Source organism: Meleagris gallopavo, chromosome 1 (genome assembly GCF_905368555.1).
Source record: "Meleagris gallopavo chromosome 1, MGAL_WU_HG_1.1, whole genome shotgun sequence".
NCBI classification, from domain to species: domain Eukaryota; kingdom Metazoa; phylum Chordata; class Aves; order Galliformes; family Phasianidae; genus Meleagris; species Meleagris gallopavo.
In genome coordinates, this window is record NC_139404.1 from 22619523 (window position 1) to 23100202 (window position 480680).

The 480680-nt window shown below is 39.2% G+C and overlaps 5 protein-coding genes and 2 long non-coding RNA genes across 14 annotated transcripts; 3 read left to right on the top strand and 4 right to left on the bottom strand.

Moving 5' to 3' along the window:
* Positions 1-170212: 170212 nt before the first annotated feature.
* FAM3C (FAM3 metabolism regulating signaling molecule C) lies at positions 170213-197861 on the top strand. The gene is made up of 10 exons (XM_010706385.3): positions 170213-170349; positions 183473-183537; positions 186120-186224; positions 187265-187294; positions 187482-187605; positions 192588-192646; positions 193993-194043; positions 194437-194521; positions 196315-196441; positions 197441-197861. Exons 2-10 carry the CDS (start codon positions 183525-183527, stop codon positions 197528-197530), a joined length of 684 nt encoding a protein of 227 aa, XP_010704687.1. The 5' UTR covers positions 170213-170349; positions 183473-183524; the 3' UTR covers positions 197531-197861.
* A 7824-nt stretch (positions 197862-205685) lies between these two features.
* On the bottom strand, positions 205686-215963 carry WNT16 (Wnt family member 16). The gene is made up of 4 exons (XM_085218711.1): positions 215681-215963; positions 215354-215595; positions 213432-213718; positions 205686-206603 (listed from the first exon to the last, which is right to left on the bottom strand). Exons 1-4 carry the CDS (start codon positions 215767-215769, stop codon positions 206139-206141), a joined length of 1083 nt encoding a protein of 360 aa, XP_085074837.1. The 5' UTR covers positions 215770-215963; the 3' UTR covers positions 205686-206138.
* Positions 215964-232468: 16505 nt separating this feature from the next.
* Positions 232469-375309, bottom strand: CPED1 (cadherin like and PC-esterase domain containing 1). Of its 5 annotated transcripts, none has more exons than XM_010706395.4 (24): positions 375128-375304; positions 374200-374667; positions 361928-362114; positions 342060-342166; positions 340211-340286; positions 328765-328921; positions 327095-327263; positions 315675-315817; positions 313871-313943; positions 311651-311818; positions 311445-311549; positions 310344-310513; positions 308187-308246; positions 303950-304017; positions 303591-303635; positions 301606-301792; positions 299975-300143; positions 258164-258281; positions 252026-252162; positions 243516-243736; positions 243154-243255; positions 242857-242944; positions 240909-241055; positions 232469-235205 (listed from the first exon to the last, which is right to left on the bottom strand). In XM_010706395.4, the coding sequence occupies exons 2-24, from the start codon at positions 374449-374451 to the stop codon at positions 234978-234980; spliced, it is 3177 nt and encodes a 1058-aa protein (XP_010704697.1). In that variant the 5' UTR covers positions 374452-374667; positions 375128-375304; the 3' UTR covers positions 232469-234977. The 5 variants fall into 5 exon arrangements, with proteins under 5 accessions (XP_010704697.1, XP_019467939.1, XP_085074870.1 ...); XM_019612394.3 differs by lacking the exon at positions 375128-375304 and adding an exon at positions 374907-375105; XM_085218744.1 differs by lacking the exon at positions 375128-375304 and adding an exon at positions 374763-374882.
* LOC146545226 (uncharacterized) lies at positions 258269-261245 on the top strand. Its single transcript, XR_014881829.1, has 2 exons — positions 258269-258357; positions 259828-261245. It is a non-coding gene; the product is annotated as an uncharacterized LOC146545226 (long non-coding RNA).
* Positions 375310-391246: 15937 nt separating the features above from the next.
* ING3 (inhibitor of growth family member 3) lies at positions 391247-410721 on the bottom strand. 3 transcript variants are annotated; one of them, XM_085218773.1, is made up of 12 exons: positions 410534-410721; positions 410303-410374; positions 406150-406250; positions 404721-404786; positions 401444-401540; positions 398169-398240; positions 397781-397900; positions 396484-396542; positions 395960-396150; positions 394658-394850; positions 393504-393542; positions 391247-392145 (listed from the first exon to the last, which is right to left on the bottom strand). In XM_085218773.1, the coding sequence occupies exons 1-12, from the start codon at positions 410559-410561 to the stop codon at positions 392029-392031; spliced, it is 1155 nt and encodes a 384-aa protein (XP_085074899.1). In that variant the 5' UTR covers positions 410562-410721; the 3' UTR covers positions 391247-392028. The 3 variants fall into 3 exon arrangements, with proteins under 3 accessions (XP_085074899.1, XP_085074893.1, XP_085074906.1); XM_085218767.1 differs by having other exon boundaries at positions 396484-396641; positions 410534-410719; XM_085218780.1 differs by having other exon boundaries at positions 396484-396641; positions 410310-410374; positions 410534-410718.
* Positions 410722-418296: 7575 nt separating this feature from the next.
* On the bottom strand, positions 418297-428612 carry LOC146545227 (uncharacterized). The gene is made up of 3 exons (XR_014881838.1): positions 428563-428612; positions 418660-418731; positions 418297-418425 (listed from the first exon to the last, which is right to left on the bottom strand). It is a non-coding gene; the product is annotated as an uncharacterized LOC146545227 (long non-coding RNA).
* Positions 428613-431338: 2726 nt separating this feature from the next.
* On the top strand, positions 431339-479051 carry TSPAN12 (tetraspanin 12). Of its 2 annotated transcripts, none has more exons than XM_085218820.1 (8): positions 431339-431497; positions 431877-432013; positions 444892-444974; positions 445515-445650; positions 463169-463243; positions 467553-467660; positions 470795-470938; positions 477435-479051. In XM_085218820.1, the coding sequence occupies exons 2-8, from the start codon at positions 431948-431950 to the stop codon at positions 477738-477740; spliced, it is 918 nt and encodes a 305-aa protein (XP_085074946.1). In that variant the 5' UTR covers positions 431339-431497; positions 431877-431947; the 3' UTR covers positions 477741-479051. The 2 variants fall into 2 exon arrangements, with proteins under 2 accessions (XP_085074946.1, XP_085074956.1); XM_085218830.1 differs by lacking the exon at positions 431339-431497 and adding an exon at positions 441200-441332 and having other exon boundaries at positions 431882-432013.
* Positions 479052-480680: the final 1629 nt, after the last annotated feature.

Genomic DNA, 480680 nt, shown 5'->3' on the forward strand with positions numbered 1-480680 from the left:
ATCGCAGCCCGCTGCTGGGCGGGAATAACCGCTGGGCCCGGCGGGGTGGGCGCTGCCGGCGAGGAGCTGGTGGAGATGCAGGCAGTGCCCGAGCTGGGCAGCGCCGCTCCGTGCTCCTGGGAACCCGGAGGGGGAGCGGGGGAAGGGGCTGGAGCGGCGGAATATCATTATCCGCTCTAGAAGTGGGTCAGGGCGCAGGCACTGGCATCGCTGCTCAGGGAGGACAAAACAAGAGCAAAAAATAAAAACAAAAATAAAGTAACAACGCTCAACAAAATCCCAAAGCACCCAAATGAGAAGTGTAAAATTAAGGAACGCTATACAAACACCATGTCACATGGCTGGGACACCTTGGAACAGCACTCGGGGCTTTGGGAGCATGAGGACACAGCCGATCCCCCACCTCACCCCAGGCAGTGTGAGTAGCACTGTGTTAGTGGTGATGTTCCCATCAGGGTTTTGGGAGCAGCTCTGCATAGATATGAGGTGACATTTAATGATGGGCAGCTTCAGCACAACAGCACCCAGTGCCTTACAGGTGGGCGTGCTGCTCTGCCCTCCTTCCCCAGGTATGGGAGCTGCAGCCTTTCCTTCCAGGAGAACTTTCAGTGCCCCTGCTCTAGCTGGGGAGGGTAGAGCTCTCTTGTCATGAAGCAAATTGGCAAATTCAGAGTGAAAGGCTGCAGGAGAGATTGACGAGGTGTTCAAGCTTTGTGTCTGGAGAGCAGACGGTGGATGTGTCTCCCATGCAACGTCAGCATCTTTCAGGATATGCAGAGCTGACATACATTAGAGGTTGGTTCATTAGGAGGATTAAGGTCTGAATGACAGCTCTTGTCCAACGGACTCCTGGTGTCATGGCAAGAGACAAGTTCCATGTGCTGATATCCCCCAGCAAAAGACTATTTTAGGATTATCCTAAGGGAAAATGTTGTTAAAGATTGTAGTCAGCTGATTTTCCTGAAAGAACCCAGATGCTAGGATACTGCTGCAGTAACTTCAGTGGAAACATGCTCAAACACAGACAGGTGTATGCATGCCAAAGCATTAATACCAGTGGGTAATCTATTCGAGATTCACTTCAACTCCAGCACCATTCTGCAATTGGCTTAGATTCTTAGCAGCAATAGGAATTGTACAATATTGCACTGATATTACTGAAATACATAGTATAAAATACACAGTACTCAATAATTTCCAAAGCATTGTATGGAGTAATACAAGTTCTTTTGTTAAAGGTCACAGGTCGGAAAGAAGGAATATTCATTCACTCTGGAGATGGATTCTCACCACCACACCTATACACAGGTACTTTATTATAGACCAATGCAGGGTGATATATGGCCATTTGGTGCTGCCAATGCCCACAGGACAGTGGAAGGACATGACTGCCAGGATCCCTCTCCACCTGGCCTTTCTCAAGCTGGGAGGTGGACGTGACTTGCTCATGAGTACATGTGAGCCTGTAGAGCTATCAGTTCCCCTCCATCCTATGGGGATCACTTTTTGTCTTCAGATTTCAGATGTTCTTATAGCTTTGTGACCAGCTGACAAGGCTAAAGGATCACCTCCAGCACCTGCCATTGCAGTTATCTACACAGAGAGGTATTGAAAAAGCTTTGGGTAGATCAGCGTCCTTCTTTCTTGTAGGGTTTCTTTAAGGATTCCCTTTTATTTTCATCACAAACCCATCACAGACCCACACCAAAGGGCAATCACAACATTGATAGGTGGCATCAAATATTTCCTGATTTTCCACAGTAAATTACCATACAGAAGGAATCTGGTTCTGACAGTCTTTTTGCCAATAGTTAACTTTGCCTTTCGGTAGGTGACACACTGAATTTTTTTTACCAGGAGAGCAATGAACATTTAGGAGAGATCACCAATGATTGTGTCAGATTCTCCATCATTTGAAACCTTTGCATCTGGAATTTAATGACCTTAAAACATGACCACAAATGTCTACACTAACTCATGAGCAGTTTTGTACCCTGGACTGCAGAGGCAGTAAGGATGGGCTGTAAGGCTCATCTCTGGCCTGTCACTGTATATGCATATTGTCAGGATAACAACAAAATGATAATATCCTGATGTTCACAACCACTTTCAATAGTTGCCAAAGGTTTAGAAAAGACACAAGCCCTGGTACCAGTTGCTACAATACCTCTGTGGTTCTTGCACCGAAGAATGATTGGTGAAGGATTTTCTGTGTGGTCTTGATAAACGCTTGGCTGTGGTAGAGTGATGTCACTCATCCTCACCTTTAGCGTTCATATCATGGTGTTTTAGTTTGTCCTGATATCCAGTCAAACTCACCAGAATTAATTTGGAAAAAGCGTTAAGTGCCAAGCAAATTGATTCAGTAGCTATACTGACATGATATCTATCACTGCACCTACTTTCTCTCATATAGGTAATCCACAATGTGACACAATAGCAAGTAGACATGAAAAAAGCTTGAAGTTAACATTTCAGATTTCAATTTTTTCAAAATGTAAGTCTTCCTTTAATCAATATACCCCTTAGTAAATATTTTGAGGTCTACATTAAAATTTTCTTCTATTACTTAATATTTCCATTTGTGGTTTTGTGGCTATTAGCAGGTCTTTATGAGATACTGATCACTCTGTGCATTCAGTGTTTTCCACTTTTCCTAAGTGTTTCCCCCTCTTATGTTTTTTTACTTACTTAATTTTCCTTCCTCTATTCCTCTCATGTGGTGTTGAATATTTTCTTCAAGTCTGCTCTTCTTATCCATTGTTATTTTTTTTCTCCAAATGAAACTCTATTCGGTGTTGATACTGTATTTTCCTTTGTATTGTGACAATCTTGTTATTTTCCAGGGTGAGTCATTCTGTGTCTTGTTCAGCTTTTTTTTTTTTTTTCTCCTCCAGAACAATGTCAATTTCTTGTTGCATTTATCTTCTTCTTCTCTTGTGGTAAATGTTTTCATTTCCAGCACTATCTTTGATATTTTTCAAATTCTTTTATGCAGCTTTTATTTTCATTTTTTTCCTCATACAATAGTTGTACCAACAGCATCTGTTGGTATGTATTATACAGTATGTTAACAAAGAATCTGGTGGTCTTTCATTTTTAGTTTCTACTTCGCTGGAGAAACCCATGTGTAAATTCCAAACATTAAAAAACATGTGTGCAAAAGCTGGCAATGGTTATGACAGCCATCATAAGGAATATTATCATCTATGAGAACATGAGAACCTAATTATGTTTAACAAGGCCAAGGTGTTTCACTTGGGTTGTGGCAATCCCAGATATGAGTACGGACTGGGAGAAGAACTCCTTGAGAGCAGCCCTGCAGAGAAGGACTTGGGAGTCCTGGTGGATGAAAAGCTGGACATGAGCCAGCAGTGTGCTTTTAAGCCTGGAAAGCCAGCTGTGTTTGGACCTGGAGCCTCTGCCCCAGAAAGACATGGAGCTGATGGAGCAGGTCCAGAGGAGGACTGGAAGATGATCAGAGGGCTGGAGCACCTCTCCTACAGAGGAAGACTGAGGGAGTTGGGCTTCTTCAGCCTGGAGAAGGCTCTGGAAAGACTTCATTGTAGCCTTCTAGTGTTTGAAGGGAACTTACAAGCAGGAGGGGGATTGACTTATTAGTGGTCTAATAGTGATAGGACAAGGGGGAACATACTTAAACTAGAAGAGAAGATTTAGGTTAGATATTAAGAAGAAATTTTTCTACTCAGAGGGTGGTGAGGAGCTGGAACAAACTGCCCAGAGAAGCCATGGATGCCCCACCCCTGGAACATTCAAGTCCAGGTTGGATGAGGCCCTGAGCAGCCTGAGCTGGTGGGTGGCAACCCTGACTACGGCTGGAGGACTGGGACTAGATCTGTAAGGTCCCTTCTAACACAAGGCGTTCAATGATTCTATGAATACACCCATGATAAATGGCACAACAAAACCTGAATTCATTAAGCAGCTTTTTAATTTCAAATGTGTCAGAATTTCCTGGTCAGAATACTGTTTTTACCATGGGTATCTAATGTTAAGTGAGTGGCCCTTTATATTGAGTAATAATAGCATAGAATCTCAAACGTGGTGTTTTTTTTTTGTTTTTTTTTTTAGTAATAAGATACAAAATGCAAAGTAAAAGCAGTATTTTTGTTTATGTCAGTTTTGTTTGACGTATTAGCAGAGTTTCAAGATCATTAAACAGTCACTAACAGATATATATAGACTACATTTGGTATTTAAAGGGAGGTCCATTTCTATTTAAAGTGTCTTATTTTCACTTTGGAGATTGGTGAGACATTACTCTCCCAATTTGACTGCTTTCAAGAACACAGAAAAAGAAGAAAAATGGTGACACAAAGAAAGATGTGCCCCCTTACCAAACAGATGAAACTGAATTGCCTTTCAAAGCTAAGCCCCAGAGCAGTAGATGGTGTATAGCTTTCTCTCAGAAAGAGATTAGAGAGAGAGTTTGATAGCAGCCAGGTGCTATCAGGTGCTGGGAAGAGCCAGGAGAGAGACAGTCTGTTCAGACAAACTAGTTTTATTATTCTTGTTCTTAGTAAGAACTATCTGAAAAGAGCCAGGCTGTTAGATGGCACTGAAGACAGCACAGTTTGAACCTGACTTCTTAGTAACACTCTGCTTGATCTAGTTGGTTTCTTTTCTGTCTCTACTGGCAAAAGAGATAATCTGATGAAAGGTTTGTAGAAACCTTTGTTAGCTTTCTCTCCCAGATTTATCAGCTGGCAGGAATGTCCAGCCTCCACTGCCGACCCTTAAAAGAGGTGTGGGAAAGCGTGGATCCTAACTCTACCTTTTTGGTCACTCAGATGCACTGCATGCACCTGAGATCCTCTGCCTTGGCCCTGCCTTCCCACTAGGTGCTTAAGCACTGTTTCAAGCCATGACTTAGCACATCTGCTACAAATACAAACTTTGAACAGGTTAGTTTTATATATATGTACAAGAGCACTGAGTAAGACTTCTCTCCATGTTGTTCCCTGTTCACAGCAGCTATTCAGTCGCAATCTACTTCTCTTTATAGAATACAGCCACACACTTTGAGAAGTGCCCCTGCTACTCAGCCCTTACTTCAAACAAGGGTTTTCAGGACTTTTTGTGAAGGTTGGCCCTGTGCTTCCACACAAAATCTGTCTGGGAAGGAAAATGCACCACTGGCTGCATTTCTGAAGCGCTTTCAGGTTTCTGAGAGGCATGGCCATGTAAAAAAATGGAGCTCTGGCTCCACTTGCTGATCCCTTCTTATGTTCTAGATGAACATGTATGCCTCTGGGGACATTCGGTTATTTTCCATCCACTTATGCAGCAACAGAGAAAATGAAACTAATATTTCATACTCCTCTTTAGCACTCCTATTCATTTCTGCTTGGGCTATTAAATGGAAAATTGGACAGAAAAGCAGCTACCACCACAGTAGCATATCATCTTCCTGCGTAGTTACCTGCTAGCAGCACTGCAGCTTCCCACAGAGGCAGATAAGCCTAACCCCTGGAATGGTAGATGTAGACTGAGTACAGGCAAATTATTTCATATCGGATTCCTCCTCAGTCCACAAATGTACTGAAGCGTGACATCCTGAGAAGATTAATTTTTCCTTGTCTCTCTGTAGAAGGCAGGCAGGATTGTGGAATGCTGGGGACGGTCACAGTCTGGTGCAAAGCCTCCCCTGCCCCTCTGTGAGGGCACAACCTGGGAGAGCACCTTGCCAGGCACTGACGTTGTCACCCATGCAAGAAACTAACATTCATAGAATCAGACACGTTTGAGTTCAAGGGATCCTAAAAATTCATCTTGTCCACCCCTACTGCAAAGAACAGGTGCTAGACTAGGGTGCTCAGAGCCCCATCCAGCCTGATCTTGAGTGTCTCCAAAGACGTGGCATCCATCACCTCTCTGGGCAACCTGTTCCAGTGCTTCATCATCCTTACTGTAAAAAAACAGGGTTTTTTTTCTTATATCCAAAGCCTACAAGTAACAGTTTTAATGGTCTACCTCCCCTTCAGACATGTTTATGGTGTGCGAAGAAGTGGTCTTTATCACAGGCAAAAAGGTTCTTTCAAGCAGTATCTGCAGAATAAGACACTGTTTTCAGTGATGTCAAAAGGCTCTTTTACTGCTGTCCTCTTTTTAAAGATAATGCACATCCTGACAGGAAATTCAAACAAGTTAAAATAAAATATATGCTTGCAAAACCAGCAAATCAAAACTGGAACGCTCCATTGCATGCTCCAGTATTAACAGCATGCATAGAATCAAACATGATCATGCAGAGTAAAGAATTTCCATGTATGTGAAATTCTTTAACAACAGCCCAATTAATTAAAAAAAAAAAAATCCCCCAGAACTGCCCATTAAACTGAGATCTATTAAGTCAATTCTGGTTAAAAGCAAATTGTTTTGGCTTAGACCCTAATCTAATCAAACTGTAGTTCCTACACTGACATCACATTTACCAATTTTCTTATGTTTCATTTGTGAATCTGATGGCTTTCTTACTACTGCAAGTGCCATCCTACAAGCATAATAGATATGAAGTAACTGGAACAATGTATCATAATCATCATGCTTGGGCAAACATTGTTGATGATGCTGCACAAGGAAGTTTTCAAATAATGCTCACTGAATGGTAGGAACAGCTTACTGCTGGCAAATGGAACAAAGATTTTCTTAAATGAATGTTTTTATTTTGTTTATTTTCTCTTTCAACTGCACTTAGATGAAATTGTATCATCACTAACAAATTTTAGAGGATATGTTTCGATTTTATAGCTGGAAAGAGAAGCAACTTAGGTTGTGGAACTGAGCTAGAATTGGACTGCATTATTTTCATTACTTCTAAATATATATATACCTATATATATATACGTATATATTTGAAATCTAATATTCACTTGAGGATAAAAGAAAACAGCAACAAAGTAACAGCAAAAATATGCTGATGTGCAATAACCTATCTCAAAAATAGCCACTGTATGTCAGCATTCATGGCATTCTCAGAATACCTATTCATAGCCCTTCCTTCTTTTGACAGTAACACTAATGACGCTGATACATTGATAAGAAAATGAAAAGAGACAGAGATACTGAATCTAGCCCTTATAAACAAAAGGCACAAAAGTCTTTCAAGTATGGAGAAGAATAACTAGGTAAAATAGTAATCCTTTTCAATGTCTGAAAATATCCAAATGGTTTTAGTGGCTTTTAAAACCTCACAACACCCATTACAAGAAACAGTAACATTAAATTTAACAAAAATCAATCAGAAAATTAGACATATCTTAGTTTGGCTATTAAATCTTCAGAGCTGTCTATCAAACACGGGCACTGAAATCTATAAAATGTAATATACGCAGACACACGGTACCTCTCAACATCCTTCTCTCCAAGTTGGAAAGATATGTATTTGATAGGTGGACTGTTCAATGGAGAAAGAAATGGCTACAGGATCAAGTCCAGAGAGTGGTGGTGAATGGCACAATGTCTGGTTGGAGATTGTATGTTGTCCCACAGGGATCAGTGCTGGGACTGATACTATTTAGTATCTTCATCAAAGATATTGACAGTGGGATCAAGTGCACCCTTAGCAAGTTTGTTGATGACACCAAGCTGTGGGGTATGATCAACACACCAGAGGGACAGGATGCCATCCAGAGGGACGTAGACATGAGGTTCAGCAAGTCCAAATGCAAGGTATTGCACCTGGGTTGAGGCAACCCCCATTATTACCAAGACAAGCTGGGAGTTGAAAGGATTAAGTGCAGCCTTGCTGAAAAAGACCTGGGGTTATTGGTGGAAGGTAAGCTGGATATGAGCCAGCAATGTGCTGTGCAGGCCAGAAAGCCAACTGTATCCTGGGCTGCATCAAAAGAAGTGTGGCCAGCAGGGTGAGGGAGGTGATCCTATTCCTCTACTCTCCACAGGTGAGAGCCTCACCTGGAATACTGAGTCTAGATGTGGAGTCCTCAGTAAAAGGGAGACATGGATCTATTGGAGGATGTCCAGACAAAGGCCACAGAAATGATCCATGGAATGGAACACCTCTCCTACAAGGACAGGCAAGAGAACTGGAGCTGTTCTGTATCTGAAGGGGAGATACAAGAAAAAAGAGGACAGACTCTTTAGCATGGTCTGTGGTGATAGAACAAAGGGAAATGGTTTTAAGTTCAAAGAGGGTAGATTTAGGTTAGATATAAGGAAGAAATCTTTTACAGTGAGGGTGGGGAGGCACTGGAACAGGTTGCCCAGTGATATCGTTCATGCCCCGTCCTTGGAGACTTTCAAGACCAGGCTGGATAAGGTGCTGGGCAACCTGATCTAGTTGTGCATGTGCCTCTTCACTGTATGGGAGTTAGACTAGATGGCCTTCAGAGGTCCCTTCCAACTCCCCTTCCAACTCTAAGGATTCTTTGATTCTATGACTGTAATGTGATGCACGTAGAGAAAAGAACCCTGAGTTTTAGTAGAAAATGATGGGCTCTTAGATCACTATTTCTATTCAGGAGAGATATTTGAAGTTATGATAGATAGTTCTATGAAAATATTAGCTCAGGACTTTGTAGATGAAAAAAAAAAAAATAACAACACAGTTTTATTAATCATTAGGTAGTGAATAGAGAACAAATCAAGAAGCATTACTTAGAGCATGCTATAAATCCCCTCTCTATCCACTTCTAACTCAAATTCTGAATAAGGAACGATCCTTTAGAATTTTTTTTTTTTCTTCTTCTTAGAACATACACAAATCCCCAGACTTCTTTTCTTTCCTCAGAAATGGGGTAGCAAAGTTTGGAAAGAGAAAGAGAAAAAATTGGGCAATCAAGACGTGGGGATGTTTAAGAGACAAGGAATATGTAGATGTGGAATTTGAGGAAGAGTCTAATATTCTTTAGACTGGAAAACAAGCATACAGTTGAAACCTGTAGAACCAGACCAGAGCATAAGGAAGGTAGATGGTGAATGTCTGTTCACTTTCTTGTCCAGCAGAAGAAACTGCTAGCAGCAAATGAAGCTGGCATGAGCCAAGTTCAAAAAAGACTTAAAATCCAAAGCAATTTCTGCAAAGGGAGTCAGACCTATGTATATTCTTGGCAATGGTAATTGGGAATCAGTGGATTTATATGAGTTCAAGGGCAGACCAACAAGACCTTGAAACAAAGATTCACTAAAGGTTACTAAATGGGCATGTAATGTCAGTCTCCGAAAATCTCTTGAACTTAGAATTGTTCGAGTTTGCAGGTTACTTGGAGAAAGTATCATAAACTTGTCCTCTTTTTTGTGTTGTTTCCTTGAAATCAGTTAATTGGAGAGTGGGTAGATAGCCAAAAATCTCTTTTGGATTACATTCTTACAGGTACCTTCAGCACAGAAACCTAGCACCTTTAGAGGTAGTATTAATCACAGATAAAAATCCTGAGCGATAACATAAACTATAGCACATTTATATATGCTGGAAAAAAATAGCAGTAGTGTTTGCCATCAAATCATAAAACTAGAGAGATATAAATTGATGTGGAACCACGTCAAAGACCATGCACGAGTCCACATAGATGACGTCAGTTGCCCTCCCTTTGTCCACCAATACTGTCACTCCATCATAGAGGGCCACCAGATTGACCAGGCATTAACTGCCCTTAGTAAAGCTGTGCTGGCTGTCTTGGATTGCCTACTCACCTCATATGTGCCTTAACATGTCTTCATGGAGGATCTCCTCCATGACCTTCCCAGGCAAAGGTCCCAGGCAATCACCATCTTGATTTCCCTGGGTCTTCCTTTCTCGCTTTCTTGAAAATGAGAATGATGCTTCCCTTTTGCCAGTCACCAGGGACTTTACTTGATAGACAGGACTTTTCAAATATGATGGCTTGGCAACCACATCAACCAGTTCCTTCAGGACTCTGGGATGCCATGTTGTCCAGCTCCATGAACTTGTACATAATCAGTTTCATGAGGCAGTGTTGGATTTGCTTTTCTCTTACAGTGGGAGAGATATTTCTCCCCCAACCTCTGCCTAAAGGTTCAAGGAAGTTAGAGACATGGGAAGCCTGAATGACAGTGAAGACTGAGGTTAAGAACTTGTGTACCTCACCTTTCTGCAGATCTGTTGAAGCCAGTTCTCCCTTTTCATTTACGGGGAGGTTATGTTTTCACCAGTAGAATCCCTTCTTGCTATTTTTCAAATCCCTCTCCAAGTTCAGTTCCATCCTAACCTTGATTTTCCTGATCCCATCCCCCATGTCCAGATAGAATCACACATAGAATCACAGAATTGTAGGGGTTGGAAGGGACCTCTAGAGATCATCGAGACCAACCCCCCTGCCAAAGCAGGTTCCCTACACCAGGTCGCACAGGTAGGCGTCCAGGTGAGACTTGAGTATCTCCAGAGAAGGAGACTCCACAACCTCCCTGGGCAGCCTGTTCCAGTGCTCCGTCACCCTCACCATGAAGAAGTTCTTACGCACATTTGTGCGAAACTTCCTATGCTGCAGCTTATGTCCGTGCAGCATCCAGCATCTCTGCATTCTTCTCAGGTCACTGCTTCCACTGCCTGTACTTTTCCTTCTTATCCCTCAGCCTGATCAGTAGGTCCTTGCTCAGCCATGTCAGTTTCCTGCATTGTCTGCCTGATTTCTTATTCTGGGGGATGGAGAACTCTTGTGCTCTCAAAAAACCGTCCTTACAGAGCTGATAGCTCTGTTCTGTTCCTATGTCCCGAAGGACAGTTTCCCAGGGGAATAATTTCCAATAATTCTTTAAATTTCTGGAATTCTGCTCTGCTGAAGTTCAGGATCATGACTCCAGTCTTTGCCAGGCCCATATTCCTTGAGATTGTGAATCTTACCAGGGCATGTTGCTATAGTCAAAATACACCAGTTGTCTTTTTTTATTCTGAGGTACAGCTGGAAAAAATGCAAACATTTCCACAGAGCTAAATTTCAGGAGAAAACTACATCCCTAAGTATGTTTTATGGTTAAGGCAAGGGTTAAGAACTTGTAACTTATATTGTGTTCTTTCACTGTTTTAAAAATACTGTATGATATAATTTGGACAAATACTGAGATGCTAGCCAGTCCTCAGGGTCAGCCTACATGATTTCATCTTACTAGAATCAGAAGGCTGTCTTGTTTTGTGGCTGTCCTTGAGAAGCTCAAGCTGGATTCTCGATTCAGTTTTAGAGTACCTAAGGAAACACAATTTGCAAATAAAGAAAGCTAAATGTAAGTGCCTCCAAGAAGACTATGCTCCCATTATAGCTCATGGAGAACTTGTTGACGTTTTTTGACCAAATGTAGTGTTCATTTCACAGGGCACATTGAACAGCTCTCTAAATTTCACTTAGTGTCTCAGTTCAGATACTCACCGACTACACTGTGAATTTAGACATCTCACACAGGTGGAAATATTTAAGAGCTTGATTCAGCTTCCTGAATGTAGTTATCTAATTCTACTTGAGCCTGGCTTGCTTTTCAAACATGGATGAAGAAGAAAATGGCCACTTTTTGCATAATAGTTGAAGCTCTCTTATATACAGGACACTCCAGCCCTCTACTCTCCTTATATGGAAAGTTAACTACTACTTTTATTTCCCCAGACTTTGCTCTTTATTGATGACCTGGATGTGAGGATTGAGTGTACCGTCAGTAAGTTTGCATGTGATACCGAGTAGGGAGGTAGTGCCGATCTGCCTGAGGGTAGGGAGGCCCTCCAGAGGGATCTAGAGAAGCTGGATTGCTGGGCTGAGGTGAATGGGATGAGGTTCAACAAGACCAAGTGCCAGGTCCTGCACTTTGGCCACTGTAACCCCATGCAGCGCTACAGGCTTGGGCTGAGCGGCTGGATGACTGTGAAGAGGAAAGGGACCTGGAGGTGTTGGTTGATGCTTGGCTGAACATGAGCAGACAGTGTGCCCAGGTGGCCAAGAGGGCCAGTGCCATCCTGGCCTGCATTAGAAATAGTGTGGCCAGCAGGAGCAGGGAGGTCATCATCCCCCTGTACTCAGCACTTTGACTACTGTGTTTAGTTTTGGGCCCCTCACTACTAGAAAGACACTGAGGCCCTGGAGCGTGTCCAGAGAAGGGCAACGAAACTGGTGAGGGGTCTGGAGCACAAGTCTTATGAGGAGCAGCTGAGGAAGCTGGGATTGTTTAGTCTGGAGAAGAGGAGGCTCAGAGGAGACCTTACTGCTCTCTACAACTTCCTGAAGGGAGGTTGTGATGAGGAGGGTTTTGGCCTCTTCTCCCAGGTAACAAACAGGACCCGAGGAAATGGCCACAAGTTGTACCAGAGGAGGTTAGACATAAGGAAAAACTTTTTCTCTTGGAGAGTGGTCAGGCACTGGAATGGCCTGCCCAGAGAGGTCGTGGAGTCACTGTCCCTGGCAGTGTTAAGAGCTGTCTGGATAAGGAGCTAAGAGATATGGTTTAGTAGCTTGTGGTAGTAATGATGATGGGAGGATGGTTGGACTAGATGATCCTGTAGGTCCTTTCCAACCTTGAGATTTTATGATTCTATGATTCTAAGTTCAACAAGCCAAGTGCCAGCTCCTGCACTTTGGCCACAACTCCAAGCAACGCTACAGGCTTGGGGCAGAGTGGCTGGAAGAATGTGTAGAGGAAATGGAGCTGAAGGTGTTGGTCAACAGTTATCTAAGCATGAGTCAGCACTGTGTCCAGGTGACCAAGAAGACCATTGGCATCCTGGCCGTCTGGCCAGAAATAGTGTTGGCAGCAGAAGCAGGGAGGTGATCATCTCTCTGTACTCAGCCCTGGTGAGGCCACACCTCAAGTACTGTGTTCAGTTTTTGGCCCCTCACTATGGGAAAAGACATTGAAGCCCTGGAGCATGTCCAGAGAAGGGCAACAAAGCTGGTGAGGGATCTGGAGCACAGATCTTATGAGGAACATCTGAGGGAAGTGGATTGTTTAGTCTGGAGAAGAAAAGGCTTAGGGGAGACATTATTGCTCTCTACAAGTACATGAAAGGAGGTTGTGGCAGGGTAGGAGTAACCCTCTTTTCCCATGTAACTAGCAATGAGATTAAAGGGAATGGCCACAAGTTGTGCTGGGGATCCAGGAAATTTTTGCTTCTGTTTTCTACTAAGGAAAATTTTCTTCTCTGAAATAGTGGTCAGATTCTGGAATGGGCAGCCCAAGGAGGTGATTGAGTCACTGTCCCTGGAGATGTTCAAGAAATGTTTAGATATTGTACTAAGGGACGTGGTTTAGTGGGGAAATATTGGTGGTGGGTGGACAATTGGACTGGATGATCTTGGAAGTCTTTTCCAATCTGGATGATTCTATGATTCTATGATTCCATGCTCAGAGGTCCTGGAACCGATGAAGTTTATTAAGTCCTTTTGTGGGCTCTGCTCATTTGTCTTTCTCCTCTACATGTTTCTATCTGCTCAGGGAAGATTCTTCTCTGCTACATGGAAATTATGAAAGTAAGAACTCTGCAGACCACTTAGTTTTTCAAATGAATCTAGCCTGGGCAGCACCTAGTGCATTTTGTGGCACTCCAAGGTCTATTTTGATTAAATACTCTGTGAAAAAGATTGCTATCAAGATCCTATGCCAATATCTAGCATAATTATATATGAAAGTATGAATAACCTTGTTGAAACATCTCATATTTAGCTAAATTATTATAAACAGCAGACAGGGAAGGTTAATAAGTGGAATTAACACACATGAGTGGCTACATTAATGAACAGTTTGGGTAAATGAAATACCTTGAACTTTCATCATTTGGAACAAATAAGCTTGTTCATCCCTTGAGTGATTTGTGAATGTACCAAAAATACCCTTTGACCTTTGATGTACAAGATAGCTGCTTTGACAAGGGAAGAGAGAAAGTTGGAGAATTGTGCATATATGCATGCGTGTGTGCAGTACAGCAAGTTTCCACATTGTTATTTTCTTTTATTTTCTTTTTTTTTTCTTTTTGCAATCTCAAATTAGCTTTTGAACTACAGCAACAGTCAAGAATATGAAAAAAAAAAAGAAAAGAAAAAAAAAAGATAAGGACTGAATTACAGAGTTCTTCCTGTATAACCAAATGTAGACGGACTGATGTTAGTGGCTCCTGCAGTTCACCCTTGGAGGTGCTGAGCTGGGCAGTCAGTCTGGCTAAGCACTTCCTCATCTTCTTACTGTAATTATGGCAGATTCCATAACTAGAAGTAGTAGGACTCTGAGAAGTGAGTATCTTTTCCACACTCCCTGAAATATATGCTGAAAGCTTCCACTTAAGACAAAGTTTGGAATATAACTGAAAATAGGTGGTGTGCTCCCATATACCAGAACACAGGCTCACATCTCCGTCTTGTTTTTTTTTTTTTTTTTGTTTTGTTTTGTTTTTGTTTTTTCTCATTAAAATGATATGAAATATCAGATACTATTTTATGATACTGGCAAGCATGTATGTAATTAAATTGCTTTCTTTGTAACACAGATTTTCTTATGATGCTGGATTATGTCCAGTTGTCACAGTCAAAAGGAAATGTGCAGTATCTATAAAACAACTTGACTTTTTCCTGAAAAAAGTTTTGTAGTGTCTTGTTATACAGGGTAAGTGGAGCTCAAAACATTTTGCACTGAATTGCTTTGTACTTTTGAATGGCATTGAGTAGTGGAGCTTTTTCTCCACCTGGCTGCATTCTCCTCGTGTTTCTGGGGCATACCTGTGAAATCTCTGCAAAACACTACAGAAATATAAATCATGATGCTTTAAAATGCCACACTAGTACATGCATTGCAGCAGTTCTGTAGGCGAGCCACCAGGCTCCCCACTGGAAGTTGGGTACTGGTAGGAGACCAAGGGCTTCCTTATTTGCTCCAAACTTCACCATCTGCAGACATCTAATTTTCAAATGGAGAATACTCACATAATGGCAGTTTTGCTGGTTTTAGGGCTTTAACATTCTGCTTTAAGGAAACATGTTCAGGAAAGATTTAGCATGGTTGTTTATTTTGTTATAACATGAAAAGGGAAGAACACTTTACTTGTCAATGTCAGACAGAATTGTATGTTAGCAAACCAGGTACCTGGGAGGAATAAATTGAGCTGTAAGAGTTGGGTTAGGTCCATCAGGGAACAATGAGGAGATTTAAACCAGAAGAAATCTTTGAAGTACAGCATAGAGTGGCAAATCTAAAGTGGTGAAACAGAGGCTAGCACTGTAATAGAAAAAGGAGGAAAACCAGAGGGAAGTTTTGATCTTTCATTTGTCTACCATCTCATTCATGCCATATATAAGGTATTTGACAGTGAAATAGTAAAGATAGTCAGAGGTAACATTTCACTTATTCTCATTTCACTTATTTAATTGCACCTGGCCTTTGCAATAGGTGTACTATTGGGCCAGTTAGAAGTTAGAATAGAAAGCATCTTCTTTTTAATATTTGAACTATCAAACAGATAATTGTGTTTGCCTTGCCATTGGAGCTGTGTACCAGCGTGGTACATATGGCCTTTCTTTTCCTGATATTTCCTATGTTATCCTATAGAACCATCATCTAACATGTAAAATACACATGGTGCACAGGTTCACTGTCTTCAATACTTAGAGTCCCTGGTTCACCTTTGAAATTGTTAGTGCGAAAGGCACTGTACTTACGCTTTTCAGTGCTGTCACTTCCTTGTGGCTCTGGAGAAGTGGGTGTGAAACAGTTGTTTTAAAAAGCCACACTGCAGAGGCAGAGAAATAATCACTCTGGAACAATCAGAGGAGAATTAATATAAACAGAGAGTCCTCTAACAGCAACAAGTGAGCAAGTGTAAGACAAATCCTAATGGAATAATATAAAATGTATGGAGTCAAGCAAGTACAATGACATAAGATGTAAAATACGGTATACAACATAGAATGTATAAGATATATGACATATGACTTAACCCATTTCCACCCTGAAATTTGCATGGTTCCTTTTTTCACTGTGTCTTAAACACCATAGGCAAACAGACAATTATGTCTGTTTTTTTTTTTTTTTTTTTTTTTTTTTCTGATCTAGAGCCATATTGGTGTTCTTGTATCTCTACATACCATCTGATTGTATTTAAAATCAGGTAGAACTATGTGCTGACCTTCCATAAGCAATTACAGAAATCCTCAAATGACAAAATTGTCTTGGCTTATATTCACATATTAAAATCCAGGATCAGCAAAAGAGATGGGGGCCCTGCAAGTTTACCCGAAATGTTTGACTATTCCAGTATACATTCAGACTCTACTGTGTAATTTGTCTGATATGTAATAGTTTCAAGAATATACAGAAAACAACTCTTGAATCAGGACCTTCCCTTTCACTGCCATGGAAAATCTGAAAAAAACAGATTGGCAGCATGTCATTCTGAAATTCTTGTAGGAAATAGCTAATTCTTACTAATACTGCATGAAGGAAAGCCCTCTGTAGTTTACTTTTGTGTCAAGAAACAGATTTTTCTCCTACTTATTAAAGAAAGTTTTTGCCCAAGAATATTCAGTTATTGATAAGACTTGTGTTGTTTAGTTATATGTAAAAAGGAAATATTTCAGAATACCTGTGAAGTCTGCACATATTTCAGAAACTGAATCAAAATAATATGGTTTCAAAAAGACTGGTTTGACATATGAGGAAGAAAATGTAGCAGACGGTGAATCTTTGAATCTTTTTTTATTTTAATTTTAGACCAGAAATTATGTTCTCTATATTGAAAAGGATTTCACCTGTTACACTTTACACAAGTGCCAAAGGAAAAAAATATTACAGGTCCTTTATTTTTCTTCTAGCTAGGTAGTCTGCATAGAATTATGAATAGAATTATTGTTAGCGAGATGCTTCAGCTGACAGTGGGCAAATGCAGATTTTTTAAGCGTACATCTCACTAAAGGCCAAACCGTGCAACTCTTTCTGATGTTGAAGAGAAGCCAAAGTCAATGTCAGCGCTTTATAACTTCAGTAAGGGTTTCAGAATCAGGCACTAAATGCTTTTGCTTTGATAGATCTCTGTCTTTCTGTCTGTCTCTTTGTCTTTTGAAAGCAGGCTATCTACCTATATAAAAATTTTGCCGGTGATGTTTTAAGAGAGTTCAGTAGGATTCCTTCCACTTTTTGAAATCCTGTTAACAGTACATACTAATTGCCATTTGCTCCCGATTTCATTATAAATATAATTTTACGGTGATCTGCAGGCTCCATCTGAAAGCACTGAGCACCATAATATCAAGATAGCTGTAGCATCATCAGGATGACTGGCACAGATTAGACAACTCTGCTTTTTGTCAATGATTCTCCTAATTCTGAAATCACCGTCAGTGCAGTGCAAAGCCAAATTAAATGCAAATAATATGTGTAATCTATAAAAACACTGAAAGAAGGGATCACTTCAGCATCTTTTTTTGTGTGTTTCTAAGAAAGAAACTAGCTGTTTGATCTCATTAGGAATTAGGATAAATGTTTTAGTGACTGACTAGGGAGGGCTCTTGAGACAGCATCATTCTGGTCTTAAAAAATACATTCTTCCTGCTATCTTATCCATGGGCTGCATAAGATGATACCAACTGGAAAAATGAAACTGAATATAGTTCACACAGTTAATATAATGACCCACATTTGCTATACGAGATTCTTCCCTTTGGGCAAAGAGAATCAAGCTCTACTCTACTTACTGAAAGGCAATTCAGTCTAAGCCACAGAAGGAAACCAGTGAGAAATGAAAACAATTTCAGCGACAGAAAATGCAGCTAACACACGTGCATCTCTCTGTACTGCACAGTTCGCAGGCTTGCCTTCAGCTAGCAGTGCTATACCTGTGCACTGAGAGCCTCAAAAGAAGTTTTCTATAAATCAAATCACCACTGAAAAAAACATTCTTTTGTACTACAGGCTCAGAGGATGTGCATCTGGTACTGTATTCTCTACACTGAATGTTTAATGCAGAGCCTGCATGCTATTCTTGTTATCAAGGAGAGGTTCTTTTGCTACCGTCAAATCCAATCAAACTGACAAATGAACTCCAAATTCTTGGCCTTTCTGTTTTTACCCATTTCCCTGTGTCATACGAAAGCCATACCACCAGCCGTGTTTGACCTTGGGCTGGGTCATGGCAGCACCATCACTGTCAGCACTCTGCCACCCCCCTCAGACCCTGCTGCAGCAGAAGAGGCTCCTGACCATGCACTGAGCATCCTTAGCTTCAGTATTCTGTATCTGCTTCAGTCATTGTGTGTTCTTGTCCTCTCGCTTCACTGAAAAACAAAGCTGTAGTTATCACCCGTGTCTCCAGCAGTGGCAATCTCTCTCTCAGTCCTGCTGAGAGACACAGGTTTAAAAGAGCATTGAGCAGAACTGCAGCTGATGCTCAGCAGTTTCTGAGCTAATGCCCCTCCATTGCTATGCATCTGCTGCAGCCTGCAGCTGCTGTGGACTGAGAGATCACACAGCAATGAAATTTAAGGATTGGTATAAAGTGAGTGTCCAGCGTCTATCTCACCAGTGGCTAAGTTGTTCTGCTTCAAAACCAATTTACTGTCTAGCCATATCCTAACCATCCACATGTGGTGCTTCACGTGTACAGATATTGATACATGAGCTACAAAACAGACATGCATTGGCTAGGTTGAAGATTTCGGTGGAAAGCCTTTATGAAAAAAAAACAAGAAAAGGACTTTCTACTTCTAAAGTGAAAACTTCCTTTTTTTTTTTTTTTTGCCTTTTCAATCCCAGAAGCCTAAATGATGCTGACATTTATTTCCCTCAAATTAAACAAAAAACAACCTCTATCAATACTTGAACAGGTCCTCTGTGTATGTGTGTTACGATAGTTTTAAAGCTCCATGACTTCTGTGAACATAACAAAGTCAGAAATAGCAAGAAATCAATGTAAAGTAAGGGCATTGCCCATTAGGACAACACATCCATAGCCGAAACTGTTCTGTGCTGTATCCCAAGAAGTCTAACCATTATTATCCCTGGGAATCCTCTGAAAACTGCCCTGGCAGCAGCTGAATTGCAAGGCAACATATCTATGTTCTATACTTCTATATTTCTAATCAAAAGCTGATTAATTACATTAATATCAACTTACATCAAAGTAAGTTCAGGATACTACTACTGATTTGGATTTACATCATGTAAACACTAGCAGATCTGGCTGCACAGTTTTATTTAAAGAGATTTCATATAAAAAAAAGACAATGTGAGTTGTGAACATTCAGAATAGTCCAGTGCCATTCTTGAGAAGCTCATAGGCTGTGTAGCACTTAGTAAGACCAAAAGTAAGACAAAAAGTAAGACCTGGACCAAGGCTGAGAAAAGACCTCTTAGCAGTAGAAGCAAAACTGAAAGTCACTCCAACAAGAATGAAGTGCTAGACTGCTTCTCCATGGGAACTGGTACAATAAATGGACTTTGTGCTCCTGCAGGGAAGGAAGATTGAGTACACGAGGTGTCAATTGCTATTGACATGGACCAATATGACCTGGATACTTCCTGAGCAGCAGAAGCAAACTTAGTTTCTTACAGATAGGAAAAGCCTAGCCTGGACCATTTGCTGCCCTTCATAATTATCTACTGCAGAAAACTGTTTATGCTTCCTTCTCCCGAACATGTGCCAAGCTGAAATGCTCTCTGTATTGTTAAGGAACTTCATCTTGAAACTTGGAAATCTTTCTAGCAATGAAGATCATCAGCATTGAAACATTCTTCATGATTCTTGAGGTATACCCTTAAGTAGTACAACTTACTGAAAGACTTTGATGAAAAAGAGGTAGCAGGAAAATCTCCCAAGCAGCACTGATATTTATCTTGATAAGCAAAAGAAACAAACAAAAAAGCTCTTTTACTTTATGGGCAAATGACAAAATTTGATTAATGTCTGCCAAGAGATATGAGGGTTTGAAGTAGCAAAGTAGCACAACCTGCACATCCCAAGCACTGAAAATTGCCTCTAATTAGGATGAATAGAAAATTTATCTACTTCACAGTTCTACAAAAAACAGAATCAGTGATGGAGCCAAATCATGAAATATTTTTATCAGAAGATCACATAAATAATGTTTGACTTCAGTAGGTCATATTTCATTGTCCATACAACTTGTTTTTCCTCTCAACTGTGCTCTAACAAAATACTGCAAAGTATTCATTTGTGTTTGTAGAAATGATAGTAAGTGCAAAAATGTTCTTTGAGCCACTATGGAAATAGCAAAGGTCCAAGAAAATGCACCCAGAATGTAAATTTTTGTGGCATAGTATATTTATTTATTAATTTAGCAATTGAACATTTGCATAAGGCTCAGGTACAGCTATTCCTATGAAAAATCTTGCACAATAACATCAGACATCTCTGCTAATCCTACAGAACATCAAAAGCAATGCTGGCTGCTATTCAGCTCTGGGTTCAGTGCCATGACAACAGATGGAATTCATGGCTGAGGGGTAAAAAAAAAAAGACTTCCATTCCCCTGTCACTTTTTGTAAGAATCTGTAAAGAGAAAATTATGCAAACTAGTAGAAACTGAATGTAGAACAGGAATGCCTGTGAACGTGTGCTATCTGCATTTATACAAAACAGCTTATTTGTGAAACAGAATGTAAGTGGTAAAAGTAGATATGGAAATCTTATTCAAATTCTTGCGAAGGGCAAAGAGGAGTAGAAGGGATAATGGGCTGCATTTTCAACTTTTCAGTTCGAGGGGAACAGACAAATTCATAATATTATGGTCGCAGGCAGATGACATTAAAATGGATTTTTGATGTTAAAGGAACGTTTCTATTTTTTGTGAAGAGATTATTCTGAGACACTTTAATCTAAATATATATGCTTTGCAGTAATATTTTTTGTAGTATTTTGATATCTTTAGAAAGAGTATTCGGCCCACTACTGCCCTATGTAATTGAGAAAAAGAAACAAAAATCAATCTGTTAAACTTACTCATTGGCTTTCATCTTCCCTTAAAAAGAAAACAAATGTGATGAATGGGAATTACAGTGTAAAAGAAAAGAGATCTTGGCCTTTTTTTTCTCTAGTCGGCAGTTCACAGAAGTAAACTGATGAGTCAGATGTGTGCTGACTACGCATCTACTACAGACCACTGTTACTTCAACACATTTAGAAGACATTACCAGACTTTGTGATGGACAAAAAGATGAAGTAAAAACAGACTGAGTTTGACAGGTATAAATAAGAATTCTGCTGATAGAAACTGATAAAAGAGGGTAGAATTGGCAGCAATGGTACTTTCTGGTTACCTATCCAATAGAAGCAAAATGTTCCATAAATAGATTTTCAGAATTGTCTTCATATTGTCTCAGCAACAGAAATGTAGTTTTGCATGAGGCTCTCCATCAGAACCATCTGTAGTACAGAACAGAAGCGTGAGTGATTTTTTTCCCCTGCAAGATGGTAGTCAGAACTAACCATATGGTTCTGCATTCATTTTATTTTGGGTACTTATTTAGTACCCTGGTTTCCAGGTAGTGCAGGAAAAAAAAAATGTTTTAAAATTTCCTGGCCTAACAAGAAGGGCTGTAGGCAAATTTACAGTTGCTTGCCATTCCAAGAATACCTAAGGAGCAAATAGGTTAGCTGATTGCCTTCTGCCAGTACCCTTGACCCTGAAGATGTTCCTCTCAAGGTCGTCTTGTTTTGTGTACTGCACAGTACTGTTAATTTTCTTTTCCTGCATTGTCCATATATAGTGAAAAGAGCAAGTCAGCCTTATGCATGAACTGCAGGGTTGTTCTTTATTTTTCTCTAATTTATTTGTTCTCTAATTCATTCTGAGTAGGCTTGAGTCTGAAATACTCCATTAATATGTCTTTCCAAGATACTCTAATTTGGATCTGTTTCCTTGATTTGACCAATGGTGAAGTACAAGAATAAATGTGAAAACTTTCTCTGACCATGTAGTGTGATCAGATGCTCAGCTGTGCGTAGTTGCACTGAAGAGCATTCACTTGAAAATGTAAGATTTCAGGGGCATTTTGAAAATGTGGTTGAAAGTTTAAACTATGTGTCTGCTTTTTTTAGATTCCTAGTTGGTATAATATTAAAACATTTATCAGCCTTTTGCAAGGGTTACTCTTTCTGCTGATCTTTTACGAAAAGTTTAGTACTTGACTAAATTATAGACTTCTTAAAACTGACCATTAGCCAAGAGGAGAAATAAATTAATCATGATAGAGTAGTAGGCAAAGTTACATTTTTTTTAAGTCTAAGGAGAAATTTAATGTGCTCATTAAAAAAAAATACTAACAAAGTTAACATTCTCAGACAATGGAAAAATGTCTAATTCCACGATGCACAATGGAGCATCCAGTTTAGAAAGGGTCAGTGAGTTTCAGAGGTCTCTTTCCTCCTTTCTCAAGGGGATACGTTCTTTGGAAACCTACCTTTTGAGGAAAGAGTGGAAGGCAGCAAGACCTATTGAGTTGACAATGAGATCAAAAAAGAAGGAGTGATTATTCAAATCCCTCAGAGAAATAAAAGCCTGAAGCAAGAAGAACTGAACCCAAAAAGGAGCAGGCAGGGTGGGGAGCGGGCAAAGGGGAATGAGAAGCAAAAACTGAATGCAGAGGGCAAGGCCTGAATGGGAATCAATGAAAGAACTAAGAGTTGAAAAGGGAAGGAGGAGGGGAGAGTGGTGCTGAGGAAGAGAAGAAAGCAATGAGAGTCGCATCATTGTGAATGAAGCAGAGATGTAAAGTTTATTCTTCTTAGCCTGTAACAGCTCTTTTGAATATTTAGATGATGGGTCTATGATGCTAAAACACAGCTTAATCATGTTACTTTACCTCAAATCAGATTCATCAAAGTTTCCAATTTTAAATCAGTTGTGAGAATTGCCCATCCTGGTGAGTAGCAGGAACAGGAAAGTTTCAGAAGATCATAAGACAGTACATCTAGTCTGCTCCTTGGTTGCTTAGATACACTAATGAATTGTAGTAGGATTTTCTCACCTCACATTTGCACTCCGCTATGTTTCAAGTATTGCATTTTGGATAACAACATGAGCAGACTCCAGGCATTCAAAAATAAATTCTCATCTACAGAATTACAGAGCAGCTGCAAACACAACAATATTTTTATAAAAGAGATTGATTTCATCATCATTTTTCTAAATTCTTCCTTCTGCAACCTCTGCTTTTTCCTCTGAATTCCATGATGGTCACAATTGCCCAATTATTGACACACCAAATGCTGAAATAGTCTTCAAAACTAAATTAGAGGAGGCTTCAAATCCACTGAAGGGTGTATTTGATGATGGGTGCCTGAAAAAGGAGTTGGTAATAAGCCCAGCAAAAAGAACTGATCCATGTGGCATGACATGTTGTGACATTTCCCTAAACTGAGCTGAGATGTTAGCCCAAGCATGTGATCTACAGATGGGTTTTACCAGGACAGCATCACAGAAATGGCAAAAGAAAGTGTAAGCCATCATGTGCGAAATAACTGTTAATATGACTAGAGAAATACAAACACTCAAGGAGTGTAAGTTACTCAGAAAATATTGTCTTAAACTCTCCAGAAAAAAGGTAGGGAATCTAGCTATGTGCAATCTTGGGTTAATATCTATCTCTCTATCTATTTAATAGTTGCCCCCTTAATAGAAATAAATGAATTTACTGGGTAGCAGGATAAAGTCAGTTTATCAGCGGAGACACATCAGTGGATTTTTTTATAAGCAGTTCCTAATTAAGGAAAAGTACTATCCATGCATTTATGTCCCAATAAATTTAAGTTTCAAACTCATAAAACATTTTGTTGCACTTTTAAACTAAAGAAAATCTAAATGTATGCCCTCTTAATTTCTTTCCCCTTTTTGATCCAGATGCAAGTGCAGTTTCCCTTCTAATATTAGAATGCAATGAAATGGGAGTCAGTGATGCCTCCAAGCACAGGCTATAGCTTGTCAGGGTCTGGCTGTCAACACATAGTGGGCTTGTGGCCTCAAAATGAAAGTTAGCTCATTCTGCATCATTTTAAAGTATTGCATTGTTTGAATCAGGCTCTCTCTTTTTGGCTCCCTAAAGATTTGTGAGAGTAGGACTTCCACCTCTGTGGGGCCTGAACACAAAATGAGTCTAGAATGTGCTGAGAAAAAGAAGAGGAAACTGATGCCAGAAGAGTGGTGAAAGAACAGGGAAGAGAGGGAGTGAAAGAAAGTGAAAGTGAAAGCAAAGAGGAGCCTAGCGTTTGTTCTGAAGGAGTTCATTCAAAAACTGTTACAGGAATGATGATGGATTATTTGGCAGTGAGAAACTCTTCTTTTACTGATGCTCAAGGGTTCTATTCTACCTATGTTCTATTACCTCCTATGAATTTAAGAAAATCCAAGAAAGGAAACTTATTCTGCTGTGCTCTTTTTAATTTGTGAAGAGCCATAACTGTGGCAATACGGGGTACTAACAAATTCCTAGCTTAACATAGATGTTAAGTACATGGAGTAATATAACTGTGGAAATAATGAGATAAAATGAAGTCTCTGGTTTGATACAGGCTCTGGAAGAACAAGATAATTTGAGCATACTGTCACAATTTCTGTTAGGAAGGAAGTTAATAACCAGTGGCTATTAAAAAAATCATAACTGATTTAATATAGGATGGAGGAATAAAATCTTCCACTGAGGAAGTAACTCACAAATTCTGCTTAGAAAAAGATAATTTTAAATCTCTACAAAATATATGTTGCATAGGCAGGATATACATTCTCATGTGCCCTGTAAGTTGTGTTTTTCCTCCAAATTTAGTTAAACTACTTAAAGATACATTGTGCAATCAATTTCTTCAAATAAATATTGGGAAGCTTGTGCAAGATTCCTGTCTACTAAGATTGCTGAAAACAGTAGTAGGTGGTACACCTGATATTCTTATGAGTTCAGTAATAGGCAAGTGAAGATATCATTGTTCTGCAAAGTATTTAATGTGCAATTCAAAGTTCAGCAAAGACTCACAGCTGTACACTTTCTCCTCCCTTCTATAGAACGTGACCTATTCAATAATGTTTCTGAAGAAATAATGAGTTTCTATTCATTCCCATTCGCTCCTCATACAAATGCTGTACTTCCTCTTTCTTAAGTTTCATGAACCTAAGCTGGAAAACTCTGACAGCAGTAGTAAACTGAATGTTAACCACTCTTTCTTAATAGATACTTTTTTACATTTGCTTAGATGAATACGTAGTTTTCCTCAGAAATAAAAAAGAATATTGTTCAGACATTTCAGAAAGTCATTCCCCGCCCCCTTTTTCCTAGTAGGATATCTTTATTGTTTGTTTCCTATTGATAGCTAGCACTAATAGATGGTAACTAATAACTTGCCTCCAAAGAATAATACTCTTAAGTGGAATTCCCCATGGCAAAATCATTGCATGGCAAGGACTCTACTGACATTGTGCCTATCAGATATGAAACTGCTGAACAGTCACTCTGCAGTGGCAGTAGCCACCACTAAGAGGATGTATTAATTGGATCTCTCAAATCCCTGGAGGCCTGATAAGCCCTTCACAATGAAGTTCCTTCTGTCTCTTCTGGCTAAAAGGCATACACAAAATACTTTAATACAGTATTCAGTTGGCTTAACATTTGGGCTCATTCCTGAACCAAGGAGCAGTTTAAGTGATCCATCTTAGAGCAGTTCACCAAAGGTATTATGAACTCAGAGCTCCTGTAACCCTTCATGTTACTATATTTAACAACTGACCAAGCACTGGCTGAGCTGCAGTAATTGCCTACGTGCACACCCTGGGGTAACAGGAAAAAGAAGCTTGAGGTGGATTAGGCCACAATAAAAGAGATGCTAGCTAAGTAGAAACTCCTAATGATTGCCCCAGGACCAGAGCATGCATTCTGACTAATACAGCTACCTGACTGACAAGTGAAGACCTGTGCAATTAAGGCAGCCTGTATATATATCCAAACTCTCAGAATAATCATTGGTCCCCAGCTCATCCTTGGCTCTTGGAAGGTATGAGGTTACTATGCAACTTCAAAAGATGCAAGGCTGCTCTCCTACTCTGGAGACCAAGGAGTAGGTGTGGGACTCTAGAGATATAGCACTGTTTGGCCTGCTCAACCTGCCCTGCTCCCACCCTCTTACAGATAGAGCCCCGAAGAAGGAAGACTTTGTGATCTGTGAGGCCTGGGCTGAAAAGCAATATATGCAGAACAGTAATCTAAATCTTGGATCTCACTCTCCAACTCAGCCAGACTTGGAAACATCCAACTTTCAGAAACCTAGGATTTCAATGCTGTACAACTGTTTCTATAATTTGACTGCCTAACTGTAGCCATCAATTAACACTTTTTCTAAAATCTCTTCTATGAACTACACGAGAGAATATGTGTGTTAGCATTCAGAAAGAAGTTCATATAGGCCTCTATGCTGTGTTATTGGAGTCTTGACCAAAAACTCATGGTTAAGGTCTGAAAAACAGGGAAGTATTCATCTAATCAATGGAAATTTGCAAACCCTTAGAAGAAGACATCTGAAGAGAATCAAGATTCGGGAGAAGGTGAAGCAAAAGTTCTACAAACACGAAGACAGAATGATTTGAAGTAAAGGAACTCCTAAGGAGTTAAAAGCTATTTTAATCTCTGTTATATAAGGTAGACAAGTACATATGACAAAATATGAAGATTTTGTTGAAATAACATACTCCTTGTAAAGGTCACCATGTTCATCAGATACGTAGCAAGTTATACCATCCATCTTCCTGTGCGACTTCCATAAAATCCATATTCAGCAGGTCTTGCTTTCTAGCAAACAGTGGGACATTCAACTTACATGTGAGGAGTGAGGGCATTCCAGTGAAAAGAGAGGGCACAGAATGGGAAAGAGAAGCAACAGTGGCATAAAAAGAGGCAAAGAATGCCAATTCAGAAGGCGGGTGTGAAAGTAAAATCTGCTTCTATGCCTGCTGCAGTATATATTACACAACTGGCACTTACTTGGCAAATCACTCACTCAGGCACGACCTTGGCAGCATCACAGGGATAACCTCTATGTGAGGAAAGACTGTTCTTCAACAATGTCTCCAAATTGTTTGGCACTAAAGTACTTTTTTAAGAAAGCGAGCATTTCTTCCACTCCTCATTTCAGTTCAAAACCGTTGAAAACCAGCATTTTCTTTTGTCTGCAAAGGAGGCTTCCTGTCCATGACTTTTGCGTTATTCTTCATGTAGTGTTCCAAATTATTTGGAATCGCATATAATTGCCATTACATAACCATCCAATTCCCAATGTTCCCATGTTAGAGAGCAATGGGCGTATTCAGACATTTGCCCAACTAAAATGATCTCCTTGTTAATTATTTGCAGAACGATGACAGAATGCTTGGGGTTACAGTGCCTTGGTGGAAAGTCTGCTGAAGGAGAAATAGAAAGCATTCCAAATACTGGTGGAATTGAGATGTGTCTCTTTCACTGACATTCTGTGTTGTGCCCTGGGAACAAAGAAGGATCAGGGTTGTTGATATGGGGAGTTGTTTTTTAATGCTTTAACAAAGTAATTCTGCTACTCACCATTTTGCTGGCCATATAATTAAATAAAATACTCACAATATAGAAATTCAATGCTTATTTCTACAAACATGAGAGTGAATTCTATTAACTATTCTTTCAGTTTGTGCGAGTAACTTTAGAGACATGTTAACAACATTACAATATGTAACTCCTGGATAGGAACTGTAAAGCAGGATGGAATCACATGAATCCAAGAATAAGCTTGTATAACTGTTTCTGAGCACACTCCAAGGGTAAAGATCAGCCTTCTAAAGGACTTAAGGCTTTCAATGACATTTGGAGTTTATTCTGAAAATAATTAGAATTGTGATTGTTATAAATTAACAAAAGTTTTAGTCTTCAAATTAGTAAAGAAATGCGAAAGTGAACAAATGCTTTTTTACAATAGAGATGAAATAAAATTAATTCCTGCAGACTTGATGTAGATTTGCTTTTGATCTCTAAAAAATAAATAAAGCTTGTCTGTAAAGCCAAGAACTAGAATATCTCTTTGCTATGCACAACAAATTCAAAGTGTTTGAATGAGGAGTAGGTGTCATACAAGTGTGTAGGTATTGTAAGCTGTTTACACTCTAGTCAATGCCTCCCACAGAAAGCCTGTTTAGATGGAACATGGACATTACTTTTAAATAATGTAGGTATAAATAATATGAGTTTTAAAGGATGCAGTCTTTCTGAGAACTATTTCTGCTAGGAAAAATTGCAGTAGTGTACTAGCAGGACTTTGTAGGTAAACATTTTAAGAAGCCTTATGCCCATAGTTACTACCAGATGGCATAAAAATGGCATCACTTATCAATCTCTGTCTTTTTACATTCAACCATCACTCATGTTGATGGAGGGTCACAGCCAAATTGGCAAACTATGACAAATGTCTGGGGACAAGATGAAGGAACAAGAGATGTATTTAGGGACAAAAATTGACTGTTTTAATGATGGTACAAAGGCAAAGGTCTCAGGCCTGATCAGATAGGATCTGCAGCTGACTTTCACCACCTTCCTGACCTGAAATGGACAGATGATCTGGATGAGACCTTTAGCTTAGATTTTGACATATTTCCATGCTCCGAGACTGCTGGAAGCCCCATGTTGGTTGTTGGCACTTCCAAACTGGTTCTATAGGCCTTAAATGTCCATCATGTCAGAACTGGGTATGAGCCTCCTGGCGGACTTCATGCAACATTAATTCAAAACTTTTCAAAAAGAATATTTTGCTTTGGGATCTCATAAGAGAAAAGAACAGGTTGCAGAAACTGTGCTTTGAAGCCAAAAGAGATTCAAGCTCAGGAGTTTTGTCCAATAAAGTTTTGCTCTGCAGCTACTGGGGAGAGATTTTATATCTCTTCCTAAATTTGCCTATCTCATGTATATACTTCTTCTCCTACAACACTGTGCAGAGAGATATAGGATCTTTGCATTTAAGTGACCTGTCCATACACTGACAGATAATGTCATGAAGTCAATAGCAGGGAGTTGCAAATCATACTTCCTGGTCCACAATATAAACCCTATTGCCCTGTTTGCATCTTAAATGTAGGGGCCTCTACAAGGAGCAGTGATACTGTGTGCTGGTGCTAGTACTACTTGCTGGACAGATAATACAGCATTCTCTCTCACAGCTATATTGCTGTGGCTTGTAACTCTTGCACAAAGATCTTAAGGCAGAAGATTTTTCTCTTCTGCCCAAAATAACTGCATTCAGCTTTTTTAGATTACAGCTGAGATCACTGCTTTACAACATAACAGCCACAGCAAACAAAATACGATGACATGAAATTCAACAAAGATTTTTGTCAAACAGACACCAGCCAGTAACTGTAGATCTGTGAACATGACTGTTTAATCCTGCTATTTTATTTTAAGTTCTTGGACTACTTTATTTATAGTCATTTCTATCTCTTGTCACAGTAGTATCTGAGTGGCTCACAAGACTCCCAGGAGCAAAGCAAAGAATTATCCCAGCTGAGGGGGAAGAAGAAGAGGAGGCTGAGAGAAGTGGCAGTCACGCAGAGCATTTGCAGAACAGCCAAGATCACAATCCATCCTTCCTCCCCTTTATGAGTTCCTTATCCTTCCTTCCTTTTACTAGACTGTTGGCCAAATAAATATGTGCCTTCCATCCAAAGGTCTTTCTCCTGATCATCATGATCGAGCTAATTGGGAGCAAGAGGGTAAATGAGGCATAGATGATGTACATGGCATGATGCCCAGCTGACGCTACTATTGAGTTGATGCCGGAAAAGTTAGGAAACCATAGCCTGGCACTGAATAATAGGCCTATTGCAACTGAAGTGTGGGGCAGAGAGAGATTTTCCTGCAGCTGGCACCTTATCTACAAGTGGTGTACAAGAGAAAGTAATGAATGACTTGACTCTTTATTTTCTACGTGCATTTTATCACAGTTCATCAGGCACCTATGAGTCTGACTGATGATTCCATGTAAAAAGTAACAATAATTTCCCTTAAGAGAAATGAGCAACAGCTGAAGAATAAACTGCAATTATAATCTCCCTTTTCATGAGTTACTTTGGCAATTTAACCAACTGTGTTCATTAACTGATTTAAGTTCCAATTCTGTTTTTGTATCTGATGTGTATATCTTTAAGTTAAACATTGCTTGTGATGCAGGATAATGGCTAGCAGATAACGTCATAAAAAGGGAACATTAAAGTGAAACTCCTTCGCTTCAAAACTGAATTTATACCATTGCGATAAGGTACCTGACACCTTGGTCAGCACTTTTTCCATTAAGAGCCCATGTTTGCCCAAAGGGGATCATCTGTTATGATCACTGATGCCACATGGAAGCCTTTTCCCATATGTACTACATTCAAAATGAAATGAGGGCACAAATTGTTTCATCAGAAATGAATGTATGTGTTAAAAGAGAAAAATAACAATGTAATAACTGATTTTTAACTGGCAAGTAACACTTTCCCCATTCCCCAGATATGCCAATTTGCTCTAAGTATCTGACTTTGGAAAGACAAGGGAGAGCAGCTTGGATGAGATAGCCAAATCACCAAAGATTTTCTTGAAGCTTCAGATATGTTAGTGGGTATGGAACTGCTTGGTTGGAGATGGTGATAATTTATAGGAAACTTGTGGATAATTAAAAGCTGCACATAGTGGTTGTCATTAGAAAGCAATTCTTTTACTACTCATTAGCATATTATGGTGAGGCTAACTATACAGAGGAACATCTCATTCGAGGTTTTGATGAATTCGCCATTACTGTGAATTTTCTTCAATGTTGGCTGTTTTTGTAAAAGATACACTCACATTCAAACAGGAAATCATAGACAAAATCCTCCTAGCCTCCTTTTGTTAGGTACTGTGTTTTAATGAGCAGTATTTCCTTCCATTTTTTGTTCCTTCCATGGCATTTGAGATGTTACAGGCTTTTGTACACTTAGAGCAGAAACTATTGCAACATCTATTTGGGTGGAGTGGCCTCTGATAAAGGGTTATACGCTTGTCTGCGTGTGTCTCCCTTTATTCTTCACCCCAAAGTTGGTGTTGCCAGGGATTAAAGAGCAGAGGCTGATAAGAGATTCGTGGCTCCTTTGCTCTCCTGTTGATTGTGTGCCACATCTAAATTATCGTCTCACTGTAGAGGTGTATGTAGGGAATTTCCAGATTAGGTACAGGACTGGTTCTTCAAGGTTTTTTCATCTTCATCAGAGCACAGAAATCATCTTGGGAAGGATGGAGGGGCAGGGAACAGAGAGAAAGCAGAGCCAGTGGAGATGTTCTTGGGTGTCAGAAGAGCCTTAACAGGATTACATCCATACTCAGAGCTACAGCAAGAGTTTTAGCCACAGGGGTACTCCCCATACCAAAATGTTTTACAATTCCAAGGATTTTTTAGGAGTTTTCTGTCCCTCAGTCCCTTCAGGAAGCTGCCGCTGCTGTGGATTTACAATTGCTTTTTCTGTGTGGGCTTTTCTGCCATATGGCACTGTAATTCTTGCTCACCACAGCTCTGCCCACTCTTCTAGTATCCATGGCATTACTGAATAATACATCTCTTCATTCTCTGAAAAGAACGTTATGTGTTTTGGCTATTATTCACAAATCCAGTGTTTTTATTACACAGACCTGAAGGCTTAATTAAAACGATGCCAATTCTTTTGTACTTTGTTATCATTCATCACCAAAGTATGTGGAAAATTTTGCTCTCTATGCCCTTCCCTACCTGGTCTCCAAAACTCTAATCAATGGGCAAAAAGATGATCCCAAATGAGCCATCTTTGCAAAACAGATGCTTCAACAAAGCATATCCTTAATTATATCAGAGATGATTTGTCTATCTGCTCTGGGAATGTTCACTCAATATGACGTCCCATGAAATAACAAATATGCACTGTAGTCCATTTGGGCTCACACTTCACAGTCCATTGGTACATTTACCTTGTGATGTCAGGGGGCTGTAGGTAGGCAGATTGGTTTATCTGTCCCTAGAATTTGGAATTCTCTCAAGTACTATAGGACCCAGAGATGACGATGAAAGGAAGAGGACTTCAACTGGATTTTTCTCCCATTTTTCTATCTTTATTTTATCACCCCTCTCTATGTTTGCTGCATATACTCAAATAGCATTTCTCCTTCAAAGACTCTCAACCGAAGCACAGCAGTATCAGACACACAGGCACGTGTTTTTGCCAACCTGAAACATCTGGTATTCTAAAGGCAGTAGTAAACAACACTGTTCTCGATCTGTCACATCCTTCTGCCCTTCTCTAGATGAAAGGACAGGATAATACACGGTTTTAATACTACCCAATAAAAAAATGAAGACTGTTAATATACTAGAGAACTTGTGGTCATTTGGTCACCTAAAGCGAACTGTTCACTAGACACTGAAAATCCTATTAAGCCCAGAGTAATCTGCCTGAAGGCCATAGAATCAAACAGTTAAACTTTTATATTCACAGTTGCCAGATGTCAACTAGTAGCTTCTTTGCTTTCGCCTTTGTTGCAATGTGAAGTGCCTCACACAGAAAACCAGGATGGCAAATGAATAATAAATATTGATGAGTAACAGCTGGAGTTTCTCAGGGTGCCCCTGTTCTCTTTAGTGAAATGTTTCTCTGTATAATTTACTAGGTATCTCTCATTAAAGCGGAGATAGTATATACAATTACAGTTAACAAAACGATGCCTCTGAACAAAAAGGGTCACTGTGTTGCCTGGCAACTCTTAGTCCATCTAAAACTAAGTGCTGCTATTGCAGACCTGTGTTAATTTGTGCTGTTTGTGAGCAAAGGAAGCTCTGGAACTCTGTCCCCAACCAAGACCTTTGGCTATTGGCAGGAGAAACTCTTCCATAACTGTGCTCTGCTTGACCTCAGCCCAGCCTGCAGCCTCAGTGCATCTTGCTCCTAACTGGTGTTTTATTGCCCATCCAGTGCTATGGAATGGGAGTAAATCCTGAATTCTCTGTATCTGTGAGGCAACATCAGATGTAAAGTAGCTCTAGAGATAACACAACTGCTATGACTTTGCTCTGAATACTGTTCCCATTAGCAAGGAGCAGCATCAGTCTCTGAGAAAGAAGCTTGGGGGTAATTTCTGTGCATATATTAGTATGCTTGTTTATTAGGTTCAGTGGTGGAGGAGCATTATGGACTTTCTCTTATGATATAATGTCACAATTAGCTGTGAGAACCACTGAGCCTATTACAAGGGACATTTCATGCCATTGTGTTTGCTAAAAAATTTTTCATGCTTGCAAGAAGAAGAATATATACCCAATTATTTTTAGAGTAGCAATTTTCTCCATGTGGACTTCATTAGAAAATGAATAAAGAAAAAGTAGATTTTTTTTTTTTTTTGCTTTTTCTCTATGAGCTCAAGTTTCGGAAAATAAATTACATAAATGTTACTGCCTTGATAGCCTTTAAAGTGATAATAATGATAACAATGAAATCTTGTTCTGAAAGGCCAGGTGGGCAGTTGATGTAAATAGACTCAGCCTTATGGAAGCTCATGGATTTCAGCAAATTGATGCCAATTTAGACTCTGTCCTGACCTTTCTTTCAGGGATACAAATGTGCCCTGGTGACAACTCCAGATTTTGAAAACAGCAGAGTTCTTTTAAGACACACTTAAAGAATAACTGAACCTTGATTAGAGGAAAACTCAATGACAGAAAATCTATAATGTCTGATTTTAGGAGTGTGTGAAGGGGTAACAGTGAATCATATTTCCTTGAAGGCCAGCTTACTCTGAGTTATTTTGAATTGAACCTCAGAAGAGTTGATTTTGGTGGAATTGCTCATAGTTTTAGGACCTTTTTTCCAATGGAGGTTACTTTGTCAGAATTGGATTGTGTAATAAACATCAAGATAAATTTTGTGAATGACAGATGTCATAATTATACACCTAAATTGGGTTTCTCTGCATGAAAAACAGAGTGGGAATACACTGTATCCAACTGCTAAGTAATCTCTCATATTGCAGTATTTGAGAGGAGTTTTGAGTGGCAAAGCTTCATGTTGCTCCTCTGTGTGAACTGCCTTCACAGAGCAACGTAATCTTCTGTCTTTCTCCCATTCGCTTTGCTTTTCTTTCCTGAAGCAAAAAACCTCTTTATTTCCTTGCTTATTACTTCTGGGATTTTCTGCCCCTATCTTCTCTTCTTATTAATATAACACTTCTTGTTTGTTTCTCCTTTCCAGAGAAACTGAGTACTGAAGCTGTTAAGTGCTCTGTTGTTATAGCCTTGGATACCTCTCTGTTAATCACAGAATCATAGAATGGTGTGGTTTAGAAGGGACCTTTAAGAGGTGTCCCCCTGCTACAGGCAGAGACACCTACCACTAGAGCAAGTTGCTCAAAGCCCTTATGGGGTAACAATTGCCTGATAACCCAGCCCTGTGCTTTGCAAGTTGATTTGCTAATAACAGCCAGATTGACTGTGAAATTTCTCCTATGGATCACATTTCCAGAAGCTGTGCTGTCACTGTGCAGCTGGAGAGGTGCAGTCATCAGTAAGGCTTATTGTGCTAATCATTCTTGTGTCACAGAGTAGGAGGCAAGAACACCCCGGTACAGATTTAGCAATCAAATGCTCTCTGATTCCCCACATGATCTAGGAGTTAGCCAGGACAGAGTCTAAATCAAATAATATATAGCACAAAGTAACTGATTCTAAGCTCTCAAGTTATAAATATAAAACCTTCGAAGTTGTTTGATGGGAAGAGCAAAAAAAAACCCAATGGTATTAATTACAGAAAAAAGCATCTATAAGATGCATTGCAGAGTAGGTAATTTCAGAATCAATTAGAAGATTCTGTATTTTGAGAGATACAATAATAACTGCGTGTTTTGGATTTGTGAGTGACTTGAAAGCTCTGGGGTCCGGTGTAGAGATGCATTTGCAGTAGGACTATAAGATCAAGAAAGACTTTCTAAGGAAAGGCTGAAGATAGTGAAACAAAATAAGGAATATTAAAAGAGAAAAAATGTTGTAGTATCTGGGTAGATAAACTACAACACAAACAAAGAGTGGCATTAAAAGAAGAAATATAAAGGGCCTGCATCTCTCCATCAGTAAATATAGTCTTACCTTATCTGAATATAACTCTGCTCATACTAACTCTGTTCTGAAGGGAAGGGGGAAAGGGGAAGAGGGGAAGGGAAGAAGGGAGGAAGGGGAAGGGGGAAGGAGAAGGGAGAAGGGGGAAAGGGGAAAGGGGAAGGGGGAAGGGGGAATAGGGAGGGAAGGGGAAGGCAGGGCAGGGGAGAGGAGAGGAGAGGAGAGGAGAGGAGAGGAGAGGAGAGGAGAGGAGAGGAGAGGAGAGGAGAGGAGAGGAGAGGAGAGGAGAGGAGAAGAGGAGAGGAGAGGAGAGGAGAGGAGAGGAGAGGAGAGGAGAGGAGAGGAGAGCAGAGGAGAGGAGAGGAGAGGAGAGGAGAGGAGAGGAGAGGAGAGGAGAGGAGAGGAGGAGAGGAGAGGAGAGGAGAGGAGAGGAGAGGAGAGGAGAGGAGAGGAGAGGAGAGGAGAGGAGAGGAGAGGAGAGGAGAGGAGAGGAGAGGAGAGGAGAGGAGAGGAGAGGAGAGGAGAGGAGAGAGGAGAGGAGAGGAGAGGAGAGGAGAGGAGAGGAGAGGAGAGGAGAGAGAAGAGAAGAGAAGAGAAGAGAAGAGAAGAGAAGAGAAGAGAAGAGAAGAGAAGAGAAGAGAAGAGAAGAGAAGAGAAGAGAAGAGAAGAGAAGAGAAGAGAAGAGAAGAGAAGAGAAGAGAAGAGAAGAGAAGATCACTGCATTTGTGCATATGAATATAATTAAAGAAAACAGATTCAATCGTGAATTTAATTACATATCAAGTGCATGTTAAATGGTTGTAACACTGTTATGAAAATGTCTGTGATAAATTTATTCACATTACATTCTGTTACTAATTCAATTTTCATGCACAAGCCCAAGATGTGGGTTTTTGTTCTGTCACTACAGATACATATATATCAAGGACAGTGTCTAATTTAAATAATATCTAATATAAATATATAAAAGTGGTATAAAGGAAGACAAATTTTGTAGTTCTTCCAATAATTCAATATTAAAAAATTTTTCTTCCAGTATTTATAGCCATGAATGACAACTACTGCATTAAAAACTTGAAGCTGAGAATGAAAAATTAATAAACTTGAAGAAAATTTTGTCAAAATCTAGGAAATATATGGAAAAAGGAAATGTTCTCCCTGCCTGAATCCTCTGTTCTCATGAATTATCACAGGAGTATTACTTCACAGCTAAAATCATGTTACTAATTAAAATGTTAATAAATTCTTAAAATTGGTCTAAGCATTTACTCTTTGATTCTCTGCACTATGTGAACAACAGTCCACATCTCTTCCTATCTTGAATTTTTATTCCAGGGTGGTAAAAGCTTTGGAAATTATGTTCTAAGGATCTAGTTAGTTTTAGAATGTACAGTTTAGGGATCTGTTCACATGTCATAAAAATTTTGTAAGAATATTCAATTTTGCCAAAAGATAATAATTTTATGTTTATTTCACTTCTTTTTTTTTTTCTAGTTTTCAAAGTTGGAGTAAGGGTCAACAAATGGATATACTTAAACAAGCAAGCTCCTACTGAGCAGTCAAGAGCAGTGCATCACTATTCTTTGAAAAGTAAATCACATTTTTGTGCATGTTATTACATGAACATTATCTTTATATGAGGTAAATGTAGAAGAAGGGACTGCAGAGTAGGTGTATTTGTGTGGGAAGTAGCTGACATCAGTAAACTCTTTACCTGAGATAACTTTTCTAATGAATGCTGGTCATACCATTAGATTCATTGTAGAAACCCATCTGCAGTCTCAGTATTGGAAAAGTTGTAGTAACAATGTAGTACCATTATTAAGTTGTTGTTGCTGACCTTGCCAGTTTCCCTGCTGACTGATGACTTTGTGTTTTGCAATACTTATAGTTGGTTAAATATAAGTGGTGATTTGTGTACTGTTCATGGATAGGACCCTTTGAGGAAAAAGTGAAAATACTTCTCATGTCAATACACAGTTCTGGCATTGTAGTAGCTAAGTTTAATACATCACCTGGTTTGAAGGAAGAACAAATTTTAAAAGGTTTCATTTGAACTTGAACTTCTTAACATCATTACCTAAAAAATCCAATGACTTACCAGGATAGCAATAAGTGGCTCATTTCTGAACCAAGAAAAATACTGGGAAGCCAGTTCAGATGCAAGAAAACTGAGGCTTTGAATTTTCTTTTACAATTAGTAATAGAAACCGTTCCAGGAAAATGAACATCTTAAAACCGTAAACAGAAGTGGTACATTGGAAGTCATTTTTAGAAAAACCCTGGTAATGCAAGGCTGTGGTCTCCACTGAGGTATGTGGCTTTGAGAAGGGCCACCCATGGGACTGCACTCATTTCCCAGGGGACTGAGTGATCAGCAAAGCTGGCGTCTTCCAACTGTCTGGAGACTGACACATTGGTGCCAGGGTTCTCAGAGCTGCAGCCTCACTCCAGCAAGCCACCCACCAGCTGGCTTGCAGAGGGATGCATTGTAGTCCCTAGCTAGAGTGGCCAAAGTGGCCTCCTAGGAACAAAATGTGGGGGATCTCCATATTTGTTAGTGTTGCCTTTATGTCTTTTAACGTTTCACTTCGTTCAAATTCATCACAAAAGATCCAAACCTTCCTGAAAATAAATTGGAGGGGCAGCAACAGAAGAATTTGCACAATGATCAGGTAAAACAGTTAATTGCTTTTGTAATAAGATCAAGAGGACAGAGTTGTTGTCCTCGTATCTCAGCCTGTGAAATGAGGAGGATCATCGTCATACGCTTCTGGCTGACTGCTAACATCTTTAGATCATTCTGATCTAACTTCTTAGTTTATAATCCTTCTTCCTCATCTCTGTCTTGACGGATGAGTTGTCCCACGCCTTACCTCAGTTATGCCCTCAAGTGATGACTGATCTAGCTACCCTGATAATGAAAGCCAGTCATGCTGCTTTCTTTAAAATCATTGTACAAGGAGTTGCCTGCCTTTGCTTTCCCTCCTGAGAGGCTGTTTGCTAGAGCAAAAGAGCTAGCAGTGCAAGGCAGTGAGTGTTCCCACTGTTTTTAAAATACACCTAAAATTTCAGACCTAAAAGAAACTTCTTTGTATACTAACCACATTTTTGAAAGTTTCTGTGCATATTTTTTATTTGAAGTACATGGTGAATATTCACTATTTTTAAAAAAATCACACGTTTAGAAGGTTAGATGGAAAATATCTGCTGTCTATGAAAACAGAAAAGAACACCAACAGAGATAATGCCCTTGAGTATCCTGGAGAAAAAATAGAAAAAACCTGCATTTTACATAGGCAGAATAAAATAAGGTACAGATTCTTATGTAGTAGGATGTCTCCTCCTCACCTTTGAGAACATAATTCATCAAACTTTTGAAATTACACTGCCAAAATTATTTATTTTTGACCACTTGTCTTAAATTGTTCCTCTAGATCTAACATGAAAATGTGCTTTCCTATCATTTGATTGTGACTCAATTACATCAGAACTTGTGAGGTTTCCTGAGAGAGTTTTAACTCTTTAACCAATTTTACAATCCGTGAGTTATACTTCTGAATAAAAGAGCAAAAATATTTCTGTCTGGAAGAAAACTGCTCGGTCTAACAACAGGGAAAAGATCAGGCAGAGAAAAACGCAACCAAAAAGTAAGCAATGTGATCATGATCTTGGGAACATCCTGCTGAAATCTGACCTTCAGTTTACCTTTTGACTAAGGTGAGTGTAACAGCAATCTCTTGAAAAGGAAAGAAATGTAAACTGAAGTCTGTGTATCTGCTCAAGTTCTGGAGCTATTCAAAAACAGAAGAAATAATTGCCATGGCTTGTAAAATTTTTTCCAATCCTTGAAAGCAAAGTCTAATGTCTAAAGAAAACACCTAAATTCTTCATTGCCTCTCTTTTTTTGTACACATATGCACTTTACAAAGTTTACAGGTGGAACAGAATATATGAAACAGCATAATTATTTTTATTTCTGCAGCCATTCGGTCTCTTCTGGGATAAATTAGGCCACTATATAATCATCATCTTCAGCATATGCATTGTTCAGCATGTTTCCAGTAGAACCTGTTTTTCTTTGGTTCTGTTTTTTTTTTTTTTTTTTTTTTTTTTTTTTTTGTGTGTGTGTGTGTGTGTGTTTGCTTGTTCCTTTGTTTTTGTTTTGTTTGCATTTTCTTAGTACAGGAGAAACTCAAAACGAACTTAAGCACAACACTTGCAAGGGATACTTTTTGAATGCACCTCACAGTGAGTGTGAAGGATGTCAAATAAATAGAAGTGAGTCTTGATTTTACTGCGAACTACAGTTTTGAAAACATCATTTCAACCATTTAGAGTAAAATAACCAAGGAATATGTAAATCAAGTTCTATTTGTGTTTGTATCAAATTTATCAGTCCAATGTGCATTTTATCATTTCCCTCTAGCAAGAAGAGAACTGCAACAGAGGCAAAGGTCTCAGAAACAGGTGAATCAATGCACTAGTATACATAAAACAAATTTAGGTTTGAGACTCTTTATCTAATTTATTTTCAAGCTTTTAAAAGAGACGAACGTTAGTCATGGCTGTTTCAGGATTCACTTTAATATATGTTTGATGAGCTTTGAAAATTCAGAAATTCTCTTTTATGTAGGCTTTTCTAAATACTAAAGCAGAATCAACCTTGGATTTAAAGGAATATTAGCTCTCTCCTCACATATTCTGTCTAGTCTTGTGAGAGCTGCCCATTGTATCCAAATACAACAGTTTCTTTAGCAGTGCTGAATCTTAGACACTAAAGACAGCCTCTCCTCAATGGGTGTTACTACAAGGGGAAAAAGAAATTTTCAGTGCGTCAGAGAGGAGACAATCTAATCCTCTTTGCTGGTACATCTGCTCTGGCAGTTTTGCTCTACAAATCAAAAGGCATTCCATTAATTAAAGTTCCTTTTTCTTTCATTTTTGTTCAGCTTCAGAAATGTGACCAGTATTTCAAAAGAAAAAGAAAAAAAAAGACTTTCAGCCCACTTTAGACAAAATATCCACCATCAAAATCTATACACTTTTTTTCTATTTTCTTTCTCTTTTTCTTTCTTTCTTCCTGTCCCTTTTTTTCTTTCCCTTTTTCCTTTTCTTTCTTTCTTTCTTTCTTTCTTTCTTTCTTTCTTTCTTTCTTTCTTTCTTTCTTTCTTTCTTTCTTTCTTTCTTCTTTCTTCCTTTCTTCCTTTCTTTCTTCCTTTCTTTCTTCCTTTCCCTTTCTTTTTCTTTTTTCTCTTTCTCACTCACTTTGTCTTTCATTCTTTCCTTACTTTCTCCTTTTGTAGAGAACCTTCTTTTTTTTTGGCAAAGTGCACTACATTCAGAGAGTTTTACAAAACAAAGCTTTCAGTTCTTGGTCAGCAACAAACTCATCTTTGTTCATGCAGCTCTATTAAGGAAAGAAGGCCAATTTTACGCAGGTTTCTATGGTCTACAGCACAAAGGCATCTATCTGCATGCAAGCTATCTGGCAGGCACAGCAGACTGTGAGATCATCTATTTTAGCAATCACCAGCTGCAATAAGGAACTGTAAAAAATTATAAACTGGTTTATATAGTGTTTTTATTGTTCCAAAGAGGCGGCACTACAGATTTGTGCATTGTTTTGTGGACAGATAACAAGTGCAGCTAATGGGGTTCATATCTAGATCTGGTTTGCATTTTGCCCAGTGAGTATTGGTCTGTTTTGATTGGATACTAATGTCATCTGTCTTAAGCAGGAAGTGATGCTCGACTGCTTTATCCCTGGGGTTTCAACTGTTGTCTAAGGAATTCTGGTCCTTTATTTGATGGACTTTTACTGTGCTTTTGCAAGCATGCACTATTATTCCACAGTGGGTGGCCAGCTATTTAGCACTTGCCAGTTGCATCATACACTGCCCGTAAAGACCATGTACTGTAATTTCACAGCATGAAGAAAATGAGAATATTTTAGATGTTCCTGAGAGAGGAGGAAGAATTTATGAGAAGAAAACTTGGACTGAATCAGGGGAGATTTTATCTTAAAGAAGGAAAAAATGAGCACATTACTGATTTAACAACTGTGTAGAATTTCAGAGGGTAACACAGGGCAAGTCCAGCTCTTGCTTCTTTTGCTGTTGGGCCATTCTAGACAGCATGCATAAACTGAAGCATAGTGGACAGAACCCCTTTCAATCCAGTTCAGTTTGAATGGAATCTGTAGTGCATATTGGCAATGCAAATAAAGGGTCTGGGCCGTATTTAGGTGCGGATTCAAGTTGAATGGGTTTCTATATATCAGCATCCACTGGGAGGAACAAACATGAGTAGAGAAAGAGTCGACTAGAAAATGTTTTCCTGCAAGACAGCATTCCAGTTGCACACTGTGACCATCTTATGAAGAAACAAGCATGATACTACGCAGTAAAGCATTTTGGGAAATCTCATTATGTCAACTTGTGCAAGAAAAAAAATGCCTTTAGCTTGCTTTTATTGTTTGGTGACTGCAAGGAAGTTGATGTCTCACTGAAGGAAAGAGTCTCAGGATTAATGCACTCTGCAGTTAAATTATCACTTCTCTAAATTCAAAGATTGAGGATACATTCCCCATGTTAGAGACTTTTTCATGACTCTATCAATGCATTCTAAAATATCAAACTATTGGTTTTATAATCCATTTTCTGAAAGTGTGTTTTTTTGGAAAACTATCATGATTTCTCTTGCATAAAAATATAATTCCCTGTAATTTGTCTATATTGTGGCTCTTTTAAAATTGAAATAATATTAAAGAATGTGGGAGAAAAGAGAACAGTAGTCATATTTCATGGGGTATGTGAGATAGATTTACCTGGTAAGTAAAAGCAACACAAGATTCTCCCTTTCAAGCCTATTTAACTGAGAACTTTATTACATAAGAATATAAAAGATTCATAAGCTTTTGCTATCCAATACCAGCAGTTTGGAAACAATTAAATTCTGTAAATAGAGAATACTGTGTACTTTTCATTAAAGCATAGTATCCTATTGCATGTAGTACCAAATGGAAACTCACCATTTTCATGAGAACAAAATCTTTACATCCAGCATATTTTGACCTAACAAGTGTGATTGTGCAATCCAAACAATGATTCTTCTGTATGTGCCTTTTGGATCACAGAGTCCTATCTTATACACAGAGCAGCACATTTAGTACAAATGAATAAGTAATATTGCAGCAGAGAAGCTAGAATACCACAGAGGGTCACATTTACTGCTCTAAACAGGTGACTTTTTTTCTACCTTTCCAGATGAAATCCAGATTTTGCCCTAGGATACATCCATGCAGATGCCTTAGGCATTAGGAATGTATTATTGCTTTGCATTACTAATGATATTATTAGTTTGTATTAACATTACTGTTAACTAGTCTCGACCCATGGCAGTAGATGTTGCATAAACAAGTGAGAGAATTGTGTGTTTGAGAAGATGATTTCTCACTTTGCTTTTAGCATTTCTTGTAACAGCCAAAAAATAAGCCTTGTTTTGTTCACAAATATGAAAGAAAATTCATGCCTTCAGTAACACCTTTGTGAGTGGGTGAGAAGTGAGCCATATTTCAAATAAATTATTTAACCACCCACACAAGGTTTATATGGATGATTAACCTGTTAATGGGTCTTTTCACTGAATGGTCTGGGTTAGAAGAGACCTCAATAATGATGAAGTTCCAACCCCCCTGTCACAAGCAGGGCTGCCAGCTGCTAGATCAAATACTAGATCAGATTGCCCAGGACTCCATCCAACATCCAAGTAGAGGGCATCCACAGCCTCTTAGCAGGACAAGCTGTTCCAGCACCTCATCACTCTTTCAGTAAAAAACTTCTCCCTGATAACTAATCTAAATCTCCCCTTCTTTAGATTAAAACCATTCCCTCTTGTTCTATCACTACCTACCCTTGTAAAATATTGATTTCCATCATATTTATAAATTTTCTTTAAATATTGGAAGGCTGCAGCAAGGTCCCCCTGCAGCCTTCTCTTTTCTAGGCTGAACAAGCCCAGTTCCTTCAGTCTGTCTCCAGGAGAGAAGTGCTCAAGCCCTTGGATCATCTTCGTGGCCGTCCTCTGTACCCTCTCCAAAAGCTCTGCATTTTTCCTATGTTGGGAGCCCCAGACTTGGATGCAGTACTACAGCTGGGGTCTCAAAAGGGCAGAGCAGATGGGAACAATCACCTCCCACACCCTGTTGGCCAACCCTCTTTTGATGGAGCCCAGCATACCATTGGCCTTCTGGGCTGCAAGCACACACTGCTAGCTCATGTTCAGTTTTCCCATCAATGGGACCCTTAAGTTCTTCTCGGCAGAACTACTTACACAAAGTAGTTCTCCCAGGTTTTATACATATATGGGATTAGCTTAACCCAAGTGTAAAACCGTGGGCTTTGCTTTGTTGAACCTCGTTAGTTTCACAAGGGCCCAGCTTTTGAGTTTATCAAGGTCCCTCTGGATGGTTTCCCTTCCTTCTGCCGCATCAACTGCACTGCTCAGATTGGTGTCATCAGCAAACTTGCTGAGGGTGCACTCAATCCTATCACTTATATAACAGAGGAAGATGTTAAAGAATACTAGTCCTAAGATGGACCTCTGGGGGACCTTGATCATTACTGGCCTCCACCTGAACGTTCAGCCATTGACCATAATCCTTCAGCTACAATCTTCCAACCAATTCCATCTCCACCAGATAGACCATCGTTCAAATTCATAACTCTCCAATTTAATAGATATGGATATGATGGGGGACCATGTTAAAGACTCTGCAGAAGTACAGGTAGATGAGATCATTTGTATTCCCTTTGTCCACTGATGATGTCACTCCAATATGGAAGGCCACCAGATTGGCCAGGCACAATCTGCCCTTGGTGAAGTCGTGCTGGCCGTCTTGGGTCATCCATTTGTCTTTATGTGCCTCAATACATCCTCCTAGGCACAGAGTTGAAGCTCACCAGCCTGTAAGTTCTCCAGGTCCTCCTTCCTCCCCTTCTTGTAAATGGGAGCAATGTTTCCCTTTACCCAATCCCTGGGGAATTCACCTGACAGCCATAACTTTTCAAATATGATTGAGTGGCTCAGCAAACACATCAGCCAGCTCCTTTAGGACCCTGGGATGCATGTCATCTGGCCCCATGAGTTGGTCTTGGACATGTTCTGCCCTTGCACTGAGGGAGGAGTTTGCTGCACCATTTTCCTAGAGATTCACGGATGTGAGAATCCTGGCTTCCAGTGAAGACTGAGGCAAAGAACTCATTGAGTACCTCAGCCTTCTTCATATTTGTTATAGCCAGTTCTCCTTTCTCATTTAGCAGAGGAGGTACACTCTCTTTGTCCTGTCTCTTGCTATATACCTGTAAAAACAACAAAAAGGGATTCTAAATCCTTCTCCAAGTTCAGTTCCATCTGCGTCCTGGCTTTCCTGATCTTGTCATCTGAAATCCAGGAAGAAAACTAACTTCAATGCAGTGTTAGAAAGTAGCATTCCTTTATTCCTTACAATATGTACCAGATGACTTAAGCGCACGCTCTCAGATTACAGGTTCTATATTTAAACGGTTAAGCATACATATGCAGTACAGCGGCATACATATTCATTCTTTTCCAACAACTTGATATATGCTAATGTCCCTCTGAGTATGTGTGATAGTGGCCTCTGGTGGTCTTCAACCACTTACTTTCTCCCCATTTTTCCATCATGAGCTTAATCACAGTGACTTTTATCTATCTTCCAGCTGTTTTTCCCAAATTTCACAGATTTCCACTGCTTGTTAGGCCATAATGAGCAGTTTTCTATCTTAGTGCACTATAACCCAAAAAATATACAAGAAATTGAAGAAAAAAGTCCTTGCGCCTGGTGGATGCAAAGGTAAAAGAAGTCTATCCTGACTCCAGTTCTTCTGTGAAGCAGGATCGTCGAGAAAAATAAAGTTGTTCACAAACCCAGCAAAGTCAAAATGGAAAGTTTTAGGACTAGCACTCATTGATTCCTTTTGCTAAACTAATACATTGGTCCTTAAACTAATATAATGATCCCCATTGCTAAACCAGTCTCTATCAATCCTATCTCTGTACATGCATACTGCATTCTTACATTCTTCCCAGGTGACACATCCTTGCTTCCACTCACTGTACTTGCCATTCTCCTCCCACAGTTTTGCCAGTAGGTCCTTGCCAAACTATGCCGATTTCCTGTCTCCCCGCCTGCTTTCTTATTATGAGAGATGGAGAGCTCTCGCATCCTCAAGGAGTAGCCAGCTTTGTTCCACTCCTTTGTATCTAAGGACTTCTTTCCAGGAGATCCTGTCCAACAATTCTTTAAACAACCTGAAGTTCACTCTTCTGAAGTTCAGGATCCTTTGCCAGACCCATGTTCCTTGAGATCATGAACTCAACCACAGTGTGGTCACCACAGCCCAAGTTGCCTCTGATCTTAATATCTTTAATGATCTCCTCTGCATTGGTAAGCACTAGGTCCAGAAACACTTCACCTCCAATTTATTTATCCAATACTTGATCTAGAAAGTTATCATCAGTGGACTCAAGGAGTCTCCTGGATGCCTTACAGCTCGCCATGTTATCTTGCCAGAAGATACATGGGCAGTTGAAATCTCCCATCATGATGAGAGCCTGTGAATGAGAAACTTCTTATCGCTGAAGCAGGAAAGTTACATCAGCAGGCTCCTCTTGATCAGAGGGTCTGTAGTAGATTGCAACCACCAGCTGTCCTTTGTTGGTCCCTCCCTAATTTTAACCCACAGGCTCTCAGCCTGTTCCTTACTGTTCCTCAGAGGGAGCTCCTCACAGTCTATCTACTCCTTAACAGAGAGGGCAACTCTCCCACTTCTCCTACCTTGATTACTCCTTCTAAAAAGCTTATAGACCTGGTGGTGTCATGTGAATTATCCCACCGTATTTAAAAACCTTCTGTATATGCATTCAACCAGTCCCAAAGAGATTGTTGGAGGAATTTCTGGGTGAAATGCTATCTAGGATTTGAATCAAATATCTCTCATGAACTCAAAGTCTTATTGACTTCATTTGCTAATGATAGAGTTACTACAACTTCATCTACTATACATCAGGTAAGCCTTCGTAGCAAACCACACAAAGTAAGAATTTGACTGGACTTGCCTGCATAGGAAGAGCCACATAAGCCTCATTTGTCCAGTTGAGCAGTGTAAGCAAAGCAATTATCACTGCCCAGCGGATATGAGGTAATATAATGCTATAGACATCTTGAAGCTGTAGCTTCAATAGTACTTATGTTGCTAAGTGCTTATATCATTTTTGAAAATTGCACCTCAACAACTCAACTCATTTAGGTGCTTTTGAAGATTTAAACTTCAGATGGGATTTGTCCCAAACTTTTACTTTTGATGATTTCTGCAGTGTTGAAGGATCCATTTTTGTTGTTGTTGTTGTTGTTGTTGCAGCTATACACTGTAAAGACCTTTGGATAATAACCCATACCCTTCTTTGCAATATAGTATCCAGGAACGGAACAAGGACTCTTCAGATAAGAGGAGGGCTTCATTTCTTGGAGACTTCTTGCATGATATTTTCAATTCAATGGGAGTAGGTAGGCAAGAGAAAACCAATATCCTGATATATATATATATATATATATATATTTCCCCTCTAATCCAGTGTTTTTGTCTGGAGCCCAGATCACAGATGCATTTTAATGTGAAAAAAAAAGCAATACCTGCAAGGTATCAGAAGAGTATTAAATACACTCTGTTCTCTTACTCTGGTGAAGACAAAGATGTGGGTGTCTAGATAATGGTTTTTGCATTTGTAGGGAAAGGCAGTGGCAGATAATCAGTTCTAAATCACGCAAAGAAGGGCGATGGTCACAATCCAGTAAAATAAAGAGTTGCTTATGTGTCCCAAAGATGATACTCACCAAAAACTCCAAAAAGCGGGCAGCCAGCCTTTAAATGAGGCTTAGGGAGGCGTGCAGCCTTGTTCTGGTTGCACAGTTGAATTGCTTTCATCTGTGCTCCCAGGGCTGGCTATGTCCCTTTACCAGGTGCTCAATCATTGTTTCAGGCTGTGACTTAGCAATTCCCATACAGCACCATAAGTTATGTTCAAATAGGTACAAATTTAGAAATTACTGTCCGTAAATAAATGCCCATAAGGCTAATGTAAGAGTATAGAAAATCAAGGTTGACTTATTAAAAAGGGGAAAGGAGTATCCGAACTAATTGCATGTTTAGGATTCTTCTCAGGTCTGAAACAATCTGTTACTTCAGTCTTTAACAATCTGTTATCCCTTAGGTAATAGGGATTGATATATCATGACAATGTTTGGAGAGCAAAAGGTAGTGTCTCCAATTGATATCTTAATTTACACAAAAAATTCTTTGTCATTGTTTTAATATAAAAAACAATCTATTCATTTCTGGCGTGTACATAGTACAGCATAGTTTACATTTTTAATGTATTTAACACTAGATATGCTCTCCTCTTTGTACAAGTATGGAGAGCAAAGAACTATACACTACTATTCAAGCACTATCTAGTTCAAGGTGTCTGATCAGGGCAATTTCGTGTTCTTTTGGGAAGTCTTAAGAAATTTTGTATCAATCTTTTTCCTCATTGGAAATTTGCAGAAATCTCATGGATTTAAGGAAGATTGTGTGTCTGAAATAATGAAGAGCTCACACTTAAAGCTCAAATAGCATGGAACTTACAATTCCTTCCCAAGCAGAAGTGGTAAAAATTCTTCATTTCAGATCTGCTCTTGCCTGAAAGGGCAGCCTTTCAAGGGATGCAGCCAGGTTCAGAAAGGGGCTTTTGCAGGACCATTGTAGACTAGAAGAGGATTTTCTTGTCACTTGACAGTTCTGTCTTCAAATCTGCTTTTGAGAGGCACTATGAAAGGTTTTTCAAGACTATATTGATTGTGGGATGTTTCACATTCATATTCTGTGAATCAAAAAGTGCCCTTGGACCACTGATTTTTTTAAAACTAGCTTGGTTATTCTTCACTTACTTTTGGCTTTACTGGAGTTCCATGATGTCTTCATGGTAAAACTTACTCTTTCTCCCACTCACAGTACTGTGCTTTGCAATGGTCATATTGCTGCCAAAAGTTATTTCTTCCATACTGTCAGGCAACAGAGCGCATATTTATGCAGCAGCTTGATAGCACTGTGGAAGGAGTGGGAGGCTTTGATGTGCATTTGGAGAACTAAAACTAAAAAGACCTTTCTGAAACTACTAGGAGGTGTTTTCTAGAGTTCTAAATGCTATCAATAAAACTAAATACAAAGATACTAAAACTTTCATTGCAATGAGCAGGGCATGATACTTCCATTCTTTATTTTCTAGCAGTGAAGACATTACTTTAAAACAATCTACATTTGCCACCACCAAGGTAACAGAGTTTATAAAGTGTTTGGCTTTTACAGTAAGGGACTTAAATTTAGTTTAATAACTAATCTAAAGGAAAATAAAGGCGGGACTTGAATATATATATATAAATATACACATGTACAGATATATGCATGAACACAACAAGGGGAGATCAGTAGATACTATCACTGTCTAATCAATGAGGCAAAGGAACTTTCTGGGAGTTAAAACACAATTAGGCATAGATTATGTATTTCTAATAGTCAATTAGAAATCTAATAGGGTAATCATGTCTGACTCAGAATTCACATCTTTCTGGTATACTTGAGACAAATTTGCATTATTACAGTATGATATACTATAATATAGTGGTGTCAATGATCTACAGTCTCTATTGACTCTAAAATAATAGATTATACATTATCTGTTATATATATTTATATATATGCAATGTATAACACTGAATGAATGACAGAATCACAGAATGCTTTGGGTTGGAAAGAACCATAAAGATCATCCCCCCATTTTTAATCTTCCTTATAGAGCCATAGAGATGAGCTCACCTTTTTTATGATATTTATTTCTTCATCGTGCTTTGCCTACTCCTTGCTTTCCCAAAAAGTGAATAAATTACTCTAGTTCTCAGCAGAAGTTCTTAATTTGGGGGAAGGATATTGGATAATGTTCTGTAGTTTGTGCTCAGTATGTTATTCTGTCTCATCATGTTTCCTTAGGTCTCACGACTTCTGAGTTAAAAAATTTAGTCCAATTTTAGGCATCCACATTGTTGTGGACCTAACATAACTGTCCATGGCTCCACTTATGTCAATAAAAGAAAGTGGGCATTCTTATGAAACAAGTCATCTATCTATAGTGAAACTTATTTTACAATGAAAATGAAATAAAAAAACAAATTAGAGAATACAAATTCCAACCAAGATGCCTTCAACTTTTCAGAAGCAAATGTGCTTACTGAGAAATCTGAAACATTTTATTTTAAAATTGTAATTCATAACAAATATTGTTAATGAAATATTATAATTTCTTCAATCTTTAATAATTTTACATCCAGGAATGTACAGTTTAAAAAGTCATTGATGTAGGACTTGAAACTGCTCCACTGAAAATGGAGACTTCTCACTGACTTCAGTATATTTAAGAATTTATCACATTTGAGGCAAATGGATGAGGCTAGGCTCTTCTTGGTGGAGCATAATAAGAGTACAAGAAGTAATGGCCTAAAACTTGTACATAGGAAGTTCCATACAAACACAAGGAAGAACTTCTTTACAGTAAGGGTGATGGAGCACTGGAATAGGTTGCCCAGAGGAATTGTGGAGTCTCCTATGGAGATATTCAAGACCCATATGGGATCTTGTGCAACCTATTATAGGGAATCTACTTTAACCGCAGACTTGGAGTCAGTGATCTCTAGAGGTCCCTTGCAACCTCTCCAGTTGTGTTAATTGATTTTTGAAACAGTTTGCACATGCATCTGCCATAGACAAGTAAAAGTTGTCAGCAACATTCACTTCTAAAATCTGGCTACTCTGTTAGGATGCAGTTATCTCAATGATGCAGATTGTGATACACAAACAAGCAGAATACATTGTTCCTTCTCTTAAACCTCACATCACTGCATAAGCAATTCCTGTTACCCATTAAGAGTTGAACAAGCAGTTTCTGACTCAATCTTCCTACCACCAGGAGACTTCAAAAATGACTCATGGCCAGTAGCATTTGGAATTTGAGATCAAATGAGGCTTCTACATTTGACATCAAATAGCAAATAAATTGGATTATAAAATGCTAAGCAATGACAAAGTTGTTGATCTTTGTGTATATGTGTGCATATCAACTACCTTAAAATGAAGGTGACTCAAATTCAACACACTTTGTAACATTAACAGAAGAACTGTCATATCAATATGGTTCTAGCAGCAGGTTAAGACTCAAGGTAGTCTTGCATAAAATAATACTGGAGGAAGAACTGTCAATTTGCGTTAATAATTCATGGAATTCAGTACCCAGCTGGCTACAAACCTTATGACAATATAAAAACTTCTGAGTTTGGACAGAGAAAAAGAAGTTTCTTAACCTGGAAAATTATTAAATTCTTTAGAGAAGAGCCATTTGAATGGGAGGTAAAAAGCAAGACAGAAAAAGCGTATGAATGAAACTTTGGAAAAGTATAGTGGGAAAACTGGAGCTTTGAGAGAAGATGCAATAATGGAGAATGGCAAGAAAAATATTTTCTCTGAAGGCAACCGAAAACTGCAAAGAATTAGTTAGGAGGGGATGGCAGACATACTCCAGGAGAAAGGAAAGCAATTTAAACAGCTCTTTGGAGATCTGAAGGCAGCGCTGGCTCAGTTCTGTGATAGTACAAATTATTAAAAATCAATCTTTTGTGAATTATTGTAGAGAGAATTTTGCATTGGGCTTACATTGGCTGTGTAAGTTAAACTCTCGACTTGTGGCTTGTGATGTGCTTAGAACTTCTTGATGGGATACAAAGCTATACCTTGCAGTGGCTGTTTGTTCATTACAAATGTAACTAACTTCAGTGTATATAAATATTTAGTAGCTTTTAGTAGCTTTTATTACAATACACCATCATCAATTCATTGTTCTAATGGCTATTTCACTATCAGGGGAAGAATATGTAACTTAAGCTATGAAGATAAGACTAAATAAGTGATTGTTAGAAGGAGCATTTATTCAGAGGTAGGTCTATAAAATCGATCAGAGCACAACATGTACAAACAGTTGAAATACTGACACCATCTATGTACATTCAAAGTTTAGCAGATTGCTGATGACTAATCCCTTGTTTTTCCAAATCAAAGTGGGTGATCATACATGGCATTACGAAGTTGTCTCCTGAGTCAGAGTAGTACTGCAAAGAAAGCAAAAAGTTCAGATCAAACATATACTCATTTGATTGCCAAATTCTAGGCAATTCTCTGCTTTGGAGAGTAGTACCTTACTACACCTCCCTTGACCTGCTGGCCACGCTGTTTTTGATGTGGCCCAGGATACCTTTGGCTTTCTGGCTGTGAAGACACACTTCCGACTCGTGTCCAGCTTACCATCTCCCAGAACTCCCAAGTACTTTTTGTCAGGGCTGTGCTCCGTCCTTTTGACCCCCAGCTTGTACTGACAGTGGAGTTGCCTTGATCCAGGTGCAAGGCCTTGCACTTGGCTTTGCTCAACCTCATAAGGTTCTCATGTGTCCACTGCTCTAAGTCAAAGACTGTAGATTCAAAGATCTTAGAACCAAAGAACAAACCTTGAAAGTTTTAAATAATGCAGGGAGAACACAAGATGTAATTCAGTTCATTATTGGAAGAAAAAGTAGTTCTGAGGTCAATTTTCCATCAAATATCAGATGCCTCTTCTGGTTTTCTTAAAAGGCTTGTAAACTGCCACACCATTAGAAAGTAAGGTAATCAACCTTATTTTACTGGTTTTGGATATAATGAATGCTCCTAAATGTTCAAAGAGCACAAACTGATCTTGAATTCAAAGTAATGTAAGACAGTGGTTTATAATCCTTTAGAAGTAGCATAATAGAGTACTGAACAATTTCTCAAGGCAAATCAGATGAATTTTATAACTTAATTTGTGTTTTTCCATCTATGTTCTAAAATGTGGTTCAAATCAGTATAAAATAGCTATGGATGAACTGGATACAAGGCGAACTGTAGCAATTCTACCAGTGGCAAAGCAATAAAGTGACTTCATATTCACTTCCCTTCTAGACTCGTTCAGTTAGCCCTGTACTGCATAGTGTTGCCAAAAGACAGCAACACAATGGAATTGATCTTTGCTTCTGCACCGATAGGTTTTTGCAGTCTATTATTATGTCACTTCTTTTCCTTAAATCCCATTAAATATTTTGCAGACATTTCATAGTCTATTCCAAACATGGTTTGACTTTGTACTGTATTTTTGTCCCTGCTTTTCTGTTTTCTTATGCAGGTTCGCAGCTGGAGAAATCCCTTCTCCTCAGCTCTCCATAGGCACTATTGGTTTAATTGTCCAAGAGAAGAGTGAGTATGCAGTTGTTAATATAGAAGCAGTCAAAGGCAATTAGATAAGGCTGTTGAATACAAATCAAATATTTGACAATCAACAGTGCCACTGTGACTTTGAAGTGAAAGGGAGAGAATTGCAGGTGCTGAACACTGAACATCAGGTGGTGTCAGAATTTATGCTCATCAGAGATGAACTGCTATGCTCTACATGAGGTGAAGGTTTTGTACTATCTCGACATCCATACCCAAGAAGGAGAAATTAAACATATTGCTGTGGGTGGGCCCTTTTCTAGAGTGAAGGATATAGGAGTCTGGCCATCAAAGGTGATAGAAAGTGTTTTATTACTTCTTGTTATTGACTGATCAGGGTGGGAAACTGTTTTGGCAATAATAGCCTTACCGTGCAAACTTGTTTTCTGAGAACCATTAACTCCAGCCTTCATATGAGAAAATTTTAAAAATTAAACTCTTTCAGTAGCAGCAGATTTGTCCAAATTGTAGGAGCTGTAAGGAGCTTTAAACTGAAGATTGGTCAGTTCTGCATTCCACTTTTACGGCTTTTAATCTACAAAGGTGAGACTTCAGGTCTTTGAGAGCTCAGAGATTTAAGGCATTTCATTTACAGATAAGTAAAGCCAGTGTTTTAGGCAAATATAGTTATTTTGCCTCATAAAGGTTTGTTTTGAGCTAACTTGTCTATCTCTATAAACTCCTTATGGTTACTCCAGTTTTAAAAACCGAGTGTGTAATATTCAGTAAAAAAAAAATATTATAATTAAAAAGTCTAAATTTCCCTTGGGGGGGGGAAAAAAAGAGAAACAAAAATAGTTTTAATAAATGTGAGTTCTCTTCATTCACTTTACTTCCACTGAGAACTGTTCCACAGCTTAGCTATGGTTTATAAACTGTGTGTGCAAGCACAATAACAAAATGCAGGGGCATTCACCAAGATTTCTGGCTTGATTTAGAAGAGAGTCTGTACCTGTCTGCCCTTCTTTTCAGCAAGAATATATGTGCTACTCCACAGGGAGAGATTGTGACTGATACTGATACTAGAATAAGACTAAAAATCCATTGGGGGGAAGTCAAATGGGACTCAAAGGAACTTCAGAGCCATTATAAGAACAGTTATGAAGAAACTATCTTCTTTAAATTTCTTTTAATCTTTTTTTTTTTTTAATTGCTCCATTTGCACACCAGTGTCTCAGCATTTATACTTCTGGGAAATTTTAGACAGAAGGAAGCTGTTTTTCATGAGAAGGGATTTAGGTGCACATCTCATTTTAAATGAGCTTTGTAAAAAGATCTCCCGATGCTAATGATTGCTGGAAGGTTTTGCTCTTTGGTCTTTCTAATTGAAGTCTGAGATAACATCTAAGTACGTTGTTTTAAGTGCTTATGTTTAATTGATTTTTCATTAGCATTTTCTAAAATTACTGAAAATATCAATAATTGGTTGTTCTTTCTGGGGCTAAAATTCATTAGCTTTCCAAATCATACATGGAGACTCAGAGAGACCTGAATAAAGCAATCTCTTGATTTATTCCTGTGCACAAAGCACAAGAGATTCTGTGTCTTCTCAGTAATACTCAAAGAGGCTTTTTTGGTTTGTATCAGATGGGCATTTATTTATGTTATGTATATATATATATATTATTTTATAATATACATATTATGTTTTTAATGCAATGCTGTAAGCACACAAAGGCAAAAATTAATCCAATTTTTATGAAGAATATTTCTCTTCAGTTCATCCAAATGGCTGTAGCTGAGTTTGAGAGAACTTCAGAGTACATGAAGGTTACTTTCACCCTTGAAATTTCACCAAGCTTCATCTGAATTTCAATTTTTCAAGGTACTCTCAGTTGCGAAATAGAAAAAGAAGATAAATACTTTACAATCCCAGCAAAATGTAGAATTCACAATATCCTTCTTGTGAAGTTTCATCTTCATATTTACAAAATGATTTGTTTAGATAAGATTAAGTTGCTTACTTCCAATGCTCTGTCTACTTTCAATGAAACACTAATAATTTTATTTTACTTTTGTAATTCTAGAATATGCATTATCTTTTCATATACTAAAATAATTGAAATCATAACATGAAAATGGAACATATGCCTTTGTTCAACAGAATATTTTATACCTGTTGAAGTGGACATTAGATTGTAATGGAATTGTGATGAGAGTAGAGGGAAAACATACCAGTTTTTGCCACACAATGGTTAGCTTCAATCAGATCTACTCTCTTCTTTTTATTGAGGTTGATTGGATGTATATCCTGCTTCCAAGGAGTGATGGTTCCAGAATGACATTCCAGAATGACATTCACATCTGTGTGAAATATTTTACATAAGTTACAATCAGCATTTTTAGGGGAGGGAATATTGTTCCTTCTATAGTCAACTTTGAGCCCTGAGAAGCCACATCAAAAACTTTGCTAGCTGAAGTGGTGTGTTAATTATGTCGGAAAAAAAAAATGTCGGAAAAAAAAGCACAAGGCAGAATTTTAGAACTGCTTTCTAAGCAGGTTTTGTTCAAGTAGACCAAACCGATCTCTGAGCTTTAAAGCAACTAAGTTACAACTGGAGAAAATTGTAACCGCAATTAACCTGTGTAATTACACACTGCTTACAACTGATGAGTCAGGCTGATCCCTGAATCTGGTAATGGAAAGATGTTTTGCATCCAGGTAAAATTGCCTTAGGGTAACAACCTCAGGCACACACATTTGCATTATAGACATCTGAAGTGAGATGTAAGGAATCCCACCTGTGGGACACTTCCATTTCTTACTCTTCTTCCAGTCAAAGCCCTGTTGCCATTCCCAGCACCTATGAAGGTGCTCATCCTTCTGTAGCTCATGCCCATGTTATGAGGAGGGGAAACTCAAACAACAGTGAAGAGTATGAATGAACAGGCACAAACTGGCAATGGCTGAGTTTGAGACGGCAGCTGCAGTCTCTGTGGCTGCTGCATGACAATGGTGTTGCTGGGAAGACGGTTCACATGTTCAGTTCCATACCCTATCACTCTTCAGCAAAATACTTAGATGGATTTAAACCAAGGTACAAGCTTTAGTCCTACTAACATTAACAGATCTTCATCACATAATTGATTTAAGGGATATGTTTAAGCAATCTGTTGCTTAGCAGTGAACCTGGGCATCTGCTTATATTTTTGACAAAGGACTTTGTGAGACAGTAGAGTACAGCAGCAGCTGTTTCATACACTTCACAACCCTCTCTCTACTGCTGTGTCATGAAGACAACTTAGGAGAAGGCAAGAACAAGATTACAGAGCAAGGAGGTCTCCTTGCCTATCACAACCAGCACTGACCCATGACTAACAGGAGTTTTCCTGTCCTCGAAGTATCTTGTTCTAAACCTGTCTTTTAGTCTTATACATTTGTCTGTGTCTTATATTGTGTTATCCCATTCTATCAAGTCTTTTTCCCTCTCCAATTTGCCTGACTCATCGGTATTTTTTCATAAAAGCTTTTTGTTTCCACTGTCACTGTTTCTTTGCTCCTCTGAAGCTCACAAACTCTGGATGTTGCAGTAAAGGGCCCTCCCCACTCCCAGTGGAGTTCTTTGCTGGACACAGTGACTTGGGTTGGGGGGCGAAAAGCTGTTAGTTTGGACCATCCTGTGCCTGTCAGTCATGGTGGTTAAAGCTCATTCATGTATGCTGCCATGCTTCCAGCATGCCCTGAGGATACGCAGTTACACTGGGGGACAGCTCGAGGCTAAACCTGACCTAAAGTAAATTCCCCAAACCCTATATAGCTGTCTGGGTAATCTGTGCTTAAGACACTGTATTTCATGTGATTACTTGCATGGTTTCCTTTATCCTTCTCGCCTATGTCACTCTGTACCCTACAATATATTTTTGCATGGTAATTTGAGTTCTACATTTATCAGATTTAAAGCTCTTTAAGGAAGGATAGGAGCTTGAATTTACAGATTGATAAATATATGGATAGCAAGACGAACCACTTATTTTATGAAGATTTCAATTCTAACATCTATTCTTGAAAAATCCTGCAAATAATACTTCTGTCCTACAACAACTCCTATAGCAACAAGCCACAGGTTTTAATGCTAAAATCTCTTACATCTTTACTCACAAAAGATACTTACCACTGTATTAAAAACAACTCAAGGTACAACTGCTCAGATACATAGAACTGACTTTTAGCCAGAATTATTATTTGTAAAGGGTAATTTTTTCACTACAGTTATAGTCAAAACTGAGAGGAAAAGACCCAATTTTCTCTGCCCCTCCCCAAAAAACTGTCTTTTGAGAACTCAGAGATATTTTTGTCAGAAATAATCTACCATTTCTCTCAGAGTCTCTTGACGCTGCTTTTCTTAATGCTGCTGTATCCATTCTACATGCATCGATTTTCCAGTAAAGGCTACCGGGCTGACAATCTAGAATTTGAAAGAATATATTAAATACCTCAAGATAGAACTTGTTGCCCTCTCACAATGCCCAGTGAAGCTGGCCCAGGGCCTACTTGCAAGAGTAAAAATCATAATGACTGGTCTGCTTTTGGCCTCCTTTAGAAACTGCATGGGAAGGAGCTGAATGGACCCTTTGTGGTAATGGCAACTCCTTGTGTGATAAGTAGACCAAGACTGCTATATATTGACACTACCAAACAGCCATGAGACAATAACACCAGCTTGTCAGCTATGAAAGAGTGGGTTCAATGAAAATTTCAGCTTTGCAAGAAATTTAAGACAGACGTTGATACCCAGCCTCTTCCTCAGTCTATGGTCAGAAATGCCACAGATGTCTCTTTTAACTGGCTTTAAAATTAATTAATTTAATCATATACAGTGTAAATTTAATAAACAGTTATGGATTTTGCAAAATCAAGAAATAATAGATTTTGATAGTCTTGCATGCCTAAATTAGCCAGTTGCCAAGATCTGTGCATGTATGGGTCTAAATTCAATGGCCAAAAAAGTCTCAGTCATATAGCTTTAGTTCTTGAATTGCCTTACCTGCCAGAGTAAAGTTGTTTTGCGAGAAAACTATGGAATTCATAGCATCAACTCACTGCCCTCAGATTAGGACACTCTACTTTAAGTGTCCCCTTATAAACCCGAACAAGTTGCTGAAGCTCCCAAAGGAGTCAGTGGAGATTCGTTCAGCCAACACAACTGATGAAGACTAGCATGATTTTATACTGACCTATATTTGGTTAGTTGAGATACTTTCTATTTTCCTCTCTCTATGTCAGCTACTTCTCCAGTGTGTGATTCAGTTGTCTAACTGCATTTGAGTGCTTATATTTTGTGTGCTTATTTGAGTACATGGCTGGCATGCTTAGCACAAGTCATCATTCATATCTGCTAGTCCTCTACAGGCATCTCTGCCTGGAGTGTCTCAAAAGACAATAGGTGCCTGTCTTTAGGCCAATTAAGAGAGTTCCCCTTCATTACAGTGGGGGCTCAGGCATGTTTACATGATGATGTGTACATGTGGACATTTACCACCTGGAGAAGTCTGGTGGTAGAAAAGGAATCTGACCATGTATTCTTATTGTTCTGAAACTGCTGGGAGTGAGAGGGCAGGTCCTGTGCTCTTGCTGTGCCTGTCCTGCCTGTACTTAACATCTATTAACAGTATATTCAAGCAACGTTAAGAATAGAGAATAATTTCCAGGATTCTCTGCCTCCTAAATACTTCCCTGATTGAATAACAGCTGGTTCTGCAACAAGGAGCCTAAGGTGGACCTCAGTGCAAGTCAACTGTGGGAAGGTGGAAGCCTCTTAGCTTTGGGACCTGAGCCTGAAGAGGAAGAAGGGAAACAGGAGCGACCAAAGAGCTGGCAGAGTAGATGGCAAGGACCGCCTCAATCCCTATTCAGGAACAGGGATTTCCTAGTCTGAATCCATTAGGTAATGGGGAAGAGAAGAGGATGTCCAGTTCACAAAAGCAGCAGCACAGCTCTCAGGAAAGAGGCAGCAGCAGGGGTCAGGGCTCCCCAGAAGCAAGATTTAACAAAAACCTCTGTATCTGAATTGAACTTCCTTTAGCACACCCTAAATAGGAGGAAATGTTTTTACTCTTCTCATTAGCTGCAATTCATGCATAGCTGAAATAAGGGAAAGTGTAAAGAAACAAAGACTATAAAGTTGTTTGGGCAACTTGTTGAAACATTACAACAAGCACTAGCCCTCTTAAAAACCCCTGGGAACTACTGATGCTAGTAGCAGCCAAGATAGCTAAATAAATCTCTTTCTCTCTCTCTCTCCCTCTGTTCTTCAATTTGTTGATCTTGTAGAGGTGGCAAAGTTGATTTTCCTTATTCCCTGCTATATGCCTGGATTTCAGTACCACAGTAATCAATGTGAAAAGAGCTGTGCACCACCAGAGATCCCCCCAGGATAAAGCCGGCCTGTGGAAAAGGACCATGGAGACCAGAAACACCCTCAGGGCTTCTCAGTTCAGAAATCAGCAGTGTCAATTGGCTGCTTGCAGACTGCCCTTCTTCCCTTCTTCTTTAGCGCATGTTGTGGGGATCCCCAACAGGACAGAAAAGATTTTGGAAAATCTGAAGGAAGTGTTGTTATATGTTTGCAGACACTGACAGGGTGGGGAGGAGGACAACAAACAAATACAAAAATCAGCTGTTGAAATGATATTAATACATATTTTTTAACTGGCCTGCTTTTCAATAAAGTAACACAAATACTGCCCTTCTTAGGCTCCTTAAGCACAAGCACAAAACAATGCTGTTTCAGGACCCTATGGTTGTGAAAGCTGCTTCTGCATTGACATGAGGGCAGAATTAAACCTAATAATGTGAAACTGGGGGGATGGGTGTTGGAAACAGGGGCTTTTCACAGTGCCAGCAATTAAGTTTAGACTGGGGAACAACCTAGAATCATAGAATCATAGGTTTGTTCCATCCATAGGTTGGAAAGACCTTAAAGATCATCGAGTCCAACCATGAGCTAACCAGACTACCCTAACTCAAACAATTCTCCATTAAATCATGTTCCTGAACCCCACATCCAAACAGTTTTAAACACGTCTAGGGATGGTGACTCAACCACCTCCCTGGAGAGCCTATTGCAGTGCTTAATAACCCTTTCTGTAAAGAAGTGTTTCCCGATATCCAACCTAAACTTACCCTGGCGCAACTTGAGGCTATAACCTGAAACAAATTAGAAAGTAGTTTTTGTGTTTAGCCACCAAACAGAAAAATCAATTATTTGTACTTCTCTAATTAGGAATGTAAGAAAAAGCCTTAAAGAAGAGTATGAACCATTTTTCACAGCTCAGTGTTCCCATCTTTTTTGGCTGCAGCTGTTCACAGGCACAGCACAAGCCTCACTCTAACCCTTGCTACTACAGTCAGCTATGCAGTCTCCAGTGCACCTTTTTGAATTATTAGCAATACAGTGTGTCCGAGCTGTCTCTCCTTTAAGCCCTATTATTACACACAGAAGGGATCTAAGTAGCCCCTTTGCACTGTGCAGGCAGGAGGTAATTTTGCATGCACGATTGCCTGCTTTCAGGAGGGGTGTGCTTGCCCTGTGTATGATAACCTCGCTGTAGGTGCATATTTTGTGAGCAAAAGTTCGATTCTGATGTTTCTGTAGCACACGTTCAACTCACAAGATCATGACTTAACCCGAGTTGCTGTAGGATTAAAAATACTAGTTTAATATTTTATGAATTATGTTGTCAGTGTACTCAGGTTACCAGAGCCATTTCCTGGGCAGTCTTTTGCTTAATTAGGACTTTTTGATAGACCTATATCTGTGGCACTATTATTTTAAGCTGAGTTTTTCACTTTTTCTATAACCCATTTCAAGTTTGAATTACAATTGCTTTGCTTCCATGTTCTGCACTTGAATCTTGTCTACAGAAGAGCATAGGTTTCTCTCTGCATAGTTACTTTCAGACTCTTCAAATAAATTTTGTATTGATAGTTCCTAGTATATATGACAGATGTTACTTGAAATACTACAATGCACTCTGCAAGTTTGATTTCCACTTTTGCCCCATGATTTAGAATGATAGCAGGCTGCATGATGTGCAGTTTTTCATATGCCTCTTTCTGTCTCAAATGTATTGCCCAGACTGTATAGGACTGGAAACATGAGCACAAACACAAAACACCAGATAAGCTCCTCAGTAAGAATATCTCATGCAATTTTATTTAGAAAATACAATGTTCCCATTTCTGTTTTAACTACCTTAACAAGGAACTGAATGCCCCTTGACACCTTGCAATGAAATGTTCTTACCCCCTGAACATTTTTTCTCCCATTAGAATGGAGTGTAAACATTTTAAAGGACCTTGGGACATCAGGAGCTGTGCACTCTTATATTGGGCTTTTCCAATATACTCTTATCTTTTACAGCTGTTGTTTTCATTTCAGCCTTAAAAAAAAACGAAGAAAAAAAAGACAACAATTGGTATAAAATAACGGCAGTGTAATCATTGCCTATTTTCATAGAGTCATGAAATCTGAGTTGGAAAGAACCACAGAGATCACGGAGTCCAACTTCTGGCTCCACACAGGACCACTAAAAAATCATGTATCTGAGAGTGTTGTCCAAATGCATCTTGAACTCCAGCAGAGTTGGTATCTACAGGAAAAGAGTAGCAACTCCATTCACGCCTTGTTTACCACTGAAATCTGAGAAGAATATCAGGTTTTGTGTTTTAATAAACACTTTTTCACAGGCTTTCAGGTTTGTAATTTATTCCAAGAGCTGCTTGCACTTCATAGTGAAATTTGAGTACAAATTAGGTCTTCCAAAGGTCTTTTAAAATAAATTACATATTCAGCACTATTTGGTCTCTTGCTTTTATCTTTCAGCTGCTATTGTTCTTACCTGCTGTATGTTATTACACAAGCAGCCTTGGAGGTTAGGTTTCTGCTTTTTATTTTTCTCCACATGGAATAGGCAAAACACAGCACTTCACAAACACACTGTCCTGTGCTTGCTAGGCAAAGAAATGACACGGTGCATTTTATATCCTAGGAAAATACTCCAAACTCTACTGAATGGTTCATAACTGGAAGGGGATTGTACAAGGCAGAAGAAAGAAATGTAACAGTCAAATGACAAATCCAATCTACTTTGGTATGTCTAGAGAAAGTAAACTGTGTTTAGGCACTAGAGTCAGATAACTAACATGTCAGTAGTGTAATATGTATTTTTATGGTCTGTATTCTGTTCATTTGTGGAGACTCTCCAGGAAAATATTGTGCCTTAGTAGCCTGTTTGGCATTACTGACCTACTTCCAAGCCTAGGTCTGCTTATGACCAGACTTCTAAGTATTTTCCACAGTGTCTTTCCTGAAACATGAGAGAACAGGAAAAATCTCTGTGGACTGAAACAATGAAAAAAAACCAGCACGGTTTTAACAGCTGATGGAGTGAGCAAACTACAGATACCTTTCAGAATAGGTAGAGCAGATTTGTATTTTATAGCAGCAGTGAAAAGTGACAGTGCACTACACAGCAAGTTCTGCAGAAATGCTTAGACTTGGAATTGCCTCTTTTCTTGTTCTAATAAAAACACCTTCCTCTGAATATTTTACAGCAGTAACAACTTTGTAGAAAAGATTTATAAATACGTTATTTTTCCAAACACAGTCTCACAAATAAGTATGGTCCAACATTATCTGTTGCTTAATTTAATTCCAGCCTTCATTCTTGTGCTGAGAGATGCTGTGCTCTCACATGAAGCCAAGGAGTGTTTGAAAGGTCCCCTGGGGGTCTGATGTGAGGGGTCTCTCTTTGTTACCTGTTCCTGGAAGAAGGGGTGTTCTCTGTGGCTGCCAGGAACAACTTTCTCAATACAGTGCTTGGCACTCCCAGGCCCCCGATGACCCTTCCAGCATGACTGAGAGCATTCAGTCTTGTGTCAAGGGTGAGCCTTGTGGGGGGAGCATTAGGCTGGAGCTTGCGTGCTTTACCTCCAGTGACAGAGTGTGAGCTGAATGTGTCAGCTGCCCTTGGCCTCAGGTCTAGAACTGGAAAGATGATGAGGAAAATTAATGCAAGTGTAGTCAAGAGGAAGAAGAACTTTCTTTGGTATTCTTCACAATCTCGAGTTTTAGATTCCTATGCAGTGTAAAGGTATCTGCAATGATCTGCGTGTCTGATGCACTCCTCATTTAAACCAGCGCAGGTTTCAGGTCTCAGATTTCTTTCCATTGACTTCTGGAGAGCAATGTCAAGAATCAAATGCTGTGCACAGCAGCAGGATCTTCCTCTCTCCTTATCTTCATCTCTTTCTATGTAAATTGGAAACTCATTCCTTCCATAGGGACATTCCTAAAATTCTTCCAAGGTGCTGCAACATTTTAAACCTGTGTCAAAAATCTCCACAAAGACTATATAACCAAGAACGTTAATTGCATTTGCAATCGAGTGCAGTCATACCTTTTAATGCTACATTTTGTGTTGGAGCTCTGACATAATTATTTCACTCCCATTTATTGTCATTTTTGATGACTCTGGTTCACAAGATCCAATTAAGTCAGGTTCTTAAAGATATATGTAATCTTAAGCACAGGAAGAGTAGTGCTCCCTTGCAATACTGAAATTCATTTTAATACAGTGAATGCTGAGATGGTTTCAAACACATCTCTCATAGTTGTGTACCTAAAATCTACACAGAAATAGCTGTCCAAGCTTGAAAACTGTGCTAAAACATCACAAATCATGCTGAGACAGAGAATGGGGACGTAAGGCTACATCTTATTTGCTGGAAGCCAGTAGGTACGCAGCCTCTCATGTATGTCTGTACCTTGCCACCTATGACGTTGTGAACTATGAAAAAATGCCATTACAAAAATAGCTGGTATGACCTTCCAATGGCATCTGCATGATGCCATTACAAAAAAGCTGGTAATGCCTTGGAAAAGAAGTAGCTTGGAGTCCGTTGCTAAATAGTAATTCTACTGTGGTTGAGATAATGGTTCACAGGTTTTAAATTAGTTTCTGCATCACATGAAATTAGGCAAAACCATAGCAATAGACAGGAGGAGTAACGCTTAGTGGATATAAATGCCAAACTACCAAACAGTGCAATATCAAAAGGAGACAGCCCACTGGTCTCCTGAGGACAGTTTGACAGAAGGAATATAGCTTACTATTTATTCCACTATTTAAATTACAGTATGCCCCCCCCCCCCCAAAAAAAAAAATATGACACAAAGGATATTGAGTTCTTCCTAACAAAAATACTCAGGCTCAACAGGTGACTTAGCAAACCAGGACTTAGATTCTCAGTCTCACTAGAGAGCACAACTTCTTGTAATTTCTTTTCAGGTTTGTCAAAACTTCCAGATTTAAAATGTTGAGTCTTAGAGCAATGAGTGTAGTGAAGGTGCAGAGCACTGGCTGATCCAGGGTACTGCAGTGTTGATGTGGAGGACGGCATTTCCCTTCCAACCCAAGCCATCTATGACTCCATGACTCTATGATTTTATGTCTCTACAATTCTACATCATGGTGGTAGTAATTACTGATGTGTGGGCTTTTTTAAAATTACAAGCATCTATGTGTATGGGTGCACTGTATTATCAAAGAGATAATACAGAAATACATTGGCTCCTACTTAAATTTCCACCATATGCTTTAGGTAGCTATTATTGTACTCCACTGCCTTGTAGAGAAGATATTTTTTCAGAAAAGTGAAGTCACTCTGCACTTTGAGGACTCACGCTGAGATTGCACTGCTAAAATATTCCACCTCTTTTTATAATACCATCTCTTGGGAAGTACTCTGTGTGCCTTATTCACTGAGGAAATGCCACCAGAATACTGGCCTTGCAGAATCACTTCAGATTTTATTATGGTTCTTTATTTTGCCAGGATTTTTCTTTTCTGTCTTCAGTAGCCTTGAGATAGCCCTCTTCAAGCCGTTGTTTAGAGTGGCTCCTATGAAAACCCTGCCCAGACAGAGGGGGGAACTGAATCACCCCGCACATCTATACAATCCTTCTCCTCAAAGATCTCAGTGTAGCCAGTGAACAAAAACACAAAAGCAAAGCAAAGTGCTTGGTGTTTTTTTTCTTTCTCTTTCCACACATTTGTTATTCAACAGAACTTAAAGAAAACACCTCCTAAATCCCTTCTGAATAATTTAGCTTGAAATGTTTACCCTTTCACAAATAATAAAAAAAAAAAGCAAAAAAAAAAAAAAAAAAAAAAAAGCACAAAATAACTAGGAAATACAAAGTCTTGAAACCATTCCCAGAAGCCAGTGCTGCATACCCGGTCTACTTATTTCAGTTCCTTTATGCCAGACAGGACCTTAGGCTTTCTGTTCAGCACGGGGCACAGGAAACTACAAAAGACACTCAGCTCTCCTTCCTCATGGGAACCTCAGTGGAAGAGAAGGAGGATCGGATCACTGTGCAGGAAGCTGCTTTAGCTTACAGTGAAAGTAATTCTCCAGTGCATGCCAAGAGATTAATTGCTATAGCCTGAGTTCTCTTTTTCTATAAGAAGTGAGTTGCAAAGCAGTACATTTGGACTATTTAAAATTTTAGTGTTATAATTTTATAATTGTATGGTTATTAATCACCGTAATCTCTGACACCACCTTTTCATGACAGAAAAATCTCTTGTTACATTCCATTCATATAAGTACTTCTTCTCCGATTTTCAAAAATTTCAAACATAGATCATTTCCTAGCCCTAGATGTTTGACTCAATTAAGTTAATTAACAGGAAATATAAAACAGTATTGCACAGCAGAGCTGTCCTTTTATTTTAACCAGTCTCGAACAAGTACACATGCTGAGCCTCTTAGCCCTGAAGGCTTTGACACACGGTGGCTATATTATTCCCCGAGAGGTATGTGTGGGGATGTTTCAGCTGGTGTATCTTTCTGGCTCCAGTGCTAAGGGATTCCTGCAAATAGAAAACCCAATAATATTCCAAAAATGAGAACAGTGGGTCAGACTGTAAGTGTTTTAAAATGTGAGCAGAGGTCATGGACACCTATGTGAATGCCACCTATGTGGCACACAAGACACAGGGCAACAACACATGATTTGGCAATGAAGACTCACATACATTAGTCAGCATCCCATGCATTCACATGGCAATAATATTTCTTTTTCCTTTGTTTTTGGTAGATCAGAACTGAGAACAGTACATCAAACTCTTCTGGTAAGAGCAAATTCAGGGCAGGTAAATTTTAAAAATTAAGGAATATCTCTATTTCAAGAGGTTATTAACACTGTTATTGAGCATGAGGTGAGGCTTCCAGACAAAAGAATGCATCTACTGTCCAGGACACTCTCTTGGTAAGATGATGAGAGCTTTACACCGAGTTCTAGGAGATGCTATGTTTACAAAAAATAGCAACCTAATCAAAGGCTGGTATCTATGGAAAACAGTGGGGAATTGATCTAGGAATACAGGAGAGTTAGGAGAGAAATTAGTACATTGATTTATATAATACCTCAGAAATGTCTGCGTGTCCTTTTGCAGAAATGTGTGACTTTATAAACGTGTATTAAGGAAGCTGTGTATCTATTCTAAGATACTCTAAGATGCTGAGTGCAGGGCTAGCTAGCTTGGGATTGATTCTCTTAGCACTCTGCCTACACAAATCCTTACTGATGCAAAGTAGAAGTAACATCAGCTTTCATATTCTTTCAGCAAGAGAAAAGCAAGTACACTTTGGTCTGTAAACTGTACCTGTTGATAGCACCAGGTAAAAGTTAACATCAGTGGAATTCAATGGATTAAAAACAAATTTATGTTTCAAAGCACAGACTGAGTAGTGGCAGGAAGATTGCCATTGAAGTTTCCACAAACAGATAAAAAGAGTTACAGGGTAGCATATACCAAAAATAAATATGCTTACTGTGATGCCTAAGAAGAAACCAGAGACACGTCTGGGGAAGAATAAAAGTGGAGGCAAGTTGTAACAATGCAATCAAGCCAGGAGGCTGAGCCAGTTCAGACATATTATTGCCGTTTAATATTCAAAGATCATCTGACTGAGAGTATACAATGGAATGTTAAAAACAAAGATTAGAGCAGTACTTACGAGGAAAAGGGAGAAAAAAATGGACGAGAAAAGGCTGAAAAGTTCAAAGTCTCTTTTATTTCAAGTATTTTGAAAAAATTAGTCTTCCTGTATGATTAATACAATAAGAATGAAAAACATTAAAATATTTTAGATATTCTGAAATTTGAGAAATTCTGACATAGAATTCTATAGTTGTGTAATGACTCCCAACCCTGTAGCAATTTTCATCAAGAAATCATAAAAGTGAAGACAGTTTGAAGGCAAAGGTATTTCCCATTTGGAAAAGAGTAGAATGGAATTGTAAAGATACACCATTTCAATAGTCTGGAAGAATCCAAATTTGTAAGCATCTGAAGGATTCTTATTTAATAAAAAAAAACAAGACTAATTTGTCAATAATTAAATATGTTCAGCCACTGCAGTTTCCCTCTTCTCCACAGAAAATAATCTCATGCAGAGAAAGGGAGACAGCAGGAGGATGTATCTCAACTTTCAGCCTTTGAGTCTTCTACACAGCACTCTCTTGAGGAAGACTTGTACAGATGATGTTTATGGCAGATTCATAGGTAAAAACAGACATCTGCTTCAGGGCTGTTTGTCAGCTAATTCTTATTATGTCAGATTCTCTAGGGTTCTGTCCTGTGCTTAATATCCTATAATTTTTTTTCAATAAATGAAAGGAGTTGCATTAAAAATTGAGTGTGAAAAGATGGCAAGCAAAGTTTGCTGAAGATGATCTTGACAATCTGAAGATTTTTTTTTTTAATATAAAAAAGGTGAATTTTAATGAAGATGAAATGTAATATATTGCATCTGGGATATTAATAGCAGAGAGAGAATTAGCTGATTGACAGCAGTAACACAGAAAGGACCTAGAAGTGAGAATGCCTCTCAGAGTAATTTAAAATGAAACAACAAAGGAGCTGCTTGGAAAGGTAGTTAGTCAAAATACAAGCAAGCCAAGAAAGGGAGAGAAGACTTGAAAGATGTTCCAATTCTGTTAGAGTTTTTTATTTGTTGGTTGGTTTGTTATTTGTTTGTTTGCTTTTTGTTAGCAGAATAATTCTCTTGTGTACTCCAAGTTCTTGAAGGGTAGAGCAAAAAAAATAAACAGTTAATTTGCAACAAAAGAGTAAAACTTTATGATTTCAACATGAGTAAAGAATTAGAAAAGTCTAAGACAAATGCACAATCAGTCCACAGAGGATTCCAGATTTTTAAAATAAGCCTCAGGAAGAATCCATGATCATTTGGTCCTACTGAAATGAAGATATCCTCCCTCTATCTGAGGATTTTTCTTTTCCTGTTCCGTATGTGTGAACAGTTGCCAACAAATGTAAAATCATCATACTTCATTCAATCCTAAAGACAGCTCAAGGCCCGACGGGTTTGTCCAGCCAGCTCCCTCTAGGTCATTGCCTTTCTACAAGCATACTCAGGCTGGCAAATCCAACAGCCAGGATCCCTCTTTGCCAGCCTCCTTTAGACCCAGCTGTAACCCCCCCTTTCTAATGGGCCACCCACAAGGCTCTTTCTTGGCAATTATGACCCCCCTTTGCCAGAAACATATTGTTTTTCATGCCAGCTCAGAGCCTTTCATCCCGATATCCAAGCCAGTGAGTCCTCTTTCTGCAGCCAGCTCCCAGGCTATTTAACTTCTCCCTGCTGCTCCAAAAGCTATGTAGCCTCAGGCTCTCTGCAACTGCTGGTTGTGTTTCCCTTTATGAGCTGGAAGAACTACTAAGCTCTCTAGTACAAGGATATGCATCAGAATTGAACTAAATAAACCCAGTGTCTCACTGCTTACTGATATCTGGGTAAACTGCTACTCCTTCATATTAGAATTTGGCTGAGAAAACTTGTCCTCCACCAAAACTGTCATCCTAAACCTGTATATTGGAAACGATTCTGGGGGGTTTTTAGACCTTGATACTTCAGTTTGTTATCAGGTACCTTTTCCCATTCTGTCTTATCAACATGAAAACTCTCTTTCTCTGTGCTCTCTTCACTACCAACTTGTTACCAAACTATTTCCCCAAGTACAGTGGTTTTATTAACCTACAAATGAATGTCTTACTTTCACACATTTAGACAGATCTGAACCACTTTCAGTGGCTGAGCTGAGCCTTAAGACAAGAACCAACTTTCCTTCTTTCCAAAGTGCCAACAGCATCAAAATCACTTGTCAAACAATAAGAATTTTACACACTTTTTCAGGTGCAAAGTAAAACTGTACTAAGAAGAATGACAATTCACACGGAAGCCAAATTTTCATTACTGCTATGTTGAAAAAAACACATTTCTTTGTTGTTAACAGTATATAGTTTTTAGACCCTGGTACAAAAAGCATGTTCTTTGGAAAAAAATCTTTTGAAATGTTTTCATAAGTCTTTTTTCAGGTGCTCCTTATAGATAGGATTTTGTTAAAAAGACTAAGAATTTCCAAAGCAATTTGCAAGTTTTTGTGTTTTATGGCTCCACTGACATTCTGAAAAATCTATCTTTTGTTTGTGAATTGAGATCTGCCTCCTTAGAGTGTTTGATGAATAAGGATGTCAAAAAGGTGAATATTTATATTATTTTTGACAAATTTTATGACCACAAGTAAACAAATGTGAATATAAGGTAGAATTACTATACATAATCACTCTTCTACATATGGAATTTTTTAACAGTAGTTTATATTTAAAAAATTCTGTGCAGACAGACATGAAAAAGGGTTTGTAATTCGAAAAAGAACCGAGTATCAGATAACTCCTCTGTCAATATGGGTAAAACAATTAGGCTACTCTTTTCGAACTTGAATAATTTATGATACAGCAATGAAATAGAAACATTTTGTTTTTAATTGCTGTGCCTGAGGCTTCACACTAGGCTTTGCAGGAGAAGATTAAATCAGAACTTCACCTCTCCCCAGCCCTCTACAACTATAACTGAACAAGATGAACATCAGCTTCGCTTCAGCTTCAGCTTTACAATCAGCAATCTGCTATGCTGACGTGAAGCTCCGAGCTGCTAGTTCAGGTCAGGGACTGATTTGACCATCTGGGAAGAACTAGACAGGGAACTGTAACAATTATTATTTCTCATTTTCCGCATAAATTGATCTCTGAGTATGAGTTGAGACAAGCCTTTATTTTCTCAGTTTTTAAATAATAGAGTAATGCAGATTTGTCTCTAATAGCTGCATATCCCTTTGAAGTCTTTATGGAAAGGCAAAAGTACCTCAAAGCAATCAAATGTTAATACAGCATTCTTTTTCTTTTTTTTCAATTGTACATTCTTAAAATATTCCATATACAAAGACTTGATTCCTATTCATCACTGGCCTTAAACAAGAACGATTCTCCAAAATTACTGGCAAAAGACTGGTTCAGCAGAGATGCAAAGTAAGCCTAATGCATCAGAGTGCCTACTCTTACTGCAGGATATATAAGCAAGTCAGAGGAAATAATGAGAGAACAAGAAATTACAAGCCAGCAATGGTTGAAAAGCTTTGAAAATTAATTGGGGAAGAAAGTTAGGTGAACTTCCATAATCACAGAATTTCTCTAACCTAATTTTGTAGCAAATTTGCTTTATAGTGCTTAAATCTTGACTCGCATCCAGGATGAAAAGGAAAAAGTGAAAGTAATTCTACCAAATCACATATGGTATAGCCTACTTGAAATCTAACAAAGTACTTTCCAAATGGAACAGTCTCCAACATGTTATTTCCTCTTGCTCTTCTCCTCTTCTGAGAATCTCTACACACGCACTGAAACACAACAAAATACCTTTATTCCTTATTTAAATAATTTCTGGTTCTGCTAATATTATTATATATTTATATTTGTTCTTTTTCACAGTTAAAAAACCTAGTCTATGAAGTGAGTTTCTATTTCTCTGTTTCTCCTCACAATCCAAGCTAAGACATATGGCAACTGAAAAGGGAACCAAGCTTATTTAAAAATAAAAAAGAAACAAGGGAAAAAAAAACAAAAGGGGAAAAGCAAAAAGAAGGTAAAATATCTAGATATCTTTTTCTTACAGTAGAAATCTTGAACTATAGGTGATTCAAATGACACGTCCAGGACAAATGTTAATGGATCTATTCACTTTCATCATGATTTGGAGACCAATAAAGCAGCATCTTCAAAAACTTTGTCTTTTTTTTTTTTTTTTTTCAGAAGGTTGTTATTTTAGCAGCTCACAGCATTAGAGCACGACAATGTCCAGACTACTACAGGTTCCAGCAAGCCATCAAGATTCCCTTAAAATCCAACAATCAACTTAAACTATTAGGCCCACAGTTTTACTCAGTGCAAGGGTTTGGTGGCATGAAATAATGGAGCAGTAGAAGAGGGACTTCAATCAGGAATCTCAGTAAGAATGAGGTTAACCTCACCCACATGTAGATGCCTGAAGGTTGGGATCTTAATTCTGCTGTCCCCACAATCAGTATTGTTTGACTGGCCAAAGACATCCAGCTTAGCCACTCCAGAAGGTTTTCCATGGGACCTATCACACATTTGCCAAGCTAATTATATATATCATTGTATATCCCAAAGAATCAAATGACCCTAGGTACTAGCATCTGAGATCATAATCTGAACTCCAAGATCTTCATAATTAGAGCTGAGAGAGGTCCATTTAGACTGCATTTCTAGTTAATGCAGATAAAACTCCATCTTCAGAAGTAGTTTATCACATTTTAAAGAGGAATGGAAAGAATTACCCACCAGTATTTTTTCTGTATTAACTACAGACTGTTCTAAGGCCTCAGTTCAACTGGTTACTTCTTGCTGTCTTTTCTATAGTACTTTGATCCACAGTAGATACAGTGGGAGCTTAGGCATAAAATACACGCGTAGATGCCACAGGCCAGGCAAAATCAGTCTCACAGGTAAAATATAAACATCTGGAGTTAGTTTTCAGATCATCCAGGTTAACATCACCTCCATGAACACAGAAAGACACTGCAAAAAAACAGGAAGTTCTCAGCTAGTGTGATTGATAATACACTACAGCCTAGGGATTTGCACCTGTTAAGAGATGTACTGAATGCTTGGGCTGGAGTTGTCATATTGGCAACACCCTTCTTGACTGGGGAAAATGTCCTAAGAATGCAGGTGTGAAGTACATTAGTGGAAATTTTTCAGCATATTGACCATGACTTTACATTTCTGTGTTGATGCTTACTCAAATCAGTGGCTTGCCTTTCCTTTTTTTTTTTTTTTAATTTTAATTTTTACCACTGAAAGATCTGGAGGGCAGCTGGTGTTTTTTAAATATTTTCTTACTTTTTCCTATTTTCAGTATCAGACATTACTAGAATTGTAATGAGATTACTCTATTGAATATAGTATCACTCTACTGAGTGATAGGAGGACAAGCAGAGTCGCTGCACGGAATGATGGTCAAATTCTGGAAAGGTTAGATGGCCATTTCTGCAATGGAAGAGAAAATTTTTCCCTGAATAAAGTCCAAGGAAATATGGAGGAGAGTTTCCAAAGAAATAATATATTTTCTCTCATAGTGGTCAGTACAGTTTCAAAAAAATGCCACATTTGTAACATATCATGCTTTAAAAGTTTGTTAAGAAATACTGGTTTTGATCACCTGGAAAATAATATACTTAATATGATATTGAAAGACTTGCATGTTGGAGAGAATGTATCAGTCGAGCACATTATATAAGATGCAAGTCAACTCTCTATACAAGACATAGTGAAACACAAACAGCCCAGCCCAGGAAAACCTGCTGATCACCTTTCAACAACAAAAAGTTGCTTGGGGAGATTATGGGTGTGCTAATTATCAGCATAACTTGTCTGGGCTTACAGATATAAAGCAATTCACTTGCAGGAAGCAATCTGATAAGTCATTGTTTTATTTTTCAATTCAAATATATTTCTTTAATCATGCTCATAACAAAGTGATAAACGGCTAGAAGTGCTCCACAAGCTTTAGTTTTTGTTTACATATTTATACCTCCATAGGAAAGCAATGGATATCATCACATGACTCTTTTTTTTTTTTTTTCCAGTGATAATCTCTGATATTTACAGAGCGTGAAATACAAAACTATTTATAATTACTTATAAAAAAGTTTCAGATAAAGATAAGTAGCTAGACTTCAGCTTTTCCTTATATTAAAGACACATGAAAATTACTTCAGAATTTTTCAATTTAAGAATAAACCATTTTTGCAATTCAAATTTATTCACCAGATATTTATTGTAAATGATTTTATATATATAAACTCTGCTGGCAGGAATATGCAAAATCTGAGCTGTGCAAGAACATGCTGATTGCATGATTTCCCTTTTTTCCCAAGTCAGATGAGTAAAATTTGGAATTAGCTTTCTTCACAAGGAGAAAAATGAACCCTCATTTACTTATGCTACATTAGAAATATATCGTTTAATTGATTGTTACTGTTTGAAATGGATATTATCATCTCCATGGGAAACAAATGCAAGAACAATTAGGCAAAATAGATAAAATTTACCCTGTTTAATGACTGTGCTTAATAGTGTGTGTGTCTTTACTCAGCTCTTGAACATGAATCTAGACAAAAATATGAAATACATGAGGTGTCATTACACTGCATTTGCATGGACTTTTGTGACTCCCAATAACTGCTGCTATTTTTCTTGGGTATATTTACTATGAAACATTAAACCAGTTATGTCTCTGTATTTAGCTTGCCTCTGTAATATCATTTTTACGCTAGCTTTTCAAAGGACCCCTAAAGACTGATATTTGCAAAGCCGTTTTCTCCAGTCTCACTGTAATCCATCACTGACCTATTTTTGTGTTGTGTTTCTAATACCTGAACTATCTTTTATCACACAGAATAGGCATGTTTGCTAAATGATGTTTGCCTAGAGAAAAGAAGGCTGTGGGGTGACCTCACTGCAACCTTTCAGTGCCTAAAGGGAGCCTACAAACAGGAGGGGAATCAACTCTTTGAAAGGGTAGATAACTGCAGGACAAGGGGAAATGGTTTTAAGTTGAGGGAGGGAAGATTTAGGTTGGATGTCAAGGGGAAGTTCTTTACAGAGAGAGTGGTGAGGTGCTGAAACAGGCTGCCCAGAGAAACTGTGGATGCCCTGTCCCTGGAGGTGTTCAAGGCGAGGTTGGATGGGGCCCTGGGCAGCCTGGTCTAGTATTAAATGGGGAGGTTGGTGGCCCTGCATGTGGCAGGGGGTTGGAGCTTCATGATCCTTGAGGTCTCTTCCAACCCTGGCCATTCTGTGAGTCTGTGATGTTAAACATCAGTTTTCAACCTGTTCCTAATTAACTTTAGTTTAAAGCTACCATAGATGAATCTTTAAATTTTTCATGCCAAAAAGATCGTATTTCCTCAGTACAGTTCTGTCTTCTGTTCTTAACTGTTTTGAAGCAGAATATAATGATGTAGAAAAATAAGTGGTTTGTAAGAATGTGAAAAGAGCTTCATAACCTCTCAAGAACTGTGTTTTTATCATTTGAAACTACTAAAAAGTAAACGTGCATTTTCTGAAAGGGAAACTCACCATCTTTGGCACATCAGTTGGAATACATAAAGCCACCTTATTTTTATCAATGTTTTGCAGACATCTCCCTGAGCAATTAAATTGAGGAAAAGCTGTACTACCTTCAAAAAAATTAAAAAAATTCTGTCTCGTGTACGAAGGAATTAGAACTCACTATGCAGTTTGATACAAAATGGTGGCAAAGGTCACTGTTACAATTCGTTTTCCAGTAGTACATAATTTTTTAAATTGTGGTAAGATGAAATCAAGAAAAAGAAAAAAAAATCTCCATATCTGTAATGTGAATCTATAAGGAGATACACTGCCACTGACACATACGTGCCCATGATCTAATGTAGACCCACAGTGTTGTATTAGTCCCTCCAGATCTCTTTGAAGATGCTTTCTAGGATCCAGTCAGCCAGTTTTACCAAGTTTTACTTGTTTTTTTGTTGTTGTTGTAGTTGTTGTTGTTTTGTTGTTTGGTGTATGCAATAGATTTTCTAGCAGATGTGGTGTTAATTAAATAAGGTATCTCATGACAGTTGAAGAAATTTATGCCTTTACTTATTGTGCTGATTTGGGAAGCTTTTATCTAGCACTAAGACTACTGAACGTGATGAAATATGGATGAGTAGAGAGTGAATAGGTTGAAAACTGCCTGAATAGTTGAGCTCAGAGTGTGGTGATCAATGGTACTAAGTTTAGTTGGAGGTCAATAACTAGCTGTGTACCACAGAGGCCAATATTGGCTGCCATTCTGTTCCGTGTCTGGATGATGAGGCAGAGGGTATTCTCAGCAAGTTTGCTGATGATAGAATGGGGAGAAGTGGTTGACAGACTAGATGGTCATGCTTTCATTCAGTTACCTTGACAAACTGGAGGAATATATTGGTGGGGATTTCATGAAATTCAGCAAGTGAAAATACTAAGTCCTGCACTGAAGGTAGAACAATCCCATACACTAATACAGGCTGGGGACTACCACCTCGAAAGCAGGTTTGCAGAAAACAATCTGGAGGTGCAATGCTCTGTGACAGAGCACTTGGCATAGTACATTGTACAAAGAAGTTTGGGGATCATCCTTCTTGGAGATATTCAAGACATTTTGACATGGTCCTGGGTCATACTGTAGGTGGCCATGGGGATTGGAACAGATGGCATCCAGAGGTACCTTACAATTTCAATTTTCCTCTGATTCTGTGAAAACAAGGAGTTTTCAAAAAAAAATAAAAATTAAGCCATTGATTTATGAAAGATGGAGATTCCACTCTACCCCCTTTGTGAGCATTTGACAATCACAGGAAAGTGACAAAACTTAGTAGAAGGATCTCTCCCAGATGAAAGAAGTTAATAGCTATATCATATAACTACAAAATGATTTACTTACAGGCATTTTAACACTAATGCAAAGCTGTCTGCTATATATTCATTTCTTAAAAGAAAATCTCATTTGAACGTATTTAACAGAATCATGCCAATGTCTATGAAGAACCATATAGTGGTTGTTGATATTCAGTGCCTGTTTTATTATGAAAACATTTGAAAAAGCATCTAAGACAGTTATTCCTTCCTTAAAGCAATAAATGAAATCAGTTACGAAGAGATCTTGTGATAAATCTTGTGATAAGTAAGCAATCACTGCCTATGTTTATTTTCATGAAAAAGCAATGATTTAATTTTTCAGAAACAATTACCATTGAGGGATTTAAAAGTATAAACATATGTCTTAATTGCTAATCTGAATGTAATAATCTGAAAAGTAAATCTAAATGCGGATTATAACATTGACCTGAATTTGGGAGTTGCCAGATGTTCCACGACCAGGTTGCAATCTTGGTTTGAATATGGGGTTCTGTTTTTTCTTGTATACTTGAACAGAATTCATACAGTTGGTAATGTAGGTCTAAGAATACTCTTTGTATTGTATACAAATCCAAGAGAAAAAGAGTTTTCTCTGGTTGCTCTCCATCAGACCAAGCTGCTGTATTTCTCCAAGGGCAGAACAGTTTGGAAACTACCAAAGCTGAAAAGCTGTGAGCAAAAGGAGAGCTAACATTGACAGGCAAGTTGGGCAGCAGGGAAAGGACACACATTCACATAACACAAATTTATATCTACAGCTATATTGAAAACTGTCCCCAAGCAACTGAAGTACATGCATCTCCTTTCTTTTTTTCAGGTTTTGCAGCTTCCACTGAAGTGATCCATAATGTCCTTCTTTTAACCTCCCTAATCATACAGCCAGATATATTTCAGGTGGATCTGCAGTTAGCAAGCTTTTTATGACAAATGTTGATATCATATCACTATGTTCCAGCCCTGTGTAGCTAGCCATAGTAGATGAGACAAACTGAGAAGAAAGAAAATTACTTGTCTGAGAGAGGGAGAGAGGTCATAAGCGAGAGGAGGAGAGGTCATGAGAGGAGAGCTTTCACATTCAGTATGGAGGAGCCAGGATTTTTCAGATGACTCTAAAGCATATCTCATGAATGTTGATGAGAAGGCAACTGAGGTGGGGAAATTCTGACAGGTGTGTTTTTATTTTTTTCTATATCTGTGTACATTTATGATACACAGACTATAATAATGTTTTGGAAACCCCATAAGGTCGTGTATCCTCTTAGTTTCGCTTATTGTGGTGTGCTCAGGAATAAACCCTGAGTAGGAGTGATGGATAAGGAAGCAGAAAATGCTGCATTCTTTTCATACCAAGAAAACTGAAGAGTTCATGTAGAATCATAGAATCATAGAGTTCCTCGGGTTGGAAAAAACTTTCAAGATCATCAAGTCCAACTGTAACCTAATCATACTACCTAACTCTAACAACCCTCTGCTAAATCGTGTCCCTGAGCATCACATCCAAAGAGTTTTTAAACACATCCAGGGATGGTGACTCAACCACCTCCCTGGGGAGCCTATTCCAGTGCTTAACAATCCTTTCTGTAAAGAAATGTTTCCTGACATCCAACCTGAACCTTCCCTGGTACAACTTCAGGCCATTTCCCCTTGTCCTGTCACCTGTTACCAGTGAGAAGAGACCAACCCCGCTCTCGCTGTAAGCACCTTTCAGATATTGGAAGAGAGCAATAAGGTCTCCCCTGAGCCTCCTTCTCCCTAGACTAAACAGCTCCAGTTCCTGCTCCAATAAAATCAACATCAAAGCAACACCACTTAGCCAAAATGGTAATCAGAATAGAAACAAGAAAAAAATATGCTAAGGTCATTGATGTTGATGTAAAAAATTCAGAATCAAGCATCCACTTAGAGTTTTGGGAAGAAAATGCTTTTGTTCTCCCTCTCTTCCCAAGTGATACTTCTATGTTGTTTTGGCCATTAGTTTTAGTGGCAGCAACTGCTATGCTTTATTGAGAGTGTTTTTCATTACTTCTTATAAAAATCACATTGCATCAGGAGATAACTATATCATGCTAACAATCCAGAGCCATTCATTTCAGGACACTTTAGTACCACATTAAAATGCCACTACATTACTTACTGTATACTGATAATTAGTTAACTTTAACATCATTCATAACTGGAGTTGACAGTTGATAGAAGATTAAAAAAAGGCAAGGAGAATGATTCCAATGTCCTTTGATGCCACACTTTTAGTATAACACAGGATTTACTGAATCTGAATTGAAGCAAGGAGATAATTAAAAGCAGATTTGGGCCCTGAACACTTGCTCCAGACAATGTGCAGGCTGTCAAATGTGATAGTTGAATCAGGGCAAACTTTTATAAATATTTTTATCTTGTATCCAAGATAAAAAATAGAAACAGAATCACTGAAGAAAGAAGTTTCACATCCATACTGGGAGGTCTACCTTCTCTTTAAAAGCATTAGATAACTGTGAAAAAGTTATTTCTAAAGAAGTCTGCTTTCTCGAAAGACGTATGAAAAAATATAGATTACAAATGTACTAATGACACCAAATTTGCATTCCTCTGGAACTTTTATGACTCTTAGGAAACTATACTGAAGTCATTATAAAAGTTCTGCATGATGTAAAGTTGGACAGAGAGTGAAACTACATCTATAAGGCAGAAATGCTGAATGACAAGGTGAAGATCATGCCAGTACAATAAGTTTCAGAAATCATGTGAGCTGGCTAGCATACCACATTAGACAAATGCAGTGCATAGGATGTTGTTGACCCGCTAATTTTGGAATGTTTTTGATCTAAGACAGCAAACAGATTCAGCCAATGGATATGTCAGGCGAGTAGCTATTTGGATTAAGGAACATAGAGAAGGCCAATATGTTTCAGAAATGGGTGACAGAAATATAATATCTGTGTACACATATGATCTCTGCTGTACTATTTTTCCTCAAGGACAAAGAATGGGATCCATCCCATTTTATTTGTCAGTAAGATAAATTGATATTTACTGAGAGAGGTAAAATTTCAACGTTGAAATACAAAAATACTGCCTTCTCTCTCTATAAAATCATTTTTTCAGCTCAAGAATTGTACCAGTATTTGGAGCTAGAGGCTTTGCCTTTGCAGAAGTACACCCATCACTCCACACAATTATTTGTAGAAGCACCTCTTCATTTATGGTTTACGGAAAATCACAGGTGCGTTCAGAATTCATTGTGCATAATCTTTAAAGGTCAGTGCACATACTTACAGTATTGCTATACAAAGATTTGCTGTAGAATGTAATTTTAGGTCACAGTGCTTACACTCCAGCTAAGGTAAGAAAAGAGAAGGGAAGACCATGTTCCATAAGGAACATAAGGAGCAGTTTTCCATAAGGAAAGCAGATTGCATAGAGGACAGATTTTATATTATTTCTCTAAGGAAAAACACAGGTTCAGACAGAAAAGAGAATCTTCAAGAATATTATAAAGAATTAGGAACAAGGCTAGCTTGGAAACATATTAGGAAACATAAAGTGAAAACTGCACTTTAAAGAATGTTTATAGACTGAATATTAACTGTCAAATGGTAGTCTTCATTTTTGTTGTTTATCTCTTTTGATGACAAACAACAGTGTTTTATTTTAGTCCACATTATGTTATAAAGTACGACTCATTGTGTACAAGAACTGTGGGCACTTAAGGAAGACAACTGTAATAGTATCTTAGCTGTAATCAGATAAGTATCTGTATTTTCCTTTATTACAACTGAAGAATCTAAGTGTCCTTCTGGAAGACGTTTATTGTAATTGATAGATAAATTTCTAGTCGCTGTAACACTATCCAGTATTCTGTGTCTAGTAGGATGATTCCCTGTTGTGTTCCATATAGATATGAAGTACTGCTGCATTTTTAATTTTTGGTGCTTGGGCTAAGTGTCACTATACAGGATAAAAGGATGTGCCTCATAAATGTAACATGAAAATTACTGGAATTCAATGACCTTGTCTACAAAAGAAATAAGAGTTCATCTGTAAACCACAAAGAAAAAATAACTGAAAGACAAAGAAAGAAAGTAATTCACTCACGTACTAGCTACATTAAATACACTACATTAACTTTCATGAATATCTATGGTGCTTTTTTGACCAGAACTCCCATCCATTTTCATGTTAAAGCTGTACGGAAAAAAAAAAAAGAAAAAAAGAAAAAAAAGAAAAAAAGAAAAAAAGGAAATAACTAAGAAGAAAAACAAAGCTAAAAAAATCTGTTAAGTTTAATAACAAAATAATGAGTTGTATTCATCTGAGAGAAAATATTCTCCATTATTTTTCAGATAAAATTCTTCAGTGCTGTTACTCACTGTGAGAGAACCGAATTCAGTCTTTGATCATTTTCAAAAACTGAATACCAATTCCCACTCACTCTTTAGCAAAAGGTGTGCTACTACAGAGATCACTTCTTCAAGGATGGGTAAAGCTGTAAGGCTAATTCCCCTCCAGGTCAATGCTTCTTGAAGTAGCTCAGCTCAGCAGGAAAAAACAAATCCTTACCTCAACAGCTTTTTGGTTATCTGGGCAAAATTAATTGGCAGTCTCAGTCTCTGGAGAAAACTAGCCACATAAACAAGACTGGGCTTGATGCTGTCTTGACGCTGCTGTGTAACCTCCACTAGAATCAGCATAGACAGGCCTTATTTCAGGAGCGTAGGACTGAGTACAATTCTTCCTGCCATGGGGACAGGCTGGCTGTGTAGATGAGCTGAGGGAAATGAAGTAGAAAACTTCTCATTCTCTACATGCAGTTACACATCCTTTGTAAGCACCGAGGGTTTTTTTTTTTGACTGAGAAAGATCCTGCTTCCTGCTGTCTGCCTGCTAGGCACTCCCCTGCCAGCTAGCCTAGGTCTGTACATCAGGCTTTGCTTATCAATCAGATACAGACACACTTTAACTGATAACTGTCTCTTGAGAGTGAGGCAGATGGGAACAACCACTGCAGTCACTGCACAAACGAGCCCCACGTCTCACTTAGCACAGCGTATTGATACCAGAGGCCAATGGAAAGGGTCCTTTTAGTAAAGACTCCTTTTGTGAGTCTAGTCTTCGGGTGGTTTGTCCAATTCTTTAAGAAACTTCTAGTAAAGCAGAAACTTATCAAAGAGCTTCACCCTATATTCTGGCATTTTGCTCTACTTCACAAGCCCCTGTGTTTCATGAAAAATCCCTGTAAACCAAAACCTTCTCTTGTTTAAAACTTCAGAGTCTTACTCTGTCTTGAACGTATTTGTGAGCTGCTCTCTACACCTTCCTCTGAATTTTGTATCAAATTACCATTTCAGAGGCTATTAAAACAAGTAGCATTTTTTTTCCCTCACTGTTTCAAGTTTTCCTGAGGTTATTGCGAAATATGTTCATGCTGAAAGATGAGACAGGTTTTTCTGCTTAAACATGCTTATATAAGGCATATATTATATCTTGGGCATTATGAAGTTCTTTGTGCCTGCTCAGTGAAACCCCAGAATTCTCTCAGCAACAAGAAAGTCTGTGGTCTGGCAGGCTTCAGTTTGAAAAGGGTTAGGTTACTTCAAGAAGGAAGAAGCTGGAAAAGAAAAGAGTGTAACAAGTTCATATAACTTAGCGCAAACAATCAAGTCTTCGCATCTACCTGAATTGTCCTTGATTAAGATGGAATGTACTTACGTATGTATGTCTGTATACATATTTTCAATACCACTGAATCCAGTATAATTCTAAGCACAGATCTTATCCAGAATGAGAATGAAGATTCTTAGTATTGTCAGCTTCCAAAATTCTCTTCCTAGAATAAGTGTCTTTGGTATTGTTTTAAGGTAAGCATCCCCCCCAGAAATCTGCATAGACAGTCTAAGTACATAATTGTTTATGAAAATAATTTGTTCTTGATTAGAAACAACTGAATGTTATGCACTATGAATAATATATAGAAATGATGGAACAAATATCTTTTAAGAAATGTGTTATAGGATAAGTGCAAGGATCACAAAACTAGGAAATTTACTTTTGATCTACAGATGTTAATCTTGAACGCTGACATGTAGCCAGGCACCAAACCCAGTTTTCAGTTTTCAACAATCACTGGTGCTTAGATATAGTTGACTAAATAGAAACATTTAATGTGTACATTTGTATCCATATACATCAACAGTATATTGTGGTAAGGACCTATGAGAGACCTTTCTTCTGGACCAGCAGTTGGCATTCAATTTATCTCAGAAGGCAACAGGTGCCTCTGTTTAAGCAGCTGAATTCCACCTTTATTTTATTGCAGACTTTTTTTTTTTTTAATTCTGTTTATGTAAAAGAAGTTATGCTGAAATAATATGAAAGTACATGAAGTAGTGTATATATGTAATGAAATACAAGTGATATTGATTCAATTTGATGAGCTCTTAGATTTCAGCAGAAATGGCTGATTCCATCAGTTTCTAGTTCTGCCCATATTTCTCTGACCATCAGATGCTCTCCTCCCACAGCTTCTCACATCACCCATCTCTTGTCATTTAATCGGGTATAAAGTTACACTGAAGTACAGTGTGGTTGAGTCTACAAATTTCCTTGTGTATCTGTTTTTAAAGGCAGTCTTTACTCTCTTTGAATTCAAATAACTAAACTGAATAACTGAATTAGTTTCACGCTTCAGTTATTTCTTGTGTGCAGGTATTTCTACTTTGGAATAAAAGTACTAAATATTGTTCTATGAAGAAAAAAATCAACAGATTCAAGAGAAATGAAGAAATTATATTTAAATACTTGGAATACATTGAAGTACAATTCCTTCCAGCAGAACTTAAAAACTTGCTACTTTGTTGTAAATGGTCATTATAAGATAGCCTAAAACTCATACAGCTGTGACTGCAGCTCTCCTGGCTAACATCACAGTTGACTAAAACTGAAAGTTACTCTGTGTAATTGGAAGTTTCATCACCTGTAAAATGAGCTCAGATGAGGGGAAGGTCAGTAAGCAGGTTTACATATTTGATGGAGGCTGTGGTAAGATGTGGAAAGACTGACGCCAAAGGGGCGAGAGCTGAATCAGCAGGGCCATCACCAGTCCTGCACTGCAGATGAACAGTGGGCACAGTGCAGAAGGAACAAGCAGAAGAGGTACATACAGACGCAAAATAGCGAGAAGGCCTTTATATACATCACCAGATCATGGAGCTCAGCATCTGGGGAGAAAACATGGAAATGGAAGAGCTTTAATGAGGCTGTGATGACTGGTTGTTTACTCAACTGCAGCACAAAACTCATTAGTATCAGTTGACTGCCCCTGTGGTGTGCTGTGAGGGACCTCACCTAATTGCCTGAGTTCCTGGAGATGAAAGATCTCTTCCCTTGAATAAGCAATGATCTAATTAGTGCATTTCTGTGCAGCATTTCTGGTTCTATATCTTTTTCTTATTTTCGTATTATGTTATGTGGTATCCAAAGGCAACAATATTAAACTCTTTGGACACTTAACATATTGTGCTAGCCCTTAAAGAAAGGTTTTTCAGAGCTGAACTATCATGGGAAACTTTAATGAGTTAAGGTACGGATTTTAAATTCTGCTTTGCTGCAAACATGATCAGGAAGCTGCAAATGAAATACATTTATTACATGACATTTATTTGAAAACATTTGGACTAATAGACTATTCAAGGAGAATCCCACAAAGAATGTGAGAGAACCAATAAGCTAGATGAAGATGGATCTCCCAGTTTCTTTGGCTTCTACACAATAGAAAAGCAGAATAATTTATGAACTGTTACTTAAGAAAGTCAGTGGATGCCCTCTACAAGACCATCTATGTTGAGATTGAGTTGTGAGTTCAGCTGAGATTCCTCAGGTTCATAAAGTCATGCATAATAAAAAGAGTAAAAGGGAAAATGTTCTTCAGGTGAAGCATTTGTCTGACAGGAGATATGTGCTTTTAATTTACACACATGCATGCACATACATATGTGCATCAAGCTCTTTGGTAAGCTTGCTTTATATTTCTCATTTCAACTACTCCAGGGATGTTTTATATTCCTAGTTATGCTTGGAAGACATCTGGCCGGTCTTAACTTCAGCTTCTTCATCTATAAACTGGAGAGTAATACTTCCTTGACTTGCTTGCAACTTAGTAGTTTCTAAAACACTATTAATTCCACAGTGGTAAAATGCATGGGAATGCAGAAGTTGGTCGTTACTTTCATTCCCTGTGCTGCATCTTTTTGCCCAGAAAGGTATCTACCACAGGTATTTGTTTGATAAGCTTGTTTGAAGTGGTATTCCAAAAGTCTTTCAATTTTTGAGAGGCTGTTTGTGTGTGCTCTGGAGCATGTCATAACATATCTGAGAAGCAAAATGCATTTTCCAGGTCATTTTAGATCACAGAGCATCCACACAGCACAGAGCTGCAGTACAAATACTACCTCTACAGTACCAGGCTTAGAGAAGCATTTCATTACCGAACAGCAGGAAGGACATAATGAATCCTTTCTAGTCTGTATGGAGAAACAGACATGGGCATTGGCTGGTGAGATGCAATGAATAAAACATGGGCTGGATGCAGCTGGAGCTTCACTCCAATGCCTGTACAGTTTGCCCAGCAGTGTGGTAATAGCTCTGTGGATGGTGAGAACCAAAGTATCTCCAGGACTTCAAGCTGCGTGATGACCAAACAAAATGTTGTTTGTTTGTTTTCCCAAGGGCTCTGTTCCATCCCTGAGAAGCGTCTTACACAAAGCCAGCTCCTCACTCCTCTCCCATATATGGCCTGGATCAGACTATCTGTCCTCTCCTCTAGTCTCCTCAATCCTCTGCTCAGATTCAACCTGCCAAGCCTTGCTCTTTCTGGATTTGTCAAAGGCAGATCTTTGCAATCAGGCCATCATTAACAGACCTCCATGCATCTATGAGACTAGAAGTTTCTATGTCCTGCTTGACCACTGGCTTTTACATACCTCTAGAAACCTTATTTTTCCTCTGATATAGATGTGTAAGAGATGGCTTACATTTGTGAATGTGACTGATTCTCAGTTACAGATAAGTAGTCATCTTCAAAAGAGAACATAAAGCGAAACAGTGAAGGTCTTGTCAGATGAGTAGTAGGCTTGGCTGGAAGAAAAATATGAAGAGTTTTCAGGCATAACTAAGCATACTCCATTTTGGAAGCAGTAACTCTGAGAACTCACTGTGGTGGGCAACCCTATCCCACTTGTCATGTGAATCAGCTCTGAGCTGTGAGATAGTGAACAAAGTGCCAGAGACATTGAAACATTGCCCAGAGTAAAATTACTCAGACTGAAAAACCTCAGAGAATAGATGAGATTTTCATGCTTAATGTACTAAGAGAACATAAGCCATGTTCCGACAGTATGGAGGCATGTCATCTTAGAAATTAAGTATGGAGAATTGGGACAAGTTTGGTTCACCTACTGTTTGTATATTAGCCCCAAGCAATTGCTTCAATGGCATATACATAAAATCTGTAAAGACATGAGCTGATGTCTGAACCTTGACATGCATGTGCTTCTTTCCTTTGACTGAATATCAGTGACTTGACTTCACGCCTTCATGAGAAGCGTAACAATTAAGAGGGGTCCTCAAATGCAGAGAGAAGCGCAGAGAGAAAAATGAGGCTACTGCATCATTTGTGGCATGTTATGGATTACATAACAAAGCTGTCAAATAGTTTTCCATTGTTTCTTTATTAAAAAGGTATTTGTAGAAAATTACTTTGAAACATGGATTCTGAATCACCAGAAAAATTCATAAAATCTTCAGGTCTCTGCAATTAGAAGTGCCCATTTAACAAGTATTTTTCAGCTTCTCACATAAGAAAGACTTTGATCCAAATGGATTATTCACAGGGTATCCTCAATGCATAAAGCTGTGCCAGAATGAATGATGACTGAAGAAGTTCTGAATGCACAATGAATTTCTCACAATGAGTGGTGATATTTAGTAACTCACGTGGGACTGTGAGCAGCAACTGGAAAGCCTGGCTGAATGATGAGAATTAGAGAACAAGCTGATGTTCAGTCACTGTGGTATTTATTGCAGCAAACTACATCTTAAAAATTACTGGTTATCTTGGAAATGGCTGTGGACTAGTCAGGCTGTAAAACTGTCAGTTTGACTAAGGTATGGGCACTGAAGTCATGCTTGTTTTCAGTGATGTGAGAAAAATAGGAGAAAGTCATCAAAAGTGTCTTCAAAAAGAAATGAGCTGGCTATCATGTTGAAAATGGCTGTTTTGTCTCTTTGAATTCTGGCCCAAGAAATAAGCTTTCATACTGATTTCAGCTTTGAATGCACAGGTGATTTATGGCTGTCAGGGTTACCCTAATTACCTGACTTGCTCATATGTTTCAGTGAATAGACTGCCAGTTCACAGGAATTGAAAACTGTGTCTTTGAACCTTTACAATAAAACTGGGACAATGAAAAAGAAAGTGTGACTTACCAGAGCAGAAATTGCTGCTCACTTCCCACCTTGGAATTTTTCCACACTGAAAATTAATTGAAAATGTATTCCAACTGCACTGATGACATTAGAGAACAATTACCTAAATTCAGTTAGGAAGTCAAATTAATTCGGTTTTGACTATATAACTAATGGGATTTTGATTTTGTACCATTCAGCATAGATATCATCAAAGATGACTCTCCAAGAAAGGAAGAAATGACTGAATTATGATGTGACAGTATGCTCATACTTCATCTCAGGAATGTCCCCTGAGTCTTTTGGCTCAGAAAATAGCAAAAAGAAAGTTGCTGATATTAGATTCCTATCATCTTGATGTCTTACATATATCATTTGATTTATTTTTTTTTCTTTCTCATATGCCGTTTGGAGGGCTACCTAAGATCATGGAAGACTTCAAGTTAGTGTCATCAGCTTTCTTTTTCACAATGAAGCCTACCATCTTGACTGCTTGCCTAAGAAGGAAGGAATCCCACTTTTGAGACATTTGAACACCTATCTCTCATTTTTCAGGAGTATGTGAAATTATACCAGGAAGTCAGCACTCATGTAGCCAAAAGAAGAATCAGCCCAAGGAAACATAACTATAATCTAATGGTGAGAGCACATCTGTCCCTTCAGAGCAATTCTTAGTCTGAAACCAGACACTCTTTAGCTCTGCTTGATGGCTCAATAGCTGCAGTGGACCATAGATTCCAAAACTTACACTCATTCAAAAATGTATAATCTATTTTTGACGGAATTTATTATTAAAATGGAAGCCTTATTACTCTGATTGAAACTCTCCAAATTTGAAATATACGGATTTGACAAGTATACTGTTTGATGGACGAGGAACTGGGTGTGAGATCCAAGGTCAAATTGTGCCTGACAAACTTAGTGGTCTTTTATGATGGACTTACAGCATCAGTGGATAAAGGAATAGCAACTGACATCATCTACCTGGACTCGTGCAAACTGTTTGACACTGTCCCACGTGGATTCTGGTTGTCAAATTGGAAAAAAATGGATTTGATGGATGGACCACTCACTGGATAAGGAATTGGCTGAATGGTTGCACTCAGAGAGTTGTGGGCAAATGCTCAGTGTTCAAGTGGAGATGAGTGAGAGTGGTGTTTCTCAAGGATTGGTGCTGGTACTGTTGCTATTTAATATCTCTGTAGGCAAAATGGACAGGATTGAGTGCACTCTCAGCAAGTTTGCAGATGACACCAAGCTGAGTGGTGAAGTTGACATACCACTGGGAAGGAATGCCATCTAAAGAGTCCTGGACAGGCTTGAGAGGTGGGCACATGTCAACCTCCTGAAGTTCAACAAGGCTGAGTGCAAGTCATGCATCTGGGTTGGGGCAATCCCAAGCACAAATACAGGCTGGGTGCAGAATGGCTTGAGAGCAGCCCTAAGGAGAAGGATTTGGAGGTGTCAATTGATGAAAGACTCAACATGAGCCAATTGTGTGCTTGCAGCCCAGAAAGCCAAACTGGGTTTCATCAAGAGAAGTGTGACCAGCAGGTTGAGAGAGGTGATTCTGCCTTTCTACTCTGCTCTCGTAAGACCCCACTTGGAGTACTGCATCCAGTTCTGGGTCCCCCAACACAAGAAGGACACTGAGATGTTGGAACAGGTCCAGAGGGAGCCATGAAGATCATCAGAGGGCTGGAGTACCTTCCTTACAACAACAGGCAGAGAGAGTTGGGGCTTTTCAGCCTAGAGAAAGAAAGTCTACAGAGGGACCTTATAGTGGCCTTCTAGTACATGTAAGGGCCTACAGAAAAGCTGGGGAGAGATTTTTTAGAAAGAACTGTAGTGACAGGATGAGGGGAATTGGCTTTGAACTGGAAGAGGATAGATTTAGACTAGATATTAGGAAGAAATTCTTTAGTGTGAAGGTGGTGTGATACAAACAGATTGCCCAGAGAAGTTGTGGATGCCCCCTCCCTGGAGGCATTCAAGGCCAGATTGGATGGGCCTTTGAGCAAACTGGTCTAGTGGGAGGAGTCCCTTCCTAGATAGTCTTAAATGACCCTTCCAACCCAAACTATTGTATGATTTTATGATTCTATGATTGCATTCAGAAAATGGTGGTCAATGGCTCAATATCTAAATGGAGATCAGTGACAAGTGATGTCCCTCAGGGGTCTGTACTGGGCTGCTGCTGTTTAATTCATCAATGACAGTGACAGTTAAACTGACTGCACCCTCAGCAAGTTTGTGAATGACACCAAGCTTTGTGTTGCAGTCGACACATCCAAGGGAGAGGACAACATTCAGAGAGACCCAGACAGCCTCCAGAAGTGGGCCTAGATGAACCTCCTGAGATTCAAGAAACCCAAGTGCAAGATCTTGTATCTGTATCGTGACAACCCCCACTATCACTACAAGCTGGGGGATGTAAAGATAAAGCACAGTCCTGCCAAAAAGGACCTAGGGATACACGCTCTCACAGCCCAGAAGGCCAACTGCATCCTGGGCTGCATCACTAACTGCCTACTGTTTTGCTTAAGCATTCTCAGTGTTCTGGAAATGAAGACAAAATAATTAAAGCATAAAAAGACCTTCCTGCTATGACTTAATGGAAAACAGAGCAAGGTTGAAGTAATTGTATGAATGGCTCCAGGATTAATTGACCACGAGCTCAGGGGTGAATTGATTTCTTAATGTGAAGATTCCCTCAAGTTTCTGTCTAAGAGTATATCCAATGGATATACACTTGGGATATGTATCAAAAAATAGTGTTTCTTTTCCATCAACCATAAGCAGTGAGAATCTCTGAATTCCCATATTTGAGTGAATGGCATCACATTTCAGTTTGGACCCAATTATAAACTTCAAAGACCCTTCAAAGACTCTGAAATCTGTGTTAAGACAAAATTCCTATTTGAAGTCAGTTCCTATAGGGAATTGGAGGATATTTATATTCCAAAAACCACACTTAAATTATAAAAGGAGTGGCCTATTTTATGCATGAACACAGCTCATTACAGAAATCTCTTAATGAATATTTTTCAATCATCTAACAGAGAAAATCAAAGCACATAGGGTATCTTGTAAGATTTGTATGCGTTGCTAGATACTCTAGTGGACATGTGCACTGGAAATTGTGTGCCATTAATAGTTTTGTGCTCATTCATCAGTATATGATTTAATAATAATTTCAGTAGTACATTTCTGTAGTATTAAGAAAAAAAAAATGCATGAAAGTAGACAGGATGTCTGCTGCTCTAAAACATCTCTGAGACAATTACACAATAGTAGCATGATTTTTACATATACTAATGAATTTTCAATATAAAAACTCTCTAAATAATATTGTTTCATTCTTTGATTTATTGAGCTTCATTATGTGAACTGCTACACAATATGATTTCTCTCCCTCTGCTACCCTGAAATTCATATTTTATTCATCACGATTCCAGCTTTGACTTAGAAGGATGGAGGGTGATAACAGTCTGATGATCATTTTGGGGGGAGCTGAGATCTAAAGGTTTGAATATTCTCAAGACAAGGCCAACACAGAACATTTATGGATGAGTGTCTGACCAATGGGATGTTTTATACAGGGCAGCCTCAGGCATCTCCAGTGATAAAACTATGCATTTTTATGATTACTGCACTGAGGTGCACTTAGTGTGGAGAGGACCCTGAAGGACAGTTATGTGAGATACAACCTAGGCAAAACATGAAATTGGATAAAAGACTAAATCCACTTTTTAAAGTACTTTGAGATTCAGATTACTCAGTATTAGGGACAACAACATGAACCCCAACTTTCAGAAGAAGTTGGACACTTGGAGGCCTCAAGTTGAGTGTTCAGTCAATGATCATGTTTAGAGATCTAGAAATTGAGACAGAAACTCTCCAGACCATGTTTATGTTTAGTAAGTGGCGTGTCCTTATAGGTAGCAAAGTATGAGACCTCATTCTTTGTACTGACCATGACTGGTCAGGTAGATATAGCAACATTTCATGAAGAAATGGCAAGAGAACAAAAATGCATACCTGTGCATGTACATACACATACTGACTCATTATTGCTTATTAAGTTTCTGCCTTAGCTCCCAAGAGTAGTGTTTCTGTGGATTTAGTAAAGATAAATACAGTTTCTTCAGGAAACAAAAGCTAGATAACTGTTGAGCAACTTATTTTGTGCAAGAGAGAGCCTATGAGATGTAGCTGTATCTGCATAATTAGAAGAATATGACAAAATCATGTCCTCTCATGCATTCTGCTGCTACAGGAAGGAAAGAGCCTGTTACCCATGCAGCAGGTACACAACAGTAAAAACATCAGAAACAGATGATATCTTCCTTGGTGATTTCAAACTGTTTAACCAATGGCTTCTTCTTTACTAACATTTCTCTTGTACCACAGGAGAGGGGGAGTCATGCATGAGGCTGATGGCTCTTTGCAGACTGCAGAACAGAAGAGGTTGCTTCAGGCACATGTTCTAGCACCTGTACTTTCCCATTGTTTCACTGGGAATGGGAACTGTGCCAGCAAGGATGAGAGGGGTGTGGACAAACAATGTTTCCTAATCTTTACTCTTCACCATGTCCAATCAGAATAGAATAACAGTAGGAAAGACAGCTATATTAAAAATGCAGAACAAGACTATTTCTCTTCTTTCCATAAACTCGTTACTAAAAATCTATTAAAAATAATATAGCATGCTACACTCTAGGGAAAAATAATATTCACAAAACTATTTTGTCTTCTTTTCTGCTGTTTGTCTCTCCAGCAAACAAACTCGGGTCCCTCTATGAAAGATCTCTGTTGGAGCACAGTGGAGAAGTTGTAGCAGCGTCCCATCCAATGGCAGATCTCTCTTTCCCACTTACTCCTTGTAAGATCTGAATTACTACACTACCTTACCTAAACCTTCCTACTCACATTAAAATTTGTTTTTAAAGCTGAGGAGACTCCTAGCTCTGCGTGCATATCCTTTCTCTCCTCTTCCACTATCTGATGTAACTTCTAAGAGCCACAACTTCTCCCAGTCTTGTCTTCCCACTTTCTCCAAAAGGCCACCAAAAGCTGAACTGCTGCCTAGTGGCCACCCACATGCATTATCTCTTTCCCTCCTTCGGACAGGGTTTTCTAAATGTCTACTAGGAGTAGCCTGTTGCGTCAAGTGTGCTGGCTACACAGTTTTTAATCATAAAATGACATCTAAACCACTTTGAGTTGGTTATACCATCTGCTTACTCAGTATACATAGTGTCTGAGCTAGCAAATTTAGGACCTGTCTGGGGCGCTTCATTACTCAGCTACTGAGGTTGTAAGGGCAGAGAGATCACAAAGGATAAATCCACATCAGGCAAAGTAACATCATGTAGCTTATCCAAACCGGCTGCAAATGAACTGGCTCAAAAACTGCAGGGTTATAGCCATGTCAGAATGATGCATCATCCAAACTTGCCCCAGTTGAAAGCTATTAATTTGTGCTTCTGGAAGTCAGACTAATATCTCTGCAAGACAGTGAACTGTGCTATCTATACATATTCATTTGTTCAGCTGTAGAGTGGGGTTCTCTGCACAGCATTGCATAAATTGTGCAAGTACACAGAGTGATCTCCTTTCGAGAGCCAGTTCTGGGAACATAAGTTTTCCTGTTCAGAAGGTGGGAGGCTGTGGCTAGGTGACCCCTGTACAGAAATAGGATATTTGGAAAAACAATTGGCCCTGGAATGGCTCCCACATGGCAGTAACCATTGCTTTACCCACCTTTACCTCTTCCTTAGCAACAGACCCAGCAGCAGCAAATCCAGACTGCCCTACACATAGAAGTCAAAATCTTGTCCATTTTGCAAACCTCCCAGTGTGCTGCTCCAAACAACTGCCTATTGCTTCAAGGTGGATCTGCTCCTTTCTCAAAGGTCTGTTGCATCCTCCGTTTTTTTTTACTGAGTCCCTGAAGGTGGTCACTGACCCAGTGGAGAAAGAAAATCAGGCTTAAAATGCCAAATGTGAATATTTTATGTTCACAAAGAAGGCAGCAGCTGGCATGATCCCACTGCAGGAGATGATGCAGTTCTTCTCTGCTTTAGGATCTGGACCATTTTAAGTAGCATGACGTAAGCCATAGATTGTAGGCTCCATAGGGAAGTGACTATTTTTGGCTTTTCATATTTTGTACAGTGTCAAGAATACCAAAGGCTTCTGTAAATAAAAATGATAAACAACAGTCTCCTGGAGTTTCACTGTGTCTGCCACATTCTGTGCTTTAATGTGATTTGACATGATTATTTGTTGTCAGTGGTCTTATTTTCTTGCAGAATGAAACAGATCTTTCTATAAAATGGAAGATAATATATGTCTAATGCTACTTCCACTCTGCCTGCAAGAAGCAAATTGAATTTGCCATTAAAAATCATCTTGAAGGGGACCATTGAGATGCACACAATTTAAAATAACCACAAGGTTGTGTTCATTTTGTTTCTTCACATCATACTATTTACTAATCCCATTTCTTGTGACACATCTGAAAAGCAGGTTGTATGTTGCAAGGACAGAGATTCTGCATCCTTCTGCACAGCTGGCAATATTTCCATCTCACAGAACTAGAATCACAGCTTCCAGCTTGGCAGGCTCTCACCACTTCTGCTTTTACAGAGCAACAAAAGAGAACTGAAAAGAGTTTTCCACTTGGGAACTCACAGGCAGACTTAGTGGGAAGCAGGAAAGGCTTAGTGCCCTCCTTACCTCTCCCTTGTCTCTCTGTTTCTTCTGTGTCAGCCAAGCTGTGGGTACAGCAGTGACTCTGAATGCCCTGGCTTCAAAACTGAGCCAGCAGCATTACTTACTTTGGTGAGGGAAAGAAGAAAAAATCAGTTTTCCAGACTTTTTAGTGTTCTTCTTACTGGAAATATGGAAATAATGGAGAGGGAGGTTGGCACTTTCTTGCAAACTGGATTTTTAAAAGCATTTTTATATTTTTTAATTTCTCTGTTCAGATCAATATTGGCCTGAAGTTTTCTTCTTAAGTCTAACAGGCTGTGCTCTGCAGAAGGGAGATCTTATCTTTTGCTGTCATTCTTGCAAGCTTTATATAAAATTGTGTATTTAAGAATTAATGCTTCTTTTCTTTATTATATCACTGTTTTCATTCATCTAAACAGATATGCCTATGCATATACATATATAAATTACAAATATAAATCACAAATATACATATAGACCCATAGACACATGCATATGCATGTAGAACTGCTTAAGAGTTTCTGATTTCAACACAATTTGTATGTATTGCTAGAGATAGCCAAGACTGTACAGATTATGTGGCCAGGTAACCTGAAAATAATTTCCTCTTTCCTTGTAAAGATATCATTATTTTACTACTTTTCTTCCGTGGGTTCAAACACGTGACAAAACTCCAAAATTTTGACTTATGATCAACTTTGAAATTTGTCTTCATTTGAGTTTGGAGTCAAAACAAAGCAATCAGTTTTTTTGTTCAGTTTAACAGATGGCCTTTCATTCACCTATATTTTCAGAAGGTTTTTTTCTTTTTTCTGATAAAATAAAGCCAAGCACCTCCTTCTATTCTGAAAGCTAAATTTTAAACCATATAGTTTGAGTTTATGTTTGTGTTATTCCTGCATTAATTCACAACACAGGCAGGAATGCAAAATAGAGCGTGCACAGGATTCAGGACCGATTCATGTCATTAGCAATAACATTTCAATATTCTGAATTTTGAAAGACATTAGCAGTAGTGCCTAATTATGGCAGATTAATGACAAAACCTTGCAATGTCTCCTGTTATTAAAGAGTTTAATGCTTTCAGCACTTCATTTTGTTTTCTGTTGAATGCGTCATTTCATCAGTGCATAAATGGGGAACGCTCATGCGGAAAATAATAAGGGCTCTGATTCACATTCTCTGATGGATTTAACTGCAATGGCAGAGAGGTTACTGCCTCCAGCTGTCCATCCTTTTCCTGTGGGGAATGATGCAGAGCCCATGCAGAGCCCACGCAGTGTGCCATGTGCCGGCTCCTCATGCTCCCAGCTCACACTGAGTGCACTGCTGTAAGTTGCCATCAGCTGGGTGATCCCCAGTGTACAAATAAGGGCTAAACTGAGAGGAGGCTGTGGTCCAAAGTTCTCATGTAGGATTTTCACACAGTACCATTTGACAACTGGCTGCACTTAATATTATTAATACATTCTGGGTATCTGTACCAAGCGCTTACAGCTGCAGCTATATCAGCCTCTTGATTGACCTGAGATCATCACATTCTTCAGAATGCTTTACCAAAGAGATACAGAAATGTTAAACGACCTAACTAATGCTGTATTCTAGGCATTGACTGCACTGGAGCGATCCTTTCAAAGTGCTGAATCCAGAGGATTCTGTCTCCAAGATAAGATGGTTCCCCGTTGTCAGCATGGGACAGTGGAGACCTTAGGAAGAGGAATTGTAGAGAAGAATGTTCCTATGTCACAGATCCAACAAAGTCATTAGAGGTTTGCTTTTTATCTTGAGAAAGAACTAAGCTTTGGAGAAATAGTAGCCCCAGATCTGGAAAGGGCTAGCTGTTTGCCTGAACGTTTCACATCCAAGGCCACATGGGGCCTACTGTGGTTTCTTTTATAGCTCATTAAAAGGTCAAGAAGAGTACATGCTTATTACATAAAATGAGCTGTTGACAAAGACTGTTCTTTATGTTAAAACTGAATGTCTTTACTAACCATCCTCATTTGAAAAACAGCTAAATCTGTTAGACAGGACACTGTAACATTTGCATGCGTTCCATAATAGCAAATTCTTTTCCCCCTTCAGAACAGATAAAAGAAGTCTGCTTCTATCTGCAAGAATAAAGCTGTCGGGCTGATTTCAGAAGACATAAATGTTAACTTTTGCCACTCATCTCCCCCAGCACTATTCCAAACCATTTTGGTTGCAGGATTTTTTTGGTGTTTAGCGTTGTGTGGCAGAATTTCCCAAGGCACTGGCATGTAGGGAAACCAAAAATGACCACTTGTCCAGTCCATTACGGATTCAGAAGTATTTGCTGGGGCATTCTGGGTATGTGGAAAACACATCAAAATGAAAGTGGCTGTGTGCAGTGAAACATCTCTTAGACCACCTGCCAATTTGCACCATCCAAAGTCGGCCTGTGGGTACTCACATAAAGCTGAAATCCTATGACTTGCTTTGACTGTTACTAAGCCAAGCAAATAGATTGTCCCCCTTCCTTTTCACTCAGCTGGTATAACTGCGCATATAATCACTCCCTGACCCAGTTAAGTCAAAAAGATCCAGGTTAGCTTACACACTTTAAATAGTAGGGTTTTTTTTTATTTTTTTTTCCCCCTAACCTGTTTCATTTTGATTGAACTGGGTTAGGGAACAATTATGAGCACATATCAGAGGAGGAGCATGAAGAACAAGGGGATAACCTTCAGAAAAGAAAGGGAGAAGCAACTGGGACTGGAAACCTTTTTGATCCAGGTGAGCTGAAACCAGACATGCAGCAATAACTGAATACTGGCACAGAAGCAAATCCTTATGGGATTGGGTCTTCAGCTGGTGTGAAACGTTCTAGTTCCTTTGAAGTTGAGAGTGATAAGTTCATTTACAGAAGTAGAGATAGTGTCTCCTGTGTATTTCTGCAAGGCTGCAAAGTGTTTTACAACCATTCAGACTGGCTCTCAGTAGTGAACTGCATCAGCTATTGGAAATATCTGCAAACAGAAAAGATTCATCGCAGAAAGAGATCCCACCGGTGGGTCCCTGTAGGCTCACATTTTTCACTCATCGACAAATTCTACTGACAAGGTTTCTTCATTGAAAGCAGATAAGCTCAGCTTTCCAGGCTGCACTATTCTTCACTAACTAAGGAATACAAAAAAGAAATACAATAAAGGAGGACCAAACAAAACCCAGGAATGCTTTTGAACGCCAAGGAATTCAATCTTCCATGTTTGCTTCTTCTTTATCTTCTTTTCCACAAAGTCCCCAGTATAAGTCAGTTAAAGCCATGTGTTAATGGTTATAGATATTGACTGCATATCCGCTGTTGGACATGTGCTGGCCAAAAAAAAAACAAAAAAACAAACAAAAAAAAACACCCCCAAAAAAACAGAAAAATGAAAGAAATAGCTTATATTTATACATGAATGATTTAGCTAGCACAGCTTGACAATTCTTGCCTTTCTCACCAATGAAAAAAGATATCTAGGCTCTGGATGTTTGTCCACTAAAGCAAATAAAACCTCACAACAGAGTTGAATGCTTTAAGCCAGGGATGTCCCAACACTGACCCACAGGCTGCACAATGCCCCCTGCCCCACACCATCATGATGGTGGCTCTGTCCCACTGAGTAGCCCAGACCAGCCCCAGGTGCAGAATCTGATTTATGCTTATGTTGTTTGATAGATATAACAAGCAAGGATGTAAATAATCAAGGAATTGATTGATAGTGGAGAAGGATGGGCTAAGTTAACACAAAAAAGAACAGAGTAAAGCTTTTTCAAATTCCCAATGTTTCACATGACCGAAGTCATCTGAGTTGCTCTCTTATGCTAATATCCTTGATGTAATTAGCTTTTGGTGAGCATGGAAGGACTGCTGAGCTAGGAGCTTTGTTGGAGTGTGAAAGGTCTGAATGAAAGGAGTGAGAGGCAGAGAGAAGAGAATAAGAAGTTTTTAGCTTTCCTGTAGAAGGGCAGGTGTAGAGGGAGAGAGGGGCAACATGAACTGCACTAATGTATTTGGAGATAAAAAGCACTGACAACGTTGGAAAAATTGGCGAATAGTTTGTGAGAGAGCTGTGAGAGATGCTGCTATACAGAAGTGTTATGGAAAATGCAGGACTCCTAGCAAGAATTTGTGCAATTAAGCTACTGGGAACTGGAGATAAGAGACTGATGTCTCTACTGGAGAAGGCTGTCCTTTTGCAGCTTCAGGAGAGACATACATGGAGTGGTGAGGGAGGAAGGGAACACTCACCTAGCTAGTCAGATCAGCTGAATCAATTCTGGTGATCAGTGGAGTGACAGATGTTGCAGATTGCCCCCACATCCATGCTGACTGTGGAAAAAGAATAAGAGAATTGTGTTTTGGCATGAGACTCACTTGGAAAGCAACAATCAAAGCTGTATTTCATACAGACATGAATGGAGATGGGTTTCTTTCTGTGGGACACATAGAAAAGAGTAATATTGAACTTTCAAAAGAGTTTCTATATAATGGAAGGGACAGGATGAAAGGCATGCGGCTGGGACAGTGGAGACTTGTCAGAGCTAGAGGCGGCATCCACACCCTCCTTATTTTTCACGTTAAGAAACTATCAGGTCCAACCCAGCCTGCTCTCTATCATTAACTGATCTCATTAATACACATTGCTGATGGTATGAGTTTTTATTTTGTCAACAAATCCCATACACTCATAGAGCAGAGGTGGTCAGGGATCTCAGAAACTACTTTGTGCATTCATCATGCTACAAGGAAACACTGCTGTAAGGAGTTACAGAGACATCTGGATCGGGCACGCTGCATTGAGGGATAATACAATCCCAAGTTTCTCTCCTTGGCTTTTTGAAAGGTCACCACAACCTCATGTTTGCAGTGCTGACACAAGAATTTAGACGTGCATAGCCCCAGGCTTCTCCTCTAAATGCAGTCTAAGTATAATTAGGTGTGCTCAGCTTATAATTACATCTCTGATACCAACTTTCTTTTATTGATTGCCTTAGTGAGTCACTTAATTTCTCTACTTTGTCTTTCTATCTTTCATGTTTAGAAACAGATATGATAAATATAAGTGGATGTTCAGAAAACTCTTTGAGGATGAAAATATTACATACAGGCTAAATAATAGTTCCCTGGGTGTGATGTAACAGACAAGTCTCTGACTGCTGACTATTCATATTCATTTCTACAGCGTTATAATTTAACTGCTCACGCACTATAGATAAGGTTGTATATAAGATGATATATATATATAGATATAGATATATAACGGTAGTCAGAGAACATAGAATCGTAGAGTTGGAATGGACCACATGGATCATTGAGTCTATCTCCTGGCTCCACATAGGACTGCCCCAAAATCAGATACTATGTCTGAGAGCACTGTCCAGATTCTTCTGGAACTCTGGCAAGCATCTTGCCATGACCACTGACCTGGGCAGACTGTTCCAGTGCCCAACCACCCTCTGGTGCAGACCCTGTCCCTAACCCCCAGCAGCCCCTCCCCTGACACAGCTCCATGCCGTTCCCTCAGGCCCTGTCGCTGTCACACAGAGCAGAGCTCAGCGCTGCCCTCCGTTCCCTGTGAGGAGCTGCAGCCGCCATGAGGCCTCCCCTCAGCTCCTCTGCTCTGCGCTGAGCAAACCAAGGGAACTCAGCTGCTCCTTCAACACTTCAGCATCTTTGTAGCCCTCTTCTGGACACCTTCTAATAATTTTATGTCCTTTCTGTATTGTGCTGCAAAAACGCGGAATACTCACCTTGCAACTTTGCAACAGTTATACTGCCATCTTTAAATGAATACTTGAAATATTTCTTACAGAGGCACAGAATTTTTTCTTCTGTGTAGTTATAAGGCAGAAACAGGATTTTTTTCTTCAAAATCTCAATCCATTAAGGAAAGCCCAATTACTTCTTTAAGATAATATTTTGTGTTGGTGGGAGCAGTGAGCAATACCTAGGGAAGAGCAGACACAGGGCAGGCATTGGCAGGACTCATCCTCACACACCCTCAGCCTCTGACCACTTTCAGTTCTGGAACCCTCCAGAATAGATTTCATTGCCTGACTTTGAGGGCTTGTCACTCTCCTTGGGCCCTGTTAGCACACGATTGCTTTTGCTGAGTTATCATTGTCCCAGTGACAATCCAGCCACAGCTGTACTAATTTTCCCCATCATCATTACCTAAACAGAGAGCTTTCAAAAATATATTTTAATATTTTTTTCTATTAAAAGTGTTGAAAGGAGTGACAGCATGCAACAGATAGCTCTGTGGTTTTGTTTAAAAATCCTTCTCATAAAGTCATTGCTTTCCTTCTTTCCTGCCTACCTTCCCTTTTTATAAATAGAAATTTATATTGTAGGGAATAATTTTATTCAGCTTGACACTCATCAAAAATCCCATATTTTATAAGATTCTAGCTTCAGTAAAACAATTGAATTTGACAAATAATGCTTACACTGAGATCCTAAACTGAATGAAAGAATAATATAAAGCACTACAAAAGAACACAATCATAAATTCATATAATTTCATAATCTATTAGAAAGAAATAGACCTGGATTTTTCAGTTATTTGCTGTACCACTCTCACAAACCAGTTTCAATAATAGAGACAGCAACTCATGGGCTCTGTTGTCTGAGTAAAAACAAGTACCCTGATAAAGGCTTCCAAAACAGTTCCTATATGCTTTTCTTTCACTAATTCACTGATTAGTGACTAATTAAATCCATTTATATCCTGTGTTGTCCAAACAGTTGCCTGAGCCTTTCCCATGCAATTCTGCTACTTATCTATGAGATTAACTGCATATTAATCAGTGATACTTGCCACCTGCAAAGCATACAGCAGGAAGCTTCTAGCCACAAAGTATAGCCAAGCCACAACTGCTGTGAGACTTTCACCTCCCCTATCTTATTGGAAATAAAGCTTAGAGAACGTGAAAAATGAAGAGAAAAGGATGCCCAGAGACTATGGATACCTAGAAATTATTATTCAATGTATCTTTTCATATTTTATGTCTTTAGAAGCAATGTAAAAAACTCCAGCAGAAAATGATTATATTTTGACAGGGATAAATTATCTGATTTGACCTATTGGAAGCATGGAGTATTTTGACTGTGGCATGTATTAAAAAACGTGCATTTCAATTCTTTCTTACCCAGTTCTGCTGTTCTGCAGACAGATGGGAATTTGCATCACCCAGGTCCTGAATCCACACTTTTAAAACAGTTGTGTAGAGTCCTGCTAGTTGAATTTAAGTGATCTCCTCTGCCTCCGTCAGGAATTTGGACAACTTTAAGGAAAGATTCAAGTTGCTGATGCTAGCTATCTAGGTTGCAGTCTACTCCTTGTTTTTTGGGGGGCAGGTAATGTGAATGGAGCTACATTATAGCAATTACACTTATCTTTAGCCCAATGGTTAATGAAACTGCTTATAAAGCAGAATAACCTAAGTGAGGTGTCTGTGCTCCCCCAGTCAGAGGACGCCTGAGTCTTCCAGAACACATGAACTCAGGGCATTCCATGGTCTGGAAATTAGAACATCCTCCATCTCTTTGAGAAAGTTGAGCCCCATGCTGCTGGGAGCAAAGCCAAATGAAAGCAGTCAAGCAAAAGGCTGACTCTGACCTTATGTTTATAACACATACCTATGAGAGATGTCCTCACTCTTAACCTTCAGATAACTTCTGTCTAGCAGCAGTCCTCTGTAAATTCAGTCTTTTCTTAGGAAACCCAGAATCTCAGTGGCAGGAGGAAGCAAACTGATTTCCCCACCAGGTGAGGAAGTTGCTTCATATCACCCACAGCTTCATGATTCTGGCTCTGTTTCTCAGATGTGCAAGCAATTCCTCACCACCTACCAGCCAATGCCCAGCCAGTCCTCAAGCAGTGGCTGCATGCCTGCTCAACTCCCCATTGTTTTACAAGTTTTTTCTGCATGATGTCATATGGTATGGAATAGCCCTTTGGCCAGTTAGGTCAGCTGCCCTGGTTCTGTCCCACTCAGCTCCTTGTGCCCGCTCAGACCCTTCACTGGCAAAACAGTACAAGAAGCTGAAATGTCCCTGGCTCTGTGCAGCACTGCTCAGCAACACCTAAAACATTTCTTCAGTCTGCATGGGTACATGAGAAAACACAGCCGAGTTCAGCTCTGATTGTCCCAGTGTAGGTTAAAGCCATGTTTTAGTGTTGGCCAAAGGACCTGTTCACTATTAGCAGTCTCACTCTGATTAGCCTCTCTGCTTCTGAACACAGCTATTATTTAGGTGAGCTTAGCAAACAGATACACTAAGTCGATTTTAGTGACTATTCTGTGAGCAGATACTTGGCCAACACTACATGAAACTGAGAAACAATTTAGCAACAACTGAAATTAAAGCTGCAGCTAAAGAATATCTTGAACGTGTTTTTCCATTACCTCTGTATTTTTCATTACCTTTCTTTGTGATATTTTCAGTTGTGTTAATAAGTTCGGAGGCTTTTCATGTATATGGTGCTTGAAAGTCAACTGCTGTGAAATCAATAATTATAAAAAATTCTGTTAATTTGATGAAGCAGGTTCAAGTGTCTTTGTTGCGAATTTTCTGGGGAACTCTTTGGCGTAGATGTTCAACACAGTATAGTTGTTCCTGTAATATAGAAACTCTTCTGTTAGAGAATACAATTCTTGTCTTGGCTTAATAGACTGTTTGAAGATAATTCATTGTCTTTTCCTGAAAAGACTGTCCCTCTCTACATAAAATATTTAACTGTTGTCAAGTTTTCATCTGAAGAATATCATTCCTAATGCTGTTCAGGCTAAAATCTACAGAGGAAGCTTTGTTTATCTACCCACCTGTTGGCAGTTGAAGGTAATTTTCAGAAAATAGAGCTAATGCACCTGCAGGTGGCCCATTTTTTTGCACAGAAGGAATGGATGATTTCCAGAGAAGGCATAATTTCATATTTCATATGGTATAGTATCAGGATTTCATTTTTATTGTATTTACATTGTTTTTAAGATATCATATCAGATGTGCTTCTTGAACTGCAGTCTTGTTTCTCTGCCTGGTAAAGGACCTGCTATATGAACACAGTCATTAAAGGTTTTCCCTGCAGTTTTTCATCCTGCTATTGTAACACCAGTGATGATTTCCTTCACCAATTCAGAATTTACATTTTGAGCCTGAAAATTTTTAGAGTTTTAATGAATATGCCTTGAAGTCTCATGACTGAAACTGTTCTTTAAATTAAAAATGGTAGTTATACCCAATTCTCCTCCTGACCAAGGTGTCCCTTCAAGCAAGTCTTTTGGCTGCGTCCAGGCTTTGTTTCATTTGAGTCAGTGACCTTCTGAGTTTCAGCAACCCTTCCTAGGAGGTTCTTCCCATGCCTTCGGAGAGCTGGCTGGGTGCTCACCACTCCACATAAGCTTTATGGTTTTTCTTCTGCCGTGTGCTGCTGTCTGGAGCATTCAGTGTTCATATATGTGAAAGTTATGACCTGCAGTAATGTTTATTGTTCATAATTTATTTTCCAGCTTGTTCTTTTGGTATCTCTTTAGAGAACTGATATGAAGGAAAGGCAGTAAAGAGGAGATAATAGGGATTGAATAGTTTTTATCTTCTTTCAACAGTGGGAAGGTATGTGAATGATTATGTTCATTAGAGGTGAAATATCTAAATAAAAGTTATCATCCACAAGTTTTAGGAAGAAGTGAGAAATTGAGATAAAATCAGAAGAAAAATGAATTAAGGTGAAACTCATGATTTTTAGGGGATTTAGACTCTTCATCCTTAATCAGTTTAGGCTATCCATTTATATAGTTGTGGAGTCTCACAGTCAGCAGCAGTTTGTAATCTTGAAATATAGTTTTCTCACCTTTGATCACATTTATTTGAAATTATGTCATTTTAGTGTTTTAGATGCAGAAGGGACTTCATTCTAATCTATGGGACAGGATGGCAGTAGGACTTACAAACAAAAACCTGTAAGTAGAAGAGTATTGGGCAGCTCTCTGATTCCTGGGCCCAGAATAATAAGAATGCAAAAGTAGCACCAAATAATTTCTTCCATTAGGATGACTGATCTTAATCCCTTTTTGTGACAACAGCACTGGCAGGAAACATCAAGTTTCCGAGAAAATAAAGGACAATCATAAATAATATAGGAGATTCAGAGAGCTGTCCAAGAAGATTTGCAATGGCTGAATGTTTCCTAAGACTGCAAATATGGGATCATAAGGCATCCAGAACGCTCCATGAAGAGAACTGAAAGCTATAGAAGTGATAAACCAAGAGTGAACTTCACTCTCGAGAACAGAATTGTCGTTACGGGGAGGCCATGGTGGCTAAAGAAGGAAATACTGTCAACTCATTTGTGATTAGGATTGAAAGCTGAAACCAATTTTCCAGATTTGGAAAATATAGAGAGTAGGCTATGAATTAGTGAGGTGTTGTTTTTGCTGTAATGGTGAATTAACATGAAGATAATAGTTAGAAATTCTGCTCTGTTTTGCCCTCATGAGGCTCATCTTTCACATCTGAAAAATGTGAAGCTGTTGGAACGGGTCCAAAGGAGGATTAGAGGGCTGGAGCACCTCTTCTGTGGAAAAAGGCTGAGGGAGCTAGGCTTGTTCAGCCTGGAGAAGAGAAGGTTCCAGGGAGACCTCATTGAGGCTTTCCAGTACTTACAGGGAGCTTATTGAGCTTATGAACAGGAGAGAGATCAACTTTTTAGACAAGTAGTCAGTGAATAGGGCAAGAAGGAATATTTTTACACTGAAAGAGGGGATATTTAAATTAGATATTATTATTAGATATAATAGATATTATTATTAGAGGAAATTTTTTACTCAGAGGGAGGTGAGGCACTGCCGCAGGCTGCCCAGAGAAGCTGTGGATGCCCCATCCCTGGAGGCACTCAAGACCAGGTTGGATGGGGCCCTGGGCAGCCTTAGCTGTGGGTGGCAGCCCTGCCCATGGCAGGAATTGGAACTAGCTGATCTTTAAGATTCCTTCTTAACCAACTCATTCTGTGATTCTGTGATTTCATGAATGTGAGTTCTGTAATACTGTATACTCACTCTACAGCCACACAAGGTGAGAGGTGCTGAAGGCAGTTAATGATGTTTGATAGCATGGCTGACCTGCACTGTACTGAAGTGCTCTTGAACCTTCAGTCTGATTGAAAAGTTTCATGGTGCAATTTTGGATCTAAATGGCTTATTTCTGGGAAGGAAATGATTCCTTTTCTTAACTTTGCTGTATTGGGTGGCATTAGAAAACATTACAGTACTGGAAGTTTATTCGTACATTACTATTTGATTAAAAAAAAAAAAAGTCAGTGAAAGGGAGTTAACCACATTCCCTTCAGTGCTTGCTAGAACTTGATCCCGTATACAAAGAGAAACATGAGACTAGATTGAAACAAAATGATAACCTGAAGGTCTATGCTCATCACTACAGATGAACAAAATGAACAAACATTGCCAGCAGCAAGGATCCAAAAGTGTATTTTTCAGACTGATTCACTTTTAATAATGTAGTTTTATTCCTAATGTTGCAAATGTTATGCATTAATGCTAATTTTTCATTGAGCATCCCTTTAACATACCCCTTAAGACTATGATAAAAAAATTCAGGCTTGGTGCTTCCTTCTAACACCTCAGTGTTTTTAATAAAATAATTATTGTGATAAGATATTCATATTTGGCATAAAATCAATTTGAGAAGACCTCATTCTGTACATTGTCTAATACACAGTCTAATTGTTTCAGATACAAAAGCAGATCTGACTGAATTTCATACACAATGAATGGAGGAGTTAGTGACTTAAAATCCAGATTAATCTGATCCCAAGCATGGGGATATCGTAGGGAAACGCACAGGACAACTTACACTTGAAGTTTTGCTTCTCTTCAGTATCTGTTAAAGACTGCAGTTGTTACAAAATCTCCATGTTGTCTCTGTCAGCACATTTAAGTGCTTCTTTTATGCTGGCTGTAATACTTGTGCACCTTGCAAATATTCCAGTGGTCACAGCACTCCTGTGAGCATGGGAGGAGACTTCTCTTTTGTGCCTTCCATAGGCTCCTGAGGAGACCCACACATCAAAATCCCAGATAAGTTCCTCAGCCACTAAACTGTGGGCAAGGCTGGTATCTCTCATGCTGTGCATGGGTCATGGCTAAAGGGAGTACAAGTCCTTTAAATGTAGTAGACATGGCAAGAATTTGCTTTGGGAAAGGGATATGGAGACTGGATCACTCTGGTAGCTTATTGGTGGACCTGTACAGTAACAAAATGTCAATTGAAAACAGAAAAATTTGAAGCACTGAACTATGTTTACAGATAAATACGGTATGCAAGTTGAGCAGTGTTTGCATGTTAAAATACTTTGTTCTACTGTTCTTCTTCCCTTACAAATTAGGTGTATAGTGTATAATCTTGAAAGCAAAAGTATTCTATACCTGGGCAAAATCTGAATAGAAACAGTAAAGGTGCCTCAAATAATTTTTCTGTGTAAACAAACTATAAATGTACCAAGAACAGTCTCTTGACTGATGCAAGCTGACTAATTCCATATGTTCTTATAGCTGTTGTTACTTTTGAGCCAATTGCCTAATGCAAGAAGGGTAATCAAATCTGAATGCTAAGTACCTATACTATCGAGTTGTTAAGGCGAATATATTTTCAGCCACGTACCGTAGCTTTTATTTAACATGCAAAAGTGTGTTAGGTGTTATACAGATAAAGGATATAGTCACTGCTCTAAGGGTTTTTATGGTTTGATTATTCACAGTAGATAAGGCAAAAATCAAAAGAATGGGAAGAGTAAAGGAAAGCAAACCCAAAACTGAATGTGTTAATGTGTTAACTTTTCCTTATCTTCAGGAGTCTTATTTGTTTCAGCTTTGTGTATATCTATGTTTTTATTTTTTGAAGTAAATATGTAAATAATTGAAATTAAGATAGAAGAAAAAATATGTTAGGGCAAGAGTGCACATGTCTGCACAGGGGAAAGCATTGTGCTTTTGCATTGTGAAGCAGGATGGAAGCTGTAGAATATGGAGTTTCTTTTCAACATCAGCTAGTTAGAGCAGAATAGAACCAGACTGATAGTTCAGAAGTTTATCCTAATGCTGTGAAATCCATAAAGAATTGGAAGCAACAGGCACCAGGGTCTGGGCATGGCTTCTCAATAATAGCAGAGGAGCTGATGGATCTTGCTCCTAGTTCATTCCCCAATAATTTATCATCATAATGCAGAAGAACCTACATTTCCCAGCAGTTACTTCTAAATTAGTGATAACAGTATTTTTAGCTAAATATTTTCTACTTGACATAACATTCCTAACAGCTCCCCTTCCTCCTTTCCTGGGCAAACATTCAGCACAATCTAGACCTTGGAAATATGCTCTTATCCTCCCCAAACTAATTACCACAGCTCTTATTAAATATTGAGCACAGCTGCCATATGCTACTTTTGATGATGTGCTCCCCACATGCACAGAAAATGGCCATCTCTTCATTTAGTTGCTGCACTTTTCTTACACAACAAAACTGCATTTGCAGTGGAGTCAGCCAGTTGGCATGCAAATACCTGTCCTGTCAGAACAGTTCAGCACATGAAGTTCAAATAACCAATTAATCACTGCATCTGCTTGAAACTCTCCTTAGAGGCTTGCATTGTCTGAGCCAATTGCCCTTTAAGTGTTTCTCTTTATCCCGAAGCACTTATGATTTCATTTGATTTGAATCTAATTAGACACAGAAGAATGTGAAAAGCAAGTCATTAAGACAATGGAACACAATTCTTAACACTGAATTTGATAGCAGCACCCACAACCAAATTACTCAAGGAATTTCAAAGAGAATGAAAAAACCCACATGCTGTGTGACAGGGATCATATTTTCAAAGCAAAACATGCATGCAGGTAGGAAAATTTCTGATGTCTTGCCTACCTGTTTGTAGAAAGATGTTTAACATTAAGGATGTTGGACAGATGAATTTCATACTGAAGTCTGAAATAAAAACACAAGATGTACTGTTGTTTTGGGCTGACTGTCCCAGTTCCTTACTGGGATTTCAAGAAAAGAGTTGGGTGTATGAGCAACAGCTCGGTGTCTGCCATGGGCCACTTTTCTAGTTGCAAAGAACTTCCGTTTGTGTCAACATAGGGTTTGCTCCTGAAAACATTATAGACTGCATATTTAGAAGAGAGTGTAGTATGCCTGCCTGCCATGGCTGCTGTCAGGTTTCTCCTTTATTCTCCTTATCTCTTTTATCTTGAAAATAATTATATGAATATCAAAACAGAGTGTACACGATTCAAAATATTCTTCATATACGAGAACTAAGCAGTACATGCATTTAAACTAGTAGATACCTTGGGTAGTCACTCTCCTACCTGCAAGACTCTGTACTGATGAGATGCCTACAAAGTGAAAAATACTTTGCTGTAAGCACTACTTCACCCTTTCATACTGACCATGAAGAATTTAATCCAATTCAGGCTTTTGAAAAAATATTTTTGAACTTATTTGTGGTCTTTTAATTCCAATGACTCCTCTCTTCTAATCATTTACTGAGAAAGCAGAATTTTAAGTGTCTGATTTGATAGAACTTCTGCAGAACTCATGCAACTAACGTTCCATGCAACCTTTGAAAATGTTGGAGATTTGAGAGTGTCTAAGCATTCCAATCTGTAAACCATCAGGCTGACAATTGATGTTTTTATTTTCCAGTCCATTAAATTATTCCTGTCATCATTGGGCCAAAACACATCTTAAAAGACAGTCAAATCCAGAGTGACACAACATAAAATTCAAAAAAATCAAACATCAAATGTTAACATCTTTGTCTAAAATGACAGTAGTTTTTAATAGTTAAGGTAAAATCTAGTCAAATTACCTTTCCCAAGACCACCAGGCCTTTGGATTGAGAAGCTTCAATTCATATGATGTTCTTTCAAGCCTCTCAGATGGACACAGCAGTTGTGATGGAAAACATACATTTGTGTATATATGTGGGAAAGGGGGAGAGGAAGTAGAGGGAGGCTGGTGACTAACTAGTGATCTAGTTTTAAGTAAGACTTTTGTATCATTCTTTGGGTTCACATAACACTCCTTCTTTCAGAACTAATGTTCTATCACTAATGCTAGAATGAGCTTCATCATTAACTCCAGAGCAAGTAGCAACAAATTCTAAAACAACCAGAAACAAAGGCACCCATCACTTAATGGGCTACAGCTGAGCTGGAAGCCATAAGTACTCTGGTAAAACTGATGGATGTAACTCATTGGAAACATGGTGAGGAAAGAGAGGGCATCTGCCTTCTGTGTTTTGAAACAGCTGAAATTTATGAACAATCTTGAAATGCACATCATAGCACAATGTCAGGAGAACACAGACTAGCACATGTGTCTTTGCTCTCTCATGTACACAAAACATAAGAGACATTCATGGCTACATTCATACTTTCCATGTCTGATGGGAAGAGTTTGAGCTGGATATACCCATCCTAACAAGAAAGACAAAACCAATGTTTGAGTCAGATCTAGCCTGAACATGAGTTTTCTTGCCTGGAAAGCTAGTTGTCTCATTCCAGATGTGCGTCAGAACATGGAGTGGTGTGTGGGCTATATGTTGGGAAATCTGCACTTGTGTGAGGGATTGGGCCATGAACTAGGATGACAGTACAGTTAGCTCAGAATTGAGTTTCCTACATTTAATGTAGTTCCTAATCCTTGCAGAAATGCCTTTAGCCCTATTCACAAGATCCTTTACGTTATTCCTATAAAACTAAACATCTCTCAGCCATAGAAACAGCTCACGTTACAGCCCAGGGGACAAGGATCAAGGCAGATATAGCAGACCCCATTAATCCATGATCCAGAAAGGGTAATAAGCTCAGGTACTCATAAATCAGTTTCTTATGATTAATGAGCCAGTGATGATGTCCATAAAATCTGAATAAAACTGGAGGGACCACAAATTCATAAACCATGGTAACAGAAGGTAATTCTAGGCTTTTTCCCATTGTTGAAGTTGTTTCTACTACAGCTTCTTAAAAACACGATTTGCAGAGTGCAGAAATATTCAACACAGAAATTAAAAAAAGAATGCAGGAGAATTCAGCCTTATGCATGCAAAACCTCTGCAAATCTCAGGGAGTAAAATCAGTAGTATTCCACAGCTTTCCTGTATATAAAGCCAACTACTTGCTGTGTTGAAACACAATTTATTTCTATACATGAGAGTAGTCTAGTTCTGTTTTCCTGATGCTGTGCACACTGGAGTCAACTTCTGTTTCATAAGTCTCATCATGAAGGGCAGGAAGAGTTTATGCTGAGTAGATTGCTGAAAGTCTTATCCTCAATTTTCCTTTCACTTAAGCTCAGTTACACAGATTGAACTTGCCCATTTATGATGAAGTGTAGGGTCAATTTACAGTGGCAAACAAGTGAGTTCTTGTTATTTGTGCTTACACAAGCCAAGTAAATGCTGTATTGTGCAGATTGGGAAGAGTTGAACTTTTTTTCACCTGAATTTGCACTGCTGAGGGAAACACTGCAGTCAGTGGTGTTCTAAGGTGTATGAAAAACCAAAGCCACTAGAATCTGAGGTATGAAGTCGTTAATATGTGCATGTAAATTTTATGACGTTTTGAGCATAATCATTGTGCTATGGTGGGTTTCATCTTCTCACTGCAAACTTATCCTGTAGAGAGTTCTATAGTGCATCTCCTTATTGAGTCAGGATCTTTGTAGCACTAATTGCTGGCAGAAAAAAATACCACACGTTTGATTTCAGTATATTTCTCCTTCTTTTTTTATTTCTTTTTTTTTTTTCCTTCAGATTTGATTTTTGTGTATTTGAATATTTTCAACTGATCTGAAGGATAAAGGGAGACTGTCCTAGAGAACTCGTGCAGTTTGACACTGCAGGATACTGGGGAACCTGTGGAAGGTGGTTCAGCTCAGGCTCCGGCTGGAGCCATGTAGATACACCAGCAGAGCCCTCTTGTGGACATCCAACGTGTAGCAGCAGCAGGAGGGAGGTTGGTTTGTTCTTTGATTTGTTTGTTTGTTTTTTTTTTAATGATGTGGCTTGCATCATTTTCCTCAAAGTGCTAAATTAAGACAAAAAATCCCATCTCTTCATTTGAAAGATCTACATGAGACATTTGGTAGTATAATAAAATTGCTTAGAGAGGGTGCTGTCTTAGCTGCTACACTGCTGGCAAAAGCATATATACACACAGCTTAAGATTCTCAAGTTACACCAATAGAAGGTTCAGCTGTACTAAATATGCCATCAAAGAGAGTGTGAAAAAATTATAACCTATTGCTTCACATGCTTATACATGCAAAACCACTTTTGTAGGTGGCAACGAGCTGATGGAGGAGTGCAAAATGAACATCACAAGGAATGATGGTCTGTCTCAATGAGGGAAAACCTCTTTCTACCAGCACTGCCTGTGTTTCCCTCAGGTAGAACAGTCAGAAACAGTTCTGACATATGGGTCAAGTGCAAGTGCTCTGAACAACAGAAAACTTAAACTAAGGGTCTTAATTGCTTGGGCTATGCCAGTGGAGTCTTCGGGTAAGTCTGTGCCACCAGTATTAAGTGGTAAGGGTATTTGCCAGTTTCTCCAGCAGTCTTAGTACTTTGCACGTTCTGGATTAGTAGAATAAAACCGGCTTTCATAAACAAACAGCTATGCTGGTGGAAAGACAGCTATGAAAGTATAGCCGTTTTTGCACGAGAGTGGCAGTTCTGAGGTTTAGACTTAGTCCTTGACTGTAATCTTTTTGTTTTCTTTTTCATCTTTTTATTTGCTGCCTAAGGAAGAATAGCACTAATTAAATTACTGACATTTGCATTTATCACTTTCTGATTACACTTTAATGCCACTTACTTTTTTCTTCTTTCTTGTTTTAATTCAAGTATGTACTAAAAAGTCAATAGCTACTTCCATCAGAACACCTTCTAGTCCTTGCTAGCATTACTTTCCCCAGCATTCCTGTGGGACTTGCCAAAACCTAACCTAGTCTCTGAACACTGCTGTTTTCTACAGGCTCAACTGCATTATATTAAACATTTAGACCTTAGGAGTTTGGGAAACACCAGTGAAACTCAAGTAAACAACTTGATAACAGATTTCAGATTAGAAAAGAAGTGAGCTATAGGCCTGTTACTGTTGTGCCTTTTGCGCCTTCATTTGCTGCCATCTCTCACTAGGACTTAGTTTTTGTGGTGAGTGATCCCTCTGCTAGCCTATAAATCTGCCTGATCTCTTGAACTTTCATCTCCTCTTTCTTAACACTGGTTCCTATTAACGAGGATCTCTCCTACAGCTTATGGAAGGGCAAACCCACAGCACTTGTAGAAAAGAAGCCTAAAGAGACCATATGGCATCTAAGCCTCCTCAGTCACTAGAAAAAGTGATCTCATTAAAGCTGTATTTGATTGGCACTAGTCCAGCCTTGTGAGCTGTGATGGTAATGTTTCTTTGTCTGTCAATGCAGAAGAATTAGATGTGAGGTTTGCAGGAAGGTGCCCATAGCATGTATCTCACAGTGTGTAAGATTTCAGAGATCAGAGATTCACCAGAGAAAGGAAAGAAGAAGGCAGAAACTGACATAGCTGATCTCTTAACTAGATTCTTATAGTCCCTGGAGATGTTGTAATATGAAGGGGGAAAAAAGAAGAAAAAAAAGGAAAAAAACAACTAAGGAAGTAATAGAAAATGTGAGCAACCAACCTCTTAACAGTTTCGTTGATAACTGATATCTGTTTCCTAATATAGTCTCATACAGGATGCTAAAGATGATCTTTGTACATTGTACATTTCACTGACACCTGCCATATAGTTTTCCTGGTTGCTGCTACAGTGGAATTTCAGATAGGATAGAAGATTCTAAGGGAGTCTAAGGTTTAAGGAATCTTAAAGTAACAAAATTTCAGGCACAAATAGTCATAATTCTTTGTGTATCTATTTGTACTGTTTGTTTTCCACAGAGGAATGGAGGCCATAGCCAACAGCATGTATTAGAAGTGGAAAACAAATTCAGGTTTAGCTTTATTATTCCCCAGAGATTCTGCCTCATATTGCACATACTAAATTTTCTTTGATCGTGTTGTTTACCACTTCTCTAATATTTCTCATCATGAAAGCATCTAATCTGAATGCTGCTGTCTATCACTTCTTCATTCAGCACAATTCTGTGGATAAGACCAGAGTGTCTGCCAAAGGGGTTTTGTCAGTTGTGCTACTCCCAACTACTAGTTAATATCAGAAGTTCTCTGAAAACTCATTGCTTTACTCTTTTTTATTGTTACCATAAAGCATGAAATGCCACAGGGCCAAATACCAGTCAATAATGGTTGATGTGTGTAGGAGTTTCTACCAGTAAAATTATAACTGATAGCAAAATTCTTGACATTTTGAATAGAAAAATGAGCAACTGTCTTTCTTAACAGAGAAAAAGTTACAACTGATGGATTTTTGGACCTATGAATAAAATTTCATTACAGAATTCCAAAAAGATCATACAAACACATTAGAAGGTTGTTATCATCCTTCTACGGCTTAGAAATACAGTCCAAGGTACCATCTAGTCCTTTAAATTAACTCCATCTAATTCTTTTTGCTTCCCAAAGGGCCAATTAACAGTTTAGAGAATTAAGTGTACCTCTTTCCTAGAGCATGACATTAAGCTCATGTGTAATCATAGATGAATCATTTAATTATCATGGTAATCGCTATAATTTTTATAATGTACAATGTTTAAAGCTCTAATTGTGTAAGAACTATAGTTTAATGAATGGCCCTATTTCACTATAAGCAGCACTCCTAATGATGCCTGTAATTCATACTAGAATCTTTGATTCTATGATCCTTTATTCAATTGCCAACTCCAAAGTATTTAAACATGAGTATGTCCAGTCTTGACGTCTACTAAAAATGATTATTTTTAATTTCAGTTTGAAGGATCCAGTCATTTCCAAAAGTGAGTTCAGAAAATGATAACATGTCATTTTACAGCTATTTGAAAATTACTTCCCAAAGCTTTGGGACAGATAATAAAAAATGGAGGCTCAGCTGCTGTTGGGAATGTGCCCGTGAAGTCACTGTGAAAATCTGCCTACACGTCCACAAACTTAAGAGCTCATGACTAGGGTTGAGATTCTCAGCATATATATAACTGATATGAGAATTTTTCATACAAAGAAAAGTTCACAGCCAGGCTTAATTTCTACACAAGGCAATAACAGTAGAGGTAGGGATGCAGTTAAAGTGTTAACAGAGAAGAGAAGGAAGTTAAGTAATACAGCTATTTTCTCATCCTGTAAACCTTACAAGTGCTATGGTACTGTAGCATTATTTCTCTGGAATATCCATGGTTAGAAAGTCAAGGGAAGTGATCCTCCCCCTCTACTCTGCCGTGATGAGGCCGTGTATAGAATACTGTGTCCAGTTCTGGGCTCCTCAGTTTAAGACAAGGAAATTCTAGAAACAGTCCAGTAGAGGGCTGCAAAGATGATGAAGGGCCTGGCACATCTGCCTTACGGGAAAAGGGTGAGAGACCTGGCGCTGTTCAGCCTGTAAAAGACTGACAGGACCTTATCAATGCTTATAATATCTGAAGAGTGAGAGTCAAATGGATGTCATCAATCTTTTTTCAGTGGTGGCCATTGGCATAACAAGGGGTAATGGGGACAGATTGGAACACAGGAAGTTGCATACAAATGTGAGGAAAAGCTTCTTCACTTTGAGGATGACAGAGCACTAGAATAGGCTACTCAGAGATGTTGTTGCATCTTCTTCCCTGGAGACAGTAAAAACCCACCTGGACACTTTCCTGTGCAAGCTTTTGTAGGGAACCTGCTTTAGCAAGGATTTGGACTGGATCATCTCTGGAGGTACTTTCCAACTCCTATGTTCCTGTAATTTCCCCAGATGAGGATCTCTACTAGGAAGTTTAGGTAGCACAACCCAAATGTAATTGCTTAGAGGGGCCCTTCAGTAGTGTGACAAATACTTTCCCCTCCAATCTCACGATTCAAGCAACATGACTTACTTCATTCACATTGAACTAATTTGTAATGCTTAGAAGACTCTGGTCCTTAATTAGAAAAAAAATAATAATAATATTAATCTGTACCTCCTGCTGTCCATGCTAAACTACTTTGTACTATTCAGAACATACTAATAAGACAGTTGACTAAATACAGGTTATTATTTCCTGTGTGGGTGCATTTCTACTGTAAGATAATGTAGGTGGAAGACAAGGGAAGGCAAAGCTGAACAGTGTGTTCAGTACTTCCTTTCCCCTGACCCTCAGAAACCAGGAGCAGGATGCTCCACAGTTGCCACTGAATTTTGAATACACACTGATAATGTGCACTTCAAAAATCTTTCTTCCTAAGCCAACTAACCAAATCCCTGATTTTCTGTTTTCAGTGCAGAAAGTAAATACATAGAGACAATTGCTTGGAAGATTATAATTGTTAGGAGCATACAATGCAACTTCCTAATTATAGTTTCATTTCCCCAGTGTTCACTCAATACTCCATTTAAGTGGATGCTATAAGAAGCCTTTCTTATTTATCCTGCTTTTGCTGTCTCTCAAGTTTTTTAATACTGCCCTCCTCATACTTTCTGATATTTCATCTCTTTAAACAAGTGGGAATTTCTATCCCTCACACTGCATACACTGTTAGAATGTGGGTTGCTTGAACAAAGTCTGATAAAACATTATAAGGATGTTGGGAGAACCTGCAGGTGCAGTAAAATCAGACTCTTCCGTATAAAATGAGTTTGACTCAGCAGTGCTAAAAACCTTAAAAAAGCCTTCAAATTCTTAATAAAAACTGAAATCAGTCTTTATGTTCACACAACTGTACAACACAATGCTAAATGTTAAAAGCTAGCCATACATGGAGTTACATTTTTCTTTGGTAGTTGACCAATATAAGGTTTGAAACCAGAAACTAAGATAAAATTCCATATCCTGTTGAAATTTCTTCAACATGTCAAAGCTTGAAGTTCATTCCAATTGCTAACATCAGTGGTTCTTCTGCATAGAAGGAAAACTGAAAGCCTCTTAGTTCATATTTGCTGTGACAGTTTTTAATTACATTAACACTGGTGCTTTTGTGGTTGGATGAGCACACTGGTCTGTGGGCTGGGGTTTGTTTCCTCACATCTGAAACTGCAAATTTGACAGAACCAATTGCTTGGTGTTACATAATACCAAAAGCAGGATGTGACTGTTTAAATAGTCATTGTATTAAATAATTGCATTTAAAATATATCAGGGAAAATTGAGCAGAGAAACCACTGCTCTTAAAGCAATAAGAACAAATTTCTGAAAATATTGCACAAGATCATATTGCACAAGATCATGTACCCTGGAGGCTGATACCGAGACCAATACTTATATAAACTAGTAGCTGTAGTTGATAAGGCAGATGATTGTGCTGTTGTTCAAAAGAACCTTGATGGGCTGGAGAAATGGGTTGACAGGAATATCATGAAGGGAAAATTTGAAGTCCTGTATCTGGGGAGGAACAACTCCTTGCAGCAGTATAGGCTGAGGGTTGACCAGAGGAAAAGCATCTCTGCGGAGCAGATCCTGGTGTACTCCATGTTGAATATGAACCAGAAACATGTCCTTAAAGCACAGAAAGGTGACAAGTGTCTCCTGTGCTGTGTCATGAGCATCATCAGCTGCAGATCAAGACACTGAAGCACTCTTATGTGTTTTTTGCATTTTGAATCCATCTTTTCTGAAGATGGAAGGACCAGAAAATGGATGAGCTTTTAGCATTGTTAGTAATGGCATAACAGTTCCTTAGCTCTATAAGATTTATTCTTCACGAGACATCATCTCATTTGCCTTTAGATATTAGTATCACCTTGGTGAATCACAGTTTTAATTCACATTGTTCTTTCTTCACATTAATAATTTCTAGCAGTTAAGCTTCCCAGAAAAAAATCTCACTTGTTTCCAAGCTATATTCCAACTTAGATCTCATGCCTTATCATTTCTTTTGGTTGCTCTTGTCTTTTAGAAGCATCCATTAAGGAGGAAATACTGAATGTAGGACTGCAGATGTGTGAATTAGAGGGATTGGGATATCTACTACTGTGTATTATATGTTATTAAAACTGATCTTTTTCTTTTTGTCCAGCTGTCAAGGTTATCTAAATTATGTGTGTACACAGTTTTGATTTCCTTCTGTATTGCTCTTATCTTCCAGGTTCATGTTATCACCAAACTTCATTAAAGAAGTGGGTTTTTTTGTTCCTATATTATTAAAGACAATGTGGAAAACTCACTGCCAATGATGACCTTAAGAACTATTGTTACTAAACTTTCTGAACTCAACAATTCCTTCTTTAGTACAACCACAGAATAGATCTGTTCCTACTCATTCTAATTAAATAGTTATCTTAGGGTCATTACACTTCTGAAGTTTTAATTCTCCCTTTATTTATTGTGATTATTTGCATGTTAATAATCTTGTCTTCAGTGACCAAACTGACTTTATTCCTAAAAAGAAAGGCAATTAAGTTGGAACATGGTAAGTTTTAATTCAGCATAACCATTTGTTTTTTTTTAATGTAAGAGTTGTTCAAGGCTGGTTATTTTGAGATGCTGTGGAATGTCTTCCTTGGGGGTGTTCAAGAACCAATGGAACATATTCCTGACCAATCTGCTCTCTACCTGAGTCTCATTTTGTGCAGAAAGATACACAGAAACACTTCTGTACAAAACAATAATAGTAATTTACATCTATCTCTGGTCTCTACCCAAAAGGTACTAAGTAAGCAAGCCTTAGAAGATACTGCTCTTATCAAATCCTGAAGTTTTTTTCCAGAAACTTTGACTGTCTGCAATTCTGCAGATGGCAGATGGAGCAGAAATGATAGGTGAATATATAATTAATATATTCTCCTTGTAATTTTCCTTGTTTCTAGAAGTGCACAAAAAACTTGGGAGCTATTGGAACAGTCTGAACCCATACAAAATCCTGGCAAAAAGTCTCAGTATACTGCTAAGTTTTCAGGGTCAATGTTAAATAGATTAATTTTGCCTTCTCTTGGAAACCACTTACTGTAATTCATTCCCCTCTTCCTCCTCTTCCTCCAAGTTTGTTTGTTTGGTTTTTGTTCTGGTCCTTTCTGCTCATACTTTTTCCCTGCTCAGTATGGGCTTCCCAGGGTCTGCAGTTCATCAGGACAAACTTGTTCCACTCTGGGTTCTACATTGGCAGCAGTTACTTCAGGAAACATCCATCTCCTCCAGCATGGAACACTCCATAGGCTGCAGGGAATACACCCCTTTCCATGGAGCACTTCTTCCTTCTCCTCTGACAGTGGTATTCCCTCTGCTGTTTCTCACTGTATTTTATTCCCTCCTCCTCCATCTGTTTGGCATTTTATCCCTTTTTTAACTGTTTCCCCAACGTGTCAGCAGGGGTCCAGGTGGTCCCTGGGGCAGGATGGAATCATCTCTGTTCGGCATGGGGCAGCTGTTGGCACCTGTGCACTGACACACAACAGAGTCATGTAGATCCCCAGAGGTGACAGGCAGCACAGGAGCACCATTTCTAGTGAGAAAGGACCACCAGACTCCTTGGAGCTCATCTCTCCAAACAGAAAGAATGGTTTATAGGCCTCTCTTCAGCATTACATGAATGACGATAGGAATATGTTGTCACTATGGGCTACAACTTTTACATGAACCTAGGACCCTGATAAATGTTGTACTGTTGGTACATGGAACAGCAGTTTCAGAGGCCAGATGCTGGGTGGAAAGTGAAATCACTCATCCCTGAACTGCTTTAGCACAATACTGTCGCTGACATTCAGATATTAGCAGAAAATGAGATGCATTCACTATATCAAAATCATACAGTGAAGAACCACCAGACCTGTAACCTCAATTAATATAACACTCTTGCCTGTCCCATTTTCCTGATAAGCAAGATTAATTTGAAGCTTTTACTCAAGAATGACATTTTTTAATTTGCATTTTAGTGATTTAAAATCACAGTCCTGGAATATTGAGGTCCCACTTGGTTCCTATATATTTTCTACCCTGACTGGGTACAGAGAAGTTATTCTAAAAACAGGCATATAATCACTTTCAGAGCATGAAATTTTAATGATTCCATGGTGAGTTTTTGGGTTACCTACCGGGAATGGAGACCTTTCTGCTTGCGTTGGTGTGATGCAGGCAGGACACCAACCTCATGCTTCCTCCCTGCGAGAGTTTTATCAGCATGGAATCAAAACTGGTCTGTATATAAGCCAAAGCTTCAGCAACAATTCAATTTATGAGTCAAAATGTGGCCGTTAATTTTCCCCACAAAGCTCCGCTGCAAAGTTATATGGAAAAAAAGATTAAAAAGCTCTTTTTCCTATTGACCGCTCCCATGGCAGATTAAAATGCAGCCAGGCAAAGAGTTGATTTGACATTCAGCTGCACGTCTCAGAGACCTGACAGTAACTGATAGAATTTCCCCTCTCGTGTTCTATTCTGCTTAATTTCCAGAAACCTCTGTCCTCTCAGCTGTGCCAAGTGAAATGTCCCTGTTCTAGTCGATGGGACGGGAACAAGGTATAGGGGCAAAGGAGGATGGAAATTGCTGAAAGAGCACTGAAAAGATTTTCTAATTATCACTGTAAAAGCTTCAATCAGAAATAGGTTCTTACTTAACAATCCTGAAGAAGGCCCAAATACCTATTCATCAAAAATATAAAAATAAAATTTCTATTGTCTCCCTGAATTAAGGTGACATTTGCCCTATGTATAAAATATGAACAAGACTCAGACCTAGATGGCTCAAGGAATGGATTTCTGAATAATGAATGGAAGAGCCCATATACACTAAACAAAACAGGTCTGTTCATGGTTATCCACATGGCTTAATTCCTCAGTGTTCCTGGGAACAATTGTGAAAGTGCTGTGTAGGAGACTAAAATGGGCCAGGAAGTGTTCTGAAGCGGATTTATAAATGAGAGCACCTTGACTATGGAAAGAAAGGGGACAATTGTTCAGTTCTGTGGATTTTAGCAGCACTATAACACTTGTTCTCAGGGCCAAAGAACAGTTCCTCAGTCTGAAATTGCAGTCTTCCTCAGGACTGCCATTTCAGTACCATGGAATGAAAGTATTTCCATGCTCTGCTTTCTATAATAAATGGCATCTCATATTGATGCCATTTTGAATAGATTTCTTTACTCAGTAAGAAGTTAATTATTTTCAATGTTTTTTGAAATGCCATTTGGGTGGTGACTGAAGTGCACTTTAGATGAGCAGACTGCTTAGCTTTATGTTCATCAAATCATTTATTACAAGGATTTTTGTGATGTTGCTAAATAATTATTTCAAATTCAAGCTTACAGGATGAGGGGAAATGGCCTTAAGTTGCACCAGGAGAGGTTTAGATTGAATATCAGGAAAAAACTTCTTTACAGAAAGGCTGGTTAAGCACTGGAAAAGGCTCCCCAGGGAGGTGATTGAGTCATCATCCCTGAATGTGTTTAAAAACCACTTGGATGTGGTGCTCAGGGAAATGATTTAGCAGAGGGTTGTTAGAGTTAGGGTAGTATGGTTAGGTTGCAGTTGGACTTGATGATCTTTAAGGTCTTTTCCAACCTGAGCAATTCTATGATTCTATTTACCATTTTTTTTTAAGTCCCAAAAATATTATTAATGTTACTGTGCATCTTATTTATGTTTAGGACACAAAGTTTCACTTACTATCCATCAGCTGTGAACCTTTTTATCCAATACTGACCATTACAGACACATAACAGTGAAGAAATCCTCCATCGTTCAATTAATAGTATTTATTTTCAATTCTAATAATTTTATTTTCATTAAAAAGTCCTGAAATAGTCTGCATCCTTCTGAACAGCCTTCTTTCTCACCATGAGCTATTGCAGGCATATGAATATTAGAATCACAGAATCATAGAATCGTAGAATGGCCTGGGTTGAAAAGGACCACAATGATCATCTAATTTCAACTCCCCTGCTATGTGCAGGGTTGCCAACCATCAGACCAGGCTGCCCAGGATACCAGCGGTGCCATAGAAGTGCTGATACAATAACATGTGTTCAGAAGCAGTTTTGAACTGGGCTTGCTGCTTTCCCAGAGGACAATGCAGGCCTTACGGTGCTGCTGGCAATCAGGAGGGAATGTCCCCCTGGTTTTGAGAGCGTCCATTACTTTTACTCACAGCTACTTAAGTTTGTGCCTATTTTTATCCTAAATAAGGAATTACTGCAAAGTTTTCTTTAACGTTGATCCCTGAAATGGAATTAAAGACACCTCCTTTTCAGTAGCTTTTAATCCCCATCAGAAAGTTGTATGGGCAGTGACGGATAGCAGCATATGTCTGACATACTGACACATTTAGTCATTGATATCCTTTTCTCCATCTTTCTCTCTCTTAACTTTTTGGATCTCAATTCAGTATTAAAGACTAAATTCTGTGTCTTCCACTTTGCCATGCATACAGACTAAGATTTCAATTAGAGATTGAGAGATTCATTAGGAAAGAAGCAGCATGCCTTGAAGCTGCTAACATAAAAGCAATTAAATAAAACAGTGTTGACACTGAATTGACTACTATATTTAAAAGAGAACTTATTTGCAAAGTATTCTTCATTTATGTTTGATAGGGGATCTACTTCAACAAAACATGTATTGAAGGAAAATAGAGAGATGTGAAAAGAGTTTAAGACAGTTACTTCACATGTCCTGTCACTGTTTTGACCACCCAATTTTCAGCCTATGAGATAATTTGGTTTTCAGTGGCACTTCTGCTCTTGTATTCTTTTTTCTTGGGGAAGTTTTCTCCTTCATTCCTTATCTGGAAATACTAGCTCCAAATGGAAAGATGAGTGTCAATCTGTGCCCCAGGAAGGTTTTTGTGATGGCCTTCATTCATCAAGCAACCACTTACACTGCTCACATGCAGCAAAGACCTCTTATTTTATCTCTGCAAGGGAGCTTTAATCCCCTCCTGTTTTAGTGTAACAGTTGTAGTTATTTATAGAACCACTCTAGCAATGGGTGGGCATTGCAGATGGTCCCATCTCACCACAGAGCTAAATTAAATAATTTGCTTCTGAAGGGGCGGTTTATTTATTGACCTCAATAAAGTTAATCTTGCTTTTGCCTAGGGCTCAGAACACAAGTATAATCCAGTGGGTTTACTTCACTTACTCTGTGAATTTTTTGTTCTTAAATGCATGATTTAGTTTCTCTTTACATCCTTTTCTAATGTACACTTGTTTCAGACCCCACTCCTCCAGCTGTATCTAAAGGGGTCATTTTCTGCAGTGTTTTTATTTAGCCAGCTTGCTGAGGAGCCCACACACAGCCATAAGCACACCGCAAAGCCAAAATTGCATGAAAGTCAGGGAGACTGTCTTGCAGCTGAGCTTCCCTCACAAGGTCTTGCTGGGTTACATGCAGGCAGCCCTTCTGCTATCAGAACACCCGGCAGTACCCTCTCTTACTTTGCATGGCTCCTTCCTCTCACAGAGCCCAGCAATGGCTTTAGCTGTCTCCTTGGCTCCTGACTTGGAGACATCCAACTGCAGTGGAAGTGATGCACTCCCTTCACAGGTAAAAACCCACACTTCTGCATTTCTGTTGCTAATAAAGGTGATAGGAATTTGGATGCTGCAGCCATGGGCACTTCTATGACTGAACGCTGCTGATGCCAGAGCAGGCATATCACACCTTCCCAACAGCGTCCTCTTCCTGACCTGTGGCTCCTGCTGTTAATACATCTGCCCTGCTGGCTCACAGGGGTTCTTTTCATCTGTTATCTCTAGGATAGAAAAACACATATAATTCCTGACATCACAAGTGGAGTAACACAATTTCTTATCATATTATATCATGAGCTACAATTCATATACAAATGCACTTACAGCATGGATCCCCTAACACCAAGCTACAGCCAAATCACCTGGTGGGCTGCAGTTTTTCTGTATCCCATATAACAGCAGCTCAGCTGAAATGAATCCACCCTAATGAAACAGCAGGGCCTCACTGGTGGCAGATGTCTGTACGTTCTTGACATGACCATGACAGGCTCAGAAACCCAGATCATGTGGATTGCAATCAATTGCTTTTACAATAAATGTAAAAGTGAATTGCATATCTCAGCAGAGCTACCAGAAGTAGTACACTTTTTAATAAAAAAAATTTCACTGAAAACTTTATTGCAAATTATTCTTAAACCATGAGATGTATCCATGTCAGGCAGACACTTTAGCCCCCATCTGGTCTGCTAACGAAACAATGCATTTAGTCAGTGCCTGGAGAAACTAATTTTTATAGGCAATTTCCCTGTCCTCATTTACATACGTGTGCAGAGGGAAATCAAATGCTTTGCTTCACATATTAATTTTAGTCATATGCATGCTGCCACGTGAAACACTGACAGTCAGTGTCACTTACATTGTGATTTTTTAAGAGGATCCCCTTCAGACTACCAGTGCTTTTTAGTCATGGTCTAACTACTGTAGTGTAAATTCCCTGAAAAGTGAAATGTTGCCTCTGTCATTTGTGACCAGCATAGATTTTTCTTCTAAATTTTGGATACCCACAGAAAATTCCTCAAATAGAATATATATACTTGAAGACTTGTAAAATTTTGTAGATTTATTAGGTTCAGGAATATGAAAGGGAGATAACAGATCAAACATTTTAGAAGAAAACACCAGTGCTAGGGTTGGCAATCAGCTACATACATATTTTGGCTATTTTTCCTAATGACACTCTTCTCAAAACTAGCATTAAATATATCCAAATACTGCAAAATGAGGTAATCCTTCTTTTCTTCCAAAAGTCAGTAAATGAATCCCTCAGTGGGGTCTAAGAGTACAGCACGTCTGTCTCAAAGAAATTACCCAGTCCCTCATACAGTCTAATCCCTAAGGATTTTGATGGTTCCACAAACACCATTCTTTGTTCACCACAAAAAGGGTTGCACTTGAGCTGCAGAAACTACTGCAGACCTGAACAGCCTTGAATGCTTGCACAGAGCATGGAGACTCTCTGTCACTGTTTGTTCACTGCTGTTTGCTCCTGACTGCCATGAGGAAGACTTTTCTGCTGAAGATGAAAAGGACACCAGGCTACTGACAAACAGATGTCATTCACATTTTCTAAATACCAAAATATGGATAAGTAGATTGTGCCTAGCAGGTATTAATTAAATTCCTGCAGTAGGTGCCGTGGTTTTACCAAGTCCTTTGTTCTCTGTTTATTTATTTGCTTGTTCTGAACTTCACAGACAAGCCTCAGACACTTTCCCTACAATTCTCATGTGTGAATTACATACAAATAGATCATTCCAGAGCAAAATTCCAGTCCCACGGATTTCACTTGCAAAAATTAAGTCAATTGCCACTACTGCCAGTGAGACAAGTTGAAACAGCCTGAGCTTTGAGCTTCTGGCATGCCTCTGGATATGCTTTGAACATCTAAATATATACGTACTTCCCATCATAACCAGCATCGCATAATAACTGAACATAATCCAAATTTTGCTGTGCAGGTGTGAGACTCAAGGAGCACCCAGCAATTTGATATGTACTCAGACCCGCACATCAGGGCAGCCACAGTTCCTTCACAGCTGATGCTCTAGGAAGAAAATTTGAGAAAGTGGAGGCAAGAGAGAAATTGAAGGATTTTCTTCAGAGTTTTCACCTTCTTATTCTGGATTTGACATCTAATTCTTCATATCTTAACATCAAAAACTTGTTCATACAAGCTTTAAAGAATAAATGAGTTCCCAGAAGTGAAGAAATGTAACAGTACTGGTTATTTAAATAGAGCTAATTTTTCTTTAGAGACTAGGAAGTATGAGCCATTGTCAAATTATTTATATACTCATTAACTTTGTATGATTGTTTATCTGATGATTGCAAGGCTTAAACTGAAAAACAAAAAAGGCTTGGCATGATTATTTATTTACCTATCTATCTATCTATCTATCTATGATAGACGTTATGGAATAATTTTAAAAAACAGTTCCTGGTAGAATGTTTACATCATTAAAATACTAGATAATGGGTTGTAGTACTCTTGATTAATCATTTCCATGTCTGTTATTTGCGGCTGAGATATGAATCCATGTACCATGCTCTACCTGTAAAAACATTCTGAAATGGAACCATCCTTCTCAATAATAAGAAAATCACAATCACTTAGGTTGTTATGGAAACTTATACATACAAACCCTCTCCCCCCTAAAGATTAATATATGCTTTATCTCTTCTCCAAAATTGATGTTTATAGGGTATATTAAAAGATTACGTTCCCATAATCCATAGCAAACAATTTTCCTGCAAGCCTCCTCTCCTGTCAGAGGCATGATAATCCCTCTTTCACTTTATCAAATATAATCCTACTTCTGCATCAGATACCAAAACACAGCTGGTGCTGCTAGGACACGACTTCCTTCCCCCACCCACTCCACGTCTAGCACAAAAAAGCCGTCCTTCAGCTATGGCATAGGTTAACTTAGCAGTGCACACTGCATATCTATCAGTTAGAACAACTCCAAGCAGAACAGATGAAGGTGCTGACATACGTGTTTTAATTTTAATAGACCAAAGCTAGGATTTTCTGTTATTACCATCCCAGTGTTACTACTTGTGTGGAATTCTGCAGAGCAATCCATGTCTTAGTGTACTATTTGTGTTTTTGATTTCTTTTTCTTGCTAAAAGTTACAGTAAATAGTGCATGACTGAAAAATATGCCCTAACGTAATTTAATATCAGACATTTCTTGTCATTCATAAACCACTTAAGTTAAATTCACTGTATTAGCAGGTCATCAAAACTCCTGACATTGCATTACCATACAGTATTCAATTGCCTGTCTTGCACAATTCTGCGTTAAAATACGAAGCAAATCATTGTACAGCAAGAATCTCGCCAGGCAGAAAGTTAAATCAAATGCAGAAGGCACAGGTTTGGCTAAAACAATACCAGTGCTTGCCTCATTTCTTCTCTGATTACCAGAGAGATTTGTCAGCAGACCTGTCTCACCTTCTCCTGTAACTTGCAGTCCAAAATGTTCTCAGCTGCTCGGTCAGGATCTGAAATACATCTGCATTTCAAAGACATCTGTGTTTCTTTTGCTTATGACCACCTGCAAGAATCCTGTGCTGCATTAAATTTTATATGCAGAAATGGTGGCTGTCTTCAGTACTATCAAAAAGAATCGATTAGATATTCCAGGTCTGACTCAACACATGGCAATAATCAAAGGGTTTCTTATTAGTTAACTACTAGCATTTCCTGCAGAGGTTCTCATTAGGTCCTCCATTTGCAAAATTTCTCCTGCACGAGAATAATGACATATTTTTACCAGCTTGAAGTGGTTTTATATCTCAAGAAAACCTGACTGTATTATCCAGAACTTGATGCAATCAAAACAATTTGCTTTAATCAGTGTAACAATTTTATCATCTGTTCCTCTAGACTTTAGACACCATAGACTGGAAAGTGCCTTATGATTTAGTAGTGGGCCTTGTAAATACTAAAAACCAATCATACCTAATGTTAAGGGGGAAACCATGACCTGGGCAACAGTAGGCTGACAGATGCGATGTGACAGCAGTAGAAGGATCTCTCTCTGTCCATTGAGGTCAAAGGACATCCACCAAAGAGAAGTCCATGTTAGAAAAGGCAGCAAAAAAGCACAGAGAGAATTCTGAGACTAAAGTGCAGCCAGGATTAGAAACCATCTGCATCAAGGACACTACTGCAAGGAGTAGAGACTGAGTGCAGACAAGATTCAGAGGTGATGGAAACTGAGTAGAAGTTTTGATCATAGTAGGTCAGGGGTCTGTTCAGTCATGAATGGCATGGGAAGGGGAGTAGGATTGATTTCTCACTCTCTCCCAGAATAACAGGTAGATGATGTCAATGAAAATTTGAAGTTCAAAACAAATGAAAGATGCTGTTTTCTTTTTCTCACATCATGTAGATAAGCTGATATCCTCTTTGCTTAGGGACAAGAATGTTAAAAGTTTGTATTGGTTCAAAGGAAGGCTTGAACTTTCAGAGAACAAATCTACTAGTGTTGAATGAATACTGGGAATATAGAAAGTCTATGAATTTTGATAGAGGTCAAAGAGGAACACATTGCATATGCTTGTCTTGCTCTTATTGTCTTTCTTAGACATCCAGTTCTGGCCAGTATCAGTGACAGGCTACTGGATTTACGTGAACATTTGTACCAGCAGAGCTATAACCATTTTCTGAATACAAACCTCATGAGTGTTTATCAGGTATTTCAAAAATTGAGCAAGAAGCAGAATAATGAAATTTAATTCATCCCAAGCAATGAAATCACAAAAGCTTACCTGATGTGCCAGTCATTTCGGAAAGCAATCAAACTCAATATGATTGAGTTTAATGAGTTTCCTTCTAAAATTACTTTTGAAATGTTGACTTCTTCATCAGCTGTTGAAAAAAAATCTATCTTATGCAAGTGATGCAAGGCCTAGCTTGGCTGTTGTGATTGGTTGTGGCAGGTTGAAATTTAATTAGAAAGCTTAACTGCATTTGGTAAATTCCTGAGTTACACCAGACATTCATAGGCCAAGTCTACTACTGAGTCATGCAGATGAAAGGACAGTTACACCCTCAACTGCATGCACATTCTCTGAAATGGCCCATGTCATTTCAGGCATGCTGCAGGTATCTATGGGAGTTCAGGAACCTTGCAAATTAAATGAGACTGCCCTCAGTGCTTGTGCTCATACTCCTTAGAGACTGTCAGCTCAGAAAGTCACATTTGTGGTCCTCACTATCATGACATATTTGGACAAATATGTGCACTGGGCATGCCCTGACGTACAAAAAGGCAAAACAAGGATGATACCACACTATCACAATGCTAAACACCAGGACAATGGACGTTAACATGGTATCACAATTCCCCCAACTATTCTCATGCACTGGTTTTCACAATCTGCTCTTTACAGCAGCTTTCTCTGACCACAAAGGTCAACAGACCACTTTGGGCCACAGCGAAGTAAGGGGAGAGAACAGGCTCCTTTGACATAGAGGGCTGGAGAGAAAGCAATTCTGCACCCTTTGCTGCAACAGGAGGTGAAATTCCCCAAGGGAAGCTGGCAGTGGCAGGGAGGTCGGCAGAGCAGTAAAGACACTTGTTCCCCATCCATAGCTCCGAGAAATCCCCCACACCCCTTCTTCAAAAATGCTAACAGCTCTGTTGTACCTGGCAGTGAGCATGATCCCATTCAGTGTCATTTGCTGTGACAGATCCTGAAGATACTGTCATAAGTGCAAGTACAGTTTAATGTTAATCATATTTTAGGATAGATTCTCCCCTAACCCCCTCTTACTCCTCTTGAATCCTCTTGAAGAGTTGTGAAAGACGTCAGTCTTTCTGAAAGTCTGACCTAGACTCTTACTAGCTTTGAAGGCCAAGGCAGACCCTATGACACTGGTATGGGGCTGGAGCCCTCTGATGTCCATACTGCTGCTGGCTGCGGGGCCTCAAGGCTGTGCAATTCAAGCACTAAATTTTGTTTCAATTTCTACTTGGTCTTTATGATCATCACATATTGCAATGAGAAAGACCACATCTGAGAGAGATAAATGCAGTCCTCTCACATCAGAGAGAAAAGAGGCTTTTTTGAGTCATGGCTGTTGTCTCAGATGCTTGAAGTGGAAAGTTCATCAGATGGGGTTTTTTTTGGTTTGGTTGTCATAAGGGAGATTTGCTGAACAATCTGAAACGCTTCTCCTGTTTGCTTTAGGACTTTGAGTCCCAATTTATCTAAGACTTGGCTACTCTTAGCATGTGATGCCGCAGGTGAAATTTAGGTCTAAAACATGAATAATTATTCTAAATCACAACACACACACCTGTCACAGGTAGCTTCTGCAAAGGCAGAATGTGAATGATGATTTGCAGTGTTAACCACTTTTAGTGCAAATTTTTACAAAAACTATTAACACAAACTTGCTTTATGTTAACACTGAGCATCAACTTAGGCTATGGCTCTCCTTCTCTCAGGATTTCTGGTAGGTGAAAGATGCAAAAGTATCAGGCAAACACCTGCTCTGACATTTTGTTCTCTCCAGTACCGTGACCCTTACCAATCAATGAGTCTTAGGTGATCTATGGGACTGATGATGTTGACTTTTCTGGCACATTTCCTGTGTTAAGCAGCCCTCTCTCTTATACAGTATTTATGAAATGATTTCCTCTTCACAGCCACATTTATGCAACTGGGATGAAATGCAGCATAAATAAAAGTACGCTTTTTACCCAGGATCCCAAACAGTGCAGTTTGCACAGATTTTATAAAGAATGTGACTACATGAAGGCATTCTGATATCCTCAATGCAGCCGCCTGCCCTGCAGGAGCCAGGCACCCAAACAGCCACAGGAATGTGCTGGGGCAGCTTCCCATGGCTCAGCTCTCAGGCTCTGGGCATGGGCTCCATCACTTCTGGTGCCTGCAGGGGCAGACAAAATCTGTGTCACCAGCACACGCCATACAGCATTTTTTACCAGTCTTCCAAATACCAGCTTTCCCACGTGCTTGGTACTCATGCTTGAGTGTAATTACCCTCTGGATTTGGACTGCGTGTACTGCTGAGGGAAAAATTTGTTCCTTGTATGTGTTTCATTATCAGTTAGTGAAGGATTATTTATATCAAATTAATGTCTGTCTGTATAACACTGTAAAACAATTACATGTATCTCAGAAAAGTTCTGGTTTACATCCAAACACTGCAACACTACAGAACAGATTGATAAAGTACTTTTATATTCTGCCAAAAATGTTGATATAAATTTAATTTTCCCTTTCCAAAATTAAAGAGTTTTGGAAATCTATGTCAGAATTCAGAGAGACACTCAGAGAGAGAAGAATATAGAAACACTGGCCACTATATATTTTAAAAACAGGCCTTGAACATCACCTGTGAAAAGGCTGTAACCTCAGGCTTATTCTGGGCTGAATCTGGATAGGAAATTTTTATTTATCATTTGGACATCAGAAGTTTCTCTGAGGACTTTTTCTTCAGCTATATTTTTAACAATGCAACCCTCTTGTCTCTAAACACAAAATATTTATGTGCTACAGGGTAGAAAAAGAAATGGGGGGGAATAACGAGCCCAGAAAAGATGCAGGGCCAGAACAGCAGGACAGAGGTTCTTGGGGGGCTGCTAACAGAACAACAATCATATCTACCACTAGCTTACATTTTAGATAGTTCATACATGACAAATTCAGTCATTTCAATTGATTTTTGCATTTCCTTTTAGTTGGAGTTGCCATTTTTTCAGCCTGCTGTATTACTACCCCGCTCTCCCATCAGAAGTGCCTGCATTTCGAAGTTCAAATAAATAAATCAGTACAATGAAGAGTTATTTATATGAAAAATATAAACTAGGGGAATTTTTATTGTACGTATCATAATGGGTATGTAAGAAAACAGTTGTTGTTGCTATTCTACCGAAACATCACTAGATGGCAATGAAAGCCCCAACAATTCTTGGTTACAGGACAACCATTCATTAAACCAAATGCAGTAGGCTTAGTCTTGCCAATATTTCATTAAGATTTATAAGAATTCTTTATGAAAGCAAAGCAGTTTAGAACACTCATTTATCACACTATGTCACATATGCACCTCTGATGGATACCGATTTCTAATTTTCTCAAGCATCAATATTGTAAATAAATAACTCATACGCTGAGAGGATGCATATCATCCTTGCACTTAGCGAGGGTTGGGTATAGTTTTCAAGTGCATCCTTTGGTATCTCTGGTTATAAGTTGGTTTTGTACCTATATAAATGGTAAGATGATGGTAGATTTATTGATAGGAAAGTTTAACAGAGATGGGATTAAACTTAAACATAGAACCAAAAAAACAAAACAAACCACAAACAAACAAAAAAAACCCTGAGCACAGATCTAAATGGCATCTTTGAATCTTTTCCTGTACTCACTGTGCCAGCTGCCAAGGACCCAGCTAGGGGACTCTGAGCAGAAAAGAGATCCGGGCTGTTTATCTCCAATCCACACGCAGTCACCACAGGAGATGTTGCGACCTTGGAACCTTTTATCTGAATCTCTCTGGTTGCAGTGATCAGATAAACCAAAACTGAGCTGCAGTCTGCTTTTTTCACTTCTTTAAATTTCTTAAGGCAGAAGCTCACTCAGTTTTTGCTCATCTCTTGCAAATTACGCCCCGGAATTTTGTTTTCTTGATTTAAGATATTCAGGCAGAATTTTTGCCCATTAAATAGTAAGAAATACTACTTGAGCAAAGGTTCATAACACATCTAGGTGTCGTAAATATAAGGCTGGTAAATATATTTGTTGATACTCAGTTTTTGATTATTTTTTTAATACGTAACTAGCGAGTGAATCTGGGAAGCATTCTGACAGTTCAATCATAGGACTTAAGAATGGGAAATGATTTCCCTTAAACCAGAGAATATGAGGAATGTTTGTGTGATGGAAAATGGGAGCATATCATAAAATCATAGAATGATAGAACTGCCTGGGTTGAAAAGAACCACAGTAATCATCTAGTTTCAACTCCCCTTCTATGTGCAGGATCACTGATCACCAGACCAGGCTGCCCAGAGCCACATCCAGCCTGGCCTTGAATGCCTCCAGGGATGGGGCATCCACAACCTCCTTGGGCAACTTGTTCCAATGTATCACCACCCTTTATCCTGAGATCTTAGCAAACTCCCTGATATTCTCATGGCCTTAGTCTCTCCTATTCTCCTCCTGTGTATTTATTATCTTTCTAGCTTATTTAATTAAATATTTTAAATCTGACTGTTTTAGGCAGTGCTGTGCAGTTTCTGATAGGCCACAGACATGTTTTGGTCTCCTGGACATTTCTGAGTCCATGGCAATTGTCTGGGGACCTCTGTGATTGTTGTCATTGAATGATAACCTGGGGTTGGTCTCGATGATCTCTAGAGGTCCCTTCCAACCCCTATAATTCTGTGATTCTGTGATTCTGTGATAACCTGCAATCACAAGGTACGATCTTTGAAGATTAATTTCAAGTCTCTAATCCTATGTTGACTTCTTTAAGTTAAAAATTATTATGATACAATGCTAGGAGCTGTTGTTAAAAATAGTAATAATTTCTCCCTCACAAATGACACAAAACTCCTTTTTGCTAAAAACACAATCCCCACATCTCCCAAACTGGGATGACTAAGCTATGATTCAAAGATCACCACAACATCTTGACTGGGATGAGGGGAGAGGGGGAAATTTCATAATCTAGGATTTCTTACCTTAAAAAGAAGTGGTTTCATTTCAAATATAGCTTCTTCATTGTATTTTTTAACAAAATGTCACTTTTTTTTCCCTTTGTGTGTAGATTCAAAAGAGAATATGCATGACATTGGTGCTCTGATGGTGTAATTGAGCTCATTGCCCATTCCCAGTCAGACCCACCAGGTGCTGAGCAATATCAGAAACCTCTGTCACAGGAGTCTGAGGGGACAGAACGGGTTGCAACTAGAGGTAATGGGAAAGGATTACATTGTTATGGCAATAAAGATTCCACTGCATATTCTCAAACAAACAAACAAAAAAACAAAACAAAAACAAAAACAAAAAACACCACCAATTATCTTTGAAAAAGAAACAAAACAAAACAAAACAACACACACAAAAAATCACTGATTCCAAAAAAGGTTTTTTTTTCTGTTGGAAAAGTCAACTTAACCCAAACCTCCTACTAGGTGTGAGGTGGAAACAATATTGAATGATTTGTATTTATTTTATTGAAATAATTAGTGTTACTAAAGTAGGAAATTGACTTTGCTCTGGAAGGCACTGTAGAAAAATAGAAACCTGCTAAAGCAAATTTTACACTACATTTTGAATATAATCGTATCTGCAAAGCTTTCAGTCTCTTAATCCTGAAGGTTTTTTTCTGGATTTGGAGAGGAACAGCAGTAATTCTCAGCACTTTGGGTAGAAGATGTTTACTTCCCTCTAGCTGTAGAGGATTCACTGATTAACTCTCCCTGTTGTACCTTCCCTGTAGAAGCAACAGTAGAATATCCTGCTAAGTTTAAATTCAGCTCCTTAAATTAGGAGAGTCGCCATACGCACAACATAAACAGCCACATACATGGTAACAGGTATCACACTGTAGATGACAAATTAAGCATTAATAAAATGAAAATGCTCTGTTCACACATAGCTCTCATACAACTGTACCATCTGCAAGAGAAGAAAAAAGAACTTCAAAATCCCAAGAGTCAAAGTAATTACAAGGAAAAATCTTAAAATGTCTTTTCATTACTTGCTCTATAGCATGCCAAACACGTGTTAGCTCCATAATGCAGCTTCTATAGGAGCCCAATGAATCTGGCATTCTGAAGCGTTCAGTGTCTCAGTGTAGCACCTTGCTGAGACTGACCCTCTGTATGAGAAACAGGGCTTTCCATTGTATCAAGATCTTATACAGCTTAGAGTGGGTGTAATTTGCAAAGATGCAAGTGGATATAATTAGATTGGAATGTACATTATTCTTAAAGTCAGACTTGCAGCTCTAACCTTTAGTTAAATTTTATTACTGAAGTCATAAAAACTGTCCAAATTAATAGAAAATCATACATGCATTTCTATGAAAATCTCAAATGCTAAAGTTTATTTTGTTAAAACGTACCCTGTCCTCCTTTCTCTATGTAATTTTTTGATTTGATTATGAATAAAATACAATATCATTGGTGCAATGACTAAAGGACTAAACAGCTTCCTTTTCCTTCCTTCCTTCCTTCCTTCCTTCCTTCCTTCCTTCCTTCCTTCCTTCCTCTTCCCTCCCCTCCCTCCCCTCCCTCCCTTCCCTTCTCTCTCTGTTTCTCTCTCTGTTTCTCTCTTTTTTCTTTTTCTCTGACAAGGGTTCATTCTCTTCACTAAGAAATTTATTTCTGGTAGAATTTGGTGTAACTTTTCCCAGTTTCTTCATTGAGACTAAGATATTTTTCTCTGTTGCATACTGAAGAAAACAAAACCAAAAACCGTTGAATTCACTGTTTCACTGAAGTAAGCAGTAAAATTCCAAGTGATTTCTGTGGGGACAGGACATCAGCCTATGTACTTGTTTCTTTTCGTTATAGTTGGATTTTTCCCAGGATCAGACTTGCAAATATGACAGTAGACAGAAAACACAGGGATCTGTTTCTTTGTTTATGCTGAATTTTCTTTTTATCTTTTTATCTGTTCATATCTTTGTATTTGGATGTTTGTATTAGCTGGAATACTATTTACAGTCCTGAGAAACAGTACTTTGTGCTTCTCAACTATCCAGTTCTCCTACTCAAAAAATCAACAGTATGTGCATTACTCTTTTTCTTTCCAGTTTTTGCATTACTAGACAGGTCTATACTTTCCATAATAAAGAGAAGCATTTACAAAAAATAACATAACAGTAAGAGTTCCATGCAAGCTGAATCCTTTGCTGTAATGCATGAGAGTAGTCTACAATCTGGAGAAACAGTGAACAGGTAGCCAGCTTGGACAGTCCTGGAAGAGACTTCACTTCTTCTGAAATTTAGATACCATTTTCAGGGTATCACTAAAGTTTTTCAGCTTGTCCTGGCTTCATAGCCTTCTTCGAGAAGCAACCTTGACTGGGAAGGGGATACCGATACCTTCATTATTCTTCTCTTTGAAGAGATTAATTCTCCATCATAGATGCTGAAATTTATAACTTATATCCTGGACTGTACCTGTTAGAATTTACCAGATCCAATAGCCCAGTTGAGTCAATGCTGACATAATCTCATCTCTTCAGATCTGGCTAGTAGTGAGGCTGAACATGTGCTCCCAATAGACACAGACACACACATACATTTGTACATGTATACACATCTGCATATATACATAGATAAAGCTATGTATATGCATGGTTGGTCATAACATAGACAGAAAACAGAACACTAAGCAAATTCAGCACAAGTGGACTGATCCTGTCCTCCTCTCTTGCTAATCAGGTTGAAAAATCTGTCAATGAAAAATATGCGCATAATGCATATGCTTATGTCCATAGGTCCCCTTGCATCCCAGTGTCCCCAGTTGCTGGCACTTGGACATGGAACTCCCAAGGCTCAACCCCATTTCAGTTGCCAGTACTCTGCACACACACACACACACACACACACACACATAACTGTAATCATCCTTGCACGCTCTATCTGTTCACTAGCTGGCCCTGGACCCCTCTTCAAACACACACACACACCACACACGTTCCTCCAGTAGCTGGTTCAGATCAAAGGCCCTTCCAGTAGCCAAATCTCAGATCCTACAGTGTCTCAAGTAGCCATTATGGACCCTGTGGCCCCTCTGGTCCCCATTGCTCCCTCCAGGATCTGGCCAGGCAGGCATACAGGCAGTGGAGACCCCTGGTACCCCTGCAACAGCAGCACTCATGTCCAGACAGGCACACCTAATAGATCTCTGCAGGAAAGGAATTGGAAACAGAACTTAATAACAAGTTAGGGCAAAAGTGAGGATTAGATGCAGGGCATGGCCAGACAAGTGTACCAACCAGTAACTTCTTTGCACGTGACTAGGGTTTTTTACCTCCTTTCTTCTCTGTTTTTCCATACTTGCTCCCTTTCAAACAACTTTGATCCCGCCCTTTGCTTCCCCTTTGGTATCTTTAAATATTCCCAAACATGTTTTTACACACCTGAAATATATGTTGCAACACAACATAATGGCTCTCATACCCTTGCAGGTAGGAGCTCCCCTAACCTCTCCGTAAGATGGAGTTTGGGCAGTGGGGCTCATTGTCTTCCTTGGGAGCCCAGGGAGCTAGTGCTTGACTGGCACTGGTCAGATCACCAAATTCTTCTGCTTCAACATTTTTACAGAGATTAGCCTTAAATCACATAACCTGAAATTCCTGTTTTGCACAGAAAACATTATGCCCCAGCCTGAAGTGAATATTAGTCAAAGATCTTGCTGTTACCCAGCAGAAACCTGTGTCTCTTGATACCATGGCTTTGCCAGATAAAACATCATCCTAACAATAGCGTCCCAGGCTTTAATTCCTGCAGATAATTGTGGTGCCTTCAGAACTTTTCAGACAAGGAGGGCAGTTTTTGCCCTCATCAATACACTGACTATGGATCAGAGCACAAACAGAAGCCACATCTCCTTACAGGTGCGTGAATAATCAGAACACTAAGCCAGTCTGTAATCTCTATTGCTCCCACTGCTCTGATAAGCCCACAGCTTCCAGTACAACATGCACAGCTGTGCACACAGAAAGTCTGGATGCTCTTCTGAGAATTTAGGCTTGCCCCTTCAATCCCCTTCATCAGCAGAAGAGGTAGAACCCAAATTCTTTCATCTTGAATGCTAACACCTGAAAAAATGTTCGCACAAGAGGAAGAAAAGTAGCACTTGGCAACACTCTCTCAAGTCATGCATTTGGGAGCCATCTATCCACTACAATATAAATTCTTACCAGGTTGAGTCCCAGGCTGAGAAACACCCTTTACAGATCACTACATGGCTTAATGTGAGGTTTTTTTAGCTGACATAACATCCAGGGTAAAACTTCAAGCATCCAGGTAATTTTTTTACATTGCAAACATGAATATTTGTGGACTTCAAGGATCTTGAGGATTAGATGGCAATTTTTTTTAGGAGCTGGATTTTGAACATCTAACTACAAAGAGAATTTGGAATGAAGTGACTAAGACTGCCTAACTTCTGTATCTGTGAAGCCTATCTTGTATCTACTTCTACTGCATATCTGCCTCGTAATCTTGATGGTTCCCTGAACATACACACTCAACATAGGCTCCCAAGCAGATGCAGAAATGCTCTCAGCAGACTGTAAGCTTTCACACCCCCATCCAGCACATGTGCAGATACATCTCCAAAGAGTGCAGATAAGAGTGCTTGCATCTGGCATCCATTCCAAGAAGCAAACACAGCTTCAGACAGTGAGTCATGCAGTGAGTCATCACCTGAACACAGATATCACCTGGGTTTCTAGAACTTCACCATAAGGAATTTAAGATATTTCTTTGTTCACTTTACTACAAGAAAAATACATCCAACACTTCTAACTAAAACTGTCACCTTTTCTTCTTATGCTTTGCAAGTGCACCCAATGGCCCTTTCTAAATCATATTTATTCCTTAGGGAAAAAAAGTAAGAAAAGTTGTCTTATCTTGATTAATTTGCAGACGTACTCTATTTGGCTTATAGTAATGAAAGAGATTGTGAAAGAAAAGTTTCATTTGGGATAGCAAATCAGTATTTCTGTCTCCAAAAGAAAAATATCTTGGTGTCTCTATGGAAAGACTGTGATCCTTGTTCTACCACAAGAGGTTGACTCTAAAAATATCCCCAACTAATACGAGCACTATAATAATTTGTATTATTTCTTGTTAACCAAGGTTCTTAGTGCTCTTCATAAATTCTATTGATAAGATTTCTTACAGCCTTGTGTATGAGACAAACACTACTTTCTCCATTTTCTGTGTAAATAAACAAGCTCAAGCAAGGTTAAATGACAGCTGATTTGAGGAAAGCCTCAATCCTAAATTGCTGTTGTATCTGCACCACAGGAAGAAAGGGCTGATATCAGAAAATCCCAATGTTATTTTATAGTAAAAATGTACAAAATGACCTATATGTGGATTAGATATTCACTTACAGAGTCATCCTCCCTCCTTCAGACAGAATCCCTGTGTAATTAGCTTGGAGTTCATGTATCATGCATTTTTAAGAAACAGAAGGTAGATGAACTTCCCTCTTTCCCATTAATCAAACTGTCCTAGGAAAGTTACACGGGGTGATGTTGCAGTTTAATGATTTCTTGGTAATTGATTGGAGGTTCTCGCTGCAAACATGATGCAAAATGAGTCAGCTCAGGCTTCAGTCTGTGTTAATAAAAGAAAAAATATTTTCTCTGGCACTTGCTGGGAAAAGAGTGAGCACCTACGCAGTCACTTTCTTCAGCTGATGTGCAGTAACTTGTTAAGATTCAGAAATCAGAGTGCCTAAGCCATTAGAGAAAAAATAGCAACTCCCCTCATTAGGATGCAGCTGTGGTGGCTGCCTTTCAGGAGTAATGGCATGTGCAGTGCTGGCTGCATTCTGTTTCACAGAGGAGGGAGGGTGATTATGCAGAGTCATGAGCTCACTTTGCAGATGAAGAAGTAATATTAATGATAGGGCTCTTGGAAACAGAGAAGCACTTTCAAAGATTTCCTTGTAGGATAGCAGATTATACTGTCAGATCTGAATAAAAGCTTGTTATGTACTTAGAGGTTTTGATTTTAGTGGGTATTTTTTTTATGTCTTTACCTGCTTTAAGTTGTACCTACTATAATGCGTTATAAGAACCTACATCACGTCTATTTTGTAATTGCTTTTCTCTTCAGAAAATAAGCCCTGGCACTGTACTGGCATTAGGTGGGTCCCACGGTTGTCACCTCATTTCAGGGCTGCTTTGAGGCACAGGTGAATAGGCAGATATGTAGGGCAGGAGGTCAGGGACCCATCGCAGGATGCATGACCCCAGCATATGCCATAACCAGCCCACAGTCACCCTCCATCACCCCAGATGTGCACAGACTGCAAGTCCTGCTTCGTTGGTCTCTTTCCTCAGCTATTTATCCCATCCAATATACTCCTTCCCCTTCTTTGTGAAAGAAGTAGCCAAGATCTTGTGCCCCATTCTGAGGTGAAAAAATTCAGGGTTGTTTGTACTGATGAGAAACCTGAGATGAATCTACATGACCCTCTGCACTGCTTTCTTTCTTCTCAGTTGCTATGACCAGCTGTCCTGGTTTGCAGACATTCCTGCACTAAACTAGTCAACAGGATGAAAGAGGCTTCAGACTCCCCTGCATTTTGCTTTGATATCTGGAAACAGAAAGAAACTTTATTTTGGATCATGCTACAAATAATCAGCTAACAAACCCAAGGGCAAAGACAAACACTACAGTGAAGGAGAAAGAACGGCTCTATTTTGTGTTCTTCTTCTTGTATTGATGGGAACTGCTGAATCACAGTCTGAACCACTGATCACCTGAGCCAAGCAATGAGTCAGCCATGGGAGCACAGGTGAAGGCAATTAGTCTGTGCTGCCGGAAGGGGTGGAGCCTGGCTGAACCTCTCCTAGACCCATTTAAGAGCTGAATGCCAGTGGGGAAGGAGCTCTTTTGAAGATCCACTCTGCTGGAGTTTCATAGTGAGCCCAGGATATGAGTGAGCATTCTCTTTTGGGATAATAGCTGCTTAGCTAAACTCTGGTGTATTTCATTATTATAACGTCTGTACATTCATTGATTATACATGTATAAAACAACAGAAGTTGTTCTAAGTAGGTAAGAGGATCAAGAAGCTTCTGAGAAGCTGAACACCTTGACGAACTGCAGCCTCACAATTGAAAGCTAATTTTAATTAAGCTAGTGCTGCACAGCACTAGCCCTTTGGTTCCTGTGCAGGTACAGGAGAGGGAAGTGCCAGTAAGTTTCATCCTAGACTGATTCTTATGGAATACAACTAGAAGTAGGCAGGACCCTAGAAATCATTATAGGATTCTGTAAAACTTCCTTCTTCAGTTTACATTTTTTCCTCTTCTGAGGGATTTTCTACCCTTGCAGGTGGTGTTCTGTTCTGTACTAGCATATATGTATATTTCCTGGTGGAGGGGTCTATTGTAGACCACCTAAGCAGGCTGAAGCAACAGATGAGGTGTTCTACAAGCAGCTTGCAGAAGTTGCACGATTGCCAGCCCTTGTTTTTATGGGGGACTTCAACTTGTCCAATACATGATGGAAATTCAGTACAGAGTAGAAGAAGCAGTCTAGGAGGTTTCTAGAATGTATGAAAGATCTCTTCCTGCCACAGCAGGTAAGAGAGTCTACCAGCTGAGGTGCCCTGGTAGACGTGCTATTCATAAACAGAGGACTAGTGGGAGATGTGAAGGTTGGGAGCTGTCTTGGATAGAGTGACCATGAAATGATTTCTCAATCCTTCGTGAAGTCAGGAGTGGGGCAGCAAAACTGCTACTTTGGACTTCGAGAGTGCAGACTTGGAGCTGTTCAGGATGCTGGAAGGGAGAGTACCTTGGGATTCAGTCCTGAAGGGTAGAGAGGTCTAGGAAGGCTGGTCACTCAGAAGTCTCAAAGGTGCAGCAGCAGGCTGTCTGTCACTCTGTACTGCAAGATGACCTGGTGGGGAAGAAGACCAGCGTGGATGAACCAGGAGCTTTTTCTGAGGCTCCAGGAGAAGAAGAGAATCTTTCTCCTGTGGAAGAAGGGATGGGCAACTTGCGGAGAGAGCAAAGAAGTTTCCAGGATGAAATTAGATGAAAACCCAAGTTGAACTCGACTGTTGGGGTAAAAGAGATCAAAAAACATTTTTACAAATACATTAACGGTATGTTGAGGACTAAGGAGAATCTCCATCCTTTAATGGACGCAGCAGGGAATGTGGCCACTGAGGATAAGGAAAAGGCTGAGGTTCTCAGTGCCTTCTTTACATTTCTCTCTAAAAGTCAGCCCAGTTATCCTCAGGGTGCTCTACCTCTGAACTGGAAGTCTCAGATGGGAGCAGAATAAAACCCCCATGATTAAAATGGGAACAGTTAGAGACATACTGCTCCACGTGGATTGCCACAAGTCCATGGGCTGACTGGGATCCACCCAAGGTTGCTGAGAGAGCTTAGCAAAGGTGATAGCCAAGCCACTTTCCACCATCTATCCGAGTTCCTGTTCAGGCGGAGAGGACCCAGAGTATTGGAGACTTGCCAGTGTGACTCCCATCTACTCCCAAGAAAAGTCATAAGAAGGATCTGGGATCTCCAGGCATGTCAGACTGACTTCAGTGCCAGGGAAGGTTATGGAGCAGATCATCTTGAGGGAGATCACATGGCGTGTGCAGGACAACCAGGGGATCAGGCCTAGCCAGCATGGATTCATGAAGGGCAGGTCCTGCTTGACCAAACTGACCTCCTTCTCTGATTGTGTGACCCACCAGCTGGATGACGGAAAGGCTGTTTTCATAGTCTACCTAAACTTCAGCAAAGCCTTCGACACTGTCTCCTACAGTGTTCTCCTGGAGAAGCTGGCAGCCTGTAGCTTGGACAGATACACTCTTTGCCAGGTAAAGAACTGGCTGGATGGCTGGGCCCAGAGAGTGGTGGTGAATGAAATTAAATCCAACTGGCATTTGGTCACGAATGGTGTTCCCCTGGGGTCAATAATGGGGCCTGTCCTCTTCAATATCTTTATTGATGACTTGGATGAGGGCATTGAGTGCACCCTTAGGAATTTTGCAGATGACACCACGAAGTGTCAATCTGCCTGGGGATAGCGAGGCCCTACAGAGGGGTCTGGACAGGTTGGATCACTGGGCTGAGACCAGTGGGATGAAGTTCAACAAGATTAAGTGCTAGGTCCTGCACTTTGGTCGCAATAATCCTGGGCAACACTACAGGCTTGGGCAGAGTGGCTGGAAGACTGTGTGGAGGAACCAGACCTGGCCCCCATTGGCCCTGGGGGTATTGGCTTGATTAAACATAAGCCAGCATTTTTCCCAGGTGACCAAAAAAGCCAATGGCATCCTGGCTTGTATCAGAAATAGTGTTGCCAGCAGGTGCAAGGAGGTGATCATCCCTCTGTACTCAGCTCTGGTGAGGCTGCATCTCGAGTACTGTGTCCAGTTCTGGACCCTTCACTACAAGAAAAATATCAAGGCCCTGGAGTGTGTTTAGGGAAGGGCAATGAAGCAGGTGAGGCATCTGGAGCACAAGCCTTATGAGGAGTGACTGAGGGAACTGGGATTATTTAGTCTGGAGAAGAGGAGATCTTATCACTCTCTACAGCTGCCTGAAGGGAGGTTGTAGTGAGGTGGGGATTGATCTCTTCTCCCATGTAACAAGCAGTAAGATGAGAGAATGGTCCCCAGTTGCGCCAGGGGAGAGATTCAGATTGGATGTTAGGAAATAACACTTCTCTGAAAGAGTGGTCAGGCACTGGAATGGGCTGTCCAGGGAGGTGGTAGGGTCACTGTCCCTGCTGGTATTTAAGAAACATCTAGATGTTATACTGAGGGATGTGGTTTAGTGGGAAATGTTGGTGATAGATGGACAGTTGGACTGGATGATTTTGGAGGTCTTTTCCAACCTTGGTCATTCTATGTTTCTATTCTATATACATGTAGTTAAGTGGACTACTACTACAAAGATCAATAATCATTTATCCAAACATACAAAACTGACTGAAATCTGCTTCATTCAAGTGTTTGGTCTCTCATTGATATTCAAAGTAATCTAAGAATCCAGAAACAGAGTAAAACTATCAGTTGTTGGAACTCTATTTTCTTCAGGCAAAAGTTAGATCATAAGCCTTTCTCCATTCATTTTTTTCCTTTTCCCACTTGACTAACACAGAACTCAGAAGGTACATCATGATTCATAGGGAGCAGCAAGTAGGTGAAAGTATTTTAATAGGTTTCAGAAGCATCATTGAACTAGAAGCAAGAAGAAGCAGATGAAGTACTGAAATTCACACTGAATTTAAAGGAGAACTCTTTAATCTCAGATCTTCATAGCTAATATCGTATGAACAATTCACTAAAATCGAGTAAACCAAAGAAATGTCTCATGTATGGAAAGAAAAAGAAAGCCAGGCACAGAGGTAAGAAAAAAGTAGTCCTATGAAGGCATCTGCCTTCAGTTTCAAAACTGCTGCTTCCCTCAGGATTTCACTAGTTAGTTTTCAAATAGGAATTATGCAAAGGTTTTTGGCTTTGTGTCCTCCTATGTCATCTGCAATATGAATATAACTCTAGAAGCTGCCGCAATTATGACCAGTTTTTTCTTGTCCATATTTGCAGCTACTTTTTGTTAATCATGCTCTTACTAACTGTGAACTTCAGCAAAGAATACTGCATGTATGTGTATCAGGCTGTGTGTAGACTAGGCTTTTCTGAGTGGTGCATAGATCTTGTCAACAATTTTGAAAAGGACATTCAGTTGGAGCAAGCAATTGCCAAGAAAGAGAATAATTAGTATGCCAACTAGGCCACTCTGGAAAAGCAGGTTTCCAAAACAAATCTGGCCTGATCTGCAGCATTAGGACATGGTTTTACTCTAAGCCATGTTTGGAGCAGTCAATCTGTTCCCTCTGGAAAATGCATGAGCCAGGCTTCTTCTAAGGGGAGAAACATAGGAAGTGATGCCATGCTCAGTTCTTCTTCCCTGCAGGGCAGTCACATTCCCAGGACTGTTTGCCTATGAGACACAGAGATGCTTTGTCTGGGATGTGCCACCCTAAATAAACAAGTATATTAGCTCACAGTTTTGCCAGCACTCATCTCATGGCTGCTGGCAGGGATGATTATTTATTTCCAGCTTAGAAATATGTAGTCAGAAATAAGTCCCCTTGCCTTCACACACTCACTCTCATAAATGCACTATCAGCGCAATTGTTCACAGCTACGGAAAGTGTTTTCACCTGGGCACTCTGCAGGGCTGCCTTTGCTCCATGCCCTGGAAGGACTGGCTGAGACATTCAATCTGTATTTACTGGCTAAATGGGTTTGCAGTGCATTGTAACAGCAGGTTCATTTTGTTCTGACTTTTGCTACAACTGCCCCTTGATTAAATAGGCAATTGAGCAAGGCTGTCCTGGAGTCATCGTTTCCTGGATAGAACCCTCTATCGCACTCCAACTCACACTCTTTGATGCAATCCAGAGAATGATAATTTTCTGAAGTTGAATCCCTTTGATTACTGAGAGCCACATTTTGCAAAGGGAAGGCAAAATAGAACATTATAGAAGATAATAAATTTATGATAAAACTCATAATTTTTCTTAGAAGGAATCCTTTGGCATGTGGTCGAATGATTTTTGGATACTAATCTGCTAAAAATAGTATGGTGTCTTGCATTTCAGTGACAGGCTTGTTATTACAAAGATAATGCTTCGGGTTGCCTGAGATAATGTGGTTTAGTAGGTCGTGCCCTTGAAGGCTTTTTAAATGGGAAATAACTTCTAATAAATCACAAATAAGTTAATAAAATCTAATTTCTCACTCTCTTAGGCAGAGAGAACACCAAAAGGCACTCTGACATCAATCAACATTTTATTCTGTGAGCAGAATTTTGCCTCACACTTAAGTCTAAATTAGTCCATGACATCTTCCAATTCTTATTTTGTAGTCATTATCTGTGTGATCCCTATGTTCCAAGGGAGGCAATGTGCCTCCTGCCACAGGTTTCCCTTGCAGCACCTGGGCTCTGTAGCCTTATCCTGACAATCAGCATCTCACGCTGGTGACATACTCCGTTTATTGCTGCAATGGAACCAACCAGTTCCACTGAAAACCACAGAGGTGAACAGGTCTGTGATACTCCCAAAAAGGTTACACATGAGAATTGTCCAAGACAGAAAAACACAAAAGCATCATTAGTTCTAAGATCACAGAGTGAGCTTTCTGATACCACCTACAGAGGGAGCACGAGAAGGATGAGGTGCTTCTGTGAAACTTCTGCATGATTGATGGCTCCGGGAAAAGCACTGTGGGGTTTGGACGGAATTCCCTGAATTTCTGACTTAATGATTGTGAGCTCACATGTCTGTGTCAGTGTGTTCTGACTGGCAACATGTAGTCAATTCTGGTATACTGGGAGCATTCCATCTTCTCTTAGGAGACAGAATAGACATTTGAGGGTGAATGATGCTTGAATGGACAGGGCCTCCTGCAGAGGCTGTGAACAAGCTGCCACAGCAAAACTTTGCAGCAGCACTGCCTTCCCCATTTCCTCCTCCCCACTGACTGTAGCAGCAGAACTCCATGAGCAGTGATGGCACCTCTTATGGTGGCCAGAGACTGAAGTTGAACAGCTTTTTAAGAGGTGAGAATGGCTGGAGGAAGAAGAAAAGGATGTGGGGAAAAAATGGTGACCCATGCCATCACCCGAGTGATTGTGCCCTGAGTGAACACACTGCTTTATCTAAAGTCTCAGTTCAGGGACTAGGCCTAGGGCAAGACTTAAGGGGAAGAGTAAAGGCAGGCATGTCCAACCTGCAGGCTGCATGTGGCACAGCACAGCCCATCTTATGGCTGCCCCCTGCCACGCACCATTGTGGTGGTGGTTCTTCCCAGTAGAGTGGACCAGTCCAGCCCTGGGTGTATACTCCTTGTTCACACTGGCACTGGTTGGGATGAAACCAGGACATGGGGAGGACGCAGTGCAGAGCTAACTCAAGTTATGGCAAATAACTGTGCGCATTCTGGTACGTTTGCTAAATACAGTCCTGTGAACAGCGAAAAACATGAAAAAAACATGCAACTGTACTTTCCATTTTGATAAAAGAATTTGAGAATAGGCTTCAAGATTGCTGAAAAAAGTCAATTTTTTTGTAGATTTGTGGTTCAGTTTTCAGTTGACATAAATACATTGCTTGTGAATTTTCAAATGGAATGCATAGAATTACAATCAGATATTCAACTCAAAAATCTGAACATGTCTCTTTACCAGACCTTCATAAGCCCCATTTTACCAAAGAGAAATACAGCTCACTTCATGGTCACCCCTTATTCATGTCACTGCTTTTGGCAGTACACATGTTTGTGAACAATTATTTTCAAGGATGAAGCAAAGGAGGAATAAAATTTCATCAAAATTCTCTGGCGAACACCTTGAGAGCTCACTGAGAATGGCAACCACTGCCATTGAACCAGCCTGGTACTGTAGTTTCATAAAAACAAGGTCACATATTCCACTGTTTCTGTGGTTTTGTTGCTCTCTTTTGTATATGTTTTAATTAAGAAAAAAAAATAATAAGTTTTGTAACTTATACACATTAATTATATTATATATTTTACAAGGGGTGCTCCAAAAGTAATGCTTCCTGTTCTATTATGTCAGCCCACAACATCAGAGGTGGATCTTGGTGGTACGACAGTAAAGGTTGAACCTTCCTGTCAATATTCCATTACATTTCGTTGCCATGTGACATTTTCCATGTAGAAAAAATGGCACCCATTGACATTCATCAATACTTGCTGAACATTTATGGAGACCCAGCAGTGGATGTAAGCACAGTGAGGTGGTGGGTGCACAGTGTGTTTCAGTAGCGGTGACAATGGGTCACCTCCACTGGTGCAGATTATTATAGGCATAGCATGCAGGCTCTTGTTCACTGCTAGCAAAAATGCACAGATAACGGTGGTGACTGTGTTGAAGAATACTGTTTTAGAGTTGAGAATTTGCTTTATCAAATAGTGTAACTGTGTTCTTTCTACCTGCTGTAATTTCCTTGGAAATAAATAGGAGACATTACTTTTGGAGTAATCTACGTATTTGTGGCCCGAGACAATTCCTCTTCCCTCAGTGAGGCCCAGGCAAGCCAAAAGGTTACATGCCCATGGGTAAAGGTGTCCCTGGTGCTCAGACATTTCTCTGGTGTCCTCACTGAGCTGAAACTCGGGCCTTATGCTAAGTGCTTGTTCTCTCCAGAGACCAGCCTGGCTGTGCAGCAGCATCCTGCCTACAGCACACCTTGCCCTGAGAAATGGCAGGGCCCCCATCCAGCCTGTGGGCAGCTGGAACAGGGAAAACATTGCCCAGAGAGCTGAAATTGCTGAGGCAAATAAAGGAGTCTCTGCCAAGTTGAATGAACACAGGCGAAGTGTGACACCAACACATAAATGATAAGGCTGAAACGCTATCACTTCTGCAGGCAGTACTGCAGCCCCATGAGGACAGAAGCTTCCCTACAGCTCCATTGAAAAGAAGTCTGCTGAAAAAATGTCTGCCTGAAAACAGCTCTAGGCCCTGGAACTTTACTAACCCCTGACAGAAGTCTGAGGGGAAAAAGAAGAATAATTCAAAGGTCAAAGGAATCCTTGCAGGTAGGAATGAGTAGTTCACTATTGACATGTGCTAATTGTTTCAATTCTTTTTAAGCTTTCCCTCAGTAAATAAGGTTTTCCTGTCCCTTTGGCAGTGTATTCAGTGCTTGTCAGTGATGTGTTTTCCATTAAACCCAGTTAGAGAGACATTTGGCTATCTCAGGTTGCAGGGTGAGGTTTGTTTCAGTTTTGGTTTATAATTCTACCAAGGCTTTGAATCCTGCTCTCATCCATAGCGTTCAAAGTCTAGGACTATTTCAGAATAACGTAAGATAACAGCATTTCCTACATCAAAATAAATGAATGAATAAATAAATAAATATACATACATTATATATATAAATTATTCATATCATTGTTTGCCATTGGCTCTTCTCCACCTTTCCAGATTCAGATTAGCAGATTAGTTAGTCATCATACAATGGGGCATAGAATAGCCTCATTCATACACTCTCAAGCAAAAAGCAAACCTATTACCTACTAGGAAATTCCTGTGAGTATTCTTCATTTGACTTATTCACATAAAAGACATAGGAAGCATGAAAGCATCACTTTTTTGTATTTTCTAAAATGGAGAAAAGTTATGGCTGGAGAGTTGTTTTTCTAGTAATATGCATTTGGCCACTTCATAAATGCTCTTAAGGAATGCTATGGCATTTGTGGAAAAAATGTCAGGTTGCAGTGTCTATTTTCCAAAGAGATCATGTACTTGTGTTCTTTCAGAATGGCTATTTCTGTTGTACGAGATGACTGATGGAGCATTAATCAGCTTATCTGATAGTCTCTGTGTGTTACAGCGACATTTTCTCATGCTATTACTATTGATCTGTTACTATCCATTAGCTTACAAAATTGACTTATGGAGCACTTTAGACATAGAAAAATCAGTTGCTACACAGAAGTGCCCTCTATTTTTATTAATACACTGGAGCTAAATTCCCAAGGGTTAGCTTGACACCACTGATCTACAAGAAATTGTAGCCTGTCTGCCACTTACCTTGTAGGTTTGTAGTGTGTCTGCATCTCACAGTGGAGTTAGTACTGTTGGACACCATGTCTCTCCACTGAATATTACACATTATCTTTCTATATGATTATGAAAAGAAACTGTGGAATGTAAGTACAGTGTATTCTAACTTAAGTAACATTGAGAGTTATCAGAAAGATGCTTTTATTATTGCCAGCAAGACCCCTGTCCACTGCCAGTTCCTGGTCCAGCAGTCAGAAGAATGAAGACGGTCTAGCAAAGAATTTTTCTACACAGGCTGTTTCATGACAAGAAATGAAAGAATAAAAAGAAAGAAAGAATAGGAAAACAAAACAAAACAAAGCAGAGGGGCTCAGAAATTTTTCATGTGCTTCTGTTGCTGTTTGCTTCGCTGGCCTTCCTCAGTGCCCACTTCTTCAGGCTTGGAAAAGCAGCCATCCTTGCAGGAGGTTTCTCAAGCGCTGGGATAAGAGGCAACATAAAAGCCGTGCTTTGCTTCAGTTTTTCCCTGGTCATTGGCATGATACTGCCTGAGTATGGCTTGGCATAGGAGATGGGAGGTGAAAGAGGGGCAGACACTTGATCTGGACATGGAAGCAGCAGATCCATGAATGCCTCTGCTGAAAATGGGATTTGTTCAGCCTCAGGGTGCCAAGCTGTTCACGGAAGGTGACATGTTAGTGAGCAGCTTTGCTGCTGCCATGAAATTGATTTTTATGACCCAGGACGAGGACAAAACAATTTAATCTTCATCTGTGGGGCAGAAAAAAGCATTTGCCTGCTTTGCTGAGGACACTGAGCATTCCTTGTTCACTGGAGCTAGAAGAAATGAATCACCCTTCTTCTGCAACTGAGGCCATCATTTATATCAATGCACTTAACTGCTATCAAGTCAATTTAGGCACATTTCAACCCAAATGAGAAAATCTGATATGTGACTGAAACTTCTGTTATTGGGTTAAATTAGACTCTGCTTAAATTCTGCTCAAAAAAGATTAGAACTGGCCTTTTAATTTAGACACAAACAATATAAAAATTACCAGAACCTTAGTGAATTTGATCTATAGTTCATCCCAGATCCCCTATGGGCTACTGAGGTAAGACTCAATTTCTCTTAAAATTAATAGATCCAACATGTGTTATTCATGACATTCTCCAACTTCTTGCATCAGTTAATGACAGTTCTGAATATAACCATTTTTAACATTAAAAATAACTGCAGGTGGTTCTGAGGAATATAGGCAGAAATACAAAAAAAATGCATCTCTCCCTTTTTGACCAAGTAGGGAATTTGCAGATTTTAAAAACTGCTGCAACAATGAGTCTAAAAAGAGTCTAAAAAGAGAAAAAATAGGCTTGGGACATATTGGAATGAAAATGGATGTTAATACTACAGATTTGGGAAACCAATAAATAAAATAGCATGGATTTTGTAAACTGATCATACTTTGTCTTTAGCTTAAGCAGTATCTCCCCTTAATCTATTTAATTCCTTTCGCTCTTGGAGAAATATTGCTGTTTGGTTTTTTGTTTATTTGTTTTTAATAGAAATCATACACATTAAATGAATAATTGCTTTGTACTGTTGGTTCAGTTTCTATTTAAAATGTAATTCACAGATAAACTCTGTATTCCCTGCAGATTTTATGAATTAAAAGGCACATACTTCTCTTTCACAAGCTAGGAGCTCTTAAGCACTGTAAGTCAGCAATATCTAAGCAGACAGATAATTACTCCTTTATTATACCTCTAAGACACATTACTTGGAACTTCACATGCAACTCTGAATAAAGCTCTTTCTTCAAGGTGCTGGAGAGCTTGCCTAACACCTGGAGGTGGTAAACATTTCTTCAGTCTGCCAAGCTTGTACAACAATTGGGAGCTTCATGCTTCAGTTATAAATTCTATTTCAGAATGAGAAATCATTTTGTCCTACTCAGTCTAAGCTTGGCTTCACTCTTGGCTATCCAGACTTTTCAGAGAACTGTGAATATTATCAGATTCCTAGGTATGGCAGCTGAGGTTGTAATCATCCTTTCACATGTTAAAAATGTGTATATTGAAATGTATGTATACACAAGGAACAGCATCTTATATTACAAAAAATTAGATCGAATCTTGCACTCTAAATCCTTTATTTAGTTTAGCACTTCTGGGACCTGGCTAACTGGGAAGTAGGATTTATTTTTCTTATGTTTCCTGTATTCCTATATTTGCACTTGTTCCACACCTTAATGTACCACAGAACCAAGAACAGGAAGTAATCATCTGATATATAGTTTTATGATTGCAATGGTAGCATCCAGGACTTACAATTTTATGCTTAGTCACATGCTTTTTTTTTTTTTTTTTTGTTATTTCTTTTCCTCAAGTTCCTTCCTGCCTTTCTCACACATGTACAGAGGACATTTTGTGTCCTCGTAAATGCTAAATACTTGCCAAAGGCTTTATGCCCTCCTCTCAAAAATTCTATCTAGAGAGTACAATCTATTGTTTAATTCTATTACAATTTTCTGCTCGTCAATTTTGTGCATTAGAATGTATTACAAGAAAATAGTTGAAATTTGTTGTAGACATTTCATTTGTTGTAATGAGTATTTTGTTCATAGATATACAGCAGATTGGTCTCACTATGAGAAGTGTGTCCTCAAAATTTCTGTCCATCCCATTTAGCCTTTGGGTAAGAAAATATGAAACATCAGTCAGAACATCAATCCCAATACTGTGTCTTATAGTGGCAATTCAAGGTACTATTGTCTAGAGTCCATTTCCAGTATCCACAAGACTTGGTATAAATACCTTAGAAGGTAACATACATCACTGCCTGTTCCCATTAATGAATTTGTTTAATCTCTATCAAGTTTGTCTATTTTAAATTCATTTTACCAAGTGATCTCTAGTTCTAGCAAGATTTAGTGAATTTTACTTTTGCACTGACCATTCAACCACTTTGTTTTGTAAATCTTACTCCTTTTTCCCTTTAGCCTTCTCATTTTCATATTGAACAGCTTCAGCCTTTTTTGTCTTTCCTAACAAGTCTGTCATGACAGCATCTCAATAACTTGACTGCCTTACCTGTATCCTGTTTAACTCTTCTCTACTCTTGTTAATAGTCCAGAAGTTTGAAATTCTGAAAATATGGGTTTACATATTGTTAAAATGGGGTTTCTTGATTTATTCTCAATATTTTTTCCTGATGATGCTGTATGTTTTGATGCCTTTTTTTGTCTGCCACCAAACCTTAGGCCAATGATTTAACTAAACTGACTGTGATGTATACAAGATCATTTTACAGAACCGAAATGGCCAGTTCTGAATTTTTCACTTCAGGTTACTCTTCTCTAGATGCGTCACTTTTCGTTTAGAAACAGTGAAACTAATTTGGTGCATTTTATCAACTCCGTATTGTAAACTCCTTTTGGAGCACCTTACAGTCTACCAGAAGAGCTTATTATTCTTTGGACATGCAGATTTTGTTGCATTTTCCTTTCCAGATCACTAGTATAGATGGTGAATAAATTTGGACCCACCACCAGACCCTGCAGGACTTCACTGCTGATGTTTCTCCACCCTAAAAAGCAATACTCTTTAATTCCTACCCTTCATCCACCATCTCATCAATAAAACATAATTCCCTACAATTCTGTGGCAAGGATCCTATGGTTATGTGTTTGTTTGTTTGTTTGTTTGTTTTTGTAACCCTTGTAACCTGGTCAAAGAGTTTTTTGAAATTCAAATGTAGTTAGCCTTTGTCCACACTCTTACCAACAGTTCTACCAAACTTCAGAAGTCCAGGCAGACAGGATACTCCTTTATTCAAGCCATGCTGAATCTTTCTCAATAGTCTGTTTTTTTCATGCATTTGGCAACATCTTCCTACATTATAGAACACATCTACCATTTTTTTCCTCTGAGTCAGACTCACTATTCCACAGCTCCCAGGTTCTCCCCTCAAACACTTTTTGACAGCCAGCACTTCTGTAATGTTTCATGCAACCCATGCAACCAAGCATTCTAACATTGGCAGACCAGCACAGGGACAGGGCACGGTTCCCCAGCTGATAAGCTTGTAGTTCAGAGAAACAGTGAACAATTGTTCCTTGTTCTTTATGACGCTCATGATTGTATAACAATCTGTCATATTGTCTCTTAGGGTAACTGGCTGAGCAGCCTTGTGTATTAAGCAGATCCTTTCCTTTTTCTTCCATATTTAGATCATCCTTGTCCTCTGGACCTTCAGCTGGAGATTCTTGCTTTTGCTTCTTCTTATCAAGTCCTCTGCCTGGTTTAAATTCTTTTGAGCAATTTGGGATATTTTTTGTCTAGAGGGAAACATGCAAAATCCCACAGGCTTGTTCATTCCCTTCCCCACAGTACCAAATAGGTAACAAACTCTGTCATGGGAATTCACAGCTCTTTTAAATCATGTATACCTGCCCACACTCCACATTCAAAAGGCAATGGCTCCCACATCTTCAGCTGGGATTTCTGAAAATAAAGATACGGCTGTACACCACACAGAGTGCCCATCATGCTGTTCACACAGAGTTAAAACTTACAGCTGAGCTTAGTTAGATGTTCACCATCTGTGGGAAAAAGTATCAGAAAAGTAACTACACAGATCAGAAGGGAGTTCTGCTTTGGATTAACATAGGGAATCACATAGGTTTGAGGAGTGTAAGAGCAAGAAAGTAAAGTGGCTAGGAGCATGGGAAGAAAGGATGGACTCAGCCCTCTGGGAAGCTCTGGGCCATGAGGGTGCCAGCTGCACCCTGGCTGCTCACTGGCTCCCTAAAAGCAGCCCAGATGCAGCCGTAGGTTGGTTGCTGGACACATGCTGCAACTTGCCACACTTGGGTTACTGTACACTTGCAGGATGACTCTGTGGATTGGGTTTACATGGGAAAATGTTGGTAGTTGGGGGGCTGCAGTGATGGCCTCTGTGAGAAGAGCCCATGGACTTCCTTCTGCTGGACACAGCTAGCCCTTCAAAACAAACTCACTGCAGGACTAATCTGAACCCATCTCTGGGAAAAAAAAATATTTAAGGAGGGGAAGAAAAACACTGTGCAGCAGTTGCCCAGGCATCCCAGGGAAAGCCAAGGCTGGCTGGTTGGTCTGCGTATGTCTGGGTGAGCCGGTAGCTCACAGGAGTCCTAGGGTGCCATGTAGCCATGCTACTGCAGTTTAAGGCAAGGCTCTCTCTGGTGAGAGACCTCAGAGAGGGGCAGCTGGGTGCAGCCCCCACAGCTCTGACGGCAATTGGAATGTTTGAGTAATAGGAATTTGTTGGACCTTACAGAGTTGTTTATTCAAATGATAACTTTGTGTATAGTTGGCAGCAATCTTGGATTCAGCCCAAGTCATACAAGGCGTTTTTCCAGCAAATAGGGGTTGCGGTAATTTTACTTTCCTTGTAGTTACGGATATGATAGGGGCTTGCTGATTCTGAGTCTTTACTATTCCCTTCTGCTTCTAGCTTTCTGTTTGCGCAGCTGTAATCTAAACATTAATGAGCTCCTTGAAATCTGGAATTAGGTTCTGCCATCCTCTCCATGGTTCTGCAGAGTTTGCTAGTTTCAGCCACTATAGGTTACACGTTTAAAAATGCATGGTGATGGCAACAATCACAAAGCATCATCCCAAGCAGACACTGGAGTGAATAATTAAGTTCTGTAAAGCCACGATGTTTCAGAGGAAAGAACTAACAAAAGTAATTGGAGGTGCTGGATCTGTCTTACCTTAACAAATCTTACACCCTCAAGAGCTGTTTGCATGCTCTGTGGAAATATTCTCATATACTTCGGAATGAGTTGGATCAGACTCAGCCATTTCAAAGAAGTCCAGTAATTAACATACAGTGCAAAATAATTAAGCTGCAGTAAATTGTCTCAGAACAATTTCAAACAATAAAAATCAAAAAAACCCACCAAAAATATGGTTTGAAATCTGAAATTATTCCATCTCTTTTTGCTCACCTGAGCAGTTGAATACAGGGCATGGTAGATTGTTTGCATGGTTTCATTACTATTATTCAACATCAGTACAAATCTAGCATTCTGATAATTATGCCCTCACTGGAAAGAAACCACATGTGAACACAGCTTCCTCCCAGATCATGCACATTTTTAAAATTAAGATAGTAAAACTAAGGGTTCATATAACTGTAAGATGTCCCAGAAAAGGCTCTTCATGTAACCTTACCTTGTTCCTTTCTGTGCATGTGTTATGATATCATATTTATTTCCCAATTAATTACATTATATTACAACTTCACCAAAGGAATGGGTGACAGCCTGCGTCAAATCTGGTACCTGTGGAGACTGTAGGCTGCTTCCTCTAAGGACACAAGATAAGCCAAGGATAAGCCAGAGAAAAAAAAGATGACGAATCATGTCCTTAAGACTAGATTGATGAGTGCTTTCCTTTCTAACCTGCCATCAGCTAAGGACTGCTTCTGTGATTCCAGACACGCTTTTTACATTTATCCTACTGCCTTGGCCAATAAGATCCTCAGCCTTTGAAAAACTGGGGACCCGATAATTCTTTTTGGGCATTAGAAACTGGCATATATTTGGGATTGATAATTTTGGCTTTCATTTCTTTGCCTTTACCTGTAGAATGACTGATGACACCACATAATGTAACAGACACATTGCAGAGATACCTGTAACAATAATCGTTTTGAAATACTTAGCGTATTCTGTTAACAACACCTCTGAAACCCGTGTAAAGAAAATGAGATTTCTTTTGAAATCACATCACGAGATGAGATGGGAATCTACTGAAAAATGGCAGTGCAGTTTCACGTTATTAAGGACAATGACAACATCTGTGCACTATAGGAGCAAATCAAATTTGCATAGAAGTGCCAACTTGTGTTTGAAAATAAAGGAAATACTATCAAAGAAACACGCTGTCAAACACATTTTCTTGTAGATATAGTATCCAAGCATTGATGACTGAGATGAATGATTTAATTAGAATTTGAATTGTGCAGAGCTTGTTTTATGCTAACATGAAGGAAAAAAAAAAATAGAAAAAAAATGATTCTGTCCATTTTTGTTAGCCTGTGGCTTTTGTTGACATTACCATCAATACAACTTCAAGAATAAAGGCTTCCTGTAAGGCAAATAAACAAACCTATTTCTATGTAATTATTATCATATGTCAGGCAGTGAATGTTGCAAGCTGTGATGCTGCATGCTAAGTGATTGACTGCTAGACCATGGAATTAGCCTTTAGAAATGCTTTGCTGTTTGCTTCTGAAATCAATTATGGAGCAGTAATAAAGAGCAAGTTGGATTGCTTTTTTTTTTGCTTTTTTTTTTTTCTCCTGTAGGTGCCTAAGAAGGTGAAATGACATCAGGTGTCATCCCCTTATACTCTGATATGGAAGCATATCTAGCAGTGCAGAATGAATCATGACTTCTAGTGACACTTCTTCAACCACAGAAGGATGCAATACAGAAAGAAAAAAAATATTTTTTCAAGTATGAAAGTGCCACTAAGAAAACACAAGCTCATCCAAACAGCAACTGGGAAATGAACAAAAGAGCAGGTGACTTACACAGGTCTGCTCTGTGACAACGTCAGAGGGCAGTGAGACACTGGAAGAGGTTGCCCAAGGAGGTTGTGGATGCCCCATCCCTGCAGGCATTCAAGGCCAGGCTGGATGTGGCTCTGGGCAGCCTGGTCTGGTGGTTGGCGACCCTGCACACAGCAGAGGGGTTGAAACTGGATGATCTTTGTGGTCCTTTTCAACCCAGGCCATTCTGTGATTCTATGATTCTGTGATATTAGATAGGCAAGGGTAAAGCAGAATTGATTGCTGGGTCTTTCCAGCATGCTGATGGACATGAATGTGTCTAATAAAAGCTTCCTAGCTGTCAGCCAGATTTGTATCTCTTCTTGGGGAATCAAATTAAGCAACAAGCTGACAAAAATCACTATGGCCCAAAAAAACAGTGCTAAGAAAATGTGACTACATATAGAAGCAAGAAAAGATATGGTAATGTCATTTCAAAGGTGCAGTTAAACTCCTCTTCAGTTTCTGAGTCTGTTGCTAATCTGAATCCAGTGAGGCTTGTGGTGACTGAAAGAGCTTCTAATAGAGCTGGAGACTGAAAAAAATACCTGTACAATAAGTTAGGTGGATTTCATCCAGCTCCCAAGAGAGGCTCATCTTTGGCACATAATTATTGCTGCTCCTGCCACTAACTGGCAACTGTAATGGCAATCTCAACAGAAGAGCTGAAAGCACTGTCAGAGGATAGAAAATGAAATCTGTACAGCTCCTTGGGGAGCATCACTCAGGTCAAGCCTGAGATGATCTTGCAGGAGCAGAGAACTTCTCAAAATACTGCCTGAGGTCTGCAGCTCACACTGATCTACAAGAGCACTCAGGTTTCTCCCCACACCACTTACGGTTGCTTGCCTGTCCGTATCCAGTGTTCACCACTCAATTACTTGAGCAGTACACGCAATCTCACACACACACACGTATTTTGTGAAGCACCAAACTGTTTCATGTTTTTATTTTTTAAGAGAGAATAAAACACAATATAAATTACATAGTATATTCTAGGTCTGTATGCAGGAACCTCATCTTATTGCTTAAGTATGACAAAATCGAATACATAACATTGTCATTACATGTGATCAGTGCTTTGTTCATCTTTTTATTCTTTTGAGATTTCACTGAAGATGACTGCAGTCAGTTATTTGATATTATCTAATATTTCTGCTGTATCAGAACATTCAAGTACAAAGGGGCACTGTTGTGCTATCTGTGAAGTTCTCCACTTTTTCATCTGTTTGCTTTACTTTGACAACAATTTAAAAACTAGTCTCCCTTACAAATATGTGCAAGGGAGTGTTTTATATTCAATCCTGAAAATGCCCATTTGTGAACCAAATATACTTACTCTAGCAAGTCTGCAAGCTTTTATCCTCTCAGGGAAAGTATTATACAAACAAATAGATACAAAAAATATCTCAAATCACCTCCTGTAGCAGTGTGACGTTACACATTTCTTTTTATCAGTCTCCATCTTTACTTTATGAGTATCAACCTTGTGCTCTTGAAAATAGACGTTTCATTATTACAGGTGCTTGCAAAGTGCACTTGCCAGCAATCAAACATTTAATAAGAAATGTCAAGAGTACAGCACTGAATGTTGTAATCTGTTACCGTCATATTAACGTTACTTTCTTCAAGAATCAATTTCAACAAATTAGTTAGATGTCTTTCCTCGCTCAAGGCCTTAGCTTGAAGATATTAAAGCTACAATAGTGTTTGAACACATTTATTTTTTAATCTGAATCTTAAAGTGAAAATTAAGGTGGTTATGTCATAGAAGGACGACATTTTCATCACAAATATCATCACAACTTGCAGTTGCAGCTCAGCACAGACTCAGGATTAGAACAGCTTACATCCTCTATTCCATAGCTGAAGTTCTTGGGGAAACAATGCAGAAAAACCTGTACTTGTATAGATTTTCACAGCTCAAGCCACTGCCATCAGGGTACAGTTGATATTGCTTCATAGTTTACTTTATGAGATAACCAGTAAGTCAATACAATATCTACTGATGTTGCAATTGCTATGTATCTTGTGTTATCTCTGTGTACAGGTGTGGCTGTGAATACCCTACTGAACTCTCAGATATGTAGCAGTAAGAAGTAAGAAATAAGAAGAAAGAAGTAAGAAGTAAGAAGTAAGAAGTAAAAAGCAGTATTTTAGTATGTGATGAGGTCCCATGCTCACACCAGTTTATTTAGAACTGGCACCTCTACATGATGGCAGTGATACACTGCATTGTACAGGGGTGTGTGCAGCCTTCCCAGGCTCAGGAAGCTATTCAGTGTATAAGCTGGGAGGTTTTCTTTTATATGAAGAAGGTCAAATTAGTTTTAGTTTTTAGCAGCAAATTCTGCACTAGCTGTCTTTCTTTATTCTTTCAGCGATGAAGCCCATTTTTTAAATTGTGATTTATTGGATTGATTTAAAAGTTTACAATTTTTTTTCCTTAGTTTTTGCTATGTGATAGAGCTTCCAAAGATTTGGGATGAAAAGACAGCACTGTGTCCTTAGAGAAAGTACAGCTTTACTTCAGAAAAGTTTCCCACAGAGTTTCATTATGTCTGTAAGGCAGATAACCACATCACAGTGTGTCTCTTCATACTCTTCACACTACCCCATATTCATTTGGATGATGATCAGATGGCAGATGTCCATCTCAGCCAGACAGGTTGAGGGGAGGTTGCATTCTTCTGCTATGGGTCATGAAAAAACTTCATGCATAGTCATGCGTTCTGAACCTATAATTGTGAATTTTAGGTAGGCTTCACCAGGCTCAGAATGCATCCTGTTGGTTCCCACCCCCTCTGCCCTACACACCTTTCTGTGAGCCGTGTGACCCTCTGATTTCAAACTATCTAGAAGCCTTGGGAAAAAGATCTGTGTTATCTGAATCCAGCAATTCTAAAGGCTTCTGCTGGGCAGTGTCTCACCCTGCTAGTGAGTCCAGTCAAGTCACAGAAAGAACATCATCTTCTCTTCAGCCCTGCGTACTCTGTTCCTGCCTACTCCTTTCCAGACTATCAGATGCATTGGAGCTGCATGTGCAGGTTGAACTTTCAATGCAAGGACTGCAAAATCAATGTCTAAAACATATCAAACTTCCTGTGCGTGTGCAAATCAGTTGCATAGTGGATCATCCCACATACTATAGATATCTCATGCTGTGCCTACACTGATTTGCTTATATGTAGAACACATAAGCATATAGAAAGTGGCTGTTTATCTTGGATCTGTGAACATATAGACTCTCAGATATTTAAGAATCCTTGAAAAATGAGAGAAAAGCAATAATTCAGAAAGTGATTCATTGGTAGTGTGTGCACACCTGGTAGAACAGACTAATTTTCCAATGTGATCATAATGCCAGTTCAGTCATAAAGCCAGACAATTTAAATGAGAAAGGATGCACATTTACAAGAAGGATAAACTGAATTCAGTTATTAGATTATTTCAGAAAGCTAGGAAACTATTTAGACAGTGTATAAGATAAGTTGTGAATGGAAAGCCTGAGGGATCATACTGCACTGGAAATCCATGTGAGAAATGGGGAACGTGGTTTGTAACTAATCTTGCACTGCTATTGCTGACTTCCCTAGACAGGGCTCTATAGATTTACCTCTACCTAACTTCCTTGGATTAAATGCTGTGTTTTTCTGACTGACTGCTTACCAAATGGAGTGAAGCAGAAGAGTTTAAAAAATTAATTCCTCCTCTCCCTCTTACATCCTATGTGTCTATATATATTTGTCTTCTGGAGAAGTTATAAACTGAAAAGTCTTTCTAAGAGACAAAATAGTTACTAATGGAATTCTTAAGCACTGCAACACAGAGAGAAATGAGAATTGCCAGCACAAGCCAAATGAAACAGTATAAAGAGCCCAAAGATACAGAAATTTCAGATTGAGTGAAATCTATCCAGAGGTTTTGTATAACTAAACATTTGGAATTTCATTTAAAAATAGCCTACTAAATGCAAAATATTCCAATATAGTAGATGAAAGTATATCCACAAAAAGGTTGAAGCTGCTCATTTTGAAGTCAGTGAGAGTAAAATTCAGGCCTCAATATTGTGGAAAGAAATAGAATCATCCTTAAGGCAAGAAACTTGAGTGTGGGTTAGCCCAAGAATGCCATTAACAGACAGAAAGAGGAGCCTGAGCTGTGAGATAGGCTGACACAGATCTTTCATCTGATGCCCAGTTGCTCTGGTTTTTTCCATCCAGCATAGTAATTGCTACACCATAACACGACTCAATGTTTGACTGAGCATGAAATAAAATTTAATTGCTGTGTAACAGATAATTTGGTCTTAGATCCAACCCTGCCAGCAACTCCTGCTCAAATCTGTTAAAATTTGATTTCATGTGCCTCACATAGTCATATGCATACAAGGAGTTGATCAGTATGAAGCAGTGGGAGGTTTGCCTTGACATCAAAAGGTCTTGTCAAAAGATGTTCTCAGCCATTTATGGGTGAGACCATGCAATGGGGCTTACTCAAGAGTAGAACTTTGCACCTCTCCCCTTACAACTTTATGAGGTTTCTGTTGGCTCTATCCTCAAGTTTCCTATAATCTTTCTGGGCTGAAATTCTGCTATTTAGTGTGTCATGCACTACCACAATTTAGCAGGCTGACAATTGTTATCAGTACATTTAGTAATTGTATATTTTTTCTGTATTTGATATTGCACATCATAAAAAGGATACTGAAGGTTTTCCTAGAACATGTTTAGTTTGGAATGCCAGATAACCACGAACAACATGAATACCATATATCCTTTTTCGGAAAAATCTGATGTGAGTTTAAGTTATTATAACTTGCATAACTCTTTCCTACCATTCTTTTTCTTAGATTCCCAATTCAAAAGCACATTCGGTGCATAGGTCATGTTGACAATACTGCCTCACAGAAAAGGGGGAGAAACACTCCCATGTCCTTCTGTGAGCTAAGCTGTAAGGATAGTAAGCCCCTTAATTGTAAGACTAGTAAGTAAGAGGTGAAAAGAACAGGCAAGAAACGTATTGTTTTCATTGGCTAAAGAAATAATTAGAAGATTATCCGTCCAAGGAACACACACAAAAAAATTATTTCAGTAAAACTTTTAAATGAGTATGCTAGGCTGTGGACTGGTTATCCTAATGATATTACAGAACCACAGAATCATAGAATTGCAGGGGTTGGAAGGGGCCTCAAGATATCATCAAGTCCAATCGCCTTGCTAAAGCAGGTTCCCTTCAATAGGTATCACAGGTAGGTGTCCAGACAGGTCTTGAATATCTCCATAGGAGACTCCACAATTTTGAACAAAGCACAAAATGTGGTTTGAGAAGTGAATAATATTTCTATGTCAGCTTTCTGCCTTTAAAAAGGAAATATTATTTACTAGTACTACAATGATGAATGATGGAAGAACTAATCAGTTGCGAAGCACTGTGAAGAAATATACTAGTCATAGCAGAGATATGTCATCACCACATCACCATGGCCATTACTACCTGTCTTATGTTTAAGCATGACCTTTGATGTTTATACAGCTATGTGGAGTTAGCCTGCCAGAGCTGCAATAAAATCCATGTGATTTTATACTGCACTAGTAAATATAGATTAAACATTCTCTTGTAGAATTAGGCTCTGTTCAGGAATGAAGAGCTGCAAGAAGTATATTTTTTTCCATTGGAAGATTTTAAAATTTCAAAATCTGGAAAGCAACCAGAAGTGCTGAGACTTCTCATGGCATGATGCCTCAGCTCTGGGGCAGCCTGTCAGCCTTGCATCCTGTATGTCTGGAGAACTGAAACTGCCAAGAAGACAGAAACTGGAGGGTCTTTCCTTCCCAGCTTTCAGCACTTTATCAGCCCCAAAGCCAAGAGGGCTGTAAGCCTAAGGTCCAAAGGTACCAGCCAGAAGGGCTGCTAAGAAGAGAGACAGGCAAACTGTCAGGCTCCGTTGTCTTGGAAACCTGCCTAGATTCCATTGGAAATTGATCAAAAATGAAAATTCTCCTCTGTAACATTTTGATTTCAATGAATGGCATATCCTGATGAGAAAATTTTTCATCAGAAATCTTCTAGACAGATTGTTCACTGCTGGAAGTAGATAAAGCTATTCCATACGTTTTTTTTCTTATTATTATTTTTGCTCCCACATGATTTGCTAGAATCAGATTAATGGGCAAATCACTCAAAAGATTTGATTCTGAGGTTTTACTCCAGGAACCTCTCTCTCTGGCTGAAATCTGTGTTCCAATTTCATTATTAAAGCCTCATTTATAAAGAAATTTTATTAAGTGAAGCACACTGCTACTAAAAGATAATCGACTGCTCTCTATTGTTACATTTTCCATATATCTGTCATTGCCCTTAACTTCAGAACAGCCCCTGCATAATTAATTGTACAGGCAGCTTGCCTCTGATTGAGGATGCGCATTAATACTGGATTAGTCTTAAACATAGGAAGGGAAGATTTCCTGTGGAAAGCTTGGCATATGCTTCTGTAAGCAGTTTGTTTTCACTCTGTGTTCACGTATGTAGCAATTGTAGCAGTGCTGCAAGAAATAAAATCTAATCCTTAAAAAGCAGCTTCAGGAAGTGTAAGATTTCCTGGTTATTTCAAATCAAAATCGGTGATATGCAGATAACAATCATTCTGCAATTTAAAATCTGTTTTGAGGGTAGGTGGGTAGATACTGTCTAACTGCTGTGAAGTCAATGAAGACATTATTAATGCAGAAATCATATTATTTCAAATACCATGGCAACCAAACATCTCAGATAATTCTCAGAGGCTATATGTATGTACCATATAAAGGAAGAATAAAATTATTTATATGACTGATCTAACCAAAGTAACAAGTGTGGTAGTTTAACACGATGGGCAGCACTACAAAGCCACTTTCTTACTTTCCAGCCCTCCCGCCCCACTGCGGGTGCCTCCCCATGGGCTGGAGCTCCGGCCCTGGCCCTGCTCTGGCAGGGGCACCCATGGGCTGAAGCTCCTTCAGGCCTCATCCACCCTGCCCTGACCTCGGTACCCTCAGGGCTGCTTCTCTCTCCTTTGTCAGCCCACTCCCCCAGCTGCTGTGCAGCAGTTGTTCCCTCTTTGAACTTTGCTTTCCCGGAGCACACCCACTGCTACTCACAGCTCAGCTCTGGCTCTTTTGGGAATCAGGTCATGTAGATAAGAGAAAAACAGTGGAAGTTATACTCCTTGATAGTGGCATTTCGGACTCTGCCTTTCATGAGACATCTGTGAGAAATCTTAGCATACAAGATTTGAGAAAATTTAAATGATGTGCGTACAACACTGAAAGAAAAAACTGCATTCAGCTGTACATTGCCCAAATCTAGTGCTGGGCTACCCCGGTGGTTTGCCTTCATTTTAGTACTGCCTGTGGCTTTCACTGAGACTGCAAGTGATGGAGTGTCTCTCGTTAAATAAACAGATATGCAAAAGACTTTGGAAAATAGGATTAACTTCAGCACGACATTAACACATAGCAGAAATGGTATAAAAAAGACATGCTTCACCTTAGGGAAATCAGCCGTGTAAATATAACAGTGGAAACTCTGTGGGGTAGCAGATCTACAGAGGAGGGCGTAGGGCTGCGCACAGCCACAGCCTAACACCAGTCAACAAGATTGCTGTGGCAAAAATGAAAAAAAACCATCATATAAGAGAACTATGTGCCAATTTTGTGTTGGTAGAGCTAAAATAGAGAGCTGTGGCCAGGTTTGGGCACTGTGTTTCAGAGAAACGAAAAACAACCAGAGGGAGAGTGAAAGTCTGAAAGACAAGTGTTTAAGATGAGACATGAATACAAGTCCAACAAACTGTTGAGAGTTGGAAAACCCCTGACATCAAAGGGTACCTTTTCTGAATTACTCAGAAGCTGAATCTTCCTGCTTCTCATGAGTTCTTTCTTTCCTATGAACACTTCGAAACAGAGGAAAATATTCTCCCAATGTCATTCTTTGAACTAAAATTATATGTAGTTGCCATCATATGGAAATATAAATTTTTACAAATTTACTGAAATGTATACTGTTGTTTTTTTCGTGTGTGTGTGTCAGAAAATCTGTAGCATTGGGTTTTTGCAGCAGCATGAGAAACAAAAGTTCTGATGTACGAAGAGCGAGTACCCTGGTGTAAAAATGAGGTGTTAGTTCTGACAGGGTACCTTGCTTAATGAGACGGTTGTTGAAATGGGCTGCACCTCATACCAAATTACTTTGACTATTGAGGTAAGCCTCCTTCAAAAACATCTGAGTTTCATAGACTCATAGAATCCTTAGAGCTGGAAGAGACCTTTAAAGGCCATCTAGTCCAACTCCCCTGCAAAGAACAAGGACACCACAGCTAGATCAGGTTGCCCAGGGCCTGATCCAGCCTCATCTTGAAAGTCTCCAGGGACAGGGCATCAACCACATCCCCAGGCAAGCTGTTCTAGTGCCTCACCACCCTCATTGTAAAGGAGTTTTTCCTTATATCTAACCTAAATCTCCCCTGTTCAAGCTTGAAACCATTTCCCCTTTTTTTATCACAACAGATATTAGTAAAAGAGCCTGTCCCCTTCTTTCCTGTAGCTCCCCTTCAAATATTGCAAGGCCACTACCAGGTCACTTCACAGCCTTCTCTACTCCATGCTGAACAGCCCCAGCTCTTTCAGCCCATGTTTCAGAGTCTCTGTCAGCTCTTTAGTACTTCCTCAGTGAGTACTTCCTCAGTGAGAAAAGTTTTTTTCCTTCAGAGCTCAGAAATCCCCAGTGATTATCACCAGATGAACAGAAAATCACTGCTACATTTGTTTTACTGTTCAGCAAGGCTGAACCTCTGCCCCAGCTGGACTGAGAACTTCTGACGTAGGAGTTTTCTAGCTCCAGCAGAGCCAGAGCCTTATGGCATTCACTGTTAATGTCGCTGTGCGATTTTGAGACTCTCAGCAGTTGCAGTGAGATTTGTAGAGCCATAATATCAGCAGGAAGATGACAAGTGAAGAGTATCAGAGGGCATAGGGATTAACTGAGGAGGTGACACTCCAAGTAATCTCATAGGTTCTCACAGTTCTGGTTCTTTCTGATTCTAGGCCGAGAAATGTTTAATCTGGTCTCTGGATAAATCAGCCTGGCCTGAAGCCAGCTGCATTTGGATCTGCTTCAGCAAAAGCAAACCATGTTTGCTACGCAAGTTATATTTTTCACTTTCAAAGCCAGTCTGTTTCAGACACTTGTCTGTAGGCACGTCTTTCAGACTTTCACTCTCCCTCTGGTTGTTTTTCGTTTCTCTGAAACACAGTGCCCAAACCTGGCCACAGCTCTCTATTTTAGCTCTACCAACACAAAATTATTCATGGCACATAGTTCTCTTATATGATGGTTTTTTTCATTTTTGCCACAGCAATCTTGTTGACTGGTGTTAGGCTGTGGCTGTGTGCAGCCCTACACCCTCCTCTGTAGATCTGCTACCCCACAGAGTTTCCACTGTTAGATTTACTCGGCTAACTTTCAAACCTCTGTTACTAGTTCAGTGACAATCTGTGGTTAGAGCTAGATTGTCGGGATGCAATTTCTTTTCTATGGTCTAGCGAAGCATGACAGCAGGGTTGGAGTGATCACCAGTGGCTCTGCTTTTTTTCTTTTACTCATCATTTGAGGCTTAGAAGGAAGAGATCCGGCCATTCCATGCTGGTGACATGTGTATGTGAGCTGGCAGAATCCATAATTATAGAGGCTGCTTTCTATTTCTGGATAAAGTGTAATGTTTTTTATTATAGTACCACCTAAGGGCCCAACATTGTACAAGCTCTACCCTGTAGGCTGTACTCCCTTGTCTTTTTTTCCTATCACATGAAGGTTGTTTGACAAGATAGGATTCTCTTCTTTCCTCTAGAAATGCATAGACATGACAATTAGTGATGGTTGCTCATGGCTGGTAACCCAAGAAGAGCTGTTTTCTGGATTAAGCACTAAGGGGTGGGTGGTGATGGACAAACTGTCCATCACAGTGCACATTTCTCGCAGAGTTATACAAGTGGGAGGAAAACAAAATGATGATGAAGGCTAGAACCATGTGACTTTTGGCAACCTGAAGACAGCTCATTTTCCACCTGCAAATCTGCATCTGTGAAGTACATTTAGTGCCCTGGTAGCAGCTGGGAGGCTGGGGGCTCCATCCAGCAAAGCAGAGCACCAACATCAGCATCAGCAAAGCCTGACCTCCCAGCACCACATGGGAAGAAGCAAGCCTTAGTAGGGGTAAACTTCCTGCAGTGGAGAAGGAGGTCTTGATTCATGACTAGCTGGCTAAGGGAGGTTGTTTCTTGATGGGGCTTGAATCTGAGGTACTGGTGACTGTTAAGGCTTGTTGGGCCCTTGGACTTTTATCCTCTGCTGCTTTTCCATATGACCAGCAATGATACTGGCAAGGGAAAGCATTGAGCATATCAAGCATAATTACATTACTGGTTGTGAGGGTCAAAGCCCTAAAGCAGTTTTCTCCTTGATCCTACTACAGAAGAGAAATCAAGGCTTTGAGGGAATATTGATAGATGCTGCAGATCATTGGCTGGATGAGCAACTGGGATCAACAGTTTGTTTTGTTTTGTTTTGTTTTATGACTGTGAAGCTCTCTGAGTGTCAGTAATAGCTAGGAAGAAACAGGATTCACTTGTCAAAGTAGGGCACAAGTCACACTGCCAATTGGCTGGGCAACCTGGTGAGGAGAGTGGAAATGACAAGATGATGACCCACAATCAACTAAGGAAGTGGTGGACCACTTTGGCAAGCAAATTGCATGGGATGATGTGGACAAGACACTTTGTAATCAACAGAACAAGGTGAAAGGGCCCCAGTTAAGCAAATGCACATAAATAAGCAAGTACTAATATCACAACGTTACAGAGAAAGCTCTTATTTCTTTTCAGAACTATCATTGTGACTTGGTGCTCATCTGAAGTACTTGCATATCTATGCATGCAGCAGGGATAACCAACAGGGGGAATAAGAGATTGCAGGAGGAATTAGAAAAGTTGTGACAAGCAATAAGAAGTTCAGCTAGAGACCAGTATCCCAGACTTACTAGTGTACACTTGAGACTGATACTAAATCCAGCACTGTTCAACTTCTTTATTAGTGACCCAGATAGTGGTACACAGTGCACATTCAGCAAGTTTACAGATGATATAAAATCGGGAGGAGTTGTTGACAGAATGAAATAGAGGAAATTTTATTTAAACATTAAAAAAAACCACACAAAACATTTTTACTATAAAATGGAACACATTGTCCAGGGACTGTGGAGTTTCCATCCTTCGAAATAATCAGAACTTGACTTCAAAAAGGTCTGAGCAGAGTGGCCTTTTCAACATTACGTGTTTTGTGATACTGTGCCAAAACAGGTTAACTGAAGAATAGAAAAGTTGCAATTAGCAGGAAATACTGTTATTAAACTTCAAATGGAGGTTTTGAAAGCTTTCAATTCTCTCACAATAGGAAATATGACAATGTAAGTGCTTGTGTCATTCACCAGCTTTTGGAATACAATTCTACTGCACTGGTAAAGCATATTATTAACTTCTCACTCATTTTTATTAATGATTCACATCAACTAAAAAACCATTGCTGTACAATTTCAATCAAATTTCAATAAAGGAGCAGATATATTTAAATATAGTGCCTGCGAGGAAAATAAATGGAACAGTATTTAAAAAAATAAACAGAAATAACATCTTGCTGAAACAAAGCATTCATAAAGATGAGCACAATGCTCCCTGTGAGAAAGTATGGTACTTGGACAAGTTTCATGGTGTGGAAAATCAAGTTAATGTAGGACACTTAACATGAATGGTCACCTCTCCCAGTGTAATTTATGAATACACACAGTACTGTATATCTCTGTCAGTACAGTTACAACTTCCGCCTGGTGACGCTTGTTCTTGATCTGAATAAGTACGATCTCAGTCTTAAGTGTTCTTCAGAATCTACTCATCTAAAATGGGAGCAGTGATTTTAAGGACTTCTAAAGCTCTTCAGGAAACTGCCTAGATTCAGTACTATTGTAGGAATCACAAGATCTCCACATCTTTAGTCTGGAGGTGTTGCATGTGGTTGCCATTTTGCTCTTCATTATTGCAGGCACATTTCATTTGGTTCTCCAGCTCACTGCAAATTTCTTGTAAGCCCTCAAGCCAGCAATATTTCACTGTATTTGCACTAATAACTATGTACCAGATGCCAAGACAAACATTCATTGGTCCAGTGTGGTAAAAAGGAAAAAAAAATTACTACCTTCCACTTTTGTCTAAATGGCAAAAGCTCCTTTCTTCACTGACACCAAACACAAGAACATTACATTTCATAAAAAGTTAATGTCACCACATAAAAGGAATAGCTTTTCTAATGTTCAACTTTAACAAACAGCATAGGAGGTTTCCCCTGTCCTGCATTTACAGAGGACTTTGTTGTATACCGTAGTCAATACAGATGAGTTAAATAAGAAACCCTGTAGTGTAAATGTGGCTTTAAGTACTTGCAATTATATTGATGCCAGTGGCATTTTGCCCACTTATATACATAATTCCTTTCATAATCAGATACTTTGAACTTGAAACAAAGATGGATATAAATAAAGGGAAAAGATTTGAAACTTCTGATATGGTTGCACCTGGAGTTTATTTTTATTTACTTTAGAAATAACAGAGGTTGTGAAATATCAGTCATGACAAGTGCATCAATGGCAAAAAAAAAAAAGCTTTTAGAGGTGTTCAAATCCATCCTTTGGACTCAGATTTTTTACAGAAAACTAGATGATGCCAGGAAGAAAGCATTGAGATTTCTAAGGAAGAATTTTCTATACATGTTCTTGCCTGTTTGAAAGAGACAGAAAAGGGGAGAGGAGTGAGCTTCAAGTTGTGTTTATACATTTTCATTTATATTTATATTTAAATGACTCACAAGTCAGTGGAAATCACAATTTTCAAGTGCTGCAATGTAAATTGCCTGGAGCATTTCTAAGTAATTTCTGCTTTGTTTTTTTATTTTCCCTTCTTCACTTTTTTTTTTTTTTTTTTTTTAAGATCACCATGGGCTTGTGTCTTACTCATTTAAGGTAGCACGGTTGTACTGATTCTATCAGATGTCAAGCGCTTCCAATGACAGTGCTACTATGTTAAGAAAATTAACTCTCATAACACAGATCTTCCAAGCTTCAGAGAGCGAGGTCTCTGCCAGCACTCTGAGGCTGGCTCGTTGAAAACTGCACAGAAAGATCAGCTAAGGCAGAAGCATCAGTTTATAGTACATAAATGTAAAGTTTATGCTTACAGTAAATCATAGTTTTAAAAAGCCATCAGGAATTGCTTTCATACCAAAACAGAGGATCAAGACTGGTTACTGATTAGCAGAATTAAATATTGCCATGAGCAATAATCAACAGCCTGAAGATAAAGTACCTGAAAAGGCTCATGTTCATACTTTATCTTGTTTCCATTTATACCCCTTAGCCTTGTGGTGCTAAATAAGGCTTGTGGAATTATGTAATTCTGTATTACTTATCTTTTCTGCAATTACTTGAAGGAAACATTTTCATTTTCTTAAAATGGGCATCATGCAGTGCTGTAATTTCATTCAGTAAAAATTAACAGCTATGAGAGATGCCAAAAAGTAAGTTCAAGACATGCTATAGACACTAGCAAATAAACTCATCTGAGATATGAGTCTCAGATTAGGCCAACAAATTCATTTTTTGTTCAGATCCTGTGTACTTGAATGCTTTAAGACTCTTTGGTGTCTGACATTTGAAAATTAAATATTTACAATACTGTTAGTTTTTCTTTTGTTGTTGTTTTTTTGCTTTTTTTTTCCTTAGAGGTTAACTGGTAAATTATATGAAGGTTGCTCCAAAAGTAATACCTCCTATTAATCGACATGAAAACTACAACAAATAGGATGCATTACTTTCAGAGCAGCCCTTGTACAAGAGAGGCTTGTTTAGATGAGCAGTGTAATTAATACATGTCAGCAAACTTCTGTCAGCTTGATTCATAAAAGAAAGTCGCTATTGCTCAATGCTGTCTCAAGTTCCTCTAATTTTTGTGCAGGAGCTTTTCTGACATGTAGCAACGGCATCTTTGTCACAGTGGTGCTTATACATGCCCAGAGCGTTCCACACTGCAGTCAGTTCTTTGTCATGTGATATTTTAAAGTCACCCCTAGAAGCACTTCACTATGGGGCCACAAATGATAAAAAGCATTTGTGCAGAGGCTGCATTTGTAATGCCACTGTGTTCCACTGATCATCTGATTTACCAAAGAGTGATTGTGATTCTTTGGTAATGAATCATTAATAGCAGCCTACCTTCATTTCATCACAGCACTGTGCATAGTAGACTCACACACAGGCACCTGGACTCAGAGCCTTTCTCAGCCACTGTGGGTCTGGAGTAATGCCTCTTTCTTTGGGCTCCTCTCAGCTGCTATATTTCCATGGAACACCAGAACCGTGACTTGTCACACTCCGTGAGTTATTAGCACCTATTCAGTCACATAAATGATTGCTGTTATTCACGGCCATTCTCAAGTCTTACTTATTTAACTCAGAGACAGATATATTCTGAGGTATTGGTTACTGCACAGATAATATTATTTTCTCTTTTAATAATTTGATACTTATGTTATCTTTTTAAAATGGTTATTCCAACTGCAAACATTTCCTTATCAAAGACCCAACCTCCTTATACCACACTGACCTTATGAGTCAGCTGTGCAGTGTCACTTGGTACACAATCAGGAGAACACAGCAATAATGTCAAATAAAGATATATCCATAGCAAACATTTAGAATCAAGAGCTACGAAGTCCTTCTTTTCTATTTCTTTGCTCCTTACAACACTGCTGTATGACTGAAACTTCAATGGATTTAGGAGTACTTGCTGAGGAAATGACTTGGCCGCCATTCAAACAAGCATCCCGCACCCAGGAGCAGCTGGGATCAAAATATGTTTTTTTAAACCTGTCAAAAGATGTGTTGGCCAGAGGTGGTTAAAGTAAGACACGGAAACTTCCTTTTGTCAGCCTGGCTTTGATGATGAGTGATATGCCCTCTATTTTGGCTGCGATTGCGTTCCCTACAAAGGAAGCAAAGCACCACACTGATTTTGCAAAAATGCTCTCTTTGTGGTTTGACAGCAACGTAATTGAGTCTGGCTGTCTGCTGCGTGAACGCTTTCTATGTACACCACAGCAACAGCCCAGCTGAGGGAGCTGCATCAACACACCCCTTATTCCACAAAGTGCAATGGTGAGTGCCCTGCCAGTCTGCCTGCCTGCCTGCACCAACTCATGGCGGGGTTAGATGGAAACCAGCACCAGATAAAGGAGAAGAAAATAAGAAAAATCAGAAGCCACAAAGCAATGCTAAGGGAAAGGGATTACCTATTTTTTTTTTTTTTTAATAACTCAGATCAGCTCTGTCTGAAGAGTTGAAATAAAAAAGAAAAAAAGACTTTTTATATTAAAGCAAAAATTTTTCTGGTCCATAGTGGAAAACAAATTTGGCTATATAATAATTTTCCAGGAAGACGTTTTTGAGGCTTACAGAATAGCAAAAGAAGGCCTGTAGGGACAGGACATTGGTTTTAAACTGAAAGAGGGCAGATGGTTTAGAATGGATATAAGAAGAAAGTTCTTCACTCAGAGCAGTGAGACGCTGGCACAGCTGCCCAGAGAAGCTGTGGATGCCCCATCCCTGCAGATATTTGAGACCAGGTTGGGTGGGGCCCTGGGCAGCCTGAGCTGGGGGGTGACAACCTGCCCAAAGCACAGGTTGGGAGTAGATGGGCTTTAAGGTCCCTTCCAACCCAAACCGTTCTGTTATTCTATGATTTCCAGGTGCGCACAGCCCCACGCTGTTATCTTTTCAACTCATGATTACAGAAGTACAAACGTAAGCAGAATAGCCCCACGACCCGCTACCAGGATGACCCTCCCCGGGCCGTGAGGCCGCGCCTGCGGACGGGGCGCGGTTGTGGGCGGTACCGCCGCCGCGGGCCCGGTCCGCCACCGGCAGGGGGCGGGCACGCCGCTCCGCGCCTTCCTCTGGCCGTGCAGCGGCGGCAGCGCTCCGCTTCCTTTTCGGTCGCCGGCGGGCGGGCCGGGGCAGCCTGCGCGGCAGCTGAGCGGAACGGAGGCGCTGCGCGACGTGGCCGTCGCCGCCCATCAGCAGGTAGGGGTTCGCGTCCTCCGCGCGGTGCCCGCGCTCCGTTCCTGGGACGGGAATTCCTGCCCCGGCGGCAGTGCCTCGGCTCTCCTGCTCGGGCGGCCGGTCGGTCCCATGCTGGCCGCGTGCCCCCGCTCCCGACTTTCCCTGTGGATACAACTTTCCGAGCTCCCTGCCCCCTTGCTCTCCGCCCTGCCGGCAGCGTGTCCCCCCGTGGGTTCTCCGCCGTGGAACAGCCGCGGCGCTGCGCGGGGGCGGCGCTGAAAGCACCCTGGCTGTAATGGAGCGACTCTCCGCCGTCTGTAGAAACAGGGGGAGGCGGGGAGTTGAGTGTCCCGCTTTCTCTATAGATAGCGTTTTATTGCTGAAATAAAGCAGCTGGGCACAAAGGTCTGCCTTTTTTGCGGTCTCTCTGCCTTCTCTCGAGAGGTGGGGTCGTGGCACAGCGTATCTGCCCGAGCGCATGTTTCCCTTCGCTTTGGGTTTCTGAGGTTTTAAAGTAGGGAAAAGCACGGTTTTGTGATGCGAGTGCTGCCGTACCTCCAGCTGTGCTGAACGTCTGAGCCGTTGGCAGGCTGTGTAACTTGGTTCTCTCTCATTCTGTTTTCTCACTTTTAAAAGTGCGATTGTATGGTTTAAGTGATAGTGATAGCTCCTGACCTCTGTAAAATATTTGCGTTTAGCTGTCTATCCGTGTATGTAATGGATATGGAGTACCTTTATAATACTGCATGCCCTGTCATGCCGTGCACATCTGGAACCCGCAGTGTTCTTTGCAGGTGCATACAGCTGGCAGCTCTTTTCCATCTAACAAAGTATGTACTTGATCCTGGTATCCTGATAGGAGAATAGCACAGGAAGAAACCAAACCCGCAGCAGGAACAGCTGGTTAACGTATGTACACAATTGTTGTATTTTAAAGCCTGTGAGGTAGGCAAGGTGTGACTGGAGATCATCAACAGCCCCCTCTGGCCCAGCCAGAGGGCAGTCCTGTTCAGCAGCACTTGTGGGTCTGTTGGTTGTGTCTGTGCAAAACAGGTTTTGTAACTTGCTTGGGGGCTGATGCAGGCTCTTCCCACGTTAACAGCTTGGTGTGTTGTGTGGTAATGTCTCATGGCCTAGGCATGGAGGAGGTGCCTGCTTTGTGGCAGGCTGTTCTTCCAATTGTGACTGTGTCACAGTGAGTGCAGAGTGGATAGCTAAGTAGAAGAGTTGCCTCTCGGTGCCCACAAATTGCTGCCTAGCTTCTCTAGATGCAGCCCGGGTCAGTCCAGGGTGTTCAGGCTCTACTTATAAAGAGAATGTTTTCAGCACTGCTAGAAAAGGATCATAACGTAGAAAGAGTTTGAGAATTTAATGGAATTTCAGCAAACTGATGTTTAAAATGTGAGCTGTTCCTGCTGGATATTTTGTTTCTGGTTTTGGCTAGAGCATATAGGAGAGGGACTTTTTCTGTAAGACCACAAGATGGATTGTACTGTGGAAGTTGCAAAAATACCACTTTGATTATAGGTTATTTTGTAGCGTAAAACTAGGTGTCTGTAAGATGAATGTCTGGAAGACGTGGGGAATTTGCTGCTTAAGATTCAAATTATTCAAGAAGAAGTGATATGTATGTTCAGTTTTGAGGTTTTTCACAAAAATCTGTTAAGGAAGTTGAGGATTTAAGGTATAATTACTGTAGACATGCATGTTTGCTCAGCCAGTGACCTGCTGCATGAGCCTGTGACAATCACTTTGCTATCAACAGCACTGGAATTACTGTGATTGTTTTATGGCTTAGAATGATTTCTCTTTCCCAGGGCTGTTAATAAATCATTTTACTTCAAGAAAAATGTCGTCAGCAATGGCGTCAGGAATCTTACCTTGTTAAGTGGGGCTTCATGAGATGTTTGGGCAAATGTAACAGCCTGTTCCTGCTGCACTCTGTTCCCTGCCACTCCAGAAGGTTGCCTGCTCACTGGCAGATGTATATTCATTAATTCCTTTTTGGTTAGCTTTCTTCATCAGGGAGCAAAATCCCGTGACATATGCTGGAAGCCCAGCCTAACTCATGAAGTTCACATTTTGTAGTGCTATCCTGATGCCTTGTGATGTAATAGAGCCAAGAAGGAAACTCGCTGCTTGAACTTCACTTTTTGTACACCATAATTTTCAATTTGGACATTAAAACATTTATAAACAATATCTAGGGGATCTAGGGGGTAGAGAGAGCTGCTGGAGTGAACTGTCCCTTGCATTTCTTTGGCAGAGCTGTTGAATCAATTTTAATGGCAAAAGTTTACATTGTGTTTATACGCGCAAAACAACAGTAGTTCTCTGAGAATGTCTTGAGTTAAAATATCCATTAACGTCAAAATAGGTGACGCTTACAGGCTCCCTTCTCTTCAGGAAACTTGCCCTCTTAGCGTGGCTTTCAACAACAGCAGGAGAGACCTTTTTCTTTATCTGCTGTGATATCACCAGATAGTTGAGTCAACATTTCAGAAGTTGGTGAAAGCTTCTTCTACTGCCATTAGAGAGCTTCTGACCTGCTCCTGGATTATTGCTAGAGAAAGCACATGCACTTTGTCAACATGTTAGTAATAGGTAGGACATGCAGAATAAAGATACTTTGTGATCTTACTTAAAAGCCAGTTTGTCACTATAGGAGAAAAATGTCTGTCTTTCTAAAAATAAGAGATGTGCTTGGAAGTAATGTAGAAAGTGTGATGGTCATTCAGTTGAAGGTGCTGCAGCCCACAGATTTCTTTCAAGCCTTTATGTGAGGACCAGAAAGGGCTTAACTTTAGTACTGCCTTCTGAAAGGGATGATTTTCCCCTAATGAAAGCCCAAATAGCAAGTGAAACTCTCAGCTGGGACAGAGGAGTATTGGTACCACCCTAATGGGGATGAGCATCTCCAGATAGGGCTCCATCCAAAGGATGGTGATTTAGTGGGCATGGTGGGTTGATGTTTGGACTTGATTATCTTAGGGTCTTTTCCAACTGTAATGATACTGTGGTTCTGTGGCTGATGTGCTTGGTGTTGGTAGCTGAAAGGTTGTACCCAGTCAAAAGATGGTTATGGATTTTGGTTCTGGTACTCTTGTGCTCAGAAACCAGTGTAGAGATGCAGTATTCTTTGCTTTCTCTGTGCATCTTCCAGAGAAAGAAGTGAGTCAGTGGAGCTATAAAGGAGCTCTTCTTCATTTCTGAGTGTTGTCCACTCCATCCTTCACAAATGGTTGGCTAATATGGACCAGGAGCACAGACTCCCCTGTACCTCAGGAATCTTGTGATTCTGAGCACGTCATGCGGAGTGGTGGTTAATAGTTCCTGACAGCAGTCTGATATCTGCAACATGACCCTATAGTGCAGTGTCGTGTAGTCCTGCTGTGGCCCTGCTGCATGTTGGTCATTCTGTGTTTAGCTGCCCCTTCTCCTTAGAGCTGAGGTGTGGTGCTGTCCTGCAGCTGATGACACGCAGCAAAGTGCAGCTCTGCCTGGCAGATGAGGATGGGCTCAGTGGTGTAGCAGGGAATCCTTTGCCCCTTAGAGGAAGGAGAGATATCAACAGCACTGTGTGCAGCAGCTGTCACTGTGAAGTGCTTTCCTCAGAGACACATCTCAGCTTCCTAGTGAGATCAGCTTGCTGCTAAGCAAAGGTTAAAGCTCTTCTCCCACATATAGTTTCCTCAGTTCATGCTGACCTTTTGTTAAAGAAGCTTAAGCGATTAGTAGTATCTTTTTTTTTTTTCCCTCTTGTCTGTGTTGGTGTCCCTTGCTGCCCTCGCTACCCATAATACTATCTGCCTTTCCGAATCCCTCAGAACTCCCTGCATGGCTGTGCAGTGTCAGTGTGCAGCTCTGTGGGGTGAGGTTAGTGTGGCATTCTATGCAGTGTATGAATCTCAATCATGAGATGATGAAACCAATCTGACAACTTAGAGTTATGTAGAGTATGGTTGTACTTCTGTGGATAATAATGTGGAGAGATAGCTCAATCTTTCTGCAGTAAACTTGGACCTGTAGAGGAAGTGTTCGTAATGCTCTTTTTCTGTTCCACTTTTGTGACGCCTCTATTCAAAACAGGCCTCAGGGTGAAGTGACATGCTCTAAGCATAGCCTCAAATTTCTGTGGTATCATACATGATTGTATCAAGTCACAGCATTTATTTGTACGTTAATTGTTTTTCAGACCTCTAATCTCTCTGTTCTGTTGCTAGTTCTGTTGAGAATTGTTGTAAAGAAGAGAATAAGGTGCACGATAGCAGTGTGTTATTCTGCTGTGTTTTTATTGAAGATGTGGAAGCTGTTGTACATTTGAAACATGCTGTATTGTGGCAGCACATTGTCTCCACTGAGAACTGGCAGATAGATACATTATGCATTGATTTATTGATGGTTTAAAAAGATTATGCAGATTTTGTTGTATGATGAAATCAAGGTGGACATCTGTGTTTGTTTGTTTTTTCTTTTTTTAAGAAACAATAGACCAGTGGGTTTGAAATCTTGAAATGGTAAAAGTTGCAGGATAGTTGGATCATCTTGTGAGAAGAAATAATGTTAAACCTCATCTCCTCTGCTATCACTGTTCTGGGACTTACCTACTGCTGTGGGATGAAGCTAGAAGTGAAGCGGGTGAATGAGGTTTGCAGTTTGTCCTCAACAATTTTATCTCTTTGAATTTCTCTGTATAATTTTATCCAATCCTGTGAAATACTAAGGGCTAAAATTCTCTGTAATAAGGCCATCAGTAGCTATAGACAGTTGAACTTAAATGTCTTGTCACACTTAAATGACTTGGATTTTCAGGGATCATAACTGAAAGTGAACTGTGTGTGATATTATGAAAGAGTTTTCAAGGTATGGATTGAGAAGAGTTGATTGTTAGTGCTGTGGAAAAAGATTGTTCTGTAGCCCTTTTTGTTTTATTAAAAGGTATGTAGATGAAGTTTCATTCTTAGTGGGAAGAACACACTTTAGTGCTTTTATCTTGGGCTTCCAAGGATTCAGGAAGATTTTCCTGTTTGTGAGGCTTGAAGTGTGTGTGTGTTGCCTAAGGCAGAATGCTGGGTTGATGACCAGCAAGCTCCTGCTGCTGGCAGTAACTGGACACCTCCTTTGGGAAATGTTTGTTTTGCACATCAGGTATCAAACCACTCTTGCAGAGTCACGTTTTTTCTCAGATGTATTTCCTTTCTTAGAAGTGAAACTATATACCAATATGAGCAAGGTAGGCAGTTCTGCTACAACTGCACATCCTGTTTTTAATTTTGGAGTAAGGTCTGGCTTCATCTGCTCAAGGAGTCCGAATTTAATTTGGCAGAAGTAAATCTTGCTTTAATAACCAAAGGTTTGAGGTCTAGTTGAGTATTGACAGAATACCAAGCTGAATACAGTTCAGGTGGTGTCATTCTTGTCAGTTGTCCCAGAAATGTTCTGCAGTAGCCACAAGGAATTTGTATGGATATAGGAGTAATTGTAGGATATAACTGCTGAGGTGAGAGGCTGATTAGAAGGCACAAATAGTGTACAGTCACACAATAAAAGTAAAAATACAGTAGTTACTTTTTTAAGATAATTCTTTTCTGTGTCTACCATTCAGTTCAGTTTCAAATTAAATACATTTTGTAATGGTGGTGAAAATCTACTGCTAGTCTAGCAGAAGGATAAGCAGTCATCTTGGTAAGGAAATGCATTTTGTATTTAAATTGATCCTATTAGCAGCTTAGATTACTACTCTAGGTTGGAATGATTTCTCTGGTCTCAGCTGTCTGGTTCATGGGATACAGTAATTCAGGTTGGCACAACCACTGGCTTAAAACCAGAGCTCAGGTAAATATAGCTAAAGCTAACCTGAAATAAATGATTCACTTTGTAATCCTGGGTAGAAAACCACCACCACTCTGAACTGCTTGAATACAACAGACTGTAATATCTATTATCAGCAGCTTTGTTAAACAAAAGTTTGCTTTGCTGGTTGAGCTTTACCAGGTATGAAAACATCAGATGGCATTTTTCTATTTTTTTTTTTTTTTTTCCTGACAGGAGAAAAAAGCCCATCTGTGGATTGCTGAGGAAGGCAGTCTGTGCTGCCAAAAGCAAACACTATCCTAATCTAGTTGTGACTCAGAAATAAAAATAACAGCTCGTTGGGGTTTTTTTTTTTTTGGTACTAATCAATTTTGATTGTTCATCTAATTGTATTCCTGTGAACTTGGTAATGCTATAGATAGCATTGTATATGCCTGATAACACTATGCATAATAACAGATACAGTAGATAAAAACAGGAGTAACAGTATTTGACCATTTTCAAAAGCATTTGTTTAGGTGAGGGAAAAATTCCCTCTGAATTTAATTCATAGAATGGCCTGGGTTGAAAAGGACCACAATGATCATCGAGTTTCAACCCTCTGCTGTGTGCAGGGTCGCCAACCACCAGACCAGGCTGCCCAGAGCCACATCCAGCCTGGCCTTGAATGCCTCCAGGGATGGGGCACCCACAACCTCCTTGGGCAACCTGTTCCAGTGTGTCACCACCCTCTGTGTGAAAAACTACTTCCTTACATCTAACCTAAACCTCCCCTGTCTCAGTTTAAAACCATTCCCTCTTGTCCTATCACTATCCACCCTCGTAAACAGCCATTCCCCCTCCTGTTTATATGCTCTTTTCAAATACTAGAAGGTCACAGTGAGGTCTCCCTGGAGCCTTCAAAGCATTTCAGGCTGGTGCAGATTTAGTATTACTTACCTGATTACAGGTTTGTATGTAGTAGGGTAGAAATATGGGGTTACTACTGAAGGAGGTGCTGACTTGCACCTTGCATACTGCTACCCAGGTTATGAGGCCTGCCTCTTGTTTCTCCCGAGTTCTATGGTGATTTACATCCTTCTGTTCCTTTCTTGTTTAACCTTGTGAATGGGACTATTTAAAAAATGCATATATTTCATTTTAAATGTTTAAGTTACAGATAGGTAAAAAGCAGTCAGTTAACAGTCCAGCTCAGCATCATTTAAAACTTTTCAAATTACATCTTGGTGGTAAGGGTCCAGGGTGTCTGCTGCATGCTCTCTTCACCTCCATTCTGCCTTGCAAAGCAAACCAGATTCTTTTACCCCTTTGGTTGTTAAGTTATGTAATTGTTATCTAGATTGTTCCATTGGGGATTATGCTTTAAGATAGATTTAAGGAAAAAAAATACACGCAGGATCTCAATTAAGAATCTCGGTGACTTGTGGGCACAGCACAATAATTGCTTTTTGCTTTGCATGCAGCAGTCCTCGATACACTGCAGAGTACAGTTCATAATGAGCAGTGCCACGTCACTGACCCTAACATTAGAGAGCTGCTATACTCTCTCAGATCCTTTTCTGCATTACTGCCACTTGTTTGTCTGCACTTGATGTCCTTTTTGAAGTGTACTGCTTTCTGCTTTGTTAAATATCACTGCTTAATTATTTTTTTTTGCACCTTTTTGTATCCTGAGCTTCCTAGATTAGTAAATTATCTTGACCTTCTAAATTCTTGCTTCTCATCTGTTTGTTTTTGTGCTCCTGTTTCATAAATACTATCTAAATGCATTATCAAATTGCTGATAGAAGTACTGTTATCCTGGGGAAATGGGAATGCAGTGTGCTAATTTACATGTTTTCTATTATCCATAAAAGCATTTATTACAATTCTATTTGGGAGAAATAAAACCAAACAAAACTGAAAGTTCTGGCCACTTGCAATTTATTGATGGCTTTAAAACCAAGTAGGGCAGAGGCTGTGCCCAAATGAGTTGTGTCACAAAGCACTTGTCTCTGGGCAGGAACATTGAACAAGGTTGATAGAGAGCTGAACGCACTAGATGGAATTCCTTTCAGTACAGAAAGCCGGGCTTCATTCAGGTTGTAAAGGTGACAGTATTAACAAAACCATTTACATGCCTATATGTGTGCTTGTGTTTTAATGGCTACTGTACTTAAAACAATTTCCTCTTGCACTCTGATACTAGGAAACAAATGATTTGTTTGATGAGCATCATATCAACTACCTGAACTCAGGAATACCCCAATCTTAGCATATTAGGTAATTCAGAACATCTAATAAAATCTGATGATTCTTATTTATTTATTTATTTTTCTGGCAGGAGCATAGGCTTATTGTTTTCTAGATGAAGTTAAAGTGTAAGCTTCCTTTGTGAAATTTCTGGCAGAGTTCCCTCGAGAGTGACAGATCACTTCTGAAAGCAGATATCTGATACTGTATAGATTGAAACTAGTATTACTATATATGCAGCAGCTTTATGGATGTATACTGTGAGTTTGTCAGGTTTTCATTGTCATTCCCACATAAGCTTATCAAAAAGTGGAGCAGCAAACCAGAAGTCCACTGAACACCGTAACTGACTGAATGGTAAAACATGAAGGTGGGGAAAGCACTTTACTCTTTCTTTTCTCTTTCTTTTTTTTTTTTAATCTCCTGCTTTTGGCTTGTTTCTTCTACTACTTTCATGTTAAGCTGTGCGTAGCATTTTGGGCTGCTACTTGGAAAGGCTTTGACACTGGAAATCACAGCATCTGGAAATCGCCCCGCCTCAGGACATAACACATGAGGATGGGTGGAAGAGAAATAAGCAACCAGTAGCCTCAGTTCCCAACTGTCTTTCCATGTATCCATTCCTTAGTACTTTGCAGACAGAGTAAATAGCCCTTTTCTGGGTGGATGGGCGTGCAGCTTCATGTGGTGATCTGGACAGTGGCACGATGGTGTAATTTCTTGGTTTCGCCAGTTCAGTGAACTGTCTATCTTTTGTTTTCTGTTCTGAAGGAGTTGTTTCTCAACTTGTGCCATTGGCTGTAGTGAAGGAAGAGTGTCTAAACTCACTCATCTGGATTCCTATTTAGCTGCTGTTTTTCTGCTGCTTGTTTTTTTTTCTTTTTTTTTCCAATGAGTAGATCAGATTCTGCCACTTTGGAAAGAACTTTCTGTGTTGGTTTATCTAACAAAGCTCTCTCCTCTTATCTTTCTGCTGTTCAGTGCTTCAGATTTAGGTACTGGAATTTTATGATGTTATTGAGTCAACATGGCTAAATAGCTAGTCTTGTCTGAAGGTTGATATCCTTTGGGCCCTACAAGAAAAATATCAGCCAGCTACTGATGCTACTCTGGTCTAACAGCCCGTAGACCACAACTTTTTTTATATTTCTATGCTCTTTAAAGTATTCAGGGCGTGGATGTGGCTTCCTGTAGTCGAGAGGTCGCTGGTCTGAACTTTTTGTCACTGATTCTTCTATAAATGTTGGCTTGTGTAAACTGGCTCTTAGAGATGATAGGAACCTCTCTTCAGCAGATGCAGTTGTGACGAGACGACCTGCCTGTGCTGTTAGTGCTGAGTAGAATCAAAAGAAAAGGAAAGTGTAGTCCTCATGAGAAATTACACAAAACTTCTTTCTACAAAGTATGAATGTTGGGAATTTAGTAGGCAATGGGAAATCTGCAGTGGTGCTCATCTTAAATAAGAAAGATTTGACTGTACTGCTTATGAGAGGAATTTGTTCTGACTATTAGAATGCCTTGGCTCCTGTCTGTGGTTGATGTAAACCTGCAATTCTTGCTCCTCCTTCTAGTATAACATCTGGGAAACAATAAATTCCTTTTACTTAAAGTGAAAGAAAACCAGCTTCTGAAAACACTGGCTTTAGATTCTTTCGTGGATAGGTTTTTTATTTCAAGGCACTTGAAATGAAGAGTTTGTTGGTGTCTTTTCGCCATCCCAGTTGTATTCTTTAACTGATGTACTTCTGAATACTGCATTGAGAAAACAATCTGGGTGGGGAAAAAAAAAATCCATATTTTACAATCACGTACTATAGTGCTTCCTCAGATCCACCTGCTTTTGACTTAGAGCTGTTACTCACTTCTGTTGTCTATTTCACGTGCTCTTCCTGGCCCTGTGTCTGTAATGCGTTCTACTTTACTCATCAACAGTCTGCCTGTAAATCCTGTTAAAGGCTGCACTTCCTGCACACTAGATATGGTAAATGTGAGCCTTGTTGTACTGCAGAGGTAAATTTATAGAGGTAAATTACATTAACATCATAATTAAGTGGTTGCTTATATTATCAGACATTTGTAAGACAAGAAGGTATTTGGGTTGTAATGCTCATGTCCCTGCTTGGTTGGAGTTACGTCAAACAAGAGGAAGAAGTAGTGGTTTTTTTTTTTTTTACTTTTTAACTTTTTATTGTTGTTTTTGCTTTACATAATTTTGAAAGCATTTGAAAGAATGCTGTTGTTGCTGTTTTTATGCATGTGAGCTGAGCTCAGTCTTGTTCTTGTTTTTAAACTATCACAAATTAAGCACTGTTAGAAATTCCTAATCCACTTTTATATCATGTCTAAATTTCAATTATGAAATCTATTAATGTTGCAGAGTGACAGTCAGTGAGTGTTCATAATGGCTAATGGGCTGTTCTTTAATTAAAAATAATGTGGTAAGGTAGTATTGTGTTGGGAAAGGACATGGTGTTCATAAGTTAACTTGCACTTGGAAAATTCTGTGCAGCATATGTCTGATTGCAACAGATGATGGCTGGGGTCAGTGGGCACAGATGCTGGGATGAAGGTATTCTGCAGTTGAGATTGCATATATGTTCGTTCTGTATTTTTGTTTATAATCAGAAGAGGAAACTAATTTTTCAGTATCGATTTAAAACAACCTTCTGGTTATTATTATCTGAGGTGTGGCGGCCATAGTGGTGAGGCCAGTCTATTTTCAGTGATACGTGGAGACAGGACGAGGGGAAACGGACATAAGCTGCAGCACAGGAAGTTTCGCACGAATGTGCGTAAGAACTTCTTCACGGTGAGGGTGACGGAGCACTGGAACAGGCTGCCCAGGGAGGTTGTGGAGTCTCCTTCTCTGGAGATATTCAAGTCTCGCCTGGACGCCTACCTGTGCGACCTGGTGTAGGGAACCTGCTTTGGCAGGGGGGTTGGTCTTGATGATCTCTAGAGGTCCCTTCCAACCCCTACAATTCTGTGATTCTGTGATTCAGACTACAGGCAGTGTTTGTTTTAGCCTTGGTAAATTTCCAGTGGTGGGAAAAAGAGACAAAATAACTTAGAATAATTATATTCCTTAACATTTGAATGTGGTGTCAGTTGGTCACTGCACTCAATTATTTGTCCTTCGGTTGAGGATGTTCCTCTTGACATCAGAATGACATCGCTGCAGAAATCAAAGCAGTATGAGCAATGCGTGTTCTGCTGATGCAGGCCTAGAGAAGTAAGGCATTATACATGCTGTGTAAAATGCCAGGCTCTCTTCAGCTTTTTAGAAGATTGGTAAATGTGGATCTTTCAGTGAAGAAAAGATACCATGGCTGTAGAATACAAGTGAATATAAATATAACATATATAGCATATTAAAGACATGGCATGAGGTTTTCTTTTGAATAAACTGTAAGCAGTGGATGATAGTGATGGTGTGTTTGGCAGAGTATCTAGGCATGTAGATGATTGACCTTACAGATACTGATTCAAGTGAGGGGAATAAAGTTGTTTATATTACATTTTTCTCCCTGGCATGGACTCTGAGAACTGTCTGGGTTTTGGCGATGCTATCAAATGGTTTGCATTTCCTGGATTGTGGTAATAGCTTTTCAAATAATTTCTAAAGACAGGTTGTTTTTTTTTTTTTTTTTTTTTTTTTGGTGGTTTTCAGAATCCTGGGGTAAGACTGCAGAATATGAGACTATCAGCTTTTGATAGGTGGGTGTGGGTGTGGTGGGCTTCTTCCATTACAATGATTCTTACACATGTTCAAGTTCAACCTTGGCATAGATAATCCAACAAGATCACTGAATGCCAATAGGATTTTTTGCATATTAAATTCAGACATGAAATAAAATCCAAATTAAATTCATAAACAGGTTTGATTTTTTTATTTTTATTTTTTTTTTTTTACTGTTCAAAAGGCCATACTGACTACAGACTGTTAGTTGTCTGAAGACCTCATATATTTTTGAAAGTAACTGAGAGTTCTTTTCTTATCATCATAAGAATGGAGGTAACGTTGTGCTACCTGAACTGCTTTGTTTCCCAGCAAAATTTAACTTCAGTTAATTTAAAAAAATTGTGTGTTTAGCCTGCTTAGATATTTTAAAATGATCCGGTTTTCTATTGGATTTATGCTACTTTGTCAGTGAAGATGACTGTGTTTGCCAGACGTGATTTGTGGGACACCATGAGGATGCCCAGGGGCCACTCGTGGTCAGCTGCTTTGTGTTCCTTGAGTGAGCAGTAAGGGGAGCCTTGGTGCCGGGCAACAGAAACAGAGCTGATGTGCCTGGTGTGGCCAAGAGCTGTGGCATTGGACAGAGCCAGCAGCAGAAGTGAAGCACTGGCTGCAGCCCCAGAGCTGTGAGGAGTTGTGGTGTCTTTGAGGAGAGTCTGTGGCACCTTTTGACTTCATGTAGCAGCAGGCTCTTCTAAAGAAGAACCTTTGGGATGTTTATGTGGCTTGTGCTCATAGGCAGTGATTTTCAGTTTACTCTGAAATAGTTCTGGGGTTGTTGCTTCTGTTACTGTTGACCATGAAGTGAATCTTCTGGATGTAGTTGTGGGTGAGAGATGTGTTGGTGCTTTTCTGTAATACGTGGGTCTTTCAGTTCCATTGAATGTAGTTTGTGCAGTATCCCAAAGGACAAAATGCTTAAATCTTTTCTCTCCAGAGTTATGTTTTGCTATATTAGATTACTAAACAACAACTTCATATCCAGATGTCACTAAGATTCTGGAGCAGGATGGAATTGCTTGCTTTTAACTTGCAGTCTTAAGAAATTACAGGCTGCTTAGATGTAGCACTGTTAAATATTCGCCGCAGGTTAATTAACATAATTTGTAGATTTGATGAAATTAAAGTAATGGCATTTACGATGGCTTGTTTCATGGAGTAACAGAGGAAAGTGATGCCATGGCAAGAGATCCATCTTGCATCTTCTTCCCTTTACTGTGTTAGGAGTTAACTGTTCAGGACAATTGTATTACTGTTACTGGCTGGAAAACATGGTATTGCCACAGTTAACATATCACGAAGTTGCTTATTTGATTGCAGTTACAATTACTTTTTCTTTCCTCTTTTTTCCTCTAGGTGGCTTTTCTTTTTTAATGCAGTAGTGTCATTACCTGGCTGAAGACTAAACATGAGAATAGCAGGTAAGCACGCTCACTGAAATCAGATTTTTGTCCTTCGTGGAATAAAGTGTGGACAGCTTTAACAAGTTATGACAATAATAGAAGGTTTTAAAGTAAACATAAATGGAACAGTGACTCCTGTTCTGCCAGTTAACTGAAACTTGTTTGAGAATTTGGGATGGTCTAAGAGGGAACAGCTGGTTACAAATGCTTCAGCTTAACTGTGGTGGTGGCTTAAGATGCTGTGACATGATCTTTGGCTGCTAATCATGTAAGACGCTGAAACAACAAGGGAATGGTGAACGAATGGCTTCTTCTTTGCCCCACACCACGACCAAAATTGCTATGCACTTTTTAAATACAGTGTCTGAAACTTCCTGAATGGTTATAGAGAGTTTGAAAGCTGTAAAGCCTTTCAGTAAAGGTAAGATGCTTCAGTATGTTTGAGAAACTGATTTCATTAGGCGAAAGGTGTAGCAGTTAAAAAAAATAAGATCTCATTGCCAGTATGGTACTACAATAAACTATTACTTTAGGCACTTCACTTCAGTAGAATAGCCTGTACATTTGTGAGCAGTCTTGACATTCTGAAGTCTTGCACTTTAATCAAAAGCAACAATTAATGTTGCAGAAGGAACAGCTGTTGACTTACCCAGGAGTCAGCAACACTTGCTTTTCAGGAGGGTTGCACTTTAGCCTTATTGTCCTTAGCCTTATTTAGTTCTGATATTTTTTTTTTTGGTCACTACAGTTAAGGCGGTTGTTAGATGGTGTACCTACAGAGCTTCAGTGAGTGTAACTGGGAGCAAGCCATTAACACAAAACTGCTGATGAACTGGGAAAATGCTGTAATTTTTAAAAGGCTGAAAAATCTCCTGAAAAATGACTTTTCCAAGCCTTACTTCTTCCCTATTCCAGCTAATTATTTTTATTACTAAGTCCTACAGACAAAAAGATGGGATAGTTCATACAGAAGATTGAACCTGTCGCAGACAGGCTTGCTTTCATTCAAATGCTGCAAGGATATTCAAGATTTCTTACCTCCTTTAAGTAAAGGGAGCATTTAAAATTCAGTTGAGAGGAAGAAGATGTAGGTGGGAAAGGTCAGCTTGTGTTCGTATTCATTCATCTCGCATGCTGTCTACAGAAACAAACTACTCTCCATTACCACTTTCCAAATTCTGGTACCATCTTCCTGAGAAAAGTTACTTTGAAGTTTTTTTTTCTGCTTCTTGTTGTATACTTGGATTATCTGTTTTCTCTAGTTCTTGCCTGTGGCTTGCTTTCCTTCAAATGCAGTCATCTTTGGGATTCCATTATAATATTTTTAAATCCAGTTTGCATCTGTGCTTTCTTACATAGTATACATATACTTGCACATGCAGTGGGAGAGGAAGTCCAAACTGTAAGCAAACAGAAAAGTCGTCTTTTTGATTTGTTTCCTTTTTTTAGCCTTTGGAAAGATTAACATCTCTCATTCTTATGAAGTCTGAGTAATCTGTCTATTTTAAGATTTCCTAAACAGCCTGGTTTAAGATTTGAAGGAGTGAATAATCTTTTTGTTCTGGAGGATTTATTTGGCTGGCCATCTGAGGAACAGAAGCATGCATAGCATTGCTTCTTCCAAACAATTCTTCATACTGAGGTGAGAGAGGAAGATGGGATGTTCATGAGATGCTTTCTCACTTAATTTCTGCTCTCAAACAGTCATTAATATACAATAATCCGGGAGCAAAATATTCTGTAAAATCTATTGCTGAAAACGGTAGGGTTCATGGTGGTACCATGTGTAGGTTTCCGTTTCAGATTTAAGTTGCTGTGGTTGTAGGCTTCTGCTTTTTTCTTTTTTTTCCTACGAGGTGCTGGACCACTTAGTGCTGTCTTAAATTAGGCTTGTTAAAAACTTTAAGCTTCCTGAGTCTGTAGCATATTAAAAATGGGAAAGGTGAGATACTGCTTTTCATTACTTTTTAACTTTAATGTTTTCTTACTCTTCTTGAAGAGCAGAAGTTTAATTTTTTTAATGTAATGTTCAGACCTGACTGGCCAAAGCAGCCAAGCTACAGTATATCAACAGATCCATAATCACTCAGTCTAGTTACACATTAAAACAGAGCTGTCTTAATTTGAGGCTAAAGGCAGAAAGGGAATATTTATAAACAGTGAGAAACGTGGACACATGGCTAATAACAGGGAAGTGAGATTGGAGAGAACACAACTTTCCACTTTGGACAACAGCAACTAATGTCAGCTTAGTTTACCTCATTGATCTGGGTTTTCATGCAAAAAAAGTCTGTGGTTTCTCTTGGTTGCTGAGGTTGGTAAATGATGTCAGGCAACATGGCATGAAACATGGAGAAAGAACAAGGTGAGATTTCATGTCTGAGAGCAGGGTGTGTGTGTCTGGTTAGCAGTTTAGCAGAGTGGCTCAGTTGCATCCTACATTATAATTCTCATTTCTTGCAGATTACTTCTGTATGGCAAGTTTCTGAATTCAACATTCTAACATCCTGTCACTTTGTACACGTTTCTCATGTAGTTAATTTTAATAATCTTACAGTGAACATTTACAGATAATTTATTTTTTCTCTATTTCTGAATAGGTGCTGCAAAGTTGATAGTAGTCATAGCAATATTTTTATTGACATTTTATGTCATATCTCAAGTGTTTGAAATAAAAATGGAAGCAAACTTAGGACACATATTTGGTAAGTGGTAAATATTTTCTGCAGACACCTGTTGATATTTGTTTGAGCCATAATCAAGAATACAATATTCTTTTGCTGTAAGTTTGGCTTAGGCTTTTAAACTTAAGAAGAATTGTGTTTATTTTAATGTATTTTAATGTTATTTTCCGTATTATATATTTTACCTTTCTGAATTGGTTTAATCCTTTTGACTTCCAACTATGCATAAACTCTTACCTATTTTTTCTGCTTAGTCTGGCAGTTAAAAAAAAAAATCATATTTTTGGTGGCATTTCTTGCATAGATACACTAACATGTGCAATAAGCAGAACATTTTGGATGTGATGTGTTCTGTGCAGGAAAAAAAAAATACCAGCTTAGATGATTTGAAGTTCAGAGTATATTTTTTTTGTCCACCTTAATCTTGAAAGGGGCTTTTAATTAGGAAAACCCAATTTTAGGTATGTATGCATGGTTCCTGATGCTGAACTCTGCATTACTACAATGTGAATATACATCTGAACCAGTCACCAGGGACATCACTGATAACTATTGAAGAGACATGGTTGATGTTAAGTATTACAGTGCTTTTCTCATTCCATGAAAGGGAGTAATACATGATTGGCTACAGATGCACCCAAGTTGCAGAATTGCGGTGTTAGGTGAAAGGAATTGCATCCTGGTGAAGGTTCTGATTTGTAGTAATTACTTCTGGCTGGATAAAGTTGAGTTGAAAGAAAGGAGCTAATTTCACTTCAGTGCCCACACCTCCACAGATCCCTGGTTGTTTTGAGTTTGAGTCTCTGTGGTTCTTTATTTTAATCAGTGACTCGTAAATTAAGGTAGTACTTTTAAATATGGTCCCTGATGATACAGCTTTCATTTTTCTACCACATGGAGGTTAATGTTTTACAGTGGAACATTGTGCTCATGTGTATTTGATACTCATTTCAAAAAAATTATTTTTATAGAGGTACAGAAAGTTTTTAAATTTATAGGGTACTTTATTGCAGATGACATTTCAATAATAACATCTTGTAAAATCTTTTTTTGCATTTCAGCTAGATCAGCATTGGATGCAGCTGCACGCTGTGAGTATTCATATGCATGTTTTACTGCTGTCACTTGCTTTCACTAACAGCATAAAGAATTTTGGATTTTTCATAGTTAAGAAAGTCTTAATCACACTGTAAACGCAATCAAACTATTTTTCCCCTTTCCCTGATTTTCCTTAGCTCCTGGTTTTCTCTAAAATCCAGTTTTATTTCCTTTTGAAAGCTACAAAACCTCCAAGATACAAATGTGGGATCTCTAAAGCTTGTCCTGAAAAACATTTTGCATTCAAAATGGCAAGTGGAGCAGCAAATGTAGTTGGACCTAAAATTTGCGTAGAAGATAACGTGTAAGTATTTTTACCTGTTGTCAAAGTACGTTTTTCAACTGTTGTCTTGAATTCCTTTGCATGCTTAAATCAAAAACCTGAATGATTCTTTAAGTCTCTAATTGTAATTCATTGAACCAACTGTATTTTAAGTACTTACTCTTGATACTTTTAATTGAATGTCATTAGCTAAAACTATCATGGAATTTTCTTTTGTAAGTCATCTTTTAAACTATCTGTTTCTACAGTACCAATAACAGAACATATTTTCCACTGTTCTTTAATAGATGACTTCAAAAGGAAAAGTATTTTCATGATCAGTAGTTCCTGTTGGCACAATTAAATGAAGACAATTAAATGAGAATTTAACTATAAAATCCCTTAATATCTTCAAGGTCTTTTCCAGCCTCTAGTCATGTTACAAAACCACATCCCTCAGTGCAGTGCCCACGCATCTCTTAAGTCCCTCTAGGGATGGGGATTCCACCGCTTCCCTGAGCATCCCATTCAAATGCTTGACAACCATCTTGCTGGAGGAATTCTTCCTAACGTCCCATCTCCTGGTGCAACTTGACTGTTTTCTTGTGTCTTCTGAACAAAGAAACTAACACACTCCTCACTGCAACCTGCTTTCACAGCACTGAAGTTTCCCCTGAGTCTCATCTTCTGTAGATTAAAGAACATCAGTTCCCTCAACTGTTCCTCAAAACTTCTGTTTTCCAGTTCTTTCATCAGCCTGTTGCTCTTCTCTGCAAAGGCTCAAATCCATATGCTTATTGTAGTGAGGGACCAGAGCCTGAACACAGTACTTGAGGTATGGTCTCAGCAGTGCCACCTAGAAGGGGACAATCACTTCTCTAGTCCTGCTGGGTGTGCTGTTTCTGATTTGGACCAATATGCCATTGGCCTTCTTGGCCACTTAGGGATATTGCTGTCTCACATTCACCAACTACTGACTAGCAGCCCCAGGTCCTTTTCTGCTAGGCACCTTTCCAGTCACTCTTTTCCAAGCCTTTGTACTGCTGCATGGGGTTGTTATGACCCAAGTGTGGGACCTGGCACTTAGCCTTATTGAAGAAAAGAACCGTTTGAAAAATGATTCAAGTCTTTGTATTTTTAATGACGGTTCTCTTAACACAGTATGTCTAGAGTATTTAGCTGAATATCTGTCATTAATCTCCATAACTTCAACATTAATGTTTATTTTGAGACTTCCTTTGCTCTTAGGTTGCTACTGTTTGTTGTCACCTACTGCTTTGTGTAGTGCAATCTATATGCTTAACCTTGAACATCACATGGCAAAAAAGATATGCTGTAAACATAGTCAATAGTAATAGGCTTCTGTTGTTTTACTGTCAGTTACACTAATTAGCCATTGCAGTCTATTTGCATTTAAACTATTCCAGTTTCTGAGCCCCCGCTCTGTAAGTGGTGTGGCTGAGATACCACCTACAGCAGTCAGTGCAAATTCTAGAGCAAATCACAACTTTTCTATGAACAGTGTAACCCCGTGCAATATAGACCTAAATGCTAATTCTACTTATTGTAAGACCTTTAAGTATTTTTTTTATATTCTTGGTTACTTTTTCTCTAATTAAAGTAATATTGTAAGATTAGTTACGCATGAGCTAAAAGAAAAGACAACTACTGCCATTGCCTCTAGCAATTAAGCTGTAGTAAAGTTGAAAGGGGAACTTTTTTCCTTACAATGAAACCCATGCAGCATCTTCACTTTGGGTCGCTGGCTAAAACTTGAGTGCTACTCAAATGCCAAGGCAATTTGATGCAAAGCTGACTTAAACGAAGCTTTTCTGTTCGTGTAGAACTCCATTTCCAGTGGTGCATTACTGTGTAGTACACATGCAAAATGAGTATGAGCTCATGCTTAGTGCATACTAACTAAAAGCTGCTAGGTTCTGCTTCTCTTAGCATTGATTCCCTTTATGACCTTGGACAGTCTTACCCAATGTCTCTGCAGAGAGATTTTTGTTCATGTTACAGAGCTTGTCAGCATCTCAGCCTGGTTGCTAGGAAGCTTCATATCTGAAAATGCTTGGGGTGATTCACTGATGAAAAGTTCTGAGTGCAAGTAATATTTTAACTTCAGGATGGTAGGCTTTTTAAATTCCTTGCTTACTAAAGAGAGGTTGTGGTTCATGTCCAAAAAAAAAAAAACAAACAAAAAAAGCCCAACAATTTCAAACTGATGGATATTTCACGTAAAGAAATGAAAGGAAAGCAGTAGCTGTCAAGAAATTCTCTGTTCTGTTAATACTATTGCACAGCTTAGTGCGTAACTATTGGAGTCTAAAGTTCTGTCTTAGTTAGAAAAAATCCTTTCTAATTACTTCTGGGGAATAAGATTTTAATGTCTATTAAAATTTGATTATTTTCATATGATCTTCTGCTTTGCTCGTAATACATTTGATTTCTCATTTGAAATCTCACGTCATTTCTTGAATGTGATTTTTTTGGTAGAATTCTAAAACTGATGAACTACTGCCCTCCTGTGATAAAATATTCACATTACATCCATTAGTATTTGTGGCAACACACAAACTATCTCAGGTGTGTAGAATAGTATCTCAGAACTGTAAAGAAATCTATTTCCTGCTTGATCTTTTTATAACAATGTTTTTTTACCTTTCCTATGCAAGATGTGTTTTTCTAGTTAATTTGCAATAGCTGAGTTTTATGTAAAATTCTTCTTTGTATTTCTAAGACATAGAAACAGGAAGATGGCTTCATAAATTGTCCGTAATATTTACAGGGTAGGTTTTTCCTCTGTATTAAACGAGGCTGTTGTTTGATTTATGAGAGTACTGAAATGGAAATTCTGCTTTATAGAAGTTTGATTATAGTAGACAATCCAAATTAGAAAACATACTACAGTTATTGTCAATATATGAACTACTGTGGTTGCTGCTTGACAGGCTTAGAAGCAGTGAAGTTATAATTCTTTACCAGCACTTCTCCATGCAGTTTTTCTTCTATGAAGAAGCCAGTTCCATATTTGTGCTGCAATAACCTTAGAGCAGAATGGCACTCTGCACTGCTATAATAACAGTTACTTCTGCCATTTCTACTCACAGAATATTTTCTTATCTGAAGTTAGTTATAACTTTGTTTATATATATGTGATAGTTCAGCATCTTATCACCCCAGTATTGGATTTTTTTTTTTTTTACTTGCAGTTACTTATAGAGAATTTAGTAGTCAAAGTGAAAGGAAATTCTTATTCTTTTTGTTGAATTCAGATACACTAAATCTTACACGAGCATTCAGAACATCACTGTATTTTGTTTTTCTTTTTTTTTTTTTTTTTTCAATCTTTATTTGTCATGTGATTCTGTTGCTTAGAGTTGATGCCCAGACACGACCTGAAAATGATGTGGTTGCAGAAGTAGTGTTCCTCTAAGTGCTGAATGGATTTAGAAAGAATTCCAGAAGCCCAGTTGGGAATTCCCTATTAAGCAGAACTGAAATCTGTATTTTAGCAGAAAATTGCAAGTCTTCAAAGTTATTGAATTAGTTTCATTTCTAATCAAGTGACATTTTTTTTTTTTGGTAGATGATATTAGAGGGTTAACATAAGAATGTGGAACATTTCACCTCTGATTACTACTTCTTTAAAATCCAAGTCACTATATTGTGATTTGCTGTTAACTCGTAGTCTTTCACTTAAGTGCCAAAGATGGTATCCAAGAGGAAGGCTGTTTTTTTTTTCTGGTAAAGCAATTCTTGTTTCTAGCCCATGACTATTATAGGAGATCTGTTGTTGCAGTTCTCTGTGCAAGGACATTTCCTTCCGAAACGTTGCTTAGGACAAAAGAAATTACCTGAAAAAGTTCTGTAGATAACAGCTTTGTGTAGAGTTGCAGCCCCTTAGAGTAAGCTAGAGAAGCTAAAATGACCTTGGTCACAGTGGAATTAAAGCCTCTGCTAAAGTATGCTTAGAAATGATGAGATGTGCATCTCTGCTTTTTCTTAAAGCTGAGCTGAAAACCTCTTCATTGTCTTCATACAACTTCAGTCCTTCTTCCTGTTTCTCCTTGTTTGTCTAATACATTGACTCTCAGCTTTGAAATAATAGTGCTGGGAAATGCAGGGCCTGTGGGTAGAACAGAGATCTCTGTGTGGTACCACTGAAAAGGAATGAGCTGGTTTTGTAAGCTTCTTCACATTGGAGTGATGTGCCTACCGTGGCCCAAGGCTGCACAGCACTGCAGCTGAACAGTCTTGATATTCCCCTTAGCTCTACTTTACAGCTCTGAACAGCTCACATTTCGCAGTGTATCAATTCTTCCCAAGCTCCTTTGCTGCTTTGAGTTTGGCCAGGTAATTGCTGTCATAGATTGTGGTGATTTTGTTGGGATGTTCAATTCTACTTCAAAGTTGCATTCAATTTTTATTTAAAGTCCTGTCATTGTATTTAATGTTTCTGCTTTACTTTTCTGCTGCTTGGAGGTTCATGTTCATGATCCTTGAGGTCCCTTCCAACCCTGGCCGTTCTGTGATTCACCAAACTAATTTGCCTTGACTTCCTTGTTTAGTACCACGGTCCACAATACTGCAACATCCATTTTAAATACTTTGATTCAGTTGGGCTTTAAATTCATTAACACGTTTTTGCTTACAGAAAAGCTTAAAATGTTGGCTGTGTGGCTGTACTAAGCTCTTCTAATAGTTCTTTGTTCAATGCATTTTAACTGCAAGGGATTTTCTCAACTACATTAATAGTGCCTTATTTTTGGTGGTGTTTTTAATATACACGTAGTTTGAGCATTTAATCATCTTCTTTCCATAGAAAATGGATACAATTAGGGACATTAGAGCTACTGTTCCCAAATCAGTGATGCCATAAGGACACATTTTGCTTTAAATATTCATGGAAATGTGGTGGTCTTTTACAACATGATTTTATTTTAAAAAATAATTTAAAATGAAATATTTTACATCAGAAAATAGTTCTATTACAAATTAAATTGTTTATTTTGTTTCAGATTAATGAGTGGAGTTAAAAATAATGTTGGCAGAGGAATAAATGTGGCCTTAGTCAATGGTGAGTGACTTTCCAAGTGAGCAGTGTCTTCATTTGCAGATTCTTCGTGAAGTTTAAGGTCAGCTAAGGTGGTGAAAAGTAAACAAGAGGAGTACTCAACTTACTCGTACTGAGATAATGTCGGATTTTGCCATTTCAGTATTTTAGTTGAATACTATTGTATTCAGTTGTATACTGTTTGAAAGCAGAAAAACTTGATGCATTTTTTTTCCTACAAATGTGGAATTCCGTGATGGTTATCTCAGTGATACATCACGTAACTTCCTTATACACATATGGGATGATAAAATTGCTGTCTCTCGATTTTGGTGTATTGCCACTAAAATTCTCTACACCAAATTCTTCTGTTCTCAGAGAAATCCATTTAGCAATTGTATTACTACATGAAAGGAACCGTTCATTAATCACTAGTTTGAAATCAGTAGATTGTATTAGTCTGCATTTGTTGGTCTTGTCCATGAATACATCCATGTAATATGTATTCAGGAATTTTAATTTCATTAGAAATAAACAGATTTACCTGTGTGTCAGCTTCAAGTCTGAACATCAGTACTGACATTTCTCCTTAATATGTAGGAAGCAATTCTTTGTAGTGCTGAGACAGCACTCTATTATTTTGCTGCAATATAAATTAATGTTATTTTTGGGTTGCACTCAGGTTTATGTAATCTAATGCATGACTTGAACAATACCTAATCCTGTTTTGCTTTCCTCTGTTGTCTTAGTCAAAACCAAACCACCTTGTTCTGTGATTTAATTCCCAGTCTTTCTCGTCTTCTGAATTGTATATGAATGAATCTATTAAAAGTGAAACTCTACTTTCCATCAAATACTGACTTTGTAGACAGGGAAAGTACTAATGTACATAAACCAGTTGCTTTCTTTCCCATTTATACCAGAAGCTTAAATCAACTAGGAATTTTTAATTTGTAGCAAAACTTGCTGAGTAGTTTTGATTATTTTTTTTTCCTGCTTCCTCTGCAGTACTAAAAGCAACCTATAACTGTGCTGTCTTTCTCTTTTTATCCTACGAAAAGCACCTAAAAAAAGTAAATTCCCCATGATTTGTGAAGTGCATTTCCATTATTACTGTTTTTTGAGGGTGTTTTTCTAATATTCTACTTGAAGTTAAATCAGAAATTTGCATCTTTTATAATCTTTTCCTGCATCTTTTCACAAACTGCTGTGGTTAAGGAGTGGTCTTTATGAAAAGTAAAAAAAACACTTGATGGTTTATATGGTGTCTTCTGCAGCACTTTCTCTGACAGTAATTGAAAGGAATGGGGATGTTGTCTCTGGAGTAACTTTTAGCTTTTTCCTGACACCAAACATTTCTTTTTCTTCAGGTAAAACAGGAGAACCGTTAGACACTAAATTCTTTGACATGTGGGGAGGAGGTAGGTGCAGTTAATCTAGCTGGTTAGAAAAACAAACCATTTCTGTGTTAATGTGTTTCTTCTCTTAAGTTTTGTTTTGCTGTAGTATTTTAAGCCTTACCTCTGCATTTTTAATTATGAGGAGGATGCAACTTTAGATAAACACACATAGTTGGTGTGGGAGAGGAGAAGGGAACTACTCAGGAGAATAAGCATGTACCTACTAGCAGTCAGCTTTGTATAGACAAAAGCCTTTCTATAAAATGAGAGTTCATTCTTATGCTTTCTATTGTCCTCTTACTGAAGATCTGTGCATAAATTTGAGTACATTTATAAGTATTAAAAGAAGTCTAATGTCGCAGATGTTTAAATATCTTGTGATTGCTGAGTATAAAGGTTTTGTTTTCTTTTCAGATGTGGCACCATTTATTGAATTTCTCAAATCCATACAGGATGGAACCATTGTGCTAATGGGAACATACGATGATGGTGCAACCAAGTATGTCATTGATTTATGCAGTGAACATTGACTAAAATTTTAAATGTTGCTTTTAATTGCAATCATTTCTGATAAAGTTTTGTCTTTCCACAACAAGGCATTTGAAACGATGCTTTCAGTTGATCAATTTAATAATGCTAATATAACTTGGAGATAATGAGGATCAAATCTGTCTTATGCTGTTGAATTTAGGTCATGTGGCTGTGAGAAGATACCTTCTGATGGAAATTGTTCCATCCCACACTTTCTTCAGGACAACTCTAAGACGTAGTTTGGTAGTTAAATTGTGCAGAGATCATTTCCGATAGGTCTTGTGTGTACCCCATCTTTTCTAAGGCCTGAGAGTTTTTATTAGTGTGAGCCTTAAGCTTGTGAGCCTTAAACTTTTTGAAGTGTTCCACTGTAAGCTGTTCAGCCTATCAATATAAATATAGCTTAAGGGGTTTTAATGTTCTTTATGCACTATTTTCCAACCTTCTCAACTTTGATCATCTTTAATAGATACTGAAATTACTGTAGGAAATTGTATTGTCATTATTTACTTAAGTCATACTATCAGAAGGAGTTTTTTTTAATAGAGAAAATTTTTTTATTTTTATTTTTCTCCATTATTTTAACATTACTTACACTTATATTATGTACTTTTTTTCTTTTTTCCCCTCTTCTGGTACGATTTGTTGTCTGTGAGCTGTCTGTATTTTGATGTAGAAATAGCTTTCCTATGACAAAGTCCTGACTATACAACATACAGTATTTTCAATAACGTTGAAAGTAACTTTGACTGCCTTAGGGAGATGAAAGCAGTTTAATGTTTCCTTATCAGAAGGCTAGATCTCCTAACTGTTGTGCTTCAGCATTTAGATAATAAGTAGTTAGGTTTTTTAATCATGTCTCTGCTGGTGTTTTCTAAAACTAAACAGAAAGGTGAGTTTGGCACATTTGTGCTGACAGCCAACACCTACTCATTAGTGGTATTGCAAAATTAACCAAAAACTTGTGGTTGCAACTTTAGAGTAACCAAAAATGTCAAACTGCTTGAAAGCAACTTAAAAAATTGAAGAACCATCATGTTTAAAAGATAAAAATCTTACTGTGAGTGTTTTGGTGGTGGGTTTTTTTTTTTCCTTGCTTTTAATATAAGCTGTCTTCATGCTTTGGAAGCTTGGAGTGTGGGTGGTGCAGCTAATTTACTTTGGAGGCTATTTAATCATTTCTATCATTTTGGTTAAGGTGAGTCATACAACCATATCTCATTAGGTAGAAATAATGAGCTGTTGTACTGAGATCCTGTCTCTTACAGAATCTTTTTCATTTCTGTATTTAAAATTATCCTGTATGGACCTATGGGCACTGAACCATGCTGTGGGGACAGCAGTTCTCACTTCTGAATTAATTGATCTGAACAGACAAGAACTTTTCTGTATTTAGGTCATTCTTTTAACCTAAGAGAACTATTTAGGCTTCAACTTCAGTGTGTAAATAATGGTTATGTTAAAGATTAACTTTTCCTAGTTGCTTGGGGAATTGCTAAAATTATTTGAATTGTGTATATAAATTCTCACAAGATAGGATTCTTTGCTTTTGTTAGTGGTTTTATATTATTTGCCTGAGATAATATCAAAGAGCAGAGCTTATTAGATCAGCTGATTACAGAACTAGCCTTATCTGATTTTGAAAGACAGGTCTTTTCCAATATTGACTGACTTAAATTATATTTAATCAGATTGAATCTAAATGGTGCATTGAACAATGAAAGCTCTGAGAATGTGTATTTTTATTTTTTTTCTCTCGAGGCTTAATGAGGAAGCACGGAAACTGATTGCTGAACTGGGCAGCACATCTATCACTAACCTTGCCTTTAGAGACAATTGGGTCTTCTGTGGTGGAAAAGGAATTAAAACTAAAAGTCCTTTTGAGCAGGTCTGTGACTTCTTACGTTCTGTAACTTACGTTATGTTCTGTAACTTCAGCAGCTTACATTAATAGAGACATGGCCTGTTTTATACCACTCAATATACACTGTTTACTCAAAATGGGTATCTACTGCAGTAGTGGCACACAGCATGGTTTTCAAACTTATTTCTTGTCTATTTGCTTTCTTTTATATGTGCAAACAGATTGTGGTGATAAATCTTACCTGGGTAGGTCTTAATATCCCAGTAACTAGATGAATTATCTTAAGTGAATTCAGTGAAACTGGGTATTCAAAACTTAATGCCTAAGAGTCATATTTTAGACCCGCTAACCTCTGACAAATAGATTATTAAGGTGTTGGTTAAGCTGTTCACTTTGTTCTTCTTTCAGAAATTATTGCTGCCATAGAAGAACTTATGAAATTAAATACGTTCCCAGACTTAAATAACTACAATTTAACATGTGTCATTGTTTCCTTTAATGACTGGTAAATGTAGCTTTGTACTTCGTGAAAGCAAGTGTGTAGACTAGTGCAGCAGCAGTGGCAGACTCTTCAGGTAGTAATGTCTTATCTGACAGCAGATTTTTGTTTTGTGGGGGGAAGAATAAGTTTAAAGAAGAAAAAAAAAAAAAAAAAGCTGGACATTCAACACTAAATTTTCTTAAAATCTGATTTTATTTTCAGTGCCTTGTAAATTTAGTATCCTTATTTAATATTTCCTAATGGTTTCTGTTTTCATGTAATTGATCTTTTCCTTACTAGTTTTGCTTCCTAAGTAAACTTTAAAAATGTTTTCTGTATTATGGCTCACTTGCTTTTAGCATACACTTACCTGAACAATTTGCTGTACTGAGGGTTTGTTACATTTGATGATAATTAAAAAAGCACAAGAGGCTGCTACTGATGTCTTCTCTTTGTCTTTACAAGAAGTGCCTTTGCAAGCTGTGACTTAAAGCAACATGGTAGAAGATTTCATATTAACAGTCAATATTTTCTATTCACAGCACATAAAGAACAACAAGGACACAAACAAATACGAAGGCTGGCCAGAAGTTGTTGAGATGGAAGGTTGTATCCCTCAGAAGCAAGACTAAACCTACAGAAAAGGAAAGAAAGAAAATGCACTTTCTGCTATTATTAGGGAGAGGGCTATGAAGGAGACTGTACTGTAAATAATATTTTTAAAGCATGCAGCCATCCTGTCGGTGTGTGCATGAGCACTGACATCTTGAATATTGGGATTATTTATTGCTAACACACATAAAATCCTTTTTGTAAATACGTTCAAAGTAAAAGGAACATCAAATAATTTCTAAACAGGTTTCTTAAAAGCACAGTATTTAGTTTGCCTATGGTGAGTATCTTGTAGACCAACTGGCTAATAAATTGCATATGCCAATAATAAACAGATCTGGACAAATGTTGTACTGTCTTCTAACATTGCTGTGAGAATGTAACCTTTGTGGAAAATACAGATTTTAGAGATAAGTTAATAAAGAGCTTTAATTTTTTTTATCCTCTGCCTTTTTAATGGCAGCATCGCTTTTTACTGAAGGTATTTGGTTATTCTAATACCAAGTGCTAAAAAAAAATTAATAAATATTTTGTAGTCTCCCACAAAAACTGAATAATCTGCAAAGGAGGAAAACATGATAGTGAAATACAGATATGCCATGAAAAGCACAATATAAGTTACTTTTACTAGGGGAAGAGCAAAGGTAAATGCACAAATAGCATATGTGATACTTAAAAGCAGCTTGGAAGGATTGTTGATCAGCTTGAAAATAGTACTTTCTATGTAGAAGAGACTTGGCATGTTAAACAACAGTACTTGTTCAAGTGACTTGTTCATTATTTTTGTAACAATTTTTGTACTGTTGTTTAACCACTGAGTCTACCTGTTCAGCCCTGCTGGCTAGTCACATTGTAATGGGATGCTTTCCTGCTGTAGTTGTAATCCTAGAAATAAATTTTCCATCGCAAAGAAACCAGCAGAAAGCAGTCTGCCTTCTAGTGAAAGTTGTCCAGGCTACAGTATTATGTATCTTTACTGCTTGTGTTACATCTAATGTGGGGTCATTTGTGCTTACAGTGATATTAGAGAAAGTGTTGCATCTTTGGTTATGCAATCTATGATATTCAAACTTAAGTGACAATGCATTTTCATTTTTCTTTTTTTAATGCAAAAAAAAAAAAAAAAAAAAGGACCAAGTTAAAGTGGCCTTATTTTTCAGCTCGTGCCAGAGCTATCAGAAAACACAGCTTCATTTTTAGGTAGGGCCAGCTTGAACTTTCACTGAAACTAAGTCAGTGTGTTATAAATTAAATTGTTGGTATACAAAAAATGGGGGATGTTATGGAATTTATTGTAATCTCTTGGAGTTTTATGTCATGAGTTCTGGTTTAATCTTCAGAAACTTCCATTTAGTACCGTGGGAATAAAGCCACAAAGGATTTTTCAGGGACCCACAGTGTAAGTGGCACTCAAATGTTCCTATTGTTGATATGTCTTCTAAGATGAACTCAATTGCGTGCACTAAAAAAAAGTCAAGCAATATTGGGAATTGCTTTGCAAGTCAAATAACCTGTGATGTCAGAATAAGACTGGACTCTGAGCTGTTCTGTACGTTTAAGTAGCTTGTTAAATAATGTGGCTTTCCCTCAAGTTTAATGTAGAGCAGCAATAAAAGCACCTTATGTGGTGAAATTGTTTTTTGTTAAATCTTTCATATTCTCTTGTTTAGGAGGATGTGTCAAAATCCTATGTATCTTTTACATCAAATGAAGTAAAACACCTCATTTCTATCCATTAAAATGAATAAATTTTATTTAATAACATCAGGCTATTGTGGAAAACTAATTGCAAAGTCCTGGAATTTTCACATGAATAAATTTTTATTTGTAAGTAAGCTGGTATTGGTTATGCTGCTATCCAAAGTAATAATAGAAGAATTTGGAAGATACTTAGCAGAGGCTTAAAGGTGGAAGTGGGTTTGGTGAAGGCTGGGTGGAGAGTGCATCGTGGGTTTGGTGAAGGCTGGGTGGAGAGTGCATCTAGGAATCCTTTATTGTTTCCTTGCACTGCTGTCTTCTACGAAATATAATGGAGGACATAAAAGAAGCCTGGCTTTAGTTCTAGCTTTTGTCTTTAGATTTGTGCCTTCTTTTTTCCTGGCCATCAGAAGCAAGCATGCATGTTATGAATATTTAACCTGTTAAAACTGGGTCTACCATAAAATATTTAACTACTGCTTTTAAAGCAATAAACAGTTTAATAATTGTTCTTAAATCATTTAATTCTTGTGATATCTCCCTCCTTTTCCCTCATTCTCTAACTCATATCCTCACAGCTGCATCCTTTAATTATATTTAATATTTCAATTATACAAATGAGCTCATTTTGGCCATGAAAATGAGAAAAAACAGCAAGGTGATCCCATGGTCTTTTCTTGACTTGCCACAAGATGCAGTCATGCCATCTCATTCTCTACCTTGAATGACCTAGTCGCACCATTTCCTTCTGTTGCAATAAGCTTTGTGATGCTTTCAATAAACAGAACTTCAGTAATAATGCATGTTTCAAGTAAGTGACGAAGAAAAACTTTGTGTGGTTTCTCCTACATCTTGTGGTATGAACTTGCTGTTTTGTACAAGGAGCTTCATGCAAAAGTACCTGTATGACAAAGCCCCAGGATACGTCTCTTCCTACATGAAAGGATGAGAACATCTGCAGCGCCTTGAGGTCAGGGGTGCAAAGGAAGGAAAGATGAAGATGGGGAGCATGTCTGCCTCAAAAAATGTGAGTAAAGGGCAGGACACAAGAAAGTTGTGGCTGTTTTCTCCAAGGAGCACTCAGCTGGGATCCAAGCCACCTGGAAACTGCTTCGTTGTCAGCCACAGCTCTCAACTGCTGTGGTAGTCCTCTTTACCTGTGTGAGTCTTAAAGAAGCTGAAGATGTTTGCTTTGGAATGCCGTCTGCATCTCTCCTAGCATCAAACATATTTTTCTTCTTGAAAGAGGAGAGGCTTTGACAGCCTGACTTGCTCAAGTGCTGGTTCAGAAAAAGCTTTCTGTTGCTTGGCATGTCTTGTTTTATAGACATTAATGTGGCTTTTAGTTCCCTCAGATGTTGATGAGACTAGAAAACACTTGTGTTCATAATAGCTCCTAAACTGTTTGGATTATCTGCAGTTTAGAAGCCAAGTGGTAAATCATGAGGAGAAATAAAGTGTTAGTGCTGCATATATTGACAGGATTTTCTGTGCACAGATGGAAGGGCCATAGCCCCTCCGTAAACTGGCTGGAGTGGAGCTTAGGCTGGAAGCTGCTGGGAAGCTTTTCCAGCTATCAGATCAGTACAGGTGGTTGTGTCCTGGGCCAGATACCTTGTTTCTGTACTGCTGTACTGGGGATGTGAGGGATGCTGCTTCTTGCTTCCAGGGCCATATACCAAAAGGATCCAACACCTGGGCTTAGCCACTTCCTGCAGCAGCCTCTGTGAAGGAAGAGTTTCTTGTCTGAACAGGCAAAAATAAATACAGAAATAAATGATGGAGCAGAGAAAGAGGGAACGTGCTTTGCTTGAGATATTTCATTACATTTCTGATTGTTTTATCTGTGGCCTCAGAGATAAGGCAGCCTCAGGCTGGCTTAAAACCAATTGTAGTTTCTCTTCTCTGCTCCTGCAGTGTAGTCTCTTTTATCCTTACAGCCAAGATCTGAATTGACCTTCATAGGCCTGTGTTCCTCAGGTGTCCCTTCCAATCGTTAAGTATCAATCTCGGATAAGTGTGATAATGTACAATCCAAATCTTTGCTGAAAATTAATGATTACTTTTTATGTCAATTAAAAATTGATCACTGGCCTCAAAGGTACTTAGTTGTATTTTTTACTTACTTCCTGACCCTCTCATTTCCTCACTAGGAAACGTCTATCCTTTTAAAATCGCCATTGCAATAGCCTGTTCCCACAGAATGGTCTGTTCCTTTCTTAGGGCGTTGGCTGTAGCAGGATGCAGCCCTGTTGACATGAGAAAAGCACTCCCAGCTGAGGGGAGGTCTCCTCTTTGAGCTTCATTGATAGTGGTGGAAGGGAGTACTGTTTTCCACAGAACGCAGCCTGACTATTTCTATGATGCTTCAGTGATCACTTCCAGCTAATTGTCTAGTTTGGCCTTGAATATCTTAACATTGTCTTTATCAGCACCGCTTCATTTTCCCAAGTATCCTGGCAGCTGAATCATTCTTTCTAACTGGAAAACTGGGTGGATAATGTCTTTTATGGCTTTTATATCTGCACTCAAATCTGCACACAAATCACTGCATGCTCTTCATTAAATTTCTGATCCCTATGGACAACCTGAAGCATCTAGTTAGCTCTGTTCCTCTAGCACTACGAAGCAAGATGCTTGGATCAGATCCTTAGTGTTGTGATTATGGGAATTGGCAGCAAAATCAGCTCAGGGAGTTACCACTCCTGGTCACCTCCCTAAGCCCTTACTGGTTGTTATTGCTCGGTTTGAGGCTACAAACGCAGCCAGAGCTCTTGTTTGTGGTGTTTCTGTGAACCGTATCACTAAACTGAACCGACCCAGGGGTCAGGGCAGGGCTAGCAGTGCAGACCCTGCCGTGTAACCCCAGCCTGATGCTCCAGATAAGATAAAATAGTTGGTGTTATCCCAGATGATATATACATCCTATAGAAACTCTGCACATTTGACATCAAAATACTGTTTTGGAAGTGTTGAGATATGATAACGTCAATTTAATTTCTTAGATTATGGAGCAGATTAGACTGTGAAAGACCAGGATGCTGACTTAGCTGTCAGCTGGTTTTCTGCTGCTGACATGAGGCACAGTGCTCCTTTCAGCACAGACAATAAATGATCATCTGTGTAAATAACAGTGAGTTCTCTTTTTAACCTCCAGTGTGTTGGCAGGCTTTTGCTCTAGAAAGAAATGCTCATGAAGTGTCTTTCATTCTTTTTCACATTCAAATGCACATTTTCAGGTTTTTGTGGATAATACCTATAGAAATCTTATCAGTCAGAATTTTCAGTGTTTTAAATGGGACAACCTGATATGTGTAGAACTTGATATTTAAAAATAACAGAATAAGAAATGAGAATTTGATGATTCTTGAAGAATTAACAAGGAAAGCATGCAGCTCATTTAAAATTACGCTGAATGTCATAAAAATAGCAGGACTGATGGGAAAATGCCATGGCCAAACCCTGAGGAAGGCTGTGATGTTTCAGCTCGTCTGCAAGCTCACTGGCAGCAGAGCATTCCAGAAGGCCTTTGGCCCTTTTTGTTAATGAAAATTCGGTTCTTTCTTCCATTGAATTAATCTAAACTCCATATGTGTGACAGCCTTAGCTGTCCTGACTTTGTCTGTTACACCTCTTTGCTGCCCAAGGGAGATGCCAACCACCTGCAATGCACCCAGCCACGGACTCCACTTCTTGCCTGTGCTGGGCATCACCACTGTGCTCTGGTGGCTCAGAATGAACTGCAGCCTCGTGCTCCGGCCTGCAGTGCACCTCCAGCCCCATTGCTGACACAGTGACCAGAGAGCATTTCATTCTCTGCTATGTAACCCATTAATTACTTTACAGGACCATCGTGGGATTACGCAGCTGTCAATTCAATATGACAGCAGACCCTGGCACAGTGTTAATTTCTTAAGGTAGTGTATTTCAGCGTTAATACTTTGTATCAATCAGTGCTTTCACGTTAGTTAGCTCTAGCATTCATTTAATGTGGAGTTCACATTTGTCCTTTGTGAAGGGAAAAAAACATATTTGATTTCCTCAAATGCAAACTGCAGGAGCAGTTTAGGAAAAGTAACTTCATGCAACTGACTGCTGTGGGCTTTGCCCGTCCTTGAGCACTGCACTCAGCAGCACCTGCCCAGTGGCCAGAGCTGGGATGGTTTTGCATGGACCCGCCTGGAAAGCCAAGATTTCATGGGTAGGCAGACAGATGATGTCTACAGTATGTTACAGGCTGAGACAAAGAGTGTCTCCTTTGGCATGGCCTGCTTCAGTGATAGGAAAAGATGGTGTTCCTCAGCCTCCAGTGCGTGCCCCGTGCTTCAGCCAGCACTACAACTCTGCTCTGAGAGCACACTCAGTCCACGGGCATTTCTGTTCTCAAAGTGACACTTAGATTTTCATTTCACAAAGAGGACACCATTATCTGCTCTTCAAAAAATAAACCCGTGGCATTTTTCACAGGTTTGCTACTTTTCACAAACTGCTGCTCATTGCACAAGGGGCTCAGAGATAAGGCCTTTCTCCCACTCAAACCCTCTTGCTCAGATGAGCAAACACAGTGACTTAAAGAGAAAGGATGGGTTGTAGCAAAGCTTCAGCTCCCTCGTATGACATTTGTTCAGCCATCCCAGCTTTCATAAACTACGTTATTGTTTCATAAACCGTGTCCCTAGATCTCTTTGTTGTCTTTTGTCATGCTCTGAAAAAATAAACTCTTTCCCCTTTCAGCCAGAAAAAAAAATCTTTTATTAATAACATTTATCAACAAAACCATTTTTATTTTACCTTTTAGATATAGGTGACTGCTCTGCAGCCTCAAATAGGAGCTACCCAAGCAGGCACTGACACCCTGAATGCGTTGGCCCTGTCACAACTGCCCCACTCCTCAGTGAGATGCTGATGTGCGTGCCCCTCCTGCTCCAATCCACAGAAACGGCCCTTTGAGATCTCTTCTCCTGGGCAAATCCCTGAAGCTGACCTAGTGTCCAAAAACCCTGCACTATTTCCTCCTCATTATCTAGCTAGGTCAATGCAGTGAGATTTGCCAAAAGTGGAGATCAGTCCCCAAAGAACCAGTACTACTAGAACCTAAAGGACTTATTCTCTTCTTGATACTCTACACAAGGCAGCAACGTAACACAGCACAGGTTTTGTTTCCTTCCTCCTGACCTACGCATCCAATTCCCCAAACAGTGATGGGGAATCCGGTCACCATCTTTCATGAGAAAATAAATGACAGCTTTGAAAGCCTCAACCAAAGTGTCTCAACAGATACATTTCTAACAACTGCCTGCCCGTGTGGAATGAGTTAAGGGACTGCAGCCCCTCAGCAGTCCTGCTGTTGTCAGCGGGAGTTCCGCCACTTACCAGTGGAGCCAAATTTCACTGTATGCAAAATGGGTTGAAAAGAACAGAAAAACTATACAGGATAGTAATTAATGATCATTTAGAACAGCAAAATAAGTGCTTCTCGTCACTGTGACACCAGTGTCACCACTGTGTCAGGTCAGTTATAACTGACCTGATTGTAAAAAAAAACAAAACATTTCAGTAAGCCTCTGAATAAGTTCCCCCTGCACATGCAAATAAAAATCAGTTATAGGCTGCTGCAATAGTAACAAACATCAGCAAATGCCAAAGGCTGCAATCTCAGCACATTCGTTTTGGAAACCTCTTACATAACTTGCATAATTTAAATATTTACAAAATATAAACTTTCTCATCTTATCAAAAATAGGTCTTTGCACAATTAAACAACAGAAATCCTTTCCCGTGATGCTTTTTTAAACCAGGAATTGTATCACTGCATAAAAATAAACAACCTTTTTCTGATGTAAAATAGAGTTAAACCAACATATGGAGGGGAGAAAACGTTATTGATAACAGTTGAAATATTTTAGTGGTGTGAGCCAATCCTTCAGTGACATTGTGCATTGAACTGACTTGGGATACTAATGAAAAGTTCTATTTGTAGCTCCTGTAAGAGAATGTGATTGAAGTGTTAAAAATCTCTCATTTTATGACAGATTTATTTGGGCTGAGTCTCACATGGCTGTGAAAATGCTGGTGAGACCCAGCAAGATGGCTGAAGATGGCAGGTTAACACATACAGTCCAACACTGAGGTGATGATGGGTTGATTGCAAATTGTGCACTTGGGTGCTGAGGAGATACCAGTGAGGGATTGCACTTCCCTCAAATACCAAGCTGTATTTCTGTCCCTCCTCAGACCTGGCCTTTGTGCATTTGAAAGACAACTTGTACAAGACCCTGAGGTTGCTATTTGGCACACCATGCTCACCACATTCACTGAACTGTGCTCCAACCCACCCCAGCTGTGGGCACAGTTTGCTCCAGGCCAATGGGCCGTCCCCTCCTATCCCACCTCTCCATAGGCACACACGTTTCTGGGTACCAGGAGCTCTTCTGCACATCACACAGACAGCTTTTCAAAAGATCACTAAGGAAACGCTTCAGGATGAACAGAATGAACAGCATTATTAGTATTATTTTTTTTTGTAAGACTGGTAGAAATGAATCATACAGCAGATCCATCTGATGTGTCTTACAAGCCTCCTAGCCCTTCATCCTCTGGCTAATAAGATCTTGGGTTCTCTGCACTGTACCTACCGACCACACCGATCTTCAAGATGTTGTGGCTATTCAAGTCCCAAAGAGATTTTAACTCTAAAACCAAGATGGCTCAAATGTGCCACTGGGAGTCTGTTGCTGTGGCTGTCCCTGTGTGCAGGCTGCTCTCCACTCGTGACTTTCATACACCAACTGTTTGGAGTATGCCCTGTTTGGCGATGCCCGTTCTCCTGGAGGCGAATCCCCCACAGTCCCTGTCCCAGTAACTGCTGTCTGTGTGGCAGCTATGCGCACAGCCCGCTGTGGGGCGATTTGGCTGTTTGTGTGCTGAGCCCTACTTGCAGGTGTGTACGTCCGTCATGGTCTCGCACCGCCGGCAGCGCACGTAGCAGCACCAGATGAACTTGCACTCACACCTCTCCACGTGCCTGACCACGTGCGTGTTGTACCCACGCCCGCAACACAGCAGGTTGCAGCCATCGGGTCCATCCGACGTGCGATTGCATTCCCTGCCCTGAGTCCCAGGGATGCCCAGTTTCTGATCTTCGACGCAGTAATTGGGCGATTTGTTCACGTACAGCAGGTCTTCTTTCTGGATTGGTATTTTTCTCTGGCTCTTCTCTTTCCTGCGCAACTTTCTTTTCAGCTTGTCTGATATCTGTATGCTGTTTTCATACTTATCCTTTAAAAACCGGCCAATCTTTTCAAAGGAGGACATGGTTTTCCAGCAAGTTTTCACAGCGCACGACCCAGAAACACCGTGACAACGGCAGTCCACTGACATCAGCTTTGCTACAGCCTGAAAGCAAAGGGAGAAGACATTTGGACGCAGTCTTTCATTCATTGGGAATACAGCCTGATACCAGTAACCCAGATGTCTCTAATATTTAATATTGCTACTGCCAGCCAGACCACAGGAAGGTGCATTTTATGAACCAGGTTTCTACCTCCAGACTTCCAGCACAAGCAACCCAATGGCAGAATGATTGAGGTTGGCAGGGAGACCTGGTATAACCTCTGCTCCATCAGGGATGCCCAGTGCAGCATGCCCAGGACCACATCCAAGTGGCCATTGAAGATCTCTGAAGAGGAGACTGCACAGCCTCTGGGCAGCCTGTGCCGGTGCTCAAAAGATCTCCAGAAATGACCTACATATGCACCTTGCAATGGCAATAGCTAAGTAGTATATAAACGCCAATATTAGAAGTTTGTATTTCTCACTAGCTTTTCTTTCTGAAGAGCAAATGGCCCTTTGTGACCAGTGACAGAAATGGCTTGAGGTGCCTTAGGAGCGTCTGCGTGACCAGTGTGGCCCAGCAGCTGAACCCACAGATTGCTGGAGTGCCCTGGAGCACAGTAACTGGGTACTCTCATCCCTGAATTGCAAGGAAAAGCCATGGAAGGAGACACTGGGGCTCAGCTGAGAGACCTTCAGCTCAATCTTCTGTAGTAAATCTGAGGTGTTTCTTACAGTGACAAACGCTGATCTTGAAATGTAGGCATACACATACTACAGTGGGTTTCCACTGTTTCCAGTGCCCTTAAATGTCGCACATCTACGCTCAGATGAATGCAAGCACAACAGCTATCCAACCAACAGTGGAAATCTGCAGCTTGTGTTAAGCTTTTGCAGTATGCAAGAATTTTGGCACATTTTATATGAAAGCAAGAGTCCAAGAACTTGAAACTGTAAACAACCAATAACTTCCTTTATCTGGGACTGTAATTCAAACAACCAGCAGACAACAATTAGCAGACAACCAGCATAATACTTCCTTCTAGAACAGCTAATAGTCATGGGTATAAAATTATACAGTTAGTCTTGTGACACATTACAGTTAGGAAAAAATTAAGGAAAAAAATAATCACATACAAGATACAGCAGAAGGATAAGGTATTATAATTTGTGCTTCATTTTACCTTTTCATTTTTTGTATTCTTTGTAGCCATCTGTGGGCTCACATGGGCTAGTGGTTAATAGCGTGTAAAGCCATGCTACACTATTGCTTTTTATTGACCTTCTGTCTCACATTTCTTTTCCAGAATAAAGGTAGTTAGAAAATGTAATGGGAAGAGAGAATTTTAGTTTTTCTTAAAACTTCTCATACAGCAAAGCCAATACAGATTCAAAATATTTCTCTATGGAGGAAACATTAAAGAGGAGGAAAGATAAAAAAAAATATCTTCATGCTATTTATTAAAGCTCACCCGAAATCTTCAGCTCCTTCACAGCACCCACAGATAGTAACCACTGACAATCTATGTTTTCCTCAAAATGTCTTAGAAAGAAAAAAGAGAAAACAAACCCTTCTAACACCCTTAATTTTCCTAGGGGAAATAAGCTTAATTTCTGCCTGTTCTCAAGTCCAGATTTCGTTCTGAGAGCAGAGCCCTGGGAGCCTTGATTCTGATACATAGATATTATAAGCAATTTACAAACAGAAGGGATTTAACCTATTTTCCAATTTCTAATGATCATTTATTTGCACCACAGCAAGTAACTGAAGTGCTGAAGTAGTTTGAAACCACATTGTGCTGTAAGCCTTGTAGTTACGGATGCAATGTTAGTCTCCACTGCAGAATGACAAGGTGCTAACTAGGGAAGAAACAACGGAAGGAAAACACAGGGTTTGGTTTGAAGGAAAAAAAATGTACTATGACAAGACACAGTAAAACCTGGATGAGGGAGAATGATTCAGATATTGTCTGGGGAAGTCCTGAACATGTCTGCTAGGTGTTAATGGAGAGTGAGTTCCATGTGGGCAGCTAGCCCAGCAGTGACACTCAAGAGTCTTTCTCCGAGGATAAATTAATGAAAACTAAAAAGAAACAGATTCTAAACAGGAGTGGAAAATGATATTGGAGTCTTGGGTTAATGTCAAAGTATAAAAAAACAGCATACATTAGCTGTATACGAAACATCGGATCAATGTGAATGCTACCAATATACATCTGTGTGGAGTCATTAAGAATATACGCTGCAATCACAAACATTTGTGTTCTTGTTCAGCATGGCCTTGGCTTCTTCTATAATGTTTTGATGCAATCTGCTTTCAAATGATCGATGGTGTCATCACAGTTGTGCTTGACCCCAGGTTACTGCTTCCCAGCTGCTAGAATGGGCAGATTTTCTGGGTGGACGGCAACATATTTTGGGCCAACTCTGCTGACAGCACTGGGAGCTGACATTTGCTTTGGCTGATTACAAAACACAGGCCTGGACCTCAGGCTGTCATGTGAACTCCATTAACAAACTCCAAAAGTTGAACATCTGGCAAAATTTAGAGACTGGGAATCTTCTTTTGCTTTTTTTCTTGGAAACAAATCTAATCCAGTACCTTCAGAGCTGACACAGCCTTCTGTGGGGACGTGGCTACAACACACTCTAGTGCCCAAAGAAGCATAATTTCCAGCTCCCCAGTAGGTACTTGGTGTCCCATCTCTAGGTTCACATGGGGAATATTTTCAGTTATTCATGAAATACTGGGACAGAAGTCTCCCTAAATAGCAAAACTTCGTACAGATGCTAGGATGCACATTGCTGATCACACAAACACAGTGGACACGTGTCCACCAGTACAGGCTGGGACAGGTTTTTGGTTTCCTTAGGTTGGTCATGAAACCAAGAAGGCTGTTTGCTAGTGAGAAATGACCAGCGTAGAACCAAGACAGGTCTATGATGGTCATATTCAACCACAAGCCCACACGCTTGCCTTTTGCTGACCCTAAGTTGTGTTGGTGCTGGCAGAAGAGAAGAGTTAAAGTGTTAAACTGGACACAGTGATCAACACTGATCTGTTTTAAAAATAACCTAAAAGAAGACCATTTTTAGGTGACTTCCTTTCACTGATCTGATGTAATTAAGAGAGGGATTGAAGGTATGGCTATAACAGGCAGATGGGCAGAAAGCAGAGATTTGGCTGCAGCTGAGTGTCAGCGGAATTGTACGTAATCTGTGTACCCCTTGCTACCAATCACTGCTGAATAACTCCAGGTCAAGCCCTCTGTTTGCAGTCCCTATTCTCAGCTGTGAGGCTGGGACTGTGACCACCTGCTTTGCAGTGAAAACCAGCAACTGCAATCAAACATCTTAATTTAAGGCACGGACGGATGAGGAGTACCCATGAAGATAAGCACATATCTAACAGAGGTTACACTCAAGAACAGTTGCAGACTACTATCAATCCTCAAATACCAATAAAAATTAACCCTCTGAGGAGCTAACCTATTTGCATGTTAGAACATGAGTCCTCCAGGTCAACACACTTCACTGGTGTGTAATTGAACAAGAATTCTGCCATCAGTGGAAAAATATTACTACAATAGTACTTATTGTTTTTATAAGGCAGCTCACATATGCATATCTAAGTACACTGAACATTACAATGCCAAATGATGAAGAATAATTATAGCAGAATAAGGAATGAAATATGGACCTTTTGAGGTTCAGGTTAGTACTATAAACAAAGCACAACTCAGTCAAAGTATCATTACTCTTTTAGAATTGATATACCTTGGGCTTAACTGTGAAATGTAGAGATGTTAAATGGGAATGGGAAAGGAACAAGCATACTATTTCCATGAGTTACTCCAAACAAAAAGTATTGTCCCTGCAAGATTGCTCTTGCAAGACACACAATTAGGAACATGCTAGTATTTATTACAAAAGGTCATAAGGTACCAAAATGTATTGCAAAACATCCTTTCTGTAAGCCCCAAAACACGAAGGTCAACATTTTCCAACATCTAGTCAAGGATTTTGGATTTAGAAAAATGAAAAGTTCTGCTAAACTTCACTTCAGTTAATATCACTATTAAGAATCCCAAGGACCAACAATAAATGTTCTCCTTCATCCTGGATGATGGTCAAAATACTTACTTCAGCCTACAGCTTGCTATTAAGTTACAAAATATTTATGCATGGAAGCTAACTGAATACTCTGCATATTTTCATCCAAGATAGCGAACAGTAAATACACCATTGCTAGAAAACCATCAAGGCTAAGGATCTTCAGGCTTGCAGTGGATGGTGGGTTTTTCTTTTAAGTGAAGTTAACTTGAAAAAAATGATCATCATATGCACCACATTTTATGAGAAGTCTGAAACCCAACTATGTCCTCAGGATCTGATGGACGCTGATGGGTCACTGTAGATGAGCTGATCCAACTTAAAAGACATTAGCTTCAAAAGAGAAGCTTCTTTTTTAGTTTAGGGAGATGGCAGTGTTCTCTCTTTAAAGCTAACATGACCCCAAACAGCAGAGCTGACTCACCTGAGGTAGGCAGCTGTAACCCAGTGTGGGCATGAGTGAGCTCTGAGTACAAGGGTGGTGCAGGAAGAATAGATGCTGTCACTGAAGGCAAGAGGACAGCAAATCGCTGCTGCTGCTGCTGAGCTAAGAATAGAGGTAGAAGAGAGAACGGGGCTTCAAGGAAACAATCTGTGTCACTGCCACCTAAACTCAGAAATAACATCTCTTTTCCTCCAGAGTTCATCAAGTGTCTTGCACTTTGTCTCCACTGTCACACTTATCTAAGAAAATGCCGCTCTTTCATAGCCTTACTTTACTGATTTCCATGAATTCATTGTTCTTTTCCTAAGTCTCTGGAATGAGAGAGACAACAGAAGTCTCAGTGTACATGAAGTGCAGGTTGGCAGGAGTGGACTAAAATGTCACTGTGGATTGTTGTTCTCTTTCTAATGACAAATATGACCATTAAAATAAAAATCTATATCAGTATTACATGCTAAATGACATGAGTTTAAAGAGAGATTATTTTCTGGAGATTATTAACTCCTCCCTTAATTATTTATCTCTACAAATGTGACTAATAACCTTTTGCTCTTTCTCTAATGAATAACCACTTAATCTCCTCCCCTTTTGCTAATATCCCCCACTACACAACACCAACCACCATTCCTTGGAGATGATTTAGCTGTCCGGCATCTAATTGAACTTAAAGTAACCGTTCTCAGCATCTTCTTAGTTTTCAAGTTTATTTCATAGAATTGGAGAATGGTTTGGGTTGGAAGGGCCTTAAAGCCCACCCAGTCCCAACCCCGTGCCACAGGTAGGGCTGCCACCCACCAGCTCAGGCTGCCCAGGATCTCATCCAACCTGGCCTTCAGTGCCTCGAGGAATGGGGCATCCACAGCTTCTCTGGGCAGACTGTGCCAGGGCCTCACCACCCTTTGAGTAAAGAATTTCCTCCTAACATACAATCTAAATTGCCCCTCCTTTAGTTTAAAGCAATTCCCCTTTGTCCCATCACTACACTCCCTGATAATGAGTATCTCCCCATCTTTCCTGTAGGCTCCATTCAGGTACTGGAAAGCTGCTTTAAGGTCTCTCCAAAGCCTTCTCTTCTCCATGCTGAACAACTCCAACTCTCTCAGTCTGTTTTGATAGGAGGTCTTCAGACCTAAAAAGGGTGTATGTCTCTCAAAGATTTTCTATTTTTCCTACAATATAACTTAATTAAATAAAATATATTACCTCATAACATGTAAAAGTAAGTTTACTTTAAAACAGCTTGCAGTGGTACCACTGTGGTTCTTTTTTGAAATGCTGGCTTACTGTGGCTATTTCCAAACCATATCTGATAGGAAAGTTATTCTCAATAAAACCCAGCCATACTTTTTCTGAAATTTCAGAGTTGCAATGTCGCCAGCAAGCATTAGCAGTATGTTGTCCAAAATCAGAGAGTTACCATTTCTTTTCTTCAGTTACAGCAGTGCCACTGAGCAGAACAGGTTTAAAGAATTACGGGGCCAGAGAGAGCCATCAAATGCTTATGAAGTCAAAAACTCCCGTATGAAGCAGGGAAACTAATTTTAGAGCAAGAACCAGAATGCTCCATCATTGCAGATGTAAACCTCAGCCACCTGATTTTGGACTCACATCACCTGTACTGGCTATTTTTGCCCCATTTATCGGGATTCTCTGCAGACCAGAATAGAGGAACCAATGTCCCACACTCATGCACTGTACGATGGCAGGAACACTTACCCTGTTACCAGGGCTTTGAATTCTGTTAGGAGAAGAAGATCTATTTGAAGCCAACCTCCTCTCCTTCTTTGGTTAATGCCCTAGCCAGCGGGCTGTTTTAAAGTAGGACTGTCATTTCCAACCCATCTTTCAAAAGAAAAGTTTAAATCTCCTTTTCCTCACTGATCCTAGATTATTGCCCACAGATAAGGACCCCAGACTGTGGATCCCAAATGAGTGATGGTTTCCAGTGAGTCTGTTCATTCATCATTAGAAAGAATTAAAAAACCAAGCAATAACAGAACACTACAGATAATAAGGGAAAAAAAATCTTCAAGTAGTATTCTGATAATGAGACTAGTTCAACTTTGCTATGCAATAGAGTATCAATTATCTATTTGTGAGCACTTTGATCAGCACTCCAGAATCAGCTTGTATTTTGTGAATTTTATTTGAACCCATGAAATTTACTTAGTTAAGAACAACTTGATTCTGGGCTTGTAAATGTTGACTTTGGAGGTATCAGCCCAGTTCTTGCCACTTGTACCTGCAGTCAAGGACCAGCCTCACTTGACTGATGCCACCTGTGTACAGAACGAAGCTAACCATGGCTTCCATGCCTCAGCAGCAACACGTACCTGCCTCCCAGCCTCGTTGTTGTGCAGGTTCATCGCCAGCAGCCCGTTGCCACTTTTTCCTGACGCGTTCCTGATGGGTACATCCAGGAAGCTCCTGCTGAAGGACATCCCATAGTGGATGTCGTCGGAGCAGCCGCCCCAGTGCCAGCCCTCGCTGGCCGAGCCCCCGCCCTGCAGCTTGGTGTCACAGGAGCACTCAGTCACGTTTCCTGCGCTGCAGGAGCGGGTCACGGCATGCACCAGCCCTGCTGCCGTCACTGCATACACAAACGCGGACTCCTTCGTGCCTGCAAGGCAATGCAGGGCTGTTAGCTCACGGCTCCCTCGCACTGCATGTTGGCGGAGCTGAGGGAACCGATTTTACCAGCCAGAGCATTATTAAAAGGTAACAGTTCTGAAGTTCAAGTTGTCACAGCTTGGTCTCCAGAGTTAACTTGTTTAAAGAAGCCGTCAATATTCACACTCAGAAAAAGACTTCAGTGCCTATTCATGTGGCTATGCTATTAATTCTGCTGATTCTGGCTGCTCGATTCTTGGTAACTGCTTTCTGAATCTGATTGGGAACTTTATTGGTCAATGAAACTTTTGAGCCAATTAAGCTTTAATCAAAACAAAGCACAACAAAAAATCCTCACTCAGCTTAACCCCCCTTACTATTTGCCCACTCTGATTTTCACTGTTTGTATCAATTGGATGAAGAAGTCAGTTCAGATCTTGGAGGATGAACTTCAAGATGTCAAAATCCCAGGGTAATTTGGTACAAAGCCAAAATATACTTCATTTTCAACTGAGCGAACATTGAGGTTGCCATAACACACAAAACAAAAGGCCCCCAGATTCTTAAACCAGGCAGTAGTTGGGATGGCCCAAGAATATGTTGTCCAAGTGCTCCTCCAAGGGTAACCTGGCCATGGCAAGGACAGCAGCTCACAAAGCCCTTATCTGCTCCTGCTATATCTGCTATACCCAAAGAATCATGGACACGCTTACTTGGGCCTCTCCAGTGATCCTGGCACAATGTGGCACACAGCACCACACACACTCTAAGCAATCCTAAAACCAATCCCCAGCCACTAACTGTAGATAACATTTCCCTGTGCTAATTTCCACTGTTGTAAAAACACCCTGCTATTCCCAATCCCAGTACTCCTGCTCTTCAACTGGAACGTTCTTGCTCTTTTTTCCTTTCCATGTCAGTCTGTGGTGCCAGTTCCATCACAAAACCTTTCCCCGGGACACAACAGTGGCTCAGCCGAGTCACACAGCTGTGGGGCTTTAGTGACCATTGACCAGAAGGACAAATAAGCACTGCAACCAGCCGCATAGAGAAGAGTGAAAATCTTGCTCCCCTCCCCATTTTGGAACATAAATCTCTTTTTATTGCTTATTTTATGATTTTTTTCCCCCACTCCTGTAGTATAAAGTGACAATTACACAAAACTGGGACAAGGTGCTGCAATACTTAATGGAGCTCACCTTGGTGGCTGTGCTGAAATCAGCGAGCAGCCTCAAAGGAAACCTGTAGGAGTAAGGCCCTTAGACTGCCATTCCATTCAAAGTCCCTGTTTGTGTGTAAATCTCAATAGTTCCATCATCAGTTCATGCGGTGGGAGCAGCGCTGCTCTGGCTGTGCTGAGCGCTACCTCTGACCGAGTGCACGTGCTACGTTTTAAAGTAATTCCTGTTCAGTTTGGGGTGTGAGCAGATTTCTACCTGCAAGCAAGGCAGTGTGTCACCCATTTAGCAATCGCGACACAAGTAAGGGCACAGCAACCTCAGCCTAAGAATAACATTTCAACACAGTTAAGTAGATCTACTTCAAGGCGCCGTCATCCCCGGGAGCGTGAAGCAGAGGATGACAACAGGTAGCAGCAGCAGCAGCTCGGCCAGACAACGCGGGCAGCCCCCGGGGCGACACTCACCGCTGTTCAGCTGCTGCCCGAAGGCGGCGGGCGGGCGGCGCGGGGCGGCGGGCGGCGGGCGGCAGTCCCAGCGCTCGTGTCGGAACTGGCTGCGGCACTCCTGAAGGCCGAGACGCGCTCCTTCCCGGATGGCGGGCACCAGCTCCGGCTTCTGCCTGCACAGCTCCTGCTGCCCGGGGCTCAGCGGAGGGCTGGCGCAGCCCGGCTTCTCCGGCCCGCCGGCGGCCGCGATGCCCAGCCACCTGCGGAACAGCCCCGTCAGCGCCGGGACCGGCGGACCCGCGCCGCGCTGCCCCGATCCCCGCATCCCCGCGCCCGGCTACTCACATCCATGTGCCGCCCGCGGCGCCGGGGCAGAGGGCGAGCAGCATCGCCGCCCGCAGGAGGCTCCGACCGAGGGCGGCCCCGCGCCCCATGGCCGCGCATCGAGCCCCTACTCGGCTCCGTCCTCCGCGGGGACAGCCCGGGCCGGCGAGGAGGGCGGCGGGCGGGGAAGCATCGGGAGAGCTTTATTCCCTTCAAGGTGAGAAAGTTGGGCTTGATGCTTTCCCCCGGGCCGCTCCCGGCTCTGCCTCCCCCGGCCGCGCATTGGCCGCCCAGGGAGCGGGGCGGGCCGGGGCGGGGAGCGGGGAACTGCGCACCGATCCGCACCGCTCCGCACCGCCCCGCACCGCCGCCCGCCCCTCGGCGCTGTCCTTCTCTTCCTCCGGGACTGAAGCTGCTAGGGGGATGCTGGGGGAGTGCAGGCGCCGCGGGGTGTGCTGCAGGCGTTGGGCCGCAGCGACTTCACGCACAGAAAAGAGGCATAAAGAGGGGTGGTCGTAAATAAGAATTTTTCCCACACGTTTTATTTAAATTTCCCCGTGCTTTCGTAGTGCTAGATAACTGGCTGTAGAGCCAGCATCACTGCTCATTTGCCCAGTCCTGTTAACTTCATTCTAAGCCTTATCAACTACTAATTTAGTATTTGTTAATCACTTGTGCAAAGTGTCGGGCAGAAAGCCCCCCTCAGCCCACGCTGGCAGCCCGATGCATGATGCAGAGCATCACCGGCACCTGGGGCTTCCAGGTCTGCTTTGCTCCGGTGTATGTGCACTGCACACAGCCCGGGTAACAGGGCAGCTCCGGACAGGCTCTGGTATGACACAGCTGTAAATGAGTGACACAGCTCCTGCTGAGTGACAATCGCGCTAAGCAAAGAGCAAAATAAATCATCTCGACGGACAGTTTTTAAGAGCACAGCATGTAGAGAAATAATCACACGAATGTGGTGTTCACCCTGTTTGTTTACCAGTGCATGTACTGAGATATTTCAAGAGAGTTGGCCGGGATACAATCAGAGCCATAAAACTGTCTCCTTCCTACTTCATTTGCCTACTCTTAAAGGGTCTCCACAGCACCGCTGGTGCTGGGCAGATTCCACATGACCCAACAAGTCATTCAAAGCTTTCATCGCAGCTCGTTTCTCTGCTCTGAATTCCAGCCTGGTGAACATCTGCTTGCGGTTGCAGAGGAACTTTGTCCAGAGTGAGGGAAGGGACAGAGGACCACGATGGGACACAGGGAAAGGCCTGAACCAGCCAAACTGCATGGGCTGCGTCAGGGAATTACTGTTACCCTCACTGCTGCTTCCTGGCTCCACCTATTGAAGTAATTCAAAGCCCTGACCTGGCAGTGCTGTATTTCTCATTCCCTTCTTAATCTACTTGTTGCATTAATCAGCTATTCTGTTTATTTTTTTCCTGCCTGTTGTTTTAACTGGGTTCTTGTCTTGCTTTCTCTCTCTCTCTTTAATTAGTCTGGAGACTTTGATTTTAAATTCCTATGTGTGAGATTTTGTCTAGAAGCTGCAGAATCTTATGTTCTAGTAACAATTTATGTAAAATTTTAATTAAAAAAGCATTGATTTGAAAAATTCCAAACCTATTTGTGTAAGACCTTATCCAGGATAACTTAAAAATTCTCTTCTGGGATCCCCTGTGCTGGGATCTGATTCTGCCTACATTCTATGCTATCGTAGCCATTATGTAGTTAAGAAAATGTTTTGATCGTATACACTGGTGTAGAGTGAAATTGCAATTTGAAGGGCTGATGCTAAAGAGTACATATTGTGAGGGACCTCTGGATATCTTTCAGTTCATTCTGTGTAGGATTGGAAGCAGGACAAGTTTTTCCATGGACATCTGATTTTAAGAAGTTTGGATTACTGTGTTTGTTTGTCCCAGCCCTCCGTCTGCGTCTCTTCCTGTTTCCAACCACTGCCCCACTGCCCTGCACCTCCTGTCAGGCTGCAGTGGCGTGGTCACCCACCAGAACCCGGACCTCTTCCCTGCTCCTGTCCTCACTTTCCTCTCTGCCATTTGCATCATCTCTCTGCTTTGTTCCCTGAGCGTAAGCAGCACAGCCAGGAGTGGCTGGTGCTCCACCTTGTGCAGGAAGGCCATTCCCTCCATCACTGACGAGTGTGGTACAGAGACTACAAACAAGGGTCAACAGAGGTTGGGTACTGAGCATGAGTCATCAAAAATTGATATAAATGAAGGAAGATAAATCTGGTTGATTGCTTATTTAAAATTCATTGTCCAAGGCGAGGCTTTCTTTGCCTATTCATACTAAAATGCCCACAGTTTTCTGTTTTAAAAAGAAGACAATAAACTGTTGTTCAAGAAAAATCAAGAAGAAAAAAAGAAGGAAATGTGTCTCAGTTGAGTGGTGTTTCCTGACTTGGCATTTATAAATGTGCTATTTAATTATGATAAATATGATCTTGACAGAGTTGATTGCAGATATGTAATTATTTTTTATTTCATTTTATTCTTCGTTAGTTAAAGAAAAGTACTCCACTGTGTGGAATCTGTATACATAAGTGGATCACTCAGCAGATAATATACCTGGAAGATGGACTAAATATCTCTTAATGCAGTCAATGGATATTGTTGTCATTATAACCAAGGCCTGCTGTCCCACTTACTAGGCACAAGAACCTCTGAAGTTAAACACTCTCAAGTTTCCCTAAACAAGTCATCACTTTTGGAAGTTGTTTGGAAATTATTTTGGTTCAAGTAATTTTCCTTATTCTGGAACTTCTGATGCCCAAGCAGAGGCACCTGAATGTCAGCACCACATGGCATTCTGCATTATCTCTCCTACACACATGGGCCCTACTGCCCAGTGGGGACAGCATCCCCTTATCTTAATGAACTGAGCACAAATCCCACCTTCCAAACAGAAGTATCTCCCACATTCTTTAGATTAGGTCATTCCTTTAGGTATAAAATTAATTGTGGGTGGTGGTACAAATTACAGTTTTCTAACTCATCAAATGTGCTTTCAGTCTACCTCTAGTCCACCATGATGGCATCTGCCAGCACCAGGAGCCTGGAAGATGCTGAGATCAGGCACTGAAGGAGCTGGAACCATTCCAGCACGAGGTGTTGTACTCAAAGTCCAAGTCTGTTGGCAGCAACATGCTCACCTGAGGAAAACTCCCAGACTGTTTCCAAGTATGGTGTACCAGCAGAGCCAGGGTGAAGGATGCAATGCTGCTCAGCCTTGAGCGTCTTCAGTTGGAAGGGACCAAAAGGACTGTTGAGTTGGTGGTTTTAAACAGCTGTGAACTCACCTGCCAGTGAATCATTCATTGCAGGACTGTACCCTGATGGCACAGTGTGCTCAGTTCCCAACACACAGATCTGCGCACTGGGCATCTGGAAAACCTGATAGGCCCGACCCATCCCAGCCTCCCCTTGCCCTCGTCCCTGCCTCCAGCCCCATCTTCCTTGGCTGTAGGAAGAAGCAAAGGTGTACAGGGAGACATGAGACCTCAGGACAGGGCTCTCAACACCCCCAGTGCAATATCTGTGAGGTGATGTCTCAGCAAACAAGTTTTAGGCCTTCAGTAATGCCAGGCTGGCAGCAGAAGGGCAGACAGAGAGATATCCTTTTCCCATTCAAAGCCCCCCAAGATCTCCTCTGTCCAGAGGTTTAAAATTGTTCTCACTTTCACTATTTCTTTCTTTCTTTCTTTTTTAGCATATATAGCCTGAAAGTATTTGCGTGGCTACTGTAGATCCGACACACTGAGTTTGCAGATGCCTGAAACAGCAATTGAAGTGCCTCTGGTTCATGGTGGCAGACAGAGACCCCACAAATACATGTAATGGTTTCAAAGCCATCCCTTAATATTGTCTTTATAATCACTGCACAGCACTATATACAGACTCACATTTTCTATGTGCATTGTAAAAAAGGGAAAAACAGGACTGGAAAGGCAAGGAGAAAGCAGACTTCTCAACATCCTTTCCATTCACTATTAATGCTCATGAGATCTCCAAGGAAGTCTGCTGGAGCCAATAACTTCAGTGCCCGCTGGCGAAGCAGTTGCAGAGCAGCTCTGCTGGCAATCTGCTGTTGCTGCTGGTGATGCACTGCCAGAGGGCTGGGCCTGGGGCAGGGGAGGCTCAGGCTGGCTTTGGAGTCCAGATGGTTCTTTCCAGCATGCGCATGAGAAGTTGAGATCTGCTTGCATTCTGGGAGCAGATCCAGATTCTTATAGAATCGTTTGAGTTGGAAGGGACCCTTAAGGGTCATCTAGTCCAATGACCCTGCAATGAACAGGGACACCTACAGCTTGCTCAGGGTGCTCAGAGCCTGGTCCAGCCTGAAGTGCTGCTGGCAAATTCTGTTCTCTGACACAGGCAGTTTAAATGTTGGTAATGTCTAGAGTTACTCCAGAGATATATTTTTTGGCACGCCTGTATTAAGCAAAATGTGTCAAGGGAATGCTGATAAAGCTTCAAAGCATTACTAAGAGGGGTGTGAAAGATACAAAAAAAAAGAAAAAAAAAAACACAAGAGGTTTTAATTCTGACTCCACCCACATCCCACTTACTACTGAAAATCAAAATTAGTCATAACATCATAGTTAATAGCAGTGCACCTATCGGTTTATCTTGTCTCAAGAATAGGAAATACTCTAGGAGGTGTGAGAATTGAGAAAATTTGCCTCAAGTTTTTCATAATACTTATTATTTTTTTAAAATTTAACTTTTTTTTTTTTTTTAACATGAAGTGTGTGAGATTGGAGGATTGCTCCTGGTAAGTGTTGCAGAACCTCTGGGAGTTTATGGTGTACACAGCTCCACTCTATGAAAGAGCCTGAGTGATATTAGAAGGGAGAAGCGGGCCTTACACAGTTTTCAAATCAGTGTCAGACTCTCCCTAGGTGTAGCACAACAGCTCTGTTGCTGTATGTGAAAGTCTCCTTTATCTGTGGGTTTCTGAGGTGAGCAGGATAAGCTGTCCTATATGTGTACACGCTTGTGTGGGTGATACTGTATGTTAGGTTCAGAGCAGGTAAAGGTACTGCTCCTTGGAAGCAATGCTGTCCAGAGCAGTTTGTATTCCTACCCCAGCTGCTATTTTGCATTAACACTTTCCACAAAACATTTTCATAGTATTGTTTTTTTGCCACGTGAGTGGCACACACAGAACTATTGCCATTCTGCAATGAAAGAACTGAGATTCAGAGAGATATTTGACTTGTAGGTGTCAAACAGTACATCATCATCAAAACCACAATTAGGACCTCAGCTTTTCATTGCTAGTTCTGTGTCTAATGAGTCCCTTATCCTATGAGAGAATATAATGATTGAATTAGAATTATCCACTTTGTAGCTCTTAGAATGTAAAGCAGACGCTCAATCTATTATATCCTCATTCATCTAGGTAATGATGTGCACCTAAATCACAAGCATTGGGTCAAGTAATCAGCGTCTTGCACCCTGGGTGTGAATTTACCTACGAGGACAGTTTCAGAAAGAGGAAACTTAAGAAGAAGAAGGAGGGAACAGTGTTGTGCTGACAACCACAGAATGCTTGTCATCACTTGCTACCTGCATTGTGGTGGTAAGAAGGAAAGAACAAATGACCTCACATTTCCAGTTCACAGTTTTTCAAGTTACGTGAAAACAGTTAAAACATCCCAAGCATGGGATTCAAATAATTTGCTACCCATCCTTTGTCCCAGTTTCAGTGATCTTGCCTGTTTCACTGCACGTAACTAGAGATAGGACTAGAAGGAATGGCCTCAAGTTGCACCAGGGGAGATTCCAGTCGGATGTTAGGAAATATTTCTTCTCCAAAAGAGTGGTCAGGCACTGGAATGGGCTGCCCAGGGAGGTTGTGGAGTCACTGACCCTGAATTTAGACGTTGTGTTGAGGGACATGGTTTAGTGAGAATTGCTGGGGATACGTGGATGGTTGGGCTGGATGATCTTGTAACTCTTTTCCAACCCTGGTGATTCTGTGACTCTATGATTAATTTAATCTTGTCTGCCTCAGCACTTCTCCTGTAGCCCATCAGTAATCCTGAGCTTGTTGCCACTTACCACTTTTTGATGGATTAAAAAAAAAAAAAAGTCATACAGCTGTGGTCTATGTAACCCAAAGCCCACATAAAAATGTATCTCTCACCAAGGGTGAACATAGCAGTTGTTAAAAACAAGTGTGCCAGAAGTTCCTCAGTAAGAAGGTAATCTATCCCTTCATAAAGGTTCGTTTTATCATTGGATAGTTACAGGTCACCTCAAAGAAGCAGGTTTTAAGTCACTTCCTAGTTTTTTCCTTGAGTTAGCTGTGGAAAGTCTGAATGTTTTCACTGTCTGTAGAAACATAAGCTTTTTCTCCAAACTTTACTAAATCTCTAGCTTCAATGATATCTTGGAAAATCTAACTTGTAAAAAAAAAATAAAAAAACAAGCACTTGTTTCATGTGTATGTGCAAGAGACAGACAATTTTCTGAGTTTTGAACTTTCTATTTCATCATTCTCATCTTGAGAAATTTGCACGTACCCATGACATTCAGGATCTTGAGCATCTCTTCTGTGCCACTTCCCTGTTACATTCTCTCTTCCTGTGGACATTTCTGGGAACCCTCGTGTCAGACTCTGGGCTGTGTAATCCTTTCTTTCATCCATTCTTCTTTATGTTTGTCACATCTTTTTCCAGACATCACATGGCACATGCTCTTCAGACACACAACTGTTTTACAAAACATGATCAGAGCTCCCTGAGGTTTTGTACCGTAGTAATATAACATCTCTGTGCATTCTGTGTCCTCCTCCAAAACATATCATGTTAACTGTTTCCCAAGCCACCTTTTTTTACTTCATCTTGTCAACAATCCACTCTATCTCGCTTTTTTTTTTTTTTTTCTTTTTTTCCAGAAAGTGCACAGGAGTATTTGAATCCCCTTAGACCTTTAGCACCATTGTCACAGAGCATCTTTCAGCTTTGGAAACCTCGTGCTTATTTTATTGCCGCTGCTGTGGTGTTTATACACTGTTGCCCAGGGCACAGCGGTTGTGGTTTAAGATGTGTGTAGCCAGAGGCAGAATGCCCAAGTCTACAGGGTTTAGGCTGCCCTCGGCTTATTGAACTTTCCTGAACTGGCAAGTTGTCAAAGAGCTGAGGTCTGACATCTCACAACCTTGTAATAGCACAGACATAGACCTTCAAAATGTAAGGCTGGCGGGGATAAAAGGGAATAGGTTGGGTTCTTCTGGGATGTTTTGTGTTTTTATGCCTTTTTCTCTGGTACTTCCTGATTGTGCTAGTAATTATTTGAAAACTTTCAATCTCACCTTTTGAGATACTGAGTGGCTGAAGAGCTGCAACATGCCTTGGGATTCATCTCGAACAGCAGAGCAAGGTGCTCGCCACCCAGCCCCATTCAGGACTTTGGGGACTGTCCTCCCCGGCAGAGGCAAATGCCAGGTAGGTGTCCCCGTGCTGCCCTGCAGGGTGCAGGTGATCCCACGTCCCCACAAACACCAGATGACCTGACAGAGGAGCCTCAGATCTAGAAATGTGTGGGTCAGTCCTGGTCCCTGGCAACCTCTGCCCTCCCTCTCCCATCCTGCAGAGACCGGGCTTCAGCCAGAGGGCTGGGAACTCTCATCCCCTGCAGTTGCTGTGGTATAGAAAAGATTCCCCAGATGAAGCATAAAGAAACTCACAAACACAGCTGTAAGATGAAGTGCTGCGGTGTCATAAAGATCTGTTTTTAATAGTGCACACAGTATTGAGTTTCCCTCTTAAATGTACAATTTATTTACAACTTCAACAGCAAGTTAATGACTTCTGTCTAGAAATTAGACATATTTTTATAGTTTCAATATGCTCACTGCAAATGCTTTCAACTCTTATTACTACTAAAAAAATTCAGTTATCTCATGGTTCAGAACTGCCTTCTTTTTAGCTAGTGAAAGACAATAGGCAAGACCATCAAGCCTTTTAACTTCTACTTTGTGTAAATATTAGTCTACTTTATGTCCTAAGTATCCTTAGCAATAGAATTTAGTCTCTCATCAACCTTCCCCAGCTGTGCTTTGTACTTTAGTGTTTGAGAGCCTAATAGATGCTTCGTTACAGTTATATTTTTTTTTATATCTATGGTTGCATCTACAGAAGCAAATTGGAACTATTTTTGAATGATGAAATTTGAATGTAATGTATAATCACTGAGAATTTCTTCCTAATGTCGATTTCCTATTATCCATGGTTCATAAGAGCATAGGCCTTTTTTAGCTGATGCCGTCTGCACAGTTTCATCTGCAGGGGTAGCAAGAGTGTCCATTTGTTCACGGACAAACATAAAGATGACATGGTCCAACAAGCAAAAAAAAGGAGGAAAATAATGAGCTTATGCTCTAGAAGGTGTCCTCAAAGTCTTTACCTCATCTTGTGTTTTCCAGTGCTTTTTACACATTTTTTACTTATGTTGGTATAAAGAGCAAAGATATATGCACTTCTCTATCTGCCCATCAGGCTGCCCAGGATATCATCACATGCCAGCCAAAAATATTGCTGATTCTGTAGCAAAAATATGCAGAGTGACTCAGTCTGTGTTTTGAAGTACAACTAAATGAACATGTAATTAAAAGCTTTCATTTATGTATAGGAGGCTTGAGTGTGTGATTCAGGTGCAAACGTATATGAAAGAGAACTCAGTATGTTTTGTTTTATCGTAGCTGTCAAAACCATTATGCCATTATCTGGTTTTAGAGTACAGAAGCATTATTTTTATTTTCATATTTGAGATTGAAAATGCTGTCATTAGCAGTGACAGTAATGTCTTTATTAATATTCTCCTGGCAACTGTAGAAATTGAGAGGGAAAAAACATTCTGAAAAAAAAACCTAAAATAAAAACATATACTGTATTTAAAGGACAAAAAGAAAATAATTTTCAGATTTTTTTACCAAAAAAGGTGACCTGTAAAATTATAGAAACTGGCAGTACTGAAATCTAGTTCAGTGTATTTACTTGGGACATCTAAATATGAAGAGTTAATTAAATCAAATATATTCAGAATTAAGAGGAAAATATTCGCAGGTCTGGTTATAAAATGGAGAGCTTGCAAATATTTCTTAGAGTCTCTATTTGATATCTGTGACTACTTTCAAGGAACTAAATGGCACTGACTGTGTAGGACAAATAAAGCAGAAAAATAAGTGTCTGCTGAATCAAAGTATATCAGACTATATATATTTCATATAAACATAACAGAGAACTAGGTGTCTACTGGGTCAGACCCCTGCAGCAATTTTGGAGGACAAAGTTTCATTGTATCATTTCTGGCTATAGAGGAACTGTATATTAACTTTAAATTTACCTGCCTTACAAAAATAAGCAAACTGGTTTTAAAAAAAGGATCAGATGTAAAACTACTCCCTAGCTACAGAATCTGCGAGTTTCAGAAAGTGGCCAGGAGCTATGGAAATGACTTTTTTATAGAAGTAAGCTTTAAGAGACTTTAAGCTGTATGCTGAGGTGATGTGTTACAAGGGAGACTGCTTTACAGTAATACTCTTGAGACCACTTAGGTATGTGTGAGTGTGAGAGTCGGTGCAATTTGTGCACCAGAATCCTGAAATCTATGTTGCAGGAATACAACTCTGCCTTTTTAAAACTGAGGTCTCTACTTCACCAACATGAAATTTCTCCTCATTTAAGTACATACTCACTTTATTAGGACCAACTAAAGAGAAGGACATGACTATGTAAATGCTTTATGTATTTTTCCCTCTACAGGCACAAGGAATATTAAAAAGGTAGATGGGACACATTTTAGCTTTTTTAGTTTCTCCAGTCTGGTTTTTAATACCAACTGGCCATTCTGCTATGAAAAAGGGTGTACCCAACAGAGATTTGATGGGATTCGTGCAATGATGAACAAAACAAGGGAAGCGAGAGAGGAAATGGTTTTTGTAAAAGGGTATGGAAAGCTGAAACACAGTTCCACCTCTCTTTAATGTTCACCTCCTCACAGCTTTTCCTTTATAGAATTATAGAATCATTAAGATTGAAAAAGACCATTAACATCATCTGGTCCAACCACCAACCCATCACCACCATTGCCAATAAACCATGTCCTTCAGAGCTGATGGAGATGACCACATCACCAGCTGAGATGTGCACATCAGACAGCACTATCTGCACTCTGGAATAGATGGAATAGACATTTGTGGATCCAGGAAACGGGTTCATTAACAGAAGTTGAATGTGTGGCTATGACAGATATTTGCGTAGGTGCCTCTGTAGTGGTAGTATAAGATATCAAAATAATCCGGAAAGGTACCCAGCACCTGTGCTCAGTGTCTTCATTTCCTTCAGAAGTAATAAAATACTACACATGAACAACAGAGATCACCAGATTTCTAGCTATTCAGAATAGCTTGCACTGTCATTAATATTGTTCTGCAGTGAGCAAAAAACCTGCAAATATTCCAGAGTCTGAAATGGAAATAAAATAAGCCTTGGTCCATCTATACTATTTTGTGAAAGGATTTGTAGCACAGAAAGGGAAAAATCTACCAGTGTTTTGTCATTGTATTTGTACCATACCCTTTGTAAATCAAGCCTTGATTTTTCCTACAGTTTATATGGAAGTGAACTGCCTCTTGGTTATAAGCCATGGTTTTCACTTCAGCGACTTCTCTGAGGCTGGAGTAATGTCAGAGACTTAAATGTGCTGGAGGATTTTTCTCCCCATTTTCTTTACCCAAATCTTCTATACTCTGTCCAGAAAGCCCTTGTCCAGTACAGCCAACAGCACCATTTTGTTTCCTAGAACGAAACAACAAATACTTAGTGAGGTGTTTTCATTTACACACATGCCAGAAAATGTGTGGCCAGGAAAGAGGCAGGATTGCCATAGCTTCCCAGAAGGTGGCAGAGACCTGGTATTGGGGAGGTGGTGGGGGAGACCAAGGCTAGGTCTTTCATTTCAAAGTGGAAGAAATCACATCAAACTTGCACCTCTTCAGGACACAAATATTTATTGTTGGATGTGTAGGTACCATCTTGGCTGGCTTATGGTTCTCAGTTTTGCTGACAACTTGCTTCTGGAACATTGGGATCTGCTACATTACTGACTGTCTCCCAGCAGGTATAGGAGTTCTGGTACCTTCTAAACAAGTCAGTGCACTTGAGTAGAACAAGAAGGCACCTGAGTCATTGTGTGCTCAGGGGAACGGGGGCTGGTTTTCCATTAGGGATGAAGATTTACATGCCCATGTCCCTGCCTTTGTCCTAGCCATGATAGTGAGCAAGGCATAGGCAAGCACTAGCATTACTGAAGAGACCATTGCTCTGTCAAAATGCAACTTTTTTCAGAGGACATTAGTCTAAACTAGAAACAGCTGTGAACCTGGGGGACAAATAACGACAAAACAGTTGATTCTCTGCCCCTCAGAAAATCCTCCAGGCAAAAGCTCAATTGGCCAATCCGGAGCAGAATCAAAGATGACATACCCTATAGGAAGTACAATAATTGCCTTGCACAAGCTGTGCTGTGTTGTTGAGACAGCCTCTGCTCCAGACTGGCTCCTGTGGAGCCACAGATCACTCGTTAAAATGACTCGCATCTCTCCTGAATCTTAATTAAAAAAAGTGTGAGGAGCAGGTGTTAACTTGTTTTATAGAGTAATTATAGTCCCTAGGGACTCCCTAGGCATGCTAGATACAGTTACAGAACATTCAGAAGTTCCTGATTTTGACACTTTTTGTCTCATTTAGTCTTGTATTTGTAGCAAGTATTTATTCATATTCATTTAAAGATAATACTTTGATGCCAGGCACTATAACCCCCAGAGCTGCAGGACAAGGCCACAAACATGACTAGTGGAGAAAAATGCTGTTTCTGTCTGCTGCTAACTTGAGAGACTGCCAGCTCCATCCTGCCTCCAGATCATCACTTTCCCTCTGTGCCTTCAGAGATACTACCATTCACCTACTGGCATGGCTGGTATCTAATCGCTGCCCAGACCAAATAATCTGAAATTTCTCAGGTTAGTTTACACACTTAAATCCGTAGAGCTATATCCTGGCTTATGTTGTTTTGAATGGCTGGATTAGAGAGCAATTACATGAATAGCTATATCCACAGAGTAATGGGGCAGCAATGTCTGAAGTGTGTTTTTGTGTGTAAAGTGTGGAGAAATGCTCAGAGAAGTAAACTCTTCACAGAGACAAAAGAGGATATGTGACCAAGGTGTTTGGTTCAGGCTTTTATCACTTATTAGATGCTTTTACTGCATAGTAAAGTCAGCAGCTCCTAAATTACTTTAGGGTCTACATACACTTCCATGACAGGAATCAGTGCTGATATCTGGAGCTCTTGGATGTAGACCAGGTACTTTTATCTGATCTGGTGTCTAAAGCAAAAAAACAACAACAAACAAACAAACAACAACAACAACAAAAAAAAAACTCTTTTCTTTTCTGGAATTGAATTCCTGCCACCTCGACTTGACCCCGTGAAGGGAGAGTCATCCATCCTGCAATCTGGTAAAGGTGCAAAAGAGATTTATTCTTCATTTTTGCAAATAAAGGGTCTTGAATCTGCATAACCCAACTTACTATTTAATGTTCAACTCTCCAGGTTACGTGGAGGGCTGGTTTCCCCCAGATCCATTGCACACATAAATGACTGAGCAGCCCAAGGAGCAGATGCAGAGAATGCACCAATCTGGGCCGTTCTGGAACGCATGTCTTGCTAGTGGTGGTAGTGTTTGGCACATGATCAGGCGCTGGGTCTAAATGAGCAGAATGGGGAAGTGATGTTCCATCTCCACGTTGTTCCATCTATGTTCCAGCTCCACGAATCCCACAGCTGCTTCTCTGTCTAGCTGACATTCATCTCTCAAAACTTCAGGTATCTATTGAAGGCTTCTAAACATTGCTCTAAGCTTTCTGTACAATAAGCAGTATTATGGTATAAATATCTTTAAAGAACAATTCAAGTATTTGTCTTTCTGTGATGAGTACAAATTGCAACCACACTCAAAATTAAAATGCCTCAGATAAACATCTGGAGCCAAGTAGGAGAAATATAGGCTCTGATGCCTGAAAACAGATGGATGATCTCTAGAATTTTTCATCCTTGACTTCCAAGCTGAACCTGCTTTGAGGCTGAACATGTTTTGAGTATGTGTTTGGCTTCTGCTTTCATAGCTGAAGGTATGCTATTTCAATAGCTCCACCAGGACTTCAGTGCTGAACTGTTCTATAGACTGAAGAGCCACACAGATAGACAGCATCACGAGGTTACCAGACCCTGCCTCCTTGTTACTGCAGGGAAATGATGCAGCGTGGAATATTGGAACAGATAATGGGTGAAGCAGTAAGACCTGTTATGATTTCAGCAGTAAATCTCCTTTTCTGTCTGTATTTTATAATAACTGGGCAAGACAGTGCACAAAGGACATTGAAATAGGATTTTACAGTAGCCAATAGATACCATTTGCTGTAAAGAAACTCAACAAAGGCCTTGAGATGAAAAAAAAAAAAAAAAAATCAGTCCATACAAACATGTTCAAATTGTAATCACTCCAGTAAAAACGTCAATAGGAGACTGCATTGTAATATTAGTTATAAAGATGTGAGTGATTGTTTATTTTTGAAGGAAACCAGTTGTGGGCTATATCATGCTGGGTGGTGCATTGCCTAATGACTTGCAAGGTCAAGCTTTCAGGGTTTAAAGTGTTTTCCACCTTATTAGGATAAATAAGGGGCATGTAGGTTTCTTCAAATATATCTGAGACACTAAAAACTTTTTATCTAAAGCCACAGAGGATTAACTGTAAATATAAACTTTGGATCTGGCATGTGAAAGTAAAGGAAATAAACCCCACAGAAATAATAAAACTTGTCTGATCTAGAGAATACAAGACAATTTGATTATCTGGGGAGGCTGTACAGTCATTATCAGGTAAAGCAGAAATATTACTTTAAGCTCCTGAATCCTAGTGAATCATAAAGGAAATATGGAAGTTGATCATAATAAGTACAAAAGAAAAGTTAAACGACATTTTCAGAATGTTGCATGTGATAAACTCTGCCAAATACAGATCTGGTCTTCAAACTCTGACGATATCCCTCAGAATTTGCTGACCTTAAGAGGCTCCTGATAACTTTCTTTGTAACTGCCCTGGCTTTGCCAAAAGGCATCTGGGGCATTTTGATTCCTCACTCAAGGCTTTTAGTTCTGCAGTGTCATCATCACATAGCATAGGATCATAGAGTGTCTTGGGTTGAAAAACATCTTGAAGACCACTCGGTTTCAACACCCAGCCATGGTCAGACTGCCAACCCCCAGCTTAGGCTGCCCAGAACCCCATCCAAATGGTCTTGAACACCTCCAGGGATGGGGCATCCACAGCTTCTCTGGGCAGTCTGTGCCAGTAATTCACCATTATGAGTAAAGAATGTCTTCCTAACATCTAATCCCTTTTAAAGTGTTATGCCTTGCCCTATCACTACATATCCTGATAAAGAGTCTCTCCTCATCTTTCTTGAAGAACTAAAAATTACACTATTAATACACCATCTGCTATGGGAATTTTGTCCCTAGAGAGCCTGATGCACTCTCGCTCTGTTAGGAATAAGTTTGTAGAGATGAGTCCTCCCTTTATTTCATGCAAACAAGCAATGGGAAAAATGACTGTCGAAAGATGCAAAAAATATCTGAGATTCAGGTGAAGGGAACTGAATTCTACCCCCTTTAAAAGCAGTTTGACTTTAGAGGAAATCAAGAAGCTGAACAGGTGCTGTGTTTCACAAAGACCTCAGTTCAGATTTCATTTAAACATACACTTTAACTTCAGACCCAGGCTACTTAACGTGGTATACCTTGCCAAAGCTGTTGAAATGGTTGAGGGATTGCAGGTAGGGCTGCCCACAGCTGCCTGAACCAGCCAAGGTGCCAGGTGAGTTAACCTAGAAAAGGGAAAGGTCCACTGCAGCACAAAATGGTGCTGCAAGAGCCCCTGTTGTGGCCCTATGGGCTCATCCTGCTCTTTCAACTTGATAACTTGAGTATTTTTTAAGGCACGGTTCTCTAGGCACATGACTCTCTAGGCACGTGACACTGTCTTTACTATCACTGAACCACAAGTAAAGGTAAAATGCAGAGCCTCTTTCCAGTATACAGTCAGAGCTTTTCAGCTCAATGAATAGTGTGATGAACCAGTGAATACTGCAGGATCTATACTTGCACTGATACATAAATGTGCCTGCACTTTACACTGACTGTTCTTAACATCTGTCCTTCCACAGATTAAGATAGCAGTGGAATATGGCTTGAGAAAGGCAAGCTCTATGAAGAGCTCAGTGCTAGTGCACTTTAAGCACTCAGCACAGGACAGCTGTTTTAAATTCATCAGAGAAAATGACTGCCCTCCAGAAGAGGTGTGCTTACCTCTGCTGCACCCAGTAGATTTTTTGCTGCTGGAAATGACAAAAACATTAAGACAATAACAATTGATATTTTGAAGAATCACCCTGTATTTGCAACAATCTTCTCTCAGATTTCCAAAAGCTGAGGTCTCTAAGGTGAAAGAGGAACTTCTCATGTCATCAGAAAGAAAGGATGAAGTGGAATAGAGCAGGTACATACAGTCAAAACAATGAGGTAAGACAAGCCAGATGCAGAGCTAACAGGCAAACTATATTTTTCATCTGAGACTACAGGGGCTTGTTTAGGAGCTTGACTCTATGCCAAATAGCTCGCTGCACCTCTAAAAAATTGCTTTATTCTAAAAAAGTAATCTGAAAGATCCCTGGACTGCAGTCAACTTAATATCATACATATCTGCTTCTTCAAAGCATTCTCTTTGGCTCAGCATAGCAACAGAAGCATAACTATTAGTGGTTATTTCAACCTTGAGGTAATCGGATGCCCCACCAGTCCACCCACTAAGCAAACAAATTGTCTTTGATGTCCCTTCAATATGTCACAGAAGAGAAAAGTAAAGTAGAAGGCCTACATTTAATGTTGTGAAAAAGATTATTCTAAAGAATAACATTGTCAAATGAATATTAAGTGTAAAAACAGTATTTGTAGATCATTCTTTCAGCTCCTTGTCAAATAAAGCTAGTTGAAATACAACATCTCCAATGGCAGAGCTGACTTGCCAAGGTATTTCCCTACAAGTAGGGAAATCTTTTTTTATTACAGACAGCTATTCCAAAGATACTCATTGAGATGAACTTGGTCCTGGTGGCTCTCTATCCTAGAAGGCTAAAACTCAAATAACTGCAAAATTTGTGAAAGACAGTGAGTAACTCTCTGAATGATCATACATCATTCTTCAGCTTAAGTTCAAAGGAATGCAATAATGACTGAAATTATTGCTTTGTATTTCAGGCATTTATTTTTTTTACAGCACAGTTTTAGTGCCCTCACCTGTAGTTTAAAGTATATCCTGGTTCCACTATAAGCTCGATGTGTTGCTGGTTGGAAATTGAGCAGGAAACACCACTTTTTCCCCAGGTTGATTAGGTTGATTGTACCAATCCTTCCATTGGTTTTAGGGCTATTCATATCTGTACTAAGAGGAACTCACCTTAACAATGATTTTTTATTTTTATTTTTATTTTTTTTGCCATTTTAATGGTGCATAATGTGACTAAGGCAAATATATGGGGAAAGAACCATATTATGAGCCAGTGAGTACAATTGAAACATTCTAATGCTTATTCTGGCAAAATATCATAGCAGACAAGATAATTCTAGAACAAAACAATAATAGCAGCACATGTGCTCTCACTGGAATTCAGACAGAGTAATCCTTTTATTGTCCTAGTCTTAATTTTGATGTGTATGAACAAGCAGTGTTTCCATGTCAATCTCAAATCTCTTCTTTCATGTACCTCTAGATAATAGATATATATTTTGAGTGAAATAGTGAAAAATCTATTTTGGCACCTGCGTTCCCTTTGTTTATTCCTAACATTACATGGCTCATATACAGTGATAAAAAAATATATTCAAACAACTCATTTAAATAAACATTGGTTTGCACATTGTAACAATAAATTTGTACACAAGTAAATACCTACACAGATACATAAAAAATAGCAGACATACAGAAGAATTCCAACTTGCTACATTTGAAAAATATTAAGATTTGGAAAACATTAAGACATCTGTGTGTACAGCACATGTAAACCATTTTGTGGTGAAACTGGAAGTGATGAATTGCACATTTGCCAATATCAGCTACAGTATGACGAAGTCAGCTCTTTTTCTCACTGTAGCTGATGCTTCAGCCATACTCTTTGATTAAAAACAAACCACAAACACATAAACACAGGTTATGCCTTAAAAACATTTGTGTACATAACAATAGCAGCCACAGCATGTGAATTTAAATGAGCAAAGATAATCTTAAAGAAGCAGAATTGTACTACTCCTATCACTGTTGATCTCAATGACAATTATATCTGGCTGCCTTTTGCATCAACTGATACTAATGGCATAATATGAAAGCTCTTGACTTAAAGCTTGTGCAGTTTTTTTGCTTGTGCACAGTTCCAAACCCAAGCTTATTATCTTATGGCATTTGCATACAATTATATTCCTTAGAAAATCACATTGCTCAAAACCAAATACTGACATCTGCAGTATTTATGTACAGCTCCTGACCCTGTCTCAAATACTGACATCTGCAGTATTTATGTACAGCTCCTGACTCTGTCTTTCCTATAATGCTCTATTTCAGGAAAAACCTTATGTAGAAATTCAGGGACATTTACTGTAAGCATAGCAGCAGCATATTATAGAGAAACACATATATATATTCACGCTGTCTCACTAATAATAATGTCATTGCCTAAACTAGAAGCTTTGTTAACATTGTGGGAGGTCTCCTAGATTAGACGGTACCAAATCCTCTTTCTGAGAATCTTCTGACTACTTAGGAAAACAGGACTCCAAATTGCATGACTTCACATATCCAAAGGAGCAAGAATTCACAATACTGTAGCTGGGAATACAGACTGTGTTTAAAGATCTTGTTGGTGAACTCTAAATGTGGTGTCATTAATTTCTAGTCTTATTTCTACATATGGCAGCCCCTCTTTGCTACAAAGGCCAAGAAGATAGTAATTAGTTTTGTGATATAATTGGTATCTTCACTGACATTGCTTATGGCTTCCTTTTCCAAAGAGAGTGGAAGCAAGTGGAGAATTATATGTAAATTTGTGAAGGGGGAAGCAAGCCAGAGAATCCAGTGGAGCCTTTATTAGGCTCATACTTACCTGGTTCTGACTCCCCTCTCTAGTGCGTACTTGATTTTTTATTTATTTATTTTTTATTTTTTTACTTTTCAATTGATCTTCATGCTTTTAATTCATACGAAAACAATACTGCTTCCTCTTAAGACATTTGTTGTTGTGCCAAAACGTATCAGGTCCTGGATTGATCAGATATTTTTTTAAAGTATCTGTTATGGTCATCTGGCCAGAGTTAAATACTGTCACAGTGCTGGTGAGGATGGTGCAGCCTTTCTGTGTTCTGCCTTCTGCAATAGGAAGTGATGAAGGGCAGCCTTCCTGCATATGGCCATTCATCTAAACTGTGACCTTAAATAAGTCTGTTAACATAGTCACCGAATTTACATGTTACCTTAAGACAATTATAATCAGTCTCAATTCTAAGAAATCTATTTCTATATTAACATTAGAAAATGCAAAAAATAGAGTAGACATCTGTTGCATTTAACATACAAAGAAGGGAAGTGTTTCCAGGAAAAACACTGAAGTTCAAAAGGGCACTTTCAAATTCTATAAACCAAGTGTCTAAATAGAAAAGTTTTGATACTGACAGGGATCCCATCCACATAAAATAAAACTCTTTAAAATGGAATGTAACCAGTCTCTAAATACATTCAAATATTACAGTGTCTCTATAAATAGAAAATTATATAGTGCGTAAGAGCTAAAGCAATCCTTTCCAAATTGTTCAAGTGTATATATTTCTCTCTCTTTACTATCATTAATAAACAGTTGCTTGAGCTACAGCTGTTCTAGCATTTGGCAACAGTTCAAGTAACTTCCCCTCTGCTCTCTCTTTGCATCCCTCCATCTTCCATTTTGAAACCACAAAACTCCAATGTTGTATCTTGATTTCATAACATGTTAGGAAAAATGCCATGTTTCAAACTCTGTTGGTACATGTGCAGGCAATCAAGGAAGTGTCTCATAAATTCAGCATGGTCTTTCTATGTCACTCACATAGTGGCATATCTCCAGTCCTAGTGCTACATTCAGGAGAGGCTACGTGCTAACAAGCCCCCGCTTACTTGCACAGAGCCTGTTCAGAAGGATTTCAGAATAAACTTGATTTATTGGACCTTGGACATGATATGGGGACCGAGAATTTGATGCATAGTCCTGCAGTTGTGATAGCTTGCTTTGACTGCTGAAATATTTCCCCAGTGTATAGTGCCTCGATAACGTCATTGTTATGTGTGGACTTTCTTCAGAAGGATTGTATTTCACCACCTGCAAAAGAAGTGACATATGTGAATGCTTTCTGCATGCACCTAGAAGGATACACAGCTGTGTCTACACAAATGTTGAGGCAGTTCTCCACAAAGCAGGTTCTGATACTCTTACCTTGAGTTGCAATTTGCTTACAAATGTTATTTTAGTGGGTCAACTTGTTGCAATAAATGCTAATTAAAGTGTAAGATCGTATTAAGCTTTGAAATTAAATTTGTATCTCCTTCACATTCATTTGGTTAACTCTGTAATATCGTCAGTATATTAGACCCTCTTCATTAGGGATAATTTGATCAGAATGATCAAATTCATATTTCATAGCTTGCCTGCACATCTACCTTGTGAAACACAAACTCAGAACAGCCCTGACTTGCAGAAATATTTAAGTCCAGATGTTCTCAGTTCCCAGTAAGTGAGGAACCTATGCTGTTTCTAAGCTGCAAGCCTTGCTAGAATGCCCTCACTCTCAGGTCTTGATGAAAGAGTGGCTCAGCTCCATGTTGGGCTGAGAACTGGGCTGTGCTTTGTTTCCCCAAGTAGTGACTTAATTGCATTTTAATGGACTTCTCTCTGCTTAGATGTTCAGGGCATCACACTAACAAAACCATGATGTGGTTCAGAAACCTAGTGGAGTAGAACTGTCCCCCTTGGGCCTCTACGTATGCATAAATCTCTGGAATTATCATGTTCAGTATGTATGGAATAAGGAAATATCTATGGAACTAGTGAGGAAGTGAATGGTAGGGTTCTCAGGAGCTTCATAACTGGAGAAGTCTCATGATACTGAAAACCTGGGCTCTGTCAACAAACAGTCACTGATAAACAGTGAAGCAACTTCATGAGAAAGTTAATAAAAATACAGAATTTTGTACCAATGGAAGATGGAGTACAGAGGATGGAGGATGGGCTGGATTTCCAGCCCAGCCAGTAACAACGGAGCCAGGCAGTTAATTTATTTCTTATGTCTCTGATGGCTTTCAATTTTGCTGCTGTATCAACTATAGCATAGGAGAAAAACAAACAAACAAACAAACAAACAAAAACCCATCTATTTACTGTTAGTGAACAAACAGAAACAAAGTTCATACGTAGTGAGGCTCATAGTAAATGCATTGGAATAACTCACACAGAAGCAAATGTGAATGAAGGAAATAAGTTCAAAGGCTTGAAAGACAGAGCAGAAAGTCTGTGATGGAGATGGCTGAACTAACAAAAGACCAGGAATAATCCAAGTAGAAAATTAATATATCCTCAGACCAATTTGATACAGATAAGCCAAAGGGCTGTTATTTTTTTTCAGGCAATTACTACAGGTTCATTTTTCTAAATTAGGGCCTCAGGTCTTACAGCTATTCCAAAATGATGCCACCTTGAACCAATCACCCAAACTGCATTCCTGTTAGGCATAATCTCCAAAGAATGCAGTCTAATGTTCACTTAGAAGCCAAGCACTTATTAAAATATCAAAATACCAAGCTTGTTTGTCTCTCTTCTCTTGTGCCCATGCTTTCATTGCCACTAAATTTGGGAATAAATCTGAATAAAAATAGGTTCCAATAAGATTTTTATGACTGCTGGCAAATCTACTTCTCCATAAGCATTTTTGATACATGAGGTAATTACAAAATCATGTTTGCATATGTGTACAGAACTAGAAGTATGTTTGGGCAGAAAGATCCAGAGTTATGCAAGACTTTTTGTCCCAGATCAATATAATTTCCCATGAGTCTAGACTCACTGCCTATCTGCTACAGATTTCTGTGCTGTCAGCACGACCCAAGGCCCTCTGAAGTGTGTTGGTGGGAACTCAAATAATTTATCAGGACAAACAGGGGATATATTTGACCAGCTAGTGAGAACCAAATGAGAATTAATGAATGCATTTCAGTTCTTGTTTTCTGATTGCACAGAATAGACATCCTTCCATTCCTGCATGGCTGTGCCTTGCTTCAGTTTACAGAGGGGTGCTGTCTTCTGGGAGATTAAGAGGACATTTTTTTAAGAGAAAGAAAGTGAAAGTAAAAAGGAGGTTTAATCACCTCATCTGGTTTCATACAACATGAAAAGTTCTGGAATTTTACATAATGTTCTTGGCTCCAACCTCAGAGGAAAAATGCCATTTTTCTAGTGGAAACTGCTCCAGCACCTGATGAAACTTCATTTGCCAGGATGTAGAAATAAACTGATGACAAAACTGTTAAAACTAACGAGGTATCAAAAACATTCAAGGACTTTCTTTTTGCTTTCGTCAAAGATCAAGTCTGGTTTTTGGTGGCTGATGGATTCTCCTGGGTACATCTATGTTTCTTTCAACACACTGGCCTCTCAAGCCTCATTAATAACAGCTCTACAAGCCAAATTCTTCCCTGATCTTCCCCAGAAACACACATTCTCTGTTTAGATCCTCGGGCAGTTAAGCAAGGCCAAATCTGCACATGAGCTCAAGCAAAATGATGGAAAAGTGCATGAGAAGTGCTGATGGCTGATCATGCCCTGCTGTTTTCCACCTACAAAGCTTCTGAAATATTTCACTTTGAAGTCTTATATTTCACTGAAAAGCTTGGTGGAAATGGAAAGCATCAGCAATGACCCACGAAGACACCCACATCTGGGCAGTAGGCAAAAAGGGGCTCGATGTAGCTGTCTGGGTGAAATGGAGGGAGGCATTTACTCCATGGAACTATTTACCCATTGCATAAATATCTGCTCTGTGACTTATTCTCATCATCTCAGCTCCACTTGGGCTGAGCTGTGTTCATCCCTCCCTAATGTATAAAGCAGAGCAAATTAAAAGATCAGCTAATTAACCATGTACACTGTGTTTGGTCCCAAAACAGGACAGAGGCCAAAGCAAAGGACTGAAAACATATGAGTGCTGAGAAGCCTGAGGTAGAAACGAGCCGTGAGGCTTGCTCTCAGCACATACACTCCAAAATGTCTCCCAGGCCAGTCAGCCTCATACTGCAACATATTGTAACAGAGTCCAGCTAGGCACAGCTGATTGTTTCTCTTTTTTGGGAACACATTTATTGTCTGGTAGACTGTCTTGACCCTGGCATTGTACCTTTGTGTGGAATGTCTAAATAGAAAAATCAAAGCCTTATATTTATTAATATGAGTGCTGTGGCTAGGAAAATTAAATACAGGCTACAAAAAAATGGTCAGGCCTGTTAAGCTAGGGTTCAACTGGCAGACACCAAAAGGATACTCTAGAATTTTGTTCAATTTTAGTTTCATCAGCATTGAATTTCAGTTTGCTTGGTTTAAACTATTCCTAAGTTTAATTAGCCACAGTATATCTTGTTTTCCAGTGCATATTGTGCATGCCTAAAGAAGGAAACCTTTTTTATTAGATATTTCCATCTTCTGGAACTTTAAGGGAAATACATCACAGCTGTTGTGACATTTCTTTACAGCAAGAATCAGTGCTTCTACCTTGTTCTGAGTGCCACAGCTCACCTTTGTAGCTGTGAAGCTCTACAGAAGTTCTGTGCTAACTCTGCATGTGGTCAGTGTCCTGGGGACAGGCTTGGCCAAGAGCAGGGCTTACAGAAAAATAGGCATGACTTGGCAAATTAAGCAAAAGGTTTTGTCCTTCTCTTGAGGGATTCAGAGAACATTTGGTGGTCATTCTCATTTTAAGTCATTTCTTTTGACAGACAATAAATCGCTAAAATCATGCTGGAAAGATGCTTACATTTCATTGGTTTTGTTGACAATTTCTTAAAATTTATTATGATAACTCTAATTTTTTTAAAAAGTAGGATTGTCTCCAGAAGGAATAAATAATGGAGTTCTGTCTCTTAAATGATACTTCAGATTGCTGGTGTCATTATTCTGGTCAGAAATCAAACTCCTGATATTTCTATTAAGAAATTTCTTACTGACACAAAGCCCCCAGCTGACTGTGAAATACCATGAAATCATTAACTCTTGATTTCAAAGAGACATCCTTCATTGCATCCTTTTTCTTTTTCTTCCAGTTTTAACTTTTCAGTAACAATTTCTTTTCATTTCATATTTTCATTCTATGCTGTGAAAGAAAGTGTACTTGCCATCTGTCTTATGGTCATGCAAAGGGAAGCATAAGCTTCTTGAAAAACATGACAGTTCAAATTTCATGGTCCTAAACAGATTTTAACATAAAAATTTGTGGTCATTTCCTAGTTTTTTTGATAAAGAGACAACTCAGGTTCAGCTCATAAGAATAAGGATCTTTGTAGCATCACAATCAATTTCTTACTGTGCTACACATAATTTTATCTATAGATATGCAGAAGGCTTATCTGTCCTTGGATCCAGCAATGAATTGAGGCATGGTGCTTTTGGTGATCTCTGAGTGCACAACTGCAGTTTTCACTGAAGAAATACATATTTATCAGAAGTAAGTTGCGTTGGCTTTTTTTTTGTTTGGTTGGTTTTGTTTTCTTTTTTTTTGTTTTTAGCAAGCACCTGGAAAGATATGTCCTCTTTATTCCTCAAAGATTTTCCCAGTTTCTAAAGAGAGTAATGTAATATTCATGAGTCTTCTTTTAAGCAATGCTCAGATTTTCAACACACTGATCATGCAAATAGAAATCTGGGAAGTGGCCTTTTATACCAACAAGCTGGTGTCGTGCTACTAGGACTTAGTTGGAAACTACTGGAATATTCTGATGACTTTGTTGACACTTCAGAACTACCATATGCCAAATCAGCAGAAAATACCTTACTCATCAGAAATTATATTCTCTGTTTTCAGGTACATTTGTGATAGACCAGGGATGCAGTTCTTCACTGTTACATGTAGGGTTCAAAAAGTTCAAAATCTTGCCGATAGGGAAGAGCTCTCTCTGTAAAAACACATGCCGCGTACTCAAAGGACATCTCAGACAAACCAGAAAAACTTTAAATATCTTATTTTTCAAACTCTCATTGGTTTGGCCTCCTCGGCACGGATTTTGTGTCTGAATATAATAATGTGTTTACTTATTTGTTTCTGGTTTAATCCATGGAATCCTGCCACTTGTAATATGCTGTGAAGACTCCCAGCCTTAGAACAAACAGAATAAGAATATATTCTCAATTTTCTTGTTCATATATTTTACTACATCCCTTTTGTGCTCACTCTCTACAGACCTCATACAAAAAAGAAATCAGAGACTTGGGTGAGAATGAGAACAAATGACTTACCATTTCTGTTAATTTAACCTGTCATTGCAATGATACCAGATAACTCTTTCTTAGAAATATGAAAACATATATACAGAAATAAGAGCAGCCTTTCATTTTTAAAGTCATGATTTGATGGGAGTCTGTCAATTAGCTAGTTAGGAAGGCTTAGGACAAAACCTATGAGACTGAACTATTGTGAAAACAAAACAGAGTACATGCATCAATAGTAAGGATTTATAATGGATAGCACATCCTGTAAGAACCTGGAAAGAATAAAATACTATTTTCCAAAGTTACTTCTCTAGAAGAGCATGCTTGTTTTTCTTTCAAAGAGCCACCACCACACCAGCTCAGCCTGTTCTTGGGCAGCCATGCCATTTGGTCCACACAGTGGCCAAATGTCACCATATGTGTGCTGCTGTCTCTACAGCCTTTACTCAGGCCTAACTTCTGATTACAACAGCAACTCTATTTGCATACGTTTTTGTTTCTAAGCTCCTAAGCAGTTAAAATCTCTCATAAATACCTGAGAAATACATAAACTCCTACCTCATGGAAATGACACCCGCACTTCCCCCGCAGGAATTCTTTGTATCGTCCCATTGTGATGATAAATGTGTCAACAACTTCATAGCCATATGTTTTTGCTGTCTCCAAGATAACCAAGTTTTCATTCCACAAGTTTTGTACTTCTGCCTGCATTCCAGATAACATATTGCAAAGTTTTTCAAAAGGAGTTTTAAAGGTCATTTTATTTTGCCATTGAAATGAATAGTAAAACAGCATTTTGGACAAAACAATTTAATTATATATATTTCCTTAAAACAGGTTATGCAGCACATAAATAGTTATAAGAAAATGTACAATATTTTCTTTTAATTGCACAACAAATTGGATTGATTTAGAGAAGATGTAAACTAGAAATGAAATTAGCAGTAACTGTAATTATTTTTCAGTAGATGCCCAGCTTCCTTTCCTTCATGGAAATGTTTCAATGCTGCTTAAAATATAATTACTGAGTAATTTTTTAATATACATTTTGTTAATATATTTCAGAAAAAAATCCTATTATGAAATTGTCTATGTAACAAATGGTTAAATTGTTCTTGTAAAGTATAAATTCAGATTCAAAACAAAGACAGTGAGACTGTTGTTTAAAAAGGAATATATGGCATGGGTATCTTAGACACAGTCATAGCAAAGAACAGAATATTTGTTCTCAACATATTGCAGGATGACCAAGAATAGAAAGGTTAGCTATAAATTTGTCTAGGCAGCACATTTTGACACTGCAGGTAGAAGGGCTTTGAGAGTAGCTGGGGTAATCCAGAAGTCCATAGCATCCAAACTACATGCGTAATTTGACGTATGATTCAAATACTGAAAAGGAAAAGATAGTGAATTGCACACTTAAGTTGATTTCTGGAGTTTTCTGAATTTGCTGGTTGAGAAAAAGAACAAAAATAACCTTTGGAAGCCTTTAATACTCTTTCTATCCTTGCCCCACCTACATAAGATCAAAGTTCTCCTTTCTCCCTCTAGGTCTGAACTCTGCTGACTGCTATAGCAATACCTTTGACCATGTTTCTTCACATTGATTCCAACCACTTTTCTAAGAAGAAAGAGGTGAACAGCAGAACTCAGTGTCATAGAAGTGCACTATATAATCTAGCAAAGCTATGAATTTTCTCTATTCAACAGGTGTGACTAGCTGGTGGTAGGCATTAATTACTTTGTTCTACCTTGCAGTGCTTCCCAGCTTTGTCTTATCCACGTATTTCACGTGTTCTCTCTCCCAACAACAAAATCGTAAATAAAAATATTGAACTGAATGAGTTATACAGTGCATTGAAATGAGCCCATCTGTTACTCTGAGAAGTCTTGGACATGATTTCAACCTGCTATATTACTCGCTTGGCCTGATTGTATCACCCTAGGGAGGGTCTGTGCTCTATGTGGTACAGAGAGCAATCTGCCCTCTTCTTCCAGCCATAATAGATTGCTTTGTTTGGCGTGTGATTTTTGCTATAGAGGCTGCCTTGTCAGATTTTGTCCACTCCTTTCTAGATTTACACTATCTGCCAGTAATCTTTGCTGAATTTCTTCTTATGGATTCCAACCATTTTCTTTGTTTATAAAGATAACTAAATTATGGGAAAAGTGGTTGGAATCAATGTGAAGAAACATGGTCAAAGTTATTGCTATAGCAGTCAACTTTGCCATAAGGCTTAGTATTGGATGTTCCTCTAGTTCTTGGCACAGCTGACTGAGCACAGTGCCTCAAATGACTCTGATTGCAGTGGAATTCATGAAATAAGGCTAATTGGTTTGAATCCACACCAGTAAGTCACACTAACAAATATAAACACCATTCTTTCTTTGATCCACATAGAAGTTGCTTAGCAGAAGAGGTAACATACTTTGACCAAACAGAAAAAATGACTGCTGAAATAACAAGTCTTCTGTGACAATGCACTCTAAGTATACTGTTACTTACCTGTGATAAAGAATGTATTCCATCCACTGGGAGGTGAAAGCCCATCCCTATGGATTTGATAATTACCAGGATATTTGATAGATTTTCTCTGTTTGGCAAGTGAAAAAGATAAAAACAGGACACACATTTTACTTAACATGCACATCAAAAGACACCGCATTATTTTTCTTCCAAAGTCAGTTAAGTCCACACCCATAAGAAAACAAATGAAATATTTGCATTTAAAATTTCTGGTGTTTTCTCATAATTTATCATATCAAGTCTTGACATGGAATAACACTAAGTGCATAACATTACCTGTTCAACACCTTTTGGATAATTTGCAGGTGATTGGAATTAAGCCACTGAACGCCACCTACAATTAGTACGGTCTGGTCTGTGTTCTCCAGCGGACGTGATCTGAAACCCAGAAAGAAAAAAACAACACATTGCCTTAAAACAGATGGCAAACATTTTAACAGCACTGCATTGCATTTCAGTGAACTGTATCTGGCACCCTGATCAGAGGCCTGATGTCATTTTCTACTATTTTTCAACCACACAATACGGCCTGAACACGTTGTGTTTAATTGTTTGCTTACTTTACTTCCAAAATCTGTTAAACACATTTGTGAATAGAATAAAACACAAACAAGCCAGCAATGGAGTTTATGCAGTACCTCTGCAGCAGCTGTTCTAGCGCTTTTTCAAAAGTTGGTCTCTGGTTTGCAGTCATCCAAAACTGGGGATAGTAGGAGTAACTGATAAATGTTTTTCCCTCGTTGATATTATCATAACATTTAACATCATGAGTCTTTTGCCATTCCTGAAGAGTCTCATTCACTCTTTCTATTAGATAGTACATCATCCCTCTGTTAGTTGAGTCACCTATAAAAAGAATCTTTGGATGGAAAAGAAGATGTGACTTAGAAGTTATATACACCAAAAACAAAATGCAAAGAATACAGCCAGGCTGCAGGCTTTTAGATCCTTTTCACAGAACTCAAGAAAACTCTCTGTGAGAGCAGGCCTGACAGCTCAGTACTAAAATTCTGATTTAGCAAACATTATCTGTTTCAATGAAAAAAAGTACAAATAAATGTCTATAGTTGCACAGTTAATATAACACTTTTTATCCTCACTTTCTTTAGCTTAACTTTATAGTTCAAATTGCTAATAGTTTCTCTCCTGATTTCTTGCAGTTTCCTGCTTTGCTTCCTTCAGTTTTTCATGTGGTTTGTTCCTACACAGCATGTCTTGGTTAACTTCTGTCTTCCATAAATGTGATTAATTAGAAGTTACACCAAAGGAACACACACATCAATGAGTGCAACTGCTGCCTTATTTGTAAAGAGATGGTCTTTATTCCATTTCAGAGAGAATTAAAAAAGAGCTATTTTGGTGGCAAAGAATCTGAACACAGTCCTGGACTGTGTGTGACAGGAAGCACTGCATCCTAAAGGAAGCTGAAAGAGCCATAAGGATAACAGAGGTGTCAGCAGTCTGTCTCTGAACTTGCAAATGAATAAAGAAGCTAAATGCAGGGTTGCTTCAAGCCGTTCTATTGACTTTGCCAAATCAAGGGTCTCTGTACGTTGAGACCACAGAACTGAAGGTATATATTTTCAATACTATTGCCCCATTTTTAGTGGATAAAACTAACATTTCCTCCTGCTAAAGAAAACGCGTAAGCAATGACAGAAGTTCAAATCTGAAGAGAACACAGGTTCACTGAGGTTTGCCAGTGAAACTGCCTGTGATCTGTAAATATCACAATCAACCAGAAACGCATACGAGGGAGCAAAAATGTAAAACTGAGAGTCAGAAACCCCACAGAGCCATAACACAATATCAACTCTGTTTTCTGTACAGTGGTGTGCCTCTTTTCCTGCCTCCTCTGGCATTTGGGGTAGTTGTCATCCTGTAAGTAGAGGTTGCTGTTTGTTTTTTTATTTGACTTGATTATTTTTTTTGATGCTTTAACACTTCTACCTTGAATGTTGGTTAGACAAATAGAATTCAGACAACGCAAGATAACATGTTTAAGAAGATGTTTCCAAAGCGTGCCTTAAGAGATTTTATGTGGTGAAAACTTTTCTCATCTAGTAGATCTCTATTTATCTATCCCTTTCAGGAACAATTTTAGAGACTGAATCCAGTGCCTCCTACGAGACTGCTGTGAGAAAAAATGAACCACAACCATGTCCCAAGAAAAGCTCCCAGAGGACAGAATCTGTTTCACATGAGCATACCCTGATCTGGTGGCAGAGCTGAGAATGCACACAACAATAACTTGAACATTCCATGCCCTGTCTGCTGGTTGCACAGAATCATTAGGTAGGCACAGAAGCTGTTCTAAATTCACACATAGAAGATACTTTATGTTCTTTTCTGGATCTCTCAAAGCTGTTTTGCAGATTAAATTTGTAAACAGTTGCTGTTCGTGCTTGGACTGCACAAGCGCTTCTCTCACATGTAAGGGGATTTCCAACTCTTTTCACACTGTGCCACAAGAAACCTTTTTAAGCCAAGCACAACATGACTCAGAAGTCAAGGATCTTTGGCAGTGGAAGGATTTGTTGGATTCTCCCTCTTTTTCCTTCTCTAATGCACAAACATGCACACAATTATTTATAGTTTGGAAGACAGTCTACACTACAATCTGACCTAATTCTAAAGTAGGCTAACTTGAGGTTTTAAACAAGAATTCTTCAACCTGCAAAAGCTCTTAATCTCTCTAGTTTGTCTATATCCACATCTCTTTAATCTTCACTTCATGAGTCCATCACTGTGTTATATAGATGTATATCTATTTAAAGAGTAGTTCTTAGATATTTGTAAGCAAGGATATCATTAACTTGCGGTGTGGGTGAGTACATTTCTATAAAAGTACAAAACACCATTAGCAGAATAACAAGCAGGCTCTACTAGGTCATACACAGTAGATCATGTTAGACTATTTCTCTTCAAAATATATATTATACCATTTCGGAATCAGTTACGATGGGGATTTCCAACTGAAAGGAGCAGATTCAGCTATAAGCTACACTGATTTGGGAAATGTGGCAATTTTACATTAGTCTTTGTTGTATAATGACTAATATTCTGATAAATACTTTCTCTTCTAGCTGTACACGCTCTAATCTCATCTAACTGTATTCCAATAGCAGACAACAACACAACACAAAAACAAACAAACAAACAAAAAAAAAAAAAAAAAAGAGAAAGAAGAGCCATGGCCAAAGCCCTCAAACATGACATACAGATGTAAAAATGTCTTAATGCCTTGATGCTAGGCATCATATAAAAATATAAGATAGACCAAAAATAGTATTATTGTTGTGCTGATGTTCTGAGAATGTGAAGGAGGTGCTGGGAGTCAGAGCAGACTCTTGTAGAGCAGTCAGCATAACTAGATGAAACAGATACCTGTCAATGCCCTGAGGTACTTCTTCAAATAGCACAAGACTCAGAAGGGTGTCCACACCTCACCTCTGAAGGAGTAAGTTTTGAGTCTCAAAACATCTCAATTTTCACTCTTGAGTGAACTTGTTGTGAAGAGTTAAAGCAGATCAGGAAAAGGATTAGATCCATGACTGAGTGTCCATGTGGGAATGTATATTTATTACTAGGAGAAGGTGTGGCTGAACAGGATGTCAGGAATGTGATAGATAGCAACATCACATTGGTGGATGAATACAGGTTGCACCAGGAAAATTAACCTAAATACTCAGAAACCGGTCTGCTAAGAGAATAGTTAAGACTTGATGTAAGAGGAGAAGAGGAAAATGAGTCAAAGCAAACCTGTGTTCGTACAGAAAGAGAGATATAAAATGTAGATTATCCTCAAAGATGTCAGTCAGTTATAACAATCATATTAGCTTTCAGTCAAGAAATCTCTGACTTCAAGCAGGTATGAGCTATGCCAAGACAGTATCACTGGAATCACACAAGTCTGTTTAACTCCAGCTACTTCCTTCACAGTGAAATCACAGCACTGTTGAAAGACATATCATTAAAATGAGTGTTGATGCCTGTGATCTTCACTGGAGGCGTCAGCAGACACACTCTGGAAACTCTGCGTGCCACATTCTGAACGGGATGCTCTCCCATAAATGCAGCAGAGATCTCAGACAGAAAGATAACTGTGGATTCTTTGTAATCCAATGCATCCCAGGCTGCTGGATGCACAGAACATCACCACCAAATCTGCACATGCAGAGCATCCACTCATTAAGGCCTCCTCTGCATCCAACAATCTGGTTCTAACTATTGTTCCAACCATGCTGTGAGACATCTGTTAATCCTGAAAGGAAACAGACAAATTCTTTTTCTTCTGTTAAAAAAAAAAAACAAAAAAACGCAGGTGGATGAACAGGACATTTGTGTGTAATCCTACCTGCAAAAAATCTTTTCAAAATGCCCTTGCACTGAACTGGCCGAACCCAGTTTGTTGTGATATGCAGACTATCAGAAAGTATCTTTCAAAGCATCCACCCTTTGCAGGTCAGCTTCATTATCAGCATTTGTTTGGACAACCCAGAGGCTAAAGCAGGTGGTGCATAGCCCCAGGAAGAAAACTTGCTTATGTCCTCCAAATAATCCGAGAGCTTTGATGAATTAGAATAATCATTAAATGTAATTGAATGTGTGGTAGCTATGGCAACATATGTTTCTATACAGTTGCAAGAAATACCAAAGCTGTGCATGCCACATATTATTTGAACCAGGGACTCTGTGGATGCTCCCGTTTAGCTCCATGACAATAATGAGCCAAACGATGGTTCAGGTGTGCAGAATATGCTGTATCTCATTTTCTCCACAGTCTGGCACAAGGCTTAGTCCTGTGCTGTTCAGGTCAATGGGGGATTTGTCTGCAGGATGACTAAAGGATCAGGCATACATAAGGCTATAATTTTACCAGACAGAGAACAACACTGTCATGCAGACAGATGCTTTCAGCGTCTTCTGTTGCAAATGTTTTGTGAGAAAAAATCCATCATAGCTTACAGGCTTTAAGAGATTGTGTAAGCATAGTGGAATTCACTTCTTAACCAGACCTATCATTATAAATTAACTACGCTTAGGAAATCTAAGCACCTGTAAATCCCAAACAGTACTTAACTCTAAAATATTATTAAGAAATTATAAGCTAAAATTCCTGTTTTAACAGCTGAATTTTAAGTACTTCAGCAAATATTGCCTTTTCACATTTCCTGTTCTTAGTTACACATGATTCAATGGCACTTTATTATAAGACTAAACTCTGAGCAATATTTCTTAGTGATAAACAAAATCTCCCCATGCTATTGAGGGTAGATTTCTATGTGCTGCTAATTGGATAAATAATTACCTGTTAGAATTCCTTTTCCTATACCTAATTTTAAAAGTTACTGTACAAAATTCAGAGCATTGTGTCTTCATAGAATTGGATAATTCTTACAGCAAATTCTTGTTAACATCAGAGGATTTGTTGAGTCAATATCGTACAGATACATTGTTTTTATTAAGATTGTCTATTTCTTTCCTTCAATTAGGGCACACATGGAGTTCCGTAAAACAATGTACCTGCATCTTATTACCCTTACTAAGAGTTTAGAAGGGAGAACAATTACAAATGCTCAAAATGGAAAATCTACTATGCCAGAACCACCTGAGCCTCAACACTTCAGAATTTTCCTGTTTACAGTGTCTGAAATACAAACATATGACTGACTAGTCTTGCTAACACATCATAAAGCAAAATGAGGCCTCTTATAAACTGTTTTTGTGAATGCATATCCTTTCTCATGTCTCCACCAATCTGTTTCACTACAGGTGGTCTTAGGTTCTTGTGAAATAGAAACAGCTTAGCTCAAACACAGTTTTATGTGCACACAAACTAAAATAGTAGTTAAAACCAATTTGAAGTCACAGCCAGGATAAGTGAATCACTGTTATAGAGGAAGGACTTGATAATTTTAGAGATGAGCTTTGAATTACAAATTTTAATAGAATGTATGAAAGCAGCTTGAAGTTAGAAAGAAAAATTGAAAAGCATATTTTGGTAGGCTTTTTTTACGTTGAATACAGGAAAAAAGTGCTGTTTGGATGATCGTGAGTATCTTTCAGAAATGCTGATAAACACATAAAAGAAATCAAAGAGCAAGAGACATATCTGAGCACTGTATTTAACTGCTGTTCTATGAAACATAACAAAAAAGTATAGTTGCACTTAAACATACAGTTGATCTTACATGTGCTACATCCAAAAAGAGACTATTGGTGTTCACTTTCCATCTTGCTTCATTAGTTGCTGGTGCACATCCAGATGAAGGACACAGCACAGTAATGTGTGATGATAAACTCGCTGCATGCTTCCCTTCACATTTACTACAGGCAAAACAATACACAGACCTTTTTTTTCTTGTGTGTGTGTGCACTGCATTAAAAGAGGTGCATAAGAACACAATCTGCATCATAGCTGGAATATGACAGCGGCAGAGAAATTGACACCTCATTTTTAAAGAAAATGTATAATCACAGGCACTTATGTTGTTTATCGTGTCTAATTGTGAAGTTTTAATCATACAAAGTAAAAACCAGCACATTAGAATCCTGAAGCTGAACTATATGTTTTTTGATGGTCAAAAATCAGAGGCTTCACTCTAACGTATCACAAATATTACTAATTCCTTTGCCTTCAATTCCTGATCAAATCCTACATGAGTCTGAATTTTCTCCAAATGGTATTCTAGAGACAAAATCACAGAGGCTCAAGGGAAGGCATATGACATCATTTGATCCATTGATGCTGCTGACATATGTCACACTCTTTTCTAAAGGAAGATTTGGTAATTATGTGAGCTGTTTAACTGCCTTATTTTGAAATACATTTTGAGCCAGAATTCAGATACTGTGTGGTCTGCAGGTAAGAAAACAGGGCTGAGTTGGGAGATCTCACAGTTACTTCCAGCTCTGATGGAACAATTTTACTTCTGATGCTGCAAAATGTAGATTTTGTGGAGAACAATGTTACACAAGATGAATATTTCAAATATGATGGAATACTACAAATCCCCAGAACACAGAAGTATGTACCATATTTGAGTGCATTTTGGTAAGTGAACACGAGTGATTTCTGTTGTCCTCTAACTTAAGTAGGATTAGAAAACATTCTAAATCATCTCAGTATCCTCATCTAGGCTAATGATTTTGGGCTTAAATTTTGCCCTCATTATGTTTTTCTTGTCTGCTTAGTGTGTTGGTGTTGAACCCTTCTGTTTATTTTACTAAGGAAACTATGATGTAATTAATTGATATTAATTCAGTGATCTCTATAGCGTTTAAAGCTGAGGTATATAATACACAATAAACAATATCACAAATGATGGAAAATAAATATTGATGGATGCTTATAAAAATATCTTGAATAAGAAAAATGTGTTCATTCTCAAGAATTATACCTGTCTACTCAATGGCTCCCTTACAAAACTGATAAGCAAAAGTCTCTTTCAGTGAATGCCTGAAAAAAAAACCCAAAACTTTTTCTATCATTTCCTCAGAATGTGTAAAGTTTCCCTTAATCATAAACATAATCAGGACTTTAACACCCAAGCTGAGGTCCATTTCTACTCATCCAATTTATGTATAAAGAAAGACTTTTTGACTTCCTCAGCTCCCACAACACGAGGAACTTGATCCAGGCCTTACAATTATTTATTTAGTGAAAGAAGCAAAATCGTTATTTAACATGCTACACAAAATTAACAATACCACAGTGTAACAACAACAATAACATTTGAGGAAAAATATAGGAGATGATAGATATATCCAAAATAGGAACATGTATTAGGACGATGACCTATAAATAATACAGCAGGTACGTGGACATCTGTGAAAAGGTAACATGAGTGATTCAGCAGCTTTCTACAGCCCAATAATGGTTATCAGACAGTGATGCAAAAGATGCAGAATAGGAAACGTGCAATTAGTTTTACATAGATTTTTCTCACACTGTGTGTTAATACATCTCACATTAGCTCTGCCTCTTGTTTGACACTAGAATGGATGAAAGTCATAACATAGTAGAATTTGAATTCAGATTGGCTGTAGTGGACATTTAAAAATTGTTGTCCTTGTTTTCACACTGATGAATGTAAGCACTCAGATTCAGGAAGTGAATCCCACACTGCCCTGGCAATTCACTTCCACAGTGGTATATTGTTATTCTGCTATCCTTTAGCTGTCTGACCAAAGGCTGTTTCCTCATTGAAACAGCCCCATGTCTACGAAAATTAAAGACCAAAGCTAGCAAATCATTCTATATTGTTTGTTGTGGTCAATCCAGAAGTGCTTGTTTTGTATTTGAGAAGCAATTTGAGTTTCTCTGTCATATAAACCCACTGGGTTGTTGTTTTTTTTTTGAGAAAAGCATGGTAGGAGAAACCCACAGGCAGAAATCAAGCCAAGCGACAGTGAAGAACTCTGTGCAGGACAAGAAATGATCAGAAATGAAGGAGAAAATATTAATTGGAAAACTATTCTTTTTGTATCTGTCCATACAGAACTTGTATCAGATTCAATCAAAATGTTAATTACTATTTTCTTATCTAGACAATACACTGTAAAAAATCTTTATAACAATTAATTACTTACTTTCTGGATACTTGTATCCTCAGTAATGTACCTGAGCCTCAGATCAGAGCTCTCTCTCAACAGTTTTATAGTCATAGCATGCCTATAAAGGAGACCTTGTATTTCCAAGCAATCACCTTAGAAGCTTCACTATAAGAAAAGAATGTGCAAGAAGACTTGGTAAGATTAGTGTGCACAAGCAATGCCATGCATTAGGTATGCAGCAGAAGAAACTAAACTTGCATGTAAAGTGTGAAACAAACTGTAACAATGCAAATCCCTTCTCTGTTTACCATGCTTGGATACCCTTTGCAGGTCTCATTGAGAACCATGTACATTGCAGACCTTGAAATTCCACTGGTATGACCTGAGTTTTATGTGAAATGGCAGTGTACAACTGTGACTGCATAGGAGGCTAAATTATCGATAGTGGATTCTCTGTCCAAAACATTTTCCCCACTATAATAAAAAGGGATTTTTCTTAAATATCACTCATGCAATTTCTTTTAAGATTCCGGAACACTAAATATCCAAGTAAATAACAAGAAATTAAAGAGCAGAATCTGTTACTTACCTTTCTGCCTTCCACACACTGCTGGAGCTCAGGCTTATCAAACACGGAGTATTGGCAGCCATGGGGCTGCCACATTATTTCTCTCCAGTCACAGGTTCTGTTGTCAGAGCAGCTGAGGCAAGGGACAATCCACTGCCCTGGAAAACAGCAATGTGTTATGAGCATCTCCTCTGTATTTTTTTGAGGAGTGTTACTATGGAACAAGTGAGGCATTCTCAAGCATTTTGTGACAGCAGTTTTCCATATATTAAGGAGACTCTTTCCTTCTCTGCATTCCTTTTGCTGTCTCTGAAAGAACTGTGAATGCTCAGAAGCGGTTTCATTTCTCAGTTCAAATTGCTTTTCTTGCATCAGTTTGTCCTTTCCCAGCAGAAGGGATAAAATAAAGTCGAAAGGGTTAAAAAGGCAGAATGGGAAAAGGAAAATATTTACAGTTCTGAAACATCTAAAGGCAAGATTTGTTCTTATCTATCAAGATTAACTCTCACTTATCAGACCTTACTAAAGAGGAGGACAGACTCTTTAGCAGAGTCTGTTGAGATAGCACAAGAGGAAATGGTTTCAAATTAAAATAAGGGAGATTTAGATTGGATATTAAAAAAAAAGTTTTTTACAGTAAGTGTGGTGAGACATTTGAACAGGTTCCCCAGACAGGTGATGAAAGCCCCATCCTTGGACACAGTCACAGGCTGGACTATGGTCTGAGTAAGCAGAACTAGCTGTGGATGTTCCTGTTCATTGCAGGTGAGTTGTACTAGAGGACAACTTAACAATTCTATGATTTGATTCTATGATTCTACAATTGTTTTCTAAAAAGTTGAGTAGTTGATCAAAGCCTCTGGATAGAAAAGTAAAGCAAGAGAGAGGATGGCTTTCCCTCATCAATACTCATTTCTTTATTTTTTGAGAATTCAGAAAACCATACACATGCATTTCAGAGGGTTAAAGTTAGATGAATAATCTGCATTGCTGACCTCCATTTTCAAACATTAGTTTGCAGTTAAGGAGAGCATAGTGGGATTAACGAAAGTCAGTGAGTTACAAGTGTCTGTTTTGAAAGGCTGAATGATTTACTTAGTGTGGGTCTCTAAAGCTGTTTAATTCCAAAATCCTACTGGAAGTCAGAGGGACTTAGCTTCTGAATGAAGATAGAAAAATTGAGTTGCCTTTATATTCACATCCACTTCTTTTTCCAGTCCATACGATTGTAATGTCCTGACAAAAGCTCTCAGTGTCCATGTAGCTATGCCAGCAAAACCCGCTTTTGCCTGATTAAAGAAAAAAGCACATGCCTCCAGATTCTTCTGTCAAAGCTATCAAGCTAGCATGCTTTGCTTTCTCCTTGCAGCCCAGCAAATGTCTCCAGCAGCAAACGCCTAGTCATTCCTACTGAACAGCAGCACCAGCCCGGTGGGCTTCTCAGTGTTTGTTATACAGCTGCTACACAAGAAGCCTTAGTACAACACAAGGCCACTGTTTATCAGCACTTATCAGGCAAGGACAGAGTGGGAGGCTGAGAGTACCAAGCCTGCAGAATACCAGAGGCCCTGAGCTGTCAGCTGCTACCTCAGGAGCAAGGCCATCTCCATGAGTCACCCCGTGCTTGAACTGCAGGAAAGTCCTAAGCAAATGTTTTGGTAAGTAGCAGATAAAAGAGCCCTCTTAAATGAAACTATCAAGAATTGTTTGCAGGGGAACCTGCACTGACACATTTAAGGGCAGAAAGTATCCCACAGTGCTACGGCTGCACAGCTCTGGCTGCTGCTGAGCCTGTCCTGCAGCTGCTTCTGCTTTATGCAAAACACACCCACCACCAGCTATACCTGCAGGTGACATGGTGCACACGACGGCAGGCTGGAACTAAATGAAAGCCTGAACACCTCCATTATCACACATCAGCACACCTAATTGAGTTCCTGCAGGCAGCTATGGGGCATGCGGCCCACTGCAGCATGGCATAAAGTAAGGAAGGAGGGCCAACAACAAAAAGCACAGAGGTAGAGCTGCTCAGAGCTCCTCACACAGTGCAGTTTTCAGTTTGTGTTCCTTCTCTCTTAATCACTAAGCTGTTGGTCCTTAAGGACAACATTCCCCACATTTGTCAGCTGCTTAAAGTTCAACATGCATTAGGATAAAAAAGTATTGTAGTTCCAAACAGGTAACTTTTTTGAGAGATGAAAGACCTGACAGTTGGTTTCTGGGCAAGATCTTACGCAGTTTTTGTCTTGGGATTTGAAGTGAATCTTTACCCAAAGCTACGAAGTGATGACCCAAGTTCTAGAGCAAGGCATGATTTTCACATGCAGCCATATGAACAGAACGAGAAGTACCAGGTCTCAGCACAGTAGAAAGTGCCATGTAAACTCCATTTATCACTTTATTATCACTTTATACTTCCTGAGTAACAGATTAGGGACAGAATGAATGGCTGGTTTGAGGTTGGAATCAGAGACTACCACTGCTGTCTAGATCTTCAAAAATGACCTAAATGTGGTTTTGGGCAGTGGTTTATATTTAAAAAAATGTATGAAAACTGGCAGTTTTTCCTTATGTAATTTTTCTTTCAAACCAATTTCATAAAAGTTCTGGCAATGGCTACATCTGAGATCCCACATTTTATGGAACTTTCTGCTTAACTTTGTATACGTTTATGAGCTGATCTGGTTTTAGGTAATAAACTAGAAACTATATAAAATGAATATTAAGGAACTGGAACATCTGAATAATAAAAGTTTAAACTTTGGCAACTGAAAGTGATAATGTACCTTTTGAAAAGATTATTTAACTTACGTTCAATAATTAAGTATAGTAAGAAAAAATGAGATATTTTTGGTATATGCTGAAGACAAGTGGCAAAAAAATAGAGAACAATGGCATACGATGGCAAACCTATGTTTATAGGAAGCACTGGCATTTTGTGCTAGTATATGCAGTTGCTACACTTACATAGATTTTTAATATTACGTAAATATATGTATCTTAAACCTAATTATTATAAAATTTTCCTATTGCAACTTCACAGTAGCTAGTTACTGCATTCCTAACCTTCACAAATGAGATTTTATAAAAAAATAAATCTTATATATAAAAAAAGAAAACAAGTAACACTTAAAATTGCAACAAATCAATATTAGTTTGGAAGATAAGATTATTTTCTATTCAGATTGGTTTGGTTTTGTAAGGTAGCAGTATGCAAGGTAGCTTTCAGCATAACTTCAATTATTCTGATTTACGCTGCTTCAGCTAAGAGTCAGCACTGGTTCTCTCGGACAAAAGCAAGTTCACCTAGAATTCACTGAAGGAGAATAAGAGAAAGCTGCTGTTAGGTTAACTTTATTATATGGCAAACACAAAGTTTTATGAAAGCCTGTAATAGGTTTCTAGAGAAAGAGTGAAAGTAAACTTGCTTTTGGGCTCATTAAAGAGGCTTATCAATTGCATATGTAAATCTCTTGCTTAGGATATGAGATTAAACATTGCTAGCCATTAGCTGCTCTCCTAACTTGGTATGAAAAAAAATATGATTTTTAAAAATTATTTAGGACTATTTACTTCATATTTAAAAAGCCAGCAAATGCTAGCCTAAAGTCAAGAAGTTTTAATTAAGAAAAGCTGAATTTTATTTTATTTTATTTTTCTTTTTCCTTCTGGACAAGGATTTTGGCCTTTTTTAATTTTGCTCATCCTTTCCCACTGCCATAGGCACAAATACACAGATTTTACTTTCAAGATCAAAACCAAATAATTACCCATTGAAAAACAACAACAACAACAAACTGAAAAATCAAATTTAAATTTAAAGGTTTAGCTAAAGTGAAACTAAAAACAGCTTGTTGATTTATGATTAGTTCACTTTTACATTTGGGATCTAGTTGAAATCCTAAGACATTTTAAAGATGCTTTCTCTAGGAGTAGGTTATAGAAACATTCTTTTGCCTTGCAGCTGTATTGTGGCAATCCCCACAAATTGGGGGATGTAAGGATAGAGCACAGCCCTGCCAAGAAGTACCTGAGGGTACTGATGGGTGGCAAGCTGAATACGAGCCAGCAATGTGCCCTCACAGCCATCTGGATCCAGGACTGCATCAAAAGAAGTGTGGGCAGCAGGGTGAGGGAAGTGATCCTGCCCCTCTACTCTGGGCTAGTGAGACCTCACCTGGGATGTGGAGTCCTCAGTACAGAAGAGACCTGTTGGAGCATGTCCAGAGGAGGGACAAAAAAAGGACTCAGTGGATAAAACACCTCTCCTACAAGAACAGGCTGAGAGAGCTGGGGCTGTTCAGCCTGGAGAAGCGAAGGCTCCAGGGAGACCTGGGAGCGGCCTTTCAATATCTAAATGGAGGCTGTGCGAAAGAAGGCAACAGACTTTTAGCAGAGTCTGTTGTGATAGGACAAGGGGAAATGATTTCAAACTAAAAGAGGGAAATTTTAGGTTGGATATAAGAAAAAAAGGGTTTTTTTACAATAACAAGGGTGAAGCACTGGAACAAGTTGCCCAGAGAGGTGGTGGATACCCAGTCCCTAGAGACACTCCAGGTCAGGCTGGATGGGGCTCTGAGCATCCTGATATAACTGTGGATGTCCCTGTTCATTGCAGGGGAGTTGCACTAGACATTTTTAAGGGTCCCTTCCAACTCAAGCAATTCTGATTCTATGAATCTATGATTCTGTGTTCTACAAGAATGTTCCCTGTCAGGACTGGGATATTGCTTAGTTATAAATTGAGTGGTTTTGCACAAAAGCCCTACTTTCCAGTTCCAGTTTGAATTTGTGAAATGAATTAAAACTATACAGTCACTTCTTCCTGGAAACTATACATCCCAGTTCTAGGCTCATCAGACATCTCTAGGCAAATTTTCACTTTATAAACCAACATGATTCCTCTCTTTTTTAAAGACTTGTCCTTTGAGACTACATTTCCTGAAGTCGTTTCCATTTTTAATGTTATGCTATTAGCACTAAATCTTTAAATATATTTTATATTCAGCTCCATTTAGCTAGACAAAGTTTTCAAAAAAAGCACATTATATATCACAAGAAACAGGCTGTCTGCCCAAAAGGACTCTTCTTTCAATTTGATTTGGGCTTTCTAGTCAGGATTTTTACATTCTAATATACTAATATATATGGTGCCATGTTTGTTTATGACTCAAAACTGCTGTGTGATTAGAATACGCTGCCAGGTATAGTGATGTCTCCTTTGTGTATTCCCTTAACATTGGAAAAAAATAATTTCCCTTTTTTTTTCATATAATCTGATGTATTCAGGCACTTCATGCAATTCCTGTTACTGTGCAATGACTGTGCATTGAGTTTGTGCAAGTTCACTGCTGTGAGAAGATGCTCTTACCTATGAGAAGAAAAAAAATACATTCGTGGGGTAGAGATACAGTAGTTTGGGTTTATTTTTCATTTATCTAACAAAGAATTGAACAAATTCTTTGTTTAATCCAAAAGCAACTTAAAGGGCACAGAACTGCATACTCCAGTAGTGCTGTGGATTTCTCATATTTGTTAAAGCACACTTGCATAAGTCTTCATGCATCTGTGAACTAAAGATTAATAACTGTCTGCCATTCTGCTCTGTTGTGGGTTCTCACTAATCCAAAGGGATACTTCAATCATATTGGTTGTTGAATAATTATTGTTTTAACAAAAGGCATTTCAGCCATACTGTGTGATTTGTCCATCTCGATATTTAAGGTGTTGATACATGTAAAAGCCCACTTTAAAATTGTTATTTTTTTGTTTTCAGTATGGAAGTAGAAATATAAAAATAAAGTGGGTCCAAATGTTGTATTCTTTTTCAAGAAGTTATTTTTTTTCTTCTTTTTAATTAGACATTTCCTTTCATTTAGAATAAAACCCTGTTTTATTTTAAAATGGTTTGGATGGAAATAGTTCAATGCATTTCACAGGCTACCTAACAATAACACAAGTAGTGGTTGATCGCTGATAACAAATTCATCAAAATAAAAATTGTCACAAAATTAATCTCATTCTAAAAATCCATAACAGTTACAAGTGATTAGTTATAACTGTTGTGTGTCGTTTGGTGCATGAGCAAAGAGAGTAAGAAACATCTCTTTCTACATCTGTCTTGGTGAAGTGCATGAGATGAGAAGACTAAGCACAAACCTTTTGCATCTCCAGCTTCACAGGTCTTCAGTGCAGTCTGTGAAATTGCAGACAGGTACTCATGAGACAGAGGCTGCAGGCCACAGGACTCCTCTGGATGAATTTGAGAACCACAGTCCTGAATAAAAATGAAAGGAGTGAAAATAACAGCGCTGCAACGAACCACATGGCTTTTAAATCCTCTGTAATGGCAAGTAAGGAACAGCAGTATTTGGGGTTTGCTCTACAGTTCTTTCATATTTAAGTCTTTCATGTATTTTTAACACAAAATTTAAAATTCTTTTTGCATTCAAACAATGGTTTAGTAATAATCTGAATCCACAGTCAGTGTACAAGACACTACATTTGCTAAAGATAAAAGAAAACGTACAATCAATTAATGCCATTTTGTTTCTATTTGTCAAGCAATCTCTACTTATTTGCTCATGGAGATTTTGTATGCATATCTGCAGACATATTTCTCATATTTTTCTGTTGAAATGTCTCAAAGTCATTTGAGGAGATACAGGTGCATAAAGAAAAAAAAATTCAGAAGAGACTTGGCCTTGCTGAACTTCATGAGGTTGGCATGGGCTCACCTCTCAAGCCTGTCCAGGTCACTCTGGATCCCTTCCTTCTAGCGTGTCAAGTGCATCACTCAGCTTGGTATCATCTGCAAACTTGCTGAGGGTGCACTCAATCCTACTGTCAATGTCACCTATGAAGATGTTAAACCATTCCCAGCACCGATCCCTGAGGAATGCCATTCATCATCAGTCTCTACTGGGACACTGAGCCATATCAGTTCCAGATGGAGTTCAATAAGACACAGAATTAACATAGAAATATTTTATCTATTATTGGCTTTTAGAAAGCTTGAGTATATGATTCTAATCTATTCTATTCAAAGATACTGAAGGTGCCAGAAGCTCCCAAAAATTTTAAAGGAAATATTTAAGAGAATAGTGATTTCTGACCAAAAGTTTTAGCATATGTGAGCTCTTAAATTTTAAATAGTATCTTATATCAGTGTTGTGCCTTACAAGGAATAACCTTCAAGCATCCACGGATGATATAAGTAACATCACAGCATTTGTAACACTGAGCAGTTCTTCTAGTAACTTTAGATAGCTACAGTATATATGGCTGCACAAATTGCCAACTACAGCTTCCCTTTATTGTTTCTGAAGAGAAATAACGTTGATGTTTTTGATGTTTACTTTAGGACAAAATGAATCATATCCTAATAATGCCTTTCCCTCTTGACTGTAAAAAGAGTTTAGAATGATCCAGAGGCATATATCTAGTTATTTCAGATGAATCTCACTTCAAATTACTTTGTAAAGATACTCTTCCTCCATATTGCGTTGCCCAGTTTTTAAATACTGTATGAAAAATGAAGACATGCCCCTTTCTGACTGAGACTGAATATTAATAATGTTAACATTCAATATTTCAAGACTTGCTTTGTAAAGGAATTTCATATGCTTATTACTTCTAATTATTTACAAAACAAACAAACTATACAAATGGAAAAACACTTTCAGTGGAATATATTCATTTCAAGAAACAGTATTCTTGAAACTGAAAATAAGAATAAAATTCAATTTCTTCAAAACAACAAAAATGATTTAACTGCTCTTTTTCTCCTTTGAAACATGATGATTTCTATTTTTCTTTTCTAGACTGATGTTAAAATGGATTAGACACCTGTCACATTCTACCACTGTCTGCTTCTGAGAGATGCTAGATCTAGGACACTATTTCTAAATTGGACCAATGGGCAAATAACAGTTATGTACTAATACTGTCAAGGTGAAATTTGGTGATATAATCAGTGCCCCTTATATTGTTGGAGATATGAATATATGCTTGATTTTAGTAAATACAAGTGTGCATTAATTATTTAATTAAAAGGTAAGCAAAATAGTTGCCTCATATTTAATATGAATTCATTCGATTCCCTATTGACTTTAAAGGGCTTATGTCATCTCTGTGTACAAAATGTCAGAAGAACAGCAAAATATCTGTGGGTTCTATTATATAATTGTCTTGTTTTATGCTCTGTAATAATGCTCTATAACTAAAGAAAGCTGTTATGACAAAATGAATGGCACAGTGTCTTCTAGTGTCAACTGTGAGCTTGTCTTGGAGCCTCTGGGTCTGGGCAACCTGGACAGGTATTTGACAGTATTACTTTAACTAACCTTAACACCAGAAAGCTCCTACTTTGCAGTAAAACAATTTGCATAGGACTTCACAAGAAAGCTCCAAATTCCTGAATGAGCTGCTATTGCTCTCAACATGGTGTCATAAAATAATTTAATAGGGATTTTCTTGTTCATACCTCTGCGAAGGGTATGTGTTTAAGCAATCAAAAATTGACTTTAATTGCATTCCTTGGGAGATATCTTTAACACAAGGTTCATGTGGCTTTTTATTTTATTTATTTATTAATAAATAGTAAAAATAAATTTGCAAGCCACATTTTGTCACTGATTTATGTTGACTTCGTGTGTTTTCAAATCACACAAGCCATGAGTTCTAAAGAACTGTGCTTGTGCTTAATATGTAATTCTAGGATCATTGAGAGACTGTGAATCCCTGAAAAAGCATTATTTCTTTCAGCTTCAGTTTTGTAGGATACCAATCTTTTATCATCACTGACATGCTAAATTTAATGGGCAAAACTAATCTGTGGCAGCCACAGATTCAGTATAGATGCACCACTATACAGTGCATTAAGGGTTTTGCTGACAGCTTTCAGATTTTTTTAAGTTTTCTTGAGGTGCTGTAGTGACATGACATCCTTCTTGCCTTGCCCAAAGATGAAACATCTTGTGATCAAATGTTTACAAACAATCATCAGGGCAAAGATGAGAGCCAGACACGTAAACTTAGATGATAGTTCTTGCTGTATCAGTTCTCCCTTCTTTTTCAGAAAGCAGACAAAAAGGTCCTGAAATGTCTGGACTAGAAGAAAACTTCCCCTCAGCTAGAATTCACTCTTCATGGGACTGTTTTGGTGTTTTACTAGTAAACTTCCATTTTTACAGAAAATTTACTGGGAACTAACAAATAAAAGAGGAATAAAACCTTCTAATGTACATCTAGAAACCTTTCAGTCAATATCAGTTGATATGTAGGGAGCATTTCTGAAGTTCATCTGCTGTGTAAAGAGAACTGTTTCTCTCCAGAGCACATTATAATGAACGTGATTCTTCTTAATGGGTATATGTCTTCATAAAAAAATCACAGAGATTTTTGAGCCTGGTACTCTGAAGTTTTCTCAATTTTATTGGAACTGTCAGTGTATGTTATTTAATTTATTTATAATTTAATAAGACGAACAAAAAAGTCTGATTTTACAAAAATTTTGTTTAGCTCAGCATTCAATAATTGAAAAAATACATATATACATATACATATGTGAGAGAGAGAACCATAGCACTGTAAAGATGATCCATAGTCATGCAATTAAAATCATGGAATGAATGTCATATTTAAATACTGCTGTAGCTGCAATTATGCTTTAAATTAAGATATTGATCTTCAGTACTAATAGATTTTTACTTGCTGTTGTGCCTTTTCAGCACCTCCGTTCTAATGAAGGAATAATTTCTCTGAAATCACAGTAATTGTCTACATATTAACACTGTAAGCTTCCTCCTAACTGGAAGGAATTGAAAGAAGAGAAGATAAGAAGCCCACAACTTTTCCAAGAAAACCTGTATTAAATAGAGACAAATTATTCTTCTGTGTTCTTTTTAATTGTCGGTGCCCCAGCAGAGTGGCAGTGCACCATATAAAGAAAAGGAAGTATATTTTAATGTTCTCAGCTGATATTATATACAAAACAGTTCTGCCTTTTATAAGAAGAAGGTACATTTTTCAGAACCTTTCTGGAATAATCCATGCAAAGCTGTTACTAAAACTATGACTTTCTCTGAAAGTAGACATGTTAATGAATTGAATGCTTTGGAAACTCTCACCCAGGACTCCTCTGTGTAGGCTCCATTCCCAGTTTTTTCAGCAATCTTTCTGCATTTATGTTAAAAACTCTTATTGATCAATGGGAACGGTAGGCTCAGCACTTTGAAAAACTGGTCAGCTTTGCTTAGGTACTCATGTCTGAGATTGCACTCACCCAACACAATGAAGACAACATCTACTAATAACAACCAATACAGAATAAGCATATCAGTATGTTTTTAAAGTAAAAAAAAAAAAAAAAAAAAAAAATCATAATAAAGCTCATAGGAATTCATTTTAGCATTGCATACAAACACCAGATAGCCAAAATCCCACATCCCTTTAATACTCTAAGCCCACTTGTCTGGGAGCTAGTGGATGAGCTAAATGTCATTCACTAGTTTTTGGCAAAGAAGGGAGATTTTCCAATCACTGTGCTTTGTCTCTGAAGCCTTTGGTCAGCACTGGCCATCAGCACCGCAGCCCAGCCTTGCCCTATGGTGCTGCTGGGGGTACCACACTGCTTTTGACTCTTTACATTTGAGACACGACAGAACAAAGCTTGCTGTGAGAGAGATAATTTTCAATGCTTTTCTGCTGGCCTTTGTAGACTTGCTGACTTCAGTTTATTTGATCTGGTTCTATTTAAACTGATCCAGTTTCTCATAAAACACTTCCATCTCTCCTCTTAGTCCATCTTTTTCTACAACTTTACACACAACTAAAACTAGAAGTGATTAAAAATGATGCTATGGAAAGAATTCTAATAAAATTAGTCAAAGGGTGAGCTCATGAAACAGTGAAATTGTATCTTATTGCTAGGGAATAAATTGTGAGCAGATGGATTAGTTCCACTCTAACGACTTTATTAATATGGCAGTAACAAATGAAGGAACAGTTGGCACGTTGACTTCTATTCAGCTGTCTCCCTCTGTCCGGCTGCATTATTCAGTGATAAATGAACCCCCAAAGATTCAGAGATTTGGGCTGGTTCAGATAAGCACCCAATATTAACTTCATTAAACTGAAACTCCTATGTGCACAAAAAAAAAAAAAAAGATCTAGAACACTCTGGCAAGGAGGGAAGCAATCTTCTGAGAAGTTTTAGTTCACTTTCAGCCAGAAAACAATGACCATTACTTTTCATCAAGCATTAAGACATATATGAAGACATTGCCTACATCAAAAGGAACAGAGAGATGAGGATTAATGGGATGAACTCCTGGGGTAGCAGTTCATGTACTGCAGCTATATTTTGAAGGAAAGAAATTGCTGCCTCTGTGTTTGTTGAGGAACCTAATGTGTTCCATCTGCAAAAAAGGCATAATATTTCCCTATTGGCCCCAAAGGCACTGTCATGATAAACACATTAAAAGACTATGAGGTGCTCAATTCTGCAGGGATCTAGGGAGAGGTCACTTTAGATAAGAGGTTTGGGCACTCACAGGGTTGGAACATGCAGTGCACAGACATCAGTAGGGGACTGGGAATGATATAAAAAGCCGAGAAACTTGCCATATTGTCAAGGCATGTTGGAGACATCAGAGAAGAATTTGCAAAGTAGACAAAGCACAGCCACAAGTCTAAATTGCTTTCAAGTTCTTACCAGTGCTATTCACATTGTGACTATTATTACACTGTCTGAAGAATACAAGTATACCATACATTACAGGATTTTTCTCTTAATCACAAACTTTTGCTGAGGAAGTTATGGGGGGGGGAACAATATAGCATGCTTTAATCAGTGATGGAAGAATATATTTAATATTTGCCAAAGAGCTTTTGAAAACCCCAGTAGGTCCCTATCTACAAAGACAATTGCTTCAAAGTAAATGAAGATTGTATGGACAAATACAAGTCATCGTGACACTGGAGCAGATGCAAAGTGGCTTCCTCTGCACTCAGAAGGCTAACCTCAGAGGAAGCTAAGAAACAGTTTTGAGAACTGAGCACTGTTACTCAAGAGAAAATTATTATTATTATAATAAATGAATTATTCTGAACAGTTCAGAGGTGCAGAGAATTTGTTGAAGACAAGTGAATGTGAAATACAAATTTCCTAAGAATAAATACTGTAAGCATAAGTTCTGGAAAATATTTTTAACTGTGCCAAAAGGCAACTACTTTTTTTTTTTCCAATATTTAAAGCTAACAACTGCATGCTATCTTTTTCAACTGTGCTTTCTTAGCAAGCATGCTTTTTTCTAAAGCAACTAAATGATATTTTTCTTAATCAGGAACAGTAATGACCACTAGCTTGTATGCTTTATCAACTAAAAACAGAAAGCAAAAAAAGAAAAAAGGAATGAAAAGAATGTAGTGCTCCTTCCTCCCTCAAAATGAAGATAAAAGAGGAACAGCAGTTAAAGAGAGGCATTTTGCTATTTTAGATTCTACAGGATTTTTATTCTGAAGAGTGAGACAGTGGTTTCGACCTGAACATCTCAGGAGCTATGTCAGTTTTGGATTCCCATTTAGTCTTCCTCTTTTCCCTCTCTTTCCCCAGTGTAAGCTCTGAATGTGAACTGATTCAAAATTTGCCAAGTCCCAAATCTGCACATGGAGAATAGTTTGAGAAAACCATGTGCTTTGACACTTTAAGAAGTAAATATTATGTGATAACCAAGGGAATTGTTAGGTATTTATGGTTTTCTCTCAATAAATTGCCAATGATCCCCTGATGCTTTTCTATGGTAATTAGGTACAAAATCTGCTATATTGTTAGCTGGAAAATCCCACAGTCCTGTTCCTATTTTTAAGGAGAATTTTGCTATACCCTTCCACGCTAAAGATGTACAGCATTCGTATTTCACATAGCAAAGAAATTTTTAGATATTATGTACAAGAAGCTGTTGATCTCTAGTCCCATCTAATAGGTTTTAGAGCAGAACCTTTATATCATAGCTATGACAAACACAAGAAATCAGATTCAACAGCCATCACTACATTCATAAACTATGACAAGATCTGAGTAAGTTAAAAGCACTTTTGTTCATTGCTGAATTCTGAAACCAAATTACGCTGACAATAGCAATACATGTTAGCTAAGGATTCTGTCTAGTGAGTTATGTCTGCTAAAGTTACTATTAAAGTTGCTTCTTACAGTAAGCAAGACTTAAAGATTTGAATTCACTGTTTCAGAAAATAGTATATCGAAAATACTTCTTTGTCACTTTTAGCACAAAATCCCATAGATCTTGCAAGAGCATCTATTAACCTTATTTAGAGTTTATTTTAGAGCATATTGTAGGGCATCCTGGAAGCAGAAATTGGGACCAGGTTCACAACTCTGCCTCTTATTTTCTGTATCACCTTGAGCAGATGACTTGGAGCTCCGACAATACCAACATCTGGAATGTATCTTCTCAAAACCCTCACTCAGCTGACACCAGTCTCCTAAGTGCATACATATCTTCATCTGAGCATAGTCAAAATCAGCCATAGTTCTACAGAGCTATGCTACTCAACTCCTTTAACTTTAACAGAGTTCAAAAATCCCTTTGCTTGATGGTGCTTATCTGACAGGTATTCTCAGGACATGTCACCAGAACTGTGCCTTGCACAAAGCATTAATTTCCTTTCATATTACAGGTAGAACAGTGCCCTGTGACATAGGAAGCATAGAGTCCCTCTTTTAGGTGATTTGCTGGAGAGATTTCCATTCCATCTCTCAATGCCTTCCTACAGTCAGTGGACTATAGGCTGCTCTGGGCAGTGCAGTCTCTCAGGCTCTCCCAGAGAAGCTGCTTGCATTTGCTTTGTACATATAATTAAATACTGAATTGTAAAGAGCCTTGAATCAAGTCCACTCACAGACTAGATGTGTGTAAAGAACACGGTGAAACTGAATGGCAGGAGCAACCAAGCCCTGTGTTATCTTTAGCTGAAAAAGGGCCAGCTGAAGTGGGCGCTCAAATCCCTGAGAGAGCACGTCACTGTTTGAAGTGGAGGAAAAACTCTCCTGTGTCCAAAAGTGGACGTATAACTCCCATAGAAAGGCATACTTAAGATACATTCCTTTCCATATTATTTTCTGCTGGGCAGTGCATCTGAATCCATAACCACTGTGCTGGCTCTTGTAGATCTTATTTTTACTTTAGACTAAGCGTTCTATTTCAAAACTAAGAAATGATTGTATCCAGACATATTTATTGTTGTTGCTGTTTTCCCCTTCAGACGTATCATTTGTTTTACTAAAAAATATTAAACATTTCTCTACAAGTTTTACTTCACTAATGCTCCCTATACAACACATTAAGGAACCTAGCTACACCGCCTAGGCATCTTATGTTTCACTAAGCTTCAGTATGTTTAAATCTCATCCCAACAGATTCCCCTGGTTCTTCTGGAACATTCCCTGGACATGAAAAAGGTGTGTAATACTGATAGTTTCAGCCATATATTCATTACAAATAGAAAGCTGGTGACTACCAAAGAGGATGCAAAACTTCTGCATGTCCAGTGCAACAGCAGAACTGATTACTTTATCTTGAAATACACATCAGAACCATGCATGGTCTGGGGAACACAGAGCCACTAACAGGCTCCGAAACACCAAGTGAAAGACTTCTGAAACTGTTTTCCCAGACAGTGCCAAAAACCTTGTGAGTTCCTGCCTTTCATGTAAAAACAAAGTCGGCATATGTGTGGAGGCTTCACTCTAATGGAAAGCACACTTGTATCTGGGAGGCAACAGGAGGTATTTCCCCCGCATGCTTACAGACTGTGCTGATGCACATGTTTGAACAGCCCAAGAACATGGCCAGCTCAGTGCAGCCATGTGCTTTGATGTTGGCTGTCTTTTCTGGTATCACAGAGAGCACAGAGGCCCAGCAGCCATTCAAGTCAAGTCCCAAGAGCAGAATGCCCTCCTCTTCAAAAAGCAATATCCACAGCAAACGCACCAATCGTTACTCTCCAGAAAGTGGTACTAACGTGCGTGGAGTTGGTTGGTTTACTTGCTTAATATCCATTTTGTACTGAAAAATATCACCAAGGTATAGAATCATAGAATCATAGAATTACTCAGGTTGGAAGGGACCTCAAGGATCATCAAGTCCAACCGCAGCCTAACCATAGCACCCTAACTCTAACAACCCTCTGCTAAATCGTATCTCTGAGCACCACATCCAAATGGCTCTTAAACACTTCCAGGGATGGTGACTCAACCACTGCAACCACATAGAGGCAGCTAAGAGTTCCATGGGTCCAGACCTGAGCCTAGTGGCATCCATTTCATGGAAGGCCACCTGAAGGGTGACAAGGAGAAAAGGGGAAAGTGAAGCTGAGGTGCACTTACTGTAACGCCCCCATCCCTGGCAGGGTGATCCTTAGCACCTTATGCTTTCCTAGCAGCTCAGCCAGAGATAAGTCATAGTGGCTGTCAGCCCTGCAAACAGCAGCCTGACTGTATTTGGATCAATTTTTAAAAAAAGATATGACAGAGCACACACCTCTCACAGAGTCTATATCAAAAAAGCTATTATGGCCAAATATCAGATCCTTTTCTTGCTAAGGCATTAAACTGTTTAGGTGAGTCTAGCAACAGGTGCAAAGATCTTGAGAGGGTACATTTTCCAAAGGAGTATTTGTATGAATTGTTTCATAACAAATAAATATATTAAAATCTATTACTGATGCAACTTTAGAGCCTTGTTGTATTAAGAAACAAAGATGAAGGCTAAAACTAAGAATGAGTAAATGACACTAGAGGAAATCTCTGTGCAAATATGTAGGATATATGAACAGTGTTCAGGCAGGTCTCCATTTCACACTATATAGAATTCAAAATTAAACTATTTAAAAGGTGCTCTATAAGCCTACAGTAATTCAGAATGGAAAACTGTTACTTTTACTCTGAATATATGAAAGAGTGAGAGAATGTATAGATTTAAGAAGTGGGTTTTTTTCTCCCTTCTTTCCTAGGGTTAAAAGCTTCAGTAAAAATACAACACTGTAAAAGAAATTTAACAGTCATCTTCATTCAAGACTAAAATTTCTTGGACAATGCACACGATAAAGTCTGTATCAAAACTGAACAGGTAAGTATATTTACAGGCAGTATCTGGTTATCATTTTTACTTCCCTTTTACTCCACTTGGTCAAAAAAGAATGAAGTAGGGAAGGACTGATTTGCCTTTGAAAAACAATTCATGTTTCATAGAAAAGAACCTTTGAGTTAGAATATTTTCCTTGCTGTCTAATAGCTATGTCCTACACTAAATTTGACATATCCCCAGATACTCATTTAACATGCACAGCTGGGAGACAGGAGTAAGACAGGCAAGTCTGTTTTCCTAGAACACCTACAAATCTGGCCATGTAGTAATTTATTTTTTAAACTACAATGGGGTCAAAATTGACCCTAATTAATTCACAGTGCACTTGCTGCTATAATCACAGAAGTGAATTTCACGGATTTTTATTAATCGTGATCTTTTCAAAAGATACTGATTAAAGGTTTGCCTTCTGGTGCACAGCAGACTGAAAGTGCAGCCTCCTTAAGGCCTGATTGGCTTACTGAACAGCAGACTGCATGCAGGTAGCTTTCACACATGGACAGAAACAGATTGCATGCAGTTAGTGCCAAACAAGCAGATTGAAGTTAGAATGCTCCCTGCTCCCTGCAGCAGCCTGCTCACAGTAATTTACTTCTGCATGTCCTTTTCATTCAAAGTAATCAAGCAGCCAGTAGTTGAACAAGGTTCTTGTTCACAAAAAAGCTACTAATTACTTCTGAAAACTGAAAGGTACTTGGTGATAGTGTTTATTCTACTGCACAAGAGGGATGCTGAGCTGAAGCTTTGCTTTGCTCAGTATGGAGATCACATTACCACAGTAACAGAACACCGTAAAAATAGGAAAAAAAAAAAGCAGTCAAAATTTAAGGCTTACTCAACATGATATTAAGGCAGTTAATTGCAGTTTATTAATCACCTAATTTCCCCTGGCGTACACAAATAGTTCATGTAGCAATTCACTCTTCCCAGCAGACACATATCTCATAGATCGCAGCAATTCAGTTCAGGACTGAGGAGGAAAGATGAAGCCAATAACGCAGCCAGAGCAGAACTGCAAATGTCACTGAATCAAAGTGGCTCAGGTTGCTGACCCCCAAACATCAGAAACATGTTAGGTACTGTTTTATTCTTGCAAAGACAGAGGCTACACTTGCATTTGGGCAGCGTTCCAGCTGCTGCCAGGCTGTGACCACATCTACAAATGCCAAGATTCAGTACTTCAAAGAAATACCTCTGTAAAGAGCTAAGCACTTCTACACCTTTCATATGAATTTTTAATCAGCCTATGAGAAGAGTTGTGTTTAACTTTCTTGTACTGACTTATAAAATAAATTGGTGTAAATTCAAGTTTCTGAATATGTAGGACAAATTTTTCTTTAGTAAAGCAGGCATGGATGCCTTCATTTCCAACAGTAAACTCTCCCACACTATAATGTAGATTGTTTTTCTGACTAGTAGGATTATTTGATTACAATGCCCCCTGAGCAGCTATGGAGCCAGGAATTGAATATTACCTTATTGTTTAAATATTTTTGCCTGGGTAGATGAACAGTTCATAGCAAGACGGCTCTTGATCCGTCCACACTCCAAGTTGATAACAGCTATTTTTTTGTTCTTATTCTTCCTCAGTAAGATACTGAACATCTTGAAACAGGAATCTCGCACAGTGTTTGCATAGTAATAATTCAGCAAAACCCCAACAAATTCTGAACCAAACAGACAGCTTAGGTTTCCTCTAGAACAAGTTCTCTTCTACATGGAAAAGGGATGCCAGAAATTACGGTGGATGCAGAGACCATAACCTTTGGTTGCTTCAGAAAACTATAACTTTTCCAGTTCAAATCAGACTCAGAGTATGTACTGCTGACAAAATGATATATTATATACAGTACACTATAATCTATATTCAATATGTTAAAATAATTTAACTAAGATTAAATTAATTATTACTGCAAGGATGCTGTCTTGTTTTTACTTTTCTCGAATTCCATTGTTCCATAACCTTTCTACAGCCTTTTTATCATTTGACAACAGCTATGTAAGAAATTACAGAAACTTTGCAGTCTTTTTAATGGAAATGCACAGACGTGGAGCAGCCTTGGTGTGCTACCATGCTGATCTTTACCCTTCAGCTGCTAATACCTTTCACCTAATAAAAACACCAGTTCTGCATGAGTAAACCAGGGGAGTATACTTCTAGGAAAGTAATCAAGTTTGATTTTTTTTTATTTTGCTTCAGCTATTTTCTGTTCATACAACTAACACTAGTGAGCTCGAGGGAAGGTCAGAATTGGGGAAGAGAATCAAGATATGGTTTAAAAGAACAGTAAATTGTTTTCTTATGCTCTTTAGATGTTCCATAATGTTATGACTACTGAATAAAAAATACATAACAGTTTGCAGCTGCTAGAAATATTTGGAAATACTTTGAAATACCTTTATTTTGGAATATAAACCTACCCTCTATTGTTTTGAAAACATTACATGGGAGGAAACAACATCTGCTGTTCTAGAGTACTGCATTACTACCTTCATATAGAGTACACTAAAAGAAAAAAAAAAACAACAAATACGTAGCATATAAAATCTAATTTGCAGTTTTGCAAAGCAAAATGTCTGTGCAATGACTGATCTTAATAGGCCACCACACGTTTAATCACCTGCAGTAATTAAATAATCTCATTTTAAGCTTAGAGTTCAGCATCTAATGCTCTGGGGAAAGACAAAGTAGGTAGATCCATCAAAAAGACCTCAATACATCCATGAAAACTCAAACACACACAGACACCAAATGGCCCTCACATTGCCAGGGTAAATGCCTTGGGTATGAACTCCATTTATACCAAGAGGTATAAACCTCTTCACTGTATCAGAATGCCAAAGCAATGCTTCATTTCTATAAGACATGGATTTAATATAAGGCATTTCCTGTAAACCAAAAAAGCTGTCTCAGTCCTCTTCTGCCTTTCTCCAGTAACTGACTGAAGTTATGAAGCTAGCTCTGAGTTAAAGACAAGTGGAAGAGCTGTCATTATTTATAACTGCTGCTGGTCCACCGGTTGTGTACTGGTTCAGAACCACATTTTACAAGAACCAAGACATTCCCCAAGCTATTTTTATGACTTCTGACCAACTCAGTGGTAGCTGTTGAAGTGCACAAAGCCAATGAGTACCTCTCCAGAGCAAATATACCTTTCTGAAAGTAATCTTTACATTTTCACAATTCTTAAGAGTGAATGCCTCAAACTCAGGACACAATTCATGGTGCAGGTTTCTCGAACACTCAATTTGTATCCTGCCTGCAGCACACATACAGAAGTTTCAACAAGGAAATTCTTCTGATCTCCTTGTCATTTCTTTCTGAAGTGCCTTATCTGAAGTTTTCATCAGAAAGTCAGTAATGGAATAAAAATGTAGTGTCAAATTGTAGCTCACTATCAGAAAAACTGACAAACTGGGAGAAAGCATACTGATCATAGCTTTATAGTGATTTTACCTGGAAAAGCCTGCTGCCTTCAACATCCACATGTTTAGTCTTTAAAGAATCTGTCTGACCACACGTTGCTTTTTCTCCATATGTGTAAACTAACAGCAGAGATCTATTTGTACAATGTAGTGCTCTGGAACATTGTGGTACTCCCATGAGAATTTCTGGCTTACTAAGCAAGAAACTGGTTACCTTGAGGCTGTGGAATGTTCATCTGTTTTATATGCCACAGTTGTAACACTATTCATATTTTGTAGATTATATTAGTTACCTCAGATGTCAAATGGTAGAATTTCAAAATGAAAAGAAACTTCTAATCATTATTAAACTAATGTATACATCTTTGAAACTTTCGTGTCATAATGATTTTCCACAGTCAAAGAGCACATCTGATTTGTTTTATACCTCTCTAAAACATGTATTTTATTCTATACAGTTCAAAAAGTCACAGAATCATGAAATCATTCAGGTTGGAAAGGATCTCGAGTGGTCTCCAGTCTAACTTCTTACTGTACACAGCTCAGTTATTAGATCAGACCAGAATGCTTAGGCTGCTTTTTTAATTTGGTGTTGAAAAACACAAGGACGGAGTCTCTGCAGTCTGCTCTGCTGCTTGGCTGTCATAGCGAGAAATGTTCCTTTACATATTAACAGACAGAAAATTCCCTGCTTGAAATTACAACTGTCTTTAGTTTTCTTTCTGTGCAACTCTTCCGTGAGGAGCCTGCCTCTCTTTTCTTTGCAGTCTCCTCTGCCTGAAACCTTCCATACTCTAGGCTTTAAAAACAATTCCTTCAGCCTCTCCTCATACAGCAAGTGCTGCATGTCAAATGTGTCCCCAGAGATTTTTATGTTTAGTCACCTCAGTAAAAATCTCCATTGGGATAAACAGGGACTAACTTTGAGTAAGGACCTCATCTGGCATGTGGATTTTGGTCCAGTTTAGCCAACCATTTCATGGAATAAAAAAATAATTTGCAGAACAACCTTTGTAAATACACCATAAAATTTTCTGATTTGTGTAGTATGACACGAAATACCATTTATTAAAGACTAACAAAAATATTCCTATTGACATTTTCGTGGTTTAGATTCACATGCTTAAGACTGATCACCCATACTGAAACTTTGCTAATTTGAGAACAAATGTATAGGGACAACCACTTCCACTCCTGCAGTTGCTTGTATGAGAGGCAGAGAGGAAGCTTGTAGTCATGTAGGGGCCCACTTTCACAGCCAGGAAAAACATCAGTGTTATGAAGCCTCAAGATAATTTGCAAAAATTATGGAAAGGCAGTGTGTAAGCTCAGGTGATGTCTTCTTTTCTCGTCACCACCTAAACTCTACTTCTGGTTTTAAAAGTAACCATGATCCCAGATCCTAGAGAACTAAATAACAAGAAGAAATTGTTGCTATTGACTTAGAAGAGAGCTTTTCTCTGTATTGTCTGGCTGGCATGGGTTAGGTTTTCCAGCTTATTCCCTCAAGGATTGCTTTTCTCCATTCATGTTAAGGGAGACTCCACATTCGTGCTCAGACATCTGAGAGAGATGGTCAGCACTAGGCAGGGATTAACACTTTTATTTCACTCAGGGAATCTTTGAGTATACTACAGACATGGGAAATTGGGATGAATACGGACATATCATATGGACATGATTATGGAAGACAAAAGTGGTCTTAAATTTCTTAACTATAAAATTTTATGGCACAAACTAGCTATTGACACAAGAGTACTGCTTCATCCCTCCCAATTTTTTGCTGGAGAAAAGCTGGTTCATTTTGTCATGTACGTCTTTTCCCATTATTCATGTTTAAAGGTGTCCCCTAAGGTACTAGAAAGCAGATTAGTCAAAGGACAGAGAGCAGCAACTCCTGAAGTTGATTTGGATCATGCTTTCTGGAGAACCAGAGTAGCATCCATTTGCCACAGAGAGAACTTAGTGTAACTATATCCCTAATGCAGATGTTCCTAGAAGAATTAGTGAAAATTCAATGCGCCTATCAAGAGGAATGGAAATAATCCAGGTTCCTATCAATACAAATTGAGTTTCAAAATGACTTAAAATCCAGCACTTGCTCAGTATGTGGGAGTGCCAGAACCACATGTAAAATTAAATATTTGATGTGCTCCTTCCAGTCTGGTAATATGCCTACAACTAAGACTTAGATAGAAAGACACCATCCATTTTGATCTTTCCAGGAAGAAGACTTCCTTAGGTGGCCCTTACTCCCAGTATTTATTGGTTAAGGAACACTTTTTAAGAGCTCAGATTGAAAGCATGAGACTTGACAACTCAGAATATTGAAAAGAAAAAAGTATGTTTTTGAAATTCTACACCGTATGTTAGTTTGGTGTTCATATAATTCTGTAAGAAAATAATAAAAGCAATCACAGCACTTACAGATCAGCTCTTAAATTTCAACTATTTCCAAACAAGTTATAATGTGCTTCACAACTAAAAATTGGAAACAGTGGCAAAAGTGACTGAAGGGAAACGTTAAAACTTCATAAGGTGAGGGGTAAACACTGCATTTTTATTTTATTGAAACTATGGAAAAGTCTTCAGTCTTATCATGAGTGGGTTTATTTCTACATTGTTTATTTAAATTAAAAATTGCATTCCAAAGAGATGATAAAACCTTGGATGAAGGTTTTTAACCTCAAGGCATATAAATAAAGGTTTAAAAAAATCAAATTTGCACTTTCAGATAAAACAATAATGGGAAAAGTGGTTTCACTGTTGAATTTCCTTCATTATCATTCTTTTATTTTCTTTCTCTTCTTTCACTTCCCTTTCCAAAAGAAACCTCTACACAAATCACATTACCTCCATAATTTTCTGACCCTGTATTGTTAAGATTTTTAGGAATTTTCAGTGTGTAAAGAGTCAAATCATTTAAGAGCATATGTTCTAATTTTGCTGAAGTGTATGTGTATAGAAAATCCAGTATCTTACAGGTCTTTAGCTTCTCAATATCATATCCATCTTTAGGAATTCATTAGTCATAAAGTGGCACTGTGGTTCTGAATGCTATGAACTACAAGTACTCATACCACAGCACCCACATTCAAGCAAATACAACCAACATCCTGCTGACAGTCTGCACCCCATTCCCTATCACCTGTCAACATGCAACTCATTTAATTTTGCTTACATGAGTTCTCTCACAGATTTTATCAGGATTGCTCAGGATGAAAATTACAGAGGATAGCATTCATCTGATCAGATATTAACAAATGAAGCATAGACACTACATCTTTATAGCTGAACCACTTAGACAAAACAGATCAGACAAGTGTGTTTTTCCCCAATTAATTACAAAGGTTTCAAAGGGTAGAAACTCAACTGTGGAGTTCTACATTACTGAAAATTAAGTTACATTAGATGGATCCCACTGGCAATATTCAAACTGAAGAAACTACTTGTTCCACATAAGGCTTTCCCTTCCATCCCATCACCATATTTTCATTTTTGCAGAAAGTGGGGACTGAGCAAAATATTTGGTACAGAGGGCCAACATAAGCAGTAATTACCACAGCACTCATTAAAAATGCACTGTGTAGCTATTTGAATACCATATTAGTTTATTACCAAAGAAATTTCTTTTAATCTTCCTACAAAGCATAGATGGAATCCACACTGCTGTCCTCATCTTTTCTATAGTCAAAAGGGCAGGTAGCAGAAGATATGGCTAATGCTTTTCTACTGCAAACAGAATACAAAACTTAACAAGGAACAATACACAGCAATTTCTTTTACAATCTGTAGCAGAAGAAATCTGCAAACATATGAACTTTGAATGGGCTTTGGAAACAGTTAATGGTAAGCAGTAAGCCACAATAATCAGAGCTTTAAGGCTAAGCTGGAAATTATACCATTGCGTCCAAATGGTACAACAAAATGCATTCTTGAGAGATGATACTCTCTCATACCTCTTTTCTGGTAGATTTATACACTTTTCTGGGCTCCTGTCTAAAGCTGATAGTTCCTCATTTAATTGATTGTAAAACAGTAAAAAAAAATATTTCCATTGAGTGCGGTATACCTTTAGTCCATGATTCAATTTCCAAAACTGCTCTCTGCTGAAAGCAGCCATAAAATACTGTAGAAGAGTAGTAGGACAAAACACAACAGTCACAGAATCACAGAATGGCCAGGGTTGGAAGAGACCTCAAGGATCGTCAAGCTCCAACTCCCCTGCCACATTCAGAACCACCAACCTCCAAATTTAGTAATAGACCAGGCTGCCCAGGGCCCCATCCAATCTAGCCTTGAACACCTCCAGGGACAGGGCGTCCACAACCTCTCTGGGCAGCCTGTTCCAGCACCTCACCACTCTCTCTGTAAAGAACTTCCCCCTCATATCCAGCCTAAATCTTCCCTCCCTCAACTTAAAACCATTTCCCCCTGTCCTGCAGTTGTCAACCTTTTCAAAGAGTTGATTCCCTTCCTGTTTGTAGGCTCCCTTTAGGGAGAAGGCTGCAATGAGGTCACCCCACAGCCTTCTCTTCTCCAGGCTGAACAAGCCCAACTCCCTCAGCCTGTCTTCACAGGGGAGGTGCTCCAGTCCCCTGATCATCTTTGTGGCCCTCCTCTGGACCCTCTCCAACAGCTCTCTGTCTTTCTTGTACTGGGGGCTCTGCTCTTCTGAGCAGACACCTCGGTCTTCATTAATGAACCTTGCACACAGAGCCCAGTCTATAATGCCTCATTATAAGTGCTTGTCAGGCACTCAAACTTGGTAAAACATAGAGAACAGCAAATAAAGAATTTCTTTCTCAAACTAAGCTCTACTGGTAAGAATTATTAAAGAAGGTGGGAGTGCTGTAAAGGCTCTGTTTTGTTGTTTGTTTCTTTGTTTCGTGCTTTGAAGAGATCACTGGAAGTGTCATCTGGACAATGACATCACAATTTTGCCTTTCAGGGTCAACCACCAAAGTTGTGTAATAAAACCTGCTGCTATCTTGGACTCCAGAAAGATATTCCTGCACAGAAAAACAGAGATGGCATTTTTAGATTTTTTATAGCTATTTCTGAAATCTTATCCAGGCTGAGAAGAGCTTGTCTCATAAATATTAATAAGATGACTGAACAAATCCTGGGAGTCCTGTTAGACAAAAAGTTGAACATGAGTGAATGCCCTGCCCTTGCTCTTACAGAAGGCTAATGGTATTCAGGCTAATATCTCAGTTTGTTAAGCAGTTTATAATACAAAACGTAATCATTTTTAATTATTAAAATAAAAACTTTGGTGGCCTGACTAAACAGCACGCTAATAATTGAGAATATTTGATTTTGTTAAAAATAAGGAGGACTTGTATCTTCCTTCATTGGATTTAAGCATCATTATTGCAGAGCAGAAAGTGTGCATATAAAAGGTAGCACACAAAGTGGTACAAGAGGAAAAAAGTCAGCCTGAAATACTGTTACTTAGTTATGCACACGAATATATGCAACCAAGTTCCAAATTTTATTTTCAGATACAGCCAGATAGATTCTGCTTTTAATAAATGATCAAACACCTTGACAAGATGTGTTAAGTTCTTCTCACACTACAAGTTTCCTAGATCAGGAATATTGTACTAATAAAGTTGAAAAAAGCCATTATTGTAGTACTTGCATGTGGACACAGCTCCTCTTTTTGCAGCTGCTTTTTTACTATTACATGCTTATCCTACATCTGTTCTGTTGTTTCAGAAGAATAGAGCTTTTACATTTTCTGGCTTTGTTCAGCACACTAGAGCTTAATATAAGGTTAACTAACGTATGTGACACAGCTGATGTTAATAGACATAAATGTCCCCTAAAGTACATTTCCATATTTATTTTAGAACAGATGTTTTAACTCTTTTTGTGTCCTTGGACACTGGCCATTCCTTCGGACTTTGAGATATAATAGCAGCTGTCTGGCTAAAACATGTTTTGCTCAGCAAATGTATCTTCCTTTCAGTTGGATATGCTACAAGGATATGCTACAATACTCAGGTATTATTTTATCTGAAATTTATTTTGTTGTGCACAATTGAACCAAAATATGGAAAATGTGTTGAAAGCTTCCTATGCTGTAAAAAATGTTACACTATAACTTGTCCTGTTGTGACAATATGTAGCTTCTCATACATGAAAACAGCAATTACCTTCAGGCAAAAAAGAAAAACAAAGCATTTGTGAGCAAGCTTTCCAGCAATAAAATATTTCGAAATTATCTCTCTCTCTTGTTTTACGGTTTTAGAACTGAATAGAGAAGTTCTTAAACTTACAAATTTGAAATATAGATACAGAAAATCGTTAGCAGTTGAAAACAGTTCAATTTTTTTTCCAGTTTAGGAAATAGTAAATAAAATAAAGGCAACATGGTACATCTTTTTATTTAAAAAAAAAAAAAAAAAGTGAAAGGAATGAGAGCCACAGACATGGAAAGCAGGAAAGGAACCCACAAGCAAAGAAACCCATGAGGTCATCTAGTTCATCCTCCCAGACCAAGGCAAGATCAAGTTTACCAGCAGTCTCACTAATCACACTTAAAGTCTTCCAATGAAGGGCATTCCATAACATATCTATAAAGGCAAGGCTGGGAAAAGCCACACAATCTATTACTCATGAAATTTTAAGAAACAGTGGTGGTAGAAAGGAATGAGAATGAGAAATAATGTTCCCAGCCAAATATCTGTTTTCCATTTAATATTTCTTTCTTCTTGATAGAACAACTTTCTTTGTTTCATAGATGGACATAGAACTAACCATTATTAGAAAAGAATTAATTCATAGGGCAATAGCAATTCTCTATAGATAGAACGCTATGAAGTTAATTATAATCAGTGCAATAAGGAAGAGGTTCTGATAATTCAAGTTAAAGAGAGGTTTATAAAAGTGAAATCAGAATTTAAATGAGAAAGGATATTTAACCAAAACACCTGATAACAGAAAACTCCAGACTAACTAGAGGCTAAATCACTCATTTTAATTAAATATACCAAAAATATGAGTTCTAATAAGATGCTAATTATTAATCCCAGTGATTTTCACACATATGAGTCAAAGCCAAATTCATCTGGATGGAATTTTGATTAGATGTGATATGAAGGAATGCATAGTATCCTCTAGACATGAATGAATTTCAAAATATCAGAGTAACGGAAGGCTAACATGATGAGCTCTTTAATTTGAATATGACGGAAATACTCAGAAAATAAGTGGTTAACAAAGCAATTTGTTATAATTGGTTATATCTACTTATGAGTGTGATCCCTAGCTGGCAAGCACAAAATACTGTTTGTAAGATTTAGCAAAGTAAAAGTGTTGCAGCCAGCTCAGGCCTTTGAAGGCAGGTAAAACTATGCTTGATGTAGAGGAAGTTATCAGTATTCTCTGCTCTGTGCCATAGGATGCACACACAGAGGTGATGGGAAAAGTTACATTCATAGGAATTATAGAAGGAAGAACACGGTATCTGATAACATCCCCTGCTCCTGGCAAACTGAAGGTGAAATGAAAAAAAAAAAAAAAAGCTAAGCTGTAGCACACAATCTGTAAAGAACTCAGTTAGAACTCAGTTTTGAGGGAGAAAACAGCAGAAAAACTAATGTATTAAGGGATGGCTTCTGGCTTGAAAGGTGCTGAACATCTTTTACTGAACTGTGGAGTAATCCATGTGACTGAGGTATTCTCAGCATCCTTTGCACTCTGCTAACTATTTCAGACTTTAGACCCATAGATTCATAGAACAACTTAGGTTAGAAGATACTTCAGGAGGCACAAAGCTGGCAGAAATACCATAACTCACACTCACGTTCCTATGTAATTTAATTTCCAGATATTGCAGTCTAGCAAACCTGATTAACCATTTTGAAATAACAGAACAGAATTTACACAAGAAGTGACTGCACCTCTGCTGAGGACGGTGCACCCAAGAGCTGACAGGCACTGAAGCTCATGTAACAGAGAGCCATCGTATCCTAACATTTGATTAACACACCACTAGTTAGAGGTGTCCCAGTGGAGCTATGAGCCTGATCTGGAATGAGCAACTTACAAAACCTTCTCACCTGTACTGTCTAAAGTTCTGCCCTGGAGCCTCCACCTGCATTCAATGCATTCAACACTGATAGATTGGACTGACTGACTAAACAATCATTAGAAACGTTGGCTTGATGCTGTAAATATTTTGTCTTGGATCAAATCCTAAACTAATAGAGCTTTTCTTGATGGAGAAGCTAGATTCTCATGATGTTTAAGCAATAAGGAACTGTCTTATTGCATTTCAACACATCATGCAGCTATAAGAGATGAAATTACACGCACTGGTGCTTTAGGTTATCTATAGCAATTTGGAATTGTGGAGAACTTAATGCTATAAATCAGTAACAGAGACGTTCTCTGACAACTTACTAATCATTTAAATATTTGATCCAGGATGATGACCAAGAATATGACTCTGATGGAACAATTAGGCCATCAACAGGAGTTACAAGAATGGTTTAAGATTATATCATATTTCTCAGTGACAAGGACTCAGATGAACCTCCACTTGCATTCAGGCCACCTGCATTCACCCCACCAGTGAAGCAATAGGCAAATATAGGCTAGGGAAACAGTTCTCTCTAATCAGAGAAAACACCTTTAACAGGAAAACATTCTGTTTTGACAAAGAGTGAGAAGAATCTGGAATAGAAAGATTGGGAAACAGCTGGAGAAGGTCATTTAGAATAATGAAGATTGGAAACCACAAGGTCACACAAAAGAAAAAGAAGTGAAACCTGCTATTCCTTCTGTACTGGGGTAAGACTAGAGTAGAAAAAGTTTCATGCTCAAGATTTTTTTATACAAATAAACTGCAACATCAACCAACTTCAAATGTGCTGTACCAGGTTTCAAAAAAAAATTCTCTTTGGACATCTGATGGCCAAAGTAGGCATAGAGCAACTGAAAGCCTGAGTAAACAATGATCAGTATTTCTGAACTTGATCAGCACGTTCATCAATTACTTTTCATAGGAATTATTACATTTTTATTGTAGAATTTGCCAAAATGATAATGAAACCTCTTTATGTCTCCCATCAAACACATATTTTGCTTTAGTTCTATATTTGTTTTAATAGATTACTTATTTATCCACAATAATTCAAGAGACAAATGTAACAATTTCTGAAAACCCAAGGACTAAAGGTACCTATCAAATAGAAATAAATGATCTCAACTCAGAAGAAATATTCAAAGCAGGAAGTATCTGCAATTTGTCCTCCTAAAATTAGACAGAGGTATAAAAGAAGTTATTCAACTTACTTTGTTCCATTTTGCTGCTTATCTGTTTGAAATGGATATTCTGAGTTTCCCAGGCAAATTACACTAAGTATTTCAATCTTTCAGACATTGAATGAATGGTTTAATCCTTTATCATATTTTCTGATTTAAGGTCAAGTGTGTTAAGATGCCCTTAGTCTTGTTTTGGAACTTAGCATGAATGACTGAGCTGCTTACGTAATAACCTTATGTAATGAGTATGTCATACTCAAGTTTAACATATACATTTTATCTGGTCTTAAATATATCACCCTTACTCAACTAAGCAAGAAACAAAAGTTAGAGACAGAACTCCATTTGTTCCCAGAGGTTTGCATTTAAAAGACTGCTGTTAAGAAAATGGGATATTCTACGTTGTAAAATCATCACATAATCACAGCAGTAACAATGAGTTATGGTTTTGGCTTCAGTCCACCAGAATTTCCAGATGCTTTGCAGAATGCACAAGCCTACAGTCTGTATTCAGTTACAATAGCTTCTGTTATTTCAATGGGACTCTCCAGACGGGCACAGCAACAGCTGAAAGTAACATTAGCATTCGTTTGTAATAATAAAATATAAAAAACTTTAAACAGATTAAGAAAAGAGCTGTAATTTAATGACTAATTGAAATAAACTGTTTTATAATATCAACAAAAAGCATGCAGTCTATCCAAAACGAAACATATGACTGTAAGTATAGATAATAAAGACTATAAATTGTCTCCTCCTCTGTTGCCATTCTCCTGACACTTTCCTTTCTCTGATATGCAAATATTTCATGTAGTCTAGTGTCAACATCTCTGCTAGAAGTCTCAAGACCTCACGTTCTACAGTCCTAGTTTGATTTTGTAACACCTGAAATACTTGCTGGTCATCACACTTATTTCCAAAAGACTTCCGTACACTTATTTCTGGTTTTGAAAATGTATCCTAGTAACATGCCCAATTTTTCCTCAAAATATGTGGCCAAAGTTGAGGGCCAAATTGAAATCAGTACATGCAAAAGTATATTTTTCAAGTGAACTGAACAGATTTGGGATTCTGTGAGTTCCTCCTTCCCTCAGAACAAACTTTTCAACCAAAAACCTTAGACCATTATGCCTTGTCTACTGAAAATTAAGAACTGCTACTAGTGACACATAATGCAAATTTCCCCCTCTGTGACCTACAATGTTTATTTGCTCTTTAACTGCTGGCTTTAATAGTGTTCAATCACAGTGTATTATACATTTTGCTCTGAGAGGATTTTTGGGAGGCAGCATTGGATTATCACACCAATAGCCTATTTGTACTCAACGAGAGTGAGCAATATCTGAATTCTCTGTGTCCAAAAGTTTACAGTGTATTCTATCTACCATCATCAGGAGAGAGGAGGCCTGGGACTAAATGCCTCCTCCTAGCATCCTGTCATGGAAAAGCTCTCTCAAGTCTCAGTTTCAAGGAAGCAGAACAGCTCCCTCCATCCAAATACATTCTGCACTGTGCAATGAACTGGACAACTAATGTATCTTCCCAGCCAAAGTTTGACAGACCACATCCTCAGATGCCAGCTGTCCAAGTCCCTGGTACATGGTTCACTAACAGCCCTTAAAGTGCTCTGTGATTTGATGCAATAGTTAAGAGTTCAGTAACTTTGCCTGCAACTGGAAAAAAGGGATATTAGCACAGATTTTCAATCCATTTTGTGTTTTGTTACTTTGCCTAAATGACCTTATGATCTTTGGTACTCTTTTTCCAGTTCTGCTTGGAGCATAGCCAATTTATTTGCAAGACTGAAAGTTTTCCTGACACCTACTTTCCTCTTACAACTGGTGATACGGGAGGCTTGTGAGAGTGAAATCTATCTGTGAACTTTCTCAGCAACTGAACTGCTGAATGTTGTACTTGCTCCCTAAGGAGAGAAGGATGTTAGCATCAGCTCATTCAGAGCAAACTGCAATCTTATTCCCTCAATCAGTATAATTCTCTCAACCAATCTACATCAGAGCAACATATAGAATTCTCAAAGGTAATGAAAAGAAGTTAGAAAGATAAAGGAAAAAGGAAGAAGAAAGAGAAGAAAATTTAATCCTAAAAAACCTTGAGGCAGGAGAAGCAAAAGTACCATAATTTAGCACTGTTATTAATTTCATTTAATTGGTTTTACTCTAAACATGAGTTTTAGTTTCTGCAACAGTCTGTAACAGTCGAGAAGTTAGAGTGGAACATGGAATGAACAAATGAATAAGGAGCAGCAATGGCAGAGGTTCTCATTGTTGAAACAAAGAAGCTTTGAATACCAGAAATAAAATACTGAAATACCACTGCAAGTGCACCTGCCAGAGGATGAGATCTACTGCTGTAGATGGTCTTCCTCACATGGCTGTTCTATTCAGTGAACTTTCTGTTTGTAGAGACAATTGTAGTACTTTCCTTTAGTCTTATAGCCCCCATATAGGAGTGTTTTGATCTCAAGGTTACTGAAACACAGATAAATTCTTCAGTCACATGTTCCTGCCATTTATTTGGTGGTATACAGTATGCATACTGCAGAAACATATGTTGTACATCCATAGTCAGGGTTCACATACATACACATTTTAGCACAGTAGGAGAGATTATCCAAATTTAATTTAATTGTCTAGCAAAACAGGATAATTGGAGATCAAGGAAAGCTGCATTTCTGGAGACAGATTGCAAGAGGTGAAGTGATAATGTTACTAGCACCATGAGACAGAGTTTTAACATTCAATAGACCGATCCATTCGACCATTTGGAGAGTATTTTCTATGTTTCTACTCAGGATGAATGTAAAAAATAAATGTATTTACAAGTTCTTACATAAAAGCTGGATTGTAATAAAATCCCTTTGCACTTATAGTAGGGAAGTGCCAGGCCAAAAATGGTCCTGCCTAAGACACCCTGAAAACTTTGGAGCTTGAGAATTCAGATTTCAAATCAAAATCAGAATTCAGTACTCAGGAGTGGCTCTGTCAATAGTATTCATGAAAGGCTGCTCTGATAGAAATGCCTCCTATGTTATTATGTTGGCCCACAAGGTCTGAGGTGGATGTTGATGGTACAGTAGTAGAGGCTGAACCTTCCCACCGATATCCCAGTTACATGCTGTTGCTGGGTGACAAATGGCAGCAGAGGGGCACTCTGACACCAATGGCATCTGACGTGAAAGTGCACATGAAACAAAGGTGTGTCACCGAATTCCTCCATGCAGAAAAAAATTGCACTCATTGACATTCATCGACACTTGCAGAACACTTATGAAGACCAAGCTGTGAGCACAGAGAGGCGGTGGGTAGTGGGTTCCAGAGTAGTGACAGTGGCAGTAGGTCACCTCCAATGGTGCAGATTTTTATGAGTGCAGCATTCAGACCAGTTCATTGCTAGTGAAAATGCACAGCTAACAGTGGCAACCATGTCAAAAAAGAGTGTTTTGTAGCTGAGAATTTGTTCTATCAAATAGTGTCATTCTGTTATTTGTGTCTGTTGTAGTTTTCATGGAAGTAAATAAGAGGCATTATGTACAGAGTCAACTATGAGAGTTTGCAGCCATAGCATTTGAATTTGAATTAAAAATCACAGAATCACATAAATAAACAAAATAAATAAATAGATAGATAGATAGATAGATAAATAATAAAATTAAACAAAATGAATCAATAAATAATAAATAAATAAATAAAAACAGCAAACCTCTAAACCCTTCCACATCCTCTAGAGAATTCAAGAGTAATTTCCTGAGCTTTTACTGTGAAGATTAAAAGGCTGGTTCTGCATTACATGTCTGCTCTTTATGGATGGTTTCCTAATATCAGCCATGAATTGCTGCAGTTTAATTTAAAAAAAAAAAAAATCCTATTGTGGGGTTTCCAGATTCTCATTAAGACTTTACTTTTCTCTCTGTAATCAGCCAGCTATCAGCCAGACGATTCCATCGGCTGTGTTTACTCCTAGGTTAGACTTGTTAACTTACTCAGTACAAAGAATGAAAAGGTTTGACAGAGGAGGAACCTCACATCTTTAACTGCAAACAAACCAGAGTGGTCAATTTGATAGTGAGAAGGGCAATTTTGGAGCTCTGTGCTCACAACTGAAAGCATCATGTTGACCACTGAACTTAGGATGAGTGTAAAATCATATCTGTCAGGTGCAATACTTAAAGACATTTTGCAATTATAAGAAAAAAGAACGCTTAAATTATCAAACAAATTTTTTACTGAATATACTTTTTTTGTCTTGAGTAAAACAGATACAGAATGTTTGAGAATTCATTTAATACTGCTGATAAAATGTATTTAGGGAGAATTTTTAAGCATACAGGCAAGATAACTATAGTTAGTTGAGTATTTCTTATTTTACTAATAAAATAAAAGGAGGAGATGTTCACAACCTGAGCTCTGAGTAATTGCCTAAGTATGATGCTTCTAATGTAAAATCTCAGTCACTCCAGCAAAAACATAAACACATACAAATTCACATTATAGCGCTGGACAACGTGAGCATGGATGCAATTATACACTTCCCAGACTTAAAAAATTCTACTTCGAGCCTGCAAAGATGAAGACATATGGTATTATTCAGTACAAGTTGTCCCACTGACTTCACTGGAAATGTCCACAGTACGTGAAGTTAAGCGTGCATACCTCCTTGAAGAAAAACACACTAAATCTTCATGTTTTCCATCTGAAACCTCATCAAGTCATAATCCCCAAGTATTTTCTGGGTCTTTTTGTTGTCACCATATTGTTGCTCAGCTCCTGCATTCTGTCAGCATTTCATTTTGCCTAGAATTTATTTGGCAGCTCTCAGAGATCTTTGGTAACATCAGAAACCATTTTTATCAATCCACTCTCTTTCACAATAAAATTCTGAAGTGTTAAAGGTTTGCCACAAAAATAAAGCAGCAATGAACACTAAACAAAAATCCTCTAACCTTTCTATCACGCATTTGACAATGCTATTGCAGCAAACTAAACGATTATTTTACTTAAGAATGTTTTTAATTAAAAGCAAATTATACCTAGAACATCTTTTTTTCTCCAACTTCTTTTTTTAATTTTTAATCTGGAAGTGCTGAAATGTGGAACTGTGAAAAACACTGGGCTGTTGCACTAGAAAAGGAATAGCACAATGGAAACAGTCAGTAGTCACAGTCTCATTCTCTTTGGGATCAGCAGTTTGGAGTGAGATGTGATACAGACAGACATGAGATACCTGTTGAGTTCTGCTCCCTTTCTCTCTGGATCCTTTCCACTTGGACATTTCTAGGAAGTTCCTTCAGCTCTTCTAAAATGACTTCATTGCTAAAAAAAGCCATGGTTTGATCTTTACCACAGGTGAACCCACTCCTGATACCTGTCATTTTCTATCCCCCTATTCCTGAAAATAAGCGGCAAAGTGGGCAGTCAGATCACTAGACAGAAATTTTCAACTATTTTGCATGTTTCTCCAGTGAAGCATTATAGAACCTATTTTGCATTTACAATGAGATACCATGTATCTCCATGTGCCATCTCAGTCTTATCTTGAAACACAAGAGAATGGTAGTCATTGTTTTGTCAGGAGTTTAAAAATATCCATTTCTTAAGGAACAGGGTGTGCTTAGTTTGACAAAGACTGAACTTCCCTGCTGAAGCACTTTGTTTCCCACAAGGAATTAGGTTAGGAGGCCTGATTGGGAGCAGTCTTAATCCCATGTTCTACTTGAATTCCAACCTATCACACGTAAGACTGGGGGGATATTGCAGCTATCTCCATGTATAGTACAAATTAGGACATTCTGCAGTACAAAGGAGTTGTAGGCATAGACAAAAAAGATAATTCTAACAAGAAATAACCCTGGAATGACCAGGGATACATTGAAGAGTCTGATTTACTTTTACTAAAGTAAATTTACTTAAAAAGGTCAGCCATAACACTGACTACAAGTTAAGTAAATTACACAGGTTCATAGATCCTTTACACAAAAAGACCTAGAAAAGATGAAATTCAATATTTGAACTGCACTATTTGAATGAAAAAGTCTATATCCTATTGGCTTGAGAAATTTTTTCTTCCTAAGGGTTAGATGTAGGGCACAACATCCATTTTGCAAGCAAAGGAACAACAGAATGACAGCATGAGACACCGGCCCACCTGCAACACATACTACTCAAATTCTTTACTGAACCCCAGAGGACTTCTGGTGCTTCACTGTCGTGACTGTTTCACTTTTCATGCCATGCTCAGACATTAAGCCACTCACAACTGGCCTTTCTTAAATAAACTCCAGAAGCCTTTGATCTGTTTTCTACAAGGCTTCCCAGAAGATATTGGCATCTACTTTATTTTTCAGACAACATGGGTGGAATGAGATTTATGAATAACTTCTGGACTCCAAAGCAGTCTGGTAGTAAGCAGCTGAGCACATGCCATTCAATGGAAGACTAAGGAATAGACGTTTGCTTTCCTAAACCTTTTGCAAAAATGTATTTTTCAAGGTCAGGACCACTGCCAGTGTGGTCAACACATGATTGCAGACTGTTCCTGACTGAATATAGCAATTATGATCAACACTAAGGCTGGTCATTTTTAGCCAGATTAAGATGCAAGGCAGCTTCAATGTGATGCTTAGGGTGGAAACTTAACATTGAAGCATTTAATTTCAAAGCACAGGCATCAGATTCAGAGCAGCCTGTCCAAGATTCCAGTACCTGCCAAAGATACTGACTAAGAAAATTCAGAAAATCAAAGTCCTGAGTTCTAAAACTAACTGCTGCTGCACTGGATACTGTTTCATTTTTTTCCCCAATAGTATATTTCTTTCCCTCTTATATAGTTATATATGTGAGTGAAAGGAGCTTGGGATGTACAGAGATTCCAACTGGTAAACATGCTTAATTCAACAAAATAAAATGAAATGAGAAGCAAAACTATATTTAATTACATCATCAAAGATCACATTTAAAAATAAAATAAATCTGCAAAAATTATTGCAGTAATTCTTAATACAGAGATCTCACACCACAAGACCTAAGGAACTCAACACTAGTGAAATGCTTTTGTCCTCTTTGAAATAAGGTGAAACATGCCCCCTGCCACTATTTTTCTGCAAGTACGTTGATTTTACCTTCAGCAAAAGAACAAGGATTCACTGCAAGGGGAACAGTATATGCAGAAGTAGCATGTGAACTTCAGAATTTTTTAAAGGTCATACTCATTTTCTCTCAGTATTAGTCAGACCCCTTCCACATGCCCTTACAGAGGTACTGGCACTTTGCATTCTGCTGCCTGAAATAAATCCCACCTTTTCATTATAAATTTAGTTTTAGTTGGTCACCAAATTTTTGCAGCATCTTGTGACTCATTTATCAGAATCATTGTAAGTTTTTATATTTATTTCAATTTGACTAATTCAAAGATCAACTTTTCATCAGTCATCTTTAAGCTCACAGGCAATTGTAATAGATAGAGGTCTCTACCCAACATGGAGCAAGGCTGGCCTCAGTGCTGATTTGACTTCAATTACTCTATGGTGACTGATTTAACTTAAGTGCTTCCTGATTTATATCTGTGCACTGTAACCCTTAGCAAAATTAGTAACACTTATCACACATCAGTTGTTCCATGCTTTTTTACAACATTTGCATTCTGTTCTGGAAACACCTAACTTGATAACATTTATCATGCAGGTAGCACACTTGTTTTGTACAGCTAAACAAAATAGGTGGGAAACATTAAAAAAGTATTAAATGGCCTGAGTTCCAGATGGCTTGCTTGCTTAGTAAAGTAACAGTATCTGCTGAGATGACTGTGGTGGTGTGGATCCTTTTCTTTACTAAATACACACAGTAGGAAGTTTTCCTCTGCCTTTTTTGTCATCTTTACTGCTCTCTTATTTCATGACCTCTGAGTTAATCCTTCTATTCTTCCTATTAGCAAGTTTAAGCAGGCAAACTTCAAACAGACTAGCAATGGGTCACAAGGTTTAATGGGCATGTAGATAATCATCTAAATTACATTTCTGGAGCTGATGGGCCAGACAGTCTTAGAGAGTAACTTTACCAGCTTTCACTGTTAATCAGCAAGGATTGTGTGTCTCAGTAGGTATCTGCCTTCGCCTGCCTCCCAGAGGGGCTGGGTCCTACTGACTGATTAGCAAAGGCAGCTGCATTAGCTTTCTTCTCCCACAAAGTGCGTTATGGGGGCAGAAATGACTTGAAAGGCAAATGTGACCACAGCTCAAACACCAAGCGCTCTCTTCTCATCGCTGTGGAATTGCTGGCCCTCCTCTTGCAGATTATGATACTCGACACAACAGTTGTTGCCAATTTTTATGATCTGTTAACACTTAGGAAGCCTCATGCTGAAGGCTCTTCTTTCACATCTATTGTGGCATCATCAAGGGGAAAATTCAACAGGCTATTTCACATTTTCTGATGAATCTCACAGCAGCATTTGAAGCAAAGTGAAAAGAAAATAGTAATTGAACTGTCAATAGTGAATGCCCTGGAATTCAGCTTTGAAACACAAACTATAGAGGGATGGGAGAAGAGGATAACAGTTCTCTGTAGGATGCAGACAATCTTATGGCCTCAGAAATAACAATAGATATATACTGTAAAGCTGACTTTCTCAGTGAAGATACTCCCAAAGGAAAGTGAGTGTCTTGTTTCTTATACTGGGAGTTGTATTTTCTATCTACCTTGATCCTGAAAGGAACAAGAGCAGTGGAGGATTGGTTTCCTGTCTGGCAGAAGTGCCTCCTTCTAGTTTTAGGCTTGTCTTTCACAGTAAATGTTTCTCAGTGATTTATTTTACTGCTTTTTAACAAGATGTCAAATAAGCAGAAAACCAGACCAATTAAACACAATAAACTTTCACTGTCTTATGTGTACATAGCAGAGACCAATATCAGCACCCTGTCTAAACAAGGTAAACTGTTTTATATGTTTATAACTCTATACAGAAAAGAATCTGAATTAACCAGATGAGGAGCAAAAACTGCATTTTGGATCTCAGTTGAGAACATTCTACAACAAGAAACTACCTAGGAACAAAATAAAGTCAAGAACACTGATTGCCTTGTTTACCTCTTCAGCTCTTAGAAACGAAGCTGGATTTTGACTTTCCACAAGTTTTCCATTGAATCCCAGAATCACAGAATGGCTTGGGTTGGAAGGGACCCCAAGGACCATCGAGTATAACTATGGTTTCTGTGACGTAGGTACTACTGCTTCAGACTGATTTTAGAGAGACATGCATTAGGCTAAATACTTCTTTGATTTTCCAGTCCACAAAGCGTACTATCTCTCGAACCTCTAAACAAAGCTGACCAAATTTCCTATTTTGTCTGGGACAGTCCCAGATCTCAAAGATCGATTCATATATTCATAAGATCTTCAAGTCTCAGTTTTGTTTCAAGTGTTAACAGAGGCAAGGTATTATCCTGTTTGCCCGCATTCATGTGGCAGACAGAGGAAGATACCCACTTGTGGAGCCACAGCATCTTTGGCTCTTTCAGTGAGAACTGGTCAGAACTGATCAAACCATTATGCTGGACCATGAAATCTATGACAGAATTTCAGTCATGTCACATCCTCTTTACAACATAATACAAGGAAATAAGATTTGAATTTCAAATATTTGGGAGTAAACAGCCTGAAGAGCTGATAGCCTTTATGCAGCCCAGCAATAAATCACTTCAATCTCCATTGTTCCACTGTACCGTACAGCTGATTTGTACACCTCCCTTTGCTTTGCCATGCCTTGCCTATAGCACAGCTATTGTTTCTGGAGATGCATATGCAGGCATACTACCTTCTCTGCAGACTGATTTTTGAGCCCAGATCATATTAATGAACACCAGTGAAATAAGACTAGTAAGGTCAGATCCAAAGAACATTAAAGTCAATGGGAGTCTTTTTTTCAGTGTTCAAAGAACTAGGATTAAGGGTATTTTCTTTTCGTTTACTATTATGCATATTGTAGAAATGGCTTTTGCTCCAGTACAAACTGCAATGACCATTTTTATATTAAAAAGTTATCAGTCACACATGCAACACACAATAATGTTACTGTGATTATCCTCTAAAAACTTTGCCCATATGCATATACTGATTTGTCTGCAGCTAACAAAATGGCATTCTGATCACAGCTGTAAAACTCTCTGTACAGTGTTAGTCATTCATGAACTTTCTCTCCGTGAATCAGGTACATTGACAGAATACAACCACCAACATGGTCATTCACCCCAAATATAAGCTACATACCTCAGCAATGTTTCCGAAACCTTGGATGACCTTTTCTTTCTCCCCAGTTCCTTCTATTACTGTACTTTTAAACATAGCATTGCACTTTCTGGAGCTAGGAAAGAAGAAATGCTTAACTCATACTTGTGGCTCTCATATGCATATGGCTCATAAAAAGACTTTACTCTTTGTCAGAATATCTTATATAGAAATGGAAGCACAGAAAAAATATGGCCTAGATTCTGAATTTGCTATGTTTCCTGTGCAACCAAGGGCAAACAATGGCTTCTAAACAGTCCCTGAGTATTTGCAGGGGAATCGCTGGCTTCTCTCCAGAGATCTCAAGAGATTTCATTAGGTGACTTGGAGATCCAGATGCTGAGGAGGAGAATGCCCAGAGCCAGCTGGTAATCTCTAGCACCCTACGTGAAGGTGTATTGTTTCAGGGCTGTACGCCTCTGTCTGCTCAGGGTCTGACCCCAGCAGTGCACTATTGCAGGCAAGAGGCAGTTAGAAAGGAGTGACCTTTCTGTAGTTGGTCAGGTTGGGTTAGGATCCCCCCAAAAACTCAGCCATCAGGATGGCCTCAGACTGGAGTGACTCAAACACAGCTCTCCTGCACTTGCTGGGCCACAACACAGAAATGCAGGGAGGAACCTCTGTGGAGAGCAGGAAGATGAAAGAGAAATAAGCACATAGAAGTCTGTATTGCACAGAGCCTTCTGTGAAAATTGCTACTATCAGTTATCTAGCAAAATGGAATTGGTTACTGGGCCTATGTCACAACAAAATCATCTGAATTAACATCAAAAAAGGACTGTAAGCAAAAATCTATTGCAAATATGGGGGATGATTGGATGATAGCTAAAAATAAACAAAAACCCTGTAACTAAGAAGAATTATACAAAACCAGCTTTTTGATCAGCTTTTCCAGAGAACTGTAGTCTCCCAGGAGCTGAATTGCCTACCCAGCATTTATTGTTGTCTGTCTCTTTTCACATTCACCCACAATGGCTCGCTGCTATTATTTGAAAAGACATTTCAATCCTGTGGTTAAAAGAATGGAATCAAAATACCCTTGGTCAAGTCCAATCTGTCCTAGCAGTCCTTTATTGACTTGGAGAATGCATTGTATCTGCAGCATTTGCCTCTACAGCACTGTGTCTGCCTCTGCATCTCCCCTCCTGCAGCACCCTCGGGAGCAGGCATTGCAAGACATCTGTCAGGCTACAATGTCCAATCACACACCCCACCAGCATCAGTGGGATCTTGCTCAGCATTTGCAATTATACTGGTCATAATTTGGCTCCCTACCATTTGTAGTCATGCAATTACGAATATCTACTCAGCGGACTCCTGGGAAGATCTTCATCTTCTGTATCTTTAGAGTATTATGCATGCCCATGAAATGACATAAATAATTGTATAAAGGGAGAGAACAGTCTGAACACATGAGAATAGAATTGCTCTTTAAGGTCATTGAAGTTTATCTCTTACAATTTTGTTCCTCCCATAATTATACGCTAACATTCTTCTATGGCAGTATAATAGCAAAATAACCCTTCAAATCAGGATTCACCTAAATGAGTTCCTAGGATGGCAGGATGTTTTTAGGAAGGCTGCGCTAAGCTGCAAACATGCAGAAGAGTCTGTTGCAGAGGTTGGTGTCAGTAAACTCAGTGGTAATTAAGAGTGAGATCACTGCTCATTTAAGAAACTTCTAACTACGAGACTGTTGCCCAACAAAAGGAAACAGAGAAAAAAAGAAGGCTGAAAGCTGCCAAAAATAGTATCTCTTAAGGGGTGAATTACTGTAGCAACCTTGTACTTCCTCTGGAAAGGATCACAAATGCAATGAGTTTGCTAATATCATGCTCTGTCTCTGGAGGTGTTCAAGACCAGGATGGATGCAGCCCTGGGCAGCCTGGTCTAGTTTGGGAGGTTGGTGGCCCTGCCACAGGCAGAGGGTTGGAACTTGGTGATCTTTGGGGCTTCTTTCAGTCCAAGCCATTCTATGATTCTATGAACTCAGTCATAATCAGCTCAAAACTTCTGAATCATTAAACCAGCACTCATATGTCTTGCCTAAAAGCCCTGCTGGCAAGTTGTCCACTAGCGATCTGTGTAACACACCATTTCCCATGTACAAACCATCATAACAATGACAAATATAGTTGCTGCATGGAAACAGACACCCTCTTTGCTCTCTGCCTAATACTTCTGGAGAAGCTTCCTGGAAGGCATCTGGCATTAATCTGGTGCCATATGTTAAACAGGACCTAGCTACAGAAAGAAGAATAAGCACAGCTAATATCAAATTAAGAAAACAAGCAAAATGCATTAAAAAGCAAAACTATATGCTTTTCTCCATAGCCATGCTGGACTTGAGCCTACAAATTTGGGCTCTGTAATGTGGCATCACCAAAATGCTGGAGGCTGTGATGATATCCTAGCTGGGCACAACCTGTACTGGAGTTACTGGACGAAGCTCTAAAGCAAAATTTCATTCCATGTCTAGAGAAAGAGACACTTACATTGAAGCACAGCCATGCTGATCCTTTTGCTGGCTCTTCTCACCTTATTCCAATTTGTTCAGAGCACAGCAGTTGTCTGATAGGGAACAGAAACTGCAAGAACCAGTGATTAGTAGATGATGGTACAGATTATATATGAAGTCAACTATGTCGGTGAGGGAAGTGAGCATTTGATTTATAAAAAGAAAATCTAAAAGTATTACATTAATTCCCCCAAGGAGATAGATCTCTGCTCAGTTGAGCTTTCCAGACCTCCCTTTAAAGCAGCAGATACTGGCTGCTGATCAACATACCAGCCTAACAGCCACATCTCTGGTCCTGAGATCCAAAAGGAGGTCAGCAAAGAATAGCAGAAATGCAAAGATTCATCATAATGGTTAATTATTCCTCTGAGTCATCCACAAAGCAATACTTTAAATCAACACAAAAGCCTTTCTTATAATTAAGAAAATGTGGCAAGCCTTCTTTCCCCAGTGGCATAGATGTTGACAGTCAGAAAAAGCTGACTTTACAAAATGTTTTGTTCTGATGTACACAGAAATTAACTCTCTACTTGGAGATTTGCTCGGCGTATTTAGTATTAAAACCTCCACCTTTTATATCTTTTAAAATACACTTTTTAGATGCAGCAAGTTGTGTTATTACGTTAGGTGCTTGTAAATATTCTGCTTGTAAATGATTATACATCTCTTATCTTTACATGCTTTAAAATCTTCCAGTGTTTTTTGGGTTTTCGTGAGCTGTTGTCTGATCATGGATTTAATTACTAACAATTTTAGCAGCTTTTCTGCAAGTGAAATCACTCACTAACATTGCTTATAATACCTAATTTCTCTCAAGACAGGTACTCCATTAGTGTAATTTGGAATTGCACCCTTTAAATTAATTGAACCATATTGATATATAGGAGATGAAGATGAAGATGTAATTTATGTCAGCCTCTGTGTATTAGTTCTCTAATCACTGTGGGGCTTCCATCTGAAATACCTGCAATTTAACAGTGCATTGTTTGCTAGGTATTTGCTCTTCAAGTTCATATCAGAACTACTCTGTATTTCCTAGTGAACAGTTACAGGCATACAAAAAAAAAACCAACAAAATAACAAACTAAAGCAAAACTCATTTATGCTTTATTTAATAGATTAATAGCAACACAGATGTAGTTCTAGTGTTTCGTGTGTTTTCACCAGCAAATCACATCTACAGTTTCTGGATATGAAGCTCCTGTTTATTTAAAGTCAGATCTCTGGTTTTCTCCATACAGCTGTAACTTTTCACTCATAAAAGCTTTAAACCCCATATGGATGTGAATTTCTTTCCTGGACAAAGCAAACACTGATTTAACACAGCACCCACTGCCACTCTTCTGGATCCAGTTGCTCCTATCCCTTCCATTATGCTAACACGGTAAGACTGGGAACCTAATCCTAGAAACTAGTCCATTAAAAATAATTTTAAAAAAAGGTCTTCCATCTGGTTCATGCATAGCTACAGGCAAGGAAGGAATGCTTAAGTTGGCATTACTCCTAGAAAGATGACTACCATACTATTCTCCCACCACTGATTCTGAAGAAAATTTAAATGCGGCTTGAGTATTTCAGTTCTATGAATCAGTGACTTTTTCTTGCCCCAGCCACTCTTTCTATGAAAACAGAGTTCTACTTTTGGAATCCAATGATAGCTAAAATCTCTAGATTAACAGTTACGCTAACATCACAGATTTTGAGTAGGAAATTTCTATTTAATCAAAGGACATTCTTTTGAAGAAAGTCTATGCTGTAATAACAGTGCTTTTTAAAAAGGAGCAGCAAAAGAAAAAGAGAGAGCTCAAAGTAACTTCTTTAAAGTTTAGGGTATTTTTCTTGTTGTTTCTGAAAATATCAAGAATACTGGAAAAAAACCCTGACTAGCTCTAGATCTGAGACTAAGGAATGCAATGCGTGACTACACATATAATGGAATTTCTTTTATTTTCTTTTATTTTCTGAAGGGGAAATTAGCTGACTTCGCAAGTAAGATAAGATCTACTTGTTGATCTGATTTGGTTGTATATTCAGTTCAAAAGATGCACCTTCTGTATGTCTTACAGTGACATGAATGCAGCACTGCCAAGAAGGTTGACTGCTACCACAGTGAGTACTGCAAAAAACTAAAAGTCTGCACAAAGCATCCACAATGCACTAAGAATAGAAGAGATGTGTGGTTCATCATGAAGGTCACACAGAATCTAATGCAACAGATACGAATTGCAGAAGAGACAAATGTGATTCAAACCTGTTCTGATGAGGACAAGATACTTGTTTCTCTCCCAGGCTTTTTTTACTTTTACAGACTCTATTCCATTTTTGCAAGCTTGAAATCTTTTTATGAAAGCACCGAATAAGAGTTCATGTTTCTGTAACTGACGCAATTCTTACATATATTATTTGGTAGGAAAATATTGTAATTGGAACAGCACACAGCTGAAAATGAACTCTAAACATCAGGTAAGTTTTTAAAGCTGTTCTATTGTATTTTCTTTCTCTCAGACCTGAGGAATCTGTAGAAGAGGCTGAACATCCTTAAAACGCACACTGCACTGGACTGACTCTGGAAGGTACTTTTGCAAGTTTTATGCAAACATACAAAGCAGATGATACACACTGTGGCTAGGAATATAATTCTAGCTATCTCTCATAATGAATGCAAAACAAAGTTATTAACCGTATTATTAAAATATACACACAAATAACATGTGATAGCAAGATATGACAGCTACAAAAGTTCACAGTGCCAAACAAAGTTCCCCAAACACATCATGAGTTACTATCAATGACCTAAGCTACACAAAGAGTAGCAATGAAAGACTACATATTCATACCTTTCCAATGAGGTATATTTAAATCTACTTGTGTTTTAAAGACAGTGGACCCTGCAAGAATGAATAAAATAATCTGTTCTTTCTGACAGTGTGTGTGTAAGAGCTCTGGAATCTTTTACTTGAGTGTAATGCTGATATCCTACTTTTTTCTGCTTTCTTACATCTGTCTTGGTATTGCAGCTTCATAAAGGATAATTAAGTGGCACCTCCTCTTTCAAGAACACTAATTTTGAATACTGTCAACAGTTCCGCAAAATTAAGTTAAAGCACCAACCAACAACCTTTCCACCTGCAGCCCCAGCAATACTGTCAGAACACAGAATACATAATGAAAGGTAATGAAAGTCACTGAAGGTGCAATGGTGATGCCACAATTTGTCCCCAGCTAATCTGGTTTTAATGAGGATATTGCGGCTACTATCAAAAAGGAGACAGGACAATACTTTTTTTTCCTTTTAGAGGCTGCAAGGCTTGGAACCACACACTTCTTAATTCAATAGCCTTGATATTAATCCAGGATTATTCAACTGCATGAGAATTGTTAGAAGACTGGAAACAACATCCCGCACTCAGTCTCTTTATGGTAATTTTCCTTATAGTATCAGCTTGCAGTGAAACCTGAATATCCTAATGGGATTAAACATAAAAGAAAGTCAGGCAAAAAGTCAATGGATTAGAATTTTAACTGAGGCCTTCTGTGAGAAAGACCACACCACTGTTAGTGACCTTTTTCTCCCTATGTGTGATCCCAGTTGTGCCTAGTCAAGTGTCCAATGGAGACTCCATCAGTTCACGCTGTATTTATCCTTTTGCTCCTAAAACAGGTGTCTTGTTACTAAGAGAACAAGTATTCATGCCATTGACCAGGCTGTACTAACCCCCCTTGTAAGAGCCCATGCTGTTCACTGGTATGAAATGCAGAGTGTAATTATGCTATTTAAGAAGTGAGCGTTCTACTGATAAAAACCGTCACTCTAAGTAAAAGGCAGGAAAATGATGTAGTAAATAAGGAAAAGGACAATGAGTAGGCTTTTGAGTGTTTCAGAATGTCATGTCTATCACCAGCTCCAGCCTTTGTTTCTGAAATGTGCTCTCTGATAAGTTTACCTTTAACACATCTGAAAAAAATGTTAATTTAGAATCTCATACTGTATCTTCAGAGCTTTCATTAGATACCGCAAGAATGCTTTTCATCTCATTTTTACATTAAACTCCTTGAGTCCTCCCTAGCTCTGAACAATTATGTTTAATTAGAGAGCAGTTATTCACAGATGAGCAGTAAACTAAGCTCAATCAAAAGTAACTTCTAAAATGTTTCATTTTTATCATTCTAAATCTCTTTACCTTGACAGTGCTTCAAAGATTCACATTCAGTCTCATAAATGCTATCATAAAACCTTAACAACAGTGTAAATTCTAGTGTGGGAGGATGTGCAAGATGTTGAATTCCTTTTTCTACTCTAGATATGCCATTCTAAATTGGGTGACAAGAGGGGCTTTCCTCACATCATCTCAGACACGGTGTTTTTCTACTAGTGCTCAGCTTACTGATACTCTCCTGGAAGCTAGCCAGCATTATATCCATCTACAAAAGGCATGAGAGAAGACCCAGGAAACTACAGATCTGTTAGCCTGACCTCAGCCCCTGGAAAAATTATGGACAAAATTATCCTCAATGCTGTTGAAAGGCATTTGAAGAACAAAGCTTTTATCAAGTGATACCAAAATGGGTTCACAAAGAGAAAGTCCTGACTAAATAATGTGATCTCCTCCTACGATAAGGTCACTCAGTGCATGAAGGGAAGGGAAGGTGCTGAATATAACTGTCCTGGATTCTAGTAAGGTCTTTGATACTGTCCCTCACAGCACCCTTCTGGACAGATTGTCCAACTGTGACATGAACAGCTACATACTGCTTGATTAATTGGCTTAACAGCAGACCTCACAGAGTTGTAGTGAATGGAGTTACATCTGATTGGTGGCCTGTCACTACCGGCTCAATTCCAGGGCTGGTTGTGTTCAACATTTTTATCAGTGACCTGGATGCAGGAGTAGAATGCATCCTCAGTTTGTTCAGTGATGTTCAGTGATGAAGGCAAATTGAACAGAAGCCTTCCAGAGGGTCCTAGATACAGTGAAGCGTTGGGCAATCATCAATGTCATAAAATTCAATAAGGTTAGATGCTGAGTTCTGCTCCTAGTAATTCACACTCAAGATATCTGGCTAGTTGCTGTACATGTGAACAGAAATCATAGGCATTACATGCTTTAATTATTGCTTGTTTTACTGTAGCAACTACTAGACCTCGTACTGAGCTAGTACAAAGAACAAAAAGATGGTCCTTGACCTTTTAAGTTTAAGTTAATTTTGAGAGAAAAGGCAACAAATGGGTAGTGTGGTAGTAGACTCATCACAATCAGGTAGGCAGATCAGCAGTCAATAGGCTATGACTGCTACATATATCTTATCTGACAGTTCTGATTTACAGATTGAGGTAATTATTGTCCACCAATATTTATAATATCATTGGTACTTGTTGTAAATTCCACTGCTTGTTTCTTCACAATTAAAAAAAAAAAACTTATTAATCTGATCCATCACTTAAAATGCTCAGACTTTGCCCACCCAAAAATAACTTCTGCAGAATACAGAAAGAAACTGGAAATGGAAAATAGAGCTATGCTCCAGGTGTTCTTTTTTTTCCTGAAGAATTTTGTTATCACCATACTGTAAGTAATTGGAAGCTTCACTTTCTTTCATTTTTTTACTTCCAATTTTGTGTCTATCTCAGCTTGAGCCACCTCATCTTTCCACAGTTCCCTCCTAAGATTTATGGGACAGACTCTCACACTTTGTTTTCATTCAACAGACTCACTATTTCCTAAAGATTGTCATTTGTTAGGAGTAATTTATTTGTATACCCAAATTTATGTTTGGATAAATAGGATCTAAGCAGAAATTGTCTCTTCCTTTGAGCAGGTATTTTGTGCTTTTGCATATCTGTTTTCCATTGTTCTGTTAGGCTTTTAGAATAAACACTTTTGAATCATAAATTTTCTAGCATCATTTGTCCTGAACAGTGTTAAATGTGCCAACGTCATAGACATCTTTGGTGGTAAAAGAATTTCCACTGCTCCAGTGTCATAGATAGACAGGTACAGAAAGTCCAGTCTGTCCCATCACATAGTACTGAGATGATTTTCCTGCAAGTTCTCTGATGGGTAATCTTTGGCTGACCAAAGAAAGGATTAATTAATCTAGAGTTCTCGAATGCATGCTGACTGTAACAGGTCAGTTTTATACTGAAAAACTTGTGTAAATGTTGTATTTCGTACAATTATAGCAATTAGAGCCCAGATTCTAATCTCACCAAATCTGACACTACACAGAGAAACCAGAAAAATCCACTATTATTTTGTGTAATAAAAGAAAAGAGAAACAATACCTGCACAAAACCACATATCATATAGTCATCAAACAAAGGCAGACTAGGGCGGTCCTCTCGATAAATTTTGATTTTATAGCTGCTCACAACCTGAGGACTGGGCTGAGAATCAACTGTTACAAGAACAACAATTTTGTTCAATCCAAGGCCAAGTGGGTAGTTAGCAATGCTGAAAGAGGAGAAAAAAGAAAGAAAGTGGAATTAACACTGAAGAAACAAAGATTTTCACTGTATTGTCTATGGCAGCTAAACTTGCTCCTGGAGACTTCTATTTCTAAAAGTTTATTATGCCATACATTTGTTTTCACATAAAAACAGCACACGCTGTTTTCTAAAAAAGTTTAAAATTCCTTCAAGAAGACAAAATAATGAAAGTGAAACTTTGCAAGAACAACTTCAGTGGCAGTGATAATTCTGATGGGAAATCTGTGAATGGAGGCATTAGGGACAATAATTCCTGGCAGGTCCAAGTCCAGAGTGAAGCCTGAAGGGAGACAAACCAGACGAAAAGTGTCACCTAACTGTGGAAATTGTTCCTAGCCAAACATGATGGAATCCCAGACTCAGTCTGACACAAGAACGAAGCTCAACTGTGCTCTTCTTCTGATTGCAGTAAAATGAGAATGCTAGAAGACTGAGCTTGCTCATCCAGAGCTTTTACTTTTCAGTGAAAAGGGCATACGGCTATTCTGCTTGCCTTTTACAAGGAATAGCTCTCATACTTCTTGCAGACCTTCATTACCTCACAGTGCCTGTATATATTGTAATGACTATTAATATTAAAACACTGCAAAGCTGGTTGACAGAATTTTACAGGAGCTTTCATTTCAATCATAAACAAAATTGATTTCTTGCTGAAATTACAGGAAATACACTAGGTATAACAACAACTGTACAGACCAGCACTGACTGACTTATTATTAGCAAGCATTCTAACTTAAAGTATCCACTTTGCAGTCAGTCAAAAGGCAGTGTGTTGTATAAATACTTTGTGCCATAAAGAAAAGCCAGTTTAGTGAATCACTGTTCCTTCCTTTCCCTTTTAAATCTTCAGTGCTAAGCAAGGAAATCTTTTATTAATGACTACTGAGTATGTAAGCCAGGCCTCAGGTTCTAAAGCACCTGGTGCAGATAAACACACACTTCTTGACCCTCTCGATATCCAAAAGCAGGGTGGTCTGGCCCAAAATGTCTAATGGATACACGTGCTGCTGTTTGTGAGAGATCTGGCTGAGAAACCCCAAACTGTAGGAAGGACTACAGTAATGATTAAACAGCATACATAATTGTGGGTGAGTGCTCAAATCTGATATTTAGTGATGACTTTGCTCTCTCACATGTCATCCAGCATCATATCACTCAATAAGATTGGACAACCTGGTACTCTTCCTGATGTCAGTTCCTTACAATGTGATTCTGATAAAACCTGGTCATTCTGAATGTACACACCTGAACTTATTTTCTCTATTTCTCACCTTACCTAAGCAAATTGCTGGCAGAGGGAGAAAGTCCAGCAGTCTGTTGTGCAAAATCAAGACCTGGATATGAAAGCTCATTTTCACTGCTGCCCTGATATATTTCTGAAGCTTACAACACTTTTCACTTTTAAACATTGATTTTGTTGCTAATACCTTGGTCCTTTCATCTCATCAAGGTGGACTTGGCACTGACAGTTAGAAGGCTCTGCTCCAATCTTCACTGTTACCACGTCAAATGGGACTTCTGCATAGTACTCCTTGATTTTTGGGTTAAACTGAGGATTCAAGTCCAGCTGTGGACTGGTGAAGATCTGCCTGATATGAGATAGGGTATCTTTATCTGTTCCAAGAAGGCATCAAAGGAAAAACAGTGAAATGTATGAACATTTATAAGTAACATGCAACTTCTGGCAGATTGATAACATGCACAGTAGAAAGATTTTAACTGCCTGCTCACTGTGAGACTGATAATCCTGATGCAAAGTCCTGCTGGCACCTGAGAGTCATTTTCAGGCCCTAGAGGGATTTAGTCATCGGTGCCTGATGACTCTAGTCAGAGGCACAAACTTCTAAGTCTCGATAAGCATCTGAAAATGCGAGGATTAGCTCTGCGAGATCCTGCCTCTAGTTGTTTAAATGGAACTTGAAAAAAAGTTAGGCCAGAATTCATAACCTTCTTAGGTACCAGCCTGTGTACAGGGTTTATGTACATGTGTAATTGCCAATAAAAATCAAAGTATGTTAGACATAAGAACAAGTCACATGGAGATATCTAGACTCATGGGGTCATTTGTAGTACAGCTTGAAGCATGATTTATTAAAATTCCTAAATAAAAAAATTCCAGCTACTTTCTTGTTTATAAAATCTCCACAATCAGATCCTATTTGCTCAAATGTATCTTTTATTTTGTAGTGTTTGCCAAATGACTCCTGAGAATAATCATTTGCTGGCAACTCATCTGTGACAAATATTTTAATCCAACCTATTGAAATAAGATTTACAGAACAATTACGTATTGAAAATTTTCTTTCCACATATATTATCTAGTATGTGTTTAAAACTGGGTACTTGAGAAAATACTTCAGCCAGAAACTTCTCTGTAATATATAAACTAATCTTATGGCTTAAACTGTTGTTTTTTCTTTTTTTTTTTTTATTCATAAGGGTGCATGCATTTCTGGGTGGGCCTTTCCTACCTCAGTATCAGCCTAAAGAAACAAAACAGAGCAATTTCGGTAATCTTGCAGAGACTAAGAAGTAAAGGGAGATGTTCCAGGGAAAGGGCAGGGCTAGATTTGCAGGGTAATAGAGACTCATAAATTGACAGAAATACTGACTTTATGTGAGTATGTGAGTACAAAAAGTAGAGATACTGTACACATTACCTAGAGGGATTATGTCATTAATTGCTAAAACCAGAGGAGAAATTTTCAAAATAAAATGAATTGAGATAACTTCAAAATTAAATGGTAATCAATCATATGGTGATGACAGCCAACCATGAACTATTCCTGGCCTCTGACTGACACAGGCACTCCTGGAAGTATGGTACAATCACTAACAGAGAGGAAAAGTGGCTGAATGAGTAGAAAAGCCTCCCCTTTGCAAAGCAATTATATCACATTGAACAGCAAATTATTCCTCAGATAATACATCAGTAAGGAAGGCAGAAGAAAGCACTGTCACCAGTACAGACAGCAGCACTACAAGCAGAACACTTCAGAAAACTCTTCTACTCTAAAGCAGTTCTTTAAAATCACCGAGTTGAGAACAGGCCTGATATAAGGCTGATTTAATTCCACGCAAGCTTAAAAGCTAGTCCACAAAAACATTTGTATGCTAAAGTTATTGTAAATGAGGAGCAAAGTCTACTGAAGTACAGCGAGGAATCAATGAGTGTTGTAATATGCACAGTACGCATATAAAGAAACATTTAATTTTGTACTTGAGGCTTATTTAACATAACAGCCTAATTATTGAGCAATTCACAAACATTATTTCTACTTAAAATTCCACTGTTATGTAACAGCTTACAGGCACTCAATTCATTTAAGGGTTATATAGAAAAAAAGGCAAGAAATTTGTTCAGGTAATATCTTGTCTTCCCTCCTAGTGATTTAGAAAACACTCAACTTACCATAACTGCACTGAATTTCCTTAGTCTTACTGGAATAATGCAATGCTGAAAGAAACAGAAACATAAATTTTATTTTCTAATCCTGATTCACAATCCTATGGCAAGAGGAGCTCTCATTTTGGTAATTATATAAAAAAAAATCTTTGCAGTGTCAGATTTTGCTTTAGGCTCAAGAACATTGCTCATCAACTCAGCAGAACACTTATGCAGATAAGGAAGAAATTGCTTTTTTATATGTAGTAAGTCAAGATCTTCCAGCTGGAATGCAAAATTGTGTAATCTAAATCATACATATTGTCAGAAGTACTAAAAATAGGAAAGACATATTCCATATGAAATGTTTTATTCTTATCCCATACCTTCATGATTCTTCCACAAGCGAAAATGAAAGTTCTGCTTTGGAATCACATTTTCTTGAGAAGAATTCCTGTCAATTCAATAGCAGATACATTTCTACATTATTGGAAGAAACAGAATTCATGGAACATTTTTCAAAAAATTATATGTGACAATGCATGGCAGATGGCAATTTGATATTCTCTGTGGAAAGATGTAGCTTCTGGACTCCTGTTCCCAACATTAGTAATGCTACCTGAATGAATGTGATAGAAAACACTTACTTCATAATAAATAATTTTATACACCATGAAGAGAAAGAAAATAAAAAATAAATTTCCAAAAAATACTTGAATTGCTGGGAAAAGGCAGAGTAGATACTGCTGAGAATAGAACAACCCATGCCATATCTCATAACAGTTTTATATTGCTTTTTTGTATATGCTTGAGATTAAAACTTAGACTTTGTTCAAAAAGCAGTAGAATATGGATGAGGGCCTGTGTCATGGTGAATATCTGTAGTGAGTTCTTTGATTTGTTTGCTTATTCAAACTAAGCACATGATCAACATCCAGAATATACACACATATACCCTTGGTGAAAAAAAAGTCAATTGCAACTATTCATTAACACATTAGTGGTTCACAGTTTGCTAATTCTGCAGATTTTTTTCTTTTGTGTAACATTTTGGGAGCATAGAAGAAGGGCCGTAGGCATCTCTCCAATTCATGAACTGAACTCTGGCTGATATGACCCTGGAAGAGGGTGCTTTTTTAAAAGGATCCAGTTTCAGATGTTTTTCTCCCAGTGTCTCCTGCAGAAGCCCTCATAAAGAAGCTTCTTCCCAAATACTGCCCACTCACTTTGAATTCTGAAAGACACAAGGTCATTCTCTGTGATAGGCAGGGGAGGTTCTGTGCAAACAGCCATCTCTGATGTTTCACCAGGAACTGCTGAAAACAATATTAAAGTCCATCATGGTAAAAGGCAAACTGTCAAATACTGAAACAGATTCCTGCATTATCTCAGTGAGATAAGGGGAAAAAACAGCTGTCTCTTGGCAGATCTGTGTGTCTTTGTATGTGCATGAACATGTAGTTTTGACATCTTGCGCTGTCTAGACACCGCCCTAGACATGCACCTTCATGACCTCTTTCAAAGGAGACAACAAACTAATAGAGAGTTTGTTTTCCACATTATAAGTCACTTAATACCCTGCTTTCTTCTTGCCAAGGAGGTAATGGCTAACACCTGTCAAATACATTTTTTTCTCTCTCCACTTTTTGTATTGCAATCTTCCCAAAGCAATTGTGAGGTCAAAACAAGGTGTCTTAACTCTAGAAAATGTTAGAGTTTCATGTAGCCAGAGAGCACCACATGAATGTGGCAGCCATCACCACTGCAAGGGCCTAGCTTACTAAAGAACTTCATGACCTCTGTGCACCAATTCTATAAGAAGACTGTGTTTATCATCAAACATTAACACTCATATAATAGCTCACTTAATTACAGTAAGGTATCAAAATTTAATATTTAGAAGTAGTATTACAGAAAGATAGATTACTGTACTCATCACTGCTGAAGACTTAGCTTTTCAGTCATCAGCATCATCACATTTTCCTTTCTCCAAGCTCCTTCCATCAGCAGGACTGAGGAATGGTGAAGTTACGAAGCTTTCCCTCAGTCAGAGAGTGGCAGAGGTCCTGGATGCAACAGAATCCTTTCCTCCACACACTGTTGTGCAAAAAAGGATGTTCATTTGTATGAGCTGCCCCTTGTTTGTTTTACTCACTGTCTTGAATGAGCTGTCAAGCACAGATGAGCACGCTGCCTCTGTACTTTACTATTAGGTATAATTGTAAATGACTGTACATCGTGTACCCTTGGTATATGTATATTTGTGAGCGTACCTTTTGGGAGATCTCCTCTGTGTACCTCACAAAATGTTAACAGTAAATATGTCCTCTAGGACTCACAGTGATTCAACAAAAGAGAAAGCTAAATGACTGACAGCAGTTGTAGTAATATAGCTTAGCAATAAAGGATATATAGAGATAGTTACATTTCACCATAAGATTAAAATCTAGTGACCCGTCTGGTAGACTAGGGAAAGGCTGTTGATGTAGTCTACCTAGACTTCAGCAAAGTCTTTGACACTGTCTCCCACAGTATTCTCCTGCAGAAGCTGGCAGCCCGTGGCTTGGACAGGTACACTCTTGGCTGGATAACGAACTGGCTGGAACACCGGGCCCAGAGAGTGGCGGTGAATGGAGATAAATCAGCTAAATAGCTGGTGACTGGTCACAAGTAGTGTTCCCCAGGGGTTGGTGCTGGGGCCTGTCCTCTTCAATATCTTTATTGATGACCTGGATGAGGGCATTGAGTGCACCCTCAGTAAGTTTGCAAATGACACCAACTTGGCAGGAAGTGTCAATCTGCCTGGGGGTAGTGAGGTCATACAGAGGGATCTAGACAGGCTGGATAGCTGGGCTGAAGCCAATGGGATGAGGTTCAACAAAGCCAAATGTTGGGTCCTGCACTTTGGCCCCAACAACCCCAGGCAACACTACAGGCTTGGGGGAGAGTGGTTGGAAGACTGCGTAGAGGAAATGGACCTGGGGGTATTGATTGATGCTCAGCTGAACATGAGCCAGCACTGTGCCCAGGTGGCCAAGAAGGCCAATGGCATCCTGGCTTGCATCAGGAACGGTGTTGCCAGCAGGAACAGGGAAGTGATCATCCCCCTGTACTCAGCTCTGGTGAGGCCGCACCTCGAGTACTGTGTCCAGTTTTGGGCCCCTTGCTGCAAGAAAGACATTGAGGCCCTGGAGTGGGTTCAGAGAAGAGTAACAAAGCTGGTGAGGGGTCTGGAGCACAGACCTCATGAGGAGTGACTGAAGGAGCTGGGATTGTTCAGTCTGGAGAAGAGGAGGCTCAGGGGAGGCCTTATTGCTCTCTATAACTACCTGAAGGGAGGTTGTAGTGAGCTGGAGATCGGCCTCTTCTCTCGTGTAAATGTGATAGGACTAAAGGCTTTGAGCTGCACGAGGGGAAATTTAGGCTGGGCATTAGGAAATACTACTTTTCTGAAAGAGTGGTCAGGCACTGGAATGGGCTGCCCAGGAAGGTTGTGGAGTCACTGACCCTGGAGGTGTTCAAGGAACATTTGGACGTTGTGTTGAGGGATATGATTTAGTGAGTACCATTGGTGATAGGTGGATGGTTGGACTGGATGATCTTGTAGGTCTTTTCCAACCTTGGTGATTCTGTGATTCTGTGAAAACTAAAAAAGGGAAAAACCTGGGCACTTCTGGAGCTCTGACATATGTGTTAGCTGTGAGCAGTGCAGTTTTTAATGGATCACAAAATCTATATTGAGACTACGTTCTCAGTATTCAGTTGAGTTATGATTTTTTTCCTCTTCAGATTATGTTTTGTAGGTATCTGGAAAATGAGGAGCCACCAGAGACCATTTTGTGACAGATGACCACTAGCGGATTTTCTATTTAAATGTGCTGTAGACTACTTCTTTGGCTTCTGCCAAAGAGTTTCCATGGGGGCATTTGCTTCACAGAATGAAGTACTCTGTACTGGTTTCCTGAAGAGGAATACAGAATTGCAGACAAAAGAGTGGTATTTTTTTCCTGACACTTAATTCCAATTCTCTCTCCCTCCTTCCCTCACTCTCTTTCACTTCTCCCACAGCAGATCTTATCCCTGATTTCCTTGCCCTCTTCTTTTGCCACATAGTTGGAACTACGTTTGTTTCCCAAACTGTCCAGGCAATGAGCATAACAACATTAAACACCAAGAAATTATTTTCAGCCTAAATTAAGTTTGAGGGCTGCTGTTTCTGTTTTTGACTTAATAATGGGCTTGTGTAAAAGAGGCTAGTAGTACTTTTCCAAATGTACAAGTTGATTTGTAAAAGCATTTGCAACTTTATCAACCTATTTAAGCTCTCATACAAAAGAGAAAGGTTAGTTTTTCTCATAAATCTGATTCTTGTATGCTATTGTGCTGTTTGATAAGACAGGCATACTTGCTACAGTACCTCATAGCCCATGCTCTAGAAGACAATAATCATGTATGTCTTAGTCATATCACAAATTGATGCTGCACAGAATCAAAAAATCATGCACGAAATGCAAAAAATCAATTTAAATGTACTTTTAACATAAATGTAGGTAGCATCCCTCCATCACTTTCAAGGAATTTCGTCTTATTTTATACCAACACCTCTGAGATTGTCATTCTCACCTGGGCTGTAACCATTTCATTGCAGTTGGAGATGAATTTATAGAGCTCTTCTTCCTTCTCCTGTGGAACAAATACAGACAGTTCTCTAATGTCACCGAAGGTTTCAATATTTGCAATGTAGACGAAATGGGTTAAGAAAATCAGACCATGAAACCTCTTTAAATAATAGCTCAATTCTATGGAATCATTATCAGTAAATTGCATAACTGCACGAGACCTAAGTCAAAAGTCACTATTTTTCCCATAAGCGTCCACACTGTCTGGGTAGATAGTTAGATATTCAAATCACTGGGTTTTATAAATACCAATTTTGTATAGTTGGAGAAATAAGAACAGTTAAATGAACCAACTAGCCAATCTGTCTTTAACTGAAGACATTCATAAAAAGTGTTCTGATGGATCTCCTTTTAAGGAGATACTCAAGATGCATATGGATGCTTACCTGTGCAACCTATTGTAGGGTACCTGATTAGGCAGGGGGATTGGAATCAATGCTCTCTTGAGGTCCCTTAGAACCCCTACAATTCTGTGGTTCTGTGATCTACAAGCTCATCAAAGGTAGGAATCTCAAAGATTAATCAACGTTCAAAGAGAATGAGTTATTTGGGGTGTATGCTTTACTCACCTCTTTCTTCCTTGCAATTATAAATAATTACATGCATATCTGACACATATATCACCTTCACTTGCATGTGACTATAGGAGTGGAAGATTATGATTTAGCAATGTCAAAGCATGCATTTATTTATTTTTTTTTTTTGATGGAGGGAATGTGCAGAATGGTATTATTAACCTAATCATTGCAGAAAAATACAGTGCAAAGAAGAAAATTGTCTACTGCCCTGGAGAAAGGTCATGGTAACTACTAAGTATTTATATACATATAGTAAATGTTCAGTGTGAAGAAAAAAAAGGCCAAGGAGTTGCTCAAAGTAAGTGAGTAGCACAGCTTAGATTAGAACAGAAAGCTGCTAAGGGTTGGTATGCTTTGATATACAAACCAAAATATTTTGGCAAAAGGGCAAGGGCTTATACATGAATGCAAACAGCTGCATCTTTGAGTTACTTATCGCGGAGTGGCCATTAATAACAATAATAATGTTTAGTACAATTATGGAACTGTGTATTTTCAAAATACTAATAAACAGTTACCTAACACAGTGGTGAAGTATAATTTTCACTTTGCAGATAAGCAAACAAAGATACAGATAACTCCTTAAAGCTACACACAATTCACTGAGAAACAAAATTAAAACTCAGGAAGTCTTACAGATGCCTTATATAGTGAATTTAGCATTCTCCAAGCAAAGTGTATTCAATAATGCTGCTGTCTGTCAAACTTGGGACTCACTGGAACAGAACAAATCACATGCCTCTGTTTGCATAAACAGTATATATGCCTCTATTCAGTAAAGAATTATGGCATAAGTGTATGTGACAATTTTTTTCCCCAATTTTTATAATCAATACATTTTATACCACACCTTTTAACTCTCTTTCCCTTCATTCCTTATTCTCTTTTTTATTTCATGCCTACCTTCCTTCTTTCCTCTCTGCCTCCCTCCTTATTAAAATTTATAATCTCTCACCAAAAGCTCAATGGATTCCATTTTGTTATGACAGTATTATCACACCTTTTCAAATAGAGTTAAATCAGGATCTTGGTGCATCCTACTCTTTGACCCGTCTCTTATAAAATACAGGAAATTTAGAGCCACTAAAATTCATTAACCCTTTTGGAAAAACCTTCACCTAAAGTTTTATATTTTCTTTACGTTTTTGTTCATAATTGAATAAATTAAATTAGAGTGGTAAACACTCTTAGTTTTGAATTCACCATTTTTCAGGAACAACTTACCTAATTCATTTCACATTTCTTAGAAAAAAGAATTACCTCCAATTATTTTTTTAACTCATGGATCTCTGTGCTAGAAGTAGAAGTAGAAGGAAAAAACTGTCATATGTTGAGACCTAGCTGCAGCTCTAATGGCAGAATATCTGACAGTGCTTCATGGACAGATGATGCACCTTACTGTCAGGTGATGTAAATTCACCTACATCTATTGAGGAATTATGTTTCATGGTATTCACTGGTGTTATTCCAAATTACATAGTTATAGAAACTATCTTTAGTATATTGTATAATAGCTATCTTACCATTCTGAAAGATCTGTATGTGTCTCTTTGGTCATGAACTGGAATTGTTCAAGCAAACTGAAAAGCAACCAATGTACAGTCAGGACTGAACCAAGTCGTCTCATTGGGTCTACCATGTGATAAAGGTCACGCAGTAAAGTTTGGATCTTGGGTGCAGCAGAAGGGTAAAGCTGAGAAGAGATACGATGATTAGGGACTACATGTTATAATATTTGTAAATTGCATAGAAGTGAGAAAATATCAGGAGACAGTGAATATAGCATACAGATATATCAATATAAATTCTCTTTCACACAACTGTAGAAAATGACTGTCTTGCCCATCCCTGCAAATCAGTCCTGCTTGTTGTACTTACAGGGAAGTCTACTTCCCTTTCCACTCAGAGCCTCTAACTTGACTTCCAGATCTAGATAACTAAAAACTAATTCCATTTTTAAAAGTCTCATCAGTCTCCAGCCCTAATACTTAATCAGGAAGCCTAGAAGAAATCCTGGAAATCCTGATGCCATGAACATTTTCTGAACAGTACATTCAGGTTTTGGTGATTCATTTCCCCAGTCCTCCACTTCAATACCAGACATTTTCTCTCATTAGCTATCATGTCTATTCATGGACACTGGCTGCTATTCCTCCATCTCTATTATTCTCCTAAAAACAACTCGCTATAATTTTGAAGAAGACATATCACACATTCCGTCTATGTTTTTTATCCACTTTTTCATATCTGTCTTTTCTTTGGTAATGATCTTAGTGTTGAACAGCCTCCAGTTTTTCCATTCACACATCCTTTGCTTCACTTTCATTCTATTTTCTTACCACTGTAGGAGACTTTTACATATTTTTTTTTCCTTTTCCTTTTTTCTATTTTCTGGTTTATTTTTCTGCTTTTTCTGTCCTTACCTCAAAATTCTGTGTTTCATTCCATTCTCTCTTTTACTATAAATTCCAAAAATCTAAAATAAAATCAGTATAAACTCTATCTCTGTTTTCCTATCCATTCAGTCTGACACATGTAGTGACAGCAGAGAATGGTAATCCAGGAGTAATATTAGCAGGTTTACATAAAATACAAACCCAGTATAACAGAATAGTTTATTTTACCAGCTCAAATTGTCCAAGATTCTTCACCTCTTTAACAAATGTCATCATTGAATTTATCTCCTCTAAAGACAAACATTGTCCAACTTCTTTGAGGAAGATTCCATCCTATGGAGAAAAGGGCAACACATTCTGGTGAAATTACATGGAAAGCGATGTGCTTTCGTTAGGCCCCAATCCTTTTCCCCAGCAAAGAGGCAATGAGCTACCTTGCTAACAGTTGATCCATATATGTTTTGCAAAGCTTCTATGAAACTGGAACTTGAGGACTTATTAGACAACAGAAGTCTAAAAGTGTCTTCAAAAATAGCTTCTTTGAAAGTTTGGTCCTGAAGATTTGATTTCTCCTCATCTTGAAAGTCAAAATTTTTATGCACCTGTTAGAAAGCAATGTAAGAATTTACATTGTGTACATCATAGGCCTGTCGTCCCATTACCACAGATTACTAAGCTGAAATTCTTTATTAAAAAAGAAAAGCTGTAAGAGCACTAATAAAACCGACAGGATTATAATATAAAAAACATTGTACCACATTTTCTGTAAAAACCACACGCCACAATGTTTGCTGACCTCTAGTGGAAAAAAGTATAATATCTCATGCTAGTGTGAAACGGCTCTTTTCCACCTCGTTTGAAATTCGATTTTTAAAAATGTCAGCTGATTCATTAACACAACTCTTAAAAAACTCAGGTATTTGAGTTTATATCGATGATATAATCCTTACAATATATAAACACAACCAATACAGTCATAAAAATATGAATAAATTATTATTTAGTACAAACACAAATATAACCAAGCGATATGGGGTATGTGCATACTTCAGTTTCTAGGGGATTCAATTCAAAATAAAATTTCAATTGATGCTAAGAAAGTATCAACTGTTAATTTTTACAGTAACTGTGTATTATCTCATTGGAAACTATTAATTGTTCTGATTTACTGCACATTTGTGGATTATGACTGATGGTTAAGGCTACTATAGAAGCTGGTAAACATTATACTTTATGTTTACGATTTTAAGCACTCCAGGTAGAATTTATTTACAGGTTTATAGGGTCTTGTCTTTGCATTATTGTTACTAGAAAACTGCAGAGATTTTAACAGGAGATAAATTTAAAAAACCGTCTCCTTTAATTTCACAGGATATATTTGCTTTGCTCTTTGTATATCATATATATGGAGAAAGATTTTATATGTCCAGTTATATACATAATTGTATGTATGTATAAATGTAGTGGAAAAAAAGCTGTAAAGCAGTAAACTTTTTGTTCTGGCCAGGTTGTTATTAGACAGGAATTGTACAAAATTGTCAGAAGGAGTTTATGCTAATAGTCATCTTTTTTCAGGTTTTGAGGGCCTTGAGGACTATCCAGGAAGAGGGCAGTGCAGTGAAAGAAGGCAACACCGTGAAGGTGAAAGCAGAAATGAACTGAACAATTATGATACAGCTAATGGAGAATGTTAACCTGTATTAAAAGCTATTAATGGCTTCTAACTTTCTCCCTTAGTGTTCTTCTTTCTGGTGCAGTTAATACCTAACTTCACTTGAATGCAGTGCTTACTATGCATTTTGTTTAGCTGATATTAATTTGTGATGATAGTGCTGTAACACTAAAAAGTTTATACTCCTAAATGGTATGGTGAACTTCATCACAGGAAATCTGTCCGTCACCAATTGCTTTCTGCCATAGCTACTTCTAGGCAAAAATATTATTAAAGCATTTGGACATTTCTTGGAGATTTGAGAGCAACCATCACAGAGGTTTTTTTTGCTGTGTTCTGTTTGTTGTAATTTTCTGGGGTCAGTAAAACCCTTCTTTTCTTCGACAAGCTTGCAAAGTCTAGGGCACTCCAGGAGAGAAAAAACATAATGTCATGGTTTTATGATTTTTGGTTATCGGTATTCTACATCATAACATCATATAGTGCACTGGGGTTAGAGTTAATGCTCCAGGTCCGGACACCTGTATTGGAAGAGAACTACATTCCCCAGAAGACTGCTGTTCTGTTATCATTTCTGCTCAGGGTGAACAGATGTAAGGCCTTGGTAGGTCACCTGATGTGCTCTTTTCCCTTTTTTGGCTCTCCTCCCTACTGCTTGTCCTGACCACATGCGTCGCCTCAGCATTAGTGTAAGGCCTTTCTGTTTTTGGATGCTCCTTCTCTCATTATATTTGAATATTGTCTTCAATTCTAATTACATTGTATTATAGTGTGTTATCTTGCATTTCGATACCATATCTAGTAAATTAGTTTGTTTCTCCTCAGATCGTTGCCGCTGTTTTTAATTATTTGGGGTCCTCTCTTTCCCTTTTCTGGAGGCATGGATGCGTGGATCCCTCTGCCCCACTGGTCATAGAACTGGGCTGAACAAGCCCATAAAACACTACAACAACAAAAGAAGCATTCAGTGTTGTTTGCTCACCTGAAGAACTATGGGGTGTAGGGAGGTGCTGAACCCAATGTCAAAAGTCAGCATTTGAAAACATTGGCTGCACCTAAAATAGAATACAACAGAAATCAGATTCAGGGAGGACAGATATTGTAAAATACAGGCTACAATGACAGAACATGAACATATTTGTCCAGACAAAGCATACAATACGGACTAAAAATTTCTAAGAAGAGTCCACAACCCTAACCAAAAATAGTCATGTTCTGAAGAAAAGAGTGATATACTAAAGGATGTCTGTATGGCTGACTTTTAAACTAGTGTGGGAAGGGAACTCACTGGAGAACAAAATGTTTTTTGATGAGAATGAGGTCCCACAAAAGCTTTGGAGACATGTGGAGTTTAAGAGATGTCTATCAGGTGGAAGTCTCTAGGCTCACTGAACCTAGCTGCACCAGGGGGGATGTTTTAAGGCATGGGCCAAGAACCCCAAGAAAATTTTAGCCTACACTCATAAAGCATATCTATCCCGTGGGTAAACAAATATTCAGTTTGGATCATTATTAAAATAGCTTTATTCATTTTATACTCGTTCCCTTCTCTCTTTCCACTTCCCTCACAATGTGTTATTCCTGAAAAATAATGAGCTTCATATTCCTGTTACTGAAACACCAAGGTTCTCAAATATATGAGGGCTGCTCTGAAAGCAATGTCTCCCATTTCATTTTGTTGCACTGTGACATCAGAGGATTTTGGTGCTATGGCAGCAGAGGTTGAACCTTCCCACCAATATTATGTTTTGCTGCCATGTGACAGAAGGCAGAAGAGAGGCAGCCTGACAAATGGTATCTGACATGGAAGTGCAGATGAAGCAAAGGTTTGTCACTGAATTCCTCTATGCAGGAAAAATTGCACCCACTTATTGATTCATGTTGAATGTTTGTAGAGACCAGCAGAGTGAGGCAGTGGGTGGTGCGTTTCAGCAGTGATGACTGAGACAGTGGGATGACTCCGCTGGTATAGATTTTTTCAAGCACAGCATGCAGGCTCTTGTTCATTGCTACTGAGGTGACTATGCTGGAAAATAGTGTTCTGTAGCTGATAATGTGCTATGTTAAATATTGTTATTGTGCTTTTTGTTGTAGTTTCAATAGAAATAAATAGGAGGCATTACTTTTGGACCAACGTAAGTATTTTTAAAGCATACAAACATAATAAATAGTAACTTATTTACTATATGCCACAAAAAAACTTACAGATGTTACACAACATGTGGAGAACAAATATTAATTACCGAACTTATTAAGTAAGAAATGTTGATATATGCATAAAAACTGTAACAATCTAGGGGAAGTGATTGCAATGACTTAGCTCTCACATAAAAATGAATGTTGCTGCCTGGATACATTTCATAACAAGTATTCTGCTGTGTTTGTTGTTCATGTTCTCTGCCTTGGCCAATTCAGAACAGCCAGTGCTACTCTAACTTTAAACGTTTGAATCATGTCAGAGTGCTCACTTACAGGAAATATGGCATTATACAAATGATGACTAGCCCAATTGTGAGCAATCTCTGCTCATTTGTGCTGCATGAAAAACTTCATCAGGACACAACATTTTGTCCTTGGTATTTACCAGAACCTCTTTACAAACCAGAAACACTGTGGATATAGAAGGGTTTTCTTCCCTAGGTACAATGTATCTTCACTTTATTCTATCAAGAATTATGAAATATAAGGGATTTTGTTATTTCAGGAGTCATGTGTCCTCTACAATTTTTATTCTGTTCTAAGAAGCTGTTTTAACAACATAGCAATGAACACTGCAAGTTACTTACTGATTGAAAGAGCCTGGTCCTGAGGCAGATGATTCACTGAGGACCTCAGTTATAAGTAGAAGTTTGCTTATAGCTTCTTTCATGTTGTTAAAGGCTTGTTGGGGAGAACTGCTTTTGAAGAACATCTCAAAAAACCTTTGCAGCTGTGAAAAATATTACATGTATTTGCGAACATTTACCAGTGCTTAACTAAACCAGTGCTTAAGGTCATAAATTATAAGGCTAGTAAAAGTCAAAATTGTATTACAATGTCAATTTCAGTTGTTACTCATTTGCACAGTAAAGAATGGCATGAAAAGCACCACATAGCACACTAGCAAAGAAGGAGCTTTAGTTTACAAATATTAGAAACAGACTCTAAAGCAATGCATTTAAAAATTATTGCTCACAGTATAAGCTTATTTTGAGAAAAACCCTTTACTATCAATTTGTTTCAGGCAAAAGAAATCTAACACTTAATGCTTCAGCAGTAGGCAGTAGCACAATCATAGAAAAACCTTTTCTATGGTTAACATACTACGCCAAGGGCTATCCCACTTGACCTTGACTATTAATTTTTACTCCAGGTTAACAAATTCTAAACAGAACCAGTCATCACATCCATTGCAGCCATCACAGACTATATTTTGGCTGGACTCTTGCAGATACTGAGGATTTTAGCTATGTGAATCCTCCAAGGGACATATTCACTGTCCTGCATAACACTGTTATGCAGTGTTATGCAGGACTGCTTATTAACTGCTTTAATCTCTCATGAAAATCCATCCTCCTTATCACTTCCGGTAAAAATCTAGGGGAAGAGAACTAGAGCAACACAGTATACCAGTGAAGAATGGGTCACAGGCAGGTTTTGTTGTATCAGAGATCTTGGTGCTAAGAAAGGATCTGCCTTTGAATCATGTTTTCAATTATTCAATTAATTAAAAAAATAAAATTAAATTCCTGTTAGCCCATTTCTTCAGACTGTCAAGGTCCCTCTGGATGGCACCATGGCCCTCTGGCAAACAAGCCATTCCTCCCACTTTCGTATCACCTGCAAACATGTTGAGAGTGCGTTCTACCCCATCATCCAGACCATTAACAAAGATGTGGAACAGACTGGACCTAGCACTGTCCCCTGGGTACATGCATTATGATGAATTCACTGTGCTAACACCAGATCTCTTTACAACATAATTCTATGCACTCTTGTCCACAGAATTTTCTAGACAGTGTTGTAGCTTCCCCATGTGAGCAGAAATACTGCCAAAGACGCTCGTTTGTGTTGGCATGAATGATTAACTTACAGTTTCTTCAGGCAGCATATTGCAATTAAATGTAATAAGCATTTTCCACTTTCCTTTTTAAAAAACACTGTATCATTGCCTACAGCCAGGTATGAAAAACACTTAAGTATGGAGCTAATATTGACCGTCCTTTGCTCTTTGTTCTATTCAGTGCCAGTAGCTCAATCCTGTTGTGCTGGTAGATAACTAGAAGGTAGGAAGTTGGTTTGGCTGCCTACCTGTTCTTATCACATCTGGTTTTATTCTAACAAGCTTACAAGTATTGCCAAATCAAAATTTGCTCCGTGATCTGGGTGAAGGTTTTGCAGTGCTTGGGACTCTCCATTCTGCTTCTGAGAATGCCAGTAGGAAATGAATATCAACAATATCTATTACTCAAATTTCAAAATTAAACTTCTGACTGCCAGGAATTTATAAATAAAGGTTGTACATATAACCTCAGCTCTGCCATTTGGATATTTGCATCATGTTGCAATCTTGAATTACATTACAGCATATTTTTATGTCATAGAGTTTCCATGTGTACTGCAGTTCCGTGAATCTCTAGGGCAAAAGAGCCCTAGAACTGCAATGTAGAAAGAGATTATGCAAAGCTTGAGATGGCGCTACATTTCAAGGCAAGCAGGAGTACTTGCTTCTCAAAGTCCAAGATCACTCAGCTTTGTTTCTCCTATAGAGTGACACAAAGATTCAGAATGTGAAGCTGAATAATTTTCACATCAGTTCTGATTCAGATTCATCTCTGATTGAAATTGTCCCAGTTTTGGTGAAGCCCAACAGCAATTTATTAATCAGTTCATATGAAATAAGAAACTAAGAATGAAGATTCACCTCAGCAGGATGAGACAACAAGGTGGTTCATCAGCTTACTTTGACATCTATCTCCAGTGTCTTTGCCAGATCCTGTACATCACTCACATTGCTGCTAGATTAGCTTTTACCTCTTCTCTAGTTTCCTATGTCTACAGTGGGTTTCGAGGGGTAAGTGAGAAGCTGTCTTGCTTTACTGCACAGGGGACATAAGGAGCTACAGAATTTTATAAGGAGAGATAGAGGGCGATTACTGGAAAGAACAGCAAGAGGGACAGAAAAAGCCCTTTATAGGTCATTTGCTCATCTCCACCAATTGGTTCCTAAATACTGCAACACAAAGGATACGCAAGGCATGTATTTTGAGCCAGAACTGCTGAAAGGCAGGCTGATTTGCACTGTTTGCACTCACAGCATGCTGCTGGCTAAAGCAGCAAACTGCTTCCAACACAACAGACCTTGAAATAAAACTGGCTTCTCCAAGGATCTGCATTTTAGTTACAGTCCTCTTTGGGCAGATTAGAAAAAAAACAACTGTGCTCAGCGGGTCCTCATTATAGGATATCAGGTTTTAGGACAATGTTTATTCTAAGCCAATGACTGAAAATAAATATTTAGACAGCTTGGTTCAGGACCAACAAAGACACCAGAAAAATGCTTCAGGTTCAATTCCAGTTCATGAAAAACTCCAGTTCAAACCAGTTCAGGTTACATTTGACTCTTATGGATTCTACGGAGTTCTCAGCACCTAATAGGGAAAATGTAGAATATATGGACTGGGGATAAGAAATATGAATACCTATAGCAACTTTGAGTTTTTCTAAGTGTTTCCAACACTTAGTTCTGTTCAACTGCAGAACAGTGAAGTCACTAAGCTGAAGGTTACTACAGATGATGACTACTGAGGCACGTTCTCCCACCTTCAGAGGAAACAGACCACCTGCCCAGCAGGGTTCAACCTCCTTATTGACTGAGGTTGATTAAAAACAGCACAGAATAGCAGAAGAGGACAGAATGGAAAAAAAACTAGTGACAATCACAGGAATTTAGTCTGTGAGAAAGCTGACCTTTTACTGCCAGATTTTTGAGCAGAGGAATAGGGATTAAATTTTAGTAGGCTGTAAAACCTAATGTACACATGGACATACACATTGTACAATGACACCATTGTGTGCAGAACTGCAAGAGTTCTCAGGAGCTTGGAAATGTTCATCCACGTGCTGGATGAATATAGTCAGGGGTATATTCCATGTATTTATATAATACCTTTCAGAGAATGTATAAATCTAGTTAAAGTACAGGGATCAAAACATATTTTCTCCAAAGGCAGTCTGAACTAGGAACATAATTAAGATGAGTTTTAACTCATTGATCTTCAGCTCACTGATAACTGTTTTTGCTTTAGGATAAGCCATTGGAGAAAAAAAAAATGGGTAACAGTATTAAATTTAAAATGCTTTTTCTCTACCCACTTTGAATTTTATTTTTTAAAAATCTGTAGTCATTGAAATAAGCCTTATGATTTCAGTGACATGGATTCCTTTGGACCTTCAAAAATACATGGAATCACCAGTGAGTGGTCTAAAAGACTGAATAAAAATGCAGTGTAATTGACAAGCTTCATGAACAGACTCATGGACACTAAAGGAGAGCAGAGGAATGTACCGTTCACAGGGCTGCATACTATGGTAGCTTAGTAATTCCCTTCAGAAGATTTTCCTCTGGCATGTTCTCTGCAATTGAATTTCTTAAGACGGGTTCTAGGGCAGCCTGGGGCAGCCAGCTGAATAGTTAGCTGAGGATTTGCTTCAGAAAGGTATAAATTAAATCAGACAGCTATGTCCCAGTTTCTCCCACCTCCACTCCTTTATTTTAAGAGGCCTATTCAGAGCATGCTGAGGAGCAGACATGGCACGTACACTGTGTGCACTGGGTGTCAGACTCCAACACTCCACAGAAGATGTAAAGGAATTTTACTGCAATGAAAACAAAATGTAGCAATTCTTCTGGGATTGCCTGCTAGCTCCATCCCAGCACAGCTTTGCCACATGACAAGTCAAAAAAGGAAGATTTTCCTTAACTAATCTCAGGAATGGCAATAAATGCAAACTTATAACACCTACCTTCACTGACTTAGCTTTATGTTAATTACAATAGGAGTTCAGAAACACAGCTCACACACAGACAATTCACTTAGGTGTCGCAGTATGCAAAGGAATGCCACCCTACAAGATTGTGTGGTTTATGTTTAGGTTCTTTTTTTACTTCATTGCACAATACAGACACTTCAGGAACATGATTTATGTCATCTTGGGGTAGATATTTCAAAATGGTGACATTAATTGCAATCTGAAACTGCTCTGTTCCTCTAGCGAAGAATCTAAACGAGACACTGAAGGCAGGAAGGAGATAAATCCTGGGAGAGCTCATGTAGTCTACCCTTGACAAAAGTCTTACAGATAACAAAACCCGCGTGACTGGAATATACAAAATGATCTGGGAGGGTTTTTGCCCTAAAATGATGATAATAAACCAACAGCAAGATTAAATGGCAACAAAGAAATTACGAGGAAGGAGCCAGCTTGAAAAATAACATTAAAAAAGCATGAAAATTTGCAGTGGGGTGGGTTGGGAGAAAGAGGATTTGGAGCGGAAACAGCAGCAGGCAAAACTGGTCAGGTACAACCATAATTCAGCCCACCAGCACTACAGTTTTTCCTGGAGCATAGGGCTTAGTGGGCTGTCAGCCTTGGCATGGGTCCTATATGGGTGTACACAGATCTGGAGCTTCCACTTCTCCAGCTAGAGTTGTGTGCAAGCAGAGAACTGCCCCCAAAGAGAGTGAGGCTGTGTTTGTAACCCTGCTGCCTGTGAGACAGGAGCACATAGGAGTGGGTGAGCAGTTGGGTGAGTGGGACTAGAACTTCAGAGGGTTATTTATAAGAGGATATTTAGAACATTATTAACATTATGAACATTATTGAAGTGCCTAGTATCATGGCTTATCTGGTCTATTAGTGATATTGAGTATGCTAATAATACCAACTGCCAGTTAATTACATATAATCAGTTAACCACTTCTATCCTGATTTTGTTAGAACAATGTGAGCTCATCAGTTTTTCCTGAAACAGTATCCCACCTTTGGAGCTGTAGCTGAGCTCTGAACCTGCACAGGAAGCAGGCAGATAGAAGATGAAAGGCCACTGAAGCTACTGAGTAGTTCAGAGAAATTCTGAGGTTTAGACTTTGAGATCTGAGGCACCATATTCTATAGGATTTGTATGAATACTTTATAAAGTGACCTCGATGGTCCTTATTTGCAATCTTCAAAACTAGATGAAAGGTAAAGTTATCGGTATCATAGTTGAGAGTAAGATTTACTTCTGGGGAAGTAAAACATGACTTTTGGTTTCCAAAAAGATGTGTCTTTTTGAAATATCAAAGACTGTTCTTTCCAAATTTCTCTACAGCATCAGAGCTGTTGCAGCCTTCCTGATCAGTTGGATTTACAGGTTCTCAAAAGACTCAATACATTCACCTCTCTTTGAAAACAGCCAAGGATGCTTTCACTTGAGTTAATTCAATCAAGCTCTTCTAGCTTCTTCAGTATAAGTAGTGTACTTTCAGTTCACTTTCTATATTCATTATTCTTGATGGATCCATATTTAGTGATATTCCTTCACCAAATCGGAATACTTTGGGATATAAGTAATTGATCGCAGATATAGAAATACTCTTTTAGACACAAGCAATATTCCCTTTGACTGTATGTGTGGACGTATCTAGATATCTAAAGTGGCTGGAAGAATATAGTCTGGTTCCACACAGAATCAATATTTTGCAGTGAAACTATTTTCTGTACTGCCTGCTAGCACAGGCAAATTTCACCATTACCGCAATATATAAAAAAAAATTGCAATATAGGTAATGGGAGAAAAATGTACCTATAATCAAAAGTGGTAGTTCTAGAATACTTCACAGAGAAAACAGTGCAGACATTTATCACAAGCTGATAATGTTAGCATTAGGTATTTCTGTTCATTTCACCCCTGATTTATCGCTATGTTGTGCCATTTCTCTGTACATCTTACATGGCACTTGATCAGGGAGGAATCAGGATGTTATTCAGCTGTTTTATGAGTAAATATATATATATTTATGAATATTTTCTATTCTTTAGGTATGTTATCATCAAGAAAGGTCATGTAATAGCTCTGGACAAAATAACCCTTGTCTCTCTTTGTTTATCAAGTTTCAGTGGACAGTCACCATTAATTTCAGTATTTGCTCCAGAATGTGTTATTTTAAATCTTTGCCGGTGGAAAAATAAAACAAAAAACAGAGAAAAGATCACCTGAGAAAACCTTAAAGATCCTTGCTCTTAAGATTAAGTCCAAAGATTACTGGTGTCAGTGAAAAGCTGTTCACTAGCTTCCACAGCAACTAAATTAGGTCCTTTGAATGGGACTGAATTAAGAATAGTTTTCCAACACAGTATCAATTTTTTAGGGGAAGAGTAAAGAAGATTTACTAATGACATTTCCCAGTTTGTTGTGAGAAGCAAATAAGATAATTAAGAGATGTTGAAAGGCAAGTGAAAAAAGGAAACAGGATAAAAGAGACAGTTCTGGGAAAAACACAGAGGCATGTTTATATCATTGCTTGGACTGAAGAGCCAGAAGGTCTATGGTCTAGAAGAAAAGCAGAGAGCGAAGGGCATGGATAAAAGTGTCAAGACTTATTTATGACATATCTACTTGTTATAAAGAACTATCGGTCTAGAGCTCTTAGTAGAGAAACTGTGATGTCCGTGTCGAAAAAAAGCAGAAAAGAACTCCAGGAAGAATTTTGACTGTATTTGTACAATGCCTTACAGACTGAAATGCCTGACACAGAAAATGAAGAAGGTAGAGAACTGTGTAACACATAAGTCCACAGGAGTTTATTAAACATAAATGTATTCGACTTCCAGTTCAGTGTGTCTTAACTTGCAGGTTATCAGAAATGGGTAGAATCTGCCTAGGTATAAGTACTTTTTATGCCAGAAAAAGGAATGTCAGTCTAAGCATATCTTTAATCTTCCCCAGTCCAAGCAGACTAAATGGGTTCTAAATGATTTGAGTAGAGAAATCAGAGACATTATGCTATGCTCAGTGTCTCAGGAAGATTCTCTGCTTAGGCCTTTTGAAAGAACAGTGAAATACATGTGCTAAGTTCTTACAACACCTAATGCACAAATTTAATTTTATTCCCAAATAAGCCTGCAATCGAATTAATAGTTGATGATAATTTTCTTTTGCATTTGCTCTTGCTAAGGGACAGGGCAAGAATGGGTAATCCCAAATTAAAACAAAGGAAAAAAATCCTGCAAGTTTCTGCTGCTTCTAACCATTTTGATTTTTATCTGCATGAACACTTGCGTTCTATTTCATATAAAATATGTGAAGTAGTATCAAAATTGGCCACTTGAGGGCAATACTGTAACCTAATTTTCAGCATTCTGCTCTAAACCAGATTTCCATGTCCTCTTAAAGGACATATTTCTTGGACAGTTGAGGATCCAGTTTTAGTTGCATATATTTTAAGCATGATAATTATTTTTCTTTACTCAATTTTTCAAGTACCTATTTTACAAGAAAGAGAATTTTGGTTATAGTGTCTTATACCACAGTAAGATCTGGTTGGTAAAAATGCCCATGGCAGGGGGGTAGGAATTAGATGATCTTTAAAGTCACTTCCAACCCAACCTATTCTGTGATTCTATAATTCTGTGAAACAGCTTCAGTTTAGTATGTTTGCTTCACTGTGCAACTTGAAAATCACTTTTTAAGTGATAAGCATAGTCTCAGCTAAGGTCATCTAGGGCTATGCCTCATAAATCAGTCAAAAAATTCAAGTCTGGGAGGAACTTGTCATATGTTTTTGATGAGCAAATGGACAGTGAGACAGAAAAGTGGCCACTCAAGCCTACAACACAGAAGAACCTTCCCAGGTGACGCACAGTGTGGCACTACTGAATTCTGCAAAACTCATCCTTTGTTGTGAACTGGAACCAGATTGGGAAAGACTAATGGCTGAGCAAAGGAAGTACTTTATAGTGTGTTAAACCTTGAGATAATTAATCATAAATGAATGTCTTACACACCAGCTTCTATAAAACAGAAAATGATTCATAGGTCAGCTTTTTGTTTAATACACATGCATATTTGATTAATATGAAGGCAATTATTGCACATAGAGATCCCTCTCATAATTGGTACCATATGCAAAATAGAAAACTTCCATTTTATTATTATTTTTTCAAAGCACAGATGGTCTAAATAAAGAGTTTCCAAATTTCCTCATGGAAATAAGGCTATTATGTGAGTCTCATAACATTTGTGTGGCAGAAAGCCATTCCCTTCACTGCATTTCCTGCATCTTCCCAACCGGGGCCCAGATCCAGAGTTGTACTTTTGCCACCCCTTGAGCACACACAAAATCTTCATGCCAATTCAAGATTTAACTTTTTTCCTTTCTGAACTGAGATTCTAAAATCTGCATAATCCAAAAAAAGCGCCGGCAGCTGGTGAGTAAAATGAACTTGAACTCTTCCTGAACTGCCATTTGGCCAATGCTTATTCAAGAAGTCATTATAAAGACTTATCACTCTGATTAGGATAAACAAATCTGAGTCATAGAAATTATTTACAACAGTCTACTAACAGTGGAGAATAGAGTGTTATTTAACTAATTTAAACTTATTTTTTGTCTTTACGCAGTTTCTGTAAATCATTTGTTGTCATTTGGTACCACATCTCCAGACTTGAAAAATATCTCTTTCACATATACCACGTTCTGGTTAGTTTTAGCAACCATAAAGGGTTGTTTTGCACAGAAGATCAAATTTTAAACTCAAGATACTGAATCTGTAGTAGTAAAGATACACCTTTGTGTTTGTGGTGGTAAAGTTGGAATTCAGCCGAAGTTGTGAATGTATTTTTTATCAATAATGGTTTAATTACACTGGCGCAAGAAAATTTGCTAAACAAATGCTTATATACACTATGCAAATCTCCAAATTATTGTGCAACATTATTGAAAGCAATACATCTACGATACAATACAGCAGATTAAAACTATTCATTTTAAAAGATGAGTTCAATCAACTGCTCTTGGGGAAAGAACACATCACACAGTTTTATTCCAGATCCAAGTCTCCCCTATAGGCACAATCAGTTCCCAGTGACACCAATGGGTATTCTGTCAATCAGTGGAAGAACAGATCTTAGACTTAATATCTGTTTTTATCAACTACTGACATGCTAGATCTTCATAATGTAACAACTTCCTTTCCTACACACTAGAGCTGGCAAAAACATAATGCTTATAGAAGCATTCTAAACCAGATTATTTGTACAAACACACATAGCTCCACTGTAAAGTCTGGGAGAGGAGATAGTGATAGATGCTGGCACTGTATGTCTCTCTGGCAATAAGTGATGACTCCACAGAGTTTCCTAGAAACTTGATGTAATCTCATCTCAAAGTTGATCTACAACTGAATTCAAAAAGAATTTTCCCAAAGTCTCTTTCCTGACTGATGCCATCTTTTCTAATGACTCCTGCCTGATGTCTGTGCATCAAGCACATTAGCCTCTGTGATTTTCCCAGTGGAGCTTCTGGCTGCTGAGTGAATCTCCCTGACTCCTCCCAGACTATACAGTGTGCACTGCTTATGCGGAAAGACAGTCTTATAGACATGCATTCCATTGTTTTGTTGATTTGTATTTAAAATTCTTCATCACTACAAATGTGCTTTCTGAGGTGCCTACTTTTTGTGTATTTCTTGCCATTTTGACAAGTCTGCCTAAAGCTGTGGAAGATACAACACCACAGCAGCAGTAACCAGACTGGAACTACTGCTGCTTCTATTTGTCTTTTTTATTGCTTCTTCAGCTGCAAAGGATTCTGTAAATGATGACTGGCACCCCTTTCAGCAGACTTCCCTCAGTTGGAATTATTTTACAGAGCCATATCAGAGCCATTAATGACTAATAACCTTCAAAGTACTGTCTACTTCAGATACTGAACATTTTGGTATTTTAATTCACAAAACGAAACTGACTTCCAAGGGTTGAAAGTGGATGTCCACTAGTCTTTTTAAATGCACATAAAGGAAGTGTAAAATAATATATTTCAGTGGGATTCTGAAGAGGGAAAGAGAGGTAAGTAGGTTTGTCTCATCTAATTTTAGCCATCTAGAATTTGCCTTGTTCCCTATGATAGTCATAGCCCGTGGAAAGAAACAGGTATTTCTGGAAGGAAACCTACCTCATTCCAAAAGTAGTGTCTAAACTGAGATGTTCTGTACCCTAGAGTTGTCTGCTTCTTCGATAACTAGAATTAGATCATGAGCTTAGAGTAGGCATTTAACTTTCACAGAGCTAAAATTATAGAACATACCAAATTATTAGCATCATCGAGAGTCCTGGCAGTGATGCCACAACATTCACGCTGATTCAAAGACAAGACCTGCTCCTGTCCTTGTTATATGAGCAAAGTACACCCATCCTCAGAGGGCTGCTGAAGGAGTTTTCTAGTGTCACCTCTAGAAATCACTGCTACTTTGTGACCTTTTTCCTTCAAAAAGCAGCAGCCGAAACCTATACTACCTTCAAAAAGAGCTGCTGTGTGGAAGGACAGTTCCTTGCTGAAAGGAATGGAAAAATGTATTTGGAATCCATACAACTGCTGAGGAAACTAGACATGAAGAGAGAGGGGTCTCTCCAGGCACTTTGGAGATAGGCAGAGTTAAAGCATGTGGGATACATTCTTCTCCATAAAACCTACAGACCATGAGAAGCCACTTTCTCCACAGAATCCTTCCTTCTCCTTATTTGGATGTGCCCTGACACTCATCCATTCTATTTTACTGCACCTAAAAAAGAAATCTAAACAAATAATTTAAATATTTACTTTTGTTTTTTACAACGCTGTCAACATCCAGGCAAAAGATGTTACTGCATCAGAGCGTACTGAAGCTGAGCTTTAGAGAAAACTCTGACTGTAAAGCTGCTGTGATGTTTCACCAGCAAAAGCTGGCTTTCAAGCAAGCAAATCCCAGGGCCCTTCATAACCCCCACTGCACAGGCCAGCTCTTCTCTCCTACATGAACGAAGCCCCACTTTTTCTGAGAAATGAAAGCAGTACTTGAGAAGAACCATCACTGTCAGCTCATGATTGCAAGTAGAGAAGGGGGAAAAGAGAAGATAAACATTACCCGGTTTTCTGTCTCTACTTTGTCTGTAAAAGACCAAAAACTAGGAAACAAAACATTTTACCTTTACAGAAAAATGCTTCTTTTTGGGTGGATGCCAGACAGTAGCAGCTGAATGAAGAAAGGCCTTCAAAGGTGTTAAGGATGTAACTAGCACGTATGCTTTTATGATGACAGAAAGGTCTTGAGCTTTAAGGATATCCTTGTGGTCTGATGAAGCTGACACTTGATTCCTGGGAAGCAGTAAGAATATAGAAAGTTAATAAAGCACTTCTGCATTTCATTTAGCAGGAAAATGAGCATTTGAATGGTGAAAGTAATGGAGACAATAATTTATGGTTTTGTTTGTTTTTTTTTTCCCCAAGCTGGATTACACAGTAGATGAAAATAAGGCTGGAACCAAACTTTATATCAAGTCTTTTTTGTTGCCTTCAGTATTTGTAATCATAATTTGCAAACATAGAAGGTAACTATGGTAGAAGAGAGTTATGGTTGAGATAACTTATTGGTAAATGCATTGTGGGCATGTTGTGAGTGGTGGAAAAGAAGACGTTACTAAGCCAGGACATTCAGAGTGAAGGTAAAAACATTAATGAAACGTAAGCAGTTTGAATTACAGAAGTGCACAATCAGGGTACCAAATTTAACACTGATTGGTAGTGACTTCAGAAAAACAAAAAGAATGGAAAGACATACTATCATAAGCACATTCCTCAGTATAATATAAGGCCACAAACATGTGGTACTGCATGCTTATACTAAGCAAATACATGAATTATGATTCCAAATACTATGAGAGACAATAACAACCCATAATTAAGCAGCTACTCATAAAATAATTATGCAAGCAATCTTTGTCTAGGAAGTGATGTAGCTCTGTAGTTACCAGTCTGTGACTCCCATAGTCTGCACAAAAAAAAAAAAAAAAAATCAGCTGTAGAAACAGGGGGAAAAAAAACCAACAAACAGGGAAAAATCAGTTCTCTAAGATCTCATTACATAGGCAAACTTGAGCTATTCTAGGGAATATTCAGAAGTGTGGTTCTTACTCCACTAAAATCTCTGAATATCAATCTACTTCATAGCAAATGCCATGAGAGAATGAGTACAAATTATTGTCTTTAAGACTATAACTTGTGGCAAAAGAGGGATTTCACAATCTCCTCCCATTTACATGTAATCTTTATCAAGACATAGCTTCTTCAGGCCTCAGATTTTCCACTTATTGAAGATATTCTAATAATATCTATGTTAAACAGGCATTTTTCTTCCCCCACAGAACAGTAGGACCACTGACCACAAAATCTGTGTGGTCCTGGAATACAGGAAACTACATTTGGACAGCCAGTTCTAAAATATATTTTAGTTCTTCATTTAACAGAAAGCCTCTGTGCAAAAGACTATGTGTGTGTGCCTGGAATAGGGATCAGAAAGGGATGGGAACAGGAAACAGCTCAGCCACCATGAGATCTAAGTATTCAGAGGTGACTCTGGATCTATATTTATTTATCTAGGAGTCTAAAGGCTATCAACATGAAGGCTTAGTTGTTCATACACAAAGCACGTGTAAGACCGGCTAATGCAGAAACAAACATGCAAGTATAAAAAATAGAACACATCTAAGTGCTCCATCTGCTGTGGTCTCCATTTTCTCTCCATTCTGTGTCCCTGACTCCCAGCAAAATGCATTATGAAACACATATAATTTCTGGGGGTAAGGTATCATTAGCTTACAGCTGTGCTCCATTGGTTTGGCTCCATAAGTACTGCAGATGGGCAATGTGTTTCTTGACATTGTTTTTGCCGCCGTGGGTGATGTTGCTTGCAGTGTTGTCCCCCGACAGCCCGTGCCAACTGGAGCATCCTGGGGTGGCAATTGAGAGCTGCATGTCTAAAAAGTACAAAGGGAATGAGAAGGAAAGGCCACTGAAAATGCTGGTCATCTCCTGCTGTTAGGGAAAAAAAAAAATGAGTAACAAACAACAGGTAGAGAGGAGCTAACAGAATCATCTGAAAATAACAAATACTTAGACCATATCCTTTTTGGAACTGCTAGCAGAGAGCTTTGCGTCCACAAAGCACCTCCTTTCAGGGGCAAGCTCATTAGCTTAGCTGCTGTTGTCCCTTTATATGAGTGCATGAGTGCTACACAAAAAAAAAAACCCATACCATTCCTTTTACTTCTAAATACAAGTTATTTATTTCTAAATATAGAAGACCAAAACCTGCTTTTCTCCCACAGTCCTAACTACGACTAATTTGAATGAGAAATGTATTTGTTTGAGAACCAACAGACTTCGCCCCAATGATCAGGCAGCTCAGGAGACAACAATGTACCTATGTTTCCATGCTGACAGCCAGGGCTACCTTTTGTGGTTCCTGGGATCTATGTCAGGTTTTGTTTTCCAGCTGAATGCAATGGAGCAGGACTGACGTACCGGAGCCCTCAAGATTACAGAGGCATGTGAATATTAATAGTAATCAAAATATTGTGATGTGATGTCAATGGATGGTATGTATCTTTTATTCTTACTGTGCTTATAAAAAGGCACATAACTCTTATGTCATTATTTCATGCAGGGTAGTTTCCATTAATACTAACTCACATCACTTTTAGATATTTCATATTCGTAAGTAATAGTCAGGGAAAAATCAAGCTATACACACTATTCCCAAACCTCGTCATTTATCTTTTTAATGACACACGGCATTGTGCTAATGCTGTGAAGATATTGGTATAGCTTCTCTCTTAATGTCCACATTCTCCAGTGCATATGAAATGAAAAGAAAAAATGAACTTGTATTCCTGATGATGAGCTGTGAGCAGCCATTCAAGGAAAAGGATTTTTTTTTTTTTTCATGCAGTTCCTGTTAAAATGACATCTTGATTGTTTATGTTCATCAGCTGTTCATCAGATCAGCTCCATTCAGCCTTCCAGCCCTAAGTGGATCTAAAATTAATCTTGTCCTTTGCCTTACATGCACCATTTAGCAGGGTAAAGGCTTCACTAATAAAAAAACAGGCACTTATTAATATAGCACCTCATGTTCAGATTATATTCTCATCAACATCTTTGTGTTATGCTATGCATTATAACTGAGTTGGACTTTGTAAGTGCCTACCTGTCTGCTGATGGTGCATAGATAAAACAGGCTACTGTCTGCCTACTTGCCTATGAGGAATGAGCCAGTAAATTCCCATTAAGTGATTTATTTAGCAGACTTGCTTCTAAACATGCACAGGGAGAGAATCAGCTAACCAAGTGCTTTTGCTTTCCATGCCCATTCTGTGCAGAAATAACAGCATTTCACTATGGCAATTTCTACCCTATAAAGAGACTATGATGTTCCACCACAGTAATTTTCAGTTATTTATTTGCAAGTGCAAATAACTCCCACATTTTCATCACACAGTTTTGCTGTTCAGCCAAAACTAGAACTATAAAAGCAAGTACACATCTTCCACAATGCATGGCTGGCTTCAAAGATCCTTTTCTGATGTTTCCTCACATTGGCAAAGAAGACACAGCTCCTCTAGGAGCCATGCCCTGATCCCCTATGTCGTGATCCTGTCGTACATCCATCAGAAACAGCTCAGAACAGATTCCAGAATGCAAATCTCACGCCTATGCCTCCAATCAGCAAGACAGGGGTCTACTGACCACAAGCAGTAACAAAGGAACACAAAATCCAGTCAAGTCTGTCACAGCAATCCAAATATTCCTTGTCAATACTGCAGAAAAGAGAGAGACATATTGTTCTACTGAGACAGCTACAGGCCTGCAGCTGAAAGGAGGCAGAACTGTGGTACGAGACCAAGCTCCCTATAGCATACTCAGATTAAGCCATAGCTATGTAACGAAATTAAGAGAACCGTAGAAAGGACAATCTCTCACCAAATTATCTGAAAACCCAATTTTGCCAAAGACGTACATTTTTCTGCAATTTTTTTAGTTAAAATGACAGAGATGTTGAGAGAGCATGATTTTTGAAATGCAGTTTTCTTTTTTAAAAGAAAGCCAATATTTCACTGAAAATAAGAACAGGGCAGAGGAGAAGGGTTGTTCAGCTTGTTCAGTTGCTCAAGAGAAAAGAGAGTATATTTTCCTTTTTAAAGTATTGTTTTAATTGTGTTACTAAGGAAACAAGTAGCCAGTATAGTATTAACTCACAAAACAGAAATCAAAAATAATGAGATGAGGCTTTTACTTTATCCTGTTTAAATTTATCCCTTTAAAATCAGAATTTTAGCTGTTAGCGGAACTTGTCAAATTACTATGACATTAATTTATTTTTTACTACCCAGTGAAGCTTTTACTGTAGCAGTTCATAATAAAAATGGATAAAGACGGATGAAACAAGTGTCCTAGAATTATCATAACCATTGGGGAGAAGCTCCTTAGGTTTGCCATAAATCACTGTAAAATGCCTTGACATAAGACAAAAGACGGAATCTTGCCATTTCTCAAAACAGAGAAGGTTAAGAAAATTCAGGACATAGATTATTACTGAGATCTAAAAGTGGGACAATGGTCCTAAATTATTCCACATTCTGCAGACCATCCTGTTTGTATGGTATCTTAAGCATGTCTATTGGGTTTCTGTTACCACCCACCTGGGAGGAAGCTCATTACAAAGGGGCTGGAAGAAGAAGAAAGGAAGTGAGAATCTCATGAGGCACTTGCTCCTTGAGATGATAAATGATAGTACACCACCAGGCAGAGCTAATGAGGGAGTGACAGCTCCTTAATTTGTATATCTTCTTGTAACCAATGAATATCATTATCCTAATAATAAAAAGTCATCAGTAGCAGTGAACACTCAGATGCATCAGTTCTCATGGCAACTCTTATTACTCTTGCTACTGCTAAGAAGCAGTAACAGTGTTTGTTGGAGTTGTGAATTTGTTAATCAACATTATCATCAATGAAAATTAGCCTGCAATGCCTTTACCGTTTGTGGTAATTGACACATTTTTCCATCTTGAAATCACTCAACAAGCTGTTATTAATTAACCAGTCCTTTCAAGGATGGTAAATAACCAACATTTTTAACAACAACATTTTATAGTAGAAATGAGAGAAGCTCAGCAGTTGTGTCAGCCAGCTTGGGAAACCAAATTAGAAATTACTTGAGTCCCGGCATTGTAGTCTCCTGTCCAGATTACTTTTTCTTTTTTCAGATTACATTTTCCTTTCCTAAAAGCACAGGCTTTTAAGATCAAAAGAAGAAGAAAAGTCAAGTGCCAAAGTACATTTTGCTGCTGCCATTTCTGATGATCTAATTTAAGCAAAGGACTTAAAATCAGACACCCACTTTCACTTTGAAAAAAAAAAATTAAAAAAAAATCACTGGAATTCTGGCTTGAAGAAGGCTTTTATCCTGATATCTCTGAAATAGTTACACTGAAGACAATTGCCAAACAGTACCATTTAACAAATCTCAACCTTAAAAGTCTCTTCTCAGTCTATCCGGAGTGTTCTCTGTCCATTTCAATGGGTAAAGAAGCCACTACAAATTCTTAGCTGAATTCACACATTAGCCCTCTAACCACAGCAATGGGTAAAACATAGATCTGAGCTGGAAAACATCTGGGCAGCATATGTGAACAAGAGGTATAAGAACCACCAAAGCAAGTCAACACCTCTAGATCAAAAAAATTAAGTGCCCTTTTGTTAGATGAACTGGTGGTAGGTTTTGTTCTGTCACCCGCAATCTCTCAAAGTACCAGAAAAAAACAGATCAGATGACAGTGACAGCAACTACATTGGTATCTAATGAGGCCTTTCAAACAGTTTACACAGCTATGATTTCTTGCTCCCTCTCCCCCATTTCCGGCTCCCAGGTTATTCACTTGTCTTTGGCTCACATTTCTGGAGTGTAAATGAGATTCAACTCATGTGCAATAACGAATAGCTGATTTAAGAGTTACAGCATGTGGCTGAGCAAAAGGTTTACCAAAGGCTAAAAGTACTATTGGATAAATTGAGACCTCCTGGTACCCAACCAGGTCATTGTTTACCTGACCTGGTAAATGGCCATGTGTACAGATGACAGATGGTATGCATAGGTCAGTCTGGACGTGTGGTGATCTGCAAACGTAATGGATTCAATAGCAGAAGATCCCAGTGGCTGAACTACAAGTTCTCCGGTTGAACTAAGTGACCAGCCCTTAACTGAAAGAAAAAGTAAGCAGGATGAACAAGAATGTGCCCTGCTCTTTATCCTTTCTTTTATAAAATTCTTTGATATTACAAGAAGGGTTATGATATGGTTTTCTTTGTTAAATTTTTTAGTTTGCTCAAGATCAAAGAGGCTATATTTTATACACTCAGAAAAGAAAAAAAAAAAAAAGAAGAAAAAAAACAGCAAAAATCATTGTCTTTGTGGGAAAAAAAAGGTAATTTTGTTTCTAAAGTGCCCAACAACTGCTAGATATATTAGAAACATTTCAAGAGCAATTGAGTGACCTTGAAAGTCCATGGTTGTGTAATGAAGCGCAAGGCTATAGATGGGATGAAACATGTAGAAAGTGCTGTGTTTTGTTCTGAAAACATCAGATCATTAATTTATTTCATACAGGACATTGTAAGCTCAGCACATTAATATTTGCAGTCTTCATCCAGTTGCTTTTCTTTTAAGCAGAAAAAACATCACAACTTTAGAACACAAAAGGACACGAATCCTGGATGTATATGGGAGACTTTCCATCTGAAATCTTCTGAACACGTTCCTCAGTTTTCATAATGGCAATCTGTTTCTAACAGGATCTTGAATTTTGTGACACAGGAAAAGAAGAAGTAATAATAGTTACCCCTGTTATTTTCAGCATTTTTTTTGATACAGTGCAATATTCAGAAAGGACCAATAACAGGTCATTTCTGCTTGCCTCTCAGCTTTGCTCTCTGACATGACTTCTCAGTGAGTTAGAATGACTTCATATTGCTTTCTGTGCTGGGATCATCCATCTGTTTGACTGGTGTGGGCTGTTGGAGATCAAAGAGTCAGCAAACGGCATTGCTACAAACTGTTCCTCTTCTGGTATTTACAGCTGGGATCTTTTCCAAGCTTTATAGGTTGCTAAAGTGTGTTAAACAGCTGCAAAGACTACTTTGCATCAGGAGATGCTTAAAAAGTATTCAGAGTCTTAGGCAGACTCCTGAGCACATGCACAGGTAAGGCATTTTAATCAAAGCCCATTCTATAGTTCTTTTTGTTCAGCCATGTATAGCAACCTGCTCTAATCTATGTAACCATGAAAGCAATGACTATTAAAAGTGCTTCTTTTTTTTTCTTTTTCTTTTTCTTTTTTTTTTTTCATTTTTCAGTGCTGATTTCAGAGAATTGACGATTTTAGAAGAACTGCTTTTACATGACTTGAGGTTATTGCAGGCTTGTCACAGAAAGCAGATCCATTCCAATGAATTGCCTTCTGTTATCCATTTGACCTATCTGATGAAAAGACTCTGAAACAAAGATTAGTACTTTCCTAGGGCTTACACATTATGCCTTGAGGTTGTCAAAGAAAGTGAGCTTTTAACACTTAGAGATTTACAACTGGTGCACTTTGAAAGGAGCGCCTCAAAGCAGGTACTGAACACTTGAAGAAAGCTAGGAGTAGTCCTGGCCCCAGTGAAGTGCTGGCAAAATCTTTACTGTTTTCACAGAAATGTGATTTCTTGCTTGATACTTAACACCCTTGTGATGACTTTGATGTGTTACAATCTTCATTTGAGATGGACACATTTCTGTAGGTTCAATATCTCACTCTCTATCATCTATTTATCCTGCTGGCCTTGAAACTTCAAATTATTAGTAACTTCTGGAAATTTAAGCAATGGCTATCTAAAATGCACTTATAGTAGGAAAAAAAAAAGTATAAGAAAGCAGGTCTTGATGGAAAGAAAATGTACACTGTGGGTTGAAATGCACTGAAATCTGTACTAAAAGCACCTGTGAAGTTTCAGAGTTATGAACAAAACCAAATGATAACACAGCATTTCAAAATACTTGTTTATTTTTGCCTCTAAAAACATCAGCAAACACAGCTCCAGTTCAGATTAATCATTTACTATGTTCATTGCTTCTCTATTTTGGTAGAGTATACATAAAATACGTTTGCTTCTTCATTTCTAACACATCCTCACAGTTAAAAGATAAGGATTTTCCAATATTTTCCAAAAGTGTTTCTCCTATGTGCACCCTTCATACCAGAACATAAGTTTACAGGTAAGTTGTAAAACTGTAAAAAGTATCTCAGTGAATGTGCTGGCTGATTGGTATGTGACTAGGGCTATGATTCTGGTAACACAGTAGAAGATATACGATTGAAGGCTAAGTGGGGCTTTCTGGACCCAAAGGCAAGCACCCAAAGGAGCGGCAGCCAACTGCAGCAGCTGGAAGCAGAGCACCAAAGGCTCACTGCAGCTGGACAGCATTTTTTATCAGCTTCCGAGGGCCCCAGGACAGTGGCAGAGGAAGAGGAAAGCTGCTATTGCCTTCTATCTCATTAATTATATCAGATGGCAACAGCATCCAAGACAAAGTGTAGAAAATAAAAGCAAGTAAACAGCTCTGCCAATGTGTGTTGCTAGATGTTGGCTAATGATGGGGACAGCAATAAAGGACCATGATGGGTTTTAAGGCTGTCCTCTCCTGTTGCTTTCTCCACTCATCATCAGAGCCAGAGTCACCCAGGGACACTAGAGACAAGCAGGGCTGATTGGCCAGGCAGGGGGGAGGGAAGCTGAGGTGCTCCTCAGTGAGCACCAGGCAGTAAACATGTCACATAGTGAAAGCACAGTCACACAGCTGGACTGTCTTGGCTCTCCCTCCCACCCAATTTCATTAGGATCATGTCTATCTGCAAACCTTCTGTGTGATTAAAAATGTTGGCCAGCCCTGAAGGTGATCAAGAGAGCATGCAAGGCTCACAGACACTCATAAAGTCTCTGCACTGGTGACACTAATAAAAAGAAACCCAGAAGGGAGGTATGCAGAAAAAGTATTGCTTCAAAAAGAATCAGTGGTCTGGATGGGTAGAGAAAAGAGTTATGCATGGCACAGGCGAGGCCCTGGATGAGGTGAAGCAAGACATGCTTATGTGGAAAGACAGACTAGTCTGGCTCACTAGGGAAACAGGAAAACGTTCCCACTGCTTTGTAGGCAAAACCAGTTAGAGACACTATTTGTTGTGCTTACATCAAGCTGTCTTAGCTGTACCCAAAACTGAGGATGGGCCATTGGGTTTCTGTTCACAACATGGATCTCAGTCCTTCCCATCTCTCAGTAGTTCCAGGAGGCATCCAATCCCAGTTCCAACCCCACATGAGGTGAGGCATGGAGTCTGAACAAGTGAAATCTTTCAATAGCCTCAAATCTCACAAGTTTGAGATATTTGCAGGAAAATTTTACTCATAGATCTCTGAAACAGATGCATCTTTTTCTGACCTAAGAAATAAATGCCAGGAGAACTTCCTTGGTCATTCAGTAGCCTTGCCAGAACTTCCACATAAGCAGACATCAGGTATGTGACTAAAAACTGGGCCAAATGCACCGTATAAGCAATAGTGAAACCAATCTTCTCAGTCTGAGAGAAAGCCTTTATCAGTCACTTCTGTGTTGAATTTAGGATCCATTACCATTCTTACACCACACCACTGCCATGTGTCCATCATTCAGCAACTACTTTCATCTTCTCTTTTTCAATCCTATTTAACCATAAACATCCCAGTTTCTCCTCTAAACTAATCTTCCTTCGATCTGACTTCCCTTTTTTTTTTCTCATATGCTTAGAACAAATTTGAATTTTCAGACTGATGAAAAGATTTTCCATTAAAGAGAAAAAGGAAAGAAAAAGTACTGACCTGATATTTTCTGTAATTCTTTTCCTTTACAGCAGCCAAGCAAGATACATGGAAATATGTGGAAGTTCATACTCTCTTAAACACAAAGTCTAGCAGTTTAAGAGTTACACAATAATAATAATAATCAAAGTCTAGGAATATCATCAGATAGAATAACATATTTAGAACAATAACCTTTACTCTAGTGCCCACTGCTTATCAATATCAATGTTGTCATACTCACAGTGCATTCAGTAATCCCTTCCTCTGTTCCTTGCTGTCCCATATTCTTTTCTATGACTTAGTGCATCCTTAATAAGATCACTTAATTCTTAGAGCAATTTTGTATTTTCACTTTTACAGGCAATCGGTTGACTCCTTGGGGAGATGACTAAAGGACACACAGTGATAACAAACCAATGATCCTCTTCAACAGGAATTGCAGAGAAGTCCTGTTGACTCAAAGGATGAAAATAAATGACGGATTTGAAAGGAAACAAACCCTTGCATGGAGGAAATATTGACAAAAACTGTTCTTTCCCCATATAATTTCAGAATTGAGGATAAAACAAATCATTAATTGGCAGATTTGCTGTTGTTGGGAAGAAGTATTGCAGAGGATGGCAACAAAAAGAATACACACAAATGGAAGGGAACTGGTAGTATCTGGTTCTACATAGATATTTACTTAAATTTTTGCCTTTTTGTACCCTTAACTGCTACAATGAAATCAAATGATTTAGCTTTCTGGTTCTAATTTCACCGTCTGTAGGTAAGTTAGATATAGTAAGTTATATGTCACACCTACATTTATACCAAACAGGATTTGTCCCTGCATTAAGACACTTGAGGTCTGTTCTATTCAAAGATGAATCTCTCTCTGCCAGAGTCCATATTCCTATTTCCGTCCATGGATATGAGTGCAGACTATACAGTCAGTGCAAAGCTATTCAGCTAACCCTAAATTATGCTGGAACTAAATATTCTCTTGTAAAGTGCTGACTCTAAACTTTACTTCTGTCAATTTGGGGAGCTTAGATACCAAGTGTTAGATTTAGTTCTCCAAACACAGATACCTATTGCCATCTAGGATTCCATAGGATACCCACCTGAGCCTCCAGCTGCTGGTCCAGAAAGACACAGGTTCTGTGTCCAGTCTGGTCAACCTACTGGGTGTCCTGGATCCCCTCCCCATGGTGTCTTAAGTGGCATGGCACTTGCAGTGAAAAATTACCTCAGCCTCTAAATCACATGCTGATGTGGAGAAATCTAGATTTAAGAGATGACTTTCTTTCTACTTTAAAACACTGCAATTAATTTTGGTTCAACTTTTTTTTTTTTTTTTTAATGATAACTAAGAGATGAGTAGCAAGCCTTCTTCAGTCTGAAAGTACTTCAGCAGATGACCAGAATAAGGTTCTTTTACTGAGTGAGAAGGACTGTGAGAAGCTGCTGCTGAGCATACAAACCTACCTTCATTTCAAAGGCACTTCAGCATCAGTTAGATTTCTCTTTGCCAGGAAAGAACTAGCAGCACACATATGGAATAGAATGCTTACAAATTGCCCTTCCCTAAAGAGGAGAGAACACCAAACTGTCTAACATACCACTTACACACAGTGGCTTGTGCCACAGTTTATGGACAGTGAAAATGTGCATATTTTTAAAGGGAAAACTCTCTGTGGTGAGTGCCTCTTCTGTTTGTGGTTTTGTGGCAGCAAAATAACAAAACTTCTGCAAGTGACATTTCCCCAGATAGTAACCAGTGTTTTTTAAAAGCAGTTTGTTACTATATAAGTAATTATCTCCTTTCAAATTTTTAGAAATCTTCTCAGGTTAGTCTAAAACCAGCACTATATCAGTTTTTTTTTTATATACATACTTTCTCATTCGCATTCCAGTGCAAGAGACCCAAGGCAGTATGCATCACTGAAGACATCTTTAAAACTCACTCGGTGTAACAGAACTTCACTATAAAGAATTCTGGTGGGGCCTGGACAGATATTCATTATACTGCATGTTCCTTATGATCAGATTTGACAATTTACCACATCAGAAAATTAGCAAATGTCTGACTTAAAGGGATACTTAGTGTACAGTTTTTTTAAGGAGAACTCTTCACACAGGTTTTAAATATTCATCAATCTTTAAATGAAACAGTAAAAAAATTAAAAGAGAAATATACGTTGTTAGGTTAGGAACTCTACCCTAACTTTAGTCAAGCATTCAAAAATCAGGCATTTAATCTAGGCTGATTGTCTAGGCTCCATTTACAGTGAGTTGTGAGAGGTAATTGGTGATACATGCCCCCAGGGTATAATTTAACCAACCTACTTCAAGGATAGAGTTTAAGATAAAATGGAGAAGTCTTTGAAGGTGCCTCTCTCTCTCCACTGACTTAAGGGGAAAAGTAGAATAATGGAGCAGAAGACACCTAATTTCTAAATGGTTCAATGATGTGTGGTGTATCTTTGCAGTAAGCCTAGGATATATATAAAAGGACAAAAATGCAAGGCAAGGCGAGGCAAGAAAATCAGACTACAAATCTCGTGCATGTCTCTGACAAACAAGGATAAATACCAATGGGATAAATGTGGTGTTGGTTGTTGCTAGATTAAAAAACAAATAAATAAAAAAATCTTTCAAGTAAAGTTTATATAGTGAAGATAGATCATAAATCCAAAATAGCATTGATGCTGGATATTTAGTGATCTCACTGAGAACAGAATGTGCCCCTCCAAAATTTAAGTAGACTTAATATGGTGCACCACAGTTTTGTCAGTTTCTATTTGAAACTGAATTTCACCCATAGTAAATTAGAATTCTCTGGCAACTGCCCCATAACCTCTACACACTTCTGGTCGATGCTCTTAAAATACAAAGGCTTTTTATCAGTACACTATGTCTGGACTGCAACCAAACTCCAACTCCTACTCTTTCTCCATGCCACAACATTTTTTATAAAGCTGAAGAAACATACCATATTCCACCAAGCACTTTGAAGTCTAAACACCAATACACCATATTAACATAGAATAATCCAAAAACAATTTACTTATAGCCAAATTGTTCCTGCAGTATGCAGTGGTCAACAATGCAATGTTTTTAACTGAAAAGATACTGCTCAACTACAGTCTGTATTTGAGTGCTGTCAGAAACTGATTACCATTCCTGTATCATTTTCATTGATTTTATTCTTTTTTTTTTTTTCATCTATGCATTACTGACTAAAAATACAAAGGAATTATAAGTATAATGGTCTCATTTCAGAGAATTCCTATGATGACTAGTAATTGATCTTCACCATATACACATATTAGAGGAAATTAAGTTACCTGAAAAGGCTTTTGTTATCTGGCACAATCCCTCTTTACTGCAAAGGAAATACTGAATTTCTGGAAGTAGGTTTACCTGCACATGAAAGGAGAAGCTTTAATTATTTCATTCAGAAAACAGCTAAACAGCTTTTTTTTTTTTTTTTTTTTTTCTTTTTGCTTGATCCCTCAATGGCTTTCTGCTTAATTAATCCAGAATGCTTCATGCAGGAAACTCCCATTAGTGTTACAATTTTGCCATCTCTGCAACATGGAATAACAAATTTAAAACATGGGCTTTTACTCCATGGCCATAAAATGATAACATTTCAGACTTACGCCTCTTATGTCTGGTTGCTGAGCTGTCACCCCCTTCCTTGCCTGCCTTTTCAGTGCACAGAAACCTTTTACGCCTCTAGAATTTCTGTGTTTGGGCACTGTGGTAAGCTAACATAACAGAAGCACATCCAGTCTCTGCAACAAGAAACTGTGCTGGGCTGTCATATGGACATGTCAGCAGCTAGTAGTGTTAGTTCAAAATTTAATGTTATCCAGAAACACAGGCCATCTGGTTTAAGTCCCTGCTGTGCTGCAGTCTTCTTTATGGAACTTAGACAATTCCTTTGATCACCTTATACCTCAGTTATCCATGTGCAAAACTTCTGGACATGGCAGAGTGTTGCGAGGATTGTTATATAAGGATCAGATACAGTAGTATTGCATTGAATGATTAAAAAGCACTTTGGAGAAGCCTGAGAGGTTTTATGATCTGAGATATGAAATCATAGCATCTGTATTTCTAGCAAACTGGAACTGCTATAAAAATTACATTTTGGATAAAGTGAGATAGGGCATCCTGTCTTCAGCAAACACACAGAAGTGTTCTCAGCACCTACTTAATACCCAAAATAAATGCTTTCCAGAAGTAGGTCTATTTCTCCCAGTCTCTCAGTTCAGAGTCTCGCCACTACTATCTGTGCTTTTTCACTTGAATCATAAGACAAAATGTGTCCACAATTTGGTCACCATTTTTCAAAAAGTTTGTCACTTATATATTTCACCAGTAGGCCAGGCATTTACCCATCTAATCAATCTAAACTGTACCCACAACATGGTCAAGTTAAAATAAACAAACAAGCAAGCAGACAAACAAGCAAATAAATTAATCTTATCATCACTGATGCTTTGCACTATGAGTAAGCAGACTGCTGTGTCAGAGCAAAGAAGTCCCAAGGCTTTGGAGAATGACAGTGGTTCAGCTCACACATTGTATGTGCAGTCACAGTTTGGAGAGGTGCCTGAATTATGTTTACAGGTAGTAAGTGCATTAGATAAAACTCGGGAGTGACACAAACAGTGAAGACTAAACTAGGCCAGCTTTATCTCCTACTTGGTTTATTATTCTAAAATATTGCCTACATTTGCTAATTGTTTCTCTTCATTCCTAAATTTTATTTTTCCAATGGAGTCTTGTTTAAATTTCCTCTGACTTCTGTAGATGCTTTTGCTGCCAGACCCTCACATTGAGGTGGCCAAAAATGCAGAAGTTCAAAATAAAGAAAGAAGAGCAAAACTTGACACTAAACAGCTTTAATTCCATGTATATTGAAATCCCTACATCCAAAATAATGTGTTATGTCCAAATGGAAAATTGCTTTTGACCTCTGGACAAGATATAAAATGAAACGCTGATATGTGAAAAGTATTTTTCAGTAGAGAGGAAACTTGAAAAAAAATTGTTTTATATCAGTCCAATCATTCTGCTGCTGTGTAAAAGGGGTATCAGATACATTTCTTTTTGTGAGTGGGTGCTGAAAAACTGGGCTACCCACATGTCCTCACTCCCACAAAGAATAACATAATATCATACCTTCTGGAATAACTCCAGTTGATGCAAGTCATCTCTCTGAATGCAGCTAGTATCATCATCTTTTGTGGAAGATAAGCAGATCAGAAGATCCCAAGGGCTTATGCTACCTATTGGGAATGAAAAGAACCATACTGAGAAAGAAAACATCATGCAACTCCTTTTGAACTAAAGTACTTTGAGCAGAATCCTGAGGAAGAGCAAATCATTGGAGTGCTGAGTACATGTGGCAGAGGAGAAAATGACATTTAACTACCAAGCTTTGCATCTATATTTAAGCATTTCACAGCTGGCACCTCCAGTTATATCTGAGACAGTTCATCATGCCTACTGATGTCCAGTCCCCTGGTGTTTGACCTGAGCTGACATAAATCATCTATTTAGCATTCAGAAATTAAGAAGTTCAATAATGAGGTGTTGCTTTCATCTCTTTTCTGAACTTCTCAGTATGCACATTTATAACACATAATGTGTGTTATGATCTTCTGTGATCTTTCACTACTGGGAGAAAAATTTTACAGTAAATATTACTGGTTGTGCTATGGTAAATTGCAGCATTTCCCAGTCAGAACTTTGGTGTGGCAGCTTCCAAAATATTAGATAATAGATTGTTAAGAATCTGGTGCACATGAGGAAAATTATACAAATTATAGATTAGAAATAAATAGGTCTTGGAGTCTGCCCATACATCAGTGTATGGGGCCGTGTAGAAAAACTTTTTTTCTTCAAATTCACTTTACAAGATCCAGTGCTATGGTATAAAAATTATTAAGGCATGTAAGGAAATTTAGGTGCAGCAGAATCACTACATGCTTTTTCAGGAAAGAAACATACAAAAAACTGAAGTTTGACAAAAATGGCATAGATCACAAATAAAACATTGAAAAGCCACACAAGTTAATACTTCAATGCAAAAGACTGACAACGTTAACAACCTATTTGATGGACTTAATCAGCTGTGTAATTATCGGATAAGCTAGACATTGTGCCTTTGACTAATAAACATCTTTGAATAAATCATTATAATTAAATACAAATACAACTAATTGTATTTAATCTAATGTCTAATTGTGTGTGAATTGAAAGGGTGCTGGAGGCAACTTCATTTCTCAGAAGTAGTTCATTTCCTTCCTGCGTTTATTGTTGCACATCCTGGCCAGGGATGAATTTGATCCCTGACTCCAAAGGATATGCTGCAGTGTATATCATTTGCCCTTTAGGACACAGCAGAGAGATCGATACGAATGCACCGAAGAAACTAAAAGGAAAAAGGCCCTCTGACCCAGCTTACTTCTGAACTAGTGCCCAAGACATGGAACACATAGCTGCTAGGAACGATTTTTCAGGACAGGTTGAATGCCTGCCACTATTTGTGTTTTATATTTAGAATAATTAGACATCTAGCCAGTTGCTTCAGTACAGAACAATCAGAACTGAAACATGCCTATTTTTAGAAAGCAGGAGACTTCCTATCAGAAAAACAGTGTACACCTTGTGCCGTCTCCCAGATTCTGGCTGACAGAGCACTTGGACTTCTATTTAAATGTATTGCTACATTTCTAATGATTTGCACCTGAAAAAAAACACGTTCTTGGAAACCAAAAATGAGAAGGACGTTGGTCACAACAGCTATTTCTGAAACAGGATCTTTCATGAAAAGAACTTAGAAATTCCCTGTGTCATTCCTCACACAGACTAATATTTACTAGAAAATAATCATCTCTTCTATAGATTTGACAGTTATCAAACTATTCTAAAGAAAAAAAGTGCTAGCATTATTAATACTGCAGTAACACCTAATGGCTTAGGCAAAAGATCCCAGTGTGCCAAAAAGAAACAGCCGACATTTGTTTGTCAAGAATAAATCACGTACAACTACTTTAATTTCTTCTGACAGAGTAACTGATTTAGTGAACAAAGAGGAAAAGCAATGAAACAATTACTTCAATAAGTCTTTTGACACAATTTCTACATAAGTTAACTATAACTGCATAACTGCTTGAAAAAATGAACTCTACATTGTCACAGCGGATTTTTTTTTCTCAGAACCTCAAAAATATGCCACTGTATACTCGATTCTGTTCAAATTTTTTCATTAACAAATGGAATGGTGGAACTGCAAATGTATTTATGAACAGCAACTGGCACCAGGTTTAGAGGAAGAATGAGCAGTTTGGAAGACATGATCAGAATTCAAAATGATGTTGATAAATGGTCTGATTCAACCAGAGGAAATTCAAAACAAAGTGCCATAATTTGAAATGAGAAATCAGATGGACAGATACAAATGGTCAGAGGGCCCTACTGCAGAAAAGAGCCAGAACCATAAACTGCATATGATTCAACAATATAATACTATTGCAGGATCAGGGAGCACAGACTGAACTGAGTTTGGGGAGAAAGCACTCACTTATGAAAGTAGCTGCTTGTGTATATACCTGGCTTAAAACATGATAGAGCAAATTGTCTTACAAAGCAGGCTTCAGCTCTGCAATATAATCAGTTTATAGGGGGCCAAAAGTTTGCTAGTAAAGAGTGTAGAGTGGAATCATAGAATCATAGAATGGTTTGGGTTGGAAGGGACCTCAAGGATCATCAAGCTCCAACCCCCCCACCACAGACAGGGCCACCAACCTCCTTATCTAATGCTAGGCCAGGCTGTCGAGGGCCCCATCCAACCTGGCCTTGAACACTGCCAGGAACAAGCTAGCAGAAGCGTGAAGACAGAATGATAGCCTTCTTGCTGCGCTCTGAACACCAGGCTTGATTTTACGCATCCCAGCACCTCACAGGGCAGGCTGTGGGGAGGTCTGAGGGAGGTGGAAATTCCACATCTCTGATGATCTGAGCTTCACTGAGAACTCTCCAGAGGAAAACATCCTTTGAAGCCTATTTCTGGATACAACAGTTCGGCTGTCTCACTTGTGTAAAGATTAGGATGCCACTTGTTGGACTGAATACTTTCTCTTTATTAAGCCGGCATTTTGAAAGTTTTCAGTATCACTATTCTAAGTATAGGGCTTTCCCTAAAGGAATGTCTCATCCTTCGGTGAGAAAAATCATAGAATCATAGAATCATAGAATGGCCTGAGTTGAAAAGGACCACAATGATCATCTAGTGTCAACCCCCTGCTGTATGCAGGGTCGCCAACCACCAGACCAGGCTGCCCAGAGCCACATCCATCCTGGCCTTGAATGCCTAGAGGGATGGGGCATCCACAACCTCCTCGGACAACCAGTTCCAGTGCATCACCACCCCCTGATTGACAAACGTCCTCCTAATATCCAACCTAAACCTCCCTTGTCTTAGTTTAAAACCATTCCCCTTGTCCTATCACTATCCACCCCCCAGTTATTTACGTTTCTCTTTTAATGCATCTCTTGATAGTCATGAGCTAATTTGAACTCACTACCACCACAATGAAGGACAGTCACTTTGATAAATGAAAGTTGGTGAAGTTTCTGTTGTTTCCTGAGCTGCTCAGCAAGGCAGCTGTTTATCGGTCCATGCGTAAATCCCTCACTGTTTCATACTGTATGCTTCATGCTCTTGCTGAAACTGACTGTACTCTTCTATAATGCACAGTCTAGTCCAGCAACCACCTATTTAACTTCCTAAACTAGGCTGCAGTCTTTTGGAATAATATCCTGGTCTACAATAAAATGGGCAGGTTGGTGACCCTGCATGTGGCAGGGGGGTTGGAGATTCATGATCCTTGAGGTCCCTTCCAACCCTGGCCATTCTGTGATTCTGCAATTCTGTGATTCTGTGAAATATTAACGACAGTGAAGTATTAGAAGTGTGGAAAAAAAAAACAAACCTAACAACACTCTATGCATGAGGCTGAGATTGTTAGACACAGTCAATTCATCCACAAAATATTCTGTACTGGTGCTGTACGTCTACCGGGGAGAGCCTGGAGGATTCCTGAGGGCAGCTGCTATTCACTCCCTGGAGAACATCAGGGCCTTTCCTTGGCTTAGTGACTCCATAGCTAAGAGAAACTAAAATACCAAAGGAAGAATTCTTTGTGGAGGAAAGACTGGCGAGAAGCAAGTGGAATCAGTTGAATTCTCAGGACAGCTCATCTGTCCCTGAAGCGTTTAGTAATAAATATTGCCCCATGAAATTAATTAATGTAAAGTCACAAATGAGATCACCAGTTGGGGAGTGAAGTCCACCTGAAGTCCTAACAAGCAGCATCATCCATGAGTGGAGGGTGATGCTCGACTGTTCTGTGTTTCCTCTGCAAATATTGCAGAGAGATGATAGATCTAAGTTCAAACCAGGAGACTTAGAGCCTCCACTCTCACCTAAATAATTAAAAAGTTATTTTTTTACTGTTTCTTTCATCAGCAAGGTCCAGGCAGAAAACCTACTCTTCCTGTCAATCCATAGCAGAAATTATAAAAGTACAAAAATAAAAGAGTGTGACAATCCAAGAGTTACAAGTTTCTTCTGAAAGAACTCTTCTCTAATTTGGGCAGATATCTTCCTTTTTCTACCTGGAACAAAACTCTAAGACTGCTCTGGATTTACTCACAAACTTAACCAGTTACCTTCTGGAGTTATGAGGTAATTAGTTACCTCACTGGGGCACTGCTGGTACAAGGCAGAGGATTGTCTTTAAAAGAAGCAAAGATTTCTATTGCAGATACAAACAAAAGAACAGAGTAGAGATGGGACAATCCTTTCTCCATTAATTTCACTTTCATTCATGTAATAAATTTACAATTCTCTCTTCAGTCAACACTCTGGGTCATTATAACTACTGTAAGTAGTTGCCACAGCCACAAGTGACAACCAAAAGGTATTTTCAGACTTCTTAAAGCTATGTTTTGCAATCTGTAGATAATTATTTGTCTGCAAGACATCAGAAGGCAGTGCACAAAAAAGTTGCAGCATTATTAAACTACATCAACTTTTTTTTTTTTTTTTTAATATGCAACCAGACAATGAAAGGAATACTGGAAATAAAAGCAACTAAATTACATTCAATAGTTACATTAGTCTGACTTGAGATGAGGAATACTGTAGTGCATTAGATGCATTAGATAGTTCTTAGTTTATTGGGAGGAGCAGTGTCAGGATAAGAATAATTGTCTGCTGGGCTCTGCTCCAGATTGTACCTCATATAACCAATATTTTTTATCACAGTATAATCTAAACTCAGGCTGTGAAAATATGCTATCAAAATACTTTATGAGCTACAGTAAAGTTCAATAGCAAACAGAAGGGATATGTGTAAGTCTGGCCCACTGGCAAACACACCGAGGTTCTTCAAACACTCAAGCCTGTTATTCCACTTCTGTGCCTACATATTGTGCTTTGGATGAATATTCAGATGACTCTGGTACAGCCCTCAAAAATGGGCACTTTTTTGCACAGCCTTGGTGAAAACAAGGGCATTTAGTTTTCCAGTACAATATGCTCTCTATGTATGCAAGCTAACATTACAGTTCTAGTTGCTCCCAAATACTGGTATTCTTACTTTCTATGTATTTTAACAGATCAGGTATGTTACTAAATACTGCTAAATATGTATCTCACTCACACAAGAAGCACAGTGGGACTGAGAACTAAGTCATAAAAGGCACCAATGGAAGGCTGTTCTGCTCTGTGCTGGTGGGAAAGAGGCAGGCTCTGCTCCACTTCAGAAGGAAAACTGAGATCCGTGCTGCTTGGAGCTGCAAGGGAAGGAAGGATGGATGGAGGGAAAGATGCATGCCTTGAGGGAGAGAACTCCATCCAGGGAAGGGAGGAAACCACGCTGCTTGTGTGGAGGTTTGCTCTTCAAGACTCAGAGGACAGAAAAGAACTCCATTCTGCTCTGTGCCAAGGAAAAAAAGCTGTCTGACATAATTCCCTTTGGAAAACACTCACTCCTACTTGATCCAAGCTACTTTAACAAACAATTATTGGGAATACATCCAGGACAGAACTTGGTATCGATGTTCTGCACACCCTGAAGTGAAGTCATATGAAAAAGCAGCACACAGTCATGAAGTGGAAGGATGTTCCACACAAGTTTGAGTGCTTGGGGCGCTGGTTGCAGCAGCCTGCAGGGGTACCAGAGCCCCATGTCTGTGGTGGCAGCAGCTGAGTGATTGCAGCTGTGTGACAGTGTATGAGCTCTGCCTGTGTGTGTGAGCACTGAACACGGTGGTGTTTGATCACCTCGTCAAGAAACAAAGGCACATTTAAAGTCTGAATGGCAGTCCTTGATGACTGCATTTACACCACTTGGGTATCCCACAACAATACTCATTAATGAGTCATATTCCTTAATACTCAAGAGGCAGGAAACAGCCACGAAAGAGAAACTAGGGAATTGAGAATGACTAAACTAAGCTGTGATAGGTTGCAGTCTCAACCACAGTCCCACAGTCATCTGCTGTGTTTGTTTTCTTCTTGCTTGGTGGCCATGCAGAGCCCCAGGCGTAGTTTAGGACACAGCACAAGTCAGTGACATTTCCTGAAACCCAGAGGAGATCAGACCACCCTCAGTTAGAGAACAAAGAGTTTAGAGACATGGACATGAGCCATATTGCATCACTTGCCCTCAGGACTAGGGAACTGACCCATTTTATTTATGAGTTAAATAAAACCAGAGAAAAAATAGTGATAGGATAATTAAGCCATGGCTAACGCAAGAGTGATTTCCAAAAAAGATACTTTTTCTCTGCAGCACCCCATGCTGCTGCCAATTCCACTCACCTTGCATGCCATGTGGTAGTGAAAGTAGATGATACACACATCATCGTGACTACCATGCGACGCATCTATGGAACATGAATTCTAAAGCAGAAGTTAAGATTTTCTCTCCAAACATTTTAAAGAAATGTAGCATCAAACCTCTCACTTCTGAAGGTCAACAGGAACCCTTCCATAGTCAGACTGGCAGAAAATGTGCACTGTAACATATGGGACATGAGACATGACATGGATACTGGTAGAGAAGGAAAAAATCTGCTTTCTCCTATTTCACAGAATCACAGAATCACAGAATCACAGAATTGTAGGGGTTGGAAGGGACCTCTAGAGATCATCGAGACCAACCCCCCTGCCAAAGCAGGTTCACACGTCATCCTGTCACAAATTGGGCAACCTCACTGGCCTACAGTTACATTCTATGCTAGTGCTTTCTGGAGTACTTTTTTCTTTCTATTTGTAGTGCTTTCTCCAAAGGTTTTCTAAACTTTTTCTAAAGCTGTAACACTTCATTTCAAGTGAAAATGAGCTTAACATGTGCTGGATTCTGAATATTGAAAGTCCTTGTTTTCAGCTCACTCTTTGAAAACATTACCTCCATTACTTTTTGTTTAAGACTGACTTAAAAAAAGAAAGAAAAAGCTGCCAGTGTAAATTAGTGTTACTGCAGTTTTGTAAATTGAAGACTTTTTTTTTTTTTTTTTTTTTTTGACAGAGAGAGAGTGAGAGAGAAAGAGTGGGAGAGATGCTGAAGCCAGGTGGAGAATATATTTTTAAATGCCTAAGCTCCATTCAGGTAGATAATAGGTAGGTCTTGCTCTTATTTTTTTGTTTACCTGTTCAACAAAATACTAAGGAATGTCAATAGGTTTTCTATTTTCTCTCCTCTTAAAAAACAAAAACAAAAAAAACCTGTAGCAGTGGTTTTATTCCAAATTAAAAAATGGTTTAGACTTATTTTATCATTTTATATGAAAAGTCTTTTTTTAAAAAAAAAAAAAATTAATAAGTCTGTAGCCCTACTGTCAGATGTAAAATAACTGTGGTAATGCCAGATTTATCTTGTACTTACACAGTGCATGAGAAAGGCTGGTGTATCTGACGTTCAAATACATGTTAGTAGTTGCTGTAAGTTAAAACTGGATCTCCTTCTTATAGCTGAATATTTATTTTGGATAGCATTATTGCAAATGTCAGAAACAAAATCATTACAACGATGAGCTTGTTACAGAAAAACTTTCTGCCTTGAGTCACTTTCCAAAATGCATACCAATGAGCTCTTCCATCCTTCCCTCTGTCAAATTCTGAATATATTTCGCTTAGTTAAGCACCACTGAGGAAACACCCATTTTTTAATCTTCCTGCCAGTTAAGGTTGCTCATCTTTATTTCAAACTCTATTCCGTTGCTTCTCTTTAATCCAAGTCCCCTCCATATTTTTGCCCTCCACTGTCAAAAATGGGCATCATGTTATAAGGAAACAAGTCTGCCAAAAATGATATAAAATAATGATAATTAGTTCCTTTCTAATCAAAGAGGAGGTGTCGGTAGGTAGTTTTGGTTTCTGAATAGGTCGGAGAAACTTCCTTCCACTGCAACATCTGTGCAAACTAGGACTGCATCCAAACAGACAGCCTCAGGGGCTGACTAAAGGAGTGTTCAATATCCGAATGAGAATCAGCTTTGACGAGTACAGTGAACATCAAAATGGTAGAATTATCATTTCCTTCACGAAGGGAAGGTTCCAATTTTACTAAAAATAAGCCACTGCAGCAACAATACGGTTTCGTTACCTTTTCAGAGAGGTAAGCTGTGGGTAGCACTTGTGATGTCTGAAGCATTTGGGAGATGCAGCAATCAAAAGAACTGTCAGCTGAAACTGGATGCAGCTGAACAAGGTTGGAATCTGTATGTAGGAATGTAGTGGGTTGGTGGCAAATTACAGTGAAGGCCCACACAGTGTAAAAGCTCTTTGCTATCTGAACCAACATCATGGAAAATAACATAAAAAATAAAAATTAAAAAAAAAGATTGGTTTTATTTCAGAAGTATATGAGTGCCTCTACCTAAAATGGGAGCACAGTGATGGCAGACACCATACTTCTAACAGCTGACCAGGGCTCAGAGCCAGCAAATGTTTCAGAAAGGGTGCACAGCTTCCAGCAGCCAGAATGCTGGGCAACACTAATGCAACAGTCCCTTAGACAGACTGCTCTGGGGACTGCCACAGGCTTCTGGCAGGACTGTCATCCACCCAGCTCTACTTTAGTGGACAAAAATATGACATTTGAGAATAGATACACATATTTATAAATCAGTCTCTGCTTGAACCCTATCAGAGCCAGGATTCATTCCATGATTTGAATGAGGGAAACATTTTAAAAATACTTGAATAAACAATTATCTATTGTTACCTTCTTCTCCTGTAGACTACATTTAAGAAACATTGCCTTGAACTGTCTAAAAGGATTTGCATATTACTCACATATTATAAACCTTGTATACCTCCACCTCAATTTCTTGTATTTCTTTTATTTCAGTGGACCTGCACATTGCTGCTTTCCCTTGGCCAACATGTTTATCCACTCAGACACTGGTGTTTTTCAGATTCTATCAACATGACATAATTTATTCCAGGAAAGTTTTAATTTTAGCTCACTGTGTAATCACCGTGCAATATTTTAATTATTGTAAATTCTAAGTCAGCCTAATGAATACCACTCTGCATTGGACTGTATGTTCTGTTTACATGACTAAAAAGAACATTCAAAGAAAGGCATGTTTAGTTACTTTATGACTAAATACCATCTTTTGTTTATAACTTTACAAAGTTCAATGTCCTTTCACTTTTGTTACGGACAAATAAAGAATTTGTCTTCCTCAAGGAAAAGAAGGCATTTGAAATGGGGTTTTTGGTACAAATCTGCAGTGGGTTTATTTTAGTGGTGCAAAGAAACTGTTTGTTTGCTCTTCTGCTAGAAAACACATATATGTTCTGCTAGTAATTAAAAAGGAGGATACACATTGTTCAGAAAAATATACAGTGCACTTACATTGTCTAACAAGAAACCACAGCCTCACATTATAGAGAGGCATTTACTTGGGTCTGCCAGAAACTGATCTGTTTTGTATTGCAACCAAGGATGCCTGTGGCATCTGCTTTCAACCCCTTGGCAAATAGCCAGGCATAACTGAAAAATTCAAAATTAAAATGTGACCACAACAGAGTATGTTTCTGGCATACATTTTTTTCCCTGAAACTATATGAACTAACATTTGACGAAAGCAGAAGAAATTTAACAAGCATTAAATATGCTTGTAATAGAGCATGCTCTGAGGATCACCACATTCCTAAGAATTTAGCTTGCTTAAGAAATTCCTTGCTTAACAACATACAAAAAGAATGCTTCTGAAATTTATGTTTTACTTGTCAAAACCTTTCATGTGACTCACAAAACATATATTTTGCATTAAGAAACAGACCAGCTTTGCATTCTGTCAGCAATATACTTTTACCAAGAGTTAACCAAAATGATTTTTGGTAAGAAAGTTATATCTGCTACTCTTAAATATATGTGTGCATTTGTGTTGTAACCCACAATACAATTCTGTGGCTCGCCTCAGCATTATTATTTTACACAACATTTCAAATTACTTATTTGAGATAGAATGATCTTGTGCTTTTGCTGGCATACTCAGATCTCCAGCCCTGCTTACTTAACCTCAACTCCACAGGGTTGTTTACATTTGCAGAACCTGATTTCAATTTACTTTAATTTTCTCAGAGACTTTTGTATTTATAAAAGCTGAGCATCTAGTGACCTCTCTATTCCTGACATTTCCTTTACTCTCCACTATGAAAAAGAACAAAAACCCCAGTGTCTCATTTCTGTTCCAAAAAAACTAAACTGCTTCCTTCAGTGGGTTGGTCTTTGTAATTGAAAATGGCAACCAGATGTTTACAGAACACACCAGCAATTTTCCTTGAGGCCTTTACTCTTTATAATTGTTTGCTGAAGTTAGTTGGATTTCATGGAAACTTGTCTGAGGCTGTAGCAGAGTGCGAAACCAATCTCTTCCTGACTATCCTCCAAATAATTTAAAATAAAAAGCTAAAAAGAAGTTAGAAATAACGCTACATATTCATGTTAATACATCCCAAACTCCATACGTACATAACCTCTTACTTAAGGAAGAAATTTAGCTCTTAGGAATTCACACTGGTTCACAAAAATCATTTTATTTCAGAACATGTCATTTTCTTTCTACCTTCTTCAACTTCAGCTGTCTATACGCAATGCATCTCTGATTTTGTGGTCCTTCCCCTTTCCCTACTCCTGTCAGGAATGTTCTTGTTTTTTTGTTTTTTTGTTTTTTTAGAAAGTTTTGTATTTTAAGAAGATGTTACAAACTACGTACTGCTGGGGCCTCAGTTAAAGCCCTGACTCACAGGTGATTTGTACATGGAGTCTCTCCATCTGCTTCAGAAATAGCTGTGTTTCCCTGTTCAGTTCCTTACTTGCCTCATTTCCTTCTGACTAGCCAATAAATTTCAGATCTGTGAGTCCATCTCATTCCCCCACATTGGAACACAGGAAACCCAATAATGTTCTTATCTGTTTTTTTTTTTTTTTTTCTGATGGCCTCTAACAAGGGATGCCCCACAAATCCAGGTAATGCATATGATTACTTTGCTAGTTTTACACCTCAGCACCCCTTAATATTGAAACTATTTACTAGGACACAAAGTACTGACTACTCTTTTTTTCCCTGGCAGTAACCATTTACTGTATTTTATGTTAACAAATACATTCCCCAAGTCATCTCAGTCCTCATATTCATTTAAGAAAGAGCACTTCTGCTCTTTCCCCATCTCCAGTCTGTCCTCTAATTCTTACTACTTTTGCTGATATAGAATGTCCTGAAAAATAAGAAGTGAATGTCTGACAGTCACCAGACATGGCCTTGGGGGCCTCTAAAACTTATGGCTGTAGTTAATTCTCTAGACTAATTAGCAGCCCTAAGGACAATATTACTGGGTGCATTTATGAAGTAGCACTTCTGCGAGTTCCCACCTTGCTGCTGGCCAGATGTCAGCAATTAAGCTGTTTCTTCTGCTGATTTAGCTTCTGTTCAAAAGTGAGGAGAACCAGAGATGATACAATACATTAACTGAATAACATAAATATACACAGCAAGAGCCATGTATTTTCATCCTGTTTTTGACAGTGACTTAAATGGTTTTTATTCTTGTTTCTTCATCTCTAAGATTCATGTGGTCACATTTCTCCACTTCTGAGGCCTAATGTAAATAGAAGTGGGCAGACATAGACATTAACTTCCTGTAGAGATTTTCTTTAAACAGCAGTTTTTCCAAAAGCCACCCAATAAAGCAGAATGGAAAAGAAATGACAAACTATGATTTGGAAGGATGCTTTTTCATAGAGGCAGAATTTTCTTTCCTCTGTCCCCAATTGCTTCTACTGTCAAGCAGCACCCAGAGAGAGCCAGAAACCCGCAGCTATCATCATTCTCCATCTGCTGAGCACCTGTGCTTGCTCCTGTAGGCTTGTGCCTCCTGATATTCCCCTAGCAGCAGCTTCTCAGGCAGCAGCCATTGGGTGCAGGGAAGCAGCAGAGCACTCCATGTAGAGCTGAGAATGGAAGCATAAACAATGTCTGCTATATCAATTCATCAGTCTTCAAATCAGCATTTTACAGCAGAATATGTCATATTTGAATGTATTCAGGATGCTTTAGCAATGAGGGATTATACTCTCCTTGCTGAAATATCTAAGTAATGGTATGGGATGCCACCTTAAATGCCACACAGATCTTCAGAGCCTATCGCATGGAGAGAAGAGCCGAGATTCCCTTGGATTTGCTCACTCTGGTCTGTTGCCTCACTCATCTCTTCCTAAGCAGCTCCACCCAAGTACTGCTCCCACAGCTGCAAAAATTCAGATCATCTCAAAGTCAGCTGCTGGAACTTAAGATTACTCTACACAGCCAAGCTGTATGAATTACAGCATGCTGTTAAAATGGCAGAAAACTGAAGAGAGTTCAATGCAATCATACTGATAAAGTTAAGAAAGGGGAAATAACTTCAGATCTAATATTCTTTGCAATATATTTAAATTTAAAGATACTTACTTACAGTATATGATTTCCACTGAACAATTTCAGGCAAATGAATATGACATGAAATATCATGGTATTGATTTCAGTTGAAAAAAATATCAAGATTTATTAAGCCAGGAGGCAAGTATTGACCAAAGCTAGAATGGGTTGTTCTATGGAACAATACATCACAAATAAATAAATAAATAAAAATAAATCAAACAAACAAACAAAAAAACCAGCAACAAAAAACCTCAAAACCAAATCAATATATGTGCTGTGACAATCTTTCTAGAAGTCAGAGTAAAGTTTAAATCGTTCACCACAGTACTCTAAAAATAGGAAATAATGTAAAATCAATAGAATGGAAATGGTTTATGATTCTTTTTTAAAGTTATCCACTGCCAGTGCACAAACTTCCACCAAAGTATTAGAATTACCATTCTAATGGTAGGATAGCAGGGAGCATACGACATTACAGAGCATTCAGTTTGCCAGCTGCACAGTTGCTTTCTTCTATGGCCAAACTAACCAACTAACATTAAGGCTGTGTAGAAACTTTCCAGCTCCGAAGGCTAGCTGTAACAACAGAATTTTCCATGTAACTGCAGAATTAATTTCAAACTGTCTGGTCAGATTTGTAGTGTACAGCTGCACATGTTTTTTAGAGCCTTCAACTTTCTGAGCTTTGCATAATTGTTAGTAAAGGTGAAGAACTGAGAAAAGAAGCAAACGATTATTAAGGGAGAGTCACCATTGCCAAATGAATCAGGCATATGGAGCAAAGGGCAGAAATGCTGGCAGTTTCAAAAAGAAAGATATAAGTAGTTCATTTAATTCTTTCTTCCAGTTTATTTCTTAGATGTAATGTGAGAAAAGTATGCAATTCAAGGAAAACTTAGAAAGCTGACAGCAATTACAGAACATTATTTTTGGAAGGCAGAAATGCATTCTGGTGCCTCAAATGTCTGAAATTAACTTTTCTTAGGGAAAAACACTATGAAAATATTAGCAAGCCATCACAGAATCATCAGGACTCACAAGCCCTCTCAATCTGCTGCGGCCCCAGAGATGAGTTTCTTAGGCTGAAAGGACAAGGAAGAAGGCAGAAGACTCTGGAAGATATTTTGAAGGTTCTCTAGCATTTGCCTTTCTTTCTTAGGGAGGACCTAAGGATGTCTGAAGGATGTCTGAAGCAAGACAGTTCATCCCACTTACCTCTGACAATGCAAAACAGCTCTGTTCTGGGTTGAGGGAAGGAAAGTAAACCCTCAGGAGAAAGCCAAGATATGTGGGACTTTCTTAATCCTTCTTTTGATCCTAAATTCTATGAGGCTGTGTGACACCAGTTTCAAACTCCCCCAAGGCTATGTTAAATGCAGAACCTGTCCCAGAGTTTATGCCTGTATTGTCATATTTCAGGAAGAAGCAAGACATTAAGCATTAAGATATTCTGCCTAAATGGCAAAAAAAAAAAAAAACCCCACAAGTGTGTCATTTATAGATGGCCTAGACAACTTGGTATCTTTATAATCAGTGGTTATCCAATCTCATTTGAACTGCCTGTATTGTTAAGGAGTTATCACAGGTGCTGCAAATAGAATCACAGAATGACCAAGGTTGGAAAAGACCTCCAAGATCATACAGTCCAACCATCCATCCATCACCAACATTTCCCACTAAACCATGTCCCTCAGTACAACATCCAAATGTTTCTTGAACACCTCCAGGGACAGTGACTCCATCATATCCCTGGGCAGCCCATTCCAGTGCCTGACCACTAATGTCCAACCTGAATCTCCCCTGGTTCAACTTGAGGCCATTCCCTCTCATCCTATCGCTAGTTTCATGGGAGAAAAGCCCAAGTCCCACCTCACCACAAGCCCCCTTCAGGTAGTTGTAGAGAGCGATGAGGTCACCCCTGGGCCTCCCCTTCTCCAGACTAAGTAATCCCAGTTCCTTTAGCCACTTCTCACAAGACTTGTGCTCCAGACTCCTCATCAGCTTTGTTGAACTTCTCTAGACACGCTCCAGGGTGTTGATGTCTTTCTTGTAGTGAGGGGCCCAAAACTGAACACAGTACTTGAGCTGCAGCCTCACCAGAGCTGAGAACAGAGAGATGATCACTCCCCTGCTCCTGCTGACAATATTATTTCTGATACAAGCCAGGATGCCATTGGCCTTCTTGGGACAGCTGGGTACACTGCTGGCTCATATTCAGCCAAACATTGACCAATACCCCCAGATCTGGTTCCTCTGCACAGTCTTCCAGTCGCTCTGCCCTAAGTCTGTAGTGTTGCCTGGGATTGTTGTGGCCAAAATGCAGGACCTGTCCCTTGGTCTTGTCGCCGTCCCATTAGCCTTGGCCCAGTGATCCAGGCTGTCCAGACCCCTCACAGGGCTTTCCTACCCCCAGGCAGATTGACACTTCCTGCCAATTTGCAAACTTACTGAGGGTGCACTCAATGCCCTCATCCAGGTCATCAATAAAGATACTGAATAGGACAGGCCCCAATTCCATCCCCTGGGAAACACCGTTCGTGACCGATCCCCATCTGGATTTGACTCCATTCACCACCACTCTCTGGGCCCAGCCATCCAGACAGTTCTTTCAGTAAAGAGTGTACCTGTCCAAGCCGCAGGCTGCCAGTTTCTCCAGAATACTGCAGGAGACAAAGGCTTTGCTGAAGTCTAGGTAGATCACATCAACAGCCTTCCCCTCATCCACCCAGCAGGTCACTCAATCATAGAAGGAGGCTTGATCCCCTGGTTGTCTTGCACATGCCATGTGATCTCCCTCAAGATGATCTGTTCCCCAGATCCTCTCTGCAAACCTTCTTGTAGATGACAGTCACACTGACAAGCCTCCAATCCTTTGGGACCTCTCTGGTTGACCAGGAACACTGATGATGGAAAGTGGCTTGGCTATCACCCCCACCAGCTTCCTCAGCACCCTCAAGTGGATCCCGTCCAGCCCCATAGACTTTTGGCAGCCCAGACGAAGTAGTAGTCTCTGTTTCCATTTTAATAATGGGAAATTTATTCTGCTCCCCATCCGAGACTTCCAGGTCATGGGGTAGAGCACCCCGAGGATAACTGGTCTGACTTTTAAAGACAAACTTAAAGAAGGCACTGAGAACCTCAGTCTTTTCCTTATCCTCAGTGGTTCACACTCACCATGTCAAAATGGATCTAGCTCAATAGTGGTTGCATACCCAAGATGACAGTCTGAGCTCTGCAAAACTTTACTATCACATTATTGCCTATTAAAACAGCAGTGCCTGCCTATCTCCATCCCAGCAGCACAGAGGCACATTAAGCCTTACAGCAAAATTGGCTCATTTAGGCCTGCCACTAAAAGAAGACTCAAAGCAGCTCAGAGGAGGCACAGCTATTATCTGCCCATGGACTTTTCCCTCCATATGGGTTTAATTGGAAAGGAATGAAGAAAGCATAGCTTCTTTCTCATTAAGCAAAGCTGTGTAAGAATTTACTGACAAAAAAACTATTTTTCAGTGAAAAATTAGGTGTTTGAATAATCTGTATTTTACTACAGAAAGCATCTGTATAAATTTTTCATAAGAAAGCCATAAACTAGTCTTTTTGCCTGTAAAAACAAACAAAAATATGCTTTTTCTTTTCAGCAACTACCCTCCAGTTACCAAACCTCAAAATATTTTGGTTGTTTTGAGAGAAACAAAAAATTTCCACTGAAGAAAGATATTCCCACTGAAGAAAAATATTCCTGTAGCATTTATCCCTGGCAGTAAGGAATTCAAAACAATGCTGCAGCCCAGGTGCGTGGCATCTCTATGGCAGATCAGTGTGCAGAGCTGTCACACTGGGTTTCAAAACAGGAGCCGAACTGGTCCCAAAACTCATAATGGGCCAGCGCAAAATAGTTAGGAATGTTTTGTGGTGAATTTTTTTTCCATATATGACTTCTGCTAGACTCTTGGCTCACTGCCATTCTAAACAAAAATTCCTTTTGAAATTAAACTGAACATTCAAAGATAGATGGGTAAGACAGACCGCACTGAAAGTGCACAAAAATAAAGGCACCAGACAAGAGCTGCTACATAATACCAAATAAAAAGGAATGACATTTAACAGATTTTTTTCACAGCCTTCATGATCCTTGATTCTCAGTCCATTACCTTTATCTTTTTAATACAGGCTCCAAGGAATGCACTTTAAATCAATTATAGTGCTCCTATTAGAAAAATGTTATGACAAAACATAGCTCAAAATATCCTTCTCCAAAATGTGGTCTATAAAGCACTCTCCCATCCAGAACAGTAAAACCCATCATTTGCTGGCAAAGAAAAATAACTTCAAGCTGAACTTGTTTTGTTCTAAATAAAGATCATTGTTTTGGTATGCAGACAAGTTCTTTTACTTACTTTTGCTTTTAAAATGTGACTTTAAAGCTAAGCACTTACATAACAAATGGAAAACTTAACGGCAAGCTTCTGTTGTCATGAAATGGAATTAGTGACGTCTTACTCTTTACCTTAATCCGAAAAAAATACTTTTTTTCAATGCATCTAAATTCTGGGAGCTGCAAAGCGTTTTTTGGAAAAGAATTAAAATTGTTTTTGTCTGTTTTTTGACTACTGGAAAATCACTGCTGGAACTATCGGTACTAGACAGACTGTAAAACATAAATGTCCACAATCAAGTTCATTTCTGCAGAGGTGGTGTTTGGAGGGTAAAAACCTATACTGAAGAACCTGAACCTGATTTGATCACTGTAGCAAAATCTAGTACAGTGATTTTTTTCCAAGGCCTAACTGAACTTGGCATGCCCAGTTCTTCAGCCATTTGAAACCAAAATATTTCACACAGATGGTGAAATACAAATGGTCCCCAGAGATGCTGCCTTGTCTTTGCAGTCTGACACTAGAAAAGACTGTAAGCACACTCTGTCTTGTCACTCTAAGATGGAAAGTACACAAGGCAAGAAGTAGATGAAAGGTGACTATGAAAAGTGATTGCAGTAAAAGAGAGCAAGGCACAGACAATTTATTGGTACCCAATGCAGCCTGCCAAGAAATGTATATGTATCTCATTTTCAAGAAAGTTTCTTGGAGACAGTTGAAATTTATGGTAGAATCTTGAGCAGCCTCAAACATGCTGAATAATTATGTTTTTCATCTATTAAACTATTCAGATCAGCTAAAGCACAAAGCAAAACTGAGCTTTCTGATAGCCCCAGAAATTTACTACAGATCTGAATGATACAAATGCCACTCTCTTTGGCATGAGAAACAACCAACTACATTATTTTAGAGGTTGGACTCCATGATCCTTATGGGTCCCTTCCAACTTGTATAATTCTATGATTCTATTTTACTACTAACAGAATAGCAGCCTGTGTGTGTTTTTCAATGCCTTCCCATTCCAAAATTGACTTCCAGAATACCAAGTTGAGATCACAGTTTGACTTCGTATCTCTAAAGTGTCCAAGATCACTTAACCACAGCCAGCATATATAACTTGTGACCAAAGCTCTTCTATCAGGCACAATATAACTCCACATCACAAAACTATAGGTCTTTGTGCAAGACATGAAGCTTCTTCAGCAGCCTTTTAACAACAGATCAAATTTCCACAGGAACTAAGAAATAACTAACAGCAATTTCCTTCAGCTTCTACTACAAGTTCAAAATGAACTTGTGCGTCATGTTTTTTAACAAGCTTACTGCGTATATTACAAAACTGTTACAGAATTATAGATATATTAAGGTTGAAAAAGACCACTAAGATCATCTAGTCCAACCATTGACCCATCCCTACCAATCTTGTACCTCAGTGCCACATCTGCCCTTTTCTTGAGTACCTCGAGGGACGGTGACTGCACCACTTCCCTGGGCAGCCAGTTCCAATATGAGAATGGAAGTCGAGCTCAAAAGGCTTTTTGGAGAAGGGTTTTCTGTGAGTAAGAAAGTACCTATTCTCCAGTTGCTATCTGGAGTCATACAAGATTTAGCATCTTTCTCTATCTTTCTGTTTTCAATTTTTTAAGAGAGAAAAAATAACTGAGGAACTCAAGGAAAGGTTAAAGGATATACAGCGCTGCGGAGTACTAATCTAATTACACCAATACAGCATTTGTCTGTACAAATTACTGGGAAAATGCATTCTTTTCATTGACAAGATGGTATATTTTGGTTGGCTTTTAATCTACTTCCCTGGACTTACTTTTCAAGAGAAGATTGACTAACTGCATCACAATAACAGTTTCTATTTTAAGATTTGTTGACAAGCTTTGCTCTACCCATTTCACTTCACACCTTCAAAAAAAATAGTGTCTTCCTCATACTGACACTGTTTAGAACTGCGTGTCCGAACTGTGAACATTTTAAAAGTGAATACTTCTGGTTTTACCACACTTTCCAACAGTTTCACTACAAAATTTGCTAGAATATGCAGAAGCAGTGTAAAGCACCAATTTCACAGGACCAGGAGTAACCATGCATTTTTATAACTCTGCTTCAGGGATGAGTCGTCCTGGTGGAAACAGGAAGAAGCAGACAGCAAGAGAAACACAGCTTGATTCTCTAATTAAAGGGGTGCTGCTGCAGGAAATAAGTCACACACACAATCACAGAATGGCCAGGGTTGGAAGGGACCTCAAGGATATTTCCTCAGGAAAAATCATACCTTCATGCATGCAACTTTCGTTTAAGAGAGAAAATGAGAAAGAGGGAAATGGTGCAGATATTTGTTACATATCATAAAATCCTCTAGTGAAACACACTTAGTTATTGGTGGAGTCAGTATGAGAACTCATCAGGAACTGAAATGACCTAACCTGGCTCCCAAGACTACGATGAATCACTGTTGCATTTTTTTTTATAGAAGTAGTTTCTAATGGAAGAATCATCAAATTGTGAAAATTATCTGCGTAGCTGTAAAGGGTTAGAATTTGGCCTTAATCACACCAATAGTATATAAGCTTTACCTCTGTGGAAAAATGTTGGAACAATAGCTAACATTTAGCAATGATCTCATTAACTAAGTCAAGTTATTCTTACTGTGATAAGGGCCCTCATGTCTCAGGTCTTCCACCAATCTCCTGTTTTCAAGGACCGTGACTGAATATCCATGCTTTGCCAGGATGCGTTGATAGAGCTGATGCTCAGTTTTGCTGTGGGCAGGAGGTGCGTACAGAATTGCTCTTCTCGTACGGCTTCCAAAGTACTGGAGAACAGTGTCTTCAATCTACAGCAAACAAAGCAAAGACAGTGGTTCTAAGACAGCATCTTTCAGGAGCATAATACATAGCTGTTGTTTTACACAAAAATACAGTAGCAAATTACAGTGACAATCTGGGAAGTATTTCTGGTATAATAAGGGACTTCTGCCTTACATAAGGCATAAAAAAAGGATGCTCCTTGTGGGAGATAGGTCACTAATATATATAGTAGTCTAGTTATTCTTTTGCAGTAAAAACACCATTAAGAGATGAGATTTTCTTTTGTGAAAAGTATTTGTCTTTGGGATTGAAACATGCCAACATTTAAGAGATTTAATTCAGGATGTTGTTAGCTCTTGACAAGTTCATGAATTTTAACCAAGAAGTAGTCAAAAGTATCTCCTCCAAAAACAAAGTTATTCCATGAATTCTAATTTTAGTAAGCTTATCTCTGAACGTAGGAAATGTTACACAAACAAGGCACCACCATTTTTGCACAGAAGACCACACTGAAAAAAGAGACAGATGTTTTAATATAAACAAAAGCATTCGAAAAGTGTCCTGTTGTTTATGTGCCTGAGATGTAGTGTTAAAGTCACTCAGCAGTATGTTCACCAGCTAGCAGGGACGTCTAACTGGCAGCCCACAGGCTGCACGCAGCCCGGCCCAGCTCACACTGCAGCTGTCTCGGGCCCAATGCCATCATGGCAGCACCTCTACCCCTTAGGCCAGAAATACAACTGTCACTCAGCACCGAATGAACATCAGTGTGCTGCTAACCCCACCTGAGCTGAAATCAGGGAACAGCACACAGTGCAGCACTAACTCAAATTATGGCAAATAAGTTTATGGATTTGATACATTGGCTAAGCACAGTCCTCTGAACAGCAAAAAATATGCAGCTGTGCTTTCCATTTTGATAAGGGAATTTGAAGACAGTTTTCAAGACTGCAATAAAAAAATCATCAATTTTTTATTTATTTGCAAGTCCATTTTCATTGAACATAATTATTCATGAATATTCAAATTGAATGTACAGAGTTGCAATTAAAAAATTGATCATATCTCTTTACCAAAGTTTCATAAGCCTACTCTTACCAGAGAGAAATTTCACACAATCTTTATTCATGTCAGTGCTTTTTGGCAGTACATACATTTGTGAACAATTATTTTCAAGGATGCAGTACAGGAAGGTTTTGCACTTAGGTCAAGGTAATCCCAGACATGTATACAAACTGAGAGAAAAAGTCCTTGAGAATAGCCCTGCTGAGAAGGACTTAGGGGTCCTGGTTGATGAAAAACTTAACATGAGCCAGCACTGTAGGCTTGCAGTCCAGAATGACATCCTGGATTCCATCAGAAGAGAGTGGCCAGCAGGGCAAGGGAATTGACTGTTCCACTCTACTCTGCCCTTGTGAGGCTGCAGCTGGAGTACGGAGTCTGGGGCTCCCAACGATGTAATGATGTGATGCTTTAGAAGAGGGTGCAGAGGAAGGTTGTGTTAAAGAGTTGGAGCACCTCTTCTATGAAATTAGGCAAAAGGAACTGGGCTTGTTCATCCTGGAAAAGATAGTGCTGCAGGGAGACCTCATTGGGATGTTTGAATATTTAAAGGGAGTTTATAATCGTGAGGGAAATCAACTTTTTTTAAAAGGGTAGTAAAAGATAGTGATAGGACAAGGGGGAAGGGTTTAAAATTACAGGAGGGGAGATTTAGATTTGATTTCAGAAGGAAATTTTTTACTGAGATAGTGGTAAGATGCAGGGACAGGTTACCTAGAGAGGTTGAGGATGTTCCATCTCTGGAGTTGTTTAAGGCCAGGTTGGATGGGACCCTGGGCAATCTAGTACTTAATGTAGTGGTTGGCAACTCTGCCTGTGGCAGAAGGGTTGGAATTTAAAGATCCTTGAGATCCCTTCCAACCCAAGCCATTCTATGATTCCATGAAGAGTAAAATTTTATCAGAAATCTCTAATGAACACCTTAAGAGCTCACTAAAAGCTGCAACTACTGCCACAGAACCAGCCTGATGCAGTACTTTCACAAAAACAGTCACATATCCCACTAGTTTTATAATTTAATTGATCTCTCTTTTATATACTTTAATAAAAACATTAAAAACTGAAATATGTGTTGTTACTTATATACATTAACTATATAATATATTTTATGAGGGCTGCTTGGAAAGTAATGCACCTGTTCTACAATGTTGGCTCACAACATCAGAGATAGATGTTGATGGTATGGCATAGAGGATGAACCTTCCTACCATTACATGTTGTTGCCATGTGACAGATGACAGCAGAGGGGCAATCTGACACAATGGTGCCTGACATGGAAGAGCATATGAAGCAAAGGTATGTCACTGAATTCTTCCATGTGGAAAAAATGGTACCCATTGACATTCATCAATGCTTGCTGAACCTTCATGGAGACCAAACAGTGGATGTACACACAGTGAGGGGTGTGTGGTGCATTTCAGCAGTGACAACGGAAACAGTGGGTCCTCTCCGCTGGTGATGATTTTTATGAGTATAGCATGATGCCTCCTGTTCATTGCTGGTGAAAATGCATAACAAATGGTGGTAACAACGTTGAAAAAGCATGTTTGAGCATTTGCTCTATTAAATATTGTTATTGTGTTCTCTGTATCAATTATAGTTTTCATTGAAATAATTAGGAGGCATTATTTTGGAGCAATCTTTGTACATGCAGCCCAAGACAATTCCTCTTCACCCAGTGTGGCCCAGGCAAGCCAAAAGGTTGGACACCCACGAGCTACAGGATGCAGTTTTAAGTTATGCCTGGCTTCAGTTAAAGCTTCTCCATGGCAGAGAGAGCTACAAACTATTTTAGAGTCCTGAGCCTTAATGCCTCTAATCTGTTTGTGTTCCAGAGCCGACATCCACTGTGGAAAAGATTGGTGTAATTGATTAGAGGATCCTGAAATACAGCTAGATACAATGCTATCTAAGTCTTGTACATAATAATTGCTAAATGTGCAACCCCAAACTACTCAGTCATTGAGATACTCAAATAAATGATGATCACATGCTAATCAGAGGAAGCACAAATAGCACATGCTGAAGTCACAGGAATTATGTTACGTAACCCTGTCAAATGTCCTCTCCTGTCCTTGCAGTATTTTTAAAATGTGTTAGTCCTGCACCTAGCACGGTGCAGTTTCCCCACCTTGACATGCTCCACTTCTTTCTCATGTACTCCTTCACCCATTATTCCTCTCCTTTTCTCTCCTTTCTGTCCCTCGGGTAACTCCAGAAGCTGCTGGCAGCAGTTCCCCTCCACTTCCTCCTCTCTCCCTCCCTGTTCCTAAACCCAGCCCTTGTCCCTGCCTCCCCACCCCCACCCGGCACCACTCCCCCGTTGCCTTCTCCACAGCATTACTGCTGCATAACATCACATGCTGTGTGACCAGATGTTTCCCACTTTCCATTTCACTTGCAACATGGAAGAAAATCAATGAAGAAAGACACCTCCAGCTTAATTTTGCAAACAAATTCACTTTTCCATCCCACGTTTGCTGCAATGGCCAGCACTGCAGGGTGAACTAAGGACACACGTAGAGCACTAAGGAGATGCAAACCAAGACACATTTGTGTCTGGCTTCTGGCTTGCGTTTGCAGCTTGCCCCACTGACATCCCTCCCCATGCAGCTGAGACTGTCTGCTTTCTGGAATGAATCCCATCTCAGGCTTTATTGTACTCTATGTGCATCCCCCTTCACTCTCTGTTAGCACATTTTTTTTCATGCAGCTAATAAAAGCTGCTATGAAAACATATCTGCTTAAAACAAATGGTAATAGCTTTTACTGTGAGCACCCCATGACAATTTTATTCTCCCCCGCAAGCAACAGTCCCCAGGCTCTGTGCCAGCATGGCTGCTGCCTCGCAGACCACACCTGTGGTGCCAGGCCTCCGTGCTGTGTGACGCTGTATGAGCAGCTCCTCCCCCTCTCACTGAAATGTTTTCTTTCCTCTTGTTTAGCAGATGCAAATCCTTCCTTAGTGTTCCTCTGCTTTCCAGCACTGAAGACCCCCTCTCTGCTTTCCCAACCATGAGGCTGGGGGAGGACAAATGATGCATGGAGGCCCTGTGAGCCCATGGCAGCCTCGTTGTGTCACTCTCACTTGTCCTACGGGAAGGGACAGGCCAGTCAGAGCCTCAGGCCATGGGTGTCTGAATCTGCCTGACACAGGCCTGGGAGGAGGGGGAAGGCCTAGCTGGGGACAAGCCCTCCTATGCCTCAGACATTGGCCAAGAGTTTCACCACTTCTAGCTGCCGGCTCTCCAAAAGAGATGATGGGATCTTTGGGATACTGAGACAACTTGGAGCCCTAAAGTTAAAATCATCACCTGATGCCTAACCTACCACTGCTAAACAAAATGAAGTAGCTCTCTGCCTTTTACGGTGCTTGCTTGAGATCCATGCATAGCGTTGCCAAATTTATTTCCTCTGCCCTCTCCTTTGCTTTCAGAGCTATTTGCAGTCCAGGTTAAAAGATTCACTGTGTTCTTTCTATTTTTTTCCCAAGATAGTGCAGTGTAGGGAAGGTTTTCTTTGTTTTTCAGCTCCTCATTGGAGACACAGAATTTAAAACATTTTGGCCAACTTCACGCTTGTAGCAGATGATTTCGTATTTTTTTCCAAAGCTGTACATAAACTATCTTACACCGCTAGCCATGCTGATCTAGTTACATTTCCAATACTATAGCAACAACAGTCATGTTTCTGCACCTAAGGAGACTGCTGGTTTTTATAAGATGTTTCTCAGTCATAAAAATGCAATCTGGGCAGAGGGTTTGTATAACATAGGCGAAGTGCAAAAGAGGAAAATAAGTTATTCCCATATTTTGACATTTTATGGTCCTGATTATTTTTAATTTTTTTTTTAATTCATAACTTTTATGTGCAACAGGCTTAGAAAAAAAATGTTTGATAACATTTTGAATATTCAGGTGTTAAATGACAAATGCTTTAATACTCAAACCATTTTACTTCCTCTTCTTCAGTTTGAAATTTCAAACTATTTGTTATCATTTCAGTTTACAACAGAGTTGGTACACCTGTGTGAAAGGGATTGGTGATGAATTTCTATGCTCTTCACCTTACCAAGAGAAAAATGTGGCTGTCTTCACTGAAATTAATGACGCTTTACAGCAAAGATGAGATTTGCCATATGATACAGGATAAGATGTACGTCTGCTTTGACATGATATACCTGCTGTTACAACAGCTTGCAAACCACTGTCCTTAGCTAAGTGACTGACCTCATTTTAGTGCAATTGGCTGTTACACAGATGACCCACAGTCTTAGCAACTCGTCTAAGGAAACATGATAGACTCTCTGGAGCATATAAAAATGCATGAAAATGAATGTTTTAATTTTGTTTCCAGTTTACAGAATAACTTAAGAAAAAAAAAAAAAGCAAACTGAACTCCATAGAGTTTATTATGATTGGGTTTTTTTGTTGTTTTTTTGTTGTTTTTTTACAAAAACCTGTCTATATAAATGCAGATTCCTCTGAGGTCTTAACAAACTAGATCAACAGCTAAATTTACATAACGAAATGTTCAAGAATTACCTAACTATCCTTCTTGGACTGAAAACAGACATCTACTATCTGAGCTGTACTTGCTAGTTTTGTCTACCTGCAAGTTTCACATCACTATGAAGTTCTGTGTTGAAGAGAAAATGTTTTGACATGTTCCTTTAAACAAGTTTATCCACTTCTAGGTTACAAATGTAAAAAGACAGAATAAGTTTTATTAGTCTTTGAATCGTTCCTGTATTTTACAGAATTTCTGGTTTGTTCTAAAAATCCAGAATTTGGTCAGTAATTGAGTACTACAATATGTAATTACTGTTGTTTTGGCCAAGAAGAAAATAGCAAAGATATTTTAAATTGAGGGGAGAAAAGCAGTTTCTTGGCATTTTTTTCAGATTCCAAAAAGGTTGCGTAATTCCATAAATATTGATGCATTTTCTCTGCCTGGCAAGGAAGCAAATATACAGTCTGAAATCTTATCATATAATTTAATTGACCATCATTTCAACTGCAGAAACAAAATTCTTCTTCCTAAAATAAAGGTTCAACTCATGTTCGCCTGAGCTTCTCTCAGGAAAAAAAGTTAAAAACTGTGAAACATCTCAGCTACCCAGTTCTGATGGTGTTAGTCCCTGTGTCAGTGACAGGCAGCTTTTCTTACAACAAGATTGCCACTGCTGTCCAACAGCAAGGACGGCCTTGTCCAACAGCTTCAAACATTTTGACTTCAATTTACTTTTACCCTACTGCTTTCTACAGGGACTGTCCCCTCCCTGGAAGCATTCAAGGCCAGGCTGGATGGGGCTTTGAGCAACCCTGTCCAGTGGGAGGTGTCCCTACCCTACAGCAGGTGTGCTTTAACTAGATGATCTTAAAGATCCCTTCCAACCCAAACCACTCTATGATTCAGTGATTCTCCAAAAATATACATAAGCAACTATGCAGACTGAAGGCCCTTAACACAAAAAGCGACTATAGAAGAAATAATATGAAAGAGAACCAATCTTCCATAAGAAACACCAGCATTATTAGTATATGTTTAAAGGTAGAGCCCAAATTTCTACTTAGCAGTGAAGGTGCCTTTGCTAGCTAAATACTGCCTGGCACAACTACATTTCCATAAATTTCCATGAGTAGTACTCCAGAGGCACAATCATGCTAATATTAGCTAACATTAATAAGAATGATAGTAACTTAGCATGTGGTTCTAATGCCCTAAGTGGTTCATTTACAAAACTGTGCAGATCTTTATTAATTCCAAATGTGACTTTTAAATTCCTTTTCATGCTTGCATGAAAGCTTATAGAAATAGTAAGCTCGTTCATACTACTGTTGTATTTGAAGTGTACATAGCCCCTTTATCAGGAATTCTCAAAGAAGTTAATTTCCTGCTTGGAGGACACTTGCATGTGTTGCCTTTATTATTCTGTTAGATTTCCTAATAAGAAAGGACTGGGTTGTAGAATAAAATGGTTGGAATGTTATTCTCCTTCCAATTGTTTGCTGAGAAAATACAGAACAAGCAACTAAATCATTGGCACTATGATGGCTGGTGTCTGATGACTTCAGAAATCCAGGATTAAAACTACAGTTATTTGCACAGTCATCACAGCACGGAACTCATTTTTAAGAATGTCTTTGCTTATAATTGCCTGCAGACTGTGGCACCAACTGTTTTGTGCTGGGAACAAATGATGAGCCATATCTTACCAACACAGCAAAACAGATGAGTTTAAGGACAGGACTCCAGTGAAGCACATAAGCGAGATTCCCTCTATTTCGCTCCCACCACTTGCTGCTGATGCATCTTTCTCAAAGTTCTCTTCCTGTAAAGTCTCCACCCTGCCCCTCCTTCCTGACTGCTACCACAATAGCTTTGCCCTTTATCACCAAAATATCTCTAGCTGTTTGCACAGTAAAAAAATAGCCATTTCCTCAGTGCCTCTTGCAATTTTACACTGAAAAGGGAGGGAAAAATGTTCTGCTTTCTTAGTGTGCAATGTGGTATCACTCCAAGGAAACCACTTGCTGATACACTACTACCATCTCTCAATTGCTTTCTGTCAGCTGAGGTTCATACTAGCAAAGTTTTCCACTTCATTTTATCTTTTATAAAGAGATCTTTTTGAAAGTTTCTTCTTGAAACGGTTCTTTTTCACTTACTGCATTCTAAAAAATGGATGTCCTTTTAAAGATAAAATTTATTTCTAAAATATGTAAAACCTTATTATGTATAATGTAATATTTTCTATCAAGAACTCTCAAGACACTCGACTTCTGCATAACAGCAGAAATCACCCCTACTCATTTTATTACCTAGCTTAACTTCTTTTTCACATTTACATTTCAAAAGTTCCTACCAGCTTTGCTTTCTTTTCTCACCATTTCTGTACCCGCTTCCTTTTCTCCTCCCCAATGCAAGTTCTTCCATGCACAATCTGCCCTCCAAGGATGCTTGTAATTCACAGCTGCAGTTCCTTACTCCACTTCCCTCACTTGCCCCAACCAATGCCTTCTTTCCCTGTGCTTTGTTCCACAACATCACTCCCCTGTCCCCTTCCTTAATAATCACACTGACTGAAGTATATTCCATACAGAATAACAATAGAAAAAGAAAATCTAATGCCTTTAGAGAATGAAATTCATCAGATTTGTTTTCAAATGCTTGCATTAAGGCCTATGGAATTATGCCTTTATTTACATTAACTAGAAGATCTGGACTCTCAGCTCTGACTAGGTAGAGTATCACTCAAGGAAAGAAGAATATTCCACTCTGGATGTCCAAAGTTATGGTAACAATTCATCTGTTCTTCACTCCTGATTGTACCTTTAGATATCTAGCCTGATAACCTGGGTAAGATGCTTAACAGAATCTTCCTATAGATCTTATTATTTGTATTCCCCACTCCTTAACAAAGTACCTCAGAAATACAGTCGTATTAGCTTTCATAACACTCACTCACAAATTATACCCTAACAGAAATGTAGAGACAGCTTTTTTTCAATCTGCTTCTTATCTTTCACTGGTTGAGAAGCCAGCCTTATCTACTCATTAAATTCTCATTTAATCAGCTGCTTCTCATTTGTTTACTTTTTTCCTTAGGTGGCCCTAAACAGCCAGGAAACGTGATGCAATGATGTGAGTATCCGTGAAATAATCTCCAAGACCCATCTTAAAATTTTAACTCTCTTTTATATGCTGGCTGTGTTTAGAGAACTAGCGTGCTGAAAATGTGCCTAGGACATGAGCAATGCTGTTTCACTGCCTCTTGTAATAGCAGAGGTGCTATGTCTAACTAGGCAAAACATGCTGCTGCGCAGAGACATTTAAGTTGGCCTAGGCTGATTTAATTCAGAGAGTGGAAACGCAGCTGTGACCAGCTAATTAGATCTTCTCAGAAGTAGCTGAGAAGCAGAGCTAGAACACTTCAGTGTAATGAATTTTACATCTGTTTGCTACCAGAGGTATTTCTGATATAGTACTGCATCACACAAACCTATACTCTAGGCTTTTTTTGGCTCTTTTTTTTTGCTGATAGCAGTTTAGATGCTCCAGCATCAGTTCTCCTCATCACTGGTAAATATGTCCTGATGTAGGAGGTAAGAGCCACTGGCTGAACCTAAGGACGGCTTGAAGCTGGATGTGCTGGCTTCCTGTCATACCTTTACTGCTTAAGGGTCACAACAATAATTCTGTTTCTCATGCTACAGATATTAGCATTTAATTTTATATTAGTCGATGTTGATCTTTGTTCATGAGAAAACAAGGCTATGAGATCAGCTCTCTAGCAGCTTTTAAAAATCCTGTAATGTGTGATATTTAACAGAAGTACATCAGCTCTTTCAGGTTTTCCAGACTGTGAATGAAATCTACATTTTTGCAATTTAAAAAAGGCTTGCACTATGTACCTAATGGTAATGGCTCTATTCCACAGTATCTTGCATGTAGTTAAGAACATATTTACAGACCAAATTGGCAATTTTCAGTTGAAAATCTGCAAAGCTGCAGTTTTCTTCATCTTCCTGCAGTGGCTCATAAAAGGTGCCAGCTTTTTCTTTTTCCTTTCCCCTTTTTGAAACAGTTGTGCAGTGTGTACCCTAAAGGGAGATATTATCAAACTTTGGAAGGGATTTTGCACAGGCAATAACAATCATCACCAAACTCTCACATCAGCCTCTATACAATACCGACTGCTTCTCTGAAGGAAGCAGGAATTAAACCTGCTTCTCCCCAGTCAGAGGAGATTCCGCAGTGTGACATAAGATGCTATGGCTCAAAATCCAGAAGCACTGCACATTACCTAAGCAATATTATCTTCACCAGGGTCTTCTTTTCCTTAGAACTTCTTTTTAATGAAAATCTGTTTCATAAAACATGTTTCAGCATTTCCTTTAAGTTGTATAAATGTACAAAAGATTCTTTTCAATGAGCAACTTTGGGCTAGTCACAGAACGAGAATACAAACGTGACTCGTTAACTAAAAATGTGAATAATTTTTAGACTATATTTTAGAGTATTTCTTCTGATTCAAAGATGAAGATTTAAGCCAGGGCTGTAATGAAAACTTGTTCCTAGCTAGCTACTGCGGGTGGCCACATGACTGTAAAATTAAACACTGAGAAGCTTCAACCATTACATCTGTTCCTAAACGTGGGCTGGGTATCCAGTAAAATCAAGCAAGATAACATTTTGGCTATTTGAATAAGCAGTTGGCAAAAATACACAGTTCAAGGACACACTGTCAAAACAAAGTGGAAGAGATTTTTGGAGATGTTTGTCTTTTCTGTTCCCTGAGATGATTATTCAGCCCACACAACCAATGGAGTACTCTCTGAAAACAGTGAGCCGCTCAGAGTAACATCCCAACATGTGCAAGGCATTTTGTTCATAATGCTCTAGAGGAAACTTTCAAGACAAACAGGGAGCCAGCTATGGGTGGTCTTCGGAATGTGAAGAGGAATGTTTTAGTGTAGCACAGGCTTGGAAAACATACCTACAAGGGCTAACATACGCGTTTAAATCTGTCCTCCAGGTTCAGCATGTGTGTGAGAGTGACATCCAACCAGGCATGCTGGAGGGCAGTAAGCACAGCGCGCTGCATGAACATAAGCTTTCTTCTCACTTCAAACAGCCAGCAAACCTAATTCAAGTCAATCTGCATTTCCCTTCAGACCAATTGGAAAATAGGCATTACAGATAGTTTCAGCCAAAAAAACACAGAAGCAAAGTTTTGTCATTTATCTACCTGTTCTTACAGAGTCTAGAAATTCTCTTTGCCATGATACAAGTGAAGAGGAATGGACTGTGTCAAAAGTGGCATTATGATGAAACTCACGCTATCGTATGCGCTTACTTTCCTCTAAGTTTTTGTACTTCATGTCACACTGAATAAATATGCATCTTGACAACTAGAGTACTAAAGGGTCATTAACATGAAATTATGACAGATGTAATAGAGAGTAGATTTCTGCTAGTCAAAAGAAAAATCCCTTTGACCTTTACATGAAAAAAAATCAATTTTTTAAGACTTAAAGAGTACATGCCAAAGTTATTTCATAAATCTGCTTTTCATTGTTGCAGAAGATGCTCTCCTAAAATGAATATTGCTGACCTTTCAGACTGTGAACCCTATCAGCCTTCTCAATCTTTCTGTATTCTTAGAAACTTTAACTTCTTTATACGGAAGCTGTCTATAATCTGGGATGTCACAGATTTATGTGTATAGTCCTGATACAGTTGTACATGAAATGCCAGCGTTAATGATAATGTTACAAGGAGGTCTCTGCTGCACGATTAGCAATGCTCTGTAGGACTGAAGAAAACCTGAAATGTTTGTGCTAATGCTGATCACAGATTCCAGAGTAAAAATAACTGCCTTGGTCTGGAACATTTAACAAACCACATTTTCCAACTAAAATAACAGCATCTGAATTTGTTAGGTTTAATACCCATCCTAGGAACTCTGTGCAAGTTAAACATGAGGCCAGGTAACCTAAGGACAGAGGAGAATTTGTGGGATGATTCCAAAGTAAATAGTGTGATTTGAAAATGTGACAAGCGCTTTAAAAAAAAAAAAAAATCAGTTAAATGTAGCTTTCCAGCATAATTTCAGTCAAGTTCAAAACTGACTGGCACATTACTTTAACATGAGGCAACTGCTGCTTTGCGGCTAGTAGCTGCAGTCCCTTTCATGAAATCCCACTGCCTTGTGATTTATGTGCGCATGCTAGAAAGCCTCTGACCTGATTCCTAAGGCCAAAATAAAGTATGGCCTGTGCAGCAAACTGGAATCTCCCTGGAGCCACAAAGTAATGCTGTGCTTCAGTCAAAGACTCAGGATCATGATAGCAACATCACACCGAGGAGCTGGTAATGGAGATGTGCTTGCACATATGTCGCTGTCATATCACACATTTGTTTGTACACAGAGCTCAGACTTCCAAGCTCAGGTTAATTTTAGCTGGACTCGGATGATCCTGTCAGACCCCTCATCCCTCACTATGTTAATTATTGCTCAGCACTCTCCGCCAGCTGACTTACCTTTTTCAATGTGTGTGAATCACTGATGGGGAAGAAGCAGCGTGTGTCGCTGGCTGCGACCTCCTTGTATCTTCCTTGCCGTGTTTTACTCTGTTTGTTCGGGGAGATCCCGTTAACAACCGCTGAAAGGAAGCTGTTGGTCACGAGGGGAGTCAGGGTCTGGCAGAACAGGCAGACGGCCACCACCAGGGCCAGAAGGAAGGGGCGAGGGCGACAAAGCCTGCGGCACCTGGGGCCGTGCCCACAAACCATGGCCAATGTGCTGTCCTCACTCCGCTCTTGGCCACATTGCAAATGCAGTAGCCATGTCCTGACAGGGTAAAAATGCCAAAGCGAGCTTTATCCAAAGCTACGGAGGGCTTTCCCCATTCCCGCTGCTGAGTGCTTTCCTGCTGCCTGGCAAGAAGTCACCGCGTCCAGAAGAGCAGGGTCCTGTGAACTGCCCTCCCATGGGGCTGTGGGAACAACCTGTGGGAAAGAACAGAAGTGAGAAGCAGCATGCCATGGGGCATGGGGTGCTCTGCCTGGAGCCGTGCCGACCTCCACGAGCCGGGAGGACAGACCTGGTGGCAGGCAGGTGGGCAGAGGGGATCCGCAGCCCCAGCCTCGCAGCAGGAACTGCTCAGCCAGATAGCATCTAAGAATGCAAGAGGTTAAAGCTTAACATGCTCTGTCCACAGCCAAAAAGAGTAAGAGAGTGTACCAACCTCTTGAACAATCGTTTGCTGTTTTTTCTCTCTCGCATTCTCAATTCCCACTTTGTTTTTATAGTTCCTTTCAGTCCGGTCCCTTTAAATTGCCTCTTTCCTGTCAGTATGCACAGACCTCACTCTAAAAGCGATCAGTTATCTAAAAACTGACAGACTACAAAGATTTTCTCTTGCATTTGTTTCGTCCAGATTGTGAGTTCAAAGCTACGCTTACTTACTCAGCTCTTATCCCGTTAGAAGTTTTCCATTCCCCTCTAATGGGCTGCTGATTAAAACCACTTGCTTGGAGCCTGGCTCATGATCCCAGCTTGTCTCACACACTCCGAGGCAGGCACACGCACATACGCACACCATCTGAAGCCAGTTGGACCACAGACTTCATATAAATAAAGGCTGACTGCTTGGAGGGTGGGGCTAAGCGAGCTCAGCTCGGGGCAGGCTCGGGGCTGGAGACGCAGCCCTGCAGCGGGTGGGGAACCAGAGGTGTCCCGCTTGCTGTGTGCCTCCAAGACACCGGCACTGCAATTTTTAGAAAACTGCTGTTACAGCAGTCGGGCTAATTGAAACCAGAAAGATATCTCGAAGGCAGAAGAAATCTGAGCAGCACCTGCAGTATTTTCCTCCAAATTAACCAAAATGTTGTAAAAGGAAGCAGGTTTGCTTGGATGTGTCACTGGCAAAGAAGTTGTCAGTACTTTTCCATAGTAGATACACTAGCTCGTAGCAGAGTATAAATAAAACTTCTCACTAATGTTAAGGAGGGAAAGAAAGGAAGGCAGGCAGAAGTAATCCAATGAGAGCACTTTGTATCTAAGCTGCAGAAGGTCTTAGTTACTACTTCCCCCTGCTGACATGGGACAGGGACGAGACAGATGGGAACAGTTGAAGAACTCTGTTATCTTTACAGACCTAAACTTCTCAATCGAGTTCCTTTAGCTAAAAATATCTGTGTGCACGTCATCTCTGTTATTCTCCATCCTTAGTTATTTTTGAAGAGTTCTTCCTACACTGCCTCATGTATAAGAAATGGCAGATGCTAAATTGTGATATCCCTGGGCCAATCTACACAAAGTAAGAGCAGCAGCATTAGCAAGTCAGAGGTCTACATACAGCAATGAAGAGCAGAGCATGGATTTGTTTGAAGTGCTGCTATTTATTCATCTTTTGTATCTTTTCTTCTTCCAAGCTAAAACTGTCAATTTGCATATAAAAAAAATGCCATAGAAGTGATTCAGTACCTCATACAGAACCTCAGCTGGCACAGGCACTGCATTTTAGCATTCTGTCTGAGGCTGTCCTTGTATAAATTATAAGGTTTTTAGATTATCCTGGGCAGGAAATGGGTACAAAACCTGCTGGTACCCTCCAGTGGTAGATGCTTTCCATCTACCCAGAAGATGCCATTTCAGCTCTGCAGAAATCCACTGCTTGTGCTTCCTCTCCCAGCACACCAGCTCCCACCCTCTGGCCCTGCTGCTGCCAGCCTGTGCTGCAGAGCCTATGATGAGCCAGCAAACTGGGCCACTGGATGCATCCATGCCATACAATGGAGAGGCACCCGGGGAGCTGGTTCACTCAGAGGAGTTCTGCAGAGACACTGCAGGCAGTCTGGGAATCGCAGGACCCCATCTGTGGAGGAGAAGCACAGCAGAGTTGCTTTACTGTTGCTTTACTCTTGTAAGAGTTTGCCCTGTGGCATGCTCTGCTTTCTGGGACTAGAACCCTCAGCTGTGTAGGTGGCACTTGCACAGTTGTCAGCTCCTCCCAGCTTTCTAGTGAGGGAACTTGCAGAGTTTTCCATGCTATTGCTAGAAGACTTGACAAAAATAGCTTGATAAAGATTAAAGGCTGCTTAATGGTATGGAGCCCACAGTCCCTTGCAGCAGTCCTGCATGAGAACAAAGTAATTGTCTCTTTTCCCCCTGCTCCCTCAGCAGCCCAGCAGGTAACTGTGTGCTACCTCCAGCCTGACCTAATTTCCTCCTGTTCAGTTAATAACTGGAGGCTTTAAGTCCACGTTTCCCCAGCATCTCAGAGGCATTTCATCCATCCTGCAACTCCGAGATCACTGAAAGGCTCCAGGTTTTCAGGGCAAGCTGGCAGGTTTTTCTCATTTATTGCACCAAGGTTAATACTGCAGACACATAGAGGATGGGAGGTCAGCAGAGGGCAAGCAGATCTCTTTGTGTCCTGGGGATCTGCATTCTGTTCCTCTGATTTTCCCAGATGTTCCAAGGAGGGAGCTGGCTTTTTCCCTATGTTTTGTGGTTTCTTTTCATCACAAGAACATGCAATGCAATTTTTCTGAGCTGTAAATACTTCCCTCATTCACAGCTAGCGTGCAATGAATATGATTTGTCGTCTTCTAATTAGGATTTCGTCACATCTCTCAGCCTATGTCTACTGACTTATTCGGTCACATTTCAACACTGAGAATTAAGCTAGGACTTTTGAAAATTGAGACTGACAGGGACTAGCATTAGCTAATAAAGAACTAGGCCTTCAGTGCATAGCGTTCAAACAGCCACAGAACACAATTGCCTGTAGGATCAAAAATATATAATTCTTAGTACCCACAGGTACATGTATGTATTTCAGACTTCTTCATAGAAAGCCACAAATCTCCTTTTTCTGGCATCCCAAACAATTAAGGATTCATTTTTCTATTCAGAATTGCTGGACCTGTCTGGCTCACGTCTCCCTGCTCCTTCCACTCACACTAAACTGCACACACGGATGCTCCCTGCAGAAAGAAGTCAGCTGCAGTCCAGCTCTGCATGAGGCAAAGTCCTGTAGGGACTTCTGTAAAAACCAACCAGACATGACTATCACAAGTGATCTCCCATGCTTGCAGCCAGAATCCCAGCTCATCCACATCACCTGGAACAGGCAGTAAGTCTTGAATGAAACACTGGCACAGAAAAGACAAAAGGAAAATAAGACTTGATAAAAATTGCAAGAGACTAGGATTTGAAAGGATTTAGCCAATATACCACACAGGCACCATTCGTCATCTCGCTGTAGTTTTAAGCAATCCAGCTCCTATTCTTGCAGCTTTCATTTGACATTAATCTCTGTTTGTGTAGAGATGAAAGATAGTGACCAATGAAGAATGATTTCAGTGGTCTTCGTAGTGACCTGGACACATAACTGCCAAGAGCTAAGCAAGTAGGAAATATGAGGTGTGGAAAGATAGAAGGAATTTAAGGCCAGTTGAACGTATCCTTTTTATGCATGCTTAACTTTAATCAGAGATCTAACGTGACTCATCCTACAACTCTAAGTAAAATTAAGTCTAGATAAACGTGACTGTAAGACCAAGACTTGATGTAATAAAAACCATTTTGCATCAATAGTTTCACCATATAGAGGCTTCCAAGGAGAATATATGTTTAAAAACTATTAATTCTTGCTGTTTTTTAAAGCAAGATACAAAGTTCAAAGCATAACATCCTAGAAACCATTTTAATGATGAATGAGTTCACATGAAAAATAAGCTCAAAGAGATCATTTCTAACTGGGCTGATCATCAAGTCCTTGCAATTACATTTGTCATCTTCACACTGCAGACCTATATGTAATTTTCATTGTTTATGGTCATCTTCCATGATAAAAATCCCGATTTCCATGATAAAAACTATACCAAGGGCCACAAATTCACACTAAATTCAAATGCTGAGTGAGCATTAATAGCACTGTGAATAAGTAAACTGTATTGGAGAGAGCCCACTCAGCTGCAGCCCTTCAGGATTCTTGACTTCACCCTGAATTCAATCCAGATTGCAATTGGATTTGCATGTGTCTTCAGTCCTGTGTGTGGTCCCATTATGAGCAGTGAATGAGGAATACTGGCACAGAGGAACAAAGTCAAGAAAATAGGAGAAATATATTTCATTACTGCTTTGCAAGTTGGAAGATGTGATATAACAATCGAAGTTTAAATTAATTCCAGCATGGAAAAAAAAAATAGGCTCTTTCCCCTTTTCCCATTCATAGACCACTGCAGGCCTCAATGATGTTGTAATTTTGTTCCACAGAACACTCCAGAGACAAGTTTTCACGTCTTCATCCTGCTTTGGCCCAGCACTCCGATCCTGGCTCACAGAAAAGACAGCCCAGTAGAGAAGATTCTGCGAATTCTTGGAAGGCAAAAAAGCTGATGTTAACAGGACATGAGTACTAGGGGAGACTCCCCTTTTGTCTTTGCTTTTCATTATTGCTTGATTGATTTAATCTCTTGTCTTTATGTAAAAGGAAGCAAATGAACTGGACTACACAAGCAGTGTATGCTTCTCTGGCCAGAGGGTTTGCAGCTCCTTTATATGTACATTCTTGTATAGTCCATTTTAGCTCTTTAGTCTGATAGTTTGATGTTCTTTTTCTTTAATTGTGTAAAAAGCTGTCATAGCTGAATGTTGAACTTCAAGCAAGATGCTATTAGATCTCCAGTTCCACTGACAGATTACCCAGTCCAGGAAATCCCTGCCGTATAAAGGAGAACTTTGCCCTTTCCCCTGACTTTAGCTTCTGCTCCAGCTCTTCCTGCCTTGTGGTGGTGCTCATTAAGTCCTTTGATCCTTACGTGAGAAAAAAAAAGTGTGCAGCGTGGTTGGTTTTCCAAAAAAGAATGTTGAATCAACCCTTGGAGAGGTCCTATGGTCCCTGGTGCTGGTACAAGGCAACGAGCAGGAGAGGGCAAATGAAAGGAGATGTCAACAGAGGAGGGGAACAGGCAGCTCATCAGACCACTGTCTTCACCCCAGTTAACCTAAAGCTTTAGGTAGGATCTGGGTCTACTTAGTTAGTCCAGAGATTTTTCTTTGTATCTCAGCCATGTTCTTTACTACTGTCTTTTGGTACAATGTGGACACTGAAACACGTGGTTCTATTTCTTTCTTTATTTATTTATTTTAATAGCACAAAAGGCTGCTTGAGGTGTGGGTAACAGGAAGCAGCCAAAGGACAAAGTCTTTTGAAGAATAAAAAAAATTAACATGTCAGGGAAGAAATTGATCAGCTAATTCCTTGTTTCTTCCTTCTCATTGTTACGTTGTGTGTCTGCTACACACACCTCTTGAAGCAGTTATTCTGGTTACACACAGATCTATGGATTTTATAGCCAGTTTGATTGCTCAGACTCGCTGGCTGCTGCTGAGAGCAGCATAATGATCAGTGATAATCAAAAGAATGTGCAGACAGGCTGTAAGAACACAGACTTTATCTCTGGGTATGAAGAACGGAAACAAAGTGAAGAACTCGTGGATTCTGAAGACATTTGTGTTATTTTCTATTTTGATGTAATTTCTTTCCTTTATTCCTTTCTTTCTTTTTTACATATTAAACTGTCTTTATATAAATACATGAGTTTTCTAACTTTTACCTTTCTAATTCTCTCCAGCGGACTATTAAGAAGTAAGCAAGCAGCTATGTAGTTTTTAGCAGCCTATAAGGGTTAACACACAACAGTTCTTTCTAGTGCCCAATGTGAGGCAATAAAGGGTTTTGAGTTAGCAAGAGATTTGACTAGAACATGTTAGAGGAAACTCAGAATTTTTATATCTATTAAACTGCTGCTGGTCATGATACTGACTTTTTTGTTCTCAGTGTTGTTTTTGATTCATGCCATGCTCCTTTTTTGCTGTACATCAAGTATGAAATCTTGTTAAAGGCTGTTTTTGGCTTTTGCAGTTTGCAGTGCTGTGTAGCACTTTGTTCTTACATTGTGCCATGGAGAATTATGGTAAAAGCACTAGCCCTGAGCCTAATCTATTACTGAGGCCCTGCATTGCTTGCCTTGGAGACAGTTTACAGTCACACTGTTTCCCTATTCTCTTCCAAGGGCCAAGTGTTGGAGAAAATAAAGAATCACACCTTCCCCTTTCTTCTCCCATGGGGAAGATGTTTCTAGACTTACAATAATGACTTCTTGGTATTTTGAGCTTCCTTGAGTAACCAGCACGGAATCATTCCATTTATAGAACAAATTGTCTATTTACTTTGTATTTTTGTTCATTTTCTGGTTAATCAGTTGGTGGTGGTTGTCTCTTTTGTGGGCTGTTTTGTTCTTTTCAATTACAGAGGAATCACTGGATGCCATAAATAGACCAGGCATTTGTTGAATAAAATCTTCTATCACTAAAGCCATTGCTCTTAGTTTTTGATTTTGCAAAAATTACAAAATAATCAAATCATACAACCATAGAATCTCAAGGTTGGAAATGACCTACAAGATCACCTAGTCCAACCATCCTCCCATTATCATTACTACCACAAACTAAACCATATCTCGTTGCTCCTCATCTAGACACCTCTTGAACACTTCCAGGGATGGTGACTCCACCACCTCCCTTGGCAGGCCGTTCCAGGGCCTGACCACTCTCTGAGAGAACAAGTCTTTTCTCATGTCTAACCTAAACCTCCTCTGATACAACTTGTGGCCATTTCCCTGGGTTCTGTTTGTTGCCTGGGAGAAGAGGCCAAACCCCTCTTAACCACAACCTCCCTTCAGGAAGTTGTAGAGTGCAATGAGGTCTCCCCTAGCCTCCTCTTCTCCAGACTAAACAATCCGAGCTCCTCGTAAGACTTGTGCTCCAGGCCCCTCACCACTTTCGTTGCCCTTCTCTGGACATGCTCCGGGGCCTCAATGTCCTTCCTGTAGTGAGGGGCCCAAAAGGATAACCAGAATCCCAGTACAAAGAAGCTGAGTAAGCACTGTGTTTGTATCAGTCACCATTTCCATACAGCTATGTTTCAGTTTGGAACTAAAGCATATCAAAGGGATTGTTTGCCAAAACAGAGAAGTGTGAGGTATAAAATAAATACAAAGCGGATAGCTAACAAACTTTAGAATTAAGATTATAGAGTTGATTTAAAATCATATCATAATTAGCTAAATATGAAATCAAGTCATGGTTTTATAATGTGTTCCTGTAGTTATGAAGAATATGCAAGTGTTTACATGATTCCTTCCTTCGTTAATATAGATATTGGTGATTAAGATTTAAACAATAGTTAAAAGGAAACTTTACAATCTTTGCCATTAACATGCTCATGAGCCTTCATAAAGAGGAATTCCCAATACATTCTTTCCCTCCCTCCTCTTAACAGAAATCTTTAAGTAAATAGCAGTACCTGAGTGTTTGGAAAGCAATTTCAAGATGAAAAGCACTTTCAAGTTGGCAAATCTTGAACGTTAATGTAGCTACTAGTCAAAACACCTTCAGATTGGATTTTTTTTTTCTTTTTTATTATTGAGAATCATCTTTGGTTTTCCTGTCCTGGGCTAAAACTTACCTGAGATGTTTTCCCAGTGCATATTTTACATTGTATTATAAGAAAAACCAACAGTGTCAGAGACGAATGGCAAAACTGTTCAAAACCATTCTGGTGTAAGTGACTCTCTACGAGGTAATTATTACATCTGAAACCAACACCTCCTTGGGCAAAATATGCTCTCAGTCAATGCCTAAGAAAATTTATACACTAGATTTAAAAACATTACCATGACAAGAAAAAATATCCCTGTGCTTCTGAGAAGAAAAGATTCCCTAATTCTATAGCACTTCCCTGAGTCCTTCCAGCACTCAGGTTTGCAAACTTTTTCCAACCGTCTGTCCCACATGTATTTTTCTGAAAAGACACAGTAAAACTTGCTTTGAAATCATAAGGCCACAATTTTGCAGGTGAAAACAATATAGAATTATATTCATTTTGCCACCCTATTTCTGTTTCACTCACTGCTGTGTGTAAAAATACCATACAACCATTATTTATTCTGTTGTAAAGAAAGGCTTAGTGTAATCTTAATTAGGAAAATGAAATTAACAGAAATAAGTTTGTGTTCAGCAACAAAATATACTTAGGATTCTCCCAATTCTTTTTATTTTTAGGAACAACAGACATAATTGTAGCTGAACAACTGAGTCTACTTGATGTTGTTTAAGAATCCCATCATTGTACCCATAAACTTCAGCAAAACTTTTCTTGACAGGAAGTAGCCCGTTTCATCAATGTGGACATACTTGTTCTATTTAATGTATATGATACCATGGAATAACTTTCAGGAAGGCTCAGAGCAGTCACAAAGCATAGAAAGTCTGATAATAGAGTACAAAGTGCAAATAAGTGATAGGGGCTTTAAAGATGTTAAAACTGCTGTGTATCCTACCATTGCTCTTTATTTTCTAAAGCATTTGATAGATTTCTTGCCCAAACATGAGGCAAGTCTTTCTAACTTTTTTTCCAGTATCTTTACAAGTACAGTTAGTTAGCAAATAGTTAATGTCATGTTTATAATAAATAATTTATATATAATGTGATATAAGATCAAAGATATTGCTTATACTGAAATATAAGATGTGATATATGCAAGCACAAGTCTTTACCAATTCTTTACTGTGAGAGTGGTGAGGTGCTGGAACAGGCTGCCCAGAGAGCCTGTGGATGCCCTGTCCCTGGAGGTGTTCAAGGCCAGGTTGGATGAGGCCCTGGGCAGCCTGCTCTAGTAGTAGATATGGAGGTTAGCAGCCCTGCCTGTGGCAGGGGGTTGGAGATTCATGATCCTTGAGGTCTGTTCCAACCCAAGCCATTCTATGATTCTATAATCACACAACTTGTTGGCAATGTTAGCATATTTAGCAGCTCCTGATATGAGATAAATCTTTTGGAAAGAGCTGCTTTATGTTTCTTTATAGAACATCAAACGATTACAAACACAAGAGATGCATTTGAAAGTGCATGAAGAATGTTATTGTAAATCAGCATGGAGAAACTGGAGTGTGGCATTTTTTTTTCTTGTTTTAATCAAATAATTTTAGGCAATTCTAGAAAGAGTAACCAAATGGCAAAGGCAGTGTTCATTCAGGGTGGCCTAAATTCAGTTATTCATAAGTCATGCCTGGATCCCTTTTGCAGTTCTCCACTTCAGAGACTTTAATGAATCTTCAAAACAGAACCCTCTGCTGCCAATGCCAACAGGGTTCTACTTCTGTCCCTTGTCACCTCTGTTGAACAAAACAGTGTGTGGTCCAGACATTCCAGCAGAGTGAGGAGGGAGACAAAAAACTTAGCTAAATAAAGCCAGATCACAGTGAAAATACCTCTCTGGTGAGAAGGAACAGAAGTGGGAAAACAAACCCCAGAATTTCTCATCTTTATTGTGTGCAGTTGAACAACATTTTGAAAGCTCAATAAAGACGAAAAGAATGCAAATTATTTTGTGCTATTCAGAAAGATAACTGAGCTGTATTTTCAGAGCAGGAAGCATAAATATATTTTCTCTATTTCACTTCAGTCTTAGAATAAATTAAACTGAGAACTGAGGTAGAAGTGCTGTTTCTTAACATCTTCTTAAAGTACAAATACCATCTACAAAGCATAGATCACTTTTTGTTCTATTCCAGTGCTCAGCACACTGGTTCCCAGTTTGTGATACTACAAATACTTCTTAATCCTGAAAATTCACCCAAAGGCTTGAGCACTGAGAAGAAACTGAAAACAGCTGCATTGCCTAATGCCAAAGGCTTACCTAACATAGTGATTATACCCAACAGCTCTCACTGGTGGTAGTGGTTTAACCAAGCTTGGCATCAAACCTGTGTTCACTCACTCTCCTCAGGTAGAATGGAGGACAGAACTGTAAAGGTAAAAGTGTGAGAACTTACAGGTTGAAGTAAAGACAGGTTACTAATAGGGCAAAAGCTGCAGGCACAAACAAAGCAAATAAGGAATTCATTTGTTACTTCCATCAGCAGGCAGATGTTCATCCATTTCCAGGAAAGCAGCTCTCCTCATGGGTAATGTTTTTTTGGGAAGACAAATGCTATCACTCTCAGCGTTCCCTGCCTCTTCCTTCTCTACCCCAGCTTTCATTGCTGAGCCTTGCACTATATGGATGTCCCTCTGGCCAGTTTGGGTCAGTTGTCCTGGTTATGTCCCTTCCCAGCTCCTCACTGGCAGGGCAGCATAAGAAGTTGAAATGTCCTTGGCTTTGTGTAAGCACCGGTCTGCAATAACTGAACACCTGTGTTACCAACAATCTTTTCATTAAAAGTCCAAAACACAGCATTATACAAGCTTCTATGAAGAAAATTTCATCCTGGCTAAAACCACCATAATATCCACCCCTTATTTCATACTGCATATGTCATGCTCAGCTCACACACTATCTGAGACATACTCATTAATCACCACCCTTTCATTAATACACATTCCCTTACTCGATTGACCGCATCCATGAAATGGCCATAAAACGTCCACTGAGTTCTTTACCTATGACTTAGTAGTGGCTTGGGACAGGGGAGGCAGTGTGTTCTGTGGAGTTACTGAATGCCAGAGACAACTTGGGTCAGGTCATCACTGCACTTGCACTGGTACTTCTGAGACTCATCTGTTGGTTCGAGTGGTTCCTGCTAAAGAACTTATTAAAATATGCAACTTAGGTCATGATTTACAACAATTTAAGGGCATATGCATTAGAATCTCCACCTCTTGTCCTTTTGGACTAGGCCATAAAGTTTAATATTGTGATGAACTCCTCTCTTTGCCCTTGCTTCCAGCCTGGGCATATCCATTGGCCACAGTTCCACAGTCCCACAGACACTCAGGCATGGCTTTATCCACAGACATGGATGTTGCAAGGTGTACCTCCTGCAGCATGCACTTCTCCATGGCCATAGGTGCTCTGAGGTGTACCTGCTCTGGAGTGAACTCTGTGGCCACAAACATTTTGGAGTGTACGTGCTCTCATATGGACTCATCCACAGGTCACATTTCCTCTGGCTTGAGTTCAGTCTGAGTTCCAGCCAGTCTGGTAAGCAGCACAGGGACAACAGCAATGCCCTGGCTATCTGCCAGCCCAGGCTTACAGCCATAGCTATTATCAAAATGTTTCCAAGCACAGCAAAACAAGATGATAAGGAATAGAGCAAACAGCACAAGCAAAAGCAGCCACTAACAAGCACTGCAGTCTAAAATAAGGTAAGGGAAGCAAGCCTCGGCACAAGCACAGGAATCTGTCAAGTAGCAGCTAAACAGCTATAACATCTATGAATTTGGTCTAACATACCCCATATTCCAATCAAATCTCTCATCTTGAACCCTTCATGCCCCATATTGGATGCCAAAAGACAGTATCACAAAATCAGAATCACAGAATGGCCTGGGTTGGAAAGGACTTCAAGGATCATGAAGCTCCACCCCCCTGCCACAGACAGGGCCACCAACCTCCACATTCAGTACTAGACCAGGCTGCCCAGGGCCCCATCCAACCTGGCCTTGAACACCTCCAGGGATGGAGTATCCACGCTCTCTGGGCAGCCTGTTCCAGCACCTCACCACTCTCTCTGTAAAGAACTTCCCCCTGACACCCAAACTAAATCTTCCCTCCCTCAACTTAAAACCATTTCCTCTTGTCCTGCAGTTATCTACCCTTTCAAAGAGTTGATTCCCCTCCTGTTTGCAGGCTCCCTTTAGGTACTGAAAGGCTGCAATGAGGTCATGCTGCAGCCTTCTTTTCTCCAGGCTGAACAAGCCCAACTCCCCCAGTTTGTCTTCGTAGGGGAGGTGCTCCAGTCCCCTGATCATCTTTGTGGCTCTCCTCTGGACCCTCACCAACAGCTCTCTGTCTTTCTTGTGCTGGGGGCTCCAGACCTGGACACAGAACTCCAGATGGGGCATCACAGGAGCAGAGTAGAGGGGGACAATCACCTCCCTGTCCCTGCTGGCCACCCCTCTTCTGATGGAGCCCAAGATACCATTTGCTTTCCGAGCTGCAAGAGCACATTGCTGGCTCGTGTTAAGCTTTTCATCCATCAAGACCCTCAGGTCCTTCTCTGCAGGGCTGCTCTCAAGGACCGCTCCTTCCAGTCTGTATGGATGCCTGGGATTCCTCCGGCCCAAATGCAAAACTTTGCACTTTGCTCTGTTGAACCTCATCAGGTTCACCTGGGCCCATCTTTCTAGCCTCTTGAGGTCCCTCTGAATGGCATCCGTTCCTTCTTCTGTGTCAACTGCACCACTCAGCTTGGTGTTGTCAGCAAACTTGCTGACAATGCACTCGATTCTGTCATCAATGTCACTGACAAAGATTTTAAAGAGCACCGGTCCCAATACAGACAGCTGGGGGACGCTGCTTGTTACCGGCCTCCACCTGGACATAGAGCCATTGATGACCACTCTCTGTCTGTGGCCTTTCAACCAATTTCTTATCCATCGAGTGGTCCACCCATCAAATCCACATCCCTCCAACTTGGAGATAATGATGTGGCGGGGGACCATGTCAAAGGCCTTGCTCAAGTCCAGGTAAATGACATTGGTCACTTTCCCCTTGTCCACCAATGCCGTCACTTCATCATAGAAGGCCACCAGATTGGTTAAGCATGACCTTCCCCTGGTGAAGTCGTGCTGGCTGTCTCGGATCACATGCTCATTCCTCATGTGATCAAGCATGTTATCCAGGAGGATCTTCCCAGGCACAGATGTGAGACTCACCAGCCTGTGGTTCCCGGGGTCCTCCTTGCTCCCTTTCTTGTAAATGGGAGTAACGTGCCCCTTCCTCCAGTCATCCGGGACCTCACCTGACAGCCACAACTTTTCAAATATGATGGAGAGCAGCTCGGCAACCACCTCTGCCAGCTTCTTCAGAACCCTGGGATACACTCCCTCTGGCCCCTCAGACTTGTAAACATTCAGTCTCATGAAGTGGTCTCGGACCTGCTCTGTCCTCACAGTGGAGGAGGATTTACCGCCCCGGTCTCCATCTAGAGGTTTAGGGATGCAGGGCTCAGGGACGTGAGGAATACTGGAATCCTGGCTGCCAGTGAAGACCGAGGCAAAGAACTCATTCAGTACCTCAGCCTTCTCTTCGTCCATTGAAGCCGGTTCTCCTTTTACATTTACCAAAGGAGGTACACTCGCTTTGGCCTGTCTCTTCTGGCCAGTAGGACTATCACAGCCATACAGGAACAATTCCCTTGCTATATGTAATTTCTAACAATCATTCTTTAGTGAGTTTTTGTTCCAGATGTATAACTTCTGCATTTTATGCCTTTGCTGATCTCGCTCCAGTTAGTTTTTAAGTCACATTTTACATTCATGTAAGCTACGTGGCAAGTTTTACAATGTAAGCACACAGTAGGTACAAAAAAGCTGCTCTTTTTCTTCATCCTGGACTACCTGCTTCTTACTCCTATCAAAAGACAAGTCTTTTCCATAGAACTCATGAACTTATAGACACGTTTTATCTTTACTAAGCTGCCTCTTTTCCAGACAGAAGCCCCAACTAACTCAGCTGTTTCTCAAATGTACTTTCATCCTCCTATGTGAGACTTTCCCCATTTTACTACATTTTTGTGGAAGGGTGGATCAGAATTTTACACTACAGTAAAACCTAATGGTGCCATCAATTTACACAGTGTAGAACTCTCCTCTGTTTCATTCTTTATTTCCTACTAAGTCATCCTTAGTACCTGTCTGACCTGCTGCTGAGCAGAGAAACAATGTTCCCACAGAATTCAGTAGGTAATTCCAAAATCATTTATTTCCTTACTCAGCAATAGCTAATTCAGAGGCTGCAGATGTAGGTGAACGGAGATTTGTTATTTTAATCTTATTTCACATTAAATTAACAAACATTGAATTGCATCTCCTGTTTGATGAGATACAGTATCATGAGATTGTTTTGCTACTTTAACACTTCATTTTCATTGTTTTGAGAACTCAACACAAGCGCAAACATTTTGTCACCATTTACCCTTCTTTAACTATCTTTTACATAACCACTGAGTAGCAGAGACCCACAGGACGCCCTTAGCAGCCTCCCCTTATTGGGGATATTGGTAACTTACTTCTTTACTCTTCTATTTTGCACATTTTGTAACGTTAAGAGACCTCCTCTCCTCACTTACTGCATTAATGAAACACCCTGTCTAACTGCCTTAATGGAAACTGCATCAAGCTGGCTGTCTTCTACTAAGAGCTTTCCCACAACTCTAATGAACACAAGGCAACGACTCTGCCAATATGCATTTACTCACTCATGCACTAATTCTAATCTTTATCAATACACAAGGAACTGAGAACTAGGTTTGTAAATCCAACTTGAAGCTTAATTTTTATTGCTTGTCAGCCCTCTTGGTATTTTTCAAATGCAGTAACAGCAGCTGAGATACTCCCTACAAGAGTCTTTCTAGGACTCCCATAAACATTTGCAGTATGTTGCAGACTCACTTCTACAGTACCTTATTTTGAGAGCAACCTTCAAGCATCCTGCAGCAAAGACCCCAGTATTCAAATCTGTCTAACCTCCTACAAGTTGAAGAAATAATTTAGCTTGCCTATCGCAATCTCATAAAAATTCATTTCTTTTTGCACTCTAACCACCCACTGACCCATTAGCTTCTGACAGGCTTCCTGCACAGGAAAAAACAAAAAGCATATATATGTACAGGTATACGGGAACTGTTGTGTCACAGCCTGAACCACTGATTGAGCACCTGTGGAAGGGACTGGGTCAGCCCTGGGAGCACAGGTGAAGGCAATTCACCTGTGAGACCAGAAGGGGTGGAGCCTGGCTGCACTTCTCCTAGACCTCATTTAAGGGCTGACTGGTAATGGGGGAGGATTTCTTTCTGGAGATTCCTCCTTGGTAGACCTTTCCTCTGCAAACCTGGAGTCTTCTGATAGAAGTGAGCAATCTTCTTCCCTTCCTACATTGTACTTCTCTATTGTGCTAATCCTTCTATCGTTGCACCTTTGTGGTAAGTATTTCCCATTGTATTGAGCTGTCTAAATGCTACAAGTTTGACTGTTCTGCATGTTTACCTTGCACGTTGCATTGTTTTGCACTTTTGTCTTTCCCTATTTTCTTAGATGCTAATGAAGATGAAGATTTTTTTTTTAATAAAATTGCTTTGCTAAAAACTGATTTATTTATTTATTAGATTTGCAGACTCTGCACCATCTTAAGTATTGTCACCACCAGTGAAGGAATTTGTTACAGAATACCCCAATTCTTATTACATTTAGTCCTTAGTTCGAGAGACTGAGTCCTTCAGTCCGAGGGGAGTCCAGATTACCTACTGCCTGTTTAACTTCCATTCACAGATTAGCACCAGTTTCAACAGAACAAATAGTTTTTCTTATCTCTCTGGTCTCAATAGCCTCCCTCAAAACCAGTTATACAAGTCCTTAAGTTTTTTGGTTTTTTTTTTTTTTTTTTTTTAGCTTAGATGTCTACAGAAACACACACACAGTAGGCTAATTTCCCCACTTTCAATGGAATCTTAATTACACTGCCTTTTTTTTTTTTAATCAACTTATATCCTTTTACCAAAGTCATGTTTTCTTTTCATCTATTTTTCCTCAGTATAAGGACTTAAAATAACCAATTTCTTTTTTTTTTTTAGAATAAATCACAGAATGGCCTGGATTAAAAAGGACCACAATGATCATTGAGTTTCGACCCCCCCTGCTATGTGCAGGGTTGCCAACAAAACCAGGCCAGGCTGCCCAGAGCCACATCCAGCCTGGCCTTGAATGTCTCCAGGAATGGGGCATTCATAAATGTTGTAATAGAAGTCTGGTTTCATTTTAGTTTAAGCCTGCACTTTCTGCACATACTCCTAATATGAGTAAGCCCAGTTCTTTATTTCCTTGACATTGGAGTGTTTTGGTGCAAGACTGCATTTGGAAATGTTTCAAGGAAAGCTACTATGAAGGTCCATGGAAAGCACACAGACAGCCCAAAGAGAATTCCAATGCTACAGTAAAATCTTTACTCCAAATGGAAAGTGTTTTTTTTTTTTTTTTAGTGGTAGAAGGAAGGAGAAAAAAAAAAGGATTAAGTTCAGTGCTGCTGCCATACCAAAAAGCCATACAAAAACAACACAAGAAAACTTTCTGTGAAAGGAAATCTACAAATTACATCCAAAATAAACAAGCTGGAGGAAAAAAAAAAAAAAAAAGAAAAATTTTCCATTATATTCATGGCCAAAAGAAGTACCTTTTAAGGGGCTCTCATCTAATAATCAAGATTCCTGATCCTGTGCTACAACATGTGCAGCTCTGACCTAGCAGGTCTTAAAGGATCCGTGTGTGTATTGGCTTCCATTTAAGCTCCATAACATGACTGTCCCTGTTAGGTACCTCCAGGGCCTCCACAGCTGGATGAACTATTTATCCTTTTACATCTTTTCTGATCCATGTGTTAACTTTTACATGAAAGCTTCTGTTCAAGAAGGAATATGGCAGGAATTTCTCATGGAAACTCAGCTATGTTCTTCAGAAACTATGAGAGGAACAAACCTCTCTTTTTTGACGGATGTGCAGAAAACATCAAATCGAGGAGTTGAGGTTGTTTTATTTTAACACCTAATACAATTCAAATTTAAAGGATTACTTGCACAAAAAAATAAACACATTTGGTATAAAAATTTATCATCACTTTAACACCTTCTTCTTTCTTCTTATGGTCTGCACCTTGTCTGGAGCAGAAACATAGACTAATGGCACAAGTTTGTTTTATTCTACAGCTTTTTGTTTGTTTTTACATACTCAAGTACCCTAGAGGACAACAGCCCGCTGTATACAAGAACCATTTTCTTCAGCCTGCTGAATTAATTTTCATAAAGAACCAAAGCTATAAAGGCATTTTAAAAATCATTGTCTTTTTTTTTTTTTAAGAAGCACTGACTTTTTGCACCATTTATATACATAGTGTTACATAACAGCTCTTGAATACAGTACATGCAGCAGAATATATCTGTTGAATATAAAACATACATTTAAAATCTTGACTTATCAGAATTTTCTGAAGACTGAATAATTGTCGAATGCCCACTGCTTAGAGAAAATGGTTTGATAGTACAAATGTCTGCATATGTTGGCCACTGGAACAATCCAAGGCTTGCTGGAATAGTATCTGCAGCACATCAATGTGCATAAACAGCTTACATACAATGTTAAAACACAACCAGCAAAACCAACCAATAGTTCAAGATCTTATGACTGCTATGTTAACTCTTCTTTAAGTGGTTGCAAGGAAGTGTGGTGGGGGTTCCTCCCCCCACATAAGTCCCCCGTAAAACTTTTAGTATGCAATTTGTTTTCCAGATGAAGATATTTATTTATGTCTGCTGCCTCTCCTCTTCATTGCAGCTGTACACTGTGGACAGTACCATTTCCCTTTTGGTGCTTCTGTCAGTCCAACACATCCATAATGGAACCATTCAATGGGACACTATAAAAATAGAGTTTAGAGAGGGTTTGGGATTTTGCTTTTTTTCTTAAATTGTGATTACATACAATTCTATGAAAAGAAGCGCAAGTACAAAGTGTAAGTTCTGCCTTTCATACCAAGGAAATAATGGGACAAAATGAAAAAAGAGGAGAAATCCATACCCCATACACCCAACAGAATAAGGAAAGCAACAAAAATTCTACGAGTCATATACTGACTCATCTATATAGAAAACAAAGTAAGTATACTGTGCTAAAGATAAATTTAGCTTGACAATAATTTTAAGTGACACTACAGTAATCTTAATCACTCACTTCGGACTGAATGCAGGACAATCTCAGTAAGTACATAATTACATTCACTTGCTCTTTTAAAACTTGCAGTATTTGAATCAGACAATTGGGATTAATACTGACATAGCTAAATGAAATAAAGGCTATTTCAGGTATGTCAAACTTCCTCAGGAAAGAGATGACTTCTGAAAGAATCTGAACTGTGGGGCAGATGAGGAGAAGTTTCTTGAAGAATGCTTCAACTCATGTGCACATTAATTCACATCGTATTTCTCACACAAATATTTAAGTTCTACTTCTGTTTGAAGTTCTCCATGAAATTTTCTATGATCCTGGCACTACTACTACTTCTAACGTCAACTGCAAACTTCTTGCTTTTTCTCTTCTTTACTCTTTGATTTTCTGCATGATTCCTTCAGTCTCATCACAAGTCATGAAAGATGAAATAAGAACAAAAAATTCAAAGCAGTAGAAGTGAAATCTGTGAATATCAGAATAATAAGTGGTACATTCCCAATACTTAAAGAAATTTTCAAGGTTGGAACGTATCTTTTTAAATTTGCAGCTACTAATAAAGAAAATTGTAAGTGTCTAGGATTTTTACCTAAGCAAAAGAAAGCCTTTCAAGCACAAAGAAGTTAGCAAGGAGCAGTTTTGTTTAGAATGGAAGCTCTACACACACCTAAAAGTTCTTAACAGCAAGGTTTGCAGTTTCTGCATACTCCTGTTACACACAGTATTGTGTAACCTTACTGTGATTAAGCAAGGAGAAATACATGAAACTCCTATGTGACTGGAAAGATTAATATTAAAAACATTTTCTTTTATCTCTGCTTGTTCCCACACATCCTGTATGTTTAAGTCTGAAGTGAGGTAGGGGATTTGAATAGAAAAAGGAAAAATAATTACTTTTTTTGTACTGCATATGTAAAAAACAAAGAGCTGTACTTGTCCCTGTTTTCACTAAACTGAAAATATAAGAAGCACTCCAGAAAAGTAACTCCTGTAAGCAATAGTTACATGCACAAGGCTTCTCTTATGAACATTCTGAACTTTATTACTTACATCTTGGTTATCACAGCCAACCATCTCACCATAGGACACCTATTAAAAAAATAAGGAAAAAAACCAACCTTATTAATAAAAACAAAATTTTCAAAGGAGTGGAATTCAAGGTTTTTGTTTCTTTTTTCTTTTACATTAAGAAGTTCTTCCATCAGCAGTGGCAACAATACATTTTTTTGTTGTTCCATAATTGTGTTCACATGTATGTTCCAGGTTGGATTAAAAAAATCTAGCATTCAAAACTCAAACTAAGTACATTTTGGTACTCAGCACTGCAGTTTGGACACCATCAGTCCACTTCTCAAATGTATTTATGCCTCGCATTTTCCTCACACACATGACAACTTCAAGAACTATTCGAAATAAACAATCAAATACTTTCAAAAGAACCAAGAATTCTGTAAACTCTAAAAAAAAAAAAAATAATAAATCTAACACTTAAAACTATAAAATCAGAACAGGCATTTTTAAAAACTCATGCTCTCATTCAGTCTTTCAATTTTCTGAGTGCCTTTTACAAAAATAGTATCTTCTCCATTATTAATTTATTTTGCAAAAGGAGGAAAGTATGAGAGAAAAAGTATTACTCTAACTTAAAATTCTAAGTAAATTCACTGTGATTGTATTCAACTTTGAATTTAATTATTCCTAAATTCTTCAGTAAGAAACTTAGAACTCTCCAGATGTGGCATATCACAGGAAAATTGGTTTGTTTGTTGCTTGGGACTTTGAGTTCATTATTCATGAAATCATGGGGTTGGAAGGGACCTCAAGGATCATGAAGCTCCAACCCCGCTGCCACAGGCAGGGCCACCAAGCTCCCCATTTAATACCAGACCAGGCTCCACAGGGCCCCATCCAACCTGGCCTTGAACACCTCTGAGGACGGGGCATCCACAACCTCTCTGTGCAGCCTGTCCCAGCACTTCACACTCTCTTGGTAAATAAATTCCCCCTGACATCCAACCTAAATCTTCCCTCCTTCAATTTAAAACCATTTTCCAATGTCTTGTCATATTACCACCAAAGAAACAAAAACATTTTATTTGCAGTATTGAAATTCTGCTCTGTTTTTAAATGAGCAATCAGAGCAAGAAGGTCACTTGCAGTGAAACAGTGTATCTGGTTTATTTCAGGTTGATCAATGTTTTTACCTGATTACAGATGCAGTAACGTGGCTCATTTGGATCATAGGTCCAGTCAACCTGGCTATTAGAATCAGACTCTGGTATTACTGCTGTTTGCTGGGACAATTCTTGTGCCAGTGCAGATGAGGAAGAACATGACGACAGAGAGGATGAAGAGGAGGATGATGACGACTGCTGACTTGAGGATTTGTTGTTGTTTCTGAATGAAAGAAAAAAAACAAAACATACCATAATTTAAGTTCATTTACTGGCAAGTAGAATCAATTTTTGTTGACTGAAATACTATAGTATGTAAATCCTGAAGTGACATTCTTTAACACATTTCATTCAAGAACTGCAATAGCAAAACTGAATCTTTTTGGAAATCAGTCTTAACAGCTTATAGTCAGGCTATTCTAACCTATGGAATTGAACAACTCTAAATTGTCAAATGGCTTTACTGAATGCTTTACTTCACATTTTTTTTTTCCCTTACTGATACCCTTAGTGGCAAGCCTCCATTAAGAATATGTAAATGATATAACAGGCATTTGCATTTAATAATGTTACGTTGTCATGCACAATAGATTACTGTTAAGATGACTGATTCTATGCTAATCTCCCTGAAGCATCAGCCGTCACTCCCCTGGAACAATGTCAATATGCAAATTCTATGTTTTTGCTTATAGGTCAGATCTGACACCCAAGACATATGTAGATGAGAAATGATTCTAAAACAAACTTTTTAAGTGAGCTGTGAATGAAAACAAATATGTATGAAGAAAGAAAAAAGAGCAAGTCAGTTTAAAATACAGGCAATCTGGGACAAGATCCTTCAAACAAAACTTTTGAGTCCTCAAATTTACTTCTGATAAAAATCACTTCTTATCATAAGTAAATTTCATTCTGCTTCCTGTCCTAGATGGTCAGACATCACAATATGTACTGCTTATTTATAAAAGTGGCATGAAGCAAATCTCCAGATCTACTTCAAAACCATCTACAAAGCACTGCACAGTATTTCTAACATTTACATTTAGGCCAAGTCTTCTCTCCTGTAGAGAGAAAAAATGAGGAAAGAAACTAGACAATACAACAGACAAAAAAATAAATCAAAATATTTTTTTAAAACCTTGGATTGAATTTGCGTAAGGAAAAAGAAAACAGTGGAGAAAAGAAGAAAGTCCTGTACAAAAAAGGCCAGTATGGAATAATTACTTTCCACTCATGTTTTATAATCCCATGCATATTAAATAAAGTATTTCTAATATGACCTATGACCTTTAAGTGAAAGTTTAGTTGTCAACTGCAGTCAACAAAAAAACCTACTTGCTTTTTCTGCCACTTCGTGAATCTGTGCTTGATGAACTTAATGTCTGTGTTAATGTAGATGCCAGAGCTGATGATGAATACCCAGTTGAATCTCTAGATAATGAAAATTCTCTTCCAAGTTGAAAATCATTGTTCTTAAATGCTTCGTAGCTGGCTTTTAAACTGGATGTTCTTCTTCCTTCCTTCATCTAAAAAAGAATACTGATATTGTATCAGATTATACAGCAGTGTTCTTACTTAAGACATACCGGGCTGCTATTATTGCCACAGATTCACCAGTTATTCTTTTAATAATGTGATGCATAGTAAGTGATAAGAATGGGTGAGAATATCCCACAAGAAAAGGTACAAAATGAGTTGTCCTTTTATGGAAGTTTTAAAGGATGAAACTGTAGCATATAGACAATAATGATGAGAACTACACCACACCAGCTGAAAGTGATCCAAAAAATTACTAGTATTCCTTCTTAATCAATAGCGGGTGGCAGGCTGATGAGAATGTGAGAATGTTTTGACGTTACCTGTGCTGTGGCTTGCACTGCTTGAGCTGCTGCCATGGTAATAGCACCGGCCCCAGATCCTGAAGATAATGAGCCGAGGTTATATGATGCCAATGGTTGAGAAGAGTTTGTATTGTATGCATTGTTTGAAGAGGATGATGAATTATTGTTTCGACACCCTTGATGAACAGAACACATTCATGAAATTCAAAATGAAACTAAATTCCTTTGCATTTTAAGAAGAGTTATATATGACAACCAGTGAAAGATTAGGAACTCCATTTATGCAGAGTGGTCTGATCATTTGGAAAAAAGTTCTAAGAAAATTTTTTGATATTGCTAGTTTTCTACTTAAACATCAACCCTCACGTGCAAGGAATCCTTTTAGAAAGGCAGTCCTCACTATCACACTCAGCTATATATAGACATAACACAGCTGTTATGTCTATATAAGCCCAACCTCAGTTGAAATTATATTGGCTACTGTGACAATTGAGAAGAAATTAGTAATTTGACTGTACAACTAAACTTTCCCTAAGATAACACTTAAAACAGTCTTAGCACTAAAAGCTAAAAATCGTAATTTGAATGCACCAGATTTCCTGACAGCTGTTCAAACGTAGTTCTGTTTCATTTGCCAACTCATGCGAAGTTCCTTAAAGATAAATGACTATGAAAAAAACTATTTAAAATTAATGAACAGCATTAAATTGCCAATGTACTTTACTTACTAATACTCTCTCATAATCTTTCATTTTCTGAGAAAAATCTATGAAATATCCTGATTTTGAAAAGTGACAGGAAGCTGTGCTGTGTTTTTATGCACTAATCAAAGGGCCTTCTTATCTGGCCTCACTTCACACAACACTCAGAAGGATTTGATCATAGCTGAATGCTAGGTCAGAGCAACCCTTATAAGATGAATGAATATTCTTTTCCTACTTTGGAAATTACTGCATGGGCTTCTTTTCCTCAAAATAATGCATGGATCTCTTGTATTTCTACCATTGGATGAATGAAAACCATACTGCTACCCTCTTCCAAACTGTGTAAGTAAAAAAAAAAACAGCCAACACACAGCTGTCAAATGACAACAAAGCCAATGAGCTTCATGCACAACACAGGTGAGTAACAATGTCTGCAATTTCTCATTTCTAAAATGATCGAAAATCCCAGAGGGAAGTGTATGGGTCTCTGATACATATTTAAAAACAAAAACAAACAAACAAACAAAAAAAAACCATGAAAAAAACACATATACAATTGGATTTCTCTTCCCTCTATTAAAAGTAATAAAATGTAAAACAATTAAGACTACCTGGTGTATTTTCTTTAGAGGCATCTGAAGTAAGGGTAGATAGAAGGGCTTCAGATTTAAACTTCTTCTCGGGAACATGATCTGTTGCACCATGGTGAGACGATGGGTTGTGTTTCCTTTCTAAGAAAAACAAATGAAGTGAACTTAAATGGAAAAGCCTTTTCACTTTAAAAGTAAAACTGTTAACAACTACAGATACTAAAATAGCACTTTCAACTAACTGCCATCAGCAAAACCTTTTTATGTCACTCTTGCAGTTTTTCAGAATAGGCATGATCACCATTTAATTACCCCAATTTATCCAGCATTTGGAAAAAAAATATAATAAATGTACTTGATGACAAATATATCTTAAAAGTGAATATGCTTTGATCTATCCAATACTCACTCTCTACTGGAGTGTGTGAATGGGCGTGATGGTTATTCACAGGCTGAGATGGTGTATCCAGCTCCAGGGATCCTAAAAATGGGAGGTAAAAAGACCAGAAAATTTTTGAAGTCTACAATGTAATGGCTTTAATTTTTCTGACACTAAGTTTTTACAATATTAACCAAAACACTGTGCAATTACACTTATATTAATTGGAAGGATTTTAGAGTTACAATCTCCCAAAACAAGTTCCAGGAACAACTAAGTTGAATCACTATCTATCCCACGTTGGAAGGGAACTACAAGGTTTACTGAATTGAATCCCTTTCTTCTCTCAAGAGCACACAAAATTCAAAGCATGTATCTGAAAATACTGTCCAAATGTTTCTTGAATTCCAGCAGCCTGTAGCCAAGACCACTGCCCTGGGCAGCCTGTCCCAGCGCACGACCACCCTCTGGTGAAAAACCTTTGCCTAACACTCATCCGACTTTTTCCTGACACAGCTCCATGCTGTTCCCTCCAGTCCTGTCACTGTCATGAAAGAGGGAGACCTCCTCTCAGCCTTCTGTTTGCTGGGATGAACAAACCAAGGGATCTCTGCTGCTCCTCAGATGCCTTTCCCATCTTCATAGCCCACTTCTGGATGCTAACAGCTTTATGTTCTTCTTATACCATGATGCCCAAAAGTACACACAGTGCTTGAGGTGAGGTGACACCAAGCTGAGTGGTGCGGCTGACATAATGGAAGGAAGGGATGCCATTCAGAGGGACCTCGAGAGGCTAGAAAGGTGGGCCCAGGTGAACCTGATGAGGTTCAATACAGTAAAGTGCAGCGTTTTGCACGCGCTGGAGGAATTCTAGGCATCCATACAGACTGGAAGGAGCAGTCCTTGAGAGCAGCCCTGCGAAGAAGAACCTGGGGGTCTTGATAGATGAAAAGCTTAACATGAGCCAACAGTGTGCCCTTGCAGCTCAGAAAGCAAATGGTATCTTGAGCTCCATCAGAAGAGGGGTGGCCAGCAGGGACAGGGAGGTGATTGTCCCCCTCTACTCTGCTACTGTGATGCCCCATCTGGAATATTGCGTCCAAGTGTGGAGCCCCCAGTAAAAAAAAAGACAGCTGTTGGAGAGGGTCCAGAGGAGAGCCACAAAGATATTCAGGGGACTGCAGCACCTCCCCTACGAAGACAGGCTGAGGGAGTTGGGTTTGTTCAGCCTGGAGAAAAGAAGGCTGCAGCATGACCTCATTGCAGCCTTTCAGTACCTAAAGGGAGCCTGCAAACAGGAGGGGAATCAACTCTTTGAAAGAGTAGATAACTGAAGGACAAGGGGAAATGGTTTTAAGTTGAGGGAGGGAAGATTTAGGTTGGGTGTCAGGGGGAAGTTCTTTACAGAGAGAGTGATGAGGTGCTGGAACAGGCTGCCCAGAGAGGTTGTGAATGCTCTGTCCCTGGAGGTGTTCAAGGCCAGGTTGGATGGGGCCCTGGGCAGACTGGTCTAGTAGTAAATGTAGAGCTTGGTGGCCCTGCATGTGGCAGGGAGGTTGGAGCTTCATGATTCTTGAGGTCCTTTCCAACCCGGGCCATTCTGTGATTCTGTGAGGCTGCACAGCACTGAGTAAGGGGGACAATCTCTTCCCTCGCCCAGCTTGCAGTGTCTGCTGCACCCCAGCCTTGTCACACAAGGTTACTCTTGTTAACCCTTTTAACAGGAAAGTTTTAAAATAGAAATTGCTGACTACTGCTGTGCAACTTTCAAAGAAAAATTAAAATCAAGGTCAATATTGAGAACCAAGAACACTACTTTCAATATGCCACTGCCAGTAAGTTGCATACAGGCCAGTAAAGCTGCACTAGAAGTACTGACAATATGTGCATATTTCAAGTGAAGACTGTAGACACATTTATGAACATAAATATTAAAATGCAGTTAAGAGCTAAACTGTATTAATGATGCGATCTCCCATCTCGTCATATTGACTCAACACATACCAAGACCAGAAATATGTTTCAAGTTGACCTAACATTCTGTCATACATCTGTACTCAAAATCACAGATGTTGAAAATACCCAGACTGGAAATCCAAAAAAGAGGGAGGAAAGGAAAGGCTGAATTCAATTTAATCATGCTGTGATTTAGTCCAAAGGCTGCCCTCTGGAGGAACCTCAATAATATGTTTTTACTCTGATAGCTAAAAATGTTAAGAGGCTTTTCATTCTACCTTACATTTTATTAAGTAATAAATATCTTAAACGCAATCTGGTCACTTGTGTTTTCAGTTTTCAAAATTCTACCTACCTTGCCAAACAAATGGCCCAAATAAAGTTAGCATCAGATCTTAAAACTGCAGCTCGGACTCAAAAATAAACTAGTTGCCCTCTTCTGCAGTAGTTCATTAATAACACCTACTCAGCAGTTTTCTTTTTGTGCTTCTTATTTAAAAAAAAACAAACAAACAAGCAAGCAATTAGAAACAAAATTTTGAGGAAAATTAGCTTTTATGACAAAGTTCAAAGAAAGACTAATTACCCCTTATTTCCTCAGGTGACTTGGGTTACTTTTCACTAGTCTTGGTCATGAAGAACAGTCACTGACTATTAGCTTCATAATAACACATGCTTTAGAAACTTTGGAATTTATCATAATCACATTTGAACTTGACACCTAAATACTAACAGGTATAGAGGGCTGGATTTTTTTCACACTAAGTTTGCCTTAAAACCATCACGTTACATCCCATTTACAGTCTGAATGCTAGCTGTGCAGTGCTGCAGTATTTGCTGAGCTTGCAGGTTTCTTCCTCAAAATGCTCCTCTCTCACCACCTTTTGATAAAATCATCCATTCTCTTCTCTTATAAAAAAAAAAGAGATCCACAAAGTAGGTATCTTTACTTGACAATCCGTGCCTGTAATTGGAATATCCACTCTCCTCTATTTGGTGGCAGTCAACTGGCCCAGTAGGTTAAGCATAGATTGCAATACTTTCCTGAATGCCTACAGTATTAATAACAGTTTTAAAGAATTCTGTACGTTAGTTTAACTATTCATATGTACAACAGCCCTATTAAAAAGAGAAATTATTCTAATTTCTCAGGTGCATTTTGATTCCACTGGTAAAAATCAAGTTTGAACTAAAATTTGAGAATCACTGACTGATAAAAGGTATGCAGATCAAAGCAAAATTGCAAAATGAGTGGAAACACAGTAGACCAATAACAACTTCATCATGTCTTACTTTTGTAAAGCGACAGAAAATCTGTCAAGTATTTTAAGAAAATTATGCATACTTACGTCTCTCTAATATTTCTGTGATTCCAGCATTGTCTGCTTCAAGTTCCATTTTAAATTTAGCAAGTTCCTGATCCAGTTTTCTCAAGTGACGATCTACCTGTATTGGAGACAATGCAACAATAAATAGCGTCCAGTTCTGGAACATGAATAACTACACCAGGCACGTCCAACCCACAGGATGCATGTGACCCAACTCAGCTCACAGTGCAGTGCTGATAAATAACACGGCACTATGGTTAATTTGCAAACAAACCACGTCACTTTTCAAAGATTACAATTTGAGGAGACATTCTATGCAGAAACATGCTGCCACATTTGATGCGTATCGAGGAACGCTTTGCAAAGACAAAACTGCAGAACTAAAAAAGTCTGTCACCTCAACAAAATACTTTAAAAAAAAAGTTAAAACTCAAATGGTAATAAAGAACCTGGTTAAGTGGGCAATACTGATGGTAGGTGGGCTGCTGGACTAGATCATCTTAGAGGTCTTTTCCAACCTTCATGATTCTATGACTGTTATAAAAGCTAGTTACGTGACAGGACATCTTACTGCAAAATAATCAAAACCACTTCCTGATGGTGAGTTTGTTAAGCATATATGAAAAGCACAATGGATATTGTGGGTCCTGATTAATTGAAAAAAAAGAAAAAAGCTTTTTTTTTTTTATACCTCTCCAGTTTGTCTCACCAGACTGCAGTTAGGTGAATTGAAAAAAAATAAGAAAGTATATGAAGAAAAGCCTGTAAAGTAAAGCTACTGACCTCAAATTTTACGCTTTGGTGATAGATAAAAATATTAATACTACAGGTACAGCTCTACTTGCCATTTTCACTAGAGTATTGATAACAAATATAATGTCACTGAAGAAACAGGTTCTTTGGCATCCTTGAAAGACACAGCTATACCTTCTGACTTATTTGAATCAGTAAAAAAATATGTTAAAGCAATCTTTTTTAGCCTTTGTCAACATATCTAACATAGCTACTGAAGGTGACCTAGTGATGGCTGGTAAAAAAAGATGGACTTAGAAAACTAATAGAAGATGATTCAGTTACCATCTGTATCTCACTGCATCAGACATCAAAAAATATATGCGTAGAAGCTTCAAAATTGAATGATGTCATGCAAATCATCAAAGCTGTGAATTTCAGCAAGTCCAAGGGACCGAAACATCGCCAATTCTAAAGTTCATGAAATGTATGGATGCATTTATGGGGTCATCATTTATCTTCCTGATGGCTAAGTCAGGGTAAAATGCTAAAAACACTCTGCAAAGTGCAATCAAGTTCTTTACAGAATCAAAAGGAAAACTTGTGTCAGAACATGAAGATTAAAAATGGCTCACAGACTGAGCATTTTGGATTTGATCATTCATTTAAAAGAGTTACACGTGCTTCTTCAAGGTGAAAAATCACTTTTCTGTGCTTCAGACATTAACAGCATTCGAAATGCAAGTTAAATTATGGCAAGCTGAAGTAACGGAAAATAATTATATGCAGTATGATATGTTGGCTAAACGCTGTCCTGGAAAGAGTGAAAAATATGCAGCTGTGCTTTTCATTTTGATAAAGAAATTCGAGAAGAGGTTTCAGTATTTCCAAATAAATAAATAAATAAATAAATCTTTTTATCTTTTTTTTTTTATATATATATTTGCAACTCCATTTTCAGTCAACTTGTAAACTTCCATTACTTGTAAACTTCCTATGGAATGTATAGAGTTGCAACCAGCATTCAACTCGAAGAAAAATTCTGCCATGTCTCTTTGCCACTTTCATAAGCCCTCTTTCCAGAGAAAAATAGCCAGCCCTCCCTTCACGGTCACATTTATTTATGTCATCAGTTTTTGACAGTATATACATTTGTGGACAATTATTGTCAAGGATGAAGCACAGGAAGAGAAATATTTCATCAAAAATCTCAGATGAATACCCTGAGAACTCACTAGGAGTGGCAACCACTGCCATATAACCAGCGTGAAGCATAAGCTTCACAAAAACAAGGTCAAACATCACATCAGTTTTATGTTTTTGTTGTTTCCTGTTTTTTAGGTTTTAATAAAAACATGTTAAAAATGTTCTGTTACTTAGAAGCATTACATTTATTATGTATTTTATATGTGGCCCGTGGCAATTCCTGTTTGCTGAATGCAGCCCAGACAAGCCAAACGGTTGCACAACCACGAGCTCCACCTTTTTATCTGGTCTGCCAAGAATTGCTCTTCCAGGAGTTCTCCACCATTCAGTACTAAGCATGTATAAGAGTCATGCTATGACAAAGAGTCATAACTTCTTGGCCTCTTACACTTCCCACTCAGTAGAAATACTAGAATTAGCACTAAAATGGGCTGCTGCTCAGCTGCCCAGGGAATCACAGGATTCACCAAAGCTGCATATTGGCTCAGCAACTAGAAGCCCTCCTCTCATTACAGGCGGTGTTCCAAAACACAATGCTATGTGTTTTCTATGAGAAAAGGGGCTAATAGCATTTAGGGTTGTTGTGAGTATGGGTATAGAAACTAGAAGAGAAAAAACAGTACAAAATGCCCTTTAAAAGTGGTTACGCTATACGAAGAAATTACAGGTTTCTTGTAGTTCAATACTTGTACATCTGCCAACATGCATAGAAAGAATGTGTCTGTACTGAACATGTAAGGACTGATGTGCTTTTGAGTAAAGTACGACATACTCTGGGGTACCAAAAACTCACAAAAGAAAAAAAAAAACACTAAACAAAGAACCACCATGTTCAAAATGCCTTCTTCATGCAGAAGAATCATGTACTTATCTTTAAACTACTGCGAAATGAAGAAGTTTTGCACCTAGAGAGGGAATGTTCCAACATTCAGTAGTAGTTGGAAGGAGAATCAACCAAACAAATATTTGTTTTACGTCTACTGTATTTTAGAGCAATAACTTGCAACTTTTGCTCTCCGAGAAAGTGTGAAGTAAATATACTTAAAACCCAAAATGCATACTTTACAAGGTGGAATAGCTTGCCTGTGGTCCCTTTTCAAAACCAAGTACAACTAGAAGGAGAATACATTAAAACCTTACGATTTCTCAAATTATTTCTCTATATTTTACAACAGTGTACTAGCAACAAAATTCCTAGGAGTCAGTAAAACATTAAGTGTCTTTCTAAAAGAAAAAAAAAAAAATCTGTTTGAAGCTGACCTAAGAGTACAAGTAACACAATTATAGCATTTATTAAGATGTTCTGAATTCCTGAAGACATAAATTTAGGTAATGCACTACAAGCCTTTTGTCTACTTACCAAATCATATATTTGATTAGCCAGCTGTACTTTCTCATCTGCATCTTCCAAAGCCTTGTAATAATCCTGGTATAAAGAGAATGCTTTTAAGTCACAAATGTAACTGAATTAATTTCAGTTGTTTTAAGCTATTTTAACCTAGCACAAAGTGTAAATTAAAAGTAGAAACTGAATCAGTTTTCAGAAAGACTCTGAAACTGCTGTAAAGAGCAGTAAGCTAAATGTTAGATGAGAGCTATATCAGCTATTTATTGCTTAGAAAAAGCAAAACTGCAGGACATGGACACTTCCTCCTACAGTGACACTTACATGTCACAATATGGTTCACTGCAAGAAAAGAAATAGCCTTTGATGTATTTTACACTATGCAGCATTATGGACTCAACAAGAAATGATGTCTTTTACTTGAAACTATTGTCCTTCAAATGATGCTACTGTGATTGGAGGTCTTTTCAGCACTGTAGTTAAACATATAGAAAATGAAGTATATAATTTAAATTAGTGTATTTTAAAAATACTTCAATAAATTATTATAAAATAAACTTACTAAAGATGCAATTTTAAAATCTGCTCTAAATAATGACAAACCATAGATAAGTCCCCTTTTAAAGTTAGTGTAAGCATATTTATCTCTAGGTTCAAACAAGTTTAAGTGCCTTTTTATTTCAATTTCCACTGAAGAGTACCTCGCTCAGGTAAAAACTCAGATCTTAATCCTATTAAAGTCTTTTTTTTTTCTTCTTAATTTACTCCAGTGAAGTCAGAGTTTTGACTTACATTGTGTTTTGTTGATTTTGGTGGTTTTTTTTTTTAAAGATTATTTGTTTTAATTAAGGAAAGAATAAACCTTGCTTGTCTAAGGGGCTGAAGTTTCAAGTGTAGGAGGACTAGAAAGGATTTTTCTCCTGACAAAATGATGGACTACCCTGCTAACAATACCAACAACACCAAGTGTCAAATGATAAAACAAAACAGCAACACAGCTGTCTTCTCAGTCTTCTCTCTAATGGTACATATGCCATATAAATACTACATACAAAGACAGGCGCAGAATCAGAGGGGATGTTGAAGTTAAGATGGAAAAATATCCTTTAAAAGAATGCCAACTAACTTACAAAGTTTCAAGTCATACAAGCAGGAAGAAAATACCCAAGTTGAAATTCTAGTACCTGGTTTCATCACTCCAATATTCACTTTTTAAAAAATTTAATGATAGTAGCAAATACTTGGCAAAACTTAAAAGAAATGCTTTATCAAAGAAACTTTCCTGTCATTTTTCTCCTCTAAGGAAGTTCTATGCATCTCTGTGAAAGCCCAGAGGAAGTCACAGTTCTGAACACTTAAGACTTCACTCAATTATAAACTGTTTTTTCCTAAGGTTATCTTCTTTTAAAAAAACAAATGCAGCCCACTCCCGTGATATCCTTACTTTTTTGATTGATGTCATCTGTTCTTCTCTCCATTCAGGTTTGTTTTTCTTTGCGTTCATAAAAAATTCATTGACCCTCTGCTCGAGCTGATCCATTGCATCTGCACAGGGAAATATTAAGGTAAATATTATCTTCTCACATACATAAACATTACAAAACAAAGTGGAATTTTTTTCTGAAACGAAGTTGACAGGACTGAGGTGTAAATAATTATAGCAAAAACAAGTAAGTAAATAAAAAGAACGAAACAAGGGACAGCGGACAGAGGAGGGAAATATTTACCTTAATTTCCAAGAAGCAGAATTGCATTCTGGTAGGATTCTCATCAAGTTTCTTGTGCTCTCCACATGGGAAAGGCAGGACGCCAAGTTCTAAAGATTTTTTGCCCCCAAGAGCAGTGGTGGTGACTTAAAGCACGACCCAAACTCCTCACCCAGGGCTCTAGACTGCTGACTTTGGAAAATTCTAGCCAGTTACAAACTGAGCAGTGAACAAAATGTTCTCTAAGAGAAACAGTCAAATACAAAACCAAATAATTGGAAAAATTAGTGCCTCAGAAGAGAAGAGCAACCTAAGAGTCAACCCTTAACTCAAGGCCCTTCCACAATATGCTAGGAAGAACAAGAGCAATTGAAAACACAAGTTTATTCCCATCCCCTAACTCCCACGCTGTAGAACAAAGAGGTAAATGCACTGATGGGATACCATGGACAGGATTCTTTCTTACATGCAGCTCAGAAATATCTCAAGGGGAAAAAGTAAAATAATTACTCAACATACTATAAGAAAGGAAAATGTCAACCATAAGTTACTTGTCTGGTTATTTATTGAAGCAGGAAGAGGGATTTACTTTCCTTTCCTTCCACCATCCTTTATAAAAAACATCAAGTTTAATATTTCAACAGCTGGACACTCGTGCATGCAGCAACTTGCATACGTCCAAAACCAAACAGCTGCTTCAGTCAAACTAACCCTGACAGCTTGGCTAGTCTCAAGATAAGGGACAGTACTGCAATTATTATAATGTTTTAAACAGAACTTTCAGCAATACAATCCAGACAAGTTTCAAGTTAAACATAACAATGCACCACCGACCTACAGACTTCGGGCTCTCAGTGTAAAACAATAAAGATGCTTTCAGAAGCCAGCATTAAAACTGCACCGTATGGTAGAGTGGGGATGAGGTAAAGAAACCAAGTATCCAGCTCAAGAAACCAATGAATCTGCAGGTATAGTTAATTCCTTAAATCCAACAGAGCCTGAAGTCTTTTCATTTTGCAAATCCTCAAGAACAATCAGAACTAGTTGCTCACGCAAATGATGAAAAATCAAGCATAGTAAGTGAGCAAAGAATTTTTGATGCTACCTATGCAGGTAATCTCCAGAATCAAAACCAACAGGAAACTAACAACTTTAGACAGGAATGATAAGAATTTATCCCAAGCCAAAATAGTCGTTGCCAAGGCTCAAAACAAGATGACTCAAATCCAGACAGACAAAGCAGTCAAATGAACATTTTCCATTTGCACTGTGTTATGCTTAGGGAGGATGATGACTGAGCAACAAGTGAGGCTTCCAAAAGGTTTGTTCTTCCATCAAATGACTATAATTTGGTCCATAAAGCTGAAGGACAAAAGGTTCTACCTCCTATTCCCAGCCTGAAAACAACTGAGAGATTATTACTATACAGCTCCATAGACTGAGGAATAAAAGTAATTATAAAATTCTTTTTTTTTTATTGAGAACAGATATCAGTCTGGGTGAAACTGCTTAAGTGAAAACTTCCATAGAAACTTGGTCTCTCCTGAAAGAGAAGAACTGGCAAACAGGAATGCAGGGCAGCTCTACTACATCACATGGAAGGTCCTCCATAGTATACTTCAGTCTCTTCAGCTTCTCTCCCCTCTCACCTCTCTTTCATCTGTGCTACTTCATTCAGACATGGTAATTTCTTAGAACAGATTCTCAAAGAGAGCTGACAGAAATTCTATTAGAAGACAGGCTTTTTTTCTAGAGCTTGGCTGGTAATCCATGACTTGAACCTACATAGAGGGAAAACATTCTGTACTCCACATGCAAATGTCTCAGAGCTCATGACTGACTTTCAACTCTGATGTTCTTCACTTTTCCCACAGGAGCCTTACCAGGGTACACAGCATATGCTGATTTATCTTCTGATGATGATGATGATGATGCCTACCCCATTCAAAGTCTGAATCATCTGAACACCATTAACTCTCAAACACAACAGCTGTGTTATCTCTAAATGAAGTTTTGTGCAGGTTTCTGGGCCAATACCACCTGCCAAAACACTGTTCTGATACAGGTCAGAGACACTGATCCCTCATATCAACTTCTGGGTCACAGCATCACAACAGTCCACGGGTTCACATGAAGTATTCAGCATGAGCTATCAAACTGCCAGCTGAAGAGATGTGAGTCCAGAGGTTTCATAATGCATAGGATGCCTTGTCACTCATTGCAAGAATCCTCAAAGAACCAAAAACCTTCCTCTGGCCATAAGGTTGGTTTTTGTATACAAATATTCAGTGTTTTTCACAACTTCCAGTTAAAGCAAGGGAAATGACACCACTGCAGCCATGGCAGCACTGACTGGCACTAATAAACACCCAGGAGAAAGCCTGAGGTCTCACTTCAAAATATAATAGGTTAAACTATTGGTTTAAAGAATCACAGAATCACAGGGTTTGGAAGGAAGTCCTGAGGATTATCCAGTCCAATCCCTTGCTAAAGCAGGTCCTCCAGAGTAGGTTACAAAGGAAAGCATCCTGGTGAGTCTTGAGTATCTCCAGAGGAGACTCCACAACTTCTGGGCAGCCTGTTCCAATGCTGTCACCCTCACAGCAAGGAAGTTTTCCTCATGTTTGTATGGAACTTCCTGTGTTCCTGTCTGCACCTGTTGCCCCTTGTCTGTCGCTGGGGACCACTGAAAAGAGCCCACCCCATCCATTTGACTCCTGCATTTCAGACATTTATCAACAGTGATGCAATCCTCTCCCTGTCTTCTCTTCTCCAGGCTGATCAGTGCCAGAGCTACGCTCCTACACTAAGATACTACACCTAAGATACTAAAAGCATGGTGTAGACTTTTATATTACTGTCTAACACTCAGCTGTTATTTCAACATTTGCTCTTTCTCTCATCCTTCTTTGAGATACTCCAATCCCTCTGGCACTGAGGAACCCTCTCATCTCTTGTCTAAGTTACATTAATAAAGACCTTTGCCTCTCACTTGCAGACGAACACATTTATTGTGTGTTAACACAGCAACACCTCACTGGGTGCTGTGGGACACGAGTACCAGAAGGGATTGCTGGAGAGGATCAAAGGGGAACGCATCCTGGAAACAGCTGCATGTGCTAAGCTCATACAAAATGAAGGAAACGTGTATGTGGTTAAGTGTCAGCTAAAGCATAAAAGCACAGGGAAAAATCTCATTCTTGTATGCTGTGGTGAGAGGAGCTGGCTGGAAGGTCTCAGAACCAGCACGACCTGCTGAAAGAGTGGGGTGCAGCTCCTGTTCCAAACCACCATCACTGCTCTTAGGGACCAAAAACCTAGAGAGTTTGGGACGTGCCACCCACAAGGCCCCAGGGAGCAGCACAAGCGCAGCAGCCGACCAGCGCCGCGTGGATGGGGGCCGGGACGCCAGTCACTGTCAGCGCACGGGGCGAGCGCGCCCCGCCCCTCGCTGCGTGTCGGCAGCTCCCCGCCGCGGGCCGGGCCTCCGCAGCGCCGCCTCCCGCCGCCGCCAAGCCGGAGAAGACGCCCGGCGGCCGGCTGCCGGGACGGGGCGACGGGACGCCGTTCCCCGCGGTGGAGCGGAGCGGAGCTAGCGGAGCTGCCGGAGCGTGGGGTGGCGGCGGGATGCGAGCGGCCCGGGCCGGGTGGCGGGGAGCCGCGGGGAGCGGCAGGGCCCGCGGAAATCGAAGCGCCTTCGGCGACGGCCCTTCGCTCCCCGTTCCCCACATCGCCGACCGCCGGCCGCCTTCCCGCCACGCGGCGGGGCGCAGGGAGAGGCGGGGCGCGAGCGCCCCCTGCTGGCGGGGCGGACGGGGAGCGGGAGGCGGAGGGCAGCGGCGGGAGGCGGAGGGGAGGGGGCGGGCAGAGGAGGGGGCGGGACTCACGTACTCTGCACCTGCAGGTCCATCTCGCGCATCTCGGTGAACCTGTCGCGCAGATCCATGGGAAGCTGCTCGATCACTGCGGGCACACGGAGGGAGGGGCGGGGGAGAGAGGGGGGGGTGTCAGTCGCTCACCGCCGTGGGGGAGGGGGCGCCGCCACGTCGCCGCGCCCTCTCCCCGGCTCCCCTCCGCCGGCCGTGCCCGGCCGCCCGGCGTCCCCGTCCCGCACACACTCACTCTCCAGATAGTCCTCCAGATACAGCATGGCGGCGGCCGGGCCAGCGCCAAGGGGCTTCTCGCTAACGCGGGCTCGTCCCTTCCAATATGGCGCCGCCGCCAACAACACCGGCGGCTCGACTCAGCGAAAACAACATTGGCGGCTGACGGCGCCCGCCTCGGCCGCGCCGCGATTGGCTGCCCGCACTCGTGACGCGCCCGCGGCTGGCGCTGCTCTCGCGGCATCACGGGAAATAGAGTTCCGCGGGGGCCAGCCGGGGAGCCACGCGTGCCGCCGTGCGCCTCCTGCGGCGGGGGCGGGACCGGGAGGGCGGTGCGTCCCGTCCCGTCCCGTCCCTCCGCTGCTCTGGTGTTGTGGGGAGTGTGATATGGGGGAGTTGCGTAGAAAAAGTAAAATAGAAATGTCATGAAAGGAGTTAATGTGTAGCTGTTATGCCTTGTGGCGTGTGACACGCTGTAAGGAGAGCCGCTCTATAGCACGCACAGCGACGCAGGCACCAGGCGACAGTCCGACTTCAGTTTCTTTGGGCTCAGAACTATTGCTAAGAGTAGAGAATGCATTGCAGCCACGTAGTATTGACTGCAATCCAGTTACAGTGCTTACTGTAGTAGGTTTTAAAATGTTGAGGGCTGAAGGTTTTCATGTGCTTTGAATTCCTGAAGTGCTTCATTTCATTACTGCTTTAGCATCGTTTTGTTGGTTTAGTTATGGACAAGCGCATGGAAGAAGGCGATGATTGCTTTTATCCAGGCCTGCTTACAATACAACTCGATTTTCAGCAGATTTTCCGCTGAGAGGGGGAATCTCTGTGGACCACACTGTGTCAGGTGTGGGCAGGGGGAGTGCAGGAGCTGCCGTAGCAGAACAGAGGGGATTTCCATATGTTCTTGTTTATGTGTTGTCATCTGTTGCATGCATATGAGCAAGTAAAGGATGTGCGCGCTTAAACCATGTCCAAGTAAAAACCTGCATTTGCTTTGTGACAGGAGTCCTGGACAGCCAGGGAGTTGGGACCTTGTCAGAGAAGCACAGAATGGCCCAGGTTGGAAGGGACTTCACGGATCACAAAGCTCTCACCCCCCCACCACAGGCAGGGCCAGCAACCTCCACATTTAATACTAGACTCACCCGACTGCTTGAATGCCCTGGTTTTCATGCCTGGCTTTCCCACGTGCTCATCTTGACGAGCTTTGGGTATAACCAGTAAAATCATCCCTGTGGGTTATCGTGCAGGGATATTTTCATCTAACTCCTGTAAGTTGTGCTGCCCACGTCTAAGAACCACTACTCTTGTGGCTATGTCTCAGTCATTCCTTTTAGTAGCAGTGTGTGCCCGGATAACATTAGTGGAAGGGGAAAATGAGACTTAGGCTTGCTAACAGAATGGCTGACAAAATTCCAGGGGCTGGCACCTGAGTGTGCCTGTTTATGCTTCACAGTTCATTGTTACATGTGAGAGACCTTTAAAAAATCGAAAGCTTGTTTGTTAACTCTTCATTGTAGTATTCATTAAAACACTTAAAACGAGATCAGAGCGAATTATGCAGTTGAATACAAGTGAAGCTACTATTTAACTTTGCCCAGTATCTGAGTAGAGTCAAACAGGTACTTAATTTGTAGTCTCCTGTAGTCTTCATTGGTATTTATTTTTTAACAAATAGAAAAATGTAACATTTTCCATTTCTGCCAATGTTAACTCATATTGCATAGTTAAATGAGTAACCACGCTAAATTCAGTAGGATTGTTTTCAAGAACTGATTGCTAGTGGTTTGATTCGAAAGAATTGGCATAGAGCTAGCCAGCCCATCCCTGGCTGACGCTCCAGATCTCAGCTCCTGCTGCTAGGTTCCTGTGCTCTCTTCTCAGAAGAAAGCCTCTCAGCCTTTTACATACAGGGATTGCTGACATGCAGCGTAGAAAGTCAAACCAATTTGTTGCTGACAACTTGCCTGTTTGCACAGAACTTTAGGATGCAGTGACAACTGAGTGGCCCCAGACAAGGGTGCAACAGTGCCAGCATACAGCTACCAGGCTGGGCAGTGTGTTTGCTTTTCTTTGGCACCTGCCAGTGCTGTGCTGCAGAAGTCCTGGCTGATGGGCCAGAATCCATTCACCACGGTGCACTTCTGCAAGGATATGGTGTTGTGGCAGCGTTCAGAGCTGTTTTGTCTGCCAAAGCCAGTATCAGGCCGGTTGATCTCCTCACTTATTTTATTATCATTCTCCCTTTTCCTGTTTGTTACATGCTATTCTGCTGCTGCTGCTGTTGTTTTTCCATTCTCTTCAGTTCTCTCTGTCTCACAGTCCAGCTGTCCCTCCCAGCTGCCACGGAGCCCATCATTGCCCATATTCCACTGCTGCTGATACAGGGACATCACCCACAACCACATACTCACTGCAGGAAATAACTGTCATTCCGTTGTACTGCACACCATGGCTGTTGGAGGACATTTGTTAAATAACTAAACTGTCTTGAGACTGAGTGCCATGTAAGAGTTACAGCATGATCGTATTTGTTCTGGACAATCAACTTCATGTAATGGGAAACTCCGTTTGAAGCCAGATCCTAGGAAAAAGCAGGATGTGGCTATCAGATAAATAATGTTACCCTTGTCTAGTACAGCACTATGCAGAAACTTCACACTTCAGTCAAATGATCCTCAAAAGGGCAAATTTGGCCCAGCAGTATTGTGGCTGCATGGTTATCGAACTGAGAAATCACACTGATTTTCTACTTATTACAAACTCTTTCAAATTCTTCAGATTCACATTCTTATTTCTGGAAACAAATCCATGACCTCAGATAATTAATTTACTTCAACAGTCAACAGGAAAATGGATCTGCCATTTATCTTTCAGCTTGACTTTGTATACAGACTCAGGCAATTACATCTCCATCTTTTAGTTAATTTTGTCTGCTACAGACTCAGTTAAATTTACTTGCAGATTTCAGTTATTTCCTGAAAGTCTGCAGGATATGAGTGATCACTGTTTGTGTATTAATCATTGAGATGTTTTTATCCTGACTTCCTTAGGAAATAAAGCTTCCATAGGCACTTTGCTTTTCTGTGTGCACACTTTATCCTTTCTCTCTGCCTTGTCTCTTCGGAATTAATTGACTAATCAACCAATCTGAAAGAAAAATAGTCCTTCTAAGAGATTGTATATGCCTTAAATGCTGTGTTGTCCCCAATATATTTTCTTTTTCTTTCTTTCATTGTGGAAAACGTTGCAAAAAATCTACAGGAGAGCTTCAGTCATTGAATGTGACTTGTGAGGTACTGGTATAAGCCAGTGCACAAGGCACCAATTTAAGTAGTTCTGCTGTTCAAAGAATATCTGGTTTTATTTACTTGATTTTTATTTATTAAAATCCTTAATGCTGGATTACATGGCGTGCATGTGAATAAAGTTTAAAAATTATATTTTATTGAATATTTAAACACTTCTAATAAAAGTTTAATTTTGAAATGTCTGTAACTGATTATCTATAATGAAGGATGTATCCTACCTTTTTAAAACTGTCAGATTTATAGTCATACATTTTCCCATAAGATCAGCAAATTCTTGTGGCTGGAAGTGGTCCGTAGCTGGTAACTTTTTCACCAAGAAATGATATAAGTGGCTGCTATTACATTAATAGCATAGAAGAGCATGGGTTGACACGATCTATCTCCCGTGTTGCTCAAAAGACATGTCCTCTGAGAACTTGGCCCTGCAGATAGAGCAGGTTAAAAAAAAAAGAGATGAAAATTAGGTGATGACAGTGCACTTATTGCCTTCTTCCCAAATTCATGTACTGGTGGCCTTCTTTGTCCCTGGAGCAAATTCACAGAAGGTAAAAGTAGCAGCAGGAGAAGGAAATACTCTTGAGAAACTTGCCAAGAAAGTGACATTATGATTGACTGAAGGAGTACAGCTGCTGCAGGAAAGGACACAGACTTTGAGGGCAGGCATGAATTTTCACTGCTCCTGGGCATGCATTATCAGGTCTGTGAGGACAACACAGAAATCACCTCCTTCATGATCATTAAACACGAGTTGTGCAGAAATTAGGACATCCAAAAATCTGGAGTTTAGACTCAGATGAGTTGTAAGAGAGCACATGTCTTCGTGACAGACTGCAAACACTTTAACTTCTTACCAAGGAGATGACCTACTGCAATTGAGCACAAAGTGCAAACCTGCCCCTTTTCTAAAATCACCCTGTGCTTATGTTAGACAAAACTTGGAGAAAGAAAAAAAGGAAAATATTACTGCTAGATGTATTCAAGATGGTAGTAGTATTGTAGCTGCATTGCTCTAAGATAAAATGAAGTGATCTTTCTGGGAAAGCTAATGTACAAGGTAATAATGTTATTAGAGATGTATACAGTTGATGAAAATACAGCCAATTTGGGGAACTCATAAGCTCTTCTTCAGCTGTTCTATTTACATTTTTCATGTGGTGTTTCTAACTTGTACAAATATTTCACTTCACCTAAACATTCCTGTTTTATATATCCTTGGTCAAATCTGCAACATAATTAAAAATATATTTGCTTAACTTACAACTGAATTTGTTATACTCTAGTGACTAGCATCAGGTACATTTAAAGATATTATTATCATTTTTGTTCAGAAATGCAAATTCATAGTCCCTTGTGTGGTGACCATGAATTTTGCCCATTAAATTTGTTGACATCACAGAAAAGTTGTAAAAATTAAGGGCTTCAACATAAAAATTGAGCTATTTCATCTGAGGGTGCAGTAAGAATTTATGATGTATCAGCAACTCGAAGCTAATGAGGGAGGAGGACATGTCTTTATTAAAAAAAAAGTACTTGCTATTAATTAACTGTCAATTGTTTATAAGAAAGTAATGAAATTACTACACTTTTAATCCCAATTTTAAAATAAAATATTTCTTCCCATTAACTAGAAATCCTCTATTCCACTCAGTTATAATCTCAAATCTCCTGATGTGTCTCTGCTCATAAAGATTAATGCAAAACACTTGGGAATGCAGCTAACTGGGAATTCTTCAAAGCAACTTTTTTTAAATTTTTTTTTCTTGTATTTGGAAAATGTTCATTCACTATATATTAAGGCATTTGCAAGTACACTGGTGCTTCAACATAGCTTTTACAGAAATCTAAAACTAAAGACAACAAGAGGGATAATCAGGATAATAAATGAGCCTAGTGGTAATTAAACTTTCCTGGGAGATGCAAAGGAAGCTCAGAATTCTTCTCTTACTTATGTTAGGTGTTGGGCTTGAGCTTTTCTCTTCTTGATTTTAACAAAGTTCACAGATAGATGTGAGGGAAACCACCGTGGTGACAGTCCAGTGATTATAGTATCTCAAATACCAGGTACTCAGCTTCATGGCTCTGTTGGTGAGAAATTATTCAAAATATACAAATACAAAACATCCTAATTGATCTCTAGGTCTGGAGCAGGAAGGAATGGTAGACTTGGGGAGTGAACTTGAATCTTCTGTATCCACTATCAGACTGTTATCTGTACATCTATAAAATTGAAAGGTTTTTTGCCATTTAATGAAGAAGTGTACTTAAGAAACCCTAAAAATTTTACAGGATCAGAAAACCATTTCACGGTTTCGTGATGCTGAGCATCTTTCATCAATATGGGATAGATTTAATCAAAATTATTTATGTATACACAAACTTGGTTCTGTTTCAGTTCAAATACAGATGTATTTATATTCTGATGCCATTAATGTTGACTTTTGCTAGCAGTGAAATCTGGTACTCTGTGATTGACAGTGAACACTAAACTGTATATAGAATGGGAGACTTTCATTTGACAGAAAGCTTGAGGAATTTAATGTAGCTTCCAAGAGAGCTGTTGTTGAGAAAAAAAACAGTGGCCGCTAAATTGTCCGTGTAAGGTTGTAGTTTTAAAATAATATTTATCTGATAATTAACATAGCAACAGATAAGTACATGATAAAAATAGAAACAGTCATCATTCGTTTTTATCATGGATGTCAGCGTTTGGGAATTATATCTGGCCTATTTTTCCATTTTGAGGCAAAAGATAAATGCAGATTAAAAATACTTGCGCTAAAGAATATTTACAAAGAAGGAAAGCCTGAAATAGTATGTCTTAGTAGGTCTCTTCTTTTGTAAACACAGTTAACATAGAAGGTTCTGCCAGAAGATGATGATTAATGATTCTGTACACTATAGATTTGCATTATGTAATGCATCTCATATCTGTGAAATTAGGACTGTAATTTGTCATTGTCTAGAGCTAAAATTAACACAGGTAATTTACAAGAATAGATTATGGCATTTGATAATTGCTTTTTTTTTTTTTTTTTTTTTTAAATAATGTGGTCTTATGCTTGAATAAATGTTAGCTCTCAGAGCAATGCATTCATTTTCTGTGTAGTGACGTGCAGTGGCCAGATAATCAATTATACATTTGTTTAGCTAAAATGACTACTATCATATTTCTTACACAGTGTGGTGCCCTGCAAATAGCATTGCAGAGTACAACGAGTTAACACATGATGTAGTAGTAGTATCATAGGATTCTATAAAGAGACTTATGTGAGATTTCCATTCATGTCTGCTCCACTTTTGGATAAAAGAGTTCACCAGTTCCCCATTGTGTTATATTGGATCTCATGACAGCCTTGCACTTTGGAAAGTCAACCTAAGCTTCAGAAAATAGGGCTGAAACTGTAAGAAGTGGAAAGATCAAATATGCAAACCATTTCATCGTTATCAAGCTAAAAAGGAGGGAGCTGTGTTAACTTTTTCAGTGACAATAGAATCAGAGCAGTAATTCAGGAGTAACCAGTATCTCCCTAACTGTCCTACTGTCCTCCTCATGACTGAGGGGATTTTCCATGGAGTTCCTTCTTTCTTCCTGTACAGGAGATTTTTGAAGAAGTGATGTTACGGACTGGTTACCAGAGCCATCAATGGGCTGTGCTTTCATCCAAGGCAGCATTTTTTCCCGAAGGATGTTTTCCTACTGGTTGTCCAAGTAGGGTGGGGTTCTGAGATGGTATCCAGCATTTTCAGGCAGTGGTAAGTCAGTGTCAGTGAAAAACGATGCCAGGACTGTAACAAAATCACATGCCATTTAATTATTACCATAATACTTAGCACACTTTTGGCCTATCTCAGCTCACATCAGCCCTTCATAGCCTAGGACTTACAGCCTGGTAGGACCCATTCCCAACAAGAATCTGGACAGGACTGCTTTAATTTTTGGGAGCTGAGGAGGTCAGACACAAATTGTCCCAGATGTGCCAGGTGACCTCAAGTCCTTCTTCATTTCATAGCCAGTTGGTCTCAATTGTCAGGGACCTTTCCAGCTGCTTAGTCATGAGCATGCATTGATTTTCTACTTACATGCCTTCTCATGGCTCCTACCCGGTATTTCTTGCCCCTGCTCCCCTGCTATACTTCACTACTTTAAACAATGAATGAATTCTCTATCTGGCCTTGGATCTTTTTAGTCTCATACCATGTAAGTGGCTCACTGTAAACTGCAGTTCATTAAAAGGTACACAATGTTTCACATTCAGGGAATTTCTCGTAACATTTCTGTAGATATTCACAGAATTACAGTAAATTTACACTAGAGATGTCTGACAGAGAAACCTGATTCATGGCTTTTTTTTTCTGGGAATCCAACAGTTTGGCATGAGATATGCTTTAATGTGCCATAATCATTTGAATGGGAATTTCCACTGAATTGGTAACTTATGGTTCTGGAATTGCTTGGTGACCTCAAGTGCTGGGGGACAGATGCAGCTTGCTTTCTTTATTTACTGATGCTGGCTCATAAATGTATCTTAATAGCTTGGACAACAAAGACAGCTCCCCTGTGGACCACTGAGTTGAACTTGACTGAAGAATGTCTGCCCTGGAAAGAAAAATATTTAGTTTCCAACTGAGAAGTGGAGGTTTCTGTGCCAAATAGGACAATGTTTGAAAACAACTAGAACAGAATGGAGAGAAGATTAAATTGTCACACTAAGACTGAAACCTGCTATGTAAAAACATAATACACCTATGTGTGAATTTGTCTACTGTGTATGTTCTTCCTTTTCTATTTTCAATCAGTGTTAACTGCATAAAGAAAAATGTGTAGTAATACCTTGGTTCTTGCTTTCAAAAACACAGGCACTTTTTGTGTAACACAGGCAGCAGTTAATATGATCACGTCCAACTGTTAAAAAGACAACAGATATAGATCAGGCAAGTATTTGGGGTAAAACTTTGCAGGACCTGTAAAATTAGTAGTAGCCAGAGCTAAATGTGTTTACATCTTGCATCTCAAATGATTAAGGAATAGTATGAAGGTGCTATATGTCTGCTGTCTCTTTCAGACTTAGACATTTGTTCATTATAGGGATTGTTAATTTTGAACCGGTATATTTGAATCAAGTAGAAATGCTGTAATGTTGTCATCTAATGGAGATTTCAACTTAAATCACTCCTTTCCAAACATATATCCCTTCCACATATGTATAAGTGAATGTCTGAGAATGCATGTGTATACATACATGTCTTATTTCAGCAATGGTATTCTGGTCTTGTTAATAATCCTATTTTCCACGCTCTTTTCTTGCATATCTCATTTCACTTGGTGCTATCTACACTTAAAGATTCAGAATTTGAGGAGATATGTAAAGAATTCATATTTTCAGTGAAGGCATGTGCATGGTTTTACATAAGATTTTGACTGAAGAAAGATTGAAGTGAAAATGGACAAAGAGAAAATAATGAAAGTAAGCCTGTAATGGAACGGTGTGACTTTACTACATTTTTATTATCCTACAAATTTCATTAGGAAGTAATCACCTTATTATAGAATCTTGTAAGATAATTTCAAATATTAAAAGAATACCTGCTCAGATGAAATTTGTAAGTTTTAAAGTAATTTGCATAGAACCCTCCCAGTTTCATCTCTGTTAAGTTCTAAAAAAATTTACATAGAGACTCTATTCTTCAGACTGTTCACAGATAGAATGAAGGCATGGGTACAGCTGGAGTACACACGTGCCTCATTCAGTGAGTTACTGGTTTCTATCATTTGCTGTCTTGCCACAGTACTAACAAAATAGTAACATGGAGCAGAAGTCCCATATTGGATAACACACATGCACCAGCTGTCCCTTTAACCCACTAGTCTCCTCCTTCCTGATATAATTTTCGTACTTTCATATTTTCACTTTAGATACTATCTGTTTTTCACTTATGAGTTTGTTTACAAATTCACAGTCGCAATTCCCACTGAATTATGGAAAATTTATCATGAAAATAAAATACTTCAGACTAAAAAAACAGAAGTTTGCCCTTCCTGTTATATTTGTGTAATTTAGAGATGTCTTTGCATCATGTAACACAGGTGCTGTGTGATAGAGGAGTTACCATGGAAACAACACTATTGAATAGCAAAATTAGGCATCAGGCTTTATCTTAATTACCTTATTTTTTTCCACATTACAAGTATTTTTCTCTGTCCAACATGGAGTGAACATGGAACATAACAGATTTGTAGACTGTAGCATGATATGTTCTACTTTCACAACTTTTCAGGGATTGCTGTTTGATTTTAGTGACTTTTTTATTTTGTTCCTACTAATGTATGCATAAGGCAAACAAAGTAACAGACAAACCATGAATGTACTTTGTGTGCATGTCGTAGAAGATATTGTACGGCAGGCATCTCCAAATGAGACTTCCATGCTTTAAGCACTCCTTAAGAAATAGGGATCCCATAAAAAGTCTGTTGTTGGTACTGCACTGTATTTTCCAAGTAAAATAACATGGTTGATTTGAGAAGGAGCTGAGATACAAATCCTGAATCCTGTGGATATTTGCCAATTGAGCATAGCCTCTATTTCTATCACTTTAACATCACAGAATCACAGAATTATTGAGGTTGAAGGAAATTCTGGAGGCATCTTGTCCAATCCCCCAGATCAAATAGGACACCCAGAGCAGGCTAACCAGGACCATTTCTGGACAGCTTTTGAAGATCTCCAAGGAGGGAGACTCCAGAGCCTCCGTGGGCAACCTGTGTCACTGCTTAGTTAAAGACTGCTATCAAACGATGCTTCCTTCTTTGAATATATTTTTCATCACATTTTCATCACAGAGCTTTTATTTGATTCTTTGTATTATATTATAAGGGAACAAAAAGTATACATGATATAATATGTACACAAAGATGTGTACATATCAAAGAAGAACTCTTCTTTGATAATACTGAACCTCAGGCAAATGTATCAGATGTACACATATGGAAAAATTCAGGTCAGTAATTCTTTTTGTCATGTGTTTATTGACGGTCTAACAGTATTAACAAAACACCTTTCAAACTTTATATTCTCAGATTTAGGAAAGAATAACAATGGTGAAATGTCAAGATTTAAGAATGATATTTGTTAAATATAAGCATTACATTTAAAACCAACAGTTGCGTAAAAATCATCAGCACAAGTTTAAGTATAAATGTACATATTTAAAGGATGATTAGCACATATAACTCCATCATTATCATTCAGCTACCTAAAGTTTTGTTTCCTTATTTGGATGGATGGAGAATTATTTTCCTTTTCCTGTACAGCTAAGTGAAGTAAGTTCTTAAAACGATAAATATGATGACATGAGAAATCCCACTTGAGCAGAACTGCACATGTATCATCTTGTGACTTCAGAGGAGGAAGAAGCCAGTGTAGTTTGGAAAGAGACAGATACAGGAAGGGAGGATTTTTTTCAAGAGATAGATTAAATTTATATCAGCTTGTAGAAGCAAATTTTTACTGAGAAGTAAGACAAATAAAGGAACTAAACAATCTGCTGAAGAAGTAGTAAGAGCACATGAAAAGTGCTAATATGAGAAAGAAAGAAAGAATGAAAAACCTTCCAGTGAAGACCTCCAAGTAGTCATAAGGTTTGTATAGCACAATACAGACTGCACATTATAAAAGAGAAAGATTTAAAGGTAAGAAAAATAGAAGATGGAGCAGGACAGATACGTAACACAAGCAGAAATTGAGAGACTGCAAAGTCACCGTCATGCATGAAAGACCAACAAATAGCCAGTGTAAGCAGGTAAAAAACAATGGTGGATGGACAAAAATAATGTAGAAGGCAATCTCCTAGACCGATCAGTATTTAATGAAGAGAAAGCTAAGCTGAATGGACACTTTGGTAAGAAGAGTTTCTGATTTCCTCAAAAAGAGGAAATCAGAAAGATATTGTCAGGACTAGGAGAGAAGAGGTCAAATCAGTGCCCAAACTCTAAAATACAGTTTCCTTCATACCTAAGAAATGAGAATCATATAGTCATAGAATCATGGAATATCTCAAGTTGGAAGGGACCCATAAGGGTCATCAAGTCCAAATCCTGGCTCCACAAAAGATCATCCAAAATTCAAACCAGATGTCTGAGAGAGCAGTCCAAATGCTTCTTGAACTCCAGAAGGCTCAGTGCCATGACCACTGCCCCAGGGAGCCTGTTCCAGTGCCTAACCACCCTGTGGTGAAAAACCTTTTCCTTAATCCCCACCCTGACCTCTCCTGACCCTCAGGCCCTGTCGCTGTCACAGAGAGCAGAGCTCAGCGCTGCCCTCTGCTCCCTGTAAGGAGCTGCAGCTGCCATAAGGCCTCCCCTCAGCTCTTCTGCTCTGGGCTGAACACACATAGAGTCCTCAGCTGCTCCTCACAGGTCTTTGCTATTAAACCCTTCACCATCTTCATAACCCTGCTAATGGACGCTCTAATAGTTTCAAATCCTTCTCATTTTGTGGTGCCCCAAACTGCACCCAGTGCAGGAGGTGAGGTTGCACAGCGCAGAGCAGAAGGGACAACCCCTACCCTCTTCCCAGTGGCAGTGTTTGGGTGCACACCAGAATATGTTTGGCCCTTTTGGCTGCCAGGGCACACTGCTTAATTGTGTTCAACTTGTCATCAACCAGAACCTCCAGATCCCCTTTAATGGGGCTGCTCTCCAGCAATGTCAGCTGTGTAGTATTCACAGAAATCACAGAATCATAGGGGTTGGAAGGGCCCTGTGGAGATCATTTAGTCCAATCCACCTACTAAGAGGTTCCCTGCAGTGGGTTACACAGGAAATCATACAGATGGACTTTGAATATCTCAAGAGAAGGAGATTCCACAACCTCTCTGTACAGCCTGTTCCAGTGCTCTGTTATCCTCAAAGTAAAGGGGTTTTTGTTTTTGTTTGTGTGGAACTTTCTGTGTTCCAGTTGTTCTGTCACTGGGCACTACTAAAAAGAGCCTGGCCCCATCCACTTGACTTCCACTCTTTAGATATTTATAAGCATTTACAAAATCCCCTCTCAGTCTTCTCTTTTCCAGACTGAACAGCCCCAGGTTTCTCAGCCTTTCCTCTTACAGGAAATGCTTTAGGCCCCCCATCATCTTTGTGTCACTCCGCTGGACTCTCTCTAGAAGTTCCCTGTCTTTCTTGAACTGAGGAGCCCAGAACTGAACACAGTTAACATGTGGCATTTTGAAGTCACCCATAAGGATAAGGGCAACTGATCTAGAGATATCTCTTAGTTCCTTGTATATCTTGTTCTAGTCTTGAAATTGTACTTCCACCCAATCACTGCCCTTTATCTCTAGTCTTCTCAAAATATGTTATCAGAGCAGACTTCTCCCTCAAAAAATGTTCTATCCTTCATTTGGCTTAATTTCTTTAAAAGTAAAATGTAATATCTGGCATTAGTTTTTAACTTGTTAGTTGGTATAGTTGTATAAATAAAAAGATGGAAATACAAGAAAACGTAATTCTTATGGTAAAATTAGTTACTAATTAATGTAGGGATTTTATAGGCTATAAATATTTTTTGTGAAAGCACACCAGAATCCACTGCTGTGAAAATTGCCATCTCAAGTACAGGGAACTGGTATTGGATGAACGCATGGTCTTGCTGTTTGGTAGCTGTGAGCAGTGTGATACTGACCTGACTCTAATAAATTTAGCATCAATACCAAGAAGTTGTTGTCACAATGTGACATTGACAGAATATCTTTTTTGCTTATCTTCTAACCCATTTGCTCCTCATAAATGCAAGTTAACTCCTGGAAGGTTTATTACTATTGCAGTTTAATTGGTTTTGTGAATAAAATGGCACTCTGTATAATTTGTTCTGGTTCTGTTTTTAAACTACTACTGGACTGGATTAAATATTTTTTCAATAATTGTGAAGCACGAATGCCAGATTGGGTTTCAGCTGCTGATAAACCTGAAAAAGAATTCCAACTTGGAAAACAAATTGATTTATTTTTCCTTTGTAGGAAAAGCAAAGAAAACAAAACAATGGCAATCAAAGGCTAGTAAGGTCACCCAAGACAGGTCTCATTTGCAAAAGTAGCAGCAATATACACATATATTATATAAAAGCCAATTAGTATTTGTACAGCAGAGTGCATAAAGCAGTAGTTCGTACAGTTAGGACTATGAATATTAAGCTAGTCAATTAATCTACAAAACAAACTTTGCAGTTAGTCAAGCAGTCTTTCAGGGATTCAAATAAGCCATCTGATGGGAGTGTAATTAGATTTGTGGTTCACCTTTGAAAATACCACTGTGTGCACTTTTTCTACTGCTTTATAGGCCATAACAAGTTGTTCCCAGAACATTTAACAGGCAGGTCACATTTCTGTCATTCAGTGGAGCCTTGAGTACATTTAGGACATGTCCTGCAAAGCTGTTCATTGTAGTGGTTGAAGGACACCTGGTACTGTTGAAACAAATGCTTTATTTACAAACATAGATTTAATGAGTTCCTGGAGTGCAGTAAAATGTCCTTGGATTCTGAAAAAGAAGAGTTGATCATCTACACATACTTGTATGATGCAAATAGGGAAGATTGTTTAATTTAAATTATGCCATCGTTATCAAAAACATCCCAGTACTGTAGTGTTGAAGTACAAGTTCTTTGATGAACTATCCACCAGGACTGTGATGTCGTATTGACACATTTCATGGAAAATCATGGATGAATGATAGGTGGTAAGTCTTCAAATCACTAATGTGATAAAGCAAGGCTGACAGTTTTCTTTAATAATGGTATTTTACCGTTCGACAAAATTCAGCTTCGTGGCATTTCAGTTCCTATTGTCCTTTTCTGAATTGCTTACAGAATCTATTTATGATCACTCTGGCATTCCAAGGATGTTATACTAAAGCTGTATAGCATTTCTAGACCCACGTTACTATATCTTGTCAGGCTGATGATATTGCCCTGTCATGTCAGTGCCAGTGGGTAATGGCAGAAGAAATGGTAATCTCCACACCACCGAGTGGCAGTGTAGTTCTGCATGCTTCTGTCTGGACTGCACACCCTGCACTCACCTTTGTGCTTCGTCCACTCGAGTAATACATCAACATACAAATAGCATGTTGTTTACATGATGAGCAGCCAACTAACCCACTTGAAAAACAGGCTACATTAATGAAAGTTATTATGAAGAGTCTCTTTATGGGGGAATTTTAGCAAATAAATGACATACATTCTCATCTCAACTTTTAGATTTTGAAATACTTAAGTAAATACTTGTTTTGTGCTGAGGAAACTCTGCAACAATTCTGCTGTATATTTATATCGCATGGCTGCTCGTCTTGAAGCAAGCATATAGAATCTAGGGAAAAATCAGAACCCATGCTGAATACTAGCTACAAACAACTAGCACAGAGACAGTTCTTATTTAGGGCACAAGCAACCTACTTCAGATAATAGAAAATAGAAAGAAAAATTTGTCAGGACGTCATACCCATCCTCTCTCTCATGAGAGATCATTTCTGACTCTTTAAAGAAAGCTAGTTAGATGCTGATTCTCATGATCATAGCTTATTTCTTTACATGAAGAATCGTTCACATTTGCAAAATGTAAGCAATTTAAACCTGCCACTGAACAATCCCATTTATTCGGTAAGATAAATGATGCTTTGAGAGGCACCATTAAGAGTTGCCATGTCTTTTTCTATTTTTTTTTCAATTTAGATAAAAAAGAATATTGGCAGGCATGCACCTTTTGCCTATACAGATCTATTTATAACATGACAGAGTTAAAAACTCATCATAAAAACCTGTCTTCTAACACACGAAAAAACTTCATTATAATAAAGAAAAAAAAAAACAAAGAAAGTGAAATAAACAGGAAGAAGGGACAGACTTCTCCCTTCCCTATAAATCCATAAGGAAATTGTTCATTACTGAAGTGCTATTCTTCTACTTTGCAACACCAGATTTCAGTTTGTTGACTCTAGTACATTCTCTTAGTTATACAAACGTATACTTTTTTTTTTTTTTCCCCTTGACCTCTGCTTCTTTATGTGCAAAAAATGAACAGTTTAGCTATTCATCCAACTTCACTCAGCATGTGGTCTATTAACTTTCTAGTATTCAGTCTCAGCTGTGAGGACAGCCATAAATTTCCTACTGGCCTGTTCTGTGGCTTTCATAGCATGTGTATACTTCCCAAGCAATCCTATCCACATTTCTCTGAAATAAATGCTATCATCCCCACCCTCCAGCTGGGAAACTCAGCCTCTAAAATAATAGTATCTGAAATTTTATGCTGATCCAAGTAGCTTACAATGGGAAACATTTCATATTTTCAAGGGGGCAGTTCCCTGTAGTTTGATGACATCGTCCTTATATTACTCTTCTCCAACAGTACTTTCTGATAAGAAATATCATACAACATCCATAACTGGCAATGCTACTGGTGTATCACAGATATTAAAATGTGTTCTTTGCTAGTGTAAAATCTCATGCTATGCCTGAAGAGGAACAATAGACTATGATAAACAGGACTGTGAAGATCACCATGCCTTTTCTTGTTGCTGGAGAAGCTACAGATGTTGAACTTCTCATGGAATTTAACTAGAACAGAAAAACTCTTCAGCAGAAAGCTCTGTGACTCCCATTATAACACCGAACACCATATACTGAAGAAAAGCCACTAGAAAGCTATATAGTTTTCAAACTACGTCTTGGAATGCAAGCAAGATCTTTCTGTTAAACAGAAATCCACTCCCTGTAGAGAGAGGAGTAAGACAATGAAGAACTGACACTGGGAAGACTCTTGGGATCCACCTATGGAATTCCTTCTGTGGCAAAGATAAAACAATCCAACTCTGTATTTTGTTGGAGAGTCCCTTTAAAGTGGTGTTTTTTGTTTTTTTTTGTTTTTTTTTTTAATGTATATTCTTCTTTCCAAGCTCTGTGATACATAGCTTAATGACCATATGGTATTTTTTTTTCTTGCATCTAATAATTTTTAATGCTTTCTTAAAAACTTACAATGATTTGCTCTGGTAGCAGCCTTTCATCTCTCACTGGCTACGCATGTTTTTTCAATGGGTGTGATTTTTAAACTGTCCTAATAGGGAGTTAACTCTTAATGAGTTGATAAACAACTCTTCCAAGGATTCTGGCCTTTTGGCTTTTGGAATACATCTCAAGATTCTTGACCTTGAAATCACAGAGCAAGATTCACCTGTTTCTGGTCAATTTTGTTATTTCTAACATGTTACTTTTGATATCAAGGACATATTTTTCCAGCTGAATTTGGTTCTCATATAATTTGTCTGACATGCAGATTTCTATGCATTTTTTATGCTTGTTCATAAAATGTATAAAGTAAATTAGGACTGAAAAATTGGAGTTATTTTTTGCCTTGTCACTGTTGCCACTGGAAGGATGGAAGAGGAGACTGCTGCCCAGCCAAAGAATGGCTTAGGGTTTGCTTCTAGAATGACACCAGTGGCCAGGACAGGAGACAGAGAGGAAAGAAGTAGAAATCTAGGCCAATATGATCATTCAGGCTAGAAGGAACCTCAGGAGTTCTTTAGTCCGTACCTGCTTTGAGCAGGGTTAGCTTAAAGTGAGGTCCAACCAAATGGCTCAGTGATTTATTCAGCTTGAGCTCTAGCTAACAGACTCTTGAGGGGAGGAAAGCATATTTGCAGTGAAGCCTCTGAATTTTCCCCCCCAGAACCAACTTGCTGAAGTGTTATTTCAATTGAGGAAGCCATTGAAAGTTGCTGAAGTAGAAAATGAGGAAGTCCCTGTGCAAGAGACTATTTGGGTCAGAGTGTGGCTAGAAGAAATATATTAAAATTAATAAAAACTGCCCTGGTGCTGTCAAAGGCAATTCTATTTTAGACTTCTTATACATAAATCTGTACATGAGCAGTTTTCCCATCTGAGTAGCCTAACATGAGTAAATAAGCACAGAATTAAATTGCACAGTTCAAAGTACATGTGCGCATATGTTCCTCACTCTGGAACTCATCTAAGTAATTTTAAATATTATGGCAGCATATAAAAGGATATCACTGTAACTCATTTAGTTTTCAGTGATAAAGTTTCTTGCCATCTAGTATCAGGCAATTATCACCTATAAATTTACATGCATGCGCAATGCTATTCCACTTGATCAGGCTTTTTGTGTAGTTCAAATTAAAGACACTTGCAACTATGTGCTGAATGGGTATCTTAATATCTACTCTTTCAGTCTGTTTTTCTGATGAAGAAGGGCTTATGAGATCATACTGGAGTATTTGTGCAGACATATGTCTCTCAGTTACTTTTAATAGCTTTTGAACCTGTTGGACAATTTCAACCACATTAGGAAGAGAGGAGCTAGCTTACAGATACTAAATTTACATACGTTAAATTAAAATCAGTAGTTAAGCAGGGGAAGGAGAGATTATTAGATTCACTGTCACTTCCATACCTCTCCTCTGCCATTGAAAGGCTGTACCATGAACACTTCATCTGAGTTTAGAGAATTCATATTAGAAGGCTATTGAGAATGCTTTGTCACAGAAAAAGTTTTAAAATTTATACTCTATTAGACACTGGAGAATCCAAGTAGTCAATCCCAAACTGCAAAGCTTCAGCAGTCCCCTTGCTTATCTCTTTGCTGCACATTAAAGAACCATTACTTGATAACATCAAACACTCACTTTAAAAAGAATTACAAAGAGCTTTGGCATTATACTTACGTTTGTAAAAACCATCATATTTCTTGCCCTAAATAAAATCTGAAGTGATCAGTTTAAAGGGTAAAGAAAGCATGTACTGAATTAGCATAGTAGCTTCCTAGATTTTTTTAGGTGGTCAGCTAATACTTCTAGTTTAGTTACTGTTTGAATGCATGGGAACTTTCAGTGTATTTCTTTCCCAGTGTTGACATCATGGAAAGTTCACAAAGTATGACAAACTGGTAAAAGCACTGTTCCGAAGGGACCTTCCTCTTAGCATTTGGCAGGCATTCCTAAATAGGACCTATTTTATTTAGGTTTTCAGTACCATCTCTGCTGGTCAAATAATGATCTTGTTAACAACTAGAAGATAGAATATTTCTTTAACTACGTGCTCCTCCTTATTTTTGTGATGGAGTTATTGTCATAGAATTTTGAACAGACACAAAGTTAGTCTGAGAGCATCATATGACCAAATACTCCTCCCACCCCCACCAGAAGTTAATTCAGAGTGAAACTACTGAAGTGTCATTTTAGCTGGATTTTTAATAAGGGATCTCACAGACTGATCTTCTTCCTTTTCATGAATTCCTTATGCACTAGGAATAATTCCACTGGAAGCCAAAGGTATGAGAAACAAGTAAGACTACTTCTCATTGAATATTTCAGACGTGTTTAAAGAAAAAACACTGCGTGTAAGATAATAAAATGTTTTTGAAGTGCATTTTTTATAAAACCTTGTGGCTCGGATAATACATTTTTCCCATGGAACAACCAAGAATGCAAACGTTACCTCAATTATTTTTAATCTGCCTTATAACAGACTGCATTGTCCCCAACCAAGGCTGGAGATCAGTTGTAAGCTGACACTATTTCTGTCTTTCAGCTTTGATTCACTGGAAAGACCATACCTGCTTAAGATCTGTCTCACCGACTGTTCATGAAAAGTCCTTGGCAATAAGAGGAACGAATGGCATGTAAATAGCACAATGAATGTACAATGTCACCTTTAAAAATTATCTGTCTTAGCTCTGCTTGCCTTATTTAGGTATAGAACTAGTAACATCCACTGAAGACTAATACTGTGACACAATGCACTTCCTGGAGGGGTCTTGGTTCCAGAAAAAAGGATCAAACTAACAGCAAAAGCTCACAGCTTATCACAGTTGAAGGAAAAAGAATCTTTACAGACTGCATTTATGCAATGCATGTTAGTACTTTCAACTTTCAACTAGTTGTGTTCACTTCTATAAATCTGGCATAAAATCACTGCTTTTTGGTAAGCATCCATGTCCATTCTGCTTTAAGGAGGGATGAACACACATGAAGATGCTCTTCACCCTGATTCAATACTAATGAAATGAAATTGGTGAAGCTTAAGTAGGATTACACAGGCAGCCCCAGTGATAAGCACTGAACTGTCTGGAATTTATGGATTTTCTCAAATCATGTTTCCAGTGCTTGAGGAAGGAGATTTTTCTTCAGTCTCACAGCAGTTAGATTTTGCTTATTAAACATTTTTTCCTCTTTTCCAGTTTCCACTAGCAGCCATTCTATCAGTTTTTATGTAATGTAGGAGGAAGACAATTTTCCTCTGCTAGTTAAGATACATTTCTCAGTGTACTTTCTTGCAATTTTTGTGCGGGTGGCACTGCAAAACTTTGTATTCGTGGAAAATTATTTGCTAATCTGTTTTTAACTGTGTTTCAAACAGTAAATATTCCTTTATTTTATGTGGCTGTATGTGTTGAAACAATATGGACCTCAATAGGAATTCACCACAGTAACTACAAGATGTGCACATACTTTAGTAGGCTTCAGAGAATGACTTTTTCCAGCTTAGTAGTGGAATCTGTAAATACTACAGAGATTATGGAACCAATCAATAGCAGTTTTGCCTGACAGCTTCAGGCAAAAGTTATCTTCAACACTGCTGCATTTTGAAATTAGCTGCTTTACTCCTTTACTCCACAGAATCTGAATGTTGTGATTCAGATAGCCACTGGGATCGTTAACATTAAGGCAATATCTTTATAACCACTGGAGAAGCACAAAAGCCGTGCCAAGGGCGGTTCTCCCTTCTTAGCCCAGCGAGCTTTCTGCTGCATGGGGATGGGGAATGGGCACCAGGTTGCAAAAAAACCTGGGTCACGTTTGTGTTTGATTTCAGCAAAGTTTCATTTCTGACATAACAGTGCTGAAATCTTGTCTGTTAAAGCTTACCAAAAAAAAAAAAAAAAATTAAAAACAAAAAAACCCAAAACCCTATGAAAAAAAAGCCACAGCTGTTTTGTGAGTGGATCTGCCATTCTGGTCCAAAATACCACAGGAGGAGGTTTTGGTGTGTTTCAGCTCTCCTGAGGCAATTGCTCTAAATTTCTCCTCTCCACTGAAGAAGGGAGCAGCCTCAGGCCCGGCAAATTTGGGCTTCCAGCAGAGGCCAGCCAGAAGGGAGGACATTTTGGGTATGCACCTTCTGGCGGCCTGAGAGCCAAACCCACCCAGGCGGGCAGCAATCCGCCGAGCGAAACCCAACCTCTTTCCCACGGAAATTTGGACGCGCTCCGAACTGCCGCTTCCATTTTGCCCCAGGTAGGTTTCTACAGCGCGTATGCTCGGTGACAGCTCAGTTTGTCCTGTGCTGCCCTTCCTGTGGGCGCACGGCACTCCTGAGCCTGAGGAACCACCGTCCCGTTACCCGGCCCGCACTCAGGGCCTCCGGCCGCGCTCCCCAAGCGGTCTGCAGCCGGCGGCGGCGCTAGGACCCTGCGGGCGCAGGAACGGGCGGGCGCGCGTGCGCAGTGGCGCTGGCCGCCGCCGGGCTCGGCGGAGCGCTGCGGGCGGGGACGGAGTGGTGGGGGGCGGCCGCCGGGAGCGTTCCGTCAGCGCCCGGCGTGGATGGGCGCCGCCGCTCCGCGCTGCGCTGCCCGGCCCCGATGAGTCCTCGCCGGAGCAAGTGAGTGAGAGGCGCCGAGCGCCGCCGTTCTCGCCTGCCTCCCCTACCCGGGACAGCGCGTCCCTCCCGGGCGGGGAGGGGACCGGCGCCCGCCTCGCTCTTTCAGCGCCGCTGGTCCCGCGGGGCAGCCCGGGGCGCCGCGCGGGTTGTCGCCTTTCAGAGCGACTCTAGTTGTTAATTTTAAACGCTGTCTCCGAGAGCCGCGGGCGGAGGGGAAGTGCTGCCCGCGGCCGTGAGCCGGCCCTGCCTCTACGGAGCCGCCGCCGCTCCACGCGAACGGGCCGGGCCGGGTCAAGCTGGGCGGGGGAACCGTGCCGCCACCTGCGCCTCGAGGCGCGGCTCACCGGGCTGCCCTGGCCCTATCTGCCTTTTCCTGCAGAGCGCTGGCTGCCCGGCCTCGGCAGCGAGGATGTGGTGAGGGAATGGGGCTGTCTCCCGCGGGGGCTCGCCATGGCCAGGGAGGACTCGGTGAGGTGCCTGCGCTGCCTGCTCTACGCCCTCAACCTCCTCTTCTGGGTGAGTCCGAGCAAGTGGCGGCCGCGGCGCCTCTGCGTCGGGGGCTGCGGGAACCGGGGAGGGAAAGCGGACCCTGGGTGTCTCTGATGTGCACCCCTGGCCAGGCGGGGCTCGTCGTGCCGTGCCTTAAAGAAGAGCATTTGCAAACTTGTTGCAAGTGAAATTAGCGTGGTACTGGCTTCGTGTTATAAATACACGTGTGAATGCGTGCACCCGTAATGTACGCATGTGTGCAGAGAGGGAAATACTCAGGGGTGTCGTGGCTTCCTCACTGCGTGAGCATCAGAGCATCCCGTGACCCAGACTGAACTTGGCTCTCAGAGGTATCTGAGCACTGAGCTGCCCTGTGAGGCCTTATCCAGCTCATCGTTGTGCTTTTGGGGACTGGATCCAAGCTGGCAGACAGGGCTTGGAGTAATGTCTTTCTTTTGCTTTCAGCATTTCAGTCACAGCTGTAATTACAGCAGTAGGGCTTCCAGCTCTTAAGCATGAAGTAGGTGTGATCAGCTCTGGCTCCTAAACTTTTCGCGTCTCCACACAAACTGTGTGATGCGGATTTCTCACAGATCACACTCACACCAAATGAAGCCTGCTTCACCCGCATAGTTGAGATTTATGCTGACTAAGTACAGGAAAAAGAACAAGTAAGAGGCATGACATCCCACACCCATTGGCAAGTACTGATTTGAGAGGTGCTGCCTGTTTGTGTGATGCAGGCAGCATACATAGGCTAACACCAACTATATTTTATACTGAAGTAAAAATGGAGATTACTGAAAATTAAGTGGAGAGCAGAATATGAATGAGAGAATTATTAGAGTGCATTGGTGCAAAATAAGATTCTGTTGAAAGTTTTGTGTTAGGCAGAGGTGAAACATAAATATTCCATTCTTCCAACAAATGTAGAACTAAAGCCCTGTAAACAGAAGATGAGGAAATCTCCATTTTGCTTTTGTGTTGTTGTTGTTTTTTTTTTTAATAGTGTGTAATTATTTATCACATTATGCATGTTTTTCATTGGATATCATACAAAATCCTAGACTTATATTTCATTAAGATAAGAGCTGCCTAGGTTCTTCCTGATTTTTAGGCATATACTGCTAGAGTTGAGTGAATGTATATCCATGTGGCTGGGAACGTCCTGTCCTCCAGTGTGCATTCTCATTACCTTCATCTTGGTTCCAGATTGCTTCCTTGAGCAGTCCTTGTCAGTTTTCATTCATGCCTTTTACTCACCCCCTAAAGCAGCCTGTACCCTTAAGCTTACTCCACTTTTCTCTCTTTCCCTCCCTGCTCTGTGCTTACCGTGTTTCTTCAGACTTAGTATTTAGGGGCATCTTTGTAGGCGAAAGCAGCCCTTCGTGTGATCCCCAGGTGATAACCTCAGGAGGTAATGCCCCCATTCTTTGGTGGTGAGGGCCTTGGTGCTGGAGCTGAGTGCTCCATTTCTCTTCCTGAGTGACGCTCCTTGCGTAGGGAAGTTTGCCCATATCTTTGGAGGAAACTGATGCACTGCATCGCAGCTCCTCTCTGAGGGAGATCAAGGATTGATGAATGTCATACATGTAAGGAGGCTGAGGTTGGACAAATGAAGAGGCAGTAAGCAGGGAACAGGTGCAGAGAGAAACAAGCAGATGTGGAGATGGGAGATGCATGTAGGTGTACTTGTGTGGGACGGTGCATGCTGGCTCACTTGGGAGATTTAAGTGTTTGCCCTCTTTGCTTGAATTAAGTTCTGTTCCATATTCCATGTCAGATTGCTTCTTCCAGCTTTTCAGTGTTTTGTTCTTGTGTTTTTCTGTTGTGGAGCTAAGGCACAGAGCTGCAGAGCACTTTGCAGCTTAGCAGTAGACTAACAGCAACCTCATCCATAGTATGCTGCTGTTAGCCTTGTCCATCTGTAATTCATCTTTCAGTATTTTAAAAGCACTTGCCTAGAAATAATTTCTCATTCTTTAGATGTTTTTTTTTTTGTTTGCCTTTTGAATAATGATGTCTCAGACCACTGCTGAGTAGGAAGTGTGACTTTTTTTTTCTTTCATAATCATATAGGAGAGGGGAACTTTTGAGTCTATACCAATATGACAAGGAGTCCCAAAGAAGAAAACAGCAACTTTTCATAATCATCTTCAAGACAACAGTGTGAAAAATATCTAAATTTAATCTTCATATCTGATGGCAGAAAGCTGGAAGTAACACCCAAGCAGCTAAGCAAGATCTGTATTCACAAAATGTGTGTCAAAGGATGTGAACATGTAATTGAATAGTAAATGCCAGTATCAGCAGGTAACTTGCATTACAGATGTTAAGTAGAATAAAGCTGTTTTCTGTAATGTGTATAGAATTAAAGGGGTTAGAACTAAGGAGAAAAATTGGCCAGTCTTTTTGGAGCTGGTTCCCTGAATTTTAAAAAGTAATTATGTGCAACTGTTTGACTCAGAATAAAACAAACAAACGAAAAGTGATTGCCATAATTGTGTAGTGAGAAATAGGATGAATGGTAGGTGGGCAATTACAGTTAAATCAGATTCTTTGGAGGCACGTGCATTTAAAAACCTCTTTGTGCTTCCTATCTGATCCTGTTTGGATGTGTATTTAACAACAAAATACAAATCTGCTACTCATTGCTTATTGTAGTGAAATGTGTCGTATCTCTTTCTCTGTCAGAGCTGAATTTTCTCCCACTGGGGTCAGTGGGAGTGCTACGACTGACTTTTCTGAGTGTAAGAGTATGACCCTGCTGGGCAAAAAATTCTCATGGAAAAGTTCTGCGGGCAGCAGGTGCTTACTTGCCTGTGTGTGGATGGGAGCTGTTTCTCTTCACCACCAGTCTACCATTTGGAAAGCTTTAGCTTGTAATGTTGCTTATGTTAGCATTTAGTTTGATAAATACCAGCTCAGACTATGGACTGGATGGCAGGGAGTTTAGATTAGATCAGCTCCTGGAAATGCAGCTGCATTCCTCCTGAGCTGTGAGTGTGGGATTATGCTCTGCCTTAACAGATAAACGCAATAGCAGCATACTTAAAATGGATGAGAACAATGTGTGTTTCTGGGGTGTGCAGAGAGCTCATAATTTTGGGAGCATTTATGTTATACTCCTTAAACTTGTTCTTGGAGGGTTTTACAACTACTGGTTCATTCATTCCGAAGGGCTGTGGCCTCCAAACAGCAAGCAGTTGTTACTCTGTTTGCTGTGTTGCTTATCAGTCTCTGGCTGAAAACATTGAAGACGTACAAACAGCGTGTGTTGACTTTTTGAAATCATGGCTTGATTAAGGGTCCTAACCAGAATACGGTGACCTTCTCTTTGTTTCTTTCTGGTGTTGTCCAGTGGCCAGTCCAACCACGTGTTATGCGGACAGGCTTGGGTTCTCCCCCAAGAAGAAAATAGAGACTCAGCTGTGTTGACCTCTAACATTTGAAGCCCTGAAAAAAGCTGTAAGACACCCTGTAGCTGCTGTGTCTGGCGCAGTCTGAGTATCTGCCTCTGAGGAGAAAATTTTTAGAGTAATTTTCAAATGTGTCCTGTGTGCAACTGTTGCAGCACTTGTGTAAGGGATTCCAGCTTTTGACCTTACCAGTCTGGTGAGGGCAGACAAGTGCAGTATAGCTCCGCAAGGAAGTGTTAATGCATAATAGAACTGACTAGTCTGACCATCAATCTTGCAGAAAATCTTTCTGTATGGATGGTTGCTGTGTGGATGTCTGGTGTCTTCATAATTTGGTTACTATCAAAACCCTCTACAAGCAGTGAAGCGAGAACTTTGTCAGTCACTGCGTTGTGACGCTTGCAGCTTCTCCAGAGTGTAACCTACTGGTGTACAACTGCATGCTTTGTATTTGGAAAGAGTGCTTTTTATAGGGGTTACCTAATGAGCAGTGATTTGGAAGAGTCAACAGGGTGATACATGTGTGCGTGAGTGGGATGAAAGGAGTGTTGTCTGGATGTGAGTAGATTGGTATTTCTTAAGCTGCAACTTGCAGTAGGCATTTTCTTCTGAAGTGGGAATAAAAATGTTGTCAGTGTTCTAATTATTGTTGGTTAAGTGACTGAATGTGGTAGTAGATCTATGATTCTTCTGGAAGATGATCCTAAGGTCAACTCAATCATGCATCTGACTGCAACGTGTCTTTTTCAAAGTAATGAGAATTGTGGTTTTAAGAGCTTCTCTCTCTTTGAATCGTGTTTGTTGTTGTTGTTGTTGTTTTTTAATAGCACTTTGAACAGGAATATCCTTCAGACTGAAGCCTGCATTTAACATTGAGTTTGATTCTTCTGTCATGTGCATGTGTAAAAGAGCATCACATCAAGGAATTTAGACTGACAGATGCGAGTTGATTTCTGCAGATGTTTTGTTTTTGTAACATTGCTATTTGCAGCATATTAGCATCTCCAGAAATGCGCTGTTTTGCATTTGTTAGTCAAGACTTTCTACTTAAGCAAACTATCTTGCTGGTGCTTGAGAGAAGCCAGGCTGCTACTGCTTCTTAGTTTTCAGTTTTTAGAGACAGTACTAGTTTTTATCTCTAGATAACGTGTGTTAGTGAGATTTAGTTTTTACTGAGATTTTAGTTTATTTGGAAAGAATTAATAGTTCTACAAATATGTTTTATGCATTCTATGAGACTATAAGGCTCTGTGCTTCTGGGGCTTTCCTAGATCAGCAAACTCCTGACACTGTTCCAGCTTAGTAGCAGTCATGGATTTAATGTCAGCATCCTTGTTTGTTTTGAGAGCTTCATAACTCGTCCTGTTGTAAATCCTCCTCACCATGTTTTGTAATAATGCCAGTTGTTCTGAACTTTGCTACAGTTTCTTCCCCCTTCAGCTTTCTTTGCAGTCTTTTATGGTGGAGAGACCTTAGGTTGGCATTAAAGGCAGGCATCAGTCACAGAAAATGGCCAGCCAGTTAACACTGGAGATTGTCTATGGGCAGTGGCCTTCATGGTTGTGCTAGAACAGGAAATAGAAAACAGTGCTCAGTCCTGGAAAAATTCAGTGTCCTGTCTGTCTAAAGCAGTAGAAGATTAAGCAAAGCAACAGCTTGGAGAGGTACAGACTTGTTATACTTTTCTTGGTAGCTCAGACACACAGGTTCCTTTGAAAAAGTATAGACTAAATTGGTGAACTAAGTAATGCTACTAAATGCAAATAAAAGCAGCACAATTGTTTTGTCAAATTTCTCATGTTTTCTCATATGTTAAAAAAGCCAAATATATCTGAAATGCAGGAAAAAGTCTGTATGGACTTTCTATCTTGAGCAAAGTTTTTTTTTTTCCTTCTCTGGTGAGTGTGTGTGGCAAGAAGGAGCAGCTGCTGTTGTGTCCATTGTAATTGAGAGTGACAGTGGCTTGGGCAGATCAAGATCATAAGCTGTGGGTGACTGTATCGCAGTGGTAGGCTTCTGTTTAGCAGGTGATTCATAGTGTCACTGGGTGTTGAGCAGAGTCGGAAATGTTGCAGGTTCTTCACCCTATGAGGTTTATCTGCCTGAGGAAATGCTGTTTCTGTTGAACCGTGCCTGAACTTTCCTTCATGCTGCTAGCTCCTGCTATGTAGCAGTACCATCTAATTGAGGCTATGTGATTGCAGCCAGTCAACCCTCCTGGCCGACAATGTAAATCGCTTTACATCTTGAATTTGTACTTGTGAACCAGAAATCAGGTAACATGAAAGAGGAGCAAGCTTTCAGATAGTTTTCCCTTTAGTGTGAATATTTTGCACACTTGTATTATCTAGTTTTGGTTGTGTTTCAGCTGAGAAAAAATATAGCAAGGGAGTATTAACACTGTGCATTGAAGCATTAAAAATGATTGAAAGCAGAGGTATTGTTTCCTCCTTTTTCTAACCTCAAATGTATCTTTTTCCAACCCCAAATGTATGTGTTCAACCTTGTAATTATTTTTACTTTGTTCTGCATTTACTGTGACAAACAAAGACATCGGTCTATCTTCCCTTCCTCGGATCCAGATTCTGAGTATGGGTTGTGTTTCTGCTGCTGTCCAACTGCCTCTCCTGCGAGTGGCATCTGAAGATGCTTGGAGTGAATAGACTAAGGGTCACGTTTTCAAGGAATTTATGTGACTAATAATATCCACTGAAATGAACACTGCCAAGCTGGGCACCTGTGTTTACCAGTGTAAATATGGTTCATGCTGGACCATTATGGTCTGCTTTTAGAGACCGCTCTGTAGACATGGTAACTGAAACCTGATTTTCTTAGCGTTCTTGCATAAAGAAAATACCTAGAAGGCCATTCAAGCATAATTCCCACTTCTGTGGGAGTTTGGTGTCTTTTAGTGGCAGAGCAAGCTATAGGAGGAGCTCTAAAGAAACAGAAATGCTTTTAATACTGATCTTTGGGAAATCTTTTACTTTTTGGTGTCTTTGAGCTGTATTATTTATATGACATCCATAGTTTCTGGGAGCGCACAAAAGCATATGTCAGAGTTCTCTTCAAGGTGCTGAACAAATATAAATCAGAGAAAAGTCAAGTGCTGTCTCTAGAGAGGACACTAAACAAATTTGAGGAGATACGCATATAGATAAATTTCTTTTTTTAAACTGCTTTTTTTGTTTCTCGTCAGCTGCTACCTGAGCTTTTCTACTTAGGGGAAAAGCTCTAAGAAATGTGTTTGAAGTGAGGGACAGTAAAGGAAGTGGAGTGGGTAAAAGGTGACGAACGTAGACCAGGGAGAGACTGTGGATTTTGATGGCCTGGGAGTGTTTCTAATGGTCTGGAGTTTGGTAGGAGAAGTGCCAACAGAGCAATACATTACCAGTCTCTATTCTAACGAAATAAAGCAGAGTTCAGCTGCTGGTCAACTTGTATCCGTCTCTGAGTAACCTTTTATCCCACCTGTTTTCATACATAGGTGAAAAGGCTCATTCTTCGGGAACACTGACAATGAGTCAGTGGATGAGTTTCAGCGATATAGTCCCTTAAAAGAGAGTGGCTTGACATGATGATGGAAAGGAAAAATTCATCCAGACTTCATCCTAATGTTAGAAATGATGTTAGTGTTTCTTTATGGACATTCAGGAATCAGTGGGGGGATCCCAAGGCATAAGGAACAATTTAATTTCAGGTAGTGTTATAGGAATCTGTGATTTAAGTAAAAAAATACAGGCTCATTTGAGTAATTCTTGTGCTGGTGGGTATTTGTGTACAAAACAAAGAAATTAAGTGATGTTCCTGCAACCAACTGATAAGCAGATCTTATGAATTGTGGGAAATATGTATGGTCATTGATATATTAGTTTTCTGCTTATATCTTGAGTTTAATCATTGATTGCCAAGAGAGATGGACTGCAGTCTATGAATAGAAGCAAGCACTTACGGAAATAAAATTAAGAGTGTGTTGTATACATGTGAAGGCTTATCGTTTTGATGGTGGAATAGCCTGCTTTTAGATTAACTGTACCTAAACCCGTTCACATATTTGAGCTCCTATTTCACATTTCTTTTTGCCATGCTGCTGTATGATCCTCATGCAGTCAGTTGTTGGAGAGCTTGCTTGCTTTCCTTGGGAAAGCAACCCTTTAGCAGGCTGTCTGTGCTCCAGCAGTTGCTTGATTGCAAAGTGTGCAAGTTCCAGCTCATGCCAAGCCTGGATCAGGTTGTTAAGTCACAGCTGCAGCTGTGCAAGCAAACCTGCATTCAAACTGCAAATAAGCACATGCTTCAGCTGTTTGCAAGTGGGAGGGGACCACGGCAAAACCCACTGCAGGGACCTTGGCTAAAACTAAATATTGGTGTATCCTTAAAATAAAAGGTGCATTAGTAGGGAATTGGGATTTTTTCCTTTTTTATAGGCCATGATTTGAATGCTTTTGCCAGGTAATACAGAAAAAAACGAGACCTCTTGTCCCTCTGTCCCCCACTCTTACACCCTTCCCTCCCTGAAAAATGTGGTTGCTTGTTTGCCCAGGGATCTGAGTCATCTGTGTTTGTCCAGGGATCTGAATATTGAACTTAATTGTGAAAATCCTGTGAAAACATTGCAACATGTTCTGTTCATGACCTTGTAGCAATTCCTCCCCGCCCCCCATGGGTAAAAGTCACAGCTCAGGTTACCCAAATCAATTCTAACTGGAAAAATTTCTCTCGAGTTGCTCCTTCACTAAAATTAGAAGACTTCTTTTGCCGAATGCTGCCATATCTGAGAATTAATTTCCTTGGAGATGCAAATCTTTTTCTGCAAAGGAAATTTTTTTATAGTGCCACTGTTGAACATTTTGTACGGATCCCAGAACTTGGCCTGAAGTTGTTTACCCCATCTGTTTTGATACAAAGAACGGTGTGGAAGGAAGATAATTTTAACCTTTCCTCCGGTTTAATAATGTGAGAGAGAAACTCTGCTCTCCAACGAGCACAGCAAGTTTCCACTGTAGGCAAAAACTACAGTGTTAGAAGGTTTGAATGTAAAAAGGTGATGAGAGAATGCAAACAGGTGTGCAAATAGCTACAGCAATGGCTCTTGCTCCCCCAAAGACTGAAATTCTCGTCTGTTTATGAATTGCAAATGTAGATTGATTTTTTTTCCAATGTCAGCATTACCTCAAAGATAATTGTGATTAGGTTAGTTATAATAAGGGATTAAAGTATATACTTAATGAATAATAAATTGTTATTTTAATACATAACTGATGTAGAACACTTTCAAAGGTAACTTAAACTGTGTCTGGAAATGACCATTCGTAGTACTTCGAGTTTTCTGAGAAACATTTAGTAGCTTTGAAAACTTTAGACTATGAACAGATTTGGAAATGTAATATTTCATTGTGTGATCTTCATATTGCATGTATATTAAAATATAATTTATTGCCTTTGTTTACTCGGTGAAAATATATTTTAAATAGAATATGACAGCAGATAATTTCGTAAACCCTTTGGTATCATGCTAATGGCTATGTAACATATTGTGATGGTTTAGAATGAAACCCCTAGTGACCTGTGCAGCCAGCTGCAACAAATAAAAATGTTTTACTGCCTACTTGCGTATTGTGTTTACACCATGGCAGAGTGGCTGTCATCAGAGAAGCTCAGATGGACTTTTTGATTAAATGATGTAGCTGCTGTTAATGTGGTGAAAATTATTCTGTTTCTTATAAACTTTTGTCCTTTTATCTGATTGCTTGCTACAAGTTTCTAACTGGTTTGTATTTTGCTTCTAAATTAGTTATGAAGCAGCTGCCAGTTTTATAGGCCACCTTTTGTTCTGCCTCCGGATGAATCAACGGAAGCTATAATGAGGACCTTGCCTCTGTCCATGATTCCTTGAGAGCAGTGTTGCAGAGAATTAGTCATTCCTGGTAGGTTTGGGTGCTCACTTAGGGCAGTGGTGTTCCTCCTTGTGTTAAGCACATGGGCTGAGTTGCACTGCTGATGTCTATGCATTCCCTGTGTTTTCAGCTGAAGATCTGTCTCTGGCTTAGTTGCTTTAAAGTAGGTGGTGCTTTGAGTCTTGTTGATTTCAGATGGCACTTGAAGATGCTTAGCATCTTTACAGGGCAGCATCCATGCTGTGAGGCAGTGTGTTGAGTCGCAAGTAGAAGGCTGTGGATTTGGGGATGTATGTCATGCTTCTGTTGTGATTCTCCTGTGACTGTGGAGCTGTCAAGTCAATTGATGAGTATGAACTAATGCTTGGTAAGCTTTTGTCCTTAAACTAAACGACAACATCTGTCAGTACTGTGGGGCAGTCTGGTGTTGCAAACACACCTTTCATGCTGCATGGTTTTCCTGCACAGAGGCTGACTTAGCTGACTACAGAGGATGTGACTTTTTTCCTTCTTATAGTTACAGGCTACCAAACACTTGCTGGATTATGTGCAATAAAATACGCCTTTTGTAATGTCTGTGGCTGAATTGCTTTTATGTTTCTCATGGTTTACACAACGGCTTGACTCCTTATTTAAATAGAAGCTTCCTGAGTATTTGCATGTTGTTTCTGAGCCATGTCAAATTGCTTCCCTAATTTGACAGTGGTACTGACTTTCATGGATGTGAATCCAATGCATCCAAGAAGTCTGCCTTTCAGGTTATTCAGAGTAATAAGGCAACTTGTACCTTGCTTTGAAGAAGGCTCAAAATGTGTCTCGTAGACTGTATCCGTTTGGTAGAAGGGTGCTGGTCAGGAAATGCATGTGTAACATCAGTGTAGCAGTGTGGCAAGGCATTTTGAGTGATGCTGAGCTAGCTAAAGCATTAATACCACACATAGATTGTAAGAGTAGCAGAAATCAGTAATGCCTGACGAAGCAGTGATTGTTCCAAGCTTAGGAAAGGTGACCTAAAGCTTGGTTCCTGCTGTGGTTACAGGAGAAATTTTCTTGCGTGTAATTTACATCCAACAGTTTAATTTGGCTGGTATTGCTTTGTACCAAATTAATTGCATCTCTCTGTGGAAGTATTGGCAGACTTCTTTCTAAATGTTTTCTATTGCTTTGTAACCACAAGAAGGTGTGCTGTATACTTGTGGTCTTCCTTACCTCTCTTTGTGTAAGAAACATGATCTGTATTGCTTGTATAATACTTGCTTGTTGCTTTCTTCCAAGGAGGTAGTTGTTGTCTAGGAGTTCAGCTAGAAGGGAATGATGGTCATAGTTTATCTCCTCATGCAACTTCCTGCATTATCAATTAAACTGAACAGAAAATGCTCTTTACTCCTACTGTTTTAACAACCAAAATAGACTCTACAAAGCTTAAAGGAAATGGGCCCTGACGCACATCTATGTAGTAGATTTGCAGCAAGCTTTCCTGACTGTGCTTGAAGCACACTGAGCAGCTGGGGTTCCCACTGGCAGCGCCTGTACTTCGTGCATCAGTTCCATATTGTGGGATGAAGCAGTGTGCAGTAGCAAGTGGGACTTCTCATGAAGTATTCAAGGCAGAAGTAGTCTGCTGTGAGCATGCTGCAGGCGAAGGCAAAGCATTGCAAAGAGCCAGTAAGGACACAGGAGAATTTTCCTTGTTCATTAGTCTTGTGCCAGCTAGCTAGTTCTTCATGACAACATTAAGGAAGTTTGAAGGCATGTGGAAAGCTAGCTGTAACCATTGAAGGTAAGAGGAGACTGGCACTTCTCATTGATTTTAGAAGCGTTAAGTAAGCCCAGTAATCATAGAATGACCAAGGTTGGAAAACACCTCTAAGAGCATTTAATCCAGCTGTCCACCTATCACCAATATTTCCCACTAAACCATGTCCCTCAGCACAGCACCTAAATTCTTCTTGAAATCCCCCAGGGACAGTGACTCCACCACATCCCTGGGCAGCTCATTCCAGCGTGTGACCAATCTCTCGGAGAAGTATTTCCTAATGTTCAACTTGAATCTCTCCTGGCACAAGTTGAGGCCATTCCTTCTAGTCCTATTGCTAGTTACATGGAAGAAGAGGCTGACCCCTACCTCACCACAACCTCCATTCAGGTAGTTGTAGAGAGTGATAAGATCGCCCCTGAGGCTCCTCTTCTCCAGACTAAACAATCCCAGCTCCTTCAGCTGCTTCTCATAAGACTTGTGCTCCTCACCAGCTTCATTGCCCTTCTCTGAACACGCTTCAGAGCCTCAGAGTCTTTTTTACAGTGAGGGGCCCAAAACTGAACACAGTACTCGAGGTATGGCCTCACCAGGGCTGAGTACAGAAGGAAGGTCACTCCCTGCTCCTGCTAGCAATGCTATTTCTGGTACAAGCCAGGATGCCATTGGCCGTCTTGGCCATGACACACTGCTGAGGTTTCCAAGCATTCACCTATACAATGCCTGAAAGCAGCATTAAGGAGAGCCAGCATGCTTAGATCTCCATCCCTCAGCTAGGCAGTGAAATCTTGAGTGTGCCAGGTTCAGTCCCTATTCAGGACTTACTACTAGACTACTGTTCAGACTTAGGTGCCAATGTGAGAGTGGTATTTGTGCCTTCTGTGTCCAGATTCTCCTTTAAGTGTAATAAACCTGCAGAATTCTCTGAAATGGTTTGAAAAGTAGACAGTAGTATGATTAGTAACTCTAAATTTGCTCACTTTTGTGGAAAAGCTTAGTGGATCCCTCCTTTCCTTGAAGGGGTTCACAGCAGCATCTCTCCTTTTGGAGATCAGTGCTGTGTTTGTGTCATGAAGGAGCAAATGCAGTGTTCTTAGGACCAGAGGGTGCTCACAAACACAAATGTTGCTGTGGTGTCTCGCCTCTAGAAGGAAAGATGCACAGACTTACCTAGCTGCTGTTTACAGATCTACGATAGTTTTACCCAGTGCAAAGTACAGGGACAAGTACAGTGAAGAATGCTGTGTTGTCTTCCAGCAGGACTTCTGCTTTCAGAACAGAACACAAGCAACAGTGTTGGCAAGGTGTGCTCCAACCATATCCTTTAGGTATGGTTGCTGAACAAAAGTAAGAGGCAGGAGCCTCTACTGTAAATTCAGAATGTGCTGGGTACAGGATGGCATTGTCTGATGGAAACTCAGTGCTGTCAAGGTTGTGACTGTTCTGGGTAGCTTCAGTTTTCCTTTTAGGAGCAGTGCTGATGATGTGTTGTGACTTTATGGCTCACAAGAATGTGACAGTCAGGCACTGAACTCTTAACTGACCCAGGTTTTATAATATAAGCTTATAATATAAGGTATTCTAGGCATTAATTATCCATACTGGTAGAGAAGATCATTGTCAGTAGCTGTTTAAAAGTGGGCAACAAACCAACTCCAAGCATATAGAAGTACAATTTGGAGGACGTTGTGATGTCCAGCACTTTGCCTTGATAGATAAGTGATTGTATGAGAGATGTTTTTGATGATTAATCCTTTACTTAACTAAAAATGATACTGCAGCTTGTTAAAATACGTGATAAATAACCTTTCTTTTCTAATCTTTTCTTTCTAGTTGATGTCCATCAGTGTACTAGGTGTTTCTGCTTGGATCAGAGACTACCTGAATAATGTTCTCACTTTAACTGCAGAAACAAGGTAAAGCTTTCCTTAAACCTATCAATCTGTGTATGGTTGTAGCTAGGAACTTTTAGGTAAAGCAATTATTGTCTTGCTGAAAGGTGTATTTTTGTAAACTTTTCTGGCATCGATTGTAATTAGAGATGGGGGAGATCTGAATTTAATCTTGTTTGTTCCTTTCTTTTGATAGGGATCAATTTTGGCCATTTGCCAACGTGTAATCATTTTTGTTTCAAATACTTCATTCTGTCCAAAGATTTAAGAATGCTGTTAGTTTTATTACTGCAGTGATTACGTACCCTGTCTGTGGAACAGGACCTCTGTGCTGCACCCTCTGAAGTGCCGGACAGGTACGCTGCCTCTGTCCCCAAGAGATTTCAGGTTACACATTACCTTCTGGTACTTGAATACAGCATTTGAATTCAAAACCACATAGAAGAGCTGGAAATTACACATCTTTCAATCTGTGCTTTTCATTTTAGTGGCTATCTTACATTTTTCTACTGTATAGGTTTTGTGTAATTTTACCATTTTGATTATGGTTCTGATTGGTTTCAGGGTGGAGGAGGCTGTCATTTTGACTTACTTTCCTGTGGTCCATCCAGTCATGATTGCAGTCTGCTGTTTCCTTATCCTAGTTGGAATGTTGGGCTACTGTGGAACAGTGAAAAGAAATCTGTTGCTCCTTGTCTGGGTATGTTTCATAAACTCTAACTTCTGCTTCACTTCAACAATGTAAGAAAAGTTTTATTCCTCTGGTACTAGATAAATACTGATTATTTTTTATTAGCATGTTGAGTTATGCTATCAGTGAAGAATTGTAATTGCTAAGCACACAGTGGAAAAGAATTTATTGCTTAGACGGGATTATGCTATGGCTGAAAGACAAGCAATGTTTCATTTTTAAAATTCTACTTCATTTAGTAGAGGAGCTGCTTAAGGGAAAAATAACTCACTCTTAAGTACTAATTACAGGAAAATGAGTCTGAGTGCTTGGAAATAAACCCTTATGCTACCCTTCTCACTCTTGAGTGTTCAATGGGTAGATAAACTATACTTTACATTCATAATTGACTGTAGGAAAAAAGCAAAAGAGTAGTATTTGTACCTGATGAAAATTGAGTCTGAGTGCATTCAGAACCTCTGCATTCTTTTACTTGGATGTGAAGTTTTGCACTTGTATTTGCTTGTGAGAGCAAATTCAAAACTAAATTACAAGTAATCAGTTTTTTTTCTTTTGTTTGGAGACTGAGACAAGAGCAGCCAATTAACAATAGCCTCTCCTGTACAGGGCCTTATGTAAAATCTTGTTGGAGTGAGGCTTTGACTGCAGTGGGAATCGAATATTTTTTAGTTCATTTGGAATTCAGTGACTTTGAGGATAATGGTTGGGTTTTTCTGTTTGTTTAAAAAAATAAAAAAAACAGCCCTTGAACATATTTTAAATATTTAAAAACATTTAGGCCCTTGGCAACACTGAGATCAATGTCTGCATGTGCCTAAGGCCTTCTGTGAAATCTAGCTGTTTGCTCTGTGCCGATCTAGGCTTTGCCTTTTAACATAAGGATTAGTGGCAATGCAAGTAGAATGTAGTCCTGAGCAATGGATGTGAAAGAAGTGTATCAGGTTTGACTATTGTTTTTGCAGTGTGGGATGAAGTGAACTGGTAAATTCATTCAATTCTTGTTAATATCCAGGAGTCTTGTTCACGTAGGGTTTGGCTTGTGCTGATTTTTTTTTTTTTTTTCCCTATGTTGGGTTCTGCCAAAGCATGTGCTGTTTAAATTTTCTAATGTCTCAAGCCTGAAGTACATGATACCCAAACCTCACAAACATTGCCCAAAATGACCAAAAAGGAAGTGTGAAGTTGTCTGAGATTTACATAACCTTTGCTTTTATCTAATTTAAAATATATAAACAAATCAGGAAACTCTAATAAGGATCTGTACTAAAATTACTTTTTCGAGAGAAAGTTGGAATAAATTCTGTTTGAGTTTTCACTGTGACACAGTGTCCCTTAACTGCTAGATGGCAAATGCTGTTCTTCCTTCTGTACATTAAGCACATAGTAAGATAATTGTTTCAAAGAAATGTAACAAGGAAAACTATAATTTAAATCTGAAAACTTTATAGAAATACAAGTCATGCATTTTTTATTTCTAGATATTCACCATGCAAATCGGTGAGATCAAGTTCTGTGACTTAGTTATGAGCTCTTGCATAAAAATAGCAGGCTCATGTAATTTCCTGCATCGTAATTATTTATCTAGCAACCTTACATTTTAGAAGGGCCTTGCACGTACTTTTGTTTTATATAGTGAAAGTATTAAAAGATGGTAAACTGCATTAAACTCTTAGATTTTTTTGTAAGGTTATAAGATTACTTTTATTACGAGTTTTGTTTATAGTGATAGCTTTTAACGTAAAATGAAGTCAAAGAAAAAAGCAACTGCATAATAAATACCAGTTTGGTATAGTATCCAATAAGAGTGATTGTTTGCTAGAAGCCTTCAAAAATCATAATTAATTACAAAGAAACACTAAGAAAAAGAAGTTAAAACTGTTGTTTGCCCCATTTTATTTAAGCCCCTAGTGAAGAGACCAAATCATGCATAGCTCTTAGGGATGTCTGGAAATAAGTTATTTGAATTGTGTTTAGGCAGTTAAATTATACTAAATCAAACAAAGACACTTCTATAGTTTAACTTGGAATATTTCTTTCTTAGGAGTGATAGAATTTGCTTGTGCTAACCAAACTGATAAGCAAAAGTAAATGATATCTTAATCATATCATTGACTTTGATTGATTGTTCAGTTAATACAGTCCTGTTCTACTGCAGATGTATTCAGACATAAGTCAATGCTTTGTTCTTCAGACTAATCATAAAAATGATGGATCAACAAAATGAGCTTTTGTAAAACCGGATGAACTCAAAAGAATCTTCATGTAAAACATTAACAGCCTTTTCAGTCATGCCTTTAATCTTTTTGAAGTCCATGAGCCACCATAATGACATGCACAAAGATACTTGGATCCAAATACTGATGATCCTAGCATGTACTAATTGCTAGTGCTAATGTTGTTAATTGAACTGAATTTTTGGAAAATCCAATAAAGCATAAGGTCTTCTAGTAGATATATTTAATACAACTGAATACACAATTATATTCATTTACTTTTGAAATTCAATTGAAATCATTTTACTTTTGCCTTGAAATAAAATGTTTAAACCTTTCCAACGTCACTTGGGGCATAAATAGTGGTTGAGTTAATGTTTATTCAGCTTAATAGTAAGGAAGTATAATAATTCAGTCTTCTGAGGTTTATGCTCTGGATTGTTTGTAGAACTAAGCAATTTTAAGCTCTAATCATGGAATTTTAATTGCTTTAGGAATACATAATCCTGAAGACTGTTGGTATAAGTAACCCATGGCTATACAGTGTCTATAATGTAATTTTTGTGTCTTGCAAATGACCCTTATCCTCACAAAGAAGTTAATATTTTAGGTGTGGAAGATTTGCTCTAAATTACTGTGGTTGTCTTGCCCCATTTTGCAGTGTTGACAATTCAAGTAATAGGATGAATCATCAAAAATGGGTGGGTTTGATTATTGTTCATATGATAAATTTCCGTCATAGTACTTCATAGCCCAAAATCTGCAGCTTCCTGTGCTTAAAAGTTCTATGGAGCACCCACTGACAAATATTAAAAAAAAAAAACCTAACCAAACAACAAAACAAAAACCCAAACAACAACAAAACTTTACTGTATGAATATTTAAAGAAAGAAAATAGACATAATGTGAAGTACATCTGGTCATTTTGATTCAGAACTATAATTTGCAGCTTACATATTTCATAATTAGGATCTGAAGAAAGTCACTAAAGTTGCAGACTTTGTTAACTTAGCAAGAGGTGGTTTGGGGGTTGTTATGTGTTGCATGTTGTGTGAGATGCTTTTCAGTACATTTGGATTTTGTTTTGCAAGTGGTCTGTTTACTAAATGGATATAGTTGATGCCTACCAATATACAACAGAATAACATGAATTTTTTTTATCTAGAAAATTGCCCTTAGAAGTGATGTCTTTTCTAAAATAAGTCTTCATCATTCAAGTTAGTTTTAAGTTAACACTAACTTTCTTCTAAAGGAGATAGCTATTTAACAGGCAAATTCAATGCATCTAGCACAGCAAAAAACTACACCAAGTTAAATAATTTTAGGGATTCCATCCATATGCTTAAAGAAAAATTATAGAGTATTGAGCCAAAGCAGCAGAGGTAGACTTTTCTTAATATTAACCATGAAAATAATCTCTTGAGAAAAACTTCTGTTTAGAACTGGAGCCTTATTCATTCCAGCTAAGATTTATAATAAACTTTCCTCAAGACTGTCCTTATTCACTAATAGGGATGCCTTACAAAACCAGAAACACTTTTTAGTTAGACTTCTGCTATCTCCAGCATGTTAACTTGAGCCCCCGTAATTGTAGCTTTGAAATGGATTCATTGAATGTCCCTTTGCTCAACTTGACCTGGGAGAGTGGCCTTATTTTTTTGTTATAGCTGTGGAATACAGTAGCACCAAATACATTCTCATCTATTAAAGAGTTGTTTTGTTGCTGATTGAGTGGCAGGCTTTTTAGTGTGGGGAGTGTTAGCAAATTACGCGGTAACATAATGCAGGGAGGAGTTGAGGAAAGCTGGGTTGCTTGTGGTTGAAAGTTTGGGGATGAAATTGAGGAATCCAGATGCTTCAGTTTAGGCTGTCATCATAGCCCACTTCTGTAAGTAAAAAATAAGCCACAATCTCCTAAATCACTACCCTGAATAGAATAGTAACCTTTGGAGTGTGTGAACTTGATGAGGTTTTTGTTGCATTAAGACTACAAGAGTAAACTCTATTGCTTGGCTGAAAGCTCTTCATGAAAATCCCACTGGAAAATATTTTCCTGGCTGGAGTTTGTATTGCAAATTCTGGCATTTGTAACTATGAGTTTTCTGTAATTACAGCATTCAAACAGTACAGAACTCAAATTTGTCTGAATATGCTTTCACAAAAAGAAAAGCTATTAGAAATATTTGGTCAATAAGTCAAATCTTTTTAATGATTTTTATCATAAAATTGTCAGTTAAATAAATGTTGTTCAGAGCTAAGCATTCATAGACCCTGTTGGTATGTGGTCAGTTTGTTAAATCTGTTACGGCGGAATCTGGGTGCAAATTGGAACTTGGCAGGCAGAATTGTCTGTTAATGGAGCTGAAACACAACCAGGTAAATATTATAAAACTGAACTGACCTTTTCTTTAAAAGTACGTCAATGTGTTCTAAAGAGGAAAAAATTACAGTATATTCACGTTTCAGTTGAACATGCAAATGTAGGGTTATAATCATTTGACGAGTGTGACAGGAGTATGCTTGTTTCTTGTCAGTAATCCTCAGCTGGCTATGCACACTGTTTTTGAAAGTGGTTTTAGTAAATGCATATGAAAAATAATTGGGAACCACGGACTGTATCACCACTTGTTACAGGCTATTCTGTACTCATTTAAACATGTGGATGCACAGGTGATAGACATGATTAAATTTGGACGTCCAGTACATTGTAAAATATCAATTCTAATTGCCAATGTCTTTCTAGAAGGGATCCTTATTCCCTTTTAAATGTAGCTGCACTATAGTACTATGCATCAACTGTTTTGCAAGGCATCTGTCTACAATGAGCATGAATTAGTAGAAGAATCTAGTGATAATTAAATTTTTGTCTCTTTTCCTTTTTTTGTGTCAGCATGCATTTCTGTAATTCTGCAGCATATTTGTTCTGACCCATGTGAGGTGTTAGCACAGCCACTCCAGCATTTTGTGCAACCTTTTGGCACTGGAATTACATGCTAACCAGAACTATTTCATCATTATTAAACTACTAAGCACTGAAAGGGAGGAAGTAAGACAAACATATTTACTGTAATCCCATGCAGTTTAGAGCAGAGACTGAAATTTGTCATTGTTGCCTTTTGTGCTTTATAAATAATTTTTTTATAAAGGTAGTGAGACTTGGGGGAAAATAGATTCAGAAGACAGGTTAGCCTGCCTTTTTGAAAGATGGTTTTAAGTCAGTTTTAAGTTTGCCAGTTTTTATTATAGGCCAGTAAGTTTGATATGAGCAACTTTGTGAAGAAAGTAAAAATAGGACTATTTTCTTTTTTATTTTATATATTTCTGATTTTCACTCTCAAGCTGAGCTGTTTGGGGAAATGTTTCTATACTGTTAGACATCTTTTGAAATTGGATAGAGGATAAGCTTCTTTCCTGTTCAGGCCAGGGTTTAAAGGTTCAAATAAATTGTTAAATTTTGAGAATGGTATTGGCTGCATTTGTAGAATGAAGCTCAGTTTTGCTGGAGAGGGTTCATTCTTCATAGCTTTAAGCACAGGAGAGTGGATTATGTTAGTCTTGGAGTCTAGTGCCAGCCTGTCTGCCTGCCTAAGAAGGAGGTGCACTTTGTTGATTCTGGCTTCTCCAATGCGAACATACATGATGTACATGTACTAAAGGACTTTTTTAAAGGCAAGTGCTTTGAAACTATATATAATTTTCTTAGTTGGAATAAACAGCTTACAGACAAGAGGTACAAGTTGCCTAGAATTGCCATCCTTTGTTGGGACATATGTAGGCTGCTCCAAAAGTGGTTTCCTATTTATTTCCATGGACACCGCAACAGATACAAAGAGCACAGTAATTGATAGAACAAATTCTCAGCTACAAAATGCTATTTTTTTTTTTAATATAGTCACTACCATTAGCCATGCATTTTCTCCAACAATGAACAAGAGAGTCTGCGTGCCACTCTCATAAAAATCTGCACCAGCTCAGATGACCTACTGTTTCACAGATGCTATGACAGCATCATTGCTAGAAAAATGTTGCCCATGCAGTCCATTTTTCATTGTCTTAAACAAATGGAAGCCAGAAAACAGCAAATCTAGACTACACATTGGTGTGGTAGGGCAGTCCAGCTAACTTTGGCAATGTGTTCCATAATCTTCAAACTGGTACGGGGCCTGACGTTACTGTGTTGCAGGAGAAAGATTGTCATCTTCTCTTGAACATTTTCTTCGAAGGGGAATTCACATCATCAATTCATGAACTGCTGTTTTGACTTTGGTATGTAGTGGTGACACATCTCATCACCAGTAACTATATGATCCAGGAAACTATCACCTATTGAACCAGCATGAGGCTGAAGGTCCTGACAAACTTGCATACTGTATTCTTTCTGTTCCTGTGTGAGGCACACCTGCTGCAGACTTTGATATTCCTATGCTGACACTATCTTTTCAAGCAACATTGAAGCCACTAATCCTCTCCATACACAGTTGCTTGGTCATAAGCTGCCAGTTTGCATAGCTGAGGTGATTGACATGCTCTTCATTTTGTGGTGTGACAGCTATGTACGACCAGCTGAAACATGGCTTATCTGTCATGTCGTTGTTGCCACTGCTGAAATACATCACATACTGCCTCACTGTGTTCACATCCACCATTTGGTCTCTGTAAGGCGAGCATCAATGAATGTCAATGGGTTCCATTTTTTTCCATGTGGAAGAATTAAAGCACCTGCAGTCATATGCACTTCCTTGTCAGACATCGTTTTGTCAGACTGCCTCTCTGCTGACATGTCCCATGGCAACAACATGTAACAGAATAATAGTGGGAAGGCTCAACCTCTATTACTGTCCTACAAACATCTGCCTCTGATGTCATGGACCAACATAATAAAATAGGAGGCACTGCTTTTGGAGCAGCCCTCATATTTAGAGATGAAGAGTGCTGTTGGTTCAGCAAACAGCAGACAAACAGGTCTGTGTTTGAACAGCATGGAGTTTTAGGGTGGAAGAAAGTGACAGAAATTGAGCAAGTGAGAGTATCCATGTTGTCTTGCAAACGCTTGGGTTCAGGCTGATGCTCACACACTGCTAAGCAGCTCGTAATACAGGGGCAGCACAGTGCAGTTCATTGCATTTACTCAGCACCTTGAATTCAAAAGAACTGTCCAGAAACTCCAGGCTATTCAGGAAAATGTCTTGGATTTATGACAGGAAAATTTGACAGCATGGTTATGATGCTGTCAATTAAAGTGGGTTTTTTCATGTACTTTTGCAATAGTGAAGACTCACTTCCTCATCCTTTTGGAAAAATAAGTATAGAGCTAAGCTAAAAGGTAAACAAATATCTATTGAAAGTAGTCATTTTATGGTTCCACTGTATTTTCAGCATGAAGCATGCTGCCTGTATGTCTCTGTCACATTTTGCTCTGCATGCTGTACTTCTAGAGTAGCCTGATGAGCATGAATATTTTGCCTGCTCTCTGTGATGTGTGTCCTGAGTATCAGTTTTAATAGGTGTCGCTGTAACTGAAACTGTTCTTGTGCAAATCTTTCTTTTTTTTTTTCCTTGTTCCCATTTTCATTATGCTGTTAGCACTGTTTTCTTCTTCCAAGTTCTTGGTAATCATTAATTTCCAAGGCAGTATTAAAAACTGACATATCACCAGTGCTGAAATGGGCTCTGCAGTGAATTTCCTGATGAAGGGAAGAAGGAAGATAGTAATAGTTGAATTGGAAAAATGGAAGTGTGTACATTGTAAGGCCTAAGACTAATATGGCAGTAGGTACAGTGGGTTGGGGGTGCTGAGGCAAGAAACCTGACAGTGAACCTGACAGTATGAGAGTCAGAGGTATATCCTCACTGAGAAGATGGGGAACTACTGAGATAATGTGGTCTTGTTGCTCTGGGGCTTTTTTCCCCTCTGTCTTTTCCAGATCCTCTGCTTGATTGCTTATTTGCCCAGCTTTTTTTTTTTTTTTTTCCCCTCCACTAAAAGAAATGGGGAACGGGTGAGTCCCAGAGAGGAGTTGATAAATGAGTAAACAGATCCACAAGCTTAGCTAAACCTCTGTGTTTTGTCTGAACTGCAGCCCAACCTCACAGTGCAGCATGCATGACATTGTGGTTCAGATGCATTCACAGAATCACAGAATCACAGAATTGTAGGGGTTGGAAGGGACCTCTAGAGATCATCGAGACCAACCCCCCCTGCCAAAGCAGGTTCCCTACACCAGGTCACACAGGTAGGCATCCAGGTGAGACTTGAATATCTCCAGAGAAGGAGACTCCACAACCTCCCTGGGCAGCCAGTTCCAGTGCTCCGTCACCCTCACCGTGAAGAAGTTCTGACGCACATTCGTGCGAAACTTCCTATGCTGCAGCTTATGTCCGTTTCCCCTCGTCCTGTCTCCACGTACCACTGAAAAGAGACTGGCCTCACCGCTATGGCCGCCACACCTCAGATATTTATAAACCTGGATCAGGTCCCCTCTCAGTCTTCTTTTCTCAAGGCTAAACAGACCCAGTTCACTTAGCCTTTCTTCATAGGGGAGATGCTCCAGGTCCTTCACCATCTTTGTGGCCCTCTGCTGGACTCTTTCCAAGAGATCCCTGTCTTTTTTGTACTGGGGAGCCCAGAACTGGACACAGTACTCCAGATGAGGCCTTACCAGGGCAGAGTAGAGGGGGAGGATCACCTCCCTTGACCTGCTGGACATGCTCTTTTTAATGCACCCCAGAATGCCATTGGCCTTTTTGGCCACGAGGGCACACTGCTGGCTCATGGCCAACCTGTTGTCCACCAGGACGCCCAGGTCCCTCTCTGCAGAGCTCCTCTCCAGCAGCTCATCCCCCAACCCGTACTGGTGCATGCAATTATTCCTCCCTAGGTGTAAGACTACACTTGCTTTTGTCACAAAGTGAATATGGAGTGGAAGTCCTGTTGGTAAATGCATCTTTTTTCCTGCCTAATCTTGAGCTTTTGACTAATGAACTGAAGAGGCTTGTGCTGTGTGTGGCATGGGTTTTGTACATGAGAAGCAGCTTGTTGCTGAATGGTGAATGTTAGAAGTTTTTCTGGGCCTACTGAGTCAGACTTACTGTAATAGTAGCCTCTCACTTATAAGGAGGACATTGACGTCCTGGAGCGTGTTCAGAGAAGGACAATGAAGCTGGTGAGGGATCTGGAGCACAAGTCTTATGGGGAGCAGCTGAGGGAGCTGGGATTGTTTAGTCTTGAGGAGATTCAGGGGAGACCTCATTGCTCTCTATAACTGCCTGAAAGGAGGTTGTAGTGAAGTGGGGGTGGATCTCTTTTCTCAGGTAACAGCGATAGGACAAGATGTAATGGCTTCAAGTTGCTCCAGGAGAGATTCCGGTTGCATATTAAGAAAAACTTATTTTCAGGAAAAGTGGTGAGGTAATGGAACAAGCTGCCCAGGGAGGTGATGGACCACCCTTTGGGGAGTCATCTACTCTTTCCAAGAAAAGTGGCACTGAGGAAGGTGGTTTAGTGGGCATGGTGTTGGTGGGTTGATGGTTGGACTAGATGATCTTAGTAGTCTTTTCCAATCTTTATGGTTCTGTGATTTCATTTTACAAGGAAAAAGGAAATAAAAAGGGGAAATAGAGATGAAGAGGGCTGCTGTTCAAAAATCTGTACAGAACAGGAAACTTTATTTTTTAATATAAATCCTATGAATTACAGGGAGAAGAAGAGGGATGAGAATATTCTAAACCATGAGGAAATTATTGTCTAATGTCTATTCTTACCAATGTCCTGTTCAGTATTTGCCATGACCTTGCAGCGACCCTTATTCCTTGGAGTTGACTTGATGTGATTGAACCTGAGGCAAATAAATTCTAATATTTGTCCGAAGTGCACATTTGCTCATTATCAAGGTAATATTCGTTTCCTTACACAAGCAAAGATGATGTTAAAGTAAAAAATGTGTAACAGTTCATTAATATCTCATAGAAGAATGTAGACTGTGAACAATATCCTTAGTATTCATGAGTAATATTGTCTAGTTTTTAAAAAGGCACACGAACTTAAAGAGAGAACTTGCATACATACCTTAAAAAAAAAAAAAAATCAAAATGTTTATTTCCATACATATAAAAGCCAATTGCTTGATTCACAAAATTTGTTATAAAGATTTTTGAAAAAGTGATTATTATTTGTATAAAACCTGGATTTTGCAAAGGTCACAGGCTTTAAGATACTTTGTACAGGTTGATTAAATTGGATGATCTGGGATACTAAAATTTAAAACATTTGATCAATTAGCTGTGGAATGTATTTTGAAGGACTGTGTGGCATTTGGTAGCTAATGTAAGTTGGTGGCTTCAGTCCATTTCCTTGTTGACTTGTGATTGCATCCCTCATAAATTCAGCATTGTTGAGCCAGTATTTTAAATTAGAATAACAAATGAATTGTTAATTCCTTCAGGGAAGGGCTGAGAGAGCTGAGGAAGGGGGAGAGTGGGTGAATGTTTGCACTGAGGGAGTGGATAGACAGAGAATTTCAGTTTTCTGTGCAGCTTGTCTGACTCTGTTTAGTGATTGTTTGTTCCCTTTTTAAAAAGTATAGCTAGGGCTCTGGACGGCCTGATCTAGTGGTTGGCAACTCTGCTCACGGCAGGGGCTTTGGAACTACATGATCTTTAAGGTTCCTTCCAATCTAAGCCATTCTATGATTGATCATTAAAATAGACTCATTAGTTCTTAGGCTATGACAAAGGTATCATTTCGGTTGGAAGGGACTTTTAAGATCATCTAGTTCCAACCCCCCTCCTGTGAGTAGGGACACCTCCCTCTAGATCAGGTTACTCAGAGCTCCATCCAGCCTGGCCTTGAATGCTTTCAGGGAGGGGGCATTTACAACCAACCTCACTGGGCAACCTGTTCAAGTATCTCATCACCCTCACAGTAAATAATTTCTTTCTAATATCTCGTCTAAATCTACCCTCTTCCAGTTTACAGCTGTTTCTCCTTGTCCTGTCACTACATGCTTTTACAAAAAGTCCCTCCCTAGCTTTCCTGTAGGCCTCTTCAGGTACTGGAAGGCCGCTTATAAGGTCTCCTCGCAGGCTTCTCTTCTCCAGGCTGAAGAGCTGCAGCCCTCTCAGTCTGTCCTCATAGGGGAGGTGCTCCAGCCCTCTAATCATTTTCGTGGCTCTCTTCTGGACCTACTCCAACAACTCCAAGTCCTTCCTGTGCTGGGGGCTCCAGAACTGGACACAGTACTCCAGGTGGGGTCTCACGAGAGCAGAGTAGAAGAGCAGAATCACCTCCGTTGACCTGCTGGTCACACTTCTCTTGATGCAGTACAGGATACAGTTGGCCTTCTGGTCCATGAGTGCATACTGCCAGCTCATGTTGAATCTTTCATCAGTCAGCACTCTCAAATCCTTCTCCCAGAGCTGCTCTCAAGCCGTTCTCTGCCCAACGTGTATCTGTGTTTGAGAGTGCCCAACCCAAATACAGGACCTTGCACTTGGCATATTAAACTTCATGAAGTTGGCATGGGCCCACCTCTCCAGCCTGTCCAGATCACTCTGGATAGCCTCCCTTCCCTCTACTATGTCAACTGCACCACTCAGCTCAGTCATCTGCAAACTTGCTGAGGGTGCACTCAATCCCACTGTCCGTGTCACAAAGATGATAAATAGCACCAGTCCCAACACAGATTCCAGAGGAACGCCACTTGTCACTGGTCTCCACTTGGACATCGAGCTGTTGACTGCAGCTCTCTGAGTGCAACCATCCAGCCAATTCCTTATCCAGAAAGTGGTCCATCCATCAAATCCATTTTTTTCCAATTACCAAGTATAGGGAACTGTAGTTTTTAACTTAATAAGGAAGGAAGGACTTAGTTGTTTTTTTTTTTTTCCCTGGAAAGTGTGATTTTCATTGATAATCAAGCTCTGTGGTGGTGGCCATCTGATGTTTCTTAGGGTGCAGGCAGATGTTTGGATGTCTTTTGTCTCAAAAGAGTACTGCTGATCCTCTCAGGCTGTTTGTTAGCCATTGGGAAATGCTGTGCATAACCCTTCTAAAATCTTTTGGCGTCTTTTTCACGTACCTCATCTCTGGTCTTTCGGAGATTCCCATACAATTTTATTCTGCAGATGCTTACTCTTGAAATCTCCCTCAGCCCCTGCTTTTCTCTGTCGGATCTTCCTTTGCCTCTCTTGCCATTTTGCATTGCCCAAAAAGATGGTGTGAACTCTAGTAAGCAAGCCTGAGGATGGACTTGCTGATCAGTTACTTTTTGTTTGCTCTGATATGAGGGATGTGGTTTTTCTCGAGTCTGGGAAAAAAAAAAAAAGTGTTCTGTCTTCTGGGAAAAAAGAAAAGCACTTGGGAGGAGAGGGGCAAATCTTTAAAACAGATGTTTATAAAATAAAAACACACATGAGTGATGATTCATTAACAAGTACACTGATTCTTCAGATGAAGCTACATTTCCTCAAAAATTGAAGAACTTTATAGTATCCTAGACCAGATTTGCTAGCAACTGGAATATCCCCTGTGCTCTCATTTTTCTTTTCCGTATTGCAATTTCTGACTCCAGTCATTAATGTCTGTCTGCAGTTTCCATTTGCTTTTACATATAGAATGCTCTCTTTCTTTCTCACTGTCTGGAAAAGGACTTCAGAAGAAGCCAATACTTGAAGTATGTTGTGTGATGGGATATATTTATTCTTCAGGGAAGAATTTAGTAGTCTGTGAAGTCTCCGCAGGTTTTCTGGAAAAGCAGTAACTAGCCAGGAGACTTCAAGAAAAGGTGAAATAGGGTCCTGGTTCCAGTAAAAGGGGCATCTTGTAATGTGCAACCCAAGAAGTCTGAGGAAGCAAAAAAGTGAATTAAGCCACTCTTATGCCTTTGTACTTCTGATGAGGTTTAGGTGGACACACAACCCTGTCTCTGTTTTCATGAGTTGCCTAGACTTCTGCTTCCACATTACACTTCCAGGCTGCAAACAACATGATCATTATGGACAGGTACAAGGTGGATCTAGGTGGTGTGAAAGGGGACTTTTTCAGGTCCTTGATTCCTCTCTGTACTTGGAACAATAGACCATTAGTTTTACAGGTCATAGTAGTTGAATGTTGCTGAGGCATTATGTAGGTAATTGTCAAAAAAAAAAAAACTACCAAACCCAGCTGTGATTGAAGAAAAAGCCATGCAATAATACTTCAGTAATCCCTGAAAAAATTCCATGTTCTTGGAAATACTTTGGAGATGGACATTTTAAATTGGAACGATAGTGGGAGGAGGAGCAAAGTTTTTATGAATTTTTTAAGAAAAACTGTGTTTTCTGAAGGCTCTTACCTTCCTTTCTTGCCATCTTTTAGATGAGAAAAAAAAAGGAAGGATAAAAAATACATTGGCAATGGTCGAGAGTACTATGAGGGAGGTAGGTTGTAGGAGTGTCAGAGTTGTGGGATACAGTTTTGAGTGTAGAGCATAATGGAATTCTTTAGTGGGTTAGTCGTCTTTACAAAGTGTAGCTGCTTAGCCCATAGAAACAAGGAAGAAATATTAAACCTTGGTTTGAAACCAAGTCCATCCATCTGGCAAAAAGTAGGAGTCTGTAAATGGAGGAAGAGGCATTTAACAGTCAGACTCCTGTGGGAATTCAACTGGGGATGAGGAATAAGAAGTGAGCCAATAATTTATGTATTGGAAGATGGAAATTTGAAGTAATATCTTTCTATAAAGGCTCCAGAGGCTTCTTTTTTTTATCCCACACAACTTCTGTAAGAATTACTTCGCAAACCATTGCATTTAGAGAGTTATAATATTCCCCTTCAACAGCAGAGTGAAACTGAAGCTCGTGTAGGAGAACTTGGTGTGCTTGCAGTTGCTAATTTCCTAGAGTATGCTTTCGTACATGTAAAATCTTTATGTCTTCTGTTGTCTTTTTCTTTATGGACACAAGATGGGCTTTCTCAAAGCAGAAGGCTTCATTCTACAGTGCTGTGATGTGTCCAAATGTTGCTGGAGTCACGAGTGCTCAATTCCTGGCAGACCCAGATATGCTTTATGAGTGAACTGGGACAAACAGCGTCCTATCCCAGATTATATTCAATAACTAGAGAAAATCATGTGTTTTGGCTCTTCTATCTCTAACTGCTACTAGAAATTCTTTTAACTGTATGTTGACAAAAATGAGGAAATATCACATACTAAGGTTTGTGACTGAATGAAATGTTACAAGGAACTGAAAATTAAAAATTTTCCAGAGTATTCCACACATACACCCCTGGTTTATCATTTTCATTATGATAAGTGAATTTTATATAACATCTGGGGATTGTTAGCCGTCCTGGACCCATATTTCAGAGTATAAGACCACTGAAATTTTCTTTGACAAATGAGAGCTCAAATTCACTTTTCACCTAAATGTTCAGTTGCTTTCCCTCTCAAAAATGTGATATTGCCCATAATGCCCTTAAGCACTTTTTCATATCAACTAAGAGCTAAAGCAGGTGGCGTTGTTTCCTTCTCTCAAAGAGAATAGTTTGTAAAGTGATTTTCCACTTAAAAACAAAGAAAGAATAACATATTTGCATAAACTGCAATCACTAGTGTGGCAGTGGGTGGGTTGAGCGCACCCTCAGTAAGTTTGCAGACAACACCAAGTTGGGAGGCAGTGTTGATCTGCCAGAGGGGAGAAAGGCACTACAAAGGGACCTGTATAGACTGGATGAATGGGCCAAGGTTAACTGTATGAGCTTCAATAGGGCCAAGTGTCGGTCCTACATTTTGATCACAACAACCCCAAACAACCCTACAGGCTTAGGGAGAAGTGGCTGGGAAGCTGCCTGATGGAAAGGGACCTTGGTGTACGGATGGATAGTGGCTGAATGTGAGCCAGCTGTGTGCCCAGGTGGCCAAGAAGGCCAATGGCATCCTGGCTTGTATCGGGAATGGTGTGGTGAGCAGGACTAGGAAAGTAATCCTGTCCCTGTACTCGGCATTGGTGAGGCTTCATCTCGAGTGCTGTGTTCAGTTTTGGGCACCTCAGTACAGAAGGGACATTGAGGTGCTGAAGCAGGTCCAAAGAGGGGAAACAAGGCTTGTGAAATGCTTGGAAAATATGCCCTATGAGGAGAGACTGAAGGAACTGGAGGCTGTTTAGTCTGGGGAAAAGGAGGCTGAGGGGAGACCTTATTGCTCTCTTCCAGTATCTGAAAGGAGCTTACAGCAAGAGTTGGTCTCTTCTCACCTGTGACAGGTGACAGGACGAGGGGAAATGGCCTCAAGTTGCACCAGGGTAAGTTTAGGTTGGATATCAGGAAACACTTCTTTACAGAAGGGGTTGTTAAGCACTGCAATAGGCTCCCCAGGGAGGTGATTGAGTCACCATCCCTGACTGTGTTTAAAAGCCGTTTGGATGTGGTGCTCAGGGACATGATTTAGCGGAGAGTTGTTAGGGTAGTATGGTTAGGTTGTGGTTGCGGTTGGACTTGATGATCTTGAATGTCTTTTCCAACCAGAGAGATTCTATGATTCCATGATCGATTAAAAGCTCAAATATATGCATAATTTTTTAAGAAAGCATTATTACACGATGTAATAATTGTGGCTCAAACTTTTTTGTCTTCTGAATCTTTAGAGGATGAATGTAATAGCTGATGAAGGCATTTACTGGAGCTCTGCTTGTGCTTACAGTTTTGATTTGTAAATATGCATGACTGTATTATTCAGTTCTGGTAGCTCTGAAAATGCAGAGTAACATGGCAGAGCCTGGTAAAACAGGATTTCTTCTTTCAACACCATCTCCTTTGCAGGTGGAGGATTTGAGTATAAGATTGTTTTGAAAATTCACATGAATATTTTTGCATGCACGATTTATTTGCTTCTACCAACATAATTCAGGTAGTTAGATTTCACTGGCAAGTAGAAGTAAAGTCAAGACACAATTCTAGAATTACATATCTCTAAATTGGGTGAAAGAAAAAGATCCTAGTAGATGACCATTAGATCCTAACACTTGTGGATTTATGTTCTCCATTTTAAGTAATACAGCATATCAACCTTCTAATGGGGTGAAAAATAGCCCACAATATTTAAGCTCAGTAAATATTTGTGGGTTTTTTTTTATGCCTTCCTAAATGTATTCCATGATGAAATGACATGTACCCTACTAAAGAAATTACATTCTATTCTGCTTTATATTTTGATGGTGCTTCATGGTGTACATGTACTAATTCTGTACCTCTCAAAAATGATGATGAGGGAGCTAACATGGGGCACTGGAACTTCTAGAGCCCTCTGTTTGAAGTCTCTACACTTCTGTCTCTACTCTGAGCAAAATAATAGAGAGAGAGAGACCTAGTAAAAGTGTAAATGGGAAATGATATAAACATTCAGTCTCATCAGATAAATTTAAAATCATAGGTGCTTTTTTTTATTATTTAAATTTCAAATAAAACCAAGACTAATCAATACCTGTGTACTGAGAACAAGTGGGAGCTCTGTCCACTGACATGAAAGAAAGCTTGGAGATGAAGGTGAATGGGACATTTAAATGAAAGATATGTGACGGGTTACTCTTAAGAGGTCTTTGCTTCCACGCTACCTCACCCTTCAGTTCAGAAGGGCTTTCTTAATACTATATAAGAAATCAGTCTTATTCCACTTTTCTTTACTGTTTTTAACAAGACCTGTACAGCTTCTTCATTTATAGAAATGTCTTCTATTTTTAAATAGGTCAGGGGTTAGATCTTTGAATAGACAAATAAATGTCAATCCATGTTAATAACTGTTCGCACATTTATGCCTGATCTAAAGTTAATCTGTTAGGTTACTTTATTAGGAATATAGTTTCAAGAACCTTTTTTTTCTGTCTTATCAATCTTTGCTTTTTTATTTTATTTCCCTCCTTTTTGGCTACTTGCATAGGAATGTTGCTTAAATAGGTAAAACTGAAAAAAAATGAAGTTTTTTACATATATGTAAGGGAATAAGTCTATTCTCTTTGTGACTGTTTCAGCATAGTGTGCCATGATAGCTAGCTAGCATGTTTTTAAGCTACAAGGAAATGAGTTTGTTTTCCCGTGGTAATATTGCATATGCTTCATGTTTAAGTCAGTAAGAAAAATTACATTATTTAAATGTTTAGAAAGTTTGTGTCATGAATCTTCAATATGTATTTTGATCACAAAAAATATTTTTCAGATTTCATCTCTGCAATTATGTAAAATAATAGCGATGTTTTGAGTTTGTTTTTGTTTTTAATATTTTCAGGTCTTTTTTCAAAGTTAACCTGAATTTCTAAAGTAACTGAGGCCATTCTGTTTTCTGCAGTACTTTGGAAGCTTGCTTGTAATATTCTGTGTTGAACTGGCCTGTGGTGTTTGGACGTATGAGCAGGAAATAACGGTGAGTCAGAAAAGGAGACTGCATGTTTTCAATGGAAGAATACAAAAGATTTCCATTAGCTAGCTGTTTTCTAATTACTGTAATATTTATCTTTCTTCATTCTACTGACCAACTAGTTTCTATTTTCATGTGATTGGCTTTGTTTTGTTTTGTTTTTTTTCTTAAAGTGTGAATCCTTCTGCGAATGCACATCTATCTAGAAGGTCCTTTTTGGGTTTCTCCACATGCACTATGTATTTGAGAACCAAATCCTGCAGCCCCTGATTTATTTAAGAACTGTATTTTTTTAGTTAACTCTTGCTTAGATGAGTTGTCATCGAAGCCAGTGGAAATTTTAAGGATTAGATATGAACTTCAGTTTTAAAGACAAGTATTTGGAGAAGGGGATGTGAGAATTTGTAGGTCTTTTGTTTCAAAATTTTTTTCATGTTTTAAAGAGCTGTAACGCAGTGTATTATATTGTAAACAGACAATGTGTTCAAGAAAAGACTTGCTACCTTCTGAAATTTTTGCACTGCCTCCACAAGCTATAAATGCCAGTTTTAAGCTAAGCATGTCTTAGCTATAAAACACACTTCCGTAAACTCATGAAGAGGTTTTAATCTGTGTCTAGTTTTTATAGCTGTACCTGTCTGTAGTTTTCAAACTGAAGACTTGTAACCATCATGCAAGAAAATGGGTCGGTGTTGAGCAAAAACTGAAACAAAATGTTATTACGCTGGGTGTTTTTGTATCTTTTTTTCTTGTATTCATTTTGTACATTTGTATGAGTAGAATAATGAGTATTTTTCTCTGAGCTGCCCAAAATACGCCCAACAGACTGGTCTTCTCAGCAGTGTGTAGCATTACATTGCAGTAAGTTGGGAGGTAGCATTCTTCGTACTTATACTCTACTAAGGAATTTCTGTCACATCTGAAGTTTGAAGTTACGTGGCAGCATTTTAAATATGAATTCATTCCCTTGCTATACAGATCTTAACAAGATGCTCTAAAGTAATAATTATTGAGACTTTTATTTTTTAATGATTGAGTCCCTTTACTTTAAATGTTAGCCCATAATGATGCATTTTAAAACTGGAAATCTAGATGGAAGGCATGCTTCCTCTTATAAGTACAGCTGCCCTCTCCAGAGTTTTGATAAAGATGATTGTTATAACTAGCATCTTTTTAAAGAAAGCTAGTCAGTAGAAGGTGCCTAAAATAACATAACCTTCAGTGCACCAATATGTGCCTTTATTGTTCAGAAAACCTAAAGTTATAGGTTTTAGTGTAGCCTCCAAGCTTTCAGTTGTCTGCTATGCTATTGAAACCTCAGCCCGGAACATTTTAATAAAAGCCCAGTTAGTCTTACTGTATATGTTAAGGCATTGCTTATATATAAGGTGATGCTGCTCTCAGAAAAACCTTTCCCTCAGTCCTTCTCCCCCAGGGAAGCAGTACTGAGCTCAGTGTTTTCATCTTTGGTAGTGGGGCACAGTGAACCCGGTTATTCCATACTTTCCAGGTCTTCCTCTCTCTCCAAAGAGAGTATGAACATTGAACATGGAAATATAACCGAAAATTCAGAACAGAAAGTTCAAAAATTGCTTTTCCTTTTCTCTTCTTATTTCCTTTTTTGCCTTTTTTCTATACCCTCTGAAACCTTGTTCTCTGTTTTCTCTTTCCATCTGAATATCTTTCCTTCTCCTTCTTTGTTGTAACACTGGTTCTTCTTGTGTAACGAGGTGGGCCAGACTCAGGTTTCCTGCTGCTCACATGCAGAAGAAATTTGGTGGTTTGGAAGAGCACAGCGGTTTCTCAGTGATTTTTTTTCATACCTGTTCATGTCATTTCCCTGGAGCGTGCTTTCTTCTGCACTCCTGTACTACACTGAGATAAGAAGAGTCCCTTGTATCCCAAGGAAGTGACTTACTGTCATGTTGATTTCAGCATAGCATGAAGTCTCAATAATATCTTGTGGATTTCAGAGAATCAGTTAGCATTAGTATAGGTGGGTGTGTGATGTTGTCAAAATGTCAGTGAGGCATAGCCACATCTGCTTATCCAAAATGGTCTTTCTTTGGCATGTGGTCAAGTCTGCTCTAAGAGCTCTTACATAAACAATTTTCCTTCCAACTTGTGATAGCTCTCAGCATGAAGCATGCCTTGTGACTGATTTTCCCACCCACAAAATTGAAAGGCCAGTATGGGTTCTCAGCTTACTTGGGCATTGGTCAAGCCTTAATACTCATTAGAAAAATAATAATGAACAAGCAGATGTGAACAGCAGACTGAGCTTTGTAGAACTGATGCTAAATTTAAACCAATATCTCTAATTTTTCTTTATCTACACACTGCATGAAGGTAGTGGTGGACAAATTAAACAAATGGTGTACAGTCAAACAAATGAATCTCAAGATTCTGAATTGTTATGCAGTACTGCACACGAGTTGCCAGGAAACTATTTAATAGATATATTGAAGGCCCTCGTTTGACATTTTGACGTTGTGGTAACAGTCAAACACATGGGTTTCAGTGTCTCTCCTTAGTTCCAGAATTCAAATTGCCTTCCCGCAGTGGAGTTTTAGATTGCTTTGTTTTTAATTTTCTTCTCTCACTTTTGGATATTTTTTTCCCCCGTTTCTCATTGTTTTCATAAAGAAGTTGAATGCCTTGTGTTACGTGCGTAATCTTGGACTGTATTCAACTCAAATAAGATAATAAAATAGCCTAGCAAATATTAACTTAATTGCAGTGATATCAAATACTGTCAAAGAAAGCAGAGTACTGATTTCCATTGCGGTATAAAAAAGAAATTAATCGAGTGCAAAAGCAAATTATTTATTATAGTGACCAGTATAAATGTTTGCAATGGAAATATTCTGTGATACTCTTTTCATTAGTATTTTTAGTAGTGTATTGCTGATGTATTTGTTTTTATGTGAACAACTGTGAGTTCAGAGCTCTATAGCATAAGAAATAAAATTCTGCAAATTGAATTGTGTTAAATTTTTGGGTTATTGTTGTGATTTGACCTGGCAGGTGGCTAAGTACCACACAGTCATTTGCTCACACCTCCTCTTTTCAATATATTCGTATTCAAAACTGTAGTTCTCAAATGCTCTTATTTGGTTTGTGGGATCTGTCAGCCACTGACTGTTCCTGTATTTCTGTAGAGCATCTGGGATAACAAGGTCTGGGCTTCTTGGGAAATGTTCTGATTTTTTTTTCTCCTCAGGTTGCATTATTATTAACAGAGTGCTGTTACTGTTTGCAGTACCTCAGTCATAGCCACTAGAATAGCTTGGCTCCTCAGCCATCCAAATGAAAGCCCTTATTACAATTGTGATTACTTTCACCATGACTACTATGCCTAATGGGAACAAGGCACTACTCAGCATGAGTGGTACACGTGCCTGGAAGAGCACTACAAAGTCTTCAGATCTGTATTTTAGTCTCACAAACTGAAATTTATGGTGCTTCAATAGAAGCCTGTTTCTTACCTTGCGTCTTAACTGCACTTCATATCCAATGACAGAACACTTATTTGCTTTATGTCTGACCAATTGCTTGTTGGGGATCACCAGCTGAGAAGCTCCTCACTTCTAAATAGTCAGATTTTAAAAAGCATTTTAAGAATTCTTCTTTTAGAGGCAAAGATTTACAAAGGCATGTGAGAAGAAAAGTTTCAGAGGCTCTCATTGTGTGGTGGATTTCAGTCAAAGCCTGAAAGCCGCTGGCAATGCTCTGAGGGTAGAATCCATCTAAATTAATTGCATATATTTAGAAGATAGACATTTAAATCTGAGTTTGTCACCTCTGACAGTGAATTGGATTTGAGACTTCAAGGGATACTTCTTCTGCCTAGAGTAAAATATTTATCTTGAGATAAATTGTGCTGGACAGTTGCCTGTTTCTTCCTACTGACTAAGATGATAGCAGAGGTAACTAAATTGGGGCAGATGAATTCTGTCCCTGATCACTGGGTTGGAGCTTGGTTAAAATTTTATGCCAGATAACATCTGTAAATTATACAGTCAGACTTTATGCACTCAATCTCTCTGAAACACAACAGCTTCTTCTCCATCATACACTATGCTAACAGCAAAAGATACAAATATCTGTTTCCTGCTGTTATAATAAAGGCTTGTAAAGATTCGGTGTTGCATAAATTGAAGCATTTATTTACATGTTTTATTTAAATACAAAGTTATTTTAGTCATTGCATTTGAAATACCACAGAACAGATGAAAGTGTTTGGAGCCAGAAGCGCAGTTGAGCCATTCATCAGTTTTCTGTTGTGCCGATCTCTGTTCTTTATTTGCTTCAGGCTCCAGTACAATGGTCTGATATGATCACTCTGAAAGCCAGGATGACCAACTATGGCCTACCTAGGTACCAGTGGCTGACACACGCTTGGAATTTCTTTCAGAGGGAGGTAAGAAGACAGTTAATTTGTGAACAGAATACACACCTAGTAATTGTTATTTATCTGCTAAAGGAAAAGGATGTTTTTTTAAGTGAGTACATGAATGAAAGTTGAATAAAAATGTGTAGCGATAGTGTCTTTTACGTCACTTGATATCCAGCTTCTGAACTTTTGTAGGCCCTAAAGCCATTATTACGTATCTTTTACAATTTGATTTCCCATTCTCTTAGAAATTATATGTATTATTCACAGGACATGCTGTAGCTTTACCTAATGTAGGTAGGTGGTTATAGGTTTTCTTGTGTTTAAGGTCAGTATGTTTTAAAGACCTGCCACACACACGAAAAGAAAAAAAATAAATTAAAAATGACTACTGATTGGTACTGAAGTAGTGGACTGTCATGACAATCCAAATAACTTATTTCTGTTTAGTCACACATTTAATTCTTAATATCATCAAAGTACAAGTCAAGTACAAGTCAAAGGAGTCAGAATGCCTATCTCTAGTTACTGTACATAATCATGAAGCCTAATTAAAAATAATACTTCAAAAGATATTAACATTCTGTTTGCACATGCAAAAAATAAGAATGTTGCTAAATTCAGTTAAATTGCTAGCACTGTCCTCTCTTTTGCCAGTAGTATTGGGACACCAATACCTTTTAGGATTATTGCAAACATTAAAAATATGATGTATATGGAATTGAAATTCTTCAGGTAAAGTATGCTATTATAATATTAAACAGTCTTCCTGTATGCTCTTTTAGCTTCTCATGGAGCAGCCATGTCCAAGATATGTGGTTATCTGCAATTGAGTGGGGAAGGAAGTTTGTTAAAAGCTGCCAACTCTGTCTCTTTGGCTGAAGTTAGAGAAGGGGATCAGAACTTTTATTTTGTTTGACCAATGGTTGGTTAAAACAAACACACCAAAAAGCTGCCTTGTTTATTCACTGGTTTGCCTGATAGCCTACTAAAATTCAGAACTATTTTTAAAGAACAAAGTATTATGTTGCAAAAACATGAAATTTCCTGAGGTAAAAGCCATTAACTCCAAATTCAACTCACATGCAGGAAGAGAACTCTTTAAATGCCTGTCATTGTGCTGCCTTAGTGAATTGTTGAAATCTATCATTGTAGCACAGATTTCCTGTTTATTTAAACATTTCCTGGCTGCATTTGATTAGTCTATATTTATACTAAAACCTGAAAGAAAAAATGAGGACTACATGAATTTAACATCCCTACCCCCATCCCCTGCCCTGGTTATTCAAGTGCTATGTCAAAGAGTAATCCTTCATATGCAAATAGGGTATTTATGTACCTGGGGTACTGCATCTTGGTTTAAATGTGTAGGTTTGTTAAATAAAAAGCTGCTTTTTATGCTTCTGGTTGTTGTAGTGTCATAATAACAGCTGGTTTTAAAGTGAATGCTAGTATTAAAGCTTCTGCTTCTATGCCAAGAAGCTGTGCCTTAATTCTTCTGGGGGAGAAGAACTGATTTTAAAAGTTAAATTGCCTTTGTTCCATCTGTGAGAAGAGGAATGATTTTGAGAAAGTTTGAAGTGGTCTGAAAAGACTCCTCCACCACTCCTAATGAACTGATGAAGTCTAATTTTTTGTTTTGTTTGTTCATAACTCAGATACTGAATGTGAGAGCATGATATGTCTTTTATGCTTGAATGATCACACAGCATGAGGCCCTTCTCTAGTCAGCATTATAATTTTTTCAGTCCCTAAACTCAGCTCTGATAGTCTCTGTCTTTTTTCTTCTGCATCTTTTTCCTATCTGAGAAAGATGGGAATTGTATTTCCCCACTCACACCACCATCACCTTCCTTACTGGTCTAATATCAGAGTTTTACCTATGCTAAGGAAGATAGGAAGGGGGTTATTTCAAGTCAGGAAGGAAGAACTGTCAGGGGAAAAAAGAGATTTAAGAATAAGAAGAGAGTGTTCAGTGAGGTCCTCTTTACAGTTGCAGTGAGGAGACAAAGCCCAAGCTTTCATTTCAAAAGTCTTGTGTTGGAATTCAGGGAGGATTTTGGCTAACTAAAGAACCGATAAAACAGACGTTGAAGCTGTGGTAAAAGTCAGAAAAGGGAAGAAGTGAGATTTGTAAGAGGTCTGGTGTGCAAGCATCGTGTCTGGGCACTGATCTGTTTGATTGTGACTGAGAAGTGAAGTAATATACAGGAATCTGACTGTGAGTTGGGAAAATGTTGATTGGGTTATTACCAGGTGACGAAGTGCAAATAAAGAGGAGGTGAGGAGGACATTCAGACAGACAGCACCATTTTGTTTCTCCAGCAAGGCATTTTCTCAGTTGTATCAACTCCCTGTCTGATGCCAAAAAAACAATCTGATACAGCTGCTTCAGCCATTTTTTATGTGAATGCAGCTGGGAATGTGGTAGGCCAGTCATTTGGCTTTAAATCTCCTGGTGTGCTTTTCAGAGAAGATGACAGGTTGTTAGTCCTGGTGGTTTTTTATAGCCAATTATGGCTCATCTGCTTTGCAGCCAGAGTCCCTACTTTTATGCTTGGTTCTGTTGCAGTGTTTATTTTAGTATGATACCCTCTTCTTCTGTTTTTCCTTTCAGTATTTGTGATTTCTGTACCTTTTTTTTTTTTTTCCCTCCTTTTTATATCTTTTTTCTCTGTTTTCAGATAAATCTTCTATATGTTTTTTCTCATCTGTTTTTCAACAGGTATGTCCATAGCTGTAGCCTGGCAGGAATTGTCCTTACTACAAAAACCTTAATAATCTTTCCTTACGATGCACATTGGCCACAGATGTCATTGTTCATTACAGTCATTCTTTGGCATGAAATTATCATATATAAATAGCAAAATGCAGTAGGACAATTTCTGTGAAATGTCCTTATAGGGAACGGTAGGGTTGTAAAGGACAACAGTATCACTGGCTGTTTCTAAGATGCACAGTGGTAACTTCATTATTTCTTTCACACCATTTTTCTGTCAAAGAACAGAAGAGGAATACGTAAGAAAGTTCTTGTGCATATTTTGGTCCTATTTAAATATTTCAAAAGATTTCAGTAGGAATTTATTTAACTTGCTTGATGAATTACTTTAATGAAGAAGTAGCATCATTATTGCTGATCTTGGCTAATCCTTCCTTTGCAGTTTAAATGTTGTGGGGTGGTGTACTTCACAGACTGGCTGGAAATGACAGAGATGGACTGGCCGCCTGACTCCTGTTGTGTCAGAGAGTTCCCAGGATGCTCTAAACAGGCACATCATGAGGATCTCAGTGACCTTTATCAGGAGGTAAGATTTAAAATGAGGATTTTTCAGAAAGCTTTTTGCATTCTTCTGATGCACTTGTTTTTCAAATTTACCTTATGCAGTACAGCAGAATGGTTTATTTGTACAAATTCTGCTGTGTCAGAAAATATTTCTCAGTACTTTTTTAATCCTTTCTGTATAGGAAAACTCAATAAACTCTCTTAAAAATCTAGAGTAAGATGAGGGAAAAAAACCTGACAATTCCTCTGTCTGTATTAAGAGAAAGCACTGCTACAAGATCCTTAATGTAGTGAATGGAAACGTCAGGTCTTTAGTTTAGTGAATAAACAATGATATGTAATGATGAAACTTGGAGGAAGATGATCTACGTGCCTACCAGACTGCAGGACTGTATGACCTAGTGGGTTAACTTTCTCATAAAACAATTACAATCTTACGAGCTGCCCAGCTTCTGGGTAGTGAGAGAATGTTCAGACTAACTCAGGCATATCAACATGCAGTTTGGTAGTAGTCCAGTACTCTTCCACTTATTCTTTCACAGAATCACAGAATCACAGAATTGTAGGGGTTGGAAGGGACCTCTAGAGATCATCGAGACCAACCCCCCTGCCAAAGCAGGTTCCCTACACCAGGTCGCAAAGGTAGGCGTCCAGGCGAGACTTGAATATCTCCAGAGAAGGAGACTCCACAACCTCCCTGGGCAGCCAGTTCCAGTGCTCCGTCACCCTCACCGTGAAGAAGTTCTTACGCACATTCGTGCGAAACTTCCTATACTGCAGCTTATGTCCGTTTCCCCTCGTCCTGTCTCCACGTACCACTGAAAAGAGACTGGCCTCACCGCTATGGCCGCCACACCTCAGATATTTATAAACCTGGATCAGGTCCCCTCTCAGTCGTCTTTTCTCAAGGCTAAACAGACCCAGTTCACTTAGCCTTTCTTCATAGGGGAGATGCTCCAGGCCCTTCACCATCTTCGTGGCCCTCTGCTGGACTCTTTCCAAGAGATCCCTGTCTTTTTTGTACTGGGGAGCCCAGAACTGGACACAGTACTCCAGATGAGGCCTTACCAGGGCAGAGTAGAGGGGGAGGATCACCTCCCTCGACCTGCTGGACACGCTCTTCTTAATGCACCCCAGAATGCCATTGGCCTTTTTGGCCACGAGGGCACACTGCTGGCTCATGGCCAACCTGTCGTCCTCCAGCAGCTCATCCCCCAGCCTGTATTGGTGCATGCAATTATTCCTCCCTAGGTGTAAGATCCTACACTTGCTTTTGTTGAACCTCATCTGGTTTCTTACTGCTCAGTTCTCCAGCCTGTCCAGGTCTCACTGAATGGCAGCACAGCCTTCAGGCGTGTCAGCCAATCCTCCCAACTTCGTATCATCAGCAAACTTGCTGAGGGTGGCCACTATCCCCTCATTAAGGTCATTGATGAAGATCTTGAACAAGATGTTTGGTTTGATGTTTGGGTGCCACCAGTATAGCTTAAGTAATTCCTGTGCCAAAGATGTGAGATCATTTTTCTTTAACTCAAGTATGGAAGATGAATGGCAGTGCACAAGTCAGCTCTTTTGGGTGTAAATTGAGAATGAGTTCCTCAAACCATGCTTGGAACAGCATGCTGATTTTTTCCTGCTAAACCCGAATAGAGATTAATAGTAGGACAAGTCCAGTCTTTGAAGATGGACTTCTGTGATGCTGACAAAGTTACCATTCATGATTTTTCCCAAGAAGTTGCTGACTACATAGTTCAACTTTTGAATGTATAATATAATAATTTTCTTGGTCAGTTTTGGAAAATAGAGATGCTAGCTGTGAGGAAAGAGGAAGAGATTATTCTATACAGATCATTCAGGTCCTGAAATCATCCAGCATGTTCCAAACTGCCAAACATTAAAGCTGTTAGATTCAATGTGAAGTCCTACAGTAAAAAGATGCCTACAGAAAGAGAATCAAAGATTCAGTAGAAGAAAAATGAGAATGATTTCATTGCAATCAAATAGTTACCAGGATCTGAGGAGATGTGTGAAAATTAATAGTGAAAGGTGATATTGTGGAGTCCTTTTCAGTATTTCGAGAAACCGAAGTTTGCTTTGTTTCCTGTGATGGATAAAATTGTTTTGTTGCATCTGTGCTATAATTTTCTGCCAGGGTCTCTGAGCTCTTTGTGCTCTCAATTGAAGTCCTTTAAAGTAAAATTCTTGAGGAAAGAAAAGTGGCCTACATCTAGTTCTGCCTGAGAGTATTTTTGACCACAGTTGTGTTTCTGTTGATGGATTTTGAAAGGTATTTTTAAAAAATGCTACTCTTCTTAAACTGCTTTTATTCTGATAAACTTCACCTTTGTGAAGTAAACTTCACCTTTAAGTTCTTTACAGAGAGAGTGGTGAGGTGCTGAAACAGGCTGCCCAGAGAGCTTGTGGATGCCCTGTCCCTAGAGGTGTTCAAGGCCAGATTGGATGGGGCCCTAGGCAGCCTGGTCTGGTATTAAATGGGGAGATTGGTGGCCCATATGTGGCAGGAGGTTGGAGATTCATGATCCTTGAGGTCCCTTCCAAACCTGGCCATTCTGTGATTCTGTGATTCTTGGTGTAATCCATAGAAGAAATGGACCTTAGATAGTAGTTGTGAGGGAAGTGCATAAGAGTGTAGCTGAGAAGGTTCAATTTGTCTGAGGGCAAGAGGATGTGTACTGGTTTTGTGATAAGAAACTGTAACTTAAATAAAACAATAGGTAGGAGTTGATATCTCCAGAAAAAAACTTGAAATTGCATGTTTTCTAGCATAATTTTGTGTTTGCTCAAAATTCGAATATATAACAGATCTGTTGAACATGATTATCTGTTTTCTTTTGGTCTGAAAAATGGCTTATTTAAGATCTGGTCATTATTCTATTGGTGTTATGGTGTTTCAATAAATCATAAAAACATGCTTTGTTTCCATTTTAGCACTGAAAATATCAAATGATCTTTAGAATAAATGTGAATCAGGCCTTTAATCTGTAGCTCTGTAGGAGTTTGCAACTAGTATTCCTCTGAATGTTCACTACAAAATTTTATAGTATTTTTGAGGCGTAAACAAGAGCTTTGAGTTTAGTGACAGACTTCTGCTTCTGCCTAACAAAGTATATTTATGTAATTTTTAATTGCAGACTACCAACTATGAATGTGTTGTGTAAGCAGAAATAAAATGCACGCATGTGAGGATAATGGGTGACTGGATATTTCTCAGTTTTGAAGATGATTTTGAACATGTGTTAGAGCAGAACTGTAACAACATCATTAAATGGAGGGAGACAGTCTATCTGGATTAAGTGTAATTTGTCTCAGTTATGTGTCTGTTCTGCAGGAGATGCCAGCGTTAATGTTATTGCTGTTTGTTAATGGATGTTTCCTCTAGGCAACAAATGAACTGAATTTGAATATTGCTGTGGTTGAACATTTTTAAACTGTGACCAGCTTGTACCTTAATTCTTTAAAGTTATCAAAGTATTAAAATGCAGCCAGTTTCTCTGTAATTAAAAACAAATTTGGAAAGTAACATAATTACAGCACTCTTTTATCCAAGAAAAAAAAAAAAGACGTGAGCATGATGAATTTTGTTCTTCATCAGTCACATAGCTTTTGCTACAGTTTTTTTCTTTACAGATTTCAAAGAATCCAAATTTTCTCCTTGTTCTGTGTCTAAACTGTGTTAATTGAAATTAAAAAAAAACAATTAAAAAAATGATGAACAGTATAAAGACATTAAGATCCTTTATCTTAGGTACAATTATTATGTAGTACATATATGCAGAATGAGAATCTATTGACTGCAATGTGAATTTTGTATTTCAGGCAAGAACTAGACCTTTCACCAAAAAAATTAATGACTGCTTGAAACAACTGGCTTTTGGGAATGTCAGTGTGATTGAAAAATATTAATTATCACATGCTGTCTTCAGATTCTGTCACTTTGATCAATTGCTCTCTTTTCATAGAAAAGCTACAAGATGGATATAAACACAAAATTGTTGTGAAGGTTCTAGGAGGTCTTCTGCTGGGACTAATCCTATCATGACTATTATCATGATTAATTATTGCTCTGATTTTTCCCTTGCTGGTTGTATTATTCCATTAATTTCTGTACTCTGAAGTCCTGTAAGGTTTACCACGGGCCAGAATAGCTAAGGGCTCACTCCTCAGATTTTTATCCTTTTTAAGGCACCAGCTTTTCTGATCAGCAAGTAGCATAGCTTGTTTGTATTGTTCAGTAGTCCTCAGAGCCAGTGTCTTTGTAGGTTGTTGCTGACTTTGAGGGTTTTAAGAGACTTCTCAAAACCTCGTGCAGTAACTATTGGCCCCATTAGCAAACTGGAGTGTGTACTGATGGTTTGAAAAGAGCTGAGCAGTGAAAGAGCGATTATTCTAAATTTCTGTTTCTTGAAAACATCAATTTGTGGTCTTTAAAGTTCATTTTTATTCTTCAGAATTTTCTGTGTAAATAATTATTATTCTGTAAATAATTGCTTTGGGTTTGCAACTGCCCAGCAGTAGGGAGAGAAGGTGGGTATGACCATCTTCCCGATGGATTGTGAAGACGGTAAGATCTTTGGAGCTCCCTGTTTGAGTTTGTGCGGAGTGGATGGTTGTAGCCACTCTAATGAAACAAAGCAAGGCAGTAATGCAGCTGGTGACTTTAAAGCTCAAATGTCTGCAGTCTCAGGGGAATAAGTCAGCAAGACAGGTGTTGGTACTTGCTACATCTAGCATGTACAGATAGTAATACGAAGATATGATAGGTATATAGCTGGCATTTGATGGGTTGGGCTTAATGGGTTACATTAAAGGGGTTACCTCAGCTGGCAGCCATTCTTTAGTGGGGTTCTCCTGGGCTCTATCTTAGTGCCAGTTCTCTTTAATGTTTTCATCAATAACTTCGATGCAGGACTCAAATATATACATAGTAAGTTTGCAGAGGATGTTAAACTAGGAGGAGCCGTTGATTCCCTTGAGGGCAGAGAGATCTTAACAAATTAGAAGATTAGGCAATATCAAACCATATGAAATTTAACAAGAGCAAGTGCTAGATTCTGAACCTGGGACTGAGCAGCCCTGGATATATGTAAAGAATGGTGGACAAGAGGCTGGAGAGCAGACCTGCGGAGAGGGATCTATGGGATCTGGCTGGCAGCAAGTTGAACATGAGCCACAGTGTGCCCTGGCAGCCAAAAGGGTCAACTGCATCCTGGAGTGCACCAGGCCCAGCACGGCCATTGGCTGAGGGGAGGCTTGTTCTGCTCTGTGCAACCTCACCTCCTGCACCAGGTGCAGATTTGAGGCACCACAATATGAGAAGGATATAGTGTAAAGGAGGGCTACAAAGATGAGGAAGGGTCTAGAGGGCAAGATGTATGAAATCTGTTGGTTTGCTCAACCCGGAGCAGAGGAGCTGAGGAGAGGCCTGATAGTGGCTACAGCTCCTCAGAGGGAGTGGAGGGCAGCGCTGAGCTCTGCTGTGTGTGACAGCGACAGGGCCCGAGGGAACGGCATGGAGCTGTGTCAGGGCAGGGGCAGCTGGAGTTAGGAAAAGTTCTTCACCAGAGGGTGGTTGGGCACTGGAACAGGTGCAGTGTGCACAGCACCAGGCTGCTGGAGTTCAAGAAGCATTTGGATAGTGCTCTCAGACATAGGGGTTGAATTTTGAGTGGTCCTGTGTAAAGCTAGGATTTGGACTCGATGATCATTGTGGATATTCTACAGTGTATGAGTTCATTTTGAACTGGCAAATTTCTCTGTCAGTTTTCACAACATTGGCTTCATTGTTTCTTCCTGGACACCACAACTTGATGTTAACATGCCTTTTTTCTGTCCTCTGGCCCTCTCCCCCCCAAAAAAAAAACAACAAAAGAACCAGACTATTCAAAGATTTAGTGAAATTATTGTGTTTTAAGCAGCAGTAGCTAGAAGTTGCTTGATCCTGCACAAGGCAAGATAAAACTGGCTGTTGGTATAAAACCATCACAAAAATAGTGGAAGTTTCTACATTCATATCAGAAATGATGCCAGATAATTTTTAATGTACAGTCTGCAGATACAGGAGACTGTCAAAGTGTAACTAGAAGGAATAGTGGCACATGTATATGATATTATTACTACTCAGTGTTGATGATGATTAACAGCATGTAATTGCTTTTAAAATTTGTTTGAAACCTCTCAAGTTTCTTTAAAAAAAAAAAAAAAGAAATCAGTGACAGTTGATAAGAACTCAGATAAACTTTGAATGATTTTTGAATTGAAAAGTAGTACAGATCTCTAGGAGTTTGTTATATGCAGTAAATTTTCAGTGTATGAGAAAACTGAAGTATGGCATTGTGGAATTGATTAAAAAGTAGGCGAAATAGTTTTCAAAATATTGTCTGGAGAAATTGAATTTTGGGGAGCCAGAATAAGCCAGTACTAGGTAGGGTGAGTTAAGCCTTGGGAACTGCAAGCCAAATAATTGACTAATCTTTTTCTATCTTTTTTTTGTTTCATAGGGATGCGGTAAAAAAATGTACACTTTTTTGAGGGGAACAAAGCAATTGCAAATACTGAGATTTCTTGGAATCTCTATTGGAGTAACACAGATTCTGGCTATGATCCTCACAATTACTTTACTGTGGGCTCTGTACTATGACAGAAGAGATCCTGGGGCAGATCAAATAATGTCTCTGAAGAATGATACCTCACAGCAACTGTCATGCCATTCTATGGAGCTACTGAAACCAAGCCTAACAGGAATCTTTGAACATACATCCATGGCAAACAGCTTTAATACACATTTTGAAATGGAAGAATTGTAGAATTGTAGGTGATACAATTAATCTAAAAAGTTACCAGGGTTTTAATTGTTTTTGGGTTGTTTTTTTTTTAAATTTTTTATTCTGATCCTTTAATTATACAAAATAGACCAGTCTTCCAATGCTTCCAAAACCATGACTGATTAATGATTGATAAAGAGCCCTCTGTAGTAAGACAAATAAGCAAGTGTCTGCCTTTCAGCCTCTTAGAAGAGCCATGAAACAGAATTGTTTTTGTTTTCTTGTTGTTGTTGTTTGTTTTCTTTTTAAGGCATTCATTCACTGGGCACAGTAACAGTAACTTACTGTTACAAGATGTGTAAAATACTGATTGATTCACACATAGATAGACAGAACCTCTAAGGAAGCATCAAGATATTTGTCTTCTGAGGAGATGACTGTGCTTTGGACAAACAAAATGTGACATTACTGAAATTGACTTTTGCATTTTTAATAAGCCATTTAGAAAACGTGTTAAAATAATCAGGGATCTATGTATATATAATTATGTGTTCTTGTGTGTGCATGAATGACAGAACTATAATTCAAGTAAATACTTGGATTAAAAAAATTGCAAGGTCTGTAAAAAGGACAAGATTTTCTTTTTCTAACAAAACCTTTATCTTAGCTATTATTGTCAAAGATGCTCTAAAACTTATATTTTTATGTAACTATGTGACTAATTTTTAAGTTTAAATGTATTAAAGAGGTATTAAATGCAAAAATATGATTCTGGACAATAGACTTTAATTTTCTGAGTACTACAGAATTCTCATTTAAAACATTTTGTTCTGTGAACTACTTCTTAGTAAAAAGAAGAAACCTAAGCATTCTTTCCAAAATGGAAATCAATATGGAGTAGCACATTTTTAAAAATAAATCTTTTATCCTGTCTGTGATTCCCATGGAGATGGAAACAAAAGACTACAAGGAAAATCCTTACAATTCTGGATGCTATTGCAATAATTGTAAAAGTGCATAAGGAGAAATTATACTTTGGCTTGTACTTCATTAAGAGATCTCTAGTGGCTTAAAATGCCAACTGGAAACAGCATTAAAATGTATTTATTAAGGTGGGGAAAGTGCATTTTACTGTATTTTTATGAACAATGTTTATTTCATAGGATTATTTTTACATTCGGCCACGCTCCTGAAATATATATTTGTTCCACTGAGTACAGTAGTTTGTGGCAAATGGGTTTTTACATACTGCATTTTAGAAATACTTGCTTTGTTTTTGAAATCTGTAAAAGAAAAGAAAATCAAGGTGTGATTTGATAGACAATAAAATTACTATTGTCTTAAATTCCATAATGGCTTTTTTATTTTGAAAACATAGAGTATGAATGCTTTGGTGACATTTGGGAAGGTTCTTCTACTAATGTGATTTAATTTGATGCGTCTTTACCCGTTCCACTTATTCTGTCATGGAGAAACTGAACTGTGAATTTCAGTTGCCTTTTTATTGCTTCTACGAAAGCTTCCAAGGGATGGTGAAATTAAGCTCTTCAATTGTGTGGGATGTTTGTTTTCCAGCAGTCTACCTGTGGGTGTAATTACTTCACGTGTACTGTTGCAAGCAAGATTACCTTTTGCTTTTGTATCTCCCCTACAGAGATGCTAATATTTATTTTGGGAGATTAGAAAAAAGATAAAGGGTAGAGCTTCTCAAATTTTTTGCTTGGAATGACTTTCTGAGAAATATTTTTCTCATGTACTTTTCAGAAATTCATATGCCCAACATTACTGCACATATGCAGAAGATTTCTATGCCCCCCTCTCCCTCCAATTAGCTAGGATGGCATTTCTGTAGCTACAGACAAGGTTCCATGTAGAAAAAAAAAACACGTGTCCAAGATAGGGTGACCTACAATCACTCAGTGGATTGGACCAGTGCTGCTCAGTTTTCATTCCTGCTCAAAACCAAAATGAACAAAATCTCATCAAACAAAAGAAAAAAAAGTCAAACCACAAACTGGTGGATTTTGTTCGATTGGGATTTTCTGCTTTTTTGCAGCTCACTGTCGTGGTTGAAGAATCATAGAACCATAGAATCATTCAGGTTGGAAAAGACCTCCAAAATAAGTCAGTCCAAATGTTCACGTACCAGCAACATTTCTGCACTAAACCATGTCCAACATATAAACATTTCTTTAACACCTCCAAGGATGGCGACTCCACCATCTCCCTGGGCAGCCTGTTCCAGTGCCTGACCATTCTTTTGGAGGAAAAAGTTTTCCTATTGTCTAGCTTGAATCTCTCCTGGCACAAGTTGAGGCCATTCCCTCTAGTCTTCTATTGCTAGTTATGTGGGAGAAGTGTCTGACCCTCACCTCGCCACAACTTCCTTACAGGCAGTTGCCTTCTCCAGACTAAACAATCCCGATTCCCTCAGCTGCAACCCATAAGACTTGTGCTCCAGACCCCTCACCAGATTTGTTGCCCTTCTCTGGACATGCAACAGGGCCTTGATGTCTTTCTTTTAGTGAGGGGTCGAAAACTGAAGATAATAGTTGAGGTGTGGCCTCACCAGGGCTGAGTGGGATGATCACTTCCGTACTCCTGCTGGCAACACTATTTCTGATACAAGCCAGGATGCCATTGGCCTGGTTGGCCACCTGGGCACACTATTGGCTCATGTTCAGCCAAGGACACTATAAAAACACTAATACTGTAGTAAGACTAATCTGTGATCCCTAAGCTCATTTTGAGGAGCTCCTTTGTTAATATGGAAGTTTTATGAGTTTGTGGGACATTCCATTTACTAAACTAAACTCTAGGCCACATAAGCCTATAGACCCTCTGATAATTCTAAGTTTCTGCCCTCTCTAAATACAACTCTACCTCCAGTCCTCAGCTGGGAAAACTGCTGTGTGCTTACGTAATAGGTCAGAGAGGCTGTGAATAGACTTTGGGGAGCACCATCAAATGAAAGGCCTGTTC

Excerpts from the sequence above, each read along its gene's own strand:
- FAM3C (XM_010706385.3), top strand. Across the intron at positions 186,225-187,264 it reads AAACTTAGGACACATATTTG|CTAGATCAGCATTGGATGCA; the intron begins GTAAGTGGTAAA and ends TTTGCATTTCAG. Across the intron at positions 194,044-194,436 it reads CTTTGACATGTGGGGAGGAG|ATGTGGCACCATTTATTGAA; the intron begins GTAGGTGCAGTT and ends TTTTCTTTTCAG.
- WNT16 (XM_085218711.1), bottom strand. The coding sequence starts at position 215,769 with ATGGGGCGCGGGGCCGCCCTCGGTCGGAGCCTCCTGCGGGCGGCGATG. Across the intron at positions 213,719-215,353 it reads CGGGCAGCAGCTGAACAGCG|GCACGAAGGAGTCCGCGTTT; the intron begins GTGAGTGTCGCC and ends ATTGCCTTGCAG. Across the intron at positions 206,604-213,431 it reads ACAACGAGGCTGGGAGGCAG|GCTGTAGCAAAGCTGATGTC; the intron begins GTACGTGTTGCT and ends CTTTGCTTTCAG.
- CPED1 (XM_010706395.4), bottom strand. The coding sequence starts at position 374,451 with ATGGTTTGTGGGCACGGCCCCAGGTGCCGCAGGCTTTGTCGCCCTCGC. Across the intron at positions 362,115-374,199 it reads ATTCACACACATTGAAAAAG|ATTGAAGACACTGTTCTCCA; the intron begins GTAAGTCAGCTG and ends TGTTTGCTGTAG. Across the intron at positions 301,793-303,590 it reads GGAAATTCAGTGCAGTTATG|ATAAAGATACCCTATCTCAT; the intron begins GTAAGTTGAGTG and ends TTCTTGGAACAG.
- ING3 (XM_085218767.1), bottom strand. The coding sequence starts at position 410,561 with ATGCTGTATCTGGAGGACTATCTGGAGA. Across the intron at positions 410,375-410,533 it reads TCTGGAGGACTATCTGGAGA|TGATCGAGCAGCTTCCCATG; the intron begins GTGAGTGTGTGC and ends GTGTGCCCGCAG. Across the intron at positions 397,901-398,168 it reads TTCACACACTCCAGTAGAGA|AAAGGAAACACAACCCATCG; the intron begins GTGAGTATTGGA and ends TGTTTTTCTTAG.
- TSPAN12 (XM_085218820.1), top strand. The coding sequence starts at position 431,948 with ATGGCCAGGGAGGACTCGGTGAGGTGCCTGCGCTGCCTGCTCTACGCC. Across the intron at positions 444,975-445,514 it reads ACTTTAACTGCAGAAACAAG|GGTGGAGGAGGCTGTCATTT; the intron begins GTAAAGCTTTCC and ends GATTGGTTTCAG. Across the intron at positions 470,939-477,434 it reads TCAGTGACCTTTATCAGGAG|GGATGCGGTAAAAAAATGTA; the intron begins GTAAGATTTAAA and ends TTTGTTTCATAG.